Source organism: Xenopus tropicalis, chromosome 2 (assembly GCF_000004195.4).
Source record: "Xenopus tropicalis strain Nigerian chromosome 2, UCB_Xtro_10.0, whole genome shotgun sequence".
Lineage (NCBI taxonomy): Eukaryota > Metazoa > Chordata > Amphibia > Anura > Pipidae > Xenopus > Xenopus tropicalis.
Window position 1 is genome coordinate 129,943,321 of NC_030678.2, and position 564,247 is coordinate 130,507,567.

Sequence of the window (564,247 nt, forward strand, 5' to 3'; positions counted from 1 at the left end):
TGTCGCGATCGATTTCTGCTATTGCTGGTAACTAACTGCTCCAAAAGTGCTTTCCACAGGCAACAGTAGGAGTCACCAGTAGAAAGGCCTTTGCATTGCTTCAGTTTTCCGAAGTTGCGCAAAATTTCCTCCTGCAGGCAACTTAGTGTAACTTCAGAAAACGGAAGCAACGTGAATGCCTTTCCACCAGCAACTCCTATATAGAACATACATGTAACAGATTTTTGTTTTTGCTACAGTATAAGCCTGATAAATAGAATTGTATTAGGGGCCTCTTTTATTGAGAAGGATATGTCCCATTAACAGACCTGAAGTACCGCTACATTAGTCAGAACCAGAGAACAAAAATGCATGAATTAATATTTATGAAATGTATTAATACTTATAAATATTATATTTAATGCATATTCCATAGTTGCTTAAAATTGCATTTTTTTTTTGCATCGTTTAAAAACTAGTTTTTTTGAGAAGTCAAATGCAGTTGGTAAAAACTGCATTAGGTAGGGTTTTGTGTGACACAGGAGGGTTGATATTCCAGTAGGGAATAATAATAATTGTTATTATTATGACCCTGTCCAAAGGAGCTTAAAATCTCTAAATAAATTAAATCAGGCATGAGCAACGTGCTACTCTCCCTCTCCGTTCTGCACTAAATGCCATCTGGTTTTAGTATTAGAGCTATAAAAGTGACTCAACTATGCAGTTTATCTGAGATGGATCTAGTAGGTGTATTTAAATATTAAAAACTCATGTTGAGATTGTTTTTCCGTTTCAGAGTAGAACAGACCAGTGTTGTTACGGTTAATTTAAAAGTAAGTTGAAGAAAGTGGTACTTTAATGTACTAGTAGATGTTAGCTATGAATAGCTCGCCTCCAGTACAGTAAGCACACATAATCTGTCTTCTGCAGATGTGCTTGTTTAGTTCTTCACACAGTTTGTGGTTTGCTAATGAAATGAGCAGTGAATGGTTGTAATTTACAGAGCTCTTATACAGTTCTGTTATGAGTTGTGGAATCAGCGTTACAAACAGCCAGCAATGCACCTTCCAGAGTGCAAAATCAGCATGTAAATTATAAGGTCTACTGAGCATAAGCTCAAACTATATCAGATATCTTCCTGTATTGTGGAATCTGACTTGCTAAGTTGCTATCCAGTGTTTCATGCAAGCTCACAAAAGGAAAGAATTTTCATAAAGGTATCCTTGGAGAGAAAGTAGTGCTAACGAGTGCCTTTGCAGGTCATGTATTCCCACCTCCCTCCTTGCACATGCATGTAAGGGGATAATGACACTGCAGAATGGCTAGACAAGGCAACAGGAAAGAGAGCTAGGTAGCCCAAGGCAATGCCATTCCAAATGAGGATGAAACTGCAATCTGATTTCATAAAGAGAAGAAAATAGTGAAGGGATTAGACAACACAAAAGGAAAATAGAAACAGAAGGTATAGTTAGGAGCAGATTTACTAATCCACGAATCCGAATCCCGAAAGGGAAAAAATCGTTTTGGAAACGAAAATTTTGCAACTTTTTCGCAGCTGTCACGATTTTTCGTATTTGTCGCAACTTTTTCATCGCTGTCACGACTTTATCGTATTTTGCGCGACTATTTCGTCGCCGTCGCATTTTTTCGTATTGAGCGATTGTAAACGGCGGAAAAGCCAATCCGATTTGTTCGCGACGGCGACGAAAAAGTTGCGGGAAATATACGAAAACGTCGCAACGCCGATGAAAAAGTTGCAAAAATACCGTTCATTAAGAAAAAACGCAGACCGTTCGTGGATTAGTAACTCTCCCCCTTAATATTTAGGGCAGAATTGTTGTACTTTGGGCTTATGTTCCAAACCAAGGCAACCACAGCCCTTTAGCAGGGGAGATCTGTTCCTCCAAATATGCCCCCAGTAGCTCCCCATCTTCTTTTCTGCTGATTCACTGAACATGCTCTGTGCTGCTGTCACTTACCTGAGCTTAGGGACCGACTCACAATATACTGTATATATATAGAATATAAATGTCAAAACAAGGCCGATTAGTAATTAATTCAGACCATGGCAACTTAAAACCCAGTGCAAATAGCATCAAAATTAAATAATCAGCCCCATGGCATCAGCTTATGTCACAGCAAACTTCATTTTCTGCTTGATAATTTACAAGAGCCCCTAAGTATCTCAACAACTACTCAGAGCGCACTGAGCATGTGCAGTGTCACTGGCACAGAGTCCAAGATAGTGAACTCCTGTAACAACATTGAAAGCCTAGATCATTACTACTATAGAGATACTGAACCTTTAGGCTGGTGCAAGTTCAATATATAAAATAAAGCATTTCTAGCCATATAAGTTTTCAGGGTTAATTCTCCTTTAAGCAGTAACTGTTGTAGGAAATGTGCAGGCTGCCAATGAGGATGCTTATAAAATATACATTTTGCATCAATTTTTTCACAGTCTTGCTGCAAGTGATTTATGTGTGCCCCATGCCTCCCTACACTGCTTTTAAATACTGCTGCTTAGGAAATGTTTCTGATGTATTAAATAGTACAGTCTCCATTACACCTTGGATACAAATTACAATCAGTGTTTCCCAGAATGCCCCTGTTCTAAATCCATCTTTCATAAAGAAATGAAAGTTTGGAGAGACTGAGAAAAGTAGGAGTTCTACCACACACAAAAAAAAACCAATGGATAAAAAAAATCATATGAAAATTGCAAAGGTGTGCGTGACAGTCAAAAGATTTTGCAGGTGTCAGTGTCACTCTAACAAGCCTGGGAAGTAGACGTGCAGCTTTAAATAACAGAGCAGCTTCTGTTTGACTGAAATATATAGGGAAAAAACAAGGTATTGCACACACTGTTAAAGTTTATCTCCAAACTAATGTTAGTCACTTGCCTGGGAGTCAGTTTGATCTATTATCCAAAACTTTCAGAATACAGAAGGCTTGAAGGACTCGAATCATTAAAGGGGAACTATCGCAAAAATGAAAATTTCATTCAAGCTTTATCATACTGAAATAAGAAACTTTCTAAATATAATCAATTAAAAATTATGTACCATTTCTGAGATAATCAAGTACCCTTCACTATCTCCCTCTCGGCATCTGTCTCTCTTTATTCTCTCTTCACGCAGAAGTTATGCAGTCTGGAGAACATTATCAGAATGCTAACTTATCGAGTCAGAAATGTATCTCCTTTTCAGTATTGCAGTAGGGGATCTTTCTCTGCTGCTCCAAAGCTATCTTAAATATTACAGCTGAACCTCCATTTCATGTTTTTTAGGACACCAATAAAGGCTTTAATGATGCAATTTAGTAAAGACCACGGGAGCACTTACCGGACCATCAGTGTGTGCTCAACGTACAGCCGGAACCCAGACGGCAAAAATAGACTGCAATACCAAAACTTTATACGGAGCAATGCCAACACTGTTGTTTTCATAAAAATCTTTCTTTATTTATCCAGTCTTTTTAAAAAAGCATGTTGTGCTTATACAGAAAAAAACCATACGCTTGACGCGTTTCGTGGTATCACACCACTTTCTCAAAAGCTGCATCATGATAATCATGGTAATTATTTTTATCAGCTCATTCAGAGTTTCTTGGGATCAGGAAGTGACAGGACGAACTAAAGTGAAACTGGCTTCATATTCTTGCTTAGTGCCAGAAATAACAGAAACCATAAATATTTCCTTATTAAAACAATAGACAAAAAGTATGATCAGCACAAGCCTTATTTATTGAGCTCATGTTAAAAAAGGGTGTATGCTGTATATTTAAACAGTCTATTTTCATTCAAAATAAAATTCATAGTAAACCTACTTACCTTTCTTAGAATAACATGTTATCAGCATAATAACTCAAGATGTGCCAGTATAATTACGGAAAATGGAAACCCTAGACGTGCCATAATAATTACTGCAGAAAATGGATAATTGGCATATTAACCCCAGATGTGCCAGCATGGAGCATGGAACTGAGCAGAACCAAAGACAAGTTTGGCAACATAGGACATTTACGGCAATCCAGCAGGCTGTGAGCTGAAAAACAGGAAAACTGAGAGGTATATAAAATTCCAGGGGGGGGGGGGTCATGTGCCTCCCTTGCCCCTGTTTGTAGTTGCCCATATTACAAATTAAGCATCTTAACTGAAATGTTACTTTTCTCTAACTTAGTTGTCTTTCTTTGCATTTTTTTTGACTATTTGACTATGTATTTGTGTTCTGATCCCAAACACTGTATTCCATATTAATTATTGTTATCTAATATATTTATAACCTATACCACTTCTACTCATGCACCCACACATAAATATTGCATGTTTAAGCAAGTCTTAGTCTATGATTCACACTGCTGGTGTGTTTCCCACTAGGGTAAAGCTCATTGGTAGATCTGGCCAATGCCCCATTCTTAAGGTTCAAGTTTACGATCTCCCCCCCATTCCAAAGGCAGCTGGTAGCAACATTACAGTACTTTCTTTACCTGCAACAAAGAGAAATTACGTTCCATGAAACCAAAGGCATGCCAATATCAAAGTTATTCTACTCAGAAAATGATCTATGATACTTACTGTGAACACAAATTTCAACAATTGTCAATGATGATGAAGAAGGGTGTTAATATAAAAAGGGTTATATAATGAGGGAGAGCTACTTTATATTCATCATGTTTTACTTTAAATAATGTGATTTATCAACCAGTTAAAGCATGGTTAGTTATCTAGTTCTTACATTTATCACAGCTATTAGAACAAGAGCTGCATATATAAAGAGAGAGTGTGCAAGATGTATTTTCCATTTATCCATTTATACATAGGAAAGCTCTTTTGATTCCCATTAAATTAAAAAATAAGGACTTATATGACTTCTTTCTTTGCAAAAGCTGCAGATTTATAGTTTTAGCACACTTTGAAGAAGGATGGACTGATGGGGATTATCAGAGTACATTCAACAAAATGAAGACATTTGGTGTAAAGACTTTTTATCAGAACTAAACAGGGAGAATAAAAAACACCTTTCTGGTTTGCCTTCTTCCTCCTTAAACAATGGGATCTTTGAGAAGAAATGCTATTATATACAAAGTAAGAGCAATTCAATGCACTGAAAGATTTGGCTGCGTAAAACTCTCTTGTGTCCAATGTGTCATATGGTGCTCCAGTATAATGCTAATTGCATCAAGGTGGATTAGAATTAAGCCTTGAATAGAATAAGGCTGTATCATTTTCACTCAGCAGTCAGCTTTTAAATTCACCGACTATGTTCTGCATGCAAGAAACAACTGTACGCTTATGAAAGGTATGCTTTTCAGATTTCACAAAATATAATGAAAATTCCAACAGTGGTATTTTTGTCTGCTCTTGGGTCTAGTTTTCTGTGGAGGTTTAGCATCTAATTTCCCTTTTTCAAGGCATATGGAGTGCCTGGGTTTAATACATTCAATATATATTTACTGTTTCTAGTAAAGTGTATACCCAAGTTTTAATATATAGAAGTATATATAGGTATAGGGTATATTCATTTATATCATGCTAACAAAAGCCTCATCGAAAGTGCATATTGGGTCATTCACGGTTGTATTGTCAACAGTTGAAGTTTTGCTGCTGCTATGAAAAACTGCTTACATTAAGGAAACTGGTTCAGTCTTGGAATATTTTACAAAGAAATATATGAGTACTGCCCTTTTTTTCTTAGAAAATGTATCCATTGAAGTTTAAAAGCTGACTGCAGTTTTTTCATGCAGAAGCAACTTGTCATTGTGGAGCCTTATAACTCTACATTATGTTTGAAAGATCTGGGCAGACTTTTAGTTCTGAAGACAGATTAGATGTACGATTTCTTCTTTTATTTCTACTCATGTTTAGAAAGGCCTATCTAGCCTTTTTAATGAGAGGCAGTTAAATTCATGATCGGTTTTCACCAATGAAAACATTTTTTATGTTATAAATGTTACTTTTATCTCATTTATAAGTGCTGAAAAACACACATTTTCTTAGTTAAAGCAGTTAGAGTCCTGTGAATAAATATTGTATTTTTTATTACAATAGAGCTATACCCTGTTTAATAGTAATAACATGCTCCATAATCATCATAATGAGAGTTAAAAAATATAGTTAAGCAAAATCAAAACAAGAAAGCATTGAGTCAATACAGATCATAAACACATCATCTTTGAAGTGGAGGTAACTACTGGGTTGCCCAGCATCAATAGGCACCCTTGCTTACAATTCCCAACAGTAGGCAGCATGGATGCAGCAGGGGTGATAACAACTATGCTAAGCTTCAAGGGGCCTCTTTGAACGCAAGTACTGTACTTTTAATGAATGGCATCACTGATGACTGCTTCAATTTGTGCACAACTGCTACTGTGGTCATAAATGATCCCAAATGTTTCTTTCCACCTCAAAGTCTTGTTGTCCATTCACAGTGGTAAGAGCAGGAGGTTGAAGGTTAGAAGGAAATTAATTATAATTACTGGTTTGATGGGCAACCATGAAGGACAGTAACCATGTGCATCAAGCATCAATGGAAAAAGGCATTTTGCAGCGGGGTTAAGATTTCTATAACAGTGAATGGATCAATAGACTTGGGGCTGAGTTTACAAGCAGGAACTAAGAAATCAATATACTTAGTAGGCAGCTTTGTTTTGGGAACTTCAAAGATACATTCCGCAAGCTTGACATACAGTATAGAGTTCTTCTTTGGACATTGTGTTGATCGGAAGCTAGGCCATCCAGTGTGATTACTGATGAATAAATCATCAGGTCAACACAGGGAAGTAGAAAGGGGAGAGCATCAACCAACCACCAACAATATTTGGCCCACAGTATGTGCCTTCAGAAGAAGGCAAGCAAACCCCCAACAGACCAGATCATTCATGGTCTCACTGATAACTCGTCAAAAACCTTTATATTTTAAACCCAAGAAATACAGAACCTATTACATGTTTCTTACGCTGTTGCTGAAATTATCATTCTTCTACTATTATTGGATGTGGTTTTGTTACCTCCACTGTTCTGAAAAAGAACATATATGTATATAATGTGTTATGATTTGTGCATGCTAATATCCCTTTTTTGTGAAATCTGTATTTAGAATGAAGGGTTATCTTTTGCAATTTGTTACTGTGCACTCTAAAACCACCGTTTATCTTAATTTTGGATTCTAACCTCTAAGCTTTTTTTTAGTGCTTTCTATGTCTTTTACAGATGGGTTCCAATATGCAACTTAAGATTTATTTGATGACATATAAATAAGCAGAATTTTGCTTAGTACCCTTGATCTTTTAGGTTTCTTATGAACTTTTTGCAGTAGTTGCTGGCACTGGAACTCTTCCCAAGATTATATACTAAAATGTTTCCATCTTTGGTTTGTATTCCATTTAATGCTTAAGCTGCTTTACTTGACATGGGGCTCTAGATGCACAAACTAACACTGAAACGATATTGACACACATCTGCCATTTCTCAACCCATACTGTACACATGCCCAGCTATAATATTCGAGCATTTATTATGCAGCTATATTGGGAACCTTCACCATTCTTTTCCCAAGTGCAGTAACCCATAGCAAGAAATAAGATGTATGTTTTTAAACAGGTGACAGTAAATCCTGCCTGCTCATTGGTTGCTATAAGTGACAAGACCTGTAGCAAATGTTGAACCTTTTATTACATAATCCCCTTTGGATTTATAGTTACATTTCTTAGTTGCAGCAGGCCATACAGTGTGTACACCATGCTCAATAATGTTGTAATCAAGGATCCTCTTCACCAAAAGGGCTGACTAATTACCAGTCAGGTGGCAATTTTAATATGACTAAAAGTGAACAATCACTTGTTGACTTGTTTGCTTCTTTTACATTGCAGCAACCAGCTACTCTGAGCCTGCTTGTGATATCAGTTGTCCGGATAACTGAGATTCATTTTGCCAACAAGTCCCATTCATATTGAAAATTACCTACATATTACATAAAAACATATGCATGCAATGCTTTATGAATAAGGTAAACAACTAAATCATTAAATTGTATTTCATTTTTCCTTGTCACTATACCTGCTGTGCATAAGCAAGATTAACATTTGGTGGGTTATAGCAGAACTTTACCTCCTGCACCCCCACAAAGAAAATTAGAGGGCAGTGTGGTGTACAGTTCAGAACCTTTGAACCACTAACAGTTACTAATGGTTGCCACATGCAAATATCCTCATATTAATATTGGCACTTTGATTACAATGTGCTAATACGTTCATAAAATGTGTGTATGTAAATGGCAATGTGCAGAAACCAGGCTATTCCTTGCTAATTGTTCTCACTATGAACTGAGGCACAACCGTAACAGCTGGAAGTGAATCTATCAGTTTTAGCATGCAGGATAATCTGAATTAAAGAGACTGCTGCATTTATATATCTAGAGAAAAAAAGGAAATAATTGTAAAATATAGAATTATTCAAGTAAAATGGACTCTATGTAAGATGGCCTGCCCGTAATTCTGGGCATTCTAGATGCAGAGTTTCCGGATGAAAGATTATATACCTTTATGTTAAAAAAAGACCATCCAGAATAATTCCAAAAGTTTGGTTTCCATGGCTAAACAGATAAAGGAGTAGGCTTACACATAAAGATACACAAATGTGAAATTTCTTCAGTTATTCAGCGAGGCACCTAATCACTACAACAGCAAAAACTGTATTTAGATCTTTACATGATTAAAAATTTACACAACTTTATAAATATGCTCTATAGGTCCATGGCACACAGATATGGGCATTTTTGACAGCCACTAGTCTCCACCGGAGGGCATCAGGTTCGACATTGGCATAAATGTGCACTTTTGAAAATTCACTAAATATTTAGAAAGTTTTACATTTTTCTTTAAAAATATCTGTTGCTTATCTAGAAGGACTTTATGGGGCAGTTCATCCACTGGACACAAAAGATACTGTGGTAAATGATAGGACTTATCAGAGAAGGTACTTTTACCTGTACAGGAGCAAAGTTCATTGTATTCCAGACAATAATAATATATATTTTTTTTTTAATTAAGGTGTTGCTGGTACTTTATTTAAACTTTTTATATTGTCATATTATTTTTAAATGAAGACAGTAGAAAGACCAAACCTCTAACCCTAGCTCTATATAATTTAGTCACATGGAAAAAAATATAGATATATTTCCCCATTAAAAAATCACACAGTGATGGCTCCCTTAAATAGATGACAAATGTACTGTAGCACCTGTACGTTCTTGTCAGTTGTCAATGTACAGTCATGTAAATAATATGTATAAATTTATTATATAACTTTTTTATGAAAGAATCCATCTGGCTGTTAGAATGATTCATATCTTTATAATTAAGAAATGCAATTATATTAATAAGGATGAAGAGATTCTTTCTTATCTTGCAATTATATAAATTAGTCAGGCATTTTGTCATTCATTTCACACCTACAGCACCTTAAATATTTCAAACCATTCATCATGCAACCTTATGTTTTAAGTAGCATCATTTCTAGAAGATTTTCACACCCTGCAAAAAACCCATACCTTAATTGTAGCATAATTGTCACAAATATAGCCATTCGTTTTGTACTCCTGAGCTATCATTCAACAGTTTTAATACGAAAGAGACTCATTTTTGTTCAAATCATAAATAACCATGGCACTAATCTGTCACAAAACAGATTGTGCCTGGTATCAGTATGCAAAGGGCTCTGTATTATGCACTGCAAATGTGAAAAGCAGTTCAGACTGCATAATTAATTGTAGAGAAAACAAAAATCCAAACCAATCTGTAATTAACAGCGAATCATTTAAGTATTTAAACAGCATTGTTGCAATGGGTAATTGGTTTTATACAACATTGTTGCCAATATAGAACCCTTTCAACAAAATTGTAAAGAGCAGTATTTATTCTGTGCAGTACAGGGAATTTGAACCTATTTTCTATGTATTATAAAACAAATTTTTGTATTTACTATTTTATGCATAGAGATTTTGTTTTCTTGGTAGATTTCCACTCCTTTCTGTTGTCCAGAGCAGCTTCCATGGGCTGGGGCCTTAGCCATCACTGTTCTGTGTATGAATACATAAAATAGGTGTCATGGGCATAACTGGAGGCTAGAATACAGTCTTCAATCGCTCCTAGCTCAAGACATGTCTGGAGCAAGATAAGTGAATCATAAAATCTTTTGTGCTGATATAGAAGAACAAATGTACTAGTGTCATAGATTCTACTTTTCTGGGTTACATGTGACAGTATAACTGGTGGTCAAACCACTGTTATACTCCACAAATTGTTATTGAATATGGCCCAACCCCAATGATTATCTATTGTTTATCCCTATGCAAGCCATTTACAAATAGCAATAAACCCAAATTTTTATAATGGATGGAACTATCTGTGATCTAGACATGAGAGATCTACCCAAGCTTTTAAATGCATTTCATACTTAAATACTGTATATTTGGACTTAATATAAACTTAACAAGCATTTTCTTCTTCCACATGGCAGAAAAAGAGGCCAGAACCATGTTACATATCTCTATATTCTAGCTGCAGACCCTATGGCAGTCATTTTTTACCAGAGGAATAGGATTAGCTACAAGTTTTTCCATAGCATTACATGTAACCCATAAGTAGAATCTATGTTTGTTCTTCTGTATCAGCAAAGATTTTATGATTTAAGGGATTTACATGGTTAAAACAGGAATGTTTATATGTTGCAATTGCTCTTGTATCATCATGTAGTTTTTACTTCCATGCATTGTTCTTTCCATGTCTACTGAAATGACTGCATACTAAAACTATACGTTATATCAACTCTCACGGGTGTGAGATCTACAATATGTTTATTTGTCATATCTGTTTATGAGAAGCCAATAAAAGTTATAATTAAAAAAGAAATGTGTATAAGGATTAAATATTTAGAAAGCATTCCCTGTAGTTGCAGAAGCTTTCAGGAGCATAATGTGGCTCAGTGTGGCACCTGGCTAGAGCACAGAAGTTTGGGGTGGCTTAAAAAATATTATGCTTAGGGGTAAAATGGTCTTCCACCAACCGAGAAAGAGCGTATGGCAGTAAAATAAGCAATAACATCTCTGAGGTACTACCTGCAGGGTAATGGGCTTACACTGATCACAATCATGATTCACTTAAATGGTTACTCCATAAAAGAGACAGAAGAGGTTTGCAGGGACATACACTCACCATGGCAAGGGAGGATTTCCTACTAACAGGGAAGGGTTGTAACAAAATACATAGAGAAGTCCACACCGTGATTTGTGATTTCCACAGGGACTTGTGACTGGTTAGTAACTGGTTGCAATTCATGTGTTTGAATATACTGGGTACAAAATGCTATTTGCAGACAAAGTTTGAGTGTACCACCCACATATGCAGCATATGCAGTGATTTGCAGTTCAACACTAGTCGAGTGCTGGGTAGTTAAATTAGTAATTTGCAAACAAAATCAAAAGAAAATGCCATGCTGGCACCTCCCCACTCAGTAATTACTAAATACTTATTGAGAAAGCAGAGTTTAGTACTATAAAATTAAACTTTTTATGCATGCATTAAAAACAGCTATTCAGTCCAATACCCGACACCAAACAGAAATCCCATACTCCGAGACACAAATCATTTGTGGACCTATTATTACAGAGTCTTAGGTGGGCAACGGAACTAATCTAGGGCAACATAGAGTCAAATGGGCTCAGCCTCACCTCTATCCCTGCCTCACTAAGGAAAGTAAACTAGGACACCGGTAAAACACTATTCTGCCCTGGTGTTCTTCTAGCCTCAAGTGTATTGCTGGCTCTGTATTGGGCAGTTGCTTACACCTCAGTCACATCTGCTCCACTAAGTACCATTCGATCACTATTCAGTCACATAAGATTAAAACAAAAGTTCCCCCCTCAAAAGGAAACACTCTACCTAAGACTTTGCAATAACAGCTCCACACATCATTAGTGTCTCAGAGTAGGGTTTTTAACTTTATGGGATTTCTGTTTGGTGTCTGGTCTATTGGACTGAATAGCTGTTTTTGATGCAGACCATTAATAGTTACATTTTATAGTAATAAACTCTGCTTTCTCAATAAGTATTTAGTAATAACTGATTGGGGAGGTGTCAACATTGGTATTTCTTTTGGTTTTGTTTGGGCACAAAAGGCTAGCTTCTTTTTTTGCCAGCAATGTTACACTATTTTGAACTGTGTGCATTAATTAGACTTCGAAAAATACACACATATACATACATATATATATATATATATATATATATAATAACAGCAAATCAATAATTGAACCTTGAACCTTAAGAAAAAAACGTTAAAACCAAGAATTAAAAAACAACGCAGTAACTGTTCTTTGTGTTTATATTTTTTTTAAAAACAAAGGTCTTGTGCGTTCTGCATAGTAAAATATAGTTAATATACAGTGTCAGGGGCAATATCCTGTTTGTTAGAGAAAAAAGCTTTAGTTAGCACAAGACTTTGTAAAAGTGTTTGAAATCCAAATCTACAGGTTTTTTTTAAAGTCCTGCTTTTCAGATAAAGCCTCTCGAAAGTAAATAAATTATATTGCCTTCGTATAAATAAAAAGAAAAGAGCATAGAAGAACATGAGCATAAATTACTGGTGCAATTCATCACAAATAGTTGACACTTCAATCTAATCCAGCAAATGAAAATAGTGAAGTTTATAGAGTTGTATGAAGTAGGCAATTTAAACATGCTATAGCACAAGGTCATCTGAAAATGAGTCCTGGAAGATGTGCCTTTTTTATTCCTCTCTCCTGCTGAATCTATCAAATGGAAATGAACTTAGGGCTGTAAGTGACAGGCCCAATGTACAGTCATGATTAGCAATACTGGTGGTCTCCACGATAGCTTCACACTTAGAATACAGACATGCATGGCTGCCACAAGAAGTTATGAGGCATATACAAAAGAGGAAAGGTCCCTGCTAAACAATAGCAGAACTGTACAATTGTGAATAACCTGTTCTTCATCTTTTGGTATTCTACTTTCATTCCCTCTTTTCTGGCCCATCTATGTGTATACTAACCCTACTTATTCTTTCCTTCTTTCCAATCATTGTTTTATTATTAATTATTGCAAATAACATGTATCCGTGACTCCTTTATATGTTTTCAGTCTTGTTAGGTGCAGGATTACCTTTATATTCAAACATTTGGAAAGGTCCAACTCTACCTCATAACAATGTTGGGGATGCATAACAGGTATTGCACCATAGTTCTGAGGGTCTCAGAACAAATGTGATCTGTTTCCACAAAATATTTATCTTGACTAAATTCCAGCCAGGACCCCACCCTCAACTTTGGGTCCTCATAGTTTGAAAATTCCTGCCTTAGGTTATTATTATTATAAGCAACAGATTGTATTTTATGTTATAACTGGTTATAGAATTATTTTCTCCATTATTTTCTTTCTCTCATTACTAAAGTTCCTACATCTTCCTTACATTAGGGCAGTTTCCTAGTCTCCCTTTCTTACAAGCAAGCTTAACTCTTAACTCTCCTTATTTTTTTTCTCCTTAAGGGCAAGGTTGAAATGAAAAATTGTATTTGTTTTTGACTCTTGACTAATAATAACTGCCTTTCTCTCAGTTTTGTTTTATCAATATTTCCTGCATCTTCTTGCTGTCAGTTTTTTCAACTAAAAAAAATGTGAGCGGAAACCTGCCAAGATGCATTCAAACCAATAGGCACATATTTGTTAGTCTGAATGAATATCTTTCTATTGCTTCACTCACTGCAGAATTCTCCTCAGTTGTTGGGAATTCTTAATTTGCTTTACCATTAAAATTATAAAATCTTACTCTAAACATTGTGCAAAAGATTTGTTTACATGGGCAAATTCTTCATGACAAATTGTGAAGAATTTTAGTTAATCTTCTGTTGCATATAATATTAAATAATATTCAAAAGAATGTTGCTTAACTGTATTTCTTCAAAGTAAATATATATAAATAAAAATATCAAGTATAAAAACATAATACAGGTATAGGACCCATTATCCAGAATGCTCGGGACCAAGGGTATTCCGGATAAGGGGTCTTTCAGTCATTTGGATCTCTATAACTTAAGTCTACTAAAAAAATCAATAAAACATTAATTAAACCCAATAGAACTGTTTAGAATCCAATAAGGATTATTTATACCTTAGTTGGGATCAATTACAAGGTACTGTTTTATTATTACAGAGAAAAAGGAAATTATTTGATTCAAATGGAGTCTACGGGAGACAGGCTTTCCGTAATTTGGAGCTTTCTGGATAAGTGATCCCATACCTGTACCACAAAATGAAGGTAAAAGTTTAGATGATTAAACTCTGTGGCAGTGATTCCCAAATTGTGGGGCTGCCCCTCAAGGTGGCAATCCACATTTTTTAGACTCAAGTAAGTAATGCTGGTGGTTGTGTTTCTGCCTGCTTTTGCCTATAGAAACTCAACTTCCTAAGCACTTTTTCTGAGCCCAGTAAACTCAGGCAGCTGCCCCTCATAAATTGTATGAAATGCAAATGGTTTTGTTTTTTTTACATATATATGATATTTCTATGCATTTTGAAACTAATATTATGAGACCTTATGAGTCATGATTCTAAAGCAAAAAAAATGTATATATATTATAGATTGATTATTTATGTGTTATTATTTATAGATTATTTCTTCTTAATACTAAAGCAAGTCTTTTCTTGATCAATTAGTTGCTAAGAGACTGTTTACTTGTTTCATTGTTATATACTGTATAGTTTATATATATGAGTGTATAGATAAGTCTGTATAAGTGTGTATATATATGGGCACTGGGGTTTATTTGGAGGGGTTGAACTTAATGGACTTTGGTCTTTTTACTACTATGTAACTATGTAGCTTGAATCTGTATTTTATATTTTTACATATGGTTCCCTGAGAGTATTATTGTGTTTGGAAAATGTAAGACTGTATTAACACTGGGTTAGAGGAAAGGAAATGGTGTAAGGACAGTTGGGAAAAAATGTACCTTTTGGAAAGTTGAGTGTTTCCAGAGTGTCAGGATATTGCCCAAATATCTGGAATAAAAAATAATAATAATGAGTTAGTCAGTTGCAAAAACAGGACTGAGGGATTATTATGGTTCTGTGTTTGTTTTTTAACTATTAAGCTGCTTTGAGACACCCATAAACACAAAAGTGGAAAATGTAAAGATTGCATGGGAGTACAGGCAGCAAGTAGTGATCCTAATTATAAGAACTTACAGGCACCAAGGTTTTCCAACACAATCATCATTTTTTGTGTTATATTTAATGTGCAGGTATACAATCCTTTTGCCTTCTTTGGTTGGACACAGACTGGCAATATTTGTCGTTTCCCCCATGAAGTTGAACAGGATTGCCAGGATCAGACTGGAAAAACCTGGGGGGGGGGAAGGACTCAACCCCGACCCAACCCCCTCAAGGTAACTTCAGGAACTGGTTCTCAGCCGCAAGGCGGGAGTGTGGTACATGGGGTCAGGAGCTCACGACTAGGGTGGGGGGACCCCAGGTGGCAGCCCGGTGAGCCCTGAACACCCCAGTCTGACAGTTAGCATTGACATTATATAAGAACCACTGTTTTTCACAGAAATAAATGTCTGCCAAAATTATTTTATATATATATCTTTAAACTTTTAATTTGTAAAATGCTGCATTGCAAAACATTACTTTTAACTAGGAATGTAACCATCTTTTGAAACGCGCAACTTTGATAGTTATTCACATGAAAAAGATTTGTGTACTTAAGAATCTAAATTAAGAGCCCTTTTCTAAATGTCATAAACACTTACATGTGTCTGTACTTCAACCCTCTAATGAATATCTTAAAAAAGGCTTTATCAGAGGTTAAGTAGGATTGATGACTGAAAAATACGTTAGGACAGGCACCCTCTCTTACTGAGATTTCTAATGCTATCGACAAATTGTAAAAGCTTCAGGCCCTTAGAACTTTTTATTAACTTTTTTTTTTATAAAAGTTGAGCGAAAACTCAAACACTTTGCCTTTTAATAGCTTAGAATGCCTTGTCAATATATTAGACTAATAATCAGCCATGTCAGTGCAATGCAGTATTATTTCATCCTTTGCAATGTCTGTGATGGTTTTTATACATCCAGGTCGTGATATATTTGTAGTAATAAGTCAAATCACCTGAACTTGCTGTGTTTTTCTTAAAAAACACAGCAAGTCCAGTTGATTTGACTTACTACCACAGGCATACTTTGTGATATATCTGTTTGATGTGTTCAATGATTGAAAAGAGTTTTCACCCATATTACCACTGGGATGTAGTCATTAAGCAATCTGGAAGTTTAGTAACCAGAAATTAGTATTTAATGTACTATGGGCAGCACACTGACAATGGCATATTGCTGAATTGGATCCTGTGAGTTACTTCTCCAAATTATATTACATATATAACTATATTACTTATATTGCCACTGTCATTGCACTGAAAAAAATTCTTGCTCAACCACCCCATCCTCTAAATCAGGGGTGTAAAACTCAATCACATAAGGGGGCCGAAATCTAAAGCACAGGCTAAGTCACCGGGCAAACATTTTATTAAGATACTGTATGGTCAGGCACAGTGCAGTCAGGCGATTGGTGCTGCACGGTCAGGCTCAGTCACCAGGGGCCACATAAGACAGCCAGAAGTGCTGTATTTGGCCCCCTGGTTTTGAGTTTGACACGTGCTCTAAATGCTAGGCCCTTCACAAATGACTGAGGAAGGGTTAAGGAATGGTCCAGTGCCTGACCATTCTGGCTAATTTCACAATATTCCCTTTCTAAGTTACTACCCTTCTAGACTGTGGAGACTTGTTCCCTCCCATTATCACTCTACCCGTTGCACCTAGCTGACAAAAGACACAAAGACACCGTTGTGTAGGTGGAGTTCGGCCACAGCTTTATTATAAACCAAAACTAGTCCTTGCCATGTATATTAAACTTTTCCAAACCTCTTAAACCATTTTGTTAACGAATGCCGGCCACTGCGAACGCAGTGGGCATGTAGAAGCCATAAGACAACATCAGAACTTAAATGGCCAAGGACTACCCCCCGCCATTTGCTGTGACAAACCACAAATTTTTATTGATATGACAATTTTTTTTTATATATATATATAAACAGAGTGTGCTTAAACAGGGAGGGTGGGAGGGGGATGCCGCTCGGTGGAATCCGGAAGCAGAGTGGCAGCAGCAGCGCGGGAATGCAGGCACAGAGGAGGGAGGAGGAGTGAGCAAGGGGGGGCTGCCCTTTCCTGACTGCACTAGCTGGTGAGTTAACCCCTTACAAGCACGGAGAGAACTGGGCCACAGCTGGCTCCACAGTCCCTCCGCGCTTTCATTATTTATTTCAGCGCTCTCTAAACAGATGGTTGGCTGGGGACACTAGTAAATTAATAATTATTTACCTATGTTGGCACTAGTATATGAATCTGTGGGTTTGGTTACTAGAAATAACTGGAAGATGTACCCCCAGCATTCCCTATCTTCTTCATTCAGTTTCATCCGGTGCCTGGTATAAAGGGTTGAAACCCCCCCTCTTAAACTATAACCCTGTTTGTATTGCCCTTGTTGTGCAGGTAAACTTCTTACCAGAAATAGCAACATTATACTTATAAAACTAGCAATCAGAATCCAGTCAATACGATCCCAATTAGGCCAATATATAAGCAAACATACACCATAACCACACAAGAAAACAGGGTCATAAAATTATCACTTTTACTCACAATTATCATTGTACTATCTATGAAAAGGTTTTATATATATATACTGAAAAAATATAGGATAAATAGTATTTATTTATTATTGTACTATCTATGAAAAGGTTTTTTTTATATATATATATATAATATATAAAAATATAGGATAAATAGTATTTTTAAAAAGTATTAACATAGTAAAGTATGTATTAAAGTATTAAATCTTGTGCTGAGGGCACTGTGCCATTGCAATTTTAGTCTCTGTTATCTGTACTTGCTGCTTGAGAATTTAGGATGACAGCTTATTTAAACCCACAGAAGCTTTATCACTTTGGTACCTTAAAGGCAAGCAATAGGTTCCTTTTTTCTCTTGCACTTTCTTCTAGGCTGGTTAGAAGTCTCAACATATCAAGCACAGGAATGAATGTTCCAAGAACTTAAACCCTTTATATGAAGCCGAATTACATAACCTATAAACATGTCACTCTCAGGCAAGTTCCACAACCCAGTCTCATAGTATATTAGAAACTCTATGAACTTTGTCTAAGGTGCTTATGAGCTAATATAGTACAGTTCAGAGCAGTTTTTGTGAAACAAACCTATATTGTAAGATTTGCTTGCGGTTCTAGGTTGTTGTTTTAGGCCAAGGTATTATAATTATTATTACAGTAATGCAGCACCATATAATGTAATGGGGTAAAAAGAAAAAGAATTACATTTATCCCAATTCATGATTTTACCACAATCTACAGCATTTGGATTCAAAGAGGAAATGTTGCTTTCATATATATCTGGTGGGAAAAATGAAAACAATTATATACACGCTTTATAACGGCAATGTTTGGAAACACCTGAAACTCTTATTATAATTTTTACATTGATGGTTTCAACTGGTAAGGCATGAGCATGGAATAAAATGTGTATGTAAGGACAACCCAAGAGGTGTAGAGCTATGTAATGTATGTATTGTTTGGATCTGCCCAGTCCAATAATAGGAACTTTTTGGTCAAAGGCCGCTGTTTCTCCTGAATAAGGAGGCAGTGGAAATTGCTTTTTCTTGGCTCACACCTGTAAGGTATCAGTTAGAACTGCAGGTAATTTCCCAATTAAGGGCCTTTTTAATCTTCCAGTTCTCTGTGCTGGGTCATTGACCTATTTGCTGTGACCAAGTCCTGAGTATTGTCCTGAGGAGTATCCTGAGTATCATCCTGAGGAGTATCCTAAGTATCCTGCTCCTATAAATGAGTCTTTTCCTACCCTGTCCCAATATTATTACTGCTGATCTCGTGAATTGACTCCTGGTCTGCCTATGGAATTTAGCCTGTATTTTTGATTGATTTACCTTTGTTCATTTTACTTTGAATCATAGGTGTAAAATATATAAAGTAACAGTGTCACGTCATAATCAGTCTCCTATTGTCTATCCTCTTTAGGACATTATTGTTTGATCTGCCAAAGCTGTAGTCCTAAGTTAACAAAACCTAAGCACACATAGGGTCATACAAGGTTTGAATCCAAGGCGATCAAATTATATTGATTGCTTTCCTGTCATTAATTTGCAGCTTGTTTTCTCATTTACCTCTTGTTTATTTTCCAGCTTCAGTAAAACTGTTTACAACTTGATGCAGTATTGGGGTGTGTTACTTTGACTGTTGTCTTATGTTGTGAGTCTATGTAAACTTCTATAGCTATAAATGTATTTTCACACAGACAAACAAGAATTGACAGGCTATAAGGAAAGCATGAAAGTCTACCTCTGTTCACAAGGACCAGTTTCCCACCCCCCTTAGGGTGATGCAACTCCTCGCTTGCCTTGTTCCTTTGTGACGTGGTGGATTTTGAATTTCAGCATAAATATGGCCACACTTCAAATTGCATCTGCTATATGCAGTGAAAGCTATTGTGTGTGTATATGGCGCAATGTCATGCCCAGAGTGGCAGAAGCCTCAGCAGTTTCCAGCATCAATATGCACACTTGCACACAGTTTTGAGGATGGAGGCACTAGCAACTGCCTTTAATAAATAGACAATATTTGCATAACCTACATGAATCCATTTAAGAACACCTGCACTTAAATTTGAAATTTTAAAAATGGGTTCATTCAATTATACATTGTTCCCACAGTAGGTTGCATTAAAGCTGCACCAAACCATGCCAGTGAACCATACCTCAACCTGGCATTAGCTCTAGGCTTCTCACAGCGGGTTTAATTGGTTCCATAGGGGATTTGCACCCAGTGAATTGGATGTTTTAACTGTCCACTCTGGAAGTGACTCAACCTCCAACACTGAAAATGCTCGAAGCAATTTGCACCTATATTGCAAAGCACAACTGAGGTGTCTTTGCACCCTGTACTTGTGTTCATAAATGACCCCTTTACTGTTTATAATACATTTATGAATTAACTATCTCTGTCAGCTGTGTTATTACTATTAAAGTAAATCTTACTAGTGTATAAATTCTAGGTTGGTATCCTATTCCCTTTTCATAAACTGCTTGTTCTTTTTACCTTCTCACATACTGCTGGATAGATATTACTGACAGATGTACATTAACTTTAATTCAGCAAATCAGCGCTGTCTTTATAACACCAGATGCCTCAGAAAGAACAATTACATCAAAAGCTTATGTTGTGTGATCACTATTATCTACATTTTGTTTTCTGCAGATCTGATATTAAAAGGCTTGTTCACCTTAGAATTAACTTTTAGAATGAGTATGATGCAGTAAGTAATATTCTGAGGTAATTTGTATTGCCCTTCAGTCTTTATTTATTTTGCGTTTTTTCAGCTATGTGTCTTTACACAGGATTTATCTGAAAAGCTCATTAACATTTACTAACTGCTGCCTGGAGATGCCTGTGGCTGATTAAACAATGAGAGTGGGAATGGCAAGAAAGCTTAGCTGGGATAAAGATAAAGTAAAAAGAAGACTGTTTGTTTTTTTCTCTTAAATATATGAAATCCAAACTTCTACTTTGGCAGAAAATACAGCAACATTAATAAAGCATGTGTAAAATTATTAATAAAATTAATAACTATGGGACAAATGTATTACTTTAAAGATATATTGATATATTTTATTGCAATTTTTTATTGACACCTAGCCATTAGGGCTGTGGCACACAGATTTTTTTTCGCCAGCGCAATTTGTAGCTCATGGATAGGCAACAAACTGCTCACTGCTCCATTTTGGATCAAATATTGTCTGGGTCTCTGTGACTACCAGTCTATAATCAATGGAAGGGTTTATTCGAGTGTTTTTTTCTACTCACTTCTACATCACAAGACTTTAGCAAGCAACATGGCCAATAAATGCACCTAGAAGAAATGTTAATGGACCTAGATTTAGTAATTCATTAACTATAGGTGTAAGATTACTCCAGTTGCAGAAACGCACAGCAGCCAATCAACAGTTTGCATTTACTGGTCTGCCATTTGATTACCTTTTATTACAAAGCGCGTGGGTTTCTATCCCTCTTCCTGATGCTTAGGGCAGATTTGCAGCAAATGCTTGCCAGTGGTTGTTCCCAATATGTGCCCCAGCAGCCGTGATCCAAAATTATGAATAACTGCAAAATCTCCATTTGTAACTCATGTAAAAGAACAAGCTAAAGAATCTATTTTTTATCCGTACAATTTAGTGACAGTCCCTTAGTATTAATACCGTACAGCTGTGTTTGTAATCAGCATGAGCTGCAAAATCCACATCATTATCCTTACTGAAGAGAAATACATTTTTATTATTAAAGACAGAACAAGTTTACATAGTGCAGCATGGGAACAGACCAATACATAGCATCCTGATATCAAAGACTTTTGAAAACAGACAGTTATTCATTATAGAAACACAGTTCAAGGCCTACCTTACCCTCAGTTCCTGTGAACAAGGAGAATTATAAACTTTGCAGATGATGAAGGGACTAGCATGAGAGAAATGTTCAAAATCAAACCCCCTTCTGAAATATAAAACTAGTACAATAAAAAAATAGCTGTGCTGGAAAGTAAATCAACAACACAAACTTTTAACAAAGAAAGCTGATGCTGCATCACGTCCATGCTTACCAGGACACTAAATACATGGCTGCAATTTTCGGTTTTCCTATTTAGCAAATCAAGAGTGGATTTGGCACTGGCGTTCAACATTTACAGCTGTTACATATAACATTTCTGAGGTTGCATGCTCAGAAAAAGTGACTTTTATATAAAACTCCCTCATGTATGATCAATTTCAAACAAGTACAATAGTTTAAATCTAAGCAGCACAACAGGAGGGTGCAAGGAGTTTTCTGCACTGCATGAAAGTAGTGAAATTATCACAGTGCCTGCATAAAGCTGATTTGGGTGATGATTTAGGGGTTATGCTGAGGTTTAAACCTCACAGACAGCAAAACTGTTTGTTATTACCTTGAGTAATTATACATTTTATTTGGGTTTGATTTATATATAATATCTATGACAAAGGAGAGCACACCTATGCAGATCAATTGCCTATGATAGAACCTAAAATGCATTAAAGTGATACTGACACTAAAAAATGTCTCTTCAAAATATGAATGTACATATTCTCATACTGACTTCTACTTCACAAATATGGCAGCCCCTCATAAAGGAACACGGGGATCAGACAGGTAATGTAAAAGCATCAGGCAAATACTTTTATGGCAATATTATGAATAGCATGCAAAGACAGTGTTACGATAAATGTAAAAAAGTTCAAAACTTTGAGTAAAGTAAAATCAGCAGATTCTGGGACAGCTATTTGGAGTTCAGTGTTCCAGATTTCCATAGTAAATACAGATATAGCATATACAGAATATCATGCACAAATGATTTTGGGACTCGTCGTTTGTGTCAAACTGATGGTGAACTGGCTATCTTTGTAATGCCTTTGTTCTCATATCCTGTTAATTTATATTTTGTATTCCTCCATGGCACTAAATTACAAGGTATAATAGTTGAGAGCTTACAGTAAGAACAAGAGTAATCCAATGAAGTGTGCTGTTTTTTAGGGCGCTGTTAGTGGGAACTTTAAACATTTAATTTAAGTTTTTATTTTATTCATGTATAAAAACACAGTTGCAGAAATTAGTCATTGTAAATGTAGAACTAACTAAAACATTTGGAAGGACAGCAATTCTATGAGCCTCAGTTATTAACTGAGGGCAGAACTGTCTTTACAAATGTTTCTGTCCTATATTGGTCATAACAGATAAAGAGGGGAAAGATGGAAATGGTAACATTGATATCAGTACTGCGCAACCAATGGCCATTCAGTTGTTGTTCAGCTCATAGCATTTAATTTAACAAAAGCTGATGGGCCAATTGTTTCTACAGTTGTAAATAATTGAAACCAATTCTGTTTTAGTCAAGGCCTCTACAGATCTATTGATTGCCATGTCTTAAGGCCTAAGTACAAGGGAAAAGATAAAAGTTTAAAGTAGGGATGCACTGAATCCAGGATTCGGCCAAGATTCCAGCTGGATTTGGCCTGGTCGAATCCATGCTTGTGGCGGAACCAAATCTGAATCCTTAAGATCATGTGACTTCTTGTCACATATACTTGGAAGTTACAAAATTTTCGCTTTGCACAGTGCTCTTTAACCCTTCCTTGTTCAAATTTGCATATGCATATTAGAATTTGAATATGGTTCGGTATGTGTCCAAATCTTTTACAAAGCATTCGTGGTTTGCCCGAATCTGAAAATAGTGAATTCAGTGCATCCCAGGTATAAAGATCTTTGGGACTGTAAATGTGACCTATGCAATGATGTAATATGTAAGGAAGTTCTTTTTCTTACTGTAGGCTACAGTTAATTAGTGATTGTTCATATACAGTATAATTCTTCACTGGTAAACAGCCTGTTCACCCTTTTTTAGATGTCATCTTATCAATGTGATTTGAATGGTTTAGGAGGAGTCTATATAAATGTATTTTTTTTCTACACTTAATTACTTCTTAGTAGTCACAGTGCTATAAAGTTTGCCATCTGTTTTACAACTTCACTATAAGAAAATACTAGTATATATTTTCCTGCAGTTGATATTTTGCAGTATATGTGTTTGTTAGATATATAGTGCTTGGGTGAAGTAAACTACTTTATGAATAACCGTGCAATGCAGCACCCACGCACTCATTAGGACTTACTGTATAACAAAAATGTTGTTTTAATGTTTCAGCTTTCCTTAGTGCCTTTGTCAGGAACAACTGTATATTTTGCAATTGTTTGGGTTTGGGCTCTCTTTCTTGCTTTCTCTCTCTCTTGTGATAGTCACATGTATTAAAGTTCCTGATGAATGTTCTAAGAAGAGTTAAGAAATAGCTTTTCTGCCCTAAAAGAATTCCTGGATCAAAATGACTTCCAGATATAATCTGGGTCCCCTGAAAAAGAAAGTAAGGACACCCTAATCCAGCGTTTTTCAACCCCTGTTGCCTGGTGTGCCGCCCCTGGTCCGCCCCTCCACACTTTGCCAGCCTCTCATTTCCGTGCTTCTGCCACACTTGCCTTGCCGCCTCCCTCACGTCACGCTATCCGGAAGTAAGTTTATCCCTGTCTCCGTAGCGGGGGGGCGGGGTTCTTTTCAAGTCCCGCCTCCCTGTTTGTGGACTTTGACAGTGACACATGGAGGCTGACGGCGGCTCCCGCTTGGTGCTGGGGATTGATGTAGGCACCAGTTCTGTGAAAGCCGTGCTGCTAGATGTGCGCTCCGGGGATGTAGTTGATAGCCAGAGCCGGGACACCCGGGCTGCAGTACAGAGTGAGTGCGGCCCACAGGTGAGAGGGACAGGAGCCCACCCTCGTACCCCATGCGAATCACATCTAACTTGCCCAACCAACAGTGTTGAGTGGAGGAATGTGTAGAGAACCCAGGTAGCGTGTAGGTAGAGCAATTGGATAAAATAGTCAGTGAGGGCAGCCAATATATTTCAGTTCATTTGCCTACAATAAAATGATGTGAATTTCTACATTTAAGGTTTGCTTCCTAGATGGCCTGATTCCCCAATAGATGTAGAATGGGATGGTGCAGTTCATTCAAGCACTCATTGCTTAGGGGGGCACTGCTCTTGGCACAAGTGTACTAGGGGGGCACTGCTGCTGGGCACCAATGTACTAGGGGGGCACTGCTCTTGGCACCAATGTACTAGGGGGGCACTGCTGCTGGGCACAGAGTTAAATTTTTTAACATTTTCTAATGGTGGTGTGCCTTTGCCCAAAAAAGGTTGAAAAACACTGCCCTAATCTATGTAAATATGACCTATTACCTATGAATAAATATTCCTAGGCAAAATCTTGGTTATGTTTCATTAACCAATTCACATTTTTATGAATGTTACATTTTATTAGCACTTAGCAACTATCTGGCACTGTTGCCAAAGCCAAAAGGTTTGCATGCACCAAGGCTGGCCTGGCACAAGGTATGCCGAAGTATGCACACTGAGCCAGTGTGATATATAAAGATCAATCATGCTATCCTATTGTATCAAGTAAGTGATTAAAGTAACTAGGGGATGAATAAACATTTGGCACCCCAGTGACTTTAGCTGTCCTAGTCCTTTAAGTTCTACAGAGGAATTAATACTTAAATATTTAGGGATGTTAAAAAAATTGTTTTATACAGAAGCAACATACACTTTAGCTACAGTTTTTATAAAGATTTGGATTTTGTTCACAGCATGTTGGCATATAAACAGTAATGCAAAAATGTTCAAGTAACATATTGTGAAGCTACAGGCTAAAAGTCTGCTTGACTAGTCCAGCCCTATGATAAATTGGCTTTGTAGCTGCTGGTGCACTATAACAAAGAACATATATTTACTGAAGTCTCCCTTCAAAGAAAACATCTTGAATGCCCCCTTTTACAGTGGAGAAACTGTATATTTATAGCTAACTCAGGCAAACTGTCTACAGCAGACAAAAAGACATTTGGTTTTTTTAACGTAGTTATCAATTCTGCCCTAACAAAATTTGCTAAAATGATTTCTAAACCTCATAACAAGGACAATAAGGAAACCATACTGATGTTACCAGGAAATCGGAAGGTAAAACCTACAATAGCACTTGTAGATGACAAAGCACTTCAAATATTTCTATCACATCGATAACATTCATTATGATGAACAAAATTATAAGACAGAGTAGACCTTTGCACTTTTGATTCGGAGACTTTGATCTAGCACAAGACAAGTGGTTTCTGAATGATCTGCAAAAAAGAGACTGAAGAAAATTAGCCAAAGAATATACTTGAACGAGATACTCATAATCAAACTAAGGGTGATCAAACACTTCTGTCTAATGGAACCCTTAATTACAAATCTTTAAAATGCTGTTTGTCAGACTGTTGAAAACAGAACAATATGTACTCTTATCAGACATTTGTTATCATGTAAATACCAAAGTTTTATTATTAAACTTGGTTTCTCTTGGTCTAAAATGTACATTTTTTTCATATATTTAATTTCAAGTTCATTATGAAAACCAACAATTTCTTCAAATGTTATTTAAATTATAATTTAAACTCTGTTCATATTCTTGTACTTTGTATACTGAGGGGACCTTTTCTCACTATCCAAGAAGTAACCACTTAACTATATTGCATATTTTTACCAGCTAAATAAACATAGCCTTAACTGAATTATTGTTAGTTTATATTACCAGAGCAGTGGTGTCAAAATAATAATATTACTGAGAGAAATGCATTCTTTGGTGGAGGGAATTCTATGGAATCCACAAAACAAAGCAATATCAATAAAAATTGTATTTATGAGAAAGATTAAAGGGGTTTTGTAATTACATTTTCCATTTGATATAATGTTTAGATAATTAGAGCAGTTTTGATGGAAAATTATTTGGGTTAATACTAAAACAGTGGTTCACCCTTGTATGTTATAGAATGTACTGTTCTTAGCAACTTTGCAATTAGTCTTCAGAATTTATTTTTATAGTTGAATTTTTTTGCCTTTTTTGCCTTTGTTGGCTTTCACATGGGGGTCACTGACCCCCCTAGCCAAAAAAATCTTTGCTCTTTGAGGCTACAATTTTATTTTTATTATTTATTTTTTTTATTCCTTATCTTTCTATTTAGTCCCTCTTCAATCATAGTCCAGTTTCTCATTCACACCACTGCCTGGTTGCTAAAGTAAACAAGACCCTAGCAACCAGATAGCTGCTGAAATTCCAAACTGGAGAGCTGCTAAACAAAAAGCTAAATAACAAAAAAAAACTATAACCAATTGTAAATTGTCTCAGAATAGCAATGTCTACATTATATAAAAAGTTAATTTTAAGGTGAACAACCCCTTTAAAGTCCCTTTTCAAAAAGTGCCCATACACAGTCAGATTTTGTATTGCCAAACAACCAAGTTCAGGTCAATCCATGCAAATTTGTCGTAACGTTGATACAAACAATTGTAATTTTACTGATTGGTCCTGATGTGATCATTCTAAAAACTCGAGTGCATGGTTTTAAAAACTGGGTTGTATGGGTTGAGCAATAAAATCTGCCAGTCAGTGTGAATGAAAGACACCTGTTGTTGAAAGATCACTTTCTGCTCACGTCATCATTGTATCTTCAGAAGTCAACGAACTTATACAGAAAGACCAGAATGTTTGTTTGCAGCCCTACATTTCAATCACATAAAAACACTGTGAAAAGTCATTTCATGCAGTAGATAAATACAAATAAAACCACAGCACTTTTTAAAAAAAATGTTCATTTACCTTGCCACAAAACCAGCAAGCCATGGCAACTGGTGTCATTATTAACGAGCAGTTTAAATCAGTCTCCCGCTGCCCTTCTCCCACTTTTCAATTTGGGGTTTCACTTAGCATGGAAATCTTCAGAAGCATTCACGTGAGAACTCCTCTCAACATAGATCCTCCTTTTCAGAAGTTTGTTTTTGCCCATTAGTAATTTGAAGATGTTGAACTTTCCAAGAATGTTATAGAATGTCCTTTTCCTAGCAACTTTACAATTGGTCTTCATTATTTATTTGTAATAGTTTTTTAATTATTTGCCTTCCTCTTCTACATCTTTTTTTTAACTTTCAAATGGGGCACACTGAACTCACCAGCCAAAAAGCTCTTGGAGTTTACAATTTTATTCTAATTGTTAAATTTGATTCCGTATCTTTTTATTCAGCCCCTCCTATTCATATTTCAGTCTCTCATTTAAACCACTGCCTGGTTACTAAGATCCTAGCAACAAGAAAGCAGCTGAAATTCCAAACCAGAGTTCATCTGAATCTGAATAACTGAAAAAAACAAATTGTCTCAGAATATCAATGTCTATGTCATACTAAAAGTTAACTTAAAGGTGACTAATCCCTTTGAGAACTTTCATGGTAAGCTTTCTCTGAATAATAAAAACCCGATTCAGTAAGAGGGAGCTGAGTACAAAGAGGGCATAATGTCAATGCACACTGCCTGCCTGTTTGAAATGAAGCTAAGAAGATACAATGCGCACATTATGTAGGGAATGAGAGTGAATGTGAATTCATTTTTTACTTGTTGCCTTGGCAGCAAAAGGAGCATCCTCATATGGGAGGAGTGCTGTCAGCATTCTATTTAATGGTGGTTTCTTCCTAGATGTGCCGGCAGGCATCACCTTGTGCCCTCTGCATTATAATCTCTGCATACTTGTGCCATCTTGTGTACAGCATCAATGAAGCAAAAGCCCCTTTTAATAGCCACAATAACTTTAGCCTTTCCTATGCTTCTGCGCACTGTGGGATATGACCTTAGCCAACAGGCTGCCTGCCCTGTGGATTTGATATATTGTTGCTTAATCCCTGTTTGCCTGCTTCCGTTGGGACTCCAGTCTTGAAGCTTGATGTTTGTGCTTTGCAATCTCTGCCCTTCAGTTCTGTCCTACTAGGTGGGGATGGACAGATTCACATTCATGAAAGGATAACAGACATCTGTTGATCTCCACTCAGGACCTGCTGAACATAGTCATTATAGTTATGTTGTAAATCTACACCTCCGAACAGCTTTTAAACAGAAGAGGTGGTGTTGAGATGCTAGGAGGTGTAGCTCTCTAGATTGCCCAAGGCTGTTTATCCTTTTCATAGTTACATAGCTACAGAAGCATATGAGAGCTCATATTATGAGTTTTGGGCCATGAATATACTTTGACTATAGATTTTTTGCTCACATTTATGTCACAAACTTTTGAGATGTTTGAGATACCCCATGTATAACATCCAATGAGTCTTTATGAATGGTCTGTTCTTTCTTTAAATGTTGGCTTTCTGACTGCACTTATGGTACCTTTATATGATAACCTGTTTCCCAATGTGCCACTTACAAATGACTTATTATTGTTTATGTGTGAAGCTGCATATCCATTTTTACCTGTAATGGTGTAAGTAACAGCCATCAGTAAAGATGCCTGTGAAACCTTTTTACAGGGTTGACATTTTATCTTCACAAACTATCTATACTGCGCAGTCTTTAAATGTTGTAAACCACCACTCAGATTTATTGAAGGGATCTGTGCTTTGCTAATGTTGGCCTTTTAAGAGTCAATACAGCCTAAGACATAGCCCTGATGTGTTGCCACAGTATCTAGAATTCATTGGCTGGTATTTGTAAGAAGTTTTCTCTTGGGAAGCTCAGCATATTCCGAATGTGACAGCATAGAGATGAACAGTGCTCCGGTAATATTTCTTGGCTGAGGCTGAGTAAGAACTGTAGACATTTATGTAACAGAAGCTATTACATCAATCTTTCAACCTTACCTTATAGTATCAAAGTAAATATATGTTTCCTTTTGCAAACAGCTGAGAAACAAAACATCTGTATGCATGAGCCTACACTTTTATTTGCTCTTCATTGCACTATGATTCCAATGTGCTTGTCACAGGACCCATAACCAGCCAGCTTACTGCCTTTTTATTCAGCCCTAACAAATCCTTTCTTCTGTAACACTGCAATTTCATTTTGTCCTGAAGTCAGCCTCATAGGAGATTTATTGTATTAATCTTCTTTGCTAGTTTAATTTCATATATCTTTCAAATGTGCTTGTTTTTAAGCCTTTTTTCTTTTTTTTTTTTAAGCAAGTCTCATCTGTTGTTCAAATGAATTTTGTACAGCAACAGAAACTTGCAGCTTTAAAGTAAAATTTATAACAAAAACTAACCCTTTCAGTCCATCTTTTCTTCTTTAATTAATCCATTCAACTTCTACAACCATAATGTTTAAGTTCTCTAGCTACCCAGTAGGGCTTTTCCATGGTCCGACTGGCCAACTGGGCAACGTGCAAAAATCCCAGTGGGCCCCAACCCTGTTGGGCTTTGTCACCTGCCAGCTAGCTAGCTACCCCCAGCTACCACCAATCCCTGCTCCACTGCACTACTTACTATGCTGTTAAAAAGATGGTTGCATGTTCCACAATGTCCATGAGTGATTCAAGCTAGTTTAAAATGCAAACCACATTTTTATGAATGTACAGTACTTGTGGCTTCAAAAGTCACATAGGAATGATTTTAGGAAACATTGCACTTCCAAAATATCCCATAAATAAATTGTTAGGCAGTAATACATAAAACAGTTGTCCTTTCATAAAAGCAAAAGTACAAAAGAAAGTTCAGGATCTAGAAGGCTTTTATACACATAATTATTCAGAATAATGTCCCACATGCTACATCTTGATGCATTTAGAGGGATTATTGCAGTGCGAGGAGATTACTGTCCCTGTGGCTGCTTGTGTTTCCCCCAGGTATTCTAGTTTTCTCACACTCCAAGAACAAACAGGTAGGTTGGTTGACTTTGATGAAATTGACCCTATTGTGTATATGTTGTATAAATGTGATAAGGAACTGAGCTCCAGTGGGGCAGGGACCAATTCAGTGATAAATAATCTCTTTGAAGTGCTGCATGAATGTGTCAGAGCTGTAGAAAGAATGATAGTAAAAATAACTCTGCTTTTCATTCTTGGCTGTTTTGATCGCTGTTGCTTTCTCTGGTTTTAATTTAACTGGTTACACCTTTTGCTAATGACACTGTTAATGCCAGTGCCAAATTGCTTATAACTTACCCACACTTTTTAAAAATGTACAGCAGTTCTGCAGCTTTGATAATTGTGTTTTATTAAATAAATAAGATTGATTGTCTTTATCCTTCAGAGCACTCTCAACCTTTATTTATGCATTTTCCCATGTCTTAAGTCTTTTTTTCTGACTGCCTCTTATTTGTGTTTTATTACAGGGACCTAAAGGGAAATACTTCAGTACTTGTCTTCAGATAAAAACTAACGTTGTACTTCTTTACAATGCTACTACATCCTTACATACATATTTATTTATGTAGATTGTAAGCTCTTTCAAGCACTTACATAGTTACGTACCACAGAGAGGTCAATATAAAATTACTGTATATCCATGGGGGCATCACTTCAAATTAAAAGAGCAGTTTTTAAGTTAACTTTTTGTAACTCTAGTATGTTACAGAATGGCCAATTCTAAACAACTTTTCAGTTGGTCTTCTTTATTTGTTATAGCTTTAAATGAATTGGTTGGTATTCAGGCCCTCTCCTATTCATATACCAGTCCCTCATTCAAACCACTCCCTAGTTGCTAAGGTAACTTGGACCCTAGCAACCAAATAGCAGTTAAATCTCCAATTGCAAATTGTCTCAGAATATCACTCTCTACATCATACTAAAAGTTAACTCAAAGGTGAACAACCCCCTTTTTTTCAGACACAAAATCTGTGTAGACACCTATATGGACTTGGCACCCACACCCAAAGGTTCTATGGGTGAGTTTTTTACAACAATTAGGGTTTTGATTTCCGTTCGTAACAATTCCTTTTATATAATGCAATTTTGGGGGATTGTGTTTAAATTTGAATATGTAATTTAGAGTCCAGATAACATTTTGGTTACTGGCTGCTCTGCCTTTACCACTGGGCCAGCAGGGCAGTTAGCAAGTGCCTGCTGATTCCAATTTTTTACATGGCTTTAATATCATATCCCATATCATATGTCATGTACAGTCAGCCAATCAGAGCTGTCTGTGTCTTATTTAAATCCTTGTTCTACCTCACTTCCTTGCCTGAGCAATAGCTTGTGCAAGTTTGAGCACTGTGTCTTGCCTTTAGCTTTTTTTCTTATCTTTCCCCAGTCCTGTCTGGTCCTGCTCCAATGAAGCTCGCTCCATCCCACTAGTGCCTGTCCTGTCTACACCGGTCCTGCTCCTGCCTGTCCTGTCACAATGCACGTTCCTTCTGTTCCTGATTTTCTTTGCCTGAAGGACTCATTTAGATTTGTTGTATACCTACTTTTATATAAGATGATATTTTACTGGCTTTTTCTGTTGTCGGTTGACATTGCTTACTACAGATTTATTATCCATAAGTACTCCTGGGGCCTCCCCTAAATTTAACCATTTGTTTCTAGTAATGCTGGTTATATCTTGAAAAATGTTGTACAATTTTTGGTACATTTACAGCAGTCCCCAGATCCTGGCAAATTTCCAAATCAAAATCTAATCTTCTGATATACTATATCTGCCAGTGTATGATACATTGGCAGATAAGGAAGAAATAAAAAGTCATAATACCTGCTGTTCCGGATCCTTCAGGCTGTCAGCTCAAACATACTGAACAATCGAGAATTAGCTGCATTGTGTATGACTTCTTGTATGGTATCTGTCCATCTAGGCCTCAGCCTGATCAGTCAGATATAATGAAGGGTCTGCGCATCTACAACCACCTTAAGGCTATAAGTAGCCTGCATATTTTTGAGAAAGCTAGTCCAATGAGAAAATGTACTTTTTTCAGCACATTCATTTACAGACCAACAGGCCTCAATTTAAAGTTTTCTTGGTAGGATAAGCAATTTTTGTTGTGAAATCCAACTTGGTGGTTCCCCAACATAAGCCAAGTTACAAAATCACTAGAAGATTATATAAACCAGATAACTGCTGTCCCACAACTACCACATGCCAATTGTATACAGAATCTGTTCTTTACCACAAAAATGTGTTTTCACCCACCTCCTTTTCTGCCATCATCATGAGTCAATTTTTTTTCATAACCGTTATCTTGCTATTACAATGCTTATGCTGAATTATTTATAAGCAGTCTATTGACATATTCATATATATGTGCAGGGACTCAAAGGTTGCTTTCCAGGATCAATAGGCTTATAAAGACATGAAATATAAATGTAAATAGTTAATGTAATTTTTTAAATTGTCCAGCAGGTGACAACAACCCCTTAGGTTGACATTTTAGTGGTTTTCCCTAGAAATTTGTAGAGTGGGAGGTCCTAGGATCACAGAACCTATTTTGGGGAATGTGGGAAAAGGAATTTCCTCTTTGGCCTAAAGAATACATATTGACAGGACAGTCTTTTAAAGCCAGTCCATGTGGGGAGGCTATTCCTTGGTAGATGCTAACTAGCTAACTGTCAATTAAAGGTAAAAAGATATGAGTATAAGAAGGCCAGTATTTTTTACAAGCAATGGAGGCAACCCTTCTCACCTTATAGGTGAGAGGCATCTAGATTTACAAGCCAAGGCATGGAAGAGGGGGGTAGGGGTAGGACACCAGAGGCACCAGTTAGAGAAAATGGCATTTAGGTTAGTAAGTAACCACCGGTACTGCAAGTAAAGTAGGGAGAAGTTTGTGCACTGTAGTGCTGTACAAGACTGAGGATAAGAGGTCATGATACCACCACCAACAAATCTGGTTAGATTTTACAAATTACTTTATTTCTGTGCTTTCTCTTTCAGACAGATCATATAGTATTGTAGTCCTTCCTATGCGTGGAATCACCTACTGTATTTCTTTGGAAACCAGCCCTGTCCACAACCTTTTTCCAAATACAGTTATTTTACTAAGCTTTTAAATCATTGCCTGTAGGTTCCCTGCTAAATAAGTAATTTATGATGCAAATTTTGTAATCTACCATAAAGAGGACACACCCCTAGGTAGATCGTTTAGCATCTGTTGTCTAAACTTGGCCTGATCTATATATAAGAGTTTTTGCTGTTAATCAATAGCATTGCATGTATTCTAAAACTATAGCTGGCAGGCACTCAAGAAGGCAATCCCCACATCCACTGGGACATTAAACATTCTATTAATACAGAGCTGGCAAAGGATTTCTCCAAAGACTTACAGCAGAATGATCTAGGAGAACTAAGTGGATAAAGATAAACAAAAATTCAAAATGACAAGTGGATAATGATAATACTTTGATCCCATATATAGTGGGATGCTGAAATGCTGTTAGCATCATGCACTTGTCAGTGTATGCACTTATCAGACAGTTATTCCAAAACTTGGACCAACTTCTTGTTTAGTCTGTTTAGTAATATTCTAATTTAAAAATTTCTTGATAGGACTTGTTCTCACCTTGTAATGTGTTATTTATCTTTGTCATAGGACTGGTTGCCAGATGCCCTTTGTTTGATAAATACAACATGAAAAATAATTATAAGCAAATTATAAACAAACATTATGTACTTCACATGGATATATCTCAATTGTTTAATAATACATACAAAAGGTGGGAGAAATCGTAAGTTGTATCATTGCTCTGTAAAGTTTTTTGCCTAATTGATTCAATACTTTACTTAAGACCTGTTTATTGACCCAGTTCTGATTTATGCTACCATTCATTTGCATGGATCACATTTATTTAAAGATTCCTGTTCTTTGCTTAAATACCACAATCATCTGCATGCATAGGCAGATTAAGCCTCTAATCAAAACATTCCCAGTAATCATTAAGCATGACATTAAACAGTGTAAGGCTAATTACACTCCCCTGAAGAATTTCTTTGTGAACATATTGTAAAAGACTTTTGAGAAATCTCGCCCAAAATACAAGATGTTTAAACCAATTTGATCAACCAGCACATAGTCATTATTACAGTGCCAGACACGACCTCCTAATTAACAGTATCTAGGTAACCTGGCATGCAGTAGGTTAGTGCAATGTCACAAGGGAATGCACAAGGTTATGCACCCTGGGTATTTCAAGTTTTAGAATGCATAGCTGAAGTAAAGTCTGCTTTTCCTATTCTGATTATGCTAGTCTTATATGGTTATATTAACAAAGGCACAAAGACAAAGCATCTAAACATTTTCACTGCTATTGTTTTTATCTGTTTGACAGGTGCCCATAGGGGTCATTATGAACAGGATAGCAGTTTGCAAAGTGCAAAAAATGGACTCAATGCATGATTTTTTCCCTATGCACATTGCCTTCCTGCTCTGAAAAATTGCTGCAGGCCTCTGCGCTCAGTTGGCTCAGGTGGCTGATATATAGGTACCGTATATACTCGAGTATAAGCCAATCCAAATATAAGCCGAGGTACTTAAATTTACCTAAGAAAACTGGAAAAACGTATTGACTCGAGTATAAGCCTACGATGGGAGATGCAGCCACTACTGCTAAGTTTCAATAATCAAAATAAATACCAATAAAATTACATTAATTGAGGCATCAGTGGGGTATATGTTTTAAATATTTATTTCAAAGAAAAACAGTAATTTAGCTCTGTAAGTGGAGAAGAGGGTCAACAAAAACAATATGGTATCAACAATGATAACTTAAGAGTACTACACCCCTTAGCTCAATCCTTCAAAACTGTATATAGTTTATATAGAATATAAAGTGCCATGCCTAGTGCAGAATTGGACAGGTGAGGATGGTAGATAAAGATGAATTTGGGTGCGGGCCAGGGCACCGGAGGGTCTGGTTGCGGGTGGCCTAATTTGCACACAAAGAACAGAGGGTGCTAGTCTGGAGGGACCCATGACATCCGACTCGAGTATAAGCCGAGGGTGACTTTTTCAGCACATTTCGGTGCTGAAAAACTAGGCTTATACTTGAGTATATACAGTAACTACACAATTGGCAAGTCTGAATACAACCACAAGTACATTTACTAGTTTCATAGTTTTAGCTAGGCCATTATTTCTGAGATTCTAAGTTTCTTATTATCTCTAATCTGGGGTGGTACCAACTGCCAAAGTTTAGTATTATATCTGATTTATATGGTACAGGTATGGGACCAGTTATTCGGAAACCCGTTATCCAGAAAGTTCCATAGACTTCATTTTAAGGAAATAATTCAGATTTTTAAAAATATTCCCTTTTTCTCTGTAGTAATTAAACAATACCTTGTACTTGATCCCAACTAAGATATAATTAATCCTTATTGGGTTTATTTCATGTTTAAATTATTTTAAATGATTTTTTAGCAGGTAGGGAGATCCAAATTGTGGAAAGACCCTTTATCTGGAAAATCCCATATCCCAAGCATTCTAGATAACAGGTCCCATATCTGTACTTTATATTATGCAGCACTTGACAGAGATTGTTTAGCATTAATATCAGTCCATAACCCAGAGCCACAGGTCCATATAACATTCATACACAATAGGTCAGTTTTATCAGGAGCCAATGAAGTTGCCTGTATGTTTTTTGGAGTGTGGTGGAAACCAGAGTACCTACAGGAAAACTATGTAGACTTGAGAAGAATATACATACTCCTTGCATATAGTCAGTGCCAGACTGGCCCACCAGGATACCAGGAAAACTCCCGTTGAGCCCAGGTGTCAGTGCTTCTAACTATTTAGCCCATTTCATGGTCATTTCCTATTTCTGTATGGGAACAGGGAAGCTTAATAGACAGAAGAATAGAGTATAGTATTGTAACACTTGTTTGGCTTAATAGGGGTATTATACCAGGCTAGTTGGGTACTTAGAGCATGGGTTACATTCAACCCCCTTTCCCAGGAATGGGCCTCCGCTATATGGGAGCTATGTCAGGGCTAGATGACGTAGTTGAACTACAACTCACACTGGTGTTGTGCAATATAGTAAGTGATTGGACGCCAGGAGCTCTTGCAGTTAACTGAATGATACTTTATTTGGACAAGGCACATATAGAATAGTGCATCAGGGTATATACTCACAGTCACAGCAGTATAGAACTTGGTCACAGAGAACACAGCAGAAGTGACACTCAAGGTAACAGTATAGCCCACTTGGAGTTTATGCAGAGTATTAGCTGTATGCCAGGAATGGATGCCCTTTACTGGAACGGATCCCCTCCAGCCAACTATGGTTCAGGGTAAGGAACTGCCTGAATCCTGCGTCTTAACTGTGGTCCCTACAGCAAGGCATACAAAGCCTGGGTTAGACTAAACCCTTACAGTCTCCTTTGATGGGGCTAGTGCTGCCCTTACTAAATAAGCTATCTATGCTCACCACTCCTAGAGGGTGCTATTACATATGACTGACTGTGCTGGCTTTATCTCATTCACGGGGCCCTGTCCCCGACTTACAAATCAGCAGTTATCTTTACTGGGGCCTAATTGCCTCAGGCTCGATGACATGAAGCCTCAGGACAACATCAGCCAAAGAGGAAGACACTTCCTTGTGCCAGACACTATATAGTCTGCACAAGGGGAGTGGTCAACCTGGGCTAAACCTATAGGGGGTAGCCTAATACTGTAATCTGAGTGTAGAGGGCTCTGCCCTATTACAACACAGATAACATAAAGGTAGGGGATAACACCATAGGGAACTTAACCCTATGGGTCCCTACAGTATGTAGAGAAAAGAGACTAGGATAATAAAGATATTAAGGGAGGAGAGGAGTATTTAAAGTTTTGAGAGTGGGGCCATGGTCCAGGGTTTTCTGGCGGGTCCCTGCCATTTCAGTCCGACGCTGCATATAGTGCCAAGGCCAGAATCAAATTCAGGACCCCAGCACTACAAGGCAAAAGTGCTTCCCACTGAGCAACTGCGCTGCCACAGTTGGGTTGGTTTACATTTGAGAATAGATTTGATCATAATGTATAGACATATAAAAGGTGTAATTTTGTATTCTGTAAGACTGTACAGCGCTGCGTACCCTTGTGGCGCTTTATAAATAAAGTTATACATACATACATACATACAACAACCTCTCAGCTTGCTAATTTATCAGTACATCTTTCCACATAATACAAGGGCCTGTGACATGCAAATTTGTTGAATTCTGTTACTGAACCATTTATACTGGCAGATACATTGGATAGTTTCAAGAAAGGACTGAATGTCTTTATACAAGGCTACTCTCAATACAATGTTAATTCAGGGAAGCAGGAAGCGCTGCGCTCCAGGTACCCCGGGCTTGTGCGGTTTTCTCTGTACAGGGGCACCAGCCCGGGGTATGAGGTAAGCGATTAAAGTCACTTGGGGGTGCCTAACATTTTGGCACCCCCAAGTGAATTTGCCTTTCCTTCTCCTTTAAATGAATCTACTTGGTAACTACTGTATGTAACAGGATGCACGATGTGCTTAAATGCTTATACATGAAATAAAACATACTATATATAAATTCTATTTTTAAATGATTCTCTTTACATCCTTTTTAGTGAAGTGGGACATATTAGCAGCTATAGTGTTCTTTTTCAAATACACTTTTCAGTTCAGGTCTTTGTCAAACTAGGAGACATGAATGGAATCCTTTGCCCTATAAATGGAGCCAAAGTTTCTTTTTTCTTGAAATGGGCTAACATGGACTATAATAAGTGCCAACAAAATAATGTCTTGCATCTTTAATATAAAACACTTATGTTCCATTTGTTCATACGTGTAAAGACAGATGTTAGATACTATGGGGCCGATTCACTTAAGTGCGATAACGCTTATCGCATGCTTTTTTGCGTTAAAAAGCACGCAATAAATAAGTATCGATTCATCAAAGTCATTTCGCACTATCGCATGCGTTATTTACCTCACATTGCGTTAATTCTCCCATTGATATAATACTAACGCATGATTCACAAACACATATGAAGCCTTAAATGCGCTAAATATCGCATTAGTCTGTGTGAAAATTAACACCTACTTGGGGCAGGCGGTACTTAAAGAAAATTGTGGTTCATGAGCTTTTGGCAACACAACATGGACTTTGCAGTGGGATTTATTCAAGTATGTGTTGGCCCTAAAGTGATGCAGCCTCCAGTTTTCAGGGAAATGGTAATTTTCAGAAAAGTAGTTTTCCGAAAGTTACGTGCGTAAAATCGTGCACTAATATAGCAAGCAGCAAAATATATTGCGCAGAGCGGGAAATAATGCACGCCATGAAAATATAGCAATACCTAGGTGCCAGAGCTTATGGTAAATCATTAACAAAAACAGAAAATGACAGCACTCATAGGGTTTTCACAATAAAGGCAAAATGAAAAATCACTTATCAGATACAAATGGTGAGATTTATTGATCCAAAGTTTCAGTCCTTTACTGGGACTTTCGTCAGGGAAAACAAGACAGCGTACATACCAGCGTTTAAATGCGTGTTTTGACGCCAAAAGCCATGTTGCTAGGTAACTGCACATAAACCTAAAGAAGCCCAGCATACACTTATTTTGGCAAAGAAATTATCCTAGTGTTTTTTGAATGTTTTAATCTTCTTTAGTAAATTATAGACATGAAAATTCAAGTTAAGGCCCCAACCATGTTTACAAACCATGTCGCTACCAAGAACACCTGTAATTATAACTGTTGTTGGTAGCGATGTTTAAATGGATAAAATCTACAGACTGTGAAATTAAGACTGTGACCTGAGTAAGCATATGTTAAGGATCACTTCCCTGAGCTTTTGTCCAGGTTACAATAAAGACTATTAGCAATTGGATTAGCTTTTACGCATCCTGTGGTAATGGATGCAATATGTTAAGTCGAGCTACAATTCCCCTTGAAAGGTAAACAATAATTTGTGCTTTACCTGGTGCTGTCTGTAGCATGACAAACTAACTAAAAGGGAGGTTAAAAAAATTATGACACATTTACTTATATGGATTCTCAATAAAGTAACTATTAACACAATCATTCTAATGGTGCTCAACCATAGCAAATCTCTAATGAGTTACTATGGGTGACTGCATCACAACTAATTTTTACCATATTACTAATTGTATTTTGCTGCCTCTTACAAGTATATTACTATAAACCTGTAGCACAGCTAACTGGTTGATCTCTTAGCTACTTAAAGGAAAAATGTACCCCCAGAATGAATACTTAACCAACAGATAGGTCACTTAATATGATACAACCTATTTAATAATCTTACCAAACTAGAATATATATATATCAGTTGTTAATATTACCCTTTTACATCTTTTCCCTTGAGCCGCCATTTTGTGATGATCTCTGTGCTTCCTCAGAGATCACCAGACAGGAAATAATGCAGCTGTAACAGAAAGAACTATGGAAGTAAAAGACAGAACTTAATGGGCTGATTTATCCTAACATGTATGTGTGCCCTTGCTTTGTTTGTGTGCACCGTGAAACATATGATACCAGGAGATGGCCCTTAGTACTTAAAAAAAAAATGGCAGTTTTCTATTTAGGATTACCCAGTAGAATATACTGCCAAATATAAAATATAAAATATATTTTCATGAAATGGTTTATATAGATGAAGTATTGTGTTACACGTGAGCTGGTTAATGCACTATACTGTTTGGGGTATAGTTTTCTTATAAATATTTATGTTGTTCCTAAGTATGCTCTGTAAAAAAATGTCAGTTAATCCTAGGGACTTAAGGGTTACTATTTATTTTGCACCATGATAATATGTATTGTGCTCGGAATTGTATAAAATATCTACAATAAAAGAATAAGCCTGACACTATGGAAGAAAACACACACTAATGTATTCATTTAAGTATACATCACAACACAAACACTTGTCGATACTCAGCAGGGTAGTGGATATATTTTGTTTTGTTGGGTTTTTTTTCCTTTCAGAATTACAACAGTGGGATATGATGTTGCTTTTTTCCATGTTACTGCATGGGCTCCTACGGCTGAGTTCAATATTTTCTAAGGAAAGTTATTAAAGAAAGATGCTATTCAAGGCAAAGCCACATTTCACAGCATGATCAACAGCTTCAGACAATATCAGGCCTTTATCTCTCCTGCCATTACGGCAGTCTACGAACTTGCAACTTTGCTAATCTCTTCTAGTTATCTCTCCCTGCCGTGTGCATGACTTTTTAGATTGGGGAATCTCAGTGTCAAGGAGTTAAAGGGCTTTTTTGAAAGCAGAAATATGGCAAATGTCACTCTTGTTACTTTATAACATTTAATGAATCATTCTAATTCCTTACTTTCATGACTAGAATTGAAGCCCATGTTTGAAATCCAAGGAAAAAAAATACTGTGTGTAGAATTGTTAAAGGGACATTATCATTACAAAAATGTAACATTACCTAGAAATCTGAAAACAATATGTATGTAAATGTTACGGACTGAAGAGGAGCCCGTATACTGCCAGGAGTACCTTTTAGCTGTAGCAGGAGAGCCCTGCCAACCCCGGTATTCACAGATGCCCTTCTGGGGCCCCGGACTTTCTGCGGTGGAGTTGACAGGGATCCTACACACAGCCAAGTCATGCTAGAAATAATAATAAACGCGGTACAAAAGGCATCAGGCAGAGGTGAAGTCAAGTCGGTGGCAGGCAACAGAGATTCGAGAGTCAATAATTAGACAAAAAGTCAAAAACCAGTAGGGCAAACAAAACAAGGTTTAGCCAGTGATCCCCAACCAGTGGCTAGTGAGCAACATGTTGCTCCCCAACCCTTTGGATGTTGCTCCCAGTGGCCTCAAAGCAGGTGCTTATTTTTGAAATTCTGGTTAGGAGGCAAGTTTTGATTGCATAAAAACCCAGTGTAATGCCAAACAGAGCCTTGTGTAGGCCTCCAGTCAACATAGGGGCTATCAAATAGCCAATTATAGCTCTCATTGGCACATCCAGGAACTTTTTTCATGCTTGTGTTGCACTCCAACACTTTTTCCATTTGAATGTGGCTCATGGGTATAAAAGGTTGGGGATCCCTGGCTTTAGCTAAGATCTATAAACACAAAACCAGCTTAAAGCAAGCAGAAAACAGAATTGAAATTAAAATTTGGCGCCAAAAGTGATGGAGCACCGAGCGGCGCCAGAGTCACTGCACATGCGCGTACTGGCTTTAGGTGTGGACCACGGACCAGCGTGCATCGAGGTAGGAACACGCACCGGTCTCCCTATGCTACTTACAGTAAGTATTCAAGCACTAGTGTAAAAAATCACTCTCTACATTCTGAAAGACTATAGTGTTGATTCACTAAAGTGCGATAAAACGAGTGCTATTTATAGCATGCATTAAAATGTTATTGCGTCTTATTTTTCGTGTCAACGCACGATTCACTCAAAGGATATTTGCGTTAATTTAGACGTGATGCTGTTTGCATTATTTAAGTTGTGAGGTATTCGTGCGGTATTTGACACAACTCAAGCTAATTAACGTAGCGTGCTACTTGTCGTGGGGGCTAATTAATGCACATGCGCTACTTATCGCGCGCACCCCATATTAGTCATACACACCATTACGTTCATAAAACTACTTTTTTTGAAAATGACCATTTCCCTGCAAACTGGAGGATGCATCACTCTAGGGCCAACATATACTTGAATAAATCCCACTGCAAAGCCCATATTGTGTTGCCAACAGCTCACGAACTGTACTTTTCTATAATTACTGCCTGCCCCAAGTAGGTGTTAATTTTCGCATAGACTAATGCGATATTTAGCGCGTCTAAGTGTTTGTGAATCATGCGTTAGTATTATTTCTGCGCGAGAAATAGCATGCGGTTGCACGCTATTTAACGCACGCGATATGCGACTTAACGCATGCGATAATACTTTAGCATATCGCACGTTTTTTTTACGCGTCAATTTTAACGCAAAAAAGTATGCGATAAGTGTTATCGCACCTTAATGAATCAACCCTTATTTGTGTTTGCTAAAGGACCAAACTGATAGTCAGATGTTTCTTATACCTATTGCACAATGACCCACAACATCTTGGTGGAATTATTGCTATATCTTTTTATGGAACAAAATGGAATAACTGATACATTATTGCTGGTGGTTGCTTGAATTTTTACTCAGGAGTGCCATAGTACAAAATGAATTAAATGAGCAAAATCAATGGGTTTCCTGGGCACCAGGGCACCTGAATTACAATATTATATAGTGGCATTTAGAAATGATGTTTATCAGATATAAAGTAACACAGTGTGGAGAGCTCTAACACTATACATCCCTGTATTGTGCAGAATGATGGGTTGCTCCTCATTCCAAGTAATTCCGAATGCATCACAAACTTGTTTCATTTAGCTGAATATCAAATCCTCATGAAAAGATTTGGCTGCATAACAAACAGAATCCCATCCCTAATCTGCACATTAATTTAAAAAAAAATCTGTCTTTTGGGAAAATTGCTGATATTAGCCCTTATAAGCCCAGAGTTGGCTTTGATAAAACATTGATCCTATTTTATTCTGCCTGGTTGTACCCAAGATATTTCAGTTCTGTGTTTTTGTGTTGTAGAATTTTAAAGGAGAAGAAAAGGTACAAACTAAGTAAGATTTAGTAGAAAGGTCTATGTAAATACAGCCATGAGCAGTCATAGAAATGCTGCACTGAGTCCTCTGTCAAAAGAAACAGGATTTCTTGTCTCTTTTTTCCTGTGCAACTCTCTCCTCTCTCCCCTCTCCTGCTCCCCTCTCCCATAAGAATGGTAAGAACTCCCCTCCTTAGGAATGTGGATCTGAGCCAATCAGCAGGAAGCTTTCTCATATGGGCTGATTTACTAACCCACGAATCCGAATCCGAATGGGAAAAATTCCGATTGGAAAACAAACATTTTGCGACTTTTTCGTATTTTATGCGATTTTTTCATCTCCGTTACGACTTTTTCGTAAATTGTTGCGACTTTTTCGTAACCATTACGACTTGCGCAAATTGTCGCGACTCTTTCGTAGCCGTTACGATTTGCTCGTATCTTGTCGCGACTTTTTCGTATTGAGCACTCGTAAACTGCGGGCAAAACTTTCAGACTTAGCATGATTTTGGAAGCCTCCGATAGGACTCAATGGCACTCTGCAGCTCCAACCTGGCCCAAGAAAAGTCACAATACCGAAGCTTGAATGAATCCGAAACTTTCGTACTCGGCGCGAAGGCTACGAAAAAGTTGCGACAATTCGCGCAAGTCGTAACGCTACGAAAAAGTCGCAACATTTTGCGAAACAGTCGTAACGGCTACGAAAAAGTCGCGACAATTTATGAAAAAATCGCAAAATACCAATCATTACGAAAAAAAACGCATTTGGACGCCTTCGGACCGTTCGTGGATTAGTAAATCAGCCCCATAGTCTTACAAACTGCGCATGTACAGCAGTCTTTGTCTTGGTGCAGGAGCGTGGCATTATAGGAATTTTCTCAGCGTTTTTTTTCCTGTGAGGCTCTGATCATCTGAACAGGAGAAATCTGGGGAGACTTAAGGGCACTATTGAGAACTGAAGATATGCCTGCAGCTTGAGATTAACACATTATTAGCATTTCCTTCTCTTTTACATGCAATATGCTTCAATTGTATGCATCATATGTGTAACTTTTTCATATTCTACTACTGCACATGCACAAGTCTAAGGGACAGATTTACAAAAAATGTGGGATTAGAGCTCACTACAAAGGATTATGTGGACTATGCTATAAAGTTCTTGAGGCTGCTGTTTTTTTTTCCTAAAAGGAGCACCAGCCAAGGGAAAATTTATGATGTTATCATGTTGCAATGCCTACAGATAAGGGCCCTTAAATTTGAATATAAGAATATAAGAGTTTGGATTCAGATTAAAACACTAAGGCATTATGGAAATAGAAATTTTGCTAAATATAGGAATCAGCTGCATTTTGAACCAAATCCTTGATCTAATGCATCCCAAGCTACTATATTCAACAGTATTTGCTGTACTGTTTTATTAAATATTACTACTGATATTTTATATCACTGTGGTATGTTACAAAATGCTAATTAATAAAATCATTCTCTAGAGACCCATAGGTTTAACAGTCTGTATGGATAGAAATCCCTTATAAGTGCTATTCCCCTAGTTGCTAGGCAGAAGCCTATGAATTTAAATTACCTTATTTACATATCTGTTTTATTGGCCATAGGTTAGTGACCACTTCCTGACACACGTTGATATAGTGATTGGAAAGGAGTGGTTCTTTCTCTTTGGCATTCTATCTCTGACCCAGATGGATGTGTGTGGAGTGTGCGCCAACAAGGCCCAAAAAAGAGTTCTGCCTTAGAGAGACAACCCTTCTAAATAAGAGACCACGTAAATAAGATTTAATTGGATAAAGACTAGTTTGTCAAAGTACGTTCTAGGAATGTAAGATAGGCGTATCTTAACCTACCAAGCATCTTTACTTTGGTTTCACATTTGCTGACTGTGTCCGTAACATGTAAACCATGTTCTACTTTCATGCTAACTATATGTCAAACACTTTATAGTCTATTGCTCATGATTTTCTCCCCAGCATAGTTATAATAAGGAGTTAAAAAATACTGCATGGGAATGCGTACCAAGGCCTATGGCACATAATCCCTTACTGAGCTGTGATCGAAATGAAAGTGAAATACATTACATCCCTGATAATTAAACATTTAACAAACAGTTATGGTATAGGGATAAATTACTGAAAGTTCCAATTACCAAATTCACCGTTTTCCCACATTTTCCATCTATTTATCAGTTGCAAACGGTGTAATAAAACAGGCATTTGAAGCTCTATTTATCTTTTTCTAGTTAATTTCCACAGTAACATGCATCAATAAAAGCACTCTTTGAATACTAATCAGAGTTTAAAACTTACAATGAAAATGCTTATGGCCTAGAAGTCAGTATTTTATGGATTGGTTAGTCTCAGTAGAAGTGTGCAAATACATCCCACCTGTTAAAGTATAACACTGCACGATTATAGGCCCTTGCTCTTGTATAGATGGAGCAGACTTTATTGTCTTGCTAAATACTCTCTAGAAGAGATTTCAGATTGTAAGGGCTGTGGCACACGGGGAGATTAGTCGCCCGTGACAAATCTCCCTTGTAGCAAGAATAAATTAAGACAATTTGCAAACTGTCTCAGAATATCACTGTCTGCATCATACTAAAAGTTCATTTAAAAGGACATGTAAACCCCACACACAAAAATGTAATCAGTGAACAGCCTCTTTGAAATCTTTCAATACCTCCCATTCTGGTTGTCCAGAGGTTAATAGTAAGGCTGCAACATCCCTTTAATCACTTAGATTTCCTTCTCCTCCTGTAACCCACTCGGCCCCCTCCCTCAGGAATTTGCTTTGACTTCTGGCTTGTGGGCATGCTCAGTTGTTCTAAGTTCAGATTACTAAACACGCCCCCCAGTCTAGCAGCCAGTAAAGAGATGGCATTGCTGGTTCCCATAGAAACTCAGCTCTGTCTGTTTCTCCTGTCTGTTTCTCAAACAAAGCAGAACTTTTATCAGATACAGTTCTGCCTGTGTGAGCCTGAATTCTCGATGAAATGTATGCTGAATAAGGGTCTGTGTGTGTGTGCTGTTTGCAGATTTAAATGTATCTGATTATGTATCAGAGGAAAAATGGTGAAATTTACTATGTGATGGTGCTAGCAAAAGGAGGGGATATATGCAGTACAAATTATGCCATTTGGGGAGACGTGTCCAACTGATATATATTGCAGGCAAATGTAGGCTTTACATGTCCTTTAAGGGGAGTGTGAATGGCTGGGTTATTCATGCTGTTTACAAAAGAAATAGCTGATCAGTTAAAAAAGAAGCAAAGCTTTCAAAATTGTATGAGGTTATAGGCCTCTGGTACCAAATAAGCTTTATTGTTTTAAATGCCTTCTACATTTTGAGCAGCATGGGAGCCCCAGTGTTATTAAACTGCTATAACCCCATCACCCCAAGACTCAGTTTCATACATCATACAACAGCAGCATTGCACTTTCACTATCTCATTTTAGAGTGGGGACCCCCCTAACTACTGCAAAACTGCATCAAACATATTGAAAACCAACCAAACAACATTTAAGTAGTGCAGTAACATGGTTATACTGCAACAGCCTGTGTTGAACATCACAAGGAGTGTTTTGTGCAATAGCCCTGCATTTATCAGTAGCACATTATACTGAGAAAGTTTTAAGGGGAAAAGCAAGGCCTCTGGAATGAACAGCAGTTTTAGAACTTCATAGGTACATTGCCTTAGTCACACTTTCCTTCTGTACGAGAGCTTGAGCAACTCGTTGTGTTGTAAATTGTGAATAAACAGACCGTTGGCAAGATTATGTTATGGGGAAGGAATGTGCATTCCATACATTGCAAAGCTTATTTTCACAGTTTCTTTCAACTTTATCCAAACTTGGTCACAATATTACAGCTACCTGCCAAGTATACATACTTCTTCTAATAGGACCTGCAGCATAGATGTTGTTTGTGATAATCTTAGACAAGGGCTTCGCTGAAGTTTAAAAACAGTCTCTTTATTGTATTTAAAAGAAAGGATTTTTATGTTTTTGTATTTACAGACTGTCAGTGCTTAGCCCAATTATAAAGCTCACTAACATGAAAGAAATCTGGAAATCGATCTGTGTTAGTTCTTGTCACCCACAGTCAGAGACTCATAGCTCATGTGGAGGAGCGGGAAGCCTTGCTGTGTTCTGAACTCTGAAGGATCTGATAATGCTGCTATTTTAGCTGCAGTGTCTACCTCTGCAATACATTACATTGTGATAAAAAAGCCAGTACAGGTATTATACAAGTGTCAGCAGTACTGATCTAGCTTTGCTCTAACATAAGGTCACATTGATGAAAAATTGAAAAATAACTGAGCATTTATCCAAGATGATATGCATTACATGCGTGCGTAATTTTTAAAAAAAAAAACATAGGTTCTGACAGAGCGTAATTTAAAAAAAAAAAAACATAGGTTCTGACAGAGGGAAGGAGGGAAGCAACACAGAGAATAAGACAGGCAGGAAGGGGGCATATATTCATGCTAAAGTAACTACCTTAGAAAGTTACCAAAGCTCACAGAGCAGTAGCACTGCCCTATACCACAAAAATTGTCCCTAGTGCCATTGCCCTTTTTTTTTACTATGGACCTTTTAAGTGTGCCCATTTCACATTTAACTGTTACTAGGAATTGAGCAGAACTTGTCATTGCTGCATAGCAACTCACTCATTTGGTTTGATCGACCTAAATTATAAAGTAAATGATTTGGGGAGACCATACATATGTCAGGTTGCCAATTTAACTTTACTTCACAGATTATACTTATTTTTTTATACACATTTGAATAACTGTAAATTTTAAAAATAATATTCTCCCCCAACTAATCCTAGCAACAACAACTTTGATACCTAAACAAACCCTTCCACCATAACAGAATGGTACACCATCATAAACAACATACAGTCTATCTTATGCAGGAGATCGCTGCATCAATATCCACCAATTAGGTCAGTATAGGTTTGTGTGTAAGCTGGGTTTTGGGAAGGGTTGAACTTGATGGACTTTACCCAATGTAACTATTTAACTATGTATTTTTGCATGTCAAAAAATACATTGCCCATTGTTTTTCTTCTCATTACATTATTTGCTTTCGTTTTAATGCTTGTAACATTAAGCATACCACTTTTATTATTTTTTTTTAAAGGTTTATTTTTCTTAATTTGTAACAGTACATGAACATACATACAAAACAATACTTAATAAAGCAGGTTACACAATTGAAACGAGTGTTTGGTACATTTATTTCACACAAATTATTTCAAAAAATTCACTCCTTACTTATGGCACTGGACATGGCCCTGGTGCTTTGACGTTGAATTGGGCATGGCCAATTTTAGTTAGTTGGGGGCCCATTTGACTCACACCACATTCCCCAAATTTTTTCAAATTTTCCATGTGCCCCTCTAGTCTCATACGTGCGTTTTATGAGAGGTAAGGCAGTGTTGATGAGCTGGCGCCAGAATTCGAGTGTCGGAACACTGTTGCCCATCCACCTCATTATGACCGCTTTTTTGGCATAGAATGTAAGGGACCTAAACATTACCCTGGCTGCATTGGTAGGAAGTATGTCTTCCACCGTTCCTAAAAGGCAAGTTATTGGACTAAGCACATTAGGTAGCGCTGCATACCACTTTTATAGTATGGAAAAGAACATTGCTCTTTTCACTTGCTAGGAAACATTTATTCCGGTAGATAAGTATAATTACTCCTTATGGCAAATTAGCATACAGATCACTATAAACTAGTGGTCATAAATCTTATACCTAAATAATACTTTATCTTAGTGCATTTAATTAAAATAAGCAGATTGAGTAACATCTTATTACAAAAATCAGATGAGATTATTTTACCATTGAGGTTCCACCTAAGGAGACCAAATATGGGAAATATGCAAAATATGTTGATAATTTTAATTTACCAGAACCTTATTATAGAACAAGACCCTGAGACAAGGTTCTCAGCATAACTGATGCTTTATTCATTAATCAAAGACAAAGTCTTGTGGAAGCTTTCAGCAACACAGAACAATAACTAAATGTGTCACAGACAGCTTCAAATGAGACCCTGAAAGCCTGAAAGTCTTAGCCTTTTTTAAATCATAGTATACCTTATCTCAAAAGTATATAACACCCCTTTTACAACTTTCTGTGTACTCTGTGGTTATAGCTGTGCAAATAGCAAAGTGCACATAGAGGCTTAGCTAGTCGGTACTATCATGTCAGGCCCTTGAGAATTTATATAATGGCATATTAGACTTATATTTTATACTTCATATATATAGCATATTTGTATACTTTAATCTCCTACCTCACCTGCCTTGGGTTGTCTTTATAGGGGACACTGGGGGATTTTATGTGTCCCTTTATACAAAACTTACCCGTTATAAGTGAGCGTCTCAACACATATTAAATTATTGCACTTAGGTCTTATTAATATGATTCCATCAAATATATGTGTACTTTTTATGATATTACCTACTAACAAACTCAAGATGCAATGCTTTATGGTTGAACTTTCATTTATTTAAAGGAGACATATCCTATAAAAATTATAAATGTACCAGTGAATTATACTTCTCTATATATAGAAGGATTGTGCTTAAAAAGTTGTGTTTCAGATGGATTTATTCAGAAATTCCACCAAAACCCCACTAGCCCTGCCCATCTGTTCCACTTCCTGCTGGCTGAATTCTCTGGATGTGCAGAGAGGCCGGCGGCTCTCAGTACACTGCACTGTAGGTTAGGAACCAATCAGCAGCTGATAGAGAACTGAAGCCTGCCTGTGCTTGTGTGACTGCAGGGCTGTGATTGGGCCTGTCTGTGCTTCTGGCAGGGACCGTTAGGACATGCCCACTCTTCATTTCACACTGGACAGAGAAGTGATAAGATCTATAGGGAGCTCCAATAAAGAGGCCATTTTTACAGATAGGATTAATTTTTAGCACAAAGTGAAACCAGCACCATATATTATTCATAATTGCCTACAAAATTAGGGTTTTTCCCATTTATCCAATATGTCTCATTTAATAATATTATGTATAAAATATAATATATAAAATTCATGTACGAGTATTCATTGTTAGTAATAAAATGTATATATAAACATGTAATGTTTAGCAACCAAAAATTTGTTTGGGGTATGGTCTTACTGTCTTGATTCCAAATGCTTCATCTGCTCTTATATATGTTGTAGTTAAAGGCGACCTAACAAAAGAATAAAAAATAAATGAAGGGTTGTCAAAATACACTCCTTAACATAACCTATGCTCTGCTCAGGGCCAGAACTAGGGGTGGGCAGAAGAGGCACCTGCCTAGGGTGTATCAGGGAGGGGGTACTAGGCAGGTACCTCTGTTGCCAACCCCTAGTCTGGGATCTCTTACCCCAACAGAGGATTTCCCAGCCCTCCCCCCCTGTTGTTTGGGCCCCTGTGTACTGGAAACTACAGGGCCCATTTTGAATCCCAGTCCAAACCTGCTTCTGACCTTTGCCTCTCATAACTTTATCCTATTCCTGATTGCAAGACTTCTCTTGGGCTTCTGCCTGTCTCTGGAACTTTTTGCCTTGAGCTATCAGACTGTCCCTTTCCTTCTAAACTTTCAAACTCTCCCTAAAGACTCACCTGTTTAGAGAAGCATATTCAGGTTATCTTAAGTGACCAGACACCAGCTTATCATAAGTCACCAACTGTTTTCATCTTCATTATGTTTTAAATACCCTGATCTTTTAGATTGTAAGCTCTTATGAGTAGGGCCCTCTGATCCTATTGCTTTAACTCTGTAACCCTTGTTTATTAAACTGTTGTAAGACCCCTGTTTGATATAAATTAATGTAAAGTGCTGCCTAACTTGCTGAGTCTATATAAATTATTGATAATGATGAATTTCTTCATTTGTCTCAGCTGCTGAGGGTTGGTTGGAAGGTCTGTCATTATCCACCAAAGAATAATGGCCTTTGCAAATAAATAGGCTGACCTGTAAAGTTTTCTTATTTTCATGAAATCAGAAGGAAAACTAAAACTACTGAAGCTTTGGAGCAACAGGGGGCCATCATGTTGCTTCTCACAGACAAGTAGTACAGAAGTCTCAAGGAAATTTCTATACTGCATGTTTGCTCATCCAGATTCACTGAGGATGCCCAGAGGAGCGAAAGAAGATGGGGGCGTGGTGCTCAACAAGCAAACAGTAATATAAAGAAAAGGAGCACCAGCCCAAGGAAAAGGGTAAGTGACTTAGAATACTGGGTCACTCAGGAGACAGCAGCTGTGAAAGTGAAAAAATATGAAAATTGAAAATGGTTACTTCCTACACAGAATCTCTTTTTGTGATCAAGGTTTGACTGAATATAAAGGCATGGTCTCCACTGCTTTGCATATGGATCTCTGTGTCCCCTTTGGATTTTAGTGTTGGACTCTCAAGCTTTGCACAACATTCTAAAACAAGCTGTTTTTTTTTTAAAATGATAATATAACTATTTCTGCTATTTAAAGGGGATGTAAACCCAACATATCTCTTTCTGCACTGCTGGTTCTGTCTCTTGAAACAATGTAGCAGGTCAGTTTTGCATGCTTCTTCTACATTGTTTCAAAAGGCAAAAGCCAAAAGGCTTAGAGATTGATACTGCTCTTAGCATTTATATTTATACATATAACTTTAAAACCATTGTAAATTTGAAACTTATGTCGTTACCCTGGGAGGTTGCATGAAATTACTACACAAAATTATTGTTTGCTCCACATCCACTTTAAACTGCCAACTTATTTCTAGGGTCAATAGGGCGTCTAGAATGTGAAGGACCAGAATATGAACGTATTTGAAAAGTGAATAATAAACACGTGTTATTATCAGCAGCTTATATACACTCTAGCAGACATTTCATATACATTTTTTTAGGTCACACAGACACGGAATTCAAATGACAAAGGTCTGTAGATTTAGCAACCCGCCAGGCTTCAATATGGCGGGACGAGCCTCCGCAAAACCCAATACGCTTGAAATTATTACATGTCACACTTCCTACTTTATGCCCGGGCAGAAATATTGTACTCTTGGATTGGCTGGTACGATGGCAGGGGGCGGGGCTGAAGTGGCGGGAATATTCAGTTAGGCGGAGGTTTAGAATATTTGTGTCGGCACGGGTGCCTGAGCTCTGTGGCTGCAGAGTGACATGCTGGGAGCTAACTGTCAGCTCTGGGCATAATTGGATAAGTGCGCCCCTCCCTTTGGACTAATCCGCTTCTCTCTCTAATAATAATCGGCTGTCAGTTCCGACTGGCAGCGTCCGCAGCGTGTATCTATTGCGGGCATCCCTTCCTTCATTCGGAAAGATGAATCGCAAGAACAGGATGGGAATTCCTGGGACGATGCCTGCCCATACGGATCATTCAGGCCATGGTGGAGATGACGGGGAAAGAAAGATTTCAAAATTCGTAAGTACTTAGAGGCCCTAGTGCTATCCCAGCGCAAACTCTTTAGTGAAACCACGTGATGTTATTCTTCCATAACAAGGCTATGCTCATTGTGTCTGTCTCATACCTGCAGCTACAAATGCCTACAAATGTTCTCTTACAAACCTGACTGGCCTGGAAGGTAGTTGGCACCACTTTGACCTCTCTTCTTACCTGGATGATAAAAGTTCTTAGCATAGAACATAACTGTCGGGATGGGAAGGGCTGTGAGGCACAACCCAGTCACTGTAATCTCTGTCTATATCATAAAGCAGTCACACTCCCACTGCACAAATTCCTGAAGGAACACTGAAAAACATTTATTTTTTACCATTTAGTGGCAGATATATACATTCCCCATGCCAATTCTGAGCTTTCTGGGGTCCTGCACCAGTGCAGTAACTTTTTTCTTTATCTTTCCCAGAAGCACTGTGCTGGATACAATTGCAACTGTTACGGTTTAATACATTGTTTTTTATTTATTTCTGATCAGTAAGAAATGTAAGCAATGTATCAAATTGTAACAATTACTATGTAACAGACTTTTATTTCAATGATCATGCCCAGTAGGAGTTTAAGCTACTGCTGAGAAATGACATTGATTGGATTCTGTGATGGGAAAACATGTTTTATGATGATGATTATTGATATTATTATTATTATTATTATTATTATTATTATTATTATTATTATTATTATTAATATCATCATCAATATTATGTATTTATAAAGTGCATCATCATAGTTGAAAGCACTGTGTAATAAATGGGCTTATACATTGAACATATAGAACTACATACAAAGCAACAAATAACTGATACAGGAGATGGAGGCCCTGACCAAAATAGCTTTCAATCTAAAAGAAGAAGGGGCTGATACAAATAGCAAGGTAAGCGATATAGCACATGGTATTCCATATTGCAGAACTGAAGTTTTGTCAAGGGTAAGCTTCTCTAAAGAAACATGTTTTTTTGAAGCTCTTTTGAAGGCAAAAAGATTGGTAGAACATTGAACAGACTGTAGGGGTAAATTCCAGAGAAGGGGGGCAGCCCTTGCTAAATCTTGAATGGGAGAGTGTGTGAGGAAGGAATGAGAAAGAAGTTGAGGAGCAGGTCAGTAGAGAAGCTCATAACAAGAGTTGGTGAGTATCTAGAGATAAGATGTAGAATAGGGTTATGAACGGCTTTGAGTGTGAGGGTCATTAGTATTCATTTTATTATAAAATGTAGTAGAAGCCATTGCAGAGACTAAGTAGAGTGGCATGGCAGAGGAGGAGTGGTTGCCGAGGTGTATGAGCCTGGCAGCACAGTAGTCCAGGAATTATATGATGAACGAGTAAAATAGAATTTTGGCAGCATGATAAATGATCATGTTTTGGAAATATTTTTGGTGAAAGTGATTTTGTGAGTGAGTGACTGGATATGAGGAGTGAAGGAGAGGGTAGTGCATAATCCCAAGGCACTGGGTCTGGGGTGATGGTGGAATTGTTAACTGTGATAGACCTTTATGGGGTGTTATGCATGCTGGATGGTGGAAAACGAACTATTTTGTCTTAGAAAGGTTTAATATAAGGTAGTGTTGGGACATCCAAAAAGAGATAGCAAATAAGCAGAATGAGATTTGAATAAAAGATTCAAGTTAAAGGAACAGTAACATCAAAAAATTAAAGTGTTTTAAAGTAAATAAAATATAATGTACTGTTGCTCTGCAAAAAACTGGTGTTTTTGCTACAGAAAAGCTACTATATAAATAAGCTGCTGTGTAGCCATGGTGGCAGCCATTCAAGCTGGAAAAAAGGAGAAAAGGCACAGGTTACATAGCAGATAACTAGTAGATAAGCGCCATATAATGGGGGTTTATCTGTTATCTGCTAAGTAACCTGTGCCTTTTCTCCTTTGAATGGCTGCCCCCATGGCTATACAGCAGCTTACTTATATAAACTATAGTAGTCTTTCTGAGGCAAACACACCAGTTGTAGCAATGCAGGGCAACAGTACATTATATTGTAATTACTTTTATACACTTTCATTTTTTGGTGTTACTGTTCCTTTAAGAGCTTTAGGTTGAGATCAGTAGAAGAGAGAGATAGAGATCTAAGTATCATCAGCATAGAGGAGGTGCTGAAAGCCATAGTTTATTGGTTTGCCAAGGTAGAAAGTATAGAGAGAAAATAATAAGGCGCCCAAAAACAAGTTTTGAAGAATTATTCTGACATGCACAGTGTTGCCTCACCGATGGTACCCTTCTAACTAGTTTTCTCCCATACTCAAGTTTTATGATTTCCACAGTGGATAACATAATAAAAAAAAGCTACTTTTTCAGATATATATAGAGAAGAGAAGAAATGCCGCACTCACAGGTCTTAGTGCAAAAATAAAGAAAATGTATTCAGGCAGACTAACGTTTCGGCTGGCTCCCCAGCCTTTCTTTATTTTTGTGTCCTTTGCTGTTTTTTTGCTGTGTTTTATACAGCTTCTTAGTAGGTGGTGGGTTCTGTAACATATTTCTTCACATACAGAGATTGATCAGTGTTTTTGGAAGATAAACTATTTTTATCCTAACTTTTAAATTCTGCCGAATAATGGAGAACCCTAGGGATTTATAATAAAAGACTTTACATTGTTTGCTCTTTTAATTGGATAAAGCAGTATGCTAAGGAAGCATGAATTATTTATTTTTCTATTAACTCGGAGATCTTTGGACTTTAAGGAAGAAAGTCATATTAATCTTGCATAAACATGTGGAGGATGCTTTTCAGTGTTGTTCTTTCCTTAATAAAGGACCTCAACCTTCTTCCCCTTTTCCATTCAATGCAGAATTGTGTATTTAACCTTCCATACCCATGATACTTTTATGAAAGCTGTGCTGCAAGTTCCTGCACTTCAGGAAATACTAATAGAAAATGTGGGAAGGATGGAGTGTTTTTCAGCAAAGAAGGGGAAATTACCAAATAGATATAATACCCAACATAAACAACTGATCCACTTCTTTAATGACAATACAAAAACGCATTCTAGGGGGTGTCCTCACATAAGAAATATCTTAGGAGCTTGGCAGTTATTTCCAGAGCACGTATTACAGTTTTGTTGACTGCTCCCCATTTTATGACTGCAGTGTATAGTATGCTTTGGCTTTTTGCTCCTGCATAAAAGTTTTGTATTGTTATGCGTAAGTGACACATTGTTTTTGTGTAAAACATATTCTCACAACAAAAAAAGGAAAGCTGTTTTGCATATGTAGCAACAACAATCCCCTATGTCTTTAAACCCTACCATTTCCTAATTCCCTGTTGCTGGGAAAAGCTTGTGTATATTTTTTTTTTTGCTATTAGAATTATGTACTTTATTGGCCCATAGGTATGACCACTTCCTGCAGCACTTTTATATAGTGTTTGGTTAGGGGTTGATCATTCTTGGCCTTTAGATCTGTGTGGCAGAAACTTCTTTGCTCCAACCTGGAGAGATAGCAGGGAGTATTCTCCTAAGGGCTCTGGCACAAGAGGAGATTTGTCGCCTGCATTTTTTCCCCCTGACGCTTTGGTGACAAGTCGCCACAACAATACCCACGAAGAGATTTCATGCGAGTTGAGCTCCAGGCGATCTGCTACCCATGGTACACTCAACAGTTAACCCCCCCCTCATGTTTACTCAAGTCGCTCAGAAAAGGGTCTGTGTGCGATTTGAAACAGCAGGTGATTTGAAGTAGCCTCGTATGTTTTGATGCTGGAGATTTCCATTGATTTAGCATTGGCATCTTGTCGCTAAATCGCTCTTTTAAAAATCGCCTGCGACAAATCTCCTCGTGTGCCAGAGCCCTAATAGGTTCTGCTGCCTTAGTGAAAGGACCGCAGTAGTGACAAAGTTATTAGGCTTAGATTATTCTCCCTGATCCAGGTCTGCTGTATGGGATACGGACCACTTACGGTGGAAACCCTAAGGACATTCTTTACTTCACAGTGGTGCAACCTTATTCTGCTTGTTGTGCATTGGACCTGCCAATTAATTTGCTCTGCATCTGCATTTGTGAGTATCACTGCATATTCCTGTGGATCCATTGCACAATTGCTGAAAGAACCTTCTGGCTTCCTTTCTCTATTCTTTTTGCACACAGCCTGCATGAGTTGTAGTTGCACTGTATCTTCCCCTTGACCCTTCCACATAGCAAAGGTTCATCCTATGTGTTAGAGTCCCCATGCTCTATACCCATTCTAGCTGGCCATTGTCTGTTTTACAGGCAGAAAGGGATAAGACATATATTTAAATAAAATATTTGGAATTGTGGGGAGATTAGTCGCCCACGACAACGGAGATTTGTTGCAGCGCGACTAATCTCCCCGTGTACCCCTGCACTTACAAGAACCAAACATAAAGTAACTTCTGTTTCCATGAACATGAGTGGCCAAATAGCATAATTATCTGCTTGTTTGGTGACCTTGCTGAATATAAAAATCTAAGTAGATATAGCTGGTTTTAATAGGCCTCGTAACATCAAAGAGAACTTTATAGAAAGGCTCACTGGAGTCTCTATAGCATTATTTAACATCCATTTATACTCTTGGGGCCCATTTATCAAAGTACGATTGGGATAGAATGGGAAAAATTTGTATTTTTTCCAAGTTTTAGAACTGTGCATATGTACAAAATTTCAGGATCGTACCACGATATTTTCGTATGACCACAATGCGAAATTTTCACGCTTTTAACGCACATCAGAAATTATCGGATTAAATCCAAATTTTTTCTATCATAATTTTAAATGTCTGAAATTCGGACATTGATAAATGGGCACCTTAGACTTATGACAGACGAGTAGATTAGTCTTACAACTATTTTAACTGACATAAGATCTTTTGGTTGTGTTATAATGGCAGTAAGCTGTTTGGCATATCTGGCACCAACAAAGGAATGTTTGCAGAGATTTGAGAACATGGTCAAATATAAAAACTTTGAGAAGATAAGAAGAGAGGAATGCTTTCCTCAAAATAACACAGGTGGTGTGGGACTTCCCACGGCATGGTGACAAGGAAGAAACTAATTTCCCTGTTTGCTGTCTATGACATGTGTAGAGAAGAACATAATTAGATTGGGCTTGTCATTTTAAGGATTATTATATTATCAACTTTGAGAGGAATGACTGCATTTTTATAAGTGCAGATTTGTATGCTATGAGCATATGCAGTTAGTAGCTTAATGATCACAGAATTGCTGTTAACTTTAGACTAAAATTAGGCTAGAGGGAATAAGCTTGATCTTTTGGCATTGACATGATAACATAGCTAGTGGCATAACGTATCTAGAGAGTCTGCTTCCTCATTAATTAGGAATTTGTGTCCATGTTTAAAGGATTTGTACTTCAGAAATTGTTTTCAATTGTCATCTTTTAATGTTGAATACTAGCGACAAATAATATGCCCATTCAAGCAAAGGATAATAAAACTTAAATAATAAACACTCAGATTTCTTTATGGCATTTATTTGCATGATACTGTCAAATCTAAATTATTCTTATTGGGGGAATCTTGCATCTAGCTTCCAGGATCCTACTATTGCTCTGTGAGGCTACAATTTTATTGTCATTGCTACTTTTTATTACTTACCCTTCTAGCTAGGCCTTCTCCTATTCATATCCTTCTCTCTTTTAAACCAGTGCCTGGTTGCTAAGTTAAATTGAACCCTAGCAACCAGATAGCTGCTAGACAAAAAGCTAAATAATTAAAAAATGCAAATTATAAAAAAAATGACCAATTGTAAAATCTCAGTACAGCTTTCTCTACATTATACTAAATGTTAATTTAAAGGTAAACAATCCTTTTAATTAAATATTCATATAGGCGCAAAGGTGATGGAGGGGGATACATGCTGTGTGCCATGAGCTTTAGGGATCTTGTAGGTGGAAGTGAAAGGAATGACTAGGGGTCTGTATAGCCTGAATTGGATGTTAACAATGTTGACCTAAACAAAAGTAACTTAAAATGTAGCTAACCCCCCCAAAATAATTGCAATTTACATTTATTTTCTATATTGATTTCTGGGATATTTACAGTTTTCAAACTATTTATTTTTTTACTGTCTCACGCCATGTTGCACGTGATCCAGCCACTGGAAAGCATCATCCAGTAGATTAACAATTCATTGCACAGAGCACCAGCGGAGCAGATCATTATAATCAAATCTTTATTAGTCTCATTAAAGGAGAATGCAAGTCAAAATTTAAAAAGCATACTGCCCAATAGTCCTCCTATTGTTTAGTTAAAACGCCACACTTTTAGCTCACCTAATCAAATATTTACTCAGTCACACTTACTTCACATTATCTAGAACAGGCAGCCATCTCTAAAAAGGTATTCTCCCTTCCTTTCCCTCCTTGCTTCATACTGCACATGTTTTTCATTCCCTCCCCCCTCCCTCTGGCAGATCCGCTTCTGATCGGCTGGTGGGCATGTGTAGCTCAGAACAGGAGACAGGATCAAGTTACGCACATGTGCATTGCTACTGAAGGCTGCCGCTGGCAGCCCACAGGAAGGGGAGAGAGATTTCATGGATGTCACTGTTGTCTTCACACTGCTGTAGTCTGCCAGCACCTTATCTCAGAGAAGCAAGCAGGGATTTGGGAATTTAGATATGCAGTAAGTATTTAAAAAGAATGCCTTTAGACTTACTTTTAATTTATATTAACCTTTCCTTGTCCTTTAAGAAACAAGGAGTTCTCATAGGTACCTTCCCGATAACCATGCACTTGACACATTTCATGGCTACCTGCCACTTTCTCAAAAGCAACATGGTTACAGAATATAGCCATAGAACAGAAATTTACATTTGTAAAGTTTTAGACTGGTAATAGCTGGCTTTCAGTGCAACAGGCAGGTTAAAAAAAAAAAAAAAAAAAAAATATATTGACCCTTCTGTGTGTGAATATTGTAGGGACCATAGACTGTAAGCGCCAGTGGTGCAGGGATTGACGTGAATGATGTATAGTATGTATCTTTTATAAAGCGGGGCATAAATTTGTTGATTATTAAAAGAATCTATAGGTTATAGAAAAAGCCAATAGAAAAATCCAAGGTGTCTAAGGGCAATGATACATGGGGAGATTTGTAGCCAGCATTAAATAATAGCTATCGGTGGTTACAAATCTCCCCAAAATTTCCTTGGTATATACTAACATTGGCATTGCTATAAGTAAAACATATTACTCAGGGCATTTGGCTTAATCTCAGGAAATAGTGAAGAAGGCAATTTCCCACGATAAAGCCAGATCGCTGTGAGTTATATGTTTTACTTGCTGTGATCCCAACGTTTGTCTATGGTAATGCATTTTCGGGGAGAGTTGTAGCCAGTGGTAGCAATTTTTTAACACTTGGCTACAAATCTGTGTGTTATTGGTCTAAGAGGTTAAAAAAAAGTATCTTTTTTTTTTTCTTTTTTAAATAAAGAAAACTAATTTTTTGGTTACTGCCTTCTTTTATATGTTTTTACAAATCTATTAAACCTGCTACAAAGTTTACAAATGTAGAATCAATATGGCTTTCCTTGGCTAGCAGTTTGAAATCTTGCTTATTACTAAAAAATATAGCTAATAACATTGTTGTTAAAATAAAACATAAATCTTTTGGGAGTTGGTATAGATTTGCTCTAGGGTATCTTATAACTGGATACTTTTTTCCTCCATTTTTAGTTCAGCACTATCTTAATTACCAGTTATCTTACGAAATACTATATATTACATTTATGTTGATTGGAACATTTCTACCTCTGTAGTATTTGTACCTATTGCTTGTTTGTTAACTTTTGATGTGCATAGCTGTGTGTAGCAATTGCAACCAAAAAAAGGTGTCCATACAGGTGCAGGTATAAGATCTTTCCCAGTTTTCACATCAAAAGTTTTTAAGCCATATGTCCCTATTTCTCTAGTTATGGCAAAGTCATGTTTAGTAGTATTGTTACTAACCCAACAGACCTAAATTAATTCTATTGAAATGTAATTTATAACAGGTTTACTGCTGTAGTAACACCCCAAAAAGCCTTAATACTGTCAAAAACTGACTATTTAAGCACAGCTATGTAACCCTGTGCTATTAGACTTGTGGATCCAGATGACATTATAATAGTTCCATTTACTAGAATATTGGATTATAATTAAATAAGAAAAAACGTAATGTGCCTCCTGTTATCTTGTATAATTAGACAGAAGTTTTTAACAAGTTTTAGACCTTGAATGTAAGAAGAAAATAAAATTACTTCTTAGCCCGTGAGGTCTCAATATATATCTTACTCGAAGGGAAAAATATATCTTGATATTGAATTGCTCAATAAATTGAATTTGAAATTGTGATTTTATGTTGTTGTTTTTTTCTTTTTTTTTTTTTAATTAAGACATCTTATAACTTGTTTAGGTCCATGGAATACTGCTGCGTAGCAATTGCGTTTTGCTTAAATGTAATTATCTTTAATAAGGTTTGGTACAGCATTTAGTAACAAGTGTCTTTGCAGGGCTGTGTGATATAGATAAGCAGTTGGTAATCTATTCTTTATTTACTTGGTCAATTTAAGACAATGTACAAATTTATTTTGTAGTATTTTGTAGTATGATAAAGCAGATAAACAAATTGTATTTTTTTAGACTCCTTTCTGTTTCTAAAACATGATGTATGAGCCTTATGTATGTATGATAATGCATGTCATCCTGTCAACCCATTAAGTAGGGATTCTTGAATCCCTGAAAACAAGCAACTTAAAGTATATGCATGCTTTATTTTTTTTACTGTTGTTGAAATAATCAATCTGGTTTTCTCACAGGAAACTTCTGTCAGCCCCCTGCTTCAATCTGATCCCTCTCCTACTGCACAATCTTCTGTGTGTAGCAGGAACCAATCAGAAGCAAGTATGCTTGTTTCCTGTCTGTGTATTATCTGTTCCGACCAGGTCTGGCGTCACTCAGAAAGGGCAGCCAGCAACTGCCTAAGGGGTATATTTATCATGCTATGTAAAAAGTGGAGTAAAACATTACTGGTGATGTTGCTCATAGCAGCCAATCAGATGCTTTGCTTTGGTTTTCTAACTGTTGAAATCCATTTGCTGATTGGTTGCTCTGGGCAACATCACCAATAATGCTTGACTCCACTTTTTACACAGCATGATAAATATACCTGTAAGTCTCTTGTACAGCTTGTATAGAGAAAGGGTGCCTGTTAGAGCTGAAGACACCAGGTTGTTTATCTTTGCAACTGAAAGCATAAAATAGTGGATTTAGGGATCGTACCAGATTCTCTTAATTGGGTGACTTTTTACATTCCCTTTAAAGAGTACTTTGTCCTCTTTCCAAATGAAAAGGAGATCATCTATGTAGCACCCATAATATTAAATAGATTTCTGAAATAGGTTTTAATCAGTATAGATGTACATCTTCTTCCACCATGCCATATTACAGGTTGGAGTAAGAAAGGACAGATTTGGCCCTCATGGTGGTCCCTTGTTTATAAAGGAATATTTGTCGTTGAAAAGAAAAAAATTGTGTAATTGCGTAGCCTGAAGTAGGAGATCTTTCATAGTGTTATGTTCAAAATGGAATAATATTGTCTTAATACCTAGATGGTGTGAAATCCAGTGATATAATGCTTAAACATCCACTGTGGCCCATTTATAACTAGAACACCACTCCATGGTGTTTAGAAACTTCACTACCTGTCCGCTGTCTTTGATATAATAAGGTAGATGTAGTGCCAAGGGTCTATCAACTCAGACAGACGTTCACCAAGGGAACCAATTCCAACTACTATGGGTTGGCCCAAGGGGGGTGGTCTACCTGGTTTGTGTACCTTTGGTAAATGGTGTAAATAGCTACAGTGGGATGTGTGACTTTCAGAAAGTCCTCAATTTGTGAGTCAAGTATTCCCAAGTCACTATATCTATTAACTATTAAACAGTAGGCCTTTCAATGGATTTTTTGTAATTACTGTTTGTTTCAGAATTGTGCAGTTGTCATTCTGCCTCAGTTATATATGTTAACTCGTTTATTACTAAAATAAGACCACCCTCTGCGGTTCTGATACCTATTGACTTATGTTTAAAGTCATCCAGAGTCTCTATATTTATGAGGTTGTGAGATTTTTATAATAAGGCAGGGTCATATTATGTAGTGTTGTAAGATCATTTCCAGCCTATCTCTAATATAAGTTAACCATAGAATTTCTCAAACTGGTAGGATAAAAGTTTATAGCTATTGGATTGCATTTAAGCTCATTTTATTCACTATTGCATTGGCGTTGCAGAGCATACATTTCAAAAATTAAAATGAATACCAGCTGGGGGTCTAGAGTACACTGGGCAATTTGTTTCCCTTTCTGTTACTGAATTTACTCAGTTCAACTTCATTTAATACCCTTGATGATAATTCCGATACCATTTGTTCCTTTTTTTTTCTCGGTTGGTATTTCAGAGCATCTGAATTTCCACCTGCCTCTTCTTTGATTTTCTTCCTTCTGACATCTTTTTTGAGTGATTTATTGCAATTGTTGCTCCTTTGGTTCCTGGAGTTTTAAATTGATAATGGGGCATCTTATTTCCAGCTAGATTATTTGAGAACACCTTTAAAGCCCTGGTTCCTTTGAACCCTGGGAAGAAAAAGGAAAGAAGGGCAAGCTAGCAGTATCCTGAAAATGAGAAAAACGTAGTTCCACTTATGTTGAAAAAAGTTAAGATTTATTAGTAGAGCTTCAAAATTACTCCTTATCCACACCACATAACGCTTTGGGGAAGGTGTTTAACTCTATCACTTCCTCAGGTATAATTGACCAGTGAGATCCCCAGGTATATATACATGGTACAATTGTGCCTCATTTTTTACATTTACTAACTCTTTAGACAATAATCTTTGTCTTTCATAATCTGCAAAAAGAAAGTATCAGGACAACATTCTCAATTCTATAAATAAACCCTGTCCTTTTTGAAAATCCCTTTTATCAAAAGCAACATTTTGTGTTTTGTTTTCCATTTTTCCTGTTTCTAGTTTCTTGATCCTTTTTTTTTTTTTTGTAAAGTTTCATTTACGTAGTCAAACTCTGATTTTTGAGATTAAAAAATGTTCACTTTGATTCTATGCTTTGAGGGGGCCATTTACAAATGGTCTGATTTTTTTCCGATTCTGATTTTTTAGCGCTAAAAGTCGCAGAAAAAAAAGTCTTGAATTTCTGAGATTTGCTATGTGCTGAAAAGGCTAAAAATCCGAAAGCCCTACGTGTCTCATAGGTTTATTGAATGTTTTCTTAAACTACAAGATCCATTAATTTGAGTGAACAATCTGTCAGGGTTTGATTCCAACATGACATAATGGTACAGTTTTACTAAGTGATGTTGGAAATGTCTCAGTACCTAATCTCCCCCCCCCCCCCAATCCCCCAGGGCATCTTTTTTAGTTGTATATATTTCTCAACTGGCTATTTCCCACCAAGTATGTAATTCTCTTAATGGGAGAGTTTCAAATTTGTAAATACGATTTTTAAAATCCCTGCTAGGTCCAGGATTGGGGCTGGTGAATATGCTATCAAGTTTATGTAGTATATCAGAATGTATATTCACAAATATCAGTACCCTCATAGTGCATAATAAGGAGATGTAAAGCTATGTGCCAAAAAGTGTCAGTGTAATTTAACTAATACTATATATATTTAACTCATCCTATCTCATCCACAGACCCCAAGAATATTGATGTACAGATTCATATAATAAATAAAATATAAATAGTTCAAAAACAAGCAGTGCAAATAGCTTAATTCATCCCTTAGCTGATAACATATATCAAATATATTATAAGTAAATGTCATAATAGTAGACTTCAAACAAAATTACTTTATCTTTGAGCACGATGAACATTTCATATGAGAAAGCAAAAAAAAAAAGTCACAAATTCATTAAACACCAAAAAACGAAGAAGTTATGCCCTAAAAGCAATAATAGTAGATGTAGGGACCCTGAATAAATAGTTAAATAAATAAATAGATTCTCAAGGTGAACTAATTTGAGCCAACATATTACCATCAATGTTAATTAAAAACACATGTTTGTTCTCCAAAGGTGAACACATTCTGTATGTACAAAAAGGGGCTAAAGATTACTTTCCAGACCATGTAACTTTTTCAGTTGCTTAGCATTCCATGTTTTGTCTGCTGAAACCCGGTAATGAATCTTTGTGCATTTACCTTAAATGAACTCTCCAGACTGTAGTAGAAGGAGAAGGAAAGTAATTTTGGCATTTTACTGCCAATAGATTCACCACATTAGTGCCACCTAGGACGCTATATTTATTCTGAAGAAAGCCCTAGAAGCTTTAAACCTAATGCTTTAAGATTGCAGCTGCCATTTTAGCTTGGTCTTTAGCTTCCTGCTGCAGCTCTAGAGGCTGGTAGCTCAGATTACACATTTTAAGGGAGGGGGAGTGAATTTTATGAATTCTTAAGGAAGGGAGGAGCAGAAGAAGGGAGAGAGGAGATAAAGGATTTTTCTGAGAAAGGAAGTCTGATACCAAAGAACATGTTTACAAAAAAGGAGACAAGAAATCATGTTTTTCTTTAGATTTTCTGTGAGTGCTTCTGGCTGTATTTACATAGATATTTCTGATAAAGCTTACTTAGTTTTACCTTTCCTTCTTCTTTAAAGCTGTAGTTTTGTGATTTTAACCAACCTGATATGTTTCTTGAATGAGCTTCAGGCTTCAACTTTTACAGCTGTTCCTCTTTACTAATTAAGTTTGTCATTATTTATTGTATATTGATATGATTTTTTTTGTGTTTTACCTGTGGAACTGTTAGTTTTGCTTTTGTGTGACTGATCTGCACTTTAGGCATGGCCATCTGACCATTTTGTATCTCTGCTACTTGTCTCATGTTACCTGAAAAAAAATTTGAACCTCTTTTAAAACTGACAAATTTTGCTAACTAGGAATGAATCTGATAAGGCTCACTGTGTTGCTGCCTCTGTAATTATGATTGTAAGATTAGGGATCCTTCAGATGCCTAGCTATTCATTTTCATCATTTGTATTCAGTAGAACACATGTTTTTACACACATTTCAAAAAGTACTTTAACATAAAAAGGCATGGGCCTGCAGGCTTAATGGTTTTATACATGTAATGGGCCAAACAACAAGGGGGCTTCTAATAAACACCTAAACAATAAAACTGACACTTTTCAGTTTTCTATACTGTTAAAAATGTGTCCTGATATATCTGATACAAATCTGTAGCAGTATTGTTGAATGACATTGAATATTTGTCAAAGGGATTTCTGAGTTGGAAAATTTATAAACCGTTAAAAATAATGCCAAGTCTATAACAGATGACAACATCAATAAGTTACTCATCCTGACTATAATTTATTTTTCTGAAAAGAAAATGACTTGTAATATATTTTGACTTGATTATAGTTTCTTATTTATTCTTTCGACTTATATTTTCCAGTTGCATCAAGACCATTAATCTCAGTCCAGTTTACAGTGGAACTATAATAATTCTAATAAACCTACCTTTAAATTTATACTTGGCATATGTGCTTTTACTGAACTATCTAGTTAAAGACTATTATTGAATGCAGTCCTAAAAGTGATTCTGTGCTAGAACAGGATTCTGCCTTATTCACAGCTTTGAAAAGGGAGATTTGATCATTTAACCATTATATTCTGGGAGTGTTTTGGCAGCAAAAGATTACACGGGGACAAAAAAATGTAGTGGTCAAGTCAATTGCTGATCCCCCTCACATTTGCTTTACATGGGTTCCAATGAACTTATTTAGTATGTTTTAGCTGAAACTCACAGGTGTGAAAGTGTGATCCATTCATAATGGTACTAGGTGCAATGCAACATGCTTTGTTCCACCTGCGTTCAGCATGGTTGCTAAGGTAAACACATCTCTAGCAAATAGATAAGTAGCTATTAAAATGCCAAACTGGAGAGGTGCTGAACAGAAAGCAACTAAAACTAGAAAGGGAAGTTTGAGAACAAACTTCATGTTGGGTTGAAAAACGTGAATGAAATCTGATCTGTTGTTGGTTCCACCCACTTTTTCTAACCTTGGACCCGCAGTTATATAGTAAAAGCCACTGTGCAAAGTTTGAGGACCCTGGTTTTAATAGAGTCTGAATGGCAGCAACTTAAATTTCCTACTAAAAGTCAACGAGTGACATCTGATTGGTGGTTGGTGGCTCCTCCCCCTTTTTCTAACCTGGAACTGCATTTACCCAGTGACTAACTCTGCAAACTTTGGGGACTCAGGCATAGAAATTGTGGGACTGACAGCATTTTGTATGTATGTATGTATATGTATATCTATATAAAGCGTTACTTGTGTACGCAGCGCTGTACAGTAGAATACATTAATACAAACAGGGTGTTAATAAGATAATAATTGATAAATACAGAGTACAACAATAAATACAGATAGATACAAGATAAATTCAGCAATAAGTTAAGAGTCGAGGACACAAGAGGAAGGAGGTCCCTGCCCCGTAGAGCTTACAATCTATATTTTACATTTCACCATGAAAGTAAATAGGTGGAATGGGATTGGCTGTTGGTGGCTCTTCCTACTTTTTCTAACTTTGAATGGCAAATACCCAGTGACTAACTTTGAAAAGTTTAACAACCCTGGAATTAATACTTAAATAATGGCATCAGTTTAAATATAAACCAATTAAATTACATGGGTGGAAATGGATTGGCTCCACCCACTTTTTCTAACCCTGAATACGTGGTCAGCCAGTGACTGTGCAAAGTTTGGGAACCCTGACATAAATAGTGTGAGAAAGGCAACATTTTAAATTTAAACCAAAAAAAATCAATAGGTGAAGTCTGATTGGCTGGTGGCTCCACCCACTTTTTAAAACCTACAAATGCAGTCCCCTAGTGACTCTGGTGTTAATACTATGAGAATGGCAGCAGGTTGAATTTCCCCATTGAAAATCAGTAGTTAAAATCTGATTGGCTGTTGGTGGCTCCACCCACTATTTCTAACTGTGAACCGCAGTTGCCTGGTGACTAGCTCTGAAAAGTTTGGGGACCTTAGTATTAATATTTAAGGACCGGCAGCAGTTTAAATTTAAACATAGGAAGTCTATAGGTGAAATCTGATTGGCTATTGTTGGCACCGCCCACTTTTCTAAACTTGCAAACTTGGGGACCGTGACATTAAACATGTGAGAATGGCAGCAGTTAAAATTTCCCCACTGAAAACAATGAAAGAAATGTGATTGGCTTTTGGCGGCCCCGCACACTTTTTCTAACCTTGCGTACATAGTCACCCAGTGACTGACTGCAAAGTTTGGGAACCCTGGCATCAAACCAATAAAATTCAGGTGAAATCTGATTGGCTGTTGGTGGCTCTGCCCACTTTTCCAAAACTAAAACTGCAGTCCCCTAGTGACCAACTGTGAAAAGTTTGGGGGCCCCAGTGTTATTACTGTGAGAATGGCAGCAGGTTGGATTTCCACCAAGTCGATAGGTAAAATCTGATTGGCTATTAACAGCCCCACCCACTTTTGGGCATCCAACAATCCTCATATTTTCATTCAGGCTGACCCCATGAGTATGTGATTCAAGTTTGGGGGGTGCAGCTTCAAAACTGTAAGATTGGCAGCAGTTTCAATTTCCCCATTATCATAGTCAATGTGTGAAATTTGATTGGCTGTTGTTGGTCTCTCCCACTTTGTGTCACCCAACAAATGCCGCTGTTTCATTCAGGGTGACCCAATGATTATGTTATTCAAGTTTGGGGAGTGTCGCTTCAAAGCTGTAAGAGTGGCAGCAGTTTGAACATCCCCCCTGTCAAAGGCAATTGAAAGATTCGAGTGGGATCGCTTAGAAAAGCACAAGCAACCTGTTCCGCTATAGGGCGAAGAAGTGTGGAGAGTTTGGGTGTTGTACCCCTAAAACTGTAGGAGCAGGAAATGGGGGGCACTAAGAAGAAGCGGAAGAATAAGCTGAAGTCGAAGAACAGTATGTTGGGTTTTCAACCCAACATTATAACCCACAATTAATCAAAAATTAAAACCAAATACAAATTTTCTCAGAATATGTCTACATCATCCTAAAAGTTAATTTAAGCAAAGTATCAGCAAAGTACAACTTGAATTTAATATCATTACCCTGTTGGTTTAACAATAATTCACGCATCAGTCATGTGAACTGAAAAAATTAACACCTGCCGCAAAGAGGTTCATGGATCTGCTGTGACTTGATCACACTTTTTTTTTTTTTACCTGTGAAGGATCTAGGGGTTTTTGTAGATAACAAGTTGTCTAATTCCAGGCAGTGTCATTCTGTGGCTACTAAAGCAAATAAAGTGCTGTCTTGTATAAAAAAGGGCACTGACTCAAGGGATGAAAACATAATTTTGCCCCTTTATAGGTCCCTGGTAAGGCCTCACCTTGAGTATGCAGTGCAGTTTTGGGCTCCAGTCCTTAAGAAGGATATTAATGAGCTGGAGAGAGTACAGAGACTGCAACTAAACTGGTAAAGGGGATGATAGATTTAAACTATGAGGTGAGACTGTCGAGGTTGGGGTTGTTTTCTCTGGAAAAGAGGCGCTTGCGAGGGGACATTATTACTTTGTACAAGTACATTAGAGGGGATTATAGGCAGATAGGGGATGTTCTTTTTTCCCATAAAAACGATCAACACACCAGAGGCCACCCCTTTAGATTAGAGGAATGGAGCTTCCATTTGAAGCAGCATAGGTGGTTTTTCACGGTGAGGGCAGTGAGGCTGTGGAATGCCCTTCCTACAGATGTGGTAATGACAGATTCTGTTAATGCCTTTCAGAGGGGCCTGGATAAGTTTTTGAACAAGCAGAATATCCAAGGCTATTGTGATTCTTATATCAGTGGTTGTATACAGTGGCTTGCAAAAGTATTCGGCCCCCTTGAACTTTTCCATATTTTGTCACATTACAGCCACAAACATGAATCAATTTTATTGGAATTCCACGTGAAAGACCAATACAAAGTGGGGTACACGTGAGAAGTGGAAGGAAAATCATACATGATTCCAAACATTTTTTACAAATAAATAAGTGCAAAGTGGGGTGTGCGTAATTATTCAGCCCCCTGAGTCAATACTTTGTAGAACCCCCTTTTGCTGCAATTACAGCTGCCAGTCTTTTAGGGTATGTCTCTACCAGCTTTGCACATCTACAGACTGAAATCCTTGCCCATTCTTCTTTGCAAAACAGCTCCAGCTCAGCCAGATTAGATGGACAGCCTTTGGGAACAGCAGTTTTCAGATCTTGCCACAGATTCTCCATTGGATTTAGATCTGGACTGTGACTGGGCCATTCTAACACATGGATATGTTTGGGTTTAAACCATTCCATTGTTGCCCTGGCTTTATGTTTAGGGTCGTTGTCCTGCTGGAAGGGGAACCTCCGCCCCAGTCTCAAGTCTTTTGCAGACTCCAAGAGGTTTTCTTCCAAGATTGCCCTGTATTTGGCTCCATCCATCTTCCCATCAACTCTGAGCAGCTTCCCTGTCCCTGCTGAAGAGAAGCCCCCCCAAAGCATGATGCTGCCCCCCCATATGTGACAGTGGGGATGGTGGGTTCAGAGTGATGTGCAGTGTTAGTTTTCCGCCACACATAGCGTTTTGGCCAAAAAGTTCCATTTTGGTCTCATCTGACCAGAGCACCTTCTTCCACATGTTTGCTGTGTCCCCCACATGGCTTGTGGCAAACTGCAAACGGGACTTCTTATGGTTTTCTGTTAACAATGGCTTTCTTCTTGCCACTCTTCCATAAAGGCCAACTTTGTGCAGTGCCCGACTAATAGTTGCCTATGGACAGATTCCCCCACCTGAGCTGTAGATCTCTGCAGCTCCCCCAGAGTCACCATGGGCCTCTTGGCTGCATTTCTGATCAGCGCTCTCCTTGTTCGGCCTGTGAGTTTAGGGGGACGGCCGTGCCTTGGTAGGGTTACAGTTGTGCCATACTCCTTCCATTTCTGAATGATCAGTGGAACAGGGCTCCGTGGGATGTTCAAGGCTTTGGAAATCTTTTTGTAGCCTAAGCCTGCTTTAAATTTCTCAATAACTTTATCCCTGACCTGTCTGGTGTGTTCTTTGGACTTCATGGTGTTGTTGCTCCCAATATTCTCTTAGACAACCTCTGAGGCCGTCACAGAGCAGCTGTATTTGTACTGACATTGGATTACACACAGGTGCACTCTATTTAGTCATTAGCACTCATCAGGCAATGTCTATGGGCAACTGACTGCACTCAGACCAAAGGGGGCTGAATAATTACGCACACCCCACTTTGCAGTTATTTATTTGTAAAAAATGTTTGGAATCATGTATGATTTTGTTCCACTTCTCACGTGTACACCACTTTGTATTGGTCTTTGATTCAAAATTGATTCATGTTTGTGGCTGTAATGTGACAAAATGTGGAAAAGTTCAAGGGGGCTGAATACTTTTGCAAGCCACTGTATATAGTTTATGTATGTGAGTGTATAGATTGGTAAGTATAGGTTGTGTGTGCTGGGTTTACTTGGATGGGTTGAACTTTTTCAACCCTATGTAACTATGTAATTTTCTCTAACAGCTACCTGAATACGTATAATGGAGCCATTGTGATGGGATGCTGGTGACTGTGTTACCCAAAATGCTGGGAAATTCCCTACTTCTGTAGTAGAACTGAAACATCTGTTTGGATAAGTGGGGAAACATTTTCAAGAATACTCTTGTTGCTTTAACTGTTTTACTGCCAACGACGTATGGGATACGTCGTGGCAGTAAAAGGGCTTAAACGCCAACGACGTGTCCCATACGTCGTTGGCATTTAAGCGCTGCTCTCTGCAGCCGCTGCAGAGAGCTTCTAACAATGACAGCCCCCCTTGGCAATGTGCCAGGGGGGCTGTCATGAGGGTTCTGCGATCGATTGGGTCGCAGGACCCTCCAGGAAGCAGCAGACGCGATCGCATCGCGTCTGCTGCTTCCTACTTCCCCCCCCCCCCAGCGCCGGCCCAACTGAACAGGAGCGATCGGGTCTTCAGGACAGGTAAGGACTTTTTTTTAATTCTTGCATTTACACCAGGGGTGGGCAAAATTTTTAGCTCAGGGGCCACATTAATTAACATACGGGCCGGACCGGGCCGGGACAGCGTTCAGAAAATCAAAACCATCAAAAATTATGGGGCCTCTCAGCTCCTCCCCAGCGACCCGCTGCTTCCTCCGTCCCGTCCTTCTGTTCCCCGGCTCCCCAGTGCATTCTTTTATATGGTTGCGCCCCGTGCATGCTGACGCTATGCGCATGCACGGGGCGCAACCAATCAGAGCCCATCATTCTTTTAAGGGGGCCGGATTAAAAGGGCTGACGGGCCGGATTTGGCCCGCGGGCCGTAGTTTGCCCACCCCTGATTTACACACTTAGACACACATTTACATACATTTATGCACACATTTTAGTATTTTTTTTTTCAGTTTTCACACTTTTATACACTTATTTACACTCATATACACACTTACACACTATCACACAACTTTTACACATGTACACACATGTATACACAAACACTTTGTTTTTTTTGTTTCGTTTTTTTCATTTTACCACTTTGTTTTTGGTTTCTTTTACCTAAAAACTGTTTATTTTGACAGCGTGACTATTGGATCAGATATTCTGACCACTAATTACACTCTCATGTGACTTATTTTGTTGTTTCACTGATTTGCACAATTTTTGTGGTTTTATCACATTTTATCCCTGTATAAGTGTTCCTAATCTGTTTTTAGCATAGCTTTGCCAGGTGTAACTTTGGTGTACAAAAATAACTTTGCCTATTTTGAATTCATCAGAATGTGTACTTTCCATAAAGGACTCTTTACCCTTGTTGGATTTGTCAGACTGTGTACTTTCCAAAAATATATGGTTTTGTGGGGGTCACTGTATAGTTAGGGGAGGTTTTGGCACATAATACACTGACAGGGGGCTGTGTGTGCAAAAGCTGAGTTGGCAGGCGAGAAATCCTTATCCGCTATTTTCGTTTTGGGGTCAGTACATACCACAGATTTTGGTATATCTATGCATATTGGGCATCAAACTGTTCAGTAGGCCTCTGGTGTTCCTATTTGGGGTGACTTGCCTTTGTACGCAAGAAATTGTGTGAGATAAATGCGGCAAATTGCAACATTTTTAGGCGATTTTCTGAAATGTCATAAAGACCAATAACTTTAGGAAAGCTTTGCAGATTGGTACTTTGGTGTAGAAAGGACTCTTTACCCTTGTTGGATTTGTCAGAATGTGTACTTTCCAAAAATATATGGTTTTGTGGGGGTCACTGTATAGTTAGGGGAAGTTTCAGCACATAATACACTGACAGGGGGCTCTGTGTGCAAAAGCTGAGTTGGCAGGCGAGAAATCCTTATGCGCTATTTTCATTTTGCGTTCAGTACATACCGCAGACTTTGGTATATCTATGCATATTGGGCATCAAACTGTTCAGTAGACCTCTGGTGTTCCTATTTGGGGTGACTTGCCTTTGTACGCAAGAAATTGTGTGAGATAAATGCGGCAAATTGCAACATTTTTATGCGATTTTCGAAATGTCATATAAATCTGCAAACTTAGGAAAGCTTTACAGCTTGGTACTTTGAAGCAAGAAGAAATGTTTACCCATTATAGATTCGGGGGGATGTGTACTTTCCAAAAATATATGGCTTTCTGGGGTGAGCGTACTTTTTTTGTAGCATTATCCCACATAAAGGATGTAAATGTGTTGATTTTGCAGGAACTGAAATGATAGATCATATGGGGGTATGTTCACATTGGGGCCCCTACATGCCACATACTTAGGTAAACCTATACATATTGGGCATCAAACTGTTCAGTGGACCCCTGGCGTTCATATTTAGGGTGTTTTATCTTGGTACCTAATGCTATGTGGGAGATAAGATGCTGCAAAGTGGAAGCTTTGAGGGGATTTTTGGAAATGTCATCAAAATTGCTAACTTTAGGAAAGCTGTGCGGCTTGGTACTGTGGAGTAGAAAGACATGGGTACCCATTTTAGATTCGGGGGAATGTGTACTTTCCAAAAATATATGACTTTCTGGGGTGAGCGTACTTTTTTGTAGCTTTATCCCGCATATAATGATGTAAATGTGTTGATTTTGCAGGAGCAGAAATGACAGAAATGACAGTATATATGGGGGTATGTTCACATTGGGGCCCCTACATGCCACATACTTAGGTAAACCTATACATATTGGGCATCAAACTTTTCAGTGGACCCCTGGCGTTCATATTTAGGGTGTTTTATTTGGTTACTTTATGACCTGTAGGAGATAAGATACTATAGACTGGAAGCTTTGAAGCGATTTTTTAAAAAAATCACAAATTTTGATAAAAACCAATAACTTTAGGAAAGCATTGCGACTTGATAGTTTGGAGTAGACAGACAGTTGTGCCTATTCTGTATTCCCCAGAATCTGTTTTTTCCAAAAATGTACAATTTTCTGGGATAAACCTTCTGTTAGTGGAATTTTTGGCCTTGAAATCTAAAGTATGCAGCTTTCTGGAGCAGTGCTTTGGAAATTTGGTAGTGTACTGCTGGGAGTTTTTACCTATACAAGTGAGAAATCTATATAAAACTATATATATTTGGTATTGGCACGTTCAGGAGACATGGGACTTTCCAAATCAGTTGTATATTTGTGCATAAAATAATTTTTGTTTCTAGTATGTGTGATTATATTATGGAAAATTTGATTTTTTTTGCATTTTTAGACTTTTAGAAGCCTATATCTTGTTACAGAATTGGAATTCCACAAAAATTCTACCAAAAATTATACCATAAAAAATTCTACCATGAAAGCTTAGGTTGTTCTGAAAAAAACGATATATTGTTTTCCTGGGTAAACTAAAAGTCCCCCCGAGGAAAGGCCCCTAAAGTGAAACAGTGCAAAATGTTCAAAAACTGTCTGGCAATACAAGTTCCGCTTTGACCAAAATGGCTGGCAGTAAAAGGGTTAAATTATCTCTACTAGATCATAACCTAGATTACATACCTTCACAAACAATTTGTTGTATTAGCTGCTTTTCTTTTTCAGCAACAGCTTCAGCCCCTACTGAACATGCTCTAAAGCAAATGTTACAATTTAATGCATTAGTTGCTGCCAATTCAAAGCTGTTGCTTATGAATGACAATAACACATGTATAATTATTGTGAATAGAGCCAGGGTGTAAGCTTTCTGTGCAAATTAAAAAATACTTCATTATTTATGGGCTTATTTTATAAATTTTTGAGTTTGTGAACTCTTTTGTTTTTCTTGATCGATTGGTTGCTTATTTATTAATAAGGAAAACTCTTTCGAATAATAAACAAAAATGTTTCGAGTTATGAGCTCGAAAAACTTGTAAAACTTGAAAAAATCAAGTTTGAGAATATGGTTTGACTTGCCTCACAAGCTTTTACTTTCAAGTTTTTTGTACTTAATATATACCAGACATTAAAGTTTTCAGACCATAACTCAAATTCGAGTTCTTTAAGCCCCCCAAAAAAACGTAAACCGAGAAAAAAAAAAAAATCAAACTTCACTGTCGTTAAATCACCCCCCTTAAAGACAAAATTTGATTTATTTACTATTAGTGGGAGAACTTACACTAGTATTATGGCAACTGATCAAAGGTTTACATTTGTAAATGTATGCCTTGTTCCTGAAAGAATTGCACAGAGGTAAAATATTCTTAGGGCAATGGCACATGAGGAAATTAGTTGCCCTGCGATTAATCTCCTTTAGTAGTGGCTATGAATGCTTTCTCACCGGCGATAATTTAAATTGCCAATGGGAAAACATGCATAGCTTCGCATTTCTGGAGTTACCTGAAGTTTTCTCGTGAGGGGACTTCGGAAAGCCAAAGCAACACATATGTTTCCCCAGTTGGTGGGAAACCATTCAGAGGAGATTACTCGCCACCGATAGAGGACACTTATTACGGGGGCAGCTAGTCTCTTCTTCTGTTATTGTGTTAATGATTAGTGTTTTGTTTTGAGGATTGCCATTGTTTTTAAAACTGCTCATTTCTGCTGCCTGTGCAATATAAATAATTGTCTTGTCTTTCTTATGCATGTTCACTTAATAGAGCTTCTGAATATATTTAATGGATACAATTCTATATTATGCTGCCATAGCTAAAATCTGTGCTTGCTGTTTACAAAGGTTTGCTTAAAATACTGTAGTTAATCTCACGCTTGTGTATTGTTAAATTCTTTTGGGGTTACATATTTCCTGGCTTACGTAGCTCAGTGCACCCTTGGGGTAGTGCATCTTTATTAGGATGGTAATCCCCTTCAGTGGTGACACACAGACCTAAACGTTATTGACGATGCTGTAAGAATTGGGCAAACTAAGGGCTAGGGATCCATTGCAGCAGCTATGTCCACTATAGCGCAGAGGCAAAGAACATGGCAGTAACTTTTTTCTAGGTGGTTTTGAATCATAAGGAAATCCGTAAAAAAGTAAATTTTCAATGTTTATATGTAAATACAAAAAAAACCTGCAATATATTGTACCCAACATTAATTCAATTAATAGAACTTGTGCTGAGCATACTTTTTTCCTTACTGGAATATGTTACAATATCCTGGTAGTTCAGAACACTTGTGAGTGAGAGGTTGGGCTGATAAAAAGCCTACCCTTCTGAGTAATAGGTGCTGCACTTGAGTGTGTATGTATATATTATGTATATACTTTTATAAATCTTAACAAAATATTTTTTGTTATACATTTCGCATTGCCATAGGACAATGAGTTAACTTTGTTCACATATTAATATTTTTCAGCAAATAAACAAATTAAGAAACTTGACTGATGACGTGGTAAGAATTATTTTTTTATGCCGATTATTTAATCACTGCATGATTGGCATGTACATGCTTTGTATTTTATAAATTCTATTTGAAATCATAATCATTCAAGAATTTGCATGCTATCACATTTGCATGAATATTAAGAAACAAGTTAAGTATCACAGACTTTCTTTGTGAAAGTACAATTGCTCCTCTTAGTTTGCATGTTTTTATAAAGATAAGTTTATTAGTGTAGTCAATTGTACTTTATTGTCTCTATAAATGTAAAATGTACTTTCCAGAGAGTGTTCTGTCACTACTGTTGAACTAGATGCATTTACTTGTAGTAACATCTATTATAATGATTTCTAAAATCCTGTGTTTATACTCATGTCTACTATTTTCTTATTATAAATAACTAATATATACAGTATTGTGGGCTATTTTATGTTAATGCATTTACTATAAGTATTTTGTGCAGGTTGACGTGTAAAAGGCAAAAAAACCCAGATAATTTTTATTTTGGTGTCTGTTGAATGAATCCAAGCTGTCTGTAAAATTTATATTCAGAACATTTTGTATTGTACCTGTAGCCCTTTTTTGCACTATAATTAGTGCCACATAGGGCTAGGATTACATTTACCCATATACTGCTTTCAAACCAGATAACCCTTTTATGGTATTTGTTGGGAGATACTGGGAAAACCTATTATATACAGTAACTGTACAATGCCTTCTTTTAATGGATTGCAAGGATTGCAACACGAGGAGCCCCACTAAGTATAAAAAACAGTAACATATATATAGCATTAAACTTAGTATACAAAAAAATGAATACATACATTATAATCTGGATGGCTGACAGTATCTTAAAGAAACAGTCCACACCAATAGCTGAGTATGGGTAAATAAATGCTTAATTCACTGCCTTTAGTCTACAGCAGTAGTTGAAAGTGTCTTCTTCAGTCATAGTGGGTCTCATGAACAAGTGCAAGATGCAATTTTTAGATGTAAATCTCCTCCATGTTTATTTCCAGAATTCCACTATCACTGTGAACACATATTAGGTTGCTTTCAGTGCAAGTTGTAAATAATGCACGAATATTGATGCAAATTAACTGCTATTTTAGTAAATTGCATACAAGTTGTAGTGCACTATGTTTTCCCTGTATTTGTGTTGAAATTGCATCACTTCTAGCATTTTAGCTTTGTGATTTATTCAATTGAAACAAGTCAGTTGCAGCTGTTGCTATAAGTTACAGTGGAACCCCAGAAATACAGCTAAATTCAGGGGTCCCTAGATTCCATGTGTACACTGGTGTGTGCTATTCATTGGAGCAGGCTGGACAGGTACATGTGTACAAGTGAAAGCTTCTGGAATTTATTTATTTTTGTAAATTATTTACCTGCAAAAGGTATTGAAAATAATTATTCCATAAACTGAGTATGGTGTAATGAATGGCATCTCACTGTATTGTGTGCAGCTTTTCAGCACACCGTCAAAGGCAGCCTTTCAACTCATGTTTTTCTGCTCTCAGGTAATGCCTTTCAGATGATCCTCACCTCTGCTTGGCTCCAACCTTTGCCCCTATTTAAAAAGTGTGCCTAATAGGCCACAATTTCCCAAAGTTGCTTGAACTTCATTTTATAAGGAGTAAAAGGCTAAGTTGTTTTCAAGCAGAAATCAATTGGTCTGTTATTTGCACGATGGCAAGCTCAGACAGTATTGAGCAGAAATCCAGACTTTGATGTTTTTTCATCCCTCTTGCTCTCTGTGTGGTGTCCGTTTAAAGTGTATTTATAAGAAGATACAACTGGTAAATGGAGGAGACTCGTAAACAAAATGGGAGATGCTTTTTTGTTTAAGAGACAATGTCAATATGCTATATAAGAGGAAAGAGTAATGTTTGGTTTAGTTATTTCTTTAAAATTACAATTGAATTCCAGCTTTCCTTTATTTATTTTTGCTTTACAGCTTGAACAGTATGTTCTTTAACAAACCCCTTTCCCCCATCTGCTTTCGGAACTGTTCAGTTTCTCCTTTTTTATCCTGGTTGATGGCACTTTGTTTTTTAAATGCTGTTTTAAGAACAAAATGTTTGTCATTTAAAATGATATTAAATCATTTCTGTTCTCAATTTATGCCTTTAACGCTCTTACATTTACTTTTTAAAGACCACCCTATGTGGCTCATTTGAGAACTAAAGACATTAATAGGAAAGAAGAGGAAAGCATTTTAAAACTACAAGTCAGAAAGTACAGAAGCTTCAATGCATATAAACACTATAACATTTTGTAAAACAACAATTAGGAATGCAAAGATAAAAAATGAGGAATGGATTGTGACAAAAACTCAGACTAACACCCAACATTTGTAAAAGTATATTAATAGTAAAACGTTGCAGGTTGGGGGCGTGACTCCAATAAATAATGAAAATAAAATGGTAATAAAACAGAAAAGGCAAATTTGCTTAATCCGTTCTTAAGTGCAGATTCATAGTCATTGGATCCTTTGATATAGGTTATGGTACATAAAGGTTTACTCACCGTTAATGTGACCAATGGATCACATTCAAAACAATGTTCTGAAGAATGGCATTATAAGCAGTAATCCGTGTGGCTTTATGAAGGATGGGTCATGTCAGACATGCTTTTTAATGGTGAGGTTAGTAAAAAGTTTAACAGTGGAGTTGCAGTAGATGTGATCTATGTGAATTTTGCCAAAGCGCTTTGTCAGTGCCCCACAAACAACTGCTTTCTAAACTAGGGTCTGTTGGGTATTAGTATTAGTTTGTACATGGATAGGAAACTGGCTACACGATTATGTACAAAACTATGCAGCCCAATTAATTCCATATGTGGCATCCTTGCAGCAGGATCTTAAGACTGGCAATCTGGGAGGCTAAGTGGCAGATGGGATGTTGATAAAAGTATGGTCATGCACCTGGAATGTAAAAATATGTAAGCCACTTTTAGGCTGCATTGGGCAAATCCATAATGCAGAAAGATTATGGAGTCCTTGAAAATATTAAACTTGGCTGGATCAAGAACTGCAAGTTAGAAGGGCAAACAAGGTTTTGAGCTGTATTAGAAGGGACATAGATTTGCAGGAAGAGCGGATCATTCTTCCACTTTACGGGGGACTGGTAAAGCCCCATCTAGAATATGCCTTGCAGTTTTGGCCTCAAGTGCTCAAACTGGATATTATTAAATCCAGAGAAGGACAACTAAACTAGTAAAGGGTATGGAAAGTCTCAGTTATAAGGAAAGACTGTGGCCAAGTTGGGGTTTATTGGAGAAAGAGTTGATTAAATGGGGATATGATGACTATGTATAACTTTATCAGGGGATGATATAATAAACTCTCTAATGTTTTATTTACCAGTTGGTCCTTCCAGCAGACACAAGCGCAACCATTCAGACTAGAAGAATGGAGGTTCCATCTTAATATTCGGATATATTTTTTAATATTTTTTTTTTTTTTACAGTGAGAGCTGGAAGTTTTGGAATTGTGTCCGTAAATCAGTTTTACTTTCAGACACATTAGATGGCTTTAAGAAGGGGTTGGATGCCTTTTTAATGAGCACTTAGTACAAAGTTTATTCCGGGACTGGTCTGGTTACCCCAAATCCCCCACATCAAACTGTAGAGGCTTCCGAAGGGTCTTTTTGTCTTCCTTTGGATCAATTAGCAGGTTTTATATAGACAGGAAATGTTGAACTAAATGGACATGTTTTGTTTTTTTTTTTCAACCTATGCTATTTTGGATATGTAACCGTATCTTGGCGTAAAAGTACTTTGCCAGCAAGTGATTGTAGAACATGGGTCAACCTTGATCCTTAACGAAATGGGCCCTTGCTGAGTGGAGGAGGAAGGAGAAAGGAGTTTTGCAACTGCACCTTTACTGCTTTGAAGAAACAAAAATAAGTTGCTAGGTTACCAGCTAGTGGCTTGGATCTGCTCCAGTAGAAACTGTTCAGGGAGTGATACACTAAGGGGCACATTTACTAACCCACGAACGGGCCGAATGCGTCCGATTGCGTTTTTTTCGTAATGATCGGTATTTTGCGATTTTTTCGGAAAATTGCCGCGACTTTTTCGTTACTAATACGATTTGTGCGGAAAAACGCGAGTTTTTCGTAGCCATTCCGAAAGTTGCGCAAAATCTGGCGATTTTTCGTAGCGTTAAAACTTGCGCAAAAAGTTGCGATTTTTTTTCATAGCGTTAAAACTTGCGCGAAACGTCACACGTTTTAACGCTACGAAAAAGGCGCAACTTTTCGCGCAAGTTTTAACGCTACGAAAAAATCGCCAGATTTTGCGCAACTTTCGGAATGGCTACGAAAAACTTGCGTTTTTTCGCGCAAATCGTATTGGTAACGAAAAAGTCACAACAATTTCCGAAAAGTCGTGAAGACGCCGAAAAAATCGCAAAAAATACGAAAAAGTCGCAAAATGCTCGTTTTCAAATCGGAATTTTTCCAATTCGGTTCAGATTCGTGTCTTAGTAAATGTGCCCCTAGGCCTACATTCCTTCACTTTAGGCAAGTTATGCCTAAGGGAGAGTTATCTTGAACTATCAATCCTTAGACAGAGCACAAGACTTACTATCTTACATTCCGAGAACATACTCTGATGACTGTTTAGTTCTGGTAAATGTCATTCACAGGGTCCTGTTCCCTTACTATCTCTAGAATGGTCCCTCTAGGTCAGAGGTCTTTACTTGTCCTTGATTGCAGACTCCCCAGACACATCGCCCTGGGTCTGAGATGGGAGGCCAAAGAGAATCACCAGCCAGGAAGTGGTCTCTAACTCTATTGGCCAATGACATAGATATGTAAATAAAGTAACTTAAATACACAGGCTTTAACTTGTAGGGGATTTGTATTCACAGGGACTGCTAACCCTATGTGAGTGCATTGGTCCCTAAGCTCATGTAACTGACAGCAGCACAGCAGATGAATCCACAGAAAAGGAGATGGTGAACTACGGGGCACATTCAGAGCAACAACACTGCTAAAAGACTATTGCTGCCTTGGGCTTGTGAGAACCCTAAAACATAATGCAAAGCATTTCTACCCTACATCTTTGTTTCTTGTCCCTTGCTGCTGCAAAATCTAATTGCTTCAGCTAATTTATTTTTCCACAAGATTACTCTCACACCCTTCTCCATCAAGAATTTACATATTATAGTCCCATTAAGGCTATATGTGGCTTGCATATTTTTAAATCCCAAAATCCCTGCATAACCTTACATTTATCAACATTAATCTCATCTACCTCTTAGTTTGCTGGTTTGACCAGACCCAAAGTATGCAATTATGGTACTCCAATAATACTAACTTTTTATCAAGAATTCTATGTGGAGATACTTTCATTGGGTGCCTGCTTGACTAGATTGCCCTGCAAGGATGACGCATCGTCGGTAGAATGATTTGGTCTTTGTAATTTTGTGCCATTGTAAACTCCAATATTGCTTACAATGCCTACCCAATGTTGTTTAATCAACAAATTTACACAATGTGGGCCCAATATTAAACCGTACAGCACCCACTAAGAACCTAACAACATGCAGTGCATGTACCATTGCCAACGTACTCTCCCAATGTACTATATGTGCTCTCCATGTACAAACAGTATTACAAACTGCATTACCAAGGCAAACAAAGCAATCATTTAGGGGCAATGTATAAAAAGGTTTGAAAAATTCTAGGTAGGTTACAGCCACTGCACCCTTACTTTATAAGCTCCTCCTAGCTTCATTATAAAAAGCACTTACATTTATTTAACATGATCTTAATAAAGCTGCGCTGATTTCTACTTTATTATCTCATTTTCCAGACCACAATCTTTAATCTGACTCCTTTACAAACTTGCCTATTACAATTGTCAAATTTACAGGTCTATAATTGCCAGGTTGAAATCATAATCCTTTTTAAATATTGAAATCTGCTTTCCTCCAGTCCATTTGTATTATAACAGATTAAAGGGAGTGTGAGCAAATGAGTTCATCCAAAATGCCAAAATGTCTTCTTTTGTTAAATGTTAAAATGATTTCTCGCCTAGGATTGTATTACAGTCATTACAGAAAATGTTTTTCCTATTCTGTTTAAATATTAATGACATCTTGTAATTTCAGTTGTAGAACTCAAAACAGTTAAGGCCAAAGTTTTAAGTATTTATGGCTTTGATGGAACAAAAGTTGGTCTTTGCCATAAAGTAACTATCTGCCATGGAGTGCAGGTGTATTTGTTCCAAGGTTCAGAGACAGTTTTTTTTCCAAACCTACCTAATTACGAAAGGAAACGGATTTCATTGTTTAATTTCCAACATGTTTTCCTTAATAAAAATATTAAGAACTCCATCCCGATCCTGCAGCATCTGGCCCACAGGATACCCATTGATGCCATTGCTCTTCCCATTGACTGCTGTCCCGTTCCTTTTACACAATTAATCCGCCCACATCATGCACCCGCCAATATTTCCAGATTGAAAATGTGTCAATGCTAGCAACTGCCTAGGCTCTCTTAAAACCAATAATGAAAACTACTGTTAAGTATGCCAGCATAGGTATTTGCCTGCACTCATCATAATTTTGCAGGAATAATTTCTGTTGAAATTGTCAATTTTAACTGGGCTTTTTAATCCAATACTCATCATTCTTTAAAGGAAAACTATACCTCAGAATAATGATCACTATAAAAGATATATATCCCATCAAACAGCAAATATGTAAAACCCTACTATGTCTAAATAAACAATGTTCATAAAAAGATATCTTTTTTTTTTTTTTTTTTAGAAGTGTTTACCATTGGGTCCTAAATGGAAAATTGCCATTTTAAGTGCAAAGGTTTTCACCCTGGGATCATATTATTCTTAGTGACACAAACCAAGATACACATACATGTTAGGTCATATAAGCAAATTAATGGACTACGTTCTGTCTATTACTCCCACACATCTTCCTGTTACAGTTGCTGCATTACAGAGCTGCATTATTTCTGGTCAGGTGATCTGAGGGAGCATACTGACCACCACAAAATGGTAGCTCAAGTAAAAAGATGTATAATGGCAATACTTACTGATATATTAGTTTGGTAAGATTCTTTAATAGGTCATGTAATACAATATAAACTATCTGTTGGTTAAATATTGATTCTTCGGGTATAGTTTTCCTTTGTCTAGTAACCTTTCTAAATGGTGCTGTGTTCTAAATTCTAAGACTGCTGCCGGTTGGTATAAGCTGCTACTCTGTTAAAGTATAATGAATAAAGCATATGGGCATTTCATTCCCCTGATAATGTAAATAAATAAATGTATGCATAATGATCAATTTGCCAGGTTTCAGCATGCACAAATAAGTAGATTATACATTTTATGGGGAAGTCCTGATTTCAATCCATCATACTGTCTGCAGCACTGTTTAAAAGCTAAGTTGCACCATCAGTAGGTCTGCATCATCAGACCTACCTAAAAAAAGTTAAGACACTAAACCTAAATCCCCGCAGACCCATTTGCTTTTGCAGAATGTTCTTGGCCAAAAAGACTTGCCCCTACATGTAATAAAAGGTATTAAGTTTGCCCAGGAGCAGTAACCCATAGCAACCAATAAGATGTTTGCTTTTAAATAGGTGACCAGTAAATGCTTCCTACTGACTGGTTGTTATGGGTTACTGATCCTGGGCAAACTTAGTGCCTTTTATTACATAACCCTTTCGAACTTTAATTGCAGGCAAAGGTGGTTTTTCAGATTTATACAGAGGATAAAAAAATTGTTGGTTTAGGGTATACAAATATCTGCTTTGTTGTTAAATATAATAAAAAACATCTGGTACTGGGGCAGTAGTACCACCCTGTAGTTTCTTAGCAACAGATGCTGTTCAAAATCAGTTTTCTTTCTATATCCATGCACTGGTTTGTACAGTCTGGGCAGTGTGATTTGCACAGTGTGCTTGTAACACCTCCACCTGAGCTTTTTAGGCTTCCCGGTACCCTTGCAGCTTGTTGGTTCTCTTAGTTTGCATCATAACTTTAATAGCTACCTTTATGCTAACCAGTTGTAAAAATATTTTTGTCCATTCAAATTTTCCAATTCCACTCTTTCCATGGGAGCTGTATGTTTGCATTCTTTGGCAGGGGCAGATTTAAATAGCAGGTGCCCCTAGCCCCCCGTCTCTGCGTGTCAACTCTGCCCCCCTCCCCTTCATGCACAAACTTCGATTTTTGAGTAAGGAGCACTGATGATAGGTACATGGAGGACAGCACTTCCCCAGTGCTTCGGACCCAAATTAATTGCAACTGGGCGACATGCCGCCCTTAAAGCCCTGCTGCCCTAGGCCCGGGCCATGAAGGCCTTGCCACAAATCTGGGCCTGTCCTTTGCTAGTCTTGACTGTGCCTTGTAGACAAGACTGTTTTTCTCTGTCACAAAATTATTTGACCCATGTAATTAAAAACAAAACGGAAATGGATTAAAAAGCAAATATTCTCCAAACAAACACAGGTGTAAAAGGTTTATTTTTCGGCTGCCTGTTCTTTGCAGGAGCAGGCAGCCATCTATTTGGCTCCATCTATCTTTCCTAATAATTAGAACTTGCAGTTGACTGACCAGCTAGTAAGGTATGACTGACAATAACTTCCCAGTGTGATAATTGAGGTAAAAGCATTGCTGATGGCAACACTGAAATAAAATGTTATATGTGTAAATGATACATGTAGTCATGTCTAAAAAGAATAATAATAATTACACACATTTAGAGCATTGGCTGTGTTTTTCTGCACAGCGATGAGGTTCCTCTTAGATATAAAATCTTGAGTTTCTAAATATCACCATTAGATGGCTCTGCAGTCCACCCATGTAACACATACAGAAAATAAACATGAATAGAATGAAGGAGACTTAAAAAGTAAGAAGAAATGGAACTTTGTTTTAGGGAAAAACTGGTTGCATTAGAGGAAACTTAATTGTACTTAAGTAAATATATTTGTAATTGTAAAGATATTTTATAGAGTTATTATATTGTAAGTTATTATAAAGTTTATTATTTTGCCCTGAGAGCTGCTTTCCAAACATGCTGGAACTTCTTGCCCCTTTGTATCAGACAATGTGCAGACATTTTCCCTCCTGTGTCTGTTAGGAAGTGTAGACAAATTTATATTCTCTCGAAAAAGCACTCGGGTTATGTGAAATTCTCTGGGCTAGTGTGCAATTCACTATATTTTTTAATGCTCCCTATGTTTGGATTTTGGATTTTTTGAAGTCTCTCAAACAAATAACTGTTTGGTACAATTATTATTATAGTTTCTGCAGTCTTTCTGGTGTGTTAAGTGGGTTCTTTGAATATTTGCCTGGTACAGCTAGCATGTCCCACATACATATTAAAGGAGGTACCTTTCTATGGAATCTTTAGTTCTATAATGCCCTTTTTGAGTTCTGGAGAATAGATACTGAGAAGACTGGTTTAATTAAAAACTTCAGATTATATGTTTAGTAGTATAAAATGAAAATTTGTGGACAATGCCCTTACATAGCATACAGGTAACTCACTTTATTATAATACACCATTATTAATCTCATCAGAGGTTTATAATCCATATATTTGTAGAGGTTCTTTTGCTAAATATTCTTGTCTGTTCTACTCTACCTACTGAATTGTCCATAAACCTCCTCAGGCAGTAGCATCCCAGCAAGATAAGGCTGATGTAAGGGTTTAAGAGAAATACTGGTATGTGTTTCTTACCAGGAAACCATCTCCCATTGAGTGCATATTAAGTAGAAGATACTATTATTTTTTTTTTATATCCTATTGTCTTTATTTAATGTTTAAATGTGCTTTTGGTAGACTTTAGATATGGGGATCCAAATTACTAAAAACCCTGTTCACATTAGAAAAACCCTAGGTCTCAAACATTCTGCATAATACATCCCATATTTGTACCAGGAAATGAAATCTTCCACACCAGCCCAAAAAGAAGTTAAAGGTGTGGCTCATTTTGTTTTATGTGTTTTTCATTTTTAATGGTTTTTGAATATATGTGTTTGCAGCTCTTCAGCATGATATTTCAGCAGCTATCTTTCAGCAACTATCTGATTTCTAGGGCCCACTTTAGCACTATTCATGCTAGTCATGGTGACAAGACAATTGCACAGTAGGCTTAAGACCATTTGACAATGGTATTTACACCAAATAACCATTTGAAGTAATATAGTGATGAATGTTTTAAATTTGGTGCTAGTACATAAAAGAAAAAATTGCTGTATCTTTTCCTGTACTTATTTACAGTCATGTTCTCTTTACCATACCCCACTGTAGTTTTATGGAACGCACACAAATGCACTTTAGAAGACCTAGAAGTTGTAACAATGAAGTTATTGCTGGCCAACTTGGAACAATGGATGCACAGGAAATCTAAACTTGTAAGATGAGCCAGTGATGCCTTCACTGAATCTAGGGTGTAACATAAAATAATATAATCAAAATAAAATAAATACCACTTTAGCTTCTGAACCCTCAGCACTCATACTTGCTTTTCAGGCAGAGCACTAATAGCCAAGTCCAGCAAGGGAGAAGAGCATCCCATAATATCACAGAAAAGAGAGGGAAAGCACCTCCCCTTCTACAGGCAAGGATCATCCCTATGCCATTTTCTGTCAAAGAAAAAAAGTTAAATATTCAACATCCCTCCATCATCATAACATTTACCCTTCAATACATGTAAACACACACACAAAATCTGTGCATATCTGTGCAATCTGTGTGCTAGAGTTTCTCCCGGCCCACATTAGTTGTCTTTCATTAGTTTCTTTCCTAAAGGAACAGTAACATTTTATGTTAAATATGCGTATGTTTGTTGTATGTACAGTATAACTTTATAAAAGGCTACATAAATATGCTGCTGTGTACAATTTAAAAGAGTCGAAAAGTGTATAAGATCCATAATCCTGCTTAGGGCTCTGGCACACGGGGGAGATTAGTCGCCCGCGATAAAACTCCCTGTTCGCGGGCGACTAATCTCCCCGAGTTGCCTACCCCTGCCATCCCACCGGCGAACATGTAAGTCGCCGGCGGGATGGCAAACGCGGCGGGGCGATTTCAGCGCAAATCGGCCGAAAAAGACTCGCGAGTCTTTTTCGGCGATTCCGCGAAATTGCCGCCGCCGCGTCTGCCATCCCGCCGGCGACTTACATGTTCGCCGGTGGGATGGCAGGGGTAGGCAACTCGGGGAGATTAGTCGCCCGCGAACAGGGAGTTTTATCGCGGGCGACTAATCTCCCCCGTGTGCCAGAGCCCTTAGCGGTAACACACATAAGTAAATCTTTTAAACCTTTTTGTCTCCAGCCAGAACTTCTTTTTTTAACTGGGAGTAATTGCTCTTCATCTGATGTTTTAGATGGTAAATTGTAAAGGTATGGATCTATTATCTGATTCAGCCCTAAACACAGATTTTGCTTACAATCAAAATCTTTTAACTCGCCCTATCAACAAGACAGCTGATATTGGCATTCTTTGCAGTAGCTGTTGCCTCAATGTACTATCGTATTCATCCACTCCATTGTTTTAAAAAGAGAAAAAAACACCCCGATATCTGTGTTTAAAAGCCCTTAAGGTATTTAGATTTTCTTTTTGTTCTCTTTATCTGTGTATATCCTGTAGACAACTAGTTTTACCTGCAAACTAGTTCAATACATGCCTTTAATTAGCATTTTTTCTTTCATTATTCTCCATATGGATATTTTGATGGGGATTGTATGTTACCTGAAGGGCCTCTTGGGTTTTAGTTACGCTCAACAAGGATCATTATTGATCTGCAAATTATAACATATACTTTTTTCCCTTTTAAATTTCAGTGTTTATTGCTATAGAGTATCTATTTTTGAACAAACCCCTGAGGTCAATGAAATGTTTATTCATAGTTCTAAAGCAGCTCTGTAATACATGTCCATTGCCATAGAAAATTTGCTGGTTTGAGCAAACCCCTGCAGTCCACATGATGTTTATACATACTTGTATAGCAGCTATGCTATATGTAGCTGTTTAGCACAATATAACATTGCATTTGTATTCTACTGAAGATTATGTTCAAATAAACTCTCAGGGGTCAGCACCTTCCAGCAGCTCAATTTTCCTTAAACTGGGTGTAGTCAGCTTCATACACTAGAACTGCACTGTGATTGAGAACTGGCAGTGTTTCTCTTTTGTGTTATAGCTAAATCAGCTAGACTTGATAAAAAAGACACTTTTGAACTGCTGTTCAGTTTCCAGTGAAATATGCACTTTGGAAATCATCTGTAGGCACGTGTTTTATTATCTATTAATGTAATTAAATCTGATGGATATTTGAAATGAACGTGGCTGGCTCTGAATCTGGAATGAAGTTTCAACTCTTCAGTTGTCCTACCAAGGAAGCAAATTGGAAGCAAATATTTTGGACACAGATAATGCAATGTTATTAAAATATAATTTCCATCTGCTTTATCTTTCCTTTTGTACAATCCAAAATAAACATAAGACAATAATGTCAATTAGCACACCATGTGGAAAGCATAAAGTTACATCTTACAGTCCTTTATAGAGCAAATTTCCAGTTTCTGCATTTCTGTTTAATTAATTTTAGATTAGCGTCATTGCCAATTATCAGTGTGATTACTCACTAAGAGATAATGCTCAATAGGGTGCTCATTTAACTATCCTTGAAGATAAGTGTTACTAATTTGCAAATCCAAAGCAACCAAGATGAAACAACAACAACGCAATGGAGAACATGCCTTATCACCTCAAAGTGTCACTTCAAAAAAAAAAGTCTCTGAGGCTCACAAACCACATATGTTGTGCATTTTCAGCCTATTATCCAGTTTTGTTGCTAAACATGTTCTCACTTCTAAATATTTACTTAGTTGGTTGTCTATTTGTCCTGTTGCATGTGGCATTTAAGGAACATTCTGCTTTACAAATTAGAGAACTTTTAGGAGCGCACACACAGATAACACTATCTGGCCTTGTCAAAACTGTCAATTTCAGATAATGCTGGCATTTTGGCATTTTTTTGTAATCTTATATAACCTGGTTGTATGTTTTGATTAGTTTCTGTTTGGATGGTTTCAAATATTGGTGCTTTATTTTCTTTACTTCTCTTATTTCTTTACTTTTTTATTAAATACGTTCTAAATCCTGAACCTTAAGAGCTCTGGAACACGGGAAGATTAGTCACCCGCGACAAATCTCCCTTATCACGGGTGACCAATCTCCCTGAAATGCCATCCCACCGGTGGGATGGCATACGCGGCGCCGCAATCTCCGACAACAGAGATTTGTCGCGCCCGACTAATCTCCCCGTGTGCCAGAGGTTGACTGTGAAGATCACTGCTACCGTTTGCAACTAACCACTGCGAAATGCCTTTCCGCCGACAACAATAGGAGCCGCCAGTGGAAAGGCTGACGCGTTGCTTCGTTGCCTGCAGGAGAAAACTTTGCATTTCTTCGGAATACCGAAGCTATGTGAGGAGCTTTGCACCGGCGACTCCTGTTGTTGCCTGTCTGAAGGCATCTCAGAGCACTGATCTCTGATATCTAGGGCAGCTAAACCTCTCTGTGGGACATCAGCCTTAGGCATCTATTAAACATGTGGAGATACATAGTATTCAGACAAAATTAAAGACAAAAGTGCATTATATACCCCCGACAGTGATGTGACAAACAGGACAAGTCTACTACGAATATATTTTTACCTAATAAAAGAAAGCACAATTCTAAGCAACTTTTCAATATGCACTCAAATTTGTAGTGGTTTTTGAGTTATGTATATGTTTAACTGCTATTAAAAGCAGAGTGTTCCTGTCCTTTTCTGTTTTCTGCTTTGGCATTTGAAACAATGTAACACAAGGCACCAGATTAACAGACCTCTGTTGCTGGAGGAGACTGAACTTTGCAACATTGTTTAAAAAGAAACAACCAGGAGTTTTAATAGCTTTCAATAGCAATTACATTTACAAACAACTTTTAAAGCACTGAAAATCTTTTAATTAATACACATTGGAAAGTTGCTTAGAATTATGTTCTTTTAATAGGAAAAAAATTATATTTGGGGTTGACGATGTAAAGTCCTATAGAATCACAGTTCATATATAAAATAACTTATTTACTAAAGCCTTTTAGTAATCTCTAAATCTAAAAGTGATAGAAGCCAAAACATCTTGTAATGTTCTGCTTGGGCTGCTAATTTGTGTCGTAATGACAATAAGCAACTTTGGCAATATGTGGCTGTGCACCCTGTGAATTCATAAAGGTCACATAACTGTGGACTCCAAAACAGGACCCTATGTAAATGTCTGTGAAAATGGCAACTATAGTGGTAGGGGTAGATAGTTGTTGGGTAGGGGCATGGTTACAGATTTTGCCCCCTGGCCCTTTGTCGTCTCATTCTGCCTTTATTGTATAGTAAAAGGGTAACTGTACCCTTGCCATTGACAACTCTGGTAGGTTGACCATTCACCTATTGACTCATCACTTGGACTTCTAGATCATCCCCTGTAGGAATTTGTGGGAGGTGATAAGGAAATTGGGACAGCCTACCAGGGACTCATTGGGGCTCATTTTTAAATATTGGGCAGATTTGCACCTGGACAGTAACCTACAGCAGCGTTTTAGTGTGCCGCGAGATGTTGCCTGATGTGCCGTAGGCAGGGCCGCAATTTTTACTTAAAAAAAAAAATCCGGGCCCTGTCATTGGTTGCGCCCCGTGTGTACGGGTGACGTCAGTACGCACGGGGCGCAACGTTATAAAAGGGCCTGTGTGCGGTCGCGTGTAGGCAGTAGTGCTGCGGCGGCGCGCGTGAGGGGAAGATGCTGCTGAAGCCGCCGAAGAGTAAAATGCTGCTGGGCACCAATGTATTAGGAGGGGCCACGGGGCACACTGACTTATGGGGGCACTGCTGCTGGGCACCAATGTACTAGGGGGGCTGGCTCTTGGCACCAATGTACTGGGGGGCACTGCTGCTTGGCCATTAGGGGGCACCCCAATGTACTAGGGGGGCACTGCTCTTGGCACCAATGTACTAGGGGGGCACTGCTGCTGGGCACCAGTGTACTAGGGGGGCACTGCTCTTGGCACAAATGTACTAGGGGGGCACTGCTGCTGGGCACCAGTGTACTAGGGGGGCACTGCTGCTGGGCACAGAGTAAAATTTTTTAACATTTTCTAATGGTGGTGTGCCTCGTGATTTTTTTCATGAAACAAGTGTGCCTTTGCCCAAAAAAGGTTGAAAAACACTGACCTACAGCAACCAATCAGAAGTTTGCTTTCATTGTTCTACTTGCAGCTGGATGGAAAAATCTTATCACAGACTGGTTGCTATGGGTTACTGCCCAGGTGCAAATTTGCCCAGTGTTCATGAATGAGCCCAATTGTATCCTTAGGTAAAGTTAAAAAAGTTTTTTAACTTTATCTAAGGAGACATTCATAGGCATTAAGGCAGTAAAGCAAATGAAAAATAGACACTTTTGTCCTTTGTGCCCAAATTGTACATAACTGTCTGCCTTATAGAGCAATGTTATGTTTCTTTTAGCTGTTTGTTTTTTCATGTTGGATGGGAATTGGAAGAGGCTATTCATTGCAAAAATCACAGCAGTATTTGTTTATTAAATAATGACGTGCTAATTTTGTCTTACAGTTGGATAGATTTGCCAGCATAAGAATTCCCGGGAGCAAAAAAGAAAGGCCTTATTTAAACAATATGAAAAGTTCCAGTACCAGCAGTGAATGGGGAGTGCCTTCAGAATATGATGATTATCCTTCAAAACAGCTGTCTGAAAAAGAGGTCCTTCCTTTGTTTGAAAAAATGATGGTATGTATGAGTGCAAATGTTTACTTATAGATAAATAATCCTTCTGTTTTGCATACAACAATGCATACCAAGATCTAGTTGCAAAAATTACAGGTGTGAACTGATGGTTGGCTTTAGGACTAGTGATGAGCGAATCTTTTTGGTACCATAAGTGACCAAAGGTTTGCTCATATGGTGGCAGGGCGGACAAGTGAATCTTTACATGCATTGCCACCTTAAATGTTGGCACTTCTTGGACTCCTTCTTTTAGTACTGCATTATAAGAGGCAATTAACAGTTATACAGGTATGGGATCCCTTATCCGGAAACCCTTTATCCAGAAAGTTCTGAATTACAGAAACGCCATCTCCCATAGACTCCATTATAAGCATATAATTCAAATTTTTTAAAATGATTTCCTTTTTCTATTTAGTTATGAAACAGTACCTTGTACTTGATCCCAACTAAGTTATAATTAATCCTTATTGGAGGGAAAACAAGCCTATTGGGTTTTTTCAATATTTAAATGATTTTTAGCAGCCTAAAGTTATGGAGATCCAAATTACGGAACAATCCCTTATCCGGAAAACCCTAGGTCCCGAGCTTTCTGGATAACAGGTCCCATACCTGTACGAACATTCAAAAATGAATTTTCCAGGTTTATTTAGTAAAACTCATTTGTACAAAATGAAGTTAAGCCAGTGTTTAATGAAAACCCCTATAGGTTATAAAAGGCCCTAGGTTTGCCCAGGAGCAGTAACCAATAGCAACCTATAAGATGTTTGCTTTGAAACAGGTGCTTCTTGCTGATTCGTTGCTATAGGCTACTGTGCCTGGGCAAACTTAGTGTTTTTTTTTTTACATAATCCCCTAAATGTTTATTTTGAAATCTTATGTATAGGTAAACTAACTAGCATAATAGAACAGATATCCAATAGCAGTTTCTTGTATGTTTTTATTTTGTTTTTAGCATAAATCTAGTTTTCCAAGGTAAAGCTATTTGAAGCTGAGAATACAGGGAACCAAATTTAAGCACTTGGTCAATTTTTATTATTATTTTACTAATTTAGGTAAGTCGGGAGTTTGGAAATGAAAACATTTTTAGTTTCTCTGTTCAGCTCAAGAAATAATTAAATAAGGGATGCATTGAATCCACTATTTTGGGATTCGCCAAACCCTGAATCCTTTGAGAAAGATTTGGCCGAACTGAATCCTAAATTGCATATGCAGAGTAGGGCATGGAAGGCATAAAACGAACACCGCAGTTTGGCCAAGACCATGGATTCGGCCAAATCTGAATCTTGCCGAAAAAGGCCGGATCCTGAACCAAATCCTGGATTTGGTGCATTCCTAAATAAAATAGGGTTTTTTTGTAAGTACTGTATACTGATATCTAAATACAAAGTGCTTAATGTAACATAAAAACAATGTAAAATATTGTGTAAATTAGCTAAGTTTTTAAAACAAATCAGACACATTTCATGCTTAAATGGTAAAAAATATTTTTTATCGCACATTTGTTTGTTTCCTTAATGGCAAAGAATATAACATATTTTGCTTTATATCAGGAATATTTGATATACAGTCACAGAGAGCCTCTGACCCATGGGATAAAACTAGACTAGTTTCAGATACCCTTAAACAAATATCAGATTTTACTACAGTACTGCTTGTAAAGGTAGCCACAAACACAGCAATTCTCTGTTATATCTGACTGGTCAACCTGTGAATGTACTGATGGTGACCTTTCTTTTTTTCTCCCCCAAATGATTAGAACAGTGGGTGCAGTGAGTGCAGCTCTTTTTTACTTCCTTATTTGCCAGAACACCATGCACTGGCTTACATAGTGCCTTGATGAACTGAAAAATATTCATAGTACATAGATATCAGTTAGAATTACAGACATAGACTTTATCTGACAGTCTGACCAGTAATAGCTGAATTCTGAAAATACACATATTTAGTTTAAATGTTTTAATTTTAGTGTATGCAGATAAATATGTTCTGCATATTTCCATTTACCTATTGTCATGTTTGCAATTAGCCTAATAGGGTAACTGTTGTGAAATTGAAGATTTTTTCAAACAAAGAATATGGATTGTGACAGGAACCTTTGCTTCTCTTTATGACACTGTAAATCAATCCACACATTAAGGCAGTGATCCCCAACCAGTGGCTCGAGGGCAATATGTTGCTCCCCAACCCCTTGGATGTTGCTCTCAGTGCCCCCAAACCAGGTAGTTATTTTTGAATTCCTGACTTGGGGGCAAGTTTTGGTTGCATAAAAACAAGATTTACTACCAAATAAAGCCTCCTGTAGTGTGCATAGATGCTGCTTTTGTTGCTCTCCAAGTCTTTTTACTTTTGACTGTGGCTGGTTGGGGACCCCTGCGTAAAGGCTTATGGGTTATTTATTAAAATAAAAAATTCAAGGGCCCCGCCAGACCCAGGAGCTTCCATTTGGATTATCATAGGTATAGTTAAAATAAGAACATACGATAAAGGATTATTTAAATAGGAAGGAAAAAAGCAGATCAGCAATCTTCTTCCTTATTTTCCTTCTGTGTGGACTTGATATGACACTTTCAGAAGATATTTTACCTTATAAATTTGCATATAAATAGAAGTATTTCTGTTTGTCATGTTTAAAGAAACTGGAGCAAAATAATATTATTCATATTGACAAGTATTTTAAACATAGTGTAATTTATAGAGAGGAAAATAAGCTTATGGCTGAAAGCTGACAGTGAAGAATGCAGGCTGCTAACATGTCTAGTCTGGGCAGTTGTGTTGCTTTATTATAAAACCACCTTATTTACCAAGCCCTTGTTTTTATTTTATATGTCACTTAATGTGAATTATTTATACACAGGCTTATTCTGGTGTATTCATTGAAAATCTTGTACAATAAATGAATTTCCTTGCATCATTACATTTTTTTATTATGTTGGCACAAAGGTGTGCTTTAGATACTTTAAATATATTTTTTTCTTTTGCAAACATCTCAAGTATAGCATACCTCCCAACATTTGAAAAATGAAAAGAGGGACAAAAAGATTCCGTGCGCGCAGCACGGCAATTTTTTTTACCATGCCCACTTTTGTGCCTATGCCCCAATTACCACACCCCATCCATTTTTTTTTTCAAAAAATTCTCCTTTTATATAGTAGAAATGGCAGGATCAGATGCAAATGTGCTATACCCTCATACTGTACTACCTAAGGAAAACAATATAGCAACTCCTACATATAAAATACAAATATAGAGAGAAGGCAGTCAGTTATAAGTGAGTTATAACTATGTACCAGTTTGCCCCCCCATACACAGTGCCCCCAATAGCCTAAAAGACAGTACTACCCATGCACAGTACCCCCAATAGCCTAAAAGACAGTACTACCCATACACAATGCCCCCATAGAAAGTGCCCCCCCATACACAGTGCCCCCAATTGAGACAGTCCCCCCCATACACAGTGCCCCAATTGAGACAGTCCCACCCCATACACAGTACCCCCAATTGAGACAGTCCCCCCCCATACACAGTGCCCCCAATTGAGACAGTCCCCCCCCATACACAGTGCCCCCAATTGAGACAGTCCCCCCATACACAGTGCCCCCAATAGAGACAGCCCCCCATACACAGTGCCCCCGATAGAGACAGCCCCCTCCCCCCGCATACACAGCGCTCCCTTCTTCATCTTCATCCTTAGCGGCTCCTCAGTGTATGCGGCGGTCCCTGGCCCTTTTATAAGGTTGTGCCCGTGCGTAATGACGTCACACGTACACACAGGCGCAACCTTATAAAAGGGCCTGGGACCGCCGCACAAGGAGCCGCATACACTGAGGAGCCGCTGGGGAGGAAGGAGCGCCAACGCATCGCGCTGTCCGGATAAGTCAATGAATGTTCCGCATTTCCGTAATTTATTACGGAAATGCGGGACATTCATGGAACTACCCAGGACAGCGGGATGCGCTCTAAAAACCGCGACTGTCCCATGGAAAGCGGGACAGTTGGGGGGTATGGTATAGTTTCTTGCCAAGCACTTCTATGTGACACTTTTCACTGTCTTGTTTGGATGTTGGCTGTGTTGTTTGAATGTTTGAAACTATCCAACCCCTTTTTTTCCAGTTATTTTTTTCCGCTGTTTTTCCTCTCTTTGGAACTTAGGGGCAGATTTTTTTGTGAAAAAGCACAGAAAAACTTGACCACTTTCTATTTGTTCCTACGGGATTTTGAAAAGTATATGTATCATTGGGTGAAAGTTAGAGTTTGCAATTTGATAAATATGCTTCTAAAAATCCTATAGGAATGATGAGAAAGTGGTGATTTTTTTTTGTGCTGAGCTCTAATTCCACACTTTTAGAAATCTGCCCCTTAGTCTTGTCACATTTATCCATGTATAACATCTGTACTAAACCGATTTTTTTCTTGCGTTTCAGTTTTCATTGTATTGAACGCAGAAAAATATCTCCTGTTCTGATATTTTTAAAAGAAAAAAAAAATTCTGTATAAATACTGTAAATTGTATCCATCATTTGAATTTACAAAATTCATATTAAAACCCATCATATTCTACTGAAACAATGTAACTTTTTGACTTCCCATGGGATGGGCTTGTCTAAAAGTATCTGTAATTGCTGCCATTGCCCTAAGTTATCTGGGGAGACTTGTTGAGATTTCCACGATGGTATTTGAAGTTTATACTGGTGAGAGTGATAAAACTGATTAGACTGTTGCTATTAATGATTTCTGGAGATATTGCAACAATTACATCTTTTCCAGGGATTTTAGAAGACGGGTTTCTCTGCACTTATTTTTCACGATGTGATTTAACTAGCAGTGGAGTGCAGAATAAAGAAATGCTACTATTTGTTAGGTTTGGATATATTCAAATTAATAAAACTAACTGGATGTTGGGTATGTCAAACAGTTTACCATTTCAGTGTAATGATCTATGCTGCTGGAGGAGGTAGGTATTTATTTCCATTAGCCCTGGGGTAGTAAGTGTAGTTCCTGTTCCCTAGTCTATTTTAAATTCAGGGCTCACATGGTTCTTTCTCTTTGAACTCTACCTGATTCTGGGGTGGATGTGCTGGGGAGCCTGAGGCAGAAATTAGTGCCTCAAGCAGCTTCCTTCATAACAGTACCTCACTATCCTATCTAAGCCTTGAGGGGCAAAAATTGTCATTCATATGCCAACCCTAGATAAGAATAAATTAACTGAAAACTACTTGTGCTTACCATTGTCATTAAGTCTTTTTAAAATGGCACATTGAAAGTCTCCATACTGCATGTTTACCCAGCAGTTGCCTAACTGCAGCTTTGCAATGTGCAGATTCATATTCAGGTTTAACAGATCAAATATGAGGCATTTGTTTGTTGTTGTGGAGGAAGGTGAAAGCTAAGTGGTGTAGACATGTAGACATAGGGTTTCTAATTGTTGGAAGCAGCACTACATTTCTTTTCCATAAGAGAAATGTTTGACTTGCACTTAAAGGACAAGGAAAGGTTAATATAAATTAAAAGTAAGTCTAAAGGCATTCTTTTTAAGTACTTACTGCACATCTAAATTCCCAGATCCCTGCTGGCATTTACAAAAGTATTTAGTATTTATTAAACAATAGGAGGACTATTGGGCAGTATGCTTTTTAAATTTTGACTTGCATTCTCCTTTAAATGTTCAAATGTATACCTGTTTATGATTCACAACATAGAAATGTAGGGGCTAATTTATTAAGGATCAAACTGGAGAATCCAGAAGTATGCCAGCACAGACGAGAAAATAATAAATCTAAGAGGCCTGTCACTCAACATAGGAATAACATTTTTAAGTGTTAGCAAATTGTACACAGTTTCATTATGTTTGTATGCATTGTACAAGCTATCGTTTGGGGGCAGTTAGGTACGCCAGTTAGGGGATTTCATTAGGAGAAAGCAAATAGATCTCAGATAAACTACTGAAGTAGAACTAGGAAAAAAAGCAAATAGAGGCTTTTTGGATAAAGAGCAAAATGTATTTTATAACAATAAACTATCAAGAGCTAGATCTGTCTTGCAGAAAAAAAACATAGATGTACAATTTGCTTTTGCTCAGTGTTTTTGTTTTTGAAAGGAATTAAAATGGTTTTTCTTGGAAGCTTCTTCAAGTGTTTGTCAATAAAGTGATTTTTTTATGCAATTTTCAATAAGAACAGGAAATTGTGTTTCGGGATTACTTTTTTCAGAGCAAACTCCTAATGGGAATTCTAATAGCAGACGGGAGTAGTCCGTGCCTTCTATCCATTTACAAAAGGATGATGATGACATTCAATTACCCTTTCATTTTTTATTCAGACAACATCATGCTTATTTAATATTATTTGACTTTTATTTAAAATTCATGTAATATTATATATTATTCTTACTGTTTCATACAATGAACATTTTGTGAATGTTCTCTTGTGAAAACAATGCTTTGTTTTTGCTTTATTTGCCATAGACTTTCATGGTTGTGTTAGCTTATTGGTCCCTATGTGGGATGTTTATTATTTTCCTAATCGTATTGGACTGGGTGTTTATTTGTTACAACACACAAATCCCATAGCCACTGGTTGGGGATCACAGCTCTATTTCGTGCCCTTGCTGCTTATAGGATAAGTAAGTCCTTTTATATTAATGTTCATATAAAGGCTCCCCATAGAGCCCCCAGAATAAAATTCCTATTTCTCTGCATTCAGGCTCATGTTATTTCTAAAACGTAAGCTGAAAACTGCAGCCCTTTCCAGCTACTTTCTATTCTAGCATTAGCGCCACCCCCTTTTTTCCTAAGCTCTCCTTTTCTCTGTGACCATAAGGTGCATGCTGTGCATACCTGATTGGAGCAGGAGGAAACAAGCATGCTTAGTAGTCATGTCTTTGACTGTCTTCATGGTCAAAGAGAAAATGGCAGCTCAGAAAATAAAAGTGGGTGGAGCGTCATGCTTTACTAGGATGTAGCTGAAATGAGCTGCAGTTTTCAGCTTGTGATTAGGAATGAAGGTATAGTTTCACATGGCAATTGTCCTGTGAGTGCCATTTTGGTATTTGATTTGTGTGGTTATTTGTTAACCTTTCCTTAAGAGCCTTTATATCTTCATGTTGCCTTTTTCCCCTTGGGTTTGATTAATGACGTATCCTCTTATATGTAAATCTTTTTAAAGTGCCTTTCTACCTGTATTTTGTGTTTCCAATTGCAACCCCTATAAATAAAATATATATAAATAGTGCAATCTTATGTAATTGGGGATGTGCCTAATTCAAAATGGATAAGGGGTATTTCCGTCATACTAAGGGACGCATTTACTAAGCCACGAACGGGCCGAATGCGTCCGATTGCGTTTTTTTCGTAATGATCGGTATTTTGCGATTTTTTCGGCGTCTTTACGACTTTTTCGTTACTAATACGATTTGTGCGAAAAAACGCGAGTTTTTCGTAGCCATTCCGAAAGTTGCGCAAAATCTTGTGATTTTTCGTAGCGTTAAAACTTATGCAAAAAGTTGCGCTTTTTTCGTAGCGTTAAAACTTGCGCGAAACGTCGCACCTTTTAAGTTTTAATGCTACGAAAAAGGCGCAACTTTTCGCGCAAGTTTTAACGCTACGAAAAAATTGGCAGATTTTGCGCAACTTTCGGAATGGCTACGAAAAACTCGCGTTTTTTCGCGCAAATCGTATTGGTAACGAAAAAATCGCAAAAAATACGAAAAAGTCGCAAAATGTTCGTTTTCAAATCGGAATTTTTCCAATTCGGTTCAGATTCGTGTCTTAGTAAATGTGCCCCTAAGTCTACTAAGAAATCAATAAAACATTAATTAAACCCAATAGGACTGTTCTGCTTCCAATAAGGATTAATTATATCTTAGTTGGGACCAAATACAAAACACTGTTTTATTTTTACAGAGAAAAAGGAAATCAATTTTCAAAATCAGAATTATTCGATTAAAATGGGGTCTATGGGAGATATGCTTTCCGTAATTCGGAGCTTTCTGGATATCGGGTTTCCGGATAAGGGATCCCTTTTATTCCTGTGTTAAAGGGAATATTGATGGAGACATATGTCTAGAACATATTATTGCCATTGCATTATACATCTCTAAAATACAAGAATGTGCTTTGATAAGTTTCCCTTTATATATCTTTATTAAATTTGTTCCCAAAACCTTGTTTGCACTAGTTCATTTTGGTTAGTGCTAGTAGCAATCAGCACTTTTGGTGGACTGGTGTAAGCAACTAGGCGGACCTGACAGGAAGCTAACATTTATCTTATATAAGGGCAGAGCTGTGATTCACTATCCTTATCATACAATGTTGCTAGCAAACATAGACAAGGACCAGAAATGAGCTATGATTAAAATGAGATACTAATATATTATGTATAATTGCCTACAAGATGTATGAGCTTTTAAAAGCTCAACACCTTGGAATGGAAGTATTAAATGTATGGGCATTGCTTCTGTGTTAAACCAAACACAAAGAAAAGAATACTTCAAAGTAAAAGGTATATTTATAATTTCCTTCTTTCCTTTTGCTTTCTAATACAGTCTGTAAATAGTTGGAGAAATAGTGGTTTATTACATTCACTTTATCACAGCTTAGTGCAGCTGGTCCTCACTGTTACTGTTTATTAAAAACTCTCTTTCTTTATTCTGCAACTTGATGCTATATTGGTAAAATTCATTAGAATAAATTAAAGAGTAAATGCATTTGTATTTAGCATTAGTCAGTAAAGCCCTTCAACTGATCAAACTGACATATGATGCACGGGGCTGCCCTGGGAAATCTAAAAAAAAATCTGACCCCCTGGTTGGAGGTTAATCCTTATGGCCACCTGATATATTACCCTGAAAATTATGACGCTATACCCGACATTAATGCAATGTACTATTAACATAAATATATATACATATATATATATAATATGTTGCCCTCTGTGCAAAAGTACTGTACAAATGAGACTAAGATATGACTTCTCAATTTGTCTTGTTCATTCTTGTATTGTGTTAAACATTAAAATTCATAAATCTAGGATATAAAAAGATGCATTAGTATTACAAATGTAGGACTCTCAGACTCTTGGGGTAGGGAGGCTATGTCACCCCAAATATTACTGGTCATCTTTCAGCCAAAAAAATGGCATACTGTATTGCACCACAAATGTCCTGGTGTGCATGGCTCCTACTGTTGTTTGTTTGACTAATGGTGCCATATACCCAAAGAAATAAATTGCAATATAAAAAAAATTGCAATATTGTGTCTAGAAGCATTGAGTTTTATGCACATTCTATCTCTTAAAGGACCAGTAACACTAAAATCTGGGAGTCCTATGCATTTAACCATTATGTATTGTGTGTTTGCTTCAGATATTGGGAATGTGGTTTCTATAAAAAGCTACTGGGTAGCCATGGGGGCAGCAATTCAGATTGAGTCGGTAGGCCAAATGCTTACATACTGCAGCAGATATTGGGCAGGCTGTGTAAACTGCAATCTCGTTTTAACCAGAGCAATAAAAAGGGTACAAATGTCATTCAAGGATTTTCATAGAACAAAAACCTGTTTATGGTTAAATAGGATATATTTTGTCATGGAATAGAATATTTCACACTCAATATTTCACACTTAAAAATGTCTTTGCCAAGCCACAACTTAAGGTCTCCATACATGGGCAGATTTAAGCTGCCAATTAGGCCCCTTCAGACCGTTTTGGAAGCTTATTTTCCATTGTATGGAACTCTCCAACTGGCCAACCCACCGATATCTGGCTGAAAATCGGGCAGATTTCGATCGGGCAGTTTGATTTTCCTGCCGTATCAAGGTCCACATTTGCACAACTTTGATCTTCGGCACAAGGGCTAAATGATAAGGTAAGCCCGATATGTGGGCACATTTGTGAAATATTCGTTTGTTTGCTACCTTTGCAAAAAAAAAGAGGATCATCATGTGTATGGCCAGCTTTAGCCCCACTATCAGTTCCAGAACAGTGTAGAAATGCACAAATGATTCAATGATTACTTAGCAAGTCCAGTTATTCCAGATTTATTTATTCTAGATATACAATGACCTGGATGATTGAAAATCTTCTTTTTCTAGCTCTAATTACACATTGTTTTACTTTAAATAGCTTCCAAATATTGATAATATAGATAATATAGATATCATTATAGGTATTGATAATATAGAGACTAATGTACCCCCTATTGTAAAATATAAGGATATTATAAGTCACTGAAGTGTTCCCTGACCATATAAAGCTTTTACGTAGGTCATTGAACTCCTTATATTTTACAACAGGGGGTACATTATTCATTATAATACACATGTTTCAGTGAGGCATGTGACAGAAACGACCAATAATAACTGATAACATCATCAAGCACCGTTTATAAGGACATCATTTACAGGATATTCGTAGCTCTTGTATTATATATTAATATAGAACTACTTTCCATGAGTTGGGGCACCTCCACCGTCCAGTCAGAGAAGGTTACAGGAGAAGTGCAATAACCCTAGTTTGTAGTGGGTAGCACACAGCAATTGGAGAGATTTTGGGATTATAGTGCAGGTGAATCATGTTCCTAAATTTGAGACCAGATATATTTATTTTATGTGGTTTAGATATGTATGCCATTGTTAATGCAAGCTAGGGCAGTACAGTATATTGTAGCCTTTTATGTCATATGTTTATGGGCCATATTTATTTAGGTGGTGTAAAAAGCAGGAAAGATTCATAACTTTCATCATTGCTTTTGCCCTTCCCTTTGCCATCTAAAAATGTATACTTTAATAAAAGATTATAGCAGCTGTGACGCCAAGTCAAATTCAGTTGACCCCGATACATGCTTTTTAAATGTAAGGAACATTTTAACCATTGTCAGCATAACATAGAGAACAAATAAGCACCGGCCATGTTGTTATGTTCTCATCACTTTTTTTTTTTTTCTTCTTTTTTGCCATACATCATTAAGACACTGCTACTTGAAGCTACTCTTCTTATATTCCCCACAACAGCAGGTATCTTTTATGGTGTGATTGATATGAGAGTATGCCATGCACTCATGGAGCCACACTGGCATACTCTGATGTCAGTCACAACATAAGAGACACCTGCTGCCACTGGTTGAAGAAGTTTCTAATGGTTATGATGCTGTTTACCAAAGCATACTTTGGATCACAACTCTGTATTCTGTTTGTGTCTTCAAGGAGAACAGTAATCAGAACTGTATGGATATTTGGTAATTAATTTACAAAAGCAGTGAAAGGAAACATTGGGTTGACTCAGACAGTGAATTATGCATTTTCTTGTGTTCAGTATAAGTCTGGAACAAACTTTCAGGTGACTGCCGAGTATGTGGGGAGTATCAAATAATTTTCCCAGTCATCATAGTTTCTATGCTTTAATGCTGTATGTGATTATTAAGGCAGTTTTTCTCTAATTGTATATTGTACGGGTGTCTCATTAAATCAGCATCAAAATGTTTGACTTTTAGGAAATGATTTCTCATTTTGTGTTTTACACTTTTGTTTATTAGGAAGACATGAATTTAAATGAAGAGAAGAAAGCACCTTTGAGAGAAAAAGACTTTGCCACTAAAAAAGAGATGGTCCTGCAGTATATTAGTACTGCTTCAAAAGCTGTACGTATTATAAACTACTTCCATTACTATCATATTAATTTTATATAAATGAGGCACTGTTGACTCTATTTATACTTACTATGCTTGTTTATGTGTATATATATCTATATATATTTATTTTAACTTATAAGATAAAAGTAAAGTTATCAGATAATTTGAGAAATGGACTGAAAGCGTCATTTATTGCAAATTGATAAATTACACTAATTGCAGAGTGACTGCATCTGAATTAAATGTATTTGGTGCAGTCCTTTTGCCTTGCCTAGATAAAACCACTGTATTTTTGTAAAAACATTACTTCTGGGATATCTGCATGTTCTAAAACGTGCAAAAAAGATAATAAACAAGATAAAAAGGTAAATAACAAATATAATTTTCTTAATTAAAGGGTAACTGCAACATGGTCTTACATTCTTGCTGAGGGACTAATTTTTATAATTTTAATGCCACTGTTTATTTAATATACCAATAGGCGAAGTTGGACACTATGTACAATGAAGTTGTGGCATGTGAGGTTTCATATCTTGGCTAAAGTATGTACCTTAAAGGAATACTGTCATGGGAAAACCAGTTTTTTTTTCTTCTCCAAAACACACGAGTTAATAGAGCTTCTCTAGCAGAATCCTCCATTGAAATAAGTTTTTCAAAAAACACAGATTTTTTTATATTTAATCTTAAAATTTCACGTGGGGCTAGCCATATTCTTCATTTCCCAAGGTGCCACAGCCATGTGAACTGTGCTCTGATAAACTTTAGCCACACTTTACTGCTGAGTTGCAAGTTGGTGTGATATCACCCCTCTCCCAGCAGCCAATCAGCAGAACAATGGGAAGGAAACTCTTTCTGAAAGTTCAGACTCAATGCACTGAGATGGCTGCCTACACACCAATATTACTACTAAAAAAATACATTTGTTGCTTCAAGAATACAATTTAAAATGGTAGAGTGAATTATTTGCTATGTAATCAGTGTTATTTAGAATTAAAAAGTAGACCATAAAAATCATGACAGTATCCCTTTAAGGAAACCTTAATTGTCTTGAGGAAGGTCTTTTGTCTTTTGAAGCCTAAACTTTGACTGAATAAACTGGTTTTTTTTTTTTCTTACCATCTATAAAGTTCCTTGAGTGCCCCATTTATTTCTGGACACCTACTATTAATTTAATGGTAGCACTTATTTCAGAGTGCTAGAGATAGAAATGTAGAACTATGAAAAGTTGATGTTTACTGCTTCCTTTTGAAAACCATGCAAAAGATTCTGCTAATGGCAGACACTGGTGTCTGGCTAGTAAACACAATACTAATTTAAGTGTTTCCTGAGTGGGGCTTGCTTGTAGCATCTGCAATAGAATTTGCCACCTATTTTGACTACAGTTCTGCTTGAGACAGCCTGGACAGTTAAAATGGCACATTTGCTATAAAAATGCTACTCCATCTTGAAGCTTTGGATTGGAGTAAGGAAGGAGAGTTAACCACCTGGAAACCCCTAATTTTATTTTTATGGATTTGACTGTAAATTGTAATGTTTACAATAGTTCCTAATATTAAACTGGAGTTATTGTGAAAATCATGATTTACAGCCAAACCCAGTCCAGATAAGATAAGACATAAGATGAGGGAACATAAACTACAGTCAAACCCTTTTTATGATTTTAAGTTTCAAATTATGGAAACTTTCGAAACCCGATCAATGCAAAATGCTGTGCAATGCTTCTTGATAAGTTCGGTAGCTATAGGGGCCTTAGAAAAAAAAATATTGCATTTTTGTCATTTTAACTGAACCAGAACAAGAAGGTACCATACATGGCCTCTGGTGGGTCCCCCAATTAAATATCTAAATACAGGTATGGGATCCCTTATGTGGAAACCCGTTATCCAGAAAGCTCCGAATTACGGAAAGCCCATCTCCCATAGACTCCATTTTAATAAAATAATTCAGAATTTTAAAACTGATTTCCTTTTTCTCCGTAGTAATAAAACAGTACCTTGTAATTGATCCAAACTAAGGTATAAATAATCCTTATTGGATGCAAAACAATCCTATTGGGTTTAATTAACGTTTTATTGATTTTTTTAGTAGACTTAAGGTATGGAGATCCATATTACGGAAAGACCCCTTATCCGGAATACCCTTGGTCCCGAGCATTCTGGATAATGGGTCCTATACCTGTACTGTGAAACTAATCTAAACCTCATCCTGTTAAATTCAGGATGGCTGCAGCCCACTAGGTAAAACTCTCATTGACGGGGGAAGAATTAACTTATTCTTTTACTAAACTTGGTAGTGTACTTAATAGTGGACTACAATGCTTTATCTAGGCAAATAAATCCCCTAGGGTGGGATGGTGCACCCTCGCAGCTTCATATTTGAAAGGCTAAAGGTGGCCATACACGGGCCGACTATAGCTGCCGATATCGGTCCCTTGGACCGATTCGGCAGCTAATCGGCCCGTGTATGGGCAGAGCAGAGCGGCCTGGCCGACCAATATCTGGCCTGAAATTGGCCAGATCTCGATCGGCCAGGTTAGAAAATCTGGTCGGATCGGGGACCGCATCGGCTCGTTGATGCGGTCCCCGATCCGACTGCCCCATTGCCGCCCACATAATCCGATTGTCTGGCCCCAGGGCCAAACGATCGGATTATTATTTTTTTTACCTAAATGGTCCCCGATATCGCCCACCCGTAGGTGGGGATATCGGGGGAAGATCCGCTCGCTTGGCGACATCGCCAAGCGAGCGGATCTGCTCGTGTATGGCCACCTTTAGCACTACCAAATGTGCAACTCTACTACATTGTTAACCAGCGGACTAACATGCATAATTGGTTTAATTTGGACCCTGCCAACCCTCTCATGAGGTGGCATAGGAATATAATTGGATCTCTAGAAGCACTACATAATGCTTCATATAGGTCCAAGGGAGACATGCCTAAACTGCCTTAGGTGCTTAATACCCCCATTATGGCCTGGGCTAAGATACCAAAACAGAAAACAGGAAATATGCTGGGGGATTGCCAGACTTTCGCTATCGACCTCTTAATGGAGTGAAATGGTTCAGTGGTGTGGTAGTAGATGGTAATTTCATCCTGCTTGATGCACTCAAAGAATTTTTTTTTTTTTAAACACTTAGGTTAAGCTTTTTTGTACTCAATAATATATATTTGTCAGTGCTCAGCCCTTTTTTGTTTTAAAATTGAATGGTTTTACTTTTAAGGGGTAGGTGTAGGTGCAGAGAGCTGGTTTCTGAGTTTGATCTGAGCAGGCTTAAAAACTATTAGGCTAAATTCACACTAGGGGGCACATTCATGAAAACGAGAGTTCGAATCCCGAATGGGATAAATTCGGATTGGATACGAAAATTTCTGAAGATCGCTAATATCATGAATATACTTATGAAAAAATCGTATTGTTCACGAAAATCGTATTTGTTCACGAAAATATTCTATTGGCAATCCGAAAATCACGAAATTTTCGTATTGAACGATCGTAAAATGCAGGAAAACCTTTCCGACTTTGATCCTTCTGTGCATGATTTTGGAAGCCTCCCATAGGAATCAATGGCACTCTACAGCTCCAACCTGGCCCAAGGAAAGTCACGATAATGAAGCTTGAATGAATCTGAAACTTTCGTACTCGGCGCAAAGTACGAAAAAGTTGCGAAAAATACGAAAAAGTCGTGCAAGGTACGAAATTGACGCACAAAAATACGCTCATTACTAAAAAAGCACATTCGGAGCGTTCGTGGATTAATATGCCCCTTAGTGTTTTCAGCAAGAGAAACTCCATAGTTTGAAGTTATTCTTATATTTCCATTAATCTCTATATGTGGCCTAAAAATGTATTGCAAAAACCTGAACGGTTTTCATCAACTAGTCAGATGTGATGCTAATTTATTTTCAGCACTGCATCAAAGTCATATCAGAATTTTGTATAATTGTGTAACAAGGCTAGTCTGTTTCAAATTTCAGGCTAATGAACTGACACATTCTGATGGATGAAAGTCTGTGTCATGTATCTTTTTTCATTGAGAGATTCTGCTGAATTTATTTTATAAATTGCTTTGTCCACAGTTTTTCAAAACTTTGTAACTTTTGCACACTAGCAAATACTGAAGGTATGCTTTGCAAACGTGCTCAAGAACCCAACATGGCCTAAGTATTTATTGATTATGGTCACAAAATAATGAACTATTAGAAATGCACTGAACCTAGGATTTGGTTCAGAATTCAGATAAATATTAACACTATTTTTTGGAGAAATGGTTTGTGGATGATTGTGTTTGGCCAAACCCCAAAATTATGGAATTGACGCATCCCAATTAACAATGCATGGCAGCGTTTGGCAACCTTAGCCCTGCATGTGGGTCAGATTACTTTAATTTATGGGATTGCCATGAAACTAGAGAAGACTGCTTAGAACTGAAAGTTGATTTGACTGACATGGACCTATGTCGAAGTACTCCTTCCTATTTTATGTGGAGCAGTACTTTTAAATTAGGCATATATGTGTGATTTGATCATCCTGTTTCTAATTACAAATGGAACACATACTTACCTGCTAAGATGGAGTCTATAGAGAGACTGAGCATGTTCCCTCCACCTTTATATCCTATGCAACAAGGAACCTCCAACCTATCCGGGGTCTAATAAGAATACCTTGTGCCCACAGGACGTGTGCTACTACCCTGGGACTTACCTAAACAGTAGGGGGAATAGTTAACCATTTAGGTCCCCTACATAACATTTGTGGGATTTATTTATATGGGTATTTACAAAGAGAGCACAACTAATGCAATCTCAAAAAGAACAACAATCTGCACCTTTCCCAACTAGTCAGGCAGTAGGATTCCACAGTATGATATAAAACATAACTTTTATTAATCAAAAAAGAAAAGTTTTCCCGAATATTTTCTCCTAAATGTATTTACACAAACTAAAGTTAAAACTAGCGTGGGGTATCCCTGGGTGCGGCCTAGTCCACAAAGAGTACTCAGAGGCATAGGAGAGTTTGGAAGTACTTGTATCCCTGCCTACAATGCACGTGATGTGCTTCTTTCCCTTTAGATGCAGGTAGAAAAATACTGCAAACAGAGGAGTGCAGACAAGTTGCACAGTAAAGAATAATAATCCTTTGCACAGCAGCCTATAGCTACAGATCCTTCCTCCAAAGTAACAATATTGCAACACGCGTGTCTATCGACATCTATTACTACTTCACAATATAAATGCAGCCACAATATAAATGTCACTTCAAACAAATGTATCGCTTCAGCTGGTGTCACAGTGTATAACGTGAAGCTCACTGACCATAGAGAGTCACAAAATTCTTAAATCCTTGCTACTGCCGCCATGGTATTCCAGAAAATGTCTAGCAATGGGGGTTAACTTCTTATTTTTGGGTGCATTCTGATAGGATAAATCAACACTTCTAACATGCTCTAGAAATCTGTTTTTCAGTATGCGAGCTGTTTTCCCTACATAGACCTTGCCACATGGACATGTGACTAAATACACACCTTCTGTCCGACAGTTGGAAAAATCATTGATGAAAATGTATTTTCATTAAACCTGTCCTCCATAGATATTAAATTATACATGTATTTGCACACCTTGCAGTTTCCAGACATGAATGTTCCCTTTAATCTATTCTCACTGTTATGAATATTTGATTGAAAATGACTTGAAACATGTTTGTCATGAAGATTAGGAGATCTTCTGCAGCATGTGCATGGGTATACACCCTCATATTTTCTCAGTACCACATCAATCCCTAATATGTGCTAGTGTTTCCTCAGAATGGCAGTTATAGAAGACCATTGATTATTATAGGTTCTTATAAGCCGAACGTGACAATCAGGTGTTTGTGTATTTTTATATATTTCCATATAATACCAATGGAAATATCCAAAAAGTCAATTGTATCTGTTTTACAGGAATTGGTCAACCTGATGTTAAGATTGTTATCGTTGAGTTCCAATAAAAACACTTCCAACATTTCTGGGGTTCCCGGCCACAAAAACAACAGGTCCAATCTATTATATGTCTCTATGGGGCATATTTATTATGCTGTGAAAAAAACGGCGAGAAAATTCGCCAGGCTTCGCCGTGTAAAAACGGCGTAATATGTCTCGTATATTTTGTGGTTTCCTCTGTAAAGACCCAATTCGCCTCCCACCACCCCAGAAACAAATTAGCAAATGTGGGAGCAAAGGCTGCCCCCATCGCAACTCCTATCTTTTGGAGGTTGAATTTATTATTAAAAATGAAAAACTGAGGAAGAACTGTATCAGTAATATCATAAAATCAATATATTGATGATTCCACTTGCTCTCAGTTTCCAAAAAGAATCTTACTGCTCTCAACCCATATTTGTGCTGGATGAAGGTATACAGGGATTCTACATCTTTCTTTGAAGCTTGCTACGCTTTAAATGTAGTAAAGTAGTGCTTCTCAAACTGAAGAAGGTTCGCCAATGGTGTACAAGGTTATCATATATTCATCAAAGATCTACTGGAGAGCCAAACAGTATAATGTAGTTTTTGGTTTTTATTTGAGATGTATAGCACTACATGTTTCGGACCTCAGGGGTCCTTCCTCTGGTGCATTCTTTAGTACACTTAGGGGCAGAATTATAATTGCTTAAACACATCATAAGGCAAACCCCACATAAGTTAAGGATTAGCAACTTATTTTCGGGCATTGAACTCAGGTCATCAGCATCTATTTATATTAAATTGTGGCCACGGGCGCCTCCTTCTTTAGAATGAAGCCGAGAACTCTGGAGGGCTCCTGACAACTCGCCCTATATTTCGGGGAAAAGAATACTTTGCAATCATAAATCTGGACCCAAGTCTTTGACTTGACTGTTTTCAGTGCTAGTTTATTAATTGAAGTCGGGTTGAAAAATAAAAATGTTTATAAGACTATATTTTTTTGTGCTATTTATATATGTTTGTTTATGTATATGTCCATTCTATAGTTTTGCTTACCACTAGTCTGAGTCACTACATGTTAAAGTAGAGATTATTAAATCTTTCTCTAATGTGTAGGGTTTATTCTTGCTTTGCATCCAATTTATGCTCACACACATCTTGTTCAGCATCTCTATTGATGTAGCTGGCAGCACAATGGTTCCCTATAAGTGTTGCACATAGCGCAGCTGGTACAGATATCCAACTTGCATCTTCCTCTGGGAAAAGTGCTCAGCAGTTTGTTCTCCATATAAATTGCTTTTTTTTTTTTTTTTTATGGAAGTTGCAGCATGAAACCACTTGAGGGATTTTAAACCAATCACTGAGAATCTAAATATACTGCAGATGTTGTTTCAATTAAGAAAGTCTGATGAGTGTAACGTCTTTTATATATTAGAATTTAAAATGATTGTTAAAAATTATGTAAGTAAACCTTTTAAAAGTAGGTGGATATGATTTAGAAATGTCTGTAATCAATAGTAAATGGTAATCAGCATGCATTATGACACCAGTAATGAATTTGTTTTTAAAGGAGAAGGAAAGGCTAAGTCACTTGGGGGTGTCAAAATGTTAGGCATCCTCAGTCCTTTAATCGCTTACCTCGTACCCCGGGCTGGTGCCCCTGTTAGGAGAAAACCACACCAGCCCAGGTTACCTGTATCGAGCGCCTCCTCCTTCCTGCTTCGTTTTCTGGAAAATGCCAGTGGTCGGCGTATGCGCAGTAGAGTGAAAAGCTGACTTTTCCATTAAAGTTCGGCTTTTCACTCTACTGCGCTTGCGCGCACAACGCTACAGGAAGGAGGAAGCGCTGCAGCTACCCCGGGCTGGTGCTGTTCTTTCCGAACAGGGGCACCAGCCTGGGGTACAAGGTAGGCGATTTAAGTCACTTGGGGGTGCCTAACAAAAAATGTATCCTTTACTTTAATTTTAAGAAGTGTCCAAGTTTATATAGGTAATGGAATGCTGAGGTTAATTCTTGTTGGCAGTTTCACTGGAGAGTAGTTTTTATATATATTGCAGCTATCCACAGCACTAACTGGAACTCTGTGTGTGGATACACTGTCAAAGTATTCCCAAGAGGATGTTTGGGTTGGAGACAGGATTCCTCTTCTCAGCATTGTTAATACAACATGCTAGTGTGTGATAGCAGTGGAGAGAGGCTCAAACATAATCAATATATCAGACCATCCCCAAACTGCAAGGCTGTATGCTAGTGATGACAACATTTTTCACCAGGCATAGATTTGCAGAAAATTTCTGTGTTTCACCATTGGCGGATTTTTTTTTTTTTTGCAAAACAGGTGCAAAAATTAACTTTGTGTCAAAAAATTTGTGGTTGCATCAAAACTGGTGCAGTCACACCAAAACGGGCAATAGTTTGTGTCCTACAGTAGATATTCTTCTGCTGATCTCAACAACTGAGCCTACAAACTACTCCACTAGATTTTTTTTTTCTAATAAAAAGAAAATACCTAGGAAATAGGTTTTTAAATCAATATACAATATATATATTATCTACAGTATAGTGTATTGTGAAAAACACATCCTGTGGGTTGTATTAGCAGGCCAGATAGTTGGCCTATGCAAACCTACTGAAAAAGGACTTAATAAACATCATGATCTGGATGTTATCCAGCTAATTTTCCATCCTGTCTAATGGGTCTCTGGCCAATCTTCAAATATCAAAGCAGTCCCAGGTCATACTGGTAAATAAAGCATCATAGAGTTTATTATAGGGTCCCCCTGCATATTTATACATAGTTAACTTGGACAGCCATTTGTCATAACTGAGACCTTTCATACCCTTTACCAGCTTGGTTGACTTTTTTTGGACTTCTAATTCATAATATCAGTAAAGATCCTTTAGCCAGTTCTTATTCTTGTGCAAACAACATTACCAAGACCAAGGAGACCTTAGTTTAGAAAGCAGTTGTTTATTTGTTTGTGGCACTCTGTCAAAAGTCTGACATAATCTATCCTTCATAAAGTCATGCTATTCACAGTGCCATTCTCCAAAACATAAACTTGAATGTGATCACTTTCAAATAACTTGCCGATCACAGATGTCAAACATTTAAGTACCCTATCCTGTGTGAGCAACTAACTAGGTTGAGTTGAGCCATCAGTCCCCACTGTCTAGTGGGATTTGAGACTCTCTATTGCATACACTGAAGAAAAGAACTGATAAAACATTGTATTTTTCTGAATCCTTTACAAATCAAATTATTTACATTATTTATTGGAGCTAAACTTTCAGACTGCATCTTTTTTGAGGTTTAGTCTTAGCCTGTGAAGCAATCAGTTCTTCAATCTCTGTCTTTGCCTTCCTCATTGCTGTTTAACAATACTTGTTGTAATTCTTACACTTCTTTCTTTAAAGGGAACAGCAATAATGAAATATTTAAATGGCAACCATTTCTGTTCTACCTAATATCCCAATCTTAATGTGCTAAAATTAGCTTTCTAAAATGTAGTCTTTGTTGCCCCGTGTATATTTACTTTTTGCAACAAACATTTAAATGCAGTAATATTACGATCACTATTGCCCAGGGGTTTCGAAACTCACACATTTGCTATATGTTCTGGGTTGTTAGAGATTACTAGATCCAGTATAGCATGATTTTTGTTTGACTTTTCAATAATCTGTGATATGGAACATGTCTCCATTCACTTTGCTGTACTGTTGCTTTAGTCAATGTCTGGGTAATTAAAAAACCCATTATAAACATTATTAAGACTTGCCTAAAATGAGTAGCTTTTTTTTTTTTATACCAACATCAAGTATAATCTCCTTCCCGCCTGGTGAAACATCTTCATTTAATTTTTTCCCCTACTTTTTTTTTCACCCTAGAAAAATGTTTGTCAGTTTTAGAGTCTGTAGATTGCTCTTAACTGTAAACTGTTGCCAGGGATCTGGGTTTCTGATTTGTTTTGATATAACTACTGTAAAGCAATCCGGATTCAGGCCCTATAGCAATCCTTATACCATCCTTTGTTTGCTACCTTGTGCTGTTTGGTTTGTTTAACTCAGTCAAGTCCCGTTTGTGTTTATGTATGTATGCATATTTTTATTTATATTGCACTACTTATGTATGCAGCACTGTGCAGCAGAACAATAAATTAACAAACGGGGGGTCATTACAATAATAAATAAATACAGAATATAGTAATGCATTGAAATAAAACGTACAGTTGCATTAAAGATTCTACAGAGCTTAGAGACAAAAGGATGGAGGTCCCTGTCCTGTAGAGCTTACAAGCTAAATGTATCTACTAATGTAGTTACTTTATTCAACCAATAAGATGATTTGTCAGTTTTAGTGTCTCTTAAAATCTATCTGCTGTCTTTAGGCTAAAAAGCACTAGTTGCAGTGCTTGCTCTCATTTCCTATTCAAGTAAAGTGCAAATTGGCAGTGTCAGGTCCTATACTCTGTAAGAATTGTTACCGTTTTTAAAAACATGTTAAAAAGGAGCATTAAATCACATACTTAAAATGCTGGTCTACCATTTTTCAGCTAAGTGGGAATTGTCGCTTACATAATATAATACATTTCCATGTTTTCTGTAAAAGTGTCTGTCTGCTATATTGAGCTAGATTGTTAGCTGTCAACTGCTCCACATTAGGATGAAAGTCTTAACTTTATAAACCAGTTTGTATCAAACATCTCACTCTTTAAGAAAGTGATGTTTTACAAAGTGAGGCTCATATCCTGTTCTTCCCTTATGTTATGACATCTGCTCTAACAGTGTAAATTAAAATGACATGCAAGATCTGCTGAGATCACCTGGAGCCATTAAATTTTGCCAAGAAAATTTTCTGAATACGGCTTTGTTAAATGGTTTTGAAGCAGCTGCACAGTTAAAATGTATGTGTTGGAGAACATTTCTGTTTCTATTCACTAACATGATAATGAATGCTCAGGAGAGAACAATCTTTTATGTTGGTTCTATTAGAGTTGCAAGTAACATTCTATGAACTTAAAATGATATTGTTGATAAGTCACATATTCTTAATAGACTTAAGGCATTAAAAGCCATACTTTTAAAAAGAGGTGTGGAAGGAGGCATGTGCTTTCTATTTTTTAAATAGAATGCATTTTAATAAATGTCCAGTAACACTGACATCTAAATTGAATTGGGTCTAAATTGATGAATTTTTCAGTTACAGTGGCTGACTTCTAAAGTGGCAAGATATTCACATATGTTTATGCCGTGAATCAGCTCTCTTTTTAATTAACACTGGGGGCTGGTCAGTCTTCAGTCTTGCTTAGAAGTAAGCCCTACGCACATATCTCTGTCATTGACTTGTGCTTCTCAAGGCTCTTCCGTCCAACAGGTGATTTGCAGCTTGTGGAGCTTGAAGGGAAACAAAAAAATATATTCTGCCCAAAGTAGGCAAGTCATCATAATGAGGATAAATAAAAATAATACATTTTGCTGTTTTTGTAATATAACTGTCACTCACCCTTCTCCTTAAAAAATGAAAAGGTGACATATTGTAATTTGAAGAATACACATTTGCTTGATACTTTAACCCATTTACTGTGGAGTGCCTCTGATTCTGCTGAGTCACATGGTGCCAGAGAGCCACAGTATAGATCAAAGAGCATCCTGGAAATGAACAGTCTATTGCCCTGGTCAGGTAATTGGCAGCTATTGGCAAAGATTCTGTAATCTGGTTTTGCAAATTGGTAAAAGGGCAAGATAGTTCCTGGGTGAGTATGATTGCTGTAGGAACTATTCCTTTACTATTTGTGGGAGGAGAAACATTTAATCAATAAGAAAGACACTCACCTGTAAGAACAGGGGTGCAGCTTACAGCAGAGAAAAACAAGTTTTGAAAATAATAGTAATGGATGAATATTGGAATATTGAATAGTTTCTTATAGAGATGCCCCGAATCCACTAATTTGGATTTGGCTAAACCCCCAAATCCTTTGTAACGGATTCGGCTGAATATCGAACCAAATCCAAATCCTAATTAGCATAGGTCCTGGAAAGGTTAAATCTCACCAGGCGTGCAAAAAATTTTCAACTTCTGTTAATGTGACAAAAAGTCACATGATTTTTAGGATTCGGATTTGGCCAGGAGCATGGATTCGCCGAATCCTGAAGTGAATCCTGGATGCGGTGCATCCCTAGTTTCTTACACATTCTCTGGGATTAACCCACCCTACAAAAAATTAGTTCATATGGCCCTACAAAATTTTACTATAGACAAACTAATAACCATTTGATTCTTTGCAAAAAACTACATTTCTGTTACATTTCTGTACAATATGGGATCAATATGGGATTACTTATCTAGAAACCTAGCATTTAAAAGCTTTTTTTTTTTTTTTTTCTAAATGATTGGCCTTTCCTGATACTTGCTTCTGGCCTTGCTCTTTGTCCTATTTTACTGCTCTTTAACCTTGACTTTCTTTCTAACCTGTTATACTTTGCCTGTACCACCTTTATTATTTAATGAATTTGTACTGCTAAATCTTGCTTTGATATTGAACCCTAATATGCAACCACACAAATCCTTTTCAGAAATAGCTACTACAATTGACTCCTCACTTATGTGTTATAAGCAAAAGGGCAAAAGAAGGAAAAATCTAGACACTTTAAGAGCTTTAGGATTGCCTTGCATGTTGTCTTGTTTTTAGCAAAATATATTTAAGTTAAGCAAGTTTTGGAAACCACACAGGTACAAGTTATGTTGCTTATTTCAGTCTACGTTTGCCAGTGAATATTTTAAAACAAAGGAGCATATTGCACTTTTTATGTTTCAAAGGCATTAATAATTTAGAGTGGGTCTTTTGGCATGATATCGATTAGCGGAAAGAGAGAATAGAGTCTTCTTATTTAAAATAGTCTGAGAAAGTTACCAAGAACACCTGTGTTGCCTGCAATAAAACTAAACTGCAAAAGTTAGTTCTTAAGCATCTATTTATAACAGAAGTAAGAAATTTCTTCTCCATATAATTCTCAGAAAAATAATCCTACGCAGAATCGTTTTTCAACATTTTATAAGTATTCCTTAAGCCCTCCGCTTGTCCCTGTTTACTGGTTGCTAAAAAAAAAGTCATTCCCTTTGACTGCCCATGACTTTAAGATTAATGGCACATGATGCAGTTTCTCCACCAGTTGAGACAATGCTGATACAGGTAGGGCTTGCACCTGACCCTAGGCTATTATTACATATGGACCTGCCAGCCACTAAATCATCAGCTAAGCCTGGGACTTTTTCTATAAATTTACAGACAATGTACTTAATTGTAGAATTTTTAATTTTGCATCTGTTAAATCCTGGCCCCCCCATGTTATCTACTCACCATACTTCATCACCGTTAGGTACCTTACTTATACCGCCCAGTACAGGTATAGGATCCCTTATCCGGAAACCCGTTATCCAGAAAGCTCCGAATTACGGAAAGCCTGTCTCCCATAGACTCCATTATAATCAAATAATTCAGAATTTTAAAACTGATTTCCTTTTACTCTGTAGTAATAAAGCAGTACCTTGTAATTTTTCCCAACTAAGATATAAATAATCCTTATTGGATGCAAAACAATCCTAATAGGTTTAATTCATTGTTTTTTTAGCTGACTTAAGGTATGGAGATCCAAATTATGGAAAGACCTCTTATCCGGAATACCCTTGGTCCCGAGCATTCTGGATAACGGGTCCTATACCTGTATTAATATAGATACAGGCTGAATCTGCCCCTTGAGTGCTTTATGCCCCAAATCTGCCTGCAATGTAGACTGTACCAGCATTTTAACCACAGTGGAAGAACAAATCAGGTGCTTTTAGCTAAAAGGGGAAGCAACAATTAGATTCCCAGAACATTAATTAAAGGTTCAGTGCATTTCTGGCCTCACTAATGGTTGGCTAAATATGTATAGTACTGTGCTTTTGCTTTTTGTGGAAAAGATTTGCCTCAGCAGGTGAAAATGGGGTTTTAAGTCATATATTTGTAATATGTCACTGACTTTATGCAACAATGTACAGAGAGATCATTTAGTAGTCACAATTTCTACCCTTTTGGGTTCTATGACTTGTGCAATACATTTCAAGTGTGTATTATTTGCTAAAGAAATTTAAATAATTTAAAAAGCATATAGGCCTTTTCCTCCTAAATGTTCTTAAAATAGCCATTTTTCATGCATTTTAAGTGCCATTTTGTGCAGTGAATATTGATAAAACAAGCATAATGCTACAGGTTGTTTATTTTTCAACAATGCCCTTTATTAATGAAACTCTTAAATCATTTTATTCTATGCTTTTTCTAAGCATAGAGGAGAACAGGTCATAGTGCCTCAACCTATTAAAAATATTTTCCACAAAACTTTACTTTTTATTAAATTGACTTCTGGAAACTAGCAGTCAGTTATTTTGGAAGTTTCCAGTCATATTCAGCATACTGATATATTCTGTTTAACTAGCAAGTCTTTCCCTTCTTGCTGTTGAGTATAAATATCAGTACTTGTAATTCCAGACCCAAGGTACATACAAAGTTTTCCACATAACAGCTTTGTGGTTTGTGCCTGAATATTTTATTTCTGTAGAATGAAAATATGTGTGTAACCATATTTTATTTATATACTGGCAACAGTTAATGCAGTGCATCACAAAGAGCTCAATAAAGAGGAATAATACATGCTACAAGCAAAGCCAGACACCAGGGAGAGAAGCTCTTATGTTCTAGTGTACATGCCCATTGATTTTTGGAATATAATTCTGCGTTGCTAATTTCTTAATCTTAAATCGAGTATGGTTTAGATATTCTTCTGTGTATGTATTCTTTACAAGTAGCTGTGGAAAATCAAAGTTGTTTTATCAGATTTCTAGGCAAAAATACTATTTTCAAAATGTTTATGAAAGTGTTTTCAGTATAAAGTTGAGGGATTTATAGAATTCCTCTATGTATAAAATATTGTAATACGGTGTTTGTTGTGGAAAAAATGATGGTACACAATGTAAAGGTATAATTAAATATATTAGAAATCCACGCGTTAATAAGCCTTTTACTCTGTTGTCTGTGTCAATATTTTATTACTTTAAAGAAAGCATTGAAATTGTTTGCAAAATAAGGGCAATATCACCTATTGCTGTAATTTTTATTTTTTTAAATTTCAAGATATTAGTTTATTCCTATAAATGATAAAAGGAACGTGAATTGAAAAGGACATGGGCTGATCTGTTTAAAGCTTTTTTAGCTCTTTAGGTCTGGTAACTGGAATTTGTATCTTTAAAAAATTACAATAACTGTATCACACCACATTATGGCACTTATTGCTGCACAAATTATTTGTTATGATAGGTTGGGGGTAGTAGCGTATGTGTTGTGATCCTATTAGATCTCACCAACAATGATGAGCTGTTTTAAGACACTTTCTTGTCTTAAAGCAATGACAAGATACCATCCTGATACTAAAACAGCTGTCTACATATATTATTTAAAGTTTATAGCTTTTAAAGGACGAAAAGGGCTGTAGTAAATTTCACTCTGCACCCAATTTGCTTATTTCGCTTAGTGTAATCATAACTAAAAGGAAGCTGAAACTTGTGTAAAAATTTCATTAAAGGAGAATGCAAGTCAAAATTTAAAAATCATACTGCCCAATAGTCCTCCTATTGTTTAGTAAAAACGCCACACTTTTGGCTCACCTAATCAATTATTTACTCAGTCACACTTACTTCACATTTTCTAGAACAGGCAGCCATCTCTAAAAAGATATTCTCCCTTCCTTTCCCTCCTTGCTTCATACTGCACATGTGTTTCATTCCCTCCCCCCCCTCTGCCAGATCCGCTTCTGATTGGCTGGTGGGCATGAGTAGCTCAGAACAGGAGACAGGATCAAGTTACACACATGCTCAGAGAATAGGAAGGCTGCCGCTGGCAGCCTACAGGAAGGGGAGAGAGATTTCAGTGATGTCACTGTAGTCTTCACACTGCTGTAGGCTGCCAGCACCATATCTCAGAATTTAGATGCTGAATAAGGGTCTTTGTGTGCGTATGCTGTTTGCAGGTTTAAATGTATTTGATTATGTATCAGAGGAAAAATGGCCACCGGGTGAAAGCTGCTATTTGCTTTAGGAAAATGTGATGGTGCTGGCAAAGTTTGGGTATATATGCAGTACAAATGATGCCATATGGGTGAGGTAGACATGCCCAACTGATATACATTGTAGGAAAATGTAGGCTTTACATGTCCTTTAAAGGAACAGTAACACCAAAAAATGAAAGTGTATAAAAGTAACTAAAATGTAATGTGCTGCTGCCCTGCACTGGTAAAAGTTTACTTCAGAAAGTCTACTATAATTTATATAAATAAGCTGCTGTGTAGCCATGGAGGCAGCCATTCAAAGGATAAAAGGCCCAGGCACATAGCAGATAACAGATAAAACACTATTGTATTCTACAGAGCTTTTCTGTTATCTGCAATGTAACCTGTGCCTTTTCTCCTTTTTTCCAGCTTGAATGGCTGCCCCCGTGGCTACACAGCAGCTTATTATACAAATTATAGTAGTATTACTGTAGCAAACGCACCAGTTTTACCAGTGCAGGGCAACAGTGCATTATATTTTTATTACTTTAAAGCTCCTTCATTTTTTGGAGTTACTGTTCCTTTAAGATTAAGATTTAGAAGTAGGACCAGTTTGTATTTACTCATTGTTTAAGCATCAAGTTTCTGAGTCATGGTATAGTAACACACCCTAATGGTTCTATGAGGACAGAGCATACAAATTGGATATGTCCTATGATAAACCCAAGAGATAATAGAATTGGTTTGACAGAATTACTGGTAAATTCACATGAATTATATCATGTTACATGACAGGAAATTCAACTTGAATTCGGGTAGCAGTTGTTGAATCTTATTTCTAGTACTGCATACATCCAACAAATAATTTAATTTGGTTTTCTAGGTTAATCTGATTGTGGGGCTGCCTGCAGCCTTTATTATGCATTCTAGCATATCACATTCTATTTTAATCTTTGAGGAAGATATAACATTTGAGACAATGGTTTAAAAACTAATTGAACACACGCTGTTGAAAATAAAAAAAGGACATTGTTATGACAACCAATTTTTGATTCATTATATGAGAAGGAATTGAATTATTATAATATTGGATACATGTTTAATACTAATATATAATATTAATACACATTCATATGTGAGTATTGTGCTAGCATACTGTGATAAGTCAGGTACCTGCAGAATAACTGCAAAATGGTTAGGTTTCAGGCAGAGTCCCCGATTCCTGTACCATGCGGGTGGTCTGCACCCAGCTAAAGTGCAGATAAGTTACTTTCCTCACACCCCCAATGAAAATGCTGTTTGCCCCTTACCAGTTGGTCTGCCTCCAGAGTTCCTTCCTGTCCACAGTGATGTCACTTCTGACTTCCTGGTTCAGAGGGTAAATTAACCCATTGCAGGAAGGGTTGAGTAGGGGGCATAGCAGGTGGCGGGTGCGGGCCTGCCCGGACTGGTCCCATATCTATACTGTGCTTGACTTAGCAGTGTCTGCCAAATTTAGTGACGGTTAATGTCTCTATGGCAACTTTTGGTTGGATTGACAAGTCACTGCATCAGAACTGGTTTTTCTGTTTTCATGTTGCGAGGACCAAAAATATATAAATAAAAAGATTATGGTATGATTTGCAAATCATTTAAAACCTATATTTAATGGCAAATAGTACAAAGACAACATATAAAATGTTGTGAAGCACTGAGTTGGCAAATATTGCAACAATTTTAGAACAATGTTCCCTAATGAAAAATTGCAAAAAAATGGCAAGAAGTCAATCTCTCGTGGACTCCATTTTAAGGATTTGGTTCAGGATTCGCCCTTTTTAGCAGGGTTCGGCTGAATCCATGTTCCTGGCTGAACCGAACCCAAAATTCGGATTAGGATTCAGATTCAGTTTGATATTCGCCCGAATCTTTCACAAAGGATTTGAGGTTCGGTCAAATCCCAAATTAGTGGATTCAGCTCATCCCTAATTTTTTCATAAATAATTTTTTTTATTTACAATAATAACATAGTATTGCCCATATGTTTATAGCCAAGCTGCCTTGAATCTGTATTGGTGGCAGAACGATCCTAGGTTTATTGGCTTGTTTTTAGTAGACAAAGTATGCCTTCAGAATGAATATATAACCAACAGGTAGATTAGGACATATTAAGTGGCCTATTATTGAATCTTACCAAACATTATTATATTGATCAGTAAATATCTTTCTTTTACCTTGAGCCACCATTTTGTGATGGTGCCTGTGCTCTCTCAGAGATCATATGACCAGAAATAATGAAGTTCTAACTGTAACAGGAAAAAATGTAGGCGTAAAAGACAAAGCTCTGTCAAGTCATTGGCTGATGTAGAATTATCTAATGGCACATACTACTAGAAAAGTATATTTTTATAAAATGTGTTCATTTAGATAAAGCAGTGTTGTACGTATGGGCTGTTTTATACTATATATTTTTATACATTGTTTGGAGGTATATTTTCCTTTTAACGGATAGTGATCTAAATAAAGGAAAACCCCAGGTCCCAAATATTTCTGCATAATCGATCCCATACCTTCTTAGCAAGTTTTCAATTGGTCTTTGTTTTTTATAGTTTTTGAATTGTTTTTCTTTGCAGCTTTTAGATAGGAGTCACTGATCCCATCAGCCAAAACAACAATTGCTCTGTAAAGCTTCAATTTTATTGTAATTGTTACTTTTTATTACTTATCGTTCTTTTCAGGGCCCTGTTTTATTCCTATTCCAGTCTCTCATATCAGTACCAGATATCTTCTGAAATTCCAAATCGGAGAGCTGCTGAACATTGGCACATTGGTGCCAAGAGCCAGCCCCCCTAGTACATTGGTGCCCAGCAGCAGTGCCCCCATAAGTCAGTGTGCCCCGTGGCCCCTCCTAATACATTGGTGCCCAGCAGCATTTTACTCTTCGGCGGCTTCAGCAGCATCTTCCCCTCACGCGCGCCGCCTCTGCACTTCAGCCTACACGCGACCGCACACAGGCCCTTTTATAACGTTGCGCCCCGTGCGTACTGACGTCACCCGTACACACGGGGCGCAACCAATGACAGGGCCCGGATTTTTTTTTTTAAGTAAAAATTGCGGCCCTGCCTACGGCACACCAGGCAACATCTCGCGGAACAGCGGTTGAAAAACGCTGGTCTACATGATTCTAAAAGTGTATTTAAAGGAGAACCATCCCTTTAGTAACTAAACCTCATTTACAGCTTTTAAATGCAGTTTTGGAGCTATTATTATCACCTCAGAAAATGTAAAACAAAGCAGTTTTAGTTTTGTCAATAATGTTGTATTTTTTATAGTATTCATTATAATTTTTAGAACTGCTGGCATTTTGTAAGAGCAGAACTGTCTTTCTCAGGTCTGTGTTGGTGGCTGAAAAGGTAAGGTGACAGCAGGAGAAAAGCTCTTGATGGCTCACAGATGAGCTAGTATCATATATGAGACAAAATGTGAAAATTTACAGTTTTGCAGAGGGTGATGGTGGTAAAGGAGTCAACATTATTATACAGAGGTCATTTTTAAATGGGAGAAAAGTAGACATAGGGTTAAATTAAGCCATTTATGAAATATAATGATAATGGAGGCCCGAGCGACTGTAAAAGTTATATTCTGAGACACTCAGAACAGAGACTAGAATATGCATAGCAGACTGTCTGAAAATCGTAAAAGTAACAAAATAATTCTCTGTGAAGAGCACATTTTATTTTGTTACTTTTGTTTCTTATTAAAGCACTTTTCTGCTCTAGAGTCAGTGACAGTAATGTGAGAGCTGCGAAGAGGCTCAAAAAAAAAAAAATAGCTACTGCAAAATTGTGAACAACTGAAAGAACCTTCTGTAACATACTAATGGGTCACGTAAAGGTGAAAATTCATTTTTTAAAGGAATAAAGCAGTGATCCCCAACCAGTGGCTCAGGGGCAACATGTTTCTCACCAACTCCTTAGATGTTGCTCCCAGTGCCCCCAAACCAGGTAGTTATTTTTGAATTCCTGACTTGGTGGCAAGTTTAGGTTGAATAAAAACAAGATTTACTACCAAATAAAGCCCCCTGTAAGCTGATAGTGTGCATAGAGGCTCCCTAATAGCCAATCTTAGCCCTTATTTGGCGCCTCCATGAACTTTTATGATGCATGTGTAGCTCTCCAAGTCTTTTTACACTTTGGATCGCAAGTAAGAAAGGTTGGGGACCTCTGGAATATAGAAATGTTTAGTTACAGGGAAACAATTTAAACCCTGTACAGCAGCCTAATCCAGCAGAGATTTGCTTTCACTAGTCTGCCGAACTAGGTGCATTAAAACTAAATACAGATTGGACGCTATGGGTTATAACATCTGTGCACAAAGTTTTGTTTTGCACTAATAACCAAACCAGCAAAAAAAAAACAAACAAACAAAAGAACTCCACAAAAAACTGTGTGTGATCTGCTAAAGGCCTGTACAGTTATAACTACAGGTATGGGGCCTGTTTTCAGTAATGCTTGGGACCTGAGGCTTTCCGTATAAGGGATTGTTCCGAAATTTGGATCTCCGTATCTTAAGTCTATTTAAAAAAACTTTTAAACATTAATTAAACCCAGTAGGATTGTTTTGCTTATAATAAAGGTGTATTATATCTTAGTTGGGATCAGGTACAAAGTACTGTTTTAAAAATGTGAATTATTTGATAAAAATGGAGTTCTTAACATTTGAACATTTTGAAAAATAGTTGTATATGTTTTTATTTTATGATATGATTTTGTTACATCCATTATAAGCTTGCTCAGAATATTTTGAGAACCTCCAAATAATTCCACAAGATAAATTACTCCCATAATGGAATCAATGTCTTATTTGCAGGAGGTACAATTGCTCACCATTTTCTTTTTTTTTTTATCGTGCTGCAGGGGAGTCTCAGGAGCAGCAGACAGATCTCACCACAGGAATTCATTCATGAACTGAAATCAGGAGCTGCAGATGAAAGGCTTGTCTCTTACTTAGACTCCCTTCGTGTTTCTTTGACCAGCAATCCTGTCAGGTATTGTATTAGACTTTCATGTATCATAGAAATTACTAGCAGTAACAAGTTATATTTGTACTAAGCCCTTTTGATTAAATATTGCAAACATGTTCAAAGGCAATTGATAATTACTGTCAAAGTACAAGTCTCTGCCGTAGTATATAGCAAACTGTTACCGTAACCCGAAATAGATGAAAATATTTGAATATTAAAAATACAGGCATTTCTATTTTTGTTAACTTGGCAAAAAAAAAAAAAACAACTTAAGCGAAATATGGATTCAACATAATTTTTCATATATTGCAAACTTAATTAAAAAAAGCCTTACTAAAAAGCATTTGTGCAGACAATATTATTTATATCTTGCTTAATAAGAAATAAATGATGCACCCAGCTGGGACCTATGATCATATCCTGGGGCCTACAGAGGTCCATTAGATGAGGATGGCATCAATGTGCTGATGCAATCCCAGTTTGTGTAAGAGTTAAACTGGCTAAACACACAACTGGATCTGGACCTACACGGTGTGCCTATTGGGGATGTGATTGTGGATTAGAATAAGGGCCGATGCACTTCTCTTCAAATGAGATTTTCAAACCTGCTCAAATTAACACATGGATGATAGTTAGCCAGATATTGGTTGGCCAGGCCTTATGATGGGGCCTATACATTGACAGACAAGCTGATGACTTGGTCTGAAAGGTTCAAATTGGGAGCTTAATTATGCCAGTGTATGGCAACCTTAAGACTAATGGTACATTGGCTGTGTATGACCAACCTAAAGCTAAAGGTACTTTGAACATTTTCTCTATAGCACATATAAGCGAATGGACAAAATTGACCAGAACTGCACCTTTTGACTTTATTAAGGTCTGACTGACACTACTGGCACAAACTGTTTTTGACCCAGAGATACTCTATAGTCCATATTTGGGGTAAGAACCAGCTGTACCAGCAGATGCAGGCAGTTTCAGGCAGTTCCCATCAAAGTCAATGGAAGCCAGCAAAGACAGCCTCAGGCGCTTCTCCACCAGTTAAATGGTTTTGTGTGTAACATTAGATTAAAAGAGAAGGAGTTATAAAACAAGTTATGTGAAGAAATATATATACCAGCTATAGACTTTAATTGGTTGACTTTGTATTTTGTAGTTTTAATGGTGTTTAATTGTGTCAGGATAAACAGTAGAAATAAAATGCCATGCAGGCAAATAGCCTTTTAAGATACAGTCTGACAATAAGAGGCTGTGTTCATTCAGACTTCAGTATGTATTTCATGTACTTCATGTATGGGTTGATGTAAAATAGTTCTGATTTTTCTGGGCCTGTTACATTTTTAGAAAAAAAATAGCTGTATTTAAGCTTGGCAATGGAGTTTGAATACTTATCTTTTTTGGAAATATTGTGCTGTTAAGCATTGCTGAAAATGCTAAAAAATTGAAATGTGACTATATTATGCTTTCATTTTTGTCCTTTTATTTATTTATTTTTTAAAGAAATGTGTTTTTATTGAGCCCAATTTGTATGTACTCCTTCAGTTGTCAAAGACTACTTGCTGTGAGGTAATGGGCTTCTGTAATAGTAATTTATTGATAAAAGTAAACTCAAAAATACAAAGAAAGGAGACTGCATTTTGTCTCCCGCACATAAAATGCCTAATTTGTAGAATGCATTGTTGTTGACAGCATGACTTAAAATGATTGTCTTATTTACTTTCATGTTCTGTTCACTACAACATTGCTGCCAATATTTGTTTTTGTATTCCATGCATTGTGACTGAAGATATGTTCAGGTTCAACCAAAAGAAATGCTGCTTCTGCTTATTAACATTTCTTAAGCACAATATCATTTCTACACTCCTCATCCTTTTATTATTTATATATATTTATAGTAAGATAAAAATATCTATTTTAATATTATTTTGAAAGGTTTTAATGTATTCATTTGATTATATGAAAATGTCTATAGCAATTGTTTATTATTGCAGTTATTCGGTAATAAATTCATAAAATTAAACAATATGTACAGTTACATTATGGAGGCCTTTATTACATTATCTTCTGTTATCGTAGATATTCAGTAATTCATTGATACATTTCACTTTGTCTTATAACCGTTATCATCTGACCAGTGATGCTAGGGCTGAATATTTTTTTGACTCGCTCTGACCCATATCTCATGCCATAACAACCTGGCCCAACACATCAACTTATATACCTTCCCTATATCTGGGTGGGGCAGTGCAGGCGCAAGTATATAACTAAGCACCACATCATCAGTAGTGGGACTGGGACAATGTAGAGACGGACTGGGCTGGCAGTGAATAAGGCCTTGCACTTTTCTGCAATCTGGTTGGCATTTGGTTGGTCTGAATTGACCTGATCCACTCATCACTACAGATGACAGAACCAGTTAAGGTAGAGCATGATCTGTTAATTACTTAAAGGACAAGTCAAGTTATATTCTCTTAGGGGGGGTGGCAATGTTTTAGGCCACCTTTCTTAGTGAATAAAATCACTAACCTTAAACATTGGATCCATGCTCCTGTCCGCTGAAAAGAACACCAGCCCTGGGTACTGTAGGTTAAGCACTGCCACCATTTCCTGAATCCCCAGCAATCCTCTTCATGTTTCTGGACAGCACCCATGCACAGTAGCGTAAAAATTTCAACATTAAAGTTAGAGGACACCTATCGCCCAAAAATAGTTTCCACCATTGGAGGTGTAGGCTTATACAGTCCTTAATATGGTTGGGGAAATTAATAGTTTATCAGTAAACACCAAAAAAACAAAAAACCTGCTACAGCCATGTTTTGTGGTGCACATGTGCATAATAAGCTCTTCTCCTGGCACACTCACTGTGTGCATACTTGTGATGGCACATACATTTGCATAACTAACAAAAGCTGTGGCTTAACAATTCTCAGTGCTACAATATGGCCACCGACACCTGGACCTTCCTCGCGGTGCAGGTGGCCTAGTGCTGCAAGTGTGGGGGGAGCATTAGTTTTTTTGGGAAAAACAATTGTTACCCCTACTAGAGGTGCAGAATAATTAAAACAAAGTTAAAGATAAGGTTTTTGGGTGATAGGTGCCCTTTAAGGTTACAATGTGTAATTGTGTTCTTTCCAGGACATGGAAAAGATGGCTGGGCATCACTATTAATGTAGGCACATTGCTAAAGGATTAATACCTCGGGTTGATGCACACTTCAACTTAGTTATTCTTCTGATATCAGGTTGCAGGTTATTCTAGGATTGAAAATGTTAATACACATATTTTTGTGATTCTTTACTGCTGTTAGATTTATGAATGTATTCGACATTAAACTGTCTTAACATTTTTATGGAGACAGAAGCTTTGTAGCTGATCAAGATAAACTAGGCTGTTGTTTTGGCATTTATTATTTGATTTATCAGTTATTTTTCTTTTAATTTGTAGAACAGCTGTTCCAGAAAATTACATGTAACAGATTTGATCTTTTCCTTTCTTAAGGGCATATGGTGCTTTATATGATGTGAAATAAAATTCACAAGGCAAAGTGGACAGCTGTGTTGTATTGGCCACTTAAACATTTACTTAAGTAAAACTTTTTTCCCCATTTAATTTTCCATTAAAACTTTTGCAAAAAAAAAAAAAAGTCCAAAATGGAATTCTAAAGTATTTTGTTAATCTACATATGGTAAAAAAAAACTCCACAGGTAAAGAATCTGTTCATAGCATTATGTCTGTCCTTATACTTTAGAATCATATGAAGTCTTTCTGGGGCATTTATAGCCATATTTTTATCACCTTATGGCAGTGGCTCCCAGACTCTGTGGTCATCTCCTATTGTCCTGGGGCTTTGATCGGGCCAAAAATGTCTGAAAACCTTATGGAATAACTACTTAACTATTTGATTCATAAATCCCACACATTCTTTCATTATGTCCCTGCTCAATGCATTTTTCTTAAAAGGGAATGTTAGCATGTATGCATACTAGAGTGTTGCTTGATCACTCTTTTAAAACTAAATTCCAATAACTTTAACATGCCGCATCAGCATATTGAGTTTAAATCTTATGCATGCTGCAAACTGCACTGATTCTGTTCAGCTATATAATAATATATTGAAATGCTGGCAGCTTAAACATTGCATTATAGATGCCTTTGAAATATATCTAATACAAATAGGAAAGAATCTTGTATAAGTTAGCAACCCCCTGTGTTAAATATTTTTTTGGCATACCCTTGTTACTGTGTTGTTCCTATTTAAAGGCTAGTGCTAAGGGAATGCTGTAAAATAAAAATGTAAGGTTACATATCCAAGATGGGGAGCTCCTGTGACAACTGTAACAAACTATATCATTATTACCATAATGAAACTTTAAGCCAGTGCAGTCTGTTTATAATATAAAATATGGCATTTCTAGCCAAATTCATTTTAGGGTTATTTTTAGGGTTTAGTTCTCCTTTAAAGGCATTAGACTTTACATGGTAAATTATTAAATTATTGAAAGACCTCTGTCTGTTATTATTGTAAGGTGTTGTTTAATGTGCTGGTGCTATATAAAGACATTTTGATGATCATAATATAAAATGCACCCTGCATCAAAATATTTGCAAGGGAGTAATTGCAAGATAATATCTTTAATTAGACAGACTTTAATGTTGGGTTTGTCAGGATATTTATAAACCCGTGTAACCCTACTTTTTGCATGTTTTACAAAACTCCAAAATTTCATGTCAATAATGAGTTTAATATTAATGAGTTTAGAGCGGTGGTGCAGTTCGCCGTAATCTAATTAATAAATAGCCACACATTTTGTGGATTGTAAACTTTGCATTCTGTATTGAACAACATACAGCCTCATATTAGTAAACTGTAATAAAGGTATGGGATCTGTTATCCAGAACGCTTGGGACCTGGAGTCTTCTGGATAAAGGATCTTTCTGTACTTTGGATCTTCATGCTTAAAGTCAAAAAAATTCATTTAAACATGAAATACACCCAATAGGATTGTTTTGCCTCCAATAAGGGTTAATTATATCTTGGTTGGGATTATGTACAAGACACTGTTTTATTATTACAGAAAATAAGGAAATGATTGCTAAAATTAGAATATTTTTTTTTAAATGCAATCTGTGGGAGATGGCCTTCCTGTAATTCCTAACTTTCTGGATAATGGGTTTCCAGATAATGAGTCCTATACCGGGATTTCTACTCTTAATGAGCTGGTAGAACCTTACTCAAGTAAACAGCGCATTTCTAAATCAGCTACCTTGGAGTGACCAAAAGTACATAATCCCAACCAAGATATAATTAACCCTTATTGGAGGCAAAACAATCCTATTGGGTGTATTTCATGTTTAAATGAATTTTTAGTTGACTTTAAGCATAAAGATCCAAAGTTGAGAGAGAGCTTAAAGTTCTAAATATCATTACAAAATCAAGTATCAGCAGAAAACATTAATTTCCATCAATATGTTTATATGTAAATGCACAGTTACAATTTATATTGTAAACTTTAGAACACAGTAACAAAGAAAATAGTGTGCAAAAATGTGTGTACCATAGTAAATTAGTATTTAGTAACACTCCTTTGGTACAGATCACAGCTTGTAAAACACCTTTTCGTATCCAGTTCTGGTAAGGATTTTTGCCCACTCTTCCTTGCAAACAAAATGAGAACAATTCATATCTTAATTTGAAATATGAAAAAATTGAGAACCGTGATTTTCTTAGGGCAATAGGTATAATGGAACATAGGCATGTATGTTATGTATACAACTGAGGGACATGCTGCCTTCTCATCCTGCCTGGTGCAGTGAGTAACAGTTCACAGTATTCTAGGTGGGGAAGTCACACAAGCTCTTTTTTTTTTTTTTACCATGTTTTAGTCTGTTCCATATGTATCATTATTATCTATTATTTACATATTTACACAGTGATTTACAGAGATATTCCGACAGTCCCTGGAAGAAAAATCCAGGGTAAACACATTGGGAGAACAAACAGACTCCTTGCAGACACTGCCCAGGCCAGAATCAAATTGAGGACAGCATTGTTCTGAGGCAGAAACCGAGCCACTGTGTTGCCTATATTTTCTTACAATATAACTTTCTATGTTATGTTGGTAACAAATTCCATGTTTATAACAAGTGAGATTTACATGACTGCAATAAGTGGTATCCTATATTGGCTGTGTAGAATACAGTATATGTAACGCATACATAACAGGTACTTTATAAATAAAGATATACATACATACATAACTGTCATGTGGCACCAGTCTCTGATATTAATTCTCAGACGCACATACTCTATACTTGCATTTCCATTAAATAAGAGTGTAAAAAAATAAAAATAAAAAATGATTAGATTATTTTTCAAATATGTCATAGTAACCAAAACAGACTGTGTGGGTTAGACATAAAATGTTTATTTTATTTAAACATTTCTCATATTCTCATATATCCTAGAGTTACTGATTCTTTCTTTCCCTATGCCAGGATTATTTTGTTAAACAGACTTTTTTGGATAGGTAAGCATCTTTCAAGAATGGGTGAAATAGGTCTTTTTAATAGTACAGTGTTACCACTCTGACAAAATAACAGATTTGATGCCTTAAACCTGAAGGTCAGATTTAATATAATATCAAAAACCAATTTCCACTAGTCTGTGTGAGTCATTTATCACCTACACTTAATACAATTATAGTCTCTATCACACTTTTATTTGCACCTATTCTTGCTCTGGTTATTAGGGTACTTGAAGTTATAGATCCGGGGATTAAGTACAGTGAAGTAATGTACTGCCGTCTTAAATTTGATGATGATTTCTTTGTTAAAACCAAAGTGACCAAAAGATAGCAGCCTTCTTGCTGTGATAGTATTTTCATTTGTAATATGGTTTCTCAGAAACAATTTCAGTGAAGTTTAAAAATGAAGACTTTGCTGTAGCCTCATTCAGTGTCTGTGTAGGTGCATGTTTTCATGTGATAATCACCTATGCTAAAGGGTAGTCGCAATGGTAGTAGTGATAAACAAGTGTAACACCTATTTCAGCTCAATTGCTGCCTTCCCGGACTAGTACCAGTAGAACATGGGTTACACTGTACTCTCTTACCCAGAATGGGCCTTCGCTAAGTGGAAGAGGAAGGTGAGGGTGTTGTGCAACTACACCTCTCTTGCTGCTATGCAGAAAAATGAAAACAGAGGGCGCCAGAGGTTCTTGCAAATAACAAAATGATAAGTGTTTATTGAACATCCACAGGGTTTACTTACAATACAGCTTCAGAGGCCATTGGTACATGAAACACATACCGAGTGTATATTCAGACTCACACTCTCCTGCGGGCAGACTGGCAGGAATCTCCCTTCACCTCTGCGACACACCCTGTAGTGGATCCCTCAGGGAATTCTCTATCCTGATTCCCTATTCACTTGGATCCCTACACTACAGGCAATGTGGCCTGGGAGAGCTGTCTCCAGAAAAACTGCAAATCCTATGCAGGAGCTCATGCTGCTCATTCTATCTCAGCCCTAACTGCCTTACACTCCTAGAGTGTACTATAAAGGGAGCTACACCTGCCTCTATCTAATGCCTCATTCACGGGGCGCTGTTTCCCGACTTCACTGGGCCTGGGCCCATGCCCTGGGCTCTCAGCACATATCCACCTTGTCCCTAAGGTGGAAGCAAGCAACAGGAATGTGCCACTCCTCTCCCAACACTATACCAAAGTCAGGCAGGATGTGGTCACTATACCTTCTAACCAATAGCACACATGTTAATGAACTCACTTAGATACATTCCCTTCTGCCCAGCAACTAAGGGAACTGAACCTGTAGGGATTTAAAGCCATAGGGACCATTTAACCCTATGGGTCCCTACATTCACCCCTGGGAAAAACCCATTTCGTCCCGACAATGGGGTACAATATCAAACACATCACATTACCCACAGAATACCATAGCACCATATGACATCCTCTTCTGGTAGTCTCTCCAGAGCACTACCGGGTAACAATGGTCACTGAAAAACAAGCAAAGCATTTCAAACATTGCAACATATCAACAGTGCAATCAATAACATTGGAGCAGAATGGGGTACCAGGCCTCCCCCCTATTCCAGTTCCTTTATCACCACTGACAGTCCTTCCAGAGCAGAAATCAGGGCAGACCTCAGTTCAGAGTCTTTGCTTTTCCCAATGGCTTGGAAGGGTCCCACCCAGCAGGGCATTTGGCATTGAGGGCATTTAGCAGCAACATCACGCAGCTCCCTGGTGACCTCCGCATTGCACTTCCCACAGCAAGGAACCATGACCCTCCTGCCTTCACTGTCAGACTTCTGTATAAATGTGCCTCGCCAGACATACCGCTTGCCACTATCAGGCTTTGTTCCAAATGTGCCACGCCAGATGTATCTCTGGCCCATTTCAGTCACTGGCACTTCCCCTGTGGCACCCCCGGGAACTCCAGCCGGAGTGTACTTTTCCTCCCAGCCATCCCAGCGGGCATCCGCCATTCTGCGTGGGTATGGGCTTACGGCCTTCCGATGCACACAGAGTCACTGGAAAGATACTCTCACAGTCCACAGCTTATGCGGGTACAGAAACAGTATGCAGCAGTCTCCCCTCAGCATGGATTAGAGATAATGCGCACACCCAGGTACAGAGCAATACCAGACATCCGTCTTCCTCTATTGCTTTTCTCAAAATGGCGGCGATGACCACATCAGGGATCCTCCCTGGTCAACTCGCGCCAAAAATATTCACTCGCGCCAAAACATATGCACGCAAGACTTAAATGACAGGCAGTAACTGCAGCCAATGGGAGTAACGGAAAAGAACCTCAGAACCCGAACCCACGGCCAATTACTTTGCGCCTTTCACGAAGTGACCAAGCAGCTTTCTCTCCTGCATCCAGCAGTGCCTGCGCTTGTCACAAAAAAATTAAAGAAACGTGCACTAGCAGCTTAACCTTCGAGCCCCACGTTGGGCGCCAAATGTAACACCTATTTCAGCTCAATAGCTGCCTTCCCGGACTAGTACCAGTAGAACATGGGTTACACTGTACTCTCTTACCCAGAATGGGCCTTCGCTAAGTGGAAGAGGAAGGTGAGGGTGTTGTGCAACTACACCTCTCTTGCTGCTATGCAGAAAAATGAAAACAGAGGGCGCCAGAGGTTCTTGCAAATAACAAAATGATAAGTGTTTATTGAACATCCACAGGGTTTACTTACAATACAGCTTCAGAGGCCATTGGTACATGCAACACATACCGAGTGTATATTCAGACTCACACTCTCCTGCGGGCAGACTGGCAGGAATCTCCCTTCACCTCTGCGACACACCCTGTAGTGGATCCCTCAGGGAATTCTCTATCCTGATTCCCTATTCACTTGGATCCCTACACTACAGGCAATGTGGCCTGGGAGAGCTGTCTCCAGAAAAACTGCAAATCCTATGCAGGAGCTCATGCTGCTCATTCTATCTCAGCCCTAACTGCCTTACACTCCTAGAGTATACTATAAAGGGAGCTACACCTGCCTCTATCTAATGCCTCATTCACGGGGCCCTGTTCCCCGACTTCACTGGGCCTGGGCCCATGCCCTGGGCTCTCAGCACATATCCACCTTGTCCCTAAGGTGGAAGCAAACAACAGGAAGGTGCCACTCCTCTCCCAACACTATACCAAAGTCAGGCAGGATGTGGTCACTATACCTTCTAACCAATAGCACACATGTTAATGAACTCACTTAGATACATTCCCTTCTGCCCAGCAACTAAGGGAACTGAACCTGTAGGGATTTAAAGCCATAGGGACCATTTAACCCTATGGGTCCCTACACAAGCTTAGTTTTATGTAATGTGGTGGTTTTGAGGAATACACATAAATTGTCTTACGCATCTGAAACATGAAAGAGTATTATATACAGCATTTTTACAGTGTACCCCATTATTACTACTACTGTTCCAACATGTTTGTTGTGCTTTATAGAGATAACCCTCACTAAATTGGTGTGTGCTTCTACCACCTTGTAGTAAACCTTTTCAGTCGGGTTCTATGCAGTCAGATAACCCCTTGCCAAGGGTTTAGACAAACATTGCAGGAAAATCAAACTGCAGCCACAAGCCTTGAGAGAGGGCAAGAGTAAGCCTGAAATGTCACCTGTTCATCTGACCTGACAATAAAATCACTTTTTGCAACAAGGATGTGCTGCAGTTTGATTTTCCTATGATGTTCTAGAGATAACCCTGTCTGTATTTGTGTGAGAGGATATCAAAGTATTTGAAGAAAACAGGTCAACCCATGCTAGCCATTGCACCATTATCTTGCTTTACCTATATTCTAGTAGAATAAATGTGGTTGTTCACCTTTATTTAGCTTTTAGTATGATGTAGAGGGTAATATTCTTTATTTGTAGGTTTTTAGTTACAGTAGAACCCCAATTTTAAGTTTTTCAGGCAGCCAGAACAAAATGTTGCAATATCCAGGAAAATGTAAAATCAGGGAAGTTTATTATGTGTTATATATTAGTGGGACCATAAAACAATGATGTAAAATACAGGAAGCAGAGAATGGTAAATGAATAGGAGAGGGGCCTAAATAGAAAAACAAGCTATACAAGTGACATTAACAGAGAGGGGTCAGTGACCCCTATTCAAAAACTGCAAAGAGTTAGAAGAAAAAGGCAAATAGATCAAAAACAATAAGAAATAGATAATGAATGCCAATTCAAAAGTAGGCAATTCTATAACATACTAAAAGTTTTTTGTATGGCAAACATTCGTGGCACAAATCATGATCACATTTTGCAAGTATTATTTTTCTATCTGCACAATTCTGATTAAAACTGGACACTTATTGATAAAACTGGCTTGTTTTTCTTCTGTCTGAAAGAATCCCAACTAATATCTTTGTGCAGTGAATGTTGATTGGTTCTTTGATTCGACATGCTGGAAAATGTTATCTGCTGATACACACCATGTCTGCCAGTGTATGCAGATGAAAAAATGTGATGAAAAAGTGTAGTATTCAAAACTATGGATCTGGGGCAACCCTGTAAAAACCTCTTGAGTATTTGCAATTAGGCATCTTACTGATGCTTTCTCATAGGGCTGATTCCAATAGGCCATGCATTTTAAGAAACTTTCTTGATCATTTTTAGCAATATTTAAGATATGGAAATAATGTATGTAGAATGCTAAATGACTTTTACTTTAGTGAAGAGCAGAGCATTTCTGAGGCAAGACTAATCAAGTGTTTGATAGTTGAAAAGGTTACCAAAAATGCAAAAGTAAAATAGCAACCGCAGAATTTTTTAAGTGAATTGCTATTATGCTATCATATAGTTGTTGTGTACAACTACATTTGTACTTCATTCTACAATTTCTACATTTTTATTACAAAAGGTTTAGGCAGCATAGAAGATAAAGCTAAATATACTGTAAGTTAAGTAACTGCAAGTTAGCTTCTCCCACATAGCATTAGGCACCAAGAAAAAACTAAACATCCTAAACATGAAAGCTAAGGGTCCACTAAACCGTCTGATGCCCATTGTGCATAGGATTACCAAAGTATCTGGCATTTAGAGACCCCAAAATGAAGTTGCATACAAATGGCCCCACCTATCACTTCAGCTACTGCTAATTCAACCCCCCCCACCCCCCCCAAACCATATATTTGTTTGTTGTCTGGGGGCTGGGAACCGAGGAAGCATTTTGGAAATTAAGCCCTGATGTAGTGCAAACTGGTAGACGTTGCCATCCTGACAGCAAGGGGAAGAGAAACCCAGAAGTAAGCTTGCAGTAAGTAAGCAGTTACTGACAGAAGTTGGGTTGCCACCTACCCAGGAAAAAGTATGCTTGCCAACAAAGTTATTGATAGGGAAGTTAGATAAAAATATAGAAATACAAGTACCTTTTTCAAGAAAGGGGGGCAAACCTAGGCAGAAGGGTAACATCCTTCTTAGTGGTGGTATATTATATTATACATATATTCTCATTCATAATTTAAAAATGTGTAGTTTACCATTCCAATGCCTTTTTAATACTGATACTTATGCAAAATGTAATATGACGTTGCTTTTTCTTTTTACTACTACTACTTGCTTTTTTCTTTCTACTTGTGCACGTTTTTATAGTTTAGAGTCTTTAGGTACCATAAGCATTTTCTTAGGCAGCATGTTGGTGCTATGGTTAGCACTTTTGCCTTGCATTGCTGGGGCCACAAGTTTGATTGTAGCCACGACACTAAGGGGCTGATTTACTAATCCACGAATCCGAATGGGAAAAATTTGGATTGGAAACAAACATTTTGCGACTTTTTGTATTTTTTGCGTTTTTTTCGTAGCCGTCGCGACTTTTTCGTAGCCGTTACGATTTGCTCGTATATTGTCGTGACTTTTTCGTATTGAGCGCTCGTAAACGGCGGGCAAAACTTTCAGACTTTGCATGATTTTGGAAGCCTCCCATAGGACTCAATGGCACTCTGCAGCTCCAACCTGGCCCAAGGAAAGTCACGATACCGAAGCTTGAATGAATCCGAAACTTTCGTACTTGGCGCGATGGCTACGAAAAAGTCACGGCAATTTGCGCAAGTCGTAACGGCTACGAAAAAGTCGCGACAATTTACAAAAAAATCGCAAAATACCGATCATTACGAAAAAAACGCATTCAGCCGCTTTTCGGATGTTCGTGGATTAGTAAATGTGCCCCTAACTGTAAGGAGTTTTTTATATTCTTCCTATGATGTGTTTTCTCTGAGTACTCCTTCCCACAGTCTAAAAACATACAGACAAGTTAATTGGCCCCTGATAAAATTAACTATAGTACTTGTTCGAACATGTTCAACTGATGAATTACGTATAATCTTTTGTAAAATACTGTTAAATAAAATAGTGCTGTATAAACAAAGGCAATGGTTTATCAGTGCCTCTGTGTGATCCTGTAATCTTGTACAGGTATAGGACCCATTATCCAGAATGCTCGGGACCAAGGCTATTCCAGATAAGGTCTCTTTCCATAATTTGGATCTCCATACCATAAGTCTACTAAAAAATCAATAAAACATTGATTAAACTTAATAGGATGGTTTTGCATCCAAAAAGGATTCATTGTATCTTAGTTGGGATCAATTACAAGGTACTGTTTTATTACAACAGGGAAAAAGCAAATCAGTTTTAAGATTCTGAACCATTTGATTAAAATGGAGTCTATGGGAGACAGGCTTTCTGTAATTCGGAGGATTCTGGATAACAGGTTTCCGGATAATGGATCCCATACCTGTAGTAGCTTTTATATATTTTATCTAAAATCTGTGTTTATCTAAATATTTTCTTCTACCAGTTATTTTTAAGCACTTGACACTGCGTTGTGCTTTGTTTTCTTACATGTTCTCATGATCCATTCTCTAAAAGCACTACTGATGGCTCTTCAGTTTGTCTAGCAACATTGTCAAGAAGTGCGAAGGAGAGATTTGAAATTCTGTGCATATATCAAGCACCCCTTGGGATAGTAGTTCATCCTGCTGTAGGAAAAAAAACAAATTAATTTAAGCTCAGTGTAGGTACCTAGCCTTTTCAAACAAATTGAATTGAGGTAAAGGCCTTTTTGCTGCACCTTGAAATTCACACTGACATACATGCTTGAATTTGATTATGAAATGCTTGAAGGCATACAGCTTGTTCATTATTAAACTACGGAAACAGAATGGCAATACTGAAATATGTGATTTTCCAAAGTGTATTTCTTCAATATATTTTTGATTTGCTATTTAAAACTAAACATCTGTAGAGAACGAAATTATATGTTTTCTCAAATCGTCTGAGTGATGTGATTTCTCATTGTTTAAGAGACAGGTTATAGTTATTTCTTTCCTTTATGTTTTCTGTTTACAAATTAAAATACTGTAGAGCAGTACTCTGTGCATTTATCCTCCGTTTGTTTTAGGTATAAATGAACCTTTATAAATAATACAAACAATGGCATACGTTTAGTTATTACACCTCCCCAACAGAGCAAGGGGGGAAACAATTATATAAATGCATATTTGTATGTATATACAGTTAGGTCCATAAATATTTGGACAGAGACAACTTTTTTCTAATTTTGGTTCTGTACATTACTACAATGAATTTTAAATAAAACAACACAGATGCAGTTGAAGTGCAGACTTTCAGCTTTAATTCAGTGGGTGAACAAAATGATTGCATAAAAATGTGAGGCCACTAAAGCATTTCCAGATGAAAAAAAAAGTAATTGGACAACTCAAAAGTAATTGGACAGTTGACTTAAAGGCTATTTCATGGGCACGTGTTGGCAAGTTTGTCATTATGTCATTATCAATTAAGCAGATAAAAGGTCTGGAGTTGATTTGAGGTGTGGCGCTTGCATGTAGAAGGTTTTGCTGTGAACAGACAACATGCATTCATGCAGGTGAATGAAGCCATCCTTAAGTTGCGAAAAAAAACCATCCGAGAAATTGCTACAATATTAGGAGTGGCAAAACTTACAGTTTGGTACATCCTGAGAAAGAATGCAAGCACTGGTAAACTCAGCAACGCAAAAAGACCTGGATGTCCATGGAAAACAACAGAGGTGGATGATCGTAGAATCATTTCCACAGTGAAGAGAAACCCCTTCACAATAGCCAACCAAGTGAACAACACTCTCCAGGGTGTAGGTGTATCGATATCCAAGTCTACCATAAAGAGTAGACTGCATGAAAGTAGATACAAAGGGTGCACTGCAAGGTATAAGCCTCAAGAATAGAAAGGATAGATTGGACTTTGCTAAAGAACATCTAAAAAAGCCAGCACAGTTCTGGAAAAACAATCTTTGGACAGATGAAACCAAGATCAACCTATACCAGAATGATGGCAAGAAAAAAGTATGGAGAAGGCATGGAACAGCTCATTATCCAAAGCATACCGCATCATCTATAAAACACAGTGGAGGCAGTGTGATGGCTTGGGTGTGCATGGCTGCCAGTGGCACTGGGTCACTAGTGTTTATTGATGATGACACAGGACAGAAGCAGCTAAATTAATTCTGAGGTGTTCAGAGACATACTGTCTGCTCAAATCCAGCTAAATGCAGTCAAATTGATTGGGCCGTGTTTCATGATACAGATGGACAATGACCCAAAACGCACAGCCAAAGCAACCCAGGAGTTTATTAAAGCAAAGAAGAGGAAAATTCTTGAATGGCCAAGTCAGTCACCTGATCTTAACCCAATTGAGCATGCATTTCACTTGTTAAAGACTAAACTTTGGACAGAAAGGCACACAAACAAACAGCAACTGAAAGCCCCTGCAGTAAAGGCCTGGCAGAGCATTAAAAAGGAGGAAACCCAGCATCTGGTGATGTCCATGAGTTCAAGACTTCAGGCTGTCATTGCCAGCAAAGTGTTTTCAACCACGTATTAGAAATGAACATTTAATTTACAGTTATTTAATTTGTCCAATTACTTTTGAGCCCCTGAAATGAAGAGATTGTGTTAAGAAATGCTTTAGTTGCCTCACATTTTTATTCAATTGTTTTGTTCGCCCCACTGAATTAAAGCTGAAAGTCTGCACTTCAACTGCATCTGAATTGTCTCTGTCCAAATATTTATGGACCTAACTGTATATGTATATAATATATGGGAAATTCAGTCAATAGGCATCCTTGGCAAGAACTTCTTAGAGAAAAAGCAAAGTGACATCCAGGGTAACTTTAAACAGAAATCCATTTGTTTTATACACAGTGGAGGTTTTCAAGGGAGACATACACTTTGTAATATTGCATAACATTAACCAGAACAACCTGGTTCACTCTGTGACTGATTCCACAGGTCTTGCTCTTAACAGTAATGTCCTAGTATCACTTAGAGAAGTTTTTCCATGTATAATAATTTTCAACTGGCTTGGCTCTCCTTAGGCTACAGCTGCAATGTGGCGGTTTCCACCCCTACGCTCCTTAAAGCTTCTTCATTTGCCTGCACCCGGAATCATAGCATCAGCCCGTGGGCAGGCATCCAGAGCAGATTTTGGTGCAGAACTGCATGCTCAAGTGAATTCGCTCTGTGCAATAGCTCTGGGTGCAGGCACATCAAGACAGTACCTTGTACTTGATACCAACTACGATATAGTTAATCCTTATTGGATTTATATAATGTTTAAATAGGCTATATTATTTGCAGAGAGGGTTAAGTATGAAGTCTGGCTGATTACAATTGTATCTTGACTTAGAATTCCCTGAAGCTGCCCACTGCAGTGCTGTTATATCCTGATGGTAAAGAAGCTCTTGTTGTCACAGATGCTGAAGCTAATCTTTGGCCAGAAAAATAAAGCTTGGGTAAAAAAAGAGACTGCCTTCATTCTACTTTTCAGCAGGGTGCCCCATTGGGCAGCAAAGCACTGTTGATATAACATGATTTTTTAACGTATTATGGTTGCAGTAGTTATAATGTTTGTTTCCCTGTTTTAACATTGTTTGATATGCTGTTTTTTCCACAGCTGGGTTGAAAGCTTCGGACATGATGGATTAGGATTGTTACTTGATATTTTGGAAAGGATGGTGAATGGAAAAAGGTATGTTCTTATTTTCTCCTGGTGGATATTTTACTGAACTTGGCAATTACTGCTCATAACCTATTTTATTTTGCATACCTGTATTTAAAAAGAGGCTTTTTAAAATACAGGTTGTTAAATCTAAACACATTAAGAGGATCAATCAATAAAATAAATATTTTTTTCGGCAGGCATGGATTCGCAGTAAATTTCACCATTGGCGAATTGTTTTGCAGAACTTTTACGAAAATTTACCATGGAAAAATTTGTGGTTGTTTTAAAATAGTAAAAAAAAAAAAGTTGCGCGAAAATTTTGTGAATTTTCCACGGATCACTATCAATCAATACTTAATTTAATTAAAACAAGCCAATTCAAAAGGTATTGTGTTCTTTTTATAACAGTGGAAGAGGAGGGATCTTTTCCAGAGTTCAGAGTTTTTATTTTTAAATTAGAACTGGCCAAGGGTAACGACTGATGTTACCTAAGCTGTAATAATTTCCCTGGGTATTTGCGTGAGCGCAGTTGCTCATATGAATTAGCATTCTCCCCTTGGAGAAACAAACATTGTCCCCACTTGTCATATTTCATGGCACATTTTTACAGTATAACACCCAACAATTTCTGTATCACTACAGTTACCTCAGAAATTACTGGGTTTCAATATCACCAGAAACAGGACAGCCTTGACGTATGTGGCTACTCTTACCACACCAGAACAATTTTGGAACTTTTTTGGTTGGTCTCAGTTCTTGTACTTGGTTGAGGTTCTGGCACTTTCACTTCTTGGTTCCTGGTTGGGATTCTGGCACTTTAAAACATAGCTCCAACTCTCCATTTTAACTACTCCAACTCTTGGCAAAGTTTACTCCCCTTCAACAGCTTAGCATCTGTAAATGGACTTCTCTTCTGCCCTGAGATGGAAATCCTTTTCACCCTTATATAGGTGTCAGCCTCCTCTTGCTAAACTCTAAATCCGAACAAACTATCCAGGTAATCGCTTATCCTGGTCATGTACTCTAATTGTCACGGCAACAGGAGCACTATTCAAAGTCCCTCTTTTCAGTTGGCAAATTCTCAAAGAGTCCATTTCAGAACTTTGGATTACACCATGGCTCACCAGCAGCCATAGGCCTTGCTCCAACCTCACAAGATAAGCAGACAAATGTCTTTCTGAAATGTAGAGTGGAAGTGATGGAGCTTCCCTATAGTACTCTCTACAGTGCCAATCATCACCTCCAGAACTTCAGTCATCTCATCTGAATCAGCATATAGGTGACTAACTAGATATGACTTCACAACATCCACAGCAGGATTGCAAAGACTTTCAGGATCATCTTCTCATAGTTGCCTCAGGGCCCATCTGATCTCTTATAGGCACAAGAGTGGATTCCCTCCAACTCTCAAATAGTTCTTCACCTGAAGGTACTATGCCGGAAAAAAACTAAAATTTCCATTCCAAGCCAGCTGAGTTATTGGTCAGTCAATTGTCCCAGCACACTCTCGGGGTTATAAAGCCACCAGAGCCATGCCGACTACCCCTGGAGACTATACTCTCACTTGAATATGTTCAAATGGAGTACCAAACAGTTTCTTTTTTAGTGACACACTCTCTGGTTACTTAACTGTATACTGTATATCCTCTGCATCATCGGAAAGACATATCAAGCAGCACAACCTTCCATGACCCTTCACTTTTGACATCAGTGCCAGGGGAACCGTTCATGGTCTGTTTCTCTCAGGCTCTCTATAGGTACTGTACAACAACCTTGAGAGCATCAAATCATCAACATTTCTTAAGTCCCAATGCAGTACTCTATGCAGGCTTACTTTCTTCGAACATCTATAGTTTCCCAATCGGCATCTCATCAGGGCCTTCAAAGGGTAACCCCTTCTTGGCACACTCCTTTACAATAAGTTCACATTCATAAATTGCGCTTCTTATCTGTGGTAATCCGGTAAACCTGGCCTACAGGCCTCTCCCACTCCTTTACCATTATACTAACACACATGCACAGACTTTTGTCTCTGCCTGTCATGCTCACTCCATTTGTTAGAAATAACCTGATCTTAGAATTAGAATAGAATTAGAACCATTTTTGCTACTATTAAGATACCTAATGAAAGCATTGCCAAGCCCAAAATGCTTTTTTATGTCATCTATATTTCTGCATAAGAAAATGAAGTAAATAGTGTTAGAATTTGTTTTCTTCATGCTGATCTGCAATGGGGTTCATTCTGGGGTCTCCTATTTATGCTCCTATGTATCTACATTTCTCCTCTGCTACTGTTAAAATGATTGTATATCTATGAAAAAAACTTTAATGATGGTCTAGGTCAGTCTGTGCAACAGTATGCATTAATGTTATAGACTGCAGCAGAGTACACTACTACATACTACATGCCACTAGTACTAGAACTTTATTGTAATGTAAACAAGCTTCCATTTATTCTTGATGTAAAGTGACGTAAGGGAGAAGTATATTGTTAGCACTTTTGTTTAAAAATCTTCCAATGCTTAGCTCAAAGGCTTGGATTCTTTAAATCTTTTTAAAGTCTTTCGCTTCTTGTATCTCCTAATACACTATCCTATTATGCTTTCTTAATAAGTGCAGACGATTTACTAGTATTAAATAGGTTGGTTTAATAGTCAAAGCATATTTTTCTGCTTATGCTATTAGCTTTGCAATCTGAAGAACTGAAGCCTTCCTAGTGTGAGTCCCATAGCCCTAAAACTGTGGATAAATTTTTAAAAAAATATATATATTTTTAGCCTTTTCATCACTCATAGTTTAAATGCTTTCTTTCCCTGTTTTTTCCTGAATGAGTCCCTAAGTGGCCAATTGCAGAATGTTTGTCTGGTATTGCCTTAGACTTCAATAATCCTTTAAATCTCAACTACAATTTCTAAAACCAATCTTTGACCTTACAATCCTGTATCAGAGCAGTGCACAGACAAACTTGAGAAAGTGATATGTAAAATAAATGTGCAGACTTTTTATATTACTGTGCTGAAATCTCAGTGATGCAATGGTTAACAGTGCTGCCTTGCAGCATTGAGGTCCAGGGGTCTGTTCTATCCAGGGCATTATCTGCAAGGGCTTCATATGGTTTCCCCCCACACACACACAATCTAACAAAACTTGATGTGTGGAGACCACTTATCTTTGAAGATGAAACCACTAGGGCAACATCATGGAAGCTGCTATACTTTAACACCTTAATTAATAATTATTACCTGTGCTGTTTATCTAGCACCTACACTTGTACTTTGATGCCCAATTGTAGGCATTACTTTCGAAGTTCCAGCGCGAGAAATTGTGTTAGGGCTCTTACACATGGGCATTCTTTGTGTTGAAATGCATGCTGAGTGCATGAAAATGCATATATTGCATTGATATGCTTATTTGTTCTTTCTTAACTCAACCTAGTGTGTTTTTGGCAGTTCCAAATAAAACCTTCTATTAAATTGTCTACTGTATGCATGTCAAGCGGAAGAAAATGCAGCATGTGGTGTAAGAAGCCTCAATTACTTTACATTACTTTTTTTTTTTTATTACTTTACTTTATTGATCTTCTGCCTGTTCCTGATGATAAATTGTTTTTCTGTGCCCTGACCTTGTGCCTGAAATAATATTTTCTTGCCTGACCCTTTTGGTGCCTTATTGTCCAGGTTTCCCTAGTGTCCTGCTTTCTTACCACCTAGCCACAGACTCAGTCCTTATAAAATACAGAAGCTGGACAAAAGGAACATAGCTCTCTATACATTTCAACTATATAGGACTTTGTCAGAGGAAAAAACTCATCAGTTGTTAACTGGTTATAGAGAGTCATTTATCGTAGTCTGGTGAACTAATGAGTATGGCAGTGGGGATCCAATGATGTCAACATGCTAACATGACATCAGAACATAAATACTTTCCAACACTCATGCATTTTGTGGTTGGAGTATAATACTGCTGTAGAACTATACATACATCTGGTGTAACTTGCATTCTGGGAAACTATCATATAGATACAGTGCCTTTCAAAATATTTAGGACCGTTTATCAATTATATTTTTATTGAACAACAGATCCTTACCTGAAGTTTTGTTCTTTATGATTTAAGTTTTGTTTCCTTTATTTCAAATCAAGTAAACTAAATGTGTTAATCTTAGATTAGAAATAAATTCTTAAAGGGAACTACTATGATTTGAAATAAATCACAGTAGAAACTTGTGTTGAAAGTCTGCTAGGTAATATTGGAAGCACTTGCCTTTACCAACAGCTGTACTTATCTCTTTCTGGGCTGCATTAATCTTCTGACATCACTGTAGTACCTCTGCACCTTAAAAACAGCAGAGATGACATGCTTTTTCGAAGCCTTCATGGTAATGTGTATGCGTGTTACATCAAGTGTGCATCAAGAATTGCCTGCCAGCGATGAGTGAATGTGTCCTTTTTTCTTTTGCCAGAAAAAGTTGCATATGCATTTGTGTCATGTCAACTTTTTTTTTTTTATATGCCACAGGTTTTACTTTTGACTTTTTTCTTATTCCAGATACATTGTGGTTTTCTCTGCAAATTTTTTTGGGCAACAATTTTTTGCTACAGTTTCACAAAAAAATTTGCTGATGGCGAAAAGGGGAATTTCCCACAGATCCATGCCTGGTGAAAAAATTCGCTCTTCGCTATTGTCTAGCCCACACTTAAGTTAACGTAACTTACATTAAGGGGCGGATTTATCAAAACATGAGTTCGAATCCCGAATGGGAAAAATTCGGATTGGAAATGAAAATTTCTGAAGATCGCAAATATCACGAAAATGCTTACGAAAAAATCATTTTAGTCACGATAATATCGTATTGGTGATCTGAAAGTCACGAAATTTTCGTACAGAATGATTGTAAACAGCGGCAAAACCAATCCAATTTTTTTTTGCGATAAAAATACGAAAAAGTCTCGCAAGGTACAAAAAAGTCACGGAAAATACATTTGGACCGATTGGGTGAACGCTTGGAGCGTTCGTGGATAAGTAAATGTGCCCCTAAGTCTTCTGTTACTGCCAAAGTACGCCTCTTTCATTTTTTTTTCAATTTATCCAAACAAGTGAAACTCAAGAGTGCTTAAAGCTGTAATTTAAGAGCATCTGGAAGACTGGCAGAAATAATTAAACTACTAACGTATAATGAAATTAGGTAAATGCGTCATACTAATGTACAAAACAGTGTGAAAGATTTTTTTAAAAAAATAACCAAGCTGATTCCCTAAATTATAATAAAGCAAGCTGTTTATGTTCACGTTTTTAATTTATCCTCTTCAGGTAGATGACTTGCTTAGTATTGCATATTGTAATCAGAGAAAATATGTTCGATTGTTGACAAATGTGGCTTATTTTATGAAAATATGTAATTGTCTTGAAGCTAATCAGATTAATTATCATCTTTCAAATTCTATTTAGAACTGAAAAAATAGAAAAAAGGATTCAACACAAAGCCATTCAGTGCCTTAAGGCATTCATGAATAATAAGGTAATTGATTTTGTTTAATATGTTCTATAATGTGCATTTTTTGAATATATACCTTTTTATATTACTTAATAATAGACTTTTTTCCTCTATTCTACTCTTTTTGGGAAAAAAATTATATGGTAAAAAAAGGATATGCTTACTGTTAATTTCATCACTGAATAATCTATTTTTCTTTTCTTTCTTTGTTTAAATATATAATTTTTTCAATATACAAAACGAGGTGGTCTAATCTCAGGCAAAGTGAAGTTAGTCAATAGTCATTGGCTAATCTCAGGCAAAGTGAAGTTAGTCAATATTTTGAAATAATAATAATAAAAAAAAAGTTACTTGTAAATTTTTTCCCTTGAAATCACCTTGATCAACTGGATTTTCCCTGTAGCCTGACTGGTGTGTTGCTGATTGGGAAAGCCGATTGTAAGCCACATACACAAGCCAATGCTTTGGTCAAGAAGGGACAAATTTTTAAGGGTCTACTTCTATATGGGTATCATAAAAAAGAGCTCAACCTAAAATGTTCTTGCATAATGAAAATTTAACTTTGAATAACTTTCCTTTTTTATTAAATAATGGTTTATTATGTGTAAATTGGTCATTATGTGTAATTGGAATTGAAATTAGTATTTGTTTACCCCTTTCGGAACTTTGCACCCATACCTGGTTTTCATTCAGTTCTCCTTCCGGTCTGTTTTTTGCCACACTGTTTCCAGAGCCAGAACCAGCAGAGATTCAATTTACTAATAATTTTGTAACCAATCAAATTTTGTAAGTAATGAGTTTTGAAAGTTACTAATAATTATATTTTCTTATATTATGCAAAAGAAAATGGTCAAGCAATAAATCTTGTCCTCTTAGGCTTAACTTAGCATGTTATGTGGCAGCTTGTCTAGGGTTTTTCACTATACCTTAGGCAAAATAAATGGAATGCTATTACATTTTCCATCTATCATCAATACAAGTTGCCTGTGATGGTGCAAAAGTAGTCATGGGAACAAAATAAATTATTTGTGCTATGAACCTTTGCTAGAGGTGATAAATAGTGTTTATGCCAGGTACATGATTTAGTCCCTGTTTTTGTTTATTTCAGTATGGACTAGAAAGAATTCTTGGGGAAGAAAGAAGTCTCTCTTTATTAGCTAAAGCCATGGATCCCAAACAGGCTAACATGATGACTGATGTTGTCAAATTATTGTCTGCAATATGCATTGTTGGAGAGGAAAACACGTAAGTAACATTTCATTGCAAAACCAAAGGTTTTAATAAAAAGTTGCTGCTATGGCATTCTCTACTCTTCTAGGAAGACTTTCCTTGATTCTGTATTTTTGTTGGTGGATAAACTTCCTTTCAGCCACAATAATAATAATGAGGTTGGGCACTGATGTTGGATATCAGGCCTGGCTCGCAGTCGACATGCTAGTTCATTCCACAGGTTTTCAGGGGGTTTGAGGTCAAGGCCCTGTGTGGGCAACTAAAGTTCCTCCACTCCCTTCTCCGCAATCCAGTATGGAACTATGGGGACATTTTTTACACAAGGAATTTTCAAGTATGTGAATGTTTTCAATGCACACCGCGGCCCTAGCCAAACCATGGAAAACTTTTTCAGGCCATTATTCATCCTCTACCATCTGCATTTTCCATTAGTAGCTTTCTACTGGCATCTGCCAAACTTAGACTTTCCATAAGACTGACAAGTGTTGAAAAGCCCAATAGCAATGGCATTGACACCACTCAAGCCAGCATTTGAACTGCACATAGTGATAAGATTTTGTTGCCTCTGATGATCCATAAAAACCCCATGCTCCCTTCAAATAATTCTTGTGCTAACATTGCTTCCAGAGACAGGGTGTAACTTGTCAGTGAATGTTACAAATAAGGGCATGACATTTTAGACAGTGTGTCCAGGTGCTGCTGGCTAAACATTTGTCTGAATTTGTGTATTTATCTGTATATTTACATATTTGCAATTCTCATTTAAGCTAAATTTTTATTAATATGAGTCTTTTTAGTAAGTTTGGTTATTGATGTGATGCATTTGGTATGCATTCTGTATACTTACTGGTGCTAACAGTATCATTTTCTAGGGTTTTTTCTAATGGTTACAAGTTAATGTGTTCTCATCAATAACAATTACATTGTAATTGCTTTCCCTCATCTGGGAGATATGCAACCATCACATGGTAAGATGTTACCTCTGAAAAGTGAATTAATTATGTCTCGTTTGGTACTGTATCTCTTGCAGGACAGAAGTACACTGTTAACATGCAATAAATATTTCTTCTCACTTCTGTTGGAAAGTGAATTGGGATTTCTTCCATTCTTTGTTCCTTACCATCTGCTGCAAGTGATTTAATTAGATTTAGTGAATTTATGAAGAATACTGAAACAAGATGATAACAAACAATGCTGTCATCATAAACTTTGCTATGTCCTTGCAGCAATCTGCTAAGTTACACTTTTTTTTTAGTGTTCCAAATTGATTTTGAATTTTCCGTTGGTTGTTTGTTACAATGACGTTTTTATCACCCAGGAAGATGTATTTTGTTTCCTTCTAGTCTTGAAAAAGTTTTGGAAGCCATAACTGCTGCTGCTGAAGAAAGGGGAATTATCAGATTCAGTCCAATTGTTGGAGGTCTGCATCATAATTTGATCCAACTACAGGTTTGTTTTATGTTACCCATTCATTCATAACAAAATGTGTCTTTGATTAATGCATGGCTAAATATGAAGTTCTTTAAATATGTTAATATTATAATGGGAGTTCTTGTTGTATGTAAAAGCTGGGAATTGTAGTCACTACTATTTTATAGTTTTCTAACTTGTGACTGCTAACCCTTCACTCGCTTTAGGCTGATGCCACACTTAGGGGCACATTTACTGATCCACGAATTCGAATCCCGAACGGCAAAAATTCGTATGGGAAACGAAAATTTCTGAACTTTTTCGTTGCAGTCACGACTTTTTCGTATTTTTCACGACTTTTCGTTGCAAATTTTTCGTATTGAACGATTGTAAACGCCAGGAAAACCTTTCTGACTTTGACACTTCAGTGCATGTCTGCATGGGCTCGATCTGTGCACTTGCGCACGAAAGAAACGAACGTTCTTTCGTTCAATCCGAAATTTTCGGAAAGGTTGCGAAAAGTCAGGGAAAACACGAAAAAGTCGTGACAGATCATTATGAAAAAAACACATTTGGCCGCCTTCAGAGCGTTCGTGGATTAGTAAATGTGCCCCATAGCCTATGGTGTATATTTTCGACAAGCGATTTTCGGCTTGCCGAAAATAGTGCCATATGTTCCTACCTGTGCCTGCCCCTGAATGAATGGAATACGCTCGGGTGCAGGCACATGTAGCCAATAACTGCCGAAGATATGAGGTCTCGCATTTTTTTGACGGATATCGGCTACATGTGCCTGCACCCGAGCATATTTCATTCGTTCGGGTGTAAGCGCAAGGTAGGGTAAATGTACAGTAGCGGGGCATATTCTCGGTATTTTTCGGCTTGCCGAGAATACGCCCGTGTGGCATCAGCCTTAGTGGACCACCAGAAGATTTAGGCAAAAAAAAAGCTTTAGAAAAAAAACACACAAAAAAAAACTTTATACTATTATATCCTTTCTATCTTAGTTACTGTATTTTATGTATGAATAGCTGTACTTGAAATTTAATAAGAATATTTAATATTAGTTTATACTTATCAGTTATTCATTTATTAAAGTAATGGTTAAGTTCACATTAGTATAGGCACACCCTGTCATTATCACCGAAAAGTCTGTTGACACAAGTTTTATGTTCTGCATCTTGCTACCCCTATGTCTCTCTATTACCTACCTCTGTCAGCCAGTGACACTTCTTGAAGCAATTCTAATGCAGTAGAATTAATCTTATTATTTACCCCATGCTGCAGCAAATAGTGTAAAGGTGTTCTTTCCACTAAACAATTTTAAACCATGAAGCAGGGGTGCAATGAGGCTGTGACCACAAGTCTTATATGTCACCCATTATCAATGTACTAAGGACAGACTGGGGAAGTACACTATTCCTCTGCTCCTGAAGTTTCTTTGTCTTGGAGCCTTCTGCACATGCAGATGTAGCGTACAGAGTGGAAAGAGATGGCAACATTTTGCATTTTATATATATATATATATATATATATATATATATATATATATATATGTAACACTTGTTTGGCTATGAAATGGTTAAACCAGGCTAGTAGTGATATGACAGCATGTGTTACATGCGACTCTCTTTCTTAGGATGGGCCTTCGCTTAGGTGGAAGAGACCTGAATGAAGCTGAGGGTGTAGATGAACTACTACTCACTATAGCTGTATAGTGCAAGTGCAGGAAATATGGATGCCAGAGAGGTTCTTGCTGTTTAACTAGAAAAAGGTTTATTGTCCAAGACACATATAGAGGCAGGGTTATCAGATACTCATAATGCATGCAGATATAGAAGGTAGATGACAATATCCCTTTAGGACAAACAAAGGAGGGTACATACCGGTTTATCACACCTCTTGGTAGAGTTTGGGCAGGGTAAATGCACCTGTCAGCTTGTTACCCCCTTGGAGATAGTCTGGATAGATACCTTATTCCTCAGGTTGATAACCCCTCACTTGAGAGTCCTCCGTGTGAGTAGGGATCAGGGTTTATTCTAACCTGTCTCCTATCTCTGCTCCGTGGCCCTACTGCTGAGGCAACATTGCCAGATGGAAAGGTACTTCCAGAACACTAACAGACTAAACCTATAAGGGATAGTTTTATAACTGTAACCTGAGTACAAGTGATTTTGCCCAATAACAGTAAAGATGTGAAGATGTAGGGTTAGTTGGCCAACTATGTCAAAATCATCAAAATGTTGCCCAGTCCTACATTCACTTTCATCTGATTCATTTTGAATCCAACTGCTTCATTATACCTTTTATACAGGGACTAAGTTCTACCTGCAACTTGTTTGCTTTCAAGGTTAAAATTCCCAAATAGTTGCACTTTTTATTGCCCATCACCTGACTGTAGACAAAAAAGATGGAAGCTAAAGCATGGAGCTGGCCACTACCTCTGTATAAACTATAGCAAAGAAGTTTTAAAGGACATGTAAAGCCTACATTTGCCTACAATGTATATCAGTTGGGCACATCTCCCCCACCCAAATGGCATCATTTGTACTGCTTATATCTCCTCCTCTTGCCAGCACCATCACATTTTCCTAAAGCAAATAGCAGCTTTCACCCGGTGGCCATTTTTCGGATACAATTAAATCTGCAAACAGCCTACACACACACACAGACCCTTATTCAGCATACATTTAATCAAGAATACAGGCTCACACAGGCAGAACTGTCTCTGATAAAAGTTCTGCTTTGTTTGAGCACTGTAATGGTAAAGCTGAGCTCAGGAAAAAAAACTGAAGCAGACAGCTAGAGCTGAGTTTCTATAGGATCCAGCAATACCATCTCTTTACTGGCTGCTAGACTGTGGGGCGTGTTTAGTAATCTGAGCTTAGTACAACTGAGCATGCCCACAAGCCAACAGCCAAAGCAAATTCCTGAGGGAGGGGGGCGAGTGGGTTACAGGAGGAGACGGAATTCTAAGCAATTGAGGAGATGTTGCAGGCTTACTATTAACCTCTGGACAACCAGTGTGGCAGGTATTGAATGATTTCAAAGAGGTGTATGGGGTTTACATGTCCTTTAAGAATTTTAAACGATTGGGGGGGGGTTGCTAAAAGGGTGTGACCAAAGGTCCTCTGCACTCACCCATTATCTATAAAGAATAAGAATTCTTCTGCTTCATTATGTATGTTTATTTTGGCCACTACTGCAAAGGCTATACCTGTAGCAGCATGCCAGTATTTACAATCAAATGTCACAAATATTGTGCACAAATATACCCATGAATTTGACTGTACAAACTGGAAATAACTACAGTCCCAGAATCCTGATCCTTCATCATGTCACTGGGCTCAACCCACGTTCAAAATTTATTGAGATAAATAAGTATTTCCACCCACTGACAAATACATATATATATATATATATATATATGTTTTTTTATTTGGTCAGCTTATACCTTTAAACAGTAGAGGTTTTCATTTTATATCACGCTTCTCTCTCTCTCTGAAACTTGGATTCATTTTCCAATGTATGTTCTTTACAATGTATAGGTAATTACCATGTTCTTGTCTGAAAAGCAGATTAGTTGGCTTGTTATTTTGACTTCTTTGGAACATAGAATCATTTGCACAGATCTCTACTATGATTCTTTAAGATGGTCACAGATTTAAATTAACTAATACTAATACCCTCTTCTTGTGTGAATCTAATATGGACAAGGTGGCTTCACCCTATGCATTATAATTAGACAGTCTAAGGTAGATGTACACTGTAAGTCACTGACCATGACCCTGCTTCTCATCAGACTGAGTGCTAATTTACATCTTGTCAGTGCATAACTCAAGCATGTTAACGTGACATAAATAATACAATAAACTAACGCTAGCCTTGTAGCATACTGAAGAAAAAGATATAAAATATTTATATACAGCTTGCTGCAAAGAAACTCATACTTGTCAGTAACAGTTTAACCACTAAGTATGTTACAACATAATGCTAGAATTATAAATATTGATTATATTATTGTTAATAATATCTGTATTGCTTTTGTGGCTACTTTTAATTTCAAGCAACAATAGTATATTGTATTTTTCCTGGTAGGGAAAGGGTTAGTTTGAATGTGGTTTTTGGAGTATTTTGATTTTTTTCCTTAAATCTGCCCTGCCTTTGGAAAAGTTCATGTTGATGGTAAAATTTAATTAACTGAAAATTTGTTTTAATTCAGAACTGGACTATATAAAGATGATTAAAACCAAAAGTATCATGAATGGAAATTCCGTTAGACTAAATGAGTTTTTAATGTAGATTTTAACATTCATGTAGAGAGACTAGTTCTGACCTCACTTTTGTTGCTAGGACAGTTGCCATGGCACAGTCTAATGTGGAAGTACTCTTACTGCATCTCAATAGACTTCAATATCACTAGGCTAAATCATAGCTTTTAAAAAGAATCCAGCAGTGGCTAATAGGTTTGCAGGCGGAACACTGAGCGTGCACAATTAGAAGAAACAAATATATTTCCCTTCCTTTAATATCAACACACAGAACGCCAAATTAAGAGTATGTAACAGACATGTATCAAGTTTTTTTTTTTTTTTTTTTTATTAGTCTGTTTGCTAAAATACTAACCTTTTTTGTATGGTCTGCACCCCATGAACATTTTTCATTGTATTGAATTGAAATGGAATTAAAATGAGCCAGTCATTTACTGGTAAATAAAATCGAAAGTTAAGTATAAACCACTAATGATAACATACAATATTCATATTAATAGTACATCAACTTTATTGTAACTTTATACTGAAGCAGTGATAGCATTTGATCTGAGAAAATACACGCATCCTGACAATCACTTAAAACGTGAATGGTCAGCTTTAGAAGGGAAATTGTTGCCTTCCGCAAGGCGAATTGGGATGCAGTACAATTAAATCATCAGGAATAAAAATACCTTTAGATAAGTGGGTTTTAATATTAAAACAAATATAACCAATTGGACATAATTGTCTGTAAATGGGTTAAAAAAAAAGAAAGAATCTTAACTCATCTATTTACAGCGCTCTCACTTTTCTAGCTAAACGTCCCAATCATATCTATCTCTCTTTCTATTTTAACTCTCTTAGTTATAGAACATTTTATCAGTGTGTGTGGAGCTACATGGTCAATGGTATACTATATTTCTCTTCCACAAGTACAACATACTTACTATTTGCACTATCTTTTTACAACTTAAAGTACAGCGCAGCAGTCCAAATTTAGTGTTTTAATAATAGAATCATAGTGTTCTGGAAAAGTTGACCCTTGGCCCACCATTGTGTTTGAGCAAAAGGTGTGTTGCTTGTGTATAACTATCCCTTTACTGGCAGTTTTTTTAAAAGGAAAGGCTGTGTTTTGTATCACATTAACATTTTACATATTTGTCAGCCTTTCATTATTTTTTTTTAAATATTGTGGTGTTTTTGGCATGATTAATTCTCTTCATAGGGAATTGGTCAAGTAGAGAATTTTTATTTTCCCATTTCGTTGTGGTTCTTTTCATCGTCATGGGTGTTCTTGCCTTTCTTATTCTATTTGTGTTATCTGTCTGTGTATTCCTTATGGCACTGGCCTTTGGTTTCATTTTCTTTTTTTTTGCTGCTACAGCATCTGACTTTTGAGGTGAGAGTCTGTATCCCCATACTCCCTTTTAAACCTGTGCACAGTGTTTCACAGCATGCCTTTTAATGAGCTAGGGAAAAGACTCCACAAGCTGTCTCTTCCCTATTTTTATATAATAGCACCAGCATTGTTTGTCCAGTATTAGTTGTAGCGTTTTCTGTTTTCCCCTGGTTAACTATTTTGCTCCTAGACAAATTTTTGTGGATGGATTGTTCTATTGGATTTTTTAAACTGCTTTCTTTTGTTCTTACTTATTGTATTATTAAATAGCTTCATTAACAATTCAAACTTTGCTATGTAGTTTATTAATTGTGACTTTATTATACAAGACGCTATCATTTTTACATTATTAGGAGATGTAATCCAAAGCAAGAAAAATGAATTCAGGGACATTTTTGTATAGTTTTAGTTTAGCTATATAGAAATCTTTTGAAATGGTAGGAAGAACATTAAGGAGAGGCTGCAAAATATTGCTGCTCCTTTCATATTTTGTAGTGGCTAGTATAAACAGAAATGTATTTTAATTATTGTAAATGATAGGCAATATTATATGATTTATATTATGCCACAGTCCTATGGGTGAATAATTAAAATATAGACTTAAGAAGGCCATGCACAGGCCAATAAAAGCTGTCTACAGTCTGAATTGGCAGCTTATTGGTCCATGTATGGGGCCCTTTACGGGGCCCCAATCGATATCTGGCCAAAATCTGTCCAGATGTTGATCAGGCAGGATTAAAAATTGCATTGAGGAGAGGAGCACATTGACACATCAATACGGTCCTCATCCCAATGGCCCAACGGATCACCATACCTTAACCAAGTTATGCCAAAATGCTTATTTATGCGTTTGAGCTTTTCCTGTTACTTCTTGCGAGTTTTCCCTGTTGTGGATTGGAATTCATGGCAGAGGTGCAGTACACAAGTCAAAGCCACTATAATTTTTTCCCATGGTGGGTCAAGATATATTAATGAAGTGCGTTAGACATTACATACTGCCTGGCAGATATGAACTGTTTCCCTCTAATCTGTTTTTCCCCCTCTTTCATGGCTTTGTCATACATGGAAATGATTGCGTGCCCTGCAAGATTATTCACCCAGCGGTATTATAGATAATATATGCACTGTAATTGAACTGTTAGACAGAGGATGGCTAATTAGTAGAACAGTTATATTTTAGAGCTCAGAAGAATATTACCATACACAGACAAACATAGCAAACAGTAAATTTTCATTTATTCAAAAATTATAAGACCCTGGGTTATACAATGATGCAGGGACAGCGAACAACTTTGTTTCTACAATGTAAATTGTCTGAAGTATATATTATGCTTATGCATTAAATATCATGATAGCATTCATAAGAAAAAAGACTGGTTAATTGCAGAATGTATTAATAGACAACAAAAAAGACAAAACCACGTGTGGCTTAGGTTGGGAGAAAGTTGTGTATAGTAATATATGAGTTGGCGTTTGGAGCACACCAATAGCATGCTAATTAATATCTTTATTTCTAAGTAATTTCTTCATTGTGATCTTGTGCAATTTACATATTGCTAACTGGCTAAGGATAAAAAAATGCAGTAACAAATAATAATACCTAACAAAGCATTGCATTCCAAAATACTTAAATTGTAACAGCCTATCAATATGTAAAGGGGGGAGTAACATTACTTCTCTGTAGTAGCTATGCTGAGGAGATTACTACACACAAAGTGCTTCATACAATAACAGGTACAAACTTTAGGCCTTATAATAAAGTGCTATTGCATCCTGCATCCGCGGTACTTTATATAAATGAGAACACATATGCAGGAGAAATGTAAGGGAGAAAAATATATGAAACATAAAGAAAACAATAATAAAAGATGAGACAAGCATTGCTGGACAGTGATACAAAAACAGCAAATACATAATATGGCTACATTTTGTATTTTGTACAAGTGCTACAAAATAATCATAATTGTGGCTTAATAAAGTTGTAAAGTAAATCCATTTAAATTTTGCTGTGTTTGCAATTTATATAGGCACAATTAAATTGACTGGCTACTTTTCTTTATGGTTACATCTGCTATATGTGTGAGTCAAATACCTGCTGAACTGTATGGCATTGGTTATTTGAATGTAAATCCTTCTGGGCTTCTCAGTTCAGCCTTTAAAGGATACCTGTCATCCAGACATAAAAGAGTTGTTTCATCAATGTTATTTTAATAAAAACAATAAAATAATTTGGGATTCTTGTTTTATTTAATTCAGTTATAATCACATTTACAATTCTCAGTTGCCAATCATATACAGTGGCTTGCAAAAGTATTCAGCCCCCTTGAACTTTTCCACATTTTGTCACATTACAGCCACAAACATGAATCAATTTTATTGGAATTCCACGTGAAAGACCAATACAAAGTGGTGTACACGTGAGAAGTGGAACAAAAATCATACATGATTCCAAACATTTTTTACAAATAAATAAGTGCAAAGTGGGGTGTGCGTAATTATTCAGCCCCCTTTGGTCTGAGTGCAGTCAGTTGCCCATAGACATTGCCTGATGAGTGCTAATGACTAAATAGAGTGCACCTGTGTGTAATCTAATGTCAGTACAAATACAGCTGCTCTGTGACGGCCTCAGAGGTTGTCTAAGAGAATATTGGGAGCAACAACACCATGAAGTCCAAAGAACACACCAGACAGGTCAGGGATAAACTTATTGAGAAATTTAAAGCAGGCTTAGGCTACAAAAAGATTTCCAAAGCCTTGAACATCCCACGGAGCACTGTTCCACCGATCATTCAGAAATGGAAGGAGTATGGCACAACTGTAAACCTACCAAGACAAGGCCGTCCCCCTAAACTCACAGGCCGAACAAGGAGAGCGCTGATCAGAAATGCAGTCAAGAGGCCCATGGTGACTCTGGACGAGCTGCAGAGATCTACAGCTCAGGTGGGGGAATCTGTCCATAGGACAACTATTAGTCGTGCACTGCACAAAGTTGGCCTTTATGGAAGAGTGGCAAGAAGAAAGCCATTGTTAACAGAAAACCATAAGAAGTCCCGTTTGCTGTGTCCCCCACATGGCTTGTGGCAAACTGCAAACATGTGGAAGAAGGTGCTCTGGTCAGATGAGACCAAAATGGAACTTTTTGGCCAAAATGCAAAACGCTATGTGTGGCGGAAAACTAACACTGCACATCACTCTGAACACACCATCCCCACTGTCAAATATGGTGGTGGTAGCATCATGCTCTGGGGGGGCTTCTCTTCAGCAGGGACAGGGAAGCTGCTCAGAGTTGATGGGAAGATAGATGGAGCCAAATACAGGGCAATCTTGGAAGAAAACCTCTTGGAGTCTGCAAAAGACTTGAGACTGGGGCGGAGGTTCACCTTCCAGCAGGACAACGACCCTAAACATAAAGCCAGGGCAACAATGGAATGGTGTAAAACAAAACATATCCATGTGTTAGAATGGCCCAGTCAAAGTCCAGATCTAAATCCAATGGAGAATCTGTGGCAAGATCTGAAAACTGCTGTTCCCAAACGCTGTCCATCTAATCTGACTGAGCTGGAGCTGTTTTGCAAAGAAGAATGGGCAAGGATTTCAGTCTATAGATGTGCAAAGCTGGTAGAGACATACCCTAAAAGACTGGCAGCTGTAATTGCAGCAAAAGGTGGTTCTACAAAGTATTGACTCAGGGGGCTGAATAATTACGCACACCCCACTTTGCAGTTATTTATTTGTAAAAAATGTTTGGAATCATGTATGATTTTCGTTCCACTTCTCACGTGTACTTCCCTTTGTATTGGTCTTTCATGTGGAATTCCAATAAAATTGATTCATGTTTGTGGCTGTAATGTGACAAAATGTGGAAAAGTTCAAGGGGGCCGAATACTTTTGCAAGCCACTGTAGTGCCTTCCCCAACTCTATGCCTCAGGTAGAGTGTTTACTTTCATTTTTGTTTCTGCATTTCCTTGATGCCACAGCCAATCTCATGTCGCCCCCCCCCCTTCTTTTTTTCACAATTCTGTTTATTGAGAAACTTGCATTCAGTTTACATGCATTTTTATAAAGGAGTCTTTTGGTTGTACAGTTTTCTCATGGTTAATTTAATACAAAACTAAATAAACAATAAACATGACATTTTACAGTAAACCGTTGTTGTCTCGTGTTTATACCTTGTGTTCTTATGCTACTGGGCATTGGGTTTCCCATTGGGTTAGGGGGGGGTACCGCATGTCACCACTAGGGATTTTGTTTTTTAATCTACATCTTGTGCATCTATCCAGTCGCCCCAAACTTTTTGAAACTTTTCCAGGCAGTTCCTCCTCATATATGTTAGTTTGTACAGTGGTGCTGCCTTAGTAACTATATTTATCCAGAATGGTATTGTGGGTGCCAAATTTGATTTCCAGTGGAGGGCTACAGTTTTCTTAGCATACATTAACGGAATTGAGAGGAGAGTGCGCTGTGCCCTATTGGGCGTTATTTCTTCAACTTGGTTCAGAAGTATTATTATGGGGTTCGGGGGTACTATGAGTGAGGTCCTGCCTTGGATAGTCTGAGATACTTGTCGCCAGAAGCCTTGAATCTCTGGGCAGGTCCAGACCATATGAAAGTAGTCTGCTACTGGGGCGATGCATTTCGGGCAGGATTGTGAGATATTTGGGTTCATTGTGTGTAGCCTTTGTGGGGTAAGAAAAATTCTATGCAGGTATTTCAGCTGGATTAGTTTGTCTCTGTTGCATACCATGCCCTCAAAGCAGGAGTCTAAAATATCTTCCCACATTTCATTGTCTAGTGTGGGTATATCCTTTTGCCATTTAGCAAGAGCCTTGGTAGCCGGGGGTGGTCCGGCTAGAATTAGAGAGCTGTAGAATAGCGATAATGGCTTGCGGAGTGCAGGCGTGTGGGCATATTCTTCCAGCCTCCTGGGGGTAGTGTTTATTGTTTGGGATTGGAATTGAGAGCTGGCCGCATGTCTCAGCTGTAGATATCTAAATAACATATGGTTAGGCAGTGAGTATTTTTCTTTGAGATTTTGGAACTGCATGAGTTTCCCATTCGTGTATATGTCGGCAATGTAATTGATACCGTATCTGGACCAGGCCCGTGGGTCTGGGACAGTACTAAAGTGTTTCAGTTTTGGATTATGCCAGAGAGGGGAATATTTAGAGCAGTGTGGAGGGGGGCTGGGGAAAAGCTTAAGTGCTATATTCCATACTTTCACTGTTGTGGCCATTGGTGGGGTAGTTTTCGTTGTGTATTTGGTGCCCCTGTAAAGTAGATTTTTAAGTTCTTCAAAGGAACCTAATATTTGTGCTTCTAGTGTTGTGGAGGCATTTTGTGTGGAGGGGGAGGCCCATCTCCATGCTGTGACTAATTGGGCTGCGAGAAAGTACAGGAACAAGTTGGGTGCTGCCAGTCCGCCTTGTCTTACTGGGAGCTGGAGAGTGGCTAGGGCAATCCTTGGCTGTGTGTTATTCCAGAATAGTGTTATTTCTAGGCTGCGGAGAGATCTAAACACTTTTTTTATCATTATCGGGGATTGTCTAAAGATGTATGTCAGTTTTGGGAGTAGGATCATTTTGTAAAGGTTTATTCTGCCATACAGTGAGAGGGGTAGGGGTGCCCATGCCTTGGTTTTGGATTCCATGAGTTTAATAACTGGGAGCAGATTTAGTTCCGTGAATTTTTTAAGATCTCTGTGGATCCATATTCCAAGGTATTTAAACGTTTCGGACCAGGTTAAGCCCTGGGTTTGGTTGGGTGCGTCTGGGGGTCTAGGGTCCACAGAGAACAGTATCGATTTGCTCCAGTTTATCTTAAGGCCAGAGTAGGCTGTGTGGGTGTTAATACTTGTGAGTGCCGCTCTGAGCGCTTTATCTGGATTTGCCAGATATAGTAGGGTATCGTCAGCGTACATGGAGATTAATTCTATATTGTCCTGTACCTTTAGTCCCTCTATCTCTCTGTCTGATCTTACTCTGCATGCCAGGGGTTCCATGGCTAGGGCAAAGAGAAGGGGGGAAAGTGGGCAGCCCTGGCGGGTGCCTCTTTTTGTCTGGAAGGACTGTGAGACTTTAAAGTTTGTTCTGACTCTGGCGAGAGGGTGTGTGTAGAGTGCTTTTACCCACTGGATGTACGTTGGCGGAATACCGACTCTTTTCATTGTGCCCCATAAATAGGGCCATTCGACCGAGTCAAAAGCCTTTTCATTATCTAGTGAGGCTACTATTCTGTTGCCCGCGTTTTTGTGTGTGATGGAAAGATTATTGTACAGCCTCCTGATATTTATGTCCGTGGATTTGCCCGGCATGAATCCCGTCTGGTCTGGTGCAATTACTTTGTGTAGTATAGGGGCCAGGCGGGTAGCTAGGATTTTGGCTAGAATTTTGGCATCTGAATTAATTAAGGAGATGGGTCTATACGAGGCACACTCAGTTGGATCTTTGCCCGGTTTTAGTATAAGGACTATGAGTGTTGTGCGCATAGATTGTGGGAGAGAGGCACCTGTCAGACTGGCATTGAATATATTGGTTAGGTGGGGGGATAGCTGGTCTTGGTATGTTTTATACCATTCAATGGGTATACCGTCCAGCCCTGGGGTTTTGCCTATAGGGGAGGAGGAAATGGCATCTTTTACCTCTTGGACCGTTATTTCAGTTCCCAGCATTTGAGATTCTTGCTGTTCAAATGTGGGAATCACTGTGTTGTGGAGGTATGTATCTATTTCCTGTTCCCCTTTCTGTATTTTGGTATTATACAGGTCCGTGTAAAAGTTTCTAAATGCTTCATTCACCTCTGCTAAGTCAGTTGTGATTTCTCCTGAGGGTTTTTTGACCGCTGGTATGGTGGACTGTGCAAATTCATCTCTTGCTAGAAATGAGAGTAGTTTGCCATTTTTGTCCCCTTGTTCAAATATATTGATTTGTTGGTTGCCTCTACTTGTGTAAGAGTTTTGGGCATTAAGCCAGTTTTGTTTATCTTGTTCTGAGTGGGTAGTAACATATGCTACCTCTAGTTCCTGAACTTTTTGGGTGAGTAGGGATATTTCCGAATCCAGAGAAGTAGTTAGGGCCCTTATGTTACTAATGTATTCCCCTCTTATGTACGCTTTTAGTGCGTCCCACACTATTTCTGGTGTAGAGGAGTTGTGGTTGATCTCATAGTAGGAGACTATAGCTTTACGGGTATGCTCTACCAGTTCTGGGTGGGTAACCCAGTAGGGACTTAACCTCCATAGTCTATCGCTTGAGTCAGTGGATACCTTGATAGTTATTGTTATTGGGGAATGATCTGATATCCCTCTGGTTAGGATATTAGCCTCGGTTACCAGTTTATCTAGGTCTGGGGTTCCCAGGGCGAGATCTATTCTAGATAGGCTATTATGACCTGGGGAGTAGCAAGTATTGTTTTGTGTTTAGGATTGCGTACACACCATATATCAATCAGACCATAGGTGGAGACCCAGTTGGAGAAGTTTATGTTGGGAGTTCCGGAGGCTTTGAGCCGGTCTAGCACCGGATCCCTGGTTGCGTTGAAGTCCCCTATCACCAATAGTGGTGCTGGGGGTAGTCTCATAATCTTTTCCATTATCTCATGTAGCAGTTTGACCTCGAATGGAGGCGGGACGTACGTGCCTGCAATTGTATATTGCCGGCCCTGAAGTAGTCCGTGTAAAATTACGTATCTGCCCCATTTGTCTGTGTTGATTGTGGTTAGACTAAATGGGCATGTTTTAGAGATCAGTATAGATACTCCTCTAGCATAAGTGGAGTATGTAGAGTGATATGAGTTGCTTATCCAGGGTTTTTTAAGTGCAAGAGGTTTTTGGCCTTCCAAGTGGGTCTCCAGTAGTATTACAATATGGGGTTTCTCTTTCCTTAGAAAGTCAAAGACTAGTCTGCGTTTAATGGCAGTACCCATTCCCCTTACATTCCAGCATATTACTTTAACATTTGACATTGCAACCAGTTGGTAATGGTTTCCCTGGTGTTTGTGTGCATCCAGTGGCATATTTGAGGTACTGTGTCATGTTGAACATACAAAAAAAACTTTAAATAACTTCCCAACTCCCTCGTGTTTTCCCTCCCTACCCACACACTCCCCAACATATTTGCGTGCGGGTTTCCTCCCTGTAACGTAACCTGTGGTGGAAAAAAAAGGGGGGTTATAGTCTACTCAGCCTGTCCGTAGGTTGGACAGCCTGCGTGTTGTGCGTCTGCGGTGTGGCGGTGGGCTCTGCTGTTGTTGCAGGGGAGCCATCTGGTGTAGCCGGTGTCAACTTTGTTTTTGTTAGTCACGGTTCTTTTGACAAACTGTCCGGGAGTACGTGAGTCACGGTCTAGCTTCTTGATGTGGTGGGGGGTCTCTAGGGCGTCCTTCCATCCATGAAATTGCTGTCTCTGGAGATTCAAAAAATTGGGTCCTTCCGTTGTCGACGACTCTGAGTCTAGAGGGGAATAGCATCGCGTATGGAATTTGTCGTTGTCGCAGAATACGTTTGGCTTCAGTGAATTGTGCTCTTTGCTTTCTGATCAGTGTAGAGAAATCAGGGTATATTGAGATCTTGTGGTTCTCGTGCAGTAGTTCTCCTGCTTTCCTTGCGGCTGTTAGGGCTGCGTCTCTGTCTTTATAGTTTAGTAGTCTGGCTATCAGTGGCCTCGGTGGTGCGCCGGGTGGTGGGGGTCGGCCCGGTATCCTGTGTGCCCTTTCAACTGCAAAGGCATTAGAGAAAGCTTGTTCCCCAAACTTAGAGTGGAGCCATTTTTCCACGAAGGTTTCTGCGGCCTTCCCCTCTGCACCTTCAGGCATCCCTAGTATGCGTATGTTATTGCGTCTCAGCCTGTTCTCCAGGTCGTCTGCTTTGGCTTCTAATGCGTTTAGTTGTTTAGAGACTGCATCAATGCGATTTGGTATTGGGTTAGTTAAGTCTTCCAGATCCCCTATTCTCCTCTCTGCCTCTCCTGTTCTCTCCCTTATTTTTTGTATGTCATGCTTCAGTATAGCAAAGTCTGTGTGTATTTCATCAACTTTAGTTACCAGTGTGGAGTGGTTGTTAGTTATTATCTGGAGTACTTCAGACAGCGTTGGTTCTGCTGTGTGTGTGGGCTGGCCAGGAGCATTGGTATGTTGGGTTGTTTCCCAGTTGCTCAGTGCTGTTATTGCTGGTGGGGGAGACATACCTTGGGGTTGCAGGGGAGGCGAGGGGTGTCTGGCGATGCGCTCTAGCCGCTTGGCTGTTGTTACGGTGGCGCTATCAGAAGGGGCCGCATGGTGTGAAGGAGCTGCGGCGCCATCTTGGGTTCGCGGGTCCGTGGCCGGAGTTGCCGTGGAGGGTTTAGGCGTCTGCCTGTTTTTCCCCATTGTGTCCGGAGGGTGCACTGAGGTATTTCCCCGGGTTTACCGCGTCTCAAGCGGCGTTTTGTTGCGTGTGTCGGCAGTATATTAGGGCTCCCGTGCAGAGCTCAGCTCAAGTGCTTCCTATCCGTCCAGCTTGCAGGCCACGCCCCCCCCCCCCCTTCTTAATGTCTAATTATATAGCCTGTGCATGGGCACCAGAACCCCCTTTTTGGTGCATAAATGAGATTTTGATATCATGGAAAGCATTAGTAACAGTTTACACAAAATGGCACCTGGTTGTACTGTATGTTCTAATTCTAGAGGTTTTTTTTTTTTTTTGCGCGCAACTAATATGATAAAATACCATTTCAAATTATTTCTTTGGGTGACAGGTCTCCTTTAAATGGGCATATGGCTGAAAATATACTTTTATGCTTTATCTTATGGATGTTAGTCCTCTCTCAAAATTTTTGTTCTGTTTTAATAATAAACATAAGCAGTTTCTTATTGTTCGCATTGATCTCAATACTTCTCGCAGAATTCATCCTGATCTACTGGCTGTTGGAATAAAGACAATCGGTGATACTCCTAGTAGAGGAAATCAGAAATTCTGAACTATTTTTCAACTGTCTACCCAACAGTTACCAGCTAATAAAGGCTTCCTTTTTTTTTTATTTTTAGAACCAATTCTTATAATGTAACTATTGATGCATGGGTGACTCATGAGTAAATGAAAAAAAGACTAGAACATGCAAAGATCTGGGATGGATGTTATCTATCCAGGGGTAAAGGGCTTACTTCTGTGATTACCAAACATCTTCACTTAATCTTTTAGAATTCTTTGAGGTCTGGCATGGTGCCAGGATATTGGTGAATTGCTAATGTGGTTCCACTATTTAAAAAGGGATCCGATTTTTAACCTGCAAACTATAGGCCTGTTAGGATAATGTCAGGCAATTATAAATGAACCCCAGAATGTTAAATTATTTGTTTCCTGTCGGGGGGCCAGCAGTTGTTGAGATTACCCAAATTTATGAATGCTGCCAAAGAAACTTGGAAACAGAAAGAAGGGAAAATAAAATTATGATTGCAGAAAGGAATGGTTGCATGTGCCTACAAAGGTTTCTATTTCTTAAAAAAACAGCCCAAAACACTTTGACTTAAAATTGACCTGCTGTTTGTGTCAGTGTGAATTGTCCTGGTGATTAAATGTAAAAAAAACAAACAAAAAAAACAAATCATGATCCCTATTGTAGTTGAAAACACCATGAAAGAAACTGGATATTCTGAAGAACTTTTAAGGTTATGTTTCCTCTTGACTCTTAGTGAAAAAGGAGGTGAGGTCTGCCTTAAATGTATGAGCTCTATCATTTATCTCAGTGATTGTAGCAACCTTTTCCCATAGACACTGCTGACATACATTTTCAGCTTTATTATATTATAGTAGTTTTTACTGTCAAGCATTACACAGTTCTGTTATGTGTAGTTTTAAAAGAACCATACCATGTTCTGTGCATTATGTCTCCTTCAGCTCACTTAAAGGTAAAATAAAATTACCTGGAGTGTTTGTCCAATACTATTGTATTAAGGTGAAAAGTTAAAATCACTGGGGGGGTGACAAATGCCTGATATCCCGGGCCACTTCTCCTGTTTGTAAAAAAAAAAAACTTCACTGGCCTGGGATAAATCTGTAAAGCACCACTTATAGAATAATGAAAATGATTACTCCGTGGTAGACAAGTATCCCAGACCAGTGCAGTTTTTTGGAGCACAAGCTTGATTGGGGGTGCCTAATATTTTACATTCCCAGTGTTTTTAGATTTATTTCTCCTTTAATATCTCTTTTAGTAAAAAGTTTTTATAATCGCATAAGTATTAATCTCATATTGTTGGTGCTTGATGAGTGTGATAAACGCAGATTATGTATTTTTTAAGTTTCATATTGGGTAGAATAAAATATTATCTGATATCTTGTTTTAGTGAACATTATTAAGTACTGCGTGAGTGTGTGTCAGTATAAATTATACTTGCTGAAACTGAAGGGGCAGACATTCATACATAGTAATGAGTGCAGAAGTAAGAAGTATCTTCTTTTTAGACATAATCAGAAATGGCAAGTGAATTGGAAAAGCAACCTTGAAAGACACAGGGATACCTTTGATGATAGCAATGTTAATGTAAAGCCATCTGCCTAAGGGGGAGAGTCAGAGAGTGTTCTAACAAAAAGTGAAATGCTGTAGTTTAGGGATTGATTTCTGGAGTGGAAACTACTGTATATTTTACAAGGGCAAGTCAGTGGCTTACGAAAACTGAATAATTAGGTAATAAGCATATGTATTAAAGGATAAGTGCAATAAAAGTCATAGCAATACAACTAGATCAAATTAACGACATGTCAATGACCTGTAAACAACTTGAAAAAGGTAATACAAAAATATTTATTTTTAAACCTGATTCTAGACTAAAGTTATTTGCATACATTTCAGTTTCCCTATGTAGAAATGACAAGACTTTTTATACATAGCCCCCCTAATTCCAGGGCACCATAATGTTTGGGACAATTGGCTTCTTAGGTGTTTGTGTTGCATGGCTTCATTAGTGCAGGGATAAGCTTCTACCATTTGGAGTCTATAGTTGCCATTGTTCAACAAGAGGAGAAAATCTGTGACAACAAAAGAGGCTACACTGCAAGATGCAAACCGCTAGTTAGCCGCAAAAGGGGCCAGATTACAGTTTGCAAAAAAGTACTTTAAAGAATCTGCTAAATTCTGGATAAAGGTGTTATGGACAGACAAGACCAAGATTTACCTGTATCAGAGTGATGACAAGAGTAAAGTGTGGAGATGAAAAGGAACTGCCCAAGATCCAAAGTATACCAGCTTATCTGTTAAACATGGTAGTGAGAGTATTATGGCTTGGGTATGTATGGCTGCCACAGCCACACTTATCTTCATTGACAATGTAACTACTGATGGTAGTTGCACAATGAACTCTGTGGTGTATAGAAACATCTTATCTGCTCAGGTTCCAGTAAATGCTGCCAAACTTATTGGATGGGGCATATTCTGCAACAAGATAATGATCCCAAACATACTGCTAAGGCAACACAGGTGTTTCTCAAAGCAAAAAGATTAAAAACTCACGACTGGTTAAGTCAGTCACCTTATTTAAATCCAGCTGAGCTTGCCTTCTATATGCTGAAGAGGAAACTTAAAGGGACAAGCACCTAGAATGAGCAGGAGTTGAAGATGGCTGCAGTAGAGGCTTGGCAGAGAATCGCCAACAAAGATACTCAGCACCTGAGGATGTCTATGAATCGCAGACTTCAAGCGGTCATTACATGCAAAGGATATGCAACAAACGTACTAAACATGACTGTTTTAAAGGGAGTCTGTCATGATTTTATGGTGTATTTTTTATTTCTAAATTACACTGTTTACATACACTATTTAAAATGTTATTCTTGAACCAACAATTTTTTTTTTTTCAGTTGTAATATTTGTGTGTACACGGCCATCTCAGTGCGTTGTGCCTGATTCTAAACTTTCAGAAAGAGCCAAAAACCTATTGTTTCTCCTACTTCCATGTAACTGGAGTCGCAAGTCGGATTTGAATTCCTTACTATTAAGAGCTATTATGATATCTACAGGGCTGATCGGCTGCTAGAATGGAAGGGATAGTGGGGGTAATATCACTTAAACTTGCAGCTCAGCAGTAAAGTTTGACTGGAGTTTATTAAAGCACAGGTCACATGGCTGTACCACCCTGGGAAATGGGGGAAAAATGGCAGCTATGTATAGTTTTATGGAGATTTCTGGCTTCTATAGATCAAAAACTCCTAGCAGTAAATAACCACATTTTAAGCAATACAGCAGAATATGGCATACTTTAGATTCCAAAGCCAAAAATCTCCAAGAAAACCATATAGTTTTGAAAATATATATACCCCAGGAAACCAATGCTTTTCTAAACTTTTTTTTAAACTTAAAATTCTAAAAAAATCACTTCAAAGCTTCCACTTTAAAGCACTATCTCCCACATAACATTAGGTACCAAGAAAAAAGGGTCCACTGAACAATTTGATGCCCATTGTGCATGGGATTACCAAAGTATCTGGACCCCAGATATGTTTAGCATATGTTTTACATGTGCCTATTGCATTTTTTGTCCTCTGTATGTAAATAAAATGTTTCTGATCAATTTGACCTTTTTCATTCCCAGACTAATGTTTCAAATATTTCTTTCTGAATATGACTACAAATTGAGAGAGAAGGAAAGTCATTTTGGCATTTTACTGCAAATAGATTTGCTTTCTTAGTGCCTCCTAGATCACCATATTTATTTTGCAGAAAGCTTTACTATACCTAAGTAAAGAGCCCTAGAAGCTCCCTCTGATTGCAGCTGCCAATGTAGCTTGGTCTTGGTAGCTTCCTGCTGTAGTTATAGCTATTGGAAGCTCAGATCACACAGGGAAGTGAGTTCCTATGCATACTTATGGGAGGGGGGAGCAGGAGAAAGGGCGGGGAGGGCGAAAGTAGAGAACTGAGCAGAAAAAAAAATTCCTGGTTTTCCTCTAGATTTTATGAAGTTATCCATTTACATTATGCTGTTGAGTTGGATATAACCTAAATGGTGCTGATGATTTAAACAGAAATTGATATGACCACACAATTCCTTTAACTGCAGATGCAATAGTTTCTGATCATGGTAAAACCATGAAATGCTGATACGTACAACATAAGCTGTAGAACAGGCATAATGTTACATAGGTATTGCTTTGATGTAGCGGAAGGAAACCAAGAAAATACCTTGGAAACGGTTTGCTGAGGATTGCTGGCTTATAGTATTTACTTGTCACCAAGTTAGGTCAAAGAGATGCAAACACAGTAGTCACTCTCTGTTAAGATTATTAGTACCACTTACCATTTCTTTGATGCTTGTACACTGTGTCCTTATGTATGTCTCAGCTTCCCAGTAGTACGGAGGAGAGGGCAGAATCATTATAGACAGTAGCCTTTCTGTTTCTCACTGCAACGATAGGTTAGATTACTCTTGTCTGTTCTTCCCATTGTCCTTAATTAGGTCTTTTTAGATGGAGACCTGCAGGATAGATTCTTTATATTATTTATACCCATCTTTTTATATAAACATGTGAATCTTCACTTTTTAATAGTTCCAATAGTGTTTGTAAGCAAACATTTTCAACTAGTGTGTTAATATATTATTAACAGAGAACTTAACAGATAATCTGAGCACTGAAGCAGAGAAATTAAAAATATGGTATATGGTAGCAATTGCTCATAAGTAGTAGTAAAGAGGAAAGAAAAAAATATATGTTTTTTGTTTTATTGTATTGTGATACAGTTTTTTTTTTGGTTTAGTGATATATGTGAAAATACAAAGTAAATAATCGAAAATAACATAAGGAATCTTTTGCTTGTCCTGATCCCAAAACGTGGCTACCAAATGCATTCAAATGCACTATGAATAATAGGTAGGGACATGTAAAGTGACCATTTACTACTGTCGGAGGGAATATACAGATTCAGACACATTATTAGATAAATCACAAGGAGAATAAGCCTTGTAGTCACTGTTCCATAGGGTAATGGGGTATGGGCTGCTGCTGCCTCTTAACCTTAACTTTGCTAGTGCAGAGAGCACTATTTTGTTATTTCTAAAAAAAAAAATGGAAATTCAGCTTACCAGAGGTAAGGTTCTCACCTTGCCTCATGGCAGGAGCAGCCATGCCCAATCTGTGCAGTATATCTGGGCACAGGTCCAAAATCATGTGTCTCTACTGGAGGTAACTGTACCAGCATCTTTTGGAGCTTCCAGGGACCTCTGTTTAATAAGATGTTTATGGTTGGGGGTTGTGTGTTTGAGATTAGCGGCAGGTCGAGATGAAATATATTGGAAAATTGGTTGCAGTTCCCTTAAGATTTCCTTGAATCATCTAGATGAGGGTTGTAAATAACTACCCATGGGAATTCTGCTTGCTTTTTTTATTTGTTTGCTAGTTGCCTTGGGTCTGTGTCCTTGGCTAATGTTTCTTGGTTAGGGTTTGGTTCCTTTCCATGCTTTCAATACAGATATGGCTTATATCTTGGCTATATTATAGTGTTTTTTGTGTGCTTGGGGTGAAAGCTATCCCTTCTGAGCTAGGAGGCCCAGTCAGTCAGTTTGCGTTATGTGGAGGGTTGTATAGAGTTCTTTCAAATGTGAATAATTGTGCCTAGGAAATGTATCTGCTGAATAACAATCTTATTTCACAACCCTCTGCTTAGTTCATAGTGGCAACCTGCCTGGATAAAATGAAAGCTTTCTTACAATTTTACATTAAAAGAATAAATAAATGACAAATTAATTGTTGCAAACAATGTACACAAGGCTTATTATATAATATTGGATGCCTCTCTATAATGCAATGAGTAATACATGCTACCACTGGGTTTTTTCCTTGTGTAAAAGAAGACTTTTAACACATACTTTTCTACTTAAGTTGCAAGTTGTGGCTATTTATTCCATATATTGTATTTTGAAATGGATTCTTAGGAGACCATGGGTATTTTTTGTAATAACTATTTTAATCTTCTCCAAACCTTGTAATGGACATATTTATAGTTTGCAACGTGTTGATCTAACTTTCATCTATGCTGTATATAAATACTGTATCACTTTTTCAAAATACAATAATCGATATTGTGCGACTCCAGCTTTGCCTTCGTGCAACCACAATGTGAAATACCTTGGCTATAAATTGGGTTTTTCTGGCAGTTCTTGGTGCTTCGAGAAAGATCATTCAAAGCGAACAGAAAAATGTAAAAATTGCTGTTGGCTTTCAAGGTGACAATTGTAGAGCTATAGTGCCTTTGGGAATTATTTTCTTCCAGTTTCTAGCAGTGCCAGTTTCTACTATTTTGCTTTCTTCCATTGCATTTCCTTTATAGTGCAATTCATTACAGGTGAGGACTGATTCTGCTGAAAAGCTTTGACAGTAACTTCTTCGGAAAACACATGAAAAATATATAGAAATGGCTGCTGAGCAAAATGATTTTTTTACTCTTAGGTTCTACAGCATACTGAAGGGTATGTTCCCTGTTTATTTAGCAGTTTCTCTTTGTCACTTTTAAATGTAAAATTACAGAAAGGCATTATTTCACGTTCTGACCAGTGATTTGTGAGCATCCTTTACAAAAGCAAAATTAGCTAATTTGGTAAAATTATTCACACAAACAAACAAATATTTGTTTTAGCTAAAAATCAGTTCCATTGTTTTTAAATAATTGTTACAGAGACTATAGAGAACCGAGAATTGCAAATAACCTTATAACTTTAGTCTCTCTATATTATCTCATGTAGGTCGCTTGTATGCAGCTTATCAATGCTCTTGTAACTTCTCCTGATGATTTGGACTTCAGGCTTCATATCAGAAATGAATTTATGCGCAGTGGATTGAAAGAGATATTGCCAGTAAGTGCCCTGTAGTCATGGTTTTTGCATTAATATATAAATTCAAATGCACCGGTGTGAAAAAAAATCTGTCTACTTAATTTATTTTATTTTCTTTTTATAACATGATCTCATTTAAATAAAAACTATGTGCTTCAAATAACCTCTAGACTCCTAGTGGTATAGAAAAACCTCATTTCGCTAAAGCAGCTTTCCCATGGTATGGTTGTTTTTCTTTGCTTTTGCATTTGTCAGTAGCTTACCCACTTCAAGTTTTAGAAACTCATCACAGATAAGAAATAATTAAAAGTATTTAATGTTTACATTTAATGGATTTTTCATTTTGAACCCATATATGTTTTTTTTAATGTGGGAGAAAACTGAAGCACCAGCTAAACTAGCATCCATTGCTCACAGCTATGACATTGGCACACACGCACACAGGACCAGCAAGTTATTTAAAAATTTGTAAACTGGGTGACCATAGGCTGAGTGAATTCTTTGGCTGGTAATTTACAAATAGGGGCATATCTACTATAGTGCATAAGCCAATGTCACTGGTGCTGTTGCCCGTAGCATCCAATGAGCAATTAGATTTGAATGGTCACCTACAAGTTAGAAAACAAAAGTAAAGATCTGATTGGTTGCTGTGGGCGGTGATGTTGGCTTACAAACGGTAATGAATATGCCCCATAGTTTTATGAAGAAAGCACTTTCTGATATTTGATTTTTGTGGTTTGTACACAGCAACTAAAGCATGTAAAGAATGACGCTTTGGATATACAGCTAAGGGTGTTTGAGGAACACAAAGAAGAAGATATGATAGAATTTTCTCACCGTCTTGATGATATACGATCTGAAATGGAATATCCTTGCGTAACAATTTTAAAATGGAACATGTATAATTTATTGAATAATGGACATCTTTGTTAGATGCTATCTTAATCTGGAATCTTGGAATCTTTTAAAAAGGATTCGGGGTATGCCCAAAACCTGAAAAATGTGGATTCGGGGGAAACAATCGTTTGCGAACTTTGTATTAAAATACCTTCCTTTATTGCCTCTCCTGTCATTCATATAGTATTCCTACTTTTATATTGATTGGTAATTCTCCTTGCTCATGTAAATATTTCCTGGTCTGATTCAGTCCTTTTAATTTACTAAGATTTTTTATTCTTAGTCTTTACATTTACCCTTGATTATCATACGTGTACCATCCACATGTGGTCCTGTTTTCAACCAACCCCCAATTCCCTTGCAGCCTGGCTTGTGTTTCTGTTCTACTTTGCTCTGTTTCTACATTTTGTTCATATTTAATCGTGTCTTGTTGTTTGTTGTATGTTGTTTGTTCAATTTCCTTAATCATAGTACTGATGCTAGTGATGTCTTCAATATGGTTTGGAATTCTGTAAGAGACACAAATGCAGAAGGATATTTCCTTTCAATTCTTCAGCATCTTCTACTAATTCGCAATGATTATTTTGCAAAGTAAGTAATATCATTCTCATATATACTATAGCATTGCTGCCATTTTGCATTACATAAGTCTTCTTCTTCTCATGGTTGCGCAATGCACATTAATTTACATTGCGCTTGCATCTAGTTGGAAGCAGGAAATTGGCCCATGCGCATTTAGTTAAATACTCCATGTTGGAGTAATTTATATTACAAGAAAGAAAGTATAGGGATAAATGAAAACACACACTGCTGGAAATAGACCGGCCATTAAGGTAAAAAAAAAGCTAGCAATCAGGTAAATGGACTGGAGGACTTTTTATTAATGCGGTCGAAAAGTTTAATCCTTATCCTTTAAACTTTTTAATGATACAACAGATGCTGTATGATAAACCCACCAATTCCTACTTTTTAACAGAATATATTTTGAAATACATTTTGCTATTTCTGCTCAGTCTTTTTTTTTTTAATTATTTCAGACCACAATATTTTAAAATAATTGAAGAATCCATATCCCAGATCGTTTTGCATCGAAGCGGCATTGACCCTGATTTTACCTACAGGAAAAGATTAGATGTAGATTTTAGCTACCTTCTTGGTTGGTATTTCAAATATCTATGGATGTCATTGCAATACTGAAGTTTAGTGAACCTTTTTTCTGCTAATGATTTCCTTATTTCTTATAGATGTATGTATCGACAAAGCAAAAACTGAAGAATTTGAAGAAAGGTTTTTTGAAATGAGCAAGAAAGTAAGTCTTTTTGGTTTTGGGTTTGTTGGTTTACACTTATAGAAATAGTTACTGAGGGGTATATTTATCATGCTGTGTAAAAAAGTGGAGTGAAGCATAACTGCTTGCCCAGGGCAACCAATCAGCATCTAGATTTCAACAGTTAGAAAACCAAATTAAAGCATCTGATTGGCTGCTATGAGCAACATCACCTGTAATGTTTTACACTTTTTATACAGCATGATAAATACCCCCCCTTAGCAAACTAGAATGGAAAAGTTGTAAATAAATCATACTTGCGCTTTGGGAAAATCTCTCTCTCTGTAATGGTTACAATTAGGGATGCACCAAGTCCAGGATTTGGTTTGGGAATTGGCCGAACCCACCCCAAAGGACTTGGCCGAATACCAAATTGGAATCCTAATTAACATATACTAATTAGGATCAGGAAGGGTTAAAATTTGCTGCACACTTAACCCTTTCTGAATGCTAATTAGCATATACTAACTTATGCTAATTAGGGTTCAGTTTCAGTTCGATAAGGCCCGTGGATTCGGCCGAAACTGAACCCTGCCACAAAAGGCCGACTTTTGAATACCAAACCGGATCCTGGATTCGGTGCATCCCTAGTTTTTGGCCTTTTCTCAGGTGCCTGGCCTAACTAAATTTGAACCCTTTAATCACACAACCTAAAGTCACAAGGTTTTAAGCACATTTTTTCCTGCATGCATACCATATGCAAATGATGGTTTGTATTCAGTTCTGGGTTCAGATGAAATGTATTACCTTATATTTGTATGTATGTATAACTTTATTTATAAAGCGCCACAAGGGTACGCAGCGCTGTACAGTCTTACAGAATACAAAATTACACACAGGGAGGACAAGTGATATAATAAATAAATACAATAAATACATATATGTATATATATATAAGTGCCATGTGGTATGAAACACAGTAGGAAGGAGGTCCCTGCCCCGTAGAGCTTACAATCAGGTTAGATTTAATTTTATATTTATAAAAATTAAATCTAACCTGCCATTTAGTTGCCCAGATTGACGTTTTGTCCAGATCTCTTTGCAAGTATGACACATGCTGGGTTAAATCAATTGACCTGCAGAGTGTTGTGTCTTTGGCAAACATAAATACATTGCTCGCAATTCTCTCCCCCAATTGAAATAATTAACACATTAAATTAAATTGGACCCGATATAGAACTTTGTGGCATTCCTTTAGGAACTTTCAAGCAGAGAATGAATCCTTGACAGGATCCTTAGTCAGTTTTCTATCCATGTGCAAACAGCATCGCCAAGGCCAAATGACCTTAGTTTAAACAGATAAATGTTTATGCGGCACTGTATTAAAAGGTTTGGCAAAATCCAATTACATCACATCTACTGCTACTCTCAACATATGCCAAATTTTCAGGCCTATACTTTTCAGGCTGAGATCTTGGAATTATCTCAGCTTTCCTCAAATTCATGGGTACCATACCAGATAAAAGGGAGCTTGATAAGAAGTTGCCTGGCTAAAATGACTGATTACAAAACATCTGCAGCCTGCTTTCATCATGTACTGGCTCATCAATGCAGGGTGGCTACTGTAAAAGCTTATTATGTGAAATTCCATGCAACATTTATTAAACACAGAAAGAACACTTGCATACCTAAAATTTTTAAACATCTTCCATTGATCTGTGTTTTAAATGAACCTTGTATGAATCCTTAAACAGCTTCATTTAACACCAGTGGATCATAAGTGTATTCTAAATTGGTAATCCCTAAACTAAATGAAAAGTTGGGTTGGTATGTGATGCACTGCAATCCAGTATATTTCATGACTTCAAAATCCGATTCTGTTTATTGATAATATCAGTGCTTCAATTGAAGCAATGAGGCACTTTGTCATGTTTAAATTGCAGACAAAGGAACTTCCCCAGTGTGGTATACTTGATTGTTTACCTAACTGAGGGAAAGCATTTTATTGTACTTTACTGATATGGTAAGACACACATATTTTCTGGAAATAGTTTAAGTAGGAATGATAATTTAAAATAAATAAATAAATCTACAAGCCAACATGCCTCCAAATCTGTACCTATTACCAATCAGATATTACGAGCCATTGCCTGTTTGGTTTAGTCCTACGAAATAAGCACAGTGTGTGTTCTTTGTCTTTTGCAGTTTTTTCAATTCCCATGAATCTTCTAAACTCCGCAGGATATTTCTTTTCTCACCAGAGAATCAGTAAAGCAGCAGAATCTCTTCATTATTAGAGATTTATTTTTTTTTTGCAATGCTTCTTTCTTTTGTGTTTGATTAAATATAGTTGCATGATTCAGACTGCCATAGAAAGACATGCTGTATAAGGCTTATGCTGGGTTTTTTTTTTTGGCTTTATGACTGTGTCTGGAAATATGGTAGATGTTAGCAAACTGTACAGTAGATGCCAGGAAACTGGTGGTCCTTGAAAATTATGTTTCTTTACTTAACTAGTTCTGCTATTGTGCAGTGTCACTTGTACAAGTATGGGACCCATTATCAGAATGCTTGGGACCTGGGGATTTCCGGATAAGGGGTCTTTCTGCAATTCAGATCTCCTACCTTAATTCTGCTAAAAGATGTAATTAAACCCAATAGAATTGTTTTGGCTCCAATAAGGATTAATTATACAGTATCTTAGTTGGGATCAAGTACAAGGTACTGTTTTATTATTACAGAGAAAAAGGAACCCATTTTTAAAAATGTGAATTATTTAATTAAAATGGAGCCTATGGGAGATGTCCTTTCAGTAATTCGGAACTTTCTGGATATTAGGTTTACGGATAAGGGGTCCGATACCTGTACAGAGTCTTTCTTCCCATATTCGAGTGACTTTGGGCCTGGCGCTTTTAAGTGCATCCATGACTGCAATAACAAACCTCACGATTGCATGCTAAAGTATATAAAATACAACAAAACTTAATGAAATAATGTCTCAAACACTTTAGAACAATTTAATACATTTTGCTTTCATTCCATATTTTGTTCTTGCTATGTTCATTTTTATGATTAAATATTTATTGTAGTACAGGTAATTGCATATAACTTTTACGCTTCAGACCAGCGGTTTTCATTTTGAGACCTCTTTTATAGGATACTGTCATGATTGTTATGGTATAATTCATTTTACCATTTAAAATGTTATTCTTGAAACAACAAATGTATTTTTTTAAATTGTAATATTGGTGTGTAGGCAGCCATCTCAGTGACAGCAGACAGCAGCTCCTTCACCTCTGCTGAAGGATTCCTTGGCCTGAAGCATCCATGGGCAAATAGCACTGCTGGTACTGTCATGAATTTTAGTGAGTGGGTACACAGGAAAAACTGACTATACTGCCTCCTTGTAATGAAGAGTGGCTTCAGGTATCTCTCTCTGGCAGCTAAAATACACTGTGGGAAACTTCCCCATGTACCATTAGCCTGAATTAGCTTGTACAGTAAAGGATATAGATTTATATATACACACAGAATGTAGCTGTAAATAATAGTACATTGAGCAATAACCTCCGATCCTAAATATAATTTACTGCCAGGGGTATACATAGTGGCACCACAAATACATTAAATACAATGAAAAGTAATGAATTCTGACACCTTACCTTTCCAAAAAGCAGGTTTCCTGAAGGCTGGAGAAAATGTCAGCATTGTAGTACAGAAGGTGTTAAAAAATTTTTGCATTGCTAAATGTACCACCTAGTGGTAGACATGAGGATAACACCCAAGCAAGAGAAATCCTGTTTTGCTTTTGGGTCGTATTGACAGTACTTTTAGTGGTCACTGGTCTGATACACTACATTATTAATATTAATGGTGGACATGCAAGTGGTGGGTTATTTTGTGTGCTAAAAGCCCAGTTATTCTCATTAACTGTTGTAGAAAGGGATTTTTAACAGTTTATGCCGTTTGAGTGCTAAATTTTCCCCTAGCAACAGAACTCCATGTAACCAATTTTTTTTTTATTATGTGAGGTCTGTAATATACAAGGCATTATCTTGCTTTGCATTTTGCCCATTTAATTTGCCTTCTACAAAACTGCATGGTTGTTCCTAATGCTATTGCACACATGGTTGTAACATTTAGATTCTGATATACATCTTTCAGGATCAAACCCTATATTTTGCCTACACCATTAACCAGGTTTTCATTGGTATAGAAATGCTGTTCTTTTATTGCTTTTAATCAGTTCAATCAAGCCTTTTGTCCAGGGACTGTTTTGATTAACAAAACCCAGCAGCCTCATTTGAAATTCCAAGGTTTTGGGAACTGTAGTTAAACTTTTGAGGGTCTAAAATACAAAATTGACAGGTTAAAGGAGAATAAATTGGCTTTAATGAAATCAGGGTATAAAATGATTTTTTTTTTTTTTTTTTTTTAGTATGAAGAAGAATTTACAATTCGTCAAGAGGCCCAGTCCCAACTGCAGAAAAATGAAGAAAAAATCAATGAACTTCAAGCAGAATTACAGGCTTTTAAATCCCAGGTAATGGACCATGTTAAATGAATCTATTGAATATAAGAACATGACTGTTGAAACAAATTCCACTTAATACCTGTCAGATAAGGATGGGGGTTGCTGTTTTTTTCAGCCCCCTGTGTCCTTTGTTTACTTTTGCTTATATTTTTGTATCCACTTAAAGATTTAATACAAGCTATTAATTAGCAATGTATCCGTATGATCCATTTGCTTCTGTCTCTTGTTTGTTAAATGTATTTCAATTGTATTTTGAGCTTAGTGTGACATTTATCGTAAGCAATTAACCACATAGGGTAGGAAATCTTCAGCTTTAAGATTTGGCATTCATCACTGATCTTTGTCTGAGTACAGGAAATTATTCCTTCAGCTATTTATTTTGTTAAACCTTCAGCACTTGGTAGCCTGCAGCGAAAGATAACCTGCAGCTGAAATAGAATGTTTCTGATAATTTTTCAATTTAAAAAAAGTAAACAGATTGAAACATGACAAAACCTGTGATTTTCAAAGTAGATCTGTAATTTGGCAAGTTTAACAGTTACAGATGCAAAATTCAGAGGAAGTGACTTGGAAGGTATTCTTATGTTATAAGTGAATCCGAAAGTTATGGCTGGAAGAAATCCATATCACACATAACTTGTCATAATCATTGTTTCTCAGTGCAGCTTTAATGAATATAAGGGAAAAGGTATTTTAATTATGAATGGTGAAGTAAATGAGACCTTTCTTAAGATGGTCTTCCCAATGAGATAAAAACCTGTACATTGCTAAGACCATCTTAAGAAAGGTTTTATACTACTGGCATTTTGAAACTGATACACATACTTTGCTATAAAAAAAAAGTTGCCATACAGCAGCAATAACAGCAACGGTGAAGGAGTGAGACTGCAGGGTTTTGCTTTGTAACCCCTCTCACTAACTTACTGCTAAATAACCCTCTTTTTGAAGCAGATCAGAACTCATTTTAGATACAGGACATAACACTAACCTCTGTAATGCTTTTATGTACAGATAGATTAGGGTTTTATGGTGCATTTTAGCATTGTGTGACACATATTATCAGGTTTTGCAAAAAAAAAAAAATATATATCATCTGTATCATGTTGCTGAAACCTCTGAATGATTAAATCACCTTCCATGTATAGTGTTAACTATTTGTTTTATTACTGATACACTTGGGAGAGCTGTTGTGCCACACAAGCTTACATTAGTTAGCCCTATTAAACAGTGCTCTCTGTGATAGGCTGTGAGCTACATCTTTATTCATTTCTGTATATGATCCAAGTGCATTGGCACATGGGGTTATTACCGGGCAAATTAGTGGCATTTTCACACAACATTTTTAACATTTTGTATGCCATAAGGGATTCTCTACACTGAACCCTATGTATTACTTCATTTGTTTTCATTATAGATGTATGTGCCTCTTTATGTTAGCAGTTTGTGGCACCTTTACCTTGGTAGAGCTATGCTAAAAATTATTTACTAGTTTGACAAAGAGGGCTTTAAAATGAAATGCGTTGAACACTGTTATACAACATTTTCTTTAAATGACTGCTTTTTACAGTTTTCAAAGAATGCTCTCTTGAGACTTATTGTTTAAATTGTTTATAAGTGTTCTACTCAGTCTGTCAGTTCTTTAATAGTCTGCTACTGCTTAGGTGAAAATGCTTACAGTATTTCTTGAAGACTTAAAATGAATAATTGAATATTGAACAATGTTTTCTTTTAGTATGGGGCAGCAATTGTTGTACCAGGGTCTGTGCCAGGAGATGCTGCAAGTAATAAGACATCTTCCATCGTTCCTAAACCTCCACCAGTTCCACCATGTGGACTTGTGCCACCACCACCGCCACCACCTCCCCCTCCGCCACCTCCATTGTTTGGAAGTGCACCTCCAGCACCCCCTCCACCTGGGTTTGGTAATGGAAAGCTTTTTCCTCCTATGCAAAGTCTTCCATTTGGCTTGAAACCTAAAAAAGAATTCAAACCAGAGGTTGTGATGAAAAGACTGAACTGGCAAAAGGTAATTTTACATTTTTACTTCATGTGTGTTATGAAGAACTGCCATGATTTCATTTTTTTTTTTTAAACAATTTGAGTTCCAAATAAAATACATGCAGGAAAATACCCTTGCCTTTTTAAGAATGCAGTGTTATATAAGCACAGTTGGTGCTCGAAACGTTGGATTGTTTTCATTAAAAAATTTTTTGTTTTCTAACAAAGTCCCTGCGTGTGCGGCTCATTGTCTTGCTATATACATGGTTTTTGCAAGCACCTGGGGCATTTGATTACTATTAGGGTGTGCTCTGTTCTTTTCTGTATATATATATATATATATATATATAGCATCTGGACTTAATTTCACGTGTATTGCATGCAGCCTGCCATATTCACTGTTACAGTAACACTTGTGCATAAGAATTACTGTAGTTTGACTTAAGTACAGAATACATACTGATGCATATTGTAAGTGTATTTGCTGCTAAGTAAACATTACACACCAGTATTTAACTGTGTGTCTAAACTCTCCTAAATACAAAATGATTGTATTGTTAACAATATATACAATCTGTATGTATCCTTGGCATTTTGGTTGATACACAAAGCATGCATTTTTCTCCTTATTCCCTTCCTTTGAAGGATTTTCATTGGTTTGGTTATTTTGCATTTTAATTGTTGCTATATGTGGACATTATAAAGTCACATAATAAAAATACACATTCCCTGTAAACACAAGTTTTCTTGTGGAATCCTGTCCACATGGTGAGACCTAATGGAATGTGGTAAATATGGTATATTGTGCGCGAATGCCAAACTCAATGCCAATTTGCAAAGAAAAAAAAATCAGTTTAAAACTGAAAGAATATGAAGAAAGCATTTTTGGTACAAATACTAATCTCACCTTAAATGATTTTTTTTTTATTGTTTGTAAATGCCAGAAGGGTTTTGTACAGTATTTCCATATGGTTTTCATACATTGTGTCTGTCACTCTACCATCATACACAAGCATGCTGTTATCATTTGTAATGTATAATTAGACATAAACAATTTTTTAGAGCGAGAAGGAGGTTAAAATATAAATTAGATGTGTTTGCTGCTTCAAATTCAGCATAGACACCCCTACACCTTTAACTAACAAAGTCTTTTATCAACACCGCCTTAAGCAGATTAGAATTTCTCTTTGACAGCAGACATTTGTCATAAGCAATGTTGTTTTCAAAAGTCAAGTCTGCTAGCTATAAGAATTGGTAACTGCTAAAGAATGCTTATGCACTACCAGAAAATGGGATTTTAAATATCACAGTGTTAGGTATGTGAACACTATGTTTAGAATTGTACATTATGCCTCTTATTGATTTTTGGCAGGTTTAATGTAGCATTAATTCAGCTGTAAAAATAGAAGGAAAATATTGTTGCAGTGTATGTGCTCTAATAGCTTTGACTGCATCTTAACATTTTCTTCCCTTTCCAAAGGTTTTAGAGCACAAGTTTTGAAATCAAGATTTTATATAACACACTGTTTATACTTAATTGCTCATTTATTTTATTACAGAGACAGACTATCAATTATTAGTATAGCAACAAAAGTGCAGGGGATCTATGCACAAAAAACAAATGAATGTAAACTTAAGCAGGGTGCATCTTTGAGCACTTTTGCAGTTTACATTGACTTTCTAATGTTAATGTTTTTAAGACTGTTAATACAAGGATTTGGGCTTAACTGGGAGTCAGCAAGGGCTTAATGACTTCAGAAAGTGCATACACATTCGCTGACACCCTTTAAAGAAAACTGTTGAACCCCAAGCAGTAGAAAACTGTCTAAAACTGCAAATATCTCAGAAACACTTTTAACAGAAGATTTATGTAAATTGTGAAAGTGCTCAGAGGACTACTTTAAATATATTTACATCATTTCATGTTTTGGGGGTTTGGTACAAGTAATTGTGTACACTATATACGAGTTAACCTATTTCCTGTTTATAAATTAAAGAAGTCACCAAGAAAATATTTTTATTGCATTAGGCTGTCATATATCACGGTAGTCTGATGAATACTAGCCTCTCCTGCGCTTCCCACTGGACCCGAACACTGGATGTGGTAACAGTAACAGGCCCAGCTGAAGAATAGCAGAAGTGCCGTAGTAACTGTGAGCAGGAATTAGTAAGTCGTAGGTAGATACTTGATGTAGGCACCAAAAGCCGAAGAGAGGGTCAAAATAGGCTGGGGTCAAAATAGGCTGGGGTCAAAACCAGTAATCAGAGTCAGAGTCAAGCCAAATAGGATAACCGAAGAGTAGTCAGGAAACAAGCCGAATCAGAAGTCCAAGGATCAATCAGAAGTACAGGAACGCTCAGAGTCGATAGCAGGCAAACGATCACTTCGCAAAGTGTCTAGGCCTTGGCGTCCTTAAATCCACAAGCGCATGTGCACAGCGTCAGTTGCGGTGTGTGTTTAGTCGCGTGCCCGTGCACGGCGTGCGTATAGTCGTATGCTTGCACGCGGCGTGCATATAGTCTCGCGCCCGTGCGCGGTGTTCTTCTGACTTCGCGACCGCACCGCCGCATACCTGCGCCGGAGCGGCGCGCACCTGTGCGAACACGTGCAGCATAAGGTGAGTGCGCTTGGAACTGACATAGGCAGGAGACTCCAGGATAAGCATTTTATGCCACTCCCTAAACTCCAACTTGCGAGTTTTTTTTATATAGTTTCCAAGTTTTGATTGTGTAGCCTTTATTGTGGTGGTTCAGAGATTTAGCTGAACGGATATGTTTTATTCAGTTATAGTGTTTTGAGGGAAGCATTTTACTGCATATCTAGAGCATCTGCTTTTGTGTCAGTCTAAATAAGGTGGTGAGTGATTACTAAAGTCCATAGTTTACTAACAAGATTGGCAATTAAGGATAGAGTTCTAATTTTATTTAAATTATGTAGATTTCAAATGTACATTATAACACTGCTTATTTAATTTTAGATAACACCTAATGAAATGACTGAAAGCTGTTTTTGGTTAACTGCAAAAGAAGAGGGATATGAAGATAAAGAATTGTTTTTCCAACTCGAAAATACATTTTCTTGTCAGAGAAAAGGTGGGTAGTTCTTACCAGAATCCATTGTAGCATAGGAAAAACAGGGCAAATATCTTGCTTCTAAGTCTATAGAATTAAAGAAAGCACCAATCTAACACCAAGAAAGGAGAGAATTAAATGTTTTTGTCGATATAGCTCCTGGCATGCAGATAGTGGTGGAGATACTAGTGCGATGGCAAGGCAAGGTTGAGTATATTACCACATCAAGAGAATAAATCTGCATGCCTCCGACACATAGGTGCAATGGCATGAGGCAACACTTTAGTTGTATGGTCCCAGCCTTGATTATCAACTCCAACACCCCTTGTGTTACATGTACAGTAGTAGGCAACATGTCTGCCATCACTTACGTGTGGTCAGTTAGAACTAAACAAAAACTTAATCATACAGTCATAAATTCAGTATGAAATACCCCCTGATTTTGCCCATAGCATTTTCAGAGCAATGTCGTAACATTGGTTTGTAACACTGGTTTAAGTGCAAGGACCAGCAACATGCAAAAAGCATGTTAATCTACATGTACCCTACCCCACTCTCAGCTTTATCATTGTTTGATATTATAAACTACAACAAAGTCTAGCTCTATATTTGTTCCATGGGAACAGAGTTTTCATTTGATATATTCAAAATGTTAATTTTGTTTGCCTGCACCTCCTTTGTATGTAAAACCACAAGTACAGTAGTTCTGAAAGTATATTTGTCAACCCATCTATACAGTTATGTGTTAAGCTGTGTTTGCTGTTCTCAAAATTAAGATAAATATCAAGAGCCATATCTTGTGTGGAATGTTACACAATAGATCAGTGATAGAAGCAATTAGTGAAACATTAGGATCACATTATACAGATGCCTGATATTGATAATGCTTATGATGTAACATGTAACAATACAAATCTAAAGTCTTTACACAAAATTTAATTTTGAAGATTTTATGAACATTTAGAGCAGTGCTGTCCAACTGGCGGCCCGCGGGCCCCCCTCTGTGTGGCCCCCCACCTGTCTGGCTGCTTTGATGGCTTACCTTTGAGTAAGCATTAAATGGTATCAGTACTGAGATTAACTGGCCCCCTGCATGGTTCTCACCTCAGATTCAGGCTGTAATCCCTCTGTATTGTTTAAAAATGTAATCCCCTGTGTTTTTCACACCTTTTAATACCTGCATTGTTCACCCCCTGCAGTGTTCACGCCTCAGGCTCAGACTGTAATCACTCCCATTGTTCACTTCTTCACACCTCAGACATAGGTACTGTAGGCAGAGTATGGCACATACAGCCAGCATAGGGCAGGTAGAGTATGGCACACACAGGCAGCATAGGTCAGGGAGGGTATGGCACACACAGGAAGGGTAGGGCAGGCAGAGTATGGCACACACAGGCAGGGTAGGGCAGGCAGAGTATGGCACACAGAGGCAGCATAGGGAAGGCAGAGTATGGCACACACAGGCAGGGTAGGACAGGCAGAGTATGGCACACACAGACAGCATAGGACAGGCAGAGTGCTGCCTGTGTGTGCCATACTCTGCTTGCCCTATGCTGCTTGTGGGAGGTGAACCTGGCAGGGATTTGTTGTGGGAGTTTGTTAGCAGTTGGAAATAGCCATTAAATGGTCCCAAAGGTGTGTAATTATGTACTGGGGGTTGCTCTGCTATCCACAGGGGAGGAGGAGGCATATGGAATTTAAGGGTATATCTTAATATGACATAATTCTTTCACATATGAATGATGGTTGATATCCCCACAGTAAGGACCAAGCATTTGGGATTTTGCTGTGCTACCACCATTGTGATAAAATAGGTGTGGTTTGAAGTGGGTGTGGTTTCAAAAAGGGGAGTGGTCAAACCTGGCTTCCATTAGCGGCCCTCCACCATGTATGCTAGAGAAATTCCGGACCTCGGCACCGTAGAAGTTGGACAGCACTGATTTAGAGGATGTGTGAGGGGGGCAATGTCCTATATAAATGGTTGCTATACCTTTAATCTAAAGGGTTTAACATATTCTATGATGTATGTTTTCTTTCAAATTGCTACATCATTAAGTGATTGAAAGCATGTTTTGATATTACTACTTCCTACCTAGCTAGTCTAATGTTTTTTTTTCCTCTTACTAAACATATTAAGTAATATTTGATTATGTAAAAATAAAGGTGATGTATCTAAACCAAAAACCAAGGAAATGTTTACTTTGCTATCATTTAATCAACCAAAAATAACAGATATGCAATTTCCTTTTGTTAATAAAGTACTGTACTGTACTGTATTCTTGGCTCTAATATCTTAATACCTGGTACAGGTATAGGATCCGTTATCCAGAATGCTTGGGACCAAGGTTATTCCGGATAAGGGGTCTTTCCGTAATTTGGATCTCCATACCTTAAGTCTACTAAAAAAATCAATAAAACATTAATTAAACCCAATAGGATTGTTTTGCATCTAATAAGGATTATTTATATCTTAGTTGGGATCAATTACAAGGTACTGTTTTATTATTACAGAGAAAAAGGAAATCAGTTTTAAAATTCTGAATTATGTGATTAAAATGGAGTCTATGGGAGACAGGCTTTCCGTAATTCGGAGCTTTCTGGATAATGGGTTTCTGGATAAGGGATCCCATACCTGTATTGCCACCTTTGGTAGAAACAACTTTGGGTAGCCATTTCATATTTTTTTTTACCAGTATCTGGCATTGAATGGGGTGCTCTTCCATGCAGATTTTCAATGTTTATGGGGTTTCTTGAATGCAAGACTTTTTTTTTTAAAAGATTGAACTTTTTTTAATCCCCCCACAGCATTCTCTCTCTTTCTCTATATTTCTCTCTCTCTCTCTCTCTCTCTCTACAATTTATTGAAGTGTTTACTGTCATACATTAGTTAAGCGTCTTTTGACAAATGGTCTAATATCCACAAAGTGAGGATGTTAAGTAGAGAGTCCTGATGCAGCAGAGCTTCCCCAAGCCATAACATCTTGGTCATTATGCATTTCTTCTCGTAAAATGCTTTCTTTGGTTTTTGAAAAATCCCATTTACATGGGTTTATCCTATAGGCTAAAGCACACCCACTGGGTTTTTAAAGCAGAAGCCAGGATAATAGCTGATCAGATTCCTAACTACAGACTGGTTTCGCCCTTCTTGGGGCTCATCAGTGTAGTACAGGGTTTTCTGATCAGCTTAGGCAGAGCCAGGAGTGGGGATTCACAAACAAGTCTAAAGGGTTGAGGAGACCGCCTCATACGTATGCAAATAAGTCAAAAGGAATTCTGGGAACAAATATACCCATGTAAATGGGATTTTTCTAAGAGCCTTAAGGAATTTGTTCCCAGAATCCCTTTTGACTTATTTGCATACATATGAGGCGGTCTCCTCAACCCTTTTGACTTGTTTGGTTTTTGAGAAACATGTCTTCTGGTACTGTAACCAATATATCTGCAGTGTCGAGCACATTTTTTTCAGAATTCCTGGTATTTGCCTAGGTGTGTAATTAATATTTAAATTATTTTTAAGCAGAATTAAGAGATCCAATTTGCAGAAAGATACCTTATCCAGAAACCCCAGGTTCCCAGCATTGTGGTCCCATATCTGTACTTCCTTTATGCATGACTGTAGTTACCTATCTATGAGAGATGGCGTAACCCTTTTTTAATCCATCGAAAGAGCTCTTTAACAGTGGTCACCAAACGTTAATAAATGCCCAAAGACAAGTCCATTCGTTCACACTTCTAGCTACTTGACACATTTTTTTAAAGTAAAGTGTGACTTATGAATATTAAATCAATTGAAAAAACACATTTTTCTGTGTAATGTTGTCTGATTAAATTTTAAACTGGACTACAACTTTCTGTCAGTAAAGTTGTTGTAGTTTATCTTGGTGGGACAGCTTAATTAAAAAAGACTCCTTGCTGGTAATGCCTCCGCTCCCCTGCTTTACAACATATATTATGTAAGATCATAAATTCAATTTAGGCCAGTCTTCATTTGAATGAGCTTTCTGGGCATAAAGATCTAGCTGATAAGCAAAAAGCAGAAAAATACAGATATCGGCAAGAGGTGTTTTAATGTAATCATTTTTTATGTCTTACTGTATTATTATTAATTATTATTAAGTGTATGGATTGTAGGAGTTATCTCAGATACCAGATACTCCATCTGAAGTTGCCAGAGTTGGATTAGTTAGAATTTTTTCATTTGTAAAACACTGGTTAACACTGGTTATTTTGTATGTTTTGTATTGTACACTACTCTACACTGTATTGGACATTAAGGGTCAAATTAGTATTTTATTTTTTTATTCCTCCCAGGAATATGAATAAAAATGAAGTTTTCACCAAAATTAAAATATTTATATGAATAAATAGTTAATTTCAGGTGAATAATCCTTTTTTCTGATTACTAAACATATACTCCTTTTTACGTTTCATGGTAAATTATTTGAGGTTTAACAATTTAAAAACGTGCTATATACAGTCTGTATCAATATTTCTTTGAGGCAGTATTCCGAAGATTACTAATACTTATCAGTTTAACAGACCTAGAGACTCAGATTTTCAGTATACAGGATAAACAAAATTATTTCTTTTCCAAGGTGAAATCTATTATATTTCCTACACTGCAAGTCTGCAGTCACAACATCCACTGCCATATAAAGATTTTACAGAAAGAAAATTACACAGAGCTTGAACTCAGTAGGTTAAATGTGCAATGGATCTTACTCTTAACAAGTAAACTGACCAGGCAAACTGATAGGCAACAATACATGTCTTGTAATGCATACGCTAGTATTTACACCTGTCTAATGAAGTAAACATAGAAATAATGCTAGCACTCATTAAAGGGGAATGATCATAAAAACTAAATTTAATAAAACCATCATCGTATTAGAAGTAAAATAAATAAATATAACTGATACAGGGGTCCTCAACCTTTTTAACCCGTGAGCAAAATTTAAATGTAAAAGAAGTTGGGGAGCCACACAAGCACGAAAAAAGTTTCTGGGGTGAATAAAAAAGGGCAGTAATTGTTTATTTTGTAGCCCCTATGTGGATTGACAGTTTGGTAGTACCCACGGTCTTTATGCCTCCAACACTGGCCTCCAAGTTAGAAATCCAGGAATGAAGACCTGCTTTGAGGCCACTGAGAGCAACATCAAAGGAGGTGGTGAGCAACATGTTGCCCCCGAGCCACTGGTTGTGGGGGGGGGGGATCAACTCTAATGCATCATGTGCTCCCTTTGTCTAGATCAGTGCTGTCAAAGTTTTAGGAAAGGGAGAAAAACATTGTTACCACAGCCTAAAGCAGTCGAGCGTGTTCCGCCACAGGTGTCATGTTTGACAAATGTGTTCTTAAAAACTTTTTATGAAAAATGTATGAATTATGTTTAGATCAAAAAGCAGCTATACACATAAAATACATTAACCTGTCATTGTACATGTAAAATAGATCTCAGCCCCCAAATGCGCACTTGTTTTAGGACGAAATTCCACACTGTGTGAAAAGTGTAGTTAATCTGGATTTTATATGTTTTTGTGAAGTCTAAAGGTGGCCATACAGACAATAATATTATCGCATGAAAAAAGTTTTATAGAATAATTGGTTCGTATATGGTGGGAGACAAGGCAACCGATATTGGTAAAAGCCTTAGATATTGGTCGTGTTAATGTTTGGGCAGGACTGAAAATTTTAATTGGGCGCCTTTGAAGGTGCCCGAACATCATAATGTTAATGCTAGATCGTCAAATAGAGGAAAAGAATTCCTTTGTTTTTAAGTGCATATCTGATGATGCAGCTCTTAACGTTAGTAGAGTGGACAAATGATCTTTCCTAAGACCAATGGTTGTGGGAAAGATCATAATTGTAGCATGTATGGCCACCTCTACTTCTGGTATTTGTGAAAGACAAAGCAGTATATGTGGCCGTTTATTTGAACGGTACATTACACTTTACTGCACAGCAGCATTGATATGGCAGTGTACAAGATAAGAAAGCTTAGGTGAGGCAGTATATTCAGTACCATTGAGTACAATTGAGCCTTTATAAATATATGAAATCTAAACACATCTTGACAGCAAAAACATTTTATTTTCTTTTAATAAAAATTTGCACTCTTGGCACTATTTTCCTAGGACCTTTATTACCTTTTTTTCTTTACTGAAACCTTAATTTTCAAAACTATATAAATGGTCAGTTGTAGTTTTACATGTTTTTGTTATGTGCATTATCCTCCTTAAAGCATGAACATACTGTAGTAGCCCACTGCTTAAAGTCATGCTTTTTTTTATATTGGATCACTGGCCTGATGAATAAATGAAGATGCAAGTAGCCATAAGAATTAGTGTTAACTGCAGATAGCTTTTATCAGTGCACTTGCGAATCCTGTTTCCACCCAGGACTAAGTCTGTTGCTACAGTGAACAAAAAAAAGGTTTGCAGTGCAGTTCTGCTGTGCGTTTAGCCACTGCTTAAGGGCAGTAACAGATGGGGAGATTAGTCGCCCTGCGACACATCTTCGTTGCCGCAGGCAACTAATCTCCCCACAATGCCAACCCACTGGCAAGAATGTAAGTCGCTGCCTTTCACTGCCCTAAAGTGAGTGGGTTTTATATAAATATTTGGTATCTAGGAGGAGGCACTACAAAGAGAGAAGTCGTGTATTGCTTGGGACCAATATATAAATATGTGAATGTTTAATAAAAGTTTATTTAACGCATTCATTCTCTAAATTATCTAAATTAAGGGAAAAACAAACTTGTTATTTTTTGTGTGTTTTTTAAGAGTTAGCTTAACATTGTGGACCCACTGCATGTCTTCTTCTGCTGCATAACTAATAAGTCTTCTCTTTTTATATTCTTCATTGTTCTGCTCTTTGCCCACCTGCTTCTGTTTGACTCCATTACAGCTGTAGAAGGTTAGTTATAATTTTCATCTCTTTTTAACTGATTATATAAGGCTTCTTTGCTTTAATGCAACGAATATTTTTGTTTCCTTTATTGCTTATTTCCTTTAATGGCTTATGTTTCCAAGAATATAAATGCTAAGCTAAACTCAGTTTGCTGCCTCTTGAACACTTCAACCTCTGGCACTCATTGGGCCCTATTTGCAAAGTGCAGTTTAAGGGAGGAAAACTTAAAGAACATGTCAAACCGCCATGTTTGCACCCTGCCACTTTGATTGACCAGCCTTGTTAAAGGTCTCATTTTATTTGTATGTATGTATGTATAACTTTATTTATAAAGCGCCACAAGGGTACGCAGCGCTGTACGGTCTTACAGAATACAAAATTACACACAGGGAGGACGAGTGATATAATAAATAAATACAAGAAATACATATATATATATATATATATATAAGTGCCATGTGGTATGAGACACAGTAGGAAGGAGGTCCCTGCCCCGTAGAGCTTACAATCTGATTGAAAATGATTATAGCTAAAACCCTAACCAGATTTTAGAGCAATACCATTTATTGAAAATTAGTAATGAAAAGTACAAAAAAATCACTCAGTGGTCCCACTTTGAATAAACTCATTTCTCAAATGGCCTGGTTTTAATTGTATACAGCAATTAGTGATTTTTTTGTATGGTGCAGTGGAAAGAGGGGCAGGACAGATTTTCTCTGTGAAAAGTCGTATTTTGGCGCAAATGTTCCACCCATGAAATTGTGGAAAAAAAAATCAAATGTTAGTAAATGCCCCCCACCCCAGTATTCACATATTGGTATTTTATTTAACCATGACATTTTCTTCCAAGGAAACTGTCTAACTATCTAATAGCTGATAGACAGTATTACTAAAATGGATTGTGAATTACAAAATATATAAGCATCTGGATCTATGGTCTTTAATAAGATTTGACTTACTCTCTGTAGCTGTATGATACCTGAAAGATATATTTTACGCTTTTAATTTAAAATAGAGGCATGGGATACATTGTCATGAAACTACTTATCTGGGAATCTCCGAAATATATCCCATAGAGTAAATTTTAAGCCGTAATTCTTATTTCTGTGATCCTCTTCTTCAAAAAATGCAGCAGCTCAGTTTAAACCCTCCCATATAACAATAACATTGCTGAGCAGAGTTTTGAACACTTTACAGTTGTTTTAAATTAAACTAAAGAAGGAAGAAGATCGCTCCATGGTGCTTGCTGAAAAGTACCCCGGGCTGGTGCAGTTTTATGCTAATAATAGCAGTGACTGGGGAAATTAAGTCACAATGCCTGAGGAAAATGTAGGGGATTATTCTTGGCCAGCATTTATCTGAGGATAAAAAGTTTGACCTCTAAACATTGTCAGGCAGTACTTCTCAACTAAAGCTTTGGCCAAAAAGCAATGTAATTTTTAGGCATAATCAATAAAACACATTTTAATGGAGAATGGAGCTGTTGCCCATCTTCCCTGTTAGAATCATTATATTTGTGGTTGGGAACACTGAGGAGTATTCATGAAATAAATGGCGTTAAGCTGGGAGCTGTCCTTTCTGTATTGCAGTTAGTCAGTGTCTACTAAAGAAAATAAAGTACTGTCTTGCATTAAAAATGCATGAACTTGAGGAATGAAGGCATTATTTTGCCTCTTTATAGATCCTTGGTAAGGCCTTACCTTGAGTATGCAGTGGCATTTTTGACCTCAGTCTTTAAGTGAATTAGAGTGCAGAGACATGCAACTAGACTGGTAAAAGGAATGAAAGACATGGCTTGGGGTTATTGTCTCTGGAGAAAAGGCACTTGCAAGGGAACATGATTACTCTTTGCAAGTACATATAGTGGGGAATCTTTTTTTTTCACATAGATAAGTTAAAAGCACCAAAGCCCTTGCCCCCTTTAGGGCTCTGGCACACGGGGAGATTAGTCGCCCGCGACAAATCTCCCTGTTCGCGGGCGACTAATTTCCCCGGTGGGATGGCACACACTGTGCAGGCGATTTCGGCAAATCGGCGAAATTGCCTCGCGAGGCATTTTCGGCGATTTGCCGGAATCGCGCTGCCGCGTGTGCCACCCCACCGGCGACTTACATTGTCGCCGGTGGGATGGCAACTGATGGCAACTCGGGGAGATTAGTCGCCCGCGAACAGGGAAATTTGTCGCGGGCGACTAATCTCCCCGTGTGCCAGAGCCCTTAGACTTGCAGAACTGAATGTTCATTTGAAGCATCTAAAATGGTTCTTAATGGTGAGGGCAGGGTTTTCATAACCGATTTTAGTTAATGCGTGCTTAATGCAGGCTTCCTAAGATCTACAGTTAGTTTAGTATAGTTATTGGTATATATGATAGAGTGAACTTGATGGACTTTTGGCTATTATCAACCTAAAACAGCTATGGAATATTCCTTAAAAAAACTGTTTTTATATTATTAAAGAACAATTAGCTAATTTGTAATTCGGTATAGATACTATTGTAATTGTTTTTTAAAGTGCCCCAAATTTACTTACTTCAAACTTTTTTTTTCTCTCCTAACAAAAGAATTAAAGCCCAAACCATTACCTAGGGAATTCTGTAAGTTCTATAATTGTGCTGTTAGCACATTGTTTTTATGTCTTTGTCTCTATGCTTTCCTGTATGATTTCCCTTTCTTTGCTTAACACATTTTATAGTACATTGCTTTTAGTCTATAGAGTTGATATTAGCTGCATAAATCCTTAGGTGCACTTTGCATTATGGTTGCTGTAGCATTACCTCATTTGACTTGCAGCTTTAGTACAGTCTATAAAACATGAAACCACAGTGCAGATGCTGAATTTTTTAAACACAAAAGTCTTGTTTTACACATATTTGATGTACGTACAGTGTAAAAATGTCTTTTGGGTAGATTGTATTAATGTAATATATATTGAGCAAATAAATGCTCCATTGTGCTTTGAGAATATAGTTAAACTGGCATATTATTATACTGCTTCTAAAATGAAGTCGGCTATACCATGCCTGAAGTTACAATTACAGTGATTCTTTTTCTGCACAGAAGGTTAATGTGTTCACTTTCTGCTTTAAATGTGTAGTTGATAAATTACAAGACTAACCAGAATGTGTGCATAAACATGTAACAGCTTTCAATGAATCTTAGGAATGTATTTATAATTCTGTTGGTAGTCTGACACCGTTTCGGCAGCTCAAAGCTCTAAAATCTTGGTCGCTTGCAGGTCCCTTTACACTTAACTAGGGTCCTCACACTAGCTGAAAGGATTTGTGTGTATAGGTTTAGTTTACCACATCTTTAAATTGTTTAGAAGTATTAACATTGGGACCCTATCAATATGTAAGTTTGTCTGCATCCTCTTCAAGCATTATAACAGTTTTAGCTGAATGGTTTGTATTATGTTAAACTGCTATCTTTGTACTTTTTATCAGGTATCCTCTTGCATGTCAAATTAAGAACCTCTGGGAACTCAGTTGCATTACTAGAATTATGGTTATTTCTTAAACTTAAGAAGCTTGCATAACTGTAACTTTCATGTATTTATAAATACAATGTATGTATAAATACATATTCTAAAATACAATTCTAAAAACCCTATAGGAATGCTCTAAAATGTGATGAGCTCTAATTTCACACTTAATAAATCTGCCCCTTAGGCTGATGTCCCATGCAGCGTGTTAGTCGCCCGTGATAAATCTCTGCTCTTGTGGTGACTAACTTCTCTGAAATGCCTTTCCATAGGCACAAATAGGAATCGTTGGTGAAAAAGCCTTCACGTCGCTTTGATTTTCTTAAGCCGCGCAAAAAACTGAAGCGATATGAAGGCCTTTCCACTGGCGACTCCTATTGTTCATGTTGGAAAGGCATTTCAGAGTGGTTAGTTGCTCACAAGAGCAGAGATTTATCATGGGCAATTATCATTCTCCATGGGACATCAGCCTTTAGGTGGGCATACGGGAAGCAGCTTCGATCTTTCCCAAGATTGTTCCCACCCCCACTGACGTTCAGGGCTGAATTGTCAGAAATGGAGGTAGAAACAATAGAAATTCTACCTCCTTCTGCCGATTCAGCCCTGAATGTAGATTTTGCTCGGAAACCTTAAATGGTGCCGGATCAAAATCTTTTAACCCACCTGATCGATGAGTTGACCGTTATCTGCAGCCTTTCGCGGTATCAGTCACCTTGCCGAGCCGCCATACACACACCGAATATCGTACGAAACGAGGTTTCGTACAATATCATTGGTGTGTATATGGCCAGCTTTAGTATCAGTGTGCTAACATATTTGAGGAGATATCAGCCACTAGTTGATTAGCATTAGGAGGTAGGGAATGTTTCCAGTTTCTGGCAATTAGTTTGGATTGCAAAAATAATCTGGTGGATTACTGTAAGCATATTGTTGATAATAGCATCACTTTTTATTCCTAATAAGGCTAAAGCATGAGTGATTGCTAGTAGGATTTCATCTACGACTTTAAACTACTTTGGATAAGGAGGTATTCCCACAACACATGAAAAAGCAGTGCCAGAAAGATGCCCTCTCTTACTTTACCTTTCAGAGCGGTTTGTGTATGTTTATGTAGCAGCAGTTGCTCTATATTACACATCTACAACAGAGCAACTCTGAAAAATTAAACTCAATTGCAGAGGAGGAAAAACAAAAATAATTTGTCAGTACAGATAACCTTTTTTGTGTTACTTGTCTTTGAATCTCTCCAGTAATTGCCAACTATTAACTTATTTTAAGCTGCAGAAAATAAGGTATTTACTCATATCAAATACTGTGTGGTTTTGTATTTGTTTGTCTGACACTTGTTCACAATACTGTTTTTCCGACAGTTGTGAAAGATGATGCTGCTGAAGAAAAGATGGCTATAAAAAAAAGGATCAAAGAGCTTAAAGTATTGGAACCAAAAATAGCACAGAACCTCTGTACGTATACATACAGGCACCTATATAGACCTATTTTTAGCAAACTAGTTTGGAAAAATTGTTTTTCAACTTAATATGAATGGTTAAAATAAACCAAGTAATCATTAACAAGCACCTTTTTTGCACCAGTTGCTTAATTTTGTTTTTTTATTTGCCATAAAAACACTTTCATGTGCAATAAAAATACCTTCTGAGTCCAAAATACTGTAATACATATTTTCTTTTCTTGGCCACTGTTAAAGGGGTGGTTAACGTTTGTTATATAATGCTCAAGTTTGAGCAACTTTTCAGTTGGTCTAAACTATCGCACTCTAATTGCAGTTGCTGTGATTAAACCATCAGAATATCTGTTGGTTACTTTCCATTGACGGTCATCTTTTGCCTATTTTTAGGTGTGCAAAATTATTTCTGCAAGATAAAAATATATTGCTTATTTATAAAGCTGTGTATTTTTCCATAAGTAATTAGCATCGCTATCTTTACTCTTATTTTGCATCAGGCATAGTATCGTTATCCTTGAAATCATACATTTTAAAAGAACTGGTAACCCTATTTATAAAGGTATTTTCCTGATCATCACCTGATCACTTTATTTAATATCATTATTTTGTACCAGCTAACACCTAGTTACTTTTAAAGAGTGTAAAAAACTTTTTTTTTTTCCTGGAATTTTATACTGGGCTCCTTGATCACCTAAAATTAATAGACAAATTAAAAAAAAACTTTGATAAATAGGGGACTAAATTAGATATTTTCCTTTTGTTTTACAAACCTGTACACACTTATTCAACACATTCTTTGAATTGTCTTTACTTAAAAATTTCTCGTGCTACCAGCATACATAAAATCTGTGCTGTAAAGATTCTGTATGATTTATTCATTTGTTTGTTTATTTTTTGCTCCCAGCTATCTTCTTAGGGTCATATCGATTACCTTATGAAGAAATAAAGAAAATTATTTTGGAAATTGATGAAACACAGTTGTCAGAATCCATGGTTCAGGTACAATAAACAACAAAATTCACTGAGCAACTACACCTAATAAAAAGTATTTACATTATATCAATTAAAAATAATTAGAAAATAGAATATCCAGGAGACAATTGTATTGGTCCAGGCATATAATACCTCCTATTCATAATATTTATGCTCTCACAAAATTAGATCTAATATTAAACAGTTCCACAGTATGTGTTTGCAATTACCATATTTCTTTTTATGTCTGCACGTGTTGACTGTAGAAATTTCAGTTTCTCTCAGGTGGTATTTCTATAAAAATAAGTCTACTATATGCGCTTTCGAATGAAACAAGGCATGGTGTTATACATGCTCATAAACTATGTGAATAGGTTTTGCACCTTAACAGCCATAGCATAGTGTATGTGAATTAACAAAACAAAAATAATGTACAGTGTAATGAGGTATTAATAATTCTATGCATCGCCACTAGTAATACATTTATTATAGTTTGTAGATTGTGACAATGCATAATCCCATTTATTATCTGGCAGCCATGTATGAGTCAGTAGAAATAGAATAAATGTTGTCTGGGCACTGTTCTGACAAGCAAGAACTCCTCTTGAATAAATGGAACAGTCATGCATGCACATGATGTGAACTATTTATGCTTCATCAGCGCATTTAACAATAGGACAGCCAATCATAAATTAGCCTTACGCTGCCTGGCTAAAGTCGTAACTCACATGCTGTGCTTTTCTGTCATGAAGAGATTTTTTTTCCGTTATAGTTAGAGAAGCTTAAAATATAGTAAAAAAAAAAAGTAATATATTGACTTCGGATCTATACTCCAAAAATCCCTTACCCAGAAAGCTCTACAAAATGTGACAATATATGATGTATCATATAATATTATGTTTCCTATTTAAACCCAAAAGATTATATATACAAGTATATGAACCATTATCCAGAAAGCTTCAAATTACAAGAAGGCCATCTCTTACAGACTCCATTTTAATCAAATTGTTCAAATTTTTTCAAAACAAATGACATAGTGGCTACAAAATACAAGCACTATGAATTTATTTGAAAATGTCATGCAACAAGTTTATCACATTTCCATTAAATGTCCTGGCAATACTAATTTCCACTTAATATATGGGTAATTAAAACCCCCCATTATTATGACTATCAATCTCTACCTCCCCTTACTATGCCCAAAAACTTATCTAACCTACTTTCTGCACCATACCTCCCAATATTCCTAGTTTAAAATCTCCTACAACCTTCTAGACATTCTCTACCCAAAGCAGCTGCATCATCATCACTGAGGTGCAGCCCATCTCTGGCAAAGAGCCTGTTGATTGAAAAAATCAGCCAGTTCTTCAAAAACCCAAATCCCTCCTCCCTACACCAATCTTTCAGCCACGCATGAATCTCCCAAGCTCCTGCTGCCTTCTTAACGTTTCATGTCACAGGTAATAATTACCTTAGAAGTCATCAGCCTCGGGTTTTTTAACAAAAATGCTTCACTCCACTTTTTACACAGCATGATAATTATACCCCATAGTGTGTCGCATAACATTCTTAAGGACTACCCCCCCCCAATATTTTCATTGGTAGCAGAGCCGCCAGGGTTTCCCCAGCCCCTCCCAATAATCGGTCTACTTGCTCTTCTGCATGCTGTCCCCTAACACCAGGCAGACAACAAGACAGTTCATTATGTGGGGTCCTTGTGACAGATTACCTTATCCACCTCAGAGCTGTCCTCTCCAGCATCTTGGCCAAAAGCTGTGGACTGGCCACACTGCTCTTTCATTCCCTAAGTCCCCTATTAACTATGAAAAACAAAGTAGTTTCATTTTGAGTAAGTAAAAATTAAGTGTTACCTTAAATAATAATGTAGGAAGTAGGTTAATTTAAATAAGTCATTATTGTGGGCCAATTAAGTTTTGTCCCCTAATAATACCTGTTTTGCTTTATTAAACAGAATCTAATAAAAAATATGCCTGCCCAAACTCAGCTTAATTCACTGGCGAACTTAAAAAGTGAATACCTCAGTTTATCTGAACCAGAACAGTTTGGTGTTGTGGTGAGTATTTTTTGCTTATCTTTATTTCAGTTTTAATGTTACTGGATATTAAATTCCCTATTTAAGAGAAATTGCAGGATGGTAAAATTGCATTTGTGGCTCGATCAAACTGAATTGGTTTAATAGAGGATGAAGGAGATGTAAATCCACTCCAATATTAGACAGCTTTTTATAGCTCTGAGATAAAAGGTGTTGAGATATACAGTATTATCTGTGCTAATTCCCATAAATGGTTTTCAGCTAAAAGGTCACAATGAATAGAATTTATGTACAGCTGGATTTCTAAAAACTGTCATTATAACTGGGAAATGTACAAAAATGAGCCTTAATAAATTAGTCATAACTGTTCTGTAGGTAATCCTGAACAAGAATATTATTTCTTTTTACAGGTTTCTTGCTTTTTCAAAGTAAAGCAAAAAATCTAGAGTCATTTCCTGGTTGCATTTAATATTGCTGAACTGTGAGCTATTCTAAACTCAGACAGAAGGGGAATAGATATTTAAATTATTTATATTACTATAAATTAAATTGTGACAGACTTTTATTATTTTACAAATATTTATGTTTAGCTGAATGCTTTGAAGGTATAACAGAGTTATTGAAACTCCAGTTATCAAACTAGTCCCAAGAGAAGCAATGACCTTATATAAAGTGATGTGAGTTTTTAAAGAGGCCTTTGTGAAATAGTATGTCCAGTAAAGATTCACTTCTCTTTCCCCAGATTGCAGGAAATAGGGCACTGCAGACACATTGTTCTTTAGTAAAGTCTGCATCTTCCTATTTTTTCACCATAGGTCTTTGATATACCTTGAAGGGTATGTAAACCTTCCTTTTGTGTCCCTAACTCTTCAAAATAAAAAAAACTTGATTATAAATGCAAAAGGATTCTCCAGAATAATTCTACCATGACTCTGATGTTCATATTGCTTTTAACTATGATCTAGTTATTACATTGGGGGTGCCTTACATTTCACAGTAGTATCATTGTCTTAAATAAGCATCTAAAGTCACTGCTTAATCTTTTACTGGCCTCTATCTGGCTCATTAAATTCCAATGTTTTTTGCAAGAATGTAGAACAATGACAATACGATTTACTGTGATAGCACTTAACTGACCCCAATACCTTGGATATATTTAAAAGTGCTCATAACACTATATGGTAGCCTGTGTCAGAGCTTTAGGCACATGGGGAGATTTGTTGGCCATGGTTAATTTTACCGCAGTTGACCAATTGCCCCAGAATGCTTTCTTACTGGCAATAAAGTAAATCTCCAGTGGGTAAACATACACAGTGCCAGAGCTGGGGAGTCTGACTTGGAGTCAACTCTTGACGATAATAAGTTTAAATTGTAATGAAAAAAATACAGTATGCTACAATGTCCTATTTTACAGATAACAGTCATAAAAAAGTAGGTCTCTGCTGTAAGAATGCGTTGTTTTAATGGTGAGAAGTCCAGCTGAGCTATTATAACCTTTTTGTTTTTATTTTTGTTTAAACTTTATGTTTAAGGAATGTTTGTAGTTTCTTATAAAATAAAAAGCTACAATGATATAGGATATGTTATAAATTTAGACCCAAAAGTGAACAGCATACTCATTCATGTTGGCAGTGCCAGGCTTGGATGACCAATAGGGTAGTGTGTCGGCTTCCTAGCCAGTAGGTTTCAAAAAGAATGAGTCGAGATGAAGTTTTTGGCCCAGTGTGTAAGTAGTTTTGTCTACCTTTTATGCTGAGCAGCACTGTCTCTGAATAAAATTGCTATGATTGAGATTAAGTTGTGTAGATCTAAAGTAAAATGAGTTGCACAAAAAAATAAACATTTTTCATAATTACATCTCATACTAAAGAACTGCTATTTTGAAAGTCCGACTTGAAGCAAATGGTTTAAAGCAGCAAATTATTATATTGCTTCTTCATAAACTATATTCCTTTCTTTAATCAGATGAGCAGTGTGAAGAAGCTCATTCCACGTCTCAACGCTATTCTATTTCGTCTTCAATTTGAGGAGCAAGTAAACAACATCAAACCAGATATTATGGCTGTCAGTGAAGCATGTGAGGAGATAAAGAAAAGCAAAAGCTTCGGAAAACTACTGGAGATAGTGCTTCTTATAGGAAACTACATGAACGCTGGATCTCGGAATGCACAAACCTTTGGATTTTGCCTCAGTTCCCTCTGCAAAGTGAGTTATGCTTTTTAAAAATAATTTTAGCTATTTATTTTAAAGGAGAAGGAAAGGTAAACGCTAAGTAAGCTTTATCAGAAAGGTCTATCTAAATACAGCCATAGGCACTTACAGAAATGCTGCACTGAGTTTCAAAAGAAAAAGAAACAGGATTTCTTGTCTGTTTGTTTTCCTGTGCCAGAGACATGCAGCTCTCTGCTCTCTCCCCTCTCCTGCTCCCCCTTCCCTCAAGAATGCTAAGAACTCCCTCCCCCTCCTTAAGAATGTGTGATCTGAGCCATTCAGCAGGAAGCCTCCTCATAGTCTTACACACTGAGCATGTACACCGGTCTTGGTGCAGGAGTGAGGCATTATGGGAACTTTCTTTACACAGCTCAGTGTTTTGTTTTTTTCCTATGAGGCGTCTGATCATCTGAACGGGAGATATATGGGGAGACTTTAGGACACTATTGAGAGAACTGAAGGTATTCCTGCAGCTTGAGATTAACTCTTTATTAGCCTTTCCTTCTCCTTTAAATTCAATAAATTAAATAACAGTTATTTTAATATAAAATGTAATGCTTATTAAAATGATTAATAAAATGGGATATTCATGAAGCCTAATTTTGAAAGCATTCAAATTTTTGACAGCATTAGTAAGACTGCCAACTCATAGCTTAATCATTGGACAATTTGGGTTGTCATTTGGACCCAAAGGTAGATGAGAGCTAGCATGCTTCAAAAATACTGAGATTTGCTTACTTTACCTTTTTCTGTGTGCTGAGCATAGTAAAGTTGTGCATGCAAGGTCAAGCTGACCATAACAAGTTAGTGACCTCAAGTAATTATCACTTCAGAACTTGGACCTCATCATCCTGAGGTAATAGTAACTATATGCCAGCTATTTGTCACCAACATTTCCTAGTAGCAGTTTATTGCAGTTTATTTTTATTTTCTGAGAGTGCATGCAAGGTCAAGTTGACCATAACAAGTTAGTGACCACAAGTAATTATCACTTCAGAACCTGGACCTCATCATCCTGAGGTAATAGTAAGTATATGCCACTTATTCGTCACCAACATTTCCTAGTAACATTTTATTGCAGTTTATTTTCTGAGGCAAAATTGCCAAAACTGCCAAAACAAGATGCCACAAAAATATCTGCAGCAGTGTTGATTCAAAAATACTTTTGTGATTGTCAGTAAAATTGACAGAAAAATTAGCTAAGTATTTTGTAATGTATGTATAAATATTTCTTTCCAGTTGCATATTACATCTTTTCACATGTTTAGTATGCTTCAGAAATTCCCTGCCTATTACTTGGTTGCTCCACATTCAGCTTCAAAGCATAAAATGTGTTTAGAGAACTATTGTTAGGGCATTGTAATTCAAGCCCTTTTCTTCACTGCTCTGATTTTTATTTCTGTGTTGTATAGGTCTTCATTGCATTTAAAGATAAAATATGCATCATATACAGACGGTGATGTATTCTCATAGACATGCTCATCTGATATAACATTTCTTTATAGCTTATAAAATGTTCCAATTACTCCATAATTACTATTGAAACAGGCAGAGGAATGTGAATTGTTCAGTCTCTTCTTTTTTTGTATCTAAAAAGGACTTTATATGATCCCCTACATAATGGTGCAATATTTATACAGGTAACCAGAGAGTAACATCTATATTCATTTGTATGGGATTTTTAGGGACAAATGGTAAACCTAAAAAAGTCATATGCAAGGGAATACTTAACTGGGGCATTCCACACTTTATTTCACTCTTTTGCAGACTTTTGCAAGACAATTTGAAGATATAGTGGCCTGTTAAAAGCTATTATACTAGCTTAGAATAAATTCCCTACAAAACCCTATTTCCTGAAGCTCAGTGTCTCTGATTGGTCATATAAAGAGAACAGGAAAGAAGTATGTTTAACAAAGTTTGCAAACCAACTTCCAATGCAACCAAACATGTGACTCCAATTTAAAGTGTCCGATCCATTCAGGCTTAACAAGAAAAGCTTAATACTTAGATAGCAATAAATGTTTTGTGTCAGGTAAGACAATGTATATGAATCCTAATGGCAAACATTCTTACAGTTTGAATTTGTAAAATTTTTACTGAATTGCAATAAAATAGAATAATGTGGAAGAATGTTTCAACCACTTAGTGCTTCTTTGTTTTTAAGGCTAACATTTGTCAAAAGCTGGAATGGAAAAATGTAAAACATTGGAGAGTATGATTTTTTATAAGAACACATAGCTTTTTTTTATTGTCCATATTATCTCTGTGGGATGGCTTGGTTGGTGGCCCGTTGCTGACATCTTCCTCATTAACAGCCCAACAAAAGCCATGGACCATCATAAGCTTAAAAATATAAAAGGCAGACATTTCACAGAGTTAAAATCCCATCCACTTCATTATAATTTGAACTTTTGTACTTTGCAGATTTGTTCATTTTATCAGGCTATTGAAATAAAAGCTTTCATCTATGTTACTGCTGCTACAAGGCATGTTGCTTTTCTCTTGAGTTCTGTTAAAAAGTTGTATCCTAACAGAAACTGTGGTCATCACTGTCAGAACCCTCAATATATGTTATAAAAGAACTATGAAGCTTTTCAGTCAACCGCTGTTCTATACAAACATTTTTTTTTTTTATAAAGTATTTTATAACCTTTAGAATTTTTTTAATACAATTAAGGCTATGAAAATAAAATGCCTCAAATCTAGATATTACTCTCCAAATGTCTTTAATGTATTTGCTTTAACCCCTAATCTCAAAAGCCCAAGTACATTTGTTTTTACCCCACCATCTCACAGAGCCTGTTACTTTTTGGAATAAGTAAATAGAACAAATACTTTGGTTTGAGCCTTTAACCTCTAGATTCATTGGATTGGAATTGTATTTGTAACTGAGTAGAGCGAAGTAGAGTTTTCATAGATCTGTAATATACGATTTGCTATTGTACATAGCATAAGGTAAATATTGTAAAATTATTGTAAATTGCATAATGAGTAAATACTTGGATATTGATAGTTCAGTTCACAGGAGATCCTTTAACAATATGCTTGTTTAAAACCAATCATATTGTTGGCAAAATACAAATGACCCTACTTTAACAAAGATATTTTTACATTGTTTGCCTTGTTTCGCTCTTTAGACTGTTAGGGCTCTGGCACACGGGGAGATTAGTCGCCCGCGGCAAAACTCCCTGTTCGCGGGCGACTAATCTCCCCGAGTTGCCTTCCCCCTGCCATCCCACCGGCGAACATGTAAGTCGCCGGCGGGATGGCACACGCGGCGGCGCGATTTCGCGCAAATCGCCGAAAAAGACTCGCGTGTGCCAGAGCCCTTAGGCTCCTGCCAGAGAAGGTGGATTCTTGGCCTTCAGATAAACTTAGGCAGAGAATTCTCCCATACACTCCAAAAAGTTTCTCAATATGCCTATGCCTGGAGCCTCTGCGTTGGGCCGGGTGCAGAAAACAGAACAGATTTTGGTGCGAAACTGCTCAAGTATGCAATTTCACACAGAAAACAATCCTTGTGACTGTGGGTCACCCGTGTTTACCCAGGTCGACACTATGGCTGCGGGTACAGGCACATTAAGAAGCATCTCAAGGAATAGGGGAAGATTTTTGGACTGCAGAATCTGCTACATCTGGCAGTAGCTTTAAAATAGCACTCAGCCTGTTTCCTCATGCTTTTATATAATCGCAGAGCTCAATTACTATTAATTATGTATGTCCTTATAGAGGGGTACATTCCCCTTTACATTATAAAGTCCAGACAGGAGTATTCACTTTAGAATGAGAAAATGCCTGGGTGCAATTAACAATTACAGCTATGTAAAAAGTACTGCTCTCAACAGAAATGACCAACCAAATTAACTGTTTCTTACATTATCTTTCTATAAACTGCAAACATTTTGGTTACCTTTTGTATTGAGCAACATATCTAATTATATCATTTTTTTTAAACATATGTATTAATAATTTTCGCAGTAAACGTTCAAGAAAATTAAAAAAAAAAAAAATATATATATATCCAGTGTATGTTTTGTGTAAATTTATTTTTATTTCCATTGCTGCTATTGATGATGATATTTCAAGCATCAGATGTTTCGTCTACAGCATAAAGCCACACAAAATATAGCCAATATTTACTATAGGAATGGCAGCTCTAAGACTTTAGACTTTAAGACTGTTATTATTATCATTATTTATTAACGCAGAATTATAAAATGTCAACATATTCCACAGTGAGGTACAATAACTTGCTGTATAAATTTAACATATAAAATAACTATTTAGAACAGTGCTGTCCAACTAATGTGGTGCTGAGGGCCGGAATTTCTCTATAATATATAGTGGAGGGCCACTAATGGAAGGCAGTTTTGACCACTCCCCTTTTTTAAACTGAACCCACTTCAAACCACACCCACATGAGCATTTAAGATCATGTCCACCTTAATGGTGGTAGCGCAGCAAAAACCCAAATGCTTGGTGCTCACTACGGGGATATCAACCATCATTCCCATCACCCCCTTAAATTCATATGCTTCCTCGAATCTGTCCCGTTTAGCTTTGTCAGAAAATTTGTGAAATGGCGAAAAATCCACAAAACACGTTTGTTGCAAGAATTTTCATTTGTGACCACACCTATTTTGATGCAACTTTTTTTCGCTCCTAATTTTCGTGGATGCTTCATGAAACAGTTCGCCGCAAATTCGCTGCAAATCCATGCCCGACAAAAAAAAATTTGCTCATCACTACTTTTGCACTCATTGTTTCCTAAAAAAAAAAGCTTATAAAATGTTTTTCACATAATTAAGATGTGTGTACTTACATTGGACAGTGACTATTGTATCCACAGACTTCCGTTGTTGGATCTATGTCCAAAATGTCCAGTTCAAAGTCTTGAGCATATTATGCTCAATTGTACTCTTGAGGACTCTCATCCACCTAAGTTATGTCAGTACTTGTGACTTATTCAGTACTGACAATTATCTAGTACACTTCAGGCAGTCAGGCATGTGACTGAATTGTGTAGTGAGCCTTTTCAACAAACACATAAGTTTATATGCTGGCATATTTCTACTACACTGACATTGTGTCAAATACGCGCATATTTTCAAATGAAGGGAAATCTATTAAAAGCCAAAACATATGGACCAACACACAAACACAATATTGCTTCTCAGGCCACGGGCGGGCCAAGCCGACCGGGCGCCCTAGGCAACCCGGTCGGCCAACTCCTCCCACCTCCCCGCCCCTGAACGGCGCATGCGCGCCAAAGCAAAGGAGGAGGGCAGGGGGGCGGTACGATTAGATCGGTCATTGCCTCCACCGCTAATGACAAGCAGCGGAGGCAATGACAAAGTAGCACTAGGGGTAGGCAGGAGAGGTACCTGCCTGGTGCCCCCCAATCGTTTGGCCCTAGGCAGCTGCCTCTTCTGCCTACCCCTAGTTCCGGCCCTGTCTCAGGCTCATCTTTGTGAGGGTATGACAATCTTGAACTAAATGAACAGTATTTTGTGTATAGATTTTTGTGTAAAACAAAATTCGCCAAGTAAATGGTGTAAAAGGCTGTGTAAAATAAATGGTGAAGTTCGCTGTCTGAATGGCAGATTTTACGCCGTTATTTTACGCAAGTTCCAGCAGAAGAAAAAAATGTGTAAAAAAAAATTACACCGTGGCGAAGCCTGGCAAAGTTGCGGGTAATTTTGTCACCATTTTAACACTGCATAATAAATCTGCCCCTAAGAGAAATACTGATGGGATCAGTTGTAGAGTTATAAAGTGTTACTACTTATTAAATAAACACTAACAAGTAACTTAGTATATGTGTACTTTAGATAAACATATAAAACGAGACTACACTAAATTTAAATCCAGCACTCTCAGTACAAATTTTTGAGTTGCTGTTAAACTCTGCTGATTCAAAAACATTTCACACAGACAGGTTCAGAGCTATGGAAAAAAAATCATGTGTGATTTTTAACACATTTGGAGCCCTAGAGTCTTTGCTTCCCTTCTTTTCATTGAAGATAAATATTTTGCATTTTTATAAAAGATTATGTATTCACCCTTTTCCTGGTTGCATAAAGTTTATTTAACTGTACCTTGTTTTCCTTTTGAGATTCTTGTTTTCCCCACCCTAGATAGCTAGCTTGATCAGTATTACTTATGGTATTTTTTGCTTTAAAATTTTGGAAAAAGGGCTAATTTACTTTTGGCAGGACAAGAGGGAAAAATGCAAAAAAAACTGATGCAATCCACTATGTTTGTCGCAAATGGGCTTCAGATTGGAGCACATGAATCTGCACTTGCCTATGTACAGTGGTGTGAAAAACTATTTGCCCCCTTCCTGATTTCTTATTCTTTTGCATGTTTGTCACACAAAATGTTTCTGATCATCAAACACATTTAACTATTAGTCAAAGATAACACAAGTAAACACAAAATGCAGTTTTTAAATGAGGGTTTTTATTATTTAGGGAGAAAAAAAATCCAAACCTACATGGCCCTGTGTGAAAAAGTATTTGCCCCCTGAACCTAATAACTGGTTGGGCCACCCTTAGCAGCAATAACTGCAATCAAGCGTTTGCGATAACTTGCAACGAGTCTTTTACATCGCTCTGGAGGAATTTTGGCCCACTCATCTTTGCAGAATTGTTGTAATTCAGCTTTATTTGAAGGTTTTCTAGCATGAACTGCCTTTTTAAGGTCATGCCACAACATCTCAATAGGATTCAGGTCAGGACTTTGACTAGGCCACTCCAAAGTCTTCATTTTGTTTTTCTTCAGCCATTCAGAGGTGGATTTGCTGGTGTGTTTTGGGTCATTGTCCTGCTGCAGCACCCAAGATCGCTTCAGCTTGAGTTGACGAACAGATGGCCGGACATTCTCCTTCAGGATTTTTTGGTAGACAGTAGAATTCATGGTTCCATCTATCACAGCAAGCCTTCCAGGTCCTGAAGCAGCAAAACAACCCCAGACCATCACATTACCACCACCATATTTTACTGTTGGTATGATGTTCTTTTTCTGAAATGCTGTGTTACTTTTACGCCAGATGTAACGGGACACGCACCTTCAAAAAAGTTCAACTTTTGTCTTGTCGGTCCACAAGGTATTTTCCCAAAAGTCTTGGCAATCATTGAGATGTTTTTTAGCAAAATTGAGACGAGCCTTAATGTTCTTTTTGCTTAAAAGTGGTTTGCGCCTTGGAAATCTGCCATGCAGGCCGTTTTTGCCCAGTCTCTTTCTTATGGTGGAGTCGTGAACTCTGACCTTAATTGAGGCAAGTGAGGCCTGCAGTTCTTTAGATGTTGTCCTGGGGTCTTTTGTGGCCTCTCGGATGAGTTGTCTCTGCGCTCTTGGGGTAATTTTGGTCGGCCGGCCACTCCTGGGAAGGTTCACCACTGTTCCATGTTTTTGCCATTTGTGGATAATGGCTCTCACTGTGGTTCGCTGGAGTCCCAAAGCTTTAGAAATGGCTTTATAACCTTTACCAGACTGATAGATCTCAATTACTTTTGTTCTCATTTGTTCCTGAATTTCTTTGGATCTTGGCAAGATGTCTAGCTTTTGAGGTGCTTTTGGTCTACTTCTCTGTGTCAGGTAGCTCCTATTTAAGTGATTTCATGATTGAAACAGGTGTGGCAGTAATCAGGCCTGGGGGTGACTACAGAAATTGATATTGAAATTGAAAATTGAAATTGATAAACCACAGTTAAGTTATTTTTTAACAAGGGGGGCAATTACTTTTTCACACAGGGCCATGTAGATTTGGAGTTTTTTTTCTCCCTTAATAACGTAAACCTTCATTTAAAAACTGCATTTTGTGTTCAATTGTGTTATCTTTGACTAATAGTTAACGGTTTTTGATGAGCAGAAACATTTAAGTGTGACAAACATGCAAAAGAATAAGAAATCAGGAAGGGGGCAAATAGTTTTTCACACCACTGTATACAGCTCTGCATGCTTTTGGCAGAGTTGTATTCATAGGGGATGGGATGGTGGAGGCACATACACATCCCATTTGCTTACGGCTCAGACGTGTAAGTTAAGGAGCATGAGGGGCATATAGCAAGTGATAAAAGTATCCTGATGCAATTGCTCTCTGAATGAGTACCCTTAGTGCTCTAGAACATGAGTAAATATTGGATTTTATAATCATTAGTTTTGATTGTGTCATTTTTATGGGTAAAAAAATTAAAAACTGCATTTATTCTTTTTTGGGTTTTTTTCAGCTAAAAGATACAAAATCTGCAGATCAGAATACAACACTCCTTCATTTTTTAGCCGATATATGTGACAAAAGGTTTCCTGATATCAAGATATTTGTTGAAGATGTGCAGACTGTCGATAAAGCCAGTAAAGGTTTGTATAGGCTCGTGTATTAAATACAGAAATTCATGTTTAGGGATAAGAACCATTGATATACGTGTATGTAAATCCTTTTATCGTTGCACTGCCTCATCACTGCTCGTTTGTCCAATTAAACAAATTGTAACACCTCCACAATTATATTGGTGCTGACAACCAATGACTGGTTATTGAAGCCCCTTAAGATAAACAATGAGAATAATTAAGTGCTAGAAGTGTAATTTTAGATGTGATTATTAAAATGGACGCAAGAGTTGACTCTGACTGTCATGCTAGATCTTTGAATTTTAGAGACCACATTAAGAAATCTCTTGGAAGGTAAAAAAAAAATTTTTGCATCTGTTAGGAATTTTGTGCAGAATACCTTGACTTGGCATTAAGGGACATAAACAAGAGTTTGGGCATATGTGATTGGGTCATAAGAAGATTTTAACACTAAGGGGGCACATTTACTAAACACGATATGGTAAAAATTCAGAGTAACCACAATAATTTCTGATGTTCTAAAATGTCCCGAAAATGCTTTTATCGGCTGTATGAAAATTTCGAGTTTACATCCTGGAAATGCCAAATTTTTTTGAGTTTAAACGGACATTAATTTTCCATGAATCCTTTTCATTTTTCCCCACACAGGAATGGCTCCAGCAGCCATTTTGGAAGCATTGGCACACTTGGAAGACAATAATGTGTTTCAGTTGAAGCTGGGTGAAACTGAAAACAATGATGAAATTACTTTTCCCTTGAAAGGTGTGAAACTGAAAAGAATGAGGGGATTAAGTTTCCCTTTGAAGCTGGGTGAAACTGAAAACAATGAGGGGTTTAACTTGTCCTTTAAGGGCAGGCTGTCACTGACTATTCTATTCCTCTGCTATTCTAAGCCTCTACAGGACTCAATGGTACTCAACAGATCAAACCTGTCAAATTTTTATTTTACAAAAAAAAGTTAACTGAACATTAACAAATCCCAAATTATGTGAGTTATTTTAGAAAAACTTGCATTTTTCTTGGAATAATAACGAAAAAAAACGAGTTCTGGTAAAAACCCACTTGTAAATCTCAAAATTATCTAGACGTAAGAAAAAATCCGACTTTATCTCATAATTGCTTAGTAAATGTGCCCCTAGGTGTGTGCAGACTTACAAGACTGTGTATGCCTTGACATGAGCCTTTCTGCTTTAGCCATTAACTGTTTGACACTTTCTTTCTGCCTTAGTTTTCACTGATTGGATTTGTTGTACATTGTGTTGGCTAGATTAGGCAATTATATCTAATGCCCGGAATAGGATGATGTGCAGGTAGGCAACTGTGCATCTATCAATTCTGTTCTTGCCCATAATTCTCTGTTTATGCTGCCAGACACACTAAAAAGGATCTGTTTATATGGGCAGTTGTTGAACAGAATATTAAATGGGTCCTTCAGGGGGAGTTTAAGAAGGACTTTCTGTACTTGAAACTTAACAATTTAGATAAAATATTATTTCTTCTAGACATTCTGTAAATTTAGGGAATACATTCATAAATGGTATTTGCTGGGATTCACTGTACTTTAGTTAAATGCAATCAATGCACCCTAGCTGGATTCCATAGAAGTGTCCTCTGATTTGAATAACATGTAACACATGCTCTGCTGGGGAGGGTCTACATCTGGAGAGTGCAGGGTATCCCATTATCTAAACCGTTTTACACAGTATTAAAAAGAATTCTATTTACAGTGGAAATATTTCTGTACTTAAGCATATATATAAACACTGGGCAGTTTTGCACCTTAGTGGTAACCCATAGCAACCAATCAGGGTTTTTGAGCCTGCTGCAAGTAGAAACATGAAATTAAACATCTGATTGGTTGCCATGGGTAACTACACAGGTTCAAATTTGTCCAGTGTTTATAAATCCCCCCCCCCCCCACAGCATCTTCAGTTTTAACATTCCTGTTGCCATTTAGCTTTCCCTTCTGGCATTTATAAAACTTTTACTTTTAATATTGAGGACAGTCTACACAAAGTTTTAACAACTTTGTTAGTTAATGACAAGGTTCCTTCAGACTGTTCCTTCTTTGAATCTACATTTATCACTATCTCTTAACATAATGACTTTCTCCAGATCCTTTAAGGTACACAATCTTTAGAAATATGTTTTTCTTCAGGCATGCTTTTTAGCAATCATACAGGTTTTTGAATACCTATGGCTAAAAAGATTCTGGTCATTATATTCTTCCGTTTCAGCAGGGGGAATTTCTTTTCGACTAATGAGCAACCCATATCACTAGTTCTAAAGATCTGCTTCATTAAAATTACTGCTTTACAAAAATATAATGACTTCAGGCTTTGCTGTTAGTGTTTCAAAGGAAATAATTTTTACCCATTATTTTATCTATGTGTGCCATTGTAATATGTCCCACGTTATGGCCTTTTAAAGATGCATCTGTTCATTACTTGCTATAGTAGTTTTATTAATTGACATTGATTTACTGAAATCCATTTCCACCTTAATGCAAGGCTTATTTTCACTACAGTTGGCAAGGTAACAAAGGGCTTTTAAACTATTTGGTGTAAATTATAAAAGCTGGCATGTTTCTCTGTTTTTGCAGAGTCTACTTTTTATTTTATTTAAAGCTGTTTTATAGCTTTGTTGAAATACACTTTGTTTTGGGAGGGAGGGTGAGTGTGGCAAAAATATTGCTGAGCTCAAACCCCTTAGGCTGACTGTGTTATTGCCCTTGCAGAGCTGAATTACTGGCTAGCTAAAATCAAGCAAACCTATCCCTGGCTATATGAGTAAAGTTATGGTAAAGTTTTCTTACTTTTAGGTAGTTTTGTTAGTCATACTTTAGATATTTGTAAAAGTCTCAGTTGTCCATTTTACTTATTGCATTTTATATTAGTCACAGGGTGCAATAGGAAAACCATTATTGTTATTAATAATATTTGTAGTATTACACCATTGTCTCTCACAGCACATACAGAGTATGGGTCTTTATATTCTACGTATACAGATAAACAGTTTACCAGAATTATTATTAATATTTGATAATGCCTTAATTTCATGCAGCGCTTTTCAGAGCTAAGGGATACAAATACAAGATGAAACAGTTAACATATACAGACAAAAAAATTTCCAAAAATTATTCACAGTTACTATTGGATATTGTTAGGGGGAGGGCCCTGCTCGCAAGAGCTTACATTCTAAGAGGGAGAGGAAGTAATACATATGGATTCGTATTAATACATATTAATCCAGCTATCCCTCTGCCACAGCCAAATATTCCCAGTGTTGGCCAGACTATTCCCCTCATACCAGTTGGTCACTGCTGGAATTAAACAATAAAGAGTGTTTGTCAGAAGAAAGGGAGCAATGGCTTAGATATGATAAGTATGCATGACACTAAGTAAGTAGCATTGCTTTTTTTCTGTAATGAGGAAATCCCTTTCAAATCTATAATAAGTCAGAAGGGATGGAGAAGTTACTTGGAAGATATGACTCATACCCAGTGGGCCATAGGTGGCCATACATGGGCAGCTTTAAGTTGCCAATTCGAGTCCTTCAGAGTTGGTAGCTTCTCTGCCCAGGTATGGGGCACCCTGACAGGCCTCCCTGATCTAAGCTTGGCCAGGTGTCGATAAGGCAGGTTTGTCGTCGGATTGGGGGCCACGTCACCTCATTGAAGCAGTCTTTGGTCCGAGGCCCCTATGCTCATTCAGTCAGGGCCAAATGATCAAATTAGTCCAATTCTACAAGCAACACTTCTGCATACCTTAAGGTCTTGTTCTGCTCTTAAAGGGGATGTAAAGGCAAAACTTAATAATTGTTAAATGCATTCTCTGAATCGCTCGAATTTTGCTCATCTGGGAAATAATTTCAGTCTGTGCATATCCACTCTGAACTTAATCAGCAGGTGGCTCCTATTTCCTGCTTTTCCCAACTACCAATAAGAATAGTGCAAGCATGCCTCTTACTGTGTGCGCCTCTAGGTGAGCGCTCTGCACGGACTGACAGACACGCCTGCACGAATCTAATTGGCGGCTGGTAACAGAAGGTCACAGCCAGCTGGCCAGTGGGAACGCACGCAGAGCTCAAGCAGGGGAAAAGCTGACAAATAAAATGTGACCGCTTCAATCTTGCAAACGGTGCATTTAGCAATTTTAACTTTTACATTCTCTTTAAAGTGATACTGACACCATAAAATTTCTTATAAAAATATGAACCTACTTCCAAACCTACCTATAGGTCATGTTTTTTTCCTAAAAGTCCTGTTTCTCTACATAAATCCTACTGAATATCCTGAACCCGACTGTCTGGCAGCCCGATTGTAGCTTCTCAATCTGTCAAAAGGACTACATCATAAACTCGGAGGATTCAGCTTGCCGTTTGCTTAAAAAAGTTCCCCCTCCCTCGCATAGCATCGCATGGCTTGATCTTTCCGTTGCCTGCCTACTTCAAAGGGCTGTGCCCCCTCTCTGTTCTTCCCACGAAGAATTAAATAGCAGACCAGCTTAAGCTTTCTCGTGCCTGCCTGCCCCTTCCCCCACCCCATTACACATAGACAACGGAGCTTAGCTTGTCACACACCGGCTGAAAGCAGAAGGGGCGTTGCAGGTTTGTGATTGGGCATATTTATTCACTTGGGGGCATTTAAATTAAAACCCGGAAGAGGGGAACAAACATGGCTGCTCCGTGGGTCTGTAATTCGGGCTACCATAATTATGAAGCAAAAAAACTTATATGCATATTTAGTTTATAAGGAATTTAAAGCTGATACAAATTAAAACACAACAGCAATTGTAACTTTTTAAGTGGCTGTCAGTATCACTTTAACCAAGACTGGTTTAAAACTCTTGCTCCATTTAAGTAGCAATGCACCATTAACCCAGGCATATTCTTTGATAATGCCCTGGGCACTATTCCAAGCTTTACATTTTTTATTTATTACAATTTTTGCCCCCCTGTCTGTATAATTATTGTATTATAAAAATATGCAATGCAGTGTGCTAATATGTTAAAATATTAAATGAATTTAAATTACAAAAGTGCTCAGTAAACACAAATTTATTTTGGGGGGGATTAAGTTCAATATAATAACTACATTTTATTTATATACTTTATTATGTTCAAGACAACTTGCCTGCTTAGTAGCTGGAGACAAAAGTCAAATGCTAATAATTATTTTTTCCATGTGTATTAAAGGATATTCGTTCTGTAGTGCAAAACAACTGCACTTAATCTGTCATAATTGATAACTGGCATTGTGCCCAGAGATTTCTAATGTAGTGTCATCATTTAAAATTGGGACCTGTTTTCTAACTGATAACTAAAGGCCTGTTAGTTTGGCCTCTGTAGAAGGAGTAAGGGACAAAACAACTGTAATACATTTCAGATCATTCCGTTGTGTGCCAGTATTGCTTTATACAAAGTAGATCTTGCCAGACAAATGTATTGACTTCTACAAGAATATAAGCAGAAACCTAAACCTTTAGGTTGCAGTAGATATGACTTTTTTTTTTATTGCATTCAGTATAGTACTACACAGAACGTCACTGATTAAATTAAGAAATGCTTGCCTCAGACATACTATTTGTACTAAGAGAAAGGCTGAAAGATACATTACAAAGAGTTGTGATAAAAGGAACATTTATGAAACATGAAGACCGACTGCAAATTGTATTACTGTCTACATCATACTAAAAGTTAAGTTAAACATGAACTACCTAAAGTATATCCTTGAAGAAGAGGCATTTGTGAGGAAACATGATTACTCTTTCTAAATTATTTACAGAACATTATGGACAGATAAAGGGAATCTTTTTTTTTTCTTTTTAAAATCATTCTTGAGGTTTACATAGTAATAAAAGACAACACTTGTTGGGAATAATTTTTAGTTAGAAATAAAAACATGACACACAGTCCCTTAGATTTTTATAGAATTTTTTATAGAATTTCTCAGTGACGTTGATGAGGCTGTGCTATTCAATGTTGACATAGCTCATTCTATTAATGCCTTCGAGTAGGGGTTGTATGTCTTCTTGCACAGGCAAACTATCCATTATAAGTGGTAGGGTTGAACTAGGACATTTATTTTTTTTTCTTTTCACCCATGTAATTATGTAAATGTGTGACTTAGAAAATTGACTACTTTCGTTGTTTCTGATGAAGTACAAACAGTCTATTCCTAAAGCCTCAAAATGTTTACATTACAATTACAGGATATAGTATTACATTTTTCATGGAAATTGTATTCAAGCTGGACAATAGTTACTGAAAACAGTATATCTTGGACTTTGATAAAATGATTGACAAGTATTATTACTATAATTTATTTTTTGCTATCATTTTTGCTAAAGCTGTTTTTCAACATCCCTTAGCATATTATGAAAATTTGTCTCATGTCAGCTGAAGATCTTTTTTTTTTTTTTTAAATTAAAAAGGCATCAAACTTGATGTTAGGGTGAATGGTGCTAAATCTTTCAAAGAAGAAATGCACTGTTAATTAAACATTTCCCTCAAATAGATCATTAATAAATAGGGGGAGAAAAAAAGCCAAGTATTTGCCCAGGTTTGTACAGTTTTAGATTTACCATACAATTACATTACAATGTACATAACAACAACATAACTGTTGTCATTTCCTTTGTTGGTAAACTTTGTCCTTTATCTTTGTCTTTGGGATAACTTTCTAGTCTGAAGGAACTCTCCCCAATCTTAACTCACCATGTTAAAGATTCTTTGCTGGGAAGTGACATTTCTCTGCTAAGATGCTATATCCTCTATATGTATTCACTTTGTGGGAATGCCTTCCCTCAGCATTACATTACTTCTGAAGTCACTTCTCTCAGTAATTTTCCATGCATGATTTAAATGTTCTTGTTTATTCATATTTAAGAGACATAAGTGGCCAAAATATAAAATTAAAAAGCACTGGCAATTTTCCAAATATAGTATGTGTACTAGTAATACTTGCCTTATGTACATGTCACTTTACCAGTTTGAGCTTATTGTGTTGCTAATTGTGTGTTTTTAGTGGCTGTACTAATACGTATTAGTATGTCAATTACAAAAAAAAATTGTTGGGTAAGCATTGGGCCTCTTCAGATTTTCTTACAGATCATATTTTTTATTAAGGCCCCTGGGATGTAGTATATCCCTAGACAAACTTTGCATCACGGGCATTTATAACTAATATGATGTTTATGCAGTTTTTTAGTTCATAGTGGAGTAAGGGACTGTCTTTACACCCCCAGTTTATTAAGCTTATATTCATGTACAAAAAATTTGGGATACATTTCAGTCTCTCTAATTGTGCTTGTTAAAATCATGAACCCTGGAACCAGTATATAATAATTTCCATTGTATCTTTGTGTTTTTCACACTAGTTGGGTGTGTTTATGATTATTGTTCCTGGGTTCATCTGCAAGACCCTGAGGACCTCTAGTTTATTCTCCTACAAGTAGACTCCTACAACTATAAGTCCACTGTATACATTGTATGTAATAGTGGTGCAAATCCAAAGAATTACTTTGGCTAGTGATTACACTATAAAAGCTTTTCAGGGCACATTGTTAAAACCAATCAGTGCAGCTTTACAATAAAAACTGTATATGTGCATGCAAATTGGAGTTAACAGCGTGAGTGAAAAGCCTATTGATAAGCACTTTGGTTTGCTTTGCCGATATATGGAAATTCCAACTGACACTTTACAAACGAGGAGTATTTCTATGTATAAGGAGGCAGGGTGTTTTTAAAGAATAATAATGGAATATGATAGACTCATATTTTTGTAACTATTTTTAGACAATTCTTCGTTGGTGAGTACTATAAGCCACGTATTTATGTACTTTCAAGACTAATAATAACAAGATTAAGGTGAACATTCTGTGTTAATTTCTCTAAAAATGGTGTGTAAGTACTACATTGCCTACTGTGTACTAAATACTAAGGTGTATTTTAAACCATTAAGCCCCAGCAACATGAGTTATGTGTGACTGAGTGGAGAAACCATGTAACTAACCGTTTTACTTTGGAACTCTAGGAGCATTTTTAATCATAATCATTCAACAATGTGCATTATGTGCAACTGAGTGGAAAATGCAGAAGGCATTTTATATGATTAATTCCCATTCCAACTCTTCTAAAAGAATAAAAAAATATTTTTGGACAGTGTGTCCATAGAGCATGGGTGACAAAACCCTATATGCGCCATTGCCCTTAAAGGAGACATATTGGATAAATGGGAAAAACGCTAATTTTGTAGGCAATTATGAATAATATACGGTGCTGGTTTCCCTTTGTGCTAAAAATTCAACCTATCTGTAAAAATGGCCCCTTTATTGGAGCTCCCTATAGATCCTATCACTTCTCCGTTCAGTGTGAAATGAAGAGTGGGTGTGTCCTAACGGTCCCTGCCAGAAGCACAGTAGGAGGGGGATAGCCAATCACAGCCCTGCACTCACACAAGCAAAGACAGGCTTCAGTTCCCTATCAGGTCAGCCTAGCTGCTGGTTCCTATCCTACAGTGCAGTGTAAGGAGGGCCGCCGGTTCCCCTGCACATCCAGAGAATTCAGCCAGCAGGAAGTGGAACAGATGGGCGGGACTAGTGGGGTTTTGGGCGAATTTCTCAATAAATCAGTCCAAAACACAACTTTTTTTAGCACAATCCTTCTATATCTAGAGGAGTATAATTCACTGGTACATTCATAATTTTTATAGGATATGTCTCCTTTAAACCCCAGCTAGTTTTTGTGCCAGAATCCTTACCCTATAGGCTTGTATAATGTATTTAAATTAATGTACACAGCCTTAATCTGAGCTTTGGCAATTATTATGTTTTTTTTCTCTGTGTGTATGCAGACAATGATTATACATCGTCATTGTAGCAACTGCCAAACTCTAGTCTAGGTTAGTCTTATTGCTGAAAAAAATTCCTGGTCAGTTTTACACTATGGGTTAAATTAAGTGGTCATGGCCTTTGTATCTGTTAGATGTGCTATACAAGTCCTGCTGTTTGTGTATATGTGTTGGTTTTTTCCATGGATTTATTGTTATTGAAATACTTCTGTGCACTCTGTCTTTGGTTCTTTTCTTTTTCCCCCCCTGGAGCAAGAGAGGAAGCACTTTTATTCAAACCTGAGATATAAGGCACATCTGAAATACTCAGTACTTTAACCATTCTATCAAGGATCCAGGACTTAATGTGAGAGTATAATTCAGTTGCACTCTCTCATAAGCCTGTGGACTTTTTCCTCTGCAGATACTATCATTAACCTGCCAACATATAAATTGTCTTCTGAGCCTTGAACTATTGCGTTGCAAGAAAAAAATATTCTCACTAAGAAACATTTTATATGCCTGAACCATAGTTTGGGAGGCTTGTTATGAAAGGGTTTGCAATGTTTATCTTTTGAGCCACAAATATAATCTTCTGACCAAGCGCTTAGTATTATATAAGTTTTATCCTATGAATGTTTTGTGTATGGTGTTTTTTTTTCCCCTTCATTTCATTTTTGTATAATTGACACATTACACACCGAAACACAGAAAATCCAGCAGAAAAGATTCAAATACCCTACTTAATTCATCTCAACAGATTACTGAATTAAATGCTCATACATTTAATCTTTGATCTTTACTACACAAATCTTTAAGTGGCCTTTTTCTTTATATGCCTTAAATACCAAACGTAATGTATAAATGTTATCTTGATTTGAATTTTAATTGCGAATTTTGAGAACAAGGAAAGAATGGATTAACTGTTTTCTTTCTGATTCAGTTTTATGCTATTGCTTATGTTAGATAAACCAATAATATTGTTTCTGATTTCCAGTTTGAGACGATGATGCTTTTGAGGTAAAAGCCTTTACCCAAAAATCAACATTTATGAAATGTTTGCATTGGTTACTATTTTTGATATATAGAATTAAGGTGTGTTGTTGTTAAACGTTTGAAATTACTCTTCTTGGGCTATGTGACCATTCACTCACAGGCTAAATGTTCATTTACTCTCTTAGCCCAAATGCTGAAATACAAGGGTTCTTTCTTTCCAAGTCATACATGTACCAAAATTTTACACTGATCAGTCTTTGTGCTAATAGGCCACATGTGATCTAAAGGCATAGCAGGATAGTCAGACCAAGGTGTCTACAGACACCTTGGTCTGCATTGAGCACTGAAATTGTTAAGCTGAGCTCAGAAGAGGAGGTCAGGAGAAAAAACATGTTTCTCCAACAGTGCACAGCTAGAGCAAAGTTTCTGTGAAAACCAGCAGATCTGAGCATGCTCAGTAGCCAAGAGTGAAAAGTCAATTCATGAGGGAGGGGTCCAAGTGAGTTACAGGAAGAAAAGGAATCCCAAGTGATTAAAGGAACAGTAACATCAAAAAAATTAAAAAATGTATCAAAGTAATTAAAATATAATGTACTATTACCCTGCACTGGGAAAAGTTGTGTGTTTGCCTCTGAAACCCTACTACAGTTTATATAAATAAGTATAGCCATGAGGCAGCCATTCATGCTGGGAAAAGGAGAAAAGGCACAGGTTACATAACAGATACGGTAAAAGACCATTGTATTCTGTAGGGTTTATCCATTATCTTCTATGTTACCTGTGCCTTTTCTCCTTTTTCCATCTTGAATTTCTGCACCCGTGGCTACACACCAGGGTTTATATATAAACTATAGTAGTCTTTCTGAGGCACAATCACAACTTTTACCAGTGCAGGACAACAGTACATTATATTTAAATTGCTTTAAACACTTTCATTTTTGGTGTTACTGTTCCTTTAAGGCAGCCGTAATATACTATTTTTTGTGGATGGTTTACTTGTCCTTAAATGAAATCAAAATCCTCTGTTTAGCACATAGAGGTTTTACTTGTCTGCATATTTAATGTAGAATAAAGTTAACTAAAATACTGATGGCGCATTTATAAGTTTTACAGTACCAGTGCTTATATTGCAGACCTATACATTTTACTATAAATCCAATTTATTTTTATTCCAAGTTAATAAAGAACCGTTTGCTGTATTCTTAGTCTCTGCAGAGAACCTGGAAAAGACAATGAAGCAAATGGAACGGCAGCTTCAGCAACTTGAAAAGGATTTGGAGACCTTTCCCCTTTCTGATGATGCGCATGACAAGTTTGTGACAAAGATGTCCATATCCTTTTGACAACTACACGATGTTTGGAATACCGGTTGAATAAGCTGGAGATTTATTTAACATTTTAAATGTTTTCCCTAACCTTTAATATCTTTCAGCTTTTCTGACTTGAAGGATGCAAACATTTTAGACCCAAAAGCTGCTTGCTGAGAGCAATAAAAAAAATGTTGACTTATACTGCGGCTTGCAAAATAACCAGGTATTATATAAAATACTCCTCTGGTATGTTAAACATTTAAAAATGTTAAAAAAACAAGTGCCGTGTTTGAAAATACTGCTGTAATCTTTTCTGCTCCTCTCAGTAGCTTCCCACTAAAATGACATACTACATATATTAGAGGACAATTAACCTGAGTTAATTACATTTGATACGTGATTACTAAAAGTTACTATACTACTTCTGAGCTTTTATTGAATTAGTCCAAATCAATTCTATGCAAGGTAGTGGCTTGCCTGCAGGCAGCATTTGTGAATGTTTTATTGATCTTCTTTTTGAATACTTGGTCCACTCATAATGTTTTAGGCTTATGGAGTGTTTCTGAGTTAAATATTACCCAAGCATCTCAATTTTTTGGACCCTTTATAGGAAATGCCCTCAAAATTCTAATTAGTTAGGTCCCTTCCTCTTGATTGGCCATATTACTGGTAAGAAATCACTGCCTTTCAAAGGGACAGTTCACTCTCTATTCTTGCCTGTTCTAGTATACAGCTGCTGTATACAGCTATTGTATACAATTTGGGGGGGTCGTATTTCTCATTTAGGTGCTTCTATAATTATTGCTTCTCTATAATAATTGGCCTTTCCATATTTCACAACTTGATAATGGATCTATACCTGTAGTTAGTTTTTATCAGCTCCTTTGTAGTTTGTTGGGATGAGGAAGTACTACATTTTAGGCTTCATGTGTTTTGCTTAGTGCAAGAAATAACAAAACTCATAGATATTTGCTAATTAAAACAATAGGCTAAATGTATGTTCAGCACAACCCTGTTAATTGAGCTTGTGTTGAAAAGAGGTGTATACTGTCCCTTTTAATAATCTTTGGCTCAGAGAAGACAGTGATTTTTCTGGATGATGTTTATATATGGTTTCTTCTTTGCATGGTAGAGCTAACTTGCTTTGTGCATGAAGCAGCAAACTCTGTTCACAGATAGTAGTTTTCTAAAGTATTCTGAGCCGTGCACTAATATTCAATACAGAATCATGTCTGTTTTTATTGCATTGCCACCCGGGGCTAAAGATCACTGGCATACAATATTGGCTTTTAGCCTTGTCTCTTGCCTACAGAGATTTTTCCGGGTTCTATGAATCAATGATATTACGATGTTGTATGTACCATAGATGATGTTAAATATTTTCCCATGAAGTGTACCCCTCCCGATCTTTGCTTGTGAGAGATCCAGCCTCTCTGGGATGCTTTTTTATACCAAGTCTGGTTACTGACCTGTTGCTAATAAGTAAGATATTCTACTGGGGTTTTTTTTTAAGCATTATACAACTTTATATTCTTTGTTCCTCTCCTTGATGTTCCAGTTTTCAATGAATTTTACTTTGTGCATTGCCTGTTACCCTAGTTTATTTCTAAATTCTACCTAGTAGTTTCAGTGTGTCAAAGTGTTCAACCTGGAAGGAAAAATTGTGCCACTGCTAAAAATCATGTAACTCCTTGGTTCTTATATTGAGTAGAGATTCATTACACTATCTGTTATATCTAACATGGGTTTTAGCATACATTAAAATTCCACTTAGTACATGCTCTCACAAGCACCTTTTCTCCAGATGAAACAACCCCAACCTTCATAGTCTTTCCTTATAGTTTAATTCCTCTATCCCTTTTACTGGTGTAGTTGCATGTCTGTGCACTCTCTCCAGCTCATTAATATCAAACACTTTCCTTAATAAACTTGTACGGTTTTGCGGTGTATGCAAGAGAGCAGTTTAAGAAGCTATCACGGATGTACGAAAACATGGACAAACTCTACCAAGGACTTATGGAGTACTATGTCCTTGATTCTAAGAAAGTTTCAGTGGAGGAATTCTTCACAGATGTAAATAACTTCAGGACAATGTTTATGGTATGTATTTTATTACTAGTTTATGATCTTGTTTTACTTTATGGCAATTGTATCATCATTGTTTCAGTGTTTCTTCTTTTACTTATTTTTGTTCAGTTTACTGTATATGTGATTTAAAGATGAAAAATGCATGTCTTTATCAGGTGTGATACATTAAAAATGTTACGTGTTGCTCCTGCAGTCTTGCTTCTCTTTTACCTCAGGAAAGATAGCCTCCATTGTACCAACAGCTTATTGTGCTTACTTCCCCAGTGGCCCATAAGTTATGTCAGACCCGTGCCCACATATACAGCACAGATAGGATACAGATACCACATTTTTAAATAGAACACTGAATTCAGGGTTTTTTCTATTGCCATTCATCAGATATGATCTCCTTATGTGCCTGAACTATACCACTTCAGAACTAAAGAAGATGCTTTGAGAATGAGAAGGCACAAACTTACTGTTAAATGGGCACTTCATAGTTCCTACTATATATTCGTACTCAACGTTTGGTGCTTAATGCTATGATTAGGGCAACTGATAGATCAGTGGTCCCCAAGCAGAGGCTCGGAGGCAACATTTTGCTCACCAACTCCTTGGATGTTGCTCCCAGTGACCTCAAAGCAGGTGAGGCTATTTTTTAATTTCTGGCTTAGAGGCAAGTTTGGCTTAAAAAAAACCTGGTGTGCTGCCAAACAGAGACTCCTGTAGGCTGCCAGCCCACATGCAAAATTACCAATGTAAGCCTTATTTGGTACCCCCAGGTATCTTTTTGATGATTATCTTGCTTCCCAACACTTAACAGTTGATCATGGCTTACGGGTAAAAAAAGGTTTGGAGATCCTTTTTGTAACCATAATTACACTTTTTGTTATCTAGTTTTCATTTCATATGTCCATGTCAGAGTCCTACTTTAAGATAATTTGCATTATACTTTGTGTCTGTATGTGTATATATGGCTTCCGTTTTAGAAACTGTAATATCCTTAATACATTATGCCTGATAATAAGATGTAACTTTTAAATAACAGCTTGCATTTACCTTACATAAAATGTATCATGTTAACAAAAAAAATTGTTTTTTCTTCTACTCTGTATGTATGGATATCTACTGTGCATAGCTATATAGATAGATAGATAAACTTTCTGTTCAGCCCCTATATTTTCTGCTGCAACCAACTAATTCAGATTCTTAGGTGAAATCAATCGGTGACTCACAGCATGCATGTTTTGTTTACAGCTGCAAAATAAATTCTTCTGCTAGGGAACTTGTCCACCAACAACAGTAAGAGAAAATAAGAAAGGTTGTTTGTGAAACAGAGTTAATAAACAGCCAATCCAGCTGTATATTTTATCATAATTACATTTCCATAAGCAACGTGTGTTGCATTCTGTAGATCTATCAAATTACATTGCAAATGTAACTAATATGAATGTGTTGACCTAGTTGAAGCATTTCTTAACCAAGAAGTATGAACTGTTCATACATCTGTTTTGCCATATATTGTGCTCCTAAGTGTTCTGCTCTTATTATGTTAGGCTGAAAAACCCAACATACTGTTCTTCGACTTATTCTTCCGCTTTCTTATTATTATTCTTAGCGCCCCCAAAGTGGGAGGGGCCAACAACAGCCAATCAAATTCTACCCATTGACTTTAATGGGGAAATTGAAACCGCTGCCAATCTTACAGCTTTGAGACTACACTCCTCACATACTCATGGGCTCAGCCTGAATGAAAATATGTTGATTGTTGGATGCCCAAAAGTGGGTGGAGCTGTGAACAGCCAATGAGATTTTACCTATTGACTTGGTGGAAATTCAACCTGCTGCAAAACTTACAGTAATAACACCAGGGTCCCCAATCTTTTCACAGTTGGTCACTAGCAGACTGCATTTTTAGTTTAGAAAAGTGGGTGGAGCCACAAACAGCCAATCAGATTTCAACCATTGAATTTTATTGGTTTGATGTCAGGGTCCCCAAACATTGCACAGTTTGTTGCTGGGTGACTACATTCCAATTTTACAAAAGTGGGCGGGGCCAACAACAATCAGATTTCACCTATAGACTTCATACGTTTAAATTTCTGCCATTCTTATAAATATTAATGCTAAGGTCCCCAAATTTTGCCGAGTTAGTCAACAGGTAACTGCGGGAGTTAACTAAAAGTGGGTGGAGCCACCAACAGCTAATCAGATTTTACCTATTGGTTTTTAATGGGGAAATCAACCTGCTGACATTCTCACAGTATTAACTCCAGGGTCATTATGGGGGACTGCATTTTTATTTTTAAAGTAGGTGAAGCCACCAACAGCCAATCAGACTTCACCTATTGAATTTTTTTTGGTTTAAATTTAAAATGCTGCCTTTCTCACACTATTTATGTCAGGGTTCCCAAACTTTACACATTCAGTCACTGTCTGACTACGTATTTAGGGTTAGGTTAGGGTTTAAATTTCATTGGTTTATATTTAAACTGATGCCATTATTTAAGTATTAATTACAGGGTTGTTAAACTTTCCAAAGTTAGTCATTGGGTATTTGCCGTTCAAAGGTAGGAAAAATGGGCGGTGCCACCATTAGCTTACCACATTTCACCTATTTACTTTCAATCGTTGAGTGAAAAATGCTGTCGGTCCCACAATTTTTATGCCCGAGTCCCCAAACATTGCAGAGTTGGTCACTGGGGGACTGCAGTTCAAAAATTGGCTGTTAGTGGCCCAACCCACTTTTCCTATCACAATTTACCTGTTGATTTTATTGGTTTAAATTTAAATTGCTGCCATTCTTTAACTATTAATCCCAGGGTCCCTAAACTTTGCAGAGTTAGTCACTGGGTAACTGCAGTTCCAGGTTAGAAAAAGTGGCCAAGGCCACCAACCGCCAATCAAATGTCACTCGTTGATTTTCAGTGGGGAAATTGCTGCCATTCAGACACTATTAAAACCAGGGTCCCCAAACTTTGCACAGTGGTTTTTACTATATAACTGTGGTTCAAGGTTAGGAAAAGTGGGTGGAACCAACAACAGATCAGATTTTATTCATGTTTTTCAAACCAATGTAACGCTTTTCTGACCCAATTTGGAATAAACCCAGGCTAGTAGTGAATAGAGAGCATGGGTTACATTTGCGACACTTAATACAAAGGGGTGAGCCTCCGCTATATGGGAGAATCAGGATGGAGCGAGGGTGTAGTGGAACTACAACTAGCTGAGGTGTGGTGTGCAGGTGGTAAAAGATGGACGCCAGAGGATTCTTGTTGATCAACTATAGTACAGTTTATTTGGACAAAGGCACAACTTGATAGTGCAGCAGGGTTATACTCACAGACACAGCAGTGTATGATGTCACAGATAGTACAGCAGATGTGACACTTTAGGCACAGAATAACCCACTTGGAGGATGCACAGCGGATTAGTTGACACCTGAGATATAGACCGTTCAGAAGGGAGTGTTCCGGCCGACTGTGGTCCAGGGGAGAGCTCCTAACACTGGTACCTGGTGTCTAATAAAACCGGTCCCTAAAGAACGACTACAGAGCCGGGGTGGACTAAACCCTTTGTTACAACTCCTGGTTGGGGCTATTGACTGCCCTTGCTAAATAGCCTGACTACAATCACCTCTCCTAGAGGGTGCTATAATTGAATCTGTCTGTGCTGGCTTTACCTCGTTCACGGGGCCCTGTCCCCGACTTATCACTAGGGTAGGTGGTCCCCTAGGGTACAAATGGCTTCTGGGCCTATGTTCTGGTCCAGGCTCAGTTGGGATCTGTCCAGAACACAGCATGCAGCTAAAAGAGGAAGACACTCCCTTGTGCAAGACACTATATAGTCTGCCAAGGGGAGTGGTCAACCTGGGCTAAACCTATAGAGGGCAGCCTAATAACAGTAACCTGATATCAGAGGGCTCTGCCCTATAACAATACAGATAAGATAAGGATAAGGGATAACACCATAGGGAGCTTAACCCTATGGGTCCCTACACCAACATGAAGTTTGTTCTCAAACTTCCCTTTCTAGTTTTTCTTATTAATAGACATACCAAGTTATTTTGTGAGATTACTATTACAGAGCAATCAGGCACAGACTGCATAGCATCTAATTCATAGGTACTCATGGGTCCCCATGTGATCATGTTGTTCGCCTGAAAGCTTAACTTAACCCAATATTATAGCCTTCTTAATTGGTATCTTAGCCTTGATCATTCAGAAAGGCCATGGTTTTGGCCCAATATGTTGGCTAATGGACTGTCAAGACGGCAGAGTCAGTAGTCAGTAACTGCTCATGTATTACCATCTTAAGTCGTTTGTTGTCTTTTCACATTAAAATGTTTTGCCATGATCAAACGGTAGGTGCTAATACTATTTTAGAAAAGGCAAACCTAATTAGGGTGATATAATACATTTTTTTGCCCCAGGCAAAGCTCCAATATGCACTACATACTGACTGGTTGCTTTGAGTACTAGATGTGCAGCAATATTTGCAGCTACTCTATCCATCATATTTATTTCTCTATGGTAGATGGAGTTTACAGGAGACATTTAGGAGATTAGCTTGAATTTAAGATAGAGGTGGCTTTGGCTTATCCTTGTCCTAAAATACACCAAGGTGAAAGAGAAACTTGCATTTATAATTCCACTATAAATGTGATTTTAGGGATTTTAGCTACTACATCAATATGCAGTAAAAATCATAATCCCTCATTTACCAGCTCGTTTTTGAAACGTAAAAGAATGTAATATTTTCACTTGCCATCCCTTTTTATTATGAACAAACAAACAAAGCAAGTTCAGCAGTTTCTTATGAAAATAAAATGAAATGTATTTTCTAGCTATGTAAGGTATTGTGTAGCTTTGGAGTAAGTTTCACGGAACACCATTACTGGAAGAGTCACATATTTGTTTTTTTTCTTTGACAAAATATGGCTCTATCAATACTCATCCTGCTTTTTGTTCTGCTTATAAGGTTTACATGAAACAGGGTTACAAAAGTCAATAATATTACCTTGCTGCCTTAGTCACCTCATACAAACACTGCATGTGTGAAAATAATTTAAAATTAACAGATCCCATTTTTAGAGCAGAAAATAGTGTTGTAAATTCCTGTTTCCAGGAAATTCAGACTAAGTAATTTAAAGGCTTATGTTTGTCTATGCCTTTGACTGCATTGAACACAGTTTTTTATTACTATTATTCTTTGCAGATATAGTTATAATCTTATGCATATTTATTTAAAAAAATACATAAATGGCAAATTTGCACAATAGCCATCCTGGGAAGGTCGTCAAAAAAGCTTTCTACCCTGTCAGTAACACAAAATGGACCTTAGCCATTCTTCATAAAAAATAACCTTCCTACTTTCACACCAAATAAGCTATTAATATAATTTTCTGCCATACATAATTTACTGAGAAGAGGATAATGCAGACACACTGTTGGAGTTCATAGAGCTCACTGTGTAATGTTAGCTTTATGTGAATAAAGAATTCACAGGCAACAAAATTCAATGCACCATCAAGTTACAAAAACACAGGAGGACATAGGATTTATTAATAATACAGGCTCTTGATGTCTATAAATGGAATATAATAACACATATTTCAAAATACAAAATCGTCATGTTCCTGATTTTTTTTTTTAATGTAGAACTTTTAGTTTTCTGATTTGAGGCTTAGTTGTCTACAGCCATAACTTTTCCTAGATAAAAATATCTAAACATGTTTATAGAAGAACTGTTTTTAGTCTTTAAAATTAAAATAAATCTGTTATGCATTTTTAATTATTGTATGCTCCTCATAATCCTTTTTAATTTAACTCTAGTAGACTAGGTATAGTATTCTCTGCTTTGAGGTTTTGTGCTTCATTTTTGTTACATGTATTATCTGCACAACCTTTTAGGGCTCTGGCACACAGGGAGATTAGTCGCCCGTGGCAAAACTCCCTGTTCGCCATCCCACCGGCGAACATGTAAGTCGCCGGCGGGATGGCAGACGCGGCGGGGCAATTTTAGGAAATTGGCGAAAAAGACTCGCGAGTCTTTTTCGGCGATTTGCGCAAAATCGCGCCGCCGCGTCTGCCATCCCGCCGGCGACTTACATGTTCGCCGGTGGGATGGCAGGGGTAGGCAACTCGGGGAGATTAGTCGCCTGTGAACAGGGAGTTTTGCCGCGGGCGACTAATCTCCCCGTGTGCCAGAGCCCTTAAAGTTAATCCTGTTAAGATATTGTATGGAGCAAACAATAGAATTCATGCATTCTAGAATTACACATTCTTCCAATGTCAGTGTATGTTTGTATATAGAACATTGATGACCAGAATGCAGAAAAAAAGACATTTCTCACCAATCTATGCCAACAGTCATTTACACAAATAGATACCACCTATTACCAGTATTCTGGCTGACAAATTGTAACGTAGCAGGGAAAGGTGGTTTTCATTCATCTAAATGACAGGCGACATGGTGGAGTATGTGCTATTGTGTGTGCCATTGGCCTAAGCCTTTCTGTGTACAAATGAAATAAAGTTAGAATGTGCTTTTTTTCTATGCCTGAACAGGAAATTATTACTTCTTATTTGTTTTGCTGATTGGCTGCCAGGGCAGAAAAGAAGGGGTGGTGATATTGTTCCAACTTGTAACTCAGCAGTAAAGTGTGACTGAAGTTTATCAGAGCACAAGTCACATGACTGAGGGCACTTGGGAAGAACATGTCTAGCCCTGTGTGAAACTTCAAAATTAAATATTACAAAAAAAAAAATCTGTTAGCACTTTTGAAAACCAATTTCAATGCAGGATTCTGTAGGGGAAGCTCTAATAACTGATGCGTTTTGTAAAAAAAAACGTTTTCCCATGACAGTATTCCTTTAACCTGAGCGTCTCCGTAAGTGTCAGATGAGGGCAGATTTACTAAAACTCTAATTTCTAATTTTTTTTTTTATTTTAAAATTTGAACTTGTTTCCATGAATGTCTTACATTTACTAAAAAATCTGAAATGAAAGCGCTGAAAAAGTTGAGAAAATTCAAAATTTTTCGACTTGTCACATGAAAACTGCAACTTTTTCGAATTGGAGCACAAAAAAACAGCATCAAATGTCTGAAACCTCTAAAGTTTTGAAGCAAAAGAAGGATCCTCCAGGGAAGAGAAGGGACATCTGTCATTGACTTCTACATGATCTCGGCAAGTTTTAGATGGTGAATTGTCGGATTCAGATTTTTAGCCGTTTGGATACACAGAGTTTGCATATAAATGCTTTTATGATGATAGGGGAAAGTGCATTTTGAAGTTGAGTATTATAATATGCCTTTCTCTTGAAATGCTGCTATTAAGGAACAGTAGAAGCAGAATTGAACAGCGTGACTGCACAGTATGAAATTCCTTCCAGCTGTGCACATAATTGTAACAATGTAAGTTCCAGCACAGCCTATCAGCAGCCGTGCTAGAAACCATGAAAGAACTGAACAACTCCCACCTGTAAAAGTTCAATTTAGAAGTTCTGTTGAGAGGTTAAGCAGCATAACACAATCTGTAGCTACCATTATAACTGTTTGTGTTCAGTATACAAAAGACTGGCATTCAGACAAATACTAATTAGAATCCAGGATTTGGTGCAGGCCTAATTTAAATGTAGAGGCATCATGGTTTCAGTCATATTGTCTAAACTTTCTTTGGGACAATATAAACCAGTTCTTGGATGTGCCGTGAACATATATTTAATGGCAAAATAACTTCAAGGCTGAGGAGTAACATGTGCTCAACTGGCACTAGAGCACAGGAAAAGTCCCAGTATGCAAGGGATATTGATCCCACATAAACATGTTCTGCACTGCCAATTAAAATAAAAAATCTTTATTAAAGCACAGTTAAAAAAAAATAATACCAGCCCCACAGATAACGGCCTTACACATTTCATACCTACATGCTAGTTCTGATAAGCAGGCCACTCTTGGCTAATTAGCAATTAATTTAGCTGCATTTTGCAGAGTGAACTGATTTATGTGCACCTGTGCATACTTAGAACTCTTACTGCCTATGACTTTGTACAATGTTGGTATGAAATGTGTAAGGCCGCTATCTGTGGAGCTTTTTTTTTTTACTGTGCTTTAATAAAGATTTTTTTTTTTTTTAATTGGGACTGCAGAATATGTTTATGTGTTGAACATATATTTAGCCTATTTTTAATTAAGAAACACTTTTTTTCAGTTGTACTGTACACTTAAAGGAACAGTAATGCCAAAAAATGAAAGAGCTTTAAAGTAATAAAAATATAATGCACTGTTGCCCTGCACTGGTAAAACTGGTGTGTTTGCTACAGTAACACTACTATAATTTATATAATAAGCTGCTGTGTAGCCGTGGGGGCAGCCATTCAAGCTGGAAAAAAGGAGAAAAGGCACAGGTTACATAGCAGATAACAGATAAGTTCTGTAGAATACAATAGTGTTTTATCTGTTATCTGCTATGTGCCTGTGCCTTTTCTCCTTTGAATGGCTGCCTCCATGGCTACATAGCAGCTTATTTATATAAATTATAGTAGACTTTCTGAAGTAAACACACAACTTTTACCAGTGCAGGGCAGCAGCACCTTATATTTTAGTTACTTTTATACACTTTCATTTTCTGGTGTTACTGTTCCTTTAACAATCATAATTCATCCTCTTTCCCCTTAATCTGGAGTTTATTTAAAAAGAGATCATTATGTCAGTGCAATAAAGCACCTCCATTGCCACAGCTTTTGTCTTTGTCCCTGGTTAAGAAATAAGGAGGAGTTCACTGTACTGGGATTTTAATTTAGAATTTGATAAACTACCTTCTCCTTCTCCCACAATTTTTTTGAAGGACCAAGAAAGTTTGAAAATCACAATACTTTGAACTCAAATTGGTTTTTTTTATGCAAAATATTGACAAATATATATTGAAAATCTGAGGAGAGAGTATAAATAGTCCTTAAAATTGAAATTGTAAATGCTTTGGGACATAGTGAAAAGTTAGTAGCATGAAGCTTGTATAAATAATTTACAGGTGTAGAGGCCAATGGTTTTTAATGCACAATTTTAGGTATAAACACCCCACCAATACTGGGCCAGTTGCATTAACAATAGACTTGCAAAACATTAAAGAGCCTCTCTATACCCAGGTTCACATTTGGTATGTCATACCGGTCTTATTACCTTTACACAATGCCTCATGCAGTACAATGTATCCCCTGTCTACCTGAAGATATTTGTGCACAATTGCAGTGCATCATCTCTGTGCAGTGACCCCCTATAATATTTACAGATAAGGAAAACCTTGCACTACAGTTTAAATCCAGGGTGCACAGTATGTATATTAGGATTAAGTAAATAGTGTTAAAGACACGAAGAGAAACTGGCACACCTGTTTGGATTCAATAAAATATAACCTTTATTCCTATTCGCTCGGCCAAAAAAAAAAAATATAGGATGGCCGAGCGAATAAGAATAAAGGTTATATTTTATTGAATCCAAACAAGTGTGCCAGTTTCCCTTTGTGTCTTTAACACTATCTACTTCACCCTTATAATATTTGTCACACATACATACATACATACATACATACAAATCTAGCACTTTAAAAGAACATTTTACAACATCACAGAATGTTAAACAGCCCAACTACTGACACTGGTCAAACTTTAACCATGTATTACATGTATACTGATGCATGTAAATCAAATTATACAGCTCCCCCAATGTGCAAAACAACACACCAATAGTGGAACCAGAGGCCTTTAGGCTACTGCTACAGGTAAAGAAAAGACTGATACCGTCACCTAATGCCCATGTGGCCAGTAACTGACACGAATGGCATCTGCCAGTCACAGTGAGCATAGACTTATTTTGCTCAGAAGACATTTTGCTACATCATACATTCTGTGGCTGAAACCAACCCACTGTGCACAGTAAAAGACGAAATTCCTGTCAGTTACTGCACATGGACTAGTGGATCTGTTCACAGTTATTCCAGAAGCAGAAAAGGCCCTAGACTAATGCCACGTCAGGCTGATTTTTGTCTTGCAGATAAACACGTTTCATTGCCTCCGGTGACAAAATGCACAAGTATACATTCCGGTGCCAATATCTGCTTTATGTGCCTGCACCTTTGCCAATGCTGGGGCTTTCTATACAGGCACTGTGTTAGACTGAGAAGCAGCCTCTATGCTCTGATCAGGCTGTGTTTATTCCGGTGTAGCCGTAGCCTTAGAGTAGTGACTGCAGCATACGTAGCTACTTTGCAAATTCAGAACAGATAAAAGTCTTTAGGCACTGTATTTGACTATATGCTGTACTGCATACCCATGACACCGAAACAAATTATATGTGTGCAAAAGAAAAGTACAATAAAAGAGTAGTCAGAAAAGCATTCATTTAGATCACTGACACCCATGGCATTGTTCTACTGGCAAAGAAAAGGCCAACACAGCTATCTTACCTCTCCATGAGTTTGGTTACTGAAGAAAATGTTATCTGTTATCTCTGGGCCCTGTGTGTGTTGCATCATCAGGGACACTTCTACTAAATTCACCTAGAAGGGCTTGTAAGTTTGCTTGATCCACAAAAGACATTTACTTTAGTTCTAATGCAGTTTGCTGCCCATGTCTGCATACAAACACCATATAAATCATAAAGAGAACTCATTTGCTCATTGTAGTTCAACAACCTGCACTTGTCCTTGACATTTTTGGTGCGTGTCTATAGCAATGACAGTTCCCCTATAATTACTTTTATTGAGTCTTGCAATAAAATGTGCAATTTTATTTTGATCAGTAAATGCAGATATTGTCAAATACAGCACTTTCTCTTTGACTCTGGGCAGTTATGTCCGTATGCCATTTGGCCCTTCATATACGATAAGACCACAAAGTGCAGTGTACGGAAGCACGCTGTGGGAAGATTAAATATTTATGTGCACAAAATTGTGTCTACCTGCTGCACAGGTTTGATGTCATGTAGAAAGGGAAAACACCAACTGTGCAGAAAAGAAAGCCTTGTACTTCTCTGTCATCAACCACAATCCAGTTACAGAGACAAGATTAAAAGTAGTGAGGTTAGACTTCCCTCTGGGCTGAAGCATTTGCAATTTTAAAATGCATGTACTTACAGGCTGAAGGGATGAATCTATTTACAAGCACAGCTACAAAGGCATCCTAAAATTAATGATCTTAAGACTGCTTTATTTTTTAAGCCTTAATGCTACATAAATAAAAGGGGTGCAGGATTTGGCTCAAAATGCCATACATAAAGCCTATGTGTTTAATTGTGCTGATCAGTACTTATGCTATTTGCTAGTGTGCTGGCTGAGGGGCATATCCTGTCCTCATGCTGGCCATCAAAGGTGCAAGCTTCAATAATTTTAGAAATTATTATAGTTATTTAGTATAACTAATTAAGTTATTCTGTTCTTTATTATTGTGAAAATTGTCAAAGCAGCAAATGATAGAGAGAAATATCATGTTGCAACATATTTCTGCATTAAATTGACTTTAATGCATTTCTGGCTGTTCTGAGAGAACTTTTATTGTGCCGTAATTTGCAGTGCCCTTTCATACTACATTTTATTTCAACTCATGTAACGCATTTTTAATATTATTTTAATTCTGAAAGTTAGCTTTTTCTACCACATGCTGTACTGGTTTCTTAAATAGATGTCACAGCAAAAGAGGCATACAATTGTATCTTTTACGCAACATGCTGATTTAATGACTGCATTATCTGTTCTTCCTTTCAGTCAGTTTCCTTAAATAACAAAAGTGATTGTGTAGTACAGGTGGACATGTAGAAATGATTGATCAATGATGGGATTGTGTATAAGGCTGATGCCACACTTGGCGTTTTTCCGCTGCGTTTTTTCTCGGCCTAAAAACGCCACACAAGCCACACAGCCCCTGACTATGGTGTTTTTCAGCCTAGTACTGGTGACGTAAGCAAATCCCATTTCCATGGTGCTAATAGTGCGAAATAGCAAAAACCGCTGCGTATTTCCGCTAGGTCTGGCAGCTGCCTTTGCGTATACATAGGAATAGCTTGCTTTGCAAATACTGGCGTATTTCGGCCTACGCTTGAAAAATCTGTGCTAAGGCGTTTTCTAGCGTATTTCCGCATGGTGTGGTTTGCTTTGTGTCTTTTCAAGTTATTTCTATGGATGATGATATCAGGCGTTTTTCAGCCGCCGAGAGAATTAGAAAATATGCAGCGGAAAAACGCCACGTGTGGCATCAGCCTAAAACAAATTCTCTTAACTTACTCACCCAGGTTACCTCATTCTCTGCTTAATGATTTGCAACATTCCCTAAGCTTAGGCTACTGCCACATAGGGCTAATTCTTGGCCTCCGGATGAATGCCCTAGCCTTCTCCTGTGTCTGCACCTGGAGGCGCTGCATTGGCCCAGTCACACAAAGTGGATTTTAATGCAGAAATGCATACTCACATATTTTGTTTTGAGTGTAGGGCCTGCATACAAGCACAGGCTGAAATACATTAGCCATTAGTCTTTGCTTCTCAACACTTGCTGAGAGCATACTAAGCATGTGCGTGTCACTGATACTGACAATCAAAATATGCCTTAACAAAATAAAAAATGGTGGTCTCCTCCTAGGTTTCAAGGCCTTGATCATTATTGGTATAGGGCTGTGTAACCTCTAGGTTGATGCAGTAGGGTAGCTAAATAAAATACAACAAATGTAGACATATTTGTTTTTAGGAATTAGTTGTTCTTTAAGCACGTGTAAAATAATGTTTAAAAAAGCCTAGATTTTTAAATGGTGTTAGCCTTGGCAACAAAATGCAGATAATGTTCACATTTTACATTTCTGCAGAGAATGCTTACAGAATTAATTTTTGCTGAGAACGCTCATTGCTGCTATCATTACTTAGAATACTCAAATTCATTCATCCTTCTCACATATTTTTTAAAAATTAGCATATTTTTGATGGAAAGAGAATCAAATAGACCTTAGGACAATGTTAGAATGTTTCATGACCAGGATCCTCTACAGCAGTGCTGTCCAACTGGCGGGCCGCATGTGGCCCGCAACCCCCCTCTGTGTGGCCCCTCACCTGTCTGGCTTTGATGTCTTACCTTTGTGTAAGATTTAAATGGTATCAGTACTGAGATTAACTGGCCCTCTGCATTGTTCACACCTCAGATTCAGGCTGTTATCCCCTTGTATTGTTTAAACATTTAATCCCCTGTACTGTTCACACACAGGCAGCATAGGGCAGGCAGAGTATGGCACACACAGGCAGCATAGGGCAGGCAGAGTATGGCACACACAGGCAGCATAGGGCAGGCAGCGTATGGCACACACAGGCAGCCATACTCTGCCTGCCATATGATGCCTGTGGGAGGTGAACCTGGCAGGGGTTTGTTCTGAGAGTTTGTTAGCAGTTTGAAATAGCCATTAAATGATCCCTAAGGTGTGTAATTATATGCTGCGGGTTGCTGTGCTATCCACAGGGGAGGAGGAGGAGGCATATAGATTTAAGGGTGTGTCTTAAAGGAGAAGGAAAGGCTAAGTCACTTGGGGGTGCCAAAATGTTAGGCACCCCCAAGTGACTTTAATTGCTTACCTTGTACCCCGGGCTGGTGCCCCTGTTAGGAGAAAACAGCACCAGCCCGGGGTACCTGTAGCGAGCGCTTCCTGCTTCGTTTTGCCGACAAATTCCCGGGACCGGCGCATGCGCATTAGAGTGAAAAGCCGACTTCTCTGTTAAAGTTCGGCTTTTCACTCTACAGCAAGGAGGAAGCGCTGCAGCTACCCCGGGCTGGTGCTGTTCTCTCAGAAAAGGGGCACCAGCCCGGGGTAAAAGGTAGGCGATTTAAGTCACTTGGGGGTGTCTAACATTTTGGCACCCCCAAGTAATTTGCCTTTCCTTCTCCTTTAATATGACATTCATATCAAAACTGGCTTCCATTAGCGGCCCTCCACTATGTATGCTAGAGAATGCATACAGAATGCACCACAGAAATTAGACAGCAGAGCTCTATAGGAACAGCTGTGTTGCACATTGCATGGAGTATAGCTTGCCGACATGAGACTCTGATGTATATATTTAGTCATGATGAACTTAATCGGATTTATCATGTTAATTATGTAAATGCCAGAAGGAATGTCACCCAATCAAATTGTAGCTTTAAGCAAGCAGTCTAGCGCAAGCTAGGCAATAAAAGCAAAATGCTGACTAGATGCTATAGTTGTAATGGTGCATTTTAAAACCTAGTGATGGACTGTTCCTAAATGATGCATATGACACATGTAGTCACACCATTTGTGCCTTCAGTTGGACTTATGGTTTCCTTCCCCATCTTTGTTGGTGAGCCCAGTCAAGCAAGTACCATGACAACAACATTTCAGCATCAGATCTCTATGACTGACTTATAACTACTCTCCGCATTTTTAATGTTGTCAAGCTGCAGTATGTGTTTCATTGACTTGTATAAGTGTATATTTTTATTTGTTAAGTGCTACTTTTATATACAATACTGTGAATTCAAGCAATATATTAATAAAACTGACTGGGAAAATTACAAAATAAGTAACTGTATACAATTACAATCAAGATTAAGTGAAGTGCTGGAGAGAGAAAGAGGTAGTAGGCTTCTATTCAACAGCCCCTACAATCCAAGTAGGTGGCTATCTTTGCAGACACAAATAGCAGTTTGCAAGTTACAGTGGCATTGTCTTATGACTCTCAAGGTTCAATTAGGTATTATGCCAGGAAAAAAAGTGTCTCATTTTAAAGAGACTAAGGTAAGATTCTCTATGGAGAAATACAGAAATTGAATCTCATAGGTAAGAAGCAGCAGGTGCAAGTTAGGAAACAGTGGAAGTAGGTGGTGTGCAGAGATAGTAGCTCCTAGGTCAATGGAGGACTCGGCCGGGAATTCATGGAGGCACAAGTGAAAAGAGATAGTTATATGAAGTGAAATCAATGTCTTGAAAAGTCATGATAAGGATTTTTAAAAGGTATTCTTTGCTTAATTGGTAGCCATAATAAATAGTTTAACAGTGGAGAAGCCTGTTCTGTTTTGAGGAGGAGGTATCTAGCAACAGAGATTAATACTGTACAGACGTGAGGTGTGAATTAGAGAGGACAGTGATCATATATGCAGAATATTATGCTTACTTGTTTGAATAGATGTATAATCAGTGTAAATAGTAGTTAGCCATGAAAAACAAAGAGTCAAAATGAAAGTTGAGAAAAATCATTTAACCTGTATTGTCATAATGTCAGAATGGGGTCATCGACATTATGCAGTTTATTAGAACAGGAGCTCTTTTGCAACAGTGCAGTCCCATAACAATTACACGTTTAATATACTCACTGCGTTATGTGTATGATGGCTGAGATCTTTCTGCAGTGCTGGTACTAGGAACATATACCATATCATTCAAAGGCCAAATAATCATAAAAACCAAATTGATGAGTTCTTGAACAACCATAATATCCAAGGCTATTGTGATACTAATATCTACAGTTAGTATTAGTGGTTGTGTATATAGTTTATGTATGTGATAGTATAGATAGGTAGGTGTGGGTTGTGTGTGCTGGGTTTACTTGGATGGGTTGAACTTGATGGACTCTGGTCTTTTTTCAACCCTATGTAACTATGTAAATTACATGTAACTGCACTAAAGTAAACTTAAAATAATAAATAAATAATGACATTTGTTGTTTTCCTTTAAGCTATGTTTTTTACCGTGTGGAAAGTTTGCAGGTTCATTACTCTGTCTCAAGTTGGTAAATATTGCAATTTTTTCTAATCACTTGAGCAATTAGTGTTGAAAAGAATTGCATATATTTTAATAAATTAGATGCTCAACCTGCTCTTTCTGCATTTTAAGTTGCATATGTTATGTGCAACTCTAGCCTAGCCCAGTTGTGTAAAACGTTATAAGAACACAAGGAAAAAAATGTTTTGTTTTGTTTTTTTTACATTTGTGTTCAGGTTTTGCATGTTAAATTAGTTGAGAGATGCACAAATTATAAAAGGGTCAAAGAACAGCCCCAGCTCTATCTGACAAACTATTAATGAAGGGAAAAAAATGCAAGCCAGTCTTGAGGACAGGTACGTGAACCAATTAAACAAGGTGCAATAAAACATGCACTGCTACTGCCCATAGTATAGGGGGCCCAGTGGGTTACATGCTTCCAAAGATTATCACTTCTAGTTACTCCACTGTTTACAGGGATACATGTGAAAAAGCCCCCCCACATTTATACCAACTACACCAAGGGAATAAACATTATATTTTTCATTTGAAGAGCCATGCATATTTAGAACTTAATCCATGTCATCAATTTAGCTATTTACATGAAATAAATTGTTGCACAGTTGTTTGCATTATTTTATTTAATGTTAAGTAGTTGGTGTGCGCTTTTTGAAACAATAAATACATGGTTATCTGTTTGATACTTTACTCAAATCTAGTTGCTAAAATCTGCAATGGGGAGTATGCTAAATTGGTCTAGCCATTAGTAGGGCAAAAGATTAGGGTGTGAACTAGAACGGCTTCAGTCAACCTAGAGACACTAAAGCTGGCCATACACATGTAGATCTTTTCATTAGTGTACAACCACGCTTATCCTGAAGCGATCATTTAAAAGTACGATTTGTCCATCAACGAAAATGACCATTTCAAGCAGGGAGCTGCCTGCTTGGTCCTGCAAACAATTGGGTAGGGGACAAATGTCATTAACAATGAAAATTTTTAAACCTCCCTGTTTGGTTTTGTGACTGATGTCAGATGAAATGTATACAATAACTTTTCCGTGGTCTCGTACGTTTATATGGTTATGTTTACTTCTAATAGTCTTATAATTTATGATAGAGCTGGACAGTGCCACCGTGGTGGGTTCTAGGTTTGATTCCAACCAGGCCTCTGCAGACAAGGATTCTGTCCTTTCGTGGTTATCTTTTGGGTACACCAGTTTCCTTTTACATATAGTTGTGTGTGTGTTTGTGATGGTTGACAGGTGGAAAGGATGTCTGTTTTTAAACATACTAAGTGCTTATATAACAGAACTATAAAACAAGGTATTTCATAATTATGTGATACTTCCAGAAAGGTGAATATCATTCAGTAAATAAATTTACAGATGGTTGCCTTCTTCATTTATTGCTTTCTCGTGTGCTCATCTGCTATGCTGAGGATCATGCCCGCTTCTTAACGGTATTGGATTTTGTTTTTCTTAATTCTGCTTTACTGCATTAGTAAATGGCAATGGATATACACTGAAACCTTATCTACCTACGTTTTTAAAATGCTGATCTGGCTTTCTTGTATGGGAGTAAATATGCTTGCTAAAGTCTATTTGTAGAAGCTCTCAGGCTAAGATAGAAATTATTGAATTACCATCTTGCCTTAGAGCACCATGTGACATTATATAATTGATGGCATATACAAAAAATGAGCAAAGAAAATGACAGGAGCAGGGATTTTCATTGGCTTCATATCTAACAAATATGCCCTTTAGTCAGCAACTGCATGTAAAACCTATGAACCATGAGAGGCCACCAGGAAGTCCTAAATCTTTTTTATACTGACTGGGTTGCTATATAGGATTAAGTATAGGCTGGAGAAATGTATAAACATCATACTTGCACTTAAGGTTCAATTCATTTTTTATGTTTCATGTGATCCATGCTGCTGAGAAAACATTGTAAATTTTTTTTTTTTTTTACAGCAAGCGTCCAAAGAAAATATTCGAAGAAAAGAGGCAGAAGAAAAACAGAAGCGTGTCAAACAAGCAAAAGAAATGGCAGAAAAAGAGAAATTAGAAAGGCAGCTAAAGAAAAAACGCCTCTTAGAAAAGAATCGTGGTGAGTACAAATGAAACTGAAAAAAAGTAGAAAGATAATTATAAAGGATTATTTCTGTTACATGTACATGCAATTTAAAAATTATTTCCAGAATTGAGAAGGATAAATAAAAAGTGTATGTCTGTGAGAGAGCTACCTATTTTTCTGGTTGCAGGGCATATATCTTCTTGTTTTCTTTTGATGTTTCTTTGATTTTTACTATAGGCATTTTTTTAATGTTCACCTGTGTTATTCAATTCATTAAATGTTAAAATGAATTAAAAGGCATTCCCCAGTGATTGTAATCGCTTACCTGATACCCCAGGCTGGGGCTTCTGTTAGCAGAACAGAGGGACTAAAGCATTGAGGTTTTTGTGTGGTTTAAAGATTTATAATTTTAGCTCACTATTTGTATATATTTGTGATGGCGATAAATCTGAATCGAAAAACTACACTGGCCCAAGGTACTTCTGTACGAGCGCCATGTTGCAAGCTTCTTCTGCTTCTTCTTCTTTCAGTTGCATGGAGCTAGTGCATGCACAGTAGAGTGAAAAGTCTGGCTTTTTCTTAAAGTTTGGCTTTTTAATCATGTGCATCCGCTCTGAAGAAGGAAGAATCCAGAAGAAATGATGATGTGCTGGCATAGAAGTACCTATGTCATTGGGAAACCCCAGTGATTATACGTTTACATGTCCTTGGACTTCAACTTTTTAGGCCTCTTCCAAAAAGCTTGCAAATTAATATTGTTCCCTAATAGGCTCAGTCATAAAATGTCTTCCATCACATGGAAGACAAAAGAAAGCCATTTGTGTCCATCAGTGCCCCAATCCTTATGGATTGGGCAAAATACTAGGAAATAATATTTATCATTTACTTTTTACTGTCTCAAAATAAACAAAATGGAAAGTTGCAAGTTTTCTGCAGGCATTAGGCATTTGCTGTAGGGAACCGAAGTGCTTTTTCCTCTGCTTGAGGATAGCTGTAGGCTGTCTGTATCCCTTCTAGGAACCAGAGGTGGCTGCATTATTATTCCTCTGCTTTGCTCTACTCACTATGTTTACTTCTTTGTAAGATTACAGTGTTATTATCAAATGCTGTTCTGAAAGGGTTTAGGCTTCTTTACTTACCTCAAGTTAATGCAATCTGATCTTTTTTGTTTTCCCTTATAACAAGGTAAAAACTATTAATGGTTCCAGCTGTAATTAAATACTGCGTAAACACACTATGATAAATTATTAGTGTGCTTAGTTGTTGCGGTATATGTAAAAGAAAATTCCTGGACTTCATGTTAAATAAATCACATTACAGGCCTGTTGCAAATACAAAGTCTTTTAGACTTTGGTGAGGGTAGAATAAAATTACGATAAAGAGTAGTGTAAGACTTACTTAAATATCTCTAATGTTGTGAAATATGTTACATTGTCACAAGTATGTCTGTCCACTGTCTTATTGTCCAACGTCCAATGTCTTTGACATTGAATGAAGTAATTTTTCTCTTTGCTGCTGTAACAGCCTTCATGTATTCATGTTGGTATATGGTTGGTGGCATTTGTGGTTGGGCATTAAAGCTTGGTTCACATTGCCATTCCAGTTCATTCTGCAGGTTTTTAGTTGGCTTGAGGTAATTTGCATGCACAGGCCAGTTAAGGTCTTTCACTCCTATTTTGCAAATCAATTCTGTATAAACCTTACATTCTACTAAGAGTTAATATCCTGCTGGAATTACTCCAAACTGATGCCACAAAGTAGAAAGCAGAGAATTATTAAGAATGTCATTGTTGATGTTAATAGTTCTGAAGTTCTGAAATGGGACCTAAAACTCAAGGAAGTTATGTGCCCACTAACATTTTTAGCTTTGCTTTAGAGGAGCTAATGTACATACTGAAGGTTGACAGTTCATGAAAAGCTTACCTACTGAATGAAAAGGCACCCTGTCTGAAATTTAGCTTCTCCATTTGTGCTGTAATTTCATGGCTCAAATATTATAAGAAGATTTGTGCATGCATCAGGCTCAGGTACAGCGTTGCTACCACACTCCAGCCAAGATGCATTCTCACTCATTGGATGGGTCCTGCATTTTGAAGTTAGCCATCCTAAAACAAGATTGCTCCACAAATTCATCACTTATAAAAAACATGAATACATGAAACAATGAAATCATTACATTTTACAATTTACAGAATTATTAGTCAGCCTAGCATTGTAAGCATATTGCAGTTTAGGTTAAAATGTTGGGTTGTCATGTTCTAGAGCAGGGGTCTCTAACCTTTTATATTCGTGAGCCACATTCAAATGGAAAAAGTGTTTGGGAGCAACACAAGCATGAAAAAGTTCCAGGTATGCCAAGTAAAAGCTATGGTTGGCTATTTGCTAGCCCCTATGTGGACTAGCAGCCTAGAGAAGGTTCTGTTTGACATTACACCAGGTTTTTATGCAACCAAAACTAGCCTCCAAGCCAGGAATTAAAAAAAAAATCACCTGCTTTGAGGCCACTGGGAGCAGCATCCAATGAGTGGCATGAACAGAGAAAAATACACTTTTCTAGCAGAATGTGCCATTGAAAAATTTCAAAATTAAATAACTGCCATTTAAACACTAAGCTTCACCCTTATAAAGAGGCACTGTGCTAACACAAACCAAAGGCATATAAGCCAATAAATGACCAGAGCTTTATCTCTTAAATATTTCTTCATGTTACAGTTAGTCATGTGATCTAAATATAATAAACACTTACTTGAGGGCATCCATTCAAATTAGAATAAAGGTGGTTCCATTTTAAGGGCATCTAACCTCAAATAAATTAATCAATTTAAACTTAGGGTGCTCCTCTGAGCACTTTTGCATTAATGCTTTACATTAATTTTCTATTTTGTTGTTTCTAAGTTAGTATTAGTTTAGACAGATTTATACTGTTAGGCAAACTTCAGCTCAATATCTCTCCTAAAGGGCCCAAACTGTCAGCAACCCTAACTCACTGCGCTTGTTTTGTGGGAAAATCATCGGTACAGATATTTAGTTCCAGAGCAAGATACTAGCAAAATGGTCAACATAAGCCAAGTCTTAGTTTAATGGGATACAACTCAGTGGAAAAGCTGTGCTTACTCCTAAACAATTTTAAATTACTAAGTTAGAATGTGACCACAAATTTCATAGACAAGGAAAGTTCGACACTCACCTATATCAATATATTTAGGACATTAAGACATTTTGTGCTTATACAGCTCAGTGTTGCCATTTCCAACTAAAGCTGCTAAGTCTGTAAAGCTATAATTAATGTGAGTGACAGTAGTTAGGTGGCTTTAGAACATGCTACTACTTGGGTTGAAACCACATGCTAACTTTTTTTTCTTTTATTTAACTTTGAGCGTTGAGTTTTATATAGGTTCTTGTAAACAGGATAGATACTTTAATAGTTGCTTAGGCAGGTTAGGCAGTGAGGTAGGTACTGGAATAGCCAGGATTTGCAGGGCAAATAGGCATTCAATGAAAGAAAAGTTCTGCAGCAAGGCAGAGAAGGTGTTAACAGGCTCAAAGTCCAAGTTTTTGCAAATGGGCCATGGGCCCTAGGCTATTTATATGCCCGTAAATAATAATACACAGCAAGTACTCACAAAAACCCTCAGAGGATCTACAACCAGTAGGTGACCTAAGAAATAGGCAGCTTGACATTGGCATCAATTAGCTTTCCAGATGTCACCCCCTTATTTTTAATTTAGCACAATAAAGTATGTGATCTAACGAAGAGGCAGCTTGACATTAGCATCAATGAGCCTCCCAGATGTCATCCCCTCATTTTTAGTGTAGCAAGACAGAGGAGCATGCCCAAAGGCTCTATCTTACCAGATACAAATGAAGCAAGAATCTGTTAGGCTTCTGCCACTTCCCTTTTCTCTGTCATTATTGAAAAATAAGTTACACTGGGACAGAAAACTAACATTGGGAAAACAAAAATCATTTGTCCTAGTGTGTTCAGCCTTTTGTGCAATATAAAGGAACCAATAAAGAGTAGATGTATGATGCACACAAAGCAGATCTATGCACTTGAGTTTTAGTAAAGCACATTTTCTCTTTACATCTGAGAAGTAACGCAGGAAATCTAACCTCGCTATAGATAATGATTGGGGGTTGGCTGATGATGAGGCAGGTCTCACTAGCAGTAAAATTGTGACACCTCCCTGATGGTTAATGAGCAGAGGATAGCTGTTGATAAGGCTGATTTTCACAGTAAATTACATAATTATTTTTCGTCCTCATAGCATTTTAAAAAAAGAAAAGGAGAATGAAAGGCATACAGGCCTACTTCTGAATCAATAGCTGTATCAAAATTGCAGGATCTAAAACTGGTTTCAGAAAGAAATGTCCTTTATCTCATTAGTCAGTAATGTACCTATTGTGTCTTTTCTCATACATAATAGAATCACTCTTCATTATTGTAAAGTGCTTCTCTAAGGCCTAAATAATGCTTCACGTCAAAGGAGAGGAAAATTTTGAAAAAGGTTAAATCTAATCTATAATGTTTTTTATTTTGGAGCTGTTTGTTGTTGCTTTTTTGTGTCTTGTTTTTTATGCTAGAACATTTTGCTTCTTGCTGCAGTTAGTTGCAATTAGCTGTTCTTTGCAGTTAACAGTGGGTATAGTCTTGTGGGATCCTATGGGGCAGTGGTAACTGAGAAGTACACTCTAATAGATCTGTTAATCCATATTATTCCCAACATCCTGACCTAAATTCATAGTCAAGTTAGGATTTTTTTTTACTGTCAGGATAGTGTTAATAAATCTACAGCCAGGGTTTTGTTAATTGGCACATTTATGAATGCAGATACATGTCAGTTTGTGTTCATCTGCTTTTGAGAAGTCAAGCATTCTTTTTCAGTGGGTGTCAGTGCCCCTCAGGAGCAGCACTTAGCTTTAACACCCGTGAAAATATTCACTCTGCAATGCAAATTGCATACAAGAACAAAGCACTCATCACATAAGTTTCCGCTTTTGAATTCCAGCACTGAAAATAAATTGTTAAATAGGAAAAAGATCTGATTTGACCCTGACTTGACTTTGATATCCAGCAGAATAAGAAAGGCAAAACCTTCCACTAACCATTTAACCATTTTTTTTTTTTTTTAAATAGTGCCAAATTCTGGATTGGAATAAGGGCATTGGCTAGGCATAGAATGAAATAGAATGCACCATGTTCTCCTGCATTGTTTCTCTGGGTTTTTTTGTGTTTTTTTGTGCACCATTCCTTTTACAAAGATGCTCAGTTTCAGCTGATGAAAAGCAATCCCACAGCATAATGTACCTGATATTATGATTGGCATCACTGTAGGTATGCTGTTTTTAAGTTTTGGGCAGTGTATTTTGTGCCACACATTATTGGTATAGGATCCCTTATCCGGAAACCCATTATCCAGAAAGTTCAGAATTATAGAAAGTCCATCTCCCTTAGACTCCATTGTAAGCAAATAATTATCATTTTTAAAAATAATTTCCTTTTTTTCTGTAGTAATAAAACAGTACATTGTACTTGATCCCAACTAAGATATAATTAATCCTTACTGGAGGCAAAACCATCCAACTGGATTTATTCCATATATAAATGATTTTTATCAGACTTAAATTATGGAGATCCAAATTACGGAAAGATCCCTTATCCGGAAAACGCCATGTCCCGAGCATTCTGGATAACAGGTCCCATACTTGTACTATGCACTTTACTATGAACTTCTGCCAATTTAACAATATTTAAAGTTACTTAGTTGCAATGTAAGGAAAACAATTTTGTGGGTAGACCAAGACATAGCTTTTTGCCAAGCTCGGTACATCTTGCATATTATTCTTTTGGAGTAATGGCTTCTTCAGTGCAACTCTTCTGTACGGGCCAGCAGTATGCAAAACTCATGGTAGGATTGTCCCTTATATATTAGTGATAGCATCATGCAAGGAGCTGTATTATTAAATAGGGCTTATGCTGGACATAATTGTTTTAATTAAGAATTATCTAGATTATTACCAGCATCTTAATATATATCCCTAGTCAATTTAGGATTTTTTTTACAGAAACAAACAAAAAATGCTCTAAAAAATGAAAGCTCTTTACCTTTCTAACTTTCTGCTTTACTCCATGGTTCTGCCAAGTCACTGTTTTCAGCAGAGAGGTAGAAAGGCATGTTATCAGTCCATAAATAAGCTGACCAGTATAATGAGCTCTTATCTCAAAGGCTGCAACTTAGAAAAGGGAAGGGTTTGTTTATACAGGTGCTCAACTCTAATGTTTATGGGGGAAATACTTTTAATAAATGCTTTATAATAGCAATTTTAAAAAAAATGTAAATTAAAAGAATAAGCATAACACATTTTCAATAAACATAGTACTTATTGTGGTCACGTTGAATGTGTGTAAGTGAATACTGCCTATTTAATGTTCTTGATTCATTGGTGGGTGGTTTCAATTAGACTTTCTTAAGGCAGCCAGGTAAGAATTGGTCCTGCCCAGATAACTTTTAGTTCTCCATTGAATAATTCTGTATGTGAGCAGTACTAAATGCATGAAAGCAGACCTGATACTCAAAAAGGGTAGTCAGGACAGATTAATCTGGACATTGAGATAATGATTATGCTTTTTACATGATAAAAGTTGACATTTAGGTTTGCTTTATTCTGCAGCAGACTAGCTATGTAATCTATTGTGCACTATAATGCAGATGAGTGTATTCCTTTAAGGGTATCTGATTTCAAGCTACCACCTGCCATACTATACTATACCTTTTACTGCTGTCATAGTAATAGCTGTGCAGCAATGCTGTTGCTTAAGGGGGGAGATACATCTATTATTCTTAATACATTTCCAAGAATAAAGCCTTCCCCGGAGATTTGTTTCTATTGACCTCTAGCAGATTTCCCATCACCTTTCAAGTGCCTTTTCAAGAGAGACAACAGTTACAGTTCTGACAGTCTTTTCTCATAACTTAATTTTTCCATTTCACTTATTACTTGTTCTGTTGTCACTGCAATTTTTTCCACTTCAGTGATATCCATTTTATAAACCACTACCCACTGCATAGTCAGGGTGCAGCACTACAGTACCAGTAATAAATGTAGTTACTATTGCATATACTCACTGATACTGCCTGCATTTTCATATTCTCTTTTAAAATATAAACCCCATTTTTCCCTTAGTAAGGCCCACAGGTCACGCCACAGGGGATATTTACGAATGTTTGTATAAATTTTTTCACAATTTGTTTTTTTGTGTCAAAACAAGATTTTTTCCGTACGTTTTTTCACGTTTTTCATAATTTAGTAGGCATCAAAACTAGTGATGGGCAAAATTATCCGGCAGGCATGGATTTCCTGCAAATTTCCACATTTTGCCATTGGCGGATTGTTCTGCGAAACGGGCGGAAAAATTTCCCGTGGTAAAATTCACTGAAGCAATACGGGAGAGATTCGCTCATCGCTAGTCAAAACCACAAAAAAATGAATACAAAACTTTGTCATCTAAAAGCTGGTGAGGTCATGTAGAGCCAATGCGAGTTGACCTAGGCATATTGTAACAATCTTTATTTCATTCATGGGTTTAGAGGTTTTCTGGGGCAGGGGGGATGGTTGTCCACAAAGATTCATAGGAAGATTTAAAAAAACGAAAACTGTAAAAAGAAAAACAAATACTTTGAGGTTTTTAATGTTCTTTTTCATTTTTTTGACGCATTTAAATTCGTTTGTGCTTTTTAAATTAAGATCTTTTAATGACTAGACATTCATGATTTTAGTTATAATGAGTTTATTAGTGGTTTCTCTAAAACCACAAAAGTCAGAATGATAAATCTGCCCCCATTTGTTGTCACAGATTGCACATAGGTGTGTTTTTAAGTCATAATTAATCTTAGCCCCGTTAACCAAGTTACATAAAGCCCTAAATCATTATTTTGATTTGCTGAAATATATATTTTCCAAAGCTGAACTTTACATCTGCCTATTTACGTATTTTATTTAAATCATTCAAAACTACAGGATCTACAGTATGTAGGGAGCCTACCCCAATGAACCAATAATATATATATTTAAAATGCTAACTTCAGGCATTGAGTTAGCAGCCTTTTCAAATACTTAATAGAAACCTCTCCCACTCTTTGTCTTTAAAAATTATTCCGGTTCCCTCCTATTTCAGTGCAAGGTTATAGGTACATGGAATCACTGTTCTCACATTCATACTGCTAAGATTTCAAGAATATACAGGAAGCAAATACATACTGCCATTCCATCTGTTTTAAGCCTGAGATTTCAAGATAATCCTTAACAGCTGATAGATAACCATTCCAAATTCTACTCTGCTTGACCTTCAGATGGCAATGGCTGATCCCCTGAATTGGGCTCCCACTTCAGCTTTGGAACCTCCTAACCTCTTCAGCAAGATCATAGAATAAAATAATATTATATCTTATTAATGTATAGACTAGACTTAATCTTCTTCTAGACTTAACCTTATGTATAGGCTTTTTGTCTTGCAGCCCACTGCAGTAGTTTATAGACTCATAAGTCCAAGAAATAAGAGACAGCTAAAACATTCTGACAACTTTTCTAGTGTAAACATACAACTGGGTATGTGTAAGTTACATGTGCTACTTCATGAGATGAGGAAAGCCTTTAACAGCTTAGGCAAATCACCTTCTTGACTTTTGTTGTGGAGGTGTAGTTGTACTTTAAATGGTATTGTAATTCACTTTTCCATCAGACCATCTTGATATCCATTGTTCAGAAGATCTGGTCATCTGATTCCATCCATGACAAGGGCCACATCTACGTACTTTCCCTTACATTCTAATAAGCTGGTATCTAATGGTATTTTAATAGTACAGAGAAAAATGATATCACTTTTAAAAAACACAAGGAATTATTTGATTGAAATGGCTTTTTGTGCATATTATGCATTAGTATGTATAGTGGGTGGTAATAGGTGGGGTCAAATATTTCAATTTAAATCTTTCATTTAAAAAGTCCCAACATAAGCGCAAGTAAAATAATCCATGAAACGAAAATTCATAATGCTTATTGAAAAAATTACTTTGAGTGGTTTGCATTTCTTCTATCTGTTCACCCTTTCACTGCCACAAACACAGAACCTACCTTCATGGCCAAAAAAAAGTTTTATTGCCAGAAGTAGATTCTATGTTTGTGCATTCCATTTGGGTCAATGGAAACAATGGATTGTTAGGCCACTGGCATTCAGGGAGTTAAACTACTTTGTAGCTACCTAAATACTAACTGCCCTACTAAAACAGTACTTCATTAAGTGTTCATGTAAGTTGCTGAGAGAGTCTAAGAAATGCAGTCATATAGATTAGTTGGACAAGCATTTTTTTCCCTTCCGGAACTGTGGATTTTTCCCATGTCTATAGTCTGTCACACACTCTTTTCATTATACAATTTTGTCATAGGAATAACGGAACAGCTCCTTCCTGTAATCATCTTTCAAATGTGTCAAACCAGACTACCAAAATTACACCCCACAGGAGGATGTTTGCATTCCTCCAAAGTATAATTCTGCTGACTGAATATATGTGCTAATTTATAGTTGAATAGAGCTGTGGGATTTTTATTTTAATGATCAGCTTCATATAAATGCAAATTACACTGAATCAAGAGATTCCTCAAATGTTTCATGTTGTTCAAAGCAGAAGTGCTGGATTTCACTTTGCTTAAACAGTAAATGGCACCACCACTATATATATATATATATATATATATATATATATATATATATATATATATATATATAATATTTCAGTGTATTGTTTCTGCTGACACCCCAATACTGCTCAGTACTATTCAGCACTTTTAATATAGCTCTATTTATTATATTCTGTCTATTCTGTATATATATTATATTCTGTATATATGTAAAGTTATTTAATCACTCACATACATGGAAGTGGTGGAACCCTGCAACTGTATTTATTTGGCTGCAGATTTAGTGGTTATAAAATTGATACTAGCAGCAGCAGACTTTATTACTGTAATCCTATTTTGGCTGGTATTAGGCAATGTCCAGCTAGATGATACAGAACACACGTTACTCTAACACATAGAATGGGCCTTCCCTGTGGTGGAACTACACCTCCCCACTGCCAAGTAAAAATAATAATAATAGGATGCAGATCAGAGTGATGCAGCACCACTGTGGAGACCATTGTGGGAAAGTAGAATGAAATCTCAAGGGTTTCCACCTTAAATGGCCCAGATCCCAACAGCCCTCTTGAATCAGGAAGTTAAAACTAATCCTGAATTCCCTGTCGCTACTGTGACCCCTTCACTAAGGTAGCAGAGCCTCAGGAGAACTACTCCCATTAATTTCTCCTGGATAGAGCTCACAAAGTGCTCTTTCTAAATAAAGCTGTACTAATTTACATTAGAATGTGCTTGTCTTTAGAGCTATGGCTTTCCTCAAAGTTTAGATACTGGTCTAGTTGGTCCAGGCTTGCTGAATCATGACCATACAATGGAAAGAATAAGGCCAAAGAAGAAGTGCCCACCTCCTGCTAAACACTATATTACAGTGTGTAGGAAGTGGTCATCCTATCTAAGGGCCAATGATACCCACATATGTAAAATAGAAAATGGTAAAATGTACTTCTGCATAGTATCCACAAAACTAGCAGTAGGGGATACGTCCATAGGGATTGTTAACCCTATGGGTCCCTACATTAGATTACTGGCTTGAGTCTAAAAAGCAACTCGGGTGCACTTCCCTGATCCTTCAACTAGGGGAGCGGATGTCACCATTTCTTTTGGAGAGCAGGCACTCGCTGAGCAAATCTTCAGGCAGATTTCTTAATTGAAAAGTAACTTTATTGGAGGCGGTACTCCAATAAAGTTACTTTTTAATCGTAAATTCTGCCTGTAGATTTGCTCAGTGAGTGTCTGCTCTTAAAAAAACAGTAAGTCTAATAAGGCCTTAAACATCACTTAGGCTTGTCTAAAATTTAAAAAATTGAAAATTGGCCAAAGTGTGGTACTAACACCTCATTTTTTGTAAAAATTATTTTTAAAGGCAAACTAAGCACTGGCAAACTTTCTTTCTCTTTGTGTATAATTAATGGCTTTTTGTCGTTTCTAGCAGCTGGTCAACTCCAGATTGTGGGTTAGACCGAGCGCTGGCACAATACTGTGTTTCTAGCAGCTGGTCAACACTACAGCGTGGGTTAGACCGAGCGCTGTCGATTTCTTTCTGTGTTTTGTCTAAAATTGAAGTCATTGGAGCTTATCATCATCCATTTACTTATATAGCGGAAGCAAGTTAATTTACATTACTTTAATCCAGATGCATATTTGCATTTGGACAGTAACCCATGGCAACCAATCAATGATTAGCTGTGTTCAAACAACTTAAGTAAAACAGTAAAAGTGAAAATAGGATTATTGCCTTGGGTTACTGACCTGGTGCAGATTTGCCCACTAATAGTAGACAAGTCCCACTGTATGACAGCTGATCTTTGCAGAACAAGCCCAGTACTTATATGTGCAGTACTTTCAGGAAGAATTTACTTTTTATGAGCCAGTTTCATACACCCAAAATTGCATTTCAATAGAGACAAACAAGGTTTAATTTTTCCCAAGGTACCTGTAGTTGGTTGAGTATCACTGTGTGTTGCACAGTATATGTATAGTGTGTCACATAAGGCATTCATCTGAAGCTGTAATCTTAATTCAAGAAATCTTAGAAGAAGAGTTGTCAATTTGAACAATGTCTCCTTATAAGATAAGTTTCCTATTTTATTCTGATTTGTTCCAGAAACATTACAGATCAAGTGGCTCATAGATCATTGCTTGTTAAATGAACCATCTACTAGGGTCACATTTATAGCTGTTATACTTGGCTATTTAAACTTTTTACGTCTCTCCGTGTTAATGGGCAGCATAGTATGCTTAATTATTGGTAAAGTATTCCAATCCGTTCTAGGTTCTTTAGGTTTCCAAGCTCTAGTGGCATGATAACAGGAAGGTAATCACTTCTAACGGTCATTGAAATGCAAATTACATGTTCATTATTTTTAGGGGTATTTTCTTTGGATGCATAGTTTAATTGCAGTCTAGGAAATGAAGTGTTGATGGAAAGTCGTAGAAACAGAATCTCGACTAATAAAAACGAAACCCACAGAATAGCTCCAGTGGATGCCAAATGAATAGTGTCAATGGGAAGTGTAGGCATTCTATATATTCTACTTTGTGCTTCATTACTACTAATCTGTCATAGATTTATAGACTAATAACTATTGTATTCTGTAACAAAGTACATCTCTCTCATTTTTAATTCAGCTATTGTATGGGTTTGACAAAGCTGGCTTACTGGACCTCTAAATAAAATACATACGTACTGGAATGTCATATTCCTCTTGGTGATCTTTACCAATGAGATTTTCTAATAATGAATTGCACTTTTATAGTTCCTGCCGCTGAGGTGATAGGACATTAAGGAAAGTTGGCACATCAAAGTCACTGCTCTACTTAATGATTTCAGGGCTTTTTACGTCACATGTAACTACAGTTGATTATATTTTAGAGATCTGTAAAGTTGCTGCTTTCACAAGGGACAAATGATTTATGAATGACCTTAACACAGTGGGTTCAGGGAAAAAAAAGGCAGATAAGACAGAAGCCATATTCTTTCTGAGATTACTGCCTTTCGCTATAAAGCCTAAGGCCTGAAGTAAATCAATTGAACTTTCGTCCACTTTACTAGATAGCAACACAAGAAACGAAATGAGACTGATTTTATTAAGAAAAGAATGATATATGAGTCAGTTAAAAGCTTGTCTAGTTTTAAAATTGCAGGTTTTAGTCATAACAGAGTGATCTTTTTTATCTGTCTGTATGCCTTTGACATTACTATGGTAACCTAGAGGGCTGATGGAACTCCCTCAATCTTTTTTACAGAGGGAGAAGAGACTGGAGTGATGGATAGCCTGCTAGAGGCCCTGCAATCCGGCGCTGCTTTCAGAGACAGAAGAAAACGGACTCCAAGGCCTAAAGGTGACTAAAATATATTCTATATATAAAGTATAGTTTTAGAATTTGTGTATGAATAGTCGCTTTAAAACATTAATCAGATCTGCTGTGCTACCGAGAAAAGCGGCTTAAAGTGCCGGCAGCAAATGGAATCGTTCCCTTGTAATGACAAATGTCAAGGAAGACATTAATTCCAGTTGGCTGTTGTCAGTGGCACTTTACAGACCAATGCACTGAACTTAACACAAGCTGCTCACTGTGATGAGATACTTCTTCAGAACCATATGTGTTCTATCTCTAGGGTGCATACTAATAAGCATTGATAGAATTTGCAATAATTACATTGTCTGTTATGGGGAATATTCAGCAGGTATACGGCATGTAAGCTTCATTACCGTGTGTTTTGCATGACAATCAGATGTTTAGTTAAACTGATGGGTCTTTGCCTTTGTTGCATTATTGACTGACCTTTAGTGTTCTTTTTTTGGTGCATTTCTAGCTTTGTGTCCTGACCATCAAGTGTTAATTAAATCTTTAGTATTGTTCAGTGTGTAAAACTGTGTCTAATCATATCTATCATACCATCTTTGAAACAAAATAATCCATCCATACATATAACAGAATTCCATACACTTCAGTCGACAGAATAACATGCAAAACAGTCAGGGTGAGGAAGAAGAGATTGCAAAACTTTGTGGGGAACATTGGATCACTGCTTGCCCCGTACCTGTATTACAGAGGGTTTTGGAGGGGGTGGGGGTCAAAGCAATTTTGCATTTGCAGGCATTTGAAAATGCTGACACAGTAAAGGAATGATTTAGACAATTTACATATTTTCCTTTACATGTGAAAGATCTACCAATAACAAATTAACCTGTTTAAATTTATAAAAAGCCAATATATATTTTATCAGAATCAACTAAAAAAAGATAACATTTATTGAATTACAACTGAACAGTTTGGCTATTTCCCCCACTTCCCTGAAGTGACAAAGCAGTTATAAGGCTAACAAGATATATATATATATATATATATATATTCAGAGGAAAATCGGCACTCACCATTTCACGGGCACTCGCCGGGTGCTGACAATGGAATTGTAGAAAGCACTCACAGCATATAAAAGTAAAACAAAAGTTTGTTTGTTTATTAGCTCATCGCATCAACGCGTTTCGATCCTAATAGGATCGTCATCAGGATGATATATATATACATAAATATCTTTTCTAGCTACAGCTAAATATATTATTATATATAGAACTTTTAAGAGATCTAGCCTTAATGCTTGCTTTATAAAGCCTTGCCCTATTATGGTATCAATAATACCTATTATGGTATTAACTCTGCCAAAGTACCCAGTTTGTTACAATACAAACACTTTCACAAATCCTTTGGAATGAAAAAAAAATCCCACCACCTTAGCTTTAAAGGGTACTTCACTGCTCTTAAAGGAGACGGAAATGTAAAAACTAAGTAAGCTTTATCAAAAAAGGTCGATGTCAGAAAGTCCTCTAGCAAAAGAAACACAGGATTTCTTTTCTCCTTTTTTGTAAACATGTTCTTTGGTATCAGACTTCCTCTCTCAAAAAAATCCTTCATTCCCGGGGCCAGAGTCTACTCAGCTCTTTCCCTTCTCCTGCAACCCCCCTCCCTTAAGAATTTATAAAACTTACTCCCCCCTCCCTTATGAATGTGTAATCTGAGCTGCCATCCTCTAGAGCTGCAAGCAGGAAGCTAGGAAGACCAAGCTAAAATGGCAGCTGCAATCTTAAACAAACTGATGGAGCTTCTAGGGCTCTTTACTAACTATGTTAAATCTTTCTGCAGAATAATTATAGTATTCTAGGTGGCACTAATGCGGGGAATCTATTGGCAGTAAAATGCCAAAATGACTTTCCTTCTCTTTTAAATGAACCACTAGAGCACCTCCAAAAACATACAGACAGGTTAACTGGTTCCCAGTAGGTGTGGGCTCTCATACCTCATACAATAAGCAACGTTATAGTATAAATTGATTACAAAGTTTACTGTTTTTAGAGTTATTTGTCAAAATAATTGTTAATGAAAGAATAATTTGTCTCTTTCCATTCTGTGTTGCTTGACTCTTGTAATAATAAAGCTGATGCCAAGTGAATAATTGACCTGTGAAGAAGCATGCAAGACTTTGTGGGAATCTAAATTGGGCCTGAAGAGAGCTGACATCTACTACATTGTTTCAAGAGTCAGAAGGGGACAAACAAAAACTGCTTTTAAATGCAGTTACATTTACCAATATACCTATGGGCAGTACATGCAAATGCATCTATGCATTTTCTTTGCAGTCATATATTGCCCCTTTTCCTTTCATAATTGAGCCTGTGCATCTCTATGGTATAGTGGTTTTTAGTATTAATGTTTAATAATAATGTTTCTCTGTTAAAGTTATTATTCCTCATTTTTACCAGCACCTGCAGAAAGTAATGTTGCATTTGTCTTAACTATCCTGTTTAAATTGAGATATAGCCATGTTTGTGGTTATAGCTCTTCTTCCCTATGATTTGTATGTTGTTTATCAAGGTGGTATTACATTTTTCGTCATTTTTACAGACTGGCACGAAAATATTAGTCCATCTTCAGAGAGGCCTGTTCTAAAGTCTCGTAACTATGGTAATTTAATGCATTACATGCACAAGTCTATGCTTTTTCCCCCACTAATCACCTTTTCTCCTATTTACTTGCTTTGTTGGCTTTGTGCAATAGATCTAACAATCAATTAATATCTGTTGCACAAGCATTGCTTTTTTTTCCTTCCATAAATGGTATTTTTTATGCATGTGTAACGTTGAGCTAAATTAACTTTACCTCAAAAAGATTACAGAGTTACAATATTACTATATATATATATATGTATCCCTTTGTTAACCAACATTTTTTTTTTACAATTGTTGTTTGGTAAGTAACACTTAAATGGGTGTATACATTATGTAATAAAGTTTGGGGTGATTTATTTAGATTTATTTCAACTGCTTCCAACCAACTACTTATGGCAGTGATGGATATGTAACTTTGTATTCTTTTTGTAAGGGTCTCAACTATGCTGATAACTAACAATCAAAAAATGTTGCTAAGTTGTTTTTAATTTGTTGTACAAAATGCTTATTGGATGCCTAGTGCATGTTTACCATATGACCCCAAAACATTTGGTTAACAGTTGGGCTGATTTTGTAACATTGGGGCTATAGTGCAGTTACCCATAGCACCTAATCAGAAATTAGTTTTGACCAGTTTACTATTGGTTACAAATTAAACAATAATCTGGTTATTATATAGGTACTGCACTTTAATGCCTGTTATAGTGATCCGCCCCTCCTTTAATTAATAGTGTTTATGGAGCATAAACATTTTGCAATGTGTCATCACTGATATCTTGTCATTGTTCCTATAAAATATATGAATGTATTTCTGGGCTGTTATACCCTCAACAATACGTAATTTCTGTCCTGTGTGCTAGTAGTTTTATTCTACATTTCTGTACAGGCTGTGAAAAAAAACTATGGGGTTACTCCTTCCCTTTTATTGGCTGTGCATCAGTTATGCCAGACAGTATACCTCAGGCTTCTCTATAGTCCCCTACTAACTTCTTGTTGGGAGTTATACCACAATAAAGTGGCTAAGGGGAGATGATAAGCAAGCTTGTAGTCAGCCAGCCAGAAAGACCGTTCCAACAGGTAAGTTCTCTGTATAATGAGCTGCTTTTTATCTCAAAGGTTGAAGCTTTAGGAAAGGAAAGTGTTTATTTAGAGCTCCTTGTCCCTTTGAACAAATTACCTTGTATATAGGGGAACAGGGAGAATAAGTTAAGTGTAAAATTAAATTCCATTCGAGCTTTATAATGGAAAAAAATAATTTGGATTTCTTTTCAAATTAAAGGAATAGATGGAATGCATTTTTAACACAAGGCTTATTTATTGTGCTTATTTTTATCAAAGGTGGTTTTAGGGGTATACTGTCCCTTTAATACAGTAGCAAAGTAGACAAGTTGGTGTGTATGATAATGCCCCAACATTTTAAAAGGAAGGTCCCTATCAAAGATGTCAAAGATCCCTATCAAAGTTCTGGTTTGTTTTGGCTTTCTGTAAAGCAGAATCAACAGTAACCTTCATACAGTTGCATTCACCATTGATAAGAAATTGTACTGTCTCAGTCCTTACAGAATACAGGTTCAGGCCAAATATTTCTCTTTATATAATATAGGGATAAAACCATGTATGAAAAAGCTTCTGCAAATGACCGCACTTCTTAACAAGTATAAGATTTACTTTCAAGAAATTTCTGATAAGTGCCCTTTGCCTTTGTTGTATACATTCATACACTGCTTCTCAGTCCACACACTTTATAGGCTTTTGTTAGATTTGTTAGCAAAGTTCTACCTAGGAATTCTACTCATAATGGGGATATTGCATATGAACATTCTTTCCTTAAATGAACATAACAATATCCAAAGTTGTTACCATTATACTACAATAAAAGTGAAATACTGTCATTTGGTATAATTCTAAGCATTGATGGCAATCTGTCATAGTTAAATATTCATTTAAACTATGGTTGATATGTTCTAAAGAGGTTACACAACTAGTTTGTATTAGTTTTTCTTATTGTTATAAAGCCAGGGTTTTTTTTTAGGAATCTCCCTCAACCTGAAGTTGTTTTTTCTCCTGCAAATAGGTCAGCCATACTGTTAGTGGTTGGGCATTTTGAAATTATGTACCAAAGCTGAATTCACAAACTGCCAACATTTTCCTTTAGCCTTTTATACCTGTGAAAAAAGTGGAAAAAATGTTGGAGAGTAACACAAGCATGGAAATGGTTCCTGGAGGTGCCAGTAAGAGTTATAGTTGGCTACCTAATAGCCCTTATGTTGACTCGCAGCCTCCAGAAGGCTCTGTTTGGCATTATATTTGGATTTATGCAACCAAAACTTGTCTCCTTGCCAAAAATTCAAAAATGAGCACCTACTTTGAGGCCACGGGGAGCGACATCCAACATCCAAATCTTCCCAAAATGCTTTCCCACTGGTAATAAAGTACAAAGTATTGTCCCCCTCCTCCTCTTGTTTTACCTTGTAACCTTTTACCTTGTTTTAGCAAAAGATTTGTTTGTGGCCAGCTTGTTCACCTTATTTTAAATTCTAAGTCGCTACCCTGAGAAATGCAGGCACTTAATTTGTACTTCTTTGTCTCTCCTGGCATTGCTTTGTGAAGGATTGCTTTCTGGCTCTCTTAGCATTGCTTTGTGGACCGTGCATTTGCTTGAAGGACACTTGCCTGACCTCTAGTCACAAATGTAATCTCGATATGTACTACATGGCAATACAGACTTACTGTCCCAGATTTTGACAATGGAAGTTGAAAAGTTCCTCATCAGTCTCAAACTAATGGAAATTAGATTCAAATATACTTGTCAGCACCTTAGGTTGGCCAATATTTCTCTATTAGATTATTTTGTACAATTCAGGCAGCACATTAGAAACCTTAAAAAGGCCCAACATGGTGTATTTAAGGTATTCAGTTTTTCTTCTCCACATTTATTGTGCTGCAGATTTGCTTCTGAAGCAATTTGTGTGTAGGTTTTATAGTGAATGAGCTGTTTCAGAAGAATTAATCATTTTTTCCTGTGAGTGCTCATGCTGATCGCATCTAATTCCACTTGAATTTCTTATCTTTCACTCTGCTATTGTTTTTTTTTTTCCTTGAGTAATCCTTGAAGTTAAAAAGGCAGTATTGTGCTTCTTTATGCCTCTTTATGAGTGTGTTCTTTTTTTTTTTTGTGCTGTAAGGCAGAATGCTGTTTGTCTGACTAATACATCTGATTAGCAATGTTCATGCCAGGATAATCATTCTGCATCAATAAATAAGAAAGTTGTATTCTTTGGGCTATACCATGCAGGGAATTTTTATACCACCTCTACCCTCAGCAGATCTTATTCTATTGAAGTGGAAGGAACCACGTTGGGTTGATTTTAATCTCCACTACAAGTGATTGTAATGCTGCATTACCCTTATGCAATGACTGATCCTGAAACTGTGTCTGTTCTCATTAATGTTCTTGCCTTTATATTAAAGGGAAAATATACCCCCTTATCGGAAAAAGATCACTTAGTTGAGTGTATTTAAAAAATATGCATAAACACTATCAGAACTTCTATTTTTTTTTTTTTTACAAAGATATACCTGATTACATAGATGAAAAGGAAGGAAATAGTATGTCTTTGTTCTCAAGAGCCAGTCCCCCCCTTAGGCTCACAGAGTGTCCAGTCCTTCTCTTATCTTTTTCCATTGTGAAATGGGCTTAATTTAATAGGCTCATGTCAAAAGGGGGTATGTTTTCACTTTAATGTGCACACTTTACATTTGAAGGGGATATAAACACAAAAAATAAATTGTGTCTAATACAAGATATTGATATTTTTCAAATACATCAATTACAAATTGTCAATGGATCTAAAGTTATTTGTGAGTATAAGTGCTATTCAAACAGACCTCTAAGAAATGCAACAAGGCCTCCTGCTCTACATTGTTACAAGAGAGGAAAATAGTGCAGAAAATGCCAAAAATACTAGTTGATTTTTTTGGCAGCCTAAGATAATGAATAGCTGAAAAGCTTATGTAATCTTAAATATAGTTTTTGATACATTCAATAATCGACATCAAAACAATCAGAACTGGGATAGAAAGACTAAATCTTGCAGGATTCATAGTTTATTTTTTGTTAAATCTGTCTCTCGATCTTGCATGCCAACCAATCCAATATAATGACATTAGAGTATATAGTGGGCAATTGTTATATAAAGTACTGCCTGTTGTTTGCCATTCAAGAGAGGCTTTTAAGATGAATCATCAAGATACCATTTATTATTTTACATAAATATATTGCAAACAGTCCACATCGCTATACAGAGATTATACAGCAGTCCTTGCCCCAGTGGAGCTTACACTCTAAAGTCTATATCAGATTCACACACTATGGTAAATTTTATAAGGAACCAGTTTACCTGCTGCTGCTATTAATAATAATATGTATTTATAAAACACCATTGTTCTGTGGCCTGTTTCCTACATACTGTTTAATGATCTGTCCCTTTTTAAATATATGCAATAAAGGGGTCATTGACCGTCATATACAATGCCAAATAAAGTCCCCTTTCCTCTAAACTCACACACATTCTCAATAGACCTGCATTATCAATAACTATTAAGATATTCAACTCATAAATGTTTATGAAACATTACACAAACCCTACTTTAGGTCTTCAATGTACTCCTGCTTGCTTCTTTGTCATGAGTCTTGTATTGTAACGGCAGCCCTGGATTCAAGTACTTCTGTGTATTTACCAATAATTAGCACTCAGTATGTATCCCAATACCTGTACCTGCAGACCACCATTTCATATGGCATTGGTGCAAAAGGTTATATGTATTACTGGGTGATAAATGTTAAAGGAGAACAACCCCTATAGGGATAGCTTGACACAGCTAGTTTTATTGACTCCTGTGCTTTGTAATTTTTCACATTGTTTGTAATGCAAGGGCTTCTCCATGGACAGCATCACTTTTGCTGCCTCAGTGTGGTACTGCATAGATTCCAACTGAGGAAGTTGTTCCCTGTATTTATCCGATTATTTACATGGTCTGCACTTCCCATAAGTCTTTACAAAAACATACATATGTTAGCTGTTACCTCTGGGACTGCTACTGGATTCTTTGAGTTGGGCACCCTTTGAAAATAGCCACATATGGCATCAACTCTAGTCCATCAAATGGAAGTTTTTTATTTTTGGGGGGGTTTCTTTTTAATGTACGAAAAACAAAATTGAAAACTAGTTGTTTTAAAACAGCAAAACAAATACCTAGGCAGTCTTTGGCTCTTTGTGACAGGGAAATAATCAATTCCTGCTTTAAATAGTATTTTCCTGCCAGTTAAATGTGGTTCACAATTCCAACAGAGAGGTTTAGCTCTGAGCCCTATAAAATAAAAAAAAAAAACACAGATTTTAGATGTTATAATGAGAAAGAAAATCTTATTAAAGCAAATCTTCCTCTGGTTTTCAGAAAGAATCACAATCACGACCAAATCTCTCCGTTTGTGTCTTAAGTTCTTAGAGAAGTTTTACTAAAAAGGAACTAAAATTTTGTTTTTAGGGTTTAATCTTCCAGAATCTATAGAATGTGTTTAGCTTAATCAGACACTGTCTAGCAGCTTTATTTGAAATATATTTGCACCTTTCCCAATACCTTTTCTTGATACCTTTTTCTTTGCAAAATGACCTTCACATTATGACAGCACCTAGTAAGGAAAGGCTTCAGAACAGCATGAAAGATTGTGCTAAACTCAAGACAAGGCAATAATAAGATAAAACAGGATAGATGTGTCTTTTCTGTTATTACAGTACTTAAAGGAGAAAGAAAGGTAAAAACTAAGTAAGCTTTATCAGAAAGGTCTATGTAAATACAGCCATAAGCACTCACAGAAATGCTGCACTGACTTCTCTGTCAAAAGTTTTGTTGTGTCTTGAATTCATGTGCCAGAGACACGCAGCTCTCTGCTCTCTCCCCTCTCCTGGTCCCCCCTCCCTCAAGAATGCTAAGAACTCATTCCCCCCCTTAGGAATGTGGAATGTGATCTGAGCCAATCAGCAGGAAGCTGGCTCATAGTCTTACAAACTGAGCATGTACACTTCGTCTGGGTCTCTGTGCAGGAGTGAGGCATTATGGGAACTTTCTTTACACAGCTCAGCGTTTTTTCTTCCTGTTTGGGTTCTGATCATCTGAATAGGTGAAATATGGGGAGACTTAAGGGCACTATTGAGACAACTGAAGGAATGCCTGCAGCTTGAGATTAACTGTTTATTAGCTATCCTTCTCCTTTAAAATACTGGTGCTTAACAAGTGTGCTTGCATTTTTTTAATAGGAGGTGCACATTATAATTTCAAGGTAAAGTATTAAATATCTGTCATAAACTTAAAGATAGTATAAATATAACCCGGTATAACAAGACAAATTAAGTTCTGAACTAGTAAAAGAGTCACCAGTACTGATCGCATATATAGCCTAAAACTCCCTTTCGCCAGCTGACTTGGTGCTTGTGGCGCTTTTATTGCCAGACAGTTTTTGAATATTTTGTGCTTTCTGTTCAGAAAAAGGTTGATACCTAATGTACACGTTTATCAAAGTACATGGCATTTAGTGATGTACAAACATACCATTTCATGGCTTATGGTTCCTGTCAATTCTATTAGTCATTTTGAGCTGGAGGTGGTGCAATCTTTTAATTGGCTAGAGAAGGGTTTTGGTTTGACCTCAGCCTTTGTAAGGATAACACCGCTCCTTGCCTAGTGTGATCAAAGAAAATAGCGTGGTCTCTGCAGGTCTTTTTTCTTTGAGGGGACAGCAGGTATCACTGGCACCATGGGTGCATTTTTAAACAAAAACCTCTAGAGTCTCACATATTACTGACATATTCCTATAGATTTTATAGGAACTTGTCAGTATCACTTTAAATATCTGTTACTCTCATAATTAGTTATTACAAATTAGTAATAACCCCACCCCCTAAGGTATATTAGGGCAGTAGTCATTTCAGAGAACTGCATCCTGAAACCAAGCATTATAGTGCTTTTATAAGGCCATGGAACTCCTTGCTAAATTTTATCCTTATGTGGAAGTATCAACAGACAATTATTATCTGACAGATAGGGGATCTATATTAAAAAAAATGTAAACAGGGTAATACGTAGTCTTAAATTTGCTTATATCTAATAACCCATGGCAACTAATTAGATGTTTGTTTTCAAGAGCTGATCAGTAAATGCTACCTGATGATTTGTTGCTATGGGTTAATAGACTTGTAGCAAACCTTAAACCATTTATTACATTACCCCTAAAATATTTAAATCTCCAAACCCCTAAAAAAAGAAAGATGAAATCAATGTAAAGTGTAAGTATTTAATTGAATACTAAGTTTCTTTTCTGGCTTTTAGATCTCCACTGTGGAATATGGTGGCACTTTATGCTTAGTTGTTGTTATTAATAATAATAGATATGCTGCAGAACTGAGCTGTGGACTGTGGACTGTGTGATGGTCATAAAGTAAAGTGATAAAGTACTGCTTTTCTAGGTTGTTGCACCCAACCTGAGCAAAATCACTCTAGAACATTATTTTTTGCACTGTACTTAGACCCATCTATATATAATATAAATCTATAATGTTGCATGTTCTATTGCTTTAGCACAAGCTGACAAATTATTACAATATAATAAATGCTTTCAGATCTTCTAGCCCTTGGCAAGGAAAACAAACAATAGTGAAACAAATGCAAGACAGCACTAAATACACAATTGTAAGTGTTCCATGAAGTAGCTAACTTTCTTCTGATTATCCCTATTTATACTAAGAGCAAGACTAGAGGCTGTGAGTATTTCTTGACTGAGAAAGTAGCAGATTTTTCCAGAGATCAGAATGTTAGGTGCTGCAATGAATAATTCATTTAGCACATTAGACTAGGTAAGGCTAGTGCTGAATAAATGAATCAAGCTGCCTATGAAGATAGCTTTCAAAATTCTAAAAATTATATCGCCAAATACACTTTTAGCTGAATAACAATTATGTGTGACTTGGTAAAAATAGCAACACTAACTTGTTTGGTAGCAAATCTCGACAAACCGCTATCAGCACACTGCACCTGTTTTACACTGTAACCATATTATACAAGTATCACTAGAAATTTGATTGTTAGTTAAGCTTTTTTTTATCATCTTATTTATATAGTACCAAGTTATGCAGTGCTTTACCAAATATTTATGTGAACATTTGCAAATTTGTTCCATACCTGTGTAAGCTGATTGGCAAAGAGTGGCATGTGGCAAATAGATGTGCAGGAATGACCATGCAGGAACTGTGCCAAACATGCTGTAGCTGTACTAGTGAAATGTTCCTTTAGTTTCTTTAGTCCATAAATATGTATACATTCATTCTTCTTTTCTTTAGTTCTTCTCTTATAGAAATAGTTGTTAGATTTTTAATTATTCTCTGGCGTTAGGGCAGTGACCCATGGGCATTTTATATTGCCCCAGTCCATAAGGGCTCTGGCACACGGGGAGATTTGTCGCCCACAACAAATCTCCCTTTTTGTGGGCGACTAATCTCCCCGAATTGCCATCCTAGCGGCGAAAATGTAAATCGCCGGTGGGATGACATACGCGGCACCGCGATTTCAATGAGATTGTGGAAGTTTCCTCTCAAGGCAACGTCCGTGATCTCATTGAAATCGCGGCGCCGCGTATGCCACTGGCAATTTACATTTTCGTCGGTGGGATGGCATTTCGGGGAGATTAGTCACCAGCGAACAGGGAGATTTGTCGCGGGCGACTAATCTCCCCGTGTGCCAGAGCCCTAAGGAAGACAAAAGATAATCTAAAACAACTCTATACCATTGCCCTTAATAGCCCTAATTACTATTTAATCTGCAGCTATGATTTTAGGCTGCCTAGGGAAACCTTCCTTATCACCTCCTTTAAACTATAATCCCATGCATTTAGTAGGCACTTGGTTTATTGGCATGGTAGCATGGAAACGTATCAATATATATGGATTGCTGAAGGTTTAACATTAGCAGGACCACACCCATAAAACTCTTGTCAGATTAGATATTGCCCTGTATTGTTGGTAACTTTTAGTGCTGCTTGTCACACTATTTGCCTATCAAGGATTCTGTATGCAGCCATTGAAGTCTATGCATCCATTTCATGAAATCAGCCACCCTAGTCCATCTAGTCCTTTAAATTATCTTAATAAATGCCACATATTTGCCAGAATTGGCTACTTAAAGTGTAGTTCACTTTTAAATTAATTCTTAGAATGATATGGACAGTGATCATTCAGCAGCTATCCAGTTGGAAAATTCAGCAGCATCTGGTTGCTAGCATCCATTATAACCTAGTAACCAGACATTGATTTGACTCAGAGATTGGAATATGAATAGGAGAGGGCCTGAACAGAAAGATAAAAAATGAAAAATAACTATAACAACATTGTAGCAGCACAGGTCAGTGACACCCATTTGAAAGCTGGAGAGGCGGAAGAGGAAGTCAATTCAGAAACTGCACAAATTAGACAAAACGATCAATAGGGGAAAGCATTATTTACTAGATTTGTTTTTTTCTAATAGTATATGTACTGTAATGCTTTGTGGTGACTCCCCATAACATAAATAACTCCTGGGAGAGTCCTGCATTTAAGATTTTATCTATGTTCTCTACTTTAAAGTTTTTTTTTAATGTATTCACTATTCATGTGAGTCTCAATTAGGGATATAGTTAAAGGTTTAAGCTAATTAATCCATTAAATAATAAAAAAAAAAAAACCCAAGGGTTTCTTCACACACCTTCATCCAGGTCTTTTTCATCATTACTCCTAGTTAGCATACTAAGCAGCAATATCATTTAGATACTGTACATTTTAGTGGCTGGTTATATATTGCAAGATTAAATATATTCTCGATTCTACACCCTTCTAATACATACATTAATAAATGCATTTTCTTTGACTCTAAAGCCTTCTAACCTAGCACATAATTTATGCTGACAGAGGTCAATTTAGCTTCAAGGCACTCTTGTGCAAGATGATTGTGTGCTCTTAGGCCATTGGAGATGCTAAAATACATGCCTAGATGTTAACCATGATGTCAGCATTAATATGATCTTTCTCTAAAAATGAAATGGTTTGCTGTTCGTACTGTTTCACATTATTGAATTCATGTTTAATGCATTCAATAATGTGGTTTATTGGTAATTCAGTACTTGTGCAAACTGTGTTCCCATGTATCTTTTAAAGGGGTAGTTCTCCTTTACAAAAGTCAGTGTTATAAAGGAGAAAGAGAGGCATTTTGGCATTTAATTGCCGATAGATTAGTCACAATAGTGCAAGCTAGTGCAACGCTATGTTTATTCTGCAGAATGCTTTACCATACCTTAGTAAACAGCTATTGAAGCTCCCTCTGTTTGTTTAAGGTAGTAGCTGCCATTTTAGCTTGGTCTGACTTCACTTCCAGGCAGCAGCTTGCAGGCACGGGACAGCTTTCAGCTCAGATTACACAGCAGAGAAGGGACAGAGTGAGAGAGAGAAGAGGGAGAGTGTAGAAAGGAGGCGGAGAGAGGAACATACTGAGCAGACTTGAGCAGGAAGTCTGATGCAGAAGATCATGTGTACAGATGGTGAAAAACTCCTGTAACTGGTTTGTCAAAAACTTTGTTATATCAACAAATTATCAGCAGCAGAGTAAAAAGATAGGTTCTTCTTGGTTCAAGCAAGACAAACACATTTTTCCATGAACATTCACTCTTTTTAATGCATTGAAATATATATATGCAAGATAGATAAAACAGGCAGATATATTTAAGTTGTTTAAAATGACTAGTAATCCAAGCAAGGGAAGCTTTTTATGCCTACATTCCTGAAATATAAACAGATTAAATCTGGTGTCTACAAAGTAGATTTGAATGTATTCCTTTAGGCCAATGGTACACATAACATGCAAGCATATTTCAGCTGGTGGGGAAACACCCAGAATCCTTCTGTTGTGCTTGTCATTTACTTGAATGGAAACTGCCTTTCATCCTTAGTGATAAAAAGGTGGTTTGCATTTATAGAAATCACAAGCAGCACTGGTAGATATTGGTAATTTCTAAGCCCTACATTGTGTCTGCCCCCATGATTTTAAAGAAACACAAATAGTTTGTGGACATGTTGCTTCTTTAGGCTAATGGCTTTTTTGCCTCTGTCCTAGCCCTAGTTTACAACAGCCCTTTAAGCAGTAAAGCTCTGTACCTCCAAATATGCCCTCAGTGGCCCCCCTGTGCTGATTCACAGTACATGCCCTGGGCTGTTGTCAGTTTGATTAGTAATGCATTCAGATTATACATGTGCCACATAGAAACCAGCACATTCAGCATTAGAAATATTTAATAATCAACCCTTTTTCATCTTCTATGACAGATGTAACTTTACTTTGCATATTTGATAACTCGTAAGCTCAGTTTTTCAACAGCAGCCCAGAGCACACTGGACATATGCAGTGCCACTGGCAGGCAAAATATGGTGAGCTCCTGTGGACAGCTTAGAAGGCTTGGACCATTACTGTAACCTCTGGGCTTGGTACAGTAAATTCAGTATAATGTAGCACAACTAACCATCATATATATTTACGTTTCAACATGAGTCTAATAAACTAAATGTATATACATTTCAAGTAAAAACAAATACATGAAATATAGTTAAAGTGATGTTAGAAGTCTGTCTTTCTTGCTAGTAAATGTAGTTTTAGATCTCTAAGCATATTATTGATGTTACAGTTCACTTTAATGTTTAAACATTATATCCTGGTGATACACTAGACATGACTCCACTGGCATTGGTATCACTTTTATTCAGTCTCGCCTCAATGTCCACTAGCTCATATACATAATGACTTCAGCAGTTTGCAATTCAGCCATTGGCATCAAAGTTTGCTTGCATGCTCACTGTCGAGGTGAAAAAGTTGCTTACTCCTGACCTAAAAAAAATTATATTCTGTAAAGCATGTTATTTTTCCCTTATTTCTTGTTTCTTTGATATAGCAGGGTTCACGATTTCTCTTTTGATGTATGACTGAAAGGCAAATAAATATTTATTTTTGTGCTCGGTACCTATAATAAGTGTATACCATATGCAATGCAATATTGAAATATGTACATGCATACACAGAAATCATTTGCTAGGACTGCAATACTTTCACCATTGTACTGTAGATGGTAGTCTTCCTCTATATTCAGCACATGGTACTAAAATATTCGGCTTATAGCAATCCATCATTGTTCAACCGCTCCAAAAATGGTATCTCTCTTAAATGCTCTCAAATGTCCAGTAGCAAATATATATGAAGGGTATAGTGCATTAAGGGATTTCCAGTTGAGTCTCACAGGGTAGTGGAAACTGCTAGGAGCTGGGCTCTCGGGATACCTCCTGCTTTTGCTGCCTTTAGCAATAGCTTCCTAACTAATCAGTCTCAGGGCTTACATTACTGCTTCAAGTCTGTTCTTTCTCTGTTTAGTGACTGAAAACAGGACACAGCCAATTACTCTCTACTGAGTTAACCCAGTTTCTGTTTATCCACCTAACAGCAGTTGTCGTGAAATCACAGTATTGAAAACTTGCTGTTTAGAGAGATCTGATATGGAAAATGTCATTGTTTTGGCTCGTATTAAAAGCAGAAAACTTAAATTCTAGCTAAGCAGAATTGGCTTGTGTTGCTTCTTCTGTCACAAAGGAAAAGCGAGCTTAGATCAATCAATATTTTATTGCTCCTGTCATTGTTTAATTCCAGTGGTTTAATCCTTGAATATTCAAACTGTGCTTAGAAGGCAGAGTTCCATAAAACAGATAGATTATAACAATAATTATCTTGCACAGCATCTTTATTCTTGCCTAGTGCTTATATTTATACACAGTGCCGTACAAAGAATTAGCAAATCATCTACTTTGCTTTATAGTGAATTTTACTTGGTTTACAAATTTGTGTAAATAAGAAGATACAGCATTATTGTTTCCTTGCCTTAAAGGACAAAGAAAGCTGGAATCACTGAGAGCTGCCTAATGTTAAGCATCCCCATGTGAATCTGATTGGCCAGTGCCCCTTTTAGGACAGGGGGGGAAAAAGGAAATGAAGCAACCACACCGCCATGATTCTTACCTTTGCCAGTTGTCCCTCAGCAAACTCATGCATGCATAGTAGTGCAGCATTTTCAGATTTTATTCTACTGTGCTTGTACAAGTTTAGTCTTTGCTAGTGATACCCCCCATGACTGGGTATTCCTTGACCATAATAATTATATAAAAAAACAAGAATTTACACATTGCAGTGCTTTTTTCAAAATACGATATCAGGCATTAATAAAGCTTCGGAGGGAAGAGGATTTGGACGATGGAGAGGTAAGTGGGGAATGGGTAGGATTCACTGACTGGAAGCTTTGCAGACAAAGTCACATGGAGGAAAGGATGGGTGATGAATGAAGCAGGCTGTCAATAAGCCTGCAACAGTCCTGAATAGTCATTTTCTCCCTCATCAAAAGGGGGCCATTCCTGGAAAACCACATTGTGAGGGTCATTTATAAAATTCGTGCAGTGCAGAATTATTCACTCAGTCACCATATTTGCCTTGCCCGTGTTTGTATTTATAAAGCTGGACAAGACTGGTGCATTTATTCGCAGTGCAAATATGGTATATTCGCAAATTGCTAATATTTATGCGCACACTCTGCATCCAAATTACGCCGCAACTTTGGTGGCAGAAAAAAATGTTGCGAAACTATATTCGCGAAGTGAAAATTGATGCTATATTCACACACAATAAACACACACAGGGACTGCTTATGCAAATCGCAATCTCATTTGCGAATTTTTTTTTAAAAAAACTCAAATCGTAAAAAAATGTGCTTTAATTCGTAAAGTTTAGTATTGCTATAGTATTACTGGCTGGGGGCTATAGAAGTAAAATTTAAGTGATCATAATGATAATTGCTATGTTGTTAATTTACTAGTAGCTTGGATTGGTCTAGTCAAAATTGTATCCTGTTTTTATAAGCAGAAATGTACTGTGGCATTTTTCTGTTTGTTTTTAAGCATACATTATATAAAGTATTGGTTAAGTATTAGCAGGGGCATTTGAGCAACTGTAGAATGCTGTAGAGTGAATATTCACCAAAATACATCATCTGTCAATCCAATGCATTTATATATTCACGTTATTCTTTAATCTAAGGTGTGAGGTGCACTTACTGGCTAAACACAGTATGGCTATTTCAAAGCTACTCTGCATAAAAGGGGTAAAGCACATTTTTGATACATAAATGCACTGTGCTAGAGTTGTTAATAATGTCATTCCAATCAACTGTTATGAATTGTTTTAAAACAATCATTCTGTAACAAGAATTAGATTACCAGCCCCGGGTTGCTTAACTCAGATGTAACCAATAAGAAAAGAAGAAAAAAGTTAAACACCACTTATAGGGCTGAAAAGATTGAAACAATTTTAGGAACTACTAATATTACAGTAACCATCAAGCATGCAAAAAAAAAAACCAACAAAGGAATTGATCTGTTCTCATGCAAAGACTAATCCCCAAATTGGCAGAATTGCTGCCTGTATAGAAAAGTTGTCAAGGGTACATCCTCTAATTGGACTCGGATGGCTTTTGTATCAGGTTGACTTTTATTTAATCTGTTTATTGATGACTTTTAGGTAGGAACATAAATCAATGTATTTGTATTTGCTGATTACACAAAACTATGCGGCACAACTAAATCAAACTGGTGATCTGGGTGTCATGTGACAGAGATTCACTGTGGATAAATGTAAGGTTAGGTAGAATCATTGATAGAGCATAACACTATCTTTGTCTATAATAAGCTGTAGCAAGAAATGCTACTTTGCAGCATTTAGGGCCAGGGAGATGTTGTCCTGTATACAGGTTATTGCTTCACAGAAGTAAGGTTCAACTTTCAACAAAGTTGAACCTTACTTCTGTGAAGCAATAACCTGTATACCGGACAACATCTTCCTGGCCCTAAATGCTTTCCTTCTCCTTTAAAGGAGAATGAAAGGTAAAAACTAAGTGAGCCTTATTAGAAAGGTCTATGTAAATACAGCCATAAGCACTCACAGAAACGCTGCACTGAGTCCTCCAAAAGAAACACAGGATTTTTCCTTTTTTGTAAACATGTTCTTCAGTATCAGGCTTCCTCTCTCTCATTTCCAGGGGCCAGAGTCTGCACAGCTCTCCCCCATAAAAATTTATAAAACTTACTCCCCCCTCCCTTAGGAATGTGTAATCTGAGCTACCAACGGCTAAAACTACAGCAGGAAGCTACAAAGACCAAGCTAAAATGGCAGCTGCAATCCAAGGGAGCTTCTAGGGTTCTATACTCAGGTATGGTAATGCTTTCTGCAGAATAAATACAGCATTCTAGGTGGCAATAATGTGTGAATCTATTGGCAGTTGCCAAAATGACTATCCTTCTCCTTTAAGGCCTATGTAATAAATACGGTTTTGGTTTCCAGTAACTAAAGACAGTCCGGATAATCATATTAAACTCAGAATACAGAAATTTGTAAAGAATCTTGGTTATTAGATAGGTTGTCCATGTTGGAATTGTTTACATTAGAGTAAAAGGTTCCAAGCAAGGATTTTACTGGCTCCGATTTGCTGTGATTCCAGCAAAGCAAAGTGCCTTCCTATGGACATCAGGTCTTGGGTATGGTATTTCAGTATAATTATCACTTTACTACTATGCTAAAGGATCTAGTCCAAGTCAGGTAGGATTTTCCAACTGGAGACTTTAGAGGTATTTGTGCTGTCATCTGAATCAACTAGAAGTAAAGTTAGACTATTAACCAAGAGCTTGAACTTGGTGGGCATTTGTCATTTTCAACCACTATGTAATTTTTTTGTGATGTTTTTGGTTAAATTGCATAAGGCAAAGGGCACTTTTTAGTTGTTCTTTTTTTAAATAACTATATTTGCCCCCTCACGCAGATCTTTTACTTACTTTCTTGGCCATTATGGGTATTTAGAATCATTGCAGTTAAAACAAATGCTTTCTTACACAATTTGTTACCTGCAGCAATTCTCACTACTTGCAATAGAAGAATGTGTTTTGGTGCCTCAACATAACCCCCAGTGTATCACTGTCCTTAGGGCATATAACAAATATGCAGTATTTCATTTGCACTGAACACAAATCAGAGGAGTTTTATTTAAACAACAGATGAAAGATGGCTAAATACAGCAGATCTGGTAACAAACAGGCAGCAATAAAAGCCAGAAATACTTTTATTTAAAGTTTTTTTTACATGAACAAGATAGAAATTCCTATGTGCAGCATCATGGTGATAAGGAGGTTAGGTTTGCTGCTTGAGTCCTTCAGTTACTGCATTCTGAATTGTATGTTCCTGTAAATTATTATTTATTTATTTTTGGTCCCTTTTTGTCAGATTTTGGCAGTTGATGATGACTTTGCTTTATATATATTCTATTTTAGGATCAGTTATGCATCCCCAATATAGTTTTGTATTTAAGATCTGATTTTGTCAAAAAAACAACTGTTGTAGCAACAAAACCAAAAATCTAATTATCAAGTTTTTAAATTTGAAAAACCCCAAAATCCTCAGTGTATAGACATAGCTAGAAAGAGCAGCCTTGTGCTCCACCTAAGGATTGATAGCTGTAGGTATCTCACACCTAGTATAGCTGGCCTAATGTGAAGGGGCCACAGTGCTAGTAAACATTGTGTGTCATTTCCTGATATTACTGGCTATTTATGGCTTCCGGTACTATTTTATTTATTGTATTGTAGCTTTTTTTTTTTTTAAAGAGAAAGATTCAGTCAGAAAAAAAATTGTTGTCAGATGCCAAAGTCAGAGAAGGCTCAGTTGAATAGGCTGCTTGTGAATGTATGCATCCACGGCCTTAGTTTAAAGCCACCAACCTGTAAAGCTGGTGTTATTAAGCAAGGGCTTGTGGCAACACTGAGGAAAAATTTTCATGTGGCAAAACTACTTCTATAACTAAGCACTGTTATCTGGCCCCAACTACTTCTATAACTAAGCACTGTTATCTGGCCCTATGCCTTGCTAATTGCAGTTTGTAAAAACTGTTTCTTCAGCTGTTAATGGATTGGCATTAAATGGTGCTTCACAAAACTTTTTTAAGATAGTGTATGTCTTGATATAGTTAATATATGATTTAATACAACTTGTTTCTGCAAATGTCAGCAAAGTTGAGTGATTGTTTAAGGGCAGTAAGTGCCATGTGCAGCTATGAAGCTAAAATCCTTTCTCCATCTTCTATGGATCATGTGTCATTTTTGACATACTATCAAATTAGGTGTTGAAGTCAATAATAACACATACTTTACCCCTCCTGCATGTGGTTATTGAGATCATACATCAGAGATAATGTCCCATAATCTTCATTCTGGCTTGAAACATGCTACAGGTTTTGTAATATAATCAATATCATTCTATCTGCCTACAATACAGGTCAATGAATATTGATTTGCTTGCGGATCTTTAGGTATATGTTCAGGTACTTGCCAAAGTATATGTAGTTTGTTTCTAGTTATGTGTAAAATACTATTTGTATAATTATTATTGTATAATTATAAATGTATTATTTTCATAATTATATTACAATATATTACTGAGCAGTTCACAAGGTGCGTCAGTTGCAGGAGAAGGAACCCTGGATAATACTCCTCAGGGCAGGCATTTAATTCCAATGTCTTCCGTGCACCCTGTACATTGCACACAGCTCATCAAAGGAGGCTGTACGGGCACATTAGCTTGTGGTGCAAATGGCAAGGAGAATGCATGGGGCAAGTATCTTTGTGAATTGCACTTAAAACTCATATTTGTGTTCTCTGCACTGCATTTAAAAATGAGTCCTAATCCATGTAATGTAGAAATGTGTGTGTATATAGCAGGATTGGCCTTCTGCTAATGCTTTTAATCTAAAATCAAGAGGATGCAAGTGGCAGATGAAAGTTAAATCTTACAGAATTTATGATAGATGCTAGGACGTCCCTAGCATTCACTGAGCTCTGAGCCTGCATACCAGCTGTTCCATACACACAGCTACAATGCCGCTCACTAGTCTCAGCCATAGCCTTGTGTTGTCTGGACGGCTTTGGTTGCCATGGAAACTAAATTCTGTTGCAAAGAGCAGGGCGAATGCTAATTGTAGCCATTTGTTGTTCCTCTTGTCGTTCTCTTTAGCTAGAACAGTTATAGAGTTGCCAGAGTGTCTGGATAAACAGCATGGAATAACCCCAAAAGCATTCCAGCTGAAGGTAGCTGCCGGCTCCAGGGCAAAGTAAAATAAAAACGTAAAATGCTCAATCAATGGTAATGTCAGTGCCACTAAATGGGCAGAAGCGAGCTAGGCTCTAGCGCTGACAACTGTTGAGCAGGGACTTGGGGAAGCCAGTAGCTGTTTCAAATATGCTGAAAGGGGACTGTTAACATGAATATTAATTTGACACCAATGCTCCAGAGAGGCATGGTGGGTAAATTTAACAACTGTTTATGAGTTTAAACACATGATAGAGGTGCCAAGGGTATGTGTGCAGCCCCCATGGGCTCCGGCTTTGTATTTAATTTGGAACACCACTTTCATACCTTGGGGCAAAATAATTTTTCAGGTTAGCATCAACTGATTTGTTATTCACAGTTGTATTTTTATCACTGTCATATTCGTTCTCCAAACTTCATATTTTAGCCACACTTATATGAACTGATTAGATAAAAAGCTGGAGCAAACCATTTGATTTCAATTGGCCCATGCTGCTTTTTTTTTGTAGCAGATATGAATTTGTTTGCAGTAGGAATGTTATCTGTAATATGTTGGACCTAGTGTTTTCCATATAATGGATCTTTCCATAATTTGGATCACTTCTTTAAAGCTATTAAACACTTTAATGTTAATAAGTGTGACTGTTGCATTTAGTATGGATTTATGCTAGTTTAGTTGCCATCAAGTACAAGGCTTTGTCTTATTATAGAGGAAAAGTTTGTCAAAAATGAATGGACAGGTATGGGATTATCTAAGAGCTTCTAAATATGGCAATGCCATTTCCCATAGAGTCTTGTTAAAATGAACAGTAAGTCATTTTTACTGATTTGCTTTTTCTCTGCAATAATAAGACAGTGCTTATATGTAATATTAACTGCAGTGGCATAAATAGACCTTGAGGCTGTTTTTAGAGTTTTCAGTGTTTTAGTAACCTTAAGATAAGGTGATTGACATTGCAGAAAGACTCCATATCTAGAAAAAACAAGGTCCCAAGCATTTTGGAAAATAGATTGTACCATTTTTTAAAGCACCCTATCCCCTTTGGTGTTTTAAGAGAGCTTCTAGAAGTTTCCAGATAATAGATCTCTACCATATTTACAGAAATGCCCATTTCTCATTCTTGTGTGGTTCTCTTGTTACATGACATGTGGAGTATTCGCCATTTTGACTATTTTTTTTACAAAATCTTTGTTGGTTCCTGCAGGGAAGTTCAGCTCTTCTTTATTCATTTTTTATATATGTTCAGTTACTAAAAGGAGTTAAATAACTGCTACCAGACTGCTTCTGTAACAGAGGCTACATTTTTAAAAAAGCATGGCCCAAAAATGTCAAAAGAATCTTTGCTTCGGCTTTGTTAATTGTAAAATTAAAATATACAATGCCCACTGAGCTGGTACACAGACATATCCTCTCATTACTCTTCATGTTTATCAGATGCATCATAAACCATACATCTACAGGGCAAGTAAAGCCACCCACCTAAGAGATACAGCTTTTTTCACTTGCAATATGATGTCTTCACTCACTGTAGTTAATTATGGTCAGTGCATAGTCATTCTGTGCCAGCAGGCCTTGGGCAGGGCTCTGGATATTGCCTGGCTAACTTTCTGGTTCTAGTTGAAGTCTATAACTTCCTGCTGAATTCCGTGAATGGTGTGCATCAGATAAGTGTGTACTGAACAGGAGCCTCATACATTGACAAGGCTGGTTGGTTCCCCCTTCAAGATGTGTGAAATAGAAAACAATGAGGGGATTAACCTGCCTCTGAAACTGGGTGAAACAGAAAACAATAAAGGGATTAACTTCTCTTTGAAACTGGCTGAAACAGAAATCAGGGAGAGGATTAAGTTCTCCTTGAAAATGTGTCAAGGACAGGCTGTCACTGACTAGTCTATTCATCTACTATTGTATACCTCCATAGGTTTCAATGGTACTCGACAGATCAAACCTGTCAATTTTTTTTTGACAAAAACTAAACATGAAAAAAAAGGAATGATGGGAGTAATTTTTAATAATAAATTCAGCAAGCTCGACAGCTGTTAGGATTCCTAGAGAAAATAAAGGACAGAGTGGGGGAACTGAATCTGACTGTTAAGGGTAACTGCACCTGTCCAATTTTTAGGACCTGCATTAGCCAATCATTCTTGGAAAAAGTTCTATGTAGGGGCGATGGTAAGGACAGAGATAGCTAAGTAGAAGACCATAAGCCTTTGGCTTAGCAGATATTATTATAGTAAAACTGGGTATCAGAATTAAAGTGATACTGACACGAAAAAACTACTTTTTAAAATATGAATCTACATAAAAAGTTGCCTATAGGTCATGTTGATTATTTTTTGCTGATAGGTTTGCTTTTGTAAGTAATTGTTACTTGAAATCCCAAAACCTGACTGTTTTGCCAACCTGACTGTCCCTTCTCAGCCTGACAGTTACAGCTTCTAATGCTAACGGCCCCCTGCTGGACAAATATGGCAGCCCCCTCATAGAGGAACATCGGGGATCAGATAGGGAATGTAAAAGCTTGGACAAATACTTTTATGGCAAAATTATAAATAGCATGCAAAGGCAATGTTATGACAATGTTATAAAAAAGGTTTAATTTCTGGTGTCAGTATCACTTTAACACTAAACAGCCGAGAACCGGTTAGGTGTTTGCTTAATAATATTTAAGAGCTAAGCAGTTCTTAGTGCCTTTGTGCAGTTGCACATTAATTGTAAATACACTCCTTATTTTGTGTCCCATGAATGACACTCTGGCAAGGACTATAGCTCACTATGTCCAAATCCTGCAAGTGCAGTGTCCATCCTGTATGCATAGAGTGCTAGACACAGCTCTTTGCTGTCTGTTTCAGTCATTGTGGGCAGTTGGAGCTGCCGGCAAAATATACAGGTATGGGATCCCTTATCCAGAAACCTGTTATCCAGAAAGCTCAGAATTATGGAAAAGCCATCTGCCATAGACTCCATTATAAGCAAATAATTCAAATTTTTAAAAATGGTTCCCTTTTTTGCTGTAATAATTAAACAGTATTCTCTACTTGAGCCCAACTATGATATAATTAATCCTTATTGGAGGCAAAACAATCCTACTGGGTTTATATATTATTTAAATTATTTTTAGCAGACTAAAGTTATGGAGATCCAAATTACGGAAAGATCCCTTATCTGGAAAACACCAGGTCCTGAGCATTCTGGATAACAGGACCCATACCTGTACTCTGAAATGAGTGCACTTCTCTATAACTTGGAAACAGTGTCATCATGGCCCTTATAGTGACTAGTTATTTTCTTTTCTTTGCCATCACTTAATGCACTTTAAGTGAATAAGCTGAAGGGGCTGATTTCACAATTCTTTTAGCCATATTTTTCCATTTGTTATTGTTTGCGTGTTCTTGGTATAGCAGGGTATTATTTATTCATTAACCTTGTTGAGCCGCTATGTTTAAAAATTAGGAACTAAAAGTGAAAGCAGATGGACTGAACAAACAGACAGCTTTTTCTGAATAATGAAATTGGTATTGATTTATGACAAATGCCAACACAAGCAGCCAGGGACAGTTTTGTTGCTGTCAGAACAGAAGTGGAAGTAGACGGGCTGTGTTATCAATCATTTGTCTCTCGTGAAGGATTGTGGCAAGCTATTATAATTGTTTTGAGAATTTGGTTCAGCTGGACTAATTGTAGTTTCTGGTAACGCATAGGTGCAAAAATGTCACGTTACTATTTCTAGGCAAGAGCCTTGCATTGTTTTATGGGCCATATTCATCAAAATAAATAAGCCATTCATAGCATCTAGGGTTTAATTAAAAAATAAAAAAATGTGTTCCGTCGCTTTCATTTGCAGGCTGACAGAACAATTTGCATGACTAAATTATTTTAGCTTTTGCAGTTTTTGCACTCCTGGGAAAACATGTTTATACACAGTTACAGCACATTGACTGGGTGAAATATATCCCTTACGGGTAAATATTGGCTGTTTTATGCTATATATTTTATAGAGACCTGCACTGGGTATAGTTTCCCTCTAACTATGCTATTGTGCAAACAAGGTTGCTGCTGCCATGATGCAAAAGCCACCTCTGGTAACTTAAAGAGCCAAATTTAAGTTTTTCAAAATGAAAATTTGGCTCTCTAACTACAGAGGGCGTAATAGAGAGTGGAAATTCTGCTGCATGCAGATAAAGATTTTTCTGATCATTTGTGCAATTTACATTTAATTTTCTGTTATTAGTGGTTTCTGTGATTATGAGCTGTAACTGTCATTTAATTCTGTTGTTTGTATATGTAAACTGGTGTTGCAGGGAATGATGGCGCTATGTACGTAATAATAATACTAGAAATTTTAGACTGTTAATAGCAGGCTTTGACCCTACCTTTCTACAGTATGTGCTTTTTGTATTTAGTTACCCTAGTTTTGCAGACTTTCAGTTAAGCCAAAGGCCTGCTATTACCAACCAAAAGGATTTTAGAAACCTTTAAAACAGGAAAAAGAATAGAAACTGGAAAAGAACTCAGGAGACCGCTCTAAGTAAATTTACTTCAATTCATTTTTCTTGGGTTAACTCGTAGCTTGTGAACAAATTGAATTATACATATGTTTTAGTCTTGAAAAGAATCCAGGGCACCAGGATGCACAAAAACATAAAAGTAGACTTTATTGATGCTAACATTTCAGGGCAACACAGTGCTTTAAGCACTGAAGAAGAGGTTCTGTGTTGCTGCAGAATGTTTCCATCTGTAAAGTCTTCATTTGTTTTGAGAAAATCATAGATGCCCCTTTTCTGAGATTTGTTTATATGATAGGAGTTAGTAATTCTGTCTGATAAGCACCAAGTGTAATTGTTGAATTTGCTGTGTTGTGGGCCATGCTTTTGTAACTAAAGGTTACTACAAGTATAAGTGTCATAAAGGCTTGTATTAGAGCCCAGGTGTAAGGTGCAATATCAAACTGCTTGAGTGCAAACACATGCTATTGTGTGGTCAGCTGCTATTAGGTTGTATTTCTGGAGCAAAACTGCAGCACTGTGGGTTCAAAGGATGGCTATTTGTGCTGCTTTTTTGTTTTTTTCTTGGTTGAGCAAAAAGTGCAGCCGATTATGCTATGTTTTAGTTTTTCTGTAAAAAAATAGGAGAGAATTTCTTCTTCCAACTAGAATTCCTGAAACTTAGGGGCCGATTCATTAAAACACGAGTTTGAATCCTGAATGGGAAAAATTCGGATTGGATACAATAATTTCTGAAGATCACAAATATGACAAATGCTTACGAAAAAATCGTATTCGTCACGATAATATCGTATTGGCGATCAGAAAGTCACAAAATTTTCGTACCGAACGACTGTAAACAGCGGCAAAACCTTTCTGATTTTTTTCTGAATGAACGCTCCGAACGTTCGTGTCTTAATAAATCTCCCCCTTAGTGTTATGTGTGGAATGTTACTTGTTAAATAGGTTATTATTCTGTGTCCTCTTTCACAGCTTTTCCTTCCTTAAAGGAGAGCCATATGTTCTGAACTAATGTATATCCTAATAAATGACCTATTAAAGAATCATACTAAATTGGCATTTATCTATCAATAAATATTATTAAGATTAAGACAATAGAAAATTATTTAGACATATTTCTTAGGGTGACAAGTCCCTATTAAATATTGTCAGTTAATGGTTGTTTTTACATCTTTTTTTATTCTGATAATAGTGTACCTTTTAAGTGACTTGTACAAGGGGTTATTTATTTAAGGTTTGGGAAAAGCAATGTGTAAGTATTAAGAGAGAAACAAGTGATTTTTCAACTTATGGCGTGAGTAGTGCAGACTTCTACAGTATTTATTTTCCATAGTCATTTGGAAAGGAAACTGGATAAACATGCAGTTGCACATGGTAAAGAAATGACAAATAAGAACACCAGTTGCAGAGCAGTTTTGCAGTCTACATCATTATCTCTCAAACATGAAAGTTCCAATACTCAGGGGACATTTTAAATCAAAGTGTGAGAGAAAGATGTGGCCATTGGATTTATGTCTCTTTATGAATTCTGGAAAATTGATTGTAGAGATCATTATCCTGCTGTGACAGATTAAAATACCAATTAAGACACCCATAGACTTTTGCACCCCTAATCTATATGACCGTCCAGAACATATAATTAGGTCATTTACATGGACATGGAGATGTAGATGTTACCACAAAAGTCTAATTTCATGTTTTTTTTCTCTTTGTAAATAATGATTTACATATCAAGACATTTATATGTGCATAATACACATACATATACCCCCTCTATTTTCTCACCCTAAAAATTATATTTTCTAGAAATAGCAATGCGAGCTACTGTATGACCTGTGCTCTTAATGTAAGAGTAATGTATTGTAAAAACTGTAATTAATGTAATGTAAAAACTTGATTTTATTTATGCCAGTACTGTATAGGATCCATTATCCGGAAACCCATTATCCGGAAAGTTCTGAATTACAGAAAAGCCATCTCCCATAGACTCTATTTTAAACAAATCATTCTAATTTTTAGAAATAATTTCCCTTTTATCTGTAGAATTAAAACAATGCCTTGTACTTGATCTCAACTAAGATATAATTAATCCTTATGGCATGGAAAACAATCCTATTGGGTTTATTTATTGTTTAAATTATTTTTTAGTAAATTTAAAGCATGGAGAGCCAAATTATGGAAAGACCCCAGGTCCTGAGCATTCTGGATAACAGATCCTATACCTGTATCATTAAAAAAAAAAGTGAATCATCTTTATAAACATGTAAATGTGTTAGTGACCCTATTACAGTTTTGTCTTGTTTAAGGTCTTGTCCTCTTTTCTTACCCAATAATTCTTCTAAACTTTGCCCTAAAATCTCTTGCTTAAAAACATCATCTACAGTAAATCAGCAAGGCATATGAGCTGATGTTATATAGATGCATGGAAAAAGGAAATCAAAGCAAATACTATGCAAAGCAGTGACATAAAGTAAACCACACCTAGCATACTATAGGTATCCACAGATACAAAGAACTCTTCACAAAGAGATGTGGAACCCTTTAAACCAGGGGTCCCCAACCTTTCTTCAAATGTAAAAAGACTTGGAGAGCAACACAAGCACCATAAAAGTTAATGGAGGTGCCAAATAAGGGCTAAGATTGGCTATTAGGCAGCCTCTATGCACCCTATCAGCTTACAGCAGGCTTTATTTGGTAGTAAATCTTGTTTTTATTCAACTAAAGCTTGCTTCCAAGTCAGGAATTAAAAAATAACTACCTGGTTTGAGGGCACAGAGAGCAACATCCAAGGGGTTGGCGAGCAACATATTGCTTAGGAGCCAATGGTTGGGGATAACTGCTTTAAACCAACCTCATCTCACCCAGCTGACCCTGATGTTGAGTCATAAATAGATCCCCTAAATGGGGAGCCACCTTGAAATCCCACTGTATTACAAGCAATATCATGTGAAAAATATTAGAACTTAACCTTCAAAACCCTTCAAAACTAATGAAACTAGTAGTTAACCAGTTAAGTGGTTAATGGCAGGATTTGTACATTTCACCAAAGAATATGCTTGTAAAATAAAACAGGAACAACATATTATTAAATTAGTAATTGTCAATGATAGCTCTTATGAAAGCTCAGAATAATCAGATCTATTGCTCATTCACATGTGGAAAAGCAATATACACTGGAGAGCACAACTATTATCAAATATATTATTATTGCTACACATAACATATTGATACTTGTAGACAAGTATCAATAAAACATTTTTTTTTAAATGCAACAGTTACTATCATATTCCAGTAGAAAGTGTAAATGTTTTAGGTTATATACACTTTGGATTTCAGTGCCTGCTATCAATGACAGTTTTACCACCGGGACTGGCTTGCTGGCGCTATCTAATTATGGAAGCATTTTGATTTCCCCAGCCATTAGTAATATTTGAAACCAAAGCAGAATTATATATCATGGCTGTAAAACTTTTTATTTATTTTTTTTGGTTGATGCTAAGCAGTTCCTCAGTATGTTAATAATAAATGCATTGCCAATTAATTGCAAGAAAACACATAAATACAATTGCAAGAGGCTTTTAGAACAATTTAAAAATCTGTATTTTTCTCCTTTTCAGCAAAACTTAAGGGATGGTCCTGAATATTTTTATATAAAGAATTGTTCATGATCTGTTGTGGAAATGCTTGTTATTTTAGTTCTCCTTGTCCCATGCTAGCTATTCTATTCCTTCTGGGCAGAGCTAAACACTGCATGTAACAGCCATGCTTCTCCTTCAGAAAGGTGGTAAAGTAATGCCGCTAGAGGCATTTAGAGGTTTACATTTTCATAAAATGCCCTATAAGCTAAAGCTTACTCACAGTGTTTGAGAGCACAGCTAGGGTTGGTGCAGGTCTGAGCTTCCGGCTGCTCTCACTCTTGTCAGTGGTTGATCATGTAGCACTCACCAGAATTCATGAAGACAAGTCCGTGGCTACATTTATAGGAGAAGAAACACGGACACTGGTCTCCGCTCAGCCCAATATATAGAAGACTGTCTATGGCATCTTACAATAGCCCCTGTAGCATATGCTAGAATCAACAGATTGCCAGTCAGGGCCTTCCTTTTGGGCAGTTTAATCAACAGTAAAAATATTCTCCTGTCACTTAGAAACACAACAAATCCTTTTTTCTCTTTAGATTAAGAATTTTCTGCGATTTGTTAAAGGAGAAGGAAAGGCAAAGTCACTTGGGGGTGCCAAAATGTTAGGCACCCCCAAGTGACTTTAACCGCTTACCTTGTACCCCGTGCTGGTGCCCCTGTTCGCAGAAAACAGCACCAGCCCGGGGTACCTGGAGAGGATCGCTTCCTGCTTCCGTTGGCTGAAATGCCAGCGGTCGGCGCATGCGCGGTAGAGTGAAAAGCCGACTTTAAGTTCGGCTTTTCACTCTACTGCGCATGCGCGCACAAGCGAATAACAAAGTAGGAAGCGATCGCAGCTACCCCGGGCTGGTGCTGTTTTCTGCAAACAGGTGTACCAGCCCGGGGTAAAAGGTAGGCGGTTAAAGTCACTTGGGGGTGCCTAACATTTTGGCACCCCCAAGGGACTTTTACTTTATTTCTCCTTTATTCATTGCAATTTTCTCTCCCGAACATCTTGTGATGTCAGAGATGACAAAAGCATTTAGACCAATGGCACACCAGCATTTCTGTTATAAATTCTTTCTATTTAAACACTTTGTTATTGAGTAGGAATAATTTACCCACAAGCTTCTGGGCTTACTTAACCCAGGTGATAGGTGGGTTATGTGCCTTCTTCTCATGTTTTGAACATGACTCAAAAATGTCTGAGGAAAAGAAAATCTGAGAAAACCTAAAGTTTGCGATACACGACTGATGAAAGCCTCTGGAGTCGACAGCTTATTGGTCATTGTATGGTGCTCTCTGAAGGGCCTGACCCCCAATGATATCTGGCCAGATATCTATGGAGCAGGTTTAAAAATCCCATTAGGGCACCAAGGGCCAAGCCGTCAGACCAGTCCAGCCCAGTTCAAGGTGGGCAAAGGTCTGCTCATTTGGCTTCTCCAAACGAGCAGATCTTAAAGTGTATGCCTGGCTTAACATTCCAGTCCAGGATGTTAAACAGATTTTTCCAGTGTCCCAAGTTCCAGAACAGAATTTCCATAGAATAAACTTTATTTAATGGAAACCCTCTTTTATTCTTTATAAATCTTTCTGCTTTATGGGTATTGTATAGTTTTATTGCTGCCCTAGTGAGTCATTCGTATTTAAACAACCTTATTTGGTGACAACATTCTGTTCTGCAAAGCATTTGAGATTCTGTTATTTATAATCCTCAGTTTAGTGACTGAAAAGTCTTAAATTCTGGAAAGCGCTTGTGACAGAACTGTTGTTAATGCAAATTTAAAGCCTAGCATGCCTTCTGCAAGAATCATATGTATTTATTTGGCCTAATAACTCATTTTCGCAGTGTTATTGCTCCTGGCCTTTCTTGAATGTTCTGTGACTTCAGTTACAGATTGAGGTGAAAAGTAGTACTAGCTTTGATTTGCTATAGATCCAGCAAAAGATGTACTTCCTATTTTCTGTCATTACTTCAAATGTGCTCTGTATATTTTATATCCTGTCTGTTTTGATTTTCAGCATTTATTCAAGTCATTTACTTGTAAGTGCAAATTACAATATATACTCAAGATCCTTGGTAAATTTGCTTCATTTTACAGCATGCCTGAATGGTTTAAAAATGTGAAAAGCAATTTTGAAGGTTATTACTTTTATAATTCTCAGTTTTGAGACTTCTATCACAGTTGATTATTACTCCACAAGTTTTCTAAAGACAAAGTTTGATGAATTTAATTAAGCAAACACTCGTGAAAATCCCTTTTTAAGCAAGTGCAGGTTTGATCTTAAGAGCCTGCATTCAACTCTAGCTAGGTATGGATGATAAATGTCTATTCTGGAAATACATTTCACCAGTTACTAAATAATCTTCTAGTACAGATAAAACTGATGTATCAGGGAAATGTGAATACTAATATACAGTGTGAAAAAAATCACAGCCAGCAAGATTTTAACCCTGATGTAAATGCTATTGAATGCAATCTGTCAGACAATCTGTGACCAAACATATCTTTACCGTGAACTCACACATTGATAATGTAAGTAAAACACATTCCCACACACTACTAATAAAATTCCAAAGACTTTCATCACTGATAAATATTCAAGGCCAGACTTTCAAGCTTGTACTCTTCAGTCTTACAAGCCTGCCACACAAGCCCACCAATCCTATTTGCATATTCAAACAGCTACAAAGCCCACCCCCTCCCTGCGTGTGTTTGCACACTTATTCATACTAACCCCCTCCCAACAATGCTTGAAACCACCTCTTCCTAGCAGCAGCACTGCGGACTGAATGGACAGCTTTTGAGTCTTCTGGACAGTGTAGATGTGGCTGGGCATTGGTGTAAACTAATAATCACATATTTATAAACTTGCAGGTTTGAATGCTTTACCTGCAGTACGTGCAAAAGACATAGTTTCTATAGTTTCCTTGATCTATGCAGAGTGGCTCTTTTACTTTTGACATATGGAAAAGTAACATCAAAAAGATGCTTCAAGAAAAACTTTAAAACCATGATGACTTTCTCTGTTTGTAAATGACACTTAATAATAGTCAAAATGTCCAGCTAGTGATAGAGCACGGGGTACACTGGACTCCTTTTCCACAGGATGGGCCTTCGCTAAGGGGAAGTTTCTCTATGGAGGGTGTTGTGTAACCACACCCCCCACTCAACTGTAAGTGCAAAGCTTAAACTAGAAAAGGAAGTTTGAGAACAAACTTCATGTTGGGTTGAAAAAAGTGAAGTCACTGAATGAAATCTGATCTGTTGTTGTCTCCACCCACTTTTTCTAACCTTGGACCCACAGTTACATAGTAAAAACTCCTGGGCAAATTTTAGGGACCCTGGTTTTAATAGTGTCTGAATAGCAGCAATTTAAATTTCCAGACTGAAAGTCAACGAGTGACATCTGATTAGCGGTTGGTGGCTCCACCCCCTTTTTCTAACCTGGAACTGCAGTTACCCAGTGACTAACTCTGCAAAGTTTAGAGACCGTAGGATTAATAGTTAAAGAACGGCAGCAATTAAAATTTAAACCAATAAAAGTCAATAGGTAAATTGTGATTGGTGGTTGTGCCCACTTTTTCTTACCTTGAGTCAATGTCACCCAGTGACAAACAGTGGGCACCCTGGCATAAATAGTGTGAGAATTACAGCATTTAAAATTTAAACCAATAAATTAAATGGATGAAATCTGATTGGCTGTTAGTTGCCCAACCCACTTTTCCTATGTTTGAACTGCAGGCCCCAAGTGACCAACTTTGCAAAGTTTGAGGCATACTGACAGCATTTTACACTTCGCAATTGAAAGTAAATAGGTGAAATGTGGCTGTTGGTGGCTCTGCCCCATTTTTTCTACCCTTGAATGTCAAATAACTCTGGAAAGTTTAACAACCCTGGAATTAATACTTAAATAATGGCATCAGTTTAAATATAAACCAATGAAATGAAAAGGGTGGAAATGGATTGGCTGTTGGTGGCTCCACCCACTTGTTCTAATCCTGAATACGTAGTCAGTCAGTGGCTGACTGTGCAAAGTTTGGAAACCTTGAGATAAATAGTGTGAGAAAGGCAGAATTGTAGCATCCAACAAGCCTGTAGGAGACTTCTCCTTGACTCTCCTCCCTTGAGTGGAGCAAGAAAGCTGCTCTTTCTAGATACACACTGTCTGACTCACTTTCCTAGAAAGTGCTGTGATAGTAGTTATCCTGTTCTTTCTTTACCTTGTTCATGGGGTCCCTGCACCCCAACTTCACTAAGGTTATTTGTCCCCTTATGGCCTAACCTTCTGGGCCTTGGGGATCCCAGGCTTCCTGGAGACATCCACTTTGGTCAGATGCTGCAGGGCAAGAAGAAAGAACCACCCCTTTCCTAACGCTATATTAAAGTCGGTAGGGTGTGGTCTATCCTTGTGCCAATATCATGGTATATGTTAATACCAAATAGTTGCATTAATCCTTGCCCAGTAACAAGGAGAAAAGGAAAGGTAGGGTTTAAAGGAGAAGGAAAGGCTAATAAAGAGTTAATCCCAAGCTGCAGGCATACCTTCAGTTGTCTCAATAGTGCCCTTAAGTCTCCCCATATTTCACCTGTTCAGAAGATCAGAAGCCAAACAGGAAAAAAAAAATGCTGAGCTGTGTAGAGAAGATTCCCATAATGCATCGCTCATCCCCAGACTTGGAGACTTGCTACTATAGGCGGCGCATGCGTACACAGCATGAGCGTCTGGTTGCCATGGCGACGGTGAACTCTGTGGGGCCAGGTCTAGGGAGCAACAGAGCGTTTGTGACAGGAGCGGGCGGGTTTGTGGCAGGAGCAGGCAGCGGCCGGGAAGGGGGGTGAGTGAGTATTTTACCTCTTTCTTGTTTGGCAGATGATAGTAGCCGTCGGGCCGCGGCGGGGGGTGGGGGTGGCGGTGCTGCCGAAGAGTTTTTAGCATTCTTAGTGAGCTGAGGATGCTGGGAGCGATGGAGCATTTGTGACAGGAGAGGGCGGGTTTGTGGCAGGAGCGGGCAGGCGCGGGGGGGGGGTGCTGCCGAAGAGTTCTTAGGATTCTTAGTGAGCTGCTTTCTGAGGATGCTGGGAGTTTTACGTCTCAACAGCTGCTTGTATGTAAGGATAATCTGTGACATGCTTTTATCTGTATCTAGTAGTGATAAGTCTAAAGAAACTGGGCTTGCTGAGACCTTTTTAAAACACTTCACCGCTTATCCAAGTGGCTTCCTCTGCTCTAGAGAAGATGGTGAGATGAGTGGTGCAACATTTTCATAATTACCCAGCAAGTCCAGTTTCTTTAGGCTTACTAGATAGTGTAGATTATGACCTGGATAATTGAAAACATTTACAGACACATTTCTAAGAAACGTTTTAATATACATTAAATAATTTTAATGTGTTTTAAAGTAAATTTGAATTGGTATTGAGTGCAGTATTTGTCCATCCCTTTCTGCACTCATGGTTCCTTCAGCCAAAACTCAGTTTTCCTCAGTGCCTTGCATGCTTCTTTTTTGGTGAGTTTATTAAAGCAGTGGCAGAGCTGCATACATAATGAAACCGTACATAGAAAGCAGCATTGTAAGTAATACTGTGTATGATAAACTTCTCATGCATTATTGCTGCTTGTTTCTATTCAAGCTTACTAAATGGTGCATCTTATTTTTACTCATGGCCTCTCGATCTATTTTTTAGAAATATTCTTCTTTACACTTTTTGAACAGTAGTGTAAAAAGTGGTCAAGGACATTTCTTTTCCAAATACTGGTCCACAGTTGTAGTAAGTGATAAGTGATTTTGAGATATGTGCAGCACTGTATAAAGGTCCCCATATACAGGCCGATTCTAGCTGCCGATATCGGTCCCTTAGACCGATTCGGCAGCTAATCGGCCCGTGTATGGGCACTACCGACGGGCCTGCCCGTTAAAAAATCTAGTTGTATCGGGGACCGCATCGGCTCGTTGATGTGGTCCCCGGACGGACTTTGCCTATACCCGTCGTTATAATTCGATTGTTTGGCCCCAAGTGAGCGGTTCTGAAGGTGTATGGGCACCTAAACCATATAGCGCAGCATAAATAAAATTATGCATACAAATATAATGATTTGTCTAGCAATGTACCATAACGAGCAGTCTCTTAAATCTGTAAAAGCCTGAGTAACTGATTTGCAAGAGAGCACATTGGGCAGCCTATGGATACCTCCAGACAGCACCAACCTATAGTGACTCACGACACACACATGTGCAATTGAATAGCTGTATATAGTGTGTCTGATAATGATTTGGTCAGGGCTTCACATGACTCACAGTGGAACCTACAGTATCAAAAGAAACTATCTTGCACTACATTGTGCTTCAGCCCCCGAGTTACACTACTTACTATCTTACCAATGGCTACAGAGCTTTTCTGTTTTATGCCACTGGTATTGGTAGCACATACAAAAATGCTAGCTGTGCTTCATTTATGTGCTAAGAATTTACTGGAGTAAATTATACAGCTGAAAAGCCACTAGATTTTTTTTTCTTTTATTACATTAAACTGATACTGTTAGCATTAGCATTTTGCTTTACCAGTTCTCTCTGTCATTAGATCGATACAAACTTTGCTCAGGGTAAGAGAAGAGTAAAGAAGAATGGCTTTGGGAAAGGCTTTGTAGGTTAGTTAGCAGATTTTCCTTTAAGCTCCATTTCTCTGTAGGTTTATATAAATTAATGCATGCTTGCTTAAACACGGCAAGTTCTGTGTCTTGATTAAAGGAACAATAACACCAACAAATGAAAGTGTTTCAAAGTAATTAAAATATAATGTTCTGCAGCCCCGCACTGTTAAAAGTTGTGTGTTTGTTTCAGAAACACTACTACAGTTTATATAAACAAGATGCTGTGAAGCCACAGGGGCAGCCATTCAATCTGAAAAAGGAGAAAAGGCATAGCAGATAAACTCTCTAGAATACAATGGTGTTTAGTTCACAGAAAATAAACACGGTCCAAATGGCATTCATGGTTCTCTACAGAACTATATAATGAATGCCTCTCTCATATAAAATAGGCCATTTGTTGCCAAGAAATGATTTATTTGTTGGTTCTAGATTAACAGATAAAAACATTCAGTGTAAAAAGAAAATATTCGTACTTTTTGATGCTACTGGTTCTTTAATATTAATGCATTGCACAGCATGCCTTTTTTTTAATCCAAAACCAATATATATTTTAATATTAAAAAAAATCTTTATTTGCCAAGTTTGTCGATTTTTTTTTTTTATTTTTGTTCAAACAAGAGCTGCACCTTTGTGATGACAGAAAAATCCATGCTTTCAACCTGTAGCCATTGTGTCTTATTTGTTCTGTTTTATCAGTTTTTCCACTATCACCAGCTTGGGAATTGGTTCATCACATCATAGATTATGTCATCACTTTTTAATAATTGTGCCGCCAGCTAAATTGCTTTATTGGTTACTGACAGTTTTTTACTCACCCTGAAATATTGGGATACGTTTAGAAGCCTTTGTTGCAGGTTGTTTATTGTGTCGTGTTCCAGGTGAAACAAGTACAACCTATTTATCAGGAATTATTAAAAAATGTAGCAACATATATAGCTACAGAATAATGCAGGTACAAAACATTTTCCTTGACAGCCAAGGGAAAGGGGACATCAACTCTTGGTGGCCAGACTTGCACTTCTAAAATACCATGTCACAAAGGGACTGCAAGGCCATTGTAACTATCACAGCTTGATGCTTAAGCCATTCGATGTCACTAGCCTTAAGTCACTTCAATCAAAATTGTTTAACTGATTTAATTCAAAGCAGGAAATAATAATGAATTCCTATATTGGTGAGTACTGCCATTACAAGTGCTATTTTTGCCTACTTTTTTTCTTATTTTTATAGATATTTACTTTTTCTTTGGCTGACCTTTAGTATTCATTTTTGTTATTAAATAAATAACTTGCCTTTTTATACCTTTTGCAGTTTGGCTAACATCAAATAAGTATTATATTGTTTCTAATAAAAAAAAACCATGCAATAATATTACTGGAAATATCCAAAATTATAAAAGTAATTTACAAACTAAAATTATAGGATCTATTATCTGGAATGCTTGGGATATGGTTTTTGTTTAGATAATGGATCTTTCTGTAATCTAAACAATACCTGAAGTCTGCTAAAAATGATTTGGTCATTAAAGAAACATAATAGGATTGGTTTACCTTTAATATGGGTTTATTCAGCTTAATTAAGGTCACTTACAAAGGAAATAATTTTTAAAATATATAATTATTTGCTTAAAATGGACTTTCTATCATTTGGAGCTTTCTGGTTAATTTGTTATTACAGCTTTCTCTTCCCTAGGTGCATCTGCTGCTTGGTTTTTGGTTTAGGGATTTTCATAGGTTTGGCATGGATTATTTCACAAATATCTACTACTATGTCCTCCCCTTTGTTGGCATTTAACAACCTGGTCTTGATGTAAATCAGTAATTTATTTCATTAATGTTTTAAAGCCACAAGACCCTCTACCTCAGGACATACACCACTAAAAGCAAACTGTGTAATCAATAAAGTCAATATAAATCCATGTTCCAGAGAAAAAAAGCTCTTGTTTGTAGGCTTCAAATGAGTGGATCTGAAGGGGATAAGAAATGTGGGCAATTTTGAAGCCTGCAACATCCATTGAACACCAGATACTAATTTCTATTTTAATACAACTCCTTTGGTTAGTTGTACACTTTGGAAAACTATTCACATTTGTCAGTTACATAGATTTATGGCAAATGTGCAACTTAACATTGAAATCAATGTTTTTATTGCCTTGGCAGACATTTTATCATTTGTTAAATCTTTGTTTATTGTTTGGGCTTTAATATGGCAGTCTGGCCATGTGACTCCAGTGAGGATCAAGGATCAAAGCATAGTGTTGAAAGACATATGTATATCAGAACGCAAACTCACTGCTGATGTCCCGGCATGGCTCAGTGCAGTCCGTGCATACTGCAAAACACTGCAGATAGCATACATATCTGTAATATGTAAAATGTTCTCTTATTGGTCCTTCTGAATCTGGAAATCATTCTATTAAATCATTCTGCACACTTCTCCAGCAACACCACAGCTCTTAGTATCCCTAAGGGACTTAGTATCCAAAACCCTTAAAAATACCTTAATCTGCTTGAAGAAGCAGTCGTTTTAAATGTTTTTGCAGTAAAAAGAAGTATTTGTATATCCCTCTCTGTAGAAACAATAAAGCAGAAGTCAATTCTGTTCCAGCTCTGATAATTAGATGGCTTCTGCTACATTAGAGAAAATAAAAATAGACAGATACTACTTTCAATAGCAATTATATTAACAAACAACCTACAAACCATTGAAAATGAGTTGTACATATTGGAGACTTGCTCGTAATTACTTTTTTGGTTTGTGCAAGCAACACCTTTTGGGTGGACATCATCATTAGTGTTGCTGCCTATGTTATAATTCACATATTGAAAAAAATGAAGGCTGGGTAAGCTTCTACATGCATCTTAAGAAGAATCCCAAAACACACATCTGTGCCAACAATCCTTTGATGCTAGATATTAAATAGTAATGCTAGCCATTTAAATTTGGTTTCATTGTAGCCTATTAGTAATAGTGGCATCAAATGGTAAAAACTGATTTTTAAAAATGAAAATTGTTGAACTTCTTTCTTTTCATATATGTTTTGGTGCATGACGCTTGGAGTTTGTACATTAATTGATATTTGTACATGGATTGCAAATGTAGTAGGTCTGTTCTTGTAGAAAACTGTATTTCAAATTACCGGTAATCCATGCATGATTTTGTCTAAGTTCTATCTATCAAGTTTCATTATTCTTTGTTATGCAACAACTAGCACTACTATGTTAGGGACATTTCGCTGGGATTTGCTAACAGACACAACCTGATTTATTTGCCTGCCTGCCCGCCCAGCTGCTTTCTGTTTGCAGGGTTTAGGAGGAATCTGTGTTTACAATAAGAAACAGAAAAACAGACAAGCTTTAGAAAAGCACGAGCCTTTCTCTACTGATGTCGCTAAAAGCCCTCTATGCACTGCATCAATTTTCATAGTTATTTAATACATTAGAGAGCAATTGTAAACAGTAAAACCCACATTATCGACTTGCTCAAACAGATTTCCTTTCTTGCTTTTTCTGTTTATTTCGTTCAATTTTGCGTATATTTATTTTTGCTGGGTTTGTTTGAAATGCCAGATCAGGAATGATTGCCTCATTGAACTCCGCTATATTTGTGTACTGTAGGTGCCAAGGCAAACTAATTCTGGTGACATTCAAGCAAGCATGTCTTTTTAAAAAAAAAAAAAAAGGAAAAAAGAAGGTAACATCTGTGGCATATCTGTTGTTTATTATAGAAAAGATGATATGAATATATTTATTGCTTCTTTGTTTTACTTTTGCCACTGTGTTCTGCAAGCGTAGGTAAGGTATACTTGCTTATGGCACCATTAAATGCAAAAGTCATTTAACACATCTGACATTCTACTAATAAAAATATGGGCTAAAGCAGACGGATTAAGTGTTTTCATGAAGCCTATTGCTGTTTGTATTTTAATATAAGTTTGACTGATATAAGAAAATCTCTGTTCCTTCAAGAAAACACAAAATAGGGTAGTGGCATTTGTGAGAATGTAAAAAAGTTTACCAAAATGATTTGAAGATTTTCAATAATCAAAAAAACAATTTTTTTTTTTATGTTATTTTGTCTACGTAATGGCCACCAGTGAGGGATTCTGGGTCTCTGCTTTCCAGATAATCCGTGCACAGCCTGTCATGGTAAGTCCCAAAATAGATCACTTCAGGTTGGAACAAGATGGCAGAGGGCATGAATGCATCCAACTTAATGCGGGATTGGGGAAATGGTTCCTGTGCAAGTCAAAGGCAGGCCTTCATGGTTTCTCTCAGTCTGAGGAATAATATGTCTGTGTATATGAAAAAAATATATATATATTTATTTATTTTGTCGAATCCAAAGAGAGCACTCACGGCACAGAAGTCAGTAAAAAAATGTCATGTATTCGGACTTAATCTCTACGCATTTCGATCCCCAAGGGATCGTCATCAGGATAGTGAAAGGAAGTGAGGTATGTAGTTGAATACAAACATAAACCAATCAGTGAAAACCACCAATTAGCAAAGTGTTAACCCAATATGTGCAAAGTATAATCACAATAAAACCACAGTAATGTCTAAAATCCTCAAAATTTTACTCGATAAGTTAAGAGAATTCCATCCACTCATATAAAAATAGATAATGAAAAAATATTATCATATATAGATATAATATTTCATATATAAAGTGCCATAAAATTAATGTATTAACATCTAACCCCTAAGCATTCAAAAAGAGTTAGAAGAACTATATAACACTCTATAGCCACACAATTATTAAAATAGCCCACATAGTGCTTTAAGTATCACTAATGAAAATATTTCAAAGCCATAGGTGAACACATTACTATAAAAAAGTGAATATGCAAAATTCTGTGATTTACACTAAAAAATATATATATAGAAAATTAATCAGATAAAATATTTATTTATTTGGTAGTTTTAAATAAAACTAAGGTTTTTTCAAAAAACCTTTCTTTTAGATTAAATTAAAAGATTTATAGAAGGCAAAAATAAATAATCTTTTTGACTGCTTGTACTGGTTCCTTTGGTTCTGGTCATGCCTTAAATGTTTTAATATTTTCCCACCACTGTTGGTTGGTTGGTTATTAATTTAACCACTGGCCAAATAGCTCGCCGGCCAGTTTGCTATCAAACACTGAAAGCCAAAATAGTCAATTGAAGCCTTTTTAAAAATTTTTATCAGTTGGCAGAATAATCACACTTTAATCCGTTTGTTTTATTTTGCACCAGTAAAATAATCAGACAATTCAAACCATATTCCAGTTAGAATTTTTAGATAAATTGGTCAAAGTTGGGCAACATTATCTGCCCAGAGAATTTTTCTTGAATACCTCACTTGGAATTTTTTTTGGCAGTTTTGATATACAAAACTTTCTTAGGGAAAAGTGCAGTGACTGAAAATCCATATTCTCTAGCAACTGCTTCCTGCTACAGTGGCATAAGGCTGCTTCAATCATGCAGAGTAAGTAGCACAACAGAATAGGTTTCACTTTATCTCACTATATAAGCTCCTCCAGTGAAACATGAATACAAGTATGGGACCTGTTGTTCAGAATGCTCAGGACCTGGGGTTTTCCAGATAAGGGATCTTTCCATAATTTGAATCTCCAAAAGTCTGTTAAAAACCATTTAAATATTGAATAAACCCATTAGGCTTGTTTTGCCTCCAATAAGGATTAATTATATCTTATTTGGGATCAAGTACAAGGTACTGTTTTATTATTACAGAGAAAAAGGAAATCATTTTTAAAAATTAGAATTATTTGCTTATAATGGAGTCTGTGGAAGATGGCCTTTCCATAATTTGGAACTTTTGGATAATGGGTTTCCAGATAAGGGATCCCATACCTGTAATTTGTTTCCAGTTAGGGAATCCTAACTAACTGTATGCCTCTTTATGTTTGCACTCAGGAGATTCTGACTAATTGTAGACCATCATGTGTTGTCTCCTATTAAGAGACAAGTTTATTAAAGTGTGTAAGCCAATATCACCAGTGATGTTGCCCATCAACAATTGGATTTAAACGGTCACCTACAAGTTAGAAATAAAAGCAAAGATCTGATTGATTGCCATGGGAAACCTCACCAGTGATGTTGGCTTACACACTATAATAAATATGCCTCTTAATGTGTCTTCTCTGTATTTTGGTTTACATTGGCAGTCTAATCAGTGCATACACAACCTCCTGCTATGGAACACCACTTGTGGCTGTCCGCTTTGCACTGTAAATCTTTAAGCTATTTCTGTGCTAAACTTTCTCCTTAGCTATACTTGGAGATTCTTTTACCTCTGTTTAAAGTTGCACCCACTTAGCAGTTATAAATTGAGAAGATTCATGTCTTTTATGACTATTTTCAAGATATCACATTTTCCCCCTTTGTATGTCTAAAACTCAATCCTCAGTATTAAAAGGCATGCAAAATATACAATAATTTCTTCATGAAAGGCTTTTAAATAATAATAAAAGTTTTGCTTTATTATATTGATATAGGTTTGCAAAATGTGAAGATTCAATTAAATGTGAGTCTAATTAAGCCTTTCACATCACTGTTTCACACCAGAGTACTACTAGTGGGTTGGGTAAATGGAGGAGGTGCTCCTAGTTCTTGTTTCTTTGCAACAGAAGTTGTTTGAGGGCCCTTCTCCTTTCTTCCGTTCTTTATTAACAAGAAAAGAGCCTGGGCAGCTTTCTAGAGACCCATCAAATCAGTGAAAGGGTTACAGAATTTATTTTTAAAATACTGCTAATGAAAGATTAAATACACACACAACTGTAGTATGAGATTAAATAGCAGGTATTAGTATTAGAGTTCTCTTTTAACAAATGCAGAGAAAACTTTATTTGTTCCCTTACAAATGAACGGCCTTTTTCCCTTGACAGAATGAAGTATAATATGCAGAAATTGGATTATATTATTAATATTTATTATGTAATGTTTGGTTATTTTTCACATACTTTAGAAAGCTGTTTTTCCACGCATGCTTATTTGATCAGTAAAGAGGTTACTGGTCTGTATCATTTTAATTGGTAGTCTAAGTTTTTGAGTCATTAATTTTTCCTTAATAAGTTGTTCTACTCCACTTGTTAATGTGTTGTAAGCATACCAGCTTGTTAAATCTTTTAATGCAGTACGTTCTGGAAAGATCACATATTACTGTGTCAAAACTTGTTATGCAATTTCGTGCATATTGGAGAGCAAAAACATGGATAATCAGTATTCTTTGTTTTTAAAAGTATATTGACCCTACTTTACTTAGGAGGTCATCCAATAAACCTGCGGCATTTGTATTTATATTGTTCTCCATATTTATTCATTATCTTGTTAACTGTGAAATGATTTAATGGGAATGATCTTGAAATATATTTTTTTATGATATGAAATGAAAGTCTTTTTTCAGTGATGCAGAAAGAAGACAGATCATTCATTTTCCTCAGAAAGGGTTTGTTTTAGAAGATTGAAATGGGAGACATTTACAAAGCAGTGCTGCAGTGATAATATTGAATGAAGTAGGACATTTTGCATAGCAATATTGTCCAGTATTTATGCCTGTACTTTATTTTGTATTCAGAAGGCAAGGAAGGTAGTCCCCCATGAAGAAGAGATACTCAATGATGGGGTGATGCTACTAAGGTAAAATAAAAAGTGCACTTAACGGTTCTGTGTGTGCTAAAGGCTAGCAATTATTATGAAACAATATGAAAGGGGTTGTCCACCTTTGACTTAACTTGTAGTATGATGTAGAGAGTAATATTCTGAGACAATTTGTAATTGGTCTTCATTTTTTATTGTAGTTTCTTAGTTATTTCACCTTTAGTTCAACATCTCTGCAGTTTGGAGTTTCAGCAGCTTTCTGGTTGCAAGGGTTCAAATGACCTTAGCGACCAGGGAGCAGTTTGAATAAGAGGATGGTAAATTAATAGGAGATGACCTGAATAGGAAAACAAGTTATGAAATGTAACAATAAAAATAAAACAGTTTTTTGGCTCAGGGGTCAGTGACCCACATTTGAAAGCTGCAAATAGTCAGAAGAATATTACAAATAGATATAAAACTATAATAAATAAATAATGAAGACCAATTGAAAAGTTGCTTAGAACAGGCAGTTCTGTAACATACTTAAAGTTAACTTAAAGGTGAACCACCTCTTTAAGGTAATGGAGACTAAACATAGTGGGTTAGCTTATTAACATATGTTATATCTGTCTTAGTACTGGAAATATTTGCAGAGCTGAATGTAGAATGGAATTAGATAGGCAGGGTAGGGTAGATATGTAGCACCATAGAAGCTCTAGTATACAATATTAAATATTCTTTAGTCTTGCACATTTGATTGTTTTAATGCTAGCTAATAGCTATACCCATTGCCCAATGAGGGGCATATCAGATTTCCCAATGTAAAGCAAATTTAATTTCTGGAAGTTGTGGTTTTTGTAACTGAGCATTTTTGTCATCTCTGCCTGTTTTTTTGTAATATTTTTCCCCTAAAAGAAAGGAATGCTACTCTGATAATAATATTTTACTTTTCAAAATCCTGATTTATGTTCCTGTAAATCATTTTATGCTTGCTTTTTGCGTTATAAATGTTCACTGTATAATAATCTAAATAGCTTTGTGTGACGTTTTAAACCAAACCAAATCATTTCTGTCATGTACTGATTTGTTGGCAGCTGTTTCAATAACATCATCCTTTCTAACATAATCACTTTGCTTTTAGACCTCCGAAGCTCCGCCGTATAGTTTATTTCATTATTTTGGGATTTTTCTTTTAGTATGCTAAAAAGGAAAAAAAAAATCCATCTTAACATCAGTAATAAATTCTCTGCACTTTCTGCATTTATTTCAAGGAGGAAATTAAGATCAGGGATGTAAACAGGAGGAAATAATGGGGGATCCCTTGTTATTGTAAGCAAAGTCAGGCCAAGGGTCTTTAGCACTAATGGTAGAGTTGGCTTGCAATGGGAGTAAGAAAGTGTGAATCCTAAAAGGAACAATATATGCCTGTGTTTATTATGAGCCTCATAAAAAAACTAAAAGTGGATCACTGGTTTATTACCTTTGCTAACCCTCTCCCACACTCTGGAACTAGGAGAGTTAATTTGACCAACTGCTCTTTCTTTATCACTCAATAGTTGATAAGAGTTTTTTATAAGCTATGGTTAAATTGTAAAGGATAAGTTGAGTAAACTGGAGAGATTTTGCCACTTAAGGGCAATGGCCCACAGGGAGATTAGTTTCCCACAATTAATCTCAGCTACCATGGGTGACTAATCTCTCCAAAATGCCTTTCCACCTCCAATAAAGTGAAGCGCCGATGGGAAAGCACAAGCCTCACTTTGGTTTCCAAAGTTGTGTGAAGTTTTCCCTACTGGACTTGTCGCTTATCCAATATAATAATTTTTGCACAACTTTAGAAAACAAAGATGCGCATATGCCTTTGTGCCAGTGATTTGCTTTACTGCCAGTGGGTGTAGTAGCCAAGACTTAATCACAGGGCAAATAATCTCTCTGTGGGCCATTACCCTAAAATATGCCAAGGTGGCACATGTACAGCAGATGCTTCAAGCAGATTACTAAATTTTGGGGAAAGGATTAGCCATGTTTATAAATATGTTAAAATTTAGTTTTAGTAACCCCCTAGTATTTGTGCAGATCTCTATATTTTCACCTTAGTTAAATTAATTGGAAGGCAGCAAAAAATCAAGGGCATGGTTGAAGTATATATCTGTAATATATCATAGCAGCATGGAAAAAAAAAATTCTAAATCTAAGCCTAAAGAATAAAAAGTAATATTTGTGATGCATCCAAGTTTTTGCATACTTTTGTGTGTTTTGTGAAAAAACAAACTTTGCCCACTTTGTACACGAATGATTCAGTTATCGACTGAAGACATTACATGTCTATATGTGAGGAAGCTTCTGATGTGTGCACTTACCTTGCAGTGTTTCCATTGTAAATAATACATGTGTCATTCATTATTGAAATCCGCTACATATGCTGGCATGCCAAATTTGAATAAGATAAGGTAGTTTGGAACTGGTGGAAGTTAACAAAAGAATCAGTTAATGTTGCATGCATCACAGAGGCACTCCCATGATTCTGCACCCCAGTTCATCAATATGCAATACAGAGTTGAGGAAGCCACTAAGTTTGCCATAGAATGGGTCCAGATGTCAGTACAGGTATCGGACCCCTTATCCGGAAACCCGTTATCCAGAAAGCTCCGAATTACGGAAAGCCCGTCTCCCATAGACTCCATTATAGGCAAATAATTCAGAATTTTAAAACTGATTCCCTTTTTTTATGTAGAAATAAAACAGAACCTTGTAATTGATCCCAACTAAGATATAAATAATTTTTATTGGATGCAAAACAATCCTGTTGGGTTTAATTAATGTTTTATTAATTTTTTAGTAGACTTAAGGTATGGAGATCCAAATTATGGAAAGACCCCTTATCCGGAATACCCTTGGTCCCGAGCATTCTGGATAATGGGTCCTATACCTGTACAGTACTTTGTGCTTGCAGACTATTATATCGGATATCCCAGTTTATTTTTTCCTATTCATACTTGGCCACTCAGTATCACTCTGTATACAGGATAGTACATCTGTACCACACCTTACATTTCCACAGAAAATTTTGCAGCTGTTTAAGTAGTTCAAGCATTGCTTATCTGTATGAGACACTCAGTATAGCAGAAACAATCTGAAACTGTGTGTATATACATGTATGTAAAGTACAGTATCTGTGATATATATGAAGCCCTTGGTTATTACATTTTTCCTTATTCTTTTTAACAGTATAGACAGTTCCAATGAACAATCAGATGCTTGCTTTTAGATATCACATAAGTAAATGCTAAATGAGTTGCTGTTGGTTACTGGAATAGGAACAAATTCTGCACCTGGGATACCATTACCTCTGTGACAAAACCCATTTTTGGTTGTCATTTACTTAGTTCAGTACATACTGATACAAATATGTATATATTTTACTGAGGATCATTGTGTATTAAATTTATGTCAGTAGTCAACCTGAAGTCCCTTAAATTTTCTAAAACTCATAATATGGAGAATGAACTCCACAATTACTTGTAATAGCCTTATTATCTACAGTATCTCTCTGTCTGTATATTATATACTTCAGTTTAGATGTACTCTCCTAAAACATTGCTGAGAACATAGAAATGACACTATAGCTTCATATATCTGAAGTATTTTGACATAAGTAATTTACCAGCACATTGTGTGCTTAGCTTTGTTTTACAGATTTCTCATTTTTAAATATCAGAAGAGCATTCTGTTTGATAAAGTAGGTGATGTAGGCCAGCCTTTGCAATCCATTAGCACTCTATTGATTTGAGAACCATGCTAAATTGTTCCCATTGGAGTCATAGAAAGTCAGACAGTGATTTGTCTTCAGATTTGTACCAGAATTCAGAATGTATTCAGTCTCTGCTTTTCTACGCTAGTAAATGTTCTTATGTGTGTGAGCTGCTCAGATGGAAAGTTATTAATATATATTTTTAATTTAAAAAATTACAGTTTAAAGAATTATAGCAGAATACATTAAATCCTTCATTATTAATATTTAATTCAGCGAAAGCATAATGCACCTTAACATATTTGTATCCTTCAGGTATAATGCAATGGAAAAATATATTAATGCATATTTATTCAGTCTTTCGAATGAGATTTAAGTGATGGAATTATCTTCCACCTTTCCTTTGCTGATATTAATGCTTTGGACCTTAACCACATCTGTGAAATTTAGATCAGTTTCTGTCAAACTTCTGACCACTGGAATAGGAGACGTCAGGTCACACCATGTGAGCACGCGTGACTTGTCGGCCAGAGTTAGGAGTTCCAGCACGTAAGAACTGTGTTCCGACCAGAGCGATTTGAATGGACAATAGCATCCCACATCTGATTTCAATGATATTAACTGGATGTGACTCGCACCGAGCAGTTAAATATTTATGTTTCTTAGAAAGTCGTATCCAACTAAGTCATATCAAAATCTTACCTAATTGGATGTGACCAAGCATTTCACATTTTTAGCTTGACTAATTCAGCACAGATGCATAAATATCTATAGTGTGATTGAGGCCTTATTCTAACACCTTAATAATTATTGCAGACAACTACTTGGCAGTGTAAACATGGTGTATACAAATGGGTGTAATGGAGGTTAAAGACTGGGCAGAGTTTATTTTTGGTCAGATTGCACTGCTTTAGATGGTTAAACCCTTACTCATGCATTTCCTAATTACAGGTTGGTGTTCTAACAATAGAGGTTTTTAAGACTCACATCTTTAAGATTGAGTTCTTCTTTGCTGTAATGCAAGGGATAATTCTAATCTATGTGTCAGAATGTTCAATCTATCAATAATATCTATCATCTTACACTTCTAGCAGCAGTTAACAACATGTTGTATTTTATCAGAAATGCATGGGGAAAGTACATTTTTAATATGATATCTTGTTGACCTGTATTTCTTCCACCCACTTGCAATTTAGATATCCTTATATAATAGTTTGTTTGTTTAATGTGATTGGCCAGTCATGATAATCATGATTGTGTTTATATAGGAATTTTTGTTGACATAAGAGTAAAATAATAATGCTATAACCTTTGCTGCAGTTCTTTAAAGAACATGCTGAGAACAACTGTATTTTTTCACACTGCAAGAACTCCCAGGCCCCTGAAAATCACACACACCCCAACCCACACACCCATAGCACTAAATTCAGTTACCTCGCAGATGGTGCCAAAGGTTGCCTCTACAAGTTACTCTTGTATCCCATGCTCTCTTAAAGTTGTCAGCCTTGGAGATTTTAAGCCCCGTAGGATAATAGTACCTGACTTTAAAATATCTGAATCAGGTATTATAAATACAAAATCTTCAGATTTCTTTAATTTCAACAACCACTTGGGTAGTCAAATCAGGCAAAGATCCACATGTTTAGCAAGGATTTTTCCATGCATGTCGAGCTGTGGAACCATGAAGGAATGGATGTTAAAGCAATGTGTGGATAATACAGAGACGTTTACAGTACAATTACTTCAGTTAATATTGTCCTGTATGTCTGCATCAGTTTTTAAAGCTCTTCTTTTCCTAGTTACTATGTCAGCTTAACAATTAAGGTACAGAGGCACTTTGCCTTGAATACAAATCAAAACGCCAGGATATTCAGTAGTTCCCACTGATATTAGGAAGATCTAAAAAGTAGACATGACATCATTGCTTGTGCCGGAGCTTTAAGTCCTACAATAATGTTAACATGGATTGCAGGCAGGCTCTGTGACTAGAGCTCTCTGCTTTACACATGACTAAAATCTCAAACCAGGAATCAAGGGAGTACTGCTGATTTTTATATCAAAAAGAAGGAGCCACTGACACACAGGTAATAATACACGCACAGCCCTATTCAAATGCAGAATTAAAAGTATGTTTTCCAGATATAACTGACCTTTTTCCAACACTTTCACTGCACTTTTCTAAACAGTACACAAAAAAATACAAAGGTGGCGTTGTACTAACTTTGTACTAACTTTAGCTGGAGCACCCAACAATACTCGGCATCAACTGACCCATTTAGTGGGGGCAGTAAATGCTTCCCTCTTCTGCATGCTTTGTTACAGTAATAATATACATATATTATTCAACTGTGATTGCAGATAGGCCAATTGCAGTTCTGATTATTATCCTTATTATTAACGGGCTCTAAGACTTGAAGACTTGAAAAATATTCCTAAATTGGCATCCTGAACTGGAGAGAAGTGAATGAGGGAAAAGTTCGACTTGCCTTTAAAGACGGTAGTTTGAGAAGCCCTTATCTCACCAGTGTGCATATGACATGGAATAAGGAATCTGGCACTACATTCAGCTTCTCTTTCCCCCAAAATAGCATTAGCAAGTAAGCGCAAAATGTGGCACAATGACATGGATATAACAGAAGAAAGCAGAGGCAATTAAAATTAATAGATGTCAGCATTCATGACACATCAGATTCCAACCTGCATGTTGCCAAAAGGAGATATTTTTAAGACTCTACTGTTTCATAAATATTCATAACAAAGATATTGCAATACTTTATTCCCAAATGGAAACCTTTGATGCCATTTGAATAACAAACACATGCATGGTATAACTTGTTTATTTTATTTGTTTAGAATTACTATGATATCTTTTATTTTTGGCGTGATATTTGCTTTGAAATTTTGAAAATAAGGTTCTACTTCTAGCATTGCTGTCTTTGATTTTCCTTATACTTATATTTCCACAACATTGTAAGAATCCACCCTTTTGTAGAACACCGTATTTTGACTTCTCATTATTAGAAGCAAAAGATCAAGATGACTTGGCGTTTCCTCAGCAGGATTCTGGTACTTTCTAGCCCTTACTGGTGGTGGGTTTAGCTTTTTGTTGATTGTGTAGAAAAATGTATTCCATGAGTTTTTGTGTCTAAATTGCTACATGTAAGTTTTGCTTATCTGTGCATTTATGAAATCTGCAAATCAGACTTTATTATTGAAACATTACAAAAATAACTTGTTTTTAAACTTTTTTTTCTAAGTGGACATGTTGCTTGCAGATTTGTTACATAATAATAATATACTTAATAATAGAAATAAAGTATGTGGTTCTTGTCATACAGTAGTGATTTTTTATTACGTCACTGCTACTAAATGTCCCCTTAATGAGCTTCCATTATTATCTGCTAATCCATGCAAGGGGGGAGTACGTATGTAGCACACTCTAAGGAGACTTATGGTTTACACAGTAGAGCAAAAATGTCTGGTCTACCAAAGTCTCTGATCACCTTCTCAGCATCCTTTCTATGGGTTGATGTCAAATGTTTGTGCTGTATATATGCAGAAGAACGTTAACCACTAGATACCATTCTGTACAAGCACAAGGCCACCAGCACAGGAGGTAGGCCAGTCACAATTCAGGGTGGTGGGGGTGGAAAGCTTTCCTTCATTGGGTCGCTGTACATACATTATAAAGCAGGTTTGATTTTCAGGCTGTAGTACAAGTTATTTTATGCCACAGAAGACGTTTTATTACCTATTTATTTCTTTTTCTGTTACTGATTTGCACCCAATTTTATGGTTCTGTTGTCCTGTAAATTGTAAAAAGCAAGTTTTTCTGATTTGTGACACACAATGACAGCTGCCCTAGCTTTTTCTGCTCTTTAACTGATAGTTTATTTTTCTGTTTATCTAGAGGTGACTTGTTTTACCCCTGTAAGAGTTTATCATGTTACACAGGGAGACAGAAGGAATCTACAGTAGGCTAAAGTACTGCTAATGTTTGTGCCTGTAGCATGTCTGCTTAGCACTGATTATTTATAACACACATCTAGAGACAGGCTGGTGATAATGGGATAGGGCTGAGCAGCATTAAGTGATATCAGCACAGCATGGCATGCATTAGGGTCAGCTACTGGGAGAGCTCACAGTAGGCATTTAGGCAGGCTCCATCAGTTGTTCTCATTAAATTAGGGGCCAGATGATCTAAAGGACTGGCACTTTTTTGTTGGAACGTAGTGAGTGCTTTCAGTGCGCAGTGAATATTCATCTAGAGCATCAGGCTCTGTGTTAGGATTCAAAGCAGGTATACCCCAGTGTGTGTAGACTTGGGGAACTGCATGATGGATAGAGCAGTGAAATAAATTGGTTATAGATAAATAGGTATTGGGACTCTGATAACTGTATGGCTTCACACTACTTTTACCTTTATTGAAGGGTATTGTTTAATTCATATGTAATCGCAGCTATAAAGTGCAAAAAGACTGACTGTGGAATAGGATGAGTTGTTTAATCTAGGTATAAGATAACTACATACTACATGGGTTCAGGAGTTATTTTTTTCTATTAGCTCTATTGGCCTGCAACTCCAGTGGGGTGAACCAATATGGAGGCAATAGGTGACCATTAAGTATTTATTCTGGAGGTATAGTTTTTCTTTAATTCTTGCAATGCTTCCATGCAATGTAACTTGATGTACAGAACTATGACAATAATAAAATTGTACATTCTTTGTTGAACTATAGAGACTACACAAGTTACATTTGTATTGGCTAACCTTTTGGCATCATGGGTATTGCTAAAATATCAATTCCTGCATGCATAGGCATTCAAAGAGTTTTCAGTTAGCTAATAGCAAGCGTGAATTTCTTTCCATCTGTGGTAAAAGGCTCTTGAATAAATGATTTTATTAAAACAAGTAGTAAGGAGATGTTAGTGTTGTTCTTGGTAAGTAGATATGGTCAGAGATGCTATGGGTAGAGCCAAGGACACTTTTCCTGCACAGAGTTTTCGCCATAAAATGACGAGCACTTAATGAGTATATTAATATAATTTATTTTATGTTACTCATCTTAACTACAGTAAGCCTTTAATCTCAGTGCAGCCATCTGAATCTTAAAAATTGAGTAACCGCTACCCATAGACGCTAAAGAATGGAGTCCCATCACAGTGCATATTGTATTGGTAATTACTGCCTTAGTAGTTTCATAATGTGTGATTATGGTCAGGTCATTGCATTTTGAGATGTGACAGTTCATGGTATAATTGTTCTTGTAGTACCTTGATTTATGGGGTCCATTGTTACGGTTTTTTTTTTCTCTTGTATCCATAGCAACCCAGCACACATCTCTCTCCTACTTATTTTGTAGGAATGCATAATGTACACGGTTTGTGCATATCAATTAGAATCCCACATTTGAAATTGTTCCCAATAGTCAGATTGTTATTGTGCTGACATTATAGGTCATGAGTCCTAAATGCAATTTGTTTGCACATTTGTTTAGAAAATAAAGGTATCTCACTTTTGTACACTTAGGGGGTTATTTATCAGTAGTCAAGTTTGATTTTTTTTCTCGATTCAAGTATTTTGCGCTTAAAAAATTTGAATTATGGTTTGAAAACTTGGATTTCTGGTGTTTATTAATTGCGAAAAAACAAAATCTCAAATGTAAAAATCTGCCATCTAAAAGCTTGCGAGTTTTTATTGAAGTCAATGGGAGTTGTCCTAGGCAAAGTCAAGCCACATTCTCAAATTTTAATTTTTCCAGTTTTTAGAGCTAGCGAACTTGAGATATTCAAAATTTTAATTTGAACAGGTTTTCCTTATTAATAAATAACCGACTATTCAGTATGCAAGTTTATCAGTTTAAGAAAAACAAACTCGAAAATTAATAATAAGGTGTAAAGCTGGGGTTTAACAACAGCAATAACAGTTGTGTCCCTAATGCTTAGTTCTCTTCGAGGAGAATCCATATAAGATATTCAAGGACTCTCACTGCAGGTCGGAGAATGCAGTCACTTCTATACCTGTATCTGGAGCATTACTGACTTGCTGAAATGGCAAGTTGGGACTGTTTTACTGATCAACACACAGAACAAACTGAAGCATTAGATCTATTACGTATTTTGTATATAGATTATATGATATGTATGTATATATTGTATATGGTTACAGTCAAATGTTAGCATAGATATGTTACTCATCTCCCAAAAACACAGCTTTTTATAGCTCCTAACATTTTCCAGTCCTTGCTGAAAATTTTCTTTCCACGTTATTTAATTGTCCCCTGTACTACTCCACCCATTCCCTTGTATGGCCTTCATATATTTATATAACACTTGCATCTTTTCATCATGATTTACATTTGAGAAAGTTTTGTTATTGAGCCAGGTTGTGCTGACTCTGCCTTCTGGTACTGTATGTTGTGTTTCTGTAACTATAATAAATAGCTAATACAAGTGGATTTGGTACAGCCATTGATTTAAATTTTCTCTAACCAGTAAATCCATAGTCCTTAAACATGAAGAAGGCATATGAAAAAGAGTGCTTCTGCCACTACTTTTATTTGCACAATTGGTATTGGAAAGCAGGAACTGTTGGAGGATAACTAGAAAGCACTGGAAGATTAATATTAGATAAAGATGTTTCAAATGAAACTCTTACAAAGTTTATTGGTAGTGGCAACAGAATACTGAGCTGCTTTGTGTCTCTCGGGACTAACTGAAAGAATACTTCTAAATACTGCCTATTATAAAACCAAAAGTCTCTGTTTGGGTATATACAGCATTGTCCCCTAAGTGTGTTTAAGGTGAAGAAAGACACCTCAAACAATCAACTCCGCATTTAAAATACCAAGTTTCTGTGACCAAACTGCATTCTGGATATACTGTTTCCTAACATCACACACTCATTCAAGTACTCCATTTTCCTGAAGAACAAATTAAAAAAATGCCCCGTTGAGCTTTCCCAGGGCATTCAATTGGTTTATTCGGTTTTTGAAACACACTGTCAAACTGTTTTCTTCAAACATTGACAGATTTCCCTCTAACCACTTCCCCACTAACCGTTCGCTGGTATCCTGCTGTTGTATTTCCAAGCTCTTTCAGAGTACGGATTGCACTTTCACCAGCTGTGCTTATATAGCCTCCGTTTGTTTGGTGCTCCCCTGTGTATTATATACGCTACCTGCAAAGAGAAATAAGATGTTTCAGGAAACAACTGTACAATCCATATACATATCTATATCTATATATATATATATATATATATATATATATATATATATATATATATATAGGAGTGAACATTTTAGGAAAGCACTGCTGTCAAATTGCTTTCATGCAGCTGGACTACTCCATAAACACTGTTGTACCAGGTGTAAATCCATTTAATGCTTCAGTTAACCTCTTCAGTCCTAGTGTTTCTTTGTCTTTAGCTATAACCAGTTATCAGGCAACACACTGTTATTTATTTGTAAAGTATACCTCAGCAAACTCTATCAGTGAAAGCAATTTCATATATCCTGGGTTGGACTGGGCCAGCAGGACACCAGGAAAAACCACTGATCTAAACCTGCTCCCCTGCCTATTCATAGCGGCAAGTTAAGGAGGTTAAGGGTATGCAGCGCAGCGCAGCTGGGAGAGGCAGCTATTAAAGCTGCAGCCACTGTGGGCCCAGGACAGCCCAGTCTGACACTGGACATATCTGTGCATTCAATCAGTTTGCTGTAATATTAGTTACTGTGAAGAAAGAGCTGCATCTCTGAGTACCAGTAGAATGTGGACTGTTAGGAAATTATGCAATGGCAGCATTGACCAGTCATTAGAATTTTTCTGTCTGCCTATTGGTTAGTAGTAGAAAAGGTAGTTTTCTGAGATTGTTCTTTGTTTATTTCCTATTGCCCTGTTTTGTATGAACAGATGGCAAACGGTCCCCTGTCTTAGTTTCAGCAAGTCACGTCCATGGCTTCTTTTATAGTTGCCATCCACTCAGATTTCAGTGCACCTAGTAAATGCATAGCTGGAGAGATAGGAGAAATAAAACACAACAAAGTTATCGGTGTAGCACCAGTCTATGAGCTGTGGCCCCACAGCCTGTGTGCCTTTGACCTAAAGCCCCAAGCACCACTATGACCAGGGTGCCCTTCAGCAGCTACTTAGGGCTCTTTAAGCTCCACATTTTTAGTAGCCTAAAATCCCTTGCCAAATCTCTGGAACCATAGCACCATAGATTTACTCATGTCCAAAATAGAATTTTGCATTCTCTTGGAGGGTATCCTGCATCACCCATAGAAACCAAAACCAGTGTACATTTATAAGAACATGTGCTAATAAATTATTTATTTCAGTGTATGCAGTTTTCTAGTTAACTATGATGTGAAACGGCAATTGTTCACTGTGTCATAACAGTACAGGTATAGGATCCATTATCCGGAAACCCGTTATCCAGAAAGCTCTGAATTACAGGAAGGATGTCTGCCATAGACTCTATTTTAATCGAATAATTATTTGAGCCAAAACGAGTCTAATGTTTAGATTATTTTTAGTAGACTTAAGGTATGGAGATCCAAATTACGGAAATATCCCTTATCCAGAATGCTTTGGACCTGGGGTTTTCCAGATAACAGGTTGCATACTTGATTTCTAAGCCCCCTCCCATCCTGTCATGTGAATAAAGGGGCTGCTGGTACTTGGTGCATGTCTGTGCTTTAGGTGACCACATGAATGCGTGTTATTAACAAGGGGATATTTGTGTGATTATTGTCAGCTCTTGGGTCCTGATGGTGGAATGCTGATTTGTTGCCATTACTGCGTCTATAATTTAAGTGCTGTTCCTTTTTATTCTGTGCCTGTGTGTGTGCCTTTCTCTCGTGCATTAATCTTTAATGTTTAAATGGTTTTATATTGCCTAAAGGATGTGTTTGCAGACTGTTCTCCAGGTTGTTATATGAGTAGTTGGAGATAAAATCAGTAATTTTGCAGTTTCCTCTGGTGTTTGTCATCCCTGCACAATAGCCCCGTATTGAACTGAAGAGCTTTTGCCTCTGAAATAATCTCAGTGATCTCATCTGCTTTGTGAAACATAAGCACTTTAATCAATACGTTTATGAGGTGCCAGATGATAGGAGGCAAAAATATCCATATTTCATGTGTTTATGTATTTGACTATTCTTTTTCATTCAAAACTGCCTTAAAGGCTGTCTTGCAGCTTTCTATATGTTAAAATGATGAGATTTTTATAGACTTCCCAGTTTTCTAATGGGAGGCAAATCTGAATTTTAACCAACTGTAATGGCATCACACCACCTAAATTTTTTGCTTTATGATTTTTAATACAGGTGCATTTAGAATCCAAATATAACATGATGTAATTGTGTTCCTTTATTCTTTTTTTTCTTATTTTTGGCATTTACATATACAGAGAGGAGAATGAGTAAGATAAGCACCCAACTAATATGGTGTGAAAAATATAAAGCCATACAACAGTATTACATGTACATATATGTATAACCTACAAAGTAAATCCCAGTGGTTTATATGTGATGGGGACCCTAGATAGCCTTCAGTCCCGGCTTTTTAATGGCTAATAAGCAGCAGTTCATTTTTTCAGCAACCTATTGGGATTGCACATTTCAGTCAGTTGCAAACCGCCTCATAAAGGAACTGCTTCTTATTATATTAGTACAAGAGCCTTCTCACCTTATGTATAGATCTCAGAGGTGCACAGGTAGTAATAATGTGATGGGCCCCCTTCGAGAATCTATATTCTTCACTAAAACAATGGTTTCCGTTAATTTCCTCTTTACAGGAAAGTTTCAAATCCTAAATCTGTATTTCAATTATAGGTTAATGAAGCATTATATGCTATATTTGTAACCAGATTTTGAAAAAAGTCACAATCCAATTATGCACGATTTCTGTATAAGTTCCCTCACCTACCCGTGTAAATAGACTTAACCTTTACATTAAATTACTAGTTCATATAACAAACGGATTTCAATAACATAGTTTTTCTCCTGCAACAGCTTTATTTTGCAAAGACATCATTTATTAAAAACTGACCTTTAATGAAAATAAATGGAAGCATCTACTAACAAAAGGGCTTGCTACATATTTCCAGCACACTGGCCTGTACAGTAGGTTGTGATTAGATTGTATACGTTTGTATTGAATAAAGCGAGCTGTAGGGTGTTGGGAAGTTAAACAAAAAGTCTAGACAATTGTAATTTGCTTAAGGTACCAAGGATGCCTCTTCCTCAAATACCATTTTTCTGTTTAATTCACACTAAAGCAGGCTAACCCAATCTGTGGGAACAGTGTTTTACATTGAAACTGACGGAGTATAGCATGTTCCATCCAACAGCAAAATTAATAAATGAAACGGGTATTAGGAATTGTCATAATAGTAATCCATTCTACTTAACTGTAAATCCTTACTGTATTACATGAATTTAAGTCACTTTATGATCAAAAGAGGATTTTCATTTCCCAGTAGCCACGAGGGAAAACACACTGCTGAAAACTGTCAAGATTGTCCAAGATTCAGTGTAAAATACTCATCCATCACGGTGAGCCCCTGGTCAGAGAATGACAATGCAGTAAATATCTTCAGCAACCACCTTTTAATGTACAAGCTGTTTCCAGTAGGATTTTTCAACACTCACATAAAACACACTGTCATGAGTGACTGCTTGCGCTCCAAAGTCATTACTATTGAGATGATAGAACATCTTTCAGAGGCTAAATGAAAAAACTTTAAATGTCATATCAAGTTCTGAAGTGTTTTCCAGCCATTTCAAGGTTACATGAATATGAAATACACCTGTTTAATAGATAAAAAAAAAAGTTGGAATGTATGAGCGGGAGCATTATTGCTTGTTTGAATAGTGGGGGGATAGCTGGCGTAGCTTACTCCAACATACGTTAAGGTCATTGGCAGGTAACTATTGCTTTACAGAAGCTAAGAAAGCAGACTCCCAGGAACATTAACCAGTAATACTCATTTGATTGCAAATGCAAAGTATCCTTCTTGCCTTGAGAATTACAGCCAGAGAAGCCTGGCGCGTGCTTTATAATGGCTGCATGGGAAATAAAACATGTTTACTTCTGACCTGCTCTGTTTATCAAATGTATTTTATGTGGAAATGCAAATGACTGTGATTAGGATGTAGTACTGTCATCAATATCCTCCTCTCATGGGCCACATCTGCTATAAAAAACTACTTTCCGTCTTTTTTCCACCATCACATCCTTTTTAATACCTATATTTTTTCCTTCAGTGTTGCTTTGTATGCTGCTGCCCTTAAAACATTTCCTGCTTTCCTCCTATTCTTCCAACGGAGTTTAAATTAACACATTTTCGTCTGTCTGTACTGTTTAAATATTCTGCAAATGTTACATTCTCTTTTTAAAGTAATAATTCAACATTTTTTCCCCTTTATTTCCACAGAAAACCAAAAACCTCAATTTGAGAGGTCACGCTCGCGACCAAATATCCATTCTAACTCAACAAGGGCTCCAGTTGCTAAGGAACTCAATTATGAGATGGAAACTCATTCTTCTTCCAAAGGAAGCAAGGTTATTAGTAGAAAAGAGGCTTGTAATGCAGAAATCAACAGAGAGAAGGCACCAGGTCATGGCTCTGCAGCCAAAGCCGAGTCTATTCCTGAAGTTGAAGCTCTCCTGGCACGGCTGCGCGCTCTCTAAAAATACACTGCAAATATAATAATTGCCACCAACATTTGATGGCAAAGCCAACTACATCTTGTCTTATATGCAAATGTTGTATTGCACAGTTCTTAGGATGCTCGTAGATTGAAAGGGGATTTCTTGTTGTACTACCTATTTAGTCTGCTAAATGGCTATGAATGTAAGATGTATTTCTATGTTTTTGTTGTGTTTAAGCATAACAGGTACATCACGAGGTTTTAGCCTGCAATGTCACCGGTAAAGGTTTTGCAATATACTCCAAGAACTTAACACATAACAAAAAATAAGAATATTAAGGCTACACTAGTGATTCCTTTAATTCCTTTGCAGATATAGCTATGCATACCTGTATATCGCCCAGTGCAGTGGGAATCCGAGCTGCCAGCTGTAGTTCCTGTACATTAAATAGGTTCAACAGTGTGCAGTACTTGCCCCAAGGAGGGAGTAGTCTCATCAGCAAATGATTTTTCTTTCAGCCATAATATGTCACGCTGCAATCACTTATTCAGGGCTATGGCAAGGGCACACAGTAATACAAAAGTTCTGGAATGGCCTATCAGTACTTTCCATTACCTGCAATTGGGAGCATCTCTAGTAGCAGACGATTAAGGATTAGCCATGGCACTTCTGCTTGTAGACATTAGGAACTAGCAACCCCAAGTTTTTGGAGCAGTCGAGCAATACTTGTGCCACCTGTCTTGGGTGAGAACTAAAGCCACATATATTGGCATTAATGTTGCACATGAAAAGCTCTGAGGAAATGTTTGTGGAACTACATCTTTATAAAAGTATTATATATACATCCCTGGGGCTCCTTGTTATAAATGTTCATTTATTGGTTTTAGTCATGTGACTTAGAGTCACTCACATTCCACATGTATTTTGAAGCACTACCCTTCTGCATTTCACCTGCCCATTTCTATGCAAAGAAATGTGTTTCCACACTGCCCATAAATATGTATGGATTTGCATACTAAAGGTCTCTGAATGGAAGCAACACTACGTAGGATGAAAAGATCATTTTTGAAATACCTCTCATTTGGATATCTATAACTATCTCAGTGCAAAGTCCATAGCCTGGGTCTCATTCATAAGCGCTTGCTCTATCGTTATTCATGTCTCTTTATGGTTATTGGCCTTTGTTACTGTACACAGCTGAAAGTATTCTATATATTATAAAATATTTATATATGATATTCACTGGAAATGTTTATTATTTCATTGCATGTGAGGCCTTCTGATTTGCTATGCAAAGTTAATAAATCTAATTTAGAATTTTGACAGCATGCCTGACTATTTACAAAGCATTAGATTTCCGTAATGTTTATAGAAATCAAACACTTTACTGCATGTCTCTCATTTGTTTAATAGCCTTTTAGAGGGAAAGGTATTATTAGCCATTTAAAAGCTTTATCTTACATAGATATCCTTAGTTATCCTGAAATAACCAAAAAAAAAAAGTAGAATTTCTTTTTAACTACCAGTGAAATGAACTAATACTGATTTGCACTGTACTGTATATTCCTTCATTTACATTGTGTTTCAGAGTATAAGCAAATATTCAGTGTGCTTTATCCTTACGCTATAATGATGCCTTCCCGCTATCACTGTAAATAAAAAAGTCATGCTGTTTTACATTATTTTTCTAAAACACAAACATTTTCTGCAGTGCTGAAAATGTTGACACTATAAAGGCTAAAAACGATATTTTCTAAGTTTCCTCTATAATACTAAAACGTTTTATTGTTATGCACAACATATTTTTATAAGGTTTGAGCTCTTTTATCACAATAGACATAGCAGCCTAAAGAAATGGAAGCAGTGTAATCACTGGGAAACACTTTTTGCAACAAGATGCTTTTCAGTATACACTTTCCTTCAGAGTCCTCGCCCATGGTGTATTGCTGTAACGGAATCTTTTACATATACATTTAGTTGCTTCTAATAGATTGGTAGATATACAGCGATGGAAGTAAGCACAGCCCATGACCACATACTGATATTAGATCTTTCTTTGCATTTCATGCAAATTCCTGTTAGCCCATGTTCATGCAGTCACCACAAGAATGAAGAACTTAAGGTAAGGAGATGTCAATGCAGCCCTCAGAGTGTTTTTCCATGGGTCGGTGCAGTTTTCTGCTGACAGGGGCACCAGCCAGGAGAAAAACGTAGACTTTACGTGTTATTTAAACCTTAGACTATTAATTTGGTTTGCTCTTTGTTGTTGGAGTGTGTGGTATCACCATGACTAGATTGAAAGAGCGCTCTGAAGCCTTTAGAGAGTCTCTGAAGTGATTTAAAAAGATCACCAAACAATTGGAAATCAGTTATTTCACTGTACAAAGATTATAGTGCTGTTAGCTGTTCCAGGGCCCCCCTGCTCACTTTACCTCTTCCTCTGCAGTGACCGTATGTACAGTGCCCAAGCTTCACCTAAAGACTATCCTATAACCTACACCTAAACACTGAATTCCCTACCTGGCGCACACTTCTCCTCAAGCTCTACCTCTCTCTAAGAACTCCTCGTCGGGGCAACAGGCTGTGCTTTTTCTCTAGCCCTCACTGCCTATTGCTCCTTGAACTCACATACCTCTGCTATCACTAACTAGCCTAAAGTACCAACCTCCCCAGTAGAATTGGCCACATGGTCTTGCTGCTACCAAAAGAGAAAGTGCCTCAGCCAGCTGCTGACTAAACCTGCATATAGCTAACTATTACATCAATGAAATACATTCTTTTTCCTTTTTTGTCAGCGTTTAGGGGAAAACATGCGCAAACAACCATTTGTGAAAAATATATGTGCTCCACAAACTTTATAAATGCCCCCCACTGTGATTAAACTATGAGACTGAATATGATTGTAATCTACCGGGATAACCTTTGTACATATTTGTAATTGCCTGCAGTCTATTACAGGGTCTGCAACCTGTTATAGGCACCAACTATTACTGTACAGAGATTGCAAAGGGCATGTTGGTAATTTTTAAATATTAAAACGTATGTAGATGACTTTGAGGTCCCAAACACTATGAAGCCAACATTTGATGGAAATTTAATGAAAAATTGTTACATCATAAAAAACTAGAAATTGAATTGTTCTGAAACAATACAGACTTATTACTTACCTGGTATAGATCAGTGTGGGAAACACAAATATTAGTGATGAGAGGTAAATTCATATCATAGGTTCATATGCTAAAAGACTCCAACCGAAAGATCTTCTAGATACTTTTTCTGAATCAGCTTATTTACAATGCAAATGTGATTATTATGAGTAGAGTAATAAACTGTCCAATAGGTGATCTGGAATAATCAAAACATCTTAAAAATTAGAGACACACAAACACAATCTTATCCACACCACATATCCATCTATTGGAAAACGTTTCCAGGAATTGTACCATTCTCTTTACAATTAAAAACAGAATCATTCATGGAAGCCAAACGTTGAAACTCACCAAAATCTGAGTAGAAGTAAGAGACTTATTAGAAAACACTTATACAATGTAAGAACTACATTCAGCTATAAATAATGTTCCATCTAATAATAGTCCAGGGCCAGATGGCTTTAGTGCAGGATATTATAAAGAATTCCTACAATAATGAATTATTCGACTACTCAAACATTTTAACTCTATATCAGGTCAGAAATACATCTACTGTCAGGCTCAGGAAGCTCAAATTACAGTACTGAATCTGATAAAGACCCTTCACAATGTAGATATTACAGAACCATATCATGGAAAAATTTGGACAAAAAAAAAAACTCTATGCTAAAGTTATTCATATGGACAGATTTAAAAACATTTCTATTTATCTAGAACAAACTGGCTGTGATAGGAAGAGAGAAAATATAAATATACCCTTTTACAGGGGCGTTCCAGCCAAGAGGCAAGTTGGGAAACTTGCGGCAAAGAATTGCTCCTGGTAACTTTAAGAGCAGAAGTTGTATTTTTCAAACTGGAATTTTGGCTCTACTATTGCAAAGAGCACAAAGGGGCACTTGAAGTGGCAGCATCACTTTGCCTATCTCAGGTGCATGTGACCAAACCTGGACACCCCCATTCTCCAATTTTGTTTATACTAGTTATAGAGACTCTAATTACATCTATAACACAAATATTGCTATTGCTACCATTACTGTACTTATATATGGATTAAAATATCTAAACACTTTAAGTCATTGATCTTCAGATTTATGTGGGCCAATAAAAAGTTGCAACTTTAAATATGAAATATTTATTAAGAAAAACCTGAAGGAGGGCTCAACTTAACTATGTCCAGAAAGGTTCTACTTAGCATCTTATCTTCATAGACTATGGATTGGAAACATGACCATCACTTTAAACCATGGAAAGGTGTAGAACAATATGGTGCAGAATGCAATTTAATCAATATAAATATAATGAATTCATTTCACTGCAGGTTCAAAAACACCCTACAGTGGGGCTGATTTAGCTGTATGGGAACAACTGCAGAAAATATCCTAATTTTCTTCACCTGAACTATAATTATTAGGTAACTCAGGGTTACCTCCTAGGTTGTGAGAAAGGCCTTATATAGATGGGTCTACTAGAAGGAAGATAAACCAGGTAAAAAAGATTTTATATCCAAAAGGAGATCAATTTACCTATTTAAAGTTCAGGACAAATGGGACCCACACCCCTGAAACCAATGGAACTACTTACAAGTCTATTCATTTTGCAAAACATAGGAATAGATAGGCCTATCTCAGACTGCTCAATTTTATCAAAAATATTCTACATCCAGTGGAATCAGAAAAAAAAACATTTTAGGACGAAATGGCAAAATGAGGTAAATATTTACCACAAGAAAAATGGTCTAGAGCAGTGATCCCCAACCAGTGGCTCGGGGGCAACATGTTGCTCACCAACCCCTTGGATGTTGCTCTCAGTGCCCCCAAACCAGGTAGTTATTTTTGAATTCCTGACTTAGTGGCAAGTTTTGGTTGGATAAAAACAAGATTTACTACCAAATAAAGCCCCCTGTAAGCTGATAGTGTGCATAGATGCTACCTAATAGCCAATCACAGCCCTTATTTGGCACCTCCATGAACTTTTATGGTGCTTGTGTTGCTCTCCAAGTCTTTTTACATTTGACTGTGGCTCACGAGCAAGAAAGGTTGGGGATCCCTGGTCTAGAGTAATGCAAAATGTGCATAAAGGTTTGAGGGTAAGTAAAACGCAATAAATGAATTTCAAACAATAATGAGACGGTATCATACCCTGTAATTTTTACACAGTTTAGATGAAGGGGCCAAGAATGTTTGTTGGAGATATAACAAAACTGAAGGGTAGTACACACATAAATGGTATAAATGTAGTAAAATTGTTTCCCTACTAGTAGGAAATTTTCTCTATAATAGAAGAAATAAAACCTGTTTTACTGAGAATTGTTTAGAAGAAGTTCGGTTTAGCTTAGGCAGACAAAATCACTCAGTAATTAGAGATGCATTAGTACTACATATGTTGCAAGCAGCTAGAGCACTCATCCCTAACAAATGGAAAGATCCATCCCCCCAACAAAATGGGAATAAGCAAATACCGTAGAAGAAATAAGAAAAGAGTTAATAACTCTAAAATAAAGCAGAGTAAAGAAATACAAGAAAATTTGGTCTGCATGGCTACAGAAAAGCTACAAAGGTATACAACAAAATTAATTATTGAGAATGTAATGGAAAATAAACAAAAATCATTTTAAAGAAGAACTTAACCATAAAAATGAATATGGCTAAAGTGCTGAATTTTATATACTGAACTGAATGCAATTTCAGCATCCCTATAACAGTAATGATGTTTTAGTTCTCCTTTAATGAATAGCAGTGCTCAGATATCCATATATAATTGAAGACTACCCTGCAGGGTTTGCCTAGGGTTTGACATCTGTATTATTTCACCATTTGCATAATTATTCTTTAACCACTGAATTATGCTTTCAAGAACAGTTCCAATCTATGTTCAAAGATGTGGATTTTTTTATCTGCTGGTATAGAAACTACTTTTTTATGTTTATCCTCTCCCTTTTCCTTCTTGTGGCCCCCAAAAGCTTTTCCAAACGAAGGAAAAATGTGTCATTTGCTATTCTCCCTTGTGCTAGCCCTGGCCACAGGCATTGGGACCAATGTGGCAGTAGTCACCTCTCCTACAGACATGACTGCTCCAGCTCCCACTATTCAGCCTGAACCATGGGCCAATGTCTTTAGTGGTACTTATATGGCACTACTGTTGTGCTATGGAATATATGGTTTTCTTTCTGTGACAGACAGACTGTGAGGATTCCTATTTATCACACCCATGGCAACTGTTGGAGGTGCCCAAATAGAATTCCAGTCCCGAGCATGCTACTGCTGTAAAGTGACGCACACAATCAATTGTATTATTATCTATTATTTTCATAGCTGCTGACATTCTGTCTGTAGACATCACCATTTTCACATGCAGGATGAAATCAGGGAGGGTCAAAGAGAATTAGAATTATTATTAAATTGTGAATATTGGTATCAGTATACGGCAGAATAAATGTTTATCCACCAGATAAAGTTAATAAAGTTGGCGCTACTTCCGTTTACAGCCTGATACTAAACTCAAGCCTCTGTTCTTTGGGAAACAATTCAATTATGTGCTTGAAAATGGAGCAGGATATTGATATTTAGTGTTTTTCTGTTTGGTTATTTACAGGCTTACCTTCGATCTCGTGCTGTGGAGCTGGAATACAAAGCAAATGTTATATTGTCTTAAGGGTATGCGTTCTTCCATTGTGTACTCTGGTTATCCAATCTGCCACAGTTTCTGAGAGTTTTTCGTTTATTAGCTGCTTCATGAAAATAAGTCAAAATGCAAACATGAAATAAACAGCAACAGATTTATGCCTTTCCCCAAATCCTGTACTGCGCACTTGTGCCGGTGTGAATTCTAATTAAATACGTTTCTGCTATTCATTTCCTTGTGCCAGCATACATTAAGCCCCAGTGATAGAGAATGGCATAAATAATACATTTACTATCATAGTTAATTGCTTGATAACTCTAAACCTGTGTAGGGAGGTAGTGCTGGGTCCCTGCACTTACCCCCCTCCTGCTGCTGTTCCCTGTAGGGGAGCTGGCACTGAGACTTTGTGCTGTGAGCTGCTGCCTAGCAACAAGGTTAACAGCAAGCTCAGGGCTGCCGGAAGTTGCAAAGCAGCCTGGGAGAGGAAGTCAGTGGGAGGAGAGAGAAAGTCCCAGAGCTCCAGAAGCTGCACGTGGGCTCAGAGAGAGGAGCAGTATAACAAGAAGCTGGCCTTTGGAACAGGTTGGTACTGGGAAGGCAGATCCTGTACCTGGAGAGACAGAGATCCTGTGAGGAGTCCTGACTGGAGGAACAAACACCTGCAGGGGAATCCCATCTGAGTACCTAAAGGGGCTAGTAGTCGCACTGCATGGCTGTGAGTGCTGGACTCGCCTGAAGATTCTGTGTGAATCACCCAAAGAGATCCCTGGAGTGAGTATAGTTAAAGTGAAACTAATAAAGGAGCGCTTGAAGATTAAAGTATATAAACTTTCCTTTGGACTGAGCTAAAGGACTGTACATAGTTAGTGAGACAGCTTGCGCTGGCAAAGCTAGTTAGTAAGGCCCTTATTGCCACTTTGATAGGAGTGTTATATGTATTAGTTTCCCCTTTATTTCAGATAAAAGTTATTTCGTTTATCAAGTACTGTGTGTGCATTTTTATTGTTCCTAGTGGGGCCACCCGTAGGTGCACTCCCGGATCCCACTAGGTGGAGGCACTGCGCTAATAAGTACCAGGTACCCAGTCTCTCCCAATACCACTGCGGAGTGATTCAGGTTTGTCCCGTGCCATCAGGTAAGCGCCACACGTGGAGTGTAACACTGTCAAAAGTGCCCGAAACGGTGAGGATAGGGTTACACCTGTATTATAAGTATGTCTTGCAAACTGTACTTTAGTAATGATTTTAAACACAGTTCTCCTTCAAATGCCCAAAATGAGTCTGAACTGTATATACATTTTGTGCCTTCATTTCCAATACTTTACTATGTACCCTATTCTGAATGCATACTTAAAAGAAAAATACAACCAAAGAATGTTTCTTGTAGGGGAGGCGTAGATCACCCCAGTTATATATATATATATATATATATATATATATTCTGCATACATAGAAAGTTGATGATTAAACTTTTCCCAAGACAGTTCTACCCTGCTACTGATGTGACATTAAAACTCTGGGAAGCTCCAGCTTCCAAACAAAAGTAGTTAAAGAGCCCTAAACCACACAAAAAAACCCTCATACACCTATTACTGTAATTGGTTCCTTTAAAAATTTTGACTAAATACCATTTTTATATGCTGAAATCCAGCTGCAAAACAGTTCTTCTCTTTTTGCATTATTTGAAATCCTGGCAGGGGAGGAGGGACTAAAACATCAGTGTTTCAAATTGTTACAACTTCTCACCAGCTTATAGACAGCATGCAGGAACTACATAACCCACAATGCATTGCATTGATGTTCCTTTCCTTATTGACATCACGTGTGCAGGGAATTGTGGGGATCTGGAGGATGCAGGCTGAGGAGAGTTAACTACTGTTACATTTTATTTGAGTCTCAAAGTAGTCAGCCAGATCAGCGGGAGAACAGGCTCACGTAACTGTTCCAAACCATATTACAGGTATGGGACCAGTTATCCAGAATGCTCAGGACCTGGGGTTTTCCGGATAAGGGATCTTTCCGTAGGTTGGATCTCCATACCTTACATCTGCTAAAAATCATTTAAATATTGAATAAACCCATTAAGGATTGTTTTGCCTCCAATAAGGATTAATTATATCTTAGTTGGGATCAAGTACAAGGTACTGTTTTATAATTATGGAGAAAAAGGAAATTATTTTCAGAAATTAGAATTATTTGCTTAGAATGGAGTCTATGGGAGATGGCCTTTCTGTAATTTGGAACTTTCTGGATAATGGGTTTCCGGATAAGGGGTCCCATACCTGTATTACATTAAAAATCATGAAAAGGCTGCATTTTTTTTTTTAACTGCAAAGTTGTTTTACATTTGGGTGGAGATCCCCTTTCACATTCACTCAGAATGAATAAGACATACCAATACTAGAAGCCAACAGACCACCCAGCACACTTTAGATAGGATAGCTTTACTAAACATATACAAAACACATTTTTAGACACAAGCTCACTTTTTTTTTTGCCTCTTACAGCTTTGCCAGCATTTTTGGGAATTCTTGCTAGAGTTTTACCATCTTTGTTTCTTGAAAAAATCATGGAAAACAACACAGACTTCATTATTATGTGCCCCTTGCCTTCCACATCAAACTACTGGATTGGAGCCCTTCCCAGCCTTCTCCCTGCCTAACTAAGCAGTTGTCTGGGTGCCATATTTGAAAGAAATTGGGTACATGGGAGCATTTTTTTCTACAAACAGTTGTACCCCAGTGGAAAGGAGCTTCTGTAATGAGATAGGGCAATGCATGTGCTATTGCAGAGCTAAAAACACTTCCCATTAACTCTAATGCATTTGGCGAGATTTCAGAGAAATCTTGTTGTTGTGCAAATATTTCAGTGAAACAGCCCAGTTGTGCTCATCATTACCCATCTTTGATCCTGAACAATCAATCATATCTTTTCTGACAGTATAAACAAGTTACACCTAAGGTCTTTAAAGAAGATTTTCTTAAAGAATCAGTTCAGTGTATTTATTACTATTGGGGACAAACATCATCGGTTTTGTTGCCCATAGCAACCAATTAGATTTGATCACCTACAAGTTAGAAAAAAAAGCAAATATCTGATTGGCTGCTATGGGCAACATCCTCTGTGATGTTTGTCTTCAATGTTAATTGTAAATAAACTGGTAGGTCTTCTTAAAAAAAACTAATAAACCCAATGGGATTGTTTGCCATCAATATAGATTATGTAATAATAATGTAATTAGATAATTTATCTTAGTCACCACCAAGTACATGGCACTGCTTTATTAGAGAGAAAAAAGAAATACAAGAATTATTGATTTTAAATGGACTCTATGCTGCCTTTAAAGATGGGGGTGTCTGGTTTCTCCCTAGTCAGTAAATCCCTGACATCAAAATCGTTTCATATTATGGGTCTTTTTGGATAACGGGTTTCTGGATCTTTTCTGTGTCTATCTTATGTCTTTTAACTTTCATTTACCAAGTGCCAGTCTGCACTGTATTTTTTAACTGATGGATGTTTTGTTGTCAATGATTGATCCAATTAGGCAAAAGCTGTCTACGTCTTCTATGACAAGCCTCTATAAAGTTGATTTGTGTGTATAGTTATGAAGCCGTTCTTGATGGAGGGAAGGATTATCATGCCCATCTGCACTGTTGCAGAGAGACACAACACGATACATGATAAATAATAAATATATATATAGAAATAATATTATCCTAAAAAAAATATTGGGTGGAATAGTATGAGTGATGTACTTTGCTCTGCGCAGAGCTGAGCCCTTTGCTTATCCTTATGTTTTTGGGTTTTTTTTAATTATATGAGATGACAATGAATTTTCCAATGTGTAAATGTTGAAGTGAAGTCATTCCAATATTAATGATGATGGTAGCCATGGTGATTATTATACACATAGTGACATTGTCTCCCACAGCTCTTTTTTGGTATGATGATCAAAAAATGAAGCACAGTCATATGAACTATGTTTTCCCCATATGCCACATACATCTACTACATCAAATTTAAGATGAAAAAAGCCCACTGGCATGCATTTATGATTGGTTGGTTAGCATCAATTATAAGGTCTTAGTACTGAATTGTAAATTGGGCAAAGAGGAAAACAAATGAATTGTGACAAATTTCATTGGTAATTATGGAAACATCTGTAGCAGTATATACCTCTCTACTTCTGGTAATTGGTAATTGTTCTTGTTTTAAATTGGGACCCTGTCAGCGTTGGTCTGTGGTTGTCAGGACTGGTGTTCGGTAGTGATGGACAAATCTGCCCCCATTTTGCTCTGCCGAAACAACAAAAATTTGCAAAACTCATTAAAGTTTGTACAGCGCAACTATTTTTTTTACTGTGTTACTTTTGTTTTGCAGCCATTGGAGTCTATGGCTATGGTGAAACCTGGCAAATGTTGCTCATCATTAGTGTTTGGCAAATGTGTGGTAATCTGGGCGCATTCAAGCCAGTAATGTCGTCACAAGCGTGCCAGTTATTGCTACTTCAATCCAATCCCTGGTTGCTAAATTGCGTAGCCACCAGATAATTCCAATCCGGAGAGTTGCTAAACAAAAAGTGAAATAATTAAAAAAAAACACACACACAAAGAATACAAAGAATGAAAACCAATTGCAAATTGTCTTGAAAAATGACTCTCTACATCAGGGATCCCCAACCTTTTTTTACTTGTGAGCCACACTCAGATGCATGACTCACACAAGCATGAAAAAAGTTCATTGGGGAAGCCAAATAAGGGCTGTGATTGGCTATTTGGTAGCTCCATATGGACTACTGGCCTGCAGGAGGCTGTGTCTCTGTGCTTCCAAAACATGCCTCCAAGTCAGAAATGTAAAAATGGGCATCTACTTTGAGGCCACTGGGAGCAACACCAAAGGGGGTGGTGAGGAACATGTTGCTCACAAGCCACTGGTTGGGGATCAAAGGTAAACCAACCCCTTTAAGAAAAGAATATTGAAAGGACTATAGGGGTCATTTAGGTTTCCCCAGACAGCAGTGCAAGAGCTGCTCATTCATAGGAAAAAACTGCGCTGTGCAACTTCTGCTAGAAAATCTGGGGTGAGGCTCACAGCTAGTGATGAGCGAATCTGCCCCCTTTTGGCCAAAAATTTGGGAAACAGCTGAAAAATTTACAAAATGGTGAAAAAGTCACCACACGACTTTTCTGATGCAACCACACCTTTTTCCTCACTTTTTTGCTGCAGTTTCGTGAAAAAATTTGCCAATGAAGACGACATTTTTCTGATAATCCACGCCTGCCAAAAAGATTTGCTCATCCCTATTCACGGCTCATCATCAGGGGCCACAGGGCAGTCATATTCTTACAACCTGCCATAGGATAGGCTTTAAGGACAGGGCAGCATTGTGGCCTACATGTCTAAACCCCCCCCACCTGAAACAGAATGAAGAAACCTGCGTCAATACAGCAACAAACATATAAAATGCACAATGTAACATAACATTACGTATGGGGGGGGGGTACAAATTCACAATGGAGAAAGAACAGAAACTGCAAAGCTGCATTTGTCCCAGAAAGCAAATGAAACACCTACAGGTTGTAAAGAATCAGTAAAGCCTCTAAATGTCCATTTGTGACTGTAGATTCTCATCCTATTTTTCTTTATACTGTTTGTGGTCCATGGAACAGTAGATTTTTTTTACAGGATTTTTCCTATGTACCTGTATTTAGTAAATACTTTTGCCCTCTATATAAGATGCCAAACCTTTTCTGGCCAATTGAATGCTCAGTAAATCTGATGAAGTGAAGGCTTGGACTTATTAGAGTGAATGGAGAAAAGACACAAACCTGACCAGTAAGCAAAGGGCAGCTCTATACTAGGGGGTGGGATACAAAATGAAGATATACATTAAAGAATGTTTTATAACAAAATCTGCTAATAGCAAACAATATAAAACATAATATTTTGGCAACTAAGATTTATATAAGGTTCTGATTTTCATAGTGAAATAAAAGGAAGAACAGATTCTATTTCAGAACATCATACATCATACCTGATTTTGCTTATTGCTGCATTGTAGAAAATGCAAAGACTAAATGTGGTATAAAGGCAGGTCACGCAGGAGGTTGAACTGGAAAGCGAAACAATTTGAATAGGAAGCATGTAAGGAGCTGACTCCTTTATAAAGATGTCAAGAGAGGAGAGAAGACAAGGATGTTGTAAAAAAGATAATTAACCTTTTGAGACATAGTCTGCCTAGTAACTAATGCAAAATCTTCTGTAGCTTCTAGAAATGCCGTATAAATGATCAAGAGGAATGAGGCTGGAAACTTCCAAAAGTTAGAGAATGTTCAGTACAATATCAAGATAAGGATTTAGATATATACAGTATATACTTTGTCAATATCTGCAGCACTCTTCAAATCACTGCACAAGGTCACATTCACCACTACCGTATGTGGCTACAAAAAAAAAAATCCAAGAAGACCCAGCACACAAAATGAAATGCAATTAAAAAATATTGTAAAAAAAATCCATACAGGCCCAATAACATAGCAATGTTTCAGTGCTCCTGGACACCTTTATCAAGCTGTGGGCACATATATACATCACACTCTATGGCAAGGTATCCACTTTTTAATGGATTACACAGGAAATAACATCATACACCAGCCTATTGTTACTGTGTATATATATATATATATATATACCAGTGGAGGAAATAATTATTTGACCCCTCACTGATTTTTTAAGTTTGTCCAATGACAAAGAAATGAAAAGTCTCAGAAGAGTATCATTTCAATGGTAGGTTTATTTTAACAGTGGCAGATAGCACATCAAAAGGAAAATCGAAAAAATAACTTTAAATAAAAGATAGCAACTGATTTGCATTTCATTGAGTGAAATAAGTTTTTGAACCCCTACCAACCATTAAGAGTTCTGGCTCCCACAGAGTGGTTAGACACTTCTACTCAATTAGTCAACCTCATTAAGGACACCTGTCTTAACTAGTCACCTGTATAAAAGACACCTGACCACAGAATCAATCAATCAAGCAGACTCCAAACTCTCCAACATGGGAAAGACCAAAGAGCTGTCCAAGGATGTCAGAGACAAAATTGTAGACCTGCACAAGGCTGGAATGGGCTACAAAACCATTAGCAAGAAGCTGGGAGAGAAGGTGACAACTGTTGGTGCGATTGTTCAAAAATGGAAGGCCACTCCATGACCTTAATGTGCTTCTTCTTGAGCCACTCCTTTGTTCCCTTTGCTGTATGTTTTGGGGTCATTGTCGTGCTGGAACACCCATCCACGACCCATTTTCAGTTTCCTGGCAGAGGAAGGAGGTTGTCGTTCAGGATTTCACGATACATGGCTCCGTCCATTTTCCCGTTAATGCGAATAAGTTGTCCTGTGCCCTTAGCAGAAAAACACCCCCAAAGCAAAATGTTTCCACCCCCATGCTTGACGGTGGGGACGGTGTTTTGGGGGTCATAGGCAGCATTTTTCTTCCTCCAAACACAGCGAGTTGAGTTAATGCCAAAGAGCTCTATTTTGGTCTCATCAGACCACAGCACCTTCTCCCAGTCACTCACAGAATCATTCAGGTGTTCATTGGCAAACTTCAGACGGGCCTGCACATGTGCCTTCTTGAGCAGGGGGACCTTGCAGCCCTGCAGGATTTTAATCCATTGCGGTGTAATGTTTTTCCAATGGTTTTCTTGTGACTGTGGTCCCTGCTAATTTGAGGTCATTAACTAACTCCTCCCGTGTAGTTCTAGGATGCTTTTTCACCTTTCTCAGAATCATTGACACCCCACAAGGTGAGATCTTGCGTGGAGCCCAGAGCGAGGTCGATTGATGGTCATTTTGTGCTCCTTCCATTTTCGAACAATCGCACCAACAGTTGTCACCTTCTCTCCCAGCTTCTTGCTAATGGTTTTGTAGCCCATTCCAGCCTTGTGCAGGTCTACAATTTTGTCTCTGACATCCTTGGACAGCTCTTTGGTCTTTCCCATGTTGGAGAGTTTGGAGTTTGCTTGATTGATTGATCTGTAGACAGGTGTCTTTTATACAGGTGACTAGTTAAGACAGGTGTCCTTAATGAGGTTGACTAATTGAGTAGAAGTGTCTAACCACTCTGTGGGAGCCAGAACTCTTAATGGTTGGTAGGGGTTCAAAAACTTATTTCACTCAATGAAATGCAAATCAGTTGCTATCTTTTATTTAAAGTTATTTTTTTCGATTTTCCTTTAGATGTGCTATCTGCCACTGTTAAAATAAACCTACCATTGAAATGATACTGTTCTGAGACTTTTCATTTCTTTGTCATTGGACAAACTTACAAAATCAGTGAGGGGTCAAATAATTATTTCTTCCACTGTATATATATATATATATACAGACTCCAGGTATCACAGCACAATTCCAAACCCTGTAAGACAATAGGAGACATCAAATAAATAAAAACAGGGGGCGATATCCTATAAAAAACGTAATAAAGATATTGATTTATAAGTCCCTGCGGCGCTAAAGTTTGTGAGTAGTGTATCCACCACACCTCATGCCTTCGAAGCTGTATCTCCCGGTCCCTTCCACCTCTGGGCTATTAATCTGCTCCAACACTAAAAAACTCAGTTCTGTTTCGGAGTCTCCTTTCTCTACAGAATGTTCAGGGACTGGTAACTTTGTATTTCTTTTCCTATTGTAGACTGATGCTGTGATATACCTGTTCTAATCTCCTAAGTAGTTTCCCCCACATAGAGCAACCCAGTTGGACATATGATCATGTATACCACAAATCTTGATAAACATGGGAAATGTGAAATCTCATCTGTGGATGTAAAAATGTATCCTCCTTTCATCACACAGCAACGCTGGCTGCATGAAAGACAAGGATACATTCCCCTGGATCTACTGCTTCATAGTGTTATTGCCCAATCTAATATCCCACCAACCTGATGACTTCCCACACTATGGGGCCGATTCATTAAAACACAAGTTAGAATCCTGAATGGGATAAATTCAGATTGGATACGAAAATTTCTGATGATCGCAAATATCACGAATAATATCGTATTGGCGATCCGAAAGTCACAAAATTTTCATACCGAACAATTGTAAAATGTAGGAAAACCTTTCTGACTTTGATCCTTCTGTGCATGATTTTGGAAGCCTCCCATAGGACTCAATGGCACTCTGCAGCTCCAACCTGGCCCAAGGAAGTTCCCATAGGGCTCAATGGCACTCTGCAGTCAACTGGCCCAAGGAAAGTCTCCCATAGGGCTCAATGGCACTCTGCAGCTCCAACCTGGCCCAAGGAAAGTCTCCCATAGGGCTCAATGGCACTCTGCAGCTCCAACCCGGCCCAAGGACAGTTTCCGCATAGGGCTCAATGGCACTCTGCAGCTCCAACCTGGCCCAAGGAAAGTCTCCCATAGGGTCAAATGGCACTCTGCAGCCCCAATCCGCGGCCCAAGGACAGTTTCCCATAGGGCTCAATGGCACTCTGCAGCTCCAACCTGGCCAAGGAAAGTCTCCCATAGGGCTCAATGGCACCCTGCAGCTCCAACCCGGCCCAAGGAAAGTCTCCCATAGGGCTCAATGGCACTCTGCAGCTCCAACCTGCCCAAGGAAAGTCTCCCATAGGGCTCAATGGCACTCTGCAGCTCCAACCCGGCCCAAGGACAGTTCTCCCATAGGGCTCAATGGCACTCTGCAGCTCCAACCCGGCCCAAGGAAAGTCTCCCATAGGCTCAATGGCACCCTGCAGCTCCAACCTGGCCCAAGGAAAGTCTCCCATAGGGCTCAATGGCACTCTGCAGCTCCAACCCGGCCCAAGGAAAGTCTCCTATAGGGCTCAATGGCACTCTTCAGCTCCAACCTGGCCAAGGAAAGTCTCCCATAGGCTCAATGGCACTCTGCAGCTCCCAACCCGGCCCAAGGAAAGTCTCCCATAGGCTTCAAATGGCACTCTGCAGCTCCAACCCGGCCCAAGGAAAGTCTCCCATAGGGCTCAATGGCACCCGGCAGCTCCAACCCGGCCCAAGGAAAGTCTCCCATAGGGCTCAATGGAACTCTGCAGCTCCAACCTGGCCCAAGGAAAGTCACGATACTGAAGCTTGAATGAATCCGAAACTTTTATACTCATTGCGACAATACGATTTTGTCGTGAAAATACGCAAGGTACGAAAAAGTCGCAGAAAATACGACGACGGTCCGATCGAACGCACTCTTGGGCACTATATGTACTTCTTTCTGATTGGCTCCCACTGCAGAGAGAAGAGAAAGTGGCCACTAATTTCAGTGATTTCAATAGGTTTAGATGGGCTGACAGATGAAAGCTTCAAACTTGCCTGTTTGTTCCCACTGGTTTTTGTTTTCACTGAAAGGGCAATTCAATTTGAGGAAATAAAACATTTTTCTGCTAATTCAGTTCCAGTTTTTTTCACAGACTTTTTTTTGCAAAAAACAGTGCGATAAGTTTTTCTCATTGAATTGCATCTGACTATGGGAAAATCTAGAATTGAATTAGGAGTTAAGCTTCTCTCATGAAACTGAATTTGGCCCAAAGTTATTTCAAGGAATGGCGTACGCGAGCCATTTTGCACAGAATTCCGCTTAGTGCAATGGCTCTGGGTGCAGCTACAACTATCAGATTTTTCAAGTGTACAACATCACTAGGAAAACCCACCTACGCTGCTTCAAATGGAAGCTCTGTTCCTCTAATCTAAAGGGGTGACCTCTGGTGCGTTGATTGTTTTTATGGGAAAAAAGAACATCCCCTATCTGCCTATAATCCCCTCTAATGTACTTGTACAGAGTAATCATGTCCCCTCGCAAGCGCCTCTTTTCCAGAGAAAACAACCCCAACCTCGACAGTCTAACCTCATAGTTTAAATCTTCCATCCCCTTTACCAGTTTAGTTGCAGTCTCTGCACTCTCTCCAGCTCATTAATATCCTTCTTAAGGACTGGAGCCCAAAACTGCACTGCATACTCAAGGTGAGGCCTTACCAGGGACCTATAAAGGGGCAAAATTATATTTTCATCCCTTGAGTCAATGCCCTTTTTTATACAAGACAGCACTTTAATTCCAGGCAGTGTCATTCTGTGGCTATTAAAGCAAATAGACAACTTGTAATCTACAAAAATCCCCAGAACTTTCTCAATAAAGGATACCCCCAACATACTACCGTTTAGTGTGTAACCCGCATTTATATTATTTTAACCAAAGTGCACTTTTCAACATTGAACCTCATTTTCCAGTTTGCTGCCCAGTTTTCCAATTTTGTCAAATCGCTCTGCAAAGGAACAATTTTGTGTCATCAGCAAAAATAGAAACAGTATTCTCTATGCCCACCTCCAGGTCATTAATAAACAAGTTAAAAAGCAAAGGACCAAGGACTGACCCCTGCGGTACTCCACTAACCACACTGGCCCAATTAGAAAATGTTCCATTTACCACCACTCTTTGTACTCTATCCTTCAGCCAGTTCTCTATCCAATTACAAATATTATGTTCTAGGCCAATATTCCTCAGTTTTATCACTTCTGTGAGGTACTGTATCAAACGCTTTACCAAAAACTAAGTACTGTATATACTCGAGTATAAGCCTAGTTTTTCAGCACCCAAAATGTGCTGAAAAAGTCACCCTCGTCTTATACTCGAGTCGGGTGCTATGGGTCCCTCCAGATTAGCACCCTCTGTCCTTTGTGTGCAAATAATGCCACCTGCAACCAGATCCTCCAGTGCCTTGGCCCGCACCCAAATTCATCTTAATCTATCATCCTCACTCTTTGTGTTTTAGCTTTGTTGCTGATTGAGCTAAGGGGGTAGTACACTCAAGGTATAATTGTTGATACCATATTGTTTTTGTTTACCCTCTTCTCCACTTACAGAGCTAGTTTACTGTTTTTGTTTGAAATAAATATTCAAAAACATATACCCCACTGATGCCTCATTTAATGTAATTTTATTGGTGTTTATTTTGATTATTGAAACTTAGCAGTAGCTGCTGAATTTCCCACCCTAGGCTTATACTCGAGTCAATAAGTTTTTCCAGTTTTCTTAGGTAAAATTAGGTACCTCGGCTTATATTCGGATCGACTTATACTCGAGTATATACGGTAGATGACATCCACAGTGAGAAGGTCAGGAAATAGCAGAAGAATAATAGTAATGATACAGGAAAACACAAGGTGAAGTAAATTGACATATTAATGTAAAACCAGCTTATACTCAATGCATCGGCTAAAGAAGCAAATGAATTACACTTTACCTTCAGAGGGACGTTAAAATCAGCAAACAAAAGAATTCATTATGACTTGAACCAGCCTGATACTAGCTGGATAAAAGCAGGATGATAAATACTAACACCCTATGATAAATTAAAAAGACTTGTTGATATAGAAATGATGAATGACTTGTGATCGACCAAGATGAAAAGGTGAGGATAATCCCTCTCTGAATCAACTACTAGATTTGCTGCCATCAAGATAAATTAGATCAATTATGCCTAACATAAAATGATGGACCAATAAAATATGATGTAGTGGGGTACTTAAATGACAACAAGAACAGTTAAAAAAAAAAACCAAACAAAAAACCAAGAGGTTATATACAGTATATATATATATATTTTTTTTCTACCTGTTTTAGATATACAGGTATGGGACCTGTTATCCAGAATGCTCAGGACCTGGGGGTTTCCATAATTTGGATCTCTATACCTTACATTTACTAAAAAAAAATAATTTAAAAATTAATTTAGCCCAATAGGGTTGTTTTGCATCCAATAAGGATTATATCTTAGTTGGGATCAAGTACAAGGTTCTGTTTTATTATTACAGAGAAAAAGAAATCAGTTTTAAAAATTAGAGGTATTTGCTTATAATGGAGTCTACAGGAGATGGACTTCTCGTAACTTTCTGGATAATGGGTCTCCGGATATCTGCAAATCCGTTTTACAGAAAGCTCTGAATTATGGGAAGGCCATCTTCCATAGACACCATTTTAATCAAATAATTCACATTTAAGAAAAAAAATATTCCCATTTTCTCTGTAATGATAAGACAGTACCTTGTACTTGATGATAACTAAGCTGCATGAACCCATACTGGTGGCCACACAATCCAATTGGGTTTATTTAATGTTTAAATGAGTTTTTAGAAAGAATGGCAACACAAATGAGTCCATCCATATAATTTGTAATCTGTGCATGGAGCCTGCAGGCAAGTCAGAGCTTTTGGTCTCTATCCATTTGTTGTTCTCTAACCTTCCCCTGAAATGTGTCCCCTGGGGTTGTATCCATACCTGATGCTTCATTACAATGAAATTATGATACTGTTTTTCTGTATAATTACCCATTGATTTTTTTTTAATTGTATTACAATAACCCCCTACCAAAGACAAATAAAAACACACCTGATCTATGTTGTCTGAAATTAAACAGGATTGAGCATTTATTTTCAGGAACCTCAAAAGCCAGGGTTCTGACTAATATCAAGCAACATTTCAGGATTTATTTATCCAGCTGCAGACCTTTCCCTGTGCTCCAAATATTCAGAAGTATATAGGACCAGAACTGAGGTTTACTGTTACTTTTGCTTCAAGCATCGTATATACCCTACACTTTCTGTGTTATTCTCCCAGAGAAGGCCAGTCCATACTAAACATGGCCAAAGGTATGTGGATGCCCCATCTAATTATTAGGTTTAGCTATTTGAACTACACCCATTACTTCCATTCAGCCATATCTCCTTCCTCCACAAGCAGTAGAATGGATCATGCTGAAGAGTTCAGTTGCTTTGGAACAGTGGAAATGCAATTTCTGAAGTGATGAATGACGTTTCACCATCTGGCAGTCTCATGGATGAATCTGGGTTTGGTGCATGCCAGGAGAATGCTACCAGCCTGAATAGTGCCAACTGGAAAGCTGGTAGTAAAGGCAGCATGGCAGTGCTTCTGTGCGCAAAGCAAGGTCCATAAAGATATAAAAACAGGCATTTTAGAAGCTACTTGACTGACAATGGTGGTCTACCTGTTGAAGTGTCTGTGTTACCTGGGATATGTGTGCAAATGATACAAGTTGTTATTATACTTCGTTTTTTTCTATATTGGGTTTCCATGGTAATGGGATGTTTTTCAGCATTGTAACCACACTGACTGGACTGCTGATCCCACAAGAACTGTCTGCAGTGCAGGATGGGTAGCATGATCACTTTACATCAGCAGATGGTTTTAGTTTCTCTACTAATATTGAGAAAGAGAGAGAAATTCCTCCTGAATGTTTGTCACTACGTTCCATTAAACTATCTGACTGTACCTGATTTTGCACCCAGTTTTCCGGGCTGTGTGCTGCACCGATGGGGATTAAGTTGGTACCTGCTGGCATGGAACACTAAGCCTGACCCAATCTGCACCCTGGGATATATATTCATTTGCACTCCAGACGGTAATTACCTCTGCATATATGTTGTTATCCAAAAGAAACAGTTTTCTGAGTGTGGAAGAACTTGACTGACCTGCCCAGAGCTCAGACCTCAACTCCATCCAACACCTTTGGGTTACACATTCATTGTGTCTGAATGGGAATAAATCACTGCAGCCATATTCCAAAATATACACATGTAGGTGTGACGTTATATGTCCACAGACATGACATTGTAACGCATACAGTATTATTATATTTATTTATAGAGACAAAGCCCTGTTGCTTGGAGGATAGGGAGGGCCACACAGCATTTTCTTGTCTACCCACAGAGCTGAAAAACAGTGGGGAGAAAAAAAAACAATTAAAATTGCTATTTTAGCAATTTAGTTGAAGTATAATGTCAGAAGTATATTAAACAATTTCCAATAGAAACAATATGCCAGCCCCCCCCTCCCAGTAGGAGAGTCCCTGCTGCACAAACCCCACCCACACCAGCTGCTTTTTTATTAGGCAACTTGCATAATCGCAGAAGCAATCGGGTGGCAGTTTTATTGCATGGAAAATACTTGGCAAAAATAAATAAATGCACAACCAAAAGGAAATGTTCTTTACTATAGTGAAAAGGTGTTTGTAGCTGTCAAAGTCTCTTTGACATGAATAAATTCCATGTCTTTTCTTCTCTACTGTGACTGCTGTCATAGCAGTAAAAATGTCGAGCAATAATAAAGTGGAAATGTAAAAGAAAATAGAAAACTGCTTTATACCGAGGAGTTAAGAGTGCAAATTGACCAATAAGCAAGATAATATGCATGCCTTTCTTCTCTCTGACACTCTACAGTATAAAAACCAACATTTTTTTCTTGATGAAAACAACTGTTGTACAAATGAAGTTAACAAATAGGAGTCACCACATTGACTATGCAAAGCCATTGGCATGTAAAATAATGCATCTATTTTGTGCAGATGGCCCAGGGTAGTGATGCTGTGGCTCTATAGCAGCAACACCTGCCACTTTCAGGCTCCTTTTGTTCCTGTATCAGATTAATGCAATATTTTGCACGGATAGAATGGGCCATTTCCTAGCGTTACACTGTTATCCAGTACAAAATAACATTTATTTATATTATATTTACATGTACTGAAAATACAAAGTTACTGTAAACCAGAGACATATTTGCATTAAATGTAGTGTATGTTTGGGGCTTATTTTTAAAACTAAAAGGAAAAAAATGATGAGAAGGAAGCATGCTTGTCTTTGGCACTGCGTCTCCTGAAAACCCATGTGACTAATTTTCAGTTTTTTGTATTTTTTACCAAATGCAAAATAAATTCTGAGCCTATCAGATTTCTGTAACAATGTTTTCCTTTCAGGAATGATTACCACAGGTTGGACCACAACCAACTACAGACATGCATCCATGCTAGGGCCCCCTCGGCTTGAGAGTCCATGAACTGTGTTGATTTTTGCTCCATGAAAGACCATGTCTATTTACATGTAGCTCTGAATGATATTTCCTTAGGTCTTAGCAACCTCTGCTAGATCTTTTCTGCATGTGGAATACCAAAAACGCAAAGCTTGGCAACAGTCCTCAACAGACCATTAGTTCTTTGCAAGTTATCTAGGCTTTACCCACAGGGAAATATCTCCTTATTGGCCTGAAGCCAATGGTGAAGTTGAATAGTTTATGCTACAAGATTGCAGAAAGGTTGTAGAAATTCCTTAGACTGTACAGAACAAGCCCTCCGTTTCCTACTGGCATGCTACCAGCACCTGTACTCTTAAACAGAACTCTGTGTATCAGTCTCCCAGTTCCCCTGTGACTTTGGGCATTATACCAATTACATTCAATGACTCCATGGAGAAAAGGAAGATAAAAAGATATGCTGATCATGGTTGTCATTGTTTTGAAGGGGTTGAGAACTTGTAGCAAGTTATTATCAAGGCACCATCCTGACTGTCACATTACAGAAATCAAGGGTTCCGTTATCACTGCTCAGTGCAATGGCCAATAAGGTCCTAGAAATGTATTCCACTTCTGTTTGTACCTTCAACAATGCAAGTGCATGTTTTATCAGTGGATTCATAGCACAAAAGTCTGCCTTTTAGCTAACTAATTGGTTGGAGTTTTGTTTTGGAAGTAGAGATGTAATGTTGTTCTACTGATACCCTTAAAAAAATGTTAATTGTTCATGTAAATATGTATAATTTTTCCCTGCAAGTTCTATTATTTGGTTGGGCTCCTGAGAAAGCTTGTGGCACAATGAGGAGGAGCAGAGAAAGGGAGAAGACAACACTTTTACTTTGCAATCTGACACTGTTACATGGATTCCTCTAGTTCATCCATCTCCTGTATTAGCTATCCACACAAGAAATAATACCCAGGGAGGATTAGATAAAAAATATAAGTCATCTCTTGGATCCTAACACTGTATAAGTATACCATATGCCAATACATTAGTGCTAAAAGGGCACTTATATTACCATATGTTTCCTAAGCAAATATTTAAAACATACTCTGATCTGCTTCCTAGGATTTACAATATCAGCCTTTTTATAGAGAGCTGATCAGTCTCCAGATTTGCAAACAGGAACAAATTGCTGCATGAAATTCTGGCAAAACAGTGCAATACTCTTAACAAGCCATTATCTTTGGGAAGCTGGTGCTAAAAGCCCTTCTGTCACATAGCCTCCAATCAATTACTTCCCTCAGGTTCTCATGTCCCATGCCAGAAAGGTAATATATGCATTGCACAAGGTCATACAGGAGATTACATCTGAATATATATATATAGGTAATAATGAGCTTAGACCAAGGCTGAAAGAACTTCTCAGTGTATAGTGAATGTAAGATCACAGTGCGATAGTAGGCTGATATTTGGAATAAAACTGGTGTTGTGCACCGCTTACGGGAGCAGCTGTTTCTTTTATTTAAAAACAACAACAACACAACAAATCATGTCGGTTATAAGGCCATGCTACATGAGTAATACCGGTTGCCTTTCCAGCAGTGCTTAAATATTTTGTAACCAGTGCTGTAATGGACCATAACACACATGCTATTTAAAATAGCATAATTTGCTCATGAATATAGCTAGATATGCCTTGGTGATATGTTTATCTTAAAAGATGCAGCCTATACCCTGTATAAATATTAACACACGCTATGATTATTAGCTCAGCGAGCATCCAATGGATTGTTTCTTCTCTTTTTCATTCTCTTATATATATTCTTAGACACAAGCTTCCTTCTGATCTTCTGTTTAGCTCAAATCTCTGATGATATGCTGTCAAACGAGTGTTGCACTTTGGGATGAAAATTTCCCTTTTAAGCCCTAGCTAAACAGTCAGCGTTTGTTCCTTACAGCTCTCACTATCTGGACATAAAAGAGCACTTACTGCCCTTGGCCTTGTGATCATCTCTCTAGGTAGCTATAATAAGATATGGTTGTGACTGGCTAGTGTCCTGAAGTGATGGGCTCATTTTGCCTAATCTTTATGCAACTGGGTCCATTTGATTTCAGATTTACACAGGGGTGTTGAACCCTACAGACTGTCAGGCAATTATGTAAAAACTGTACACATATTAACCTGCATACAGCCAACTAAAGCCTTCAAGCCCCATGTGGCATTCTGTAGCTTCTCCTAGTGACATACTAATAGGCAAACACCTGTGGGGTCATTGCTGAGTCCCTGGAAAGAGTTTATTTGACAGACTACCCTGGCTTGTTTAGTACTGCAGCCTATTTACTTCATGTCTAGGGCTGGTTTTGGGCAATCAGTAGACGTGGACTTCTCAACATTCCCTGCTTGCAGCTCTAGAGAGCATTCCATAAAAATGATTTCAGCTCCGGCAGTTGTCTAGATTCTACTTTGCATGGCAATTTTGGATAAAATATTGTATGTTTTCCAAAGTGTTACCAGTGAGTAACCCAGTGGGGGAAATTCACAAAATATATTGATTGGTTCTGTATTTCTAAAAATACCATATCTGGCTATACTTGTGTGCATTTGAGTTCTTTGTGCTGTTTATGTTCTGTCGCTGCTCCAAATGGTTAGCAAACTAATCCTTCTTCTCTTAAAACAAGGACTTTACTTGAAGTTTAGTGCCAGAAGAGTAGTAGACTGACACTGGAAGGGTAATTGCCATTTAATTCACATGCCCCCTCATGAAAGACCAGACTTACCCACTTGGACATTAAATGAAGCCAAAAAGGTAAAATCAGGTTTTCTGTTTAACTGTATGTAACTATTTCCAATCATGTTCTTATAAATGAATAATGGTTTTGACAAAGAATGACAGCAATACACACAATATAATCAGTTATATGTAGCCTTAGACGCTGTTGCTGTACAGATCCAGGCAGCCAGATGACATTGGTTTGTGCTGCACAAAACCACAGGTAAACACTTCCATACGGTTGTTGGTGGTTCAGTGGCCCTAATTATGCTGTGCTAAATGGAGTGGCTAGCATGTCTTTTTACTAACATGTTGAGCATATGTTTGTGGTGTGGCAGCTTTACAGATTGCTCAACCTTAATAAATGACCCCTTATGGCTCTTGTCTGACTCCATGAGCCAAAGACCCACCTGACAGCCTGCTATGGAACTGAACCTTTCTTCTTGTCGTAGGGTTTTTACACAAATAGCCAAGTATGTGTATGTAATTTTCTTAACGCAAAATAATCTTAAAGAAAGAAAACACTGCAATGTGGTAAACAAGGGATAGTAATAGTACATTGCACAAACTGGCATTTAGAGCCAACTATGGTTTATGTTCCAAGAATAAGAGGCAATGTACGGAGTGAAATTGTGCAGCTATGGTGCTTTCATATGGTTATTATATTACTTTTATTGCATCTTTCTGCTCATAAACATCTGAATTTGAGGAAATTAGCATTAAAAATATAATAGAATGGTTATGGTGCCTGCAAGCGAGCTATATTGTCAAAAGTGCATATTAAAAGGAAAAATATATATACGTGCATACTTGTGCAGTGGTGATTTCTTAAAACAACATTGTTTTGATATAAAATACCTCATGTATCAAAGTCAAATACTGAGAAGCAACACACGTTACCTCTAACCCATCACTCATACAGGTCTGTGTTTAGTCTTTAGACTAAAAGCAACAACATTATATTATATAGATACATAGTACTAAATGAACACTATCACTTAATTGAAAAAACAAATTACTTCTTACTCCCTAATGGCTTATGTGTAATTTTGTCGCTGTATAATAAGAAATAAGAATTCCAGACACTAATGTTCTATAAAACTTGGTCAGTAAGGATAAAATAGCAGTTTACCGCCACTTTGGTATGACTGGCTCCTAGAACATTACAGCACATGATCTTTATCTGAGCCATTCAGGCCCAAGTACAGGTCAAATGACTGAAATTGTGCCCAGGTTTCCAGTGCCATGGAGCCATTAAGATATTAATTGCAAGTTGCCAATGGAAACTCAGCGAGCCATTTAAATAACACGCAGATCCTTTTCTCAGTACAAGAAGGCTTATGTGAAATATCATGCTGAATGGCTGTTCATCATCTCACATTAAACATGGCTAAGATGGAATGAATCATATTTTCTCCCAACCCTGTCACCCCTTATTTTAACATAAAAGCTAACCAGTGGGGTAACTACATGAAATTCATCGTACACCCCTGAAAATGTTGTTGGGTTAATCTATTTTAGCAATATTTATTGTTATTGCTAATGCATTAGGGCAGTGATCCCAACCAGTGGCTCGTGAGCAACATGTTGATCCCCAACCCCTTGGATGTTGCTCCCAGTGGCCTCAATGAAGGTGTTACTTTTGAATTCCTGGCTTGAAGACAAGATGATGTACTTCCAGACAGAGCCTCATTTAGGCTGCCAGTCCACACAGGAGCTACCAAATAGCCAACATTTGTCATGCTTGTGTTGCTCCCCTGCTCTTTTTCATTTGAGGGTTGCTCAAAGGTAAAAAATGTTGGGGATCCCTGCATTAGGGCTTTGCTGGGTCTGCTACACTCCCAGGCAGGGAACATTGGGCAAATTTGCACTTGGAAAGTAACCTATGACAACCACTCATGTTTGTCCTTCCTTGTCCTACCTGTGGCTACTCACTGATTGGTTGCAATGGGTTACTGCCATGAGCAAATTTGCCCAGTGTTCATAAATAAGCCCCAGTAAAGCCCTAACTAATAAGTAATCTGTACTTGGATAGTTACCCTTTCTCTCATTCCAATAAAATGCAAGTTACAGTTGTTTGTGCATTTCTACATTTTCAAGTCAAATTCTCCTATAATCGCAATCTTTCAAAATAGCAAGCCTCCTAAGTAGTACTTCCAATTCAAACTAATCTATAAAAATGGTTTTACACAAACGTCTAAAAATGTAAAATGGGAAAATGATATGCTTCAATATGAAGTTAATTACATTTGACTCAATATTTAGCCAGAAATACTAAAATCCTTATTTAAAGTTATTGACAACTGGTGCACACGTGGGTTATTGTGATTTCATATGGACGATAAGGTCACTATAGGAAGTATTAAGGCTCACAGCTGCGCTGTACATTCCATTGTATGCAGCCGAGCAGTTATACTGGCACACAGCTACATTGTGTATTCTGTTCTATAAGGCAACTCAGTTATGGAGACACAGTTGTAGATGCCCATGTCAATCAGTACATTACTTTCCATTCTGCTGAGCAAATCACTTAGAGAGGTACAAACCCTCTACAATTGCATCCAACAATGTCAATTTCTACCTATTCCAGAGCTAAATACTGCAGCTATATGCATCCTCATATGTTACCTTCCCAAAAGAAAAGTATCTTCTGTCTCCAGCGCTGTGGCATATACTGTAAGTATTGCTGACTAAATCAAACAAAACTCTATGCCATGATGGTTTCCAGGCTAAACTTTTGTAATACTTAATTAAATAATATCTTTTTTCTAGGCTTTAACCAACAATTGGTTTAGAAAGATTCAATAGTGGTTACTTTACACCATCCTGCAATATATAGATTGTAAACTCTAAAGGGCAGAGACCTCCATGCTCTTGTGTCTTTGCCTCTTAACTTATTGCAACTGTATTTATTGTTATACTTTGTATTTATCTATTATTATCATAATAACCCCGTTTGTATTAATGTATTCTACTGTATAGTGCTGCGTACAGAGCAGCATCAGGTAATATGGACATGGCCCTGTTATTGTCTGTGTCCTCTGCTTCTCCCTGTCCTGCCCCACACAAGTATAGCACTGGCAGATTTAGGCAGTGTTGTATTTGTCGCACTCCCTCTGTAAGAGCTCAGTGTGTGATTTGCTCAGACATAAGAAGCTGTTTAAAAAAAAAAAAAATGTTCAGAAATCTTTAAAAAGTTAATGGCAAAATTCCAGCTGTTTCTCTAAGGTAATCACTGCTCATATTTCAGCCTGTTTATTTTTGGAAATGAATGAGCAATTTGATAATTTGCCTCTGAAAAGATGATCAAATTACTCGCTGATCCATATTCATATTTTCTTGTGGCATTTGCAGTTTGGAAGTTTGTTTATTTAGACAGAAAGAGTGTCTTTAAACCTGGACACAACAACAACATTAAAGTGACAGTAACATTAAACATACCGCTACATTTAAAAATAATAAATTGTATTATACTATTTACAATGTATTTTATACAGGTAAGTAGATTTCTGATTTTTTTATTGTTCTTGCAGACAAGTGGCGAATGTGGTTCATTTGTGGTTTAGTAAAGCAGATGTACTGACCCAATATAATATCTGAAATTTATATTCTGACTGGCAAGTTAAAGTTATCCACTTATATACCACTATTATATTAATAAATACAATATATATTTTTCGCTTCCTTTTCTTTGGTGGAACTAAAGTTGTCATGAATGGGTTGAACAAATACCTGTGGGTATTTTTGGAGAAAATACCCCAGATATGTTCAAAGAAAAGCAATTGTATCCCCCAAATGGACTGTAAGCTCTATTAGCAGTTAGTGGTTTTTGACAAAAGGTGCACTATAAGAAGTATAACAGCAAAATAAACCCAATTTGAGTAATTTTTGTTTTGCAGGTATTTAATAAAGTGTAAATTGGCAAATATTCAGTTATGCACTGGAGAAATTTCACCTGCGGAAGGTTTATATGTTCACCAATGTGAATTCACCAGACAATTGGTGATGATATAGCAAATTTCATTGGTGAAAATACCCCAGATATGTTCCTATATAGTGCGGACAGACCCAGAAAACAGGATTTTGGAAAAATTCTCTTTTCAGTTGCAATTACATTTATAAATATCTATAAAACCATTAATAACTGCTAATGAAAGTATATTACAACGCTGCTTATAATTTTTCTTCATTATGCAAAACAGCGTTTCTGGGATGGCAGACACCTATAAGACTCAGAATTATTATTATTTTTACCAGCAGCAATGACAATTATTCATGAAAATATAACACTGAATGTTGCTCTAATTTACTAATCATACACACGACTTTGTGGGGATTTACCAGATTTCTAAAGTGTTAAAATTCAGTGCTAATGCTACACTCTAACACCACACAAGAAGAAATAAATTAAATTAATTTGATTGAAATTAGTTGAATCAGCTATGAAGAATTAACATATTTCAAAATGCTCTAATAAATATGCCAGATTCTTAAATTATTCCCCTGAGTGGCAGGAATTTTCCAGATATCCAAAGAAGTGTGGTTAATAACTAAGATAAAATCCATTAGGATTCCCCAGTTTCATTTTTTTTTGTTTAAATCTGCCCCTTAGTATAATAATGTCTGTTAATTCCTATAATTATTCCAATGTGGTTTATTTTTAGCAAAATGTTCCAGGGGGTACCTAGTACAGTCTCTTCTCCAGTGTCTCTCCCACATCTTATCCTAATGAGAGCTGAGACCCTGTTAGGCATTGCTGAAGCAAACTGGCTGTATTGTCATGTCTTGTTTGTTTATGCTTGTTCCATTAATTCTAATTGGTCTTTTTCTGTCTGTTTGTATTTACCTACACCCTGCAACATACAGTACACATAGTAAATAAACTGTAATAATGATTTGCTCATGGTTTTCCATAACCCTGGTCTGGTGTTGTAATTATAAGGAAGCACCAATCTTCCTACCTTAGCTAGACGGGAGTATGGCTGACATATTAGGAAAATAACTGAAGTTTGATTCCTTCAATGTAACCTTTGGTAAGTTGCTTATGTAATAACAAAGACAAACGCTTTGTATGTATTTATGTATATTTTTATTTATATAGCCCTAGGTACTTATACTGTGCTGTACAGCAAAGCCAAATACATTAATAGAAAAAAAATGGCAATGCAATAATTAAATACAAATACACAGAAAAATACTGTTCTATTGAAGATTAAGTGGTAAATGTTAAGGAGGCAAAGAAAGCAGGTTCTTGTCCTGTAGAGCTTACAATCTAAGTGGTTGGGGGGGAAGTGTGCTAAGACAAACATCTGAACCATGTGTGAAAAATGACTGAAGCTTAGCTAAAGTATAGACAGAAATCTGTGGAGCACATAGAGGCCAGTAAGGTATGACCAAGCGAGGTACCAGGGTTGAGCAGAGATATAGCCAGACGGATCCAGGGCCAGGGAAGGCAGCATAGAAACAAAAGCAATCAAAAGTGCCAATGGTCAGGACAAACAGCAGGATAACACAGTTCAAGTTCAGGCAGTCTCATAATAAGCATGGCAATAATAGGTTGATAACATAACCTTGATATCAAAGCACATTCTGACCAGGTGTCAATAAATAGGCCTGGGGGTGGCAAGACGCACACATGCAGTGTTACACCACACATGGCACTTTGAAGCTGTGACATCATACAGGGACACTTGCATACACATGTACCAGAAGGCCGAAGTGACTGCATGTGTGTGAGCTTGCACTGGAGTAAACAACACTTTGAGGGAACACATGCAAAACATTGGTAAATCTTCTTACAAAATTACAGGTTTTAACAATGGTGTTAATATGTTCAAAGAAGGAGAGGGAGGATTCAAAGACTACCCCCCCCCCCCCACACTACATACCAAGTTGAAAGGGTAAATGAGCAAGCCATCATTAGAAATAGTTAGGTACATAGGACCATTCAGAATTTGCCAAAGAAGGGAGTGGTCAACAGTATTGAATCTAGATGATAGGTCAAGGACAAAAAGAGTGGAGAAGTGGACTTTGGCTTTGGCAAAAAGAAGATAAAAAAAGAAACAAAAAACAAAACAGCCATTGCACCCAAATGTGCACTTTGTTTACTGCGTCAAGTTAAGTCAGTGATCCCCAACTAGTGGCTCATAAGCAACCTGTTGCTCCCCAACCCCTTGGATGTTGCACCCAGTGGCCTCAAAGCAGGTGCTCATTTTTGAATTTCTGGTTAGGAGGCAAGTTTTGGTTGCATAAAAACCCAGTGTAATGCCAAACAGAGCCTTCTGTAGGCTGCCTGTCCACAAAGGGACTACTAAGTAGCCAATCATAACTTTACTGACACCATTTTCATACTTGTGTTGCTCCCCAACACTTTTTTCATTTCAATGTGGCTCATGGGTATAAAAGGTTGGGAACTCTTGGGTTAAGTAAATATGGCCTAATAAGTGGTGATCCATTTCAGAACATAATCTACTTTGTTTTCAAAGAAGTCATCAATGTGTGCAATAAATTGGAGTTGTTAGATACACATAACATACATTCTGCAGATCATGGCCTAGAACACAAACATTTTCTGATCTTTTGAGTTCAGCCAAGGGCAAGAGTTCACCGACACTAAGGGGGACATTTACTAATCCACGAACGTCCAAAAAGCATCCGAATGTGCTTTTTGCGTTATGATCGGTATTTTTGCTTTTTTTTTCGTCGCCGTCACGACTTTTTCGCGAATTGTCGCGACTTTTCCGACGCCGGCGCGAAATAATCGTACTGTCGCGCCGAGTACAAAAGTTTCAGATTCATTCAAGCTTCAGTATCGTGACTTTCCTTGGGCCAGGTTGGAGCTGCAGAGTGCCATTGAGTCCTATGGGAGACTTTCCTTGGGCCAGGTTGGAGCTGCAGAGTGCCATTGAGCCCTATGGGAGATTTTCCTTGGGCCAGGTTGGAGCTGCAGAGTGCCATTGAGCCCTATGGGAGACTTTCCTTGGGCCAGGTTGGAGCTGCAGAGTGCCATTGAGCCCTATGGGAGACTTTCCTTTGGCCAGGTTGGAGCTGCAGAGTGCCATTGAGTCCTATGGGAGACTTTCCTTGGGCCGGGTTGGAGCTGCAGAGTGCCATTGAGCCCTATGGGAGACTTTCCTTGGGCCGGGTTGGAGCTGCAGAGTGCCATTGAGCCCTATGGGAGGCTTTCCTTGGGCCAGGTTGGAGTTGCAGAGTGCCATTGAGCCCTATGGGAGGCTTTCCTTGGGCCAGGTTGGAGCTGCAGAGTGCCATTGAGCCCTATGGGAGACTTTCCTTTGGCCAGGTTGGAGCTGCAGAGTGCCATTGAGTCCTATGGGAGACTTTCCTTGGGCCAGGTTGGAGCTGCAGAGTGCCATTGAGCCCTATGGGAGACTTTCCTTGGGCCGGGTTGGAGCTGCAGAGTGCCATTGAGCCCTATGGGAGACTTTCCTTGGGCCAGGTTGGAGCTGCAGAGTGCCATTGAGCCCTATGGGAGACTTTCCTTGGGCCAGGTTGGAGCTGCAGAGTACCATTGAGCCCTATGGGAGACTTTCCTTGGGCCAGGTTGGAGCTGCAGAGTGCCATTGAGCCCTATGGGAGGCTTTCCTTGGGCCAGGTTGGAGCTGCAGAGTGCCATTGAGCCCTATGGGAGGCTTTCCTTGGGCCAGGTTGGAGTTGCAGAGTGCCATTGAGCCCTATGGGAGACTTTCCTTGGGCCAGGTTGGAGCTGCAGAGTGCCATTGAGTCCTATGGGAGGCTTTGAAGTGACTGGAGTTACTGGAGGAGAAAGATTTTGCAAGAAATCGTATAATGTATATCCGTTGGGGCTGGAGTGTGTAGATGGGAGCAGGGATGAAGATGCAAGGGGATAAAGAAAGAAATTTATGAGGGGGCCATGAAATGTAGAATTTGCAATGCTGCAGGGAGAACTGATAATTGATATAAAGCAACAAGTTTAGGTAGTGAAAAATAAACACTAGAGAGTGATAGCATAGACAGATGGAGATGGATGTAGAGAAAGGCACATTTGCCAATAAAAGTGCTAAATGCAGGCTACTTTTCTACATACAACATAGTTGCCATTAATAACTAATTACTTTTAAAGGACATGTTAACCAAAAAGCAATTTGTTGCCTAATAAAAGAAAACATACTTCTAAGCAACCTTCCAAAATGTATTTATTACTAAGTTAGAGTGCTTTAAAAGTTATTTATAAACGTAATTGCTACTGAAAGCAGCATTTTCTTAACTCTTGGTTATATATACTGTGTCTCATACCACATGGCACTTATATATATATTTATTGTATTTATTTATTATATCACTTGTCCTCCCTGTGTGTAACTTTATATTCTGTAAGATTGTACAGCGCTGCGTACCCTTGTGGCACTTTATAAATAAAGTTATACATACATAATTTCTTAAACAATGTTGCTAAGATCAGTCTCCTCCAGCAAAACAGGTCTGTCAGTCTGCTGCCTTGTGTTACATTGTTTCAGTCAGAGCCACCAGGGCAGATAATAGAAAATGACTGGCAAACACTGCATCTAATAGCAATTATATATACAAATAACTGAAAAACCATTACAAATTTATAATAAATGCATATTGCAAAGAGCTACTGGTTGGAGATCACTGGGTTAAGGGAAACCTTTAACATTTTTCCTTTAGAAGATGGAATTCCATAACAGGAATTCTACCATTTGGGCACTGTAAGTGCTTGTAAAAAAACGGCATCTGTAATAGTTATAAATTATATAAGCAGTGTCTGTAGCTCTTTGCCACCATTTGTATCAGTTCCTATTTCAAGGCATTAATATGCTTTCATTTACATAGAGCCACATATTATGCAGTGATTATTTATCATTCACCTCAGTTCTTGCTCCACTGGAGGTATAAAGTCTAAGGACCCTATTACATTGACACACTCGAGCCTTCTTCATCAGGAAACATTTTTATATTTTTGGATATAGAAACCCAAGCATTCGTTACAGCTAGTGTCCAAGTCAGAATCAAACAAGGCAGCAGTGCAAACAATTGAGCCACATTGCAGCCTATATAACTTATGGCTTCTGTATCATTTTTGCTAAGGATCTATAATAATACTGCACTGCCTTTATTTGTATACACTGTACATGTATATGCATGCTCCAATAAAGTATGGAACTCAGTCATTACAATTTGAAATCCTAAAAGCTGCGAAACATTTTCCCCAGGAGACTTTTCTATCATTACAAAAAAAAATCTATTCATTTGTAAAGCTGCACTAATGATGATTCGTCAGAAGAGGCTGGAGGGATACAATGGTGCTCGGCACAAATATGAAGTGCAAGGAGCCTTTTTGGTCTCAAGTACCTTTAATGAATGGCATCAATACACGCAACATTTCTGGCAATTTTAGCATGGCTGCGCTGACACTTATGGTCATAAATAAACCTTTTTATGTCACTGATTGCAGCCTGTGGATCATATTTAATGGATTGATGTCAGCAAATAATAATACTGCCATTTAATATTCATAAAGTAAAGTCTTGAATAATTTCCTGATGTAAAAGTTCTGGTTCTCATATAAAAAAAACAAAATAGGTTAAAAAATACCATGCATTTGGTTTTGCAGTTTCTATTAACCTTTATTGCTATTTAACGTCTATCCCTAGAGCCCACTCTCCTGCATTTATTGCTTTATTAATCCATGGATGAAGTCTAAAGCTGGCCATACACACACCGATATTATCTTATCAATCAAGGTTTGTATGATATTCTGTGCGTGTATGGTGGATCAACGAGACGACCGATATCGCAAAAGCCTTGGATATCGGTCGTCTCATTGATTGAGCGGTACAAAAGATTTTCATTGGATGCTGTTGAAGGCATCTGAGCAAACACTATGTTAAGGGGTGAATCGTTAGATAGGGGTAGATTGAAATTGTTTCTACCTCCATATCTGACTATTCAGCCCTGAACGTCAGTGGAGGGTGCAAATGATTTTCCTGCGACCAGGAATGTATGTGTGTAATGTGTATGGCCACCTTTCCTGTGTTCTCTTTTAAAATGGTTTAGAAACTTCACCTGCCCTTAAAGTTATGCTGTGTACCTTATGAACATGTCAAAACTTAACTTGCACATTCTTTTGCCCTCCAAAAAAAACAGCTTTCCATTATATTATTCTGAAACCCAGAGACCCCCAAGGGATTCTTTGTTCTCCATAAATGACCTAATTGATTTGAAATAGGAAATGTCTGCCTGTTCTTATTTGCTGTTTACGTCTAACTGAACGTTTAGCCCTGTTTCATTTGTATATTTAATTATAAAACTGGAACCCCTCAACATAAAATTATCGTTATTTGTTATTAATAATAATTAGTTCTGTGTTTCACGTTTTTAGTCTGACTGAGTTGAGAGAAAATCCTCATCTCATTCTTTTTTTGCAGGATATGGATACATATATTTTCTTTTCTACTTCTGTATACCTTGCATGCAGGGTGGGTCAGAGCAAGTACCATTTACCTGCATGTATACAATATTTTATGAGTGCTCTACAGTGTCTGGGTGCCTTTGTGAGTGATCCACAAGCACATAGCTCATAGCTCATAGCTCAAAAGAACTTATTATAAGTAGTGATAACATTCAGTAGCATTCTATGTACGTCTGCTCTTTGGTTTCTATTAGATGGATTGATTAATGTTTTTCATTACAGTCAGTGGTATATAATATAAAAGAACATCTTGGAAGCATTTACTCTACCTTTCATTCATTTCTGTTTGCTCTTTATGTTGTCCTTCTTTATAAAGATGATGATGTTTTTTTAAATCTTCCTGCTGCTGCGTTCTGTGTTCATGTGCCTATAGCCTACAATAAGTTTCCCATATGTTTCCTCTGATCCAGAATACTTTTTAATTCTAACCCTGTTTGCTAGATGCTCTAAGGTTTGCTTTGCTAGACATTGTTTATGTTGTAATTCCAGGCTATTGATTTCTTGTATTAGGTCCTCTCTCATTTTTGACACTTTTCCTCTACTTCTGTGCTCCCAAAGCTATCAAGTGACTCCTCTTCACACATTTATGTGCTTCCCACTTAATTATTAGATTGATCAAAGGCAATGCTTTTTCTTGGAACTATATTACTGTTTCTTTACAAATGTTTTCTTTGTTTATGAGGTTGTTTCTCATCCATAATCCATGTAAATCTCCTGCATTTCATGAATTTTAGATGAGGTACAGAAGGAGTAAATGCATCTACACATTGGCTTATAGGAATCGCCACCATGACATCCCATTTAAATTGATTCTAACCATATATTTTCTGTTGAAATAATAGCTGTGACATACAGGGTCATGCAATTTGGATGCAAGTTGACATGTTTGTCCCATAATACATTATTTAAGTGTAACTGCAGCTTTAAGGGTGGATGTCCCAGACACAATTGAAGTGAAAATGTTTATAGTGGGAAAATTACATCTGTACATGATTCTTTAGGTGCAAGTACTCTGTAGCTTGGGTCACCTTTGAGGTGGCAATAGCTCCATGGTTCTCCTGCATCAATTGGCCCATTTGTGTGTGATTTGCAACAGTAGGTGGAGTAGGCACACTAGCACCAAGTACCACTACAATGTATACATAAGTGCGTTTGGATGCAAGTACCTTTAATGAATTGTGTAGCTTAACACAATGACTGCATTCAATTTTGCTTGATCTCAGCTGTGGTCATAAATGACCCTTCATGTACCATGGTGCACCTTGTAATGTCAAAATATGTTTCTCTGTCTGACAAAAATGTACATAATACAATTGTTTTATCACACAGAAAGGTAAAGGGTGACATGTTATTACATTTAAAGTAGCCATCCATAAAAAATGTTATTACCGTAAAGATAATAAATAATTGTAATTACTTATAAATATATTAATAAAAAGGACAATAGTTCTTACTGGACAAAAATTTCATAAAATACAGTTGGTTTCAAACTAAACCATCTAACCCTTGTTGTGAGTGTGTGTATGGCTCTCCAGTGTGATTTGGCAAATCAGGTTCTGGTGCAATTCAACGGCAACTGATTGGTGGAAACAAGACACTAGGCCACATGTTGACCTGATTCAGTCCATTAGGATCATCAGTCATCAGATCAACACTATACATTTGTCAGATATCCCCAAACCTGGCTTGTCATTTAAAGTTTTGAGCAGGAACTCATGCATCTGTATACAATGTAACCACAAGGTAAGTCACCCACCACTATTCAGGTTACCTTTAATAGTTCCATGTATACTGCTACCTATATAATCTCTTTTCAGTAAAAAAAAAAAATCCTGTGAAAAGAATTGTGTCTATTGTTCTTACTATTTTAGCTCAGGGCAGAGGCAATTCCAGAAGTTATGCTGGCAATACACAAATCAACATTAGCTGCCAATTCTAAAACAAATCAGCAACTTATGGACCTGTGTATGGGGCAAGACAATAGCCTCCAACTGATATTTTGTTTGGCATTAGATATTAATTATGACGGCTAAAGAAAACCCAGTTGCCAAAGGACCTCTTCTAGTCATCTACTGATGTGCTGCTTGTGCCCACTGAGATCCAATTGCTTGACAAACGATTGGATCAACCCACGTTGGCCCACCGTCTGGATGACCTTATTGGATTAAGATTCAGGATGGGAAAGACCAGTTGAAATGGGTTTAAAAAAGGCAGTGTAAAGCATATTAAACAAAAGCAAATCTTTCGGATTTACCGAACTAGGCTGGTCCATGGCAGAATAATTTATGGGAATACAAACCTCCTGCTGCTGGTCTGTTTCTTATACCACCCACTATAGTGGCTTAGGGACTGACTTAATATACTGTATATATAGAATATAAATGTCAAAATAAGGCTGATTAGTAAATGATTCAGTGAGATTAGTTGCCCATGGTTAAATTCTCGGCTACAACACTTCACAGGAAACTTTGGATAACTTCGGAAAACAAAGAGCCAAGAGCCATGTATACTGGCGATTTATTTTATTGCCAGTGGAAAGGCATTTCAGGGAGATTAGATATTGCCCTAAGGTGCCTTTCCCCTCAGTGTAAAGAAGTAAATGTTCAATGTGTATTCCTTTTAATATCTATTGCTCTGTAGACAAATTCTTTAAAGGGGAAGGAAGACTTGATGGGGGCAGGTTACATAGCAGATAACAGATAAGGTCTGAAGTATACAATAATGATTAATCGGTTATCTGCTATGTCACCTGTGCCTTTTCTCCTTTCTTCAGCTTAAATGGCTGCCCTATTGGCTACACAGCAGGGTATTTATATAAACTATAGTAGTGTTTCTGTAGCAAACACACACCTTTTACCAGTGAAGGGCAACAATACACAATATCTTAATTACTTTGATATATTTTTATTATTTTGTGTAACTGTTCCTTTAAATTAAATGCTGCATGCATATGTGTGAACAAACATTAACACATACAAACACAAAAACTCTAGAATTCTATAACAAAATGACTACTTTTGTTAAAACATTCGGTGTGGGAAATTGGTTGTGCAGCTACGAAGATAACAAAAAAAGAAATCCAATCCAATGTTATTCTGCAAACTACCTTTATTAAACTGCACAATTTCTCTTTAATACAGCCTCCAGATAACTAGGTTTGAGTTTTATGTATAGCTCAATTGCTTGTTAAATGAGTGGGCATTAGGCCACCCCACAAAAGCTATCTGACATCAATCATCACACTTCACAGCCTTGACTCCAGATGGGATCTGGACTTTATTCAGGATGGAGACCAAATTGCCTGGCAGGATAACACAGATGGAAATGCTATATCCATTGCTGACTTGTCAATAGGCAAAAGGCCTTCTGCTTCCAGTGCTGTATCTTTTAATCCATCACAAGCTCAAATCTGCAAACTAATTACCGAAGCAGCCAAGTCTGTCACGTTTACTATTTGCAGTTATCTTTTCTTTTAAAGGTTAGACCTGCTCCTGCTTGTCTTTAACATAATGTCTGCATTTAACATTCTCCTTCTGCAGACATTCTCCTGTACCTATAATCACAAAATACATTGCAGCTACTGGACCCCCGTGTACATTTTAAACTGAATCTTGCTTTTTGTAATTCACTTAGGTCGGCAGATAGCCACACAGTGCATAATTCATGCAAAGAGTTGTATTTTGTAATAGAATATTGCAGCACTAAAGTCATTGTTTTCTTTCTTCCTCCCTGCAGGCCCCTGTTATACAATATCCCAATATTACATTTGACCAAATTCAGTCAGATTAATTGAAGTGATTTATACCACAGTGGCTCTGGTTCAACATAATCCTGATTAAACACTTTCTTAATAGGTAAGCAAATGTTGTGGGCTGTAAAAAAAAAAGTGTTTAATGGATATTGCACATAGTAAATGTTTGGATTGGTTGGCACTCATACCTAGTCGCAGATAAGTTCACATTTAAGTTCAATTGCAAATCTAATTTAAATTCAATATAGTTAATTACATTTCAGGTGCCATAAAACATTTGGCTTTTGTCTATTAAGCTACTGTTTGCACAGAATGTTATCTTCATAAATGAAGAAAAAATTAAGCCGTAAGTACCTTATAGGCAGCAATATTTCTTTACATGGTTTCACTGGCTTCATATCAACAGCAGTGGAATAGCTTACTCTACTAATATTGGTTTAAATGTGGGATTAACTGGGGATAAAGCAGTAACTTCTGTTTTTCACAGAGCAATACAAAGAAAAGAACATATAGATCTTCAAGCAAAAGTAACCCATTAGCATCCTGAATGTACCTTTTCCTTTAAAATAGTGTAGTCTAGTTAACTTATGGCTCCTAATCTATGCTTTTTGTTTAAAATGAGTTTAATGGATTGGGCTTGTGCGGAACATACTTTTGTTTATTGTTTTAATCCAGAAACATCTTTAGTTTCTATTATTTCTTGTGCAGGGAACAGTGTTGGACTGGCCCACCAGGATACCAGGAAAACTCCCGGTGGGCCCAGGTGTCAGTGGGCCCTCCTGCTCCTGAGCATTGTGTCTGCTTCACGGTCATTCCCTATTTCTGAATAGGAACAAAGAGGAGAAATGGATGAAAGCATAGATGCTAGCACGTAAATAAAAGAGACTAGGAGAATAAAGAGGTTGGGTGAGGAAAGGAGGAAAAATAGTTTGGAGGGTGGCCTATGGTCTAAGGTTTTCTGGTGGTCCTCTAAGGTCCCATTCCAACACTGGCAGGGAAACTGAAGCTATTCCATGTTTGGTGCTTGCAAAGTAGATAATTAAGTTACCAGTATATTCCCTCCTCCTTATATCCTTGTAACTATTATATTCAGGAGCCCATTATGCAGGGTGACTATATGTGCACTGGTAATCTAAAAATCTGTGGGTACCGTGCCATATAATGCTGGAAAGTATGGTCTTTTCTCCTGACAAACCAGTATGTGATCTGTATTCCTTCTGATGGTACTAACATGGCTTCTGCACTTAAACTGCTGAAATGCAATTCTGGGCAGCCTATAGCAGTGGTTACTGCCATAACAATTTCCCAATTGCAGAACCCTAAAGAATTGTGAGAAGCCTTAGAAGGGTGTTGTCGGAGGAGAGGAGCTTGATAAAATTGCACAGTAGCAGTAGGATTTGTGACCATGCCCTGAGAAAGTCTAGAGCAGGTTAGCCTCAAACGTGAAGATATTTTGAAACAGAAGTGCCCAAAATGACTATAACTGGTTTGGGACTCACACAAGCAGTAATATATATTACACACAAAAAAGGCTACACTCTTAATCTTGTGTTGCATTCATTTAAGCAAATTGTTCACTCAATGCCTAACCTGTCACCTGCATCTAGAGGCAATCCTAAGCACCCACAAGCAATTACTGGTTAACATATTTATAACAAAAATATTGCTTCTGCTTAGACCACATTTCTTCAGCAATCCATAGAAGGGTTCAGTGGTGCACTTCCTTTCAAAAGGAAACCATTTAGATGAAGCCTTTATCATACTGAAAGATGGAGCCATTTCTAAAGCCATGGGTTCAAAATGAAACAGCACTGGTTCACATACTGAACGACCTGGTGATGGCTAGAAACAGGGGAGAGTGATCCAGCCTAAGCCTTCATGACCTCTATGCTGCATTTTATACTGAAAATTATAATAACTCAATAGAACGTTCTGTGGAATAGAAAGTATAAAGCTTGCTTGGTTCATAGCCTGTGGAGACAGGCTACTAACCCATCAACACTGGCAATGCCACCTAAAACCAGTTCTACTTTCCCTGCACTGGTTTCCAATTAAATGGAGGATTCTCTTCAAAATCAGTGTTCTTGGTTTTAAATCTCTAAATCAGGGGTCGGGAACCTTTTTGGCTGAGAGAGCCATAAACACCACATATTTTAAAATGTAATTCCGTGAGAGCCATACAATATGTTTGGCCTCGGATGCAGAGGAGGGCGTGGCCTGCGCTCGGCGGATAGAAGATGTGTTCTAAGGCTTAGAACATGTCTTCTATCCGCCGAGTGCAGGGGCAAGGTAGGGTGGGTCCCAAGGATGCCGGTTGCGGATGCGATGCGGAGGGCGTGGCCTGCGCTCGGCGGATAGAAGACGTGTTCTTAGGCTTAGAACGCGTCTTCTATACGCCGTGCGCAGGCCACGCCCCCGTTATTTTTTTCTTAATTAAAGATTTGGTATCGAGCCAGATGAAGCCATCAAAAGAGCCACATCTGGCTCCAGAGCCATAGGTTCCCTACCCCTGCTCTAAATAATCAATACCCTATTAATCTGGAAGAACTGCCAATTCCTCATATTCTCTCCCTTTTCCATTCATTTTCATCATGTAAAATTAAGCTACTCAGAGTAGCAATTAATATCTTCAGATCTCATGCTTTCTATCTACACAATGCCCACTTTGAATGCTTTGCCACATCTTCTCTGGATGTTACTAAAAGTAGACCTAAGTTAATAAGAGTCCCACAGGAAAAAAGCACTATAGGAATGTCATAATTATTATTATTGTCACACAGCTAGAAAGTATTATACTGCCAGCAATCTAATGGATTCCTCTACATGGGGCACCATGCCATAGTGAACCAAGTCTATGTCTCTGCCCAGACTGAGGAATGAATCTGGGCTTCCTCTGCCAACCTGTACACACCACAGAGAGCTATGTAATACTGTTGCCATCTGTGTTACAGTCTTAACTAGAGCTACCCAGATCAGACACGGCAACACTGGGCAATTTAGCTGCACATGTGGTCCTGGCCTTGTACTGGAAAACTAAAATGCTAAGTTATGGTTAATCAGAATGACAATACACTAAGTAAAGCAGTGAATATTTCTGGCAATACAGTTAAAACTTAAGATGGGAAATTCTGATGCCACTCAGGCATTTAATACTGTTATCAAAACTTAATAAAGCATTGAAACTAGTTAAGCAGGAACCAATTATTTTTATTGATGGTGACATTAAGTAGAAATCAGAACTAGAAGAAGATATGAAAATGCATGAAATTTAGTAAATAAATTGTATGACACACAATTTTGAGTTTCCCAGAAAATATTATACATGCTATGTTTTTTTAATCTCCCTGTGACACAAACCATAAATGATTGAGAAATCTGCCTAGAAGGCTTTATGACTTTTAGACAAGACGGAAGATGATGAGACAGGGTCTGACTGTACAATAATTCTAAATTAGAGACTTTTCTCAGTGAATGTAAGTAAAAACACAGTTCCTTTATATGGCAGCAAAGCAGACCAAGTAGCATTAGGGTGTGATTTATTCTTCCTTGGGGAATAGAATTAGTGCATTTGAATTAATGACTGAGCTGATAGCCGTGCCTGCAGGAGATAAGAATATTATTCTTAATGGAATTTTCATTGCTGCCTGGAACAAAACTGGAAGAGGAAAAATTAAATTTTTCAAAACCTAAACATCAAATGCATAATTACAGTAAGTAATGGAAAATGTGTAGTCAGCAAAATAGCCCAAACCACTTAAATTCAGAAACACACAGCCTTGTTTTGAAATATGAGACATCGTAATGCCATTCGAAAGGGAAAATTAGACATTAAAGGAGAACACAAATATTTAGACTTAAGGGCTCATCTACAAAATAGAGGCTAATTTATGATTTTAGGTGCTAAACTGCAGAAATGACGAAAGATCAGCAATTAGTTCCGATCAGGAAAATGAAAGCAAAAACCAGCAACTACACTTATGCAAGTTTAGCTCCAATGGTTGGAAATAAGCCCTGCAGTATTAGTTTTGATCAGCCACCTACCAATTTTAGTAAATCAGTCCCTGGTCTCTTGGTAATCATTTGTTTTATGTTTTTACAGACAATATCCATGTGCTTTTCCCCCAAATCATTCTGCTAAATTCATGCCCATGCTGTGTAATAGCTTTGCTGAATGTATTGCTATATCTTACATAAACTGATAAATACAAAGTACAGCTCATGGCAGCAGATCAATGAGTGATGGGGAGGAGCAATTAGAAAATGTCCCTTGAGTTATAATAAAGTGTTATTGGTTGTTCACCTATGGTAGCTGTTAGTTTAATGTAGAGACTGACATTCTGAGATAATTAACAAATGATTTTCATTTTTGATTATTTGTGGTTATTAAATGATTTCATTTTTTGTTCAGAAGTTTGGAATGTCAATAGCTATCCGGTTGCTAGGGTCCAAATTACTCTAGTATCCATGCAGTGGTTTGAATGACAGACTGGAAAATGAATAGGAGTTGCCTGAATAGAAAGATAAGTAATAAAGAAAAAAATAAATAACAATAATATTTTTGCTTGACAGAGCAAATTGTAGCTGCCGCAATGCCCCTATTTACAATCTGGATATAGTTAGAATAAATAATCCAAGCACTATAAAAAAATAAGACCAACTGAAAAGTTTCTTAGAACTGTCCATTCTGACTGGAAAACGAAGTGCAGATTATGCTTTCCCACTGGTGATTGACTTTATGATGGTAGAAAGGCATTTCGGGGATATTAGTAACAGTGGTAGCCGAGATTTAACCATAGATGCACTAACTTACATATTGCAGATATACAGTACAACTTCAACAACACAAAGAGCCTCCAAATACATCTACTGCTGACATTGTTAAACATCAACAAAATGACAAAAATTGTGGTGTAAGAGAAGTATACTCATAGCACACATCTCCGAATGAGAAAACTACCAAGGTGCCAAGGTCTATGTCATGTAAAAGAATACATAGTTTTGCTTTTGAGATGTGTACAGTTGCACTATTGTTGTTTCTTGAATTTTCACTACTTACAAAAGAGTCCTTTTCTACTACTGAGGGAAAATATGGTGTTTACACAAATAACCTGCTGCTGTACCATGACTTGTACTCTGTATACATAGTACCTTCTGTACTGATGTAAGTGGGAGAGTAGAAGCTCCTGCTTGAAGTATTGTTCTACCATTCTCATTCCTGGCTACAGAACATAACATCACCCAGAGGGTAATGATCTGTACTGGTAAGATATCTTGCTATTATATATCAGTTCCCTATGGGACCAAACTGTAAGTAATATCCTTATAACTAGTCCTTAGTGATGTAATTTCTGCCACATGACTCAATAGAACTTGTGTATTATAAAAAATAAAGTACCCCCTGTTGTAAAATATGAGGATATTAAAAGTCACCTTGGAGTTCCATGACCTGTATAAAATGGTCATGGAACTCCTTGGTGACTTATAATATCCTTATATTTTACAATAGGGGGTACTTTATTTACTATATAATATATACTTGCTCAGTAGAAAGTGGCATAACTAGTGGGGGTGCCCATCCCCCCCTTGGAGCCCACAGGAGTAGCAGAGCACTTCTACATTGTGCACCAAGGTGCCTCCTTACATGGGCAGAAAATATGGAAAGCAGAACACAGAGGGTTCTTCATTTTTTATGATTTGTCTTTTTATAATTTTACATTTTTGTTCAGCAGCTCTCCAGTTTGAAGTTTCAGCAGCTACCTGGTTGCTAGGGTTAAAATTACATTAGCTACCAGGGAGTGGTTTGAATGAGGGACTGATATATTTATAGAAAAGGACCTGAATAGTATAATAAGTTATACACACAAACACATCTGCCAGGGTCATTGGCCCCCATTTGAAAGCTGCAAAGAGTTACAAGAAGAATGCAAATAATCAAAAAACTATAACAAAAGAAAAATAATGATGACCAATTAAAAAGTTGCTTAGGATTGGCCATTGGCCATATCAAGTGGGGTTTTTTGAACTGAAACCTTCAATAGCTTTAATAAATGTGTCAATTCATTCAAACTTTCCTGACAGTCAGAAAAGCATTGATAAATCAAAAAAAATAAATAAATAGATAAAAGGAAAGGAACTGTTGGGAATGCTTCTGGATTTCTCAGTTTGACCTTTGTTAGACCCGCACTGTCCCACTTTATTACTGTTGTTGGATTGTTGCGCTTAACTAAAATATAGGGCCTGCTGTGTGCACCAGATTTACTGTAAGCAGTGTGCCACATGTATGGTAGTTTCTATCTAATGCTACCGGTATTGTAAGCAAGGCCTTCAGAGACCTCTTTGCTGCAATGAAGTGTATAGAACTGCACATTACTTAAGTTTTATCGAGTCAATGACCCATATATTATTGAGGCCTCTTGATGTATTAGACTGCAATTTCAGGAGGTTACAATCACCTTCTAAAGATTTAATCTCCCTCCCTCCTTGCTGCAAGTGAATTCCTAATGTGAAGCAATAAGATGAAAAGCTATAGTTTGTATATGCAAGAAAATGATAAAAAGTCAATGTAATGCTTTTTAACAAATGCAATTAGAAAGAGGGTCTTCCCAGACTGGGGTTAAAAGGACAGCCAGCCCACAAGCCAAAGATACAGCTGAATATTTGATGTGTTACGCATGGTTATAATGCACAAATATATGCATGTGTTTTTGAGTTGAAATTACTCAGCCAATACAGTATACTGCATAATATAACAGGCATATAGGTCCTTATTTAGCAAAGCCCTCAGCATGGATGCTAGTGGAAGTGCTAGAAGACTATGGGGCATTGGGCTTTCAGGGCCCATACACTAAGCACTGGCACCTTAGGAAATGGGCACAATAGGCGGCAGTAAGTACAGTGCATTGCTCCGCTTGTTGTTTGCACATTCTAGAGAATGCACACAAGATACCCACTCCACAGCTTGGTCAAATACTTTGAGGAAAGCTTTATAAATGAGGCCTATATGTTGTAATATGAAGCTATTTTATAGCAAGTGGATGTTACAACAGAACACATTAACCAACAGCTACATTGATCATAAAAGTTGGCTTGCAACCTGGTTTGCATTACATGTTTTTACACATATTTTCACTACAGATTTATCCATGATGTTGCTGTTGGGCACCAGTCAGCTAATATGAGTGACAAAGCTAGCAGGTACCAATATCTCACTGTAAGAAATGTGGATATGGCATGGTGTGCAGTAACATAGGGATGCTTGACATTTTTGACAAGTATCATAGGGATTACAGTGCTTTGTCTGATCTTGAATCTGCTGCTGCAAAAATATATAAAAGCCCTTTTAAACCAGTGGCATAGAGGCCGTAATTGGACAAACTGACCTATAGACAGCACATGAACAATACTCGGATGTGATTTCAGATTGACAGATACTGTAACGCCAATAAGGTGCCACCAGCGCAATGTAGCTTACAGTTTAGGAGTTGGGGGGGGGTCACATATAAAGCAGATCAGCTTTTTGCCTAATTTTTTAGACAATGAGTTGAGTTTTGGTGTATGTGATAGCAGTAGATATGTTCCAGGAGATTGCATGTTTCAATTGTTTCCAAATTGGTAATAAAAAAGCCCAGTAGAAACCTTGCATTATTCAGACTGCACGTTCCAATACATAACTGGCTTATTTTAAGCTTTCCACCAGTAACCAACCATCTCTGCATGTGTATGGCCCCCTGCCAGAGCTTCTAAATGACTGACATCTCAGATTAGAGAAAGCTCCTTTAAAGTGATAATTCTGTCTGATAATAAGATTCCCATTGCCATTCCTGTGAAATCTGTTTCTTTTATTCAGTAAGTACATCCATGTGTTTGGCCACTCTACATAATATGATCAGAGAGACAGATCAAAGCCACTTGCTCTGGTAGATAATAGTAACAATAATTGACTTGAGATATTTGTACAAATGGTGGCGAAAATAAATAAACACATAATACACACAAGACATACACATCTACATAAATTAAATAATTCCTAATTATTATGATTTTGTTTTAATGTTCCATGAAAAAATACATCTTTACTTGCCTTTAAATTGCTTAGGCAATAGAAATATAGACAAAGAAAGGGAACAAAAGAGTAGAGAGTCCTGCACTGATCCCTACTGTATTGGCTAAAGTAAAATAACATTAATGGGCTCATTAATCAATTTATTGAAAAATCTGAATAAATAAAACTTGTACAAATAAAAAACTTGTATACCTCAAATGTATGAGCTTACAAACTTGAAAAAAAATTGAAAAACTTGAAAATCTTGAATTGAAAATATGGCCTGACTTTGCCTAGGACAACTCCCATTGACTTCTACACAAACTCGCAAGCTTTTAGATGCAGAAGTTTTACATTCAAGTTTTCGAAATATTTGCTTTTAATAAAGATCAAACATTCCACTTTATGAACCATATTTCGAATATTGGGAGTTTTAGCGCAATAAAACTTGAATTTTGGAAAAAAATCGAATTTGAACATTGATAAATCACCCCCTTATTATAGGGTGATAGAATTGTATGTGGAGCTGCCAGGAATGTGCCAGATTTTTTCAGATATTCTCCTGTTTTTTTTTTTTTTAAAAAGTCATGTCATATGGACTGATTTCATTACTTTCAAGACTCTTTTTTGTCACAATCATGGCAATTTTTGGCAATATTTATTGGGATCAATTTAAAAGAAAAGAAAAAACTGCAGAAATGCAGGTTTAAGAAAGTGGGGGGGGGGGGGGGGGGAAAGATCCTCGTGCATAGGGTCAGGATCAGAGGAAGTGCCAAACTTGACAGCCTGCCTTGGAATTGTGTTGATTGAATGAACGACTTGTATGTTTCTCAGATGTGCTTAAATTCTGCAGTTATGTTACGAACACCCAAGAAAGTGAGACATTGTAAGAAAACTGTGCCTTGAGTTGAAGAAAATCTATAAAACCTAAATCTTTTTTAATGGTTAATCATCAAGTTTCTGTAAAAGCAATCTACTCAATAAGTATTCACAGTTCAAATTAAACACCTACAGTGTGAACAAATAATGAGAGAGGAGAAAGGGAAAGGAGAAAAAAAGGATAGAAAGTGGAAAACTGCAGTGAAATTAATTGGTCCATCAAATACACAGAGTTACTGGTTCCTCCCTAATAGCCCACATTCTAGCACATTGTTGACCAGCGCTTGTACTGCCTTGACTTTCAGAACCTTGTAGATTATATTCATGAGGAAACCGCAATTTTATCGCAATTTATTATGCAACAAAACTGTAACAAATCCAAAAGCAAAAAGACACCATCTAAAACCTGTCAAGATCATGTAGAAGTCAATGGCAGAGATCCCTTTAACAACTGGAAGATCTTTCTTTACTTCATGGTTTTAGAGCGACTATACAAAAAAATTACAGTTTTTGCTTTTTCCTGCATCTTTTTTCAATAAGTACTTTTTAACTTTGAATCTTTTGATAAATGACTAACACTCGTGAAAATGGGTTTAGTTGTGGTTTAAAAGAAACTCTAAGACCACAAAAATGAAATTGTTGATAAAGGGGCCTCCCCATGTTAAGTCCAACCGATTTCAACACAATGAATTGTTTACAGGTAATGCCATTTTTAAAAGAGTTTTCTCAAAATGAACAAAAACAAATTAGGTTTTGGATTCAGTTCAGAGCAGTATTTGGCTGTATCTTTTGTGGAGGATTCTATATTTTGTAAACATTATGGATTTCTTGCATCTTTATTTTAAACTGTCCCCTGTTGATTAAATCGATCAAACTGTGCATTTTAAGGGAATGGTTTCAAAGAGCAACCGCTGTATATGGGCAGAAAGTGGGAATTTCTGTTGGGTGACTTTTAGGTCTATTCTCTATATATCAGGTTACATTGTGCCTGCGTCTACTCACATGTCATATCTGCAAGCACTGAAAGAAGCGAGGTTTGCTTATTTTTTGGTGTTGAAGTGTGTAATGGCGCTACCCAGCTCAGATAGCGTTTCATCTTGAGAAAAAGAGATCATTCAGGGACCTCCTCTTCTTATCCAATAATCCCCCCCCCCTTTCTCTATCATGTCCACAAAGGGTTGCCACCCATCCCCTTTAATATTAGCCACATATTAAATCCTGCATTAGTAATTAATAAAGATGCATGCAGCAGACTGAACTGATTTATGTACAGCCATGCAGCATGCATCTAAATTAATTGCTAACTTGCCATTCAGGATGTGGATTTAATATGTAGCCTCTCTTAAAGACGTCCACATACAGCACACAAGCTTCTACCGGCTGTCTCACTACAGCCTGTAGATTCTTTACTAACCTACTCCTGAACTCTTAGTCCCTAACTGACACACAATCACCTGGAGTACTAACCCAATCACTACCTCCTCGTCAGGGCCAAAGACTGCCCTTGCTACCTAACCACCCCATAGGTGCTCCTACTTACCCTGGTCTTATCTTAGTGAAGCCCTCATTGTGGTCTGGCTCCACGGCTTGCCTTGCCATCAGTTCTTATAGGCCAAAAGAAAAGTTCCCCAGCTCAGACACTCCTTTTACAAGATGCTGTAGGGCAGTGCTGTCCAACTGGCGGCCCGCGGGCCGCATGCGGCCCTCGACCCCCCTCTGTGTGGCCCCCCACCTGTCTGGCTGCTTTGATGGCTTACTCTTGTGTAAGCTTTAAATGGTATCAGTACTGAGATTAACTGCCCCCCCTGCATGGTTCTCACCTCAGATTCAGGCTGTAATCCCCCTGTATTGTTTAAATATGTAATCCCCTGTGTTGTTCACACCTTTTAATCTCTGCATTGTTCCCCCCCGTGCAGTGTTCACACCTCAGGCTCAGGCTGTAATCACCCACATTGTTCCCCTGTTCACACCTCAGGAGCAGTAGAAACCCACAAATAATCCCTGCACACTACAAAAAGAACATATACTGAGGTGGTACTTCAATTAAAAAGTTTTTTAATATATAGTTATTGTGCAGACTGTAGGAGCAGTGCCAGCATTGTGTCACTGTAGGCTGCCTGTGTGTGCCATACACACAGGCATCATAGGGAAAGCAGAGTATGGCACACACAGGCAGGGTAGGGAAGGCAGAGTATGGCACACACAGGCCAAGTATGGCACAAACCAGCCAAGAATGGCAAACACAGTGAAAGTATGGCACACGCAGGCAGGGTAGGGAAGGCAGAGCATGGCAGACACAGGCAGGGTAGGGCAGGCAGAGCATGGCACACACAGGCCAAGTATGGCACAAACCAGCCAAGAATGGCACACACAGTGAAAGTATGGCACACGCAGGCAGGGTAGGGAAGGCAGAGTATGGCAGACACAGGCAGGGTAGGGAAGGCAGAGTATGGTAGACACAGGCAGGGTAGGGCAGGCAGAGTATGGCAGGTTTTTGCTGTACTACAACCATTAATATGGGTATGGTCATGTGATAACATGGGTGTGGTTTCAAGTGGGTGCGGCTTCAAAAAGGGGAGTGGTCAAAACTGGCTTCCATTATTGGCCCTCCACCACGTAGGTCGGAAAAATTCCGGCCCTCGGTACAACAGAGGTTGGACAGCACTGCTGTAGGGGAATTCCACCTGCTGGCTAAACCTAAACATTGCCCAACTATTTACAGTATAAAAATAGAATGCGGTTTATACTCTGGCACATAGAGGAAATACCTTATGTGGTTTCTTGCTGACCTGGATGTTTTTATTGATCATACTTTTCATGTGTAAGGCCCCTTAGGTTGGGTTCCCATTCAGACAGCCACCAGAGGGTGGCCTTGTGGGTTATGGACACCTAAAAGTGGTCCTAGCTGTTTATGCGTGAAAAGGGAGTTTCCCTGTTATTCAGCAGCAACCACTAGGTGTCAATGTGCTGCAACATAAAAAGGGATGACACACGCCATGTGAAAGGTCTTTTGTCCTGGGACCCACCTAAGGGAGTGTCTCTTGGTGGGAGTACCGGGGAGAGCCCATTGAGAGGGTCTCTTGGCGTGAGTACAAGGGAGAACTCTAAGAAAGGATCTCTTGGCTGGAGTACTGGGGAATAAGACCAAGTGAAAGGGTCTCTTAAGCGAAGTAAGGAGAAAGTACCTGAACCTGCATGTCATAATACTGGATACTGTGTGTATACAATAAAGAAGTTTATTTGGTTATTCAGCACTTCCAGTCTCCTGGTCAATTCCTCAAAGAGTGGATCCTCAACTGCCTGGTAAGCTGCTACCCCAAGGGGGGCAAGGTCCCGGGAGTTGCAGGGAGTCCCTACGTTTGGAGGACTACACAGAGTAACCTAAGAGAAGTTTCCCAGGGAGGGGAGTTATAGTTCAACCTGTCCCTACCCTGGGTGGAGGCACGCCAAGTATAAAGTATACCTGCCCCCATAGTAAGCAGGGGCACCGGGCTCCTGTTAGCACCACGTGCTGTAATTGTGTGGTAGAAATAGAGCCATAGCCAAAAGTGGGCTACACATGTAACTAACATTTGTATTTCTGACGTTCTGCTTGTTTATAAACTGTATACAGAGCCCAGTACTGATAATGAATAAAATTAGGTAGATTATTCCATAAGTAATTCATGCTACAACAGCGGGTAACTGAGTTATTAAAAGAAATTGAAGATTTCATTTCTTAAAATAGATATTCCAAGTCATGTTTGTTTACACTAAACAAGAAGGACCCAACAGGCTTATAATTCCTTAAAATAATTACCTTTATAAAAGGCAGAAACCAAAGCATCTCCTGTAGTCTATTCACTGACAGATCTCGTAGAGAAAGGCTATTTAGCAAATGGAAGAGAGGACATTGCCTCTGGGCTGTGGAAATTAATTTGTTTGTTATTGTTTTTGCAGCGCGTGCAGTAGTGTTGCGGAGTGCGCCCCTTAAAGAGTTATATCTAGCAGATGTGGCTCAATATGTTTTCAGCAAAACAGAAGAACATGGGTAATGGTTATAAAACTCTATGTTTTGGTATGTCATTACAGGGATGGAAATAAGAAAAGAAAGATGGCTTTGGCTTCAGAATGTTTTTCCCCAGTTATTTATATCTAAAATAAAGAGGAATTACATAAATAGAAATATGAACTTTGTGATCTTAAGTAGTAATATGATGTATTAAACTAACCCCCAACCATATCCCTGGTCACAGGCCAGTCGGTACATCAGCAGATCTTCTGCAACTCTCTGTACTGCGCTAACAGTATACCAGAACACAAACCATGAAATCACATTTTCAAAAAGAAATCCATAATGTTGCTTCCACTGACAACTGTAACAAAAGTGTGTTACACCGAGATGTAGAACACACACCGGGACAAATGACTGGCTGAATGATTTCCACATAACCGGTGTCTCAGGTGCTATGGCGATAGTAATATTCATTGATCTTCAGCCACATTAATCACATCGCGGAAAGCCAAATGTCAGAGAAAGCATGACAGTCATTTTAGAATTCTCTCTTTGCTTCACCACATGCATACAAAGCCTAAATCTCTAATATCTGAAACATTTGTACCTTTAATGCAAAGTGTTGAAAGGGACTTTGTATTTTGCCTCCTCCAAGGCATCATTACCAGAGGATTTACTATAGAATACAAACAGGTGATTTGAATTTCCATACAAACTGATTGCTTTAAAGCATTTTTTTTCTAAAGGCATGGATTCAATAAAACTGCATATTTTGGATGAATTGCTTCTCATTTAGAGCCCTTGGAAGTTTGCTAATAACATGCCTGTTGCTGCATGAGGTCGGCATTTGTATTTTTTTTGCGCATTCCTTCCCCTGCATTGGTCTGTATCCAGAGGTTGCTTTCTTGCCGGACACTGGGAATGATATTTCTCACAGACACTGGGTACAATATTTCTTCAGCAGCCAGTGTTAGGAGTGGTTCACCTTCAAGTTAATGTTAGTATGTTATAGAATGACCAATCCAATTCTAAGCAGCTTTTCAATTAATCTTCATTATTTATTTTTTATAGTTTCTTTTTAAATGATTTGCCTTTTCTTCTGACTCTTTCCAACTTTCAAATGGGGGTCACTGACCCCATCAGCCAAAAAACTATTGCTTTGTTTGCCTAAATATGATTGTTATTTTTTTTAAGGCCCTCTCCTATTCCTATTCCAGTCTCTCATTCAAACCACTCCCTGGCTGCTAAGGTAATTATAACCATAGCAACCAATTGCAAATTGTCTTTGCATATTACCTTCTACATCAAAAGTTAAAGGAGAACAACTCCTTTAAAGGCTGATACCTGTTATAAATTCAACAATAGTTATAGGGTCACAAACAGAATGCATTTTAACAATGTCTATTTTCCTGCTGCTGCTGGGGCAGACCTTGGTGCATTCTACTCTCAGGGCACTAGGAGGAGCTAGAGAAGCTAGGATTTATCCACTGGGCAAAGTTAATTAGTTCATTTGTTTTTGTTTTGTTTTTCTCTATTTAAATCACTTATTTTGTTTCTCTGTAAGTATTCTATTTTCTTCATTTCTTATCTTTTTGAAGGACAAACTGTTGAATGTGACTATTGTTGTACAACCTATGTTTAAATAATTTGTCATTATACATGTTTATTGAAAAACTTCAATAAAATGTTTTAAAAGAGAAGCTAGGATCTAGTGTGTACAGTACATAATGGTGCATAACTGCACAGGGATGGCGATGATGCTCACAGTATGAATAGGGCCAACAAAAAAGGAACATTTTACAGTACTTTCACGGCACACAAAAGATGGCTTTGAAGAAGGGAGCACCGGAAGCAGAGAATTATGTGAGGAGTGGCAGATAACTAAAGCACAATACAAATACACTGGAAGAGAGAAACAGTTGGTAGTTGTACTGACATCGACAGTATCTAATACCCCAAGGCTGGCCAAGTACTTATTCAATGTACTGTAATGTGTTATAATGTGCCCAGCTTTTACTAATTCATCTCCCTGCTGATTTGGAGGAGTGATTTGTGTCAGAATATGTCAAAAAAACTCTACATGGAGATGAGTCAAGGACAGTTTTCGCTCTTATATAAGTGATGCCCTAAGCTCCTTCTCACACCGATTAGGCAGACTGGACCTATTTTTCATTTCCCTTGTAAATGAATAACCTTTTCTTAAGCATTATAACCACAACTTATAAAGATGCAGAATAAAACGTCTATATGAAGTTGCTGATATAGTATGCCTGATAATAATGGTAACAACAATTGTAGGCATTTTCTGTTGAATTATTTCTTTCTATGCTGGAAGCATTCATATCAGATCAGAAAAGAATTGTCTGAATTCTTTCTATCGGCAAGTCATATACATCATGGAGTACCGATATGGAAGGGTAAAAGTGATCAGAGCTACTGCTGAGCACTACTACCCCATGGAACACTATGTTTAACCACTCAAAGCAGAAAAACAAATTATGACGAAATGACAAAGGTTGTTTTCCTAGATAAATGTATTAATTTGTTAACTACCAGAATATTTTGCTAGTATGATATTTGGAAAATCTTCCCCAAAGCCAGGGTTTATAAATATTTGTAGAGAGAGAGCAACACTGAAACATAAATAGGGGTTGGGAAGTCAATCCAAAAATAAAAAATGCATAATGTACATAGGAAAAAGGCTCTTAAGGGTTGTAAAATCAATTTTCAAGATGCCTTTTGGATAGCACAATGTCATCTTACATCCTGTAACAGCCTGTGATTGTACATATAGGACCCTATTTATCATGCTGTGTTAAAACAATGGCAATTATATACACAACACATCACATCTGATTGGCAGACATTGCCATGCAAAAACACATCTGTCAAGCTGCGTATACATTTTTGGCACAAGTTTTGTGTAAGTTTTCTGCTGTATGATAGCTGTATGAAAATGCTGTGTAAAAAAAAAACAATTATCAATTATCTATAGGAGGTTTTTGCTGCTTTTTACTAAGGAATTTATTTGGCTAGCAATATGTGCTCACAGGCCATTGGTTGGGAAACACTGCTCTTGGACAATATTATTTAATTTCTTGCATGAACTATCACCTTAGCTTAAAAAAAGATAAATGTATGTACTTTTTCATATACTTGTTATATATACTAGCTACCTGGGATATACTCTTATTGATGTCACAGTGCTTACAGAACATTTTAGTTACATTTAAGGTCTTCGTTTGACTACAGTATTACGGCTTTCCAAGGTACAGTAGGCTCGTTTTTTATTTAATACCATTTTTTTAGGTAGTAATCATAGTACACGTACTGCCGCAAAAAATGTACAATTGTAATTTTTATTTAATCCACATCTCAAGCAGAGTGATACAAACATCTTTAGTCAATGAACTCCCTACAGGGCTGTTATAAATGGGACATAAACAGTAGAAGATAAAAAATTGTTATTAAGTCAATTATCTACTTCAGTGTTTTCATTTTCTTCTGTGTGTACAGGATTCTCTAACTTATATATCCTCAATATCTCTCTTGTGACCCATATAACCTAGATTTTTTCTTCAATTGAGAACATACAGACAAGCAATTTTGAAACAATATAGAACGAAAAAATTGATTGGGTGCCTCCTCTGCCACTTTGTTTCTATCTAACATCAAATAACACAATTTTCATGAAATACTGCGAGTGTTTAGAAACCCATTTAGCATCAGCATGACAGGCTTATTAGTTTGCCTCATTTCTCAGCTCACTGTCTTAAAGATACATAGGTTAAACTTATTTCCAATATGAAAACAGGACTTACAATAAATGTGGCATTTTAGCTGACATGAAATTCCATTTTAGACTTTGTTTTGTTCTAATTAAAAAGAATCTATACATTTGGATGGAAATACAACTTGTCTTCGGATCAGGTTAAACAATACAGATCATGTTACGGGACCAAAAGCTTAACGGATAAGAGCTTTTCCAGAATTAGGAGCAATACACTAAAACATAACCTTTTCTGCTTTGTACTCCTTTCAGATGCAGGCCAGAGGGGAGGGCAAATGCTGGGTTTTGGGGGTCCCAGTTTTTCAGAAACCAGGACAACGGTTAAAGCGTCCAATACCTGTAATGAAATCATTGAGTTAGACAGTTAAAAAATGTTTTGAAATTAATGTTTAAATTAATTTTTAATGATTTTTTGGCAGACAAAGTATGGCGATCCAAATTATAGAAAGATCCCTGTATAGTAAATAATGAACCCCCTATTGTAAAATATAAGGTTGTATTAAGTCACTGAGGAGTTCCATGACCGTATAAAATACAGGTCACGGGTTTATATAGGTTATATTCCTCTGAGGTGACTTTTAATATCCTGTATTTTACAGCAGGAGGTACATTCATTTATTTTCAGTTTCAGTCATATGACAGGAATAACACAGTTTCCTCTTGCAGGCAACTTCGGACAGCTTTGGAAAGCCAAAGTGATGCATATGACTCTTCCCTGGCGACTCCTATTGTTGCTATTTGAAAGGAATTTTGGAGAGATAAATCTCTGCTTCTGTGGGCAACTAACTCACTCTGTTGGACATTAACCTAAAGGGCTGTGGTGGCCTTAGGCTGGCATTTCTGCCCTAGTTCTTTAGTTAAAGGATATGTAAAGCCTACATTTAGCTAGAATGTAAATAAATTGGGCACATCACCCCCACACCAATGGTGTCTTCCTGCACCATCACATTTTATATATACTAAATAAGCAGATATCACCCAGAGGCAGTTTTTCTAGATTGTGGGTTAGACCGAGCGCTGGCACAATAGTGTGTTTCTAGCAGCTGGTCAACACTACAGCGTGGGTTAGACCGAGCGCTGGCGATTTCTTTCTGTGTTTTGTGTACAAATTGTAGCCAAATTTTGCTTCTAGCTGCTATGTAGCCTTTAAACCAATGAATCACTTTCATGTGTGTGCTAATGAGCTGGGGCTTAAAAGCTCCCTGCTTTTCCACTAGAGCCTTTTTGAGCTAAAGGTAGGTGCAATAGGTCTTAATACTCAGCCACATTGTTTTCTGGGGGACTTTATTTTAATTGCACCACAGACTCAAAGTCATTAGACAGTGTAGGACTCACGGACAATGAGGGGCCTTGACGTGGCACGTGAGCTTACATATTTTGGCCAAAGTGTGGTACTAACACCTAATTTTTTGTAAAAATTATTTTTAAAGGCAAACTAAGCGCTGGCAAACTTTCTTTCTCTTTAGGCAGTTTTTCCTCTGACAAATCATCAGTGACATTTTTACATCTGCAAACAGCACATGTGCTGTAAATTTAATGCAATAAAGAATGCAGGCTTACACAGGCAGAATTACTATGATCAAAAGTGCCTGTATTGAGCACGGTAATGGTTACGATGAGCTCAGGAGAGGAGGTTAGGGGAAAAAAATAGGAGCAGACAGCTAGGGCAGAGTTTCTATGGGAACCAGCAATGCCATCTCTTCATTGGCTGCTAGACTAGAGGGTCTGTATATTACCGGTATGTATGTATGTATGTATGTATGTATACATACATACATAAATTATATTTTATTTATAATTTATTTATAAATAAAGATATACATACATACATTTAGACATTTTAAATAGGCTGTTCACTGATTCCATTTTTGTGTGGCGGGGTTTACATGTCTTTTAATCTTTAACTCTCCTTTAATACTTTTTTGGGGATTTACTGGTGGAAAATAGTAAATATTGAATCAAAATTAAGCAAAAATACATTGACGTGTATAAAAAAATGGTCATAGGTCCTGGTATTAGTTTTGCTTATCTATAATATAAATATAATATATATAGAGAAAGAAAAAAAGAAATATGGAGAAAAATTGTTTATAAATGTAATAGATACAAATGACAATATGCTGAAGTATACAATATTAATATAGCAATATACTTTTCAATGTATAAGTATAAACTGTGTTATTTACTTTCAAAAGTGTTTAAGAAGAATCTATTCACACGGGGACTCACACTGCTAAATCTGCTTCTGTCTCCATCACACTGTTGCTATAGGAACTGATAGAAAGGGGAATAAAACTTTATTCCCAGCTCAGTGAAGGCACACATTCTGGTGCAAGAGCTTTACTGTACGCTGCTCTCTAGGTAAAAGGCATGCTAATGTGGATATAAAAATGAGCACCCCTTTTCCATGTAAACATTATCATTGTATATCTTGATTTGAAAACACAAATGCACCAAAAGACCTTATAAACCATTTAATCCATTGAAAATAAAAACTTCTGCAAAAGGAGGAATCATTTCTATACCTACAAGCAAAAATGTGTTTGTTTGACACCAAAATGTATAAAAGGTATATGCAAGTGTTCAGAAATCCTGGCTGCATATTAAATGGAACTCATAAAAAGCCATAAAAATATAATAACATCCATATCCAAGTAAACACAAGTCTGGAAAGAAATCAATATTAGCAATTTTGTTTGTATTTGCTTTTTGTATTAACTTGGTTACATTTAAGGAGTAAGTAAGTAAGTATGAAATACAAAATACATGGGAAGAAAATAGGAATGTGGCAGTAAGAAATGGCAATATGGGTGCTGAATATACTGGTACATAGTTAATTTGGGTTAAAGACAACAGTGCATAGAGTTCAACCCCTCTAATTGATCACCAGCATGCCATAAATGTGTGTATATATATATATATATATATATATATATATATATATATATATATATATATATATATGTATATATATATATATATATATATATATGTATATATATATATATATATATATATATATGTATATATATATATATATATATATATATGCCAAAAACAAATTTGCCAGCACTCCTGCTTTTAAAATCACTTGATCATAGCAAAAAAACTTCCCTTCAAGTATCACAATCCAATACACAGAATAAATAGCATTTCTCCAGACAACAACCCCCCCATCTACTTCTCATTCCTAGAGGGGAAGTGAATCACCACAGTTGTCTTATAAATTATAGTCTCCATTCTTCTTCAGTATCTTTTCACATAAAGTAATTTAAATTATAATCTCTGTTCATTCATTTGGGGTTCCAATGTGTCCAGTGTGTGAGTCCAGAATGCTTCTCTCTTTTTTAATAACTGCTCCCTATTACCTCCCCTTCTTAAAGGCATGATTGGGAATTAAAATGGTATGGCACTGGCAGCTTGGTTATTTCATTTCTTATGGTTGAAAGATGTTGTGATATTCAATCTCTAACTGGTTGTATTGTTTCCCTATGTACAGTAACCCACACTGGGCATTTTACATAATAAACGACATATGTAGTAGAACATGTATGGTACCCTCTAACAGTATACTTCTTGCCTGAATGTGGCTCCTTTAATCACACAACTACACTGTGTACGCCCTAGGCATGGATAGGTACCTGTCTTCATAGGTGCTAAAGTAGTCTGAAAGGGCACTGCCTTGACGGAGCATCCAGTGTTGGACTGACGTGCCAAGGGCCCACCAGAGAACCTTAGACTGTGGGCCCAGTCTCCAAGCAATTTTTCCTTCTCTCTTCACTAGCAATATTTATTCTCTTAATCACTTCCCCAGACATATTATTTATTCTTTCTCCAATTTATTTTATTTCTTCTCAAATAGAAATGAGAAATGACTTTGGTAAAGGCATACAAGGAAAATGGCTGAGTGAGCAAGAGGGCCCGCTAACACCTGGGCCCACCGGGAGTTTTTCTGGTATCCTAGTGTGCTAGTCCAACACTGGGTACATCTTAGCTTATGCATGTTTGTACAACCAATGTGACCAAATGTGTATTGTTTCTAATTGAGTGCAGGTATTTTTCCTCACTGCCTGTAGGGTTGTTAATTTACTTTTTTAGTATGCTTTTATGCAATTTTATTTTAGTGGAGTGCTGCGAAACATATATATAACCTAACCAAATCTCATGCAATCAAACTTACAAAGAAGTGGAAAAAACTTACAAAGAAGTGGAAGATAGAGGCATTAGAGAAAAGAAGAAGAAAATAGGAAAGAAAATGAATGTTTTTTTTAGTACACAAAAGAAAAGTGGATTAGGGAGCAGATTGAGGAATAGTGGGAGGATGATATACATTAAATAATGTGGGGTAATATAGAATATGCTGGGGATATGCTGTAGTATGACCAGGCCCGGATTTGTGGAGAGGCCACAAAGGCCCGGGCCTAGGGCGGCAGAAATGTAGGGGCCGCAACAGAATTTTTAAAGTTTTTTTCAATACGGAGCAGTGGGAACTTCTCCCCACTGCTCCATATGGGGCTTTAAATGTATATGCTTGCGCGCTCGCGGGCGCATAGGGGGGGGATCGGTTCGCTCGTTCGCGCATGAGCATTGGGGGGGGCGGACCGTTCAACGGGGTGGCCTAGGGGCGCACAGAAAACAAATCCGGCCCTGAGTATGACACACAATATCAAGACCGGAATCTTTGTCTGCAAAAGCTGAATTGCCAGCTGAGAAAATTTAGATGAACTGTCTTCATTTTGGTGTCCCTATAGGCAACATATTTAGTAAATCTATGCATAGTGCCCATGAAGCGGTTCAGTAGATGAAAATAGTAAAACAACTTTGCTTTAAAGTGGGCAAAACCAGAAAATATTGGTGGGCGAGCCTTCTAAAAACAGTGGGTGTCACTTATAATTGTTATAGGGGCTTGTTTATGGCACACATAACATCCCTCCACTTTATTCACCCCAATTGAAGCACTGTGTATATACATACATATATTTATAGTTGTGTGCAATTTAGTATCATCAGAAAAAATACAAAATAGAGACAGTACTTACTGTACAATACCGATCTTTATAAACAAATTAAAAAGCAAAGGACCAATGACTTGATTAGGTACTCCCTTAACAACACTGGTCTATTTAGAAAATGTTTTATTCACCACCACAATTTCTAACCTTTCTTTCAGCCAAGTCCCTATCCATGTATGTAGAAATATTAAGCTCAGGGGCAATAATTCCTATTTTAATCTATAACCTTCTGAGAGGTAAGGTATTACTTTAAAAAATGAATGTTAGATCACATCCACTGCAACCCCTTTGTCCATGTTTCTGCTCATAGAAGGTGACTTGTTTTTTGTGGTCAAGCAAAAAAACAAACCAAAAAAAACTCCTGAGGTTTTAAAGCCTAGGTCTAAACAGGGGCACCATTTCACATACTTCTGTGTATGTACATTTACCGCCAGGGTTACAATAGAATTGGATTTCAAACTCTGTTCCTTATGCCTGTGTATTCACAATGAGGATCCCAATCAGATTATTTGAACAGATTCAGTATTGTGCAGTCCATCATTCACTTCTGCTTGTGTATAAAGCTTTAAAAAATGATTAAAAAACAGCAGCCAAATACCTACTCAAGTAGGTATCATTTGAAAATGTGTTGAAAGCATCCATGATAAAGAACCAACTGAACAGATCTCTAATACCAAAATTCCAGTGGCTCATGAAACAGTGAAATTAAAGTTACCCCATGTTTGGTCCATGTGAGCTTCATAATTAGATTACCAATGCACAAATAAACACTCACAAAATGGACTACTGCTAACAAATTAGTCATAACAAAGTGGTATGGTGGGGTTGTATTCTGGTAAACTAATTATCTCAAGGAACAAACATTCATTATGTATTTTTCCTCTATTAGTAGCTCAGCAGTGGCTTTCCAGACTAGTTCCACTAGAGCATAGGTCACACTGAATTCTCTTACCCAAAATGGGCCTTCACTGAGTAGACGAGGAAGATGGAGGTGTTGTGCAACTACACCTGTCTCCCTGCTATACAGAGAATAAGAAGAAACAGGGTGCGCAAGGTTATAGCAAACAGAAGTTTATTCACAGCCCAGGGTTACTCACATATCCTTTGAGGTAGTTATCAATAGGGAACAGACTTATAACACCATTGTGGAGTTCCTTCTGGCAGGTTTTCAGATCACTCTCGGGGCATCTCTCAGTGGCCTGGTTCCCTCGCACTGGATCATGAAACACACACAATCTAAATCCCTATTGAGTATTATGGCCCCTATACTACAGGTCTTGCCTGTGGGGTGAGGTACTTACAGCTATCAATCCTAGTTGGAGCACAAGCACCTCATTCAATGGGTCCCTGTTGCCCCGACTTTACCTCGCCTTCAAGGCCTACTACTTTTGGGCCTACATCACAGGCTCCTAGCAACATCCACCCTGTTCTTCAAGTGGAGGCCAAAGAGGAAGTGCCTCTCTGTCCCAACACTATATTAAAGTGTGATAGGAAGAGGTAACCCAACCTGCTATTCAATACATGTAATGTAAAAGAGATGGAGAATAATTTAAGTAAGATTGCTGTGTGCGTATCTCTTGCATTTAATTTTGCTTTCTCACAGAATTTTAGAATTAGGGTTGTTGGCAGAAACTTGTGTGTAGATGGGAACTGATGTGTGCTGTTCACAAACCTGCTAGATGGGAGCTTGGGGGATGTCCCACATACATTTATTGAGAGCACTTACTTGCAAATCTGGCTGTCAGAGATCAAGGTAACTAACGTGTGCAACCTGCTGTGCACACTGGGAATTCTGTAATTATTGCCTGCTTGGAACAAGCTGTAATTACACAGCCTTGTGCACAGTGCTTTAATTGACACAGTTAGCATCCTGACATTGAGTATATTCATTTGGTTTAACACTATATCAATAAAAGTGGATTGTACACAAACTTGGAGAAACTTTTCATTCTTAGAAAATGGGATTATGTAAACTGCAGACTGCATAAATGATGAAATATGCCAACTTTTACCACTAATGCATAGGCCTTTAAATAATTCTGCAGTTTGCAAACCTACGGTATATTATATACATGCAAAGGGAAAAGCTTTGCATGCAGAAATAATTGTTTGCATTGCACATATTTAATCCAAACTTTCATTACAATCCAAAATTCTCTAATTTGTGACATTTGTTGACCATATAAGGTAATAAGTAGCAATTGCTGGGGCCAAGCAAAAGTTAAGCCCAAGGGTGCTGCCAATTGCTACGCTCCCCCCCAGCGCGAAAGAATTAGGGTGAGGAGCAGGGAGCGGATGGTGTATTTAAGGCTGGCCCTCTGGCTGTCCTACAGGAGTTTGGGGTAGGTGCCAAGTGCAGCACTGCCCCAGCATTGCACCCTAGGCACATGCCTCTACTGCCTTCCCCTAGTTCCAACCCTGATCACTAGTAACAAACAGAGGACTCTGTTGACACAATGCTGCAATGTGTTGTATTGCAAAGTTATATTTGGTCTTTGGCAGTGGGCTCAGCAGTCAGCATCTGACACTACAACAAGTGGCCGTTATAGGTGAGCATTACTAATTTGTATTTGTATGAACAAACAGAGGATAAATATTTCAAAACGCTTGCACCTTTTGCCTTGGTAAAATGACTCATATTGTTTTTTAAATAATGGTGCTTCCACCCTTCACTCACACCGAAAAAAAGTGGTTTCTAGACTTTGCGTCACCTTTTTTAAGACTGTGTGCCCAATGGAACATACATTTAAACAGACTACCGTTATTATTGCTACCGGAGTAAAACTTTACACTTTTACTTATAAATATGGAGAACAATCAGCTGACCTATCCCTTTCTCTCCCATACCCTACAAGTTAAATGAAGGATAAAGTAATTGTACTGAATCAACCCAGGGTATACAGTAACTCATTAGTAATTTAAGATGACAAGTTTGGGATTACTGATAAACAAAGATGTGGGGATTAGGATTTTGTTTATTTTCAGTTGTTTAATTTCTATTTACATAAAAAATAATTCTCTGAACCTTTGTGGGGTTTTATTTGTTAACTACATTTTTATCCCTGTTGCAAAGAATCCGACCTGCAGAAATCATAAGCTAGGCCTTCCTCTCAACCTGGTGATCATTTGCTCCTGCTCTCAGTCTGGGTCTCGCAGCATTGTTTATTTGCAACAGTAAAAAATATTAAAAAGGGGATCTGTTTCCATCAGAAATAATTCAAAACTATTCTATTGGGTTAGTCGAGCAAAATAAACTTTGGGTTTCATGTTTAATTTGGAAAGGACCTTTAATATACAGCTTTATATGTGTGGGTGACAGGTCTCCTTTAAAGTACTTTTTAGCAGATGAATCAATGACAGTTTGCCTTTAATCTTTGTGCAGGTACAGATCCTGCTTTGAAGACTTGGGAAATGACTGCTCTTTAACTTCCAGCTGCACCAATTTAACATCTTGAGATATAATCATTGTTTGTGCTACAACTCTATTTGAGTGAAAACTTTATATACAAAAGAATACAATTATAAACAGACTGTTGGGAATGTTGATACTAACATATGTTACAGTGAGACAGACATAATGGCTTTTCATTGTGCAACGTGAGAATGTATATATTCAGAGGTAATATGTTATAGCAAGAAAACGAGAACAATGCGCTTTGCAAAACGAAATGCACGATTTTGTGTTTTGTTCTGTAATTGCCATATGTTTTAGCAGTGCAAGGCGCAAGGCTTTAGAATTCTGTGTCCTGTGACATGCTGTTTAGTAAAACAGTTTTCATTATTTGATTTTATTTGTACAGTATCAACATTAGGGTTGGTACAATGCAGTTGAAAAGTGGAAAAGAAATCAACATGCCTTCAGTTTTCAAATCTAAACACTGGTCTAATGAGACTGAAAAACACAACACTTTAGAATCAGTTTTTATTCCAGTTCTTTCTCCATCTCTCGATGCCACAGCATGGTGACTTTCCTCCATGGTGTCCTTGAATGTGTTCTTAAGGATTTTAAGATGAATGAATTAAACAAACAAATCAGGATCTATTTTGCTTTTACATAGTGCAATAGATTTCTATTCTGTTATTTTGCACATTGTGAATACCTTCCAGCATTCCTCTCTATACACAGTATATTCAACCACCTAAAACAAACTGAGCATCTGTCTCCATGTTTAGGCTGTTGTTGCGCTGTTTATTGCAATTCATTTAACTGTTCTCCTTTTCAGGCAAAATGACATAAAAATAAACACAACATGAAACAGACAAACCATTCTGAAACTTGAATGTTAATACCAATTTATATACAGCTGTTCAGGTTCCCAGATAGAGGCTGCATTTACAAATAGATTGTCAGCCAGAAATCTGCTAACAGACTGAACCACTGCATACATTTGTTCTCTGCTAATTCTGTTTAGAACTACAGGATGTTAAGGTGAGATAATCTCCCAGAACGAATAAAAAGGCACATTTTGTATGTATATGTAAAAATAAAGATATAATAAGTAGAACATATGGGGCTTATTGGCAATATAATATTTCTCTACCTCTCCGTAGGGTGCAACGGTGAGTTGCGGTGGGCATGTACCTCTTCTGTCGCCTTTCCCTAGTCAGGGCCCTTGTTCCCCTCTCCCCTTCTAGTGAATGGTCAACAAATGCTCATGCATGCGTGTGTGTGTGGAAGAGGGCCAAGGTTGCTGGCCAGGTTGCCTAAGGCGTCTGGCCTGTTTGTCTCGGCACTGATGGCTTGTGACCTCCATTTACTTGCAGTGTTGTGTAATGACATACCCACTTCCAAAGCCGACAGAACAGCCATTAGCCCACACACATTGGCTGTGAGTTTAATAAGCCACAAAAGAAGGGGTTTTTTCTGCCTTCAATCTCATAGTAATAAAAATTACTAAAATTAGATATTTAAAATTGTATGTATAGGTTGGTAGTGATTTTCTCTTACTATCTCTTATCACTTTGCCATCACAGATAAGAAGTAAATATGGTTATTTAAGTGGCTTAGTAAGACCCTTAACTAATTATTTCAGTATCCTTGAGAACAGGCTACAGTCAGGGATACACAAAATGACCTGGATCTTTCTATGCTGTTAAATGTAGAACTGTGAGTGATGCACATATCCCCACCAAGAGAATAGCCCTTTCCTTGAGCAGGCCATCGCAAATGAAAGAGTTTGTTTGCTGCATGCTTTAGCTGTGTATATTCACTATATTGTTACTGGCCAGCTCTTTCAGAAATTGTGACTCTGGTACTGAAAAATATATAGGAAAAAATATATAGAAACAATGAATTATGGTTTATTGTACCTTTTATTTTTGCTTTTTCTATCTGCAACATAGTAGTGACAGTTAATTTAACTTTTGAGATTCAAGTTTGCACCAACAAACATGCAACATCAGTTTTAACTTATGATAAGGACACGGTCCCCCTGAGCAGATCTCTGGCTCCCCTGCCTCCTCAGCTATTGCCTCTCTCGGCACACTCAATGTAATCAGAAGAAATAAGTAGACGATACAAATTATTTCAAGCGAATGTGATTTAGTTTCAGTGAGAATAGCCCATCCCTTGAATGGTTTTGCTGCATAACATCATCTCACTCTTAATTACTTAATTTCTTTAAAGAACAAATTGGGCACTGAACAAATATATAGAAAACAATGAATTGTCAAATGGTTTATTGTAACGTTTATTTCTGCTTTTCTGTGTGCAACATACAGTAGTAGTGACAGTTAATTCAACTTTGAGTTTCGAGTTTGCTCCAACAAACATGCAACATCAGTTTTAACTCAAAATGAAATATTTCTAGAGTTGAAGTGAACTTCCCTGTACTTGCATAAGGCTTGTTTTTCCCTTAAATTTCAATATTTTATGTGCTTTTTTGAACTACAGATGACTAAGTGTCTGCAATATATGCTTTACTATGTTCTGAAAGACTGTCACGAGAACCAAGACAATTGATAGTGACTGATGTTTAAAAATAATGTAGAGAGTCAAAGGCCTGATTTATTCACTGAATGTCTATGATACATTTACCTGCCATTGCCAATAAATATCAATCAGGCACAATCACTTGTCTGCCATCACATAGGCTTTCTGGCAGCACAACAAAGTGTCTTTATATTGTAGATGGAACATTCAGGTGAAATCTTGTGTTTTACTTCTCACTCATTCAGACTTTTGGTTTTGTCTTTGTTTCCACCCAGCCAGTAATTGGCAGGGGGCTCTAGCAAAGCAACCTTCTGTTTTCTGGCTGGATGTAAGAGTTCACCATTATCTATTTTGTGAAAAATATAGAATGTATGACATTGTTACAGATAAATCAAGTGAAAGCCTCTGGTTAAAAGTATGAAATAATATTTTAGGCAGCTTAAGACATATGAAATGTAATGTCTGGATGCAAAGCCTAACAGCACATTAAATAAACTCTCCCACTCAATGATTTTACAGAAGCCCAAAACCAGGCACACATTAATAACCTCTTTTGCTCTCATTAATAGGGAAGCACTTTTCCTCCAGCCTCCTGCTGCTGCAGTCATGTGAAAAGGCGAGTATGCCCCATGGTAACTTTTCACTTTCAACATATTTAAACATATAGATTTTGGATATCCATTCCAGCAATAGTGATAGATAAAGGGTATAATATATATATATATATATATATATATGTCAAGTACCATTTACATTTTGTAGTTTATTGTGTAATTTAAATACACATTAATGCAAATCTGGATGAGAATGAGGTGCATCAGAACAGGTACAAATAATTATAACATTAGTAGAGGGGATCTTGGAGGAATCTGCCTCATGTAAATAATTAGAAATACATAATTCCAGTCTAGAAGATTAACTATAAATTTTCAAGCAACTGCCATCTTGAACACATCAGGCTGTCCTAGCAAGTTTAGATCGAGAGCAGAATGTACAATTCTGAAAGGAGACTCTAAGAAAATCTTTGATGCCGATAAAGAAAATCGGGGCAAGGCTAAAGTTTGCCCACGAACACCAAGGCAAAGACCAGGACTTCTGGAAAAATGTGCTCTGGACAGACAAAATGGAGATAAAGTTATTAGGTCACAGTACCAGATGACAGAAGTCTTCATTGTACCAGAGGGTGCTAGAGGATAATGTAAGAGAATAATGTGAGGCCATCTGTCAGAGGATTAAAAATGGACCTTGCAATATGACAAAGACCCTAAACATAAATCCATCAAGAAATGGTTAAAAAAAGAGCATAAGGAAATGTATATTTGAAAATTTCATGTTGATTAAAAGATTGCAAAGTCAAAATGCATAAGAAAGAAACTTCCTGCATTACACATGTATATACAATAGAACAGACCACTCCAACCATGATGCATACAGACCTGGGGTCTTTCCAAAATTTGGATCTCCATAACTTAAGTCTCCTAAAAAAACAGGTAGACATTTTGAATGAATTGATTAAAATGGAGTCTATTAAAGATGGCCTTCCCATAATTCAGAACTTTCTAGATAACGGTTCTCCAGATAGTGGATCCCATACCTGTATTAATTAACAGTCCCCAAACTAGAAAAGAATGTCTATTCAAATGTAATAGCGTAACTTTATTTTTCCGATTGTCTAATCTCTACTAACTACCCTGATCCTGCATTTTACTCCTAAAATGAGCTATTACAATTAATTTCTCACACTTGCTACTTTTACTGAGGCCTAGATCCATTTCAGGTTCTCCAGCACACCACCTTCTCCAGCAAGTCGGGACCAAAGAGACAGGTCATGTTGTAGTTTTCCTATTGTCCAACCCCTTATGGGGTGAGCAAAATCTTTACCCTCCAATAGGTTCTTATAAAAATGTGTTTTACACTGATAAATATGTCCCATAATTTTGAAACATTTTATTCTGCATCTGCTTATATGCAAACTAATTTTGTATTATATTTCATGGCCTAGTATCTGGGCCTAGTATCTGTCCACATGTATGGGTATCTGAGCAGGAAAGAAAACTATATAAAGAAATATATTAAGTGCAAAATACTAAAAAGGAAGTCACTCACGATTCAGTAGGGGCAAAAAAACTGCCTCCATGCAGGTTTATTGGAGTAATCAGTTAGAAGGATACAGACGTTTAAGGAACCTCTTGTTCCCTTTTTCAATGTAGAGAGGTTCCCGAAACGTCTGTACCCTTCTCACTGATTACTCCAATAAACCTGCATGGAGGCAGTTTTTGCCCCTACTGAATCGTGAGTGACTTCCTTTTTAGTATTTTGCACTTAATATGTTTATAGCCAGAAGCCACGGCTTTTAGGAATACGCACTCCAAGTTAACTTTATTATAGATTCTATTTTGGATAGCACAACCGATTTTTTCTTTTTGCTTTATATAAAGAAATATACAGTATATATATATATACACCTGTACATACATACACATTTACTTCTACTTTTTGCATAAGCTGAATTGTGCATTAATGCAGGACATTAAAGTGTCCCTCATAATGACATGAATGCAACTTGCACAAGATTTTCAAACAGGAGTAATGGTGAGGAAAAATGGTGCTGAAATTCTGTAATGGTAAAAATGTTATAGGCAATCATAAAATTGTCTCCTTTATACAAAGTATGTAAGTTCACTAATCTGGAACAGCTAACTCCTTTGACACAAGTTCCCAGCCTAGGGAAATCCTACGAGTAGGAACTGTCAAGTAAGGTCTTATTGATTGAAACTGAAGGTCAGGGAGCTCGGTTGACAAAAATCCCTGTAATAAGATAACTGGGACTCTAAGTTTAGGTAAGGAACGGCAACAGGAACTTTTCTTGTAAACTCAGTGGTGACAATGTTATGAGATCTATCTGAGAAGAGAAATTTGCTCCGATCTGTTCCATTGCTCTCATGGATATGTGAAGGTACAGGTAAGTTTAAGGTACAACCCTTTTCGTTAGTAGCATACTCACAAACTTTCCTATTTTCATATTTCCATTAATTATTCAGTATGTCAGGGCATCTCTATGCTGGTTAGTGATCCTCACCATAATTCCATCATTACTTAATGCAAATACTGGTATGGGAGTTATTTTGGCAATGAAGAAATGCATATTTAGCTCAGCAAGCGGATATTTGTTATGAATATTATATAAGCTTGGGCATGTTTTGTGTTTTAGCATAAGGAGCTGGTCAGACTGCAACCAGGATTTTCAAAAGAAACAAAATTTCTAATATGAAGGAGTGAAGCACAATATAAATAAAGATGCAAAGGTTACTGCAAACAGAGAGCTCTACCTGGGAAAAAATAAGCACAGAGAAAATGTTTGTATCCAAGTGCTTGTGGCAAGGTTGAATTTTTAACAGAGAGAATTCCACAGTGAATCTAGAAGAAGTAAATTATCAATATTTATGCATACAAGGTAGCGCTCATCTGCAATTGCTCCCAGCCATGACAATAAACACTTTCAGCAGGTGTCCCAGAAGTCTTTGGACTGCCTATTATTATTTTTATGTGGCTACATTCTATTACCATATTGTTTAAGGCCAGGTATCTATTTCATCAGGATGCATAAAGTCACTGCATTTGCTTGGCTATGTACGCTTTGCTATGTTTAAAAATCTAGGAGGAGGAATCATTGTTCAGAATAGACCTGACCAATATAAAAAAAAAATATTCAAGGCAGATGTAGTTATTGTTTGTACCTAATAATGACTGCTTAACTGCTACAATATCATACTATACAGTTCATGTAATAACATTATAGAGCTCATTTATGATCACAAGGCACAGCTCTACACACAACTATCTGCACAGATAGTCAGAATGGTATCCAATAGAGTTTTAACATCTATTTGTGCTCCTATATGCAGGTATGGGATCCCTTATCTGAAAATCTGTAATTGAAAGCTCCAAATTACAGGAAAGGCTCTTATAGACTCAATTTTAGGCAAATAGTTCTGTTTTTAAAAACGATTAACTTTTTCCATGTAATACCGTGTTTGTGAATCCATGTTGGTGGTGAAACAATTCTGTTGGGTGTATTTAGGGGCTGATTTACTAAGACATGATTTCGAATCCGAATTGGAAAAATTCCGATTGGAAACGAACATTTTGCGACTTTTTCGTATTTTTTGCGATTTTTTCGGCGTCTTTACGATTTGCGCGCAAAGTCGTGCCTTTTTCGTAGCGTTAAAACTTAAAAGGCGCGACATTTCGCGCAAGTTTTAACGCTACGAAAAAATTGCGACTTTGCGCAACTTTCGTAATGGCTACGAAAAACTCGCGTTTTTACGCAAAAATCGTAAAGACGCCGAAAAACTCGCCTTTTTACGCAAAAATCGTAAAGACGCCGAAAAAATCGCAAAAAATACGAAAAAGTCGTAAAGACGCCGAAAAAAATCGCAAAATTACCGATCATTACGAAAAAAACGCAATCGGACACATTCGGCCCGTTCGTGGGTTAGTAAATGTGCCCCTTAATGTTTAAATGTTTCATTATCAAACTTAAGGTAGGGTGATGTAAATAACAAAATCATCCCTGTCATTTCCGTGTTCCAGTATAGAGGTGCTTCTTGCTGTTGCATAAGGTGCCCTATTTATTACCTCTGCCTTAAATCAGGCAATAATTTAAATTTCACTGGTTTTTGTACCACCTCCTTGATAATCATATATAGTTAGGATTCTGTTAAAATACCTGGGTTTTACTTTTGTCTATGATAAAATGCCCATAGTTGACACAAAACATGTAAGACTGCTAGCATGATTGTTTAAAATATTTAACAATAAACTATTATATTACAATAACTTTTTACTCTGTTGGGATCAGGATTAGTGCCATCCTGAATATCCTGTTGTATTTTCTCCCCTTTGCTAAAGGTTTGGGACATGTGGTCCCGGAGCCAACTTTATTGGAGGTAAGCGTATACTCTGCTCCTGCATCTTACTGGAATTGAACTACAATGAATCATTTCAGGGTTTCCCTTGACTAAACCCTAAAACTAAACATTAAACCAGCAGTTAATTAAACCAGCATACCCTGGCAGCATATTCATTGAATCAGTATAGAATCATAATGCAGCAAATGCTTGAAACCTGATGGTTGGGACTGTATTAAAATATATTAGCAGTACCATAATGTATATCTTGTGATTGCTACTGAATAACTTTGACAAAGCCAGCCAACTGGCAGTAGGGAAATTATATGTTTTATACAATTATCTTTATAATGAATTTCTTCAAAATGCTTGTTTTCACTGCAGTAAAGGCATTAGGCATCAGTTACAAACAGCAAAAAATAGACAAAAACCCTCGACTTTTTGTATTTTCCCCCAAAATCCAGCATCATTGTGCTGCAGGTTTACTGCCACTGTTGGTACACCCAACCTCTGCACACTGTGCTTTGTACTCCAGAACCTGTTCGGAGCCGCTATAACAAATGTGCGCTAGGTGCCACCGCATTGGTGGATGTAAATTGTGCTCGTTTTTGCATCTAGCATGTCTTTCACCATAAGTAAATTAAATCCATTATGCCAAAAATGATTTGCACCCCAGCTGATCAAGTAATGGAGGAGAGAGAGATGTGTAAGCAACAGCTGAGAAGAGACACAATTGTGAGGAAAAAAAAGTCCCCCTTTAATGTATATTACTTTCATCCTTCTCATGCCTCACCGTAAGGCTGTTCATTAACATACTACAGTTCTATATTAGGAGAAGAGTCACAAGTTTCATTGTTCAATTTAGGGTTGTCTAACCTGCATAACTCCATCTCCATTGTTGGCCACGAACCGCAGCACTTGCAAGTTCATAGGCGCTGGAAGCTGCAGGCGTGCAGAAGCTGAAAGGTGGTAGCATTGGATACAAATGAATTCATGCATGTGGTCCTCCAGTTCTTATCTTATTCAGCTATTATACCTTATATCCCTTGACAGCTTTGTGGTCACTATACACTCTTTTTTATTTCTCCTGCTATTAACAAAATATTTATTCATTTTACAATTGATTTATTGTCTAGCTCCAAAGCCGTATTTAAAACTTGTGCACCCCTAGACCCCCCCCTCTAGCCCCTCAAACCCAACCCTACATGTCTCTTACCCGCCCTCCCCCCTCTGTAGCCCACACTAACTCCCAGCAGCCCCTGCAGCAACCTCCAGCCACTCACACACCCCCACCAGTCTGCAGCCATTAGCTCAAATGCAATTTTCTTCACTGGTGTGGGTGGGAGATTCAAGTGGCTGTCAAAATCTCCCACCCAGTCCCCACTGTAGCTGCAGGCAGCATGCCACCCCCAGATCTTTTCCGTCCTAGGCCTGGGCCTTTGTGGCCTGCCCACAAATTGGGGCCTGCTCCTAATGTCTTTCTACCCCACTGGACAGGAAACCCACTGGCACTTCAGCTTCATGGTTCCAGCCTCTGACAAAATGCTCTTACTTACACTATAATATTTTTTTTGTGGAAGCAGTTTCCATTTTGACATTCCTTTACAAACTTGGAAATAACCCGAACAGCTTTTACATTCCCTCTGTCAAGTTATAGCATTTCTGATCAATTTCACCTGTTCTCTATTGCCTTAGATTTAAATGAAACCAATTTCCGATTTGTACACTGACACAATAAGCTTCAAGTTCTTGGAATCGTGTTGATGAAAATGATATAAATCTGAAATTAACTTTAAGATAAAGTACCACTGTGACAAAAGTACAATACAATTAGCATTAAATGTATTGATTGCCCTGTAATACAGAAGCATTTACAAATGCAATTTAAAAACATCTGTTCTCTTGTTTAAGTCTGTTATAAAGTGGAACTACATGAGTGTTTTATGGTAAGTGCCTTTCTTTAAATCCCTTTTTTATGTAGTAGGACGGAAGTATGTACAACACCCCCTTAAAAATAATGCCAGTACTAGAAAAGAAATCAATATGATGCCGGTAACAAGGTTTAAAAGATTAATAGACAGTTATAAAAAAAGAAAGCAAGTCCTATTAAAACTGCTAATTGCATCCAAACAATAAAACTACTATAAAAATATATACAGCAGAAATGTTTGTGAAAAGAAATAGCGTAGTGATAACCATTAGAAGCCTGAAATTCACTTAATTGGGTATTTTTAAATGAGCACAAATAAGAAAACTTAAATGTTTCAAGATGCTTAGATATTTGTTTTGGTTCACTTACAGACCTTAGGCAAAGTGATTATTATTCAATCTAATTTCGCCATGTTCCACGACAGTTAAACAAGCATTATTCGGAGATGCATAATACAAACATTCCTCATGTTATAAATCAATAAAACAATGCATTGGAACAACAACTTTTATTTTTAAGTCAGGTTCTATATTTCTGTAAGCTATCTTCAAGGAAGCGGCCTGCATTATAGATTTCATTTGGGAACTTTACATATTTATGTGTAATTTACATTGAAGACAATAAGGAAATCCTTGCCTCCTTGCAATTTGTGGAGCATCAGGTTTGTTAAGGCTGGTTTACTGAGAGATTTGGTGACTTAAGGTTTCTAATGCTTAATCAGGGCAACAAAATGCAAGGTATTGCTAGCAAAATCAATAGGCTGTCCAGTCTACTTTTGAGTGGCCAGTAGGAGGGGACCTGCACAGGTATCTGTTTTTCCAACTGCACCATTCAAAGAAAATGTGCTGTAAATCATGAAAACATTGATATAAAGACTTGGGTGCAGTTCCACATCTATCTAGAATATTCTTTTGGAAACTGAAGTATCTCTCAAACATGCTGAAATTTGGTCAAAGAAATATGTGTCCATCATTGACTTTGCTTGGTCACAATTACAGTTGTTCTGGCAACACATTTACTTTCAAATAAAAAGTCTGTTAATCATGTCTTGTCTAGTAACATAAGACCAAGTGAAGGGAAGCATGTCCATCAAGCAAAACAGAAATCAGATAGTGATGATGACAAGGTGACAAGATAGTAATGGTGACAAGGTACACAAACATGTCATGGGGCATCTAGCAATATGGGTGCTTTAACTGTGGATCCCCTTCTGCAGGTAGTCTAGTGAAAAAGATTTTTGTAATGCTTGGACTTGTTTGGTTGTCCTGTAAGCAACTACTGAAATATTTGTTTTAGTTAGTTCATTTTGTAGTTTGCTGATCAATATATCCAAGCTCCGTAAACACCCATAGTTGTAGGTCAGTTTTCAGGTGACTGGTTGGGAAAGTGCAAATATATATTATTATATGTAAGGCCACTATGAAAATTAACAGCTTTACTGACATGTGATTATTCTGCTAACCCTATCATGTATATGCAATTTAGATGACCTGCTATGAATCCCACCAGTTTACCCAATCTTAGAAAAGTCACTCATTTGTTAAAGTGTGTTGGATGACAGTGGGACCGCTGTAATGTGTAGTGCCTGGAAATAATGCATTATAACTTACTAACTCTTGTGACATTTAAGGGAGTATTTATTGACACTGGAGATGAACATCACCGGCGATTTTGGCCATAGCAACCACTCAGATATTTGCTTTTGTTTTCTAACTTATAGGTGATCATTCAAATCTAATTGCTGATTGGTTGCTTTAGGAAATATTACCAGTGATGTTAGTCTTCAATGTTAATTAATACGGCCCTTACTGTATATTTGCCACACCAAAAGCTTGCTATAGCAAAATAACAAAAAGACAATGCACCACCCCTACAACAACATAATAATATATAGACAGGGATCTATATCTTGTCTTCCTCTCCTCGTTCCCTCCTTCTCCGATTCTCCTATAAGAGACATCCATGACCAGCTTCTCCTTCTGCCCCTTCTCCCTTTCCTTCCCCTCCTGTCGTCCCCTCCCCCCTGGTTAAGATAATTTATGCTACAATATTGTTAATAATTTTACATATTATGGAACAACAATGCTGTTACAATTGCTCTGTATACAACAATAAAGATCTTGTTGAAATACATAAAAAAAAATATATATATATAGACAGGGATCTATTCAAAACACGACTGCCCAGATCAAGCTGGGTTTGAGTGAACTACTCTGATGTCTCCAAAACAGCTGTGTAACAAAGTCTTAACTGCTGAAAAAGAGAGTGTTATTCATAAAAACCCATCTCAGAATCACAATGATGGACCAGATTTAATGATTAATGTAGTAGATTCCATGCTTCATCAGGAGTTATGAATCCTAGTTTATCCCATTGTACACTTTGCTCCTAGATTGGGATCAGCAACCTTTTCTTGGCCAAATCGGTTTTGCAGTGAAATTGGTGGTTTAACCACATGGATTTTTTTTTTTGCAATTTTGCCATGCGATCTATTAGGTTAAAAAAAGTGGCCTGTTGCTCCACAAAAATGCAGGCATCATTGTTATTCACTTCTTGCCTTCTATATCAACTAATAGGGTAGGTGCCACCCAGCCCTTCCTCTATCTACCTAAGGAGCTCCAAGGCATGGTTTTGGAAGATGTTGGCAACGTGACTATGAAAACAGTTGTAGCATAATGGAAAGGAGCTTCTCTAACAATGTAGAGCAGTGTATAAGCTAACATCAATGTCATTTTACCTTCTGATTGATTCCAATGTATTTTGGAATATAAATTTTCAGCAAGGCAAAATGGTGCTAAACAGCTCATCATCAGCAATATATCTGTATATCTGGCTCTGCCCCTATGGGAGCAAAGTGCACTGTGGGAAAAACTAGGATTCAGTTCTCGTGATGCTGTATGCCACATTTAATGTGTTAAGATGCAGTATTTTAGCTTTATTCCCCCTGAGAGGAGAAGCTGAAGGAAGCTGGAAATCAAGTCTCTTTTAAAAAGTACTTTTTGTTTTATTAAATAGAAATGTAGAATATTTTAAGTATCAGCCTTACATCCATTTTTAACACCCCTGGAACAACCCCACTTCCCAAAAAAGCCATTTTGTTGTATTTTAGTTTAATCCACGTGTATGTTAATTAAGTTTAGTTCCCCAGCCATTTTGTGGTGGTGTATCTATTATATCTTTATTGAGGCAACTGACTTCTTAGAAGTGACCTAATACATTATCCACTTGAGGCTATAAATGAACTTGTATGTGCATTATCTCATAGTATGCAGATTTGTTTTGCTTGAGAAAATAATGCTTACATAATCTTTGCACTGAAACAAAATCTAACCCCTGGACACACCCAATAAAATCATTACAATACTGCATATAACCTGCCTAACTAGAAGTTAGGCAGGTTATATATAGGAATTATGGTTTAACGTGATGGACATATGTCTTTTTTCAACCTGACTTACTATGTTACTATGTATTTAAGATCCATTTGGGCAAAGCCTAAATTGTTTTACCACCTAATTAACCCATCTCTAGTTACCAAAAAGAATGCTTGATTTTTGGTACCTAAGAAATTCAAGGTATAGCGTGCATCTCACATCATGCCTTGGCGTACTGTAAACTGAAGCTTTGGCTGCTGGCTGACCCAATTCAGAAGCATTTCAAGAGAGCGTTAGGACCTCTTATATACAGTAATGGATGAATATATAGGTAAAGATGCCATGGGGTACAGGTCTGTTTATTATTTTAAAAAGAAAATCAACTTTGCAGTATGCTGTGGTTGCATTATGACAACATTTATTATTTTAGGCAAACTTTTTATAGGAAAGATACTTTGTCATATTTTATCAACTTTACTTTCAGACCTCAATTTGGCAAATCAACTGAAGAAAACAAACTGGCTGTGTGAAAACAATTTTATGTCTTTGGAGCAAAACACATTGGCATACGGAGTAGCATACTTTGTTCTCACCTCAAAGGCTTATTTCTCTTGCAGCGAAAGCAGGAAAGTGGACTATTTTGGCTTTGAGGGTTACAAGGGACCACTGGTTTTCAGGAATGAAATCCAGTATTTAATCTGTGCCTCTGTTGGATGCTAGGCAGGCAACGCAACACGACAAAACCAAATGAAAATTTCCAGCAGGGTACTTGATTGGACTGAGCTAACATGATTTAATGACAGTTCTCTACTTATTTGAATGATAAAAATGTGTCAAACTTGCATAGTGTTATTTTTTTTGGTCAAGATTGAATATAGCATTTTCAAACTGTGCATTTCTTTTTTTTTCAAATAACTTTCTTGTGAAACATTGCTTTTCCTTTTCTTCCATTCTGGGTGAGTTGCATGATAAAAATGAATTCTTATGCCTGAGTGTGCAGGAGTGCTATGCAGCATTCCATTAACTTCAACATGCTCATTTTAGTTCTATATTTAAGTAAATCGTCCTTGAGAAAATCATCTTCTATTTTTTTAAATTCTATTTTTTTTAACTAAATATAGATCTTAATAACAGTTATGTGACTTTAATGTTATCCAGTCAGACATCTGTGGCGCTATGCTTGCTGACATTTTGTGGTCCTATTTTTGTTTGTAAAACAAATATAGTATATTGAATAACACAAATATAGTATATTGAATAACACAAATATATCACAAATATCGTATATTGAATAACACAAACATGAAAAATATAGAATAACTTGAACCCCTACTTATCTACACACTACACGCTTTTTTTTCTTATTTTACCAATCAATATTTCATTTATGGTACACTTTTACCAGCTTGTAGTCAACTATTGCACCAGTTCTGCCAGAACATAGTTGAAAAAAACCAATTCTACAGTATTCACATATGTACGTTTTTTGTTTGCAGTGGAATATCACAAACATGGAGAAAAGAAAGCAAGGAACTGTGTGAGGAGGTGAGACTACCGTAAGAAGGCATGAACAATCTCAAGGCTACAAGTCCATCTCCAGAGCCATTAATGTTTTTGTACCCAAATGTATGCCATAATACAAAGAAATCTGAGGCCCATGGCAGTGTTACCAATCTCAATGGATATGGATTCAAGAGAAAATTTGATCAAAGGTTGCAAAGAGGGAGTATTCAAATTGTGATGGAATGAAAAGCCCTTGAGCAACTGATTCAAACTGACTTTCAAACAATTTCAACCCGTAACATGTTTTATCAACTAAATGAAAGGGGCTCTATGGTGGGACACCCTGGAACTGCCAGAAGAGAAATATAAGCAGTCTGACTGGAGTTCACCTAAACAAAACCCAAACAAGCCAAATGCCCTGTTGAAAGATAAAATAAAATTAGAAATTTCTAGAAGAACAGTGGAGCTCATTTATCAACACTGGGCAAATTTGCCTGTGGGCAGTAACCCATAGTAACCAATCAGTGATTTGTTGTTTGCAGTAAGTTTTCTGATGTTTAGTGGTTGCTTTGCTGCCCCTGGAACTGAGTACCTGTACCCATGCATTGCAAATTGTGCTAGAAAGTTGGGTACTGACAAAAGTAATTGGGAGAACCAGGTTTTGTCAACTTCAAACTTATTTTGCAGCAGATCAGAATAATTTGTGAGCTTTGTAAAAAAAAATGTTTAAATGGGACTTTGCTGCCCCAGAAGTTAATAGATATATATTCAGAGCTCTCAATCCCCCCCATTTGTTCAAGCGTTACCAGAATTTTGTGGCTCTCCCCTATTCTCTTGTCCCCCAGCAGCATTTTCATGATCTTTCTGAAGTCCAATGAATTCCTACTGCAAATTTTGTATGGGCATGTGCAGTAAGCATTTGGTGATGTCATTTGATGCAATGGTACATGGGTAGAATTTTTCGGCTTCAGCTGTGATTTTGCGAATGTGCCAGATGTCTCTTGCAGAAGTGCGTGCGACGGCCAGTTCCGGGTATCAGGGGAAAATTTCATCAGCGTGCATTGGTGTGCCACATTTCCCGTATATTATGTTTAATTGCTTATGTGCATATAAATAATTATGCTGCCACCTAGTGACCAAAATCATATTGCAAGGTGTTTGTTTCTTAGTTTGTCAACCCTCCCGTCCTCTTCCTTGTATGTGATGTCAGTTCCTCCCATCATCCTTTTTTTATATTATGAAGGGAAATATTCCTTTTGACCCCCAGCATTTGTGCATCTGCTCATCTGCACCAACATTTGTTCACCCACAACAATTAAAGAACCTTTGTGGATTCCAAGTCTGTGAGTTCTGCTATCTGGCTAAGATTGCCCACGGTGGTTGTGCCCAGCTCCATACAGGCCCAGGGAGAGGGGTCTCAGGGGAAACTCTGTCACAGTTTTGACCACGACTTTATATTTGAATATATTTTTATGATACTTTCTTTTAGCAAATTGAAAAAACTGCCAATTTTTTGAATAATAATATAAAACTTATTTGTTAAGAAAACTGTCCCTCCTAAAGAACATATTTTATAATGCGAATCAACTAATCTAGTTTCACTACAGATACTTTGACACTTTTTTGGTAACTGATCCCAACAATAAAGGATAATATTCTTGGGCTATATTTGTGCAATACATTTACTCCGTCAACACCATCAAGGGGGTTATCCAGGTGCAATTCAGCATTGGCATTACCCTAAGGGATTCTTCAAGATATAAAAACATTTCTGTATACATATAAAATGCACTTGATTTATTAGCAATTCTCTGGGGAAGAAAGTATAGCTTAGTACCTGCTGTGTCAATGTACTTGGGCTATTTATGTGTCCAAACCTTGTGACCTTGTGCAATTAACCTAATCTTTTTATTCCTCAATCAGAATAAAATCTTCTTTAGCACAAGGACTTAAATATATATATATATACACTGTATTAACAATGAGTAGAGCTGAATAAAAATACATATGTGTCTGTACATTTTTATTTTCCATTATTGTTTTTACATTCTCAGTGTATCTGTGCTTACAGAACGTAAAGATGTTTTTTATTTCCTTCTCCAGTCAGTTTTGTATAAAAGCAATTTCCCAGGCTGCGTGTCTAATAATTTAAATCCCTTCTTTCTGTAGTCATCAACAGATATTACATATGAGAGCTTTAGAGCCAGACACGATCTTTTCATAAAAACGCAGGTAGTAGCACTTTTACTATACAGTCTCCTGAGGAGCAACCTGACTGAGGAAAATTGCTGAAAGTTAAGAAGAGGCTGAAATTGCTGGGATTATACTATAATACAAGTTTATGCGTGTGTGTGCACATATATATGTGGTGAATAAAATGGGCCCCATTTGTGTTAAGTACTGTATGTATCATTCATGTAATAAAGTAGACTGCAGTAAAGGGCACTGTTCTTTGTTCTTCCAGCAAAAATATATATTTTTTTTTACAACCACTAGTGCCTTTGAGTTGTTTACAGATACATTATACACCGCAAATACAAAATATGCATGAATTCCAGCGCTATTTGGTATTAAAAACAAAACTAACTAAAAAAATAAATAAATAAAGGTGATGGGGTATATTTATCATACTGGGTGTAATGTGGAGTGAAGCATTACCGGTGATATAGCAACCAATCAGCAATTTCATTTCAACAGTTAGAAAACCAAAGCAAAGCATCTGATTGGCTGCTATGAGCAACATCATCGGTAAAGCTTTACTCCACTTTTTACACATGATGAATATACCTGTGTTGCCGTAAGACAGTAACAATCCTCCAAAACCCTGCCTATTACCAGATTTTGGAATTCAGGTTAATTGGGGCAGTTGATCTGCATGCAAGAATACTGCATGTTGCTTTATTTATATTGTATCCTTTCCTTGCAACTTGCTGTGGCATTTTTGGTTTTACATAGACTGCAGTATACTCAGTAGCCATTAACTGACACTGGGCAAATCTTCACATAAATAACCACCAGTCAGTAATTAGCTTTCTTCAGCCAGCTGCAAGTTAAATAATAACAGGAAAACACTTTATTGGTTGCTATGGGTTACTGCCCAGGTGCATGTTTGCTCAGTTGAATGAGGCCAAATGACCCCCACATATTACCATAGGGCAATTTACTAGCTAAAAAAGACTGGTGCAAGGAAGCATGGGTTTTGCCACAAATGGGATACTTTTTTCTCCAGAATCCCAGTGGCATTGTGGGTTCTGTGCTAGGAAAAAACTTTGCATAGAAATCAGTGCAAAACTACTGTCTAATTGTAAATTTCAGTGGGCTTATTAGAATTAAAGTAGTCTGAAAAAGCAGGGCACAGATAGAACCCGCAACAAGTGTGAAGTTTAGGGTTGCCGTGCGTCATTAGCATGGGGCGGCCCATTCGTCAATATTCTGATTTTAGCGGTTTTAGAGTTTTTTGAAACCACGAAAAAACTGATTTCCACTAAAATCACAAATGTCTAGTCATTTATTAAAAGATCCAAATATAAAATCCACTAACAAATCAAAGTGTGAAACAAAAATGAAAAGAACACGAAAACCTTGAATTTTTCATTTTCGTAAGAATTTTAATATCCTTACAAATGATAAAAACCCCGAAAAACCACAATTAAAATAAAGATTGTTACAGTTTTTTTATCCATGTTTTTTTTAGCTCAATACTGTAAATCGCAAATTTTTAGAGTTTTCATATAATTGGATAATTCACAAGAGTTAAAAACCGCGATTTGTGAAAACAAAAACAAACAAACAAAAAAACCTGCAAACATTAGTAAATGGGCCCCATAGAATATTGGGAATAAATGACAATAGCTTCATGGCTTGGGCATGCTAGGCACTAATTTATGTTGTCTGAAACTACCGACTGAGCTACTGTTAAAAACAAACAAGAAAACAATATATTTATGTATATTAATATGGATATCACTTTTGTGCTTTGTTTTTTTTCTGTTGGAATGAACCAGGTGAAAAGGGCAATCTTCATGTCACAGAGATAGAAACACAACATGCGCCCTACAAAGCCAGGTATCTGCCATTTTTAGTAACTTCAGATTTAGCAATTAAAATTATACTTTGGTTGACTCTGATAATACATGTGGGAAGGATGTTTTTTTTCACATTAATTAACAAGAACAAAACCCTTTCGTTTTCAGTTGAATAACCTCATTATATAAAGCTAATTATTACCAGTGGGGTAAGATGACAAAATCAAAGTGGGAAATACATGTGTCTGCAATTAAACCTCAAACATTGTTGAAATCTGCCTTTAAGAAATTTAACTTATTTAATCATGACACGCTGAAAAAAAAGTAGAACAGCTAATTGTACAGAGTGTTAAGATTTTCTTAATTAAGTCAATTTGTTTATGGCTTAACAGTCATAATTATCAGGATAAATGGCTATAGTTAATCCTGAGTTCTATAATGTTAGCTGGCATTACTATACAACAACCATTGGTCCTTAAGGGCCTCTATCTTTAAAGCTATGTTTAATGGCTCCGTAATATTGAAAAGGTCCACATTGCTTAATATTTTACATTATTTAAACTTTGTTATTTTGGTTAATAGTTAATTTGAATAGTATTTTCCTTTTTCTCTCTATCCATTGTTGCATTCATGCGGCAAACTGCTCAATAGGCAGCCTATTCTTGCATGTGATAAGAACTTGCACATGTGATACATTTTCTAGACAGCAGCCTCATAAAATTCTACTCTCGTTAATAGATTTCTATGGGTTCATTCAATAAGATGTGATAATACAAGGTCAGCATAAATTATTAGAAACCTATTCATCTATAAAGTCTTTGTGAATATGACATTTGACTGTATGTGGACTTGCTTATTTATACACAAAGGCCACAGCAGTGAGACAAAATGGTAGCTTTGAATATTAAGATTTATTTTTTTTGTAAATCAAATCCGTATTTTGGAGTAAAGCCTTCATAGATAGTTTGATTAGGGGTGTAGCGTGTGTTACTCGTTGCACTTGTTGTTTAGTGAAATAAAGGTAAGGTTTAGGTAAATTGTAAAACTGTATTTATCATTATACAGGTATAGGACCTGTTATCCAGAATGCTTGGGACCAAAGGTATTCCGGATAAGGGGTCTTTCCGTAATTTGGATCTACATACCTTTAGTCTACTAAAAAATCAATAAAACATTAATGAAACCCTATAGGATTGTTTTGCACCCAAAACAAGGATTATTTATATCTTAGTTGGAATCAATTACAAGGTACTGTTTTATTACTACAGAGAAAAAGGAAATCAATTTTAAAATTCTGAATTATTTGATTAAAATGGAGTCTATGGGAGGCGGGCTTTCTGTAATTCAGAGCTTTCTGGATAATGGATTTCTGGATAAGGGATCCGATACCTGTACTTAGGATATATACATGACTTATACACACAGTTAGGAAATAAAAGACAGAGAGGATCATTTCCAAAATGTGTGCAGCGCAGACTTATTCGCACAGTGAACATATTTGCCCTGCCTGTGTTTATATTTATTTTATATTTATAAAGTTGGACAAGACTGGTTGCATTTAATGTTCAAACATAATTTTATTTGCAGTGCGAATGTCCTGATTTTGCACATTGCAGGTTGATATTTGCAAAGTGAAAATTGGCGCTATACTCATGCACAATAAACACACACAGAGGGCATGCTCACACAAACCACAATTTTTTTGCACAGTTCGCATTTCACTGTGATTCACAAAAAAAAAGAAAGATGGGCACAGCAGTTCTGAATTTAAAGGACAATGAAAGGTTAATATAAATTAAAAGTAAGTCTAAAGGCATTCTTTTTAAGTACTTTCTGCATATCTGAATTCCCAGTTCCCTGCTTGCTTCTCTGAGATATGGTGCTGGCAGCCTACAGCAGTGTGAAGCCTACAGTGACATCACTGAAATCTCTCTCCCCTTCCTGTAGGTGCCAGCGGCAGCCTTCCTATTCTCTGAGCATGTGTGTAACTTTATCCTGTCTCCTGTTCTGAGCTACACATGCCCACCAGCCAATCAGAAGCGGATCACATGTGCAGTATGAAGCAAGGAGGGAAAGGAAGGGAGAATACCTTTTTAGAGATGGCTGCCTGTTCAAGAAAATGTGAAGTAAGTGTGACTGAGTAAATATTTGATTAGTTGAGCCAAAAGTGTGGTGTTTTTACTAAACAATAGGAGGACTATTGGGCAGTATGCTTTTTAAATTTTGACTTGCATTCTCCTTTAAGCTTTAGGGGAAAACATGTGCAAAAAATACATTTGTGAAAAAAATATGCGCTGCGCGAGCTTAATGGATGACCCCCAGAATGTTTGTCTATGTGCAGTAACCTATGGCAAGATTGGTTCCTATGGGTTTTTGTCCCAGTGCAAACATAGCTTCTTTTATTACATATGGAGGTTAAATTTGTATCAAGTTTAGGAAGTAGAATTCATTTTTCATTCACCAATCATAAGAACCCATTATTAAACAAGTTGTGTTGGTGTCTGGATATTCAGTAAACATGCACTCACAGAAGGACAAGTGTGAAAACTTATTTTGAAAAGACAAGCAACTATTCATGCTGTAATAGGAACCTGAACACCTAAAATGGACCCAAATATTTGCATCTGTGTAGGTCATTTTAGCATTTGCATCTATGTGTGAGCCCACATGCATTCAGGGTGTACTTGCAGATGAAGTAGCCACTGAATAAGATTGAAAAATGTGCTGTGCATCATTGTGGATTCTATCTTAAAAGCACAAGTTGCATTCAACTCTAATCTTTAGAGCATCCTACCTTTGCTCAGATGAACTCAACACTCATCCTGTGCAAAATTCTCAGATAACAGCCTTGCCAGGTACTTCTTCAGCTGGCCTTTGGACACTCATCTTGGGCTTTGTTCTTTAGGCACACCATTGTACCTTCTTTTTGTTGTGTCTTTGTGTCCTGGCTGTAACTTGCTGCACCTACAAGAAATAACAAAAACCATTCTGTCGGTATCCTGGCTTAACCTGTCAGCTCCTTCACATGGCATGGAGGTTCTGCATCTTCTATGTCTGGCACCTCAGGTCAGGGCCGGAACTAGGGGTAGGCAGAAGAGGCAGCTGCCTAGGGTGCAACAATTGGGGGGCACCAGGCAGCCTCTCCTGCCTACCCCTAGCCCGCTCACTTTAGTCATTGCCCCCAACGCTTGTCATTACGTGGTGGGGACAATGATCTAGTGCATCGCGAACCGCGACCTTGCCAATCGGGTTGCCTAGGGTGCCCGGTCGGCTCGGCCCGCCCCTGCCTCAGGTTCCTTGCTGTGCTTTCTATTACTCAACAATGAATCTTCAGTTGACCTAGGACTAGGCTGTCTAATTCAAAGCCTGTGGGCTAAATATGGCCTCCTAAAGGAGTTTTATGACCTCCAGTCTGCTCAGAGGGTCCATCATCATCATTTTAATTAAAATGCTACTTCCAGGGGTTAATACTAGTAATGACAGGATTATTGTAACAAGAAAATCTCTCTGCCCTCTACCTACACAACTAAGTCTTGTTTTTTTACCATCTGAAACAAATTAAAAAAGGGTAGGCCTTTTGTCTATTTCATTTATAAAACATGTCCAACAAATCCAAACCAAGTTATGTGATATAGAGTGTCTTATTACCTTCCACCTTGCAGTCAGTGATGGTGACCCAACTATTGTCAGCCTTCTACTGTTTAGAAAGCAATAAGGTGCAATAGATTTATCTTATTTTTCACGAGTTATATTTCAAAAGCAGAGAAAATATCATATATTATGATTATACAGTGTTTTAAGCTAATGTGAGACCAGACCTAAGAACATTTTACACAATACGTGGTATATTTATCATGCTGTGTAAAAAGTGGAGTAAAACGTTTCCAGTGATGTTGCTCATAGCAGCCAATCAGATGCTTTTCTTTGGTTTACTAACTGTTGAAATCTAATTGCTGATTGGTTGCCCTGGGCAACATCACCGATAATGCTTCACTCTACTTTTTACATAGCATGATATATATACCCCTATGTGTCCTAATGCACATGCAATTCATATTTATAAAACAGCAATTAGACATAGCCATATATTATACAATAAGCTCTCCTCAATTTAAATGTGCACAATGTACGTACGGCTACTCTTAAAAAGTAATTCAAATTACTTTTTTCTTTTCATCAAGAGTCTTTTTCATATTGTAGCTATAATAATTTGGATGCATATATCAATTGAAAAGTACTGGTGACCCAAATGAACCATTATTCTAATTTTTTTTAAATAAGTTGATAGAACAGAGAAAAACATGTATAGAATGATTTATTCCTGTGGCATTTTTGTAGATAGAATTTTGAACATGACAAGAATGCCTTTAGAGCTTGTGACATAGTGCAGACATCCTGCCGAGACGTTAATATTCTTTTTTTTTGTACAACACAAGATTATGCAGGAACAAATAATTATTTTTGCTATGGTGATACTGATGGTCTGTCTTAGGATGAAAAAAACCCATGTATTTTCATGTATTTTCAGAATCATAATTAAACTGAAGGTGTTGTGACTTGCCCACAGTGGGAAAGGTGCATAAAAGAGAATATACCCAAAAAACAAATTTAAATTCATTGCTTGTGTCCAATATTCTTGTTTCTATAGGAATCTGTTTTTTGTTTTCATTGAAATAATCCAGTCACTGTACTTTGTGAACATTCCTTGATGTGATATCCGCTGCAACAAAGCCAAGAGAATTGTGCAGACTCTCTATAACAGTACAAATGAAACCCTAGAAAATCTATAGATGTTTCTGGTTATTGGCATAGCCTGTGAAGGACAAAAACTGCTTAGGGGTAATTTACAAATAATGGGACACTGTGCAAAGTGTGAAAAACACATGCAGGGTGGCATTTTTTTTTACACTTTACGAGCTGTCCTGTGGCCAGTACCTAGAATGGAGCCATAGGTAGGCACCAATGGCAAGGAATTGTTTCACCAAGTACAGTGTACAAGGCTGTGGTGCATCTGCTGTAAGTGCTCTGTAACTGATTAAATAATTACACTCTCCTCAATGATCTATCTCATAAGGTGGCCATACACGTTAAGATCTGCTAGCTTGGTAGTCAAATGAGCTTTTCCCTATATGCCCCCCTAAGGTGGACAATATAGGGCTAAATGTAATTTTTTGGCCCTAGGCCCTACAAACAATGTAATTACAATGATGGTCATAGAAGCCGGACAGAGGACTGCGTCAATGAGCCCATGCAGCTCCCAATTTGATGGGAAAATCAAACTGCCCGATAGACACCTGACCAATTGGGGAGGCCTATAGGGGCTCATATATGGGCAGATAAGCTTCCAACTCGGTCTAAAGGACTTGAATTGGCAGCTTAAATCTGCCCGTGTATAGCCACTTTTATGACAGAGGGTGCCGTAACTGACCCCTATTATTTCCTGGGACAACATATATAAGACCTTCCATATAATTTCTTGGTAGTAAGTCACTGTATTTGTTGCTCAGTTCAAAAAGTGTTGGCAAATCAGATATAACATTTACCATGGATCTAGTTTTGGCACAATATGCTTTTATAAAGAGATCGGTTTTGACAGTATATGGTATGGGATCCATTATCCGGAAACCCGTTTCAAATTACGGAAAGGCCATCTCCCATAGACTCCATTATAAGCAAATAATTTCTTTATAATAATAAAACAGTACCTTGTACTTGATACCAACTAAGATATAATTAATCCTTATTGAAGGCAAAACAATCCTATTGGGTTTATTCAATAATAAATAATTATTAGTAGACTTAAGGTATGGAGATCCAAATTACAGAAAGATCCCTTATCCGGAAAACCCTTGGTCCCGAGCAATCTGGATAACAGGTCCCATACCTGTACCAGGTTTCAAATATTTCCTGACTTATACAAAGCAATATACTTTTATAACATTTTCACCTTTTTACTGGAGTCAGATACTGATTTTATTTAAATGGGTAAAAAAAAGAAAACAAACATTTTGTCTCATTTGCTGGAGTTGGCATTTTTTCAGTTGATTACCTAAAGCTGGTAAAATGCTTAGAACTTTATGACTTTTAATTACTAGCACACAGTAGCTCTTGTATGTAAAAATTCATCAAACCTCCAACAAATAATTTGCATCCATAATTAAGTGCTTGTTAGTAGCTCATTAAAAATGTTGATAGCTAACTAAAATAAAAGCAAACCAAATTTAGCAGTAGCCATAGATCATGTAATACAAACTATCAAAAGAGATTGTGTTAAGTAATTGGGAATTAAAAGATTTATTTCTGAATTTTATTGAAAGATGTGGTTGTGTAATACTTTGCTGTGGCATACTGTATGAAAATTACAGCAAGTTGCAACTGTGACATATTATATCATTAACAGTCAATACTCAGCCTTCATCCTTTTTTAAAGCTATATTATTGTAACATATAATAGTAATGTATGGTATAATGTATGGAAATTCTATTAGGATAAAAGAACAGAAATAGAAAAAAAGGCAAGTCAACACAGACATAAACATGCCACAAACCTCTTTATAGTTTTCCAGTTCTCTGAAGCCTCGGAAGGCTGATAAATGTCTCTATGGGGCCATTTACTAATGGTCATGGTTTTTTCACCATTCTGTCCTTACTTCATGGTTGTGGGGGTTTGACTCATTTCTGAGACAAAACAAAAACTTTTTTTTCATTCTGGCTATTTATAAAAGGCTGTTTTAATAAATCACTTGGCATTTGTTGTTTTAGAGAAAATGAGTTTATTTGTGGTTTCAAAAACCTCTAAAACCACTAAAATGACGATGTTGATCAATGGAACTCCCCATGTTGGTACAGTTTACAACATACAAATAGTGATGAGTGACTCTATCCTGTTTTGCTTCTCCAATACATTCACAAAACTTCAGAAAAATTCACGAAACGGCGTAAAATTCACAAAATGCAACTTTTGTGAGGTGACCAAGCCCATTTTGATGCAGCCGCACCCATTTTTATGTGACCACGCCAAATTTGCCACAACCACGTCTATTTTGATGCAACCGTGCCCAATTTGACACAAGGTCAACTTTTTTGACATACCTGTGAATTTTGCTCTGCAAAGTTTGTGCCCATAGACTTTGTCGATGGCGAAATGTGGAATTTTGCTGCAAATCCATGCCTGGCAAAAAAATTCCTTCATCACTACTAACAAAACCTAAACTATGTATCAACATAAGAGAATAAGTGCTTTGTTTAGCTTCTTAAGGCGGCAAACCCAGGTCCTGCCTATCATTCAAAATAGACTCTGGCATTTCAAGTACACATTAGGCCCAAACAGCTACTCAAAGGCACAATAAATAGGGATTTCAATTATATCTTGTAGAAGCCCCTCTGGCATTTGCCAACGCCACAGATTGCCAGTCTGGGCCCAATCTTTCCTTCTTTTTATTTTTTAGATTTATATTAACTTCAGTCATGAGTGAAGACTGAGTCTAAGGGAGCAGCAGGAATATCTATTTAGGACATCTAACGACAAGAGTGGTGCGGTACTAATAGAGAGTAATCTCTGTGTGCTAAAGGTGAACAGTGGATGTTTTACAACATCATGCTCGTTGGAGGCAAGAAATATGAAATTGCCTAAACCTGTTAGAATTAAAGATTTCTTAGAAACCAATTCACTTTTAACACTAGAAAAAGTAAATACTATATACGATGAAGATATCAATTTTTAATGATTTATGAACAAATATCACAGTATATTCATTCTCTTCATATTAAAAACTTAAATAGGGAACTTACCTGGTTGGAAGATCTCATTTATAGAAGATCTCAAATAACAAGAATTTTATCATTCACCTACAATAAATTAATAGCAAAATATAACGTTAAACCACCATTTGCTAGTAAATGGGAAACTGAATTAAATTAAGCACTTACACCAGAAAAACGGGAAAGAATAATATTAAAATATTTACATCTATGAAAATACAAGAACCTGTCACCCAGACATAAACAGCTGTATAAGAAAAGTCCTTTTCAAATTAAACATAAAACCAAAATTGATTTTTGTATTAACACATTCAAACCCATTATAAATGCATTTAAAAATCCCAGCTGTCAATCATATACTGCCTGTCCCGCCTCTATGCCTTAGGCATAGAGGCGGGGCAGACAATTACTTAAACTTTCCATTCAGCACCCACATTTCCCCTACCTTCTCACTATCTAATTGTGTAGCCAGTGCATGGGCCTGGGCATCAGGTCCCCCATTCTGGCACATCCACAAGATTTTGGGTTGATACAAAGCTTGTCTTAATAACAGTGCCCATAAAATGGCAGCTGCCTGCTGGCTGTGATTGTATATTCCCAAGACTGAAGGAAACAAGATTTAAATCATTTATATAGTATATGAAGTCAATTTTGCTTAACAAACACAATAGAAAAGAAATTGGAATGATTTCTTAGAGTGACAGGTCCCCTTTAATCAAATATATAATAAATATATAATTACCACAGCAAAAGAGATTATTCCACGGAAATGGAGATCATTAGAACCACCAACAATACCAGAGTGATTACATTTATTAGAAGAAACTAAAAATATGGAAGAGTCAATGCTTATAAACTGGGAAATGCATTCAAACATTTCAAAAACTGGAGACCATCGTCTGAATATGTAGACCACGTCTCCCCCACCCAAATGGCATCATTTGTACTGCATATATCCCCTCCGATTGCCAGCACCATCACATTTTCCTTAAGCAAATAGCAGCTTTCACCCTGTGGCCATTTTTCCTCTGATACATAATCAGTTACATTTAAATCTGCAAACAGCAAACACACACACAGACCCTTATTCAGCATACATTTCATCAAGAATACAGGCTCACACATGCCATCTCTTCACTGGCTGCTAGACTGGAGGGCGTGTTTAGTAATCTGAGCTTAGAGCAACTGAGCATGCCCACAAGCCAACAGCCAAACCAAATTCCTGAGGGAGGGAGCCAAGTGGGTTACAGGAGGAGAAGGTAAAGTGATTAAAGGGATGTTGCAGCCTTACTATTAACCTCTGGACAACCAGAGTGGCAGGTATTGAAAGGTTTCAAAGAGGCTGTTCACTGAGTAAATTTTTGTGTTTGGAGTTTACATGTGTTTTAAGTAGATGTTGCAAAATGGAGAAGATTCACAGTATTAATATTCAACCCAAAATTCTAAACAACAAGTAGCACATATTTCTGGTGTAGCTACATAGGATTTTATATTTTTATATACTTTGATAGTAAATATTTTGGAATATGGCCATAACTGCAAATTAATGTGCAAAATCTAAATAAAAATTTCAGCTCAGTCATATTCTATAATATTTTTATTTAGCCTTTTTGGAATTAAGCTATGATATTAATATTTGTACAAATATTCATTGGCTGCAATTATTGAAGCAGTTGCTTGCTGAGGATTCAATGCACAAACTTGAGCGGCACCCCATCCCATAAATCCTTCTTTATTTCATATTTTGTTATGTTGATGATCCAAGACATCTGCAATTCAAATCTCATTATTTTCAACAATAAAAGATTTTGGATAACATTAACATATGAAATGTGACATGCAGTGTTTTCTTGGTTAAAATAGAACAATAAATAAGGAATACATAAAAATCTGTTGTTATTGTTAAAAACTTGGCCTCTCGGAACAATAGGACAGGTTCTATGCCAAATTCACAATGAGCAGAATTCTAATAATCTCTAAAAACTGAATGCAGTGGGTAGCCTGCAGCTACCTCATAGAGATTCTGTTACAATATGATAACCTCCACATCTTTCATCTATTATAGCTTTAGCTGCATAAGCAACAGCCTCTCCCATTAACATATTCATGTCACTGACTTCCGCAGCAGTTTAGTGCTTAGCAAATTGACATTGCTTTAGATCTGTTTACAATGAGGCTATTTAAGAAAGGAAATGGCTGCAGAACCTTGAAGTGTTCAGGCAATCAGTAACTAAATATATGTATCTTGTCTTTATAGCTTAACAGTAACTCAATAATTAATGCAAATACGGCTACAAGACAGTATAGTTGTAGCAAACTAGCAAATAGTCTGTGAATATTGATAGTAGGCCTGTTAAAAATATCTTATTTGTTGATAATCAGTTTAAATATTTTATCCCTAAAATATTAAAAATAAAGTGGCTGATGTAGAATTGTGCAGTGTTAAAAATGAAATTTTGCTTCTATATGTAATATATATCTTATGTCCTTAATATCTAGAACCCCAACCTTTATAAAGGTGGCTATACACGGGTGGATTTTAGGTCCTTTAGACCGATTTGGCAGCTTATCTGCCCATGTATAGGCATAAATGATGGGCCTCCCTGACCAACATCTTGCCTCAATACATTTTTTCCATCTGATCGGGGACTACACCCTTTTTTTAATAGCACTGTGAAATATGTTGGTGTTTTGCATTTTTACAATTTCCAAAATTAAAATTTTTTTGGCAGGCATGGATTTGCAGTGAATTTCTGTGTTTCGCCATTGTCGTATTTTTCTACTAAATGCCTGTAAAAATTTGAAGTGGAAAAAAGTTGCCACAACAAAAAAATAGTTGCGTGCGACAAAAAAATGACGTGCATGCGTAATTTGTTTTTACGTGTGCGAGAATTTTTTTGACACACAGCATTTTCCACGCCTTACAAATTATGTTTCGCAAATTTTTTCAAAGTTTCACAAATTTGCGAAACGGGACAGATTCGCTCATCACTAGTAAATGGTATAACAGATATTATATTCGAAAAAGATTCATGCAAGTGGGATGTAATCAGTATCAGACATCAACTACATATTCCTCTTTTTTAGCGCACAGTATATTGGAGTAAATTGCGCTCATCACTATTAACTACCCTAGTTCTGTTAATTTGTTGTTCTGCTGTATAGTGCTGCTTACATACATTGTGCTGTATAAATAAAAATATACATACATACATGGCAACATCAAATTTTCACACTTTTACACTTAAGGGCCTATTTATGTACAATAACGTAATTTTGCCATGCTTTTTCCCAAAATGTTGTCTTTTTTCCCTAGAACTTCACTGTCATTTCAGTAGCAAGGGGACATTGTATTTGGTACAGTTGCATCTGATTTAACTTCAATAGCCAGCACAAAACAGCATGCACTCGTTGGACTCCAGAACAGCAGATAAAATTTCAAAAAAGCTTTATTAAAGATAAAAACCTAACATGTTTCGTGTGACTGCACACGTATTCATAGGTACATGGAATAACAAACAATTCAGGGTTTAAAAGGCATGCACAAGTAGCATCATTTGTGATGCCACTTCCTTTTGAGACAATATGCATATAGCAGTAATAAAGCAGTGAAACAAGTATAAGCATCCATTAATACAAACAGTGTAAGCATTTATTAGTGCAGACAGTTTATCCTGATATCTTTTATAAGTTAAATGATTAAAGGAGAACGAAAGCCAAGTTTTGAAAATGTTTTTAAAACATTTGCCACATGTCCCTCTCCTGAACCGCCGTAATGAAACTTATCCGGATTACTTACTATTTCTGCACCACGCCAAAGTTATTTTCAGCCGCATCGTTACTTGCGGCGGCCATCTTTTTATCGATCGCGTCACTTCCCTCTGGCTTCTAACATCAGCGCTGGCCTGGGGAAATCTGTAGAGCTGTGTGAGCATGCGCTTGGCTTGGGGGAGTGAAAGTGGGCATGCGTACGCTCTAATCTCACTTCGTTATTTGGCAAAAGGAAGCTGGAATCTTTTATAGGAGTGTACAGTATTTTTTACTTTGATTTATTATTGCTGGAATCGAAGAAGTCTACTGCAGGAAAGCTAATGGTAAGTGGCTCTTCACGTAAAGGGCAACAAGCTGAGCTTAATTTGTAAATAGGGTTTAGTTCTCCTTTAATATGTTTAATATTGGCATACCTATATGCCATGATTAATATGTGGGATTAACAGACTGTCAGTCAGAGGGGTAAATTAACAGGCTGTTAGATAAAGAGAAAATAAAAATAAAAATCTCATCCCTTTAAAGAAAATCCCTTTAAAGAAATGACTGTCAGTCAGAGAGAGGGAATTAACAGAAAAAACAATTGCATCTGATTTGCCAAAATGAATGTAGATGTAAGCACATTTCACCATAAATCAGATGCAATGGAGAAGTACAAAAAGCACATTTAGCCAAAATACCTTTAATGAATGGGGTTTCATGCACAACTAACTTCAGGAAAAAAGTGCAGGAGTGCAACTGCGCTTGCGGTATAATGAGGTGCTCACAATTTAGCAGGCTGCTCCTGATTTGTTTTGACCTTGATTGTAGCAACAAGAAGAAGAATGTTATATTGCTTTAATTTTGCCCTGTTTAGCGGAAACCACAAAAACCATTATTGAAACAGTAAACAAACAGTGTGTTCAGCACAAGCCCTAATTATTGAAGAAACACTGCAAGGGGCAAACTGCATCTCAACACCTGCTTTGAGCAAGTCCTACATCCAGGGCTCCCTTTGTGGGTTTCACATATACAAACAACTCACATGGTAATGTGTGCATCATGCTCAGGAGCTGAAGCTTTTGGGACCGCCATTGAAACAATCAGAAAGCCATCACAACTTGTGAATGATTTACCAATCTGCTTTTGCTTATTAAATGAGACTTAATTGATATTCAATTATACATAATCACAATAATAAGAAAATAAGAAATAACAATGCCAGATTTCATTCAACAAGCAGACTCACTCTCCCTGGGGAATGTAGGTCAACTTTCCATGGTCCCCGACTGAGTATAGTCTATGTGCTTATATAAAGCCAGCTAAGTCATGCTGCTGTTGCCACACAACCTCTTGTGCGTACAGAGAGACTTTTTAGATGTAAAGCATTTAATGGATGTAGAAGCACAGGTAATGACTGATTTCTGTGTGCTGCATAAAACACAAGTAAGCAGCCACATAGTGTGTGTGTGTAAGCAAATAACTAGTATACAGGTAGGACACTGGGTAAACAGCATTTTGCTTTCCTTATAGATTTAACTGAAATATATTTTGGAGTCTATTTTAACAAAAAATTGGTATTGTTGCCACAAAATTTTGAACTTTTATGTTTCCCCTGCAGGCTCGATCAGTTGCTTGTTTGTTTTCTTTTTTGTAGCACTAAGTGATCACAGTCAATCAAACACTTGCTCTTTTAAAGTAAAAGATGCGGCTGACAGACTGTAAAAATGTCAGAAGCAGTTCTTTGTTCAGCTACCCCACTGACTTTTTCACTTACTGACTTGAACATTAAATCATAGGTAAGAGATACATATAACGGAGAATGAAATAAAAACCTTTCCAGCAATCAGACTTGGCTCCTGCCTTATTTTGTGATCTTGTTTCGTAGATATAGGTCACACATTTCTTAAAAAGACCTGGTTGTTCTATCAGATTTACAGATTTGCTGATAAAGCTATTCTTAGTTTGCATGCCTTGGAAAATTAGGTCAGGTTGGCCACATGTGTCCTATAAATCCTCTGGCTTTATTTCTATGAGGAATATAAGAAAGCATATGTTTGTACTTTTCTTATTTACTTTTATGTAAATATGTTTTTTTGTTTTTGTTTCATTTTCAATTTAGCTTAGCATGGTAATAATATAGACACTTTACAGTTGAATGCAAGGGCAATCCAAAAGGCCCATTGTAACTGATGGGGTAACATTACAATGCAACATTAGATATAAAGGTATCACTATTAAAAACAAAATAAAAGTTGTACAGTCCCTAGGGTAGACTGAACTCTTTCCCCACCTGCTTGCCCCTCCCTATGAGGTATTAAATATAAATACTTTGCTGTGGTCTTGAATTAACAGGGGTTGATAAACTAAAGGCAAGCCTAACAGGAGAGAGAAACAGTGGGAGAGGGTTTTGGAATGGGCAGCAGTTGATGTTATTTTTTTCTTTTATCATCCCATAGGAATCCATTTTGTGACACGATGAGGCTAAAACAGATGTGTCAAGAGACTTGTGATACCGTCAACCCCCTTATAAAACAGAAAACAATATAAATGTGCAAAGTGCTTTCATCAATATAGTCTAACCATATAAAATGCTTGCAACCATTGCAGACTGTTGCATTGTTGGTGTGAGCCATACACTTGCATATTTCAGTTTATAAAGTATAAAAGAATTCTAGGCCCATGTGAATTAGAAAGTAACTTAAATATATTTCTGGCATGCTCATGTCCAAGGAGATTTATTTTTAATGCACTATAGTAATGATAAACAGAAATGTACCTACAGCTTCCAGAATAGAGTCATTCTTTTTCCAAAAACATAGAACTATAAATACTCCTAATTACTAAGGCAAAGCAGATGAAGTATGATGAAATATATTTTCATGATGTTTCATATCAGATAAGGGCCCAAACACATTATCTTTAAGGGCCACAAGCAAGAAACAATGAGCAAATCTATGGCATTTATAAGGACATAAATACCAGAAATTATCTTCTTTTTAATTGTTATTTGCAACATTTGCATTAGGATTAACAGCGTTTACCATTTTCTGTTGACATAAGAGATCAGAAGTTTTAATTCAGTGTTTATATTTGTTATATAGATAATGGAAACAAATTGATAGCATAGAATATTAAACAATTACCACCCTTCATTCTAGCCCAATATTATGGTTACTATGGCCAGAGGATTCATAGTAGTGTAGTGCAATGAAAGAGCCACAGTGAAAATTACAGTGGCCAAAAGAATTCCAACTCTGGAAGAAACTCCTTATGTGAGCAGTTTTGCACCAAATTCCCCTGTGTGTGCCTGCACCGGGGCTGATGCAATGATGGGTGCAGTTACAACCCAAAACGTTTTTGAGTGCAGGGGTGGATTTTTGTCCTGCCCCCTGTGTGGCACTGGCCTTACACTTCTGACATGCTGCCTTCATATTTTACATAGACATGGCATGTATTCACTAATGTACTTGGTCAATGGCTGCTAAAGCTAATAAGTTCCCTTAAAAATGGCATTGACTTAAGGGACAAAAGCATATGTTCCCTAGTTTTTTGGTCAGCCTATATACAAGGTATTGACAAGCTGTCCAGACACATACAACTAAACTGGTAAAATGCATGGCATAAATAACGACGAGGTTTTTTTTCTATGGAGACACTTGAGAGGGGACATGATACATCTTTACAAAAATGTTAGTGGACTATAAATAGGAGAAAATGGATAAATCTTGTAACTTTTCACCCATTAGGTGTAACTAAATGGCTTCTCAAAAATAATTGGTTAACATTAGCTGTCTGACAATACAGCTGATTAGTAAAAAAACGACATTATGATAAAACACTACATATTTTACACAAACGTGGAGTAATATATTTCATAGTTAAAGTGTTTAAAGCTTCTGTTTCCTCTACCTTAGCTAAGCATTCTTATCACTCTCCCTGTAAGGTATCTTCAAAGAGAATTGTAGTAAATATTATTGGGCCTTTCAGATACTGGAGATTTGATACTGTGCTTTGACTTTTGGGGTTATGGCTCTGACCTGAAGTTAATATATACAGTATGTAAAATCCCTGTAGGAGCTTTGGTAAAAAGTGTTTCTACACTAGTAAATGTGTCGAGTTACTGGCATGACCTAGACAGGCAAAGGGGTTCTAGAGGTTAGTACAGTTGTTAAATCCAAGAAAGGCAGCAAGCAATATGCAAACGCATCCCATTTTAGCAACATGAAACTGATATAAACTTGTTAAATAAAATGAAAGTAAATTGCACTTTGAGAAAACGTAATATTCTTTCAAATCAAATGTAATTCTTTTAGGGTTCATGGTCCCTCTGATAATATTATGCAGTATTGGTGGATGCGGAAACTTGTGCATTATCAGAAATTTCAAGAAGCTAGAACCAGTATTTTCTTGTTACAGCCCATGCTACCCCAACCACAGAGAAGCACATTTAAAGCAGATTTTTTAATGGTATAATAAAATGTGAACATATGCAAAAAATATATCCCACTACTAAGCAACTGGAATATTTATCAAACAAGTACTTTGATTTTGTACATCTAAACCAGCAGTTAATTCTGCATTTATTTTTATCATTTTTATTTTAGCGGTGGTAGCAATTTATATTTCATTTGAATTGTTAATCCTCTCATTTATCTTTGTTGTTCAGTTGTTTTGCTTGTTCGGATTTGTAATTACTTACTTGGTTGATGCTAACAAAGAAACAGTCAAGACACTCATGGTCTGTAAAATCATGAATAAATATATATTTATATTAGTCTATGTTCCTTCTTCAAAAATCATAGCAAATGGAAATGTGAAGAAAAAAGCTTCATGAAAACAAATATGTAATTGTCAATAATCAAGACACAAAAAGGTTTTCTTATTCTACTGCTTGAGGGCTCTAAAAACAAAGAATGCCAGCAGGTCTAAAGCTCTAGCATTCGTTTTATTAATGCAAATACTGTATGTAAGTAAATGAATAAGTAAGAGAGCATAGAATAATTGTACATGAAAAAAATACATGGAAAATTAGAAAACCAGTATAATATCTGTAGAAGTGCTTCGTAATATGGTTGTTCTACTGTATATGAAATAATAATAATCATAATAAAACCATACATCTGCAGTTGTCCTCATATTAAAAGCCCCCTGTGCCGCCCTCACTACAAATTTGAGCCACATGTTAGCCCTTTACGCACACACATGCACACACTGCCTTTTCTCTATGTTTTTTACTGTATTTTTTCCAGTGTGAATAGCATGAGCACTAATCACACTTTTAATTACTTTTTTGCATTTTATGTTCTATGTTGTTGTTAATTAGTTATTTTCCAGGTTTTCATTATGGGCTTCTGCATGCCTAAATTGAAATCTGTGCATGTTGGGTATTAAACTGTTCAGAAGACTTGTGGCTTTCATATTAATGATATTTTATGTTTGTACCAAAGGACATGTGAGTGATATGATTCTATAAAGTTAAAGATCCTTCTATACTAATTTTATTTTGGGGTATCTATAGGCCAGATTATTTATATAATACTACTAATACACACACACACCACTGTACATAATAATAATAAATTAGTTAAACAAACAGGGGTCATTACAATAATAAATACAAATCAATACAAAGTACAGTTACTTTGACAATTAAGAGCAAAGCATTTAAGAGACAAAAGGCAGGAGATATCTGTTCTATAAAGCTTACAATCTAAGTGGGTGGGTAACTTACTAACACTGACATAGGAGAATATTATCACCTGCAGTGTACAGTGGTTGTTACTGCACTTTAAGTGCCAAAAATGGGTCAGGTATTATTTCACATACTTTGGCAATCACATGCCTAATGGGCGTAAAACTCTTTATAATACTGGAATTCATATGTATCATTTTATATATTATTTTACCTAAGGTAAGAAATAATATCATATGCTTTTGTTTGTTTTTCTGTCTCTCATATCTCTTGTGTAAACAAATCATTAGGCTGCAGAGCTGTGATATAAGACAGTGAGGTGGAATCAATATAACTAAGAAGGGAGACAAGTGATGCGTACTAGGAAATATATATGCAGAAACATGGATATAACATTTTCTAAGTTATTGTAAATAGTTTTTGAATTGTAGCTTATTCATGAAGCCATATTCAATGTGTAAAGGCACAAACACTTTGTTGAACTAACAAACAGCTAACCTAAAAGAACTGTACGAGACAACATTCATATTCTACTAGGGTGTTTTCTATGTGGGAGTGTTAAAACCCAACAATAGATCAACCATCATTTTTTTTACTTATTGTAATTTGTATGTATTAAAAATTTAAATTCAAATTACATTTCTGTTATATCCTTTTGGTGTCATGAGTGGAGGTGAGTGACTAAAGATGACATATATAAGTCTATGCATGTATTGGCTGCTTTATCACTTCACCATACCTTGTACCTGTTCCTTGTGAGGAAACTTTGGGGACTACAGTTAATGAAGCTCCCTGTATTTTTCTTTATAAATTTTTCTTTATCTAAATAAAATAAGAAATGTTCTATACATAATAAACTAAAAATTCTGTACTGTTTTCTGAAATAATGAAGCTACTCTTTGCTATTGCCCTCTTTTAGCAACCTGTCTTCATTTGTTTCCTCATGCAGAAGTCAGAGTAAGATGGTAAGAGGGTGTTCCTTTGCCTAGAAGTTGTATTACAGCTCACTCTTTCAAAATAGGCATTGAAACTACTGTGTATATAACATGCATGTTTTTTGCCAGAGTAAATTTTGTTGCTGTGCTGGAGTCAGTTATTTTCAGAGTCAGCATTTTAGTACATCTGCTAGAAAAAGCAGCCTCCCTAAAACATGTGTTAGTCCTGTTATCAAAATCTGACTACTGGTTAAAGAGACACAGATTGCTGAGAGGGAAGTAGTGAAAAGTAAGTTAAAGAAATACTGTCATGGGAAAACATGTTTTTTTTTAAAAAAAAAAAAGCACATTAGTTAATAGAACTTCTCTGGCAGAATCCTGCACTGGAATCTGTTTTTCAAAAACACAAACAGATTTTTTTATATTTAATATTGAAATTTCACATGGGGCTAGCCATATTCTTCATTTCTTTGTGCTCTGATAAACTTCAGTCACACTTTACTTCTGAGCTGCAATTTGGAGTGATATCACCCCCCCTCCCAGCAGCCAATCAGCAGGACAATGGTAAGGGAGCAAGATAGCAGCTCCCAGTAGATATCAGAATAGCACTCAATAGTAAGAAATCCAAGTCCAGCTTGGGACTCCTCCAGTTACATGGGAGTAGTAGAAAAAATAGGTTACCTGAAAGCCTTTCTAAAGTGTAGTGCTGGCTCCTTCTGAAAGCTCAGACTCAGGCACAATGCACTGAGATGGCGCCTATACACCAATATTACAGCTGAAAAAAATACATTTGTTGGTTCAAGAATAAAATTTTAAATGGTAGTGTAGGGACCCATAGGGTTAAGCTCCCTATGGCTTCATATCCCTACCTTTCCTTATCTGTGCTGTTATAGGGCAGAGCCCTCTACTCTCAGGTTACAGTTGAAACACTATCCTTAATAGGTTTAGCCAGGTTGACCACTCCCCCTACAGGCTGATATAGTGTCTGGCAGGAGGAAGTGGCTTCCTCTTTTGGCTGCATGCTGTGTCCTAGGCAGAGCCCCAACTGAGCCTGGACCGGACATGGGCCCAGAAGCCATTTTGTACCCTAGGGGACCTCATACCCTAGTGAAAAGTCGGGGACAGGGCCCCGTGAATGAGAACAAGCCAGCACAGTCAGTTATATATAATAGCACCCTCTAGGAGTGGTGAGCATAGATAGCTTATTTAGTAAGGGCAGCACTAGCCCCATCAAAGGAGACTGTAAGGGTTTAGCCCAACCCAGGCTCTGTATGCCTTGCTGTAGGGACCACAGTTAAGACGCAGGATTCAGGCAGTACCTTACCCTGAACCATAGTTGGCTGGAGGGGATCCGTTCCAGTAAAGGGCATCCATTCCTGGCATACAGATAATACTCTGCATATCCTTCAAGTGGGTTATACTGTTCCTTAAGTGTCACATCTGCTGTTATTCTCTGTGACCATTCAATCTGCTGTGTCTGTGAGTAATACCCTGTGTGCACTATCACATCTATCTTGCTGGACAATAAATCTGTATTATAGTTTACCATAAAGAATCCTCTGGCGTCCATTAATATCTATTGCACCACACTACTTCAGCTAGTTGTAGTTCAACAACACCCTCAGCTCCATTATATAACTCCCACCTAGCGGAGGCCCACTCCTGTGCATTAAGGTTGCATGTAACACATGCTCTACAGCACGCTACTAGCCTGGGTTGGCCATTTTATAGCCAAATAGGTGTTACAGTAGATTGAACTACTTATAAACAGTGTAATTTAGAAATAAAAAGTACACCGTAAAATTTTAAAGAAATGGGACAAATGTTTAATTGCTTATATTTAGAAAGTTTTTTATTTCCATGAACCAAAGATTATATCTAATTTAACAATAGCTCCTCTTTAGGGGGAAGACAGATGGGGCAATTAGTCGCTGGGATTTTTAAAAATCCGACCATGGCAACTAATCATGACAGCTATAACCTTAGCAGTTTGTCCCGTACAGCAAATTGTACACATGGCCACTTGTTAGTGTAGGGGTCTTAGTGTCGCTGCGATTAGTGCCTTGATTGGATTTAAAAAAAAAAAAAAATGCCCTTAAGCAGCAGGGACAAGCTGTCATACCATATTGGTGGGGGAAAAGAAAAGAGACTGGGACAAACCGTAATTATTTACAGGGAAACATGTTATTGAATGTCAAAACAGCCCCACTGTAATGATATACAATCCTTCATTAATACTAATCCGATTGTCCAAACGTCATGTTAAGGGTACAAATGTCACAAGTGGTCCAGTGGCAGTCTGAATATTTAGGAAACATGTTTAATGTAATATTATCCCTTACAGTCTTTTTGGTGTACTTTCCTTAGCTTCCTCAAGCTGTAGCAGATTGTCTCTTACTTCTTGGTTAGAGAGAACTCCTCATCCCACCCCTCTACCACAGGTGATGGCAAATCAGAATTTTCAGAACTTTTTCCTGCTCTTCAGCCTGAGTAAACACAGCCCCTGTAATTCACCATATTTGCTCTGTCGCAAAGAGAGATGTCTAGGGTTTTTCCAGTTACTGCCCCATAGAAAGTACACATTTTAAAAACAAATATGAAAACTAAAACTATAAAAAACATTTAACACAAACACAATGTATATCTATGAGGTTGCTCATGCATAATATATAAATTGTATGGACAAAAAAACAATGAATTTTATCTATAAATAGTGCACATTTAAATTTTCTACCTTACGTTGTCATAGTGACAGAAAGAGATTATTTTCTAGAAACATGCCACCAAACATGATAACAAAAGAAAATGTTGTTCATTACATTCACAGTCTAAATTATAAGCTATTATACCTATTATTATTATATCTGTTAAATATATGAATCGGAATACATTTGCCTTAGAAGTAATTAGGATCACACACAGTTTTGCCCTTTCTGAATAAATAATTTATATATTGCTTTGTCAGTAGTTAGCACTTTTGCCTTGCAGTGCTGGGGCTGTTTGTATGTTTTCCCCATCTCTTTTGGGTTTTTGTTTGGGAACTCTGGTTGCCTTTCAATATACAAAACATATAGGCAGTTGTGTAACAAAAAGCCAAGAGGACCACCCTGCTGTGGGGTGGGGAAGGGCCCATGTACAGACTGTGATCCCCACAGCCCACAGAGTGGGTTACTACAGTAGTAGTTGCATCTAGAATGAATGAAGTGTATCTTACAGTAATTAAAACAAAGCACAAATATACCTAATATGTAGTACCAGGGCAACTTATTACAGAAGTCATATATTGCAAAGTGAATGAACACACAAATATAGAAGCTAAATTCCAATTGAATCAGTATTCAGCGGAAGGCAAACAATATCTCCAAGCAGGCCAAATGTTGGTTATAATTATAGTAAAAAACTTGTTCCCAAAATAAACTGTTTGAGCACTTACTGGGCAAATCACCGCTGATCAAATATAATAATCAGTAACACAAATGCCTGCTGCACTGGATCCTACCAATGAATCTCAAAGCTAGCAGACTTGATAAAGTAGTTAAAGACTTTTTAGTTGTCGCTTCAGCCGAGCTTAATTGTCATAATCGGTTACAATTCACTATTACCAAAGCATGGTGGGGTGGGGATAAGCTGTGTAGTCTTCTAAATGGTGATGAATACACAAAATGGTTTAAAGGGGGTTTTTCCTCTTATCTATTGGAGTTATATATATATATATATATCCAAAAAAGACCAGCAACACCGAGTTATATCCCAACAACAATCGTGTATTAAAAACGCATGAACAGCCAATGTTATGTTTCGGTCCCCATCGGGACCTTTCTCAAGGGCTGTTCATGCGTTTTTAATACACAATTGATTGTTGTTGGGATATAACTCGGTGTTGCTGGTCTTTTTTGGATATTTAAATCATTTACCTTGCACCCGAGCTAAGAGCTGAAGCAGAGTGCCACCCTGGGTTCGCTATATATATATATATATGTGTGTATATATATATATATATATTGTGTCTCAGGAGGTTTAAGGAGTAATTTCCAGCAAACTTTAGAACTGGCACAGATGAGACTTTCATGGCAAGTGCAGGAAATTATGACATCTGAAAAAAGTAGCGCTGTACTTGTGTTTTGCAAATTTTTCAGCAAATCGAAACGGGACAGATTTGCTCAATACTAATCAGTGGCAATTGCCACATTGTGCAACATTGTGGCTTTAATTAGTACCTGTCATCCCTGAAACTCTACTGAGGCCACTGGTCATTATACCTACCACAGATGTAGAGCTAACAACAGGCCTATAATTTGCAGGCTGAGAATTAGATCAATTTTTTGAATAATTGCACAATTCACCAAAGTGTTTTTCTTTTTCTGACTTTGGCTATCTGATTACTCGAGTTAATGTCTGGATAATTGAAGCCACCCATAATTACAATTTGGCCTATTTTTAAGGGTGAAGACACATGGAGCTACAAGTAGCCACTACTTTTTTACGGCTACTAAATGCAAGAAAATACCCTGCCATAGACAATAATGAGAATTGCCTCTGCTAAACACACGTAGAGACAGTTATCAGTAAGTGATCAGCATTGTCCATTTTAGTAGCCACGACAAGTAGCTGCTACTAGTAGCCCCATGTGTCTTCACCCTAAAGAGTTTTTCTTTTATAACAGCAGCTGGGCTTCTTTCATATAGTTATAAAGGGGGGTTTGTAATATACAACAATAGTTTTCTTTAGTACCACAGAAATCTATACCCACAGGTAATTCTTGAGAACAACAAATTTGATGTAATATGAAAGTGACCATTGTTCCCACTACTCAGGCACACATTCATGTAGTGGATTGTTTTCATTGAAAGAATCTTGGTGATAACACAAATTATCCCCTTTCCATTGTGTGGTCCCTACACTGGAGAAATAACTCCACACTACTATACCTTGGTGCAGTCCAGTACTGCTTTTGCTATGCTGGCCTGTTGCAACTATGAGTATGGGATCCGTTATCCGGAAACCAATTATCCAGAATGTTCCAAACTACGGAAAGGCCTTCTGCCATAGACTCCATTATAGGCAAATAATTCAATTTTTTGAAAATGATTTTCTTTTTCTCTGTAATAATAAAACAGTGCCTTGTACCGAACTTAGATATAATTAATCCTTATTGGAGACAAAACAATTCTATGGGGTTTATTTAATGTTTAAATGATTTTTAGCAGACTTAAGCTATGGAGATCCAAATTACAGAAAGATCCCTTATCAAGAAAACCCAAGGTCCCAAGCATTCTGGATAACAGGTCCCATACCTGTACTATGAGTTTGCTGTGACAGAAAAGTTTCCATTGCCTTTATCTGGTTTATGGGGTCCCCAACTTTTCTAAGGTTGCTGGTCACTTGGGTCCAAAGCTTGATACTGTGGTGTTATGCTCAACTGGGATACTAGGTGGAAATCAAAGATATACTCCCTCCTATTATATATCTTATGGACAGGAGCTAGTCACAAGACTCAGGGCAAGTTGGGGAAACTTTCATCCCACAGGGTGTAACAGAACTAATATTTTCTAAACCCAAGGAGAAATTAACCTTCTTCCCCTAATCATAGCATAGTGCCATATACAAATCTTGAATTATTGCTTTCAAGACACTGTTGGGAATGTTTACTAAGGTTGGAGATAAATGTCACCTGTGATGTTGCCTGTATCTACCAATCAGACCTTTGCTTTTGATTTCTAACTTGTAGGCGACTGTTCAAATCCAATTGCTGAGTGGTTGCTATGGGCAACATCACTGGTTATATTTATGATGTATTACACTGTAATTCTGCTTGGAATTCAACGAGCAGATCTGATCACAGGACACTAGAGAGAATCCATGCTTTTATAACAAAGAAAAATAATTAAGAGTTTTTATTAGGGTTTTTATTGATGTAATAGTTAGTCATAATTTTGTAAAGATTCATCTTTATTTTGTAAAACAAAAATGCTCATAAATATATTACAAAAATAACTGTCAGCAATACACAAGGTTTGCGCTTAAATGTACTGATGCTATAGTTGCTTAGACCAACTAAACCACATAAAATGAAAAACGCTTAAGGTATAAGTGGAATAGAAATGATGTGGTTAAAGTTATGCCATTGTAAACCACACTCAGTAAAGACCTTTAAATATGCTTAAGGTCATTATAAGTCTAACTTGACTACAAGGTCAAAGATTAGGTTCCTATAATAATTTCATGCATACACATGAAGGACTGAGTCTGTCAGACAATGGATTGTGCATCATTCATTTTCCTTTGCTTTATTTATTTATTTTTTGGAAACACAGAGTTTATATTGCAAACAGAAAACAATAGACTTATTCCATCTGTAACCTCCAGTATTCTTTCTTATTTTTAGTAACACAATACTTCCTTAATGGGGATACATTTCTCCTTTGTTTTGGAAATGGCTGGATATAATTAATCACCCTACTGTTCCAGAATCAATGAGTCATCAAACACTGCTTCCTTTTTTTAAAAAAAAAACATGTAGTTCTTGATACTATTCTATTTTTGTCCATACAAGTAAATTAAGTAGGGACATTTCCCTTAAGAAAATGATTCTGCTAGAGAAACCAGATTTTCTATATTTTGTTGGCAATATGTCTAAACATTATGTGAAATTTCACAAAACAAGCTGTATTCAGTGGCAATTACTTTTTTTCAGTTATATAAGGATGAAAGGTGAACTTTATTCTGGCTACACACACATCCTGCAGTAGAATTTGAAACTTAAAATAAAGGGGTTCTATTCTGACATATTCAAATATGACCAAGTGCAGTTCCTGTCAAATATTTAGCTTGATGCTTTTGTCACTGGATAGGGACAAAAACTTTTATGTTACTAAATACCTATGCCACATTTAGTATGGAGGAGTTGGGCTTATACCAATAGACCCAATAGAGCATTTCCATATTTTAGAGTAGATAAAAGGCTCAGTTATATTAAAATGCATAAAAGAGAGATTTCCCAGGGTAGACAAGAAGGAAAAAATTACATTTGTTGGTTAAATGTAATACCTGAGTGCAAACATGTTTGTATCTGATATACTGTCTAAAACATTAAAAATGTTGAAGATGGAAAAATAACTTTTTCGCTATATTCTCTGATATGTCTGTCTGTTTTTAGTGCTTTCATTAGGCACCATATAAAAATTACATTTCTGATCAGGACCTCAAGAACATTGATTTTGATTCAGACATAACACATGCCACAGCCAGGTACCCATTAAAGGGGTTGTTCACCTTCAAAAATTCGCAAAACTTAATGAAACAGCAAAATATTCGCAAAATGTGACTTTTTTGATGCAACTGCGACTTTTTGACTTGACTGTGACAAAATTTTTCACCCGTTTCATGAAAAATTTGCGGTGGAATTTTGCTGTGAATCCATGCCTGACGAAAAAAATTGCACATCATTACCAATGACCTTTAATTATGCAACTGGTTAGAGTGCAGAAGCAACCAATGAATTGGTCCAATAGGAAAAAAGTAAGGCCAAAAAATGGATGTGGAGATGTAATCATATTGGAAGTTCTCATTTTGTCAGGTTTAAATAGGCCACTCCCCTCCCTTCAGAAAACTGAGCAGAGAGACAGAAGAAGAACTGTTTTAACAGGTATAAAAAGTAGCACATTTTATTTAGGTAGTATGAACAGACTGTCCTTAAGTTACAGTATTAAATTCCCCAGAATTCTTAGATCACTTTAATGATCACTTTAATTTTTTATTAAAAGAAAAATGTTCCTACATTGTGCAAGCATGCAAATGGTCTTGTGCTTACCCTCTGTTTGACTTTGCACATGTTGGTTGCCCATATAGCGAATGTGAGGGCAGTTTCCAGTTTCTTATAATCAATAAAGTTTGCTAAGGGGGGACAAAATGCAGCAACCATAGGAGGGGAAGCAACAGTAGTTTAGCAAGAAGAGCACTCAATTGTGTAAAGCAACGCTAATTCAGTAGTAGTCTGGAGAAGAAACAATCTACAGTAGATAAGGAGGTGCAGAGTGAGGAAGAAGCAGTTATTCTGACAGAAAGTAAGCTTTGAGGCATTTATGGAAAACAGGAGAAAGAACAAGCTAAGGAATGGCAGCTGCTTTGTCCTTACATTGTTAGCTCACATCAGTGTATTTGAATATTTCACTGTAAGCTGGGGAAAGTGAAATCTTCTTATAATAGACAGAGATGAGAAAAGCCTGTTTAGCAAGGTATATGGTTCAAGGTCCTGGTGATGTCTATTGTCTAGTGAGTCTAGATAGGATGTCTATGTTCTTCTCCTCACCCACCTATCAGGAATACAGTTCTGCTGAAAACAGACTGCATTGTATTTATGAGTGAAGGTCATTAAAGAAAAATACTTTTATGCTGTTTATGAGCTTAACAATGTGCTTGAAGTGTTTAGTAGTAGGTGCTGCTTTTCTTATTTACTAGTGATGAACCCCTAGGATTCAACAACCCAGAAAATATGTTCCTTTTATCCTTTCAATGTAAAAAGGTCCTAATTTGTTTGACTAAGGCAAGAGTTTCTTTTTAAGATAAAAAGATACAGTATACCATTTTATCCTGTTTTCAAAGAAGGGTATAGGCAATCGATTGCAAGTTTTAAGCTATATTGTTCTCTGCACCAGCTTGCATATGGTCTAGAATGGGTCATGGCCATCAGCCAAATCAGTATCACACTAACATTTCCAATAAAGATCCTTTGGAGTAGGACAAAACAAAGGTCAAACAACCATGTCAACAATAGGGGCATTACAAAGCAAAAGCTCTAATTACCATGCTATAGAACTCAGTGGAGGTAATTTCCAAGCTTCGTGCAGTGCATATTGATTTGCACATAGTAATTTTTAGCATGTTTTTCAGCTTTATAAATTTAAACACGCACAGGGCAATTAAGTTCACTGTGCAAAGTTTATAAAGGAGTCCCACTGTTTGTCAGGAAGAGGTGGCTAGAGCCTGCTTTCAGTAGTCACTAGTTCTAAAAGGAGTTAGTAAAGGACCACAGAGAAGTGAAACTGGGGTACAGAAAGGCAGATACATAAATACAGGGACAAGCTTTATTACAGCACTGGCAGGTAACATGGCACAAGGCAAGGTACAAGGTGGGCACTGACACAGATAGGTTAACAAGAAAAGACACACAAGGGATTAAACAGCCTCCCAACTGAGGTACAGGTAATGGATCAGGGCAGGCTCAAGTAAGTAGGAGTAATGAGACAGGCCAAACTCTTATCCAGAATATCAGCATCAAAAGAGCTCACAGCCAAAGGGTTTACTACACGTGGGGTAACCAGCAGCTGAGGGACCAAAAGGCACCCAGAATTGGTGGGCCTTTAGCATTATTAAGCACTTTTGTCATTTGAGTGGCATAATTATATCACTGAAAGAAATACCTGGTACCTAGCATGTGTCAGAGCTTATCCTGAGCTTTCTGATCCAGTGCAATGGTGCTGACCTCACTGGCAGCTGCAGCTCAGTGACATCATTAGCCTGTGCTGGCTGAGTGCTGATTGGTGCACTGCTACAGGGTTAAAGTTTGAAAAATAAGTAAATACATTAATATCTTTTGTCATAACTGCAAATTCAGAGATCTTTTGTGATTGTAATAACACCCCCCTTTACAGAATATGCTACTTTAGAGAAATATTGATTATACAGGCTTATTGTGTTGTTTTTTTTATATATATAAAAATGTAAATAGCATTTACTGCAGAAAAGCACAAATCTCATTGCCCTCTTTGATCTGTGTGTGATTAAAACATATGCTCACTTTGGTCAAGCAAAAATCTCATCAACCCAAGTTGATATGTTTATAAATCTACAGTGTGGAAATTCCTGGCTTTCCTGTGAAATTCTACCAATCACATCTCCTAGATCACTCAAATCCTTTCATCTACAAAATACTCATAATAAGAAATGTGTATCTTTCTCAGTTGTTTCATATATTTGACTGTTTTGAGAACTGAATTGTGCTTATCACTTTGCATACTATACACGCAGCAGTATGCAAACCCCATATGTAATAAAAGGCACAAAGTGTACCCAGGAGCAGTAACCCATAGCAACCAATAAGATGTTTGCTTTTAAACAGGTGATCAGTAAATTCTGGTAGCTGATTGGTTGCTATGGATTGCAGCTCTTGGTCCAACTTTGTGCCTTTTATTACATAACCCCAAAGACAGTTAATTGCATGAATAGTATGTTGTGTAGCGGAACATTTAAGCATTATTGACAGATCAGATATATGCTTATTGTTTTACTGGTCAATGCAAATTAAAGGAGACCTGTCACCCAGATATAGAAAGTTGTATAATACAAGTTGTTTTCAAATTAAACATGAAACCCAAATTTAATTTTTTTATTAAACCATTCATGTGTGCTATAAAGTTATTTAAAAACCTCAGCTGTCAATCATATATTGCCTGCCCCACCTCTATGCATCAAGCATAGAGGTGGAGTAGGCAGTTACTTTCACTTTCCATTCTGCACTTATAGATGTCACTGCACTCCTCAATTGTGTAGCTGCTGTATGAGCATCAGGTCCCCCCATTCTGGCACAAAAACAACATTTTGAGATGATGCAAAGCTTTCCTTAATAACAGCGTCCAAGCCTGCCTGCTTGCTGTGATTGGGAATTCTTAGACTTAATGAAACAAGATTTAAATAATTTATAGAGGGTGTCCAAATTTGGAATTACAGGTCCCCTGTAAAATGTTGCACTCAAATGTTTCAGAATGTTCACTGTATACCAATTTTAGGCTTAGGTGATACACAGAGAACATTAATTAGACCATATATATTTTAGTTTTGTGAAACACCAAAAAAAATTATCAAAACTATAAATGAGGCCCTCTGGGTAAAATACTATGGAGATACTGCTAATTGTCTAACTGGTGTCGTACTTTTCTTGTGAATTATTTCTTATGCTATTCCATAGTGATTTCTTTTTTAATAAAATTCCAGCACAATTATAAAAAGTTGGCAAAGTTACAATCTAAAACATAGAATGATATATATGAAAGTATCTTTAACAGTGCATATCTTGCCAAAGGCAACATAATGGCTGTATATGCTCTCTTTGCGGATGTGCGACGTGTTTGTTTAGCGTTTCTATCTGTTTGAATTAATGTGTGATCTCACTAAATGTTGTGAAGATGATGGCACAAGACATGTTGAATTGCATTGCTAAGTTAGACAGCATTAAATGTTGAAATATTTTGCACCAGTTTACTTTAAGAGCAGACAAGCATTTCCCAGAAGCATTAAATCTGTGGGCATAAGTGAAAAATATTATATCAAGGCTACCTTTATAAATATCTTTGTTGAACAGCTTTCCTCTTGTCTATGCATAAGGTTGCAGATTTATTTGTTCCAGAGGGATATAAACACAAAAAAAACTGCAACAATATTTCTTTCATATCATCACGTTATTCCTACTATCATTAAAGAATTGACATATGCTACATGCTGCCAGGGCCATACACATTTAGGGCAGTGGCACACTGGGAGATTAGTTGCCCGCGATAAATCTTCACTATTGTGGGTGACTAATCTCCCCGACATGCCATCCCACCGACAAGAATGTAAATCGCTGGTGGGATGGTATACATATTGTTTCGGTGGCCCCTTTGTTGCCTCGCAAGGAAACTTTGAGCGTCTTCGGAAAACCGAAGCAATGCATTTGCAATCCCATCGGCATTTTCGATTCTTGCCAGTGGGATGGCATGTTGGTGAGATTAGTTGCCTACAATAGTGAAGATTTATTGCGGGCGACTAATCTCCCCATGTGCCACTGCTCTTATATATAGGGCACACATGCACAGTTATCGGCAGAGAGACACATTACATTGCTACTACACTGGCTTGCCGGGCCCGGCATCCCCACCCTTGTCACACAGGCCAGTTAACCAGCCCAGCAGCAGCCACCTGCATCTAGCCTCAGCTGGAGACCCTTCAAGTCCAAACCGCCTTCTTAATAACCTGGCGGGTACTCTAGTAGCTTTCAAATTGCACACTCCATCTCACCTGAGCAGCAGCTCTGCTACACTTCACAGTACCATGAAGCACCTGTCCTGGGCTGGCTGGCGGCAGCAAGTCACTACTCAGTTGGTCCTAGGGTCTCATCCAGGGCCAAGCTGCTATTTTGGGTTGCTTTCTTGGGCCATGGTAAAGGTCAAAAAGAACCAGTCACTCCATCTGTGTCACCATCATCAGAAATATTAAATTTGCCAGTCCTGAGCCCAGTTAATTAATTCCAATTTTCATTGCACAGTAAGCCAGTGAGTGTATGTCTGCTTGTGCAAGTGTAGGCAATGCTTTCAATCTATTCATTGATCTTACTAGTGTGTCTGGAGTTAATGGAGCACTTATTGGTCATTTCTATAGTGATTAAACTGGCATAGATGGGGTTAATATGCTAATTATCCATTTTCTGTAGTAATTATACAGGCATGTCTGGGTTATGTATTAGTAAATTGGCTGTGGTATTTAGTGGGTGTGACCACAAAGTGGGTTTGACCAAAAATGTCGCCGCACTGCGCGAGGCAGAATCAGATCATTGCCCAGGGCCTGCCAAGGCCTAAAAATGGCTTTCCTTGCTGCTTAACTTGTGAGGGGAGCTGCCTAAACATGCACCCAAAAGTAAATGGCGCGCACCAATAATATTGCAAAAACATGTATAGGATTCCATTTTGGTGGCAAGAATTGTATTGTTGTGTCACATGTTACAATTAACTTCTTCTAACTGCCAGAAAGCACAAATTATTGTTTGACTTTAATTCAAAGCTGTGGGGAAATTCTCTAGGGAGCTAACCTTGCATCCTTCCCACAAAAAGGGACTGCAAACTTTGAGAGAGCAATCAAGAAAGATAGTTTCTAAAAATAGCACAATGATAGTGTTTCAGAAATTCTTACTTCATCTTTGATTGACTTAAAAAACATATATATGTAAATGCTGTCGGCTATATGTCAAGATGGACAAGGTCTCCTTTTTAAATCATCAAGCTTTGAAAATATAGACAGCGTTAATGTTCAGGGACTTTGTGATTCCTTTCAGCTATATGGGTTTAGTAGCAAGTATAAAGAAAATGATAGTGAACTTTACATTTTATATGACTAATTGTCATAAAGATATATGCCCCTGTCCTTTAAGTCCTGGCAACCATGCAACCAATAACTTGCTGGAACTGAATGCCAGTAACAGATTCATCAAGATGATTCTTGGTTTAGATTTTAAACCAAAGCTCTTTAAAAAGCAAAAAGGCACAATCTCTGCAATTATATTTCCATTTTTATATCATTTAAAAATGTTAACGAGCATTATATTGCCTTTGTTTGAAGAATCGACAATACCTCAGGCAATACCACACAGAAAATTAAAATGTCTTCATGATTGTCATCATCCATTGAAATTAATTTCCTTTATCCATTCAGTTAAACACATAAAGATTAGAGTGTCTCACCACAAAAGCTGCATTGTGGTTGTTGAAAACACAGTGTAAACCATAGCATTCAATGAGAAATTGTTATAGATTTTCTGTGCACATACTTTGAATCCAACTGTGCTGATCTTTTTCTGTATGCCTACCAAGCAAAGCAGAAAAGGGCTAACTAGTTTTCACCTGCTGACTTATTTTATATCTTTATTTTGGAGCTGAAACCACAACCATCTGATTTTCATTTTAGAAAAATTAGCATTTGTGTGACCTATGTTCAGTTATTAGGTAAATAGATACGACTGATGTTAATGATGATCAAATGTACTATTCACTTGCAGCAAATATGGTCTTTTCAACCTATTCAGCATCAGGGACTGTTAGTTATATAAATACAAACATTACATTGTGGGAAGTAAAAGGCAAGTTAGTTGAATAAATATTAGAAAGAAAGGAATAAAACATGTCCAATTCTGTTGGGTTTGTATAAACACAGACATTCTGACTTCCTATTACTGGTATGGGGTCCCTTATCTTGAAACCCATTATCCAGAAAGTTCTAAATTACAGAAAGTTCAATTCTCTTGGTGTAAGTCAGTTGTCCATAGAGATTGTCCACTAAGGGAACCATGGAATTACTTCTAGGTTCAGGAAGACAGTAGTTACAAGGTTATTTAGTGTCCTGCTGGCAAATGCATTGAATTTATTAGAGCAGGCTGTAGGAACACATTGCAACTTTTGGCAACTTCCTTGTATGTACCTTGGAGAATAGCCAAAGAATGCTTGATTTTCTAAATATTGTCACACTTAGCACTAAAAATGTGCCCTATACTGTCCAAGGCATACTATAGCAAGCACGTCAAACTCACAATTCAAAAAATGACAAACTTAAGAGCCCTGGGAGTAATCTCCTAGAGTGGGGACTACTCACCTCCAAATCACCTCCAAATGCTTTCCCACCAGCAAAATGTAAATTGCCAGAGGGAAAACATATGAGTCGCTTTGGCTTTCTGAAGTGGCCCAAAGTTTCCTTGTGAGTTTGTAAAAATGAAGCTACTTATATGTTTTCACATCTACAATTTACATTAATTGCGAGGTGACTAATCTTCTGGTCTGTCAGGGCCCTAACCAATATGGACACCTTATTTTCTTTAGTGTCATTAGAAATAACAGAAACCCAGTCTATAAGAAAAAATAACAGCCATGTGTCAGCGGGGGCCTTCGGCACCCACGGGGAGGGTGAAGTCAGGATCAAGGAGGAAGGCCGCTTCCAGCGAGTCCGAGCGAAGTACAGATGCAGGGTAATCCAAAAGCAAGTTCAGGTTCAGGCAAAGGTCACTTAGAGCAGGCAGCAAGGTTCAAGGTCAAGAACAGGCAAATAAACAGCAACAGGAAGGCAGAAGAGACAAATAGAGACCCAGGAACACAATAGGTAAATTGAGCTATACTCGGGCATTGAACCTGGGTCTCTGGCGTCCTTTTAAGTTTGAATTTGGCGCCATAGCGCGTGACGTCATCGCGCCGGCGTCCTTGCGCCCACGTGGAGCCCTGGGCGCCGCCATCTTGGATTCGCCGCGCCGGGAGGAAGGACGCCGCCGCACAGGAGCAGGTAGGGAGCGTCGCCGATCCATGACACCATGTAACTATTATAAAGATTATTAACTATTTTTCTTCTATCTTTCTGCAACGAAGGCAGATTCCATTGGGTGAGTTTTTTAAATAAATCTTTACATTATGTACTTGTACAGAGTAATCATGTCCCTTCACAAGTGCCTTTTTTTCCAGAGAAAACAACCCCAACCGTGACAGCCTAACCTCATAGTTTAAATCTTCCATCCCCTTTACCAGTTTAGTTGCAGTCTCTGCACACTCTCCAGCTCATTAATATCCTTCTTAAGGACTGGAGCCCAAAACTGCACTGCATACTCAAGGTGAGGCCTTACCAGGGACCTATAAAGAGGCAAAATTATGTTTTCATCCCTTGAGTCAATGTCCTTTTTTATACAAGACTGCACTTTATTTGCTCTAGTAGCCACAGAATTACACTGCCTGGAATTAGACAACTTGTTATCTACAAAAATCCCCAGATCCTTCTCAGCTAAGTTAAGTATCCACCAAACAAACTACCATTTAGTGTATAACTTGCATTTATATTATTTCTACGTAACTTTGCTCTTTTTAACATTGAACCTCATTTTCCATTTTGCTGCCCAGTTTTCCAGTGTTGTCAAACTGTTCTGCAGTTGTCAATTTGCTCTGCAAAAATAGAAACAGTACTTTCCATGCCCACCTCTGGGTCAAGGAGGTAAAAATACAAAGGACCAAGGACTGACCCCTGCAGTACTCCACTAACAACACTGGCCCAATTGGAAAATATTTCATTTACCACCACTCTTTGGAATCTATCCTTCAGCCAGTTCTCTAGCCAAGTACAAATATTATGTTCCAGGCCAATGTTCCTACATTTTATCATTAACTTTCTGTGCGGTACTGTATCATATGCTTTAGCAAAGTCCAAGTAGATGACCCACTGCCAATCCACTGCTTAGGTTCCTGCTCACCTCCTCATCAAAGGCAATTAAATTAGTCTGGCAAGATCTGTTATGCATAAAACCATGCTGGCTCAAAGGTATAGTTTTGTGAACTCCTTGCAGTTAGTTCTCTGGCTGAAATTGAACCCAGAGTCCCAGAAGGTAGCGCTGTCCAATTTATATACAAAAAATACACAAATAGAAGAGAATAAAGGGAGATGTTCTTCTATTTGCCACACAATGCTAGTTTTTCCTCAACTCAAATAGACCCTAATTTTGTGTCTGACAAAATACTTAGCATGTCAAACGCATTATGTTGTCCTTGGGTCAACTGTCCCTTCTCTGTCCTTATATGCATTTTTGATTCTTTGGTGTTCTTGTATAAAAATTAAAATACTAGTAGTGTTATAGTTATATAACAGGTGAGTAGTATCAAATGACAAATAGAATTAACAGAGCAGGAAATAGTAAACTTGACTGCAAGGGCTTAAAAAGGGGAAGAGGACACAGAGAGAAGGTTTAAGAAGAAAACTATATTGAAACATATTGATGAAGACAGTAAAAGTACACAGAATAAATGACACCCTTGCTTGTACAGGAAATAGTATGGCAAGCCATGATTATGTTTGATACAAACAACAGATAATTTCTGAAGTGAAGTTTAGAAATGAAGAGCTCGGTATATGTTCTTGCCAAAAGAAGTGAATTTGAGTTAGTGCCCAAAAGTTAATTAATTGTTTGACACTGTAATGTAAAGAATATCACTGGGTAACATGCTTTTTCATATTGGTATGGCTTTTAAAACACAGAAGGGACATTGGCAAGCATTGAAGAATGAGTTGAAAATAAAGTTGATTTTGTAAGATATGCTATTGTGAAATAGAATGTTGTACTATAAATTTATTAATTTTAGCTTTATTCACGGTCATACAAATGTTGAAACCAACTAGATCAATGAACTAAGTACATAGATGGCAAATTGTACAGAACTATGCTGACTATGGCCAGCCTAAAAGGTATCATTAAGTAGCTTTGAGGGAATCTGTCTTGTTTTGCTTCCCCCAAAAATTTGCTAAACATCAACAATTCGTGAGACGCATTGAAGTCAATGGGTGTTTTTTTGCAGCAACTTTTTCCATACCATGCAACTTTTTTGCGGCCTGTGGACATTTTTTTGCAGTGAAACCTGGTGAAGAATTTCTCTCATCACTAATCTTGTTTCTATACATGCAGGTTTTATGCCAGTTAGTTTTTTTGTTAGATTTTGTTTGTGTGAATCAGTTATGAGTGAGCGTGTATACATCTGCTAGGAAATGAAACCCCTATAAATGGCTGAAATAGACCTAAAGTCAGAATCAGACTCCTGGCTCCTGCACGAGAATGAAGAAAGACAGATGTTGAGAGGGGGATAGTGAAGAATAACTTGATTATTTTAGAAGTAGTGCAGAATTTTTAATTGAATATATTTAGAAAGTTTCTTACTTTGGCATGATGAAGCTTATATAAAATGTTCCTTTTTGTGCTACAAATTTCTTTTTCAAATATTTAAAAGATGTATTTCAGTTTGCCTTATATGTGAAGAGAAAGTGAAGGGCAGAATGAATTAATTATAAATGTGGCGTAGCTACTCTTTAGAAGGGGCCTGTGCCCGGCGCAGAATAGCAAACTTACCAGGCCACACCCATGCGCCATCCCTACTCTATGATGCCTTTCCTGCTCCCTCCTGCACATGCTTGTAAATCCCTGCCGCTTACTATCTGGGAGCCGGTGTGGTGTGGGGATTTATGTGAAAAATGGAGGAAGCAGACCCCCCCCAATTGTTACACCACTGAATGATCAACTATATCTGTGAGCTCATAGCATAAGGAAGATTCAAAAAGAAAGTCAGAAAATGAGAAAATGGATAAAATAAATGCTCTGTGCCTGTAGGTTTTTATATTTTTACCCCAAAAAATGTAAACAAATAAAAAATCTAAAACAAAAGATTGGACAATAAAACAATTTCTAAATTACAATTTGACACACATTGCACATGACAAGTTGTAGGAAAGGGTTTATTTGTTCTCAATATGTTATACAGTATTTACTCAACAATGTATGTGAGAAAGGCTCCTAAAAACAACATTAACGTCTTTATTTCTGTAGTTTGTGAATGGCAGATATTAAAGTCAAATATATGTGAACTTAATTTATTATATCAGTTTTCTACACTTCTTCTTTTTCTTCAACTTCATTTCTTTTTTATCTTTTTTTTTTCCCGAGGCAAACCACAGAGCTGGGATCAATTTTTCTTTCGTAGCTGGCATCTTGAGAACCATTATTTCATGTTTTGATCATCTGTATACTTGTAAAGCTTTATAAAAGTTCAAAGAAAATGCATTATTTGAGGCCTTCTACAATTTATACCCATCAGGTATCCCTTTGGGTTTGTGTGATTTGTCTAGGAGGCATCACTGCAATTTGCAAATCTTGTGATACTGTGTATTCAAAATTAAGCGGCATGATTTGAATTCAGACAATAGCAGACTTGGTTTGCAAATTGCTAAAAATATATCATACCATGTTTGAACAAGCAAAATGTTTTATGTTATGTTAATTGTGTTTTCCCCCCTTTTTTTAATGGATACATAAAGGAGCCCAAATTAAAACAAAGCTCTGAGTTCTGTGCCTTTAATGCATATTGTTAGCTTATGCACTTAGTGGGGTTACTGTTTGGTAACCAGAAAAGTAAACTAAGAGATAGGGATGAGCAAATTATTTTACCTGGTACGAATTCGGATAAGTGGTGAATTTTTTTGTCAATCTGTTCTAGAATTTTGGCATGTATTTGTAGTGGGAAATGCGGGAAAAAATTGTCATGGACTCCAACACATTTGGATCAGGTCTAGACTGGGATTCAAAATGGGCCCTTGCATTTTAAGTACACAGAAGCCCAAACAGCCTCCCCACCGCACCAGCCCACCAGTGGATGTCTATGGCATCTTATAGCAGCACTTCTGGCGTTTGCCAGAACCCACAGATTGCAGGTGTGGGCCTGATTTGGAGAAACATGAGATAAATACGCCCATTGACTTCAAGGCATTTGGAGCGAGAAAAGGTGAAAAAGCCTATTGGCTTTAATACATTTGGAGTGAGGAAAAAAAACCCATTAACTCTTCTGCATTTGGCAAAATGAAATTTCACGGTTTGCATTAATTATGTGGTTTCATGCATTTTTCACCAAAGCAAAATGAGGCAGTTTTACTTATCATTACTATGGGGGACATTTATTAAGGCACAAAGGCTCTGAGCATTCGTTCGAACGCTCCGAGCGTATTTTGTGTGACAATTTTGTACCTTGCGACAGAGTACGAAAGTTTCATTCAAAAGGATTCATTCAAGCTTCGTTATCGTGACTTTCCTTGGGCCAGGTTGGAGCTGCAGAGTGCCATTGAGCCCTATGGGAGACTTTCCTTGGGCCGGGTTGGAGCTGCAGGGTGCCATTGAGCCCTATGGGAGACTTTCCTTGGGCCAGGTTGGAGCTGCAGAGTGCCATTGAGTCCTATGGGAGGCGCTTCCAAAATCATGCACAGAAGGATCAAAGTCGGAAAGGTTTTCCCGCTGTTTACAATCCTTCGGTACAAAACTTTCGGATGGCCAATACGATATTATCGCGACTAATACAATTTTTTCGTAAGCATATTCGTGATATTTGCGATCTTCAGAATTATTATATCCAATCCTTATTTTTCCCATTCGGGATTCAAACTCGTGATTTGATGAATGTAAGGGGGCCATTTAATAATGCTTGTTTCTTTTAATTAGGATTTTTAGCGCTAATAGTTCAACAAAATGCCTAAAACTCCCAATCTGACAATTCACCAGCTAAAACTTGCCAAGATCATGTAAAAGTCAAGGGCAAATATCCCTTTTATTTCCCTGAAGGATCCTTCTTTTTCTTTTAAAACTTTAGAGGTTTTGGATTTTTGATGTTTTTTTGTGCAACAATTTACAAAAATTGCAGTTTTGCAACTTTTCTGTACTGATTTTTCAGTTCAGACTTTTAAAGGAGAAGGAAATCATTTTGGCCAGATTCGCCACATAAGTGCCACCTTTAACACTATATTTATTCTGCAGAAAGCATTACCATACCAGAGTAAAAAGCCCTAGAACTTTCTCTGTATGCTTAAGATAGCAGCTGCCATTTTAGCTTGGTCTTTATAGCTTTCTGCTGTATAGCATTAGCAGTTATAGCTCAGATTACACATTCTTAAGGGAGGGGGGAGAAGCAGGAGAGAGGAGAGAGCTGCACAGACTCTGGCCCATGGAATGAAGGATTTTTCTGAGAGAGGAAGTCAGATACCAAAAGAACATGTTTACAAAAAGTAGACAAGAAATCCTGTGTTTGTTTTCATAGAGGACTCAGTGCAGCTTGTCTTTGAGTGCTTATGGCTGTATTTACATAGAACTTTCTGATTGAGCTTACTTAGTTTTTACCTTTCCTTCTCCTTTAAGTAAATGTCAGACAATCATGGACATGGATTTATTCAAAATTTTAAAAATAAAAAAGAGAGAAATTTTAGAGTTTTAGTATCTGTTTTAGTATCTGTCAAAAATGAACTAACAATTGGAAAAATATCCAGAGTGCATGCTGGACATTACCACTAAATAGATTAGAATGGCATTAGTCCATTTAACGCAGAACAAATTATGATTAATTGACACAATTTGTCATAATGTATAAACTTTGATAAATGAGCCAATTTGTTAAAAATGTCTGCCTCTCAGAAAAATGTTTGTGCCAGGAAAATATTGATTTGTAAGGAAAATAACAAACTGCTAAGAATCTTTCAAGAATGCCCAGTTTTTTTTTCAAATCTTGAATTTTATTGGTTTTAGGAGAAAACTAAAAATTAAGAGCACAGATACAGGGGCACATTCATCAAGGTATGATTGAGTCCGAATACAAAAAATTCAAAGTTTTAGAACTGTGCCTATTTTCTGCAATTTTTTAGTTAATTTGGGCAACTTTTTTGTACTTTGCGACAATTGCGAGTGCCATTGAGTCCTATGGGAGGCTTCCAAAATCATACACAGAAGGATCAAAGTCAGAAAGGTTTTCCCACCGCTTACGATCACTCGGATCGCCATTCGTAAACTTTCGTTTCAATATGAAAATTTCAGAACTTTTGGATCATAAGTGCAAAATTTTCGTATTCAAACTAAAAGAATTTGCGATCATCAGAAATGATTGGATTTTGTGATTCGGATTCGTACCTTAGTACATAGTGTGTATAAAAGAGTGTACAAAGGTGGTGAAGAAAACATATAAAAAGGTTACATAAAGAATAAGACTTAGCACTTGTTGGTCCAGCAAATATTCCATGTAAAATGTGAAATAAATAAATATAACTTTTCAGTAAAGTGAAAAGTAAGTCAAAAATAAACAAACAAAAAAAACCCCAAGAATAAGATCTGCCCGAGTTATTTGTAAGAATGTTACAAAATTATAAGTAAAAGAGAAGGAGAGGAGGTAACCATGATGGGGAATCCCAACACTGGAAAAGGGACTATATCCAAGCAAGTTCATAAGTAGTGATGGGTGAAATTTTTCAGCAGGCATGGAGCTGCAGAAAAATTTGTCACGCGTCAAAAAAAAAAAAAAATTACACAGGTCAAGTTTCTTTGACGTGTCGCTGCATAAGAAATAGGTCAGCCCTGGGCACAAGTAACCTGTTTAGACATTATTATAATAAGAATGTACCTGGGATATGAATTGAAAGTCAAGCAAAAAGGAAATGCCCAGTTCGCTATATGATAAATTGTATATGAGTTTCATGAAGGTAAAATATCACTTTAGATAATCTGATGAGACATTTCCCTGTGTTGTGCCATCATTTTAGAAATGTAGCTTTTACAATAGCCTTACCTTGACAAGGGGACTCCTCAATTGACCCTTCGCCTTGAGGCACCCCACCGAACCCCCTTATTACATATCTCAATGAAACACCAGGAGACAGAGGTGGAGAAAATGGCCCCAGCATTTATTCACATTTTATCAAATAAATAGGACCTTGCCAGCCTAACCCAAGGCAATATTCTAAAGCCATAATTCCATAAGAGGTAGCTACTATGCTCTGCCGTTCCTCGCTGAAGACTTGAATGAGTATTAGACTGCCTCTACCTACAGAGAGGATGGCCCCAAACTCTGCTACCAGCAGGAGCTGCATTACCAACCATGAGAGAAGTTCAGCAGCCCTGCTGCCGGTCTTGGATCTGCAGTGTCTCGATGATAGGAAATCCAAGCAGGCTGTCACCTAGCACAAGCAGTAGTAGCGTCTGTATCTATCAATCCACCGTGCAGTCACAGGAGAGAACCTCCTTTCTCCCTCTGCTAAAATGACCTGTGCAGTACTCTGGCAAGGTCCTACCGCTGCTGTGACAAATAAAACTTAAAATATATTATCATATATCCACTATTTTGATCCAGAGGAAGGCAAAAAACCCAACCTGAAGCTAGTGCCAATTATGCCTCAAGAGGGAAAAAATTCCTTCCTGACCCCCTGGGCGATCGGAAACATTCCCTGGATCAAGAAATCGTTAACATGAATTAAACACAAAGCTGACTCTCAAGTTTATACCATATAAAGATACAGAAAGCACAATATAAAAATGCATTCAGGTAAAATTCCACATTCAGTTATTAATAGATAATATGAAAACCAAAAGAGAAACTCCTGACATTTCTCAAAATATGCAAAAAGAGGGAGGGTGGGTGGGATGTTTCTACCTGCTCAGAAGATAAGGAAGTGAGTGCTTTTCTGACATCACATCCCTCTCTTTCTCCGCCCCTCCCCAGGCCAGCCTTCTCCTGCCTTAACTCTTTCCTTCTCACCTAATCACAGTTCTGCCAATCTCTAAACATAAACCAGTGTAATCTGGCTGCTGGTTATTCGGATCCCTTGTCATGCAGCCCCTGCGCTTATTTCTCCAGGGCTTTCCTATCCCTTTAGATTGTAATAATCTGGCCTTTATTGCCCTTTGAAGATTATTTACAGACATCTAGTATTTTTAGCAAGTCTTTACATCAGTGCAGGAATATAAAAACAACTGATAACATAAAGAGACATCATCTTCATGCATTTATAGTGATAGCAAGCTACAAAATGCTTTACATTTATAACAAGTTTATAACAAGCATGGGTCTTACAATCATATAACAAACAAGATTTATAGAATAAAAATACGATCAAAGGACCCTACTCACAAGAACTTAAAATCTAGAAGAGTCAATTAGGAAGGACCCTGCTTGTTTAAGCTTGCAATTAAGAAAATCACAACCTTTGTATAACACGTTCATAGAAAACCTAAACACAGGCTTAATCATGTGTACAGAATTAAATTGTGAAGGTCTGGCAGACTAAACCAGATATCTTGGAAATGTAGTTACTAAATAAAATTCCATTAAATGTCTTACAATACACAATTTCTGGCCATATTTTCACTATTTCTAAAGGATTTTTTGATACAGTTTTTTTCTAACAGTATTTAAATGGTGTGCCAGTTCTATCATAACAGAGTACCTCCCACAACTATCCTATACCTGAACTGGATCAAGGACCATAAGGTGAGCATCATTGCTAAGTGAACCTTTCTCTTACTGTATATGCTGCACAATTTATACTTGAATATTTCCTCATTAAAATGTATTTTTGTTCCCATTAGTCTCTTTTCAACACTCACTCCCTAATTGACAAACCAACTATAAAGATCTGGTTTAATGTAAGCCTTAATGTCAGTATGCCTTAACAAAAAAACCCTTCTGTTTCTTGCAATTCTTGATTTTATTACTCCTCCCCGGTAGTGGACAGACACAACTTCTAGTGTTCACTCCGCTACTTTTTTGATATTTTATATAGTCATGGAATAACAGTGGGACTATTAATATCATTATATTTTACAGTAGAGTGTGCATTATTCCATATATAAATAGCATATGACTAAGTGGTTGTGTGTTACTTTGTCAGATGAGCTCTGGGTTACTGCTATAGAGGCAAAATGTGCATAAAAGCCCCCTACTAAATGAATTAAGAACCGCTAGTGTATTGCGGAGGTTGTTTTATTAGAAGTTATTAAGGATTACATGACCTCTGTACAACAGTGCTGAATCTAGTTCTCATGAGAATTACGCAAGAAATAACCTGTGGTTTAAGACCATGGTGAGGACCAATTAATTATTATTATGAACTTGGAAAATACCGGACAAGAGATAATGAGAATCATTGTGGAAGAACTGTACTGTAATGACAGAAAGGGGAATTTTCCCTTTTAAATGGACCTTATCAGTCAAATATATTTGGATCCAGAGTAATAATCACAGACCCATTGCTAATTAAATGAGAAGAGATGCATTTTCAAAATGAGGAACAGTTTCTTATTTTTGTATGACCTGATAATCCCCATAGAAAGTATTTTTCAACACGGATAATTTTACTTTTACAGTAGCTACAAAAATCAATAATTTTGTCAATTAGACGAGACAAAGATTGTGATTTTACATATTATTGCAGTCTATAAGCATACTGTTCTTTATTGGAATGTATTTGAATACTTAACCTAATAAAATTCAAAATTACTGTGAAGTATTTATTTTGAAATATGCTATCAAATCACTTTATAATGTGTCAGATGGGAAGCATTTGCTAGCATACAGTATGATGCAACACTGTAATCTACTTTTTAACATATGAAGATAAGTGCAGAGAATCTTTAAAGGAAAAATGTAAATGGATGTTTGATAAAGTGGTTAAAGTAATTTATTATGTATATTTATTCTTTTAGTCTAAAGTAGATGGCACAATTGAGTTCTACTTTTTTCAAAAAAGGTGTTTGAAATTACAAATAAACTCAGTTTTACTGAAACCAAAAATTTGTTTCCTATGAATCTTTGTGGACTTACAAAGAAAAAAACATAAAAACCTCTAAAACCATGAATTAACAACTCACATTGACTTCTATATGACCTTGACAGCTTTTAGATGGTGACAATTTATATTAGTGTTTTTCATTGGTTTTGACCCATTATAAATAAAGAAAACACTGTGTTTTTTTACATGATTTTTAGTGCAAAAATCATTAATTGTGAAAAAAGTTAGTAAATGCCCCCTATGTCTTTCATAGTGCTAAATATTTATTTTGCCCCTTTCCAGGTAATACTGGTCTCAGTTTGAGGTCTCAGATTACTGACTGTAGTCAGTGCTGGTTTTAATCATCTTATCTGAACTACATGTCTGACATTACTGTGGCCTGGGGCTGCTTTGTTAAATGAGCAAATAGACACGAGCCAATAACAGTCTTTCCACTAGTTAATTTTGAATTATGTACCACCCGAAATCACACACAACTTATTTCAATTAGCCAGTAGTTTTAACATATATTATTCCTAAAAGGCTAACAGTACATTGTAGTGAAACTTCATCCAATTCTAGGAGCACCACACATCTTGAACTGTGCATCTGAGTGCCTCAATTTCAGCAGGCACAGCAGAGTTAATGGAGAAGAAAAGTAAAATTGGTATTTTGCAGCCACATTAGTGCCACCTAGAACAATATATTTATTCTGCAGAAAGCATTACCATACCTGAGTAAAGAGCCCTAGAAGCTTTCTCTGTTTGCTTAAGATTGCAGCTGCCATTTTAGCTTGGTCTCCATAGCTTCCTGCTGTATAGCTCTAGCCGGAGGGGGGAGGGAGTGCTTAGCATTCTTGAGGGAGGGGGGAGCAGGAGAGGGGAGAGAGGGGAGAACTGTGCAGACTCTGGCCTCGGGAATAAAGGATTTTTCTGAGAGAGGAAGTCAGATACCCCAAGAACATGTTTACACAAAAGAAGACAGGAAATCTTGTGTTTCTTTTGATAGAGGACTCAGTGCAGCTTTTCTGTGAGTGCTTATGGCTTATGGCTGTATTGACCTTTCTTATAAAGCTTACTTAGTTTTTATTCCTTCTCCTTTAAAACATTCTTAAAACATACTAAAAATGCCTTTTCCTACTTTATTTTAATATTTTAAAAGGCAATGCTTCCACTATAATTGTATGAAATCAGGTGCAACACAGATCTGTTTATTACATCTCAAGATAATAAATAATTATGCTATTTTTTTTGAAGAAGTCAAACATTTTGAAAACTGAATTTTGATTCATCTTAACATGTTCATAAAAAGTCCCAGAATAAAGTGTGTGAATGTGTTTTTCTTTTATTCCTTCCCACTGCTTTCTCTGATCATCTTGTTTTTGTTTATGGCTGGCACAGTATAACCTCCTACCTGTACTTCAGATTGAAAGTTGAATTCCGAAAGTAAAACCATAGGCAAGCACAGGAGAAATGCATGTACCTGCCATACCCCCCTTCAGATCAGAAATATTTGAAATATAAAGTTGTTTAAAATATCATTATCAAGCTTTTCATGGCCAGTTCTAGCATCACAGGGACACTTGCACTGGGCACTCTTTACAAGGCAGTTTGATTTGTAGACTACACAAGGTTGTTAAAAAAGTTAAACTTCAAAGTTGTAGACCATAACATTTTAGCTTAAATTCAGCAATTCCTGCTCTGAAAATCTTATGTTTTCCTATGAAATCTATATTTGGCCCATTCTAATTTAAGTCTTCTAAAAAAACAGTTAAACATTTAACACCACATTATTTCATTATTACAACCAAAAAAATTAAAAATTTGAATTATTTTCTTAAAATGTGAGATTATTTTCCTGTAATTCAGTACTATCTGGCTATTGTATATATTACATCTTACTTAAACACACAAAATTCCAGAAATAATTGTTTTATATTTAATTTTGAAATGTTACATGGGGCTAGCTATATTCTTCATTTCCCAGGGTGCCACAGCCATGTGACCTGTGCTCTAATAAACTTCGGTCACACTTTACTACTGTGCTGCAATTGGAGTGATATCAACCCCCCCCCCCCTCAGCAGCCAATCATCAGAACAATGGGAAGGCAGTAAGATAGCAGCTCCCAGTAGATAAAAAAACATAGTTTTGCCCCTTTATAGGTCCCTGGTAAGGCCTCACCTTGAGTATGCAGTGCAGTTTTGGGCTCCAGTCCAAAAGAAGGATATTAATGAGGTGGAGAGGGTGGAGAGACGTGCAACTAAACTGGTATGGGGATGGAAAATTTAAGCTATGAGGTTAGACTGTCATGGTTGGGGTTGTTTTCTCTGAAAAAATGGTACTTGCTTTTCCCATTAAAACAATCAGTTCACCAAAAGCCTCCCCATTAAATTAGAGAAACTGAGCTTCCATTTGAAGCAGCGTAGGGGGTTTTCACAGTGAGGGCAGTGAGGTTGGGGAATGCCCTTCCTAGAGATGTGGTAATGGCAGATTATCTTAATGCCTTTAAAGGACAGCAGTGTAAAGACTCTAGTGACATCACTGAAATCTCTCTCCCCTTCATGTAGGTGCCAGCGGCAGCCTTCCTATTCTCTGAGCATGTGTGTAACTTGATCCTGTCTCCTGTTCTGAGCTACACATGCCCACCAGCCAATCAGAAGCGGATCTGCCAGAGGGGAGGGGGGTGAGGGAATGAAACACATGTGCAGTATGAAGCAAGGAGGGAAAGAAAGAGAGAATACCTTTTTAGAGATGGCTGCCTGTTCTAGAAAATGTGAAGTAAGTGTGACTGAGTAAATATTTGATTAGGTGAGCCAAAAGTGTGGCGTTTTTACTAAACAATAGGAGGACTATTGGGCAGTATGATTTTTAAATTTTGACTTGCATTCTCATTTAAGATGGGCTTTTATTATTTCCTGAACAAGCATAGTATCCAAGGCTATTGTGATACTAATATCTACAATTAGTATTGATGCCGGTACCTGTATGTGAGTGTATAGATAGGTCAGTATAAATCTTTATATGTGCACTGGGGTTTGCTTGGAGAGGTTGAACTTGATGGACTTTGTTCTTTTTTCAACCAAATTTAACTGTATGTAGTTAAATGTAACTATATACAGTATATAAATATATATACATACAACTATGTTATGGCAGCAGGGGAAAGAATTTCACCTCCTACACACAGCTTCTATCTTTATGTATTAGTAAGTTTGTCTTTTCATTTTTAAAGTAGACTGTTAATCTTCCATTCTGTAAATGTTTGCTTAAAAGGAACATTTACAGTATCAGCATTTCCTTGTATTGGAATTTACTATGGCATTTGTGTAAATTACATTTTTCCCACCTCATGAAATGTAGGCTAAATTTATCTAGAAACAATCTTCAGAAAATGCCTCCTCTTTGATGCTTTTACAAATAAACAGAACACTTGGAATTCACGGTTGAATAAAATGGTAAATCTTTGCAATCTTAAATAATACTTTACATTTTTAGTGTAAGCAAATTCTAATAGTACAGAATACACAGGTCTTACCATCTATATTCCTCTTTACACGAAAGCTTTCTTTCTCCTAATTTGCAACAGAGGATTCCACAACAATAGGACATGCATATTTATAACCGTGATATATTGATTTTCAAATACATTGTGTTGATAAAACTCCCTCAAACATTTTCAGTGATTGCATTCCTAGTTGCAGCCACACAATGAAGTTTTACAGTGATTATATTCAATACTTGGCAAACATAATATTGAACATAAATGTCACAGTGCTTTCATCATCAATTGTTGTCATTATAAGCTAGTGCCACACGTGGAGATCTGCTTGTAGACGGCTAAAAAGAATGGTTTCTTACAGAGGAAAACAATGTGATTCATAAAACTTGAAGCTGTAGAAAAAAATTAAAGCGGTCTGCAGCCAGTTAAAATCTATAGCTACGGAATTCCAGATGTTCCATCAGTGATAAATGTGAGCAGGCACAGTTATGAAGCATTGATGCTTTATATCATACAGAATATATATGTTGTACTGCTAGCTTATATGAAGTGGATTTTATTAGTCTGACAACAGATACAACTGCTTTCACTTCAAAGGATACTATTGCCATTTATTAAGAGAAAATGTATCTCTATTGTAAAGCTATAATAAAGTATGAGCATTTTTGTCAGTCTTTACAAAGGACTTTGAACAATTACAGTTAAAAGGTTTGCCTTAGCCACATAAGTCTTGTAAAGGTGATGCACCAATGTTTGTCTTCCAGAGTCTAAAACTAACCATGTACTTTATTTACACATACATGGTGGTATTGAATTATTGCCTGGCTTGCTTGCTAAAGAATTACAATCAGTGAGGAATTGATACTCACAGAGCAACTGGCTTCCACTGAAAGTGTGGATCAGGGCTTATTCACATGCATTAACATGCACCCGTTGCACTTCTGAATAGCTGCATTATGTTCAAAATCCAGCGCATTTGCATCTATTGACACAGGGGAAATCTGGAACTAGGAAGCAGCTCCAGACATCACTTAGCGCCCTGTGTTAATAGTTGCAGTGTACTTGCCTCTAAAGAATTGGGTGCACATGTAACTCTCATTTATACTCCTAATATGGTCTGAGGTCTCAGTGCTCTTGACTAGAATATTATACAGCCCTCATACTTTCTTACTGGTTAAACCAGTAAGATCCACAGATTGGCCCAAGGTTTGATCAACCAAATTCTTATGGCCACCCGCCTTTTTATTGCAGCCAAATGGAAAACACCTACTCTAACCACTTTAGCAAAAATTGAAGGAAGAGTGGAGAGCAATAAAACATTTCAATTGAATTGAATTGAATTGTTAAAATACATATCCATACCCCTCACTTATTGTAAGTTTGTGCTCCCTGGGAATTGCTAGCCTTAGAATAACAGAATAGTCCCTGTAGGACTCTGGAAAATTGATACCTTAAGCCACCTTGCATGACTTCTAGGCCTTTATTAACTCAATTATCCCTACTATACAATATTACCTACCTGGGTATTGACAAAATCTCCACTCTCACTATATTTAAACTCATTGTTATAATGTATACTGTTATTATTTATTCTAATACCATGGTCACCATTACACTTATGTGTACTCTTTCTGCTACATGTGTAATTTGTTTTTTTTCTATTTTGATTTTTGTTTTACATATAACTGTATCCTATGGTCAAACTCAAAAGCATGTAAATTGACAAAATCTCATCAAATAAAATGTAAGTTACCAAATAGAAAAAAAGTAGTGCAAAAGACAACAACACCCTGTTCTACACACAAGGAAGCTTAAAGTGTGCAATTGTATTCTGTCTATGAAGATTTTCATTCATCCAGGTCATGGTATATCTAGTATAAATAAATTTGAAGCAACTGGACTTGTTTAGTAATCATTGAATGATTACTAAACAAGTCCAGTTGCTTCAAATTTATTTATACTAGATATGCAATTGTATTCATTTCAGTTTGGGATCAGAAATGAGCATAATTACAGATGCAATTAGGCTCTAATTAACCAAGTTATTATATCTTAAGTTATCATATCCAGAAGGACATAGGGTAAGGATAAGGGGGAAGCAAAAGTGGTAAACAACACTATTCTGAGGAATTTATACTACAGAGAGCTGCAAGGTTGTTTCTGTATGAACCGTCTGTTCTATTAAATTATATGCAGCATGATGGATTCTAGAGAATAACCCCCTTTCCAATATGTGGTAAACGCTCACAGACTTCTGCCCTTATAATTGTGTTACCAACCATAATAAAGTTTTATATAGAGGTTTTCTACAGATCACTGCATTGTTCTTGCTTTCCTTATTACAGCATTTGACCAAACTGATCCTGTTTTCCAGTGCATTACAAAGAAATTCGAGAAAAAAAATCCCAGCTCCTATCCAAGTTGCATCATTTGTCAAACAAAGCCTAGTATGTATAAACAGTGTTCCTGCAGCTGAAAATGTGCATTGTTCTTCTATGTGAGTAGTTTTTAATTTGCACAGAAGTAAGAAATGGTTTGCAAATACATTGTGATTCAACCACCAGCAGAAAACAACTTCACATTATGTCATTTGCGCTGGTGCATCGAGCATGTCATAAAATATCTTAGTGAAATCTTAGTTATTTCGTACAAAAAAAATTCGCTACCTTTAGGTCTCAAAAAATCTGCAAAACATAATGAACTGTCTGATAAACATTATTACAGTGCAAAATGTGATATTTTAGCTTTCATTCTGTTACATATCACTAAAAGTTTTCAAAGCGTGAGGATTGACCAAGGAAATGGATTTTTAATGAAGACTGAAAGTAACCAGTGCATAGAAGATTATTCCTAACTGTATTGTCTGCAATCAATACCAAATGGTATACCAAGTAATATCCAAAACCCAGTATTTATCTAAATTTATATTCAGAATCAAGTTTAGTCTAACCCCTAGGGGCACATTTACTAATCCACGAACGTCCGAAAAGCGTCCGAATGCGTTTTTTTCAGTATGATCGTTTTTTGCGATTTTTTTCGTCGTCGTGACTTTTTTGCGCATTGTTGCGACTTTTTCGGCGCTGTCACGCTTTTTTTGCGTATTGTTGCGACTTTTTCTTCGCAGAATGTTCGTTTCCAATCCGATTTTTTCTCATTCGGGATTCGGATTCGTGGATTAGTAAATGTGCCCCCTAGAGTATGCTAGATTTTCAAGAAATACTTTTAGAGAACCTCTTTATACTAAATCCTACATTTACTGATTTTTATCACAGTGGTACACAGTTTATCAATCTGTTTTCATATTTGTTATATTAATAAGGGGAAATGTTTTTGAACAAGGACAGCGGGTTGAAGCATCTTGGCCAAATACTTAAACATTATAGAAGATACTGAGATTGCCTGGCTAAGTATATACAGGTAAAGGACCTGCTATAAAAAAATGCCCAGGACCTGGGGTTTTCCAGATAACAAATCTTTCCATAATTTGGATCTCTATACCTTAGGTCCACTAAAAAATAATTTAAACTTAATAAAACCCAATAGGGTTGGTCTGCCCTGAATAAGGGTTAATCCTACCTTAGTTTGAATCAAGTACAAGGTACTGTTTTATTATTACAGAGCCATGTGTAGCATTAGCCAGAAAAATACAAAGGGAGTTTTGATCACTGTGTTGCTTTAGGGAGAAATGCAGTGATCTGAAGACTCCTCTGGTGAATGTAGCATTGCTGCCATGAGAAGTTTGAGAAACATGCCTTAGGTGGCAGTGCCCTCAAGCTACCAGGGACCACACCTGGCAACTTAAAGTGACAAAAATCAGATTTTTAAGTATAAATGTCCCCTCTTCTAGTATAGAGAGTGCTATTGTGCTCTCTGCACAAGCTATGTGCCCCAGGGGGGCAGTGGGGGGGCCATCATTGGGACTTGCTATATGTTTATTTATTGCACTGGAACCCAGATTTTACTCCAATAATTTGGTGTGAGATTTATATATAATCAAAGAACCCAGAGAAAACCTATATCATAAATTTCAGGTTTGATTTAAGAAAATAAAGAGGAAAACAAACAATGTTTTCGAAATGTTTCGAATCCAAGTTATCTTAACTGGAATTTTTGAAATGTATCAATCCGCCAAAAATCTAAAAAATATGAATACATTTGGCAGCCAAAACCTGGCGAGGTTCTGTATAAGACAATGAGAAGTGTATTTTCAACATTAAAGCTATTTTATTTTTTGAATTTTTCTAAACAGTCCAATTTGTTAAAATGAATGAAACAATGTGATATTCATTGTGTTTTTTCTGCTTTTTTCTTTTTGCAGTTTTTTGACTGTGCGAGTGAGCTCATGCATGCAAAAGTCGATATTTATTTTTAGTGATCACATTGAGTTCTAAAATTGATAAATTGGCCTCCCCAAGTTAATGCTAAGATGAGTTTCACTAGCAAGGCTGGAGAAGTAATAAAGCGAGTGGCAAGAAAAAACGTCTCTCTGTTGGATGCCCAGTACTTTACACCCAACATGAGATGAGGTGATGTCTGTCAGAGTGAAAGGCTTTGAAACATTAGAGAGCTGTTGACACCTTACAGTATGAATTTGGCAGTAGTAGCAGAGTGGATATAAGCAACTGGCTGATACAGTATCATTATATGGCAGCCACAAAGGTTCAGCAATGGTTAGAAAATCTAAAAAGGTCAAAGATTATTGTGGTAATTTACAACATGCAAATGCAAGGGCAGACAAATGCCCACAGTCATTATATGTAAAAATGCCCTTCATTAAAGGTCTATCCTCCATATGTAATAAAAGGCACTAAGTTTGCCCAGGAGCAGTAACCCATAGCAACCAATCAGATGCCTGATTTTAAAAAAGTGACCAATAAATGCTACCTGCTGATTGGTTGCTATGGGCCACTGCTCCTGAGCAAACTTAGTGCCTTTAATTACATTACCCCATTTGTGTCCAAAGAGCTACAGTACTTACATTTCAACATAATTGTGCTGAACACAGATGAACCCTGTAGCTACTGCCACCCTTTTAGCATACTTGCGCCTAAACAGTCATTTTGATGTTGGAACTTATGACCATCCCAGCTTAGAAAATGTTCAGCTCAATTAAAATTGATTTACACTGAAGTGCACACACAAGTGCCCCAGATGCATTATTCCCTTGTGAACCGAATTCTGTTGGAATTTTGAGTACAAATGCTGCATAGTGTGTAAAGAAAAGTCTAATTTACAAGGAAATCTACAGTTGCAGTTGCAGTTGCAGTTTAAAAAGCCCCAAAGACACCCCTAATATACCTCCCAATCAAAAAGTATGAATGCCATTTTTTTATGGTGAAACCCATCTGCAAAACAGATGGCAATCCTGGCAGGGGAGAAGGGACTAAAACATTGATGTTACAAATTGTAACAACTTCTCTACAACTTACAGACAGCATGCAGGAACTTCATAACCCGCAATGCACTGCACTGTGATATTCCTTCCTTTATTGACCTCATGTGTACAAGAAATTGTGGAATTTGGAGGATGCAGGCTGAAGGCAGGCTCAGGACAGTCAACTACTTTTCCAAAGTAATCAGCCAGCTCAGCAGGGGACTAGGCTTAGGTAACTGTTCTAAACTATATTTTCCATTAAAATCATCATAAAAGGGGGCGCTAGTGCGCAGTCTTCAAGATGGCCGCTCCATAAACGAGCTCCGCACCAGCCAAGCACCGAAGCAGTGGGAAACCCCGACCATCGGTAGAAATGCCACTTTAAAGTCAGCGCAATCGAACCCCCTGGAGACCCTGCACTAAGTGGCGGTATTTGCTGTAATTCTCTGGTGGTTCACTCGCCGCGCGATCCCTATACAACTAACTGCGTACCTCGGGCCTGACAAGCACCAGATGCGCGAAGGAGTTACAGTGACGCCACTCTACCTCGCAGCTTTCAGAGGTGGGTAGAACCGCCTGAACATATTGATAAAGGGGGTGCTTTGCAGACTTGGTTAGTCTGGCAGAGGGGACTTTGTATAATCCAGAGTATCGGGGTCTCTGAGAAGGAGCGATAAACTCGTAACTCAAGCACTACAGCCTGATATTATAACCAGATCAGGCAGAACGGTTACTACTGCAATTTGTGAGATTATTGATCTACCTACCACGGGCAGAGCTTGACAAACCACTGTTATCCTAGACTTTTATAACATATGCTATTAATCCTACAATAGCAATTTGATAACAAACTACTACACTTCCGACTAAACAAAAGATTTTCTACCTTTACATGGAGAACCTTTGCATTTATATTTGATCCTAAAACTGGATCTATATTTCTACAACTACACTTGAGTACTAGGTCCCTACTTGAGATTCAGGGATAATAATTTTGCACAATAATATATGGACAACAACTTATCTGGATCCTGGACAAATTAGTACTCTACTACCTCAATACTGGAGAACTTTAACCCTACTTATAAGTATAAAACTGCAAGCTACAACCCAGTTGACTCTGGGTAAATTATATACTCCTACACTCCTAACTTGGGGAACTCTCATTTTTGGAACCTGTCTTTTTACAATCTCAACTGAGATATCGGTCTACAATTTAGACCCACCTCAACAACCAACACCAACTAAATGGGTAAATTACCTAAATCTCAGCGTGGACCACGCAATAAAGCTCCAAAACTAGTAAACCAATTGGACTCTTTCCTTTCCAGACCCAATCGACAACCACCTGAGGAAATGGAGATGACCTCAGATTCTGAACTCACACAACAACACCAACATGAGGGACAATCACAAGACCCCCCAACCCCATCAATCCAGAAGGATCCGGATCTGATACATCGATTTCATACTCTACTTCGCTCTGAACTGGAAAAAACTTCAGAGAAAATTATGAGATCCATATCCAGAGAAATACAAGAACTGGGCCAAAGAACGGATACACTGGAGAACAAAATGGATGACGCAATCACCGTCCTGGACGGACATGAAGCAGAGATACATAAACTCACTGCACAGGTATCAGATCTCAAGGACAAACTGGAGGATTTGGAGAACCGATCTCGGAGATCCAATTTGAGAATACGGGGTCTTCCAGAAACATATAAAAATCTAGACCAGGACATTACCGATTTATTTCGCTCAATTGCTCCGGACATCCCAATTGCAAGACTGGAAATGGATAGAGTCCACAGGTCCCTGGGTAAACCACCCCAATCAGGTCTCCCACGAGACATCATTACAAAACTTCATTTTTTTCAAACTAAGGAATTACTATTACGAGCAGCCAAAGAAGCAGGCCAGATTACATACCAAGAACATTCAATTCAGATCTTCACTGACCTAGCTCCTCAAACTATACAAAAACGACGAACCTTCAAGCCAGCCTTAGCGATACTACAACAAGCAAACATTCGCTATCGATGGGGGTTCCCCTTCCGCTTGCTATTCACTTATAAAGGCAGACAGTATTCTCCAGCTTCTTACGACGACGTCTGGGAAATTTTAAAAAGGATACAACTAGTCCCACGAGATCAACCATCACCAATTCCCTCACAAAGCTCATCCGGATCACCGGCTCTAACTCCAATATGGTCACGCCAGAAGACCAGAAATAATCAACCCTCACCAGCTCAATCCCCGAAACCAGACGGATAACCGAGTATTATTATTATGACTGTTTCTATTATACCCAAATGCGGTAGTGAGTATAAAATGTGATCAGTCAATATTTTCCTTTGCATGGCCACTCACTTAAAAATTGTTTCACATAATGCACAGGGTCTTAACTCCCCTCATAAACGTACTAAGGCATTTACTTATTATAATTCTACCCATACCGATATACTTTGTATACAAGAAACTCATTTTTCCCAATCCTCCAGTCCAAAATATCTCTCTCGCCATTTCCCTACCTTTTACTCCTCTTCCGGCCCAGACAAAACTAAAGGTGTCCTCATAGCTTTACGGAAAAATTTACCCCTGACGGTCTCCCAACAAATCCGGGATGATCAAGGACGATATCTCATTTTGATTGGGGAAATATTTGATTCCCCAATCACTATAGCCACATATTACGCACCTAACACTCAACAAATCAATTTTTTTGAACATTTCCTTCAAAAAATAACAGATTGCCATTCTGGTCCGATTATACTAGCTGGGGACACTAATACAGTCCTAGATACACTCTGGGACAAATTACACCCCAACATTCCCTATCCACAACTAATGACAGAATCCCCAACTCGTTTAAAGAAAATGCTATTACAACTTAACTTAATAGACTCCTGGAGGGAACTTCATCCACATTTGAAGGAATATACACATTATTCGAACCCACACAGCACTTACTCACGAATCGATCATATTCTAGTATCCCAAATACTTATCCCCAATATTTGCCAAGCTCATATTCTGACCACCCCTTGGTCGGACCATTCTCCTACTACTCTTATGTTTACTAGCCTATGGCAAAGACCAACTGATTTTAACTGGAGACTAAATGACTCCTTATTGAAAATTAAATCTAACCTTAGTTTAATAAAACTAGCAGTAGAAAATTATTTCATAGAAAATCAAGGATCAGTCTCCTCCCCGATTACACTTTGGGAAGCCCACAAAACCGTAATAAGAGGGGAAATCATGAAAATAGCCTCTATCAAGAAAAAGCAAACTACACAAAAAATCAAAGAACTGGAATCCCAATTGTTAAATGCAACTAGACAAGACCAAATTACACCTTCCCCGTCCCAAAAAGCTACCATACTCCGTTTGCGCACTGATTTAGACCTCCTTCAATCTCAAGTAGCAGAGAAACAACTACAATGGACCAATCAGAGGTTCTATACTCAAAGCAATAAGATAGGAACATTACTAGCGTGGAAATTAAACCGGCCAATCCATCACACCCCACCACCAACCACAATCCGTACAAGGTTGGGATACCTAACAAGTAACCCCCAAAAGATCCTACAAGAATTTTCTGTATACTACTCTACGATATATTCGAAAACTAAACTGTTCCCCTCCTCAACAGCCAACAAACTCCTCTCTACATTACATCTCCCCACACTATCCGCCTCACAATCAGACTCATTAGATGCTTCCATTACACAGGATGAGGTAACAAAGGCAATTAAAAATTTGAAAATAACTAAATCCCCAGGACCGGATGGCTTCACAGGCCTTTATTATAAGAAACTAACAACCCTTTTAACCCCACATTTAACAAACATGTTTAACGCAATCAGACTGGGGGAGACATGTAACGAGGAATCATTAAAGGCGCAATTATCTTTTATACCGAAACCACGAAAGGATCATCTTGAATGTGCCAATTATAGACCAATATCGGTAATGAATATCGATATTAAGCTACTAACCAAAATTTTAGCAGATCGCCTCAACATGTTTCTCCCTGACCTGATTAATTCAGACCAAACAGGTTTTATTCTTAACAGACAAACCACTGACAACATTAGAAGAACTTTACAACTCATACATAATTTTCAGACTACAAAACAACAAGGAATGCTATTATCCATTGACATCCATAAGGCATTTGATTCTATTTCATGGGACTATCTATACTTCACATTGAACAAATGGGGAATCGGACCCTATTTCATTACAATTTTAAAATCCTTGTACCGCTTCCCCAAAGCTATCCCAAAATGGGGTCCATATCGGGGGAACCCGATCACTATAGAACGGGGTACCAGACAGGGATGTCCTCTATCCCCCACTTTGTTTGTATTAGCAATTGAGCCCTTAGCCGAACTTATCAGACAGGATGTGAACATTACAGGTCCCCAAATTGGACAACAGATACACAAACAATCCCTTTATGCTGACGACATACTAATGACCATAACAAAACCATTAACCTCACTACCTAATCTAATCCATCTATTAGATACATTCGGGAACATATCAGGATTAACTATAAATCATAGCAAATCAGAAGCCTTAAATATAACCTTACCAGAAAACACACTCAAACTTTTGAAGTTAAACTTTGATTTTAAATGGCAGCACTTGGCCATACACTATTTAGGAATTAATACTCCATCTCACTTATCAACCCTATACCAACATAATTACCCGCAACTTTGGAAAATGGCGAGAGAAACTTTACAGTCATGGTCCAAAATGGACTTATCTTGGTTTGGGAGAATCAACGCCTTTAAAATGACCCTCCTACCGAAGATACTTTATCTGTTCAGAACACTACCAGTTCCTATCCCCGACCAAGATCTCAAGACCATGCAGAGGAAAATATTTAAATTCATTTGGGCAGATAAACACCCCAGAATAACCCGACAAACCATGTATAGAACTAAACAACAAGGGGGTTTGAGTGTCCCACAATTACAAAATTACTATGTAGCAGCACAACTGGTTCCCTTAGCCCATATGCATGCTCTCAACCCTCCCAAATGGGTCACTATATTAAAACATCAACTTTTCCCGATTTCCCCATGTTCTTTACTCTGGTCTCCTCCCCTAAAACGACCATAATATCCAGATCCCTTTCTGACCCATTCCATGTCAGTTTGGGATAAATATAAATATTCTGCCTCACTTATGTCACCAACCCTTCCAGCAACTCCCCTATTTGGTAACCCACTCTTTCCTCCGGGACTCTCCTATGCTGCTTTCCAATGGTGGATGTCAAAAGGCTTTCAATTTATATATAATTTTTACTCCCTCTCAGGCCTTAAGACATGGCCAGCAATTCAAAACACTTATAACCCTCCTTCTTCAGAGGCTTTCCACTATCAGCAGATAAACCATTTTATCCGCACAATTAATAAAGAAAAGGATACTTTAACCCCCACCTATTTTGAAACTATTTGCATTAAATACCCATACTCCAAAAGGTTAATCTCCAATTTGTACGGCATGCTACTAAATGCACATTCAAAAGACCCCTTACCATATACACAAGAATGGCATAAGGACCTTAACGTTACGATTACCGATGAAAGTTGGACTCAGATATGGCAAACTACAGCCAACTGCTCTAGAAACACCTCATTATTAGAAACAACGTATAAGGTCCTTATGCGTTGGTATATGGTTCCCTCTCGCCTTCATAGAATAAACCCCCAAATCAGTAAAGATTGTTTTAGGAGATGTGGGCAAACAGGCTCAATGATACATATCTGGTGGGACTGCCCAAATGTCCAAAGGTTTTGGTCTAGAATATACAATATCATCTATTCCGTAACACAAGTAAATTTAAAGAAAGACCTCCAAAATGCTTTATTGAATATGAAAATACCCAACATTAACAACCATACCGAATCACTAATAACTTTTATCTTCCTGACAGCCAAAATAACCATCGCAAAATTTTGGAAAACAACTCAAATCCCCATTTCCCATTTCAAAAACAAAATGAACTGGGTCATGGTTAATGAACGGCTATCTAGCGTTCTCACAGACAAACATGATAAGTTCATAAAGATCTGGGAACCATGGTATAGTTATGCATTCCCGAATTCAAATAATATATTTTCACTTACTTTTTGAACCGAATAATGAAGCAACACTCAAAAAGTATAAAAACTAAAGGAAAGTTTATTTAGATTATTTCTTGAACCACACTCTCATAGACGTCAATCTTTCTGAACTGTTGTTTTTCTCCCATTTTCACAACAAGGGACCTCAAAGGCACCTATATGTAAAATAAGTAGATGTAATGACCAAGTCAACCGTCAAATTCATCTATTGTTTATCTATTGTTTTGTTCTCAGGTATATCATGCCGCTCTTTCCTTTTTCACCCTTTGGCCCCCTCGTTAGTTAAGACGGGACCACTCTCCTTCTTCTTTTCCTTCCTTTCTATTTCTTTCAGGATATAAGATACTTTACATGAATATGTGATATTTTGTTATCCAACTCTGTAAAAATTGAAAAGCAAATAAAAAATTATTGGAAAAAAAAAAAATCATCATAAAAATGCTGCATATTTTTTAATTAATGTATATTGCAAAGTTGTTTGAAATTATGTTTCCTTTCCAAAAAGCTTAAGTTGTGTTTGTGTTTCCCACAGCAGCCTGCTCCAATCGGCACAGTGAACTTCCATCTAAAGTATAGAGCACACACACCATTTCCATGGCAAGCACTAGAAATTATGACATCCCGAATTATGGCAAAAAATGACTGCATTGTGGGTAATCTGTGCATCTGAAAATACACTTTTCACACTTGACTGTGACCCCTCGGATGTTGAAGAAAGGGCTAAAAATCTATGTACAAGCATAAAATTACCAGAAACAAACATCCAGGCGCTTCAGAGATATTGCCTAAAGCATCCCTATGTTCCTTGAAGGTGCAACCTCCGTAAGCAAAGAAATACTTTGATGACAAAAACAACTTGCAAATTCCATGAAAAAGTGATTTTCTAACGTGGCTACTGTTCTTAGCCAGTACAATATACCTCATATATTTAACAGGTGCTATCAGGCAGAAAGTCTGCCCAGGCCTAATAACTACAAATACTGACAGGATTGTGCTAGGATTAAACTTCCTCTGAGGTATTTGACAACCCATCAATAATTAAACTTAAAAGTATTTTCATCTAATTGTTTTACGTTAATTAAACAAGCGGAGGCATGTGCCGGCATACAAACATAATTAGGCTTCTTTCATGGAGCCACAGTGACATACGGAAATAATTGCTGTCTCTGGAAAGACGCTAGTCAGCACAGATTAACAGGTACGTTCCCTTTCAGACTCATTTTTCTAATAAAAGAAACAGTGTCACTGCTTTTTCATATCAGCATTGTACTCTATAAAAGGAAATGTACTGATGCTTTTATAATACATGTTTTACTCTCAAAATGCTGGCATTGGCAAGGGCTGTTATTCCTTTTGTTGAGACTCTGCTGAAACCAATGTACTGTACTCGGATGATATGTTTTTCCAAGCAAACTAATTTATGGTCTTGTTAAGTTTTGCAAGCATGTAATTTTCTAAAGGGGGTCCTAACCCATCTAGGTAACATCTGTGTATAATTTTCATGGTTCTCTTATTTAATGTTCTTCTTTAATGTTTAATTATCCCTTACTTGTTCTGTTAATATTGCCTTTGTATATTGCAGTATGTTAAACCATCCTATAAAATATTTTTGCCATTTTGTAATGATTCTATTATCATATCTTAACTTATCTAAAGAGGAATCATTTACAAGTGTACCCCAAAAGTTCTCTAAAATGAGTAGAATGGAAAGTGTATCAAGACGCAACTCATTATGGAGTGTGTGTCAATATACACAATATCCTGTACTTCGCATGGTTGCCAGTGCTCTCACCTTCTGCTGAATGGTGCTACTGGAGCTTCTGCCACTCTAGACCTGGTGGTAGTTCTAGGGTTCCTACAGCAAGTTGCATCAATAGGCACATCAGATTTGCTACCAGTGAATCAGTTGCAAATGCCATTTTTACATGCACTCTGAAAGCAAAATTGCATGTGTTTTGATGTAGCAAACTCATATAAAAGTAAAAGTAAGGGAAAAAAGCTGAATAATATTTAAAAACAATGTGATTTTTTATTGTAGTTTGCACACTGACTTGCATTTCCAATTGACCTCTTAAAGAAGAAAGAAAGTTTCAATCATAGGGGGGCACGAAATAATCAGAAAACTGCACCAGCCCAGGGTACTTGCAAGTCAGCGATCCTTTTCTTCCCTTCTTCTTTCTTCAACATCCTGGGGGTGACGCATAATCAGTAAAAACATGGATCACTCCAATTAAGTACCCCAGGCTGGTGCAGTTTTCTGCTAACAAGAGCACCTACCCAGGGTATTAGGTAAGTGATTATAATCAGTGGGGGGATTAACATTTGGCACTCTGCAGTAATTGAAACTTTCCTTCTCCTTTAAAGGACAATGAAAGGTTAATATAAATTAAAAGTAAGTCTAAAGGCATTCTTTTTAAGTACTTACTGCATATCTAAATTCCCAGATCCCTGCTTGCTTCTCTGAGATATGGTGCTGGCAGCCTACAGCAGTGTGAAGACTACAGTGACATCACTGAAATCTCTCTCCCCTTCCTGTAGGTGCCAGCGGCAGCCTTCCTATTCTCTGAGCATGTGTGTAACTTGATCCTGTCTCCTGTTCTGAGCTACACATACCCACCAGCCAATCAGAAGCGGATCTGGCAGAGGGGAGGGGGGGAGGGAATGAAACACATGTGCAGTATGAAGCAAGGAGGGAAAGGAAGGGATAATACCTTTTTAGAGATGGCTGCCTGTTCTAGAAAATGTGAAGTAAGTGTGACTGAGTAATATTTGATTAGGTGAGCCAAAAGTGTGGTGTTTTTACTAAACAATAGAAGGACAATTGGGCAGTATGCTTTTTAAATTTTTACTTGCATTCTCCTTTAAGCCTTCCCACTGTTCATTTAAAGACACTTTGACCAGTTTTCCTGTTTATTTATAAAATTCCAATGTAGGTAAATGCTGATACTGAGGAACATTTCTTTGTACATAACATAGTTTTGCAAAACCTATGGCTAAGGGCTGTTTTTCCTGCATAAGACCAATGTAAAGCCTCAAACCAAAGAAAATGCTCAGTAAAAAGTTGTTTTGGCAGACTAATTATGATAACTGGAGCTTTTATAACTTTTAGAAGACACAAAATTAGTCGTTTTGGAGCTGATGATTGAGGTGGGATTTTGCAATAAAATAAAACCATCAATTTACATTCCAGCAATTTACATTTTCTTATCATTTATATTTTTTCCCCAAAGTCCCACCAGATTCATATTAATTTAAACGAAACTTTTTCCCTTTGATTTACAAGTAACCGCATAATTTTTGGCAAATTACACCAGTGGTTTTATCAGTCCCAAAACACAAGGGCAGCAACAGGACAAATTTTAAAGCAATCCTCACTTGAACAAAGGTGCTTTAAATGCTAGTGGATTCATTAGATGTAGATGCATTTTCAGTAGGGTCAGTAAATGTAATGTGATGTTAAGTATGCAATGCTGCAGACTATTTGGGAGCAAGCTGTTTAGTACAGCATTAAAATGACTGGTAGGTAAAGTGGATTCTGCAGCTTTATGAGGTCTATAAACTGAGGATTATTGGACTACTCTTTGGGGTCTATTGATCAAACAGTGTAACAAAAACGTTGATCAAGTAAACAACACATCACCATCTGATTGCTGGGTATCACTGTCTAAGAAATGGCGCATTTATTTAGCATGAAAAGCAGGAGTCACTTGAAAATGCTGTGTAAAATCTGGCACTCATTCATGATGAGTTTTAATATGGCGTCAGCAACAGAATTTACTTGTTGTCTGAGAATTCCCATTGACCTGATTTCTGGTTTTTGCCATAAATATAATGGCGCAAAATTACAGTTTTAATGAGGGAGATCCAGCAGCGTATAGGAAAATACACTATAGATATTACATTTATTTTACAATGCTTTTTATGTCCTTTTTCTGGCATAAATAATTTTACACAGCATTATAAATAGGGCCCTTTATGCAAATGATAAGTTCAGCCCATACATTATACAAGTCATATGTAGCTTCTAGATGAAGCAAAAGAACACATGGCTCAGAAGGCAAAAAAAAACCTGTAAAACATGAAATAATAATAGCTTCTTTGCATACATATATCAGACTGATTATTACCGCCATACTGTTGAGATGTCATAATACCAAGACAAAGCATTGAATGAGTAATCTTGGTAAAAATGGGATTTGGGAAAGCTGTTTCAGATATGAGGGGCTTTTACAAATATAAATAAGTGCAATTTTTCAGGTATGAGGGACACCTGCTGTTTATCCACTCATGAACTACCAAAGGTGATCTGCCTTCTGCTGTATAAACTGTTGAACAATTGCATCCTGGTAATTACTCAGAGTTACGGTATTTGCATATAACAGTTCCTTTTGGGTTCCAACAGTGGAAGAAACTTTGTAGTTTGCACCAGTGCTCAGTGTATGTAATAAAAAAGAGATGAAATAAAAAGAGATGGGGCGGGGTGGACACAGGTCTATAAACAGACGTGGCGCCGCAGGTCAAGTGCAGGTTGGGAAGGGTGGGTCAACTTATTTGTACTTTTTATTTACCACCAACCCTGGATTTCAGTTTGAGGCACCCAGAGGCCCCCCCATTCTTCTGCCCCCCACCTCCCTTGCCAGATTGCATGCATGCGCATCCTTGTCGTTTAGGTACTAAGGACTAGAGATAGGAAGCGCTGAAGTCTTTTGGGCGTCCCGTCCCCAGTGCTCCATATCTGAGCACATTTCCCTTTCAGCTGGGCCCCAAAATTTATGCCGCCCTAGTGTCCCGCCTTTGTGGCCTCGCCACAAATCCATTGTGTGTATTGTGTGCTAAGTGATAGTGATGGCTGTAGGAGGTCTTTTTGGGCGCTTCTGGACTGATCTAATGAATCCTTTATAATTCCCACCAGTTTGAACTATTTTATGATTTAATAAAACTTCTATAACAGGGACGTTTTTAATAAATTGACACATTTATCAAAGCTAATACACATGTCAGTTCCTCAGAATGCGATTGGCATACTTTAGAACATTCAAGTGGGCAAAATGTGTTGTTGTTTGGGGTCATATTAGAAGAAGACTGCTATTATGGACTTGCTATAGTGGACATATACACTGCATGTTACATCTAGAGGCAGTTTTGCATTCCACACTATCTTTGCACTGCTTTCCTTTTAATAATGACTGTGAAAACGGACATACGTGACAATGTAGGATAAGTATAACATTTTATTAGTGATTTAATGTTTCATGAGTATTACATATCAGCAGTTTTACTTATCTTTACATATTGGTTCAGTATATATCTGCACCTGTGGTTATTGTTATGTATTAGTCTGTACTTTAAATAGAATGTGTGACTGCTCAAGGTATAAAGTTGAGAAGAATATATGGAAGACTCAATCACTCATACAAAATTTGACTTTTATTATTCAACATTCTAATAAAATGACATGGACTTCACTCTGGAGTTGACCTGACTGCTGGCTGCTGTTTCTGCCTAGACTCCACAACCTAGCTCTCCTTCAAGCAGCTCCTCTCCCTATCTCACACACTGCCAGAATAGCCTCCCCCCTTCTAATTCCTGTCCGACATATATCCTGCCACAACCAACTTTGTTCTTCCCCTGATGAACACATACACAAAATTACAATTACAAAATTAATACACCCTTACACAGGTGGATTTGGGGGAATCCTGTAAAACGTTAATGGCATTTGATCAATTGCCCTATATACCGTGTTTCCCCGAAAATAAGACACTGTCTTATATTTTTTTAAGCTCCAAAATATGCACTAGGTCTTATTTTCAGGGGATGTCTTATTTTTCCATGAAGAAGAATACAGTACACATTTATTCCATCGTTTGGGCGAGATTTATCGCCCAGCCCTAGGTGGGTGTCTTATTTTTGGGGGGTGCCTTATATTCCAAGGGGGGTGAAAAATCGGGGGGATGCCTTACTTTCGAAAGGATGTCCTATTTTCGGGGAAACAGGGTATTGCACACTCTAGTAACTGCACATTGCAGGTGTGTTCAGTACTGTATGACATAGTTTTATCAAAATCTATATGGAGTTCATATTTCTAGATTTTGCTCTTATATTTTATAAGCTATGTCTTAGTTATATTCTTTTTGCATGGCTTGCTTTGGGATTTATGGAACTGCAATTCTGATTGGCTCTTATATGCTTAAGCTGGCATGCAAGCTCTACATTCTTCATATAAATATGTTTTAGTGGACAGACCGCAGGTTAATGAACTCAATTAATGCCTAAGCTGCATGTGGAAAATTTGTTAAAACCGAAAGTAGTGAGTCAAATTCTTCATTAACCTGTAGCAAATTTCATTTTTGAAAGAGAAAATATGGGTCATATATATGCTCTCTAACAGCTTCTCAAGTGCAACTGGCTTCCCTGACATGGTACATATTATCGCACAGTCTATTTTTACCAATTAATTGCAGAATGGATGAGGTATTTATTATTACTATTGATAAGAATGTATTGACCGGCTGTATAGTGCTGCGTACACAAGTAGCACTACATAAATAAAAGTATACATACATACATACATACAAATACTTTAAGAGACCACATTGATCACAGCTGCCTTATGTAGTATTCCCCTAGTTGTTTCGTTTAGGTAAAACATAGACAAATCCCCTCTTCAGCATTTCAACAAAAACTGTTATTCCACAGGGATACAAATACCCTACAGCAAACCATGTTGTTGTCTCAATTTGTCCTTTCAGATGGGAAAAATAATTATGTCTTAATGTTATTTACATTTTTGCCCTGCACCAGTTTGTTATCCTACATATTTTTATCTTTAAATAAAGTAACTTTTTTTAGGGCATTAATATCATCTGCTATTACACCATTACTAGGCATGTTATACCATAACTTACTACTCTCCCAGGGAACACAACTTGAGACTGTTGAAAGTTTGAAAAGGGTGACCTCTTCTAAGAAAACAAGAAGCAATGCTTGTTTAACTAATAGCCTCCCATGGCATGTCTCAAGTAACTCATCTCAAGTAACTGTGTAGCTAATACACACCTTTCTGGTTTAACCCTCTGCATTATAAGTCCAAATCAATTTTAATTAATAACTGTTTTCACATGGTTAAGTCAGAAGTAAAAAACAAGCAAGCAGCCAAAAATCTTTATTCCAAGATGGCCAGTAGTTGGCACAACATTTATTGTTCTCTTAAATGTCTATTGTATCTGTCAGTAAAACCTCTACAGGGAGAAACTTCTTATGCTCTACTGTTTTTAATGTGAAATTCTTATCCTACTCCTGAAGATAAAACCTACTTTCTTCTAATCTTAGGGGATGCCCGTCAGTAGTGTAGATGAAAAGGCTTTTGGAGGTTTTATAGTATGCATGTCCAAGCCCTTAAACAACTCTACTTCACTGTAAACAAACACCGCCAGCACATTTTATTTCCAAAACAATTTATCCCGAATCACTGAAGTAATGTCCTTTGTGATAACTGGATATCAAAATTGCATTACATATTTTTTTGGTTGAGCTTTCTATATAAAGGCAGGTGGTCCCCGCCTTTCAAATACCAGGCAAGAAAAGACATCCCATACAACTGTTAACATACATTCATGTACAGTAGTCTTATAAATTAGTTATTGACCTGTCTAAAGCTCACTACAAATACTGTGCATACCTTAAAGATCAAATGCATAACCTTGTATTTATCTAGTTGCTTATCTACAACTTAAGAGTCTGAAGAAGCAGTTTTTTTAGAACACCCTGCAGAGATGGCACATCTTGCTTGAAACTTCAAACACAACATATTTTTCATTAATTTTTATTGCTCTGCATAGTTTTGTGTCATCATAGTTCTATGTTGATATTGCTTTTAAGACTTGCTGCAAAATTATGAAAAAAAAACAAACAAAAAAAAGGGGCTCAATGCTGAAGACTACAGCACATATTTTATGACTTAACTTTAATTGAGAGTTAAATCATTGAACATGCCCACTTAGCAAATTCTCTATGCATGTGCATTTTAATTGTCCAAGATTAGTGTAACAGATTATACAGTAATGTTACCAGAATCCTTTCAAAATAAGTAGACCATGTCTACTGCAATACTAATATCCACTACATTTAACTTTTCCATAAAAAGTAGGATTATTTGCCAAAGTCTGCTCTTGTAAAACCATGATGACTACTGAACTTGAAAACATGATAATTAATGTGATTTTTTAACAATCCTTCACATACATTCCTACCATCAATAATTACCATGCAGATACAGCCTTAGCTTTAAAAAAATTGGAAATAAATCTGTATCCCATTTATCCTATAGAGCAATTTAAGAAAAAAAGGAATGTAAAAAGTCATAGGAATAATATCACATCTTAGATACTTAATGATACATTGGTATGTTTCTTCGGGTAGAGATTTGCCTATGTCAAATTTGTTTTAGTAGCTAAGCACCATGGTGATTACTGCAAATTCACACACACTGTTACTGAATAAAATACACTTATTTGTTATTTTTTTATAAGCACCCTTTGTTGTAGGAAAGTAACATAACAAATGCAACAAATTGATTTAATATTGAACCCATCTAACAAGAAAAACAAACATGGGAGCCAATATGACTACCCCCTAACCAGTTCTAGGATCTCCTGTCTTCATCCATCATGTTGACGCTGATCGAAGTAATCAAAGCAAAGTTCCAAAACATAAATAAAAAACTAAGGGAAATAAGACCTTAACATTTCCTGCCTCTCCATCTCCAGTTCTTCTGCTTTAACAGTAAATAAATAAAGTCAAACTATCAGTGCCACTAACTATAAAGGGGAAAAAATGTAGAGTGATGCACTTATTACGTAGTTCTCTAGTTCTATATACTTCTATCAGTGGTTTAGCATCACCTATATTAAAGTAGTCTAGGAAAATCAGTGGTGTGAGTTGTTTCTCTATCAATAAAGGAGCTGCACTGAATTCAATCTACAAGGTAGGTAGCTCATGCAAGAAAGTTTTTTCTATGATATTAGTAGAAGTAAAAATGTCTACTCAAAAACTCCCAGTGTTACAAAAGCCCATGTATTCTTCTCTGTACTGTTCTTTTCAAACTTCTTTAAAAAGTAAATCTTAGATTGTAAGCTCTACGGGGCAGGGACCTCCTTCCTACTGTGTCTCATACCACATGGCACTTGTTCCCTGTGCATTTATATATATTTATTGTATTTATTTATTTATTATAACACTTGTCCTCCCTGTGTGTAATTTTGTAAGATTGCACAGCGCTGCGTACCCTTGTGGCTCTTTATAAATAAAGTTATACATACATACACATACATACAAACCAGAGGGCATGGTTGGTTCTTAATTAAATGTTGTAGAAATAGTCAACACTCCCTCATGCATTCCATATGCATTTGCCCAAAAGTGATGCCATGTCGGAGAAGTTTTACTGGCTACTGCTTCTTCAGTGGGTATTTCCTTTATAATAACAGCACCGCACTCTATTATTGGTTTGTTTGCATTTACAGTCTGTGATACTGAGCATTTGCCTTACCAAATTAATTGTCTGAGTCATTACTCACAGTAGAAGTCCAAGTGCAATTATAAACTTTTTTTTTTTTTTAAAAGGATGCATAGTTATTGAATTAACTGTTTCCTGGCAGACTGATCACAAATGAATTGATTCAGAATAAATGGTGAAGCTTCACACTCTAGCAGGAAAAGATAGATACTTTTCACATTACTATGTGTTTGGGGCTATTTCCCCAAGTGTGCACTTTGGAATCATAGAAACCAACTTTTCTTTTATGGATTTGTTTTAATACTATTGTATATATCTCATGTTCTGGGAGCTGCACTCCCATAACAATCAGTAGTGAGTTGCCTGGGTGTAGATGAAAAATAATTAATTATCATCATAAAACACGGCACTCTACATGTCACTAAAAAGGCTTTGTTAGAAAAAAAAAAAAAATATTGTTAATAGTCAGACGTTTTGGCCAAGGGAAAGATCATCTATCTATCTATATATCTATGCAGCAGATAGAAAAATAGAAAATGTTTATACCTGAAGTGTTACTTATCTGTTCATGTTCACCCCTGAACATGGACAGATAAGTAATGCTTCAGGTATGGATTTAGGAGTGTCTGCCTTAATTGGTAGCACGGTCTAACCCCCTGCCTTTCCAGAAAGCATGGCTTACTGCGGGGCATAAAATAAATACAGATACCTACAGAGTTAGACAAATGATCTAGCTGCAGTACCAGGCTAAATCTTCTTTTCCTTCGAACTTATTCTACAGTTCTATATTTAAAATGTGTTTTAATGATCCAAAAGCAACTGTATCAAATAATATTTTTTAATTTAAGCAACAAGTTTTCCATCACACATTTTAATTACCACATGGAATATCACTGGTGCACTTTAATCTCTCAGCATGTCTTATCTGTGCCATCAAACCGGAACATATAAATTTATAGCACATGATGCTTGTCTCAGTGGATTTCATAACAGGATTTCTGCAGAGAGTACTGCACAGTCAAAGTGTTAAGAGAGAGAGAAAGAGTTTAAAAATTCAAGGAAAATATGAATTCCCTTTTCTTTTCAGCACAGTTAATTTGGCCAAGAAAATGAATGATTTAAAAAGGAACCTTTACGTGTCTGGATAAATTCTTTTCCAATTGTTGTTTTGGCCACAAGTCAAAGATAGCAGCTGTACACTTGTGGGTTCACTGAACTTTACGTGCTTGTTGGCTGCCTCACTGACTACAGGGATTAACCAATAATTAGAACATTTCAGGTCATTTTGAGAAGAACAGAGTTTTCTCATTTTGCAAAGGTCATACGACCCATTCTCTGATTTTCCCAAATGTGAGTCTGTCAAGCAATGTGCATGGTGCTGCATAAACAAATGGAGGAATCGCAGCAGACTCAAGAATACAGAGCCTAATATATACAAAGAAAAAACACCAGATCCATTCTGTTTGCTTTTTCACTAACTTACTTTAGTTTTTGTCTTATAAAATAAACAGTAAGCCATTTTTAAAGAATTACAGAGTAAGCAGTCTCCATTGTTCTCCAGTATTTTACTACATAGGGGAAAATGCAAAACAGATTCCACCCTCAGGATTCTCATTTATTCCTGTCTCCCGCAGAATGTCAAATCATGTCCTTACATATGCCACCCAAAGAGAACAATGGAAAAAATCAATATGTGTAAAAGTTGCAGTGTCTTGGACATAAAATTCATATAATAACTTTCAACTGAGACTTTATTTTAGATAATTATAACTGATACAAATTGCCAAGCAAGTATGGATAATATGCAAGATAAAATAAATACATACACAACTATGTATATAACTATTACTTGTGTAGGGCTGTAGTAACTTGTCAGTCAGCAGGGGTGCCAGTATGTTTTGAGTACCTAGGGTGGATATCTATGGTTGCTAGGTAACTCAGGTTTGTGTGTGCAATTGTTGTAGGTAGACATCAGGGTTATCTAGAGAGTAATCTCACTTACAAGCTGACAAATGCTATGATACAGTACCTCAACATGGAATGAGTTTTTATTTCAGGTTTCGCATAATGCAGGATATATCAGTACAGGTATGGGATCCCTTATCCGGAAACCCGTTATCCAGAAAGCTCTGGATTACGGAAAGTCCATCTCCCATAGACTCCATTTTAAAACGATTTCCTTTTTCTCTGTAATAATAAAACAGTACCTCTTAATTGATCCCAAATAAGGTATTAATAATCCTTATTGGATGCAAAACAATCTTGTTGGGTTTAATTAATGTTTTATTGTTTTTTTAGTAGACTTAAGGTATGGAGATCCAAATAACAGAAATATCCCTTATCCAGAATACCCTTGGTCCCAGGCATTCTGGATAATGGGTCCTATACCTGTATTGTGAAAGAGAGGGCATTTCCAGTGAACCGTTTCCCCAAAGCACAGGTTTTCAAAGTATAGGCCGGATTCAGTTCTTTGAGAAAAAATTATTTCATGGTTTAATATGTGAAAACTCATGGGCGAGATTCAATTTTAAATGAATTGCATCACAAATTGAATCTTGTACATGAGTTTTCATATGATAAACCTTTTTCTTTCTGAATTGAATGTGAGTTACACTCCATAACTTTCAAAACCATGCATATGGGAACCAGTTGCAGGGTCAGTTATTTATGGGTTTAACTGAAATGTTACTAGTTTTCTTGAAAACACATTGGACTAGAATATAGATAATTTGTAATTATGAGCCAAGGAGGGAACTTGAACCCAATTGTCTAATATCCACTAATTTAGATGTTTTTTTTTAAATAAGCATTGTAAAGCTCTGCACTATGTAAATAAATCATGATAAGATTATTGCATAGAGTCATTGTAATGCATTATTTACCCTGTTATAATTTGATTCCTCGGTATATGGAATGTAGGCCAAATCAAACTACAGAAGCTTGATAAGAGGAGTCAATTCAAAAGTGAGATGATACAAAACCAATGACAAAGATTAAAGGCCCCATTTATGCGTCACGTGCATTGTGCAGTTACAAGTTTTTTTAACCATAATGTAGCATTCATTCCTATAATTCCAGAGTCATTTTGTCCAGCAAAAGGTGTTATGCTTGGTGTAATTATGTCTAATGCATTAACAATGCACACAATTTTGCTTCAATGATAACTGGGCATAATTGTGCTGAAAATCTTCATTTCATCTTTCATGTCATCATTTCCAGTGCTATGCATGATCCGTTAGGCACAAGAGCAATGCATCTATTAACACAGGCTAGTTTGACTCCAGGCTTCCCCTGTGTTAACAGGCATACTGCATTCAATTTAGCTAAACAGACTGCCAGGGTGCATTGGCACTTTATGTAAAAACATGCAAATGCAAGGAGTGACTTTAGATACAAGTGCATTTAATCAATAGTGCCGATTCATGCAACAATTGCAACTGTTTTTTGTTAAATGAGCCCTTAACTTTCTTATTGATGTCATGATTGGCACCCTAAACCCAGAACTAACGTCAAGATCCCGGTCTCAGCTCACTCTTTTGCCTATACTGTAGCAACCGCCTTTGGCTTCAGGAAGAGCCCTCAGCTACTTAGATGCTGCCAGGTCTTAATGCAAGAGGAACAGGATGAGAGTTCTGGGCAAGCATTCTGGGCAAGCAAAGGGGCCAAGTCATAGCAAAGGGGAAGGCAGGAGGAAACACCAATGCAGTGGGAACTTGGCAGGAGTTGGTGAGGCAGAGTATGAGCAAAGTCAAATTACAGGCAATGATCAGAAACAAACACTCATGCCCGTGCCCAGCGCACACAAGCAGACTGCAGGTGACCCTGCGATGGCAGCAGCTGGCGTCTCCGCTGTTGCGCCACTAGACAACCAAGTATTCTCACACCTGCACTTTATGTTATCCTTGTGTCTGCAGAGCTTTAGTTATTGTACATTACTTTCCACCAATCTATGTTGTGTCAAATTTTGACCACCTTACACTGTTAATAAACAGTATATATATATATGTTATTTATATTTTATTTGTTAGTTTGTATTATAGATTTTGTTCTTCTACGTTAGCCTCAGTGACCTCAGTCTTGTACCCTGAAGGCTTAAATTACATTTAGTATTTACAATGTTGTTGGTTGAAGGTAGCCAAGGCAACTGATTGCATACTCACAAAGGATATGCATGTCTGATGTCCTTGTGCAGAATCTGGCATTTTTGGTTGCATCATAAATTCGTCTGTGCCTCTGATTAGATGTAAACTCAGTGCTGCACACACTTAACTTGAACACTAGTGGTTACTAAAACAGTTTGCTATTGGCAAAATGCGGAAATTCGCTGCAAATCCATGCTTGGCGAAAAATTTCTATCTACTAGGGCGGTAAGGGCTAATCTGCCACCAACCAAAACTTCATTACAGGGTTCCTTTTTCCCTAAATTCATTAAAGTGTGTTTCATACACAGGGTCTTCTTTTCACTAAGCCCTCCCTTGCCTCAGGTTATTGGCACCTTCCACTCTTTCCCATAAGTGTGGCCCAAAAAGGCTTAAAAATGACAAACCTGGGCCAGTTGAAATTCTCACCCCTTCCAAATGAAAGTAAAGGAAGACTAAATCCCCAATACATACATAAGGTTAGATTCAATTTCATGAGAAACTATATTTTATGATTTATCGCATAAAAACTTATAGGTGAGATTCAATTTTAGGAGATACAATTTTTCTTCTAATTCAGGTCCAGTTTTTCCCCATAGACTTCAATAAAGTTTTTTATGTGATAAACATGGGAAAATCTAGAATTGAATTAGGAGATAAGTCTTATCAAATTGAATCTGGCCCATTGTGTATTATAAAATATGCAGTGTTTCAATTCGTATGTTGCAGGTTCTTTAAATATTGCAGTAGAGTAGTTGCTGAACTGATCTAAAGTAATCTACAGTAACTATTGTATGATGAAAAGAATGTTAAGTAGCACAGTTAGGACAGTTGTCTTGGTAATTGTCCAAATCATTGGTATAACTATCTGAAGGAAAGGATGCAATTTCCTGACTAAAGCAAAGCAAGTCATGTTTTTGAAGAAACATACAGGAAATGAAAGCATCTTATCCCTACAGTTGAGAGTCAAAGGCACTCAAACAAAGCTTAGTAAAACAATAACATCAAATAAGTTGAAAAATATATCTAAATCATTTTACTTTCTTCCAAAAAACATATAAAAATCAGTCATAGTAAGTTATCTTGAAACAAAGCTCTAAAGAATCACTGTGATACTTTATGTCAGCTAAAGTGCACCATAAAAATAATGGAGATTAGTACTTTTTATCTTGAGGAAAAGATAATACATTTAAAAGGAAATATTTCTTATCTGAATTAAGCTATTTAAAAGGGATTCTGTCATAATTTTTATGGTGTACTTTTTATTTCTAAATTACACTGTTTACATAGCAAATAATTCACTCTACCATTTAATATTTTATTTCTGAACCAACAAATGTATTTTTTTTTAGTTATAATATTGGTTTGTAGGCGCCATCTCAGTGTGTTGTGCCTGAGTCTGAGCTTTCAGAAGGAGCCAGCGCTACACATTAGAACTGCTTTCAGGTAACCTATTGTTTCTCCTACTCCCATGTAACTGGAGGAGTCCCAAGCTAGACTTGGATTTCTTACTGTTGAGTGCTTTTCTGATATTTACTGGGAGCTGCTATCTTGCTCCCTTTCCATTGTTCTGCTGACTGGCTGCTGGGAGGGGGGTGATGTCACTCCAACTTGCAGCTCAGCAGTAAAGTGTGACTAAAGTTTATCAGAGCACAGGTCACATGGCTGTGGCACCCTGGAAAATTAAGAAAATGGCTAGCCTCATGTGAAATTTGAAAATTAAATATTAAATAATTTGTTTGCATTTTTGAAGAATGGATTCCAATGCAGGATTCTGCTGGAGAAGCTCTATTAACTGATGTATTTTGAGAAAAACATGTTTTAAAGAGAAAGTACACTATATTGCAAAAAGTATCCAAGCATGTCAAATGAGAGCTTCTATCTGGAATCACAGGGCCCCATACTACTAAGGTGACAGGTTTCCCCCCCAGGGGGCACCAATTATTAACCCATTGGTTGCCAGGGCCCCTGGGAGGGAGGACTTGCAAACAAGTACAAAGGGACCCTAATGGAATAGAAATGGTCTGTTTATGCATGCCCACTCCCCTGACTTACCCCTGGTATGCCCCCATTATGCTAAAACTGCTGCAAAATGCATTTTACATGACTTGGGGTTTCTCTGGCATGTGGCCTCTGACTGCAGTAACCCTATACTCTCCTGTGTCCAACATCACATGCCCAGTCCAAGGGTTTTAATATGAAGTTGTCTCTCCATTTCCTTTGTAACTGCATCTACTCATTTGGAAAAACTGTCAGCGGGAATTGCTTCAAGCCAGCCACAAATGTAATATTAAGGTTGGGTACTGATGCTGAGGCTCAGGCCAGGCTTGCAGAAGGCATTCCAATGCATCCCACAGGTGTTCATCTGCGTTGAGGTCAGAGCTCTGTGCAGGCCTGTCAAGTTTCACTCCAATCTCAGAAAAAATATTCTACTGTATACAGACCTTGCATAGTACATGGGATCATTATTGACGGAAACAGAAAAAACCTTTACCCGATTTGTGACACAAAGTAAGAAGCATGGACTTGTCAAAGCATGACAAACAGGTACTTATCCACTTGCATTATGCATTCAAACAGGTAGTTTTTTCCTGGTATCTGCCAAACCTAGACATTTTTATCAGATTACCAAATGGTTAAATGCTATTACTCCAGAGAATGTGCTTTTGCTGCTCCAGAGTCTAGTGATAGGGACCTTTAAAGGAACAGTAACACCAAAAAATTAAAGTGTATAAAAATAATTAATATATTATATACTATTGTTCTGCACTAGTAAAAGTTGTGTGTTTTCTTCATAAACACTACTACAGTTTATATAAATACTCTGCTGTGTAGCCATGGGGGCAGCCATTTAAATTGAAAAAAGGAGAAAAGGCACAGGTTACTAAGCAGATAACAGATAAGTAACAGATTCCCATTGTATTCTACACAGTTTATCTGGTATCTTCTTATGTAACCTGTGCCTTTTCTCCTTTTTTCAATTTAAATGGCTGCCCCCATAGCTACACAGCAGCTATTTCTATTAACTATAGTAGTCTTTCTGAAGCAAACACGCAACTTTTACCAGTGCAGGGCAACAGTACATTATATTTTAATTATTTTAAAACATTTTTATTTTTTAGTGTTACTGTTCCTTTAAATTACTCTACATTTGACACATGGTGATGTTAGATTTGTTTGCCTATTATTTATGAGGTGTGACTAATCTAATTGTATTTACACACTTTTCCTGTACCTGCTACTGAATCAGCATTTTTAATTGAAATTTAATCTCTCAGCTCTTGTGGGTATTATGGAGGCAAGCTAAAGCTGCACCAAGATCTGCCGAAGACAAAAGTTAACTGGTTTGTTTAAAAGAGCTACTGATGTTAATGCAGATTTTTTTTTACCCATAGAAACCTAAGTGAAAATAAAATCTCAGTTCCCTGGGAATAGATAATTAGAAATAACAAAAAAGTTTAGACAAACAAAAATCTAGAAGTGCATCTCCTTCATAGATTTCAACTGCTCTATTGGGTTTTCCTGGGAAAAGGTGGGGCAAATACCCAGATTTGTTTCAGAGCAGCTGTAATACTGAGAGGAAGGGGCTGAGATAGGGTAGATATCAGCATGGACAACCCAGGCATGATCAGCTTGCTCCTGATGCTGTAATTTGGCTTAGTCAGAGCCTTGCTTCACAATTCTTCTTTGACGTGCAATTTATTTTCATTCATCTCTGAGTACCCATCTATACCTTAGATAGTCTCGGGTGTTTTGAAGTGTAGTTATTGGCTACAGCATTTGTATTTAAGATTATACTTCACTTAACAAGTTTGGTATGAGACCCATTATCCAGAAAGTTCAGAATTACAGAAAGAAAATCCTATGTAGTTTAATTACTGTTCAAATTGTTTTTTTAGTAGACTTAAGGTAAAGAGATCTGAATTATGCAAAGACCAGCATTCTGGATAACAGGTCTGTAAAACCTGTATGTGGTTCTGGATTAAAAAGGAAAAGTTTCCTTTCACTTTGGTGATATACTAGAAGTATTAATTAAAACACTATGTTATATCTTTTTGTTTGTTTAAACTTTCCCCTAGCTGCAGTGCGGGAGTGAGAACATTTCCAATGGATAATTAAAGTTAAGCCCATGCTTATTGCATCATAATGGGTACATCCAAAGTTCAACGTAGCCTGTGAGTATAAAATATTCCCAACATTATGGTATCTCTGTTGTTTAGGCTATTTCAATGTTTATGTATTTTTCATAATGTAGAAGTCTATTGCATGCTATAAAATGACTGTGTGCACATGGATAGTATTTATAGGTGGTGGAAGTTCCCAGTATTTGTGGCACTCATTGTTTATGTCTTATAGAAACTAAACTGATGGATTATTGCTTTTGTATGAATTATGTTACATACTAAGAGCTAGCCTATATGGATGCCATGAATTACTGGTGTGTACTGTGTCTTTAAAAAGAATTTGACTAACTGAATTCCATGTTCGAATTCTAAAGAGAACAGAATGTTTGTTCCTCACTAGCTAGCAAGCTGTATCAAACATTGGTTCCTTGATGTGTTAAGAATTATCCTTAAATTCACAATAGTTAAGGCTGGCTTTAGAACAATTGTCCACAGCTGTAGGCAGCCATAAATTTCACTTTAAGCAAAGCCACTTTATATCCTCACTGCACAATTTCAAATATTTCATTGCATTTTTTTATTGTAAATACTTGTACCTTTATTGCACACTTTTATTTTATTTAATATTTGTATTTTTTTTGTCTATGTAAAGTTGGGAGGAACACGGGTCAAAAAAATTTCATTACAGTAATGATGCTTCATTGTTATTTGTATATGACAATAAACTTGAAACTAAATCTCTTCTTGCAATCATGGAAATCCATTGGAAAGGTTTGTAGATTCCTCTGTTTTGGTGCATTTTAAATATTAGCTTAGAGTGTGTCGCTGTAGAGATATTTCATAGCACTGGGCTTACAAGAATGAAAAGATTGCTTTACGTTGATTCGTAAACAATGTATTTATTCTTTTAATTAGACAGAATGGTTTTATTAATGGATGATCATTAGCTCATGGTAGTGTCTTTTATAAAAAGGGCAGCATGTTCTGAGCAGAGAGCTTCAGTTAAATGATAATGTGCCTTTAATAACTGCCAAACCATACTGAAAAGTTCCCTTCCTACTAAAGTATGAAATATTCCAAAATTATTTCCGTACCTTGCATCTTCTGTGATATATTAGACAGCCAATGCCGAGTGTTGGCAGTTGCAAGGAAGGCTCTCACATAACTTATTTTAGTCAATATTCATTGTTCTAATTTGTGTGTCGTTCATTTTATATAACCACTGTTTCTCCATTGCTCAGCAGAGCGTAATATGTTGGCTCTTTACAAGTATTGATCCTATTAATACTTTGCACCATAAAATATGTCAAAGATTATAAGACAATGTCAAAATTAAAGGGAAGAAAGTCATTGATTTTGAACGCAACAAAAGCTGACTATAACACATCTTCCTTTTCTTTTGCGTATTGATGTCATATTAATTCTGCAATCCATCTTGTATCGCTCATTTATATTCTAATTTTAAGCATTAACAACAAATTTGCCATAAATACTTCAGCCTCCAATAACATTTCTATCAGGACAAGTTTTCAGTGTATCTATCACACTTTTTTCATCATTTAGACAAAACTATTAGGAAAAAAAACCTAAATTCTGTATACCTAGGGCATGTCGCATAGTTATTAGGTGATATATTTTCTTCAATTAAAAATACACAGCAGGTGTTAAAGCCTGATATAGACATACTAATACAAATATGAAAATAGCAGTTGAAAACAAACTAAGCATGTCTGTGAGTCTTTTGGAATCCATCCAGTTTGGTATAATTAAATATCCATGGGGTTTTTCCTACGTACTGTTTCCTGTTTTCATTACAGCTGAAGCCACAGTGCATCTTTTGATGTGGAAAGTGACTTCTGTGCAATTATATTGCTGTATGTGAAATCGTGTATTAAACAAAAAAAAAATCACTTTTTCTACCATGTCTATTGTCATGCAGTAGCGGGTCCAAGATGTACATGGGAACTCATGAAAAGCTTTGAATCCCGGTTGGGGGCATGAAGCTGAATCTCAGCAAATTGACTTGGGCTGGCTAGGGAATCACTTCTTATTACATTTAGCTAATATATTCAGTTTGTTAAACTACCACAGTTAATTTATAAATATAGAGACTATGCTACATTATATATTTGGTTATAATAAAATCCTATCACAGAATAGTTATGCAGATGAAACCTTTGATTGTAGGTAACCTGCTTAAAGCAATGGCATAAGTTACCTTGCAATTTGTGCCTGTATGTTGCCCAACCACTTAGATTGTAAGCTCTATGGGGCAGGGACCTCCTTCCTACTGTGTCTCATACCATATGGCACTTACTCCCTGTGTATTTATACTTATTTATTGTATTTATTATAACACTTATCCTCCCTGTGTGTAATTGTGTATATTGTAAGATTGTACAGCGCTGCGTATCCTTGTGGAGCTTTATAAATAAAGTTATACATACATACAAGTTCCTCAGGGCACAACAGCCTTCTGATAGTAATGCACCCATGCAGCTCCTTATACCTACTTGTTCTCACTTTCCTTTGCTGCCCATTTTGCTTTGACTGTTACGTGCCCCTGAACAGAGTGCTCAGAATGGCACTTCTCTGAGGAAGCAATCCCCTGTGTGTAGTTTGCACATGTTCAGTGGCACAGGTGATGAACTGGATATAAGTTAGAACACAATTATGTAGGAGAATATAATTAATGGGGTCATCAGGGTGTTTCTATAAATAAGGTGTAAAAATAGGTTGGGTAAATGTTATTTTCTGGGATGAGTTGCCCTTTAAAGTATATATGATAATATAATTGGCAGAGGCACAGAAACATGCCATATGGATAATTAATCACAGTTCTGATCTATATAACCTTCTAATGCTAAAACTTGGTGGTGGTATATATAAATGTTTTACCCACTTTTTTTTTTTGAATCCAGAATCATTTGTGATTTGAGTCACGTGCAGCATAAAGCTGCTTTTAACAGCAGGATATTTGCTTAAAAAAATGTATGGGAGATATGTGTAACACGTGTGGTAGAAGGGGGTTTGTTTGCTAACAACGGAAAGCCTTTCTCATGTGCAAACAAACAGTTGACTTAATTCATTAAGTTATATCTTATGGGAGCAAAATGTTGGTACTAGCTGGAAAAATGTAATTTGTGTATATATATATATATATATATATATATCGTCAGTGATATGGAATGTACCATATATACTGAGCCAAGCACATATATTGGCACCCAAGCAATAATAGGCCACATTTAACTCAATGAGATAACATCATTTTTTGCTTTATCATGTGAAAAACCATGGGTGGGATTTAATTTGAGGTGAAAAATCATTTTTCCTAATTCAGTTCCAGTTTTTCCCATAGACTACAATAGAGTTTCCATGTGATAAACAGTGAGCTAAGTTTTTCTTACTGAATTACATATGGCTTTATGGGAAATATCGATCTGAATCTGGCCCACTGTCTTAACTACTTATACAGCCATTCTGCAGAGCTCAGCTATTTTGCATGTATTAATAAAGGAGTTAAAGGGCATTATGACTGATCAGTGGAAGGGTCAGTTATTTATAAGATTGTGCACCTTAGCTAGAGGTTTGTAAACTCCAAGCATTCAACAGAGCACAGGAAAAACAATTCCTGATCACCAAAGCATGCAGATTTATTAGCTGACAGCTCAGCTAACACAAAGGATGTATTCTATAATTACCATTATTTGAGGCTCAACTGGATTCCTGTTATCTATAGCCTCCCATGTACAGAAGGGAAGCATATTATGAGTAAGTATGCTATAGTGCAGAATGGGTAAGGCTTTTTGTACCTGATATATTTTTGCAATAGAGAATTATTGTTTTATTTTATTAACGCATCTGTGAGTGCCTGCAATATTCATCTAAGTATTATTTACCACATCAAGTTGTAGATTTAGACCATATGCACCTGGACACCATGTTTTTACCAAACCTTCAACTTTAAAAAGGGTTATTAACCATTACATAATTTTAGTATAACGTAGACATTGATATTCAGTTTGCAATTAGTCTTCATTTCTTATTTTTTGTGGTTTTTACGTTATTTGGCTTTTTGTCCAGCACACTATTTTAGTTGGGATCTTGCTGCTAGAGTTTTATTTACCCTAGCAACCAGGCAGTGGTTTCAATGAAGGACTGGAATACGAATAAGAGAGAGACTGGATAGGAGTATAAGTAATAGCAAGTAGCAATTACAGTAAGATTATATTATCGCACTGCTGGGGTCAGTAACCCCTATTTAAAAGCTGAAAAAAAGGTTTCACTAGGTTTTCTTCATCTACTTTTAGGACTTAGGACTATTCTATAGAAATATAGAAAATGGTTCACAAACTTTTGAGAACCACTATATATGTTCACACAGAGCACTTATTTTAAGGTGTATATCCATTCTTTCTGATAGAAGCTTAACTTTCTGGAAACATTTGCAATTGCCAGCAATCTTTCAATTAAATGTAAAATATATTATGTAAACACATACATTATATATTTTGTTTTTACATTATTAGGACAGGATCCAAATTAGGCTTCTTGGCAAACAAGGCAGGTAAATAATTATAGTAATAAAGCAATACATTCTAAAATTATGTGGACCTTGATAAATAACCCCAAAGGCCATTTAAAGGCTTGCTACCTCGACAACTTGAAAACTTTGTTAATTGTTCTTGTTGCTTAGAATACCAATTGGGTTTCAGATGGGAGTGGAAACACACTGCCAGAATTTCCTCTGATTCTGACCATGACAATTTAGTGCATGTTAGAGAAATAACATATGGCATTCCCTGCAGAAAGCTTTTGTGATATGCAGCAACAACTGAAGTGGGGTAGCATATTAAATATTTAGAATAATATAAAATGACGTGAAGCAGAACCTGCAAAACAAGACGAATAAAGGCACAGTCCCACCCCTTTTCACTGAGCTCCTTTTGCACAAGTCTTATATAAGTGCATTGCTTCAATAGTATTTGTTTTAGATTTTTAGAATTAAGTGAATGAAACTATGTTACTATATTCTGTGCCCAATGTTAATTTCAGTGAGAAAAGGTGGGGGTGGGACTGTGTTTTCTAGATGTCTAGTTAAAGCTTGCTTCATTTGTACTATGAACTTATTTCCCACCTAAAACAAAGAGAATGTAAGCAATGGTGTGTTCTAATGAATATAAGGATTGCTTGAATTAGTATTAACAGAATTATAGACACACCTCCTGCCTATAAGTAACTAAAACAAACCTTTAGAGATTGTATATAATATACTTGTAATATTCTACATGTAATGTTGCATTAAGCTATTGCTACTTTTGAGTGGCAGCATGGAACACTACTGACACTTCCATATCAGTAGTAACTGGGTACCTAAGTGAAAAATACAATACAATAACCCCTGTATTCATGCAGCTTCTGGGTAGCAAGCAAATAAAAGACACGCAACCTGCAAAGCTCCCCAAAGTATAAACTATGAACTGTGTACTTCTAAGAAGACTTTATTATATACAGTATTTGGTGCAGCACTACTGCTGTCCCAAAAGAGTTCTGAGGTTGTATGGCAAGAACTGTGACTCTGTATGCTGTGGTTTCACAGTTCTTGAAGTGGAATCGTCATACTAAAGTAAAAGATAGTAAATGTAATAGTATGCTCACAAAACCTACAATTTTATTCTTCTTGAAAACAAACTACTACAAATAGCAAACTATTGCAGTATTGACGTATTCTTCCTCCCAAACCAAACGGTAATTTTACCTGCTCTTGTGGTCAGTCTGTGACTGTATCACAAATAATATCCTTTTAGCAGGGGAAAACATGTTGGGGGTTCCTGCTTATTTATTTTTTAATATCCATTATAGATTCAAGTAAAAGGATAGAAATAGTGCTTTAGAAAAAGTAATTCCACATAGTGGACAAAATTATATAGTTATTTTAGTAAAATCTTCAGTCAATGACAGAAGCGATATTGTACAGGATATAATGCAATGTCCCATTAGATCTCCAGACAGTCACGGGAGGAATTTAATCCTTCAAAACACACAGACGTGGTTCGTATGATGATTCTTCTTTATTTGTTTATGTTTTTTAAAGACTTTATGCTTTTCAAAGACTTATTCTTCAACCTACATATATTTCAAAGGCAACATGGGATTTAACTTTCATATTATTGCACCACCCACACAACATGAACTTGTTGGCTAATTAGGCTTTAAATGAGCAATAATATAAGCAAGAACCAACTCATTAAATTGCTTTTTTCATCCAATTATACTTTAATTTTTGGCTATTGATGCACTCCACTTCTTTAAAGAAACATACTCTTCTTCTGAGCACCACACTGTCTTTTTTTCTGATGTTTTTTTTCTGATATTGAAGCTGGAAGCAGTACAGAAATATGTATGTGTTATATGTATGGGTGGTATGGCAGCATAGAGCTCAGAGGAAAAATATGCATGTGCATTTTTTTTTAAGAAAAGGACCAGGAAGTAATTGACAAGAATCACTGAGGAGTGCCTAACTACTTGCCACTTCCAAGTTATTTTTTCATTCTACTGACTACAGTTTTTATACATTTTGTTCCTAATGTGCTTCTGGTTATTTATCCATATATATATATAAAAGTTCCAAAAAATGTCAGCACTCCCACGAATCCTCAATCGAATGACCCAGGTGCTACCCACTCGGCATACTCACACAAAATCCCACATAGGCCTTAGGTCTATATATATATAAAATTTAAATGTATTCCAGTCATTGCCTACCTAAATTATGACCATATTGTTTGCTAAATTATGCGGTGACTGTATAGCTCAAATGATAATTCCTTAAGTGAACTGCTGAAGTTTTATTATAACATTCGTAGCTTAGAAACTGTCTGACAAAATATATATATATATATCAGGAAAAATTACAAATTTTTGATATATATATATATATATATTAATCTATGATTCTTTTCCATCTTACTGTCTTCTAATAGTTATACTGGGCTAAATAAATGTTCATTAACCAAATTCTTCTGGCTTTACATGCTGTTTCTTACATTTAAGACCTGACCCACATAAAGAGAAATGACTTACAACGAGTGTTCTTTAGGCCAAGCTTGTCACAAGACTCCTTTAGGCTAATTTATATATAGATGTTCAATTAATTGAGAGGAGACCTAACTGAAGGCAAGGTCAAATATCTAAAAAAACTGTGAGATGTAGAGGCTAACTTACTAACTTAAGAATTGCCTATGACATGTCTATATTTAAAGTATGTTTTGCGCAGTGAATTATTTTATAATATGCATTTATTTTTTCTAGCAACCTCTTATGTCTTTCAAATATTCATTTCACTAAGCAACCAATGTTACTTTTTGAAGGAGGTCAATACAAGCAATTTAATTGCCTATACAAGATAAGCAAGTGCTTGGATGTTGCATTTATTTAATAGAGCACATCCAGTCAAGTTATTTATTCTCTGACTGACTCTATTTGTTATCTGTGAAATGTATATACTGTATAATGATGCACTAATTTCCAGGCTTGATTGTGTTACAGGCTTGTTCTATAACAAAAGCATTCTGTATTTATATAATGTACATGTAGGAGGAAAAGGTTTTGCAAATCTTTAATTCTTTAGTTTCGCCAGGAGGGTTGTTGGCAGCTAGATATGGACCAGGATTACAGTTGGGAGAAGGAGTGTTTCTCATTCCCATGTTTAAGTATTTCCTGGCAGTGCAGTAACTGGCCAGAGGGTTTCAGGATTCCCTAAGTCTATAAAAAGGCAAGGCACCATATGTTTTGTGTCTTTTGGTTCACCCACTTGCTAGAGCGAGTGATGTGGTGCTGGAGGGGCTGGAATGGAGGAACATTGCAGTAGGAGAAGTGCAAGGACAGTTTTGTAATAGCTCACTCTAGGGGGCACATTTACTAACCCACGAACGGGCCGAATGCGTCCGATTGCGTTTTTTTCGTAATGATCTGTAATTTTGCGATTTTTTCGGCGTCTTTACGATTTTTGCGTAAAAACGCGAGTTTTTCGTAGCCATTTTACGCTACGAAAAAGGCGCGACTTTGCGCGCAAGTGTTAACGCTACGAAAAAATCGCAACTTTGCGCAACTTTCGTAATGGCTATGAAAAACTCGCGTTTTTACGCAAAAATCGTAAAGACGCCGAAAAACTCGCGTTTTTACGCAAAAATCGTAAAGACGCCGAAAAAATCGCAAAAAATACGAAAAAGTCGCAAAATGTTCGTTTCCAATCGGAATTTTTCCAATTCGGATTCGAAATCGTGTCTTAGTAAATCAGCCCCTAGGTGTGAGATCCAGGATTGGGGTAGTTAGTAGAGCAGTCAGAGGCTCTAGTGAGGAGACCAGTAATGGTTTAATACAGTGTGGTATCAGTGTTTCCAATTTAGGGACTTAAGCTGTCAGAGTCACTGTGAGTTTCACCTAGTGTTTAAGATTAGTCACCAAAGCAGGCAATACTACCTCTGGGTGTTGTAAATGCTACATCTGTTATAGTATGAGTAAAACTGATTGAGAAAGTACTTGAAGCAAGGAGTTGTATGTAACATGTGCTCTACAGGTATTTGCCCGGAGTTGAACCCAATAAATAATAGGAATGTTAGTAAATCCCCCATCTCATTTTTAACTTTATGCCTTCTTGATAAAAAATCTGTAGGATGGCACACAGGGTGCTTAAGCAAGTTGAAGCAAAATAACTCTTAAATCTTAATTCCTTTGCTATAAGTGGTGTGGTGTAATTCTGATATATGCTTGAAAAATGTGCTCTTTTTAGAACATACAGAAATTCAAACCAGAGAATTGTTTCAAAACCCTACAGCAGATGCTTAGCTGTTTAACAAGTGTGCCCCAGGTCAAACTAACTGGTTTAGCACACTAACCTGTGCAGCTGTCTCATCCCATATGGTGTGGCCGCCTCCAGTATAGTTATGGGTTGAAGTACAGAACAGTGCTCTATTACACAAAGTCAGCTGATGGTGGCAAAAGGGTTAAACTATATAGCTTAAAAGAAAAATCCATGCTAAAGTCTCATTCAGAAAATAGGTCACTGTCTTGCTTTAATATATTAATTACATACAAAAACTAAGCATGCAGGTACCATACCTGCTTCAGTACAAGGCTATTCTGTTTATTGGAAAATGAGAAGCTGAAAGCCTTCTTACCAACATCAGAATTTCTCGCAGCATGGCAGATTTGTAATTGATAATATAAAACACCTGATTTTTCAAGGTGAAATTGAAACATGCTGTCATTTTTCACAAGGAAACATTAATCTTTTTACACCTGCTTTATGTGGGAGAGAGACTCATCCAGATATCTATAAATATACAACATAGCTCAAAAAATGGTTTTTAAATCCAGAGCATTTGTTAAATTGGATTTGTAAACATGTGATTTCATGGCATGCTGTTGCACAGGAAGATTATATAAAGCACATGCTGGATGTATGACTTGGTAATAATGTTCATGGCACCATGAACATTTATCATTAAAATAACATTTCTCTGCTAAAAATATCGCACAGCAGGTTTGCTGTCATAATCCCATACATGTATCTGCTTCTATTTGTAACATTAAGCTATTGCTTCTTTAGATGGCCATTTGTGAGTAGATCAGCTAATTTATGGCAGCAAGTGCGGTTCGGGTTGTGCAAAAATTGATGCAGTTGTGTACAATTTAATCTAATTGCATCAGGCACAAAATGTGCTAGAATTATGGGAAACACACTGCATTGTGGGTAGAAAACATGGTAAAATGTGTCCAAAAATGCACACTGCATTTGCAGTTGTAAATGTCCCTTTGGATATTTGTCTTCACGCAATTCAGCCTGCCTGAGGTATGCATAAAGCCATGTAATCTAATTGTTGGCCAAATTATCGGGTCAGTGCAGTTGTACAGTGACTGCATCTACAAATTAGTATGCTCATTGTTCAAATGGATTTGAGATGTCCTATTGATATGTGTTCAAGCCCCAGTTAGATATCATACAAATGTCAAATATCCTTTCCTTACAAGTTATGTATTGATACATAGTAGTGCTGTTTATGTTACATATTAGATAATTACTAATGAGTTATGTATTGTTACTGCAAATGCACTTTATATTTATATAAAACTATGGGCAACAAGGATTCCTATTGGACATGGTGGTATGGTGTGAATTATTACTAGGACAGGGAGGGGGCCCACTTCTGCCATAGCCCAGTCATGATATAGAGGGTCCTACTAACATTTAGCTGATATAGCAGAAAGGGTTTGCTCAACTGAAGAGATTCTGTAAGCTAACAGCTCTGAAACAAAGGGTTTAGAATCCCATTTCAAAGGCAAAAATCTTCAGAGACCCAGTTTAAAGGGAGCACACTATACAATTTGAAATGAACTATTAATGTGTATTGTACTCATAAGTGGAATGACTTTTGCACCATTTCAATACAGCTATGCTTCAGGGTGAGAGCAAGATGGAGTATAATAACAAAGCCGCCAGATATACTGTATAATTCATTTCAAGAGAAAGCAGGGAGCAAACAAGCAAAATAAATATCCAGGTGAAAGGTAAGGATTAACAGCATAGTAGAAAGATGTGATTTTAACTTGCAATCTCTGAGCCCTGCAGTGTGCATTTATCAGAGCTTTTGAACTAAAGGCAGCACTGGATTGCTGGCACAAACCCTCCTAGGTTTTGCAGTTTGCGTGCAAAAAAGGTGGTAACTATTCTGTTGCACAGACTGTGATACTTCACACACAGGAAGGTGCACTCTGCCCAAAAGAAATATCTTATTATGACAAAGCGGAGCAATGTGCTATGTGGGTAACTTTTGGAGCTGAGGACATTTATTGTTTTTCAGTGCTGCCATTTTCTGTTTTTGAAGAAGAATACAGTATTTTAGCATTTTATTTAGTCCTTTATATATTTGGACCCATTCAGTTTCTGGAGGAGTGTGCTGGATAAAAAAAAGTTTAACTTTTCTCCATGGTTCCCATTAATAATCCTAAGTAACTGCATCTCTGAGATGTATATTCTGTCTAAAGGGAGATCACACTCTATGAAGATGCGGGGGAGAAATGTGATATAAAAATGTGATAGTGCTGTACTGCAAAGGAACAGCTACTGGGTTCTTGATTAAACTGTACTGTTAAAAGGAATTATTTCAGGAATTCTGTTATTGTGCTTGTGAGAAACAGTCATGCACTAGGTTTCAAACCAGCACAATTATACCATAAGACAAGACCCAGAATTCTTGCTGCCACAACTACCTGTAACACTTTTTAGAAGTTGTCCCACTTCTTGCTCCCTAGGACCTTTTTTTGTTTGTACCCAAATTAGACTCTGCCAATTGTGGCTGGATTAACCCTTTTGGGGTTTGGCTTCCCATAGCTCTGCACTGGATTCTCACAATATTATACTAACAAATGAGCACCGTAATTTTGCACAAGACAACAGCACCAAGAATGGGTTACAGCGGTGACCGTTGATCTGAGCTATTCTGGACTTCCATCCTCTACATTTCAGATCTTGCTGGCATGTTGTGTCTTTTGAGAACCTGCTTACCCTAAAGTTATAAAGTATTATTAAAATGTTGTTCTCAGGTATATATATATGTATATATATATATATATATAGGTATAGCGGTGCACACCGGGAAATGCAGTGCTTATGGTGGAGCGATGACCATCCATATGTAGCCATATTACTTGTACTACATCTTATGTGATTTACCTGATTACCTGTCCTTGTGGTTTGTCCTATATAGGGAAGACAGATCAAACCTAGAGGCCACGTATGGATGGTCCTCGCTCCACCATAAGCACTGCGTTTAGGGACGGGGTGACTAATAAACCGGTGGTGAAACATTTTTTGGAACAGGGCCATAGGTTATCCACTTTTCGCTATATTGCGATTGACCATGTCCCCCCATTAAGGAGGGGGGGGGGCGATCGTTCCCATTTGCTGTCCATGTACTTACCATGTACTAATTTTATTTTTTTTAATAAAAGTTAATTTTTTAAAGGATTCCCGGTGTGCACCGCTATACCTGTGGACTTCATCTAAATTGCCTAAATCTGTAGCACCTGGGTCAAGTAATCACATACTAAGGAGTGCTGAACTAATGTGGTTTGTATATATATATATATATATATATATATGCATAAAGGAGAGCATTATTTGCACTATACAAATTTAATTCCATCTATGTTACCTTGCATTAGGATTTGACTATGCCTGATATGAATGGCAGTTTCATGGTTGGTTATATAGCTAAAATTCTTAGTGCCAGAATGCTCCTGTCTAGGATGAAAGATTACTTGCTTACATGAGCCATTGTCTGCTGGTGACCTTCCCAAATCCCAAGTAATTTGAAACTAAAAATGATGGCATGGATAGGAATCAAATGAAGTCACTTGGTCACCATCTGGATATCTGTAAGTACAATATTTGCCAATTTTTTTTTATAGTAATAGACAGTTCCTACACTTTACTACTGCTTTGGTAACTTGCAAAATAATACCTTTGGGACCAGTGACCCAGGAGTAATTCAGCAGTACAGATAGCTGCCCTTTATCTTTCACTTTTATTTCCGCTATTAGCAAATCTTTGAAGCTGATAATTGTACAAAGTAAAGATAAGCACAGACATTGGCGTGTAGTAATCTACATGCATTTTACATGTTCTTCCAGTCTCATATTTCTTTATCATGTTTTTTTTTCTTTTTTAGTCTTTCATGCTTCAATAAAATGAGTTACCTTGAATTTTAAGCAGTGATTCTGAGTCAATTAAAAAATGATAAACCAGGAAAAGGTCTACATGAATTCAATATATAAGAATAAGATATGCTCCTCTTATAATAATGATAGTATGAATTAATTTAAAAAATGCGCACAAAAGCCTTTTATGAAGAATCATAAATGGGAGGATCTAAAACATGTAAGAGATGTTGAACATCTTTACCTTAAAGCATAATAAAGCATATTTATGTTAACAGAGAAGTCATAGAATAGATAGGGTTATATGTGGAATAGATAATTATTACTATTGTTACTTATATAAATCTCATTAAATTGTTTTATTTGTGGTTTCTCCACCTTTCAACACTGTTTTAAGTACAATTCTTTGGTTTTGCACTGTTTTCCAGTGGGATTTCATCTATTTCCTGCATTTCCTAACAACCAAAACTGCCTTAAAACTGTGGGGCAGACCTTTCAAATGTTGAAGTACTTGTGAGGCCCTCTGTCTTGCAGAATGTAGCTATAGTATGAGCTTGACTGAGACAAAAAGGTGGCAGTTTTAAGGAGTCATAAGAGGTCTGCTACCATGAGCAAGTTTAGAATCTTGCCTCAGACAGCAGTGTCCCACACTGTACCAAGGGCAACAAAAAACACTTCTGATAGACAACATTCCATGTATTTAACTTTCCTTGCGCAGAGATTGCAAATGCACTGTCTGCACTAGCATTGCAGCCCCACTCCAGTACTGAATTTTGCAATTTGTTGAGATGGTGGTATTAGAAAGGGCATAGAATCCCCCCAAAATCAATGTAAAGCCCCCAATTATAAGGTATAGTAGGGGGGGGGGCCCACTTGCTAATTTTACATACTTTTGTACCACCTGTCCCTAATGCCTCAACACATTGCATAAATGCTGAGGTACAGGACAGAAAATTGTATGCAGTTATATGTATTGTAAAGGGATTCTGTTGTGGGAAAACATGTTTTTTTTTTTTTTTTTTTTACAAAAGGCATCAGTTAATAGCACTACTACAGCAGAATCATGCACTGAAATCCATTTTTTAAAAGAGCACACAGATTTTTTTTTATATTTAATTTTGAAATGTGATGTGGGCTAGCTATATGACCTGTGGTTTAATAAACTTCAGTTACTCTTTACTGCTGCTTTGCAAGATGGAGTGATATCATCATCCTCCCTTTCAACCCCAGCAGTCGATTAGTAGAACAATGGGAAAGTTGCAAGATAACACATGTATTGCTGAAAATGCTCCCATGCCCCACCTAGTGGTAGATATGATAACAAAACTCAACAGTAAAAATCCAAGTCCGACTCACCCAATTCATGGCTCCTTCAGTTATATTGAGTAGGATAAACAATAGCGTATATGAAAGCCGTTCTATTGTGTAGTGCGGGCTCCTTCTGAAAGCACAAAATCAGGCACAATGTACTGAGATGGCTGCCTAAACACCAATATTATAATTAAAAAAATACATTTATTGGCTGAAAATTTTTTAAATGGTAGAATTATTTGTAATGTACACAGTGTAATTATTTGTATTAAAATTAAAAACTACACCATAAAAATCATGAGATAATCACTTTAAAGGAGAAAGAAAGTTAAAAACTAAGTAAGCTTTATCAGAAATACAGCCATAAGCACTCACAGAAATGCTGCACTGAGTCCTCTATCAAAAGAAACACATGATTTCTTGTTTCATTTTTTGTAAACATTTTGTTAGGGTACCTGACTTCCTCTCTCAGAAATATCCTTCATTCCCGGGGCCAGAGTCTGTGAAGCTCTCTCCTCTCTACCCTCTCCTGCTCCCTCCTCCCATAGAGTTCATAAATCTCACTCCCCCCCACCCTTGTGTAATCTGAGCTACAACAGCTAAGCTGCAAACAGGTAGCTATAAAGACCAAGCTAAAATGGCAGCTGCAATCTTAAACAAACAGAGAAAGCTTCTAGGGCTTTTTACTCAGGTATGATAAAGCTTTCTGCAGAATAAATTTCTAGGTGGCACTAATGTGGCGAATCTATTGGCAGTAAAATGCCAAAATGACTTTCCTTCTCCTTTTAGGGCTCTGGTACATGGGGAGATTAGTCGCCCGCGACAAATCTCTCTTGTTGCGGGCGACTAATCTCCCCGATATGACATCCCACCGTGGAAATCGCCGAAGTTGCCTCAAATTTTGGCATTTTACTGCCAATAGATTTATTCTGCAGAAAGCTTTATCATACCTGAGTAAAAAGCCCTAGAAGCTTTCTCTGTTTGTTTAAGATTGCAGCTGCCATAAGAACATACTGATAACAATTATCTAAAGCTCATACATGAAAAAATACCTCAAAAGGTCACTTTGTGTCCTGATCAAGTAATTTAAAACCTCTGCAGTTTTAAATAGAGGAAATTGTTGGACAGTTTAATAAAGGATTTTGTCACCAATACACATGTCTGCTCACAATGATAATAAGGTAAGATAAGGTACATTAGGCATAATATTACACAATTTTAGCAGTATTTTGGTTTGAGCGACAGTAAGCTATAATACATTGTGTGATTTGTAACTATAAATTCAAGCAGTAACAGCTTAATCTCTGGTGTAGACAGACGGTAAAGGACAAATGTAGAGTTAAATCAGCTGTCGAGCACAGTTGGCAGTTAAGTGCGCTTTTGCACCATAGCTGGAAAGTCATTGTATGAATTCGCAGGTGGGACTTACTTAAGCTATCACTGTGCTAACAGCATGACACCTTTTTCATTGCTGATGCATAATACTCGCTAGTAGTACATTTTTTCTGTAAGACATTCAGCGGCAATACATCTCAACAGAGATGAACTTTAAGTACAGAGCTCTTCAAAGTGGGGGCCGAACTACATATGAGAAAAATTGTTGAAAATACATTACATCTTAGCAGGTGGGATCACATCCTTGTAACTTAATCAGATACTTTCTCCCTGTAAACTTCCTTGAACAAAAAAAGCATTTGAGCTTGTCTTTAACTTAGGACAAGCTATCATTTTCAGCAGCCAATTTAATATATATGCATAATAATGTATTTCTGTGTCACTTATCTAAGCAGGATTTATACACTGTGGCTAGGGTTTCCCTGATTTTATACAGTCTTACACTGAATACACAACATGTGTATGTGTTTTTTTTTTTTTAATCAGGAAAACAGACAAAAATATTCATATAATTACTCTTTCTAATTACTTAATGTCTTGGAGTCGTTCTCAGAAAAATTACATAAAAAGGAAAATGCAGGTTTGTTCTTTCATCTCATTTGCTCCATTAATAATTATCTCAAATGAATTCACATTTTCTCATTATTACAAAAGGTAGAGTACAATAAACAGGAAGATACTTGGCTGGCATATGTTTAATAGGAACATTGCACAAAAATACTTCATTAAAATGAATCAATTCTTTAGAATCATATTGCACTAAAGGGCACCTATGGCACACCTTTACTTTTTTACTTTCAAGTCTTTAATGCTATCTGTCTGTATCGTCTGTTGGGTCTGAAAATTATCACCATCACAATTACATCAGCTGCTTGATAGAGCATTGGGCCTTCTGCTGTGATTACTTCCTTCCTCTGGATCCATACAACACATTATCACAAGAAAACTATTGTTGCCTGGCTCACATTCTTGATCCTAAGGCCAAATAAACTCAATAATCTGTGCAACATACTGGGGACCACTGGCAGGAAATTTGTATTATATCACAGGGTAAACTAATTGCCTGTTGTAGGAAGGGAATATTGCATGTATTTAGTTTGTATTTTTGCAATGAAAGTCACTCTATTAAACCATTGAGCACATGCTGCCATACACTTTGACCAAGTTTTTGTCTATTTTTGTCCACATTGTCCTTTTCACTTGTCCGCAATGTGCCCCACTACTCTTGGACAACAAATCTTTTTCCTATGATCATTATGGCATGCAGATTGCCTCAAATTCTAGACTGGAATTATGTTTGGCCACCAGCAGATAACTTAATGGATCTACATAAGGAATAATCAAATGCCACAAGGACCCAGTAATACTGGATATTTATTACCCTTCATCAAGCTGTCATAAAAGCACCATGTAGCAATAGCAGGTATATAAGCAATCTGATAGGGGCAATGTTTCCCTCCAACCTACATTGTTTATTGAATCTCATCATGTTCCCAGTTGTTTTTTTCCTGCTACATTTTAAACCATTAGGCAAGGTGCAATGAGGTTGCGACCACAAAATACATATAGACAACAACAAGTAATCCTCTGTACTCACCCATTATCAATATTTTTGGACATAAAGACATTCTGTGCATTAAGCTGCCAAGAAGGGAAAGGGGAGGGCATTTCTTGGTAGCTTATGCCCTAGATCAGTGCTGTCCAACTTCTGCGGTGCCGAGGGCCGGAATTTCTCTCGCATACATGGTGGAGGGCCGCTAATGGAAGCCAGTTTTGGCCACTCCCCAATTTTAAACTACACCTACTTCAAACCACACCCATTTTATCGCAATGGTCACTGCAGGGATATCAACCATCATTCATATGTTAAAGAATTATATTATGTCATATTAAGACACACCCTTAAATCCATATGCCTCCTCCTCCCCTGTGTATAGCACAGCAACCCCCAGCATATAATTACACACCTTAGGAACCATTTAATGGCTATTTCCAACTGCTAACAAACTCCCAGAACAAACCCCTGCCAGGTTCACCTCCCACAGGCAGCACTCTGCCTGTGTGTGCCATACTCTGCCTGTCCTATGCTGCCTGTGGGTGCCATACTCTGCCTGCCCTACCCTGCCTTTGTGTGCCATACTCTGCCTGCCCTATGCTGCCTATGTGCCATACTCTGCCTGCCCTACCCTGCCTGTGTGTGCCATACTCTGCCTGCCCTATGCTGCTTATGTGCCATACTCTGCCTGCCCTATGCTGCCTGTGTGTGCCATACTCTGCCTGCCCTATGCTGCTTATGTGCCATACTCTGCCTGCCCTATGCTGCCTTTGTGTGCCATACTCTGCCTGCCCTATGCTGCCTATGTGCCATACTCTGCCTGCCCTACCCTGCCTGTGTGTGCCATACTCTGCCTGCCCTATGCTGCTTATGTGCCATACTCTGCCTGCCCTATGCTGCCTGTGTGGGTCATACTCTGCCTGCCCTATGCTGCCTGTGTGTGCCATACTCTGCCTGTCCTATGCTGCCTGTGGGTGCCATACTCTGCCTGCCCTATGCTGCCTATCTGCCATACTCTGCCTACCCTATGCTGCCTATACGCAGGCAGCATAGGACAGGCAGTACATACAATGTCTGAGGTGTGAAGAAGTGAACAATGTGGGTGATTACAGCCTGAGCCTGAGGTGTGAACACTGCAGGGGGTGAACAATGCATAGATTAAAAGGTGTGAACAACACAGGGGATTATATTTTTAAACAATACATATTAATTATGGGTGAGTGCCAAGAATTTGTTGTTGCTGTCTATATGTATTTTGTGGTCACAACTCATTGCACCCCCGCCTAATGGTTTAAAATGTAGTGGTTGAGCACAATTTTCCCTTTATTTGCTATAGTTTATACAGGAGCAGTGGCTAACACCCATCCCAGCTATAGTCAGGTGATCCCAGTGGAGCCAATAAAAGGGCAACCATTTGGGGGTTTTAACCTTGAAAGCAAGTAAGTTGCAGGTAAAACTTAGTCCCTTTGCTAAATGTATATTGAAGCAGTAGAACTCTTAATGAATTGCATAAGTAAGTGTAGGACTGGCCAGAAGGGATGACATTGACGTAGAAGTATATTGCGATATTTGGACAAACAATCCCTGTTTTGGTTAAAGGGGAAGGCATTTCTTGGTAGCTTAATGCACAGAATGTCTTAATGTCCTATATATATTGATAATAGACAAGTGCAAATGATTTCTTGCTGTTGTCTATACAAATAACAGATATTTACATACTTATTAATGTCTGGCAAAAGCACTCTAAAAACTGTTAACCAATACTTAATCCATTCAAAATCAAATTAATAAGACTATATAAACATACTATTAAGGCTAATGTCTCATGGATAGATTAGTTGCCTGCGGTAAATCTATGCTACAGCAGGCGACTAATCTCTCCCAAATGCCTTTCCACCTGCAATGAAGGGAATCACCGTTGAAAAGGCCTATGCACCTCGGTTTTCTAGAGAGGTGAGAGATTAGCTGCCCAGAGGTCTATTGCGGGTGACTAATCCCTCCATGGGACATTAGCCTAAAGGAGAAGGAAAGTTACTGAGGCATTTTATTGCCAATAAAATAGTAACAATAATGCAGGCTAGGACACTGTATTTTTTCTGCCTTGATTTCATTTCTGTGCCTGCATCTCTGTGCTCTGGGCTCAGATTACAGCAGGGGGGGGGGGGGGGGGTGGAGGAAAAGAAGAAGGGAGCAAACTGATCAGGCTCCTGCCATGCCCTGAAGGATTTTCTGAGAGAAGGAAGTGTGACACAGAAGATCATGTATACAAAATAGAAGGAAAGAGTTATGAGTGCTGGGAGACTGGCACACACTCTTACCTCCAGTGCCAGTCCCTGGGCTGGTCCTCTTCTGCACATGTTGGTGCGCATACTGGAGCGGCAAACGCATGCACAAAAGGGCCCTGAAGCCTACAAAAGTTGGAAGTAGCAGTCTATGGGCTTCCTCATACTACAGACCATAACAGAAAGAAATGTGGTGTTTCTTTTCACAGAGGACTCAGAGCAACAATTCTGTAAGTGTTTATTGCTGTATTTACATTGACCTTTCTGATAACGCTTTCTTAGTTTATACCTTTCCTTCTCCTTTAAAAGCATTGTCCTTTCCCGGTATGTAGCTGTAAAAGGTTTTAAAGGATTAGTACTCTTTGCACATATAGCACTAAACGTGAATTAGAGAAATATTACCAGAGATTAGAAAGATGATCATCATTCTTTGATAATACATTCTATTAAGATTATTTTAATCTCTTTCCTCTGCCATGTGAGATAAACACCATTTAACGTGGAAGCCATTCTTAGATGAGCAATTTAGATCAACCAATTCCAGGCTTCTGATGTATGTGGATATTAAAATGCACTAATTCATTATACATCACAAGATTTCAAGACTCAAAATAGTTAGCTTTTTCTGCCACCTAAACAAATGTATTTGGTTACCTTTTATTGGTGAAAATAGAATTGCTGGCACGTTCAGCTATATACTATACCTTTATATTTTCTTACATGTTACTGATATTATACTGTAGATATTTTAATGTGTCAAATCTGTTGAAAGAAACAACACTGATACATACTAGAAAAGTGCTGAACTGTATGCTTCTTTTTATCTCTTGATATGAAACATGGATTTTTGCTGCAGGAAAATGTTGTTGGCAAAAGTATCTCTTAAATACAAATCTTGTTAAATGTACCATTTTATATAGCACCAGGTGCAACAGAAAGTCCTTATTTCTTTGCCATTTCACAACCTGATTTCATTTTATGCTGCCTTGGGCCACATTCATAGCAAAAGCTGAAACCTGAGTATATGTGCAAAGCTAAAAAAATGAATTTTGTCTGTTAGCCTTCAGGAGGAGACTGATCGTCACTCCCTATCCAATAATCTATCAGGCCTTTCCCTAAGTCCAGGCTTTTTTCCTCTGTGTTACTAGCAGCAGTTCACTGAATTTTGTACTTCAAGGGAACAATGTAATAAAAGCTGCAAAGCTGGATAAAAGTCTAGTGATACATAGCAAGCAATCAGCAGATAGCGCTGGTTACAAGTATTTAATTACTTTAGGTTACTAGGCCTAGGGAACGTTGCACGTTGCATTATATTACCCCATGGGACTCCTAGGAAAAGCTGCTGCAAACAGCTACTAGGCCATGTATTTTAAAAGGGTCACATCTTGAAGTTTGCAAGGACAATGCAGGAATAAAATAAGAGCCCTAAACAGTCAGAGACCCTCTGAGAAACAGCATAGCGCTTAAGGCCATTAAGGTGACTAATGGGGGAATGAAATATGTATCACTAACAGAAAAAAAGGTCGCAATGGGACCACTTTGCAACAAATTTTGTGTTGTGCGACAAAAAAAAAAAGAAACTTAGTGAACCCTTTGCGTGTCTTGTGACAGTAGTTTTCTTTTGTTTTCGCGAGTGCACAGTGTATGTAATAAAACTTCTTAACTTATTTTCAAGTTTAGATTTATGCCATCTTCAAGCAGGTATTAAATATTCGCAATTAAATAAATGTTTAGTGAACAGTATAACAATTTGAGTAGTGAAAACATTTGTAAAAATGCCATTTTACACACTGCTTGTAATTTTTTTTTTACAATCCTCCATTAGTAAGGCTATTTTTTTATTTTTTAATGTATTGCTATGGATTGAGGCCGGCATTTATTTTAATTGTTAGTTAGGGGCACATTCTATAAAGTACGACAGGTTTGAATACAAAAAATTCATGTTTTTTTAAAGGTTACAACTTTTGCGTATTTTCTGCGACTTTTTCATACATTTGCACCACTTTTTTATATTCTTCAACAAAATGTGAAACAAAAAAGCGCGGTGTATTGAGTACAAAAGTTTTGGATTCATTCAAGCTTCATTACCATGACTTTCCTTGGGCCAGGTTGGAGCTGCAGAGTGCCATTGAGTCCTATGGGAGACTTTCCTTGGGCCAGGTTGGAGCTGCAGAGTGCCATTGAGTCCTATGGGAGACTATCCTTGGGCCGGGTTGGAGCTGCAGAGTGCCATTGAGCCCTATGGGAGACTTTCCTTTGGCCAGGTTGGAGCTGCAGAGTGCCATTGAGCCCTATGGGAGACTTTCCTTGGGCCGGGTTGAAGCTGCAGAGTGCCATTGAGCGCTATGGGAGACTTTCCTTGGGCCAGGTTGGAGCTGCAGAGTGCCATTGAGCCCTATGGGAGACTTTCCTTGGGCCAGGTTGGAGCTGCAGAGTGCCATTGAGCCCTATGGGAGACTTTCCTTGGGCCAGGTTGGAGCTGCAGAGTGCCATTGAGCGCTATGGGAGACTTTCCTTGGGCCAGGTTGGAGCTGCAGAGTGCCATTGAGCCCTATGGGAGACTTTCCTTGGGCCAGGTTGGAGCGGCAGAGTGCCATTGAGTCCTATGGGAGGCTTCCAAAATGATGCTCAGAAGGATCAAAGTCAGAAAGGTCCTGCAGTTTATGATTGTTCAGATACGAAAAAATCATACTTTTCAGTCATTATACGATAAGGTACGATTTTTTCGTATTTCAAGATATGAATTTTTTGTACTTTAAAAAGCATGATACAAAAAAATCCTATTTAATATGATTTTTTGTATCATGCTTTTTAAAGGTACGAAAATCGTACTTTGCTAAATCAGCCCCTTAGAGTTAGATTGCGGTTACTTATATTGTAGTAAGTTAGGAGTGTAACAAAGAGTGATGCATTAACTAATTTGTTGCTCTGATTTCACAGTGGGAAATTTGCAGTTGCGGCAGAAAAAGGCATGGTTGTGTAAAAAAAAAAACTGCAGCTGTGGCAAAAAAAAGTTGTGGTCATGTCAAAGAAGTCGGACATGGCAAAAAACTCATGATGCTTTTTGAAAATTTTCTGCCGTTTCATGAATTTTTCTGATGTTACTCAAATTTTCCAGGAAGGCAAAACAGGATAGATTTGCTTATCACTAATTCTAAAATATAGTATAAAAACATATCAGTTGGATGAATGACTTTAGTGCACCCATGCAAGGGAAATTAGACTGCAAGCTGCAATGAATTATTGACTGATGAGAATGATCAAACATTTTAATTGTAATTTCCCCTTCTTCTCACCACATACATGCACATATTTTTTTAAAATGTAGCACCACTTGAATGTGTACTAACTGATCTCCATATTTTGTAACGCCTAGGTGGGAAAGCCATGCAGCGGGTTCACAGAGGCACAAGGATGCTGCTGCATATATTCTACATATAACAAGCCCTACACATTCTACCCCTCTTAAATACTGTCCACATAGCACAAAATGCGCAGATGCCATAGGTTTAATTATAGGTGCAAAGCATTTTAAAAATGTCTGCACTGTGGCAGAGAATGATTGGCAAGACTTATATTTTTATCAAAAAGAATTATGTAAAAAATGGTTAAACTAAAATAAATAATATAGTCTATGATTCACAGAGCAATTGAAACCGTAAACTGAAAATATGCGCAATGTCTTCTTCAAAATGCATGACAAAAGCACTTATACAAGGATACATTCGCTAAAGCTAACCCCTTGGATGTGTTTCAATTCATGGCTTTGTATCGATGGCCTTCTTGCCATTTCCCATTCCAGTTGTTTCTGAGAATGCCTCACATTTGTGCCCCTATAACCTTGATTTTTTCTGATTTATTTTTTGCCATCATGGACACCTTGTATAGATTTCATTTTCACATGTACCTTTCAAGTATTTTAAGCCCTGTTGCCATGACAATGTTGACCTGACTAAGAAACAGCAAAATTATTTTTGCAATTTGTATTTGTGTCTCCAGTGTAATCTCGATAAACACAGAGACCCATTAATCATCACCTTTTTTTGAATTATTCAACTTTTTTCTTGTTGATTCGTGCTGCCAAGGTTATTATATGGAGTTGCTAATAGGGTTGTAATTATCGTTATGTTTAAAAGCATGGCAAACAACAATAGTTTTGTCTAACATATTCCTTTGACTTTTAAATGTACTAGAAGCCAAGCAAACTAATATTATCTAATGCTAAAATACCTTGGAAAGCACAGGAGAAATGCTATGAAGGTACAGAAATATTGGATAACAGAATCCTTTTAAAAAATATCTTATAGAATACAGAGTATCCATATCTTTCCTTTGATAATGGTCACTCTCTATTTTTACATGGATCATCAGAAGAAAATGCTTACTATGTACTTTTGCTGGCTATACTTTAATACTAGCTATGCATTTTTCAAAAATGCCATTTATTAAATAAATGACATGGCTGTAATGTGAACTGGTAACAAAAGCCTCTTTAATATCTTTATTGCTGTGGGAATATAAAGCTTATAGATGATACTTAATCACAACTTACATATCAGGGCTATAAAGAAAAATTATGATTTTCCTTTAATGAGGATGTTTTTAAAAGGAACACAATCTGATGTTTTTCCAATCAACAGGAGTGTACAAATAAGAGGAAATTAGAAGCACTTAGGGGCCTATATATCAAAAGTTGAGATGATAAAAGTAGTTATAGCTTGACTAAAAATCATATTTTCACCTCAGTTTGAGATTTAAAGATATTTATCCATCTGTTCAGTCTGTTTACAGCCACCTAGGACAAGAGCTCTAAATACATAAAAAAAATGTTTGTATTGGATAAACACACTCCTTATCAGGACCAGACTGACAATCTGTGGATTCAGGCAAATGCCAGAGGGGCTGCTGTAAGGTGCCATATACAGTGACTATTTAGTGGGCTGGTGGGGGGGCTGTTTGGGCCTCTGTGTACCTGAAATACCAGGGTCTATTTTGAATCTCAGTCCAGACCTGCTTTTTATCCAGTGAATCACCCTGGTATACAATTAGATTCTCGTTCAGGGGGCATTTTACATTCCTGCATTTTGACAGTGATATTTGCTGAACATTTATTTTTATACCAAAGCTGCTACTCAAAGACCACCCAAGTATAAGTGTTTACTATTCCTGATTGATTGGTCTCTACATGGGTAAAAATATATCTACATTTGATTAGAGTATCAGAGCTCTTAAGGAACATTTTTCTTGCCTCTCTAATGGCAGCTCTTGCAGCAGGAATCCTCCCAGCATCCCCAAACAGGTGTCAAGTTGTAACTCTGACACGGACCATTAATTCCAGTGCATGCTTCATTAGAATGGCTGCTTACTGGTTTTGCTACAAAGTGACCCCTAATTTTTGCCGTGCTGTAAAGTAATCATCTCTGTTAAGGACTATGCTCGTATTTTTGGATAATATGGAACAAAAGTCCCCACTTAGAATTATCCATTGTCATTTGTTAAAGCAAGCTCCTTTTATTTCCCTTAGTGCTATAGTATTTGTGTTCAAGGTCAAATTAAATGATCGCTATAGGCTCCACCTCTTGGCTGGTGGTTCCGATCAGGGATTATTCAATCAAATCATCTCTAATGGCTTCTGATCTTTAACAATAGTGAAGGAACTGTCATCAGAATTACCAGTGAAAATACCTACAGCTGGAGTGACATGACTCCAACATTGGCTGAGTCTTTAGGTTATGGTACTATTACTATTTGGGACTATTAAGGGATTGGCCTTTTTCACACATTCAGCAATATTTTGCACTTCTAACACACTGTGCAATTATTTTCCCTTAAATGTAATAGAACTCTCCTCTGTAGCTCTGGTATTGGTTTCCCAGCAGGATTAATGTGAAGTTGCACTTGAAAATCTTTTTACTTTTCCAATTCCCTCATACAAATGAGGATACTGCAACATTAACTGATCTCGACAGAGCTTGAAGTAGCTGAGACTGCATTCATGAGTTTAATGAGTCCCAGACAAGATTATGTTGCAAAGATCAATAGTGAATTATAATTTTCCTTGGCCACACAGCACCATGTTTTTGCTTCTGCGTCTTCGAATTTGCATGCGGTTATGAATTTACCACAGATATCTCCGCTCCATATGCATATATCTTAATGCTGCTTTGTAATAAATGAATCTGTGGTATAAACATTTAAAATGGGGTTTATCCCTGGAGATTCACAGAGTTTATAGCAGGGTTTTTAGTGCTGTCAAAAAATACTTCCATCTGATTTTACATGAAGTAATGGCCACAGATACCTATTCACTGTCATCACTGTGTGGGGTTTGGCTTTGCTGTACCATTTGGAAGAATGCAATTCATTTGAACCAGTTTATTTCTGCCACTACAGTTATTGCATGTTATATGTAAACTCTAAAAAAAATTGGATAAATGTGCTGTGGAAAAGGCTTTATCAATCATATATAAAGCAAATTGGATTCTACTAGCCTTGATTTCTATACCTGCAGCGTGTTTATCAGAGATCTCTAAAAATATCCCATAGTCCAGTAAATTATTTAGGCCAAAGGCACATATCTGAGTAGTTTGTAGCTTTGTCGGAGGGAGCTGCAAGCACCTGGTGCTGTCAAGTGATGGGCGCATAAGGCTTGAATATGTTCGTGGCTGCATTTTCAAGAAATAAGCACCCGCACTTGACAGCACTGGGAGTTTTCAGTCAATTTTCAATAAAAAGCAAATTGAGCTGATTTCAGAGATTTGTCCCACTCCCATGGAACTAAAAAATGCTCAGGTGAAAAAATGCTCAGATTTTTCCTCTGTGCTTTTAACTTTCAAGTCTTGAAGATTTGTATTATTAATGCTCGTACTGTATTACCTAATAAGTAGGGGAGAAATCACAGTGTTTAGCCAGCAAATGTGATCTGCCTCCAGGGTGTCTGAATATTTAGATTTTTATAATACAGATTTTTCTAGGGTTGAAGTATTTAGTTAGTTTTCCTTTTGCTTTAGTATAAGTGTTAGTGAGCAGTGCTTATATGTCACAGATATATAAAATTAGTTGTGTCAAAAACGTTGTGGTTGCGTCAAAATAGGCACAGTCATGTCAAATAGGGCACGGACAAAAATCCATGCGTGCGACAAAAAAGCCATGCAACAAACACGTTTCACAGATTTTTGACGATTTCACAAATTTTTCTGTTGTTTTGCGAATTTTCCGGCAAAGTGAAATGGGACAGATTCGCTCATCAATAGTGGGCAAGTTATTTGAAGGTTTGTTTAGGGCGTGACCACGGGCAATTTGCCGCGACCGTGCCCTTTTTTGATGTGATCGCACCCAATTTGATGCGCAGCAAAAAGAATTTCCGCGCAGCAAATTTTTCCGCAGCAAATTTTCATGGAAGGTTTGCAAAATAATTCGCCAATGGTGAAATAAGGAAATTCGCTGCGAATCCATGCCTGCTGAAAAAATTTGCTCATTACTAATAATGAGCAGCAATCAGCATGGCTTTATGAAGGACAGGTCATGTCAGACAAATTTGCTTTTCATGAGGTTAGGAAGAAGCTGGACAGAGGGGTGGCACTTGATCTGTGATCTGTTTGAATTTTGGTCTTAGTGAAGTCGTTTGTACCCAATCCTGTAGCCAATTTACTATTTATGTACAGAGGGTGGTTGTTAATGATACATTCTCTACTTGAAGTAAGGTGGGGTCCCCCAGGATTCTGTACTGGGTCCACTTTTATTTAACTTGTTCATCAATTACTTAGGGGAGAGTATTATAAATAATGTATCAGTGTTTTCACTTTACACAAAACTCAAAGCTTAACTTAATCCATCCAGGATGTGGCATCCTTGCAGCAGAATCTTGACAAACTGGCAAGCTAGGTGGTGAAGTGGCAGATGAGATTTAATGTTGATAAATGTAAGGTCATGCAGCCCTTTATACATTAATGGGACTAAACTAGGCACATTTATTATGGAAAAGGACTTTAGAGTCCTGCTAAGGCAAACAAGGTTTTGAACTGTATTAAAAGAGGCATAGATTCACAGGTAGAGGGCTTATTCTTCCATTTTATAGAGCGCTGGTAAGGCGCCATCTAGAATATGCTGTTCAGTTTTGGTCTCCAGTGCTCAAACGGGACATTATTTAATTAGAGAGGGTCCAGAGAAGGGCAACTAAGCTGGTAAAAGGTATGGAAAGTCTCAGTTATAAAGAAAGACTGGCCAAGTAAGGGTTGTTTACATTGGAGAAGAGGCGCTTAAGGGATGATATGATAACTATGTTTAAATATAGAAAGGATCATATAATAAGATCATATGATAATCTCTCTAATGCTTTTTTACCAGTAAAATAAATAATAAATAATAATAAATACCAGTTAAATAAAGCATGAGAGACATTATTATTCAGCAGGCACAAGGAAACACATTCTGTCTGCATATTCAAAAAAGGTTTTTTTTACAGTGAGAGCTGTGAAGTTGTGGAATTCTCTCCCTGAACCAGTCAATTTTTCCCCCTCTGCAGAGGCTTCAGATTGTTTTTTTTTTTTATCTTCCACTGGATCAACTAGCATGTTGAACTTGATGGACATGTGTCTTTTTTCAACCTAACTTACTATGTTACTATGTAGTATTTCTTCAAGAACCCTCCGGGGAACTCTTGTTTGCCCAAGCGGACTGTGAGCTCTGTTAGTCTGCACATCGGTGGGGGCAACAATTTTGATGTTCTAGATACTCTTTGAACCCATAAGAGCTGTACTATGGTAAGGGTACAAATGCTGTGTGTATGGGTCCTAAGCGGTGAAGTTATGCAACCCTTTTCCCATTGGTGATGAGTTTCTCTTGAATCTAGCAAATGATGTGATATCACTTAAAAGTCAATGTAGTTAAGGTTTATGTATTGGATTTGGTACAGCCTAAGGATGTAGTAGTAATTGTATTATGCAGAGATAGAAATCTTACAAATGAGGATGTTTGTCTACAACCGAAATGTTTTTCTAGTGAGTCCACTACTCGAGATGGTCATGCTGATTGGAAAACCCTGCATTGCACCGATGAGCCCCAATAAAGGTGAAACTGATCTGTATTTGGGAATCCTTGACGTACTTTAAAACCCAATGAGTGAGGCAGAGGGGCTGATTCACAAAAGGTCGTTATTTATTGCATAGTTTTATGCATTAATATTTAATTAAGTAACGATTCATCAAGGTCACTTTGCATGCATTACTAGTCATATCGCATGCATAAAAATCTCAATTATCGCAAAGCACTATGTCCATCGCATTGCGATTATTATCTAATAGAAATAGTCCTAACGCATAATTCACAGACATATTTTAAGCATTAAAAGCATAAAATGTGCCGATAATTACTGTGAAACTTAGCACTTAATAGGAGTGGGCGTTACTAAACAACATTACATTTGATGATCATCTGTGATGACAAAATGGAGTTTGCAGTCGGATATTTTCTTTAATTTGAAGAACAGAATCAAGTATGCGATTGCCCTAGAGTGATGCATCCTCGGGTTTTCAGGTAAATGGTCATTTTCAGAACTGTAGTTTTCACAAAGTAACGGTTACCTGGGTAACAGCGTGTGATAATATTGCGTGCTATAAAATAACGCATAAACATATTGCATATCAATTAAAATATGGCATGCTAAAAAATATTGTACATAGTTTGCCGAAAAATAATGAAAATAAAATCGCATCTTTAGTCAGACAAGTGAACTTTTGGTGAATCGATCGTTAATTCTAAAAATATAAGAAGTGATACAACTCACTATTTCGACCTTTTGTGAATCAGCCCCTTAGTCTCCAGGGTATTCCATGTAAATGCAATCCTCAGCTTCCTTACCAGAATTTGCACCCTTTGTGGTTCTAAGCACTCATAAATGAAAAGAAGATGTTCATTAATATGGCTAACTAGGAACAGCCACAGTTCTCTAGGGATAACGCTCTAGGTAAAGCTTTTTCATCTGTGGACAAAATAATTAAAGATGCTTAAAGAATGAAACTTTGTAGGTTAGGGAAAGCTGTTGAACCCAAGAAGCAACATATTGAAATACATGTAATAAAATGAGCCCTTGAACTTCAGATATATTATTTATGAGTAAAGAAAAACAGTACCATAATCAACAAAAGATTTTCTAGACACCTACAATCTTGGTGTACTTATAGTTTAAAAGAAATTGCTTTCAATTATTCAAATCTTATTTTCACTGAAAGCCTTTGGTCTATGTAAGATTCTGTTTAGCAGAAAATGCAGCATGATCAATGGTTTTGTATTAGGATTACTAATTATTGCTTTAATGGGAGCATAAGAAAAACATGAAAGCACTCCAACAACTATCAGCTTTCTATCTTAACAAGAGATAAACACAATGAATTCTTAGGGGTTTTCCCATTGACTACAATTTTTAACATTAATGTAAGGGTTCTGAATGATTAGGAACAAACAAAAGCGATTACAAAAACATGTTTGTTCATAATAATATTTTTCTCAGGGGCTTACAAAATCAAAGGATTAGACCATTGCAAAGTAATAGGATTAATATACCCTCTCCACTATGACTTTAACCTTATTGAAGGTATGCTATATTTCATCAATAAAGATGCTTGTAATAAAATATTTTAATATGTACTTTGATCTGTAATTTAAAGCTTCCTTTTAATTGATATTGGTGTATAACCACACTTACTTTTATCTTTATATTGATTTAAAACATAAGCTTAAATGCCTGAAGCTACATAATTTATCATCATCTCATCAATTTGAATTGGCTTTAAATATAAATGTAAAATGGACAGAAGATCTTTATCCCCTGTGGTTTCATCTTGTCATTCGAGCATAGTGAATTTAAAAGCTAAAAATAATAGTGAGAGGTTTCCAATTAATAATGGAAATGAAGCTTATATATTTAAATAAAATGTTACAAGATATTTAGAATGGCCCTCAAAAAAAAATTCAATGTATACATTTGCCTTTTTTTTTTTTTAGAGAATATTGACAATAAACCAAAAATAAAATGAAATAGAGTATTTTAAAGATGTTTAAATATTTACAGTATATATCTACACATACAATACACAACACACATGCAGAATACACAGTCGGCCTCCATGATCCTAAGTCTCAAAGCAAACACACTGCCAGCTTATCCCCGCGGCCTGTATTTTCACTTGCATCTCTACATGTCTGAATATCAAAGGATCCCAAACTACAGGCCTGGCCTCCCCTAAGGATGTAAGGCATTGCAAAGTGGAGTAGAGTTAAGTTTGAATGGCAGTAAGCATGGATTTTGGGGTAAAGGTTAATTCTTAATTCGAAATTGAGTTGGAACATTATAGGAAGTTGAGTGTTCTGACAGAATTACATATTTATGGCCTTTTTATAACCACAAAGAGATTTAACAATGTGGGGTGTCAACCCAAGAGGTTTAAATTAATGTAAAACAATGGCAAATTGAAAAGCTAAATAAATGGGGAGATTAATGGTAACATAGTAACATAGTAAGTTAGGTTGAAAAAAGACATACTTTCATCATGTTCAACCATAATGCCTTTATGTAACCTACCTAACTTCTAGCTGATCCAGAAGAAGGCAAAAAAAAATGTGTGTGGAGTTTCTATAAATGTTATTAGTTGTAATATACAGTAGACAGTACTGACATGTACAATTGTTTCAATAGTTATGAAGTTTTGATTCACTGTACTCACATTAACTTACTTGACTTAAAAAATTACAAAAACATTACATTTTCTTAACTCATCTTGAGACTCGATCAAAGAGAAGATAACAGAAGACAATAACAGCAATAAAATGTGTCATAATACAATATATATGTAAGTACTAATAGCCATTTTAATGTGTTTTTGCATGTACAGTGGGATTTCTTTTTTATATGCCATGAAGGCTGGCATGCAGGTCCAAAAAATTATGCGCTCAACAACTTTTTTTGGGCTTGTCACATTTTTGCCGTTTCGCGAATCCTTTGAAAGATTTGCTAATTTTTCGGAGAAGTGAAAAGGGACAGATTCGCTCATCACTAATTACAAACAAAATAAATGTGGTTCTGGAGTGACAACATTGGAGCTATGGTTCTTTATTGGCAACCTGACCACTGGATGGATAAGGTAAGCCCTATAGCACACACACAGTACATTATTTCCTACAGTATGCTTTTATGGACAGTAACTATACTTTACATTCTTGCCTATGTATTTAAAGTGGGGCTCTGAAATGGGAACAGGGTTCCTGACCCATAAGAACCTGTGATGATCCCTTGAAAGACAGGTGATGTAACCTGGAGTATTTACATGACATCTCCTGCTTATTGTTAGTACATTTTTTGAGATAGAAATATAAGATGATTCACCCATCATTAGCATTCAAGAAGTATTGGTATTTCCATGTTTGGAAGTACAAACACTTCTCACATTTGTCTAGCCTGCTGTGTGCTATAGATTTATTACCATATGAAATATAATTTTCTACCTTGCAGGAATCTAATTAGATCTTTAAACGACTTTTTTCCTTTTTTGTTTATTCTGTATATTTACTTTTAAAAAGCAAAACAAGCTGAATATATTTTAACAGAGAGGGACAGATAATGTCAGTACTGTTTGGAAGCAATTAAAAATGGGAAAAACAAAATGGTTTACTAAAAAAGTGTTGCAGAATAGAGTTGTAAAATATTTATTGATAGCTATACAGTATGTTAGAAGTAGGGATGTGCCGAATCCAGTATTTGGTTTGGGATTTGGCCAAATCTTTTGCAAAGGATTAGGGGTTTGGCCAGATCCTAAAATAGTGGATTCGGTGCATCCATAGTTAGAAGGGTCATGCTATTGGTTTCTATGCATTACAGCTTTAGTATTATACATCATATGTAGTAATATGCAAATCTGTCCCATTTCACTGAAAAATTTGCAAATTTTTTAAAATATTTCCGAAACACCAAAAATTAAAAAAAAAATTTGACATGGGTCACTTTTGTTGACGCGCATGATTATATATATATATTTTTTATGTGCATTGAATTTTTCCGCTTGTTTTGCGGAAAAATCCACCAATGGCAAAATGAAGAAATTTGCAGCAAATCCATGCCTGGCAAAAAATTTCCCTCATTACTAATCATATGGAAATGTGTGAAAAGCTTTCATCTAGTATGGTAGCATGGGTGGTCTTTCAGATTTCTATGTACAAAAATTCTGGCGTATAATGCAACTACCTAATAAAGCAATAATTCAAAACAGAGGGGGAGCACTCACCAGGATAGCAAACTGTAAAAAGTTTAACCGCGCTGCCACGCTTCTTGCCGATCAGGCCAAAAACTTTCAGCAAAAAATTGTAAGTAAAAAACGGAGCACAGGATAACTCCTTACTAAAACCATACGTTTATTTCCATCTCTAAAAACAAGGCAAAGCGTCCTTACCCCACAGCTTAACGCGTTTCATGGCTATATGCCACTTCCTCAGAAGCAAACAGAAACTACTTAATAAAGCTCTAGCTCACTGGGCCTCATAAATAAAAATTAGGACTTCAAAAAAGGGGTATACAATGTTTTTGCACTTTGTACCTTGCCACCTTTGATGGTTGAGCACTAAGGTGCAACTCTTTCCACTTCCAGAATGGAGCTAAAAGATCTATACCTTACTCTATATGCATTGCAATATGCAACGCTGCATTCATGCAAGTGGCACAGGGGCAGCTTCTGGAACACCTCTAGCTGTCACGCCATTAATAATGCACGAGCTTGGGAGGCACCAGGAGATACCCTATATTTAATGACTAAGGGAAGCATCTCTTTGTACAAGGCACAGAACACATCTTGCACTGCCCACATGTACAGCCACAAGTGAGTAACTTTGCACCTGTGGCTTTTAGTACATGCCTAACTTATCCAGGCCAGCATTTTAGCATTATACGAATTTACAGTTTCTTCTGCCTACATTTTCCTTTTTCCTTATGGTTTTTCTTGATGCCTCTAGTCTAAGCGCTCTCAAGCACCATATATTTAGTCACTTTAGTCAAAAGTTCTAAATCAGTATCAGTAATGTATTGTAGGTTTATGCAGTGCAAAGAAGATATAGATGACAAGACAAAACAATACTAGTAATGATGTTTACATATTTTTTAAACATATTCTTTCTGTCTGAATCTGACGTAGCTGCATTTAAGATGTATTATTTATTTTTAGAGGACAAACCTGAAGGGCATTATCTGATAAAGCATTAATTCCATAGGTCTTGGGTTAAATCTCTGTAGAATTCACCAATGTTTCTAGATGATTTGCTCTTTCTTCACCTTTGACTAAATATTGACCAACAAAATGCAATTTCATGTCACTCTATAGATTGTCAATCCCTATTCAACTTTGCTTTCATACATAATCTATCTCATTTTTGCAGATTGTTTGGCAACAATTTAATTATACTAAGAAAATAGGAAAGGTGTAAAATGTGATTCCAGAGTCTGCTTAACCTGTGGATTTGAAATTGATGGCTCACTATTTACTGCATATGTTCGAATAATTACAATTGCTTGTACTAAGATGTGCTTTGAAGCTGAGCTAAAGTAGTTATGGGTAGTGTCAGGATTCATTTATATATTCTCTCTCTATTCTAGCTGCTAGGATAATTGTAATCTAATGTGTACTACAAAGGGGTCATATTCCTCCTTTGTTGTTGTGAATAAAGTGTTTTAATCCTGCAATGCATGTGCAGTGAAATGTGCTTGAGCATGTACTGCAGTTGCATTGCCACAGTACCCCCTGGGGCAGCAGAGCAAATGCAGATGGAGCAGACTTGCAGTATTGCACAAGCAAAAGAGTAAAAAAACACTCTCCCCTTATCCTGATTTTAGCTAAACATCCATCCATCTGTTAATGACAGATTTAAGGAAATTATGCAAAAAAACTTCCCATGCCCTTTTCATACAGTGACCCAACTGCTACAGAATGTGCTATGTACAGTATAAAGCACAACAAAGGCACAACCAATATGTATTATATTAAGTCTTTAGCATGTCACTATTCAGTAATAATGAATGCAGGATAATTAAGGTTGTGAAACTGGACTGAAATAATCACAGCATATTTATTCCTTTGGAGCAGCCTGGCACAGATATTACTACTGCAATATTCTATGTAAGCCTTTTTTTATTAACGATACAGTCTGTTTATAAAGTGTAAATACTATGCTGTTAATTTCCCTTTGAAGCAGAGAGATCTTTAAGAATAAATTAGACATAAAAATCAAAGAATACATACCCTTTTGGATCTAAAATTAAGTAGTGAGGAAAAAACATATTCATATATGCCATTATAAACAACAAAATGGACAATATATATAAGAAATAAAGCATCCCCTGGTGAGTGTAATAAGCACATAACAAGTCACCAAGGATCTCAGTGATTATATTGTGCTCTACTTTATAATACAATAATAGAGTTTTGAGAGGGCTTCTGACATCCTTATTGCACACAATGGTGACGATTTATTCATTATTGTATCTGTTAGCTTGTGAAATAAAAACTGCACACAAGGAAGGTATTAATTACTTATCTTTTTGTAAAATATATGTGTGAAATGGGGCTACCCATGGCTGGCAAACACCCATTACAGTAAGATGAATATGAAATTCCTTTGTTGTAAGAAGTAGGCATGGTATACGATAATGCAATAAACCAAAGCAACTTTTTGTAGGAAGGCAGGTTACAGACTGGGGCACTGGTTGCTGACTCAAGGATATTAGCTACACAATAAACAAAACCACAGTAGATTGTCTCCTCCTCTGCTTCTCACACTCACACAGTGCTCCTCTCCTGAAGCCTCCAGGACCCCAGTCATGTAGGAATGCACAAGCAGAGTGCCATTAGCCTTACAGAGGTCTCCTTTCCCCGATGAACCTTCCTCCTGTTTTTCTGATATGTACCACACCACATACAGTGCTCAAGCTTCACCTGTAGGTTCTCCTCTAACCCACATCTAGCCCACTAGGTAAGCTTTTACCTTCTTTTGCACTGATTATTGGTTTCACCTCCAATCTGCCTTTGGTAAGGCTGTATCCTAGTCTTTTCCTCAGAGAAATATTAATTATCTTTCCATTAATTTTATTTTTGTGGACCAAATGTTAATTTAAATGTAAATTATGGCTATAAATACATTTTATTTTTTCTTCAGATACTTTTCTCTCCCAAGGATGCCTTCATACCACTTAGAAAAGGTAGAAGGCTTTATGGGAATCAGGTAAAAAAGGAACAAAGTGAGGCAGTAACCAAGGTACAGAGACAAGAGGATAAACAATGTAACGAAATAAGAACCCCAGTACAGGTACCAAAAGAAGCTAAAACCAAAACTTAGATTTTTTTTGCAGTGACACTGCAGTGTCACTTTGTCTTGACTTCTATAGGAAATTATTGGTGATTTAGGAGCAATATATAAAACTGTTTTCTTATACTGAGTTTAGCACAAAATTGCCTGGTGATTTAGGGGATCAGCTCTACATTAGACAAAAGATTTTGTTTTCCTTTACATCCGCAAGTGCAGTTGTAGTCCCTGCAACTTCTCCACAGTCAGTTGCATGTAAAACCACTTTCATTTAGGAGTCAAAATGTGCTCCTAGCACTTCCATGTGGTTGCACTCTTCATGCCTTCCATCCCAAATCAAATGTTGCTACATCTATTGATGCAGGGGAACCCCAAAGCTCCTACCACCTTCTTACCAGGAGGGTTTCTGGTCAATAGGAACAGCACACTTGCACCTTAAGAATCAGATGCAGATGTCATTTGCATAGTAAACACCACAAATGATACAGTTTCCAGTTTGTGACATCTGCCGTTTAACATTTCCACGTAAAGCACAAAATTAAGCCAATATTTATTTTTTCACTTTTTTCTTAATTTACCAAATTTAGCGCCCCACTAGCAAAAACATTTGCCAATGCCAAAATGCAGAATTTCGCGCCAGACCATAACGGGTGAAAAATTTCATTCATCACTAGTTAAGAATGGGGCTGATTAATGAAAGTTCTATCTGGAATTTTAAGAATTCTTTACAATTATCTGATCTATTAAAAAGGCTAGTTTGAATATCAATATTTATAATTGTTCAAGTATTCAGGATGTTATCCCAGACTAGCCAAAAATGATGACTGGTCTAAGATTTCCAATCCCATAGAAGGCCAAATCCAACAATCAATTATAAGTATTCAAACACAGGTAATGGATCATTCAAATATTAAACAAACCCAATAGGATTTTTTTTCAGCCAGCATAGGTTTGTGCAGTTTAGTTCTATTTAAATACAGCATATTGTTTTATTATTACAGAGAAAGAAGAAATCATTTTAAAAATACTTCATAAAATGGACTGTATGGGAGATGGCCTTCCAGTAAAATTTTTGGATAACAGGTTTCTGGATAAGGGATTCTATACCTGCAGGGCTACAGAAAAGGATTCAATTGAATAGACTAGTCATGTGCAGGTCAATAAAAAGTCAACCCGCACCTGACCATAACTCACTGCTCCACCACTTGCACCTGACTAAACCGGCGCATCCAGATTTATAGACCCACGTCTGCCCCACCTTGCTATGATGTCCTAGAAGGTGGCGGTGCCAAGTAGGTGCGAGTCTATAAAAGGTGCGCACCGGAGGTGCGCACTAAGGTCGCAGGTGGGAAGAGTGAAAGGTAGAGTTCAACCCGAAGCCACCCACGACCCAGCAATGGTGTGCAGAAATCGACCCAAACTCGCTTTACAAATAGATGTGGGGCTGGCACACACATCACTACAACGGATATCCCCAAATATTTTTGAAAATTGTCCTAAATGGTCATCAAGAGAGATTCATCTCAGGAACAAGTACAAGGTACTGTTTTATTATTTATTTATTATTTAAATTATTTGATTAAAATGGAATCTATGGGAGATAGTTATTTAGAGCTTTCTGGGTAACAGATTTCCAGATAACAGATTCTATACCTGTGTTCATTAAAAAGCAGTGCAAAAAGTAAAAAAAATATTGCTTTTAAAGACGAAAAAAAAAGTGTTCCATCCCAGCAAAACTCATTTTATAGTGCTCAGCTGCACACAGTAATATTATATTTACACGAGAAAGATTAGCTTCTTAGGGTCTAAAATGCTTGGCACATTTATTAGCAGTATAGTTGGTTAGTATATTATTTATTTTACACAATCATCGCCAGCGAAATGATAACTTTAATCCGTGTGCATTTTGCCTCTTTAAAAAAACATGTGCGCCTAGCCGATATGCCTGTCCTCCACACACTCCCATTAATTTATACACACATTCAACAATAGAAATATCAAACACCAGAATCTAATTGAACTGGCAGCTCTGCATGTAGCCTCCCAATAATTATAAACAGACTCTAATGTGGATATATTTGAACAGCGTTCAATTAACTGGCATGAAATGCAGGCAAGATAATTATAAGTCCTTTTTCATAGAGCAAAATTATTTAAAGACTGACAGTAAAATACCCATTACAGATCACTTTCCAAAACTGTGTTCTACAGCAAGCAAAACTGTGTGAACTGGCTGCATTTGTAAGAGTAAACAGAAAAAGGCAGCTTAAAGCACTTAATCATTCCCCCTCAAAAATCTGCCCTGTTTTTCTGCTTAGGCCTTCTGGAGCAATATACACATATGACAGTTAATAATAGATTACACAAAGTGTTTCCTTTTATCATCCAAACACCAAGCATCCAAACCTTTAGAGGCCTGCAAAAAAAGAACAGTCTGTTCAGCGCCACTTGTATTGATGTGACGTCAAAAAGCTAGTCGGCTTCTTGCTGAAATCTTGCAGTTCTTAATGATTTATATATATAAAATTTATACCGCTCGACGGTTCATCTATAAAGATTATATCACATTAGTTCTGCACAGGTCTTTTATTGATTGATAAGAGAAATATACCAACGAGGTAGTTGAACAGAGAACACAAATGCAAGGATAACTGGTTTATTAAACGGATGCATGGAAGCATTGCCAGTTGTACAGTATGTGGACCTGCTATTTTAGTGTCAGGATACATAGGGGAGTACTTTAGTACTCACACCGAAATACTATTATTATCTTCAGCAATGTCTAGGAAAAAGAAAAAAACAAATAATTTGAAGTTTGGAAAACCCATTTTCTTTCTTCTTCTTCTTCTTTTTTTTTTTTTTTTTAAGATGGCTCATCTATCAAGGTGTATCATTACCCCCAAAAATATCTATCTGCCAGACATCCATAAACAATTTAGCTCAGGGGTAAACAACCATTTTTGTTTCAGGTGTTGCTAAATTATTATTTACAGCATCCTCCAGCTTAACCTTTCTAAGTAATAAGTGTGTTAAAGGATGAGAAAAATGCCCCTCTGTTTACCTTTGGAACTGGGTTTGCACCTTAATAAAATACTGGCTTGGGGGGGGGGGCTGCCCCAGATCTTATTGTAAAGTCAAATATTTCCCAGTTTAAGCATCCTGATGGTCTTTCCATTTGCCCCTTAACATCTATCACTCCAGAATACTAGACCGTAATACCTAGAGACGAAAAGCATGCTGAAGAAAACTGATAGTTAGAGATGTAGCGAACTGTTCGCTGGCGAACTAATTCGCGCGTACATCGGGTGTTCGCGTTCGCGCAAATTCGCGGACTTTTGGCGATGTTCGCCACTTTGGGTTCGCCGCGTTTTTTTTTGGCACCGCGTTTTTTCGCCTTGGTTTTTTCGCTGCGTTTTTTCGCTTCGTTTTATCGCCTATGTATATACATAGGAATAGCTTGCGTTTTTTTTTTGCGTTTTTTTTTTTAGCGTTTTTTTTACAAGTATTTTTCAGAGAAGTTTTTGCCCTTGATCCCCCTCCTGCATGCCACTGTCCAGGTCGTGGCACCCTTTAAACAACTTTAAAATCAGTTTTCTGGCCAGAAATGGCTTTTCTAGGTTTTAAAGTTCGCCTTCCCATTGAAGTCTATGGGGTTCGCAAAGTTCGCGAATATTCGCGAGTTTTGGCGAAAGTCCGCGAACGGGTTCGCGAACATTTTCGGCGATGTTCGCTACATCACTACTGATAGTCTAGAAGGAGTTACAGTAAGCTGGCCATGTACTGTATGTATAAATTTTACAAAAGAAGTGGTGGCATAACTAGATGTTACTGGGCCCCAAGATATTGGTATGTTGACTTTTTTAAATTAGGGCCTCAATGGGCTCTCTACACTCCTGGGCCCCCTGCAACTGCAGTGTCTGCTCCACATTTGGTATGATTTTCAGTGCATTTATGGCCTGCAGATTCCAACCTATATCTATGTCCTATGGCTATCAGTTAGTTTGGGATTGCAGCTCCTCGTTACTTTTTGCTATTCCAGCTGTTTGGGCTGTTTGTTTGGGTCTAAACCTAAAAGATGAATTAATATAAACAAATAAACAATACACTCAGAGTATCTTAACCCTTCTGCAATTTACATTAATTTTCTATTTGTAGTGGTTTCAGAGATATTTGAATTTTAAAATGAAAATACCAGGTGTGTCACTAAACTGAAAATCATCAAGCCTATGGTTACCTGAGTCCAGAAAGTAAACACAAAATGCATAGACAGTAAGGGGCAGATTTATCAAAGTACAAGATTAGAGCTCACACTTTGTGTATTTATCAAATGGTTAACTCTAAAGGGTAGATTTATCTAAATAAAAGTTTAAAGCTTAGTTCATAAAAAACTCACCCATACACTATAGCCTCACAGAGAAATAGTTTATGGGATGCTAGGGTCAGTGAGCCCTATTTGGAAGCTTGAAAGAGTCACAGGAAGAAGGCAAATAATTCAAAAACTACCGTATACAAAAAATAAACAATGACAACCAATTGAAAGTCACTAAAAAATAAAGTAAAGGCATTTTATTTAGTGCAAGCTAGAATGCTATATTTATTCTGCAGAATGCTTTTCCATACCCGAGTAAACAGCCATTAAAGCTCCCTCTGTTTGTTTAAGATAGCAGCTGCCATTTTAGCTTCGTCTAACTACACTTCCAGGCAGCAGCTTGCAGGCATGGAACAGCTTTCAGCTCTGATTACATAGCAGACATGGGAAGGGGAAAGTAGAAGGGAGGGGGAGAGAGAGGAACAAATTGAGCAGACTCATGCTGTGCCCTGAGCGAAGGAAGTCTCTGACACACAAGATCATGTATACATAACTGTCAGTGATGGAAGAAAAGGATCTAGGAATTATAATAACAGATGACAGGTGATGTAAGCACACAAGGCATTATGGTGGTGGCATAGGCAATTCAAAGACCAGATTGTATAACAAAAGGTGGTGATAGTAGAAAAGGGAGGTTCAACCGCTACTTTAATGGTCATTTGTGAGAACTCATCTTCAATATTGTATTCAGTTTAGAGGCCCAGTCCAAAGAAATATTTATAACACCTACAACTCAATTTGTACATGACTTTAAATAACACAGTTTCTTCAGTTTATCTTGAGTCATGATGCATTTAACACACACATCCAAGTGGCTTCATCTACCCCACCCAACCCTTTAAAAAGGATGTTGGTCTTGGTAATTTTTCCCATAGAAAAGTTCACGATCATAAACATGTAACTACATGTAACAAAAGTTATGCACTTGGATAGAATGACTTACTAATACAACATGGATGCAGAAAATGAGCATTGATTAACCCCCATGAGCCACACAACTACAGTATTACTCTTTACTTGTTGTATTTCCACAACCTTTTTTTTGCAGCTTAGGAGAGAGAAGATGATAAAAACATTAAAGGGAAATGTAACACTTTCTAATAGTGGAGCATATCTAAAACTATAAGTCACAACATGTAGCTGAATGGAGGGAAACTGAAGGGCAACATAAGTCATTTACTGAAAGGGTTATACACATACAGAATAGTCTTCCAGTAAAGAAATATAAACAAACATAGGATACATACAAAGCAAATAAAAATACTAAAAACAAAACTAGACCTAAGCAGTTAATGGGTAGATAAGATGGACAAACTAGTTATTTTCTGGTTTCAGATTCTGTTTCAGAAATTAGCAAATCTTTCATGTTTTGCTTCAGCAAAAAAAACTGCGAAACTGGCGAAAAATTTACGAAACGCATTAAAGTCAACAAGTGACTTTTTTTTACACAAGACGATTTTTCCGCACAATTGTTTTTCTTACTCCAAATACTTTAAAATCCAATTTTTTCACTGAAAATGCATTAGTCAATGGGATTTTTTTGTTACAACTTTTTTGTCTTAGCAAATTTTGAATTGGCAAATTTTTAGTGGAGTTTTGCAAAAAAATTTGCTCATCACTACTGTGGACCATGGTCTTAAATGCCTGCAAATAACTTGTATGTTAGTGATAAAATGAACAGGTTTTTGTTGATAACTGGCATTTTATTTTATACATACTTAATTTGTTACTGGATTATATTTCCTTGTCTGGCTAATGCATTTATTTCCTTGTTAGGCTCATTTAAGTCTGGCCACACCACAAGGCAGCAGTTGTACTAGGGTGAGTATCGAAAGCTTATGAACTGATGTTTATGATTTTTTCCTTTATGTTTTCAGATAGAAAAGTCCTTTAAAAATTCACGCACATTGATATACAGATGATAGGATGTTATTCTGTTTCATGAGAAGTCAGACTTTTTAGCATTAAGGACTACTCCTCCCTCCAACCCACTTTATTTTATTCCACTGATTCTTTCCCAGACTAGTGGAAAAAATCAATACTCCAGTCTCTTCACAGTTTTCTTTTAAAATGCTTGCAACATTATGTTATTGATACTCCACTAAGCCTCCTGCCACATAATGTCAAATAAAAAGCTTCCAAGACAACAATGTAATGTCACTGGATGCATCTTGACAGAGTCAGTTCTGGCTATTTAAAGGAAAAATAAATCCCCACAAAGGATTAAATTGGAAATAATGTGCCTTTACCCTGGGTATAAGGCTTACTGGGTCAGCAGAGAGGAACTGCAGATTTATTATTTATCTGTGAAGATCAGCAGTGAAAATTTTTTTTTACTTGGAACTGCCAATTGTTTTCTTTTAATCAGCCATTAACAGTAACTGGTTAAGGGAATGATGAAAATAATTGGTAAATAAATCTAACATTTCACGAGAACAAATAAATAACAAGTCCCTAATTTATAGACAAGCGAGTTGTATACCATTGCCTTATTGGAAGACAATGGAAAGAAGCTATTATTTGTTTTCCTATAATTTGAACATTCACTTTTAGCATCTCTAAAACCCATATGTCATGTGCATGATGACCGTTCCTTTATATACTGTATATATATATATATACACACAGACAGGTATAGAACCCATTATCCAGAATGCTCAGGACCTGGGGTTTTCCCATACATACTGTAGGTCTTTACAGTTGTCACAGAAGTTTCCCATCTCGGAAAGTGTCTGCAACATGTTCAGTGCCCTCTGAGCAGCTGCTGAGAAGCTAAACTTTAGGGGTCATTGAAAATTATAAAGCGGAAAATGAGGTTGGCCTGTCAAATAAACTGATGCTACTGGTCTGTTTAGTAAACTGTGATCTTAATAGCACTGGTTTTAAATGTGAACAACGTGAATCTGAATTAATTACTAATCAACCGTATATTGTAATATTTATATTCTATATATACAGTACATTGTGAGTGGGTCTCTAAGCTCAGTAAGTGACAGCAGCACAGAGCATGTGCAGGGGAACAGCGGAAAAGAAGATGGGGAGCAACTGGGGGCATCTATAGAAGCACAGATCTTCCCTGCTAAAGGCCTGTGGCTGCCTTGGGCTGGTACAGCCAGTCGATTTCTTTAGTTAAGCTTTAGTGCAGTGTTTCTGTGAGTGCTTATGGCTGTATTTACATAGACCTTTCTGATAAAGCTTACTTGGTTTTTACCTTTCCTTCTCATTTAACAGTCATGCCATTTTCTTTGCCATACCTATCTAAAGGAACTATACCTCTCACACATTTTCAGCGCTTTTAAGTCATTAAACCCTGTCAGCCTTTTTCAGCCCCGAATACATGGAAAACAGATTGTTTTATCTGATCACATTTGCCACCTACGCTACTTTACATTAAAGGGGTAGGTCATTTTTCAAACACTTTTTCTAGTTCTGTTGTTTTCAGAAGTCCACCAGAAATAACAAAGTTTTTGTTTACTTCTAATTTTTTATTTTTGACAGTTTTTTTTAAAATTGATGTTTAAACTTTAATACCTACGTTTATAAATTTCTTAGCAGCATGGAATTTAGAGTGATAGCAATTAATGTATCATTTATAACACTGTACTTTAATAAAACTCAAGGATAATGCTTTTAAGGCTGAAGATACAATATGTATTAAATAATGCAGTGCTGTCCAACTTCTGTTGTACCGAGGGCCGGAATTTTTCCGACCTACGTGGTGGAGGGCCGATAATGGAAGCCAGTTTTGACCACTCCCCTTTTTGAAACTGCACCCACTTGAAACCACACCCATGTTATCACATGACCATACCCATAGTAATGGTTGTAGTACAGCAAAAACTGCCATACTCTGCCTGCGCTACCCTGCCTGTGTGTGTGCCATACTCTGCCTGCCCTACCCTGCCTTTGTGTGTGCCATACTCTGCCTGCCCTACCCTGCCTGCGTGCCATACTTTCACTGTGTGTGCCATTCTTGGTTTGTGCCATACTTGGCCTGTGTGTGCCATACTCTGCCTTCCCTACCCTGCCTGTGTGTGCCATACTCTGCCTTCCCTACCCTGCCTGTGTGTGCCATACTCTGCCTTCCCTACCCTGCTTGCATGTGCCATACTTTCACTGTGTGTGCCATTCTTGGCTGGTTTGTGCCAAACTTGGCCTGTGTGTGCCATACTTTGCCTGTGTGTGCCATACTCTGCCTTCCCTACCCTGCCTGTGTGTGCCATACTCTGCTTGCCCTATGCTGCCTGTGTGTATGGCACACACAGGCAGCCTACAGTGACACAATGCTGGCACTGCTCCTACAGTCTGCACAATAACTATATATTAAAAAACTTTTTAATTGCAGTACCACCTCAGTATATGTTCTTTTTGTAGTATGCAGGGATTATTTGTGGGTTTCTACTGCTCCTGAGGTGTGAACAGGGGAACAATGGGGGTGATTACAGCCTGAGCCTGAGGTGTGAACACTGCAGGGGTGAAAAATGCAGAGATTAAAAGGTGTGAACAACACAGGGGATTATTTAAACAATACAGGGGGATTACAGCCTGAATCTGAGGTGAAACCATGCAGGGGGCCAGTTAATCACAGTACTGATACCATTTAAAGCTTACACAAGAGTAAGCCATCAAAGCAGCCAGACAGGTGGGGGGCCACACAGAGGGGGTTGCGGGCCGCCATTTGGACAGCACTGAAATAATGTATTAAAATTAGAACAGTTTACAAAGTCAGCACCCCACCCCACACCCACAGAGCTGCTCCAGGGAAACATAAGGGGAAATTGAAACTTTAAACTTCAATGTCAGAAGAAAAAGTTATTTCCAGTGAGCAATTATCAGAAAACTGAACTGAAAAAAGTTTTTGAAGATAAGCTACCCTTTAAGCAGTCACTAATAGTATTAAAATAGAAATGATTATGCTTCTTTGCAGTTTTGCTCCTATGTATGTTTTAATCCCAAACATTTAAGATTATACATTCCTGTTAGCAGGACCACCATTTGTTTGGTGTCTATTAAATGTTATAAATTAGGGAAGAGTTTTTACCCATATATCACCTGTCTCATTTTTATACAGTTGCCTGACACCCCATCAGTAAGTATTAATGGTAGCTGGTTGTATAGAAGGTGTAGCAAATTCTCTTGGTACACATGTTCTCTTTCTTAGCAATATATTCCCCTACCTGTCACTGTTGCAGCATTAATGTACGTACATACTATGTATTCAATATACATAACTAATAATTGACTGATGGTCTGAGCAAATGATCAATTAGTCCCTACAAACTAATTCACATGAAATGGTTTTCATTCCATATGATTTTTGACAGCTGAGAGTCTGAGACTTAATATTACCAAATTTGCACGAGTACTGTCGGTGTTTCAAGCAGAAAGTCATTTTGAATTCAGAGCAGGAGAACTCGGCTGGAGCAGTGCATGCGTACCAAATAGATTTTTATATTCCTCCAGAATCTTCCACAGACTTTACAGTTGTAGGGACCCATAGGGTTAAGCTCCCTATGGTGTTATCCCTTATCTTTATCTAATCTGTATTGTTATAGGGCAGAGCTCTCTGATATCAGGTTACTGTTATTAGGCTGCCCTCTATAGGTTTAGCCCAGGTTGACCACTCCCATTGGCAGACTATATAATGTCTTGCACAAGGAAGTGGCTTCCTCTTTTGGCTGCATGCTGTGTTCTGGACAGATCCCAACTGAGCCTGGACCAGAACATAGGCCCAGAAGCCATTTGTACCCTAGGGGACCAACTACCCTAGTGCTAAGTCGGGGACAGGGCCCCGTGAACGAGGTTAAGCCAGCACAGACAGATTTGTTATAGCACCCTCTAGGAGAGGTGATTGTAGTCAGGTTATTTAGTAAGGGCAGTCTATAGCCCCAACCAGGAGTTGTAACAAAGGGTTTAGTCCACCCCGGCTCTGTAGTCGTTCTTTAGGGACCGGTTTTATTAGACGCCAGGTACCAGTGTTAGGAGCTCTCCCCTGGACCACAGTCGGCCGGAACACTCCCTTCTGAAAGGTCTATATCTCAGGTGTCAACTAATCCTCTGTGCATCCTCCAAGTGGGTTATTCTGTGCCTAAAGTGTCACATCTGCTGTACTATCTGTGACATCATACACTGCTGTGTCTGTGAGTATAACCCTGCTGCACTATTTGGTTGTGCCTTGAATAAACTTGTACTATAGTTGATCAGCAAGAATCCTCTGGCGTCCATTATTCTCTATTTGCACTACACACCTCAGCTAGTTGTAGTTCAACTACACCCTCAGCTCCATCTAATTCTCCCATATAGCGGAGGCTCACCCCTTTGTATTAAGTGTCGCAATGTAACCCATGCTCACATTATCACTACTAGCCTGGGTTTGGTAAATTGGGTCAGAAAAGCGTTACACAGTCATGTCTGATATCAACTGACGAGAGCATATGGAAGAAACACAGTGATGCTGCTTAGAAAACTTTAAATCCATTAAAACGCTGTTGTCACATTAGAGCCCTATTTATGCATTTACTGTTTCTAGTAATAATGCTGTAGGTCTACATATATTTTCCTGGATATGCAAAAATGGCAAAATCAATTATAATTGTATAAAATGGAAAAAGCAAAACATCAGCTTAACAAGATAGTCTGACATAGCAATCTCCTTTAATAGATTTTAAATCTAATAGAGAACAATGATTTATTCTGAGTTTGTTAGTAAATGTTTTTACTGAAAGTGCCTTTACATACTGTAATAATGTTAACCTAAGGGAAGGATTTTACAGTTGGCTGTGAGCACGCGTATCCTGATCAATAAGTCAGGCTCTTACTTTGGATCCCCAGTCCTGCTGGCAAGTAATGCGTACTAGAGGAGTAGGGCTTTCTATGGAAAGTTTCATTGGTGGGACTCCAATAACATTGACAATAAGGTGGGGTAAATTTTAGGCAAGAGGAGTAACAATTTGTATTCCCTGCTCTGGGGTATATAAGATATATATTTCCCTCTGTAATAATGTGCTGCTGAATAATACACTGATACTACAGAATGGTTCAACCTCATTGATCAAATGTTGCAATTTTGAGGTAAACAGAAGGCAGATTAAAGCTCAGTACTTTTGAAAACCACTAGACACCTGTTTTGCTCTCAGTGTCAGACTAGGATGTGCTGGACCCACTGGGTGTAACCATCTCAGGGCCCCACCACCCCAGCTGTGGGTTCCAGCCTACCACCATAACAGACCCTGCCTGTCCTCGATGCAAGCCCTCTCACCGCACCTGCCACTTCACAGCAACCTTTTCCTCTGCCCCAGTCCCAGGAAGGATGCAAATCTGGGCCAGCAGGCCCGCCGGGTTTTCTCCTGGTGCCCCACTAGCCCAGTCCAAGGCTGTTTGCTCTTTGTGGTAATGAGCTGCTGAGTTACTGCTGAGTTGTACTATGGAGCAGTATATATGAATTTGAAAATGCAAGAGAAAAGTTTGGGGCAAGAACAAACTAAACTAATGTAGTAATGTTTAACTAATGTACTAATGTTTAAGCATTCATTTGATTGCCCCCAAAAACACATATATGTAGCGATGAGCTAATTTTTTTGCCAGGCATAGCTTCGCAGCAAATTTCCGCATTTTGCCATTGGGGAATTGTTTCGCGAAACTTCTGAGAAAGTTCGCCGTCAAATTTTGCTTTCATTTTGCGAATTTTCCATCGAAGCGAAACGGGACAAATTCGCTCATCACTACATATATGGTATCAGTATGAGCATGCATGCATACTCTCTTGAATGCATACTCTCTTAAATGTCTTTGCAGATGCAAAATATGCAAAGAGAGCACTATCGTATGCTGTGTCTTTGATTTCCAGGTAATTATGCCATTTTAGAGAATGATCTACAGTATCTTTGCCAAGCTTGGTGCATAATCCTAATGCAATGAACTAAATGAGGATGATAGTTTGTTGGTGTCTCCATAAGCTTTTAAAGGTTGCTTGGAACCTTCGCTGTTCCCAGTCATAAACAAGGATTAATGAAATAGGGTATATACAATCCGTTAGTTGCATAATTTGTAATCTGCATAGGGATCCATGCCAGCTGAGAAAATACATTTATAATATATTCTACAATACAATGTCACTTAGGGGCACATTTACTAACCCACGAACGGGTCGAAATGAGTCCGATTGCGTTTTTTTCGTAATGATCGGTATTTTGCGATTTTTTCGTATTTTTTGCGATTTTTTCGGCGTCTTTACGAATTTTTCGTTACCAATACGATTTTTGCGTAAAAACGCGAGTTTTTCGTAGCCATTACGAAAGTTGCGTAAAATCGCCCGATTTTTCCGTAGCGTTAAAACTTACGTGAAAAGTTGCGCCTTTTTCGTAGCGTTAAAACTTAAAAGGTGCGAAGTTTCACGTAAGTTTTAATGCTACGAAAAAAGCGCAACTTTTTGCGCAAGTTTTAACGCTACGAAAAATCGCCAGATTTTACGCAACTTTCGTAATGGCTACGAAAAACTCGCGTTTTTACGCAAAAATCGTATTGGTAACGAAAAATTCGTAAAGACGCCAAAAAAATCGCAAAAAATACGAAAAAGTCGCAAAATGTTCGTTTTCAAGTCGGAACTTTTCCAATTCGGGTCGGATTCGTGGGTTAGTAAATCAGCCCCTTAGTGTGGTAACACTGTGTTGTGTAAAAGTCCATATTGTATTGCCAAAAGCCCACGAACCACAATTTTCTTTAAATACCGCCTGGCCCAAGTAGGTGTTAATATTCGCACAGACTAATGCAATATTTAGCGCGTTTAATGCTTCATAAGTGTTTGTGAATCTTGCCGTAGTATTATTTCTATAATTTGCACATGCGTTATGCGTCTTAACGCATGCGAAATGACTTTGATCAATTGGGACTTAATTATCGCATGCTTTTTAACGCAAAAAAGCATGCGATTAGCCTTATCGACCTTTAGTGAATCAGCCCCTTAGTGTCATATGAGCTTATGGACTTCTTCCCTGTATGCCACCTTTAATGTCATCTGCAATGTCATCTATTGTAAAAATTAAAAATCACAGGCCCAACCCTGATACCTGTATTACCCATTTATAGTATAACCCTTGTCTAGTATAGTACAGTAATTGTATTTTTTAATTCTTTTGCGCTAATTATTGTTTACTGCCTTAAGTCGTGTTAAGTTTAAATAAAGTCTTTTTAAATGGCATGGTTTTAGCTACTTGGCAAGATAAAAAAGCACTGTTGTTCAGCAATACTCTGACCTATTTCAGTATTGTTGTTCTACTGTAGGTTTGTGTGATATTAAAATTTACAATGCAATAACTTTCTAATGAAGAATATTACATTGTGAATGCAAATTGTTTCATCTCCCCATGACCTTTGGCACAAAACATTTGGAGAACTGTCATATACAACATGTACATGTACCAGGTGTATAAAACATTTTCATTTTGCTTATTTTTATAATATTTAATTTATTATTACTAAGTCCTTTTTGAATCAATAGTGTTTTCCTGCTGCAGCTAAATCTCTCATTCTGCTTTTATTTGACACATACTGTAAGGAAGCCTAACTCTTATAACTCCTTCCTATATATTGCCAAGCACTCACTCTAAGACATGTGCCTGGTAAATAAAAAATAAAGATAGATATTAAAGGGTTTGTATGGTCTGTATGCTTTTTTTTTGGTCTCTTTTGTCATATTTCTATTGTAAAGACTATGACAGCTGTGCAAACACACTAGGAGAAGATACAGGTTGCAATTAAATGTTTTAAGATTTGAGTCTTGCAGATAACATGAATTAACATTCTACACATACAAATGAAAAATATATGCATTTGGCTTGACACTTAATTAAAGCAAAAATCACTTTTCATTTAAAAATCATCAAAATGAAAGCCGAATACTCAGACAGGAGAAAGATAGAGGAGCTTGTAATGAAAAAGACAAAGTTAACATGGAAAAATTAAAATTACAGCATACGTGATGAAAATATTAATGGTGGTGAACTGAATATTTTTGCGGATTGTACCTTTTTTACATAATATACAGTTTAAATTATATAGAAAGAAAAGACAAAAAGATATTTTTAAAAGCTTGTATTTGTGAGTTCTGTGCACTTGCTGCATTTGGGTGAATTGGCATATATCCATCCTATAACGCTGTATGTGGATTACTATCACTAGGGCCACGTATAATCTAAATGGCAAATGTGAAGTCACAGACGATATGTAAGGGCTCTGGCTCACAGGGAAATTAGTCGCCCGCGACAAATCTCCCTGTTCGCGGGCGACTAATATCCCCGAAATGCCATCCCACCGGCGAAAATGTAAATCGCCGGTGGGATGGCATATGCGGCGGCACGATTTCAGTGAAATCGCGGAAGTTGTCTTGAGAGGAAACTTCTGCGATTTCAGTGAAATCCCGCCGCCGCATATGCCATCCCACCGGCGATTTACATTTTCGCCGGTGGGATGGCATTTTGGGGAGATTAGTCGCCCACGAACAGGGAGATTTGTTGTGGGCGACTAATCTCCCCGTGTGCCAGAGCCCTAATCCCTCACTTGAACAAGGCAGCAATTTTTTATATGTTCATAGTATTATTACACTGCCTGTAGCAATTTCAGTATCTATACTGCAAATTAAGGCTTTATTTTCTAACCCTGTAAAGTCTAATCAGGCCTAAAATTTGATCCAACTAATGATCGATAGTGATGGGCGAAAAATTTACCAGGCATGGATTTGCGGCAAATTTCCATGTTTTGCTATTGGTGACAAAATTCACTGCGGAAAAAAATTCTTTGATGCGCAATATTTTTGCCTTTTCTGGAATTTTTCCCTATTTCGCATATCTTTTGCAAGATTCGCAAATTTTCCCGGCAAAGCAAAACTGGATAGATTTGCTCATCACTAATGATAGCATTTAGCTTCTTTATCTTGAATTTTATTGTTATTATTGTAATCAGATAGTTGCAGTAGGGGGCTCACCTTTAGCAGGAGGCTACTGTAGAATGGACCGTTCTTTGGAAAGCATTAATAGTAGAAGTATAGCTTAAACTGGCTAGAAATGCATGTATGTGGATAAATGGCTGTGATAGTGTTTAGTGAAGATCTGTGCCATAAGCAGGACAGGCAGGCTATGCACAGGCAGACAGTCAAGACTGGCAAAAGTCAAATAAGGTATGAAGGGGTTCAACAAGTTCTTAGTCAAAGTCCATACCGAGGTCAGGGCAACAGCATACATGCCATTTTAGCCAATCTATCAGACACTACCAACATCTGAGTCAAGATTTACAATGTTTCAATTTTTTTAATCATTCTTATCTGAGGTGGTTTTTTTACAGCAAAGATGAATAGCTGACCTTTTGGAGAATTCCCTGGATAACTAAAGAACATTAAGATTGAAAAGGGAAATGGGTTGAAAGGGAAATGGGTACTCTGAACAACTGCAATAGATCTTAGAAGATGAAGGTATATCTCAGTCAAGAAAAGTCTAAATTGGGGCTAAAAACATTAAGGTAAAATGGTACAGGACTCTTTTTGTGTGCCAGATACGAGGAGGGTGAAGATCCATGTTTGAACTATTGCTTAGGAAAGAGATAGATAGATAGATATTGGAAATACTGAATAGGAAAAAGTGTGAGGTTTTAAACAAAAGCATCAATTACATTAGCAATAGAGTGTGGAGTCAATGGTTATCCCTAGACATGTCAGCATTCTTAATAAGCATATTATAAACAGTAATATTCCTATTTATAATTCCTATTTATTTTTAGTTGATTTCTAGTTGATGGTAAAAGACAGTGGTGTAATGTATAAAGACCAGGCAAATTTGCACCTGGGCACTAACCAATTAGCCTTATTCATCCAGCTGTTGGTTGAGCAGTGCAAGCAAATATCTCATTGGTTCCCATGGCTTACTGCGTAGGTATAAATTTGTTCATTCTTATAAATGACCCCAGTGTCTTCAGCATCTTTTTAGTTTTAGCATGCCTGCTTCCACATTTCCAGCTTCTTAAACATTTCTTTAAGCTAAAGGCAAACATTAAAGCCATCAGGGTAGGTCAGATCAGCAGTTACTATATGTCCTTCACTCTTGAAACCCATTTGACATGAACAATCAATCTCTGTAACTCGCCCAGCCAGTAAATCAGTGTGATTGAAGTCAGTGTATAAATACTTCACTATAGGAAACCTATTAAAGAAGATTTATCAGTGATCACTAACCAGAAAAAGTGATTATTTTTAAAAAGATAATTAAGTGCCCTTTCATGAGAATTAATGGCAATTCTTGAAATTAGACATGTCAAATTAGAAATGACAGGTATTGTTTTATTAGGTAAATCATCACTGTCTTGATTGATTCAATCAGAAAATTAGAAAATGTAAGAAATTGTGGTCAGAGGATCTGTACTACAGGTACGGGATCTGTTATGCAGAAACCTGTTATCCAGAAAGTTCTAAATTACAGAAAGGGCATCTCCCATAGGCTCCATTATAAGCAAATAATTCGAATTTTTAAAAATGATTCCCTTTTTCTCAGTAATGATAAAACAGTACCTTTTACTTGATTCAAACTAATATACAATTAATCCTAAATGAAGGCAAAACAATCCTATAGGGTTTATTTAATTTTAAAATTATTTTTAGTAGACTTAAGATATGGAGATCCAAAGTATGGAAAAAAACCCTTCCCCGGAAAACGCCATGTTCGGGGCATTCTGGATTACATGTTCCATCCCTGTATAATAATTCATTAGTACAGTGAAAACAAGAAAATAAAAAGAAATCACTCTTTCACAAGTAGCAAAGAAAGTTGGAAAAAATGATTTGGGCCTTAATTTTCAAGGAATTGAATTTCCAATTAGTAAAGCTGAAGACCAGTAGAGTTAAAAGTAAAAGATTTATCCAAGAAGGTTAATGAAGTAAAAGGTGTCCATCACAATAATCTGTAAGCTATTGGAAAGCAATTTTGCTGATTTGGCCACAGTGAACGGTCATGGTGTTGAGCAGAGTTGAAAGGAAATCATTTTATTTCTGTCTAAAGACTATCATTTTATTTCTGTCTAAGACTAAATAATTAGATACATACAACAAGGTAGATCATTTGTAGATCTGTATCTTTCATTTTATGAACTATGTTTTATTTATGCATATATATAGAGTATCCATGTTAGAAGGGTATTAGAAGAGTTTACTAGAAGAGTTTCATGACCATATAAAGGATAAAGGTCACAGGCTACATTTTTGGAGCAGCCAGTAGCCTTCCTCAGTGATCATCCTTCTCTACTAGCTGTGGATAAAACTGTACACTTTCAAAAACTTTTTAGCCTAATCTCATCTCATTCATTGAAGAATACATCAAAGGAAATTAGGCTTTTAAAATAATTGTCTTAAAATGTGGGTTAAATTATGTAATGCTATGTTTCATGCTTAAAAATGGTTTCTTTGCTGAAAAGTTACTGTACATACCTCAGGAATAGTACAATGTGTACATGAAATGAAACAGAATACAATGAAAGAGAATGCATTGCTTGCTTAAGTTTGAGGGAAAGTTAGTGGATTAAGGGTTAATCTTTCCCTGGAGTTTGCTTCACTAGTGATTAGCAGGAGGCCTACTAAAAATAGTCACATATACAGTATATATATATATATATAACATTACAACTGCGTTCTATCAACCTGACATTCTGTGATTTGTGATAAATAGTGTGAAAAATTAAATATTTAGTAAAAACTCTGCCAAGGACTCAGACCTTCAGCTGACAGTTAAGTGCGTAGGAGGGAGCTCTGATCCATGGGTTAAGTCTTAAACGTGTACAACCAAGGCAGTTACTGAGAGTTACTGAGACTTGAAAATCGAAGTCAAAGGGCAAATATACTGATTTTTTGCTGGCTGCTACATAGAACAGTTAATAATGCTGTACATAGAGAAAAAAATGTTTTGAGGCAAAAACTAATGGCTTAACATGGTTGCTGTATTGTAGATAGTATAAAAAAATTATACTTCTATGAGTGATGCCAAACATCTTACATTACCCAAACGAATTACACAATAAGATTGACTACACGAATGAAGGGGCAAAGGATGATTATAGTGCCATTAGCATCTCATCTCCATCCCATAGCATGGAAAGGACTTACAGTTTACAAAACAAAGAATAAAGAAAAAAGTGTTGACAACCAACATGTATGATATAAAGCATGTAGATGTTGTTGGAAATGTTTTTAAATAATACAACAACATACTAAACATTTATTTGTATGTGCATTTCCATGGAAACATGGAATACTGTTTCTGCTGTGCATATGAGTGGTGCATCTAAGAAAAACGACCATATCTTTTGTTATTAAAAATGGACACATATAAAAGTACTGTAAGAAAAAATATTTGGCGAGAAGGAAATCACAATTTCCAAAGGTGGAGGGGTCTCTATACTCTGTCCATACAGCACAGAAAAAAATGTTTTGACACTAAAGACCTTAAACCAGAACTCTGCAACTGAACTACATACAGTAAATGGGGTTGCTTGAAGCAAGATACAGTCTATAGTCAAAAGCAAGTCTTTATGTTTGAATCTTTTTTAAATATTATCTTTTGAGATATTTTCTGAGATGTTTTTGGATCATACCAATGGTTTAAGGTTTAAAATTAAAGAAGTAAAGGTATTATAATTATTATTATTCATTATTGAAAGACCCCTTATCCAGAAAACCCTAGGGGTCTGATTTACTAACCCACGAATTTGAATGGGAAAAATTCTTATTGGAAAACGAACATTTTGCGACTTTTTCGTATTTTTGCGATTTTTTTTGTTGCCATTACGACTTTTTGTAAATGTTCGCGACTTTTTCATAACAATTACGACTTGCGCGAATTGTCGCGACTTTTTCGTAGCCGTTACGATTTGCTTGTATCTTGTCGCGACTTTTTCGTATTGATCGCTCGTAAACTGCGGGCAAAACTTTCAGACTTAGCATGATTTTGGAAGCCTCCCATAGGACTCAATGGCACTCTGCAGCTCCAACCTGGCCCAAGAAAAGTCACGATACTGAAGCTTGAATGAATCCGAAACTTTCGTACTCAGCGCGAAGACTACGAAAAAGACATTTTGCAAACAGTCGTAACGGCTACGAAAAAGTCGTGACAATTTATGAAAAAAACGCAAAATACCGATCATTATGAAAAAAAAACGCATTCGGACGCCTTCGGACCGTTCGTGGATTAGTAAATCAGCCCCTAGGTCTTGAGCTTCTGGATAACAGATCTCATGTACTAGGTAAGTGCATATTTGTTTCCTGAATTTAAATGATCAGATTTTTTTCAGTACACAGACACAAGTAATAAAATTAAATAAATAAAAAATTAAAATAGCTTTATTTGAGTTCATTATTAAATCAAGGCCCAGTTTGTAGAATGCATATTTTTATCACAGTTTTTTTTGGCAAAAACTTTTTAGCTTAAGTGCTTCTGAGCTAAATACTCATCTGGAAGATGCCGGACTGTATGGCAGGAGTTTTAAAACATTTTACTTTATCGCCTAATTTGGTTAGGATTTCTGTTTAGTGCTTACAGAAACACTACTACTTTTTTCTGTTTCTTGCAATGGGGGTTATATAATAAAATGTACTAAGTTTGCCCAGGAGCAGTAACCCATAGCAACCAATTATCAGGCAGCATTTACTTTTTCATCCGTTTAAAAACAAACAACTTATTGGTTGCTATGGGTTACTGCTCCTAAGGAAACTTATTTCTTTTTATGACATTTTATTTTATTACAATTCCATTAAGGGTAGAAGAATAAGGTTTTTATTTTGGGATTTTAAAAGAGTTTGTGAGTTATATAATTTCTTCTATCCCAGACGATATGGTAGATTAAATAATTACACATTACTGATATTAATAATATACAATTTTGATCCAAGGGATTGGTCCAGTTGCCCTTAGAGTTAAAAATAATGTATTCTTCCCTTTAAAGTCAAATTGGAGACTGGGGTTTTCACCTGATCAGTTATGTTAGGCAGGATACGCTTCAAACTGTTTTTAGAAAGGTGTCTTTTTTCAACTTTAACAATTACCTTATTAACTGATTCCAGTCATTTATCATTTTTGCTTGGAATTCAGTTATTCCTACATTATCTCTTTGAGTTGTAAATCCAAGCAGTCGCAGATTCTGATAGCAAATTCACTTTAGGTTCCCATTAGTTAAAATCAAATGACACCTGAACAGCGGGTAGTTACTGTTTGATCAAGGGTCTGATATGCATCACTTGTTTTGTCATTTTTATGTTGAATAATGCCAAAATATCATTGCTGCAAGTAAAGTCTGCAACATGTAGAAAAAGGTGTTTTCCGCCACAATGCAGAATGACTTAGACCAATATTATTGAAACATATTTATATATGCTTCCATTTTCTGTATTGGGTAATTTTTCAGGATTTTGATTGCAGAGAAGTGATGAGTGAATCTATTGCATTTGGCTTCGCCAAAAAAAATTGCAAAATGCATTGAAGTCTACAGGCATTTTTGGGGGACTACAGCACAACCAGCATTAAAGTGTATATTTATCATGCAGTGTAAAAAGTGGAGTAAAACATTGCCGGTGATGTTGCTCATAGCAGCCAATCAGATGCTTTGCTTTGGTTTTCTAACTGTTGAAATCTAATTGCTGATTGGTTGCCTTGGACAACATCACCAGGTACAGGTATAGGACCCATTATCCAGAATGCTCGGGACCAAGGGTATTCCGGATAAGGGGTCTTTCCATAATTTGGATCTCCATACCTTAAGTCTACTAAAAAATTAATAAAACATTAATTAAACCCAATAGGATTGTTTTGCATCCAATAAGGATTATTTATATCTTAGTTGGGATCAATTACAAGGTTCTGTTTTATTTCTACATAAAAAAAGGAAATCAGTTTTAAAATTCTGAATTATTTGCTTATAATGGAGTCTATGGGAGACGGGCTTTCCGTAATTCGGAGCTTTCTGGATAACGGGTTTCCGGATAAGGGGTCCGATACCTGTAATGCTTCACTCCACTTTTTACACAGCATAATAAATTTACCCCAAAGGGTTTTTTTTTTCTGCGAAACCTGGCAAAAAATGTTGCTCATCACTATTGGGTGTTTTAATTACAGAGCTTCAAATGTCCCTGAAGATTAATCCTTAGCAGAGTTTCTATGCTATTCTTATGCCTTTATTAAAGCAGTACTCTATATACTACTACAAACACTACTATATTTAACATTCTCCAGTTATGTGGAACCACTCAAAAGTTCAAAAGTTTAGTGTCTCCATAATTTTATCAGAATATTCAGTCTGGGCCCGCTGCCTCAAATCAATTCAATACTATAAAATACTATAGCTTATAATTTAACAAAGATTATGTAGAAAACGCCTTCTTGTGCTTCGATAAAAATCTGTTATGTATGTATGTATATTTTTATTTACATAACACTACTTATGTATGCAGCTTTGTACAGCAGAACAACAAATTAATTCAGCAAACAGGAGGACATTACATTAATAAATACAAAGTACAATAATACATACAAAAAAGAGTACATTTGCATTAAAGATTCCACAGAGCTAAGTGTCAAAAAGACAGGGGGATGGAGGACTCAGTCCCATAGAGCTTACAATCTAAATATCATTATTCAGCAGGACAATTGTCCCAAACCTAAGGCCAATTTTAAACTAGTTACTGTCTCAAGAATGAAAAAGTGTTCTTCAATGGTCCATTCAAATCCAAATGAAACCATTTTGAAACTGAACTGCTGATTACAATATTGCATCTGAAGCAACGGAGTCAAAATGTGTGTTATTACTCTCAAGATTAAGTCATTTCTTGCACACAGCATTGTCCTGCATCAATACAGTGCCAAGCAACTAGAGGGAAGTGCAAAGTGTGTTTGAATGCATGTGCCTTTAATAAATGGTATTTATTTGTGCAACATATGGGTCTATTTTTGCTGACCACAACTGTGGTTGCCAGTCCAGTGTATAATTTCCAAAAACACAGTCACTGTTCCATTCTCAGGTTTCAATACTACATACTGTAGTTACTACAACTCCAAATCTTGTTCGACTGCAATTTTTAACACCTTCCACCTCTGAGATTGAGTGTCTCCAGGGACTCCTCATAAGGTGTTGCAGTGTTGGCTTATATATTGTAGAGTTCCCTTCTCCTTAATTTCATAACTGTATCTCTTCCCCTTCCTTCTCTAGCCACTAATCCTATATTTGTAATTCTCAACACCCAATGGATCACTGATATGAGAAGCTTTGCTGTGTGTTTCTACTCAATTTCTTACATTTCTTGGGGAGCTCTGCAAACTTGTTTTTTAAAAGGGAAGGAAAGTCATTTTGGTGTTTTACTGCCAATAGATTTGCCACATTAGTGCCACCTAGATTGCTATATTTATTCTGCAGACATCTTTCCCATACCTAAGTTAAGAGTTCTAAAAGCTCAGTTTGTTTAAGATTGCAGCTGCCATTTTAGCTTGGTCTTCCTAGCTTCCTGCTGGAGCTCTACAGGCTGGTAGCTCAGATTACACATTCCTAAGGGTGGGGGGAGTGAGTTTTATGAATTCTTAAGAGAGGAGGGAGCAGGAGAAGGGAGAGAGCTGCTCAGACTCTGACTCCGGGAATGAAGGATTTTTCTGAGAAAGAAAGTCTGATACCAAAAACATGTTTATGACACCTGAACAGTGGATAGAGGACTCTGTGAGTCCTTTGGCTGTACTTACATAGACATTTCTGATAAAGCTTACTTAGTTTTTACCTTTCCTTCTCTTTTAATCACTAGTCCTACACACGCGCATTCCACAAATACATTTTCTGGCATCACAAGAAATCCATTGTGTTACTTCAAGTGATTGTTCCTTATGCCTGATTTACATTGTTTTCTTTATTCTCTCATCTATGCGCACACTAAACAATCTTTTTTACCATCTATGCATCCTCCTTACACTCTTAAACTGCCATAGGGCTTATAGCATACTGTCCTTTCACTTTAATAACATCACTGGGGGCTATCATAGTTTCAATACTTCTTGCATTATATCTGGTCTGTTTCCCCTATCACCTCCTATAATTGGGTCCACCTGAAGCAAATTCCAATTTTAGTTTTCTGATTATGTCTATTTTATTCAGCTATAAATCTAGGTTCACTCTATCGTTTCTGTGAAATCAATAGAAATCCATTAACGTTACTACACAATGTAGAGAGACTTTTAATAAAGAAACAACAGATTGGTATGATTTGGTATAATTGGAGAACTAAAAGAGTTGTGATGACACCATGAAGTTTGAGAAAATAAAGAGTGTGCAACCTTTTTGTTCTTGAAAAGACAAGGACAAACTACATTTCTCTGTATAGCAGTATTTGCTGTTCAGTAACATGAGAACTGGTAGAGTCTGTAGCCATAAAAACAACAACTACTAAAAATGGTTATTTCAGCTGCTTTGAAACATGTTGAAGGCTTGAAGACAAGTGTTTTTGGCTGAATTGCTAAGATTCTCTCATATTCTGTGCACAGGCAAAGACTTACCCATTAGCATATTCTAACCTTCCAGTTTGTGACTATGCTACAATTGCATTCATACCCTGTATGATGAGATATAGAACAGACAACCATTATTTAAATCACTTTAAGTATTAGCACTTGATTTGAAGAGGAACTGTACTTTGTTGATTACATATGAAAAAACAGATATGTAATTTTGCTCATTACAGTTTATTCTAGATGGATAAAAAAATCAGAGCTAAATCAATCATGCAGATGCCCTTTGTTTTAAAGTCTATAAAAAACACGATGTCCCTACAATTTATAATCTTGTCTTAGACGATATTTCTCTCGGCTTTCAGTTACATTTCTTAATAGTTATAAAAGACTAAGTTTGTTCAACTTAAAAGTGGGCACTGGAGACTGAAACCAAATGTTTAAATATGAAAGTACACATGACCTTTATGGTTAAAAGAGCTTTTATATTTGATGAACTGTTTTCTATGTTTCACTTCTATTGCCAACATTTTTATATTAAAATAAATGCTCCTTCATATTATACTTGCCTATTACAGTATGTAAGCGCTTACCTGGCTCCCAGGATCAGAAGAGGGTTAAAAGGCACTGGTCAGGAATTTTTAGGACAGTATATCAAGTGCTACCAAACAGAATTTCTTCCTTACTTATTTACATAGTACTAGTGACCAGCAATGTTAATACAGGTTTGGGATCACTTATATGGAAGACAATCATTTAGAAAGCTCTGAATTATTGAAAGGCAATCTCCACAGAGTCCATTCTAAGCAAATAATTCTAAATTTTAGAAAAGACTTAACTATTCTTTGTAATAAACCTAGTACTTGATGGTAACTAAGCTACATGAATCCATATCCATATGGTGGCAAAACAATCCTACTGGATTTTAAGCTGACTTTGGGTATGGGGATCTAAATTACTGAAAGATCCCTAATCTAGAAAACCCAAGGTATCAAGCATTCTGTCCAATCAATAAACCTGTATTATACAAATGAGAGAGGTAAAAACAGGGCATACAACAATTCACATCACAAACACTTTCTGTCTCTACAATTGGCAGTATGACAACACTGAACTCAATGACTGGGTATGTGCTTACTTAAAGGAGAAAGAAAGGTAAAAACTAAGTGAGCTTTATCAGAAAGGTCTATGTAAATTCAGCCATAAGCACTCACAGAAATGCTGTACTGCGTTCTCTTTCAAAAGAAATACAGGATTTCTTGTCTGTTTGTTTTCCTCTGCCAGAGACACGCAGCTCTCTGCTCTCTCCCCTCTCCTGCTCCCCCCCCTCAAGAATGCTAAGAACTCACTCCTCGTAGTCTAACTAACTGAGCATGTTCACTTGGTCTGGGTCTCGATGCAGGAGTGAGGCATTATGGGAACTTTCTTTACACAGCTCTGTGTTTTTTCTTCCTGTTTGGCTTCTGATCATCTGAACAGGTGAAATATGGGGAGACCTAAGGGCACTATTGAGAGAACTGAAGGTATGCCTGCAGCTTGAGATTAACTCTTTATTAGCCTTTCTGTCTCCTTTAAGAGGCATAAATAAAATGCAGAGTGTTTTATTTTGTTTTAAAAACATGGATATTGTGTAACAGTTGGCCTACCATTTAAGCAGACTGGGGGTGACCACTCCCTACTGAGTCATTCTACTCTACCCAATGGACTTTGGCTCTGCTCTATATATACCGTATTTTCACCGTATAAGATGCACTTTTTCTTCCCCAAAACTGGGGGAGAAAAGTTGGTGCGTCTTATACGGCGAACTGTCTTCCTTTCTGTGCCGCGGCTCTCTGCCGCATCCTCACTTTTATAAGGTTGCGCCCGTGCGTACTGACGTCACACGCACAGGGCGCAACCTTATAAAAGCGCAGAAGCAGCTGGGAGCCGCGGCACAGAGAGGAAGACATCACGGGAGGCCGCTGGGGGTAGGTTAGGGGGGGAAATGGAAGGTGCTTGGGGGCCCTGGGGGAAGCTGAAGAATGCTGGGGGTGCCGTGGGGGAGCTGGAGGATGCTTAGAGGCCCTGGGGGAAGCTGAAGGATACTTGGGGGGGGGGGGCTGGGGGAAGCTGAAGGATACTTGGGGGGGGGGGCCTGGGGGAAGCTGAAGGATGCTTGGGGGGGGCCCTGGGGGAAGCCTCATTATGTGTGAGCCCAGAGACAATTAACTTTATACAGTTGAAATAAAATATTTTACTACGGTATTTGGTTCAGAATCTTTTTTTTTCTAGATTTTCCTCCTTTAAAATTGGGTGCGTCTTATATTCCGGAGCGTCTTATATGGCGAAAAATACGGTAAGCACAAATATGCCATACAGCTTTACCACATACTAGTGCAAAAACACTTGTAAACCTGGTACTGCAATTAACATCCCCTACTATACATAAAGTTTTGAACCATAAACTCTGATATAAATGTCATAAATGTTTGCAAATATGCACAACAATTACAGAATGATGAATGGGATTTATAAGTTGCCTTATTGAACACTCAAGTTCACCCTGCTTGCTGGTAAAAAGGAGATGGGACAAACTGCCATATTGTAGCTTCTAATCTAAAGGTCCCTTCCATGTCACCTGGTAGACAACTCCAGAAGAATAAAATAAAGTCATGGGTTAGAACAATGCCAAATGTGATTATGACTGATGCTTTGTAGTAATGGGTTTTTGACTGGCACCTTCTATAATTGCTTAAAAACTGTAAAGATAAGGACTTAATGATTTGTAGTATAATCAACCAGTTTTCAACCCTTAAATCTCAAATGGTTCTCCTTTTGCATGAGTGCATTGCTCTATATTCCTTTGATATCTACAATTAAAAATTAACTCCTTATATGTGAGAAGAGCAGAAAACCTAGACTTGTCAACACACATAAAAAAGTGCTTTTATTTGACCATCTTTTATATAAATTAGTTAGTATCGATTTAATGTCCAAAATAGAAACTGCAAACTGGAAACCCTTTGAAAGAAACTTGATATAGAATTAAAATTACATCAGAGATGTTTAAAACTTTACTGGAGGATTTTAATTAGAGTTATAAAAGGAAAAATTAGCATAAATAAGGACAAAATCTGCATATTAAAATTTGATATTCTTCATTAGACATTTATAACATTTGAATCTTAATTGTGCATACTACATTTTTATAGACATGAATAAAGGTACCATATTTTTTGCTCAAAAATAAAAGTATTATTACGTACATTGTGCACTGGTGCAAGAAATATTTAGGTAATATTGTTCTATTTTTCCCTTATTAGCCTTTATTACATTTCCCTATAAGTGGTGGTGGATAACATATTTCATTTGTGCTATAGACATATGTTATTATATTATTTTTAATGTTATATAATGTTACATTATTATGTGTTATTATATATTGATATGTTTTAGGGATGCACCGAATCCAGGATTTCGTTAGGTATTTGGCCAGGATTCTGTGTTTTTTGGCAGGATTTGGATTCGGCCGAATCCAAACTGAATCTGAATCCAAAAAGTCATGTGACTTTTTCTCTTTAACACCGAAGCGGAAATGTTTTTGCTTTTTGACATTAACATATGCTAATTGGATAGAAGGGGGGTGGGTTAAGGAATGGGGTAAAGGGGATGAGTTGGGGTGAAGTGAGAGGAAAAAATATAGAAGAAAGGGTCACATGAGCCTGGGTTGGAGTAGGGGGATGAGGTTTTTAAGCCTTGGAAGGGAAGGGCAGGAAGGGTGTCCCAGGCTTTTTGCCGCCCCTGGTAACTTACAGGGCTGCCGTCTGAGGTGAGTTTCTCAATTTGCATCTGACACACAGGCAAAGACATCAGTGACTAAAAACTACCTGTGGCAAAAGTTTGCAATCAACACTCTGTATTGTTATTCTTACTATGCCAGGTAGTTTTTTTGTGTCTTAGCCGCCATTTATACTTCTGTTTTATTGTTTTGCACATATATTGTATGTTAATGAAGTGATTGAGGGAATTTTATGTCAAACTTCTGATAAATATTTGCAGTGATATACACAACCCTTTGTAAGTTGCCTATATGTTTTGGTGTTGCATAGTTTGTCCTGAATCTAGAGAAATGCATTGAGAGCAATATCCTTTTTTGTAAAAAAATAGTTGCTGCTTTCCTGCTAGCACCTGTTAGGATTAAGTTATTTATTAAATCAATGTGTTTTAGAACTTGCACTAGTCTACATCTGTGGGCCAGTGTAAAGATATTTCAGTAGATCATTCTCTAATTCAGTAAGGCTATCAAAAATCCATAAAAAAGAGAGAGAATTTTTGCCTGATATGGACCTTGGAATTCTAGAGTATTTCTTCAAAATCCCATTACTTTAACATCCACATACTGCATTGACTATATTGATGGAATTCTGTCTATGCACTTTCTCTCACTCTCTACAGTTACTATACAAAAATAAACATCATGCAAGGCAGTATATGCTTTGGAAAAAGTTGTCTTCTAAAATTGCAAAGTGTAATAAAATAAGGTTTTATGAACCTACATTTTTACACTGTGTGCGTATTCAGTTATTCAGTTTTCCTGACGGGTAAAACTAACACCATTCCCTTAAATTTTGTACCTGCAGTTTAATTTCCTTGTTGGCCTTTATTTTTAATAATCTATAATTCAATAATTTCTCTCTATGTCCACATTTTAATTATATTATAAGACTGCTAAACCATGAGAGCTTTTTTAATTAAACGAAAGTTTTAAAAATTTGCATGCCTTACACAGTATCTGTGGTTATTAGATGTACTCTACCTGCAAATACATATTAATAAAGACATTTTTCAAGAGGCAACGGATAATCTGATCTTAAAAACATGCACTGATATTTTAATGTCATGCCTGCAAATGCCATGCATGGATGGTAATATATTGGTAATGTTACTTACAAGTTATAGTGAGCTTTGCATACTTCCTAATGCAAAGGTGGAAATATATTTTAAAAGACACTCTAGAGTTAAAGAATATCTTCTCAAGATACTGTAGACTGATAAAACTGTTAAGAAACTGAATTCTAAAAGTCAAAAAGAGAAAATTAGGTTTTATGTGCATCACAGATATGCCAGCGACTGATGTTGTCCAGTTCTGGCATGTCCTGAGAAGGTGGGAATTAAAAACAGAAATAAAAAATCTAAGCCTGTTTCCTCTTCTCCACAGGTAGATTTACAAGTTCAAAATCATTGATATCAGTGGGACCAAAGTTCTGAAAACTCACAAGCATAAAAAGAAGTCAGACCAAGTTATTAGACATGTTCTCTAACCATGCTGTGGTAAATGATGCAGTTTCTCATTGTTTTTATAACTATACCAAAGAATTATTACACAACTGTTAATACTACAGCATGACAATGTTAATTGTTATCCTGAACTTTTTTTTATAAAGTTTCAAGCAAGGTCATACCTACAAGCTGCATTCCAAACAAAATCATTGATATCAGAGGAAGTAAAAATTCAATCCTTCAGTAAGGAACAGCAGAGCATAGTAGCGATCTCTCATGGAATTTTGGCTTCAGAATATTGCCTTGGGTTAGGCTGGCAAAGTCCTAATGTATTTGTGAATAAATGCTGTGGCCATTTTACCCCATCTCTGTCTCCTCAGAAAGTAGGACATACTGCTTTAGTTGTTCTACAAAAAATGATACAAAAAACATCAAATGATCCTGCTCCAGTTACAGAAACAAAGAATATAAGCACATGAATAAGACAGATCAAGTGGGGATCTGATTGGACATTTTTTTTGGATTTTAAATGGGTCTTGGCCTTGATAATTTGGGGCAAAGTTTCACTGTATAATATTAAATGCAGCACTGATGTTGCCAGAATACAGCTCTCCCAATGCTTAAACCAGAAATAAAGTATGTGTATATGCATCAACTTGTAGTCCAAATGATTGCATCCAAAAATAGGGTGCTTAGACAGAGGTCTAAAAGAGATATAAAAGATATAAAAGAGAGAGAGATGAATTCTGTAGAAGACTTACGAGTTAGATATATTAGCTTAGGCTTACAGTATTAAAGAAAGTCACAAAGGAAGGAAGTACTGTATAAAAAGGGCAAAGAACTCTTCTCAAACAGTTCAATTAAATCTCTGAAAATGACGCTTATATAAATAAAATTTAAAAATAAATTTTTTTGCTTGCTTGACTACCATTGTCATCAGTCTGAGCAACTTATCTTAAATTTGTTTATCCTGTAGTGATTACAGGAAGCTAATTTATCGTTAAAATGCTTTATAAGCACTGAACCATTTTGCACCAAAAAGTCTTTTTTTCTTAATTATTTGTGCATAAATACTTTGCTATAAATATGTTAAGAATTGTACTGTCATATTAAAATACATAGCCACCACAAAGTACATAATAATAATATGTGGGTGGCAATTCCTAATATTTCCCCAAATACGAGGGAAAAATCATTCAAAAAATCATTCAAGGTCTTAACGAGAAGGTATGTTACACCTGAGAGGAAAAATAAAATGGATTACTTCTTCTCCCCAACATGTTTCTAAGGTTGCACGGGGGAGCTTTATAAATGTAGCAAGCATTTACTGGACAGCAGTTTTCCACCTACTGCAAAAAGCCTTCAACGAACCAATACAAATGGATTTCAAATGGCACTTTTAGCCCTCCCCAAAGAACTAAATAAACATGAAAACAAGCTCCTAGCTCAAATGCTGACCATGGCAAGAATTACTTTAGCCAAATAGTGGCTACAAAACTATAATAACACACACTGCAATGTAGATATGGTTAATATAATACAAAACCTTAGGGCCCTGCGAGAAGATATGGTAAATAAACATATGGCACTAAGGCACATGTGGAGCCTTTATTGTACTTCTTTAAAATTATTACTGCAACAACATTTCAGGCACCTGTACTTGGTCCAAATCTTTGTGCATCATGTTGTTAAGTATTCTTTATACTTACCTTCCCCTACCCATTTTGATTGTTGATTGGTTTCAAAAAATGATATAAAGAAATTACAACAAATAAAAAAAACACATAGCAAGGTTTCCTTTTCTATTTTTCATAACCTCAAAATGTAAAAGAAAAGTTAGTATTTGGTTGTGATTGTTATCAGTAATGGTTTAGCTAGTATGGACAAAGGTTTTTAGTAGTGATGAGCGAATCTGTGCTGTTTCGCTTTGCTGATAGATTAGTGACTCTTTTAAAAGATTTGTGAAAAGGCGAAAATGTTGTGGGTGTAATTTTTTTGATGTGCTCAATTTTTTTTTGATGCTGGCGACAATTTTTTGACACACTGCGAAACGGCACAGATTTGCTTATCGCCACTACATACCTTTCCGTGAAACGCAGAAATTCGCCGCGAATCCATCCACTATTTCGCCCATCAATAGTATGTAGCTCTACTAGCACTAGACATCGATTATGGTTCAAAAGTCTGAGGCCACCACCAAAAAAGTTTCAGCTGTCAATTAAGCACCCGCATTTCTTGGTCTGACACAGCTTGATGCATGTTAAGGATCACTGAACTGCGGAAAATGCCTTAACAGAAAAAGGCAAGCTACCCTTTGGTTAATATGATTTTCACCTAATGTTTGTCTTTAACATCTCATGAGGCTATTCTCTCACACAAGCTCCAACTGTAAAAATAAACTCTTGATTAATCTACAAAAAATTTTTTTTCAAAAGCAAAATTTTGGTGTGAAATTGCTGCCCTAGGTTGCAATTATGTTTTGGCTGTAATGTTACTTATTAGGATGGGGTGCTATGTGTGTGTTCTGCCTTGTACGAAAGTTACCTTGATATACTAGTCTTCAGATGCTGTGGTCACATTAGATCTGCCTGGTTTTGATTTGGATGAAAATGAGTTTGTTTGTCAAAATGTCTCCAGCATGCACAGTATAGCTCCCTTAGCAACGTTCAATTTAGCTGCAATTTGGTGCTAGAATAGTTTTTCAGCGCTCAGGAGAACAATTTGGTCTCCAACTGATTCAACTGAGTAATTTTTTTCCTAAAGTGATGAAAAGAACATAATTCTTGGCAGAAAAATCGGAATTTTGCATGCTAGTTTATTAAGATAATCCAGTTTATTCTTCTTACAGTGATTATAAAAACTATACACTTAAAGGAAAATTATACACCCAGAATGAGTACTTAACCAACAGATAGTTTATATTATGTTAAGTGACCTATTAAAGAATCTCGCCAAACTGGAATATATATATCAGTAAATATTGCTCTTTTACATCCTTTCCCTTGATGGGCTGTGTGCTCCCTGAGAGATCACATGGCCATAAATAATGCAGCTTTAACCATAAAAGGAAGAAGGAAGCAAAAGACAGAACTCTGTCCATTTATTGGCTGATGTGGCCTAGCATGTATGTGTGCCTTAGCTTGTTTGTGTGCACTGCGAATCCTATGATCCCAGGAGGTGGCCCTTAATTCTTAAAGAGGCAGGTTTTTATTTAGGAGTAACCAATAGCACATACTACTAACAAAAGTATATTTTTCTTAAAATGGTTTATTTAGATGAAGCAGAGTTTTACATATGAGTTGTTTATGCAATATATTTTTGTGAGACTTACATTGTTTTGGGTTATAGGCACAAGTATATGTTGGCCAATGAAAGGTAAGAGCTCCATCTTTTACATTGACAATTCTTGCTACAGTTTCCTGTTAGGTAGTTAATGAGGGACACACAGAACAACACAAAATGATGGTTAGAGATGCAAAACAGAAATATTAACTGATATGTACAGTATATGCCAAGTGTACTCTTTGAATAGTTTGTCTTGGTTTTCTATTTAAAGGTTACATATTGTTTAAAAAACAATAATGTGCCAGTGCATTATATTCTTTTAAATATAGAAGGGAAGTACTTCAAAGATGTGTTTTGGGTAGATTTATTGGTGGCAAAAATTAGGTTTTGGTACAATACACAAGTTGTGGTTTCTTAGTTGAAATGGCATCATTTCTCACGCACTTATGTGCATGGTGCATCAGTAATAACATTATAGTCTGGTCACTTCACACAAGTCATTTGCATGTATAGATGCAACATGTTAAGGAAACCCCAGGATTTTCTTCTGCACTTTGGTAGTAACAACTTAAATGCTAGTTATAAACCAAATAGTATTGTGTTAGGTCTCCTTAATTAAGAAGAATGAATGGATTTTTGTGGATAACAAACTGTGTAACTCTAGGCAAAGTGACTCTAAGTGGCTACTAACGCAAATAAAGTTTTGTCTTGCATAAAAAGGGCATTAACGTTTTCTCTTTATATATCACCAGTAAGGCTAATAAGTCTAAAGTTGAGTTGCTTCAGACTGACTTTTGTCTTTTTTTAACTTAGACGAAACTTTACTGTAGAAACAATGTGTATGGAATTACCAGCAGCTTACGGCAAGTGTTAATCCAAGGATCCCTTGCTCCCTTGCTGATTTCAATATTAGTTGGTTAAAGCAGCCCCTCACATTTATGTAGGACAACTTAGGATCCCAAGATCAATTGGCTTACAATACTTCTCTCTTATTGTTACTCTTTTAATTCTGCTCTTCCCTTCTTTCATTCCTTTTTTTTTTTTTTTTTTTTACTGGTTTTGCTATGTCTTTTTCTCTTTCTCACCACCATTCAGCATTTTTCTCCTTCCACAACTCCAGGGGCACACCCAAAAAAAAGTTTAATAGTTTTGCTGAATTATCTTGTATAATCTCAAATAACCTCCATTGCAGTGATTAATAAAGTAATTATGAATTTCATTATATCAGAATTTATCTACAATGCACATTGCAAAAGTGTTCAGGGAAGCGCTCTGAACAAGTTTGCATATATTTCTGGGTGTACATCCCCATTACCAGTTAAAAGTAGTGATGAGCGTATTTTTTCGGCAGGCATAGATTTCCAGGAAATTTCCGCATTTCACCACTGGTGAATTGTTTTGCGAAACTTCTTCAAAAAATTTGTCGCGCGTCAAAAAGTCACAGTCGCGTCAAAATAGGCGCAGTTGCATGAAAAAGGGGTGAAGCGAAACGGGACAGATTCGCTCATCTCTAGTTACAAGTATTCAGTCTAAAATTCTTTTTATAGCATTTAGTATGAAATATGAGGATACAGTATGTATATCGTTTTCCAAATCCAAACTGATGTTCTTACTAAAGTAGAAAAGCCTGCTGCTGTTCTGTAAGAAACATAATGTAACTTGGGTCAAAAGATCACAGGTGCTTCTTTGATTGCTTGTTCTTTGTTTTGCTTGTTGCCAGTGGATTAAAGTACTGCTATTGGCAGCAAAAATCAAAAGTCAAAATTAGGTGGGTTAAATGTAAGTATAACTAGAACATCACCTTGATGAACAACAATTTGTAGCAAACTAATACCAAGTGAACACACGCAAATTGCTTTTCCTCTTTTAATAATGACTTTGTACATAATTTATGTAAAAATACCCAACATTTAGGGGCTGATTTGCAAGACTGATGATCAGTCTAAGAACATTTATTATGTAGCATAATCATTTTCACTAATGTTTGTGTCAATATTTTTATATAACTGAAGGATTGTTCCTTCAGTGTTTTTTCAGAGCAAGAAAACTTTTTGAGCAAAAAGTTGCACCTGGCAGGGATGGGTGCAAAAAAGTAGGTGTTGACGGTAGTGTGGTCTCTTTGTATGAGTATTTTTTAAGTTTTGGATACATTTGTGATTGTTTTGTACACCAGATATTTAATTTGTGATACTGCCTACTACTTCTATTTCTGTATATTGTTCATTCAGGGTCTAGGGCAATATTTATATGTGTTTCAGGTGGCTTACTTCTAAGTACTTGTAATAACTATAACTAATCTTTGTAACCTTAAAGGACTAGAGACATCATAAAGTGAAAATGTATTATATATTAACATTTAAAGCTTGTATCTATTGATCTTAGCAAAAAAGAGAGCAGCAACTTAAGACCCTGGGGTGTTCGAGCATCCACTAATTAGCCACTTGCTTTTCCCTCAGCATGAACCCCTTCCTTCCCCACAGGGTGATAATGGTTCCTGTCCAATTCAGTGTTCCAGTGTTATTTGGCACTTGTTTATTTGACAGGGTTTCTCTGTACCATTTAGCTCTTGTCTTATTTACAACAAGAGATTGACTGAGTTGGATGACTTTTACTTCCCAGGTTCTACAACTCATATGACTGCATGATCTTCACAAGTTCTCTATTCTTCTATGATTTTGAATTACGTAGTACATCTGTCATAAACCCCACAATACATTACTTCTAAAACAAACAATAGAGACAGTTGGAATATGGAAAAATTAATCTGCACTGTGTCACCAATTATACAGCAAGGGAATTAAAATGGAAAGTGAGTGCTTGTCAGACAGGGTGCTTAATACACATAAGTTCTACTTTGGCATCCATTACAGAAATTAGTAACAAGGTTAAAAATACATTTGCTTTTCCACTCCAGGTCTTGTTACTTTATGTTTAAAATAAGCAAATATGGAATTATAAATGGCAAACCTTTCATGTAAATTTCACATACAGATAGAACAGAATTTTAGGGCAACTCAAGTTAGAATTTTAGCACTGCTCAAGTGTTTCAGTGGTTTGTGGTGATATACACTTTTCTGGCATTGAACTGAAAGAACTGCACCTGCATTCTTATATTCTGATATTGCAATGTGCGTAATTAAAAATACCCAGGGTCCTTCTATTTGATATCTGTTCTGCATGGCTTGAAATGTCCCACTGGATTATGCAGAAGATGTAGGCACTGTTATTAAAGGAAATCTATACCCACAGAATAAATACTTAACCAACAGATAGTTTATATTATGTTAAGTGACATAATAAAGAATTTCACCAAACTGAAATATACAGTATACATCAGTAAATATTGCCCTTTTGCATCTTTTCCCTTGATCCAACATTTAGTGATGGGCAGTGTGCTCCCCCAGAGATCCCATGACTAGAAATAATTCAGCTCTGTAACTGTAACAGGAATAAATGTGGAAGCAAAAGTAAGAACTCTGTCCATTAATTGGCTGATGTGGCCTAGCATGCATGTGTGCCTTGGCTTGTTTGTGTGCACTGTGAATTCTATGATCCCAGGAGGTGGCCCTTAATTCTTAAAATGGCAATTTTCTATTTAGAAGTACCCAATAGCACATACTACTAAAAAAGAATATTTTAATAAAAATAGTTTTTACATAATAGTTTTTATAGAGACCTACCTTGTTTGGGGTACAGTTTTCCTTTAAAGTAGACTTGTGTTTTTAGAAATTCAACTACAGGAAACAAGTCATAAGGTTACCATAGGCACAGACTGATTTTCCTGGATTCATCTATTTCAGGTTAAGTTTATTTTTTGTCTGTCACTATTTCTGTCTTTTTTACCTCCCTTCCCCCTTGCTCCCTCTTGTTCTCTCATTAAAAACAAAACCATTTTTTTCAGGAGTCTGCATCGCTTTTTATGTTCCTTATATTTATTTCTTTTCGGTGTCTTTTCACCTGATATGTTTAGAATTTAGAATGACATTCATTAAATATCAATCTACTACATTCTATGCTCATGAATGAAAGTATTTGTGATTATTCAAGAAACCAAATTTTAAAGCTATACTATATGTAAAATATCTAAAATTCTATATAAACACAAAAGAAGTTAAACAGCTGCAATGTTAGTTAGTAGCATTTATTGAAAGTGAATTAAGAACAATATGATGAATAAAAGGACCATCTACTGTATATGGCAAGCTTTTTCAGAGACAAAGAACATACTATGCTGTAACTGACCATTTATACAGTAGATTCATAACTCCAGTGCGGCAACATAAAAAATAGAAATCTGATGACTTGCCTATCTGCAATAAATGGTTGGTATGTTATTCTGATATCTGTTTAGGTATCCTCAGTCAATTCAAAAACATTAATAGTATTAACAATACAACAATCAATAATAATTGTATTTATTGTAATGCTTATCTGTTCATCCAGTACCTAAATAGAAACCGCAATTTACCGCAAAAGTCTACATTATTTTATAGAACAAAAAAATGTATTCTTTAGGCATGTAGAAATCTATGAATAATATTTGACCCCTTTTTTCCTCCCTGGTTAAGTAGTAGAAACATTGTATGCTTGCATGCTATCTGCTATTTTAATGTAAGCCTTGAATGGCTGCAGATTATTTATATAACATATCAATGAGCCTCTGAAACAAACACCACTGAAGCATAACAGTGCAGATATGATATTTAAAGACAATTGTACACAAAACTTTTAATTATACTTTGATTCATGAACCACATTTGTAAGTTTGTCTTGTATTTCACTAGATCTGTGTCTAGAAATTGAGACCACACTAGCATCCTCATAATTTGCTTAAAAGGGCAATTAAATGTTTTAAAAGCTTGCAGTAGTTAGTCTTAGTTAATAAAGATTTCACCTTAAAATCAGTGTTCTATTTTTAATATTACTTAGCTATGGCTAATACTGTAAAGATAATTTTCTGAACAAATATTTACCACAGACAGTGCATGTGTCATTTAAGTGAAAAGAAATTGGCTGTGGGTCTCCCTGACAGGACAGCAGCAAGTATAACTGCTCAGTGATCATGGGCCTACAAGTTATATTTCAGATATTCACAAACCAATTAGGAATAGTAACCACTTAACTACAGTGCTTTTCTTAGGTAGGTGTACAGTATCTCAGATTCCACATTTAACTGGAAATAAAGGCCGAATCATTACCACCACTAGTGTCTTGTTCAGTTCAGTTGATGAATAGAGGACCAATCAGCTTTAGGCATCTTACAAACAGGCGTTTTGACCTGCATTCTGAGGTGAGGGAACTTTCCTGCGTTCCATCACAGGGGAGTGCAGGATGAAATGCAGCCCATTCATCCCTGTCAGACTGTACTCATTCAGGTACATGCCGAATGCAGGTAAAACAAAACTTGATGCTATGGAAAGCAGGAAAGATCCACCACACAGGGGAAAAGCACAGCAAAACACTCATGTGTTAGAGCCCTTAAAGTAACATGTGATAAAATAATGTACTCAACATTGTTAACACAATGGATGCTCACTTTTTTGGCTTTCTGATTCTCAGACAATAATAATAGGGATGTCCTAAAGTAAGCTGGAAAAAAGATATGGGTTACTTTTCTGGTGCTTCTGGATGGCACTATGTCTGATATAGTTCATTTTAAACATAGAAATTTGCGATCTGCCTGGGACAAAGTAAACATGTTAAAATTAGAGCCAGATACCTTATAACTATGTTTTTTTTTTAACTTTAAGCATTTTACTAATGGACTACAGTGTGTCCTATGGTATGCAGTATCCTGTGCTTCATCCAAGACAGCAATGGCTATTGGCTAGATTAATGGCTTGTTGTCAGCCACAAGCATGATAACATGATAAACATAGAAGACCACCAGCTTTACAAACACCCATTTAAACCTTACATTATGTTTTCTGTTTTGGTATTGGGTCACTATACTTGTTTATAAAATGATCTTACACTAAAATGAATTTCTACAACATTTTAGAAAACATTAAAATGTGTATGTAAATGTATCTCTTACTTCTTGTTCTGTACTGACATAATTAATAACATTCAACAACAATGCTCTTTATTTTCCAAAATGATTAAATATTTCCAAACAAATGAAGATTTAATATGTAATAGAGAACACATTTCGATGTCTGATTTAATTTAAAACAGATATTAGATCTGTCTGTCCAACTGTATATCAATCTGGACTGATCTGTATAAATCTGCACTGTTTTTCATTGATTTACATAATAATGAACTGAAAATGAGCATATGAAATGTAAGGGATTTAAAATGTAATTTTATAAACTGTAATGAGGAAACAATGAAAATGCATAGGGATAAAACAGCTCTTTAATATACTGCTTACACATTGGTATTATTCATTCCTTTCTATTATTAGAAGCATTAAAAGCATTTCCTTTAGAATGGAAAAAGGGTTGTGTTAACAAATGGTCATTCAAAGCAATTTTCAAATGTAAATAAGCGATAAGCTAATTTATGAAGGTGTTTACACAAGGGATCTTTTGGCTTCCAGAAGGGGCCACTAAAGAACGACAAAATATGTATTCTACACTAATAAACAGAAAGCATGCATACATGAAGGAAATCTAATTCTTGTCAGCTTAAAAAAGAAGCAACCATTCAAGCAAAATGTAGTCAAGGCAACTGTGATTTAAAATAATCCAAACACAGGATGTTTTGACATAATTTCCTCAAACACAAAAAATATCATACTTTGTATTCCACTAAAATGTTTCAGAATTCCAAAAGGTGCATTTGTTAAGAGCAACATGTGATAGAAGATCCAAATATACTGATAGCCCTAATTATATCATTTTTTCTGTGATTCCAAATGGGAAAATTGTGTTGTAGGATAAACACATTTAATTTACTATCTTGCAATGGAAAATCTATGCAAAAACGAATAAAGGAAACACATACAATGAAGCAAACACATACATTTGTCAATGCTCTAAAAACTTAAAAAATATAGGTTATTTGTGTAGATCAGAGTTGAAAGTACTCACTTTTGCCTGTTAATGGAATTCTAAGACCTGTTGTCAATTTATAGACACCGTCTCAAGAACAATCTCTCTATCACAGTAGGATGAAATAAACACTTGTCCTTCAAGGGCAAGGTCACATGGGGAATATTGTCACCCAGTGGATAAACACAGGCTGACAATACGCCATACACTTAAAAAATATTTTCATTGTGCCTACACCCAAAAGCATTGGCTTCTCATTGTGCCTACACCCTGAAGCATTGGCTTCTCAATGTACCTACACCCAGAAGCATTGGCTTCTCATTGTGCCTACACCCAGAAGCATTGGCTTCTCAATGTACCTACACCCAGAAGCATTGGCTTCTCATTGTGCCTACACCCAGAAGCATTGGCTTCTCAATGTACCTACACCCAGAAGCATTGGCTTCTCATTGTGCCTACACCCAGAAGCATTGGCGAGACTTGGCATTTGTTGATGGATATCGGCAGCGTGTGCCTGCACCTGGGTGGACTCAATACTTTTGGGTGCAGGCACAAAGAAAATATTTTTTCAGGTGTAGGGATGGATTGTCAGCCTATGTTTATCCACAGGCTGGCAATAAGACCTGTGTGACCTTACCCTCAGTGAAACCTCCTAACTGCTAGTTGATCCAGAGGACAGTGAAAAAACCCCAACTAAAGCCTCTCCAACTGCTTCAAATGAGGACTTGTTGACTGATATGTGCATATGTGCATAATGAGTGAGCAGGAACACTATGGTGTCCCATACCCAGACTGCAGGCTCTGTTAATCTGCACCCCCATTGAAGGAAAACAATTTTTATGTGATATGGCCCTTTAATTTCCCTTTTAAGCATTTGAGACCAAAACTGCTCTGCATATTCTAGATGCGGCCTTACCATTGTATTTTATAAAGGGGAGTAATAACCCTCTCCTTCTGTGAATCTATACCCTTGTGCCAAGGTCACTGTCAGGATATCAGGAAAAGTCCAGGATGGATTTTACATACTTTATCTCCCAACAGAGTGGCTCCAAGATTGCTAGTCCAGTCTGGGTGTTTTATGAGACACCTCAGGTGGATAGCTCAAGGAACAGTGAGAAGAGCTCCAGTCTGTTTTTTAACAGATGCTATGTCTAATCTTTGTTGGTCAGGAAGACTAAACTGTGTTAGTTAGAAGACCATTAAGAGGCAAGGGTTTTATGTTGTTCTGTATTTTTTCTTTTGAAGTCAAATAAACTGCTTGAAAGTTCTCATGAGTTGAGTTACTTTTGAGTTACTTTAGAAGTTGTGCTTGTTTCCATGGGCTGCTTTTTCCTCAGAGTAGTTATCTTGTTATTTAATAGACAAATACAAGTAACACTTTCTAAACACTTCCTATGTGAGGAAGAACTTTCAACATGTACAGAATAGAAAATGGAAATTGCTACCATCATCAGGGCAACAAAGTTCCCCAGTATATGTCCTACAAAATAATCCCCTACTAGGAATAGGTGGGAAATCTGTTGGTAAAGTATTCAACACCCAGTGGCCTATTTACCATATAGGCACTTGAGAGCCCATACCTAGGGCAGTAGCTTTAGGGCATGTCCCTCAAATGCGTATATGTCAAATAAAACTTTTTTGACAGAAAAAAATCTCTCTTTTTTAAAGAAAAAACCTCTTCCTCTGCCACTGAATACTTTTCTTATGAAATCTGGTAGCAGAGGTGGGGGGTACCTGTGCATTTCTGCAGACAGAAGTGTGTCATACGCATGCACATTACCTCATAATGTCACTTAAGCTGATGGACATGCCAGGGTCTTGTGCCTAAGGCAACACTGGCCCCAAACACAGCCCTGGTGGCATCTAACAGTCCATACTAAAATCTGACCACAACAAGGAACCTTATATACATACAACTGAAACAAAAACATACCCATCCTCTAGAGATACAAAGTGAAAGAAGTGTATGCATACAATTCTTTGAGGCTTTTTCTATAATAAATTAGAAAACTGTTTGTTTCCTTAGTCACACAAGCCTGGTTTAACCTCAAAATAAGTTTGTGGATTTCTTTCTCTGAAGTGATATTACTGAAAGATAATTAAGAAAGTTCTAAGTCATGGTTGCTGGTGAGAAAATGTTGGGATGGTGGCATTGATACATACAATGTAAACTTAATTGCCATTGTTGAGTTTTTTTTTTGTATTTGTGCCTTCTGCAACAATTAAAAACATCTCCAAATGTATTTACCCCCTTCATCTTTACCAACTGGCACCTAGGATTTATTTTAGTGAAAAGTAGTCCTTAGTTACTTGTGTCATTTTAAACAAAACATTGTTACCATGTTAGGAATGGATCAGAATAAGTGGGATGTCACATCAAGTTTGCTTTCTTAGTTTTGTTTTGAAAACACGGTGACAATTTTACTACTATACCAACAATTTTACTACTGTGATGAACAACTATTATTTTTAAACTAACATTTTCAGATTCACCATCATTTTATCCTGGTCTGCCTTAGGGGCAGATTTATCAAAATGTAAGACTAGAGCTTACCATAGAAAAATTCACCCTCTTTCTATTCATTCCTATGGGGTTTTTAGAAGTGCATTTATAAAACGGTGAACTTTCATCCATCGATAAATACACATCTAAAAATCCCATAGGAATTAATAGAAAGTAGTTAAAAGTAGTTAAAATAAATTCATTCTATCTTATCTGAATTTATATTATTCCAACATATTTAAATTATTGTGATTTGAACTGTGTGTTGACTTAGTACCCCTCTATTAACTATATAAGGAGCTTTAAATGTACATCAATAAACCTATATTGGGGGGCAGATGCTTTAGAGAAAAAGTTAGGTACTGTAATGTTGAATTCCCTTTGGTTTATTAAAAAATGTAAGAACAAAAGTTATATGCAGCATGTGTGAGGCCACATTTCCATTATAATTCCCTATTTTATTCATTAGTTTTGGAAGGTTCATTTAAAGTTAAATCTGCATAGTGCTTTTAATTTTCACAGTGAATGTTGCCCAAGAATAAGGACATAAAGTACATTAGCTGGGGAAAAAAAAACTGTATGAAACTGTGCCAGGATTTATCAAGTACTTGACTTTTGGATGAAAGACGTCTCTCTGTCCAGTTGCCACAGGCACAATATCAGACAGCATACATGAACAGGATTAGAACACACTGCACAGATTAATCTCTCTGGAACACTTCACCTGGGCTTTTCTTTTAGACAAACAATTTGTTATTCATACACTGTTACAGAAAGTCTTCCGTTTTAGGTGCTGAGGTTTGTGATTTACTTGATCTAACTAGAAAGTAATCTTTATGTAAAGCTCTTGTTTCACTTAATGAAATGCTAGAGTGCAAATGAAAATGACAGAAGAAATCTTGAGGCACACTGAACTTAGAATATGCAGGGTAGTAAAAACATAAACAGTCTGGCATTGTGAAAAGACCATTTTTGTTCTTATAAATTCAATTCAGTTAGATCCTGCAGAATCACTGACAGGATTCTCTTTAATTCTCTATAATAGGAATTAACATTCACACCATAACCGCAATGATTCTGCTGTGTCGATAAACTTACTCGACCTGCGTGTGCGAAGTTCACAACACAGTCCATATACATCTAAAGCAGCAGACCCCAACCTTTTTTGTGGCATGGACCATTCTTAATTAAGAACATTTTCCCACGGACCAGTGGGGGGGGGGGGGGCGGAGCGTGCATTTCAATTACTGGGGGGGGGGTGGTAATAAGCAAGCAAAGCAATTACTGTATGACACGTATGACTCACTGACATGGTGTTATGCGTGTCGGCGAGTCATACGCAGCAGCGCTATACGCATTGGCGTATCATCATGTCATACCCAGCACATCTTCCAAACGCCACTTTGTAAGCAGGGATCAGAGGCAGCCCATTATAACACAGCCCACGGCCCAGCACTGGTCCGTGGCCTGGTGGTTGGGGACCCCTGCTATACCTTATGCTCTCTTATGCTCCCTCTAGCAGTAAATGTGGCCTATACATTAAGATCTGCTCGTTTGGCAAGGACACCAAACAGGTGGATCTTCTCCCCATATGCCCACCTTAGGTGGGCGATATGGGACTAGTTTGATCATTTGGCCCTAGGGCCCCTGCGGTCCCTGATCATAAGGGAAATTCAAACCTAACTGATATACAGCTGGCTGATTTTCGGCTAGATATTTTTGGGGAGGCTCACCGGGGGTCCACATCCATGGGCAGACAAGCTGCCAAACCAGTCAGAAGGACTTGAATGAGCAGCTTAAATCTGCCCGTGTATGATCACCTTAAGGAGCTGTACCTCTAATCATGCTCCTAGTAGATGTTGATGTCTTGGTTGTTTCAGGCTGCCTAAAGTTATTGCAGACCATAAAACCTCACATTCTTTGAGAAACACTTTTCTTTTGTATAACCCAATATGGGGTTAAAAAGGTGGATGTGGCTGGAGTGTAACAGAGTGTGTTTGGGTATATACATTGAGATTACAACTGTTAGTAGGACAGTGGGTTTATTGGTTTAGAGTTGGCATTTGAGACCTCATGTTGTAGTTGGTCAGATACTGCTGTGGTGGCTGTTGTGGCTGCACATAGAAGAAGATATTTTGACTGTATCCTAAAGGTTCCTACAGAAGGAAGCAGAGGCAAGGTAACAGAACAAGCAGATGGACAGCCAAGTATAAGATCAATCATGCAAACATATATGGCCAGTTAATAAAAACACAATTGTGTAGTCACTGCAAAAAAATAAGAAAAAAAACCCCAACAATTTTCCACTTGCCAAAATGCTGTCAGCTGAAATGTGCCTAAAAAGAAACCCTACATGTACCTTTACTCATAGATATTGTTCCTCACTGTTCCCAGAGTTCATTGCTAAGTACGTATCTTTATATGTCTAGATTTTGTCTACAGCTGTTTTTGTTGTCACCAGGCTGTGTGCCATTTGGTGGAGTCTGTGTGATTCATCTCATAAATTCAGAAAAAGAAATTAGTTAAAGGGGACTCCACCCAAACACAACTTGACCTTTTTGAAAAGTAAACATAATTTCAAGCATCTTTGCAAAATACATTAATTAAAAATATGCAGCCTGTTTATAATTTGTAATGCAATAATATGGTTTGGAACAGTTCTCTAAGCCTGGCCCCCTGTCCTCATTAGAGATGTAGCGAACTGTTCGCCGGCGAACTAATTCGCGCGAACATCGGGTGTTCGCAAGTCCGCAAATTCGCGAACTTTTCGTGATGTTCGCAATTTGGGTTCGCCGGCACCGAAAAAATCGCAAAACTTGCGATAACGTTGCGAATGCTCCAAAAAAGTCGCAAAACTTACGATAACGTTACGAATGCTCCGAAAAAGTCGCAAAACTTACGATAACGTTACGAATGCTCCGAAAAAGTCGCAAAACTTACGATAACGTTACGAATGCTCCGAAAAAGTCGCAAAACTTACGATAACGGTACGACTGCTCCGGAAAAGTCGCAAAACTTACGATAACTTTACGAAAGCGCCGGAAATTACGAAAAAGTCGCAAAATTACCGATCATTTAGAAAAACGGCAATTGTGTCAATTTTTCAGAGAAGTTTTTGCCCTTGATCCCCCTCCTGCATGCCACTGTCCAGGTCGTGGCACCCTTTAAACAACTTTAAAATCAGTTTTCTGGGCAGAAATGGCTTTTCTAGGTTTTAAAGTTCGCCTTCCCATTGAAGTCTATGGGGTTCCCAAAGTTCGCGAATATTCGCAATTTTCGGCGTAAGTTCGCGAACTTTTTTTTTGAGGTTCGCTACATCCCTAGTCCTCATGCTGATCTGACTAACTATTTTGAGACTCAAACAAAAATGCAACAGTAGTCGACTGTCCTCAGCCTGCCTTCAGTCTGCATTCTCCAAATCCCACAATTCCCTGCGCATGTGATATCAATAAGGAGCATCACAATGCAATGCATTGTGGGTTATATTGTTCTTGCATGCTGTCTGTAAGCTGTAGAGAAATTACAAGTTGTAACATCAATGTTTTAGACCTTCCCTGGCAGAATTTTAAATGATGCAGAAATAGAAGAGTTGTTTTGCATCTGAATTTCAGCATAGAGAATAATATGAATAGAATACCATTTCAGGCATACAGGGATTTTAGTAAATAAATGGAAAAAGAACTGTGTTATTATTTCAAGTAACTTAGATATAAGCAAGGAACATAGCCATTTAGTATGAAAGCTGCCATACCCATTTATCAGTGCCACCAGTTGAACAGATATTTGCCAAATCATGCTCAACCAATCCTTTGGCCTCACGGCAAGTACTAGAAAATTACAGGAGCCTATGTTAGCCCATCTAGATAGGACCCCATCAATGGCCCAATGCAGTTGGAGTTTTTTCAGTCTGCCCAATATATTGGGCTGATCTCCAATGATACAGTATATGCCCAGGTTTGGTTAGGCAACTTGCCCTGTTTCAGCCATACTGTCCAGCTTTTTGTGCATGTATGTGCCAGGTTGGGGATCACTTACAAAAATCCAACCCTGTCGGAATGCAAAATATCTGTCCAATCTGAAATTTCATGCTGCTAATGTCCCACGTCCGCGGTACATGCTGGATCAGAAGATGAGGAAATGAAAAAACAAGCTATGGATGTTGGCCCAAACGAATGGAAAAGTATGTGGCTGTACCCATGTACAGTCAATAGGTTATGTCATGACACTCAGAACTGGTCTTTAAATGTTGACACTAAGAATTACTGATAAACAAAAGAGAAATATGGTACCAATAGTTTTCCAATCCTCTGCATTAGAGGGCACAAGATTCAATTCCTGGGTAATCTTTTTGGTTCCATTCCCCATTTGTATCCCTTGCTTTTATGCTCATCTTAGGAAGACACTAAATCTAAGGGTGAAGGATGATGTAGCACCCTTCTCGACCCACTATTCAGGCTAAGGAAGGGACACCCTACAAGCTAAGGACCCCCTTGTTTTTACCAGACTTAGCAAACAGCAGCAGCACTGAGTGAAACCAAGGCTGATGAATGAGCAGATCTTGCCAAGAAATTTGGCAGCACAGAAACTGCACTTACTCAATAGGCCACACATACAAAGTAATGCTCTGTGTGCAGAATAAGCTATGTATGTACTGCACATCTACTGCCAAATAAATGTCATAGCAGCACTTGTCATGTGATGAGAGGCGTCTTCAAACCTAGGGGTGTGACAGTTGAAGTGAGCACATCCCTTCTGAGAGATTTTATACCAAATAACCCTCATTTTAGCTAAAAAAAATAGGGGTAAATAGTTGGATGCTGCCCCCAGAATAGTGGATGCTGTTCCTTTTACTGATTTTAGTGAATGTGGAGAATTTTCCCCTGAAATGGGCTTTGGAGATGCCTTTAATCTTAGTGCTGGTTGGCAGGGCAGGATTGTAAACGCAGTTGGGAGACACTTACTCAATAGGCCACACAAACAAGGCAATGCTTAGGGGGAGATTTACTAATCCACGAACAGTCCGAAGGCATCCGAATGCGTTTTTTCGTAATGATCTGTATTTTTCGTCGCCGTCGCGACTTTTTCGTATGTCCCACAATTTTTTCGTCGCAACTTTTCCGTATATTTTCCGCAACTTTTACGTCACCATTGCGAAAAAAACGGATTGGTTTTTCTGCCGTTTACTATCGCTCAATACGGAAAAATCATGACGGCGCCGAAATAGTCGCGCAAAATACGATAAACTTGCGACGGGGACGAAAAAGTTGCGACAAATACGAAAAATCATGATGACGATGAAAAAGTCACAAAATTTTCGTTTCCAATACGATTTTTTCCCTTTCGGGATTCGTGGATTAGTAAATCTGCCCCATAGTGTGCAGAATAAGCTATGTATGTACTGCACATCTAAGGCCAAATAAATTTCATATACACCTGACTAATCAGGGCACACTTCCCTTTTAATAGCAGCACTTGTCATGTGATGAGAGGCAACTTTAAACCTAGGGGTGTGACAGTTGGTTCAGTCCATTGGTTGGCACTGTAAGAGGTAAGAGCACACTTTTCCCACTGGAAATCCCCATAAAAAGATTTGCCACACCATAAAATACTTTATTTTTGTTCCCAATATTTAGAGGCTTCATAGAACTGTGCCCCTCTGTCTAATCTTAGAATGGTTTCTTCCTAAGAGAATAGCACCTATGCACTATAGAGGGGTGCACCATGTCCTGCCCTCATTCTAAGAAGTATATTTATCATGCTGTGTAAAGAGTGGAATAAACTTTACCAGTGATGTTTCTCATAGCAGCCAATTAGATGCTTTGCTTTGTTTTTCTAACTGTTGAAATCTAATTGCTGATTGGTTGCCTTGGGCAAGATCACCGGTAATGTTTCACTCCACTTTTTACACAGCATTATATATATACCCCTAGCTGTACCAATGCTCAATTCTGATTGGCAACTGGGAGCAAACTTACAGTATGGTATAAACTGAGTTCTAATGCTTTCCTCTTGCAGGAACAACTACAAGAGCCGGAGAGGATTTATTATGTCCTGTGCAACAAAGTGTCTCTATGTCCAGTTGGTGCCATCATTATTAAAGGTAAGGTAAGTGACCAAAATGTAAAGTGCAGCAAGAGGATTTACCCACCCTCTCATCTACACATACATCTACCGTATATACTCGAGTATAAGCCGATCCGAATATAAGCCGAGGTACCTAATTTTACCTAAGAAAACTGGAAAAACTTATTGACTTGAGTATAAGCCGAGGGAAATGCAGCCGCTACTGCAAGTTGAAGTGATATCACCCCCCTCCCAGCAGCCAATTAGCAGAACAATGTGAAAGCATCAAGATAGCAGCTCCCAGTATACATCAGAATAGCACTCAATAGTAAGAAATCCAAGTCCGGCTTGGGACTCCTCCAGTTACATGGGAGTAGGAGAAACAATAGGTTAGCTGAAAGCAGTTCTAATGTGTAGCGCTGGCTCCTTCTGAAAGCTCAGACTCAGGCACACTTTACTGCTGCGCTGCAAGTTGGAGTGATATCCCCCCCTTACCCCCAGCAACCAATCAGCAGAACAATGGGAAGGGAGCAAGATAGCAAGATAGGGAATCATTTAACCATGAAATAAACCCAATAGGATTGTTCTGCCCCCAATAAGGGGTAATTATATATATTGTTCCATTTCGCCTATGGATGGGTATGTAGGGCACAATTGCCTCTGTGTGCAGCTACTGTTCTGTGGGGCTCCATTGAAAGTGGGGACCATGGTGTTTGCATTGGATTACACCCTACTTTATGGCCCCTTTATTGGCAATATGGGAGGGGGGCATACAAGGAAATCCTTATGTAAAAGTGCCTGCACCCCTCCTATAATATCTGCCTTATGTCTGAGGGATCTGACATTCCCAATGAACCTTTAAAAAAATAACTATGCAGATATTTGTAGTCACTCAGGGCTAAAGGTCTGGTGTCTGAGGTGCAATGAGAGATTGTGCTGCTGAGGCGCAAGGGGAGAGCTCAGGGAATACCCATAATGAAATGGCACAAAGCGGCGCTACAGATCGGTGCCCTGAAAGTTCCGCGAATACCCAAAAACTAATAATTAAATGACACAAAGCGGTGCTACAGACCAGTGCCCTGATGCGCATACCTGTGAGGAGAAGCCGATGCTCGTCAACGATGCCGCACGTACAATGACGTGCACGCGCGCGTCAGCACGCACGTTAGGTCGGCGCTACCCTATATATGCGAGTATAAGCGCGAGTATAAGCCGAGGTTCACTTTTTAAGCACATTTTTAGTGCTCAAAAACTCGGCTTATACTCGAGTATATACGGTACCAATCCACCCTCTCACTCACACACGCACCTACCCACCATTTCACCCAAACATGCACCCACCCTCCCACACATGCACCCACCCTATCACCCACACACTCACCCTCCCACCCACTAACCCACACATGCACCCACCCTCCTAATCATCCGCACAAGCACCCACCCTCTCTCTCACCCACAAACGCACCCACACTGCCTCTTACCCACACACGCACCCACCGACCCACAAATGCACCCACCGACGCACACCCACCCTCCAATCCACACACCCACCCTCTCATCCACACACCCTCTCATCCACACACACCCACCAACACATGCACCCAACCACCTACACACCAAACATGCACCCACCCACTCACCAAACCAACGCATGCATGCACCAACTCACCAAACCACCCACCCACTCTCCCATGCATGCACCCACCCTCCCACTCACCCACACATGCACCCACCCTCCCACACATGCACCCACCCACGCACCAACCCTGCCACTCACCCACACACGCACTCACCCTCTAACCAACACACGCACCCACCCACCCTCTAACCCACCCACCCTCTAACCAACACACACCCACCCAGACATGCACCCACAAACCCACGCGCCCACCCCCTCACTCATGCAACCCCTCACCTACACATGCACCCCATCACCCTCTAACCCACACACGCATCCAACCACCCACCCTCTCACCCACACACGCACCCTCTCAACCACACATGCACCCACCCCCTCACCCACACAAGCACTCACCCACACAAGCACCCCCTCACCCACACAAGCACCCCCTCACCCACACACACACCCACCCTCCCATCCACACACACCCATCCTCTCATCCACACACACACCCACCTAGAAATGCACCCCCCTACCCACAAACCCACGTGCCCACCAACGCACCCACCCACCCACCCTCTCATCCACCCATGTGCCCACCCCCTCACTCACGCACCCCCTCACCTACACACACACACCCCCTGACCCTCTAACCCACACAGGCATCCAACAACCTTCTAACACACACCCTCTCACAAACCCACCTACCCACGGAACCACCCACACACACCCACGCATCCACCCAAGCACCAAGCCTCTAACCCACACACGCACCCAACCACCCACAACCTCACAAACACCAACCACCCACCCTCTCACCCACCCATACACGCACCCACCCTCTCACACGCACCACCCACCCTCTCACACACGCACCCACTCACCCTCTCACCTACACACGCACCCACACAACCTCTCATGCACCCACATACACAACCACCCACACCCACCAACCCACCCGCTAACACGCACCCAACCACCCACCCTCTCACCACACATGAACCAAACCACCCACAGTCTCATTCACACCCAACCTCTCACCTTCTGACCAACACATGCACCAAACCGACCTCTGACCCACACACGCACCCACACACGTATCTCAACCACCCTCTCAACCACACACCTACGCACCCACGCATGCACCCACTGCAACAACACACGCACCAACCCACTAACACACACACCCACCCACTTTCCCTCTCACCCACACCCATCCACCATCTCACCCACACACGTACCTACCATCTCACCCACGCACACCAACCCACCCTCTCTCCCACACATGCACCCTTCCACCCTCTCACACACAGTCACCCAACCACACCCACCAACACACACCCACCCTCCCATCCACACACCCACCCACTCACCTTCTAATCCACACACACAACCCCCACCCACATATGCACCCCCCCAGCCACTCATGCACCCACCTACCCACACACAGACGCACTCTCCCTCTCACACACACACCATCTAACACACCCACAAATACCCACCCTCTCACCCACAAACGCACCAACCCAAAAATGCACCCACCCTCGCACATACCAACCCACACACTTACCCACTCACTCACCCACGCACCAACCCACCCGCTCTCCCACACATGCACCCTTCCACCATCTCACACACAGTCGCACCCACCCACTCTCTCAGCCACTCACCCACACACGCACCCACCATCTCACACACACCCACCCTCTAACACACACCCGCCCACCCGCCCACCCTCTCACAAACCCACCTACCCACGGAACCACACACCCACGCATCCACCCAAGCACCAAGCCTCTCACACACGCACCCACAATCTCACGAACACCAACCACCCACCCTCTCACCCACCCACACATGCACCCACCCTCTCACCTACACACGCACGCACCCACCCACCCACACACCCTCTCAGGCACATACACAACCACCCACACCCACCAACCCCCCCTTTAACACGCACCTAACCACCCACCCTCTCACCACACGTGAACCAAACCACCCACAGTCTCATTCACACACGCACCCAACCTCGCACCCTCTGACCAACACACGCACCAAACCAACCTCTGACCCATACACGCACCCACCCCACACACGCACCCACACACGCACGCAACCACCAACCCATGCACCAAACTCACGCATGCATGCTCCCGCCCACACACGCACCCACTACAACTACACACACACCTACCCACCCACGCACCAACCCACACACGCACCCACCCACTCTACCTCTCACACACCCGCCATCTCACCCCCGGCACCCACCCTCTCACCCACACATATGCATCCACCCTCTCACCCACACACACCCACCCTCTCACCCACACACACCCACCCTTCCACAAATGCACCAACCAACAAACGCACGCACACACCAACCTACGCACGCACCCACCCACTGCAACCACACACACACCCCCACCCACACACGCACCCCCCCAGCCACCCACACACACATGAACCCACCCACACACACACCCACTCTCCCTCTCACACACGCACCAACCCACCATCTCACACACACACACAAACCTACCCTGTCACCCACACACACGCATCCACCCTCTCACCCACACATACCCACCCTCTCACCCACCAACGCACCAAGCCAAAAACGCACCCACCCTCACACGTACCCACCCACACACCAACCCACCCCCTCTCCCACACACGCACCCTTCCACCATCTCACACACAGTCGCACCCTCTCAGCCATTCACCCACACACACTCACCGACCTCTTACACGCACCCACCCACCCTCTCATATACACCCACCCTCTAACACACACCTACCCACCTTCTCACAAACCCACATACCCACGCAGCCACCCACACCCACGCATCCACCCAAGCACCAACCCTCTCACCCACAGACGCACCCAACCACCCACAATCTCACGCACCCAACCACCCACCCTCTCAACAACACATGCACCCAACCACCCACCCTCACACACGCACCCACCTACCCTAGGGTTCAGAACCATATCTAACAAATATGCTCAAATGTATACTAAAATATATATTTTCCATTTCCCACCATCCAGCAGTTGTCAGACAGCCCCCCTTAGCTCATAACAAGTCACAGGACAGATATAGGACAATATGGGCGTATCAGTCCTTTGGTTTATGTAGGAGAGCAAATAGCCCAAATCTCACCTTAACTGGCATTCAGAGACCTGACTGCCACTGCTCCAGGCCCTGCACTCACATGGGGGCTTTACCATCTATTTTGAAACCACTAACTTACAGACTACCTAGCATACAGAGTCCCTAAAGGGTCTGTAGCTTGAGTTTAGCACTTCATTGAAGACAAAAAGGAACACCAAGAGCCCCAATAGTGTAATATGTTTTTACAAGGAGTAATGGTAGAATAAACAAATTAATACTCACAAGCCAGGGTTACCAATAGGCAACCACTGTATAGGCAGGTGGGGAGATTATCCTGACCCCACTCAGGAATAAGAAGTCGCTCTCTGTAGAAGGAAGAAAAATGGGGATAACACCCCTCCACTTGGGGTGGACTCGGTATAGTGATAAGACAAAACAGAGGCGCCAAAAGGATAAAATTAGCTAAAAACACTTAAAAACCCAATGGGTAATTCAGAGGAGGTAGTAGTGCACTTACCTCCTCCAGGCAGACACCAACAAAAGTGGTAATTTTCATGTAGAATAGGCGCAAAAAAAAACCAACAGTGTCTTTGTATAAACACACCAGGAGCCTCTGTGACACAGAAAACAATTATTGGATTTATTAAACATCGTTTTGTACAGTGAAACATGCATCACAATATAACCACTAGGATAGTACCTTGCTTGGAGAGCATGGAGATGATGGGGTCTTCACATACCCTCCCAACCCCTCACTGACACACACACTCCCTCCCACCCTCTCAGCAGCAAACGCACCCACTCTCCCTACCCCTCACCCCTCACCCTCCCCCTTACCAACAGGTCCACTCGTTTGGAAAGGTCACTAAACGAGCTGTTATTTCAATATGGCAACTTATGGCCAACTTAAAGAATGTTTAAAAATGGTTCCTCAGAGTATCATGGTTTTCTTTTATTCTGAAATAAGGTATGTTTGTAAAAAAAAAAAGGTTATTTTTTTATTCAAATAGTGTTTATGAAACTTTTCTACTTAAGCCCAACTGAATGAGCTCATTAAAAAAGTTTGGGAGGGGGTTAGTTATAGTTTCTTGAAATCAGCACAATAATCTAGAAACAGTTGCACCACGTTGCTTCAATGTTCAGTCTGGAATCTGCAGTTGGGGTCCAGACACAAATGGTGTCTAAAATGGGATGCTTTGTTTTTGGACATATTTGTTTTGCTTTTGTATCTTTTTTTCCAGCCCCCAAAAGAGGGGGTGGATGCAACATTAATCACAAGTTTAGATAAGTGAAGTCATTTTCTTGCCTAAATCAGCTCTATCAATGCAGATAGTGGAGCAAGCAGAACTAGCATTAAGGGCATTTGTGTGTGTCTCTTAGGGTTTTCCTTCTGGTTCTCTGGGTCTGCAGTCCCTGATATGATCAGTTTTGCTTCTGGGTGCAATTACAGATTGGCAAAGACTTAAGCTGATAAACAGTTGAGAGAACTCCAAGCACGCCGGACAATGGAGTTTGCTAAAAAACGTTTTTTATTGTTCCATTTAAAATCAAGGTGCCCGACGCGTTTTGTGCACGTGTGCACTTAATCACAGTGCGCCGCGGAAAAATTTGTTGCACGGAAATTTTTTTTGTCGCACGGCAAATTGGTCGCGGTTGCGTCACAAAAGGTGCGGCCGCGTCAAATTGGGTGTGATTGTGTCGAAAAAGGGCGCGGTCATGTCAAATTGGGCGAGGTTGCGTCAAAAGAACTGTGGGCGACAAAAAAATAGCTGCAGCGACAAAAAATAGATTTGGGCGACAAAAAAATAGGAGTGGTTGACAAAAAAATCGCACGACAAATGTGTTTCAGAAATTTTTCGCGGTTTTGCGAATTTTCTTGCCGTTTCGCAAATTTTATGGTGAAGTGAAACGGGACAGATCCACTTATCACTATTCTTAATTAAGAAAATGTTCCCACAGACCAGTGGGGGGGCGGGCACGCATTTTAATTATAATAAGCAAGCAAAGCAATCACTGTATGACACACATGACTCACTGAAACGGTGTTATGCGTGTCGGCGAGTCATACGCATCAGCGCTATGCGCATTGGCGTATCATCATGTCATATGCAGCACATCTTTCAAACGCCACTTTGTAAGCAGGGATCAGAGGCAACCCATTGTAACACAGCCCACAGCCCTGGCACTGCTCCGCGGCCCGGTGGTTGGGGACCCCTGATCTAAAGGGTACAGTGGGTACAGTATCATGCAAATAATTAAAAGAAACAAAAGAAACAAACTGTAGTTACATAGGTGGTTGCTTACATCTTGAATAAATAGGTCCCATTGAATAATTTGCATTGCACATACAGTAGTTATATGCTTTTTTTTAATTCTTTACATTTTTCCCCATATTTGTTAGATGGTGGTATTCATTTGCATTTGGTATTGTAATTACCATACACAACTGTTTCTCCAAAACTAATTATTCTCATATGCACCTAATTAGTGGTAAAACTTTTTCTTTACATTCTTGCACATACAGTGTGCACGAGGACTCATGTGCCAGATGCATCAATTTAGATGTCTTCATCTGTAAATGAAGGTGATGACACTTTTATGGGCCCTAAAGGGACACTTTCAGGTGCCTCAAATACTCTCTGCTGACAGTAGGGAAAACACAAAAACAGATTTGAGAGAAAAACAGCCGTACATGCATCAATATCTTACAGCATTTAGACAATAACTTGCTTGCTTGTTCTTAAGGATCTTACTTTAGCCTACTGTCCAGGTGCTTCCTTTCACTTTTTGTAAATAGGGCTGGCATTACTTTAACATGTTTAATTAATATAAATGGTATAAAACATTTATTTAATTCTTGCTAAGCAGTCTTCAGACTATTTATTTATACCGTTTAGCTTATAACCTTTCCTCTCAAATAAAATCTTTTTTTCAAATAAACACAGTTGTCTGTGCAAATACTTTAATACTATAGGAACAGCTGGTCTGTTTTGCATTTTGTCTGTTCGAGCATTTTCTAATCTATTCCTTTATAAAGTTCATGCACACATGTAACAATGATTTTTTTCTCTTTTTTTGTGTGTGGTATGTTTCTATACATAGGCACTATCTCTATTGGAAGATTAACACCATAAGATTTTATATAACTTTGCATCTAGTATATCATTTGTAGATTGTAAGCTCTTTTGGGCAGGGCCCTCTTCACCTCTTGCATCGGTTATTGATTGCTTTATATGTTACTCTGTATGTCCAATGTATGTAACCCACTTATTGTACAGCGCTGCGGAATATGTTGGCGCTTTATAAATAAATGTTAATGTAATGTAATGTAATATCATGAAGAACAGTCGCTACTATATCAGTAGCTTGGATGCCTAGAGAAAACATTAACTATTAGCAAACTTGGATGAAAACATTTACTCATGTATGTTGATGTTTGTATGGTTTTCATACAAACTAAAACTATACCAATGCAGATTCTTTCTAGTATTCCACAAATGTCAGACATTTCTCCAAAAATCTAAACCCAAAAAATCACAGATAGGAAGAAGTTGCGGAAAAGTTGTGGAAAAGGGACATCTGCCATTGGCTTTTACATAATCTCAACAGGTTTTAGATTTTTGGATTCATAATTTGCACCGTTTTGTTGCATAATAGATCTTGGAAAAGTTGATTGTGACTTTCTTTTTCCACAACTTTTTCATGTTTTTGCACAAAAAAAATAATATTAGTAAATGCCCCCCTTCGAGTTAATGCACAAGGGACGTTTGGAGAAAAAGGACTATTTGTGCAGAACACATCAGTGGACATAGTTTATAGCAAATTTGTTACCAAAATTAAGTGGGGGCTAACAGTCAAACCTCCGCTTAAATATCCTTGTTTCAAGTGTATAAGGCTGGCACTGACTTTAACATAACTGTTAAAAAGTTGATTACTAAATTGACCAGAATGCACAGTGTTCTATTATAGTAAAGTTGCAGCAATATTTCAGATTGTATAAGGTAAAACTCAAGTGATACAGTACTCAGAAATTGTGCCTAGATTGTAGGTTACTGAAGTTCTGAAGCCTCCCTGAGATAATAAAACAGTGAACAACTGTTGCAACATTAACAATGCTTCTTTTAGAGACCTCAAAGGTAGGAAGACATTCAATTTTTTAAACTGCATTATTTTGTAAGAGTAAATGGAACAACAGAATGCAGTAAGGAGCAGACCATACAGTGTAGAGTCAAAGGCCGCCATTTTTAAACCCATTGAAAGGGTCAGACTAATATAAATTAATAAATAATTAGCTTACTAGAAATACTAGAACAAAAGAGTCTCTCGGTAAAAACTAATGTTTGTTGGAACATGATAATATTAGGTTGCTATACAAGCACAACTTACACTATCCTACACACTTTATACAATTTGTTAAAAGTACCTATGAAATATTAAATAACAAGCACAAAGCCAACTATAATGTATTTAAATGTCATCATAACACAGAGGCAGAAAATGCATTAGCTCCAGAGAATATAAATACTGAAGAGCTCAAAAGGATGAAACTAAATATTATGCAACTATGAAGCTAAAGATAAAAAGTCCCCAGTCAGAGCCCATGCCTGTGATGAAAACAGTCATGCAGAATGGTTGAACAAGGCAACAAAATGCAAGGAAAAAATGATTAAATAGGAGGACAGACAGCTGTCTGGGGATGACTGTGTATACACTGGAAATATTTGCGGTTTTACAAGGATATTTCAGCTGATCCAAGGACAGCCAAAGACATCAAATATAGCTTATGGCTTATTAACTTTTTTCAGATATTTAGAAGTGATGAAGCATAACATAATCCTCACTACCACAACAAAATGGTAACTGAAGGAGAAGACTTTAACAACTATTATGAGGTGGAGACAAAGCAATGTCCTTTGTCTTTGTTCACTGAATATTGCACTTTTATTTGTTAGATTGTCGCTAAAGAGTAGGTTTATAATTGTCTGTTTGTGAGATTTGATTGATTTGTGTGAATACTTGTCGAAGAGTGTTTATATTTCTTTTGACAGACATTTACCAGATTTAGAGAGAAAGGCTTCTTGGCTATTGACAACAGAAATCACCCAGAATTATTTATGTAGGGCTTTGATTTGCAGTAATATAAAAAATTGCACTTGCCTAGCTGTAGGGCTAGAACCTATTTTTTTGGAACTATAGGAGGATACGCAAAAC

The 564,247-nt window shown here is 37.3% G+C and overlaps 1 protein-coding gene across 5 annotated transcripts; it reads left to right on the forward strand.

The window, feature by feature from the left end:
- The first annotated feature begins 52,234 nt into the window (after positions 1 to 52,234).
- On the forward strand, positions 52,235 to 313,599 carry diaph3 (diaphanous related formin 3). Of its 5 annotated transcripts, none has more exons than XM_031897113.1 (29): positions 52,235 to 52,569; positions 76,400 to 76,435; positions 92,072 to 92,245; positions 103,766 to 103,870; positions 124,771 to 124,901; positions 141,364 to 141,438; positions 146,858 to 146,927; positions 148,012 to 148,148; positions 149,477 to 149,582; positions 171,895 to 172,005; positions 172,732 to 172,850; positions 173,356 to 173,472; positions 173,919 to 174,037; positions 174,126 to 174,190; positions 178,587 to 178,691; positions 180,415 to 180,708; positions 183,659 to 183,773; positions 190,657 to 190,665; positions 195,510 to 195,602; positions 196,509 to 196,603; positions 198,549 to 198,650; positions 200,595 to 200,834; positions 209,072 to 209,201; positions 220,225 to 220,349; positions 222,264 to 222,428; positions 240,116 to 240,251; positions 253,158 to 253,253; positions 255,816 to 255,875; positions 311,705 to 313,599. In XM_031897113.1, the coding sequence occupies exons 1-29, from the start codon at positions 52,468 to 52,470 to the stop codon at positions 311,959 to 311,961; spliced, it is 3,489 nt and encodes a 1,162-aa protein (XP_031752973.1). In that variant the 5' UTR covers positions 52,235 to 52,467; the 3' UTR covers positions 311,962 to 313,599. The 5 variants fall into 5 exon arrangements, with proteins under 5 accessions (XP_031752973.1, XP_031752974.1, XP_031752975.1 ...); XM_031897117.1 differs by lacking the exon at positions 52,235 to 52,569 and adding an exon at positions 53,710 to 53,728; XM_031897114.1 differs by lacking the exon at positions 190,657 to 190,665.
- The last annotated feature ends 250,648 nt before the right edge of the window (positions 313,600 to 564,247 follow it).

What these genes read in the sequence shown, in the direction of transcription:
- diaph3 (XM_031897113.1), top strand. Translation starts at nt 52,468, where the DNA reads ATGAATCGCAAGAACAGGATGGGAATTCCTGGGACGATGCCTGCCCAT. An exon ending in CTTTGTTTGAAAAAATGATG is followed by an intron (nt 92,246 to 103,765) that starts GTATGTATGAGT and finishes TTTGTTTATTAG; the next exon opens with GAAGACATGAATTTAAATGA. An exon ending in AGATTTTAGCTACCTTCTTG is followed by an intron (nt 174,038 to 174,125) that starts GTTGGTATTTCA and finishes TATTTCTTATAG; the next exon opens with ATGTATGTATCGACAAAGCA.